This window comes from Diabrotica virgifera, chromosome 3 (assembly GCF_917563875.1).
Source record: "Diabrotica virgifera virgifera chromosome 3, PGI_DIABVI_V3a".
Lineage (NCBI taxonomy): Eukaryota > Metazoa > Arthropoda > Insecta > Coleoptera > Chrysomelidae > Diabrotica > Diabrotica virgifera.
The window spans coordinates 17,825,863-18,372,650 of NC_065445.1; the positions used below are offsets into that span (position 1 = coordinate 17,825,863).

General features: G+C 33.0%; 11 protein-coding genes, 1 long non-coding RNA gene and 1 other non-coding gene across 29 annotated transcripts in view; 8 read left to right on the forward strand and 5 right to left on the reverse strand.

Moving 5' to 3' along the window:
• The window catches only part of LOC114328765 (interference hedgehog-like), a 306,483-nt gene extending 210,091 nt beyond the window's left edge, over positions 1–96,392 (reverse strand). For all 4 annotated transcript variants that reach the window (XM_050646347.1, XM_050646349.1, XM_050646350.1 and 1 more), the window contains exon 1: positions 96,170–96,392. The gene's annotated coding sequence lies outside the window, so the exon portion shown is untranslated. The remainder of the gene's footprint in view (positions 1–96,169) is intronic.
• Positions 96,393–114,346: 17,954 nt separating this feature from the next.
• Positions 114,347–161,384, forward strand: LOC114328757 (histone-lysine N-methyltransferase Suv4-20). The gene is made up of 7 exons (XM_050646352.1): positions 114,347–115,043; positions 122,606–122,993; positions 130,046–130,301; positions 130,563–131,345; positions 137,197–137,763; positions 146,452–146,716; positions 148,104–161,384. The coding sequence occupies exons 2-7, from the start codon at positions 122,694–122,696 to the stop codon at positions 148,213–148,215; spliced, it is 2,283 nt and encodes a 760-aa protein (XP_050502309.1). The 5' UTR covers positions 114,347–115,043; positions 122,606–122,693; the 3' UTR covers positions 148,216–161,384.
• Positions 157,336–157,407, forward strand: Trnas-gga (transfer RNA serine (anticodon GGA)). The gene has a single exon. It is a non-coding gene; the product is annotated as a tRNA-Ser (tRNA).
• Positions 161,385–171,201: 9,817 nt separating the features above from the next.
• LOC114328743 (speckle targeted PIP5K1A-regulated poly(A) polymerase) lies at positions 171,202–250,332 on the reverse strand. Of its 2 annotated transcripts, none has more exons than XM_028277698.2 (10): positions 249,592–250,332; positions 229,659–229,974; positions 221,915–222,203; positions 219,949–220,264; positions 213,768–213,907; positions 187,701–187,909; positions 185,068–185,321; positions 181,097–181,296; positions 178,309–178,439; positions 171,202–176,931 (listed from the first exon to the last, which is right to left on the reverse strand). In XM_028277698.2, exons 1-10 carry the CDS (start codon positions 250,170–250,172, stop codon positions 176,674–176,676), a joined length of 2,694 nt encoding a protein of 897 aa, XP_028133499.2. In that variant the 5' UTR covers positions 250,173–250,332; the 3' UTR covers positions 171,202–176,673. The 2 variants fall into 2 exon arrangements, with proteins under 2 accessions (XP_028133499.2, XP_028133507.1); XM_028277706.2 differs by lacking the exon at positions 249,592–250,332 and adding an exon at positions 238,564–238,762.
• Positions 250,333–250,811: 479 nt separating this feature from the next.
• LOC114328729 (uncharacterized) lies at positions 250,812–253,715 on the forward strand. The gene is made up of 2 exons (XM_028277674.2): positions 250,812–251,730; positions 252,709–253,715. Exons 1-2 carry the CDS (start codon positions 251,383–251,385, stop codon positions 253,510–253,512), a joined length of 1,152 nt encoding a protein of 383 aa, XP_028133475.2. The 5' UTR covers positions 250,812–251,382; the 3' UTR covers positions 253,513–253,715.
• On the reverse strand, positions 251,727–254,373 carry LOC114328736 (uncharacterized). Its single transcript, XM_028277685.2, has 2 exons — positions 253,722–254,373; positions 251,727–252,596 (listed from the first exon to the last, which is right to left on the reverse strand). The coding sequence occupies exons 1-2, from the start codon at positions 254,172–254,174 to the stop codon at positions 251,772–251,774; spliced, it is 1,278 nt and encodes a 425-aa protein (XP_028133486.2). The 5' UTR covers positions 254,175–254,373; the 3' UTR covers positions 251,727–251,771.
• A 9,890-nt stretch (positions 254,374–264,263) lies between these two features.
• On the reverse strand, positions 264,264–421,558 carry LOC114328660 (spectrin beta chain). 12 transcript variants are annotated; one of them, XM_028277580.2, is made up of 14 exons: positions 421,391–421,558; positions 351,670–351,829; positions 310,645–314,780; positions 309,376–309,775; positions 301,227–302,035; positions 298,784–299,334; positions 297,272–297,488; positions 293,426–294,088; positions 289,652–289,829; positions 280,190–280,282; positions 275,428–275,568; positions 271,035–271,305; positions 265,742–265,924; positions 264,264–264,845 (listed from the first exon to the last, which is right to left on the reverse strand). In XM_028277580.2, the coding sequence occupies exons 2-14, from the start codon at positions 351,797–351,799 to the stop codon at positions 264,842–264,844; spliced, it is 7,776 nt and encodes a 2,591-aa protein (XP_028133381.2). In that variant the 5' UTR covers positions 351,800–351,829; positions 421,391–421,558; the 3' UTR covers positions 264,264–264,841. The 12 variants fall into 12 exon arrangements, with proteins under 12 accessions (XP_028133381.2, XP_028133389.2, XP_028133434.2 ...); XM_028277588.2 differs by lacking the exon at positions 421,391–421,558 and adding an exon at positions 373,833–374,098; XM_028277633.2 differs by lacking the exon at positions 293,426–294,088.
• On the forward strand, positions 322,519–325,101 carry LOC126881794 (uncharacterized). The gene is made up of 3 exons (XR_007696997.1): positions 322,519–322,919; positions 323,366–323,627; positions 323,937–325,101. It is a non-coding gene; the product is annotated as an uncharacterized LOC126881794 (long non-coding RNA).
• LOC126881790 (uncharacterized) lies at positions 399,349–400,935 on the forward strand. Its single transcript, XM_050646358.1, has 2 exons — positions 399,349–399,887; positions 399,941–400,935. The coding sequence occupies exons 1-2, from the start codon at positions 399,571–399,573 to the stop codon at positions 400,257–400,259; spliced, it is 636 nt and encodes a 211-aa protein (XP_050502315.1). The 5' UTR covers positions 399,349–399,570; the 3' UTR covers positions 400,260–400,935.
• A 6,785-nt stretch (positions 421,559–428,343) lies between the features above and the next one.
• On the forward strand, positions 428,344–446,720 carry LOC114328650 (hornerin). Its single transcript, XM_028277572.2, has 3 exons — positions 428,344–428,766; positions 428,823–428,903; positions 437,904–446,720. The coding sequence occupies exons 1-3, from the start codon at positions 428,566–428,568 to the stop codon at positions 439,194–439,196; spliced, it is 1,575 nt and encodes a 524-aa protein (XP_028133373.2). The 5' UTR covers positions 428,344–428,565; the 3' UTR covers positions 439,197–446,720.
• A 3,147-nt stretch (positions 446,721–449,867) lies between these two features.
• On the reverse strand, positions 449,868–477,667 carry LOC114328634 (transmembrane protein 184C). Its single transcript, XM_028277547.2, has 7 exons — positions 477,301–477,667; positions 464,140–464,176; positions 463,880–464,082; positions 463,399–463,473; positions 459,421–459,627; positions 456,751–457,028; positions 449,868–455,956 (listed from the first exon to the last, which is right to left on the reverse strand). Exons 1-7 carry the CDS (start codon positions 477,561–477,563, stop codon positions 455,745–455,747), a joined length of 1,275 nt encoding a protein of 424 aa, XP_028133348.1. The 5' UTR covers positions 477,564–477,667; the 3' UTR covers positions 449,868–455,744.
• Positions 477,668–477,816: 149 nt separating this feature from the next.
• Positions 477,817–491,706, forward strand: LOC114328642 (protein cornichon homolog 4). Its single transcript, XM_028277559.2, has 3 exons — positions 477,817–478,173; positions 487,843–488,165; positions 491,453–491,706. The coding sequence occupies exons 1-3, from the start codon at positions 478,096–478,098 to the stop codon at positions 491,523–491,525; spliced, it is 474 nt and encodes a 157-aa protein (XP_028133360.2). The 5' UTR covers positions 477,817–478,095; the 3' UTR covers positions 491,526–491,706.
• Positions 491,707–494,209: 2,503 nt separating this feature from the next.
• On the forward strand, positions 494,210–529,718 carry LOC114328627 (palmitoyltransferase ZDHHC3). Of its 2 annotated transcripts, XM_050646355.1 has the most exons (6): positions 494,210–494,322; positions 494,381–494,481; positions 503,580–503,725; positions 507,015–507,194; positions 512,947–513,043; positions 516,608–529,718. In XM_050646355.1, exons 1-6 carry the CDS (start codon positions 494,290–494,292, stop codon positions 516,867–516,869), a joined length of 819 nt encoding a protein of 272 aa, XP_050502312.1. In that variant the 5' UTR covers positions 494,210–494,289; the 3' UTR covers positions 516,870–529,718. The 2 variants fall into 2 exon arrangements, with proteins under 2 accessions (XP_050502312.1, XP_050502313.1); XM_050646356.1 differs by having other exon boundaries at positions 494,216–494,481.
• The last annotated feature ends 17,070 nt before the right edge of the window (positions 529,719–546,788 follow it).

Sequence of the window (546,788 nt, forward strand, 5' to 3'; positions counted from 1 at the left end):
TCTATTCGTATAAATTTTATTGAATTTGAGTGACATTATATTTTCTATAAGATGTGTGCGATGCTCTTTGACAACAACGAAATTCAAATACTTAAGCCCGCACTTCACTCTCGCCGATGTCGATCGAGGTTCAACAAGTACGAGAGTGTAGACGGCCACTTTGTTTAACTTCGTTCTACTTCCGAAATCTGTCGGTCTGGTCAAAGGGATCTTTATGGGTATCGCACTTCGAACGAGTGTGTAGAGAGGGTACTTCGGACTTCGGTCAACTTTGGCGAAGTAACTTCCTTCTATATAGCAGCCTTTTATATAGGAGCCTTTTATATAGCAGCGCAGCTGGTGCTGTTACACCGCGTCATGTGTTTTAAGTCGACGCGACATCGACTCGACGCATGCCTGGTGTGTCTTTGCTTAGGCTACGGCTCCACGGGCTGGAAATTGACGCTATCAGTAGCCGCAAAACGAACTTAAGGTTCCGCAGAACGGAATAGGAATAGCCGAACTGTACCGACTACAGGACTTGTGCGTAGTCGGTTCAGTTCGGCTATTCCTATTCCGTTCCGTGGAACCTTAAGTTCGTTTTGCGGCTACTGCTAGCGTCAATTTCCAGCCCGTGGAGCCGTAGCCTTAACCTTTAACTACACGCGCTGGCGTACTTTGTACGCCAGATATAAGAATTCTACTGCCAATATATTTAAAAATTTAATTTTTGACCTTGTTTACCTCTCTAACCTATCACTGGAATGTGTTTTACAATTTGGTTTTAGTTTCGTTATAATCGGCGTTCTGGGAAAATCGTAATTTACAGTTTAATATTTGTTGTTTCCGGTGGTGGATAATATACGCCACGATTATATTAATATAAGTAGTAATATAAGTACGTATTTCAATTGTTTTTTAGTAATTATGGCACAAAATATATTTTTCCGCAAATCGCCAGGAAATTTTGACATTCCTGTCAAAATTTCTTGAAGAAAAAGTCAGGACTTCGTTACTGTAAGGAAATGTCATTTCCTTACTGTAAGGAAATGATATTTCCGTACAGTTGTTAGTGTTCTACATACATAATTAAAATTCAACCTCAATACGTTTCCATAGTAACCCAAGTAATTTTATTAGGAATTTCAAAGCACCATTTATTTGGAATAAAATTATCGCGTTTTTTTTTAAATCAATCAATATCTGTCGAATTTTAAACGATTTGCGGAAAAATAGTATGTTTACCTCGTAGGAAAAGCCACATTCCTGGACTCTGTGTTGCTAAGTCTCGGCTTGCGCCTCGACTTAGCAATCTTCACAGTCGTCCAGGAATGTTAAGCTTTTCCTACCCGGTAAACAATGTACTATTTCTTTATACACAATACTTTTTCTCCTGTAAAAAATCACATTGCAAAAAATTTTTTATTAGTAATTTTATTTATCATGGAATCCAGTTATTCCAGGATTCCAGTTATAAATCCCAATTGGCTTACTGAGAAGGAACTCCAAGTATTCACTGATGCCGAAAAAGGTTTACAACAAACAACTAAGTGTATTTTGTCAAAATAAAATAAACAAATCCGCTGTTATTAAGTGTATTTTCTTGTGGCGTATAAAGTACGCCACGCGTGTAGTTATGTTATAACTTGATGCGCGGGTAGTTAAAGGTTAATAATGGTGCTTTGCTCTAATACGCTGCGCAGGATAGACTGGATGGGGAAGTTCTGATTCTCGACATGGCTCATTCTCTGTATATAAAATGAATACATATTTATTTATTCCTTCTTTATATACAGTGCGTTTATTTCATCTTCTTCTTTAGGTGCCATGTCAGTATTCAGATGTTGGCCGCCATCATGTTTACCAGTTCCTGAAACCCATTCTCTATCGGCTGCTGCGCGAAATAATTCTTCTACCGTGGAACCACACCCTTGTCTAATATTTTGCAACCATGAAAGCTTCTTTCGATCAATCCATCTCTTTCCCTCCACCTTTCCTTGTATTAAATATCAGGTGAAGTAGATGGTATTTCGGTCCTCTAATTATATGGACGAAGTATTCTGTTTTTGTCCTCTTTTAATGATGTTTATGAGCAGACGTTCAGAATTCATCATATGGACAACATCTTCATTGGAAGTGTGCAAAACCCACGATATCTTTAGGATTCGTCAATAGCACCACAATTTGAAGGCTTCTAATTTGTTTAGCATTGTGGTTTTTAAAGTACATGTTTCACAACCATAAGACAATAAGATAGACTACACATAACATCTCAGGAACTTCTTGCAAATATTCATCGACAGGTTTCTGCTACATTTTTTTTGTTTAATGTTTATTTTGCAATCTGTTACATCATATAATAACAATAAGCCTACATGTTGATCGGTACAATGTCGTGAGAGAGAGTTTGTCCAATGATCCACTCTCTGTATGCACTTTTACATTCTTACATTTATGTTAAAAACAATAAAAATTTGTAACTTTACATTATTACATCGATATTAAATAATAAAATAAAACTATCACAATTTAAAATTAATTTCATATGTACAATTATTGCTGTTAGAATGGTAGATCCAAGGGTGTTCTTATTTTCAGCCTTCGGGTTTCTTCACTGTTGTCAAGTAGATTAATTGCCAGTGTGTTTGGATGTTGCTCTAAGCATCTTAGGTAGTTTGTGCTAAGCTGTTTAGTCACTGCAGTAACCGTTGGCATCTATAGATCATTATAAATGTCTCGGTTTGTTACGAACCAAGGAGCATCTACTATACTGCGCAGGGCTTCTGACTGGAATCTCTCGATGATAGCAATGTTCGATTTAGATGCTGTTCCCCATAACTGGATTCCATAGGTCCATACTGGTTTGAGAACGGTATTGTAAGCTAGTAATTTGTTCCGCAATGATAATTGTGATTTTTCTGCCAAGGAGCCAGTACAGCTTTTTCCATTTAGTATCTAGCTGCTTTCTTTTTTTTCCATATGTGGGTACGCCAGGTTAGATGTTTGTCCAGGTGTATCCCCAAGTATTTTACGCTGTCTGTTTTAGGTATTCGTTCATTGCTGAATGTGATGCTTGGAGTTTCACCATGGCATTTTGTAAATGTTATGTGCGCAGATTTACTTTCATTTATTGTAATTCGCCATTTCCTTGCCCACGTTGCTATATTGTTGAGACTGGTTTGTAGTGTTGTCGATGCTACTTCAGGATTTCTGTTTACTGCTAATATAGCTGTGTCATCAGCAAACGTAGAGGTGACTGTGTCATCAGTACATGGCAGATCAGCCGTGAAGAGTAGGTATAAGACTGGGTCTAAGACACTTCCTTGTGGGACTCCTGATTTGATGATGCGTAGTTTAGTTACTTCATTTTCATATCTGACTCTGAAGTATCGTTCTTCTAAGTAGGATTTTAGAATCAAATATATTGTTGTTGGTAGCTGCGTTTTTAATTTGTACAGGAGTCCCTCATGCCACAACTTGTCAAAGGCTTTGCTGACATCCAAAAATGCTGATTCACGGTAACTTTTATCTTCGAATGCTTTGATGATTGTGTTATACCGGATTTATACTCAGCCCTGTTCGACAGGGAATTGGACAGGGAAGTGGGCAGCGTGAATGTGTAAATAGCTCACTCGCGCTGCTCCTCGTCATGCTACTGCCAATGCACCTACATACCCAAAAAGTCGGTTCTAGTGACGGAAGTCAAAGGAGAGAAGTCAAAGGCGGGTTTGCCGCCGGCAAAGCGGCAAGTGAGTAAGGGAGCAAGACGATGTTGTTGTCACATTCCTTTCTTGTGAGTCGTTCGGTAATGAGTTGTGGGGACATTGACGAGGAACTGATGTAAACACCTCAATCGCGTTGATATCGTATTTCGGGCAATATTTCCGTCAACGGCAGCGGCAGTAGCAATAGCTGAGTATAAATGCGGCATTAACAACACGATGCACTTGTTCTACTGTCAAGTGTTTCTGACGAAACCTAAATTGATAGTCTGGGATTAGGCTACGGCTCCACGGGCGGGAAATTGACGCTAGCAGTAGCAGTAAAATGAACTTAAGGTTCCGCGGAACGGAATAGGGATAGCCGAACTGTACCGACTACAGGACTTGTGCGTAGTCGGTTCAGTTCGGCTATTCCCATTCCGTTCCGCGGAACCTTAAGTTCATTTTACTGCTACTGCTAGCGTCAATTTCCCGCCCGTGGAGCCGTAGCCTTAAGCTTTTTGCTGCGACACTTTCCATCAGTCTCTTCATCAGTAACTTTTCCATTATTTTTGACAAGACTGGTAGTAAACTGATTGGTCGATAGGAGCTAGGTTCATTTGGCTGTTTTCCCTGTTTATGAATTAATATGATTTCTGCTACCTTCCATTGTGCAGGGAAGTACTTCAGTCTTAGAACTGCGTTGAAGAGTTGCGTCAACATAACGACCGTTTTTCTAGGAAGTTCTTTTAATATTTGTCCGGTAACCAGGTCATAGCCAGGTGCCTTCTTGGGGTCTATTATAAGTGATTTTTTATAACGTCGTAATTTTCTTGTATTGTGAAGTTTTTAATAGGCTCCATTTGTTGCTCGTTTTCCTCTGCTACATAAAACTGGATTCCATGTCATAAAAGCCTTACGTGATATTTCGATCCTGATAGGCTGAATGATGATGATGATGATATTTCTTCAATATCGGACCAATAATTTAAGACGCGTACCTTGTACATATTACGTAATAAAAGAACAATACGTTATTCGACCGAGAATGCAGATCTTACAATACCTTGGCAATCAAATTCTTAGTCGAAACAATATACAGCCTGATATAACATTCTAACAACCTACATACAAAGCACCTAATTACACAACTTCTCAAATACGTATAATGTATTATTAGAGATAATTGATGTTCTCACAATATGTACATTCAAAACACTCCTTATGGCCAAATTACGTTGCGGCAAAGCGCAGCTATTGACAAAAATTACAGTGATTTTCTCTGCTTCGGCTTATTGACAGTACGTTTAGATAAACGATAGAAGAAACAAGAAACTATCTAACTAACTACTAGCCTACTGACAAATATGTAGATTGGTAATTTACTACTTGTTTACGATTACGGCTCTCTCACTATTAAAATAGGCGTAACCACAATCATCGGAAAATAAAATAACAGCTTTGGGAACTTGATGAAATAGATTGTAGATAGAACACTTATAGACCAGGGCTCATCTGTAAAAATATTAGCACATTTGGACGTTGAGAGGTGACTCAAATTTTCTTGCAGAAATTGCTTGAAAATAAATCAAATAATATTATTTGAGTTATCCTCCCTCTCAAAAAGGTCCGGAACATTGTTTAAATAATCAAAATGTCAAAAAATTAAGGAAAAATTCGATTTTTTTCTTCGTTTATTGATATAACTTGTAAAGTATTCATTTCCGAGAAAAGTTGTACCGACATAAAAGTTGTGTTATTAAATTTCCTACAATATAGAATTGGTTAAGAATTTAAAAAATAGTCACCCTTATTTCAAAATAGCAATAATTGCGAAAAGAAAAACATTCAAAAACAAGTATTCGCATTTTACGTTTTTCAACCATTTATGCTACACTTAGGACCTTCATGTTTCACCCAGAAAAACTTTATGATACAGTAAAATAATACTGTAAATTTTATTAAGATCGGTATAACAGATTTTGCAAAATAAATTTTGCAATCCAGCTTTCGCAAAAAATTCATTTTTTCAAAATGTTACAGGACTGAAAATAAAGCAGATAGCAAGTTGAATTTTTTTTTGCTTATAGAAGTGTACTGTGCCTTTCATTTGCAATTTTGCAAAATTAAAATCGATTAACTACCACGGCGTCAGGAATTTTTAAAAATAAACATTCATTATTGGTGCTACGCGCAGGACAGCGGATAGTTTGCTCTTATTGGGCATTCCAATGACCTTTGATAATGATTGATACATTTTAATTTTTATTACATTTCGGTATAAATAAATAAATTTGTTTATTGCAAAATAAAAACACATACTCTATACTTTGAAATAACACTTTTATTAGCAAAAACTTTATTGTTTATATATTTTAACTTAGAGAATAAAAGTTTATTATTTTTAAACATATGCAATTGTTTAAATAATATTTCACAAACAATAATAAAATTAGTTTGATTTTTGTGGAATTAAAATATTAAAATACAACAAAATATAGAGTAAGAAAATAATATATTAGATAAAGATTAGAAGAAATTTTGGTGGAAATCAACTTGTGTGAATCGAACACCGCTGTCCTGCGCGTAGTACCAAAAATTAATGTTTATTTAAAAAATTTCCTGACGCCGTGGTAATTAATCGATTTTAATTTTGCAAATTGCAAATGAAAGGTACAGTAAACTTCTATAAGCAAAAAAACTTTCAACTTGCTATCTTCTTTATTTTCAGTCCTGTAACATTTTGAAAAAATGAATTTTTTTTGCGAAAGCGGGATTGCAAAATTTATTTTGCAAAATCTATTGAATCGATCTTAATAAAATTTACAGTATTGTTTTACTGTATCACAAAGTTTTTCTGGGTGAAATATGAAGGTCCTAAGTATAGCATAAATGGTTGAAAAACGGAAAATGCGAATACTTGTTTTTGTATTGTTTTTTCGCAATTATTGCTATTTTGCAACAAGGGTGACTATTTTTAAAATTTTTTACCAATTCTATATTGTAGGAAATTTAATTACGCAACTTTTATGGTCAGTAAAACTTTTCTCGGAAATGAATACTTTATAAATTATAATCAAAAAACGAAGAAAAAAATCGAATTTTTCCTTCATTTTTTGACATTTTGATTATTTAAACAATGTTCCGGACCTTTTTGAGAGAGAGGATAACTCAAATATTATTATTTGACTTATTTTAAAGCAATTTCTGCAAAAAAATTTGAGTCACCTCTCAACGTCCATCTCAAAACAGATGCGCCCTGGACTATTAAATCAAGCACGTTTGACCTGTTCTACAGTAGCTTTTTCTAACTGAATTTAAAGAGAGGATTTTTCTAACAAATTTGCTAGTGTTCTAAAAAGTCTCTTTACTAATTTCTTTTATTGTTTCCTATTTTAAGTGGAGGCCGGTAAGGGCTACGAGCGCCACCCTCCCTATAAAAATGATGTACAAACACTATAACTACTAATCTATAACAACTATAATAGTAGTGTTCGTGCTGTACAACATGAACGTATTCAGAGTAAACTTCTGTAATCTATTAAAAATACATAAATAAAAAATATGGAATAAGGTCGATGACAACTTTAATTAGGGTGGTAATTAGGGTTGTTTCCGATAACTTTATGACTGACAAAATAGGGACTGACATTCTTTTCATTATAAGTCACTTAATTTTTAAGCTACAGACTTTATTTTTTATTTTTGAAGATAGATCTTTTTAAACATTTAAAATTAGTTTCTATAAGTTATCCTCGAAAAATGAATAGTTTTTCCGTCTTTTGACTTTGAAACTATAATATTTAGTATTTGACGAAGAAACACTAACATATAATAAAGTACAGCTCGATTACTATTGGTCTGAAAGAAAATTAAAAAAAAAACACTTTGTTTCTTTTTTTTTAAAGGTATATATTCGTTAAGTAGAAAGTTGTTTTGATAAAACAAAAACTTTTTTCTACGAGCGTGCAAAAATGTCTACTTTCGCGCACGCATTTTAGTTTAGAAAGTTTCACTTTTCCGCACGCGGTTTTTACTTTTCCGCACGCGTGTTAATTTAGATATGTTAATATGGCATTAAAGTAATTATAATACATGCAATAAACTAATATTTAGATATTATTTACTAATTTATTTCAAATATATCTTATTGTGTTCCTGTTTTAATGAAATTAACGCGACAATTCGATGAAATAAAATTATTTTGACATAACATTCGAAAGTCAAATCGGTAGACAATAACAGTCGTTTTGAATCATCATCATGGAAACCAAGATCGTCGTCATGCTAACTAATTATATTGAAAGTTTGGTTTTGACAACCTTGTCAAAGAATTAATTTGTGTATGTATTTTCATTAAATTAATTGATTAAGATTTGGTAATTTTTTAAAGACTCTTAGAAAAAATATTGTTCCTAACTCTTGCAGAAAGTCTCTTTTCCGCACTCGACTGCTTGCCGAACTCCCGCTTCGCGTCGTTCGGCAAACTGCAGTCGCGTGCGGAAAAGAATGACTTTCTGCACTTGTTAGGAAAATAACTATTTGAGTTATTAGCAGAAAACTGATTAATAACATTGATTTTTTCGATATAAAACTAACACTTTCGATAACCAATAAATCGAAAACAAAACATTTTTTGCTTACAATTAATGTTTTTACCAACATTTGGGGTCAAAATATAATAAAAAATTTTCACCCCCGAGATGGGGTGGTAACCACCCCATGGTCAAAGCGTCTTTCGGCATCATATAGATTTTGATCCTTGGACTATCCACTACTTATTGTCAAATTTTCAAGCAAATCGATCCATTCTGTAAAAATTGCGAAGTGAAAAGTTTCAGTTCCAGGACTAATTATACTTTTGGAGATTTATAACTTCTGAACGGCTTAACTGATTTTGATCAATAAACATGAGTTTGAAACGTATTGACAAGTAGTATCTGATGAATCCAAGATCAAGTATGATAACTGAACGTATTACAGGAATTATTGAGCTTGAAAAACCGTTTTTCCCATAAGAAATAGATTTGATCATACTTATGAAGCCTATGACTTAAAAATTCGAATTTTCCCAGATACGAGGTATACACCGTTAGACGCGACTAGAAACCTCCTACAAACGCTTAGTTATTGGTGCAATTCGTAGGTTGAAATTTTGAGTAATTGTGGAAAAACCAAAATTTTCAAAGTTTAATTTTTCAGTTTTTCGGCTATAGTGAGCAGTGTATATGTCTCAGCTTGATAACTTAGGCACCATTTGAAAGTTTAACTCAACCCTATTGATTTGGTGTATTTGCGGTTTTCCTGTCTCTCCTTGAACCTAAGATATATACGCCCAAAAAATATGCTATTTTGTATCTCCCTAGCCCTCTAGCTGGCTTACGGGTAGTCAGAAGTAAAAAACTACACCGGTTCTGAATCGGCCCTCACACCGTCTTGAAACACAGAAAAAAATTCAGATCGGTGTAACTTTTCCACACATATACATACATACATACATACAAACATATCCACAAACATTTTCCCCTTTTTAAATAAAAATTGAGTCATACTTCTGAGCTCGGTAACTTTTGAATGGTATAACTGATTTTCAAAATTAGACATGCGTTGGAAAGGTAATGATCACTTCTATTAGATGCCGCAAAGGTCGGAGTTAAATTTTCGAAGTTTTTACGAGTTTTGGGGGCGAGAACGAAAAACAGGCCCTAAATAGGAAGGGCCGTAAAATCCACACCCTTGGACCAAAATGGAGAGTTGACATATGGATGGGTGAGTCTTTACCTAAACTTTAAGATGGGATTTGGTCCAATTTTAAATTCAGTCAGATTTAGAAAATCGAAAATTTCGTGTCTATATAGTGTCGCTTGTAGGGGTATTGTTGTTGGGGTTGTGCGCCTCTGACGAGAACTGCTGTTCTCTGGTAATGACAATTGAGCTTGCAGCATACTCTACCTAACGTCTACAGTGTGCATAAAGGTATCAAACGAAAAAATTCACTAATAATTGTATCTAGAACGGGCATACATTGTACCGCGGTACTAAGGTAATTGATTTATTGCACTGTTTACACGAACAATTCAACATTATACGTTTCGAACGAGACGAGCTACATAGGTGACCCGCATCAGCTCTTAGTCTTAAATTTCATAAAAACTCCTTCTACGTTTTTCATTCTTCCTCCTGCAATAAAAATAAATAACGTCCGACTTGTCTTCTGCAGTTTTTGTAGCGATCGTGGTTGATTGGTTTAAGGTTTTCAATAATTCATAAGTGCGATTGTTTCAATCAAAAGCTATTCAGCGGCTTCTCCGAACCCACTTGAACTCGACAAAGAACAGTACTAGAAATCAATTTTATCAACCGAAAGTTGATTTTTGAGTTCTTGCACCTGATTCATCCATCCGGTTTTCCAAAAACTATTATGATATTCTATGTGGCGCTCAGCCAACACGGCTTTTTGTCAGTGAAGCTCCTGCTGGGTCAGTACGATCGAAAGCAGTCTAAAATTATGCCGGCTTTTTATACAACTATGTACATACTATATAAAAACAGGACAAAATTACGCAACAGAAAAAATTAATATTTTATAAATGTACATACATATTGTCAAATGCACTTCTCCAAGAAATTAACGCACCATCTTATAGTCTAAGAGCTAGAGCCTAAAAATCATCTTCATAAGTAATATGGAGTTTGGCATATGAAATGTGTCTATTGTATATTGATAATTATGACCCCTTTCAGGCTGACACCTCAGTGGATACAGAAAGTAGCAATAAGGGATGAAAGGGGGGAAAGTTAGTGTAGTCTTTAAAGGTTTTCACCTCCTATTTTGTTAAAGCTCCATCGATTTGCATGAAAATTGGTGACTAGTTAGAGCATACCCCAAGAAATAAAAATGATTTGGTGCCAACTTGCACTTTTACCGTAGGGGTGGATACCACTCCTCGGGGATGAAAACTATTTTAATAAAAATAACCCCACAAATCGATAGAGGGACAAATTATAAGTAAAGTTTGTTATATCATGTTATTAAAATAAATCAATACTTTTTGAGTTATTAAAGATCAAAGATTTGTCTGTTTAAGAGCACATGCGTGAAGTTACGGATGATAAAAAGAACATATTAATTAATTGTATGTTACTAAAATGTTATTTTTATATTATTTCGATATTATAAATTTAGCAAAAGTGTATTCGAATATGTCAAATGTACCCATTATTGGACACCCCCAGGTTCTGGACATATTCAGTTTATATTGACAGAAAAAATTCAATTAAATATCGAAATAATATAACAATAATATTTTATTAACATACAATTAATTAATATGTTATTTTTATCATCCGTAACTTCACGCATATGCTCTTAAATAGACAAATCTTTGATCTTTAATAACTCAAAAAGTATTGATCTATTTTAATAACATGATATAACTTTTACTTAAAATTTGTCCCTCTATCAATTTGCAGGGTTATTTTTAATAAAATTGTTTTCACCCGCAGGAAGGGGTGGTTTTCACCACCAGGGTAAAAGTGCAAGTTGGCACCAAATCAGTTTTATTTCTTGAGGTATGCTCTAACTTGTCACCAATTTTCATGCAAATCGATGGAGGTTTAACAAAATAGGAGGTGAAAATCTTTAACGACTGCACTAACTTTCCCCTTTCATCCCTTATTGCTACTTCCTGTATCTATTGAGGTGTCAGCCTGAAAGGGGTCATAATTGTCAATATACAATGGACACATTTCACATGAAAAACTCCATATTACTTATGACGATGATTTTTCGGCTCTAGCTCTCCGTCTATTACACACCATTTTCTTGTGTAGTCACAAGAAAAATCCAGGTCCGAACTAACAATAAAATAAAAAGTAATTGATACCTTGAAACAACACCCCTATATTGACATTAGCAAAATCCGTTTGAACATTTGAAAAGAGAACAAAAACAGAAATTGGATTTTTCAATGTGCCTCTAGTAAGTTGTTGACGTTGTTGTTCCATCGTTTTCGTGGTCTTTCCACTGATCGTCTTCCTATTGGGGAACCGTCACTCGCTGTCCTGACTACCCTATTTGTTGTCATTCGGCTTATGTGGTCATTCCATTCTATTCTTCTGTTTCTTACCCAGTTATTAATGTTATCCATCTTGCATCTCCGTCGTATATCTGTACTTCTAGCTCTGTCCCATATAGTCTTACCATCGATATTTCGAAGGGTTTTCATCTCCGCTGTTTCGAGCAATCTTTTTGTCCTTTCTGTGCCGGGTCGTGTTTCTGCCGCGTATGTCATTATTGGTCTGATGACTGTTTTGTAAATTCTGCCTTTCATTTCTTTTCCGATATTTTTATTTCTCCATATATGTCATTCAGGCAACCTGCGGCTCTGTTTGCTGTATTCACTTAATCTTCCACTTCGGTTTCGAGCCTTCCGTAGCTAGATAGTGTGATGCCTAGGTATTTAAACTCCATCACTTGTTCTATCTAGTATCTGACCTTCCAGTTCCAATTTACATCTTATTGGATCTGCTGTTATAACCATGCATTTTGTCTTTTTTGAGGAAACTAACAGGTTAAATTTTCTGGCGATTATGTTGAATTGGTGCAGCATAGGTTGTAAATCATCTTCACTTTGAGAGATTAGTATTGCATCGTCCGCATAGCAGATTATTTTAAGTTGTTTTTCTCCCATTTGGTATCCTTTTTTAGTTCTTACTTTTTTTATTATTTCGTCCATTATCAGGTTGAACAATAAAGGACTCAATGAATCCCCCTGTCTTATCCCATTGCCGGCTTCAATTGGGTCAGTTAGTCTTCTACTTTTACTTCCACTTTTACTTTTATTGTGTTGTTCTGGAAGATGTTTTCGATCGTTTTAATTATTCCTAGAGGTACCTCTCTCGAGTATAACAAATGGATAACGTTCTTTAATGTGACCCTGTCAAATGCTTTCTTAAGGTCCACGAAACATAAATATGCCTGTTTGTTGTATTCCAACGATTTCTCTTGAACTTGCCTGGGGCAAGTTCATTACGAAATTGCGGACTAGAATTAAAGATTTTTGTGCCAGAGGGCATCTTTAACATCTGTTTTATCGGGAACGTCGTCGTCAATAATTTTTGCAAGGCTATATTATCATTTATACTAAATATAGAAATAATCATAAACATTTCAATATCCATTTCAATACTTTGTTTTGCCGCATACTGTTTTAAGATTTTTTAACAGAAAAAATTTTCTCGTTAGTATAATTTTTGTGACTAGCTGTATCCAAAGTACCGCTTATGTGTTGTATACAAAAAATATGCTTGTGGTACAATTGTGTACAATCGTGTCGATCCCCGTTCTTTAACCATAATCTTCATTAATCCAACGACGAAACTGTCGAGAAGAGACCACTAAGTACCCTTAAGTAGTTATCTATAAATCGATTTTCCTGATCGATGCTGACACACCTTCGTACGTGTGTAATTTAACGTTTGGTCCCGTGAAAATAACCACTTTGATATAATTACGTCCGACGGTTCAAAATGAGATGCGGCGCCAATATAAGACATCTTTAGACACACTGTATAGGCATATAACCTATGGGTACCTATTCACCGACTTGGACTTACCTTGCCTTTGCCTTGCCCGTCGTCGCTTGGTTGCTTCTATAGTGTAGTTTATGGTTCCCATAATGCGATATTTCAGCCTGTCACAGGGAATGCACTGCATTCCACGCAGGACCGAATTAAGCATTTTTCAGGTAGTTTTTTTTTTCATTTTGTACTGTCTAGCTTTGTAATTTATTGCCCCAAAAAATATGTTTGTGATATAAGTAATGTTCTGATATAAGTAATTGTAACACCCTTAGTCAGGCGCAGATACAGGGGGGTCAACGGGTCCATGGACCCCCTATAAACTGTAGACCAGGCGCATTTGTTTGGGTACCGGTGGAACCATAAACAACGAAAATATTTTTCTCAATTCAAAGAATAACAAAAATGATATTTTAAAATGCAAATACATTACACTGGGTATAAACCTTATCTCATGAAAAGTCACGTTTCAAATTTGCGATACAATAAAGATATAAAAATTTGTATTTTACTAGATAATCCATGCGTACCTACCCATTGATGGCAGAAAGGTTAATCTTTATGGTAAAGAACGACCAGTGAGATTAACAGTCGTGAATTGTCTATCAATCCTTTTGATACCCTAGGTATCTGGGATTATACAGGGTGTAACAAAAATACAGGTCATAAATTAAACCACATATTCTGGGACCACAAATAGTTCGAATGAACCTAACTTACCTTAGTACAAATATGCACATAAAAGAAGTTACAGCCCTTTGAAGTTACAAATTGAAAATCGATTTTTTTTGAATATATCGAAAACCATTAGAGATTTTTTGTTGAAAATGGACATGTGGCATTCTTATGGAAAGAACATGTTAAAGAAAAATTATAGTGAAATTTGTGCACCCCATAAAAATTTTATGGAGGTTTTGTTCCCTTAAACCTCCCCAAACTTTTGTGTCCGTTCCAAATAAATTATTATTGTGGTGCCATTAGTTAAAGTCAATATTTTTAAAACTTTTTTGCCTCTTAGTATTTTTTCGATAAGGCAGTTTTTATCGAGTTGCGGCTTCTTTTTTAATATGTTTACATAACAATTTTATGAGGGTTTTGTTCCTTTAAACCCCCCAAATGTTTGTGTACGTTCCAATTAAACTATTACTGCGGAACCATTAGTTAAACACAGTGTTTTTAAAACTTTTTTGCCTCTTTGTATTTTTTTGATAAAGCATCTTTTATCGAGATGTGGCTTCTTTTTTAATATGGTTCAAAATATACTTAAAAATGTAAATCATAAATAAATTTTCATATATTACCAAGTCTCCATAATCGTACTTTACCATATACAAATATGTGGTGGATTTGACAAATATTCAAATATCTCGATAAAAACTGACTTTTGGAAAAAGTACTAAGAGACAAAAAAGTTTTTAAAAAATTGTGTTTAACTAATGGCGCTACAATAATAATTAAATTGGAACGTACACAAAAGTTTGGGGGGGGGGTTTAAAGGAACCAAACCCCCATTAAATTTTTATGGGGTGTCCAAATTTCATTATCATTTTTTCTTAAAATACTACTACCATAAGAATACCACATGTCCATTTTCAATAAAAAATCTCTAATAGTTTTCGATATATTGGAAAAAATCAATTTTCATTTTGTAACTTCAAAGGGCTGTAACTTTTTTTTCGTGCACATTTGTACTAAGGTAAGTTAGGTTCAATCGAACTATTTTTGGTCCCAGAATATGCGATTAAATTTATGACCTGTATTTTTGTTACACCCTGTATAGTGTATTTTATCCTTAGAGTAAGTGTGAGTCGTATGGCTAAATCTGGGAAATATAATATTTTGAGGTAAGTCTGCCCCCCCCCTATTATGAATTTCTAGATCCGCGCCTGCCCTTAGTCCTAATAACTAATAATTCTCATATAATACGTATTCATTTAAAAAACAGACATGCGGTATGCCATGCCTCACCGAAGATGAGATGATGATGAGATGATTTGTTGTAAAACTTGTTTTATACAAGATTCCTTCGAACACCCTCTGTGTACCTCCTCTCAACTGCTGCAGTTTTAGTATGGTCTTTCAGCTATATTGACGTTATGTTTTCTGGCGGTATTACGTACCGCATGTCAGTATTTACGTGTCAATAGTTAAAAGCAGTTCATTCAGTATTCGTTCAATATTAGAATGGCAGCAAGCTCATCCAGTTTTTCTACTTTTAAGTACTTTCAACATTGTTTTACTATTTTTTAGTTAACAATACTCGTTTTTTTGTAATTCAGTTTAAAAAGATTTTTTCAGAACCTCCACCATTTTTTTAATATTATGCATGCGTTCATAATTTTATTGAAAAATAAAGTTTATTTTATTTGGAGCAGTATTTTATTTTACAGCAGTGTGAAGAATCATTCCGTAATTGATGTAATAAAAAACAACTACAGTGATATAAGACAAACTCATAGTAAAAACAAAAGAGAATAGGCCACGGTATGACATACCGCATGTCAGAGTCTACGTCCTGAAACATCCACGTCAGTAGTTAAGGGTTAAAACAAAATAATAACTACCATGAGCAACAGCCTATAACAGAGGTCGGCAACCAGCGGCCCATGATCCGCTGGTTTCATTTCAAGGTAACACTTCAAGTTTCATCCGACCAAAAAATGTCCAGGATAAAAGAAGTCCAAGAAGGGGTGCTCAGGTCGGTACTTTATCGCTTATTTTGTAGAATTTTGTTTCAGTTTTACCAACAGATGCTAGAACAAATACAGCCCTATATACAGATGATACGGCCATCTAGACATCAGGAAAAGAAGACAGAAGAATTATCGAGAGACTGGAAAACCAGAAAACCATGATAGGCTATTGATTATGTACTATAGAAAGGAACTACAACGTTAACGGGGTTTTATTATTTCATATGGTCAATGAATCCCTATATATGAAAAAACCGTGGAGTGCTACCATTTAAAGGAGTGCGTTTTTGAGAAATGGGTGAATTAGTCCCTGGGCACAGGTTACATTAGGTTGAGTTCTATGTACTTTTGGTACAAACATATCTACATAAAAATTGTTCTTGGTTAAATTTCCTATCTAAATATAACTTTGTAAAGTCAAAGATACTTTTTTTACAAAAATATATTCAAAAGAAAAAGCACAAAGAAACCCAAAAGAAAGAAATTTTGTTTTTTGTCCCATAACTTTTGTCCACGGGGATATAGGTATAGACATTGCTTCACAGAAAAAAAACTTACATATTTTCTCTTTAAAATGATGTTTGGTAGAGGTCATTAGGATTTACAGTTTTCGAAATATGATTTTTCAAAGTTTGCCACTCACAGCAATTTTGGGCAATTTTCCTTGATATTTCGCAAATATTGTTCTGTAGCTTTTTTCTACGTAACTTTAGGCATATGCAATGGTACATGTAAGAGGAATAGAAATCAATTACTTTTAAAATGCTCTACTGTATAATGTTGTACGACTTCTTTTAAAAAGGTTATCTTTTTTAAGATTGTATACTTTTAACGAGTTTTTATATTTTTTACGATTATTTTTTAAATTTCCCATGATAACTTTTTTTTTCTAGATTTAGGTATATATTATATAATAAAAAAGAAAGCTTATTCTGTTTACTTTAAAATGGTGTATTATAAAAAATTCTAGGATTATTTTTTAAATTTTTCATTATAACTTTTTTATGTGATTGTGTGTTACGATTGAATCTTATTTTTTATAGGTAATACTTTGGATCCACTTGACTCGGCCGGGCAAACTTCAAAATATGGATTAATTCCAATATTTACTGTCAAAGCTCCTGCACCACAAGCTTTGCTTGAAAAAATAACATGTAAATGTACCAAAGGATGTACAAAAAACTGCGGTTGTAGGAAAATATGAATTAGTTGTTCAATATTCTGCAAAGGGTGCATGTGCTGTGCATGGGTACTAATTGTGGGAACTCTAAGATAACTGAGGTGTCAGAGGAAGATATTGAATCTAATGCTAACGAAGAGATGGACTTTAATTTTGAAAATTTTTTAAATGTCAGCGTTTAAATAATTTTAACTAAAGTGATGTTTTCTAAGACTAATGTTTATGTAATTTTTGTAAAAAAAATAATTTTAAATAATACAGGTAAATAAATATCAAAGAATCACTCGGTTTCTATTATTTAAATATAGATGATACACCATTTTAAAGAACAGAAAGTAAGCCCTCTTTATTGAGCAATATATAGTATATTCATATACAAAAAAAAAGTTATAATGAGAAATTTCAAAAATAATCGTAAAAAATTTAAAAAATAATTTTTTTTTATATTAGGTATTATATAATATATGTATAATATATAATATAATATTATATTATATACAGGGTGTCCCAGACTAATTTACCCACGCTATATCTCTTAAACGAATAGAGATTTTCGAATGCGACAAAAAGTGGTATATTCTACTTGTAATACACTTTAATATGGCGTAGAAAAATATCATCCCCTAAATATTCATCCCTTAGTTACAACCCCTAACTTTAATTTTTTTAATAGCACCCTGTATATTTTTTTATAGTTTTGGATGTGGTCTTCTATCGTCTATTCAACACATTTTTTGAAAATAAAATCGGTTCGTAAATAACCAAGAAAATATCAGTTTAGTTTTCTTAATTATGTGTCCCAGACTAATTTATCCAGGCTATATTTCTTAAAAGAATAGAGATTTTCGAATGGGACAAAAACTGATCTATTACATTTGTAATACACTTTCATATGGTGTAGAAAAAATCCATCCTCTAAATATTCATCCCTAACTTACAGGGTGCTATTAAAAAAAATAAAGTTAGGGTTTTAACTAAGGGATGAATATTTAGCTGATAATTTTTTTTCTACGCCATATGAAAGTGTATTACAATGTAATAGATCAGTTTTTGTCCCATTCGAAAATCTCTATTCGTTTAAGAAATATAGCCTGGATAAATTAGTCTGGGGCACATAATTAACAAAACTAAACTGATATTTTCTTGGTTATTTACGAACCGATTTTATTTTCAAAAAATGTGTTGAATAGACGATAGAAGACCAAAACTATAAAAAAATATACAGGGTGCTATTAAAAATATTAAAATTAGGGGTTGTAACTAAGGGATGAATATTTAGGGGATGATTTTTTTCAACGCCATATTAAAGTGTATTACAAGTAGAATATACCACTTTTTGTCCCATTCGAAAATCTCTATTCGTTTAAGAGATATAGCGTGGGTAAATTAGTCTGGGACACCCTGTATACTATATATAATATACTTAATATTATATAATATATAATATATTATATTATAATAATATTATTTTATTTTTATATTATATTATAAAAAATTGTTAAAAGTATAAAACATTGAAAAACCATAATCTCTTTAAAAAAAAGTCGTACAACGTTATACAGTAGACCATTTTAAAGGTAATTGATTTCTATGCCTATTACGTGTACCATTGCATATACCTAAAGTAACGTAGAAAAAAGTTACAGAACAATATTTGCGAAATAACAAGGAAAATTGCCCAAAATTGCTGTGAGTGGCGAACTTTGAAAAATGATATTTCGAAAACTATAAATCCTAATTACCTCTACTAAACAACATTTTAAAGAAGGAATATGTAGATTTTTTTTCTATAAAGCAATGTCTATACCTATATCCTCGTGGACAAAAGTTATGGGACAAAAAACAAAATCTCTTTCTTTTTGGTTTCTTTGTGCTTTTTCTTTTGAATATATTTTTGTAAAAAAAAGTATAATTGACTTTAAAAAGTGATATTTAGATAGGAAATTTAACCAGGAACAATTTTTATGTAGATATGTTTGTACCAAAAGTTCATAGAACTCACCCTAATGTAGCCTGTGCCCAGGGACTAATTCACCCATTTCTCAAAAACGCACCCCTTTAAATGGTAACACTCCGCGGTTTTTTCATATATAGATGTCCATTGACGATATGAAATAATAAAACCCCGTTAACGTTGTAGTTCCTTTTAGCTATCTTATTTTGAATATAATCAATAGCCTATGACGTCCATGAAGTCCATGACGGTAAAAATCAGGTAGGATCCTATTCGCAGACATAAAACAAATAAAGGTAGTACTGGATATGACGGAGCGAAAAGCCAAAGCAAAATTTGCTGAGCTAGAAGAAGATCAGCGATGATGGTTGCCAACATTTTTAGGGAGATGACACATGAAGAAGAAGAACACCATCCAAACGGGATCCTGCTAGAGATCTTAAAGTATGATGTGTACCGTAGATGGAAGTACAGATGAGCCAAACAGCACATATTAGCAAACATACACTCCGCCAAAAAAGTATCGCATCACCTTAAAAATGGCACATTTTTAATGTCTCATATTTCCTAAACCTGTTGTTCAATTTTAGTGTTTTTTTAATATGTTATGGCTTTATTCTTCAAGAATATCGATGTAATAATATTGTTGCTAAACAGATAAGTGTCATTGTATACCGGGTGTAACAATGATAGTGTGTTTTTTCCTCAAAGTTTGGAACACCCTGTGGGATATTCTAGCGTATAAAAAATATTGAAATTAAAACTCAACTGTAACCTTAGGCCATCTAAACATTTTCCTTTTTGATTCATTCGCTTATGTGGGATAATAAAAAAGTTAGGTACTTTAACAACTAGCAACGTTCTTCATCAATACAGGGTGTTTCTAAATAAGTGCGACAAACTTTAAGGGGTAATTCTGCATGGAAAAATAATGACAGTTTGCTTTATACACATATGTCCGCAAATGCTTCGTTTCCGAGATACGGGATGTTGAATTTTTTCTTACAAACTGACGATTTATTTATTGCTCTAAAACCGGTTGAGGTATGCAAATGGTAGGTTTTAAGAGGTAGTTATTGCGCATTTTTTGGCATACAATTAAGAATTTTATATTCACCATTGGCGTGCAAACGGGTAATATGACCCGTATGCACGCCAATGGTGAATATAAAATTCTTAATTGTACGTCAAAAAATGCGCAATAACTACCTCTTAAAACCTACCAAATTTCATTTGCATATCTCAACCGGTTTTAGAGTAATAAATAAATCGTCAGTTTTTAAGAAAAAAGAATGTGTGTGTACTTTGTACGCACGTAAGAAGTTATACTTCTATTATATAATTTTAACGAAGTAATTGTATTCTATTTAAATATTAAAATAACTTTCTTATCTACTACTTTCAAAAAAAATTTTATTAAAACAACTAAAAAAAAAATGAATCGTAGAGGATTGGAACCCGGGACGTTTCGAACTCTGACCGAACGCTCAACAACTAGACCACCGAGGTCATGTGATTGACATGTACGTTTCGGATATAATTATGAGTGCAGCTGATCTCACTACTACCAACTTTGTTAAATTTCGAAACAGTAATTTCACTTTTATTTAATAATGGTACGGTAAACAATCCTCATTTTTTAATATGTTATTCCTTACAAAAATACCTTTAATTTAAGCACAAATAATTAAAAATCGTAAATTTGGGTCAAAAGTTATTAACTTTTTAAGAATTCCCATAAGAGCCCATGTTAAAACTTAACTTTGACCCTTAATAGTAATTAAACGGCACGGTAAAACATTTTTTAAAAAATCAAGTCTTAGTTTTTTGAAGTAAACTATAACATACTAAAATTTCATGCAAATCCTTAATTCTTTGCCGAAGGTGTAGAACGTCATTAAACTTGTGATATTTTGAAAATTGATCAAATTATTTTAATTTTGAATTGAAATGATTTAAGTGCACTTTACATCAACAATAAATTGAACAAGAAACTGACAAAGTTATTCAAGGCCAAATTTGACGAGTACAAAATGTATGGTTTGTAAAAGAAAATGAAGGAATTTGATGAAATAGAACAATTGGATATGTTTTATTTTGTCAAATTTCTTTATTTTCTTTTTATTCACGGCAAAATTGGATGTAGAATTGTGTTTTGTATAAGCCAAATTTGACCTTGAATAACTTGTTGTCAATTTCTTATTCAATTATTGTTGATGTAAAGTGGACTTTATTAGAATTGAAAAAAAATACAACAAAACATATAGTAAGAAAACAATATATTAGGTGAATATTGATGGTAATCAAATTATATAAATAAAAGTATTACATTATTACATACTATGTATTTTGGCAGATCAAACAGGGAGGTTTATACCCATGATACATTAACAATTATTACGTACCTGTTGCTTTTAAAAACTATTTAAAAGTCACTACAATATTATAAACTGTTTTGTTTCTGTCCTCACAACAATAAAACTAATATATTATACATTTGTTTACCTTTACCTTTTCCTCCAAACCACAGCTGTCCTACAGCTGCCATATTGGATAATTTTTGACATGTCATTTGAACATCCAATCAGAACAAAGTTATAATGCGCGTATGCGCCTGGGTGATGCGTATGCGCCTGGTTTTAACATATAAAAATTCACCTTCATCGCGCGTAAAGAAGTATAACTTCAAAAAATTCAATATCCCGTATCTCGGAAACGAAGCATTTGCGGACATATGTTTTTAAAGTAAACGGTCATTATTTTTTCATGCAGAATTACAACTTAAAGTTTGTCGCACTTATTTAGAAACACCCCGTATTGGTGAAGAACGTTGCTAGTTGTTAAAGTACTTAACTTTTTTAATATCCAATATAAGCGAATGAATCAAAAAGCAAAATGGTTAGATGGCCTAAGGTTACAGTTGAGTTTTAATTTCAATATTTTGTATACACTAGAATATTCCACAGGGTGTTCCAAACTTTGAGGAAAAAACACACTATCATTGTTACACCCGGTATACAATGACACTTATCTGTTTAGCAACAATATTATTACATCGATATTCTTGAAGAATAAAGCTGTAACATATTAAAAAAATCACTAAAATCGAACAACAGGTTTAGGAGATATGAGACATTAAAAATGTCCCATTTTTAAGGTGATGCGATAGTTTTTTGACGGAGTGTATAATAAAGTCTAGATAATCGTAGCTCTATAAATTTTATGTTTCCTACAGCCTTAAAAAAATCGTGCAAAAAACACAAAAAGGGCTTCGGCCACAAAAAAAAATTAATAAAACACTAACAATAGGCGCATGTCACAAAAAAATAGTAACGAAACCCAAAAAACGGGAAAGAAGGGCCCACATCCTCGATCCGCGTCACCGAACTGGACGTACTAGCCAGAGCGGGGACTCAAAACCCTAGCATTCAATACAGATCGATGATAAGTCACAAGAGATAGCGGGAATAGAGCGCCTTACGCTGGCCTGCATTGTTCGGGGTAGGATTTCGTGTGGGAGTAGTACTTGTACCCAGGGCTCCCACATGATCAGCACTTATAGAGAGCCTATATAGCGCATTAGAGTGCTATCGGGGGAAAATGGATAGTGTGGAGCATTGGGACAGGATGGAGTGATTCCTGTTTAGATGAGTGTAATTCTCAGATGATGTGGTGCTGGAGAAGAATGCTGCGCATACCTTGGACAGCTCATAGGACAAACGTTTCCAAAAAAAGGCTGTCCACAATATGTCTGCAACGAATTCTGCAATTATTTGGTCACGTGGTTCGCAGAGGTGACGACAGTTTGGAGAGATGTATTGTTTCTGGAAACGTTCCGGGGGAAAATCAAGAGGACGATCACCAACTAGATGGTCTGACCAAATAAAGCATTCAGCTGGAAACTCATTCTGCGAAGCTCTTAGAGCAGCTGAAGATAGAGACCAATGGAGAAACATTAGTAGGAATATTGGAAGAAATCACGATCCTCAGTAATGGGGAAACGACAGGAGAGAGAGATTCTCAAAGGGTGTACAAGTCTCTCAGGCTGAGTTAAGCGCTGTTGCTTTCAGGAGACGCTGAATGAAAGAAGATGTGACGTAGATTCAGTTATCTCTAAATCCGTTACTGCATGGGATTTCTGCTTTTATTAATCTATTTAACTAATTTAATTAGAGACATAAAATTTTATATTCATTAATACGTCACGTGGCACTTACAGTCCAAACAACAGTTGTTAAAGATGCTAACTACGATTTTAGATTAAGTGTTATCTGCTATTTTATGTGACATTATCACATTTTGTTGTGTAATTATGGTTTTGCAATTACGTGCATATAATTAAAATTGAATTTCAATCTATTTTATAGATCATAAAGTTTTCATGGCTGTGTACAGTAAAGGCAACGGGAATTGATAAGTTAAAAAGTATTTAAGAGCGTTACTAACATGGGTTTACTAAAACTCTACGTCTACAGTCTAAGGTAGTAAACAATTTTCAAGAGTATTAGACAAAAACATTTTAAAAAGCTGCAATTAGACAAGGCGAAAACGGCGGGTTCGTTAGGAAAAATATTCCCATGAGATTTTTTTGCATAATCACATTCGTAAGACACCCCAGAATTAGGTTCAAGAAGTCGCCCACGCGAAAAGTGGTCCAAATTTTTTTTAACAATTTCTTTTAATCAAATTGCAAAAATGAATATTTTTGGCCCGGACAAATTTTTTTAGGTTTTTTGGACCATTCTGGACAAAAAAGGTCTGTTATATTTTTTCTCTAAAGTTGATCGATTTCGAGTTATATAATTTAAAATTTTAAAAACGCGAAAATGGCCATTTTCAAGGCTTAATAACTCGGTTAAAAGTTATTATTATGAAAGTCAGAAAGTGACTAAATCAAAGTTTAAAGCCCCCCCCCCTACAAGATCGTGAAGAAATTTTTGTCATTATTTTATTACTAAGCTGTTATTTTTAAGTAATAATAATGAGCGCCATGCACGTGTTAGACGGCCGTAAATGCTGAGTGCGAGAGAGATGCCATTCCGGCAGTCCACTCGCACTCACATTTACAGCCGCGTCAATAGGATCTAACCGTTCATTGTTATTTATTAAAAATAACAGCTAAGTAATAAATTAATGACACAGATTTCTTCAGGATCACTTTCTGACTTCCATAATAATAATTTTTAACCGAGTTATATTAAGCCTTGAAAATGGCCATTTTCGCCTTTTTCAAATTTTAAATTGCTTATAACTCGAAAACGATCAACTTTAGCAGTAGCGGCTCGTGATTTTTACAATAGGGGAGGCTATACCTAACTCTAAAATATCTAGACAAATTTGCACTAGCAAAAAAATGCGCCAAAAAATGTAATGTAAGGCCCCATTTTTTGACCATTTTTTATTTACATTTCATAATATCATCATAATTCATAATTTCATAATATGATATCATTTTAAAAATAATTAGTCTAATTGTAAAAGTTTAATACCAAAGTGTGTGTCGTTTATTTGTTATCAATTCCATCTTTGTAAGTAGATATGCATATCAAAATAAATACAGATTTGAAGTTTTGCAGTCCATACAGGTTGAAGGTTCACATTTTTTAAGATACTCAACTGATTTTTTTTTTATTCTAAACGCGGCCTACTGCGAATCCAAAAACATGATAAATTACCGATATTTTGCTTTGAGTTACAAATATCGGAAAAAGTTATTTGAACAAGTTGTTCCAAATATTATTCTAACGCCACATACCAAATTTCATCACAAAATTCGCACTTTTAGTTTTTTCATTATTTTTAGTCAGGACCCTAAAATTCGTTGTCCCGAGATGCACGCAAAGGCAACGGAGCCGAGAAGCTAGTTAGCCTCCGTTGATAAATCTCCGGGCAGCGTGTGATGGCACCGTAGGTAGATGCCACTGTTAGGAGACCGGGTCTCCTTAAACGCCTACTGCGCTGCGCGGAGCATTAGCAACGGAGGCTGGCCGGAGTGGCCGGCTTCTCGATTCCGTTCATGCATCTCGGGATAACCCAGGGTCCTGCCTACAATAATAATAAAAAAACTGAGACGCAATCATGCGTTCTAATGCTAATTCAAGATAAACAAAACAGTGTAGCGTGTGTAAAAAATTTATGGGGAGGCTAAGCCTCAATTGCCTCCTCTGACGAGCCGCCACTGAACTTTAGAGAAAATATATAACAGACCTTTTTTGCCCAGAATGGTCCAAAAAACCTAAAAATAAATTGTCAGGGCCAAAAATATTGATTTTTGCAATTTGATTAAAAAAAATTGTTAAAAAAAATTTGTACCACTTTTCGCGTGGGCGACTTCTTGAACCCTATTCGGGGTATCTCACGAATGTGATTATGCAAAAAAATCTCATGGGAATATTTTTCCCACCGAACCCGCCGTTTTCGCCTTGTCTAATTGAATCTATCGTTCGCAATTGTTTTCCCTTCTCTTTTACCCAATAAAGAGTTAGATTTTTTGTTATATCGTGTCTGTCTATTCTCTTTTTCTTTTCCTTCTTCTTCACTGTGTCCCTACCTGTTTATTCTTGTTATGGGTGTACACGAGGTGACAGAGAATGAAAGAGAGGGGAAGTGGCAGAAAGAAAAGGAGAATGTTGGAGGAAAAGGGCTATTGAACAGGGCGGACTTAAGGTTAGCAGTTACTTCAGAGGATTTAAGAAAGACAGGTTTAGTTGAAAAAGACACGATTTACAAAAATGAGTGGCGAGGAAGAGTAAGAAACAGCAACCTCTGAAAATGGAAAAGCCAAAGAAGAAGAAATTATATCGTTTCTTTATTTATGTGTGTTAAATCATCATTAGCCGCATTAGCATTATCTTTAAAGTAAACACTATTTTGTTCGTAATGTATATTTAGGAATTAAATCATTGCCTCCAATGATTTGTAAATATTACCAACTTAAAACGTTTTTACTACCCATCAAGCTTAAAAAGTAAGTGATTACAAAAATGTAGCAAACAAATATTTAAAGTGATCTCTCCTAATAGTCCAGCAAATGACGCATTTTGACTCGCAATTTTTTCGTCCAGCATTGATTTACATACAGTAGACTCGCGATTATCCGAGGTAACTGGGACCGTGACTACCTCGGATCAGTGGCGTGCTGGTCATATAAATGAATCGGTGCAATCACCTAGAGGCCGCGGCCTCTTGAGGCCGGTCAAATAGTTTTTTTTTCACAAAAAATTTTAGATGTACCAAAAATAATTTTTTTTTAATTTCTAATCGAATGTTAATTTTGCTAGTAAATTTGCTAATAAAACATTTCAAAAAAATTAAATTTTTTTAAAATAATTGTAAATTACAGTTTAAGTAAATGAATAAGACTCCATATACATAAATATATTGCTACAGATAATATATCTTTATTTTCATACATACAAGTACAGGGTGCGGCAAAAGTCAGTTCCCCGATTTGCACAATCGAAAAATATCGGAAAATGAAAATGCAAAACGTTTAATTAAGTCGCAAATTAAACGAAAAAAAAAATAATAAAAATATCGGAAAATGAAAATGCAAAACGTTTAATTAAGTAGCAAATTAAATGGAAAAAAATAATAAAAATATCGGAAAATAAAAATGCAAAACGTTTGATTAAGTCGCAAATTTGGGTTACAAAGGTGCATATAAAAATCTAAGCTTTATGTTCGAACTGGTGTCCATCTTCCTCGCTACAACGTTCACAACGGCTCGCACCGCTACGGCATGTTCGGTTGAGGATTGCCTTGTTCTGACGGAGGTGTTCAAATTCTTCCTCAATAATTTTGTCTTCAACTGTGGGAGAGTTTGCGGTCGCCTAGCCTAGCCTAGCATACACACTATTCTTCAGCAGACCCCACAACGAACAGCAACACGCGACAGGCAGATGAACGAAACTCAAGGGGAACACTACAAACAGTAGGGAACACCTGTTATGCGAGGCCGATTGTTAGCATGTACTTATCGCGCTTATGCACGAAACTACATAGCGGGAACTGACTTTTGCCGCACCCTGTATATTTATGGTTTTCCAATTTCCTTCAAATATGTATGTACTCTGCAGAATAAAAAATGGAAAAACGTCTTGCACATTTTTGACCGAATTATTGGAAGTATCGAAAAACGATTTGATCAAGACTAATCGTTTTATGATTATATCTAAGCACCTTACATCCTAGAAATTTTGATACAATAAAAAATGGTATACCTTTAACAGCATTTAAATCATTTAGTGAAAAATTAAGAAATTTTTAGCCTACCATATCTGCGACTGCAATTAGAGAACTCGTGGATTTTGCTGATAAATGGATTGTATTAAAATATAGGATTTTGCAAAATACTGAAATTATAGAAGATCGAGTTAATGATGAATATGTTCAGTCTACAGAAAATATGAAGGATGATATGTGATAATGAACGTGAAGTAACAAATGACAATATTGTTGATATCGTGAAAACTTCACCTCCGTGTGGTACTAAAAAGTGTACCTAAATATTGTATAGCTTGCTGTTACATAAGTACAACTTGTATCAGTGTGCTTATCCAAATTTAAACATTTTATAAGCATTTATTAACTTTTTCAGAGACACAAGTATCTTGCGAAAGAAGCTTTTCAACGTTGAAATACAAAAAAATCGCTTAAGAAGTAGGTAGGTACTTTAAAACAAGATCACTTGGAAACATTTATGCTAATGGCTATAAAAAAGAAGCTTTGTATGAGCTTAAAAATGATGAAATAATCGATGAATTTGCTCAAAAATCTACTTTAATGCGGAATTTATTGATCGAGAGTTAGTAATTATTTTATAAAATAATTTCAAAATAATGTTTAGTTAAATTATTGCGTTGTATTAACGTTTTAAATATTATTAAATTAAAGTACTTGCACTGTACTTGTATTTGTACTCTCTTGTATAAATGATTTAAATTTACTAAAATTTAGCTTAACACATAATTGAAAAATTCTCAAAATTTTATTTTACCTTTATCTTAATTACATCAAATTCATATTATATTTATTCAGGAAATTATGGTTTCTGACTTACCGAATACTATATTGTCATACATGTTATTTATTATTTGTAGGATTGCTTATTCTTAAATAAAAAAATATATCGAATTAAAAAAATCATTGAATTCAAAGTTTTATGTTTGATTTAAAAATAATTTATATTTTTGTTTTTTTGATTTTATAAATAACGAATAAACCATCCTGATAATAGAAGGTAAAATGAGCATGGGAGGCTGCTTTTCTATAAAATCACCGGGCCGCTTGAAAAGTTCCAGCACGCCTCTGCCTCGGATACGGAAAAACTCGGTTAACACTGAGATTGATTTTATTGATAGAAAAACACGTAAATAATGATAACTGTGGATATTTTAATGACAAAACTAATACAGTACTGTCTATAAAAGATAAAGAATTTACCTTATCAATATTACTGTTTAAAAAAGTCTTTTATTGATTATTGCGTAAGTTTCATTCCTCTTTTTGAGGCGTCGATGTTGCGCCAAGGTTGAAAGTTGTAACTGACCAGTTATTACTTTTGCCTCGGTTAACCGAGGGACTCGGATAACCGAGACTCGGATAATCGCGAGTCTACTGTATTTGAAATTTTCACAGAAGGTAGGGAATAGTCCAAGGATCATTTTCTATATCATGCCGCTGTACGCTAAAACCTTCGGGGGTGGGAATTTTTTATTACATTTTAACCACGTAAATCGATGTAAAAAGTAATTCTAAGAAAAAAATGTTTTTTACATTTTCTTCGTAAAACTAATATTTTTCGAGTTATTCGCGCTTGAAAGTAACAGTTTTTCGACGAAAAAATCGACTTTTTTAGAGGGTTTTTTGAGAATACCGCGAAAAATATGCATTTAATAAAAAAAACTGTAGATATCAAAATTGTCTCTTTTAGTAACACAGACTAAATTCTCTGTCTATACTATCTTTAAGACCAACACAAACCGAGATGCGGCATGTGAAAGGTTAGCTTTTTTCGTCAAATGCATAATTTAAAATATTCAAAAGCAAATAACGGGAAAACTTTGCACTTTTCGAGGAAAACTTGAATAATCTTTTTTCAAGTATGCAATTAGACCTTTAAAAAAAATAATAAAACGTTTCTAGCGTGAATATTGAGCGACTTGACATGATCAAAAAAAGGTGGGTACCTGCTTTTCTCTACGAAAAAATCAGTGAAAACAACCCCCTAACTACCGTCCTAATTAAACATTGGTCTTCACCTTTCTGTAATTCCTTTTATATTTGTATTATCAATACACCCAAGAAGTTTGACCTATTTAAAAGGCCTAATTTTAGAAAAATTGAAGTTTAAAGAAAAATTGATTTTTTGCAATTTCGTATTTTTCACCTTTTACTTCAAAATATCTCCGAAAATACTGGAGATACGAAAAAAATGAGAGATTACTAAATTGTAGATTTTTTAATGACTAAAATTTCCTTGTGCATAGATTTTCATAACAGTGAACAGTTATCGAGATATAGCTGTTTAAAACCTCTATTTACGAGCAAACACCCCCATATTCGAGCCCTTTAAACCCACCTCAATTAAAAATCTTAAGGGATCTTACGGAATTTAATTTACACAGTCTTAAAGCTCTTCAAAAATCCTACAAAATCATTTTTGAAAAAACTTTTTGTCGCCAAAAATAAAGGAGCTATGTTTATAAAAGACATTTTTTTTCTCGAAAAATTCGAATAGTCCGCTTATGGAGCATTTTAAATGTATGTATAATACCGCAGAACCGGTTCGTATACTGGAAGATGACTAAAAAACTATTTGTAGGTATTTGTATTTGTACGTATTTGTAAATTCGTATATTTGTGTAAATAAATGTTTCTGTAATTCTTTAATTCTACTTTCTTTTCTGTATAGATCTATTAAACTAACTGCTTATAAAAATTGTAATGTTATTAAGGGTGGTTTTGAAGGGTTGAAATATTATGATATTATATCCTAAAGCATAAAACAATCAATATTTTACCAATAAAAACCAAATTTTACCCATATTAAAGTTTACAATGTTTTTATATAATTTTCGACAATAAGGGGTAGTTTACACCCCTAAAAATAATCAACGCCCTTGATCATGATATAGAATATGAAATGAGCCTAATCCCAAATTTTTATGTAAATCGATGCAAGCCGAAATTATTCTTTTAGGATAAGTAATTTTTTATATATAGCTCCAACCAGTGCGGTTTTAAGGGTTGAAATATTATGATAGTATATCTTAAAGCATAAAACAATCATTATGTAACTAATAAGAACTAAATGTTGACAATATTAAAGTTTAAAATGTTATTTTAAAATTTTCTACAATTAGGGGTAGTTTTCACCTTTAAAAAAGCAAAAGCGTACAATGGCTCAATATAGAAAATGAACTAGAGGGTGAAATGAGCCTAATCCCAAATTTTTGTACAAATCGATGCTGGACAAAAAAATTGCCAGGTTTTGCCATTTGTTCAGTTTCATTTCCTCGACTATAAAACACGCATATCCACTTCTATGCTGGCGTAGAATACCACGGATCTTTAAAGAAAGTGAACTATAAAATAATAAATGTATTTTTATACATCATACATCATATTTTGGTATTTCACCTCGTGGATGTCTTGTCTCGTGACAAATATATTCACGTGTTTTGTTTTGTCAATCTTTTTAGTTATCCATCCCCAGTTTTCTGAATGATCGACAGAAGAGGTTGTTACCATTATTATTTTTAGTAGGACGACATTGATCAGCCGTTGTTTTTCACAGGTGTGGCTCTACAATCGTCTGTACAGACCAAAGTTACAACAGAGTTTATAAGAAATCTGCATTAATTCAATCTCATTCATAGGTGATAATCCTGAATGTAATGTCATAAATCAGTGACGAATAATTTCAATATTATTGAGTACAGAAGGTTCACAAATATAGTAAAATATCTAATGATAGTAAAGTATCATAAAACTAATCCCCCCTTATAAATTCTATTGTTGAAAATTTGTAAGTTATCAGGACCGACTTAAATCCTAATTAAATAATTTTGGTTTTGAAGGTTTTAAAATCTAAGACTTTGAACTTTTAAACTATTTAAAATTCATATTCTTCACTATCCTATTAAATACTAGTAGCCTAATAAAATAAAAAAAAGTCAAAATGTAAATTCGTACAGGTTAAAACAAATTTTATACCAAAGTTTAGGTGGGTACAAAAGATATTTTCAAGAAAGTATCCAAATCATACAAGGGGATCATTGTTTAAATAATTAAAAAGGGGTCATTTTTGCAAAATAATACTTTTTTAACTGCTGAGGTAAGTCACTTATTAGTGAAGGTCTATGGGATTTTTTCTGCAAAGTTGAAGAGTAAATCTTTCACATAAGACTTACTAAATTAAATTTGACCCCCTATTTATTTAAATAATTTTATATAAAACTTTAAAAACAAATTTTCAAAAAAATATTTTTAGAGTTTTATATAAGCACTATAAAATATCTTATTTTACAGTCTAAGTTGCGCTATGTTACCAGTATTAAGCAAAAAAATTTGTCTAAAAATATTTAATATTTTTTGAGATATTGAATTTGTTTATTAAATGTTACTATATTTTTAATTGCAAAAACGCGGTTGTTGCCAAAGAAATATTCGCCTGCTTAAGATCTCATTATTTTTATTTTTATGTATTTTTTCGATAAATGTATTGATAAAATCAAATTTAAGTAAACTCTCCCCTAAAATGGCATTTGAAAATTATTCAAATTTGTTTATAATTTGTTTTTTTAATAACGTCGCGGGGATTAAGTATTTTGAAATGCCGTTTCGATAATTGGATTCCTGGGAATTTTTTACTAATTAAAAAAATTTTTTTGTCGTTTTTTCTTCTTCTTTTTTTCTTGGAGTTATATTACTACGGGCCATTTTAGGGCTAAATTTTATTAAGAATGTCGAGTCTCTGAGTTTTAGATTCAAGACCTAAAAATATTAAGATTTAACTAAAATCTCTTAAATAAAATGTGGCTACTTACTGAGTTACAGGATGTTTTATTTAAAAATTTAAAAATTATTTTTACCAAGTACAGTGGAACCCCGATAAGTCGGCCCCCGATAACCCGGAAGTCCAGCTAACCCGGACCGATTTTTACCAGACAAACATTTCATCAATAAAAATGTATGTAATATAATATTTGAGAGATAATGGGTATTTGTGTAATTTAAACTACATATACGATAGTAAAAATGACTCATGGCACACGACGTTCATTGTCGTGTTATCGGAAAAAACCAGCACCTCTAGTATCCTTTATTTATTTCAAACTGTCTTAGCATTGTTTAAAAAAGACTAAAAGACTATTAAAAAATTCTTTTTTAAATAATGGTCTTAGTCTTCACTGTTATTAAATAACATAACATCGTTGCGATTGAGACCGTATTGTGTGTAGTACAGTCGTATTGATCGCTTCCGTACTGTAATCGTTCGTAAATCTATTCAGATTTTGTGTTTGCGTGTTTTTTTGTCTACGTAATGGCAACAAAACGTAAAAATGTCGTAGTGACAATGGAAAAGAAACTAGAAGCATTAGGTAGAATTGATAAAGGCGAATCTTTAAAAACAATTGCAGCATCATATGGTGTCGGTACATCTACAGTATCGGATTGGAAGAAAAATAGAACTAAAATCGAAGAATTTTTTTTCAAAATGATAACAAAAGACAGTTTGAATAATCGGTGCAAAGCTAATAAAGCTAAAAATGAGACTCTCGACGACGCTTTGTATTTGTGGTTCTGTGCGGAACGCGAACGTGGTTTACCAGTGTCTGGACCAATTATTCAAGAATCAGCACTCAAGACTCAAGAAAATGAACAATACTCTATACCAGCGGTTCTCAATCTTTTTGAGTCATGTACCATCTAAAGTTCCTTTTATTATATTTCTATATTTTTAGATTGCATAATTAAGACTTACTATGTACTACTATTTTAAGTTTTTGTGTGTTTTGTGTACCACCGCAAATAATGATATGTACCACCAGTGGTACATGTACCACAGATTGAGAACCGCTGCTCTATACAACTATACGTAATTTAGATGTGTACTGTACATATAATTTCATGTTATTTCAATTATAACGGAGTTTATCTGTAAGTATACCGTATTTTATTAATTTTTACCATTTTCTCCGGCTAACCCGGATTTTCGATAACCCGGATCAGCCGCGGTCCCGATTAATCCGAGTTAACGAGGTTCCACTGTACTTTAAAACTATTTGACGTATCCTTATCATACTTGGCAGAAAGTGTGGCTATTATACCCCCTACTAAATTGTGATTAATAAACGTTTCTAGCTAGTGCCAGAGGCGTACGACAGGGGATAGTGAATGATTGACCCTTCCCAAATTCTACGCCACTAAGTGAATTACTATTTTAGCGAAATTTTTCGATTCTCCAATACTTTGTATGTAAATTACCTTATTGCTATCGATAAAGTCATCAGTTTGAGAGATATTAGAAGTTTAAAATGAATGAATCAAAATAACTATGCCGTTTCATTTTTAACGTCCAATATCTCGAAAAATAATGACTTAATCGTTACCAGTAAAGAGTATATTATTTACATAGAAAGTATTGGAGAATCGAAAAATTTTGCTAAAATAGTAATTCCCTCAGTGGCGTAGAGTTTGGGAAGGGTCAACCATTAACTATCGCCTGTCGTACGCCTCTGGTAGTAGCTAGAAACTTTTATTTATCACAATTTAGTAGACTGTATAGTACCCACACTTTCTGCCAAGTATGATAAGGATGCGTCAAATAATTCGAAAGTACTTGGTAAAAATCATTTTTAAATTTTTAAATAAAACACCCTGTAACTCAGTAAGTAGCCACATTTTATTTAAGTGATTTTAGACCAATCTTAATATTTTTAGATCTAGAATCTACAACTTAGAGATTCGACATTCTTAATGAAACTTAACCCTAAAAGGGCCCGTAGTAATATACCTCCAAGAAAAAAAAGAAGAGGAAAAAAAGACAAAAAAATTTGTTAATTAGTTAAAAATTCCCAAGAATCCAATTATCGAAACGGCATTTCAAAATATTTAATCCCCGCGACGTTATTAAAAAAAAAACAAATTATGTATAAACAAATTTGAATAATTTTCAAATAGCATTTTAGGGGGAAGTTTAATTGAAATTTGAATTTATCAATACATTTATCGAAAATATACATAAAAATAAAAATAATAAGATTTAATACAGGTGAATATTTCTTTAGGAACAACCGCATTTTTGCAATTGAAAATAGAGTAACATTTAATAAACAAATTGAATATCTCAAAAAAAAATAAATATTTTTGGACCAATTTTTTTTTTGGTTAATACTGATAAGAGCGCAACTTCTCCTGCAAAATAAGATATTTTATAGTGCTTATTTAAAACGATAAAAATAATTTTTTGCAAATTTGTTTTTAAAGTTTTATGTACAATTATTTAAATAAATAGGGGGTCAAATTTAATTTTGTAAGTCTTATGTGAAAGATTTACTCTTCAACTTTGCAGAAAACAATCCTATACACCTTTATTAGAAATTGAATGACCTCAGCAGTTAAAAAAGTTATTTTTTTGCAAAAATTACCCCTTTTTAATTATTTAAACAATGATCCCCTTGTATGATTTGGATACTTTCTTGAAAATATCTTTTGTACCCATCCAAACTTTGATATAAAATTTGTTTCAACCTGTACGAATTTACGTTTTTATTTACATGTAGTGTAATTTTATTTTACTAGACTATAGGGAAAATTTTGGGGTTTTCAGGGAATTAGTGTGAATTTTTAAAATGAATAATTCTAAGCAACTTTTGTTCTATAGAGGTTTTTCATTAAATCAATAATTTTCGAGTTATTTGCGAGTGAATATGTTCATTTTTAACAAAGAAAAACATGTTTTTGGACGGTTTTTCGCAAATAACTCAAAAAGTAAGTATTTTATCAAAAAATGTTCTTAGCAAAAATATAGCTTAAAAAAAAGGGAAAAAATGGTGTATGCATGAAGTGTGTAGACCCAGTAGAAGCAGAGTTGTAGCTAACCAAAAGTAGGTTTTTTTTGTCAAATCCCAAATCGACTATTTCAACGTGAAAAAGCCAAAAAAACGGAGCCCTATTCGGGGAAAACTCATTACAACTTTTTTAAAGTAGATACATATTTTAAAAAAGGTTTATTTTTGGTTTTTAAAAAAACAAATTTTTAACAATAAAAGTGAGTTACGCTTTAAATATTGTTGGTCCTGTTTATTTTTTGGTAAAAGAATCGCGAAAATCATCCCCTAATTAGCATTGCAAATAAAATTAATCGTTACGGCTTCACAAGTTACTTTGCTTATGTATTCTTTATATTTTATATGATCTGTAAGTTTGATCGGTTTAAAGTACTTATTTTTGAAAATATTGTAGTTGAAATGGCTTGAACGAGTAACTAATCACGAGTTTACGCAAATTTTGAACAGCCATAGCATAACCAATTTTTGCCTAACAGGAAAACAAGAAATCCAAAATATTCAGAAAAGCAAAACAATAATTTTATTAGTCTTTGAGATTTTTGGTATTACTAATAATTTTTAAGTTATTTTGAAGAACAATTGGAATTTTTTTCAAAACGGAAAAAATGTTTTATTTTAAAAGCAATTTTTTTTTTCAAAAAGAAGCACTTTGAACCAATGAAACTTATAGATCATATTAAACAATACTTAAATAAAGTAACCTGTGAAGCCCAACGATTAATTTTATTTGGATGCTAATTAGGGGGTGATTTTAGCGATTCTTTTTACCAAAAAATAAAACGGACCAACAATATTTTGAGCGTAACTCACTTACTTTTAATGTTCGAAGTTTTTTTTAAACAAAAATAAACCTTTTTTAAATACTTTTAAAAAGTTGTAATGAGTTTTCCTCGAAAAGTGCTCCGTTTTTTGGTTATTTCACGTTGAGATATTCGATTTGAAATTTGACGAAGAAAAACTTACTTTTCATTAATTAGCTACAACTCTGCTTTTACTGGATTTACGGACTTCGTGTATACACCGTTTGTTTCATCTTTTTATAAACTATATTTTTGTTATGAATATTTTTTCGTTAAAATACTTATTTTTTGAGTTATTTGCGAAAAACCGTCCAAAAACATGTTTTCTTTGTTAAAAATGAACATATTCACTCGCAAATAACTCGAAAAGTATTAACTTAGTGAAAAAACTCTATGGAACAAAAGTTGCTTAGAATTAGTCATTTTATTCAATTCCGGACTTATTTTGACTGTATATTTTTCACCCCCCGAGAAGGGGGTATACCCCTCCATTTCTGTAAAATGGAGGGGATGTATAATTGTAAACTCTTTCTTATATAATAATAGACACTTTCAACTACCTATTCCCAAATTTTCATCCTTCCTTTATTTCTTTTGGGTCAATTTGTTCCTTGATCGGGCTATTACCTGAAGAAGAATTTAATCTAGTTTTATATACAGAACGTAACAGAAAAAAAAACACATCAGATTAAAATGCGCAAAACACCTACAAGATTTATACACCCTGTATACGTTTCAGCAGCTTAGTATCATTCAATTAGCCAAATTACTGGAAATACTCACCATAGAAAATTCAACAATAGCCATTCGCTTGTCTTTTTTGTGCAAAACATTCTTTACGATCTGAGGAATTTGTCGACGACAAAGAAAACTCTGCCGAAAATAAAAGAATATCGCCTGTTGTGCCAACTTCGATTTCAACGGTCAAGCCTACTAGATTTAGGAAGCGTTAATAACTTTACCTGACGCGCTGACATATTGTACCTTTGTCGAGGCAATTCCACCACAATTATGTCTGATTTGAGCGGCTGTGAAGACAGACATTAGTTATAAAATTTAAAGATACAAAAAAACGAGATAGGAAAGTTGCTATGACCATGTATAGGTAAAACTCGAAAAATAATTCGAAATAATTCTTCTTCTTCCTTCTTGTATGTAGGCTTTAAAGCCTGTTTCTTCTTCAATATTAGCCTCCTAAATTATTTAAGTTATCGCACCATCTTTTTCTTGGTCTGCCAATACTTCTTCGTCCATTTGGTGACTTATCTCGTGCTATTCGTACTGTCCTATCCTCTGCTATTCTACTGTTCGTTCCACTCCTGTTTCCGTTTTGTCACCCATCCATTTATGTCTTCTACATTGCATGATCTTCTTATGTTTTCGCTTCTCTCCCTATCCAACAGACTTTTCCCTGATATTCGTCGGAGTATTTTCATCTCTGTTGTTTCTAGTAGTCATCTCGTTTTAGATGTGGCAGGTCTTGTCTCCGCCGTGTATGTCAATATAGGTCTAATTGCTGCTTTATAGATTCTTGCTTTTGTGTCTTGTCTTAGGTGTTTGTTCTTCCAGATTGTGTCATTAAGGGATCCCGCCGCTTTACTTGCTTTTAAGCTTTGTTGTCGTACTTCCTCTTCAACATCTCCGTAACTGGTTATATCTATTCCCAGATATCTAAACCTTGCTTCCTCCTTTATTATTTTCCCATCAATTTCGATTTTACATCGTAGTGGGTATTTAGATGTTGTCATACATTTTGACATACAAAGCCTTTGTCAGCTCTATAACATAGATATGCTGGTTTATTGTACTCAATGGCCTTTTCTGTGATTTTTCTCAGTACAAATACGGCGTCTACGCAGGATCTTCCAGATCTGAATCCTTGTTGTTCATCTGATAAAGTTGTTAGTTTATTGATTTTGTTGGTTAGGACTTTTGTGGTTAGCTTAAGTGCGGTGTTCAGTAGATTTATACCTCTATAATTGTCGGGGTCTTCTTTGTCTCCTTTCTTGAACATTGGTATCATTATACTGTTTCTCCATGTGTCTGGTATCTGGTATCTTTCGAAATAATTCGAAATTAAAAAAAATAAAAGCAACCGATTATGTTGTTGCAGAAGCACAACACAAAGTGGATTTAGAAGTGGTAGAAGTATACAGGATCATATACAGGATGTTTCATTCAGAATGTCCAATCTCTGAGTTGTAGATTCTAAACCTCAAAATATTAAGATTTAACCCAAATCTTATAGACTAAGAGCCGCTATAGGTGAAATTTCTTAATCATTTTAGGCGCGATGGGACCCTATAACTTAAATAGTAGAACCTAAAAAAAAATGTTTGAACACTGTGCCGTCACTTTTCAGTGGCACATGCGTCGACAGTGGCGCATCAAACTTTCCACTTATGGACTGGATAAATAAATTCAAAGTTAACAGAACTTACCAACAGAATTAAATTTTTTTTATTTTTTTTAAGTTCTATGTGATTAACACATAGGATTCATCGTGATTTTAACCCACCACCCCCTTCCCCCTGCCCCCACCATCAAAAACTTCATTTTTCGTTTTTATTTTTTTTTGTGGGATGCAATCAATTTTAAAATTTCAAAAAATTCAAACGCATAGTTAAGGCTTTTACAAAACATGCCTATTTTTTATAGACCCATAGGTAGAGTGTACATAACCTCAAAAAATTAAAAGAATTTTTTTTTTTCAAAAAAGCGTATAACTTTTTTTGAGGAATAGCTGCAGGTCTAATTTTTTCTTAATCTTGTGTGTTTTATCAAACACTATATCTTTAATTTTTTTCAGATTTTTCCGTAAGTCTCCCCACCTTCAAAAATCCGAAAAACTGTTTTTTGGGGGGTTTTGGGGGATTTTCCCTATTTTATAGACTTCATAATACATCAAATCAATTTTGTTTTTATAGGTTATATGTAACTTGAAGTAACTGAGTTCTTTAGAATATTTAAAAATCAGAAAAACACGTTCAAACCCCCCAAAACCCCTTAAAAACCAGTTTTTTGGATTTTTGAAGGTGACCAACGTTACAGAAAAATCTGAAAAAAATTATAAATATAGCGTTTGATAAAATACACAAGACTAAGACTAAAAATTACATCTGCAGCTATCCCCAAAAAAAAGTTATATACTTTTTTCAAAAAAAAAATGTTTAAAATTTTTTTGAGGTTATGTACACTCAACCTACAGGTCTATAAAAAATAGACGTGTTTTATAAAAGCCTTAACTATGCGTGTAAATTTTTTGAAATTTTAAAATTGATTGCATCCCACCAAAAAAAAAATAAAATCGAAAAATAAAGTTTTTGATGGTGGGGGCAGGGAGAAGGGGGTGGTGGGTTAAAATTATGATGAATCTTATGTCTTAATCACATAAAACTTAAAAAAATGAAAAAAAATTAAATTCTGGTAATTAGGGAGGGTATTTTTTAATTTATGTATCCCGTCCATAAGTGGAAAGTTTGATGCGCCACTGTAGACGCATGTGCCACTGAAAAGTGACGGCACAGTGTTCAAACGTTTTCTTTTAGGTTCTATAGGGTCCCGTCGTGCCTAAAATGATTAAGAATTTTCACCTATAGCGGCTCTTAGTCTATTAAATGAAATGTGGCTCCTTATTGAGTTACAGGGTGTTTTATTTAAAAATTTAAAAACTATTTTTGCTCAATATTTTAAAACTATTCGACGTATCCTTTTCATACTTGGCTGAAAGTGTAGGTATCATACTATATATACACCCTATAAAATTATGTTAAATAAACGATTCTGGCTATTACTAGACGTGTGCGACAGGGAACAGGGAATGGTTGACCCTTCCCAAATTCTACGCCACTGGCGGAATTGTCATTTTAGCGCAACTTTTCGATTGTCCAATATTCTTTATGTAAATAACATACTCTTCACTCGTAAAGTTAACATTAGTTTTCAAGATATTAGTTTTTCGAATTAAACATGTAACTGCACAGATATTTTGATTAATGCATTGTGTCGCTTAATTTTAAACTTTAAATATCTCGAGATGTAATGATTGTATCGTTAAAACTGAAGAGTGTATTATTCATTAAAAATAAAATAAAAATTCCAGTTTTATTCAGTTGCAATGCGAAGGTAAAACAATCTTATTTTTCACTTAGAATATGGAGCGCAGTGCCAGCACTCTGAATCGACGATTTTCGACTCTTGTCGGAGTCTCATCGGAGAGAACGTAGGCCTGCTGCTCCGTACTCTAATTCAGGGGTCACCAATACCAATTAGCGGACCGCGGTAAGCATCCGGACCGTAGGCCAGTTTTGTGCGGACCCACATTAAATTCAGAATATAGTGTTTGGCAATTTTGAAAATCTTTAACAGTAAAATTGTGCTATGTTTGGCTCAACCTATGTGTTGAACATTATAGTTGGAGAAAAAAAGACAACCAGAATCAGGAAGCATCACATCCGGACCCCGGAAGCGTCCTAGGGTCCTGAAACGGACCCTCGGGGAATATAATTGGTGACCCCTGCTCTAATTGACCAACACCGAGAGTTTATCCCCCACACCGCAACTGACGTGAATGGACTAGGTGACTAGCGTCATCTGGCAATTGAAAGATGAAGTAGTTTTCAATCCTAATAGCAATATTAATAATATTTAAAAATATTAAATATCTAAAAATGTATAAACATTCTCAATTTCTTTGCAAAACGAAAATGCAGCAGCTGCATAATACTCTGGTTAAAGCGGAGAGTGCAGGAAGAGTCTATACCGGTTTCGGAGATCGTTTTCCCCTCATCAGTAAACCCATATCCTCTTCTCTCCGCTTTAACCACCTACCACAGCTTAGGGCCTTCCCGAATTACAAAGAAAGAAATGTCACGGATGAACTAGGGCCATCTACCGGAAAACAAACTAAGTTATCAATCGAAGCAGCGCAGAAAACGACAATAAATATCGCCTCTGTACCACCAGATTGACAACAGGTGGAATACTTTCTTTGGTTACACCTCCTGAGACTTTTACAATTTATAAGTCATACAGGTGCCGAGAAAATTAAGATGAGAGAATTTTAAATAATTCACAACTCATCTACCCAGCATGGTAAAGCTCCAACAAGAAAGATTCCTTAATACTCAAAAGAGTAAATGAATTAAAAATGTATAAACATTCTCAATTTCTTTGCAAAACGAAAATGCAGCAGCTGCATAATACTCTGGTTAAAGCGGAGAGTGCAGGAAGAGTCTATACCGGTTTCGGAGATCTTTTTCCCCTCATCAGTAAACCCATATCCTCTTCTCTCCGCTTTAACCACCTACCACAGCTTAGGGCACATATCTTCTTTAACCAGAGTATTATGCAGCTGCTGCATTTTCGTTTTGCAAAGAAATTGAGAATGTTTATACATTTTTAATTCATTTACTCTTTTGAGTATTAAGGAATCTTTCTTGTTGGAGCTTTACCATGCTGAGTAGATGAGTTGTGAATTATTTAAAATTCTCTCATCTTAATTTTCTCGGCACCTGTATGACTTATAAATTGTAAAAGTCTCAGGAGGTGTAACCAAAGAAAGTATTCCACCTGTTGTCAATCTGGTGGTACGGAGGCGATATTTATTGTCGTTTTCTGCGCTGCTTCGATTGATAACTTAGTTTGTTTTCCGGTAGATGGTCCTAGTTCATCCGTGACATTTCTTTCTTTGCAATTCGGGAAGGCCCTAAGCTGTGGTAGGTGGTTAAAGCGGAGAGAAGAGGATATGGGTTTACTGATGAGGGGAAAAAGATCTCCGAAACCGGTATAGACTCTTCCTGCACTCTCCGCTTTAACCAGAGTATTATGCAGCTGCTGCATTTTCGTTTTGCAAAGAAATTGAGAATGTTTATACATTTTTAATTCATTTACTCTTTTGAGTATTAAGGAATCTTTCTTGTTGGAGCTTTACCATGCTGAGTAGATGAGTTACGAATGATTTAAAATTCTCTCATCTTAATTTTCTCGGCACCTGTATGACTTATAAATTGTAAAAGTCTCAGGAGGTGTAACCAAAGAAAGTATTCCACCTGTTGTCAATCTGGTGGTACAGAGGCGATATTTATTGTCGTTTTCTGCGCTGCTTCGATTGATAACTTAGTTTGTTTTCCGGTAGATGGCCCTAGTTCATCCGTGACATTTCTTTCTTTGTAATTCGGGAAGGCCCTAAGCTGTGGTAGGTGGTTAAAGCGGAGAGAAGAGGATATGGGTTTACTGATGAGGGGAAAACGATCTCCGAAACCGGTATAGACTCTTCCTGCACTCTCCGCTTTAACCAGAGTATTATGCAGCTGCTGCATTTTCGTTTTGCAAAGAAATTGAGAATGTTTATACATTTTTAATTCATTTACTCTTTTGAGTATTAAGGAATCTTTCTTGTTGGAGCTTTACCATGCTGAGTAGATGAGTTACGAATGATTTAAAATTCTCTCATCTTAATTTTCTCGGCACCTGTATGACTTATAAATTGTAAAAGTCTCAGGAGGTGTAACCAAAGAAAGTATTCCACCTGTTGTCAATCTGGTGGTACGGAGGCGATATTTATTGTCGTTTTCTGCGCTGCTTCGATTGATAACTTAGTTTGTTTTCCATTAAATATCTATTTATAGTATATTAAGTATGGAAAACGGTAAGGGTTTTATACCGATCGAAGACAATTGTTTGAAGGAGGAGCGGACGACGACTCCAATTATTGTCGGAGATCGGTTACCCTTAACGTTCGACATGCTTATAGCGTTTTTTGCACGATTGATACCATTATAAATTATAAAATTAAACATTTTCGTCATATTGACTAGTTTCATTCATTTTATCAAGATAGATACTTTGGTTGTTAGGTAGTAACTAGGGTGCATAACAACAATGGAGAATTGAGTTTTTATTTAGTTGTCAATAATTTTAAGTACAATTTTGATTATTATAAATTAAAATATGAGCGAAAGTGAATTTGAAGAAATTGAACGGGCTTGGGAAGAAGGGTGTTCTGCAATTATTCTAATACTAGTAATACTACTAATGTATGCGATTCTGCAGGAGTTTCTGTTAAAAGTGAAACCACAGCCCAAACAAGTGGGATTTCATTAAATAATTTAACAAATTGTACCATAAGTTTCAATATTAATAAATAATTCGTTAGTTTTCTTTATTCTTTCAAAAAATAAATTAAAATTAAGAGATTTTTTAACTCGACGGTAAGTGAATTACTTACCGTCGAGTTGGAGTACTTACCGTCGAGTTGGATTACTTACCGTCGAGTTGCTAGTAAATGTCACCTACTGACGTAAAATCTGTCATGGTAAACAGTCAAAAATGATCAGTCGTGCAAAAAATACTATTAAATATGTATCTAACTAATGACTATCGTTACGAGTAAATTTACATAGAGAGTATTGGAGAATCGAAAAATTGCGCTAAAATGGCAATTCAGCCAGCGGCATATAAATTGGGAAGGGTCAACCATTTACTGTCCTCTTTCGTACGCCTCTGGTAATCACCAGAAACATTAATTTAATATAATTTCATAGGGTGTATAGTATCATACTTACACTTTCTGCTTGCGCTAAAATGGCAATTCAGCCAACGGCATATAAATTGGGAAGGGTCAACCATTTACTGTCCTCTTTCGTACGCCTCTGGTAATCACCAGAAACATTCTTCTTCTTCTTCTTCAGGTGCCATCTCCGCTACGGAGGTTGGCAATCATCATAGCTATTTTAATTTTTGAGGCAGTAGCTCTAAATAGTTGTTTTGAGCTGCATCCAAACCATTCTCTCAGGTTCTTCAGCCATGAAATTCGTCTTCTGCCGATGCTTCTTCTGCCATCTATCTTTCCCTGCATTATGAGTCGCAGGATGCCATACTTCTCGCCCCGCATCACATGTCCGAGGTACTGTAGTTTTCTTTCTTTAATTGTCAGTTCAACTTCCTTCTCTTTACCTATTCTTCTCAGTACTTCATTGTTCGTAACTCTATCTACCCAGGAAACCCTCATAATTCTTCTATACGTCCACATTTCAAAGGCGTTAAGTCGTCTCATCGTCCAGAAACATTAATTTAATATAATTTTATAGGGTGTATAGTATCATACCTACACTTTCTGCCAAGTATGAAAATGATACGTCGAATAGTTTTAAAATACTGAGCAAAAATAGTTTTTAAAGTTTTAAATAAATAATAATGTAATGATACCCTGTAACTCAGTAATGAGATGAACCACATTTTATTAAGGTGATTTGGGTTAAATCTTAATATTTTGAGGTCTAGAATCTACAACTCAGAGATTGGACATTCTTAATGAAACACCCTGTATATTTACTTTAAAACAGATAACACAAAAAGGAAGAAACGTGGAAGAGTAGTAACATGGACAGAAGCAAGGACGTTGACACTAAACCGCAAAGAATGGAAGAAAATTGTTAAGAAATAAATTAAACCTTACACCTGCCCCATTATGGTAGAAAAGTTTATTTTATGTATTAGTGGAGTCAATGAAGGTGGATATGAGTTATTACCTCAGATTTCGTTGAACCTCCATCGATTTTCATAAAAATTGGTGAGTGGTTAAAGGATACCTCAAGGAACAAAGGTGACATAGTGCCAACTTGCGCTTTTTGCATTTTAGGGGTGAAATACACCCCTTTTTTAAAAATTATTTTTTAGATTTCTGAAAGTGCAGTCACTGTAAGTTTTCACTTTCTATTTTGTTGAACCTTCATCGATTTTCATGAAAATCGGTAAGTAGTTAGAGGATACCTCAAGCAATAAAAGATATATAGCATCAACTTGCGCTTTTGCATTTTAGGGGTGTAATACACCCCTACTTTTTAAATTGTAAAAAATGCAGATTTCCGCATTATGGCGCAAGTAATCTCGTTTAATTAAGAAAAATAAATATTTTTTTTATATTTATGTGCATGAATTACATTTTTTTTTAATTTTTCAAACCTTATAGCAACCAAAAATTCAAAAATTAACAAGTCGAAAATCACGAAAACCTTATTCTTCTATATTTCTGAAAGTGTACTCACTGAATGTTTTCACCCACGATTTCTTTGAACCTTCATCGATTGTCATGAAAATTGTTGATTAGTTAGAGGATACTTCAAAAAACAAAAGTGATATGGCACCAAGTTGCGCTTTCTGCATTTTAGGGGTGAAATCCACCTTTTTTTTTAATGATAAAAATGTAGATTTCAGCATTCTGGCTCAAGCAATCTCGTTTAATTAAGTAAAATAAATATTTTTTTACATTTATGTGCATGATTTATAATTTTTATTAATTTTTTAAACCTTATAACAACCAAAAATCAGAAAATTAGCAAATCGACAATCACGAAAAAAATTAATCTTTTATATTTCCAAAAAGGCAGTCACTGAAGGTTTTCACCCCTGATTTCGTTGAACCTCCATCAATTTTCATGAAAATTGGTAAGTAGTTAGAGGATACCTCAAGAAACAAAAATGATGTGGTACCAACTTGCGCTTTTATCCTGGGGGTGGATGTTACCCCTTGTCATGGGTGAACACTATTTTATTAAAATAACCCCATAATTAGATAGAGGAGAAAATTCTAAGCAAACTTTCTTTTATCAAGTTTATAAATTTTTTATTTAAATAATATTTCATAATTTAATAAAATATTATTGGTACAGTAAAACCTGACAATAATAACATAGCTGCCGCTAATGCTAGGTTTCCTTTTCCACAAATACATAAAATATAATTGAAAATTTATTTATTTTAGTAATTAAAGCAAATCTAATTAAATATAATTCTACAAACAAACGGAACATACTAAAACTAAATTCAATTTACTACAATATAAAACAATATCTATACGAAAAAACAACTACAAGAAAAACAGAATTTTTGTTTGTTTTACATTTTTTTAGATAAACGAAACATACTAAAACTAATTTAATATAGGTAATACATAATATAAAACAACATACTATAGCTACTACGAAAAATACGCTTATCACTAAAGTATCGTCGTGCTTCCATGCTATATTCAACAAAACCAACTTGGTAGGGCCTTTAAGTAGATATCGCAAATCACTTTGGCTGATTTTGTCTGCATATATATTATGTTTGAGGAATCCCTTTTTTTTGTGAGACTGGATATAGGACATTTCTCAAGTATGAATTCACATTCATGGTATATCGTTGCTATACAGGGATAATAATCTGTGCAATGTTATGGTACAGGCTACGTTAAATATGAAGTAAATGTGGAAGATATACACTGGTTATTCATTTCAATTTAATTTGATTGTTTTTTAATCGTTTACAATATTTAAAATAATTAAAGACATAAAGTTAGGGATTTCAAAAATAAATTCAGTTCTCACTGGCAGGGTGGGAAATAATAAAGTGCCATACAATAGCATTTCATTACAATGCTCATTACAGACATTACAGGCTGCTCCGTTTGAGAAAACTCATTCTCTCAAACTTTGAGAAAACACTCATTCAGTTTCGACCAACCCTGTATTAGCTAAAATTAAACGTTTTGCTAGATTAATAATTTTTAACAATAATAGATTACATTAAAAATCACTTGAACATAAATTGATTTTCTGATGTCAAATCACTACAATTATACAGGGGGTGAATATTGCTATGAAATTTGAAAATAAAAACGTAATTATCTTTTAAACTACTTCGTATAACATCACAAAACCTGATATTTTAAGAAATAAAACATAGAGGAGAATCCAAAAATGTAAAAATATACAGGGTGTTCCATTAAACAAAAGATAATTTTGTTTCACCCTGTCAATATGGGTGGCCCTGTATATTTGGAAATGTATTTAAATTCGGATATTATCTATGCCCCAATCTCACCTAAATAAACTTTTTTCGTATCTCCTACAACAAACGACTAATTGGACTTCCCACAACCTGTATACATACAAAATCTCCGCTATAAAATTTTTTCAAAGAAAATGTTATTGGTTTTTTTAAAATAACTCCGTTAAATTTTGAAATATGAGATTTATCCAAAAACCATTACAAAGCTAAGTAAAAGTTCTATAACACTGTATTAAACATAATTTTCTAAATCCTTTATTTTTTTTTAAATACAAGGTGAAAGGGCCCCGGTTACATGGTTCTCGCAGTAAAATTTAGGTTTTAAATGTTTCTATCTCGGTTATTTTTTGTCGTAAAAAAATATTAAAAAAAGAAAAAGCTTAAATAAAGTTAAAACTAAAATTTTGTCCTCTACCATTTTTTAAGTATATCGAGTATTTTTGGAGTTATTATCAAAAGAAAATTAAATTCACGAAAATTTGAAAAGTTCTAATTTTTTTTAATCGTATTTTTTTTCAAAAATATGCATTCTAAACCGGTCAAAATTGTTGAAGTTATTACTCATGTTAAAATAAATAAAGTTTTAAATGGGTTACTATAAATTTTAATTTTTGTGGAAATGACGTATGTTTCATTTTTCATTCTTCCCTAAAAAATCTGAAAGGGTCCTCTTATTTCCATCATAACTTGCTTAATTTTGATGCTATCGACTTCTTATATAGCTTTTTGATAGTTACCTTTAAGTACTTTATTAAAATGTTTAATATCTATATTTAACAAAGTGCATCGTTTTCCTGTTATTTAAGCTTGAATACTAAGATTTGAGTACTCGCGGAAAAAAATATACATTCAATTGAACTCACTTTGTATATGTAATAAAGGATTTTTCGAATAAGGAGCTTATTTATTTTTATATTATCTTCGATTTTGGTAATAACAACTTTTTTGAAGAAACTTATGGTTTTTGAGTTATTTATGAAAAACTGCTTTAAAACATGGATTTTTTTCAGGAAAAATCAAAACTTTTGATCTTTAATAACTCAAAAACTATTGATTTATTGAAATAACTCTATATAACAAATTTTACTTATAATTTGTCCCTCTACCGATTAGTGGTATTATTTTAAAAAAATAATTTCCACCCCCGAGAAGGGGTAGCATCCCCCCAGGGTAAAAGCGCAAGTTGGCACCATGTCACCTTTGTTTCTTGAGGTATCCTCTACATACTTACCAATTTTCATGAAAATCGATGGAGGTTCAACGAAATCGGAGGTGAAAACCTTCATTGACTCCACTATATGATTGTTTAAAAAAACAAAGCAAAATCCCTTACATATTTTGTTACCTGAAGACGATGATTTTTTCAGATAGGCTGGAGTATTAACGAAAAAACAATTTTTAGAAATTTAGAACAGGAGCTTTACTGTTATGTTGTCTTAATTTTAGTAGAATAAATCTCGGTGTTATCTTTGAATGTACACTCAACAAGTAATAGACCAGGGCATTTAGGAAAAATTAAATTGACTGTTAAATAATACAACCCCTATCGACTTACAACTTTTTGCATTGTGTTCGGATCTATGCACTGCTATGCATATCTCGAGAACCAGCTGCTCCGGGTGTGAGTTCTGACAGTGTATTCGCCTTCAGTGACCCCAAAAATCCCCGAGTACATAATCTGTTTGCATTAATTTAGTGCCAAAACCCCCGAAACTCCCGAAGAAGACGTACCTTAGCAGTGACCATGGGTACCAGATGCTCCGGGGGTCCGTTCTGACAGCATATTCGTGTTTAGCAACACCAAAAACCTCCGAGTTATCTGTTTGCATCAAATGAGGTGCCTTAGTAGTAACCCTGGGCACCAGGTGCTCCAGGAGTCGGTAATGATGGCATATTCATGTTCATCAGCAACCCCAAAAACCACCGAGTAACAAAATCTGGCCTGTTTATGCACTTTTGGACGCATTTTAGACACTGTAATGCCATTATGCATTTCCACCCATTTTTCTATTGTAGCCTTTTTCTGACGTCATCCCGAACACAATGCAAAAAGTTGAAAGTCGATAGATGCTGCATTTAAAAATCTATTATTCCGATGTTTCTAAATTACCTGGTCTATAACAAAATGTGTATTTTTTGGCGCAGTTCCTTAAATATGTTTTATAAATACTTTTTGTCACTGTTAGATAATAAGAAATATATGTATGATATTTATTACAAGGTAAATAAAACAAGAGAATCTCTTTTATCATATAAGTAAATATCGCCCCCAAAACTCGTAAAAACTTCGAAAATTTAACTCCGACCTTTGCGGCATCTAATAGAAGTGATCATTACCTTTCCAACGCATGTCTAATTTTGAAAATCAGTTATACTGTTCAAAAGTTACCGAGCTCAAAAATATGAGTCAATTTTTATTTAAAAAAGGGAAAATGTTTGTGGATATGTATGTATGTATGTGTGTGGAAAAGTTAAACCGATCTAAATTTTTTTTCTGTGTTTGAAGAGGGGGTGAGGGCCGATTCAGAACCGGTGTAGTTTGTGAGTTTTGACTACAAATAAGCCAGCTATAGGACTTGGTAGGTACAAAACGGCAGATTTTTTGGCGGTATATATCTTCGGTTTAAGAAGAGACAGGAGAACAGTAAATACATCAAATCAATAGCGTTGAGTTAAGCTTTCAAATGGTGTCTAAGCTGTCAAGATCAGACATACACACGGCTCAGTATAGCCGAAAAACTGAAAAACTAAACTTTGAAAATTTTGGTTTTTCGACAATTACTCAAAATTTCAAACTACCAATAACTGAGCGTTTGTAGAAGAACTCTAGACGAATCTAACGGTGTATACCTTATATCCGGGAAAATTCGAATTTTTAAGTTATAGGCTTCATAAGTATGATCAAATCTATTTCTTATGGGAAAAACGGTTTTTCAAGCTCAATAATTCCTGTAATAGATTTAGTTATCATACTTGACCTTAGATGCATAAGATACTATTTGTCAATACGTTTCAAACTGATGTTTAGTGAACAAAATCGGTTAAGCCGTTTAGAAGTTATTAAGCTACAAAAGTATAATCCAATTAACGATTATTCCCTAAATGGTTTATGTAGTTGTAATGGTTAGGACGCTAATTTGATCTGGCAACGGGCAATCCGCTAATTTGATCTGGCAACGGGCAATCCGAGTTCATTTACCGGCCATTCCAATATCTTTTTCAATCTATTTCGAATAGAAAAAAAATCTAGTGTACATTCGATGTACACTAGATCATTTGGGAGATAATGCGACAAAGGCGACCATTTATAAAGCTTAACGTGTAATCGAGAAACACTGCATTCAACTTTATACATTTAATTTATAAATAACTTTGAAAAACTCCTGATACAAGAATAAAAAACCGCTAAACGCCGTAAAAATGAGTGGCGCATAAAATATTCCAGCTACAAAAGATCTGATATGAATATTACGTGGCGCGAAAATGTATCTTCATTTTGATGCAAAACAAAATTCTAGTTTTATTTTAAAAGATTTTTTCATAATATTTGCTAATTTTGAAGTAAACGCGCCACAAAAGAGTTTCAAAATTCAAACTGTATCAAAGTTACTCTTTTGTGGCGCGTTTTACTTTAAATTGGCAAATATTATTAAAAAAATCTTTTAAAATAAAACTAGAATTTTGTTTTGCATCAAAATGAAGATACATTTTCGCGCCACGTAATATTCATATCAGATCTTTTGTAGCTGGAATATTGTATGCGCCACTCATTTTTACGGCGTTTAGCGGTTTTTTATTCTTGTTTGTTAAGATAATCAACAAGATTAACCACAACATCAATTATTACAAAACATTTTATACATAATAATATGTACCCACATCCTTTTTTTTAAGAAAGCTAACAGACTTTTTATTGACCACAAAATGTTTCATTCTGCATTATACGAAATTGTGGTTTTTTCGACATTATGCACACCATAAGGGTCTGCTGGAAAAACTGATTTCGATACACCAAAAAATTTATTTTTCTTTATTTTGATTATTATTATCGATATCTAGATATATTATCTATATTATACGATATAGTAGTGGTAAGTTGTTAGTTTTTCTGGTATTATTAGATATGCTAGATAGTTATGTATATTATGTCTAACTTGCTTTTGTGATATAAAGAAAATTCATGCTTAGTGTTTGTTATTGCCAAATTAGGAAAATTAATCGAATTATTATGTTAAATTTCTATTATAAATTCTCTACAGTTATGTAGGAAGTGTATATATTATGATATAAATTAATTTGTTTAGTTGTTCTAGTACACCCGTAGATATATTTTCACCTTGATCTAATCGAGTTATATAATACAGTAAGGGGCAAAATTGTGGAATAAGCTTAATTTTTCGAGAATTGGTGATTTTGACGACAAATCCCGAAACAGGTCGAATTTTATTTTTAAATTATGATTTTTTGGCACATACATCATATGAGGTAAGTTATCCATTTGGGCATGATGATGTAATCGATGATTTTTTTTAACTGAGAAAATATGCCCTTCCAAAACTTTACATTGATAACTTTAAACCATAATTTTATCACGTCAATTCACAATGGTGAAGATGACATGGTAAAAATTGTGTTTTTTTAATTATATGTGTTTATATAAAATATTTTATCAAACATTGTTTTCGAATTTGTTAAATTCTCTTTATCAACACTAGTTTAATAAGCTATGAAAAGATATTATTTTACGTCATAGACTAAAAAAAATTAAAATAAAAAGTTTTCCCTACTAATTAGATAAACTTTTGAAAAATTTTTATTTTTATTTAGCTAATGCCTCGACAACTAATGGCCATTGGCATGGTAGGTACGGTAATTTTGAACAGTTAGGTACCTAGTGTCATGTGTAGTGTGTGTGTTGAGTAAGTGTCTTGTTACTTTGCAAAGTCGACATCATTGTCTTTGCAAAGAGACGCTAATTGTATCCGAACGTCTGCGGTCCCTCCGGTGAGTACCGATCCCACAAGGACAGAAACTATATTCATTTATTAACTTATAATAAATGAAAAATTTCTGACCCTGGTGAGATTCGAACCCACAACCCTTTTGAAAAATTATTTGTTATTAGTCCCGTGAATTGTAAAAAGAATTTTTTATTCAAACTATAACATACACCTACATAATTTTATAGAATTTCTGTTCCTTCTTAAAGTTTACCTGTTACATTTTTGGCCTATTTGGAGCTTTATTATTGTATATTCTAATCTTAGTACACTCATATTTTTCAAATAAAGGGTAGGTAGTAGGATTAAAGTTTTGTGGAAGAAATAACAATGAAAATGTATATCCTTGTCGTCTGAAAACTTGTCAACCGGAAAATAGTTGTTGTTGGATATGTTTTGTTCAAAAATAATCCCACACTACTGTAATGGACATTTAGGTTACCGAGAGTAGGTACTGATGAGTGCATTTGCTGATACTATCATTGTGAGCTATTTTCGGCTCTTGGGTCACGATTATTGTATGTAGGTTTTTGCTTTTTACAAAGTGTATTTTAAAATAGTTAAATCTCTAATACAATTTACACCAGATAATGCCATTTCGTTGATACTTGTTTGAATTATTTTTGTACATAAGTAGTTATATTTTTCTTTTTCTAATCAGTTATCTTTATACCAAAAATTAGTCGTTCGTTTTTGGTAATATACACAAGATCGATCTTTCACCACTAAGAAACAGGAAAACAAAATTTAACGTTGAAAAAGGATCAATCAAGAACTACTGCCACCTACAACTGATAACAGAAAAGATTAGATGCAAAAATCCAATGCAAGAACTTAAAAGACACAATCTTACAAATAAACTAAAGATGAACAATAAAAAGTGCCAGAAAATTTAAAAAGACTGGATGACCGATGAAATACTTAAGTTTATGAGAACAGAAGGATCATTAAAATTATAGAATAGACAAAACAAGATATGTCAAGAGATAGATAAATGCAAAAGAAAATAAGGGAAACAAAGTGAAATTTGTTGAATGACAAATGTTGTGAAATAGAAAACCTACAAGAATTATACGACTCGTTTAACAAACACAAGGAAATCACCGGAAACCTACAGATGCTTACTGTAGAGGCATGTAGCGAAGCATGGCATACCGCTTGTCAGTGGTAGTACATTCTTTCACGGTTTTTGCTGCAAACTTTAAAGAACCGCTTGGATTGACATGAAATTTGGCATACGCATAGCTAACATGTCAAAGAAAAAAACTGATATGGTGCCGAAGTGTGCTTTTGCCCTGGGGGTGAGTTTCACCCCATCTCGGGGGTGAAAAAATATATGTCCAAGATAAGTCCCGAAATGGATAAACTGACTAATTTTAAGCAACTTTTGTTCTATAGAGTTTTTTCACCAAATCAATACTTTTTGAGTTATTTGTACGTGAATATATTCATTTTTCAACAAAATATGTAAACTCAAAACGTAAGCATTTTGTCGAAAAAATATTCTTAGCAAAACTATAACCTATAAAAAAGTGAAAAAAACGGTGTATATATTAGGTCTCTATACCTAGCAACAGCAGATATAGCTAATGAAAAATAGGTTCATATTCGAAAAATTCCAAATAGAATAATTCAATGTGAAATATCCAAATAATGAAGCATTCTTAGGGAAAAAGACATTACAACTTTTTTAAAGTGTTTAGAAAAAGCTTTATTTCTGTTTTTATAAAAAAAATTCTAGTATCAAATGTAAGCAAGTTACGCTCAAAATAAAGTTGGTCCTTAATGTTGTTCTGAAGCTATTTTCTTGTGGCATTTTTACAATTTTAACTATTTAGAATGGGAAATAAGCCACAATATTATTAAAAAATGATTTTTATTAACGTTTCGACGCCCAAATCGGGTGCCGTTGTCAAAATACAAAATACTATTAATATAATATTGTCAAAATACAAAATAGTATTTTGTATTTTGACAACGGCACCCGATTTGGGCGTCGAAACGTTAATAAAAATCATTTTTTAATAATATTGTGGCTTATTTCCCATTCTAAATAGTTAAAGTTGGTCCCTTTTGTTTTGGCAAAAAAAAAATCAGGAAGATCACGCCCCAATTAGCAACTTAAATGAAATTAATCGTTACCGCTTCACAAGTTACTTTACTTATGTTGTGTTTATATGATCTGTAAGTTTCATCGAGTCAAAGTGATTATTTTTGAAAAAATTTGGATTTAAAGTAAAATTTTCAAAAATTTTAATTTTGAAAAAAATGCTTTTTTTCAAAATAACTTAAAAATTGTTAGAATTACCAAAAATCTTATACAATAAAAAAAGTCGGCTTTACTCTTCTGAATATTTTGTATTTTTTTGTTTTTCTGTAAGACAAAAATTGGTTAAGATTCGGTGTTTCAAAATTTGCATACACTCGTGATAAGTAAATCGTTCAAGCCCTTTTAACTACAGCTTTTTCAAAAATAAGGACTTAGAACCGATGAAACTTACAGATCACATGCTCAATACATACGCGAGTAAAAAACTTGTGAAGTGGTAACAATTAAGTTCATTTGAAATGCTAATTAGGGGGTGATTTTCCCGATTTCTTACCAAAAAAAAGGGACCAACTTTATTTTCAGCGTAACTTGTTTACTTTTGATGCTAAAAATTTTTTTAAAAAAACAAAAATAAGCATTTTTTAAACACTTTAAAAAAGTTAAAATGATTTTTCCCCAAAAAAGTGCTTTGTTTTTTGGTTATGGCACGTTAAAATATTCGATCTGGAATTTGACGAATATGAACCTATTTTTCATTAGCTATAACTCTGTTTCTAATAGTGACCTAAAATATACACCACGTTTTTCACTTTTTTACGTGCTATATTTTTGATAAGATTTTTGAAGTTATACTTCTTTATGACCGAGAAGTATGTAGTATGTAGGTCGTTGCTAATCTTTCAAGATATGTATGTATCAGCGCTGTCAGCGCAAATAAGCCATTAAAAGGATATATTAGTGTTTTTAGTAAATGTATTATTTATTATAATTTTTGTGACTTTGGATTTGTCTTCCTCGGGAATAAGATATTTTATAATAATATCTTTTAAAGTATATTTAAAGTATTTTTGTACACTTAACTTGGTCTATTAAATTTGTCAGTATGTATGAGAAATCTTGTAACCTGTCAAAGCAAAGGGAAATAGCTCAATGGTAGAGCGTGTGAACCGGAGATCGAGAGGTCCCGGGTTCAAATCCCGGACGATTCATATTCTTTTTTTTTTCTTTTCTTTTTGTATCGTTTTAATAAAAAAATTTTAAAAGTGGTAAGTAAGAAAGTTAGTTTAATATTTAAATAAAATACAAATAACCTGTTAAGTATATTTATTTCTTTGAAATTATATAATAGAAGTATAACTTCTTACGTGCGTACAAAATACACACACACTCTTTTTTTTGACCAAATACTTACTTTTTGAGTTATTTGCGAAAAACCGTCCGAAAACGTGGTAATTTTGTAGAAAAATTAACATATTCACTCGCAAATAACTCGAAAAGTATTAACTTAATGAAAAAACTTTATAGAACAAAAGTTGCTTAGAATTAGTCATTTTATCCATTTCCGGACTTATTTCGAACATATATTTTTCACCCCCAAAAGGGGGTGAAATTCACCTCTAGAGCAAAAGCACACATCGGCACAATATCACTTTTTTCTTTGACTTGTTAGCTATGTGTATGCCAAATTTCATGTCAATCCAAGCGGTTCTTTAAAAGTTAGAGGTTTTGCAATATTTTACCTTTAAAGAAAGTACTATGGTTAAGGGTTAAACGAAGACAATATAAATATACTTGCTGAACCTTTATAATACGGTCTACGAAACAGGAGAAATACTGCCGGATGATTGGCTGACTTCTACTTTCATTGCAATCTCTAAGAAAAATACCGCTAAAGAAGGTAAAGATCAAGGAACAAGAAAAATTGCAAAAAAATTAAAATTTTGTCTTTAAATATGATAAAATATATCTACCACAACGCAACGGCTAGCGTAAGACTATCTGATCAACAAACAAATAAATTCCGTATACAGCGAGGAGTACGGCAAGGAGACACCATCTCACCAAAGCTGTTCACAACCCTTTTAGAACACAGTTTTAAGAAGGCAGATCTGAACGAATATGGTATCAACATAAATGGAGAGAAGCTCAGTCATTTGAGATTCGCAGATGACATCGTCCTTATAGCCGATCGTATGGATGATGCAATAATAATGTTGAACAAGTTATATCACGCTTCCTTACAGGTCGGACTAAAGATTAACATCAACAAGACGCAAATAATGACTAATCTGGTGCTAAATCGTAATATTGTTCTTGATGGAATGAATATTGAGCAGACTGCATCTTATAAGTACTTGGGACATGAAATTCGATTGGGAAGAGATAACCAGACGTGCGAGCTCCCACGTCGCATAGGATTAGCCTGGGCAGCGTTTGGTAAACTGAGCTATGTATTTAAATCGGACTTACCCATATGCCTGAAAAGGAAAATCTTTGACCAGTGTGTATTGCCCGTACTCACTTATGGAGCGGAAACATTAACACTCACAAAAAAGGTAGTGAACAAGATTCGCATAACTCAAAGGGCTATGGAGCGCCAGATGTTGGGTGTCTCCCTGAGGGACCGAATCCCAAACGAAGAAATACGTCGTAGAACGAAAACAGCGGACGCCGTCGAAAGAATCGCGTCGCTCAAGTGGAATTGGGCAGGACACGTCGCCAGATTGTCAGACAACCGATGGACAAAACGTATTGTCGAGTGGAGGCCACGAGAAGAAGCACTACGGAGCAGAGGACGACCACCAACCAGATGGGCTGACGATCTGAAACGTATTGTCGGCAACTGGATGCAAGCCGCACAAAACAGAGAAAGATGGAAAGAGCTGAGGGAGACATATGTCCAGCAGTGGACGCGTACGGGTTGATGATGATGATGATGATACTAAACAGAAATCTTGGTGAATTTTGTGTTCCCGATAATTCCTTACCTTAGTACAAAATCATGGTCGCCGTCAATTTTGGGACAGTCACAGGAAATCCGTCATTTTAAATTTATAAGATTTTTTTTTGATTTTTATTTTATTTAGCTAATACCTCGACAACTAATGGCCATTGGCATGGTAGGTACGGTGAATTTTTGCAGTTACCTAGTGTCATGTGTAGTGTGTGTGTTGAGTAAGTGTCTTGTTACTTTGCAAAATCGACGTCATTGTCTTTGCAAAGAGACGCTAATTGTATCCGAACGTCTGCGGTCCCTCCGGTGAGTACCGATCCCACAAGAATAGAAGTTATTTTCATTTATTAATTTATAATAAACGAAAAATTCCTGACCCTGGTGAGATTCGAACTCACGACCATTCGGACCTTTCGATCCAAAGATAGGCGCTCTTATCACTGAGCCACAGAGGGGGTATGTTGAAAATTAATAATAGTTATTTATGAAACAGTTCGTGAATTGTAATTTATTGCTCATTATGTCATCACCATGACAACGCGAAAGTTAAGGGTATTTGATTATATGAAAGTGTGTCAAAAACAGTGCGAAAAAGTAAATCCCATTTAAAATACACTGATACAATGAGTAACAATGTATTTTAAACGGGATTTACTTTTTTGCACTGTTTTTGACACACTTTCATATAATCAAATATCCTTAACTTTCGCGTTGTCATTTTGATGACATAATGAGCAATAAATTACAACAAAAATTTTGACAGTTTTGTGGTTTGAAAGAAATTAGAATTTTTAAATGTCAAAGTTCTAAAAATTGTAGAATAGAAATGAATTCCAGTGACGAAGAGTTACAGTTTTTTTATTTGTTTATCGTAGATAAAATATTGTATGAAACTGTGCGTGAAGTACTTTTTGCGAACTTACGCGATTTATAGCAATCGCTCCGTTGTCGCTGGTGCTCTAAACATCGCGTACGTTCGCAAAAAGCATACTTCACGAACTGTTTCATAAATAAATATTTTGCATATTTTAAGCGTGCATTTATTAACACAAAAAATGTAGAACCTCATATACCATATTATTATACCATAAAAGTCACACAATAAATTCCAAAATAAATAGTTTTTTTTCGAAATTGACACTTGAAGGGTGAAGGAAAAAACAGGGAATGTCACACTTTATAAGAAATTGAGATAGTGACACTATCTAACAGATATTTTATGTATTTACTATTTACAGTAGACTGGTAGATAATACCTTGGACCGTCCGATAAATATGCCTATTTAAAATAGTACTGCGAAGGATAAAAACTGGAAATGTCCACGCGTGAAAGGTAAAAACAAGGGAAGTCCACTTGAACAAAAACAAAAATTAACTATGTACGTTTTTATTTCCAGTTTAATCGTTTAGTTTCCTTTGTTTATGTTTGTAAGAAACTTCTTCTTCTTAGGGGTGCCTGTCTGTTCCGAACGTTGACGATCATTCTGGCGATGATGACTTTGTTGGTTGCTATACGAAATAGTTGTGTTAAGATCTTTATATACTCTCAGGTTAGCAAGGCAGGATATTCTTCTTCGTCCTGGGGCCCTTTTTCCTTCAATTTTAGCTTGTAAACTGCATTGGAGTAGCTCGTATCTGCCTTGATTTCGCAAGTCCCAAGTACGGCCTTTCACGATGTTGACTAAATCTGCGGTTGTGTTCATCCTCCGAAGCCGTAGTACTTCTTCATTGGTGATTTTGTCTGTGCATGGTATCTTCAGAATCCTTCTGTATGATACAACCTTCTGAGTTGGTGTATTAAATACAATGTACTTTAAGTTTACTAAATAAAAATAAATACTATTTCTTCAGGGCAATGGTTTAAAGATATGTAGTCACAAACATTAAATTTCCTATTTTCTCAAAACAAAGATAACGTGACATTCTTTGTTTTTTCCCTTAACCCTTCACTTGATAAAGGATATCCGTTAAAAACATACGGACATCCTGTATGTAGTATTAGGAAGTTTTCAAATTTAAATAAAATGTGAATATATTCCGTAAGCTGTAAAGAAGAAGCATCTAGTAGGCGAGGACGACTATGGTCGGCAAAACGGATACAAAAAGGCTTCTCTCTTTTACTCTTTTACGCGGTATCGTACATCGAGATCTTACTATCTTTCGCTAGTGACAGCTGTCACAGTTTATATCTCTTCGGGTATACCTGGCTCGCTCTGACTTGATAACGAATACCTATATGAACGGTAGACAGGATACGGTTTTAACATACAGAGGGAAACTGGTTTTGAATGAAAATTTATACACTAAAAAAAAGTGCTCTAACGTGTCCAACAAAACACAATAAAAACTAGATTTTGCGAAAAATGGCCATTGCTAAAAATAATTGTAACAAGCTGAAAATGCGAGCATTATCATAACGAAAACTTTGTTTATTTACGTATTTTAATTCATAATATGGAAAATTGCTATTATGAAAAGTTGTTTAGAATTAAAAATTATGTTTTAATGTGCAATTATATCATTCTAATTTAAATGTTGTGAACTATAAAGGTACTTTACTCTTGATCGAAATTCATATTTTTTATATACCTCGTATAAAATTAATAAAATTTGATATAAATATGATGGTTGAATCATAAATCTTAGACCATGAAGAGCTTTTTAAGAAGAATAAATTTTCTTCGTCAAATTAAAACTAAAAGATTTATAAATGAAAATGTTGTTGGTATCCATAATTTGAGAAAAATCTTCAAATATTTTTATCCGTTAGAAGGATGTAATTCACATATCAGACCATAATTTCTTATTTCAAACAGCATTTCATATAGTCGGTTCACTAAACTCAGATACAACAGGCTAGTGATTTTAGTCAGTAATTTTACCAATTTGGCAAAAAAAAATTACTAAATAGTTAATAATTACTAAATAATTCCAAACAACATTTCATATGGTCGGTTCGCTAAACTCAGACACAACTGGCTAGTGATTTTAGTCAGTAATTTTGCCAATTCGGCAAAAAAAATAATTACTAAATAGATAATAAACTAAATAATTAGTAATTTTGCCAATTTTGGCAAAATTGGCAAAAAACTAAAAAATTACCTACTAAAATCACTAGCCAGTTGTGTCTGAGTTTAGCAAACCGACTATAATAACAATTTTCATTTCATAACAAATGGAACAGTCCATTTATCATTAAAGGGGAGGCCGTATACTCGTATAAACCTTTTTAAAGTTTTTAATAAATTATTGCTTTCAAAATATACTCAAATTGTATTTTTGAACATCTTATTTATTTTATATTATAATAATTAAATTCACTATCAAATGTCATTGATATTTTATTAATACTTAATTTAAAATTAACTATTTTCTATGGGAAATAAACCACAATTTTACTAAAAAAATGAATTTATTAACGTTTCGAAGCCCAAATCGGGTTTCGTTGTCAAAATACAAAATACTTCATTTTTTTAGTAAAATTGTGGCTTATTTCCCATAGAAAATAGTTAATTATAAAAATGCCACAAAGAAATAGCTTCAGAACAACACTTAATTTAAAATTTAGTTTGACATTCACGAAGTGTCAAACTCAAATGTAAATAACCTATGCGTTGCTTGACAAATTCAGATTAAAAAACTAGACTACTTACTAGCAACGATTTCAGCTGACGGTTAGTGTATCGGCAGAAAATAAAATGATTGTGACGTCACATTTTAGACTTTGAGGTCGATTATCTCGAAGACGGTTAGAGATATCGAAATGCCGTTTTCAGATTTGGATTCAGAAGACAAAACTACATAAGAAACCATCGATAAATCTGCTCTAAGTATTGCAGGAGCGGCAACGCAATAACACACAGACTTTGCGAATTTATAAACGAAAAGTTTTCTTTGAAAATCAATGTATTGCTTCGAAAACTGCAAAATTTGTCACAGTCAATTTGTCAATTTGGATTTGTCCCAAAACAAATCTTATTTCTCCGAACTACACGTTCTTAGGTTCTTTAAACAGAACGTTCTTCTTCTTCCTAGATCTCGCTTTCTGGATATCTGGATTTCTTTTCGCAAAGTGTGTCCGAAGTATTGTAGCTTTTGAGATTTGATGGTTGCCAGTACCTTTCAGTTCTCCTTCATTCTTCCGAGAAGAAGAAGATTCCTATTACAAAAAAAAAGTCCTTATTTATTAGTCTAGTTTTCTTCACTTTTTAATGTCCGTTTCTTCATATTTTATACATTATTTTAGTAGATTGGATGCCTCAGAAGTCAAACGGTGTAAGTCACATTCTCCCTAAAATGACTTATTATTATATGACACTTATTATTATATAATATATAATATTATTATTTCCTTGTTTGTATTTATGAATGCATTACCCTTCTTTCTTCTTTCTTTTAGCCCATTTCTATCCAACTTTGGACATAGGCCTTCTCCAAATCTTTCCATTTCCGTCTGTCTTTGCGTACGTTCAGAGTGGACGAGCAAAGAGCAAAGAGCAAAGAGCAAAGAGCAAAGCGGAGAAATCAAACTCATACTGGCAAACGGAGGTGCACAGAGTGCTAGCAAAGAGCAAAGCGGCGAAACCAAACAAGTTTGATTTCTTTGGTCCATGTAGTGAGACCGCTCCCGTCTGAAAAATTTTTTGATTCGGTTTCTTTGTCAATTCCTATTCAAAAATGTCCCCTTTAAACAAATCTGAAGAGCACCGGGCGGAATTTTTGGGCAGAAATTGTTTAAACAATTTTATCTACTCTATGTTATGTTACGTGTAAGTTTTTAGTTTGTGAAAACTGTCATTATAGATAGCAGTGCGTGAAGTGTTTAAAGTGAGCGTGAAGTAACAATGTATTTTAAATGGGACTTACTTTTTCGCACTGTTTTTAACACACTTTCATATAATCAAATATCCTTAACTTTGGCGTTGTCATGGTGATGACATAATGAGCAATAAATTACGACAAAAGTTTTTACAGTTTTGTGGTTTGAAAGAAGTTAGAATTTTTAAATGTCAAAGTTCTAAAAATTGTAGAATAGAAATGAATTCCAGTGACGAAGAGTTACAGTTTTTTTATTTGTTTATGGTAGAGTAGATAAAATATTGTATGAAACTGTGCATGAAGTACTTCTTGAGAACTTACGCGATGTATAGCACTCGCTCCGCTGTCGCTCGTGCTCTAAATATCGCGTGCGTTCGCAAAAAGCATACTTCACGAACTGTTTCATAAATACCTATTTTTAAACAAATACAAAAGATCACGTTTTTTGCTCCGGAACATATATTTTTAGACGAAGTAGTTTTCAATCCTAATAGTAAATTATTAATATTGAAAATATTAAAAATATTACTAAAAGATTTTTAAATTGAAAACTTATTGGTACACTTTCCTGGTGACACCTCCAAGACCAATTTGCAAGTCAAATGGATGCTGCAGTGAAGACGAGAGGGAAGGAATTCTACACTATGCAATTCACATCCCCCGTCTGCAGCTGGTAAAGTTCCAACGGAAAAATGCACCTAGTTAGGCCGCACCTACATTTGATCCGATTTTCTCCGATCAGATCAGATCCGACGTCGGCCGACGTCGGAATAGAAAATAAACCCATAGTATTAAATGGGGGTGCCTACATTGGATCCGTTTTCTCCGATCCGATCAGATCAGATCAGATCCGACGTCGGCCGACGTCGAAATAAAAAATAAACCCATAGTATTAAATGGGAGTGCCTACATTGGATCCGTTTTTCTCCGATCCGATCAGATCAGATCAGATCAGATCCGATATCGGCCGACGTCGGGAGTAGCTTCTCCTATTCTCATCGAGAAGTGTTTGGTTTCATTCCGATTGGTTGCAAGTTGAGTTGCAATTTTAGTTGCAAGTTGGTTGCAAGTTGGTTGCAAGTTGGTTGCAAGTTGGTTGCAAGTTGGTTGCAAGATGGTTGCAAATTGGTTGCAAGTTGGTTGCAAACCGGTTGCAAACTGGTTGCAAACTGGTTGCAAACTGGTTGCAAACTGGTTGCAAACTGGTTGCAAGTTGGTTGCAAACTGGTTGCAAGTTTGTTGCAAGTTGGGGGTTGCAAGCTAACATGTTTAAATATATTCAATGTCATCATCTCAACATATCTTCATCGGAACTTATTGTCGGTGGTCGGAAGATTACTGAACCAATGTAGGCACCCTCGCCGGAAAACCGGTCTGATCGGATCTGATCTGATCGGAGAAAGACGGATCCAATAGGGCTTTTCATTCACAGTCATTTGTTTCGAGCTCCTGTCAAAGGTCGTATAATCCGTGTATATTAATATTATACACAGATTATACAACATATGACAGAAGCTCGAAACAAATGACAATCGATGAAAAGCCCTATAGGGCTTTTCATCGACTGTCATTTGTTTCGAGCTTCTGTCATGTGTCACATAATATTGATATATCTACGCCATACGTCTTTGGTTTGTATTGTTTATATACCAATAACGTATGACGTAGATAAATTAATATTATGTGACACATGACAGAAGCTCGAAACAAATGACTGTGAATGAAAAGGCCTATGTAGGCACCGCCTGTCGAATCGGATCGGATCTGATCTGATCTGATCGGAGAAAATCGGATCCAATGTAGGCAATGTAGGTGTGCACTTACTCTACGGAGTAATACGACTATAAAATAAAAATGTATACCATTTTTATTATTATATATTTTTAGGTTTTTTGGGTTATTCGAAACAAAAAAGGTATCTTGTAATTTTTCCCAAAAATTAATAGTGTTATAGGCGATTTAAAATCTGAAAAATGCGAAAATACGCATTTTCGAGACTTAAAAATTCATATTTCAATTAGTATTTTTGAGGTTACCAGATACTTAAATTGATGATTAAACATTCAGCTTCGATTCTGAAGAGTGATCGCGTCTAACCTTAATTTATACCGTTGTTTTTTAATTGTTAAATATGCGTGTTTATCAGATTTTTTGCCGGTGCGGCGTGCTCTATTTCAAAAATCTCCTATTTCCTCCGAAAATTATTTTTTTCTAGATTTTTTGGGATATTCTAAATAGAATAAGTTTCTTGACATTTTTCTCAAAAGTTAATAGTTTTAAAGTTATAAGCGATTTAAAATCCAAAAAATGACAAAAAAACTCATTTTTGGATTTTAAATCGCTTATAACTTTAAAACTGTTAACTTTTGAGAAAAATGTCAAGAAACTTATTTTATTTAGAAAATCCCAAAAAATCTAGAAAAAATAATTTTCGGAGGAAAATAGGAGATTTTTGAAATAGAGCGCGCCACACCGGCAAAAAATCGAATAAACACGCATATTTAACAATTAAAAAACAACGGTATAAATTAAGGTTAGACGCGATCACTCTTCAGAGTCTTGAGGCTCAATGTTTAAACTTCAATTTAAGTATCTGGCAACCTCAAAAATACTAATTTAAATATGAGTATTTAGGCCTCGAAAATGGGTATTTTCGCATTTTTCAGATTTTAAATTGCCTATAACTCGAAAACTATCAATTTTTGAGAACATTTACAAGATACCTTTATTGTTTAGATGACCCACAAAACTTAAAAATATATGTTCCAGAGCAAAAAAGTTGATCTTTTGTATTTGTTTAAAAAAATTGTTTAAACAATTTCTGCCCAAAAATTCCGCCCGGCACCCTTCAGATTTGTTTAAAGGAAATTTTAAAATATTTTTAAATAGGAATCCACAAAGAGACCGAATCGGAAATTTTTTCAGACGGGAGCGGTCTCACTACATGGACTACTGTGAGGGTAAAGAGCAAATATCCTACCGCTCCTATCCACACTGCCGAGTGGAAAAGAACTAAACTCTCGTCTAGCGTAACTACCCGCTATTAGCACTTCTTTGCTCTTTGCTCTTTGCTCGTCCACTCTGAACGTGCACTTTTTGCTCTTTGCTCTTTGCTCGTTGCTCTTTGCTCTTTGCTCTTTGCTCGTCCACTCTGAACGCGGCCTTTTTTGGCTGCGCATTTAAAGTTAGTTCCTGCAGCTTTTACAATATCGTCCTTCCATCGCATCTGAGGTCTTCCTCTTCTTCCTGTCCACGGTCTCCAGTTTTGTATTTCAGCATTCCATCTTTATCTTCCTGTCTCGCATGGTGGCTCGCAAATCTCCATTTCAATCCTGTTATATGTTCAGTTACATTTTTTACTTTTGTTTTCTCTCTTATCCATTTGTTTGATTTTCTGTCTTGTAGTTTTATTCCCAACATGGATCTTTCCATTTTTCTCTGAGTTATTTCAATTTTGTTTATGTTGGCCTTTGTTAATGTCCATGTTTCTGAGCCATACGTCAGAACAGGAAGGATGCACTGGTCAAATACATGGGTTTTTAGGTACTGTTGTATCTTTGTGCTTTTTAGTATCCATCTTAACTCTCCAAATGCTGCCCACGCCAATCGGATTTTTCTCTGTACTTCAATTGTTTGGTTCTCTTTATTAGCTTTGATTATTTGATCCAGGTACAAATATATATTCGTCAACAACCTCAATATTGGCATTATTTATATTTACATTTATTCTGTCGTTTGTATTTGTCATGATTTTGGTTTTACTCATGTTCATTTTTAATCCTATCTTCTCCGATGCGTGTGCTAGTTGAGTCAGCATTGTGGCTAGTTCAATGCGTTACACATATTATGATAAATAAAGACAGTTTATTTGTTTTTAATAACTACTTATATTTCTGCAACTATTGTCAGAAACATCTTAGTATCTCATTTTAAGCCCTTATTGACTTACACCGATTGGCTTTTATTGGATAACGGGTTTTCAGCTTGTAATACAATTAGTGGAGCAAATATTATTTTACTCTTAATATTGGTTTGATCGTCTAGTTTACTCTACGAATATTGCGTTTTTATTAAAGAATCTCCTAAAGTCAATGCTAATATTGACTTTTTAAAAAGATATTAATCCAGATAAGGTAAAGTTAATAGTAGGGATCGATACAAATATTTATCTCTTTAACACGTGTTGTTGTTCAAGCACAAAAAATTGGTTCTGAAGCATACAGTATGAGCGGAATAAAAGAAAAATTCTCGATGATTTTTAATGGCGACACGGTATTTACATGTCGATTACTACACGAATAGATTAACATTCTCAAAACCAGAGGACACAAGAAGAGGACGGCCACGAAGAAGATGAATTGATGATGTGGAAGAAGACCTAAATATTCTAAGGGTCAGAAGATGGAGCAGTCGAACCCGCTTATTTGAATTGCCGTCGTGCCAAGCAAAAGTATTCCTATAACCGGGATATTCTAATAACCGACCATTAATGGCTAGTAGAAACGTTTCGGGAGCTCAAATTTATATTCCTTAAACCGGGTTATTCTTATAACAATTATTCTAATAAGCGGGTTCGACTGTATTACAAAAACAGAGTATCTATATCTAAGGATTTCCACAGCTTTGACTGTATTCATTCACTCAACCACTGAAGGCGCAGCATAGGTAGAAGAAAAATGTAGTGGCTGAGAAATCTCAGAGAATGGTTTGGATGCAGCTCGACTGAACTCTTTCGGGCTGTAGTGTCAAGAGTTAGAATAGCAATGATGATTGCCAACCTTCGTCGCGGAGATGGTACGTAAAGAAGAAGAATTCACTCAACCGTTCTCTTTAGTTCTTTCTGTTTGCCAGTCCCCTTCCTGCAGTTTTCTTCTTTCCATTGCTTCGTCCACTTCATCTCTGAAAGATCTTCGGGGTCTGCCTCTCTTCCTTCTTCTTATCGGGCTCCACTCTATTATTCTGTTTATTTAACGTTGTTTGTCTGCTCTTCTGACATTTCCGTATCAGGTTAATCTCTTCTGTTCTACGTAGTCTATTATATCCTGAGTTCATTCCCATTCTTTTCTTAATCTCTAAGTTATTTATTCTATCTCATCTTGTTACTCTGCAGCTTCTTAAGAATTCGATCTCTTTGCTCTTATTTAGTTTTTGGTTTTTTTATTTATTATCCAATTTTCACACCCATAAGTGAGGATACTTCTTGTCATGGTGTTATATATTGTGACATAATTATGTCACAGACTGTTTTCAGCTCCCAGCCTAACAGACCCGAGTTGTTTACCAAGTCCTTTTTTATGATTTACGATGTTCTATTCCTTCTCAACCTTTGGAGTAAATTCTTTCTTGTTTCGTGTAAATACTATTCGAGATGTTATTTATTTCTAGAACATTGAATGTTGTATAAATAGTAGGTTTTTGTAATTAGCAGGGCAGTTGTGAATTTGAAAACGTCGGTGTACTTTGATATGTAACGGGCACGGTATATTTTTGAATTTGTAATTAGATAAATTATTAGATTTAGTGTAATAAATAAATTAAATATCGTAATTTGTAAAATAAAGGATATTCTTTATTCAGTGTTTTTCATTTGTTTAGATGTAAGTTATTAAAAATAAATAAAGTCAACTAACACAATATGTGCCTAAAAGATCGTAGGAAAGTCAATTTTGTAACAATATTCTTCTTTTTGTTTTTATACTGATGTTTTATCCACCAGTACCTGGTTCAATTTTTGTATGCAGTCTTTTGTTTGCCCTATACTATTTTTTATATCTTCTTCAGTTGTTCCTTGCTTTGATATTATTAAACCTAAATACTTGTACAGTAAAACCTCGATATAACGGACTAATTGGGGGGACGGGGTGTCCGTTAAAGCCGAAAGTCCGTTATATAAAAATAGGTTTAAAATAAATAAAAAAACTTCTTTTTGAAAATATGCACACTGTATTTAAATATAAATAAAAGACACAAACAAAATTCTATTTAATTATCTTAAGAAATTCGTCGTGAAGTGACGTTGTTTGATATCGACACGCTTGCTTTCGGTAATCCTGTTTTGAAAAAGGAATCAAGTTTTGTTTGCACTTTTGAAGTTTGCTGTTTTTTACAATCAACTCTCTAAAATTACGAAATTGCGTATAATACAGTTTAACTTCGTTGTCTGAATAATCAATAAATGTTATTAGATCGTTAAGATACGATCTTACCTCTGAAAACTTCATTTTTGCACGATTGATCATTTTTGACTGTTTACCGTGACAGATTTTACGTCAGTAGGTGACATTTACTAGCAACTCGACGGTAAGTAATTCACTTACCGTCGAGTTAAAAAATCTCTTAATTTTAATTTATTTTTTGAAAGAATAAAGAAAACTAACGAATTATTTATTAATATTGAAACTTATGGTACAATTTGTTAAATTATTGAATGAAATCCCACTTGTTTGGGCCTCTTCAAATACGCGATCAAAGTTGAAAACTGGGAAATATCAATGCCATCATAAAGAAAAACGGTGGATTTAATCATTGAATATTCTGCCCAGAGGCTTCCAGGAGCTTTCAACTGCATATGTCTTTGAACGAAATATGCCAATAGAGTCTTTTCTTCGATTCTTAAATTCTTGCCTTCGCACCATTTTTTAAAACTTTGGTAGGTATTTTGATAACGGATTTTGGATTTTTCGGGAATAATTGCGGAACACCCTTCTTTCCAAGCCCGTTCAATTTCTTCAAATTCACTTTCGCTCATATTTTAATTTATAATAATCAAAATTGTACTTAAAATTATTGACAACTAAATAAAAACTCAATTCTCCATTGTTGTTATGCACCCTAGTTACTACCTAACAACCAAAGTATCTATCTTGATAAAATGAATGAAACTAGTCAATATGACGAAAATGTTTAATTTTATAATTTATAATGGTATCAATCGTGCAAAAAACGTTATAAGCATGTCGAACGTTAAGGGTAACCGATCTCAGACAATAATTGGAGTCGTCGCTCCGCTCCACCTCCAAACAATTGTCTTCGATCGGTATAAAACCCTTAACGTTCTCCATACTTAATATACTATTTTTGCAGTGTTGTTTTGCCTTCTTTGCTATCTTCACTTCCATCCTCATGTTTAAGGTTCATAACTTCATCTGCTATTTCACTTTCAGTCGTGATATTATACCCAGAGACACCTTCATCTACTTCTAGCCATTGTAAAATAAAACATCTCAGCTACCTACTTCTTCTCCGGCATTATTAGATATGTGTTGTCTTACAGAAATCAGGAATTTCCAACCCATCTAATCTTATGTCTGCATCTTGGCCAACACACAATTTTTTTTTTACTAGATATTCGTTTGGTTTCCAAAATTATTCCCTGATCCATGGGTTGAATATGCGATGTTGTATTTTTGGCAAAAACATACAACTAAAGTTTCTAGGTAGGTGTAGCATTTGGGGTCCACGGGGACCCCGTTGGTATTCAATGTATCTTGGTATGTGACAGGTTAAGCATGTATCACAGGACATTTTTAATTTTTTTACATTTGACCGGATTTTTCGTCCGTTATATCCTAAGTCCGTTATATCGAGGTTTTACTATACTAAGTTCCTTTGATTTGTTTATCTTCGTCTATATCCAGCTGTTTTATTTCTGGATTCTCCGTTGTTAGGTATTCCGTTTCCTTTAGGTTTATTTCCATTTCATTCTTTGTATATTCCTGTTCCAGTTTTCCCATCATAAAACTGAGGTCACCTTTGTCTTGTGTGATCACTATTTGGTCATCAACAAAACTCGTATACAGGTATTCGTTTCTTACTAGAATACCCATTCCTTGGCACTTTCTTTTTCATGGTTTCAGGGTTTTTTCCAGGAATATTTTGAACAGGGTAGGGGATATGGAGCAGCCCTGTAGCAGTCCCTTTGTCGTCTTAAATCGACTGCATTTTCTATTGCTCGTTTTGATAGCTACTTTGTTATCATTGTAGAGTGCTTTTACTGTTTTCATTAATAATCGTGGAATTTCGATGTCTTCCATTGCTTCCCATAGCTTGGTTCTATGGTTTGTTTTTAAACCAGGAGCAGTAAACTAAAAAGGCAGATTCACACCAAAGGAAATCACTAGAAAAATCACCAAATACATCTTCTTTTTTGGTTGATCATATCGGCCGTTACTATAATCCATACATATTATCTTATACTAATACGTCGCTAAAGTGTTCTAGAAGCAACTGTTCTTTATATAAAAGTAGACTGAAAATCTAAAAATTAAAGGAATAACGCAGAAAACACAAAAAATCGCCGATATATCTTAATTAACCTATAAACTGGCAGAAGTGTCAAAATTTCATAAATGTTGTTAGTGTCAAAATTTAATAACAGTGGAGTAAGCTTGTCTGAGGTTGGACCAATTACAAACAAGCATTATGGCGCGGTAAATTTGAATTACTCCTCTTCTTGGTTTAAAAACAAACCATAGGTATCGAGTCATAGGACTTCTTAAGACCTACAGATTCTTGGTAAATTGATGTTCTCCGTCCAATACCCCTACGAGGGGAATTTTAGGGAGAAGGCCGGGGCTAGGAGAGACAAACTTTTTTACATCTTCTTTGGAATCCCAAGATGAACAGCTTCTTCGTCTTGTGTTTAGAGATCAGAATTCTGACGACTGAACTAATCAGATTATTGTTATTTGATGTTTACTACCACATAATTTTAATTTATAACATTTTATGGGTACTTCACCTTGTACACTAAACTAAAAACGAAAGTCCTTCAAATCCACACAAGATTTCTCCCACGTAAAACAGAGACTGAGCTTAATATTGATATAAGGAAAGTTGTCCTATTATCGATCTAATAAAAACAGAAGCAACGTACAGATTCAAATGTCGAGTAACACAAATGGCCTTATAAGGATTTATTGTTATTATCAACGTAATTATCGCTGAATTAGTCCGTAAATTAATATAAAGAGCAATAACGGCCAATTTGAGGTTGTTTACCGTTTTCTAATTAAGGCAATTTGTTCCAATAAGATGAAGTATTGCACTACGGAATACGTTTAGATGACTGTAGAGTGATTGGGATACATGTAAATAGATAAAAAGAGAAACTTGTAGAAATACACATTGTGTGCCATACTTGTTAGAAAACGTAAAAAAATTAACATTATAAAAATATTCCTATATACTCTCAGGTGCAAAAAATTCGACCCACGCCTATTTTATAGAGAAGGAGACATATTTTTAGAGATATCACTTATAACAAAATTATAACAAAATAATGTTTATGTTACGCTATCTACACTATGGGAATCATCCCTAGAGAAATGTTGACATCAGCAGTTGTGTGTTTGCCAAAGAAAGTGAATGCCAAAGAGTGCAGTGACTATCGTGTCACATACCTTGAAAATTCTGTTGAAAATTATTTACGCCAGAATACACTCTAAACTGGAGCTGGATATTAGTGACACTCAATATGGGTTCCGCAATGGTATGGGTACCAGAGAGGCATTATTCTCCTTCAACGTGCGGATACAGAGATGTTTGGATGTTAGCCGTTCTCTTTACGTCTGTTTTATAGACTACAATAAAGCGTTTGATAAAGTAAAACATGATCGACTCATGGAAATTCTAAAAAATAAAAACCTAGATGAAAGAGATTTAAGGCTAATAAGACACCTCTATTACAATGAGCGAGCAATAGTAAGAATTGAAAAAGAAACATCTGAAGAAATGGAAATAATAAATAATAACATACTCTCACCTCTATTATTTAACGCTTTTTCTGAAGAGGTAATTCGAGAAACTCTGGAAGATGAAACAGCCTGCATAAGAGTAAATGGAGTCTTAGTTAACAACATCAGATATGCAGACGATACAGTAATAATAGCCGATAGTTTACAAGACGTGGAAAGACTCATGAGTAAAATATTAAGGTGTAGGGAGTACGGACCCGCTCCCAATATCAAAAAGACGAAGTTTATGAAAATTAGTAAAAACAACCATAATATTAATGAAATCTTGATAGTAGTAGCCAGCAGATCGAAAGAGTAAAAAAGTACACTTACCTAGGAACACTTATAACAGAAAATAATGACTACACTGCAGAAATCAAAGTCAGAATCGAAAAAGCACGTTCTAATTTTATGAAAATGAAAAAGGTCCTATGTAGCAATGATTAAACAGTAGCTCTTAAAATACGCCTAACAAAACGTTATGTATATAGTGTACTATACTATGGAGTGGAATCATGGACGTTAAATGTATTAAATGTAGAGACAATGAGACGACTTAACGCCTTTGGAATGTGGACCTATAGAAGAATTAAGAGGGTTTCCTGCAGGGCCCCCGTAAGGGTAACTGGCGCCTGTGTGCAAAAAAGGATTTTGGCACCCCTTAAGCGCAAACTAGAATATCTTGGCTATGTTATGAGGAATGAACAGAGATATGGCTTGTTGCAACTCATTCTTCAAGGCAAGGTATTTGGAAAGAGAGGACCAGGGAGAAGAAGAATATCTTGGCTTCAAAACCTGAGAAAGTGGTTTAATACATCGACAACCGGACTATTCAGAATAGCAGCAAGCAAAGTTAGGATAGCCATGCTGATCGCCAACATCCGGAACGGATAGGCACCTTAAGAAGAAGAAGAAGGCATTTTGGATCATGTTTTTCTATTTATTTTTTGAAGGTAGGTAGGTTCTTGAAATAAAGCAAAAAACTGAACTTTAGAAGTCATACTTATAGTCCAGTCACTCACGGTAAAACATTGCAAAACTTCCGAATTTTAAAGAATTGCTTTCACTGACATGGAATTTGGCATACACATACCTAACATGTCAAATAAAAAAAGTGATATTATGCGGATGTGTGCTTTTGCCCTGGATGTGATTTTCACCCCTTCTCGGTGGTAAAAAAACATAGAAACGTTAAAAAAAGGAATTGGATAAAATGACTAATTTAAAGCAACTTTTATTCTATAGAGTTTTTTCCAGTAAGTTCAGTAAGTATTTTATCGAACAAAATGTTCTTACCAAAAATAAAGCTTATAAGAAAGTGAAAGTGTAACATTATTTTTTTTTAAGTTTTTAACTTCAAAATTAAGTAAGTTACGCTAAAAATAATGATGGTCCCTTTTTTGATAAAAAAAAAATCGTGAAAATCACCCCCTAATTAGCGTCTCGAATGAAATTAATCGTTACCACTTCACTACAAGTTATGTACTTATGTAATGTTTATATTGATCTTAAGTTTCATCGGTTCAAAATGCTTTTTTTAAAAAGGCTGTTCTAGTTAAAAGGGCTTGAACGAGTCGTTAATCACGGGTGTATGCAAATTTTGAACAGCCATATCTTAACAAATTTTTGTTTTACAGGAAAACAAAAAATCCAAAATATTCAGAATAGAAAAACCTACATTTTTTACTGCTTGAGATTTTTGGTATCACCAATAATTTTTAAGCTATTTAAAAAAAAAGCAATTTTTTTCAAGATAAAAAAAATTTTGCCCAAAAGATTTCTTTTACCAAAAAAAAGGAACCAACTTTATTTTGAGCATAACTTACTTACTTTTGATGGTAGAAACTTTTTTAAAGAACAAAATATAAAGCTTGTTTTAATGAGCTTTTCCCGAAATTCATTTTTTGGTTATTTCACGTTGAAATATTCGATTTGGAATTTGAAGAATAAGAACCTACTTTTCATTAAGTAGCTACAACTGTGCTTCTACTGGGTTTACAGACTTCATATGCCAGCCATTTTTTAAAAATTTTGTAAGCTATTTTTTTTATAAGAGCATTTTTTTCGATAAAATAGTTACTTTTTTACGATAAAAAGAGGGTTTTTGTTAAAAAATTAACATATTCACTCGCAAATAACTCGAAAAGTATTAACTTAGTGAAAAAATTCTATAGAATCAAAGTTCCTTAGAATTACTCAGTTTATCCAATTCCAGGCTTATTTTGAACGTATGTTTTTCACCCCCGAGAAGGGGTGGAAGCCACCCCCAGTGCAAAAGCACACATCATCACGATATCACTTTTTTTCTTTGACTTGTTAGTTATGTGTATGCCAATGTGTATTTCATGTCAATGCAAGCGGTTCTTTAAAATTCACAGCAAAAACCGTGAGTAAATGGACTATTATTTGTAGACTAAAATATCATGAAACAAATGAAACAAACATAATAAAATCATAACAAAATACAGTTGAGTCCGCGAGTCTTTACCCGTGCGTCATTAATACCTGGCGAGATAAAACACATACTTTTTATCTAGCATCATTCTCTTCCACGCATGAAACTCATGACAAACCAGCTGCCGTTTGTTATTAATTAAAAACACATGTTATTTTTATGAACCATATAGACTCAGTGCATTGAAAAGAGATAGGTACAAAAAAAGACGATTCGGTATGTTTTCATATTTTAAGCACAATTTGTTTGACGTTTCTGCTTTATTTACTTTTGTGGCTGTCAGTCAGTTGAATTTTTTGAGGTTTTTGTCGAATTTTTGCGTTTTGAAGTTTCTTTATATTACACAAACAGTTGTTTTCACAACTAATTTTATATTGGGCTTTGAAATTTTAAGGTAAATAATTATATGTTGGCAATTAATATTTAAAACATACAAAGCTAACGTCATTTACACAGTAAAGAAATGATTGTGTTTAGATCTCCGTCAAAGTGAATAAAATAACAAAAATAAAATATGTTATTGAATTTTTTTATAAATTGTTTATTTATTTATTAATCAATAATAATAAAAGAATTTATTAAGCTACTTCAAATGTAACTGTAAGTCTGCACAAAAATTTTGAAGCAAAACTTACATTTGACATTCTATATATTTGATAACGTCAAATTTTATAATAAAACCCGTAATCGGAACAGTAGCCACTTTCTGTCAGTTGTTGTTGCGTGAAATAGATTTCCGACTTATTTCGTATGCTTTAAATTAAATGATGACGCACGGGTAAAGACTCGCGGACTCAACTGTAAATTAAAATGCCTGACTTCCGACATGGTCTTGAATATAGGAATCGGTAGTAACTGGATTATTTACCTACTAATAAAATTTTGTGTGTATTTATTATACATTCGTCTTCTTTATCTAATATTTCACAACCATAAAAGTTAATTTCGACCAATCCATCTCTTTCCCTCCACTTTTTCTTGTATTATAAGGCGAAGTAGATGGAATATAGGTCCTCTAATTATTATATGGCCGAAGTATTCTGTTTTTCTCATGTTTTTCTTCTATTTATACGTAATCCTATTTACTTTCTCAACTTTTGTTTTAAAATTAATTTTTGTTTTTTTTGTTTGTTTTTTTTTCAAATATTTTACAATTTTTTACCCTGGGTTTTGGCGCCCCTAAAGGATGGCGACCGTGTGCATTGCACACTTTGCACATATGGTAGCGGGGGCCCTGAGTTTCCTGGATAGATAGAGTTACGAACAATGAAGTACTGAGAAGAATAGGTAAAGAGAAGGAAGTTGAACTTACAATTAAAGAAAGAAAGCTACAATATCTCGGACATGTGATGCGGGGCGAGAAGTATGTCATCCTGCGACTCATAATGCAAGGAAAGATATATAGCAGAAGAAGCATCGGAAGAAGACGAATTTCATGGCTGAAGAACCTGCGAGATTGGTTTGGATGCAGCTCAAAACAACTATATAGAGCTACTGCCTCAAAAATTAGAATAGCTATGATGATTGTCAACCTCCGTAGCGGAGATGGCACCTGAAGAAGAATGTTTATGTCATTTTTTATTAATATCTAATATTTCCCCCTCGGCCTCTTATAGTAGCCTGGATAGGTTTTGAAATTGTGATAATTAAATTTTAAACATGAAGTAATTGGTCCAATTCGTCCCGTATGAAGAGTCGTCTTAGTGAAGAGCCGCACTTAACTAGTGTTCCCAGTGTGTCCCGTAGATGTTCGAATGGATTGAGGTCGGGGCTGGAACCTGGCCAATTCATACGGACAATCCCGACGTCTTGTAAGTATTCATTGACCTCCATAGAACCTCCATCCGTAAGAACTAAGTCAGTAGAAAAATCATCGGAACTTATACCAGCTGGTATAAGTTTGGACTAGCGCAAACCATAACTGAGTCTCCTAGATAGGTTATTCTGTCGGCAATATCCCTCTCTTGTCGTTTCCCCATTACTGAGGATCGTGATTTCTTCCAATATTCCTAACAATGTTTCTCCATTAGTCTCTATCTTCAGCTGCTCTAAGAGCTTCACAGAATGAGTTTCCAGCTGAATTCTTTATTTGGTCGGACAATCTAGTTGGTGATCGCCCTATTGATCTTCTCCCCGGAACGTTTCCAGAAACAATTAATCTCTCCAAACTGTCGTCAACTCTACGAACCACGTGACCAAAAAATTGCAGTATTTGTTGCACACATATTGTGGACAGCCTTTTTTTAATCTTGAGTTGGTTTAGAATGGAAACGTTTCTCCTATGAGCTGCCCAAGGTATGCGCAGCATTCTTCTCCAGCACCACATCTCAAAGGCATCAATTTTTTGGCGCTCGCATGCGCGAAGAATCCAAATCTCTGCTCCGTATAGAAATATTGAGAATACAAGGGCATTCACCAGTCTCATCTTGATATTTTGAGAGATAGATCTGTCTTTCCAAATTTTAGTTACGCGACTCATCGCATTTTTGCCATACCAATATGTCGTCAATTTAACAGCGTGCAAATCGTTCCCCTTGTCATCTCCAGATTCTTTCGCGACCATCTAGTTACCTCAAGCAAAACCTGGACTCATCCAAGGACAAAACATTACTCTAATCTGCGTAATTCCAATTTTCGTGTTCCCTGCAAAAGCAAATGGAGCTCTGCGGTGTTCGACGGATAACTGTCGACATAACTGTGGTCTTCTGGCTAATAAATTCGCTTCATGAAGTCGTCGACGAACTATCCACCTGCTTACATGTACATCACGGACTTCGTTCAGGCGATTTGCCAGCACAATTGAAGTCTATTTGTTACTCTCTTATGTTGTATTATGTATTTTTCCCAAGGAGATGGCATCACTTCAGTATAATTTTTGTTATACTGAAGGTCTTGCAATAGAAATGGCAATATTCGATACACGACTGTCAGATAGAATGAGCGACGATTGGGTAAGATCGAAGATAAAAGTAGAGGATATAACAAAAAAAATTGCCAAATTTAAATGGAGCTTCGCAGGCACCACTACTATACAAAAAGACCAACTTTGGAATGCCTCAATCTAACGTTGGAAACCTTACAAAGGTAGATGTCCGAGAAGACAAGACAACAAATTGGAAGAAGAGAATTGAATGGAAGAAGTTGAAAGAGAGGCCTATGTCCAAAACGATAGACGTCCAAGAAGAAGAAGAAGATCCGCAAGTCAAGAAGAAGAAGAAGTTATGCTTATTGAATTCATCGTGTTTTGTTAGCGGGTCTAGGACGTTTCATCGCCGCCGTTTCGATGCCGCCAGTTCATCGCCGGCCGCTTCATCGCCAGTCAGTTAATCGTTAACTGATATATTTCCGAATTTTCGACAATTACATTTATTATTTATTTTTAGTTTTAATTAGGAATTCTAGGAAATGCGAGATATGACCGTTGCCATACTTAATCTTCTAATAGACTTTTAAACTTTTATAATATAAAATTTAATTTAACACTACAAATTTAATACTATTTAGTATCAAATTTAGGGGAAGTAGAAATAGAACAGTAAATTAATATAATAATATTTTTTATCTTTTTATTTGTCATAAGTTTTGAACTGAATTTAACGTCGTGTCGTGTCATCTCCCATAATACAAAATCAACTGACTAACTGGCGATGAAACGGCCGGCGATGAAACGGACGGCGATGAAATGGACTGGCGATGAACCGGCGGCATCGAAACGGCGGCGATGAAGTGTCCCATTCCGTTTGTTAGCGATATTATTTTAATCCCAAAAAATCTTAAAAAAATGATCAAGTGTCCATAGAAAGATGTCATTAAATTATTAACCAGCTAATAAATTGTTAAAAATAACCATTGTAAATTGTAAGTATTTTAGTATTTATTATATCCATATTTACTGAATTGCATCAATATATATATATTGACATTTTGAAATAAGGTTTACAATGCTACATTTGTGGCAATATAGTAACCCCTGAATGAAATCACTGATAAAACATGAAGGTCTTCAATAGATAGATCCGATTTTTTAGCAATAGCAGATGCGAGATCCCCCCATATTTCAAATAAGTAAACAAATTATCAATAACAGTATTATAATAAATATATAATAATTTCCGATTAAATTACATTTGTGTAGAATGATAGTACCTACAAGTACAAAACTGTAACAGATAGTAGCTAGAATTTAAAAACCAAATTAAAAATAGATAGGTAGATCCTCAAAAATAATACTTTTTCTGCAAGTATATCGTTCGCAATTTGAGCAATAAACTTTTTCCTTAATTCCCGATGTGTTTTTCTTTAAAGTCCTATTTGTTTCATTCCCAGTTCCAGTGTATATTTTTGTTTACAAGAATAAAAAACCGCTAAACGCCGTAAAAATGAGTGGCGCATACAATATTCCAGCTACAAAAAAGCTGATATGATATTTACGTGGCGCAAAAATGTATTTTCATTTTGATGCAAAATAAAATTCTAGTTTTATTTTAAAAGATTTTTCCATAATATTTGCTAAATTTGAAGTAAAACGCGCCACAAAAGAGTGACTTTGATACAGTTTGAATTTTGAAGCTCTTTTGTGGCGCGTTTACTTCAAATTTAGCAAATATTATGAAAAAATCTTTTAAAATAAAACTAGAATTTTATTTTACATCAAAATGAAAATACATTTTTGCGCCACGTATTATTCATATCAGATCTTTTGTATGGGCCATTCCCATTCCACAAACATACTCCTGTTTTGGATTATTTCGACAACGAATATTTGACTGTGCAAAATAAGAAGAACGAAAGTAAATTGCAAATTACATTGTTGTTTATTGGAATAATTATTAGCGCCATTTACTTTCGTACTTCTTATGTTGCACAGTAAAATATTCGTTATCGAAGTAATCCAAAACAGGCATATGTTCGTGGAATGGCCCATAGCTGGAATATTGTATGCGCCACTCATTTTTACGGCGTTTAGCGGTTTTTTTCTTGTATCAAAAGTTTTCCAAAGTTATTTATAAATTAAATGTATTGTATAATGTATAATAATAATATGTATAATTGAATGTAATGTTTCTCGATTACAGGAAAAGCTTTATAAATGATCGCCTTCGTCGCATTAGCTCCCAAAAATGATCTGTTAGTGTACATCAAATGTACACTAGATTTTTTTCTATTCGAAATAGATTGAAAAAAAAATATTGGGATGTCCGGTAAATAAACTCGGATTGCCCCTCTCCCGATCAAATTTAGCGTCGTAACCACTACAAATACATAAACGGCTTATGGATAATAAACGGATAATGGTTAACTGGATTATACTTTTGTAGCTTAATAAATTTTAAACAGCTTAACCGATTTTGATCACTAAACATGAGTTTAAAACGTATTGACAAGTAGTATCTGATGCATCTAAGGTCAAGTATGATAACTGAAGGTATTACAGGAATTATTGAGTTTGAAAAAGTGTTTTTCCCCATAGGAAATAGATTTGATCATACTTATGAAGCCTATAACTTAAAAATTCGAATTTTCCCGGACAGACTCGTCTAGAGTCCTTCTACAAACGCTCAGTTATTTTGAGTAAATGCGACTTATTTCTAATTCCGACTAATGCAATAAAAGTACAGTTGAAAAATCGAATTCTTATACTGCATGCATTCATTTAAATTATGCAGATGTACCAATATGATTATATAATTGAATGCCAATAAATATTGCTAATAATATTAGCATTCACGGTACCGCGCTTCTGCCTTCATCCGCATATGCATATGGTACTCGTACTTTATGGGTATGAATGATCATAAATGATTCAAAGTCATAGTGTCACGCTATTTTGTTGCTTGTCGCAGATATTAATTAATTTGCCATTGTAATGGCACCTTTCGGTCTGGTGTATACAGTGATGAGTAAAATTAGCGAAACAAGTACAATTTAATGAGTAGATATATGAATTTTTTGTTTGAATGTAGATTCTTAATAACTTTGTTTTTTTTTGCACAATGACAATAGGTCTGGATCCCGCGTATGAAAAAAAAGTTGTCGGATAAACTTTCGATATATGGGAACACTGTAACAGGGGCAGTTTTAATTGTGGAACAGGTTAAAAATTTGGAACGGTCAGACCACGAAAACGGCACATTTATTTTGTCCGACAGAACAGACTTAAACTCTCCGAAAAGAGATTAAATTCTCATGCAAAAATCAGACTGCTATTTATCACCTGTCATAATTCCTGTCATTTGACATATTCTACATGTTCCACTCATTAAAACGCCCATTTGGTGATAAATAGCAGTCTGATTTCTGCATGAGAGTTTAATCTCTGTTCGGAGAGTTTAAGTCTGTTCTGTCGGACAAAATACATGTGCCGTTTTCGTGGGCTGACCGTTCCAAATTTTTAACCTGTTCCACAATTAAAACTTCCCCTGTTCCAGTGTTCCCATATATCAAAGTTTGTGCGACTAGACACCCTTAAGCTATTAAAAAATTTTCAGCTTGCTATTAATCAACTTTTTTTTTCATACGCGGGATCCAGACCTACATGTCATATAAGTACCTATTGAAAATATGGCAATTAATGAGTTTTATCAAGTGTGCTAAATCTCAGTTTGTAAGTTATTCAATTTGTTTATAAAGGAGCTCTTCCTGTTAGACCACTTAACACAACAAAGTATATGAATACTGACTTGACGAAGATGATAAAAAAGAGAAAACTTGAATATCTGGGGCATATAATGAGAGGTAGCGGATACTGGATACTGCAGTTAATACTCAACGGAAAGATAGAGGAAAAAAGAGATTTGGTAGGAAGAAATATTTATGACTCCGAAACTATCGTCATTGGACTGGCTTATCAGGAGATGAATTGTTGCATGCCGCGCAAGATCAAGAACAATATCAGCAAATTGTCATGGAAGTTGCCCACGGCTAAAATTTGGGCCAGGTAGTCAAAAAAGAAGAAGATCCCTTATATAGAACCTTCAAAAATTTGCAGATTTGATCAGTTGATTTTTTTCTTTACTGGCCTAATTGTCATGTTGATATCAATTGACAATTGTTACTACTTCGAGCAGTAAATGACATTTTTTTCGGGTTCAATATTTTATTATATTTTTTGACGCTGCTGCAAAGGCATGTGTCAAGATTTCCGGATCTGAAATAAAATTAGAACAGAGAGAAGCCGCAGGCAAATAAATTTTCGGGCGCATATTTTGTCACCAATGCAGAGGTGAGTCTAAAACTCGCTGTTATTTTGGAACGGACAGCTTTTATTATCCCATTAATGTATCAAAAGATGCTGTAAGCATGCGAAAGATGCTGTAAGCATGCGAAAGATGCTGTAATAAATTAAATACATACGTAGCGGCAAAAAATTCATAAAACAAATGAAACAATTTTTCCTACAGATCAAAATACTGTAATAGGGAAGTGCAATTAGAACGAAAACATTCATTGTTTCGGAAAAATTCAAACAAGCTTATATTTTTCTAAAACTGTTTTTGTTGGTTTATATACATGTTAAAGTAAAAAGTTCTACTCGCAGATTTGGCCGCTAATTGTTTATTAATTGTTTAAACAATAACGATTGTTTTGTATAAATAATTTTAAAAATATCGTTGAATTCATCATTTTACTTTGATCAAATAGGTTTCTATTTTGTTTTTGATTATGCTGAATCCTAATATGGCATTACAATTTAAAAATTCTTATAAAGAAGCTCTTATACAGTATGTCTGAGTAGCTAGGAACCACATGCAAAACTTTTTTATTATCAATTTTACGAAAAAAAGTTATTCTTCATAAAATGCTCTGGATAGTCGAAAATTTAAAACTCAACCGTCATATATCAAATTTTATCAATTTTATACTCAATTATTGTTAATATAATTGAGGGCTCTTTGGTGCTTACGCGATAAAAATTTCAAAGCGATTCAATCAATTGTTTAAATTTTATTCAAATTGTTTATCCCAGCATTGATTAATAACTACATGATCCCAGAGAGCTTTTTTGCAATAAAATAAGTCAGAAAAAAATGACTTAAGAACCATTCTACAGGTGTCAGATGAAAGAGCATGAGTTAAACTTTCAAATTGGTTTAAAAAAGTAAATAAAAATGCATTTATTAGTAATAAATAATTATGCAAAAGTATCGTCAATTCTTCCTTATAAACTTTTTGAATAACTTTTTTCAAAAAAATCTATTTTTTTACCGTGTTTTAGGTGCACAACTAGCAAGTAATGTAATTGATGAAAAATTGTAATAAATATATATAATTTGTGAAATAAAAAAGTAAAAAGTTTATAAGGAAAAATTTACCATACTTTTGCATAATTATTTATTACTAATAAATGCATTTTTTATTGACTTTTTTTAAACCAATTTGAAAATTTGGCTCATGCTCTTTCATTTGATACCTGTAGAATGTTCTAACTATTTTTTTCTGACTTATGTTATTGCAAAAAAAGCTCTCTGGGATAAACAATTTGAATAAAACTTAAACAATTGAATGAATCGCTTTGAAATTTTTATCATTTAATCGCTTTTAAACAATTGAATGAATCGCTTTGAAATTTTTGTCACATATTAACCCTGGAAGATCACACCAATTTTTTTTACATAAACCGCACACATGGGTGTCAGATACCCAATGATTTTTTGTGAAGAAATAAAAAAAAGTAAATATTTTATGATTTCCAGAGACTCTCTAATCACTAATGAATACATACGAATAATTAAATCAATAATTTTATTTTCTCTCTCTTAATTGTAGTAACACAAAAGAACAAAATATTAAAAATACCTAAAAATAATTAAAAAACATTTTCTAAAAAACCGGAAACATAATTCAAAATATTTTAATTTAATTTAACAACAAAATGGTCTTTCTAACTAAAATATAACACCTTTTGATTATAGAACTCATATTCATTGTTAGCCAGGTATTTCAGTTTCACTCATTTTAGTAACTACATTCATAAGACAGTGTGGCTCTATGATCCATGCATTATGCTTTATAGCAAGCCGATCATGCACGCTTTGCTTTTCCATCTTTGCCTTTGCAGAAATAACACCTAGTTTTCTTTACTAAATTTGTGGGATGTTGTGTTGTTAGGCCATTAACTTGAACGCACACTTGATCGCAAACCTCACACATGGGTGCTACATACCCTAGCCTGTATTCAATAAATTCTCGTGATTGGAAATATTGCCCAAATGAGACCGCAACTACACACCCGTCCTTGGCAGACTAGAGACTGAATTTACATAAAGCAGCATTACCATTGAAATGCAGCTGCGCAAGCTACATGCAGATAAGTGTCGCGATGGGTATCTCACACCCAAGTGTGAGCTTCCAGGGTTAAGCACCAAAGAACCCTCATTTGACAAAAATTTCAAAGCTGTACCATTGTTTATATAGGAAGCTATATAAACAATGGCTGTACACTTATTGAAGTGAAAACTTCTTTAGGGACGTTGTGCGATTTTTGGATAGGGAAAAAGCAGTGAATTCGCGACCGTCATTGCGACCGTCATCGCTTATGCTATACATATATTATTTGTATGTATAGGGTGTTTTTTTTTAGAGGTATAGAAATAGAAGTTGGCAACACATTTTTAACTGGCGGCCATTTTGACAGCTGTCAAGTGATTATTATTTAGTTTGGTTTGACATTTCAATATGAATAAACTGACGCCTGAGCAACGCTTTCAAATTGTGCTAATTTATTTTGAAAATCATGGTTATCTGTTCGAAATACGTATCGCGCACTACGTCTATTTTATGGTATACATAATCGCCCATCAGAGCAATTAATTCGATCAACTGTGGAACGTTTTCGCACCACGTTCACTCTAAAGGATAATACGCATTCACAGAGACGTCGTACAGTGCGTACAGAAGATGTTGTTGCTGCTGTTGAGCGTAGTATAGAGGAAGACCCGAATCAGTCTATACGCCATCGTGCACAGCAGTTGGATATGTGTCCATCCACTTTATGGAAGATTTTGCGAAAAGATCTTGGTTTGCGTGCTTACAAAATTCAACTCGTGCAGGAATTGAAGCCACACGATCACCTAGCAAGGCGTACATTCGGTGAATGGGCCCAAAACGAAATTGCCGTTGATCCCGACTTTCATAAGCGAATTTTGTTTAGCGACGAAGCTCACTTTTGGTTAAATGGCTACGTCAACAAACAAAACTGCCGTATTTGGAGTGAAGATAATCCTCAAGTGTATGTTGAGAAACCACTACATCCAGAAAAATTGACTGTTTGGTGTGCTTTATGGGCTGGTGGAATCATTGGTCCGTACTTCTTCAAAAACAATGCTGGCCAGAACGTTACAGTCAATGGTGACCGCTATAGAGCCATGATTACTGACTTTTTTATTCCTGAATTGAACAACCATAATGTGCAGGAGCTGTGGTTTCAGCAAGATGGCGCAACATGTCACACAGCTCGTGCCACAATGGATTTATTGAGGGAAACGTTTGGTGACCGCATAATTTCGCGTTTAGGACCCGTGAATTGGCCTCCAAGGTCGTGCGATTTAACACCGTTAGACTATTTTCTGTGGGGTGATGTGAAGTCGCTAGTCTATGCCAATAAGCCTGAAACGATTGACGAATTGGAGGACAACATTCGCCGCGTTATTGCCGATATACGGCCACAAATGTTGGAAAAAGTCGTCGAAAATTGGACCTCCAGATTAGACTACGTCAGAGCCAGCCGTGGTGGTCATATGCCAGAAGTCATATTTAAAATATAATGTCAAAAAATTATCTTTCAAATAAAGTCAATTTCATGTTAATATAAAAAATAATCTTTGTTTTATTCTACTTTAAAGTTCTATACCTCTAAAAAAAACACCCTTTATATAAATTGTATAGAAGTATTTAAATTTAAAATAAATGTAAAACCTCTTTTAGGATGGGGAAAAAGGATTTATTTCGCGACCGTCATCTCTTCGGCGAAATAAATTTTGTACGTGTCTATATTATGTGTATCTATACATAAATTGTATAGAAGTATTTAAATTTAAAATAAATGTAAAACCTATTTTTGAATAAGGAAAAAGGATTTATTTCGCGACCGTCATTGCGACCGTCATCTCTTCGGCGAAATAAATTTTGTACGTATATGTATTGAAGTGACAACTTCTTTAGGGACTTTGTGCACTTTTTGGATGGGGAAAAAGTATTAAATTAGCGACTGTCATAGCGACCGTCATCGTTTCGACGAAATAAATTTTTGAAGTGAAAATTTCTTTAGGGACGTTGTGCACTTTTTAGATGGGGAAAAGTATTGAATTAGCGACCGTCATCGCTTCGGCGAAATAAATTTTTAAAGTGAAAACGTTTTTTGGGGACGTTGTGTACTTTTTAGCTAGGGAAAAAGTATTGAATTAGCGACCGTCATCACTTCGACGAAATAAATTTTTTAAGTGAAAACTTCTTTAGGGACGTTGTGCTCTTTTTGGATGGAAAAAAGTATTAAATTAGCGACCGTCATCGCTTCGATGAAATACATTTTTGAAGTGAAAACTTCTTGAGGGACGTTGTGCACTTTTTGGATAGGGAAAAATTATTAAATTAGCGACCGTCATCGCTTCGACGAATTAAATTTTTGAAGTGGAAACTTCTTTAGGGACGTTGTGCACTTTTTGGCTGTGAAAAAATAATAAATTAGCGACCGTCATCGCTTCGACGAAATAAATATTTGAAGTGAAACTTCTTTAGAGACGTTGTGCACTTTGTCGATGGAAAAAGTATTAAATTAGCAACCGTCATCGCTTCGATGAAATAAATTTTTGAAGTGAAAGCTTCTTGGGGGACGTTGTGCACTTTTTGAATGGGGAAAAATTATTAAATTAGCGACCGTCATCGCTTCGACGAAATAAATATTTGAAGTGAAACTTCTTTAGAGACGTTGTGCACTTTGTCGATGGAAAAAGTATTAAATTAGCGACCGTCATCGCTTCGACGAAATAAATTTTTTAAGTCAAAATTTTTTAGGGATGTTGTGCACTTTTGGGATGGGGGAAAAGTATTGAATAGGGACCGTCATCGCGACCCTCATCGCTTCGACGAAATAAATATTTGAAGTGAAACTTCTTTAGGGACGTTGTGCACTTTTTCGATGGAAAAAAGTATTAAATTAGCGACCGTCATCGCTTCAATGAAATAAATTTTTGAAGTGACGACTTCTTGGGGGACGTTGTGCACTTTTTGGACGGGAAAAAGTATTAAATTAGCGACCGTCATCGCGACCATCATCGCTTCGATAAAATAAATATTTGAAGTGAAAACTTCTTGAGAGAGGTTGTGCACTTTTTGATGTGGAAAAAGTATTAAATTAGCGACCGTCATCGCTTCTACGAAATACATTTTTGAATTGAAAATTTCTTTAGGGACGTTGTGCACTTCTTGGATGGGGAAAAAGTATTGAATTTGCGACCGTCATCACTTCGCTGAAATAAATTTTGTACGTATATAAATTATGTGTATGTATACATAAATAGCATAGGGCATAAGCATCGCGTATATGATATAGGTATATCACTTCTTTTTGGATGGGGAAAAATATTGAGCTCGTAATTTATATACTATAAGAAGTTTTCACTTCTCTCGGCACTCCCACGAGTGCCTTCAACTTTTTTTTTAAATAGTTATTGCGAAATTATTTTTTTTGAAATTTCGACCCTTTTTCGCAATTATATTAATAATAAATTAGTTTTAACTATTTAGAATGGGAAATAAGCCACAATATTATTAAAAAATGATTTTTATTAACGTTTCGACGCCCAAATCGGGTGCCGTTGTCAAAATACAAAATACTATTAATATAAACAAAAATGTTGTTGCTTAGTAAAAAAATTCTTCTAATAATTTATTTAATTTGACTCATTTATATCGGCAATTCAGATACATATGATACATTTTAAAGTAGAAGACTTTAAAATGATATTGCCAATATTTATGAGTTGCGTTCCTGGGACGACTTTACTGAAAGATAGTTCATTCGATTACATGAAATCAACCCCAACTCAAGAATATCCGTCACAAAAAATCATAGCATGTGATCTGTCTTTAAAAAGACAACCACATGCAACGGTGACATTAAAATTCTCGCGTTAGAGATCTCATAGTAAATCACGAGGGAAAACCAGGAAAAACCTCGTGATACTATCCCGACATCGTAAGTATTTGGTCTTACATTTAATTTACTCTCAAAATTAATACCAAATTCTGACTTTACTATAATTTTGTTTAAATTATAAATAATATCAATAATACATGGGTATATAAGTAATACTAAAATATAAAATATGTACTAACTCGACTATTGACTTACTAATTGTGGTATTTTCTTTCTATTGACTTCCTCTTTCAGTATGGGTATCCACATCCTACTGCATTCCACCGAGGAATTTGCGACACAATTGGTTTCGTTTAGCATAATTAGAGCCGCTTCTTTGATTTTTCTCTTTTTACTGTCTGTTTCTTTCAGGACTATACTTGAATCTCTCCACTGAACTCTATGTTCATTATCCCATGCGTGTTGACATATTTGAGATCTATCAAATTCTCTATTTTTAATATAAGATTGATGTTCACTTATTCTAACGTTTAATGGTCTTGATGTTTCACCTATATAAAACGGCACCCGATTTGGGCGTCGAAACGTTAATAAAAATCATTTTTTAATAATATTGTGGCTTATTTCCCATTCTAAATAGTTAAAATTGTAAAAATGCCACAAGAAAATAGCTTCAGAACAACATTAATAAATTAGTATATTAAACTTTATAATACGCCATTTTAAAGCTTTTTGCATTCTCTCGAAGATGTTTGTACTAAGAAAACAATAAGTCTTACTGTTTTCCATTAATTTGAAAAAAAAAAAAAGGAAAAAAGGCCGTTTTTTGACACTAAATTGTTTATAAATAAAAATGGCCGCCAAATCCTACGCAGGAAATAGTTACAATTTGTTCTTACAGGTATTACTTGTGGAAAAAACGCTTCAGTACCGTGGCTGTTGAAGTGTCATGAAAAAAACCTTATTACCCTGGACTAAGATACAATAGAATCCAAACAACTTTAATGGTATAAGCATGAGCAAATGAGCATGTAATGCGAATGAAATACGAACAATAGCCAGAAGATAAGTAAATGGTAAACGATAGTAAACGGAATCATTATGAATTACCTAGTACTATGAATTATGGCGATATTTCAACGGATGATCCTCAACAAATTTGTAACTATTTTGGAAGTTTTTTGCCTCTGCATATACAATTTCGAAGTTTAGATACAGCAAAATCGTTTCTATATAATAATTATGTCGATATTAATAGTTGTGATATTAGTGAAGTAGATGTATATAACAGCATAGAAAAAATAAACCTTAATCTAAAATGCGGCCCTGATAATATTTCACCCATTTTTGTTTATAATTGTAGATTCATCCTTTCTCAGGTTTTATGTAAAGTTTTTAATTTGTCGTTGTCTCAAGGTGTTTTTCCTGATAAATGGAAAGATAGTTATGTTACCCCGATACACAAAAATAACGATAAGAAATCTATTGAGAACTACAGAGCAGTTTCAAAAATCTCTATTTTTGCTAAAATCTTTGAAATGTTAATAACTGAAAAATTATATCCAAAAATAAAATCCATACTAATAAATGAACAACATGGTTTTATGTCAGGCAGATCTACATCTACAAACCTACTTGTATTGGAGGAATTCATTTTAGAGGCCTTGGAGAGCCGGTGGCAGGTTGATGTGATCTACACCGATTTCTCCAAGGCATTTGACAGAGTGAATAAGGATATTGTTGGAGAACTGTATTCTCCACCCAAAATAAATTCTATTTCACCAACAACAAATTTCCGCACCGCCTCTGTAACAACCATAAATAATTTCATTACGCAGTGCCTGAAGAAAACTTCCAAGAATGTTAATCTCCGCCCTCTCTTTTACCCAAAGCACCCAACGGAAATATTTGTTAACGGGATGAAAGAACGGGGTGCAACAGTCAGTCAACTATCAACACTCATTAAGAACGTACGCAAAAACCTCTTTTCATTTACGCTTTTTCGAAGAGAATTCTTCACGCCGCAATTAGCAAAAAGCCGGTACAAAGTGTAAATATATGTGTAGTGGCGTCTTTCACGGATAAGTTGTTAACTCAATTGTTCACATGTAAAATTCTATTTCTTGCCCTTTTCAACTTCATTACAGTCATAGCAAAATAGAAAGTGTTTTATTTACATTAACAATTCAACAGGCCAGAATTACAGCATCTTACGGTTCATTAAAAGTTCTCCTCTTAGCTATCGAAGGCTTGGCGACACATTGAACTTACTGCAAGTGCAAAACGCTGGAAAGAGACATTGGAACTACTCCAAACTCTCCATGGAGGAATGTTGAACACCGGCGTCCCTCCAGATATATTAGTTAAAAAATTATCTGCATTAGGAATTCATGGATCATTATTATCATGGCTTGAAAGTTACTTAACAAATAGAAGACAATTTGTCAAAATTCATGATTGCTTATCATCAGAAATTAAAGTCTTATCAGGAGTTCCTCAAGGAAGTCATCTCTCTCCAATGCTTTTTAATTGTTTTGTCAACGATGTTTTAAACTGTTTTTCCGATTGTAAAATATTACTGTATGCTGATGATTTAAAGATATTTAGAGTAGTTAAAGATGTAAATGACTGTCTTCTAATACAAGAGAATCTTGATAATTTTTTCAGGTGGTGTTGTGACAATAAACTGAATTTAAATATTGATAAATGTAAAATAATGAGATATCACAGAATTTTACAACCTACACTCTTTAACTATTCTATTGACAACAAAAACTTAGAAATTTTAACATCCATTAAAGATTTAGGCATTATTTTTGACTCATCTTTGAGTTTTACTAAGCACTTTGAGTTTGTTGTTAATAGAGCTTTGAAGATGCTTGGTTTTGTAAAACGTAGTCTTTCTGATTTTAATAATATAAATTGTCTTAAATCTGTCTATTGTGCATTAGTTAGATCAATATTAGAATATTCAAGCTGCATATGGACACCCTACTACAGATGCCACATCGATAATATAGAGAAAGTCCAAAAAAAATTTCTAAGATTCATTGCATATAAACTAAATATACCATCTGAAAACATCAATTATAGTGAAATTCTCAGCTTATTAGATTTATCATCACTGGAAAATAGAAGATCATTTTTTGATTTAGTTTTCTTATATAAGATTGCTAATGGATTGGTTGATTGCTCAACACTTCTTGAGAAGATAAAATATAGAGTTCCTCAATGTAATACTCGTAGTAAAGAACTATTTTTTGTAGACTTTCGATATTGACTTTTTTGACTGTTCATTGCCTAGTTTTAAGAAAAAATTGAAAAAAAAATGCTAAATTGTATTTAATATATATATATGTTTTTGATTTTTCAGTCTTTATATAGTGATATTGTTCTATATTTTAATATGTATTTATGATTGTGATACTACCTATACCTATTGTGATATGTGGTATTTTTGTAAATGGTATTTTTGGCCGTAAATAAACTATTTATTTATTTATTTATTTAAGATGCCTTAAACTATGTTCCAAGGAATAGAAGAAGGAGAGGAAGACCAGCATTAAAATGGAGAGAAAGAATCAGAGTAATAACGAGAGATACAACCATAAATGAGATGGAATGAACCGATCGAAAAAAGTGGTGATCGAAATGCGGGATGAGGCAGTTCCCATGTTGCGTCATGGAAATCGTAGACTCAGATTAAAATGAACACAACACATGTGCATTGTGGCTTACAAGAATGGAGTTCTATGTTATTCGCAGATGAAGCTAGATTCTGTCTCTACCCTGATTCAAGAAGAATGAGATTTTGAGAGGACCTGTTCGAAGAGGTAGACTCAGGCATGTACAGGGTGTTCGGTAGTTCAGTCATATAGTGGTCTACAAGCTATGATGTGGGTCTTCCATTTGCCACTGCTGCAGGTCCTGTTTTGCATTACATGCAGGATAATGCAAAACCAAATACTGCTGAAATAGTAAGAAATTGGTTTCGTAATGAAGAAATTTTTTTAAACCATTTTTACCGTCGTCAGCACAATCGCCAGATCTTAATCCCATCGAGCCAATGTAACAAAATAGAAAACTTCTGATGGAGTGAAAATAAAGAGAATGATAAACTCCAACAGAAGTAGAAAAAGAAAAAATAACTGATGTAAGAAACAGTAACAAAAATGTGTCAAAAATATAGGTGGCTTCTACGTTGAGAAGCACAAGTAACAAAATACTATGAGCTGATAATAGATATATGAATAGACAGAGGCAAACTGAAAGGAGTTAGGCTACCGATATATGCAAGAGAACGACAACTTGACACTCAAGGATGGATACAGCCAATTTGCATACCTGTCAAAGAACAGTAGATCAAAGTAGATAGTGATGATGACAAGAAATGGAAATAATAGATAAGAATAGATGCTCAGGAAGGGGGATGGGTACGTAGTTTCTGCTCCAATGTTATTCAAATGGGCTTCATTTTTTTCGAATCTTGAGAAAACTAATAAGTATTTTTGAAAAATTTAAACGCAGAATGAAAGATTACGTTATCAGCGAGGGCCGAAAGTCCCTGGGAACTTCCATAATGTTTATTTTAATAAGTTACAGGGGTGAAAAACTAAGAAAAAATTTAGTGTGATTTTTAATTTCAAATATCTCATTCAAAATAAACTTTTTATTTATTCTAAGGGACTTTCGGCCCTCGGTAATAATTTAGTCTTTCATTCTGCGTTTAACTTTTTCAAAAATATTTATTGGTTTTTTTCAGGATTCGAAAAAAATTAACACAATGTCGGTGGTAATATTTTCCAAATCTATCTTTGTTATACAACGCACTCAGTCAAATAGAATATTGTCAGCATATTGTCAGTCAGACAGTGATAATTTTAAATATTTGACATGGCATCTGGAATATTTTGAGTTGTTGATTAAATAATATTGATAGTGTATTTGATAAATAATTATTGATTTAAGACGTGAACTTAATAAAAAGTTATTTATTGTTTATTATTTATGGAAGATTCAAGCAGGGAATACACCAGGATATATTCAGTGATTCAAGTATTTTGTTGTTAAAGATGTTCAAAATTGTAAGCATTTCATAGTAACAATATAATATTAAAAAATCACTTTATCACTTTTCCTCTTTTCTCGATTGATTATTAGTTTTTGTTGTACAGTAGATAAATTATTACAATCACTGGCAATATAGTTAGTGAAAAAAATATCATATTAATTAACTGAATTCAAAATTAAGGCAATTAATTATACAAGTAACAGTTATCCAAGAACATTCAAAAGCCATCTTTAAAGTTAATGATGACATTGTCAAGTAAAGTTTACATATCCATACCAGTGAGAAGTAGGGATAGCCAGCCGTAAAATATTTGCGAATTATGTACCGATGGCCTTAAGGTCAAACTGCTCCTCATGTGCGCAATGTTCATACTAGACAAGGTGTTTTGAGTGTCAAGGCGGTGTCAAGCTGTAATTAATGCTGCTGAAGGAAACACAGCTTATTAAACACATTTGTTGTTAGATTTGTATGTTTTACATTGACTTTGATGTTAAAAATGTCAAATTAGTGCACTTTAGTTAAAAAAACTTGCTGTTCCTTACATATCTTTGATATGCATAATAAATAATACAAATCGGTAACTTCGAAATCCCCGCTTTGCCCAACTCTATGTAGATAGTTGGAAAGCGTCGCATATTTGGACGCCAACCAAAATATCTATTTAATAGGCCGAATTTAGTGGCACTAAACTAAGTCTTATTGCTCGCAATGGTCGCTTGCATGTGAAAATGTTCCGTGGTTTTAGTTTGCTTTAGTTTTATTAAGAGACCAACCACAACGCAAAATAGAAGACTAGCTCGTTGAGCACAAACGACAAAAATAGTTCAAAATTAAATTCAAGAGGCTAGACATGCAAAAGTCATTTAAATAAATGACATATGAATTACTCCCGCATGTCATAGGCTACTATGGATATATAGTCCAGAAAGCCACTGCGTATCCGCTAGGAAAAATATTCCGATTCGGATTTTTTGCACAACCTTACTCAAAAAAGACCCCTTTAAACAAATTTGCATGTTGCCAGGACCAAAAGTGGGTCAAAAATTTTTTAAACGTTTTTTTTTTGTTTTTTCCTAAAAGTATTTTTTTTCATGGAACAAAGTTTTTTTAGGTTTTTTGGATCATTCCAAACAGAAAAGGTCTTTAGTGACTTTTCTCAAAGTTGATAGTTTTTGACATATAAGCGATTAAAAATTGAAAAACTGCGAAATCGGCCATTTTTAACCTTCAAAAACTATGTGAAAAACAAAATTTGAATGTTGCCAAGGTAGGCAGATATTCTTTAAACATCGATTGATGAAATCCCGAAGAGTTTTTTGCAATACAGTATTCAAAACTCCTTTGTTTTTTAATTGCTAATCAAGCGTGCGCGACACTATTTTAGACCGACATGCCAGTATGGTGCAAATGAAAGGAATAAATTCGTTATATCGTAAACCGGCGACTTCAAGGAAAAATCCCGAAACAGATTGATTTTTATTTTTAAGTTATGATATTGTGGCATATATGGTATACAAGTGACGTCATCCGTCTGGGCGTGATGACGTAATCGATGATTTTTTTAAATGAGAATAGGAGTCGTGTGGTAGCTCATTTGAAAGGTTCTTCAATTCTCTATTCAGTAGGTAATGTAAACATTTACATAATTATTTATACACGGTGTCCTTCTACTTTTTTTGTCAAATAATTTAATTTAATAAAAATTTTTTGGACACCCTGTATAAATAATAAAATAATTATGTAAATGTTTATATTACTGAATAGAGAATTGAAGAATCTTTCAAATGAGCTAGCACACGACCCCTATTCTCATTTAAAAAGATCATCGATTACGTCATCATCACGTCCAGATGGATGACGTCACTTGTATACCATATATGCCACAATATCATAACTTAAAAATAAAAGTCGACCTGTTTCGGTATTTTTCCTTAAAGTCGCCGGTTTACGAAATAACGAATTTATTCCTTTCATTTGCACCATACTGTCGGTGGAAAATAGTGTAGCGCACGCTTGATTAGCAATTAAAAAACAAAGGAGTTTTGAATATTGTATTGCAAAAAACTCTTCGGGATTTCATCAATCGATTATTAAAGAATATCTACCTACCTTGGCAACATTCAAATTTTCAGTTTTTCACATAGTTTTTGAGAGTTAAAAATGGCAGATTTCGCAATTTTTCAATGTTTAATCGCTTATATAGGGTGTCCCAAAAGTAGTGGAACGGTCGAATATTTCGCGAACTAACCATCGGATCGAAAAACTGAAAAATACGTGTTCAATCATTTTCAAAAATCTATCCAATGACACCAAACACCAACCCCCACTACACCCCCTGGAAGTGGGGTGGGAGGTAACTTTAAAATCTCAAATGGAAACCCCTAGTTTTTCTTGCAGATTTGGATTCGTTACGTAAAAGTAAGCAACTTTTATTCAAGACATTTTTTCGAACTGTGGATAGATGGAGCCATAATTAGGAAAAACGATTTATCGTGATACCAGGTAAATTATAGAAACGGTCTAATATCTCGAGAAACACACTTCCAAATGAGAAACCAAAAAATAGGTTTTTAATATTTTTCGAAAACCTATCGACAAACACCAAAAATGACCCTCCAACCCACCCCCTGGAGACGGGGTGGGGGGGTAAATTTAAAATCTTAAATAGCAACCCCCACTTTTTATTGCAGATTCGAATGCGTCATGAAAAATTAAGCAACATTTATTCGAAACATTTTTTAAAATTGCTGATAGATGGCGCTAATAAATCGTATTTTTCCAATTAAAGCGCCATCTATCAACAATTCTAAAAAATGTTTCGAATAAATGTTGCTTAATTTTTCATGACGAATCCGAACCTGTAATAAAAAATGGGGGTTGCTATTTAAGATTTTAAAGTTACCCCCCACCCCACCTCCAGGGGGTGGGTTGGAGGGTCATGTTTAGTGTTATTCGATAGGTTTTCGAAAAGTATTAAAAACCTTTTTTTTGGTTTCTCATTTGGAAGTGTATTTTTTGAGATATTAGACCGTTTCTATAATTTACCTATGGTATCAGGATAAATCGTTTTTCTCAATTATAGCGCCATCTATCCACAGTTCGAAAAAATGTCTTGAATAAAAGTTGCTTACTTTTACGTAACGAATCCAAATCTGCAAGAAGAACTAGGGGTTTCCATTTGAGATTTTAAAGTTACCCTCCACCCCACTTCCAGGGGTTGTAGTGGGGGTTGGTGTTTGGTGTCATTGGATAGATTTTTGAAAATGATTGAACACTTATTTTTCAGTTTTTCGATCCGATGTTTAGTTTGCGAAATATTTGACCGTTCCACTACTTTTGGGACACCCATGTCAAAAACTATCATTTTTAGAGAAAAGTCACTAAAGACCTTTTCTGTTTGGAATGATCCAAAAAACCTAAAAAAACCTTTTTCCATGCAAAAATAATTATAGGAAAAAAACAAAAAAAAAACGTTTAAAAAATTTTTGACTACCTTTTGGTCCTGGCAACATGCTGTTAAAAGGAGTCCTTTTTGAGTAAGATTGAGCAAAAAATCCGAATCAGAATATTTTTCCTAGCGGATGCGCAGTGGCTTTCTGGACTAAAACACATAAAGTATAAATGAAAATATTACGGATATTTCCACAGAAAAAAATCCAACATTTTACACATATAAAATAAGACATATGATCCTAGACAAAATAGGTATCATAAACCAAGAGATGATTTATTTTACTCATTCCCATGCATACGACATCCGGTAGATTTATTGCTCTACCCCTACATCCATAAAATCGTCAAATACCAGCCGAGTCGTATTTAATCTTTACACACCGAGGTATTTACAACTTAATTTTACAATTGTTACAGCCCAGAAGGTGATGTCTAGTAATAAAACCAATAAAAACTTGAAACTTGTCATACTACATACTACTTAGTTTTTAATGTATCTACATCCCGCAAGAATGTTATCTTTGCTTGATTATTCAACCATCTTTATGTAAACACAAACAAAAACATTAAAATTCAATAGTGGAGATAATAATTGTGTTTAAAAATGTAGCCTTTATCCAATCCATCGTACAACACGTGAAGAAATGATGGAAAAAGGAAAAAGTGCGTAGATCCGCAATTATATAAGTAAATAAAAACAAAAACAAACTTAACCTCACAAAGTAACAACTCTTGACTTACCTGTTGTGATGATCCTATTCTTCTAAACAAATAAAAAACAAACGAAAACCGGATTAAATACGCAAGCACAGGTCACAAAGTACGATGAGTACAATTGTTTTGATAAAATACTTTAAAAGTTTGTAAGCTGTTCGCGGTGAATATTTGAAATTCTATTGTTAATCGTGTTCTAGTTTCCGAGAAAACTGGTCACTTCGTCACTTGTTTCCTGCTCACAAGACAGCTACTGGCAGCCGATTCATTCGGGTTTGAAAAGTTTCATTCGTAGATCTCGGCTGCCGCGAAATAAGACGAAGACGGGAGCAAAGATCTTTTTGGTGAAGGCGCCGACAATCAACAACGAAGAAAGAAAATTGTAATAAGTATTGTATAATAGTAAATAAATAGTATTGGCGTATTATATTGATATCGCCTATTTTTAATTATCTTTCTAGAAAAATATTAGATAAAATTATGCATATTATAAAATATCAGATGTCCCGTTAAGAATAGGATATAGGGGAGACCGGGGCACAGTGCCGGATTTAGTTCATAGACCGCCGGGGGCTAGGTCATATTATACCGCCACTCTCCAGTAGGTATAGATGCGTCTTAGGTTAACAATTCATTAAAACATATTTTAATATTACTAGATAATTTATTACAAATATACAAAAAAGCCACAAAGACACAAACTCACAACTTGTAAAGTAAATTAACATACCTAATTATTTACAAACAAATTTTCCTGGACTTCCTACTTGCAAACAGGTCCATGATTTTATTAAAATCTAATTTTGTAAGCAGATGATTATGATGAATATTTAAGAGGATCGGTACGTATTTTAGGCTGCAATGCTGCTATATTCAAATGGGGATTCATTTTTTTCGAATCCTGAGAAAACTAATAAGTATTTTTGAAAAATTTAAACGCAGAATGAAAGATTACGTTATTAGCGAGGGCCGAAAGTCCCTGAGCACTTCTATAATGTTTATTTTAATAAGTTACAGGGGTGAAAAACTAAGAGAAAATTTAGTGTGATTTTTAATTTCAAATATCTCATTCAAAATAAACTTTTTATTTATTCTAAGGGACTTTCGGCCCTCGGTAATAATTTAGTCTTTCATTCTGCGTTTAAATTTTTCCAAAATATTTATTGGTTTTTTCAGGATTCGAAAAAAATGAACACAATGCCGTGGTAATATTTTCCAAATCTATCTTTGTCTTACAACGCACTCAGCCGAATATAATATTGTCAGCATATATTGTCAGTCAGACACTGACAATCAGTGACAATTTTAATTATTTGACATTGCATCGGGAATATTTTGAGTTTTGATTAAATATTATTGATATATAATGTATTTTTGATAAATAATTGATTTAAGACGTGAACTTAATAAAAAGTTATTTATTGTGTATTATTTGTGGAAGATCCAAGCAAAGAATACATCAGGATAATATATTCTGTGATCCAAGTATTTTGTTGTTAAAGATGTTCAAAATTGTAAGCGTTCCATAACAATATATTATTAAAAAGTCACTTTAACACTTTTCCTCTTTTCTCGATTGAGTATTAGTTTTTGTTGTACAAATAAATTATTACAATCACTGAATACATAGTTAGTGAAAAAATGATCACATTTATTAACTGAATTAATAATTTGCAATTATAAAAATAACAGTTATCCAAGAACATTTAAAACCCATCTTTTTAAATTAATGATGACATTTTCAAGTAGAATGACATTTTAGTAATGTTTACATATCCATACCAGTGTGAATTTTACTACACGTAATTTGCTGTGTAAAGACAGAAAAAGTAGGGATACACGTAAAATATTTGCGAATTATGTACCCATAGCCTTAAAGCAGCGAACGAATTTAATGTTTCTTCCGTCATCGTATTTCTCAAATAATTTTTGACCCGTTTTAAAGTGGAAAATGATCTTTCACCAGTTGCGTTAGTAACCATCAACGATATGACGATTCTTAGTGCTATTTATACGTTTGGGAAGGTTGCAATTATATTATTTTTATGTAAAAGCTCCATCACAAAAGCAGCACTGTGAGTTGTTGGATTCTTATACTCAACTTGGCCTAATAGTGACATTATAAAATGTTTTAATTGAATACACTCACTTGCTAGAGATGTATCCTAGTCATTCGAAGAAATATTCACTAATACCGACGCTTTGTCTGAAATCACGTTATCCTCTGAAAGAAGAAAATCCTCACGTTATCCTCTGAAAGAGGTAGAGAAAATAAAAATGAGAAAGTGATGGCAAGCGCAAGATCTTCATAAGCTTTTCCTCTAGATTTCAGATTATTTGCCAAATAGTCAATTGTTTTGTACAGCATTTGGGTTCTAATCTTACTTTGCGGTGTAAGGATCTCTTCTGTATCTGCTTCGTCAAACTGTAATTTTCTTTTGCAACTTCTAATTTCTTTGTTGTATGGCTGTATTCCGTTTATTGTGATAAGAGCTGCCCCTTTTGTTCAAATAAATTACATTCATCACTCGGAAGAGACTCGTAAAAATGTTGTAATGAGCTATACAAAGACGAACTTAATGTAAGTCCATATTTGCGCTTTGTAAAGATTTACTCGCTAGGGGACCGTTCAAGTATTACGTAACGCAGGTTGGGGAGGGGGTCAAAAATCTTCAAAAATTGCGTTACGTAATAGTTAAACGCCCATTACAGTGCGTTACGTAGGGGGGTCAAAAATCTTCAAACATCGCGTTACGTAATACTTGAACGCTCCCTAGGTCAGTTCTTTCCAGTACATACTTCGAACAAAAAATTGTAAATTGTTTGCTTGACAGCGAACTGGCATCTTCTCGTCGTCGTTAAAGGATAACTCGAAAAGTGCTTACTTTATATCTTAAGGGCATTAAAACAAATGAACAGAACGAACTCCAAATATTCAGCAAGAATACTTATTTCTGAAATCACACATGCGCTGAAAGAAATGAAATCAGGTAAAGCACCTGGCTTTGATGGTATCCATCCAGAGTTCTTGATACACAGTGGTGCATACACGAAACAGTGGCTTGCAATGTTCTTTAATGATATACTTCAGTCAGGTAACATTCCTTTCTCACTTAAGCGAACAAAGATAATTGCAATTCCGAAACCGGGCAAATCAAACGATAAGCCAGAAAACTACCGCCCCATAGCTCTACTCAGCATGGTATATAAACTATTAGAAAAGCTTCTCCTCAACAGAATTAGTCACAGAATACTAGAAAATGTCCCCATTGAACAAGCTGGCTTCCGCCCTCATCGAAGCTGTACGGACCAAGTGCTGTCATTAACAACTTTTATAGAAGCTAGTTTTCAAAAGAAACAAAAGACAGCAACAGTATTTATAGATCTAACAGCAGCATATGATACTGTTTGGAGACAGGGATTAATATATAAACTGGCCCGCATTATCCCCTGCAGAAAGATAATTAACCTCATTGACAACATGCTGACCAACAGAGCCTTCCAGGTTATAATGGGAAAGGAGACGAGTAGACAGATGAAACTTAACAATGGTCTTCCACAGGGTTCTGTCCTTGCCCCTTTACTTTTCAGCCTCTATATTGCTGACATGCCTGAAACCGAATCTCAGAAGTTTGGATATGCTGACGACTGGACCCTTGCAACAAGCCACCAATCTTTAGAAACTACAGAAATCACTCTCACGAATGACTTATCCATCCTCAGCGAATACCTTAAGAAATGGAGACTACAGCCAAGTACTACAAAAACTGAAGTATCAGCTTTTCATCTAAACAACAAGTTGGCAAACAGAGAATTGCGAGTGTATTTTAATAACAAGCTGTTAAAACACAATAAATACCCGAAATACCTTGGGGTTACTCTAGACAGAACGCTCAAATTCAGAGAACACCTGACGAAAACAGCAGCAAAATTGAAAACACGCAACAATATAATACAGAAACTCTGCGGCACTACATGGGGGTCCACAGCATCAACATTAAGATCCTCTGCTCTTGGCCTGATATATTCGGTGGCAGAATACTGTGCTCCAGTGTGGCTAAATAGCAGGCATACCCACCTGGTCGACACCCAACTAAACCGTACTATGCGTATGATAACAGGCACAATTAAGCCCACCCCTACAATGTGGCTACCTACCCTTAGTAATATAGCACCACCCAACCTACGCCGCGAACATGCATTGGTTAAAGAATATAACAAAATAATGGACAGTCGCCAGCTTCTAGTCCACAACGACATCCCCGATATTCTTGGAAACCGTCTCCGATCCAGGTTACCCCCTCTACAATCTGCTCAAGCGCTGCAGCAATCCAACTTTGACTTAAATACCCTATGGAGAGAAGATTGGGAAAGTAGGACAGATCCGCATTACCATAGTCTACCGGACATCATAGGGAAACCTGGCGAATTTGAACGTCCCCGTAAGATTTGGGCAGCCCTTAATCGAATTCGAACAAACTGTGGAAGATGCGCCTACTCCCTCCACAGATGGGGTAAACTCTCCTCGCCTTCTTGTGACTGCGGCGCTGCAAGACAGACGATCAGTCACATTGTTCAGGACTGCCCACGCAGAGCATACACAGGCGACCCTATAGACTTTGTAATGGCAACCGAAGGGTCAATCGAATATATAAAAAAATTGGACATCTGTTTGTGATGCATTGTATAATGCATAAATCTAAATATATTCTGTGATATACTTAAGCCATACGCTAAATAAATAAATAAATATATCTTAATAGCATAAATTAAGAGCTTTTAATGCACTAAATCGTCCTGACCATCGAATCACATTAACTTTTTTTGGAACAAACGTTGTATGGCCACAATTTTTCAATAGATCAGTGAGACGTTTCCATCTGTAAGTTGAAGCTGAGAAAAAAACATAAATTTCTTCAGAAACTAAAAAAATGAAGTACTTTCCAAGGTGCATTCTGCTGCAACCCCATAAATTTGAAATATCCACATATAGAATTAAAACGTGATGGGAGCGACGCGACGTACCGCCTCTCAAAATTTACCGCCGGGGGCTAATAGTCCCATAGCCCCCCTTAATCCGGCACTGCCGGGGCAAAACGAGGCTCGGGGCAGAACGGGAAATGCATAACTTATAGTCGTCATAATATCGGCAATAGCACCATTCGAACGAACGTGGGTTGACCCTATTGACTCACTTCAGTCATTATAAAGAAACTTCTAGTCACGTAGTGTGCTTCTTTACAGACATAAAATCCGTTTTCTTATGATTAGTTAAAGAGTTTGGTGATATTTATAGAAGTGCTATAAGGCGACCCAGCTAACGTGTTAAGGTGTTCGTATATATAACGTTAAACAAACGTCAACATTTTGGGAGAAGTTACGACAAAAGTTACATCAAATTTTACCTAAAATATACGTATAAAAGTCACAGCGATGTTACGTAACAATTTTACGTTATTTCTACGTAACCTTTTTAACGTCACAAAAACGTCACTTTTTAGGAGAATTTTCGGTATAAATGATATTTATAAATAGGACTTAAAATTATTGTGTAAATAAAACCACATACATGATGCTGACACATTTATTAAATATTTGAAATAAACATTTATTACATATATATTTGACATTTATGTCAGAAAAAGAGAGAAAGTTATTAATAGCTACTTTATATTACAATACATAAACATACCCTTGAAGTAATCTTCATTCGTAAACTGCACACTTTCATATAAGGACTAGGCTGCTTCCCCATTTTTAGAAGATATTTCCATACATTTCGTTTTTCAACTAAACTGTCATTGAATAGAATTCTATTTTGTTTATCTTATTTAGGGAAGGAATGAAACGATAAATTACTATTAGGTACACTTTATCCAAGAATCACATTAAGGCACACAACAATAATAATTCGATTTTTTTGACATAACTCCATACTCCATAAAAACAAAAACGATTTTAATCTGTTTTAATCACGGAAATGTAAAGGCTGTATGACATTGGAGGTGTGCAAGTACTTGGAAGGGGAAACGAGAAACGACCCTGCGCGAGTCGCGGAGAAATATTGCAACTATCTTAAATAATTCATATTGTCAATTGAAATTGTCAAATTGACGTATATTTCATACCTTCTGTCAATGAAGCAGAACAATTATATATTGCTCCACAATATTGATATGATATGCAATATTATATAAAGGTAAATTTAATTAATTTTATTTTGCTTGCAGTACTGCATTTTAATAACTAATTTTATTTACTACATACAATTGTTGACGTTTTCATAACATAACCTGAATCTTATTTTTTCTTCTTATTATTTTTTTGGACTATGGCCTTGACAATTATCCAGTAACCAGGACTAATATAATTGGCCAATATAATTAAAAGTGCGAATTTTAGTATAGAGCGTAGAAATAGAGGTCGCTTTGACGAACTTGCACGGTCCCAATACATTTTCTTGTATCATTTCTAATATCGTTTCTGATATGTCAAAAAAATGCATAGTGTCATACACAGATACAAGAAACGATATCAGAAACGATACAAGAATTTGTGTCAGGCACAGATTATTGTACAAGAACTGCGCCAATTTCTGCGCAAAGAGCAAAAACGTAAAACCTGCTGGTAAAACATCTAAAATGTCATAATGTGTCATAATTACTTACTCATAATGGCGGCTGAAATGAAAATGGGATAATGTATTGATGAATTTATTTGTGTTTTTGTAGGTATTTATTTATAAATCTTTTATTGATACTTAATATACCGTTTGGTATGGACTACTGTTCTACTAATAACCATATATTTAGCTCCTAGTAAAGTTCAAACTATAAATTTAGGTTTCATGGTGCATAATTTTTTAATAGACGAAAATACAATAGTTCCTAATTTGGATCAAACTGAAGATAATTCTAATGCAAATATTTTAGCACAAATATCAAAACAGAATAAAAACACAAATAATCAACCTCAGTCAACGTAAAATTCTGGTTAACATTAAAATGTTAATTATATAAAAGTTTATAAATTTTATAAAATATTTAAAATCAGCTGTGTCTGTAGATGCAGTACTACCATAACGTGACACAGGGTGACAAACAAAATTTCGACCAATCACGTGCCGAATTTCATACAATTTTCGATACAAGAACTTGCATAGTGTCATACAGGGCACAAATGTACGTACAAGAAATGATACAAGAAAATGTATACAAGAAACGATATCAGAAACGATATTAGAAATGATACAAGAAAATGCATAGTGTCATACAGCCTTAAGGTTAGGTATTAATGGAAGGTTCGAAATAAATACGCGATGGCGCTGTAATCTCAAACGAGATCTTATACGTGTCTATACCTACCAAAAAGCCACGTGTTAGAGACGAATAAGAGCCACGTTTCAGAAACGAATAAATTCATACGTATAATATACGTATTAAAATTTCGTATCCGTAACGTCATTTTTTGATAGATGTTACGTAACAATACAAAAAAACCTAAATTTAACGTTAATGTTACGTTATCTTGCTAGCTGGGGAGTAAGCAGGTTTTATCACGTTTTTCATTCAAATATGATAGATATGTTACTGATTTTTAATATTGCGTGCTCTGAATCATTTTGTACCTTTTACGTTAGAAATGACTAATTTTATTTGAAATGATGTCTGTTGGGGCAAAGCAGTCGGGGCAAGACGGGATATTATCCCATCTTGTCCCGCTCTCCTATATTGCCACTACTTTACAGCATTTAAACTTTGTAAGAAGAATCTGACTAAAGCTGAAACTAATAAAAAAATCAAAGAAAACTAAAGAAGAAAACGAGATGGACTCTGATTCATCAGAAGATGATGAAGATTGTGGATGCATCTACTGTGGATATTGCAGATGAACTGAAGGATAGGTAGTGTGTGGTACAGTGTATCCACGGTTGGGGTTCCCAAGAAGAAAAACTTTTTTATTTTCAATTTTAGCAAAAAATGTCATTCTTGATAAAAAGTTTTGCTGGTTCTAAAACCCCATAAAACGAAATAAAATTTAAGTTTTTCAAATCCTGCTTAATTTTGTAGCCAATTTTATGTAAATCCCTATAAATTTTTGCACTAAGTACGAAATCGTAACAATAATCTAGTGTTGCCAAGCTACAATGTAGCTTAGTAACTGTCAACTCCGATAAATAATTTGCGAATTGTCATTTTTTTCGACATTGTTAAGCGTTCAATAAAGAATTTATCTTTTGTTAAATTTCATTATTAAAATTATTGGATTAATAATTATTTAATTAATAAATAATTTGATGATTCAAGGAGAACGACACAGTCTGGCTTCATAATCCAGAGAAGCGAAAGGGTTGTTCTCCCAAGTTATTATTGTTACAATTTCGAACTTAGTTCAAAAATTTATAGGGATTTACATAAAGTTGGCTATAAAATTAAGCAGGATTTGAAAAACTTGAATTTTATTTCATTTTATGGGGTTTTAGAACTAGCAAAACTTTTTATCAAGAATGACATTTTTCGCTAAAATTGAAAATAAAAATGTTTTTCCTCTTGGGCACCCCATCCGTGGACACACTGTATCTGCTATGTATGGGCTCATAATTCCTACGCAGGTGTTGAGGATGAAGGCGAAGGTGCTCATTTTTGCGAACTCTGTCAGCCTGACTAAAATATATTCCCATTTTGCCCCGTGGTATTTACTGATAAGTTAAGTTCTTTATAACCAAATAACTAAGCAATTTTAATTAAAAATAAAGTCAGTTATAAAAAGTGATGTGTTTCTTTCTCAAGTGTCCCGTTTTGCCCCGGTCTCCCCTAAGTAGGTAGATTAAAGATTATGTGCGTCAAAATAGGAGTTTCCGCAAAAAATGCTTAAATAATGTAAATATAGTGTGGTTAGTAAGATCAAATTAATTAAACCTTTTACGGTCGTTACATTCCTCGTTATTTATGGCTCTTTCTCTCATTATTCATCTTATCCCTTCTCTCATCTCCATTCTAATGCTGGTCTTCCCCTCGTTCTTTTATTCCATGGAACATAGTTTAAGGCCTGTTTTGGTCATCGTTCGTCTTTCATTGGCATTACATACCCGTACATAGGTACCAAAAGTTGTTTGGTTCAGTTTTTATATTATATCTCTGGTATTGAAGAGATTGTAGATTCTTCCTATTCGTCTTCTTATTTCTTCATTTGGGAGGTGATCAAGTCTGGGTATCCGACACGATCTTCTGGACCAAGAGCTAGCAACGTCGGAAAAGAAATCATTTTAAGACGGCTGATTCTTTCATATATTGTTCCCTTGTTCCCAATGCTTCCTCGAACACCGTACCGGCCATCTGGCTACTGATACGGGTTGCGTTCATTACTGCGCAGCACACTTGTACAGGTAAACATATCGAATTTAAAATTATTGTAAGACGAAACATTTTTTTGTCATTACTTTTTAAACATTATTAGAAATATGAACTGTAATTGCCAGACATTTCTGTGGTTTAAAAAGTAATGACAAAACATTTTTCTTCCTAAAATAATTTAAATTTAATATACAGGGTGATTGATGCGTGTGATAAAGCTCAGTAGATCCGCTATAATAATAGATAGCAATAAAAGTTAATAATAAAAATGGTGGCCAACTTTCAGCTTCACATTACGAAATTAATTAGATTGTTACAGGGTGTTCGAAGATACCCAACCATTTCTCACCTGCAGCTCCAAAGGCAGCTTTTGAAAGCTACAGGTGTAACTGTTTCAGTTGAAACGATAAGAAGAAGAGTTCGTGCCAAGAAGTATACAGCAGGAGACAGTTATGGGTTCCCGAGTCCCGAGTCCCGAGTCTAAATTATTGTCTTCATCACCAAAACTGGAACATTGGGAATTGACAAAATGTGCTATTTTCAAAAAAAGTCAGGATTTGTGTAAAATCAGATGACCCATGAAATCGTGTACTTAGAGGCCGAGGAAGACAAGCAAGAACGAAGACTGTCAGATCTATTCACAAATATACAAAGGGAAGTATAATGTTCTGGAGAGGAATTGTGATCCGTAAAAAAACTCCTTTAATTTTCATCCAATCAACTTTAACTGCTCACAGGTATGTTGATAACCTGTAGTCAGGCTCTGGAGAGGTGTAACAGGAGAAAATTTTATTTTATTGCATGATAATGGACCTCTACATACCATTAGAGTGACTACAGACATCATTGAAGCAGAAAGTATCCCTTGTTTGGAGTGGCCTGCTTGCTCACCCGAACTTAATCCTATAGAGTATTTGTGGGATATCCTTAAAAGAAAAATTAGAGCTCGCCGAGATAATCCACAAAACACCGCAAGGCTAGTACAAGCTGTTCTTAAAGGATGGAGCAACCTACCACAACAAAATGTTGATAATTTGATTAGGAGCGTGCCCACGCAAACTGAAGCTTGCATAAGGACTAGAGGTTATAACACTGACTACCACAAAATACAAAAAAAAATAAATAAAAACAATTTAAACATTATTCGTTTTACATTGAAATTTTGTATGCTATTCACTTTAAAACAATTACTTTCAATTTGTTTGTTAAATACTTTTTTGCACGATTGATCATTTTTGACTGTTTACCGTGACAGATTTTACGTCAGTAGGTGACATTTACTAGCAACTCGACGGTAAGTAATCCAACTCGACGGTAAGTACTCCAACTCGACGGTAAGTAATTCACTTACCGTCGAGTTAAAAAATCTCTTAATTTTAATTTATTTTTTGAAAGAATAAAGAAAACTAACGAATTATTTATTAATAGTGAAGTTTCTTCGATTCTTAAATTCTTGCCTTCGCACCATTTTTAAAAACTTTGGTAGGTATTTTGATAACGGATTTTGGATTTTTCGGGAATAATTGCGGAACACCCTTCTTCCCAAGCCCGTTCAATTTCTTCAAATTCACTTTCGCTCATATTTTAATTTATAATAATCAAAATTGTACTTAAAATTATTGACAACTAAATAAAAACTCAATTCTCCATTGTTGTTATGCACCCTAGTTACTACCTAACAACCAAAGTATCTATATTGATAAAATGAATGAAACTAGTCAATAGGACGAAAATTTATGTAATATAAAAAATAATTTGTCTAAAGTGGAAGTAGTATTTATATGGGCAAAAGGGCATGCCGGTATACTGGGTAATGAGAAAGTGGATGAGTTGGCCAAAGATGCAATAAAAAAAGGTGAGATACTAACTCACATCTTATCGACAGATGCAATAAATGACGTCAAAGTTAGAATAAATAAAATATGGAAAAAATAATGGAAAAATATTACAAGCATGTCAAAAAATTTATATTTTTCTTTACATCAAGAACTTCCTCCGCCACCTGAATACATATTTAAATATAACCTGCCAAAGCAAGATATTTCTACTATCGTCAGATTAAAAACTCGACACGGGAAATATGAGGCACATCTGCACAAATTAGGAATAATTAATTCATCAGTCTGTTTTTGTGATACTGTTTCGATTAGAGATTTAAACCATATTTATTTGGAATGCAAAATTAACGAGAGATATATAAATCAATTATATTACAATTTACGACAAACACAAGTTCATTTTCCAATTAGTATAGAATATCTACTAAGTTGTCATAAAATGGATATATTTAAATTATTCATAAACTACTTGAAAGAAACAAATATAATCATTTAAGTGAAATACGTATAAATATAACAAAACTAATAAATTGAGGTAAAAATAAAATAAAAATATGTGGCTAACGGACTCACATCCAAGCCATTTTTTCACACACACACACAATATGACGAAAATGTTTAATTTTATAATTTATAATGGTATCAATTGTGCAAAAAACGTTATAAGCATGTCGAACGTTAAGGGTAACCGATCTCAGACAATAATTGGAGTCGTCGCTCCGCTCCTCCTCCAAACAATTGTCTTCGATCGGTATAAAACCCTTACCGTTCTCCATACTTAATATACTATGTTATGTATTTGCTATTAAATTGCTTTAAAATAAATATTGTTTGACTTCGTGTGTTTTTTTTTTAATTCGCACGAAATAGTAAGAAATAAACTGCTCGTCAAAAGTTAGGGATATAGAAAATTCTGCTGAATTTTTATAGTAGATTTTTTCGTGAACAGATGATCGGATTCCGCTATTTTTTTTTATTATTTTAGACTTTTCTTTAGTATTTACACAGGCATGCAAGGGTTTACTCAAACTTTTTTTTGTACTTATACCGGTTGGAAGAAAAGAAATGTTTTTCTTATGTTAAGTTTGAGCCCTGTAGGGAGGACGAGGTACAAATGGGAGTATATATCGAGATCGTATTGTAGTCTTATGTTTTGTGAACATTTTGTTTTTTGAATGTCCCTGATATCTTTAGAAATAAAAAAAATAGACGGTTTTGTAATTTAATATGTATTTTAACCGAAACAAAAGTTTGAGACACCTTATATGGAGAAAAAGGCACAAAGGTGAGTATACCTCGATATTTTGTTGTAGCCTCATATTTTGTGAATATTTTATTTTTTTAATTTTTCTGATATCTTTAATAACAAAGAAACCAGACGATATTACTCTTTAATATGTGTTTTAACTGACGACATGCGTCACATCACACATGTGAAACATAGAAAAACATATTAAAGAGTTATACCATACCGTCTAGTTTCTTTGTTATTAAAGATATCAGAGAATAAAATATTCAAAAAATATAAGACTACAACATATCGGGGTATACTCACCTTTGTGCCTTTTTCTCCCTACAAGGTGTCTCAAACTTTTGTTTCGGTTAAAACACATGTTAAATTACAAAACCGTCTATTTTTTTGTTTCTAAAGATATCAGGGACATTCAAACAACAGCATGTCCACAAAACATAAGACTACAATATTATTTTGATGTATACTCACATTTGTACCTCGTTCTCCCTACAGCGTGTCTCAAACTTAACACAAGAAAAACATATGAAGACCACACGGAAGAAAGGCGAAATGTCACAAAAAGGTTAATTCGAGAAAATTGAGTTTGAAATTGAAACCGCTCGCCTTTCTTCCCTGTACGGAGAATTTTATAACGTGTTTTAAGCTATGAGGATTCGTCTTTTTCCCATGTTTGAATGACTCACATAAAACTACTACTAAAAACCTACATATTGCTGCTCTTAACCAAAGATAATAAAAAATTGACATTTCGCCTTTCTTCCGTGTTGTCTTCATATTTTTTTCTTCCACCCGGTATAAGTACAAAAAATAAGTTTGAGTAAACCTTTGCACAATTGTGTAAATACTAAAGAAAAGGCTAAAATAAAAAAAAATAGCGGAATCCGTCTGTTCGCGAAAAAATCAACTATGAAATATAATTTTATATATCCCTAACTTTTGACGAGCAGTTTATCAGATGATTCCATATAAGTTTGGGTGTGTGTATTTCGAATACTTTGTAAGCGTTAAGATATTATTTTATTTTTTGCATGAAAACGAAGCGTCGCGCGTCGTATGAACAAACCGCAAGATAGATTTGTCAGAAATTGAACAGGGAATTCAAAAATAATTTTTAATTTGAAATATTTCAGTGGCGTACTATTTTTTTTTCTTTAAAAAATTTCAGACAATTACCCGTACGCGCGCCAATGGTGACTATAAAATTCTTAATTGTATGTAAAAAAATGCGCAATAGCTATCTCTTAAAACCCACCAAATTTCATTTGCACACCTCAACCGGTTTAAGAGCAATAAATAAATCGTCAGTTTGTAAGAGAAATTTGAACACACCGTATCTCCGAAACAAATGAAAATCGAATATAAACAAATGAGTTGTTTTTAATTATTATTACGTATATTATACAGTCTTAAAGTTTGGCGCATTCCTTCCCACTCACCCTGAATATGTATATGTAATTTGGTTAGAGAGGAGAGGGGGGGGCGATCGCCCCCATCTCCCTCCCCTGGATCCGCCACTGGTAGGTGTTCATGCCAATTATTTGTTTTGGAGATTTATTGTTTTTCATTCGCTGAACATGCCCGTACCATATATGAGCTGTTTTTGTTGTATGCCATCCATTATTGTTCATACCTGACCTATTAGCTAATATATATTACCATGAGTTCCTGATTTCTTAATTTCCTATCCTCTCCCTTCTCGAGATCCTTAGCATTAGCCATTAGCCTTATTACTTCCATTTCCGTGGCATCTACCTTTCTTTGGTTTCCCAAGAACAATAAATGTCGCGACAGATTTCCAATACGGAAATCGTTTTAAAGTATGTAATTTTGAAATAAAAAATTGAAGGCACTCGTGGGAGTGCCGACAGAAGTGAAAACTTCTTATAGTATATACATTACGAGCTCAATGCTTTTACCCCATCCTAAAAGAAGTGCTGTACCTATATCATATACGATATGCGCGATGCGTATGCCCTATGCTATTTATGTATACATACACATAATTTATATATGTACAAAATTGATTTCAGCGAAGTGATGACCATAAAGAAATTTTCAATTCAAAAATTTATTTCGTCGAAGCGATAACGGTCGCTAATTTAATAATTTTCCCCATCCAAAAAGTGCACAACGTCCCTCAAGAAGTTTTCACTTCAAATATTTATTTCGTCGAAGCGATGATAGTTGCTAATTTATTACTTTTTTACATCGAAATAGTGCACAACGTCCCTAAAAAAGTTTTTACTTAAAAATGTATTTCGTCGAAGCGATGACGGTCGCTAATTTAATAATTTTTCCTTATCAAAAAAGTGCACAACGTCCCTCAAGAAGTTCCCATTTCAAAAATTTATTTCGTCGAAGCGATGAATGTTCGCTAATATAATATTTTCCCCATCCAAAAAGTGCACAACGTCCCTCAAGAACTTTCCACTTCTAAAATTGATTTCATCGAAGCGATGACGGTCGCTAATTTAATACTTTTTTCCATCGAAAAAGTGCACAACGTCCCTAAAAAAGTTTCACTTCAAATATTTATTTCGTCGAAGCGGTGGATGACAGTCCCTAATTCAATACTTTTCGCCCATCCAAAATGTGCACAACGTCCCTAAAGAAGTTTCACTTCAAATATTTATTTCGTCGAAACGATGACGGTCCCTAATTTAGTAATTTATCCTCATCCAAAAACAGGAGCGTCATTTGAAATTTTGCTAGGGGGGGGCAAACATTATATATACAATACATTATATATGCAAACATAAAACAAAATTGATCTATTTTTTGTAAATTTCAGTCATTTTCAGGGTCAGGGGGGGCGTATGCCCCCCCTGACCCTATCAAATGACGCCCCTGTCCAAAAAGTGCACAACGTCCCTAAAGAAATTTTTGACTTCAAACATTTATTTTGTCGAAGCGATAAAGGTCGCTAATTTAATATTTTTCCCCATCCAAAAAGTGCACAACGTCCCTCAAGAAGTTTCCACTTCAAAAATTGATTTCATCGAAACGACGACGATCGCTAATTTAATACTTTTTTCCATCGAAAAAGTGCACAACGTCCCTAAAGAAGTTTCACTTCAAATATTTATTTCGTCGAAGCGATGACGGTCTCTAATTCAATACTTTTCCCCCATCCAAAAAGTGCACAACGTCCCTCAAGAAGTTTTCACTTTACAAATTTATTTCATCGAAGCGATGACGGTCGTGATGACGGTCGATAATTTAATACTTTTTTCCATCCAAAAAGAGCACAACGTCTCTAAAGAAGTTTTCACTTCAAATGTTTATTTCGTCGAAGCGATGACGGTCGCTTATTTATTACTTTCTCCCCATTCAAATTTAATAATATTTCCCCATCCAAAAAGTGCACAACGTCCCTAAAGAAGTTTTCACTTCAAAAATTTATTTCGCCGAAGCGATGACGGTCGCTAATTCAATACTTCTTCCCCATCTAAAAAGTGCACAACGTCCCCAAAAGAAGTTTTTACTTTAAAAATTTATTTTGCCGAAGCGATGACGGTCGCGATGAGGTTCGCTAATTCAATACTTTTTCCCTATCTAAAAAGTGCACAACGTCCCTAAAGAAATTTTCACTAAAAAATTATTTCGTCGAAACGATGACGGTCGCTAATTTAATACTTTTTCCCCATCCAAAAAGTGCACAACGACCCTTAAGAAGTTTTCACTTCAAAAATTTATTTCTTCGAGGCGATGACGGTCGCAACGGCGGTCCCCAATTTAATACTTTTTCCCATCCAAAAAGTGCACAACGTCCCTAAAGAAGTTTTAACTTCAATACATATACGTACAAAATATTTATTTCGCCGAAGAGATGACGGTCGCGATGACGGTCGCGAAATAAATCCTTTTTTTCTATCGAAAAATAGGTTTTACATTTATTTTAAATTTAAATATTTCTATACAATTTATGTATAGATACACATAATATAGAAAAGTACAAAATTTATTTCGTCGAAGAGATGACGGTCGCTATGACGGTCGCGAAATAAATCCTTTTTCACAATCCAAAAATAGGTTTCACATTTATTTTAAATTTTAATACTTCTACACAATTTATATATACATACACATAAAATTTATATATGTACCTACAAAATTTATTTCGCCGGAGAGATGACGGTCGCTATGATGGTCGCGAAATTAATCTGTTTTCCCCATCGTAAAATAGGTTTTATATTTATTTTAAATTTAATACTTCTATACAATTTATATATACATACACATAATAAATTAATATATATACAAAATTTATTTCGCCGAAGAGATGACGGTCGCTATGATGGTCGCGAAATTAATCTTTTTTCCCCATCGTAAAATAGGTTTTACATTTATTATAAATTTAAATACGTCTACACAATGTATATAAACATACACATAATATATAGCATGAGCGATGACGGTCGCAATGACGGTCGCGATGAGGGTCGCGATGACGGTTGCGAATTCAATGCTTTTTCCCCTATCCAAAGAAAGTGCACAACGTGCCTAAAGAAGTTTTCACTTCAAAAATTGTGAAAAACAGATTTATGAGAGATCTATTATATCCATATATAAATTTATTTTACACCATCAGAATTTTTTGGAAACGATTTCTTAAAATAAATGAAATGAAGTTCCTTCGTTTGTTCTATTACTAAATTAATAAATCAATAAATCGTCTTATATGGTAGGGGAGCAAAGTATACTAAATTTGCAGTCACTCGAGCGTTATGGGGACCCATTGGGTTGTGATTATTAGGTACTAAAACCAAAAAAAATTAAGTAAAATTTTTCATTTTAGTGGGGACTTTCCATTTTTGAATTTAATTTTCCATTTCCAACAATCGTTTTTTCCGATTATAGCGCCATCTATCCAGAATTCGAAAAAATGTCTCGAATAAAAGTTGCTTATTTTTACGTAAAGAATCCAAATATACAATAAAAATTTGGGGGTCCATTTAAAATTTTAAAGTAACCCCCCACCCCACCTCCGTGTGGGGTCGTGTTTGGTACCATTCGATAGATTTTTAAAAAAACATTTTGAAAGCGTATTTTGCAGTTTTTCGATCTGATGTTCATTTTGGGAAATATCGCGGGGTTTGTATTTAGAATTTTAAATTTACCCCCCACCCCTTTCCGTGGGGGTCATGTTTAGTACCATTCGATAGATTTTTGAAAAATATTGACGACGTATTTTTTAGTTTTTCGATCTGAGGTTCATTTCGCGAAATATTCGTTTTTTTTTTAACTTTTAGCCTTTTAGACTCACCCATTTCCTTACGCCCCGCTCAAATCGTCAGATGTTTTAAATATACACTCTTTTGCATGTACTTAACTTATATTATCTTAATCTGACAATTTCGAGTATTTTTAAGGATATATTTTGGGGCCCCCCTTAACGAACTTCCCTGTGTTAAGAGCCAATATATTATGGATTATGGTAGAAGTACATCAGCAGGGTACCAGGTTTCTCCCCATATGATAACCTGACGCGCTCGAGTAACTGCAAAAATCCGCGCTTGGGCTCCTCTACCATTGTTATTCGTAATTATTATTATTAATTAATTGATTATTTAAATAATATTTATTTTTGTATCATGCCATTAGCGCCATCTTTACATACAAACCAAAAGTAAAACGAGCAGTTAAAAATGGTTATAAATATTTGACAACAGATGGCAGAAGACAGCGGTACAGAATTACAGATCCCTTTAATATATTTTGAGGTTTTTGACATTGGTTCAAAACCCAGCTAATTTGAATTCTTGGTAAAATTATCTAAAAATAAGAGTTTTACAAAATAGAGATTGCGAAAACCGATAGGATTTTACTAAATGATAACCAATATCCCCTTAAATTACCCCGCAATCGTCAGCAAACAACTAATGTAAAAATTTATTTCGTATAATTAATAGTTTCATGCCATGAGGACCCGACTGCCATGATTGATTCAAGCGTCGTTTCGGGTTTGTTGAACTAAAATAGTTTTCAAAAATGTGGAAAGTTTGGGCGAAAAGATACAAGCAGCTTCTAGTAATAAGGATTAGTGATCCACGGCTTCCCAAAATTTGTGTGAAAACCTAAACATAATTCAGTTTATCGGTGAAATTTCGGTTTGACAAGCAACTAGATTGCAGCATTCGCCATAGTTGTATTCTACCAATTGTTTTCGAACATTTGCTTTCTTTTCGAGTGTGAAACGGTTTTGAAAATGGTTATTGTGGAATGACGAGACTTAAAACCATGTGTTGTGTGCTGAGCTTGTTAATTTATTAATTTGAAAAATTAAAAAGGGTTCTTTGTTGTCAGCTATAGCCAGATGACCTTGAAAAATATTAACCTTTTAAAAATGTCTGGTCCATTCTAACCTTATAAGTTTGTTTACATTTTTAAGTAAATTATAGGATAGGATTATTTGGACTGTAGGCTAGACAATCATCCTTAAAATGTAAAATAAGGTAAGCATTTGGACATCATCAATTTGGACTACTACAATATTTATTTATTAGATGTCTTTTAGCTGCAGTTAGGTCAAGCATAGATTAGAAATAATTGTTTTTATGATTATTTTGAATGGGCAGCTTGATAACAGATTAAAATGTTTATACAAAATTATTTTTTATTACTGTTTACATCCAGTCTGCTTAGTACCAATCAAAAATAAAAATCAAAAACAAAACAATTTTATGGCAAACAAAATTCAGGCAACTTGATGTATGAATAAATTACTCAAGTTAATGCCTGAATTTAACCATTGGTATTTACAAATAGACTTAAGTCGCCATGAAGTGTTTGGTATTCAATATGCTGGTATTGTGGCACACACTCAGAATTTCTTATCCGTCATTATAATGTGTTTCTACTCTTTCCCATACTTTTTTTATTGTACCAGGCTTGTTCAATTGAAACCCATCCAGAAAAAAATTATTGGTAAATATATCTACAAATAATTACCACTACAATGAAGGCACATATCCCAGTGTTTCATCAACTGATGTATACCCTGCTTAAATAATTCTTGTGACTGTGGCTTCTTTTACAGCATTTTGTACTTCTTCAACTACTACTACTTCTTCACAGCCAAATTCAACACCGCATATTTTTTTAACAGGTTGACTGCCTATAAATAAAAAAAATTGGCCTATATGCCAAGCACATATTAGTCAAGGGCATAGCGGGCGTATATGCCCGCCGGGGCATATTGGGAGAATTAGGTAGCGAGCATATACGCCCGCTGTGGCAGTCAACCTGTTAATAATAATAAAGACAAAAAAAATTGAAATAGTACTTTATGTTACAAGTTCAGTAGGTGACAATAAAACTAAAATACAGGAGCATTGTCGAAATGCCGTTTTATTTTATCCATTCCTTAGAATTCCAGCATATAAATTATAGTTAATTAGATAACAGTAGAATGTCAATAATCCGGATTAGTTGGGACCGGACCCCATCCGGATTATCAAATTATCCGGAATATCGAAATTACCTAAAAAAAAGCCAGTATGGGCCATTCCACGAACATACGCCTGTTTTGGATTACTTCGACAACGAATATTTTAGTGTGCAACATAAGAAGTACGAAAGTAAATGGCGCTAATAATTATTCCAATAAACAACAATGTAATTTGCAATTTACTTTCGTTCTTCTTATTTTGCTCAGTAAAATATTCGTTGTCGAAGTAATCCAAAACAGGCGTATGTTCGTGGAATAGGGTATATACACATTAGTGATGTAACGAATGTCATTTTTTGAACATTCGCGGATACGAATGCGAATGCGAATATCTGCTACCGACATTCGCGAATGCGGATGCGAATGCGAATATTCAGTTTTTTTTTAATTTGTTTCTATTTTTGTAATGTTTCCTAAATTTTTAATGAAAAGGTAATTGATATTTAGTGTAAATCAATCTGAATCTTAAGCTTTATTACATAATACCAAATAATAAAAAAAAGTGAAGGCTGATAATGTGATTACGATACAAGGTTAAGTTCTATCTATCTATTGCCCTTCATTTGTCCAAAGTTGAACGTAGGCCTCCCCCTTATTTTTTCCACTCTTCTTGGTTCAGTGTTAATGCTATCGATCTGGTCCCTGCGTATCTTTTTAGGTCATTCGACCATCTCGTCAGTGGTCTGCCCCTTCCTCTTTTGTAGTCCCAAGGTCTCCAGTGAGTTATCGCTTCATTCCACCTTCCGTCTCTTTGTCTGCTGTTGTGTCCTGCATATTTCCATTTGAGAGTAGCTGCATGTTTGAGGTTAAATTACCTTTTCTTAATAAAAAAAGATGAGAAGTGAATAGATTTTGATTTTATTAACCTAATATTATCTTAAAATTATTTTTTTTCTGGTTTTCATATTCGCAAAACATTCGCACAAATTTCGCGAATGCGGATGCGAATGCGAATATGCAAAAACATGCGAATATTCGCGAATGCGAATGCGAATACGAATATTCGTTACATCACTAATACACATTAAAGTACAACAAACGTTTTAAAATTGTATGTTTTCTCTTGTACAGTAAAGTGTCTAAAAATAGAGGTGAAATTAATCAAAACACTTTTTTTATGTTTAAACACTGTATTGTAATTAATTTATAATAGCAGCATGTGTACAGTAAAAAACATCAGACATTATTTGGGCTTTTAAAAAATGTGTAAAATATTTTTGAACTGCGGTAGAGGTTCGTTTTTCGCACCTAAGTTCTTAATTTATTTTAAAGGAATCAGATATTTTTGCTAGATACAAATCCGGATTATTGACGGTCCGGATTTTTGACGTCCGGATTATCGACGTTCTACTGTACTTAGCTTGATAGGTCCTCTGTCCTCGTTATAGTCTGCTGTGTTTGATTATAAAGGGCAAAATAAAAGCTAAAAGAGATGTAGGAAGAAGACGAACCTCCTGGCTACGAAATCTAAGGGAATGGTTTAGTCTGATCTCTAACCAACTACAGTGGTACCTCGACACACGAGGGTAATTCGTTCCTTAACCTTGCTCGTATGTCAATGTGCTCGTATGTCAAAACAATTTTCCCCATTGAAATTAACTGAAATGTCATTAATCTGTTTCAGTCCCAAAAAAATTACTTTAGTTGTTTTTGTTAAGTGTTTTTAAATAAGAAAAATGTTTTTACAAGAAGAAACATTTATTTAGAAATAGCAAAAAATGCATACACATATTCTGTAAAAACATAAGAAAAAGTAAGGTTAATACAGAAACGCTTAATTTTCGTCAGTGGTCTTCACTTTTTTCGTCACACTTTGCTCATTTTCATCTGCAGCTCGTTTAAAAAACTGTCCAAAGAGGTTTGTTTCCTCCTCCCTTTCATAAATCGCTCGTGCCTTCTCACATATGATGCTTTGTGTTGAGGTTCCTCCTTGAAGCTGCTTCTCTGTCACTCACACCATCATTATTTTCTCCATCTTTTCATTGAGATAGAGGTCCGGAGCTTGGAAATAATTGTAACGCCCTTAGCTGGCATTATACCCTTTATCACCTCCTTCAAGTTAGAAGTAGGTAGTTAAAAAGAGGTATGAATTATAATAAGAAGCGGTTGCTCGTATCTCAAATTTTGCTCTCATCTCAAAGCAAAACATCGCTCGCTTGGCGGCTCGTACCTCAGAATACTCGTATATTAGGGCGCTCGTATATCGAGGTACCACTGTATTTATATTGCTGTAAGTAAAATAAGAAATGCCATGTTGATATCCAACCTTCTATAAAAAATGGAGCCTTAAGAAAAAAAAGAAGCTTGATAAGTATTTAAGTCAAGTGGTACTTACCATAAATAATAAAAAGAATTTTATGGTACATGACTCAAATAGGTTGAGAACCACTGATCTAAGACATAAGTAAAAATGTCTTTAACACGTTTGGTGTCCATGACACATGAGTGTCGTCATGACAGTTTTATTGAGGGTAAAAAGTTCTGCTTCAAAAATGTGTTCAAAATAAATCGAAATGAAACCCACAATTGTTTATCTCCTTCAGATCAACTTCAAAAAACTAGAATTCTTAATTGATGTCAAAAGAAAAGTAAATAATTTACAGTGTGTCTCAGGGCTCAGCTATCTTTAATCTATCTAGGATTCCTGTAGAACAATCATTTTCACTCTCACTTTTTTTTGTAATCAATTAAACTTTGTCAGGGTTTGGTGATACTCTAAATATTGTCTGCTTGCTGTCTCAATTCGCTGCGATAATGTGCCAGATTGACAGGCTCATGTACGAATTTTCCCCCCATGTAGGAAGCCTCCTCTTGATCTTCAGCTTTCTACTTTACTGCTACTACCAATAGTTCCTAGTTCTCATTCTGGCTATGTGGCTATCTGGCTATGTTCCTAGTTCTCATTCTGGCTATGTGGTTGAAGGAATTTAGATGTTTGGTTAACTTTTTTTAATAGCCTCTCTTGATGCTCTTCTAGAATTGACAGGTTGCTCTGTCCAGGACATGCATAGAATTCTTCTGTAGACATTTCGAAGGCTTAGTTAGATCATACTTTTGTCTATTTTTGGGAGAGTCCATGTTTCAGCTGCCTATGTAGCAATGCGAAAAATAAGGGCATTGACCAACCTGAGCTTAGTATTTCTTGTTAACCCATTTGCTGCCGATCACTCACCAGCACATGATATGGTTACTTCAGTCAGGTGCCTTACAACAAAATGGCTCCTAGCCGAGTTCCATCATTTTCAATATGCATATATCAGCTAAAGGTGCATATAGATATGCGCACTGCGCACTTCACACCGTGTGTGCTGTGTGTTCATGATGTGCTCGTTAGATTAGTATGTGTTTTTAAGTTTCGCACTAATGGTGCACACATGATGCACCACGATCCAACTTCTGTCAGCGCCACGAATGCACAGTACACACACGGTGCCCATATCTATACATACCTTAATGTGTTAATGTTTGGTCTTTTCCTTTTTAATTAACCCATTAACGCCCAAGTTTTTTTTATTTAAAAATCTTTACTTTTAGGGTTAATTCAATGAAAATGTTAATAATTTAATCCAAAAAAACAAGTTTTTCGGTTTCCTGTCTTTTTTTTTTAAATTATATGGTGTTACCATATGGTAACGCTGGGCGCTTAAGGAATTTTTAGGATCGTTGAAACAAAATTTTTAATTTTTTTTAAATATTTATTTGAGAATATTTTCATCGTCTGGTGTGGTATCCTATAAAACAATTATTTATTTATTTATTTATTTATTTATTTATTTACGGCATCCATTTACAAGTTTTACACACAACAAGACTTTTACAAGTTACACCTCAACAATAATAAATTATTAAAATAATAAACACATCAGAATAATACAAACAAACATATTGTAAGAACAATACAGAACTACAACAAACTTATTGTAAGATACCCCTTAGATGTTTTTTGAACAAACCAATTTTGGAGTCAAAAATATCCATTTGTCTTGGCAGGCTATTAGCACTCCGAACCAATCGTGTAGTCGGTTCATTTATACCAAAATTAGTGTGGTGAAATGGCACTGAAAAGATTTCTGATTGTCTGTTGCTTCTACTAGGAACTTTAAGACTAAAAAGTGATATCAATTGAGGACAATCTATGAAAGCATTAATAACTTTGTGTAGGAAGCATAAGTCTAACAATGTCCTCCTTGACTCAAGTGTTGGTAAATTTAGACTATCTCTTACCCACTGATAGTCATATTCCTCTCTCCTGTATCCACTCTTATAAGCTGCTACCCTCAAAAATTTATTTTGGACTCTTTCAATATGTTCAATGTAACAGTTGTATGATGGGGACCATACAACTGATCCAAACTCTAGAATGGGCCTAACGAGACCGCAATAAAGTTTTCTAAATGTGAACAAAGACAGGTCTACAGATGTGCGTTGGATAAATCCCAGTACTTTCATCGCCCTGTTTGTTACTTGATTGATGTGGCATGAGAATGACAGTTTGGTGTCTAACCAGATTCCCAAATCCGACACTTCATTTTTAGAGGCTAATGGCAAGTTATTAATATAATAAACGAATGTAATTGGATTTCTTTTCCTCGAGAACATCATTTTATGACATTTGTTTATATTAAGTGACATTCTGTTTAAATTGCACCAATCATAAAAAGATTTAAGATCTTCCTGTAGTAAAACAGCATCATCCCAGGATTGAATTTTTCTAAACAGTTTTACATCGTCAGCAAACATAAGAACACTACAATTTTTAATTTTTTCTACTAAATCAACCAGAAACAAGCAAAACAAAACAGGGCCACAATGAGAGCCTTGCGGCACGCCCGATGGAACTGTTATTTCAATCGAAGTAACACCTCCTAAGTTAACTGCCTGCGTACGGCCGCTAATAAATTCTGAAATCCACTGAAGAAGGGGATCCACAATACCCAAAGCTCTTAGTTTTTGTAATAGGACCCCATGGTTAACCCGATCAAATGCCTTAGAAAAGTCAGTATAGATCGAGTCAACCTGGAATCCCTCTTCAAAGCTGTTATATATATGATTGACATACAAAACTAGGCTGGCATCTGCTGACCTCCCTTTCATAAAGCCAAATTGTTCAGGATTAAAAATGCCTCTAAAACACCATGTCAGTTTCTTACTAACCAAACAATCAAGCAACTTTGGCAGCTCTGACTGATTACAGACAGCTCGATAGTTTAATATGTCGTTCCTTGCACCTGATTTAAAAATCGGCTTTAAAAAGCTCTTCTTCCAGAGACTGGGAAAGCTACCAGTACCAAGTGATCTGTTAAAAATAAACAAAATTGGTTTTGTAATTACACATATACATTTTTTCAGAAAATAGGCTGGGATTCCATCCGGCCCTGCACATAATCGGTTTTTACAACTTGCAATAGTATCATAGACCTCAGTTGCTGTAAGTATTATGGAACTCAAACAAATCGAACTTTCAAAACTAAAAAAAGGTTAACATTAACATTAAAAGATTAACACACAAACATACGTTGCATTTTTTACACATTGTTCGTCCAGATGTTGTACATCTGTCTCCAGCACATTGCCTTCTACTGCTTGATGTAACAAATGGTCTAAGCAATCAAAACGAAGATCTGGCAAGTTCTTCCTTCTTAGGTCTTCCTGTATATAAGGGACGACTTCCATATCTTGCGAGAATTGTGCCAATTCTTTCCTAAACGATAGCAAGGATATATTTTTTTTATTTTTTTTTATATAAATGCCATGAATTTTATGGACTGCAACATCCAACAACCATGTTACAATTTGCCAGTACCATTTTTGACTGAAAATTGGTACTAGGTAGGTTGAAACACCTTGACCCATCCAGACGGTACCCACCATATTCTGTTGTATTCAGCAATATAGTGAGGCCGACTTACTTGAATGTGGCCTTTTTCTTCATGAGAAAATCTTTTTACCGTGCCCAATGCTGAACCATCACAACTCGTAGATGCTATTGTAACAACAGAGTTATCTTTCTATCGCACCAGTAACACTATCGCTTCTGCTAACAAAAATCCACGACTGAAAAAAAATAAGATTATGACTCCGTAAGTGCCCACCGCAACCATATGGTAACGGCGTACTTTGACTATTCCTACTGAATTCGCTACATTTAATTGTTGATAAAATACAACAATTTATAATAAGTTGGGGTATAATAAACTTAATTTTTTTAAATATGCAAATATAGTTACTAGAAGACTATCAAAAATTGCTTACGCAAAACGGACGTCCATCTTTTTCTATAAATTTAAACCACACTGTCATATGATTATCTCTCGACGGTTGAGAAAAGGCTAAAATACGAATCCGTTACGTTTTATAGGTGGCTGAAGTATTCCTAGAAACGATAGTTCTCAAAATATGTGGCTGACTAATTCCATGGGCATACGGCAGAATTTTTAAAAACCATGTGTTTTACGTTACCATATGGTAACGCTGGGCGCTAATGGGTTAATGTAGTTATGTAATCTTGTAATAATTTTTTTTTATTATTATTCAGTATACATGTATTTCACACAATTTCAATTTTAGGATAAAACAGAAATCTTTTCAATTGTCAGATCATGTTGACTGATAGGTCCAACCATCTTAAACCAACTCTAAATTGGCATTGATCATAATGGTTGTGGATGTATCCGTTAGACCTTTAAAAATGCAACCCACTGGTATGAACCCCAAAGAATTGTCAGACAATGATGATACTGCTACTTCACTTGTCTTGGACCCCCATTTGGGATTCACTACCCATAAAATGAACGTAAGGTTCCGAGCACCTAGGGCCAATAATACAGAGTTGAAAAATATAGTTGAAGAGTTTATAAAAAACCAAAATTATGAAAAGGCCTTCGCTAAGATATCCAGGGGTGATTGGTGGCCCAGGATTAAATCAAAAATGCAACAAAAAAAGCTTGAGGATCATGTAAGTATTTCACTTTGTATACAGCATTAGTTATTGTGGTATTGTCCTTTTCATGAGCATTTTTCAGTGCGTAACAAATGATAGGAAAAAGGGTAAGTCCGTGATAATACACATTTATGACATTTATTCTAACATTACATTTTAGTTAAATCTGACAGGTGTCACATTTTATTTTCAATTTGGAATAAAAACAAATCAAATGTGTTTCTTGCATTTATAAAATGGTATTTTCTTTGATTTGTATAGTCTTATAAATTATACAGATTATATTTATAATATTATTATCTAATTAAAAAAAAATTATTTTTTTATTATGGCGCCATCTATCGACAACTAGAATAAATGTTGTAAATGTCTGTAATCACGGATGTGCCTTTTTTTCTGTCACATACAATTTAATGCGTTAGAAAGAAATCGAAAAACTGTGACGCACTAAAAGATGATCATGAGAAAAAGAATACATATCTATTTCTAATTTTATAATTTAACTTTTATAACCACATATTTTGTCATCAGTTTTTTTATAAAATCCACAAGGAAAAGAAAATGTTTTTCCTGTAGCTGGCTGTATACCATCAATCACAAAAATTGGAAAAAATCATTTTGTAAAAGGTATAAAATTTTATTAAAATCCCTCTAAAGGGCTACATCACAACAAAACATTTTCGATTTTATAAAAAAATCATCAGTGTTCATCATCAACTGAGCAACCAGTTGTCATTAAGTCATTGGAATGTAAACAACTCAATTTGGATCCAACGTGTTGGGAAATTCAATACATTACCTTAGGTTATTATCCTAGTTGCCATGTGACCATCATATATATATATATATATATATATATAGTTTAGCTCTCCAGGCCTAGAAGGCCCATGGCTTGGTTTACTATTCCTTTCCAATCTCTCCTATTTGCTGCTTTATTTTTCCAATTTGTGATTTTCAGTTCTTCTATGTCTTTTTCAACATCTTTCTTCCATCTGGTTTTCGGTCTACCTTTCTTCTTCTTTCCTCCTATTCCTCCCGTTAGTATTTTTTTGGGAAGTCTCGTGTTTGGCATCCTTTGGATATGTCCCAACCATCTCAGTCTTTGTGATTTTACGATCCCTACTATGTTTGGTTCACCATACATCCTCTCCAATTCCACATTTGGTCTTCTTATCCACATTCCATTCCATATCTTTCCGCCAAATATTTTTCTTAGGACTTTTCTTTCCCATACTTTAAGCATGACTTGCTCGGATTTGTTCATCGTCCATGTTTCACTGGCATACAAGACTATAGGTCTTATCACTGTCTTGTATATTCTTATCTTAGCCCCTCTAGATATGTTCTTATTTCTCAATAAGTTGTTTAGAGCAAAGATACAACGATTGCCAGCCATAATTCTCGCTTGGATTTCTTCTTTTATATTTGGTCTCCTAGTGAATGTCGCTCCTAGATATTGGAATCTCTCTACTTCCTCGAATTTATATATTTTTGCCTCTGTGTTTATTGTCAGGTATTGTCCTTGTGTGTATTCTCGTTCTGTCCATTCCATATATTTAGTCTTTTCTTCGTTTATGTATATCCCTTTCTTTCTTCCTATCGCCTCTAGTCTTTTTAGTATTTCTTTTAATTCTTGTTTGCTTCTGGCTATCATTACTATGTCATCAGCGAATGCCAAGCATTGGTGTTTTCGTTGGTATACAAGTCCTGTCCTGTTAATTTCGGCTTCTCTGATGACTATTTCAAGAAGGATACTAAACAACAGTGATGACAGTGGGTCTCCTTGTCGTACCCCTTCACCGACCCTAAACTTATCTGTTTCCTTTCCATTTATTTTAACCCTGTTCTCTGTTTCTCTGAGTGTAACTTTTACCATCTTTATTAATTTTTTACTAATTCCAATTTCACATAGTGCTTTGTATATTTCTTTTCGTTTAACTCTGTCAAAAGCTTGTTTAAAGTCAATGAATAGGGCCATTGTAGATTTTCCGTATTCGTAGCTTTCCGCTTGTATCTCACGCAGCAGGAAAATTTGATCCACCGTGCTGCGTCCTCTTCTGAATCCACATTGATATTCTCCTATGTCATTATCTATCTTTTGTGTTATCTTGTCTTTTATATGTACTGCAAGTATTTTATATGCAACGTTTAGTAGGGCTACTCCCCTGTAATTATGGCATAAACTTTTGTCGCCTTTTTTGTGAATTGGACACAGTGTGGCTTCAGTCCATTCTTTTGGTATGTGTTCTTGTTCCCAAATTTCTTTTATCAGCTTTTCCAAATGCTTAATTAGTACTGGTCCTCCATATTTAAACATTTCAGCTGTTATTTCATCCTTACCTGGGCTCTTGTTTTTCTTTAGTTTTTCTATTATTTCTTTTATTTCTTTTTCATTAGGCGGTCTTTCCTGTATTTCTTCTTGATCAATATTTTCATTCGGTCCTTCTTCTTCTTCTTCTGCATATTCTGTTGTGGGAATTTCATTTAGAGGCTCTTCGAAGTATTCTCTCCATCTGCTCAGTATTTCTTCGTCGCTTACTAAATTCCTTCCATTTTTGCTTTTGTAGTGTACAGGTTTTCTTTGGAACCCCTTTTTCTCATTTTTTACTCCTTGATATAAGTTCCTGACTTCTCCATTTTTATAGTTTTCTTCTATGCATTTCAATTTATCTTCGTTGTACTTTCTTTTCTTTGCTCTTATGATTCTTTTAGTTCGTTTTCTTTGTTCGTTGTATTGTATCTCCATCTCTGGTGTTTTCACTTGCATCATTTTGAGTCTTAACTTATTTCTTTCATCCAGTTCTATTTTACATTCTTCATCAAACCATTCTTTGAATCCATCTTTTATATTTCTATTACTGACTTGCGCTGCTTTGGTCATACATACTTTTATTTGCGTCCATTTTTGTTCGATGTTTTCATTTTTTGCAATATTTTCCAGTTCTCTAGTGACTAGTCTTTCATATTTACTTTGTTCTTCTTCTGACAGTAGTCTAATAGGTTTAGTTACTTTGTACCTTTTTTTCTGTTGATTTCTAAGAACTGGTATAACCTGTTTAAGTTGTATTCCGACTATAAAGTGATCTGTGTCTGCATCCGGTCCTCTATATGTTCTTATGTTCTTTATACATTTTTCCATGTCTTTTTCGATGAGCACATGATCTATTTGATTTATGGTTTTTCCATCTGGTGATCTCCATGTTCCTTGATATATTCTTTTGTGTTGAAAGTACGTGCTCATAACGATCATGTTTTTTTCTTTTGCAAAATCTATTAAGAGGTGACCATTTTCATTCGTTGTTTCATGCAGACTATATTTTCCTATGGTGGGTGTGTATATTTCTTCTTTTCCTATTTTGGCATTAGCATCACCTAGTACTATTTTTATATCGTATTTGGGAATATTTTCGAATACTGTATCTATTTGACTGTAGAAGTCTTCCTTTATCTCTATGTTTTTCTCTTCAGTCGGTGCATGTATGTTTATAAATGTTATTTTTTGGTATTTTCCTCTTATTCTTAGTATGCATATTCTCTCTGAAATTGGTTTAAAGTCAACGATTATATCTTTCAGCTTTTTGTTTACTACAAATCCTGTGCCTAACATTCTATTTTCGCCTCCGCTATTGAAAAATAAATAGTCATTTATTTCCATTGAGTTTTGGCCTAGTTGTTTCGTTTCTTGTAGTGCTACTATTTCGAATTTATATTTTTTACATTCATCTACTAGGTGTTTCAGTTTTCCTTCTTCGTATGTTCCTCTTACATTCCATGTTCCTACTAATATATGTTCTTTTATGGGCTGCTTTTCATTAATAATCTGTACATTTTGTCTATTTCGTGTACCTGTACTTTGCCATGTAGTCTCCGTTATTTCAGTCTGCTTTCGTTGTATTGCTAGTTTTTTGGTTGTATATTTTTCTCTTTTATGAGTTGTTGTTGGCTGTTATTCCATGTCCATATTTCACCATTAATGATTAGCTTCTGGTATCCTATTTTTACATTTTTTCCATTATGCCTCTCTACCATAGCCTTGCTTCTAATTTCTTTCTGAATAATTCTTTCTTCTTTTGACATATCATCATTAATATAGATTCTTTCGTCCTTTTTGGTTTTTAATTTACTTTTATTTTTCATTACTTCTATTTTGTTTTTCACGCTGTTGAGTTCCACTATGACAGTATTTTCTCCTATTTTCCTTGCTCCATTTACATCTACTGAAACTTGTAGCTCTTTTTCCATAAAATTCTCCATAGCCCCTCGTAAAACTTTCTGATCATTTGTATCAATTTTTATTCCTTGTATTATTACATTTTTTCTCTTTCTTTCTCTTTCCAATTTCTCTATTTTTTCATTTGCTATACTAATTTCTTTTTCTAATTGACCTATTTGATTTATAGCTTTTTCGTTTGTTTCTCGCAGCTTTTTTATTTCATCTTTGTAGCCGCTTTGTTGATCTTTCAGTTCTTTAATTTCATTCTTTAGTTGTGTGATTTCGTCTCCAGATCTATATTGTTCTTTTTTTATGTCTTTTATATCCATTGCTAATTCCCTCATCATTTTCATCATTTGTTCCATTCCACTTATGTTATCTTCATCTGTTTTTTGTGATGTTCTAGCTGTTATTTTTGATTTTTTGCTGGGATGTTCCTCCTCTTCCCTTCTCCTTTTCATTTCATCATCTAATTCGCTATCTGAACTCATTGTTCTTAATTCCTAGTTATTTTTCGTGCTAGAGTTATTAGTCAATGCGTCACGGGTGAAGTTTCGTGGAGAACTCTACTCACAGTTCAAATTCCCACCCGCACCCGCGCTAGCCGTTACTAATTTTCCAGCACTTTTATTCCTAGGTAAAATCAAAATCAAAATCCGGCCCTGGTTATCTGTTTATAATAAAATTAATTATATTATAATAAAGTTTTCTACTTACAGCTGATTCTGTTTATTAATATGCTTTATTTTCCTGTAGAAATACACCATTCACAATATTGTTTTGTTTCCACCTACTGCAAAACCTGCTTTGTTTATATTCGATATCACACAAGTTTTTATCACTTTACACAAGAATTTAATTCCTTATCGTTGGAATTACTTTTTTCCGATTTTTTCACTGTATAATTAGTTAACTAATTAGGTTGTTTATTTATGTACCTACATATATTGGTTTATAGTTACACTGCACTTTTGTATAACACAATTGTTTTATTGCTATATCTGCCCGAGAATCGAGTTAAGATACGAGCTAAACACGTGTGTTCTATTCGCTGGTCAGCGACCGAATCCGTGACCATCATAAGGCATTTTATTAATGTATGCACTTTTAACAGATCCATGTTATATTTAAAGGGTTTTACCCGAATATTTTTCTTTGGTGGCTCAGCTAGCATCCAGTTTATTTAACACTGATGATGATTTTTTTGTAAAATCGAAAACGTTTTGTTGTGATGTAGCCCTTTAAAGGGATTTTAATAAAATTTTATACCTTTTACAAAAGGATTTTTTCCAATTTTTAGTTTTTTTATGTTATTATGTTAGCTATAAAATGTAAAATAAAATTTGTTCAGCTATGTAAAATTCAATGTAAGCAATGTATGCAATGGAAACCACTACTCTACGCTGACAAAAAAAGATGAAGAACTAAGAATAGTAGAAAGAAAAATAATGAGATCAATATTGGAACCAAAAGAACAAGCGGTGGAGAAACAATAATGAAGACCAATAGAGAAATTCAACAAGAAATGGGAGGTGAGAACATAGTAAGATACATAAAAGCAAGACGACTAGAATGTGCAGGCCACATAATGAGCACCCACAGAAATGATAAAAAGAATTACGAACTGGACATCCCTGGGACTAAGAAAAAGAGGAAGGTCCAGGATAAGATGGTGGAACCAGATAGAAGAAGACATAAAAATAATGAAAATAAAAGACTGGAAGATGAGATGCAGAAACAGAAAAGATTGGAAATACATACAGTTGAGTCCGCCAGTCTTTACCTGTGCGTCATTAATACCTGGCAAGATAAAACACATACTTTTTATCTAGCATCATTCTCTTCCATGCATGAAACTCATGACAAACCAGCTGCCATTTGTTATTAAGTAAAAACACATGTTATTTTTATGAACCATCTAGACTCAGTGCATTGAAAAGAGATAGGTACAAAAAAAGATGATTCGGTATGTTTTCATATTTTAAGCACAATTTGTTTGACGTTTCTGCTTTGGTTCTTTTGTGGCTGTCAGTCAGTTGAATTTTTTGCGGTTTTTGTTGAATTTTTGCGTTTTGAAGTTTCTTTATATTACACAAACAGTTGTTTTCACAACTAATTTTATATTGGGCTTTGAACTTTTAAGGTAAATAATTATATTTTGGCAATTAATATTTAAAACATATAAAGCTAACGTCATTCACACAGTAAAGAAATGATTGTGTTTAGGTTTCTGTCAAAGTGAATAAAATAACAAAAATAAAATATGTTATTGAATTTCTTTATAAATTGTTTATTTATTTATTACTCAATAATAATAAAAAAATTTAATAAGCTACTTCAAATGTAGCTGTAATTCTGCACAAAAATTTTGAAGCAAAACTTAACATTATTGACATTCTATATATTTGATAACGTCAAATTTTATAATAAAACCCGTAATCGGAACAGCAGCCGCTTTCTGTCACTTGTTTTTGCGTGAAATAGATTTCCGACTTATTTCGTATGCTTTAAATGATGAGGCACGGGTAAAGACTTGCGGACTCAACTGTAACCAATGCTACAAAGATCTAATGCTACATATAGATCTAGCAGAAATTAAATCAAACAGGAATAATCCACCTGGAAAAAAGGATTACTGAATACTTCGGCATTGCCATAATCCACTAGGATTGAACAGCTGTGATGATGTAAAATTCAATAATATTTGAGACTATGATGGTAACCCCCTGCCTGAATAAAATGAATTACATCAACCTTATGAATTCATTTTAATAGTTTTATAATATTATTTTCTAAAATAGAATATTTTGTATAAGAAATAGATATTTTTTATATTATGATATTTCTCTTCCAGATATATCGTTATCTAAGGGTGTTTGATAAAGATTCTGGATTTGTGATAGAACCTTGTTATAGATATTCCTTGGAGGGACAGAAAGGGGCAAAGATATCAGCTACACGAAAGTGGTACAAAAACGAAAAAATAGAACGTTTAGTTGGTTGTATAGCTGAATTAACTGAAGAAGAGGAGAAACAGTTACTTCATCCTGGAAAGAATGATTTTTCTGTTATGTACAGTTGTCGAAAGAATTGTGCACAGTTATGGTTAGGTAAATATCAAATATTATTAATTTTTCTTTAGTTTAAAACATATCTTAGCGATAAATATTAGACTTTTGAGTTTCCCTTATTGGACTCATTTTCTGTTTCTAATAATAATAGTTACTGGAATATGAATCATTAAATATCGGAACGTGTGGAATTATTTTTGCACACCGGTTGTTGATTAGAATTTTTAATGGTTCATATGTCGAAATGTTCATAAATATTATTTTTAATGTGCGTCTTTCCTAACATGTTTTATTTCGCAGGTCCAGCAGCATACATTAATCACGACTGCCGCGCCAACTGTAAGTTCGTAGCTACAGGCCGTGACACAGCATGCGTCAAAGTACTGCGTGACATTGAAGCGGGCGAAGAGATCACTTGCTTCTACGGCGAAGATTTCTTCGGCGACAAAAACTGTTACTGTGAATGCGAAACCTGTGAGCGGCGCAATACGGGCGCGTTCGCCAAAGAAACAGACCAGCAAGAGGAAAACGGTTACAAACTCCGCGAAACGGACAATCGCATCAATCGAACTAAAGTAAAAGTACAGGGTAGTAAAATAGTTAATTGCCACGAACAGTTTTCCCCCGACAACGGTAAAATAATCAGTCCGTTGAGCATGAAGGAGCTGCGTCAAAAAGGCCTGACCAAATATGACGCTGAGCTCCTCATCGCTCAAGGATGTAAATTTTCTGACATAGCGGAATTTAATCGTAAGCGTGATGTACATACTAATACAAATAAACAAATAAAAAAGTGTAGTACTAATAGTAGTAAAAATAAAAAGTCTGTGATACAAGATACCATAAATGCAACCAATACTAGAGAGTCGCGTATGCAACGGAGACAAGCTAGACAAGCGAATTTAGAGCTGATGCAGAGTGCTCCTAGAACTATTTCAAGATCGAATCTCCTAGATGATTTGCAGAGTAACGCTAGTAGCTGCCCTAGTACTTTCAGTGATACTGAACCTGCGTGTGATGCTGGTTCTCAACAGGATAAGTTCAATGATAGTCATGAAAGTGGGAATGGAATCAATCCTATAGGTAGGTCAACTTTTAATATATTATTAAATGTAAGGGAACTTTTACTTTCTAAATTTGAAAAAAGACTTATATTTATGGTTTTAATATCTTTTCTGTCCTCAATCATCCCTGCCTTATCCCTCATTGTATTTCTATTTCTTCTGATAATTCGTTGCCAACCTTTACAGATGCAACTTGATTAAAGTAAAGGTTGGATATTTTTCTAATGTCTTTCATATCCAGATTTTTATCTTGAAATATCTGTAGGACACGATTATGCAGGATTTTGTCAAATGCTTTGTTGTAATCAAGGAAACAACGTCGACGTGGCTCTAAATGAAACTGTTCGTATAATATCGGGTTGCCTGAAACCGCCACCTATCGAAGAGGTATACGCCATAGCTGGGATTGCTCCACCACCTATTAGGAGGAAGGTCACGTCAGAGGTAGAACGAAAAAAGCAGGAGACGGACCGAAGCTGAAGACTGTTATGACTGTTATATGACCACCAAACTCAGCCAAGCAGACTAAGATCTCGGAAAAGCTTCCTGAAAACATCAAGAAATCCCAAAAACATCACCATCCCCGAAGCGTCAGAGACGCGCCGAATACACCTATGGCAAGCGTCAGCTACCGCGACACATTTTCCTCCCTCAGAGGAAATGACTGCTGGACACAATTTACCGTATCCGACTTGGAAAGCGCTAAATAGACTAAGAACCGGCGTTTCACGTTGTAATCCGGTCAATTTAGACATCAAAATAGTTGGCAAATAACAAAAATTGCCGGAGAGCCAAATTTTGGTGGAGAACTCTAGAGTTTACCATAACAAATAAAGTTTTAAAAGTCCCCATCGATCCCATGTGTGCAACAAAAGTTATTCGGGGTCAAAGGTCAAAATTTGAGATTTTTTGGATTTTTCTCGAAAACGGTAAGTTCTATCAAAAAAGAACCTTAAACCAAAGTTGTAGATCTTAAAATTCTCTACAAAAATAGTCCTTACTATTTTTTTCCTAAGAGTTGCCATTCCTGAGATATCGCGATTTTAAAAGTTACTTTATACATTATATGCACATTATTAAGCCACGTATATGCATAATGTGGCACTAAAGACAAGTATAAATGCCTATTTGTGTCTCTTTTATATAATATATTATACTATTCTGAAAATATTTCTTCAAAAGATAATCAATCCCAAACTTAATTTCCTCTATCCACGTGGACTTGAAAAACATTTGGCTATGCCATTGTTTAAAAAAGAACAGATTGTCTATTGTAAACAATGGCTACAGTATTGTCCGTAGGTGTTGTTCATAATATTATCTGTTTCTTTTAGTGCTAAAGGTTCAGTTCAAGCTTACAATAATATTAATTTAGGCGAGATGGTTGCGGCAGTGTTCTGTGATTTAACGAAGGCTTTTGACTGTGTCAATCATGGTTTGCTGCTGCAGAAGCTTAAACACTACGGAATTAAAGATAAGTCACTGAGTTGGATGGAGTCATATTTGTCGGGTAGGAGTCAGTTTGTTAGAACAGACTATGACTCTGACTTGATGAATGTAACTTGGGGAGTGCCCCAAGGCTCGGTATTGGGACCAGTTCTGTTTTTGGTATATATAAACGATTTAGCCTACCTTGATGTATCTGCTCATTTCACCCTTTATGCAGATGATACCACTCTTATATGGCATGCTAAAGATTTGAATGTCTTACGCCAATCTGTAGGTAGGGAACTCTTAATGATTGAAAATTGGTGCACGGCGAACTTTTTGACATTAAACACTTCTAAAACCAAGCTTCTGTGTTTTAAACATGTTATGCCTGAATTACATCTGGAACTTGAACCTCAGCTGTCCGTCAGGTTTCTTGGCCTGAATATTGATCCTGACCTTAAATTTAAATCGCATATTGAAGCCTTGAATTCAAAACTTGCATCTGGATGCTATGCAATACGGTCGACTAGAAGGGAGCTTGGTTTTGCCCAAGCAAGAACTGTGTACTTTGCACTGGTAGAGTCACATCTTAGATTCGCAATTCAGTTTTGGGGAGCGTGTAGTCAGGAGCTTTTCAGTAGTGTGTTTTTGCTTCAAAAAAGGCAGTGCGCCTGTTGTGCCAGGTAAATTCTAGAGAAACGTGTAAACCTTTATTTATTAAACACAGTATCCTTACACTTGTATCTCTTTTCATTTTGGAAACAGCAAGCATTATTTTTAAGAATAAACATCTATATGAAAATAATAATCGATCTGGACGATTTGCTAGCAATTTAGCTTTGATTACACCTAGAAGCACACTAGTCAAAGACTCATTTATTTTTAACGGCATCAAAATTTTTAATAAACTACCTAGTGAAATAAAAAATTTGGAAACTATTAGAAAGTTTAGAAATTCATTAGATAGACTGCTCGCTAAGAGGGCCTATTATGATCTGACAGAATTTTTTGAGGACCATTGGAGCTGATGTATTTGTGATCTTGTGTATCTTTTTTTTTTTTGTCAATTTGTTTGTCATTATTGTTTGTGATTTAGTTTTACAGCTTGTAGTTTGTTTGTTTTTTATTTTTGACAATACTACATATTTTGTAGTTGTTATATAATGTAAATGTGTTATGTGTTATATTTTATATTTAGTCATATTTTAATTTAATTTATTTATTTAAAACTCTTAAACAGTGTTTGTCAACAAGATTTTTTCTTAGACAATAAACATATATTCTCTCTCTCTCTCTAAGTGAATATAAGTGCTTATTACAAGCGTCTACCATTTAGCAGACATTAAGGGCTTACAGTGACAGTTGTATTTGACGGCTACAGTGACTCAACAAAGAATATTAAAGCTGCAGAACAACGTCGTCAAACTACAAAAACATCATCGGGTTCCGAGATTATCTTTAATGAAAATATAACAGTTCCAGCTAATCAACAACAATTTTTCGCTAACATTAATAATAAATCTTGTTTCATTTTCATGTTAACTGACAAATTAACAGCTGCGAATATTGAAGTGAAACAAGCTAAAAATGATGCATATGTCCTTATAATTGAGACAGCAATTGAAAAATTTAAGGCAACAAACACAACACAATTTGTAGTTGGTGAAGATGTTGATTTGTTAGTACTGCTTACTGCAAGGACTGCGGTAGATAAAGTTATTTATTTTCTGAAACCTGGAAGGACTCAACAGCGAACAGAGATATATTCTTCGAAAAGAAGAATCATCTTATCCCAAACGCCAAAAGTACATTTTATTTTTACATGCGATAACCGGCTGCGACACTACGTCAGCAATGTACAGAAGGGGTAAAATGTCAGTACTTAAATTATTGGAAAAAAAAAAAGATTTGACTGACTGCTGTAAAGTTTTTACAGAACTTATTCCACACCGCAAACAATAATTACGGAAAGAATTCGCTTTCTTCTTGCGGTTTATGGAGCTCAAAAAAAATTAGTTGTCTTGATAAATACCGATACTTAACTTTTGTAAAAAATACGCGAAACAAGAAACAAGTACAACTATCATGTCTTCCTCCAACATCAGCATCTGCTTTTCAACATTTGTATCGAATATATTATCAAGTTCAAACATGGCTAGGCAATGAACTGAATCCAGAAGACTGGGGTTGGAAATTAATAGATAATACTCTGGAACCGATTAAAACCTTACTCCCACCTGCTCCAGAAAAACTCCTATTTTTTGCAATTGCAAAAAAGGTTGTAGTGCCAAATGTGGATGTAAAAAAGTCGGGTTGCTGTGTTCTCTAGCGTGTACCAACTGCCAAGGTCAGTCTTGCTCAAATGTCCAGTTTAGTACAACAGAGGAAGACTCCTATGATTTTAATGAAGAGACCAATGACTCAGTCACATTTGAACAATTTTTGAACATCCAGCAAGAGGAAGAGGAAGAAGATGAAATCGAAGAAGACTTGACTGTTGAAGTAGACTTTCAAGAATATGAATCTGATTAAAATATCTAAAGAAGTCAAAGCAATAGTTAACCTAATAATCAATAGCAATATCAATAATCAATATCAATAATCAATATCAATAATCAATATCAATAATCAATAGCAATATCAATAATCAATATCAATAATCAATATCAATAATCAATATCAATAGTCAATATCAATAATCAATATCAATAATCAATATCAATAATCAATATCAATAATCAATATCAATAATCAATATCAATAATCAATAATCAATATCAATAATAAGGTAATATCTAGAACTTGACCGGTATTGTTTCCTTAAATTATCTTAAAATTGTCAAAACAGTTAGTGGAGTAGGCCTACAGGGGAAACCAAGGTAAAAAAACGCGCCGAGTACACTACCTCACAGGTGGTAACATCTGTTAATGGTAACTCTTAGGAAAAATAGTAAGGACTATTTTTGTAGAGAATTTTAAGATCTACAACTTTGGTTTAAGGTTCTTTTTTGATAAAACTTACCGTTTTCGAAAAAAATCCAAAAAATCTCAAATTTTGACCTTTGACCCCGAATAACTTTTGTTGCACACATGGGATCGATGGGGACTTTAATACTTTATTTGTTATGGTATACCCTAGCTCTCCACCAAAATTTGGCTCTCCGGCAATTTTTGTTATTTCAAATGTCTATATAGACCGGGTTATTGTGATAGTAACCTGAAAAGATGGGGATACCAGGTGGATGATATTATACTTGCGACTGTGGCGCGGTTCAGACCAGCCGGCATCTACTATCATGCACAGAAATGAGAGAGACCTGCACAGAAGACTTAATTATAGCAAATGACAGGGCCATCTACGTAGCCAACCATTGGAAATACAGAATTTAAAGTTGTTGGTGCATAGATAAATAATATAGTACATATTACCGGATTGTAATTATAGTGCATAGATAAATATAGTATTTTTACTACAAAAGCGATATTACGTAGGTCAAAATTTTTGACGTAAGAGAACTGTCAAAACATTAGAATGTGACTTTTTATTATTGCCATGTTTATTATTAACATGTTAATGATGTTTATTATTAATGAAAAGTCACATTCTAATGTTTTGACAGTTCTCTTACGTCAAAAATTTTGACCTACGTAATATCGCTTTTGTAGTAAAAATACTATAATATAGTATTGTTGGTGTTCCGGACACGGAAAGTAAGTAAGTATCAAGGAAACGGATATAAAGAGGTTGGTTATAACATCCATACATTTCTGCGCCAATACATTAAGGGCAAACAAGGCCTCTGCATTTCTGAAGCCAAACTGAGTGTTGCTAATATCTTGCTCCAGTTTTCTGAAAATCCTTTGATGTATAGTACCTATAATTTTCAAGAATATCTAGAGTGCGGCTCATTAAGCTTATGGTTCGGTGGTAACAGCACTCTCTAGCATTAGCTTTTTTCGTCAAAGTTACGAACGTCATCTTACACCACTCTATTGGAATTTGCCTGTATCGTATATGGTGTTGTACAATCTTTTAGTATATATATTTGATCTTATACGATTAATTTAATAATTTTTGCTGGTATCTCGTCACGACCTGTAGCTTTATTATCTTTTTTGCCATTTTTACTGCCTTCATGACTTCTTCTTTTGTTATACTGGGCCCAGTTTCTGTTCTGTTGCATAGTTTTATGTTTCTTGTTTGCCTCTCATCTTTAAATAATTCCTGTAAGGGAATTCCTATATTATTTTTCATCTAATAAGACTATTGGTGTTTGTCTTTCGGATACCGGCCAGTTCTTGTTCAATCTACCTATGTAGATTGAAGTCATCATGGTATTACTGATATTATAGTATAAGCCGACAATTATCCATTTGCAATTGTTAGCTACAGTAATAAAAATGTATAAACATTGTTTAACTGTATTTTCTATGACTAGATATGGACGAAAAAGGGGCAGTGATGGAAGGCATCACGTTACGCAATCACAAACGACTCAGCGACCCAGTTCCAGACATAATTCCTTGTACACCTTCCGAAGATCTACATCCGATTATACATCCTCAAACGCAAGTAGACTGCAACCAAAATGGCATGCCAAATGTCAACCACATCACACATGACACCAAACTTTTGACAGACGTCGAACTAGAGACAAATGTCGAATTAGAGACAGAAATCAAAGTGATGTCTGAAATTAAAGATGATAAAGTGATATCAAAGGACACATCGGAGTACCAAGAATCGTCTAGTGATAATTTTAACATTACGATAAAAAGGAGGAACTCGAATCGACCAAGTACTCCCATTGAAGAAGCTAAATGTGATGAAAAAAGCGATATTTACGAATTTAACGATGATGAAGATATTACGGATGAAGCTGTGTTATTGCGTAAAAGTAAAATTGTACAAGATAGTAGTGAAAATCATACACATATGAGAGAAAAGTCTGAACAAATGCATACTGCCGTTGAGACCAGCAATTGGATTAATAGAGAAATAAGAGGTAAGCCAATCTTATTTAATCAGGTTTAATGTACTTAATACAAGCCCCTTCCCATGTCAGTTGGCCCACTCTTAAAAAAATCCCTCCTTCGTTTATTCAGTTAGTCACGTTGAGGCGGACAAAATTTCTATTTCGGAAAATTTTCGGGAGGGAGGCGTTTCTTAAATATAGGGGTTACTAAACTTTGGTGAGTCCGACAACTGGAGTACCCTTAAAATTTTTTTTCTTTTTATTTGTGTCTTTAGCACTTAGCTATTTAGCCAGATACAATCATTTTGATAATAATAATTAATACTAATACAAAAAATAAACTATTAGAGCTAATACAAATTATTAAAATACATATTATTCTAATTTACTTAATACTAAATAAAAAAGTGTCTATCTATACCTACTATTAATTGCTATTGCAAACAGGTCATTAGAGTCAAAGAAAAGAAAAAAAACCTCTTAAGAACTCATAAAACGATATTGATCAGAGACCTATCAAGGTTGTGTTTAAGAAATTACTATAAATAGGGAAAACGAGGGTAAATAAAACAATTGGGTTAAAACAAAGGTTAATGAGATTAGCTAATTTGTACTATGTATAAATTATACATAGATTTTAAGATCTCCTTGTTCTTGACATGTTTCACATAAGTCCGAATTTTAGAATTGTAAATTTTGATTTTAGCAAGATGAGCAGGATAACAAGCGTGACCAAATCTCAATATTATTAAGGTTGTTATATATTTACGGGTGTTATTAAATTTCTTAAACCATCTCGAATTTGGGATGTGTGGTTGTATATAAACATAATGTGTTGTTGAGTGGTCGTAAAAAGTTTGCCAAGAAGTTTTCGAACGATCTATTTGATTTCTTTTAGAGATACAAAAAGTGTCAGGAATACAAATTCTCTCATCTGGTACAATTTCAGCTGAAGAGGTTATTGCAGCTTTAGCAATAGAATCAACATGCTCGTTATATTTTATACCAACATGGGCTTTTACCCAAATAAAATTAGTAGTTTTATTTTTAAGAGGAAACAGTAGCGATCAACAGGTAGCAAAAACGCGTTCCAAGATTGCGGCTGTAATTTTGAATATTTTTTCGAGATATTTGGCACACGTATTCGTAATATACCTAATAAAGAATGGCGGTGCAGAGCCCAATTTGAAAAATATATTAATATGTGGAAATTACTCTGTAATTAAATACAATATTAAAAAACGAGCCTGTACCGCCATTAAAAAGAACAAAAAAATACACTTTCTTCAAATAAACTTTTTTATCCGATGCCTAGATTTTGTGTCATTTTGGAACTACTAAAATTTTTTATTTCATTAGTAGTTCCAAAATGACATAAAATCTAGGCATCGGATAAAAAAGTTTATTTGAAGAAAGTGTATTTTTTGTTCTTCTTAATGGCGATACAGGCTCGTTTTTTTAATATTGTATTTAATTACAGAGTAATTTCCACATATTAATATATTTTTCAAATTGGGCTCTGTACCGCCATTCTTTATTATATTACGAATACGTGTGCCAAATATCTCGAAAAAATATTCAAAATTACAGCCGCAATCTTGGAACGCGTTTTCGCTACCTGTTGATCGCTACTGTTTCCTCTTAAGGTTGACAAGCATGTTCTTAAAAATTTGTCGGGCAATATTACCGGGTAATTATCAATTGCAAATATTTTTATTAAACAATTCTGCAAAAATTAGCTGTGAGGGTATAAGTTTTATGACTTTATGATGCGTGCGCCCGCGCTCTCTCCCCCCAATTCAGCAAAGTTATCAGGTCATCAAAATAGGCACTTGTTTGTGAGATTATTTTGTCGTTGGAGTCGAACCCCTTTCCACCGAGCCATTTGTTCAAGGTTGGGAACAACAAATAGTCACTCGGGGCTAAATCTGAAGAATGGGGCGGATGAGGGAGCAATTCCTAGCCTATTTCATAGATTTTGATATGGAAACTGCACATGTCCTGGTTGAAAAGAACTTCTTTCTTGGCCAAATGCGGCCATTTTTTTCAATTCCTTATTGACTCGACCCAATAAGTTGGTATAATATTCGTCATTGATCGTTTTCCCCTTTTGAAGGTAGTCAATGTGGATTATACCGTGTGCCTCCCAAAAACGGTCGCCATGACTTTATTTGCTGACAAAACCACCTTTGTCTTCTTTGGCGCGGATTCACCTCGAGACTGCTGTTTGGTCTCCGGTGTGTCGTAATGGATCAGGGTTGTTTTGTTTTAAACAACTGTTTTAAACATGTTTAAAACACGTAAATTAAACAAGCGTTTTTTTTATTTTTTTTTTGTGAATAATACATAAATATGAAAAAAAATCTTATACATATTATTATACAGATTTTGTAACAAATATATTTTTATTTATTAATAATGGGAACACAACAAAAATTGGAAAACTCAAAACATTTTGCATACAAGAGTTAATAATTTTCTCAAATTGTTTTAGTCTCATAGTAATCTTGTAATCTAAGTCATCAATTTTATCAGCCACGTGATCACTTATAGAATCTTTAAAAATTGAAACCAACTTAGCAGCTTTGACATTGCCTAGCTGGTTACATAGTTTGGAATTGACTAAAGCGTATGATAAGAAGAGTTTTTTTATGTTGTATGACCATAGAACGCCACCATGCCAATGGTTGTACATTAGATGTTTAGAAAATATATATGGATTAAAGGGTACACACTTTGCCTGGTAATTAATAATAATTGGCAATGCTTCTGGATGTGAAGTGTAGTTTCTACATATTCCGTACCAGTTTTTATTTGCTCTTGACTAAATTTATTTCCACTAAAGTGATGAGCAACCAAACTTGTCAAGAAATGAGCGAGGATCAAAGCCATTTTCATAAGCTCCTTTACTTTAGTCATATCATTTACCAAAAATTCGCCATTTGCATGTTCAGTCTCGAATGCTTCCAGAAGTTCTAGCCATATCTCTGTAGCCTCTCCTTTAGTGCAAGTATTTGTTTGGACTTTGTCCCTGCACTGCAATTTACTTTAATTTTTATAAATACCTAGTATTTGCCTTTAACTTTGTATCATTTACAAGCTTTGTTACATCTTTATCAATACTTATTCTAAAAAATCCACAAGGAAAAGAAAATGTTTTTCCTGTAGTTGGCTGTATACAATCAATCACAAAATTGGAAAAAAATCCTTTGTAAAAAGTATAAATTTTTTTTTTATTAAAATCCCTTAAAAGGGCTACATCACAACAAAACGTTTTCGATTTTTATAAAAAATCATCATCAGTGTTAGATAAACTGGATGCTAGCTGAGCCACAAAAGAAAAATATCCGGGTAAAAACCCTTTACATATAATGTAGATGCCTTAAAAGTGCATACTTCAATAAAAAGCCCTGTGATGGTCACATGGCAACCAGGATAATGCCCTGAGGTAATGTATTGAAATTTCCCAACACGTGGGATCCAAATTGAGTTGTTTACATTTCAATGACTTAATGGCAACTGAATGCGAAATGAGTGATGTTTCTGAAAAAAGGGGTTTTTTCCGAAACATCACTCATTTCGCATTCAGTTGCCATTAAGTCATTGAAATGTAAACAACTCAATTTGGATCCCACGTGTTGGGAAATTTCAATACATTACCTCAGGGCATTATCCTGGTTGCCATGTGATGTAGCACTTTTAAGAGATTTTAATAAAAAAAAATGTCGGTCTTGACGGTCCAGTTAGCTGGGGCTCAGTCTATCGACAAGTTTAGTGGATTTGCGATTTGCGGTCGCTGGTTCGAGCCTCAGCTAGGTCATGAAATTTATAAAAGGCCAACGCCGTAGTATAAAACTCAATAGAGTCTACGGCTTGGTCTGGATAAACTGGCGTCGGATCGGCCTATGGAGGAGCGGTACGGCAAGGGATGAGGGCTTGCGGCTTGGTGATACTCCTCCATAGATCCCTACCGAAAGGCGTTGACGCCTAAGAACGGTGTATACATACATAATAAAAAAAAATTATACCTTTTACAAAGTATTTTTTTCCAATTTTTTTAATACTTATTCTATTGTTTAGAGCAAATGTGAAATAATATTGGCCAGTTTTTCAACTAACTTTCTAAGCATTCCGATAAAGTATTCCAACGAACATCCTAATGCAATACAAGAGCAGAATCACCAGCTTCTCGGAATTTTGCTCTAGCAAAATGTACATTTCTGAAATATTTGCAATTTTTTGACAGTGTTCTTTATTCCTGGCACTTCTATATCGTGGGCAAGTAAGTTCATAATATGGGCTGAACAGCTATAAGTTATTATATATGTATCTGTGCTGCCTAATTCCTCAAACAGATCCTTCTCATTTTAAGAAATATGATTTAAACAATGTTTTTTTCTACGTTTTATTTGTTTAAAACACGTAAATAAAAACGAAAAATAAAACATGTTTAAAACAAAAAAAACCGTTTAAAACAAAAAAAAAACGTTTGTTTTGTATAAAATAAAAAAAAACATGTTTTTTTTCAACCCTGTAATAGATCCACGTGTCGTCCACTGTTGCAAAACTGCGCAAAAACTGAACAACGCCAAAAATTCCTCCGAAATTGTAACATGGTTGCATTTGTGGTCGATTGTGAGCAAACGCGGCAACCATCGTGCAGAAAGCTTTCTCATATAGTCATACCCAAGTGATCATTTAAAATTGAAATCTCTTTCTCTTTCAATCTCCGATCGGTTAAAACTAGATCGTGAATTTTTTCAAATAGTTAGGATGTAGAGATCTCAATTGAGCGTCCAAAACGTTCGGCATTTTCCGTGCTTCATCATCACGTAGCGCTACAACCCATGTGTGGGTCTTGGCTGACTGTACCGGGTGTCCCAATAAGAATGGCTCTCGGCCATATCTCAGGAACCGTTTATAGTAGAGCTTTGAAATAAAAATTTTATAACAAAAGTTGCCTCAAGAAAAGCCTGGAAATTATTTTCATAATTGTGGGACCACCGCTAGAGGGCGTAATTGAATATCAAAAATTAAAAAATCTAAATTTTACAAAATTTTCCTAATGAAGGGGCACTGGAAATCCGATCGTCGTATTCTTCATAAAATTCTACGCATATTTGATTTGACAAGTTTAGGTCTACCTTTGGAAATAAGAGGTGGGGGTGAGTGGGAAACTTGTTATGAAAAACTGGCTGTGAGTCCGGTTCTGCTTAATCAAATTTTGCAAACTCGATCTTGTTGAAGACAGATCTTTTTCGTCAATGTAAAAGTTTTGATTTCGAACCAACTTACTGAGTAATATGCCAGCTAGAAGGCGTTATTTAATTTTTTTCAGAAAACTAGTGTTCCTGGGAAAATATTAAATACAAATATGCATTTTTAATACCATGTTACAAAATTAGACAAAATTAGCAACAGAATAGCGAAAACCGCATGTTAATACCTTTTTTCTATCTCGAGATATCTTACAAAACGTGTAAATTTAAAAACATAACTGTTACTGTCACCGGTAAACGAAATTCATTAAAAGTAGTGTGCTATAGAAACAACAAAGAAACATTTTCCAGCTGTTAACGTATATTAGGTCTTTTCAACGCTTCTCATTTGTTTCGAGCCTCGTTCATATCTCGTATATTAATATTATACACGGATTATACGGCATATGACAGAGGCTCGAAACAAATGAGAAGCGTTGAAAAGCCCTATTACAAAGAAATAAAAACAACTATTTAGTGATGACATAAACTTTCAAATTTTTGCCCATCATTTTCGTTGCAAACATTTACTCTTGCAAGAGTAGATTGAACAGCAGTCTCAATTTCTGCTCTCGATATGCTTTGAATGGCGTTTAGTATTATCTGGATAATGTATTCTAGAGTAGTGTATGATGGGCAACAATTTGAATATTTAGGTCGTCACTAAGTAGTTCTTTTTGTTCTGTGTTATATTTAATTTTAATAGTATTGTTTCTCTTTATATTGTTGTTTTAATTAATTATTTTTTATACGTTGACATCTGGAAAATGTTATTTTGTTTTTTTCCACAGCACACTACTTTTCATTAACTTAGTTTACCGGTGATAGTAACAGTTATGTATAAAATTTACACGTTTCTCGAGATATCTTGAGATAGAAAAAAGGTATCGACATGCGGTTTTCGCTATTCTATTGCTAATTTAATCTAATTTTATAAAGTATGATTAAAAATGCATACTTGTATTTAATATTTTCCAAAAAAAACTAGATTTCTGAAAAAAATTAAATAACACCTCCCACCTGGCTTATTACTTATTAGGATGGTTAAAAATTATCACGCTTACATTGAAGAAAAAGATCTGTCTTCAACAAGACCCAGTTTTCAAAATTTTATTTAGCAGAACCGGACTTACAGCCATTTTTTCATAACAAGGTTCCCACTCACCCCCACCTCTTATTTGCAAAGGTAGAGTTAAACTTGTTAAATCAAATATGCGCAGAACTTGATGAAGAATACAATAATCGGATTTCCAGTGCCCCTTCATTAGGAGAATTTTGTAAAATTTAGATTTTTTTATTTTTGATATTCAATTACGCCCTCTAGCGGTGGACCCACAATTATGAAAATAATTTCCAGGCTTTTCCTGAGGCATTATAAAAAATTTTATTTCAAAGCTCTACTATAAACGGTTCCTGAGATATGGCCGAGAACCATTCTTATTGGGACACCCGGTACAACTTTTTTCCAATTTGATCGGTCTTCCATCAACCTAGGATCAAATGGAATGTTGATTTTCCGGAGATCTGCTTGGATGTTATCTCTCCATCGCATTCTGGGACGTCCGAGTGGTCTTTTGCCTGTAGGAATCTCCTCCCATACCAGACTTAGGGTAAGAACAGAACAAGTGGGTCGAGGTGGAGGTGGAGGTCGCGGTGGATGCTTTTAGTTAAGTCGCGGTCGATATCGACAGCACATAGCAAGGAGGTCACCTGCGCTGTCAGTCGAGCTAGAACCACTATCAAGTGAAGTAGTTTAATAAAATTTTAATGACAAAAAGACTGTGCTTTTGCTATGTTGTGTCAGTCAAGTGATGATAGTGATGAAATGTCAGCTGTAAATAATCAGATCCTCCTTCATATTTCAAAAATTTACTGAATTTAATTACTTTAGAAATTCAAAAATAAACTGAATACAAAAAAGGGATTATATAAAAAGTATCAACTCAGATAGCGCAGGTAATGACAACTTGGTTTCGAACGGACCAATCATAGGGAAGCATCCTTGTAGGCCGCGCAGTAGACATACATGTAAAACAAACTCATTTTATTTTCAAAAGCATCGATGTAAACCTCCTGGATGGCATCGCGCTAAACCTCCACCGCGACTTACCTGCTCTGTTCTCTTCCATTCACTACAATGTGTTTGTTTTACATGGATATCGACCGCGACCTCCACCTCCACCGCCACCCACTTGTTCTGTTCTTACCCTTACATGTCTCTCGTTATGAAGTCTGTGCGCGTGGCATCTTAGTCGCTGTGATTTAATTTCTGGGACAATATCGGCTACAATTCACTTTTTTCCATTTTCTTCTCAAAACGCGCGGTAGTCTGCCTGATATAAACGGCTGCCAAACACAAACTAAATGACGCAGCTTGTTCAAATTAAGACCGGAGTCAAAGAATACACCAACGTCGTTGTTGTATTCTTTGCCGGAGTCATGTGAGTGTTGCCGGTTGACAAGAGCAGTGTTGCCATTTAGATGCGGAAAATTCTAAAAGTCAGGGACTTATTGACCCGCCCGTGTATTTACAAGGTTTTACCGTACATTTTTGATATATTAGAGAGTTATCAAGTAACTCTAGGAGAATACGGTAACGTTATTTTAGCAATGGAGCATGCGCAGTATGAATATTGAATAACGGAAATAATTTTAACGTTAACGGGCTCCGTTACGGTAGGTCGGATAGCGGGATTGAAATACGGTAACGTTATCAGCGAATCGCACCAATTCGGCAAGACTCGGACATGTAAGTTCTGTTATGTAATATGTTCTGTGTTATGAAATTTTATTTCTGTATGTTAACAGGCGTTTTGTCTTTGTTTTCTTGGCTTGGTTTTGGTTTGGTTGAGTTTAAAGTTTTAGTTCCTCTCAGTATTACTTACCAGTACAGGTATGGCCAGTTTCTGTTACAATTATATCTGGTATCCCTAACAACTGTACAAGCCTTGGAATATCCTGTTTTTCAAACCGAAAATACTGTTTGGCTTGTTCAGGTTCTAAGGTATCGAAATTAAAGACAGGATGTACATTTTGATTTTGAACGTTATCATCATTTAAAATGTGATTTAGTATTAAGTACTCTATATCATCGTCATTGGCTTCAAGTAATATTGCCTGTTCTAAGATCTCTTCCATATTTTTTTAGAAAAATTTGAAATCCAAATTGTACAAAACAAGGCAAAATTACAAAATATGTATCTTGGGTGAAAGAAAACAAAAACAGAAAAAAAAATTAAACAAATTTAATTATTTTGCTCTCAAATACGACATTTGACTGACAGCTGCCAACTATTAACGTGAAGCAGGAATTCGACCACTTGATAACTCTAAAATTGCATATATGTACGTTAAAACTTATACCGAAAAAAATAGTGTTTACGTGTCAAAATAACGGATGGATAGAATTTTACTTGATAACTCTCTATTTTGGTTGTAATCTTTACGTTACTTCTTACAGAAAGCCCACCAAAGTGTGTTCAAGTACCAGTAGAACAGAAAACCCCAGAGAAGTGTGGCGGCCGATTAAAGTTGACTCTCCGCATGAAGCGCAGTCCAGTGTTGGACGAGGTTATAGAATCCGGAAATAGCTTAAGCGAGGATTACTTCGAGCCCGAATATGAAGTACTTCGAGTGGAAGGAGTAGATAATATTGCATGTACACCGTTTTCGCACAGGAAAAAGAGGCACAAAGCGAAGGAGAGGAGACGTGAGAAAAGACATAGGTATTGTAATTTTTTTCTCTTTTAACCCAAATATTTAAAATATAATATAATGTATGAATCACACCAAACGGTTTTTGAGTTTAAACTGCTTGAAATTAAAAAAAATACTGAAATTTTAGTAGTGCAGTTAGTGAGAGTATTTGGCTCCGAATTTCATCCTACTGCATCAATTTACTTGATATTTTCACATATTTCATATTCGTGGTTGAAAATTTGCCATTTTCATTGAATAGTGACACCTTTTCGGATGGTTTTTAGCTAATACCTTAAAAATTATGCATCTAACGAAAAAAACTATATAAAACGTTTTTGTAGCTTATGAAAAATCAAGGAGATTCATTTCTTTATAAATCTTCTAGTTATATTACAAAAAAGGATATGGTAGGTGAAAAAATATGTTTTTTTTTGGTGCATGCTCAAATCGGTGTATTCAAAATAAAGAAATGGTCAATTTTACGGGTATAATGCTACAAATACCTTTTGTAGTGATTGAAAAGACTTTTAAAACGAGCACTGTTAAATGTCGATTACATTCAAACTAAGTAAGATACGGTGCAATTATTGTTTTCAAAAACCATCCATTTTAAACCCGTCAAAAATTTTGAACATAAAAATAACACTATAGTAAAAGGTATTGTAGAAGTAAAACGATGCATTTAAATCCTGTGGATGAGGGGTAAATATACTTCGCATTTTATCTTAAAATAAATTAGTCATCAATTTTTTTGCACCATATCTCGCTTAGTTTGAATGTAATCGACATTTAGCAGTGCTCATTTTAAAGATCTTTTCAAGCACTATAAAAGGTATTCGTAGCATTGTACCCCTAAAAGTGACCATTTCTCTGTTATTTTAAGTTGAATACACCGATTTGAGCATGTACCAAAAAAATATTTTTTCACCTAGAAGATTTATAAAGAAATGAATCTCTTTGATTTTTCATAAGCTACAAAAATGTTTTATATAGGTTTTTCCGTTAGATGCATAATTTTTAAGGTATTCGCAAAAAAATTTTCAACCACGACAATAATTTAAAAAGTATTGAGCTTTCAAAAAAAATTATAGAACAGTTTTTGCTTAGAATTAGGTTCTCTAGCCACTTCCGTGGTTATTTTAACCAACAAATTTTCCACACCCTCGGAGGGGTGGAAACCATCCCCAAGATAAAAGCTCACATCGGCATAGGGTAGACTTTGAATTAGCGGATAAATAGAGGCTAGTCCCAAAATTTCATTAAAATTCATGTAGTAGGATAGAATTCGAGGTAATATTCGAGGTTTTTACTCTCATCGACTGGTGTATAGAGCGAGTCTAATAATTTGAGCATTGACTGTAAACAACTATGTTCTAAAAGAATTGTGTAATAAATTGTATTTTTCCATTTCAGGTTAGCTGAAGCAGCCCTGCCACAGCTCCCCATGAAACGCTTAAAGCTTAAATTCGGCAATGAGAGCCACACTATTGACATCCCGTCCACTAGCACTAATTGTCATACATGATAAGAACCTGACGAATCTTGTGGTTGAGACTTTTTCGAAAAGTGATTGTATTGAGATGACCGCGCCATCGCGTAGGTTGAGATAGGCAAAGAACAAATTAGATAATCTCGAGAATGAGAGGTTGTTTAATTATTGCTGTTTCGTTCAACCTTACCGATGTAGGAATGTTTAGTGTATGGCTATACTATCATATAGGTACACTTACAGACAAAAATATTGCTTATTTTATTTTCAGTCTGTTTGTGAATAATATTTTCTTCTTTTTGAAAAGTTTTGTACTTTTTATTGCTAAATAAGTTATGCTGGACGATTTTACGTATATTCATTGTTGACATGTAGTGGTAATCAATTGTAGATGTACATGTGCATTATACAAAATTCCAAAAAACATGACATGACAGCTGGCAACTGAAAATATGACTTATACCAAATTCTTCTTTCTTAAACATGGAACGTTATATTAATATTATTACAATTATTGTGAAGTACTGAAGAGCTACAACAAATATGTACTATGTGTAGAGAAATTAATGAAACAGTCTGATTTTGCTTATAACAGAAAGATAAACAATAACGACAGTAACACTTTTTTACGGTAACATTTTAACAATTTAGTATTTAGTATTTCTTCCTCTAGCTCTAGTAATAGCTTGCACCCTTTTAGGCATGTTTCGCAGGTCTTGGATGGTGTCTTGCGGAAGTCGATTCCATCCCTCTTGGGCAGTGGTCCCTAATTCTGAAATTGAGTTTGGAGCTGGATTTCTGGCTCGTATCCATCGTTTCAAGATGTCCCTTACATGTTCTATTGAAGTTGTATCAGGACTCATTGGTGGTAAATCTAGAGACTCAATCCCAACATCCTCAAGATATTATATGACTGTTCCTGCGGCATGCGCAGGTAGTATGATACAGTTGCTCCAAATAATGGCATAACCCAGACATCCAAAGTGAAAGTTATCCTCCAACACCAAATTGTTCTATATTCTATATGGTCCACGTAATGTTCAGCAAAAAGTCACACCATTTTGAGCGTCGGGTTTGGGGAGGAGAGAGGGTAGAAATCGGTAAATTCGTAGTTTTTTACGTTTTTACGTGAAAAATAATTTCAAAACACTTTTCGTTCGATAATTTAATTTGTTTGGTCTGGGATGACATTTTGACCTTTTTATTTTTATCAAAGAGCGAATACATGTGTTAAGTGTTTATATAGTCAAAATATGTGGCAAATTTGTCATTAAGATTCAATTTAATAGTACTTTAACGACTTAATAATCACCTCATAATTTTCTCGGATTATGGGAAATCCCTTCAATCAGATTATTTTAATCTTTTCTGTAGAATTTTGAGCTAGTAATTAAAAAACATTAGTAAGTATACCGCTAATTACAAGCACAAACTTAAAATGAATTAGCGAAAATATACAAAAAACTTGTGTTAAACCTCAAACTATAAGGCGCTTAGGTGATGCAGGACTTTTTAACACCACTGTACATTAACTTGTTATGTGATCAGTAATTCATTTTTGAGATTGGGAGCTGTAAGTGTACGATTTCGCAAAGATTGAAGTCTCAAATATTGTTCATCTCTTGGCGTTGTATTTCTTTTTTGTCCTTAACCGGGTCGCCGATTATATTTTTCTGTCTCATTGTATCACTTTATTATACGAGAAACAGTAGATTGATGAGTACGCAGTCTCTGCGCAATATCGTCTGGTCTATAACCCTCATTGACTACAGTAAAAATTTGAATACACACTAACTCGCTTGAATGTGGCATATCAGCAAGAAAATTACAGAATCAAAAAATAAAACTCTCCAACTGACATTTCAATACCAAGAAACAAAACAAGAATCGGTGTAAGTTGCCAAGGCACACTTGTTAGTTTGTGGCATTATTGCTTGTTGGACTATAAAAACTATAACAAAACAAGAATCAGTGTAAGTCGCCAAGGCACACTTGTTAGTTTGTGGCATTATTGCTTCTTGGACTATAAAAACTATGTCGTAAGTATTCTTGTGTCTCTAAAAAATGGTAATACAGTGGAACCCCTTCGTGCCAATCAAAAGTATTCCTATAACTGGGATATTCTAATAACCGATCATTAGTGGCTAGTAGAAACGTTTTGGGACCTCAAATTTATATTCCTTAAAGCGGAATATTCCTGTAACCGGTATTCTAAATAAGCTGGTTCGACTGTATACGTAAAACATTCCAGCATAACACATTTCAGGAATAAAAAAAACTTGTAACATTTCAAAACTAAAAAATAAAATAATGATTGAAGATTTTTTTTATTTAATTGAAGATAAAACGTGCAATATTTTTGTCTCTGAGTATATTTTTTTAAGTAAACTGGAAACAAGAAAATCATTAAAACACAAATTTTATGGACGTACTAAGAATGTTACTAATTTAAAGGTGTGATATTCGGTGTTCTGCTTTCTGTGATTGTACAATTGTACTATATCTACATTTTTTTAATTTTCCGCTGCATATTTTAAAAAAAATTTCTTTTTTTTACCATTAAACCCCCTTTAAATGGTACGTAATATTTTACATTCGGCAATACATACTGCTATAGTCCTTTTCATGACCATTTTTCAGTGCGTAACAGTTTTTCGATTTCTCTCTAACGCATTAAATTGTATGTGACAGAAAAAAGGCACGTCGGTGATTACAGACATTTATAACATTTCTTCTAGTTATTCTAGTTGTCGATAGATGGCGCCATAATCAAAAAAGAATTATTTATTAAAGAAAATAATAATATTATCAATATAATCTGTACAATTTATAAGACTATACAAATCAAAGAAAATACCATTTTATAAATGCAATAGACACAATTGATTTGTTTTTATTCCAAATTGAAAAAACAATGTGACAACTGTCAGATTTAACTAAAATGTCATGTTAGAATAAATGTCATAAATGTGTATTATCACGGACTTACCTTTTTTTCTATAATTTGTGACGCACTGAAAAATGGCCATGAAAAGGAGAATACTTGTCTCGAACCATAAATTTTAGCTAGCCCTAAATCAAGGTTTCATTTATTTATATATTTCTTTTCTTTCATTATATAAATGGCATTTCTTTTATATATACAGCTTTTAAATATATTAAAAAAAGCTTACAACCTTGGTCAATACAATTTTTAGAAAGAAAAAAGTATATTGCAAGTTGATGCCATACATTAAACAGTTCTAAAACACAAAACAGTATTTAAATTCAACAAAGAGATGTCTTTTATTTAGAATTTACTTTTAATATAAATTTTATTTTGTATTTTAACATATTTCGAGGATTCACAGTAGAGTATACGCCAGTGGCATTTAATTTTCATACTCTTCTCAATTTTATTTCACTGAAACGCAAAGTGAATGTCACAACCGATTTGAAACAGTCTTATATGGTGAAGATAACAATGAAGTTCTTTCTTCGTCCTGGACTGCGTTTGCCTGCTATCTTCCTTTGCATATTTTGTAGCAACCTATATTTGGGACCTCCCATTACATCTTTCTCTTCTTATAGACCAGAGCATCTGTAAAAATATTAGTACATTTGGACGTTGAGAGGTGACTCATATTTTTTTGCAGAAATTGCTTGCAAATAACTCATGTAATAATAATTGAGTTATCCTCCCAGTCTAAAAGGTCCGGAACATTGTTTAAATAATCAAAATGTCAAAAAATGAATGAAAAATTAGATTTTTTTCTTCGTTTTTTGATTATAACTTTAAAAGTATTCATTTCCGAGAAAAGTTGCACTGACATAAAAGTTGAGTAATTAAATTTCCTACAATATAGCATTGGTTAAAATTTTTTAAAATGGTCACCCTTGTTGCAAAATAGAAATAATTGCGAAAAAATTACAAAAAAACAAGTATTTGCATTTTACGTTTTTCAACCATTTGTGCTACAATTAGGACCTTCATATTTCACCCAGAAAAACTGTATGATACAATAAAACAATACTGTACATTTCATTAAGATTGGCTAAACAGATTTTGCAAAATAAATTTTGCAATCCAGCTTTCCCAAAAAAATGCATTTTTTCAAAATGTTGCAGGACTGAAAATAAAGCAGACAACAAATTAATTTTTTTTACATATAGAAGAATACTTTGCCTTTCATTTACAATTTGCAAAATTAAAATCGGGTAACTACCACGGCGTCAGGAATTTTTTTAAAAAACAATAATTTTTGGTGCTACGCGCATGACAGCGGATACATTTGCTCTGATTGGGCATTCCAATGACCTTTGATAATGATTGATAAATTTTAATTTTTAGTACAGTTCGATATAAATAAATAAATTTATTTATTGCAAAATAAAAACACATACTCTGTCCTTTGAAACAATACTTTTTTTAGCAAAAACTTTCTTTGTTCATATATTTTAATTTGGAGAATAAAAGTTTATTATTTTTAAACATATGCAATTGTTTAAACAATATTTTACAAACAATAATCAAATTAGTTTGATGTTTGTGGAATTAAAATATTAAAATACAACAAAATATAGGGTAAGAAAATAATATATTAGATAAACATTGGTAGCCACAATATTCGATCATTTTTGACAGGTCATTGGAATGCCATATCGGAGCAAACGTATCCGCTGTCCTGTGTGTAGCACCCAATATTAGTGTTTATTTAAAAAAATCCCTGACGCCGTGGTAGTTAACCGATTTTAATTTTGCAAATTGCCAATGAAAGGTACGGTACTCTTCTATATGCAAAAAAATCAACTTGCTACATGCTTTATTTTCAGTCCTGCAACATTTTGAAAAAATGCATTTTTTTACGAAAGCTGGATTGCAAAATCTATCAAACCGATCTTAACGAAATTTACAGTATTGTTTTAATATATCATAAAGTTTTTCTGGGTGAAATATGAGGGTCCCAAGGGTAGCAGAAATGTTTGAAAAACGTAAAATGCGAATACTTATTTTTTTATGGTTTTTTCGCAATTATTGCTATTTTGCAACAAGGGTGACAATTTCTAAAATTTTTAACCAATCCTATACTGTAGGAAATTTTTATGTCAGTGCAACTTTTCTCGGAAATGAATACTTTTAAAGTTATAATCAAATAACGAAGAAAAAAATCGAATTTCTCCTTCATTTTTTGACATTTTGATTATTTAAACAATGTTCCGGACCTTTTTGAGCGGGAGGATAACTCAATTACTATTATATGAGTTAATTCCAAGCAATTTCTGCAAAAAATATGAGTCACCTCTCAAAGTTCATCTTAAACCAGATGCGCCCTGGACCGTTAGTGCTTTTTATAATCTCAGTAGTCTTTATAAGACAGTCTAGTATTGTGGAGTTTCGAATCTTCTTCACCCAAGAAACTTTTAAAATTCTTCTTTAGCACCACGTTTCGTAGATCTCATTGGGATTTAGATCACTTTTATTCACAGTTCAATACTCTACACTCTACACCATAAAGTATGACCAACAACACGTAGCAGCAAAGTAAGAGGATCCGCAATGCCAATTTTACATCTCTGTTTCATAATAGCTTGGACATCCTTCTAAAAGCGGATCTGGCCTGCTAAATTCTGGATCTAATTTCACCGTTACAATTTAATTGTTCTCTTCTTCTTGTTAAGGTGCTGTGCATTTCTGCATAGGCGTCCACTTTACATTGGCTTGTCAGATGAGATGTTAGATAGTCAGGATTAAATAATTCTGCTTTTAGCAGCATTGCGAAGCATTTCATAGCTGTGTCACAGCATAATAAACGAAACCAGCAAGGACACACTACGATGCCGCCTTTGAAGTTAAAACGTACGGAACCGACATTGATCGAGTAGTACATCTCAGTGGTGATGTGGTGCATTCGTACATCAGTGTTGCCGATGTCACTATATGAAATTATATTAAGCCACTGCTAAAATGATCAGATTTTGCCAAAAATTATGTTAAAATTTTTGATCTTGGTAGTTTCTAAGGGTAATAAAAATACATTAAGAAAAAAGTTAGTTTATTCAACTTAACTTATTAATTCAAAAATACTTGTAACAAAATTATATGTAATATCATATATTATACTATAATAAAACTACATCTGGAACGCTTTCAAATAAAATTTCCTCATCCTCATCTTGTGAAAATGAAGACTTTATGCGATTAAAATAATTTAACATTTTTTTTTCTATTTGAAAGGAGTAACATTCTTTTACTCCTTCACTTTCGCCAACACTAATTTAATATTTGCTCACAGATCGCATTTAACCCTCGTAAGGCGGTGCTTAGATTCTTACGTAAACAACGGTGCGGGGTGCATTTGCACCCCATCTGTATATCCATTTTTTTATATGTGGACGTCGGGAAAATTAATTTTAAAGATAATTAGGACTTGTTTATTATACTACAAAACAAAATTTTAAAAAGAAAGTACTAATTTCTTTTAAAAAAAAAATTGTTATCGTTGCAAGACAAACACATGAAAGAGTGAGCAACACAAAGTGTTTACACACAATACAGTTATGCCGGGACTTTCGGTCTATTTTCTCTTACATAAGTAACAGCGAACTTGTCCCGTAGCTCTGTTAGTTCCAGGTGGAACATCAGAAACGTCTAATTCAGGATATGAAATTTTCATCATTTGCACCCTACCGTCATTTTTCCAAAAAAGCACGTAAACGCAAAGAGTTTTAAATGCTGTAATGGGTGTAATGCGTTTAGAATTGAATATATCGCGAATAAAAAAATGGACCAAAATCAAAAAATTATTAAAAAAGATAGGTAAGAAAAACGAGGTCTGGGGTGCAGCTGCACCCCGCACCGCCTTACGAGGGTTAAACGTCGAGAGACAACGATATCTAAGAAAACGTGATTTTTTTATTTCTGCATTGCTGCAGTATCAGTTATTGCACTAACCTTATTACCCGTAAGAGATTATTTTTGAATATTTTCTGGAATTTCTGCAAAAAATTAACAATACAATCGCCATTCATCGTCAATATTTTGTGTTATGTCCCAATTATTGACATAATTCCCACAGGCATATGTATAAAATTATGTTAAATAATATTTATTATCAGAATGTCATAAAAGTTAAGTAAATCTGATAATTATGTACAAATCGGCAACACTGTCGATTTTATACACTGTCTGGTACTACGCGAAAAATGGCAGACGATCTGCGCGGTAATAGTGCGCGAACTTTTCCCGCCTTCTAGTGTGTCACTGCTGTTGCGTTTTCTATGCTGTGGCTGTGTATTCCTGTCCATTGGCGAATATTAAGCAGCCATGACATATTTTTTACATCCCAGACCCCTCTTACCCCTCTTAGCTGTTCTCTAAGTTAAATAATTTGATCAACTTGCTCAAATTTGATACTGATGGATAAGTACTGGATGTGTAACTGGATTTCCTGAACTAACTACACAATTTTTCTATAAACTTTTATTTATACACAATTTTACAAATACTGTGAATCACTGAATAAATAAATGTTGCAAAAAAATGAAATGAATGTTGCTGAAACATTTTCCGTGGTATACATCAAGTGTAGTGGGGAGAAAAGAACGTGTTTTCAGTGTTTTCTCTTTTATATGCTGATTCGCATCGGAGAAAAATACATGTTGAAATGATAGATGTTCATTGGTGTAATTAATGTACCTATAATGGATGTTGTTAACACTGTAAGATCTTCATACTATACTTGTAAAACTGTTTTCATTTTAAAAAATAATCAAAATTATAATATTTGCATGTGGATTTTACAAAAACTTGCGTTTATTTTTAATATGTATCCATTATTAGATATCCATAAATATCATCAATTTTTATTTATACGCACAACAGGCCGTTAAGACCAAGGGTATTTTTATAATACAAAATCGTAAGATTAACTAATTATAATTATTTTAAACAAAACTCGCACTTAAAACTTAAGTACATATACAGGGTAGCGAGAATGTATGGAAACACGGTGATTTCTTGGAAACCGCTCGAACGATTTTTATAAATTTTGGTGGGTAATGGTCTTTTAATGCGGCCGATATTATAGTGGTAATTACATTGTTGTTAAATCTTCCGTTTCTTTGGAAATCTAATGAACTTTCTTATTTTAAATAGAACACACTGTATATTTTTTACGTTTTGAAGTCCTTAAGAAATACTGATTATTTTCCATGTTATGTTCACTATACCTAAATGCCATAATTTCGGAGTTCTTCGGAGCCTCATCGGAAAGAACGTAGACTTGTTCTCCATACCCCAATTGATCCGCACTGAGAGGTTTTCCCACCCATTGCAACTGAAGTGAAAATATTAGGTGACTAGCGTCATCTGGCAATTAAAAGATGAAGTTTTCGATCCTAATAGCATTATTAATAATATTTAGAAAATATTAAAATATTACTAAAAGATTTTTAAATCGAAAACTTATTGGTCCATTTCCTTGGTAACACCTCCAAGGCTTCTAAAATTTGCAAGCCAAATGGATGCTAAAGCGAAGAAGACAAGAGGGAATTCAAAAAACTTACAATTCACGACCCCGTCTGTTCAGCTGGTAAATTCCAACAGAAAATGGACCTAGTTACTCGAAGGAGTAAAGACCAATATAAAAATAAAATAAAAAATTTATTTTTAATTCAGTTGCAATGCGAAGGCAAAACAATCTTACTTTTCAATTAAAATACGGAGCGCAGTCCAGTCCCTTGAATCGCGATTTTCGGCTCTTATTGGAGCCTCATCGGAAAGAACGTAGGCTTGTTCTCCATACCCCAATTGATCCGCACTGAGAGGTTTTCCCACCCATTGCAACTGAAGTGAAAAGTGCGGATTAATTGGGGTATGGAGAACAAGCCTACGTTCTTTCCGATGAGGCTCCAATAAGAGCCGAAAATCGCGATTCAAGTGACTGGACTGCGCTCCGTATTCTAATTGAAAAGTAAGATTGTTTTGCCTTCGCATTGCAACTGAATTAAAAATAAAATTTTTATTTTATTTTTAATTTATTATAATTTTTGTACCTTTGGATTTGTCTACCTCGGGAATAAGATAATAAAAGTAATATTTACAGTATTTTTATACTTCACTTGGTCTATTTGACACATTGTCCGAGAAATCTTGTAGTCCGCACCCGCACAAACAAAAGGAGTATAGCTCAGTGGTAGAGCGTTTGACTGGAGATCAAGACGTCCCCGGTTCGAATCCGGGTGTTTTCTATTTTTTTTTTAATTTTTGGTATTGTTTTAATAAAATTGATTGGAAAGTAGTAGGTAAAAATTAGTTTAATCTTTAAATAAAATATAAATAAACTGTTCGAAAGTATATTTATTTCGTTGAAATCATATAATAGAAGTATAACTTCTTGCGTGCGTACAAAGTACACGCACACATTCTTTTTTTTTCAAGATTTCTGGCTTGTTTTTCAATTCACGGAACAGTTCTTCAGATGCACGTAAGCAATTTTTAACATACTAACTTGGAATTTTCTCGGCGCTGCTAGAACCTGCACGACCAGGGGTGTAGCAAGGCTGGCATAACAATATCTGCAAAAGGAACTAAAGAGTCGCATTTGGCTCGCGAGCCGCTGGTTGCTGACTCCTGGTATAGTATATTCGGTGCTTTAGCCTTCCAACACAATTTAAAGAAATTTTAGAATTTACAATCCTGTTGCGGGTTGTTCGGTATAATAGCTTTTAGACGCATGTATGATATTCTAAAATGGATACATTTTGTTAAGAAATGCAAATAATTTTAACAAGGCGGACATTTTTGGAAACGATAAATTTTAGTGTTTTGTTTATTTTAGAGAATTGCTTTTTTGTTCTATGCCTACGATCTTAAATGTATTGCTTAAAACATTATACTAGGGGTTTACTAAAAAACAGTTTATCCCTCTTTGAATATTAATAGTACTTTTATTTTTTAAATGTATAATGGTGTTGATGATTTGTTAGTACAGGAATTTATTGTTTTTATAGTAAACATCCTAACTCCGACAGAAAATTTGTAACCCGATCACATTCCAATTATAAAAATATCTTTGGGTATTATCGGAAAGATTGTTAAGTTATAAGAACGTATTATTATTTGTTTTAACTCTTACGATATAGTTTTTTATGATAATTGAGGATCCAAGGTATATTGGGCAGATTCCTTATAAATCCCTATGATTTCACTGTTCCTGCAGTAACCTAGCGATACTCTTATTAGAACCTTTTTACCGTGTCATCGTATAATATACGTTTTGGGTTTCTCTTCCGCCATCTTCTTGGTAATTGCCTATAGTACTCTAATGTAATTGGTTCTTTTGAATTATATGTAGTGACAGTTTAGAGCATAATATGCACCTTATTGCGGTGTCATATTTTTGAGGACTATCTTTAAACAGAAGAATAGAATAAAGAAAAAAGTACGACTTTGTAGCCCTTTTAAAAAAGTCTCGTGACTTTTAGGACTTTAATAAAGCAAAACATAAAAAACGACAATCACGTTTTAGTCATTTTTCTAATGATACCTCTAAAGGTAAAGGCTCTTGCCAGATCAATACTGTGGATCGAAATCAGTTCTCTATCAGTTTTTACGGCATTTTATACTTTTGACTGTAATCCACCTCCAGCGCGTATCGACGGTAGTGGTAGCTTGTTGGTGGGAGTGCAGGCACACAAAAATAGAGAGGAGGGCTAGGTGTCGGCAAGCGTTGACTGCGATATCGTTACAAAGTGGAAGCCTCCCTTGTATGCTAACAGGCTATGTCCACTTGATTGTCCTATTGATTGGCTGCTTTTGTTTCATTCAAGTAATACATATAAAAAATGGTTCATTCTTCATCTTTTATTTTTTAAAGAGGAAACTGGACGTGTATTTAGCCACTACTTCATGGCAGATATCCAGTTTGCAGATATAAAAGATAGAACGCAGAAAAATCAAAATTCAATAGATTTAAAAGTTATAAACTAGTGACTTTGATTTTTGTCGACATTTTCATAATATAATGAAACTGAGATTGCTCTGGTCAGATATAAAGGGTATCCTCTTTTTTTTCGAATAATTTCTGTCTCAAAGAGTGGACCAAATGGGTGAAATGAAAAGTAAGCTTTGCTTCTCTTCACTATTCTTCTTTGAATTTCGGATTCTTCTGTTCCATCCGTGTTTAATGCAACTCCCAAATATGTGAAACTTTCTACAGTTTCAATATCATCCTCTAATTCAACTGTGGATCTGTTTCTTCTAACTCTTGCCTTTGCCAGCGTGCAAAGTACATATTGCCATGATGGTCTGCAACATCCGAAACGGATAGGTACTACAAGATTGAACCAGGTTCTGAGGATCTTTAACCATGATGTTCTTCTTCCTCGCTTTCCAAATATTTTTCTCTGCAGGATGGCTTGTAGGAGGTCATATCTAGATTAATTTCGCATAATGCGTCGAAGTGTTGTAACTTTCGAGATTTGATGGTGGTCAGTATCTCTGGGTTTTCTGATAATCTCCTCGTTTGTGACTCAATTGTTCCACGGCATTTTAACTATTTTCCTATGTAGCCACATCTCTAATGCTTCAAATTTTCTGCACATATCTTCGTTCAAGGTCCACCATTCACCACTATAAAAAAGGGCAGAGAAGACGTAGCATCACAATATTCTTAAACCGGGTCCATACTATGTAACAAAACATGTTAAATAACAAAGTTTCATAACTTGTTACAGAATTTTAAATAAATTTTTTTTAAAACGCCGTGTTGTATAACATTTTTCTGGTTATATAGCATGTTTTATGTTATCCAACAGTTGTTGGTAAACATCAAAGAAAGTTATAAAACATTGTTGTAAAACCGCATCGCCACTGATCTACATTTAATATTGAAACATTTCGTTTTTCTCTGGCTGGCATAGTTCACGAGCAGCAACCATTGGAGTCATATCGCCTTGTTCGTTCTTGAGTGATTATGCGCATTTTGTTGTTTTGTTTTTTGTTAGTTAAAGCTAAGTTACATAACAAAATTGTACAACAAATTTGTTGTATAACTTTGTTATTAACATGTTTTGTTATGTAATCTGGACCCGGCTTTACTTTTATGCCAAGCGAGAGGTTGTGGTTCTTGAATAAGGCCCCCATCCGGTTGAAGATAGATAGGTAGCTTTTTAGATGCGCGCCTCTTATCTGTTGGTTGTTGGTCCATTCTTCATTTATTATAGCGCCGAGGTGGTTGTAGTGCCTGATTGTGTAGTGGTTGTAATACCTGATTTTGTTCACAAGGACTTGTAGATGTTCTAAGTCCTTATGGTGTCATCTGCATACCTGATTCAGCCTGTACCCGTTTAGTAGAATGCCTTTTTCAGTTTCATACAAAGTTTCGATAAATTATCTTTCAGATCAGAGATTGAAAATTAGAGGAGACAAAATACACCCATGATTTTTCACATACTCGTATTCTGTGTGTTCACCTTCAACTCTGAAAGTCTAATGCGAGGAAAGGTTTCAAATTATTTTCAGATCTTGGTTGTTAATTCCTGCTTCTCTTAGTATTTGCATCATCATGACGTGCTGTACTTGATCAAACGCTTTCTCGTAATCAATATAACATTATAAGTAAATTATAATTTTTAAGCCTAATAGATTCACTTCATGTATTTATAAATCAATTTCAATAACTCACCATAACTACATTTCTGAACTTTTTTCGAATCTTCAGTAGGTTTTGCTTCATATAATTTTCTATTGTTCAAATTGATTTTATGAAATAAAGGAGATATGAGGGATATTTAAAGAGATATACATACTTTTACTACAAAAATTTCGGCTTTCCAAATTATCAAACGTTTTAACCTTGCTATTGACTTAAGAATCTTTCTAGGCATACCACATCCGATTAGAAAAGTGGCGCAAGGTCTGTGGGCCGAAGACTGTATTTATTTATTTTTAGTGTAATTAGAATGTATATGTACAGTGATAAAAATCTACGGTTTTAGTTCAATTGTAGGATAGTTTGAGAAAAATGCGATTATTGTAAATAGCTGATTTTATTTATTTTTACAAGCATTTATCGTAAACATTGTATTATTTTTATATATATTTTGGTTCTTAGTATGGTTTTCATACGCAATGACATACTGGAAGATGTACAGATTTTTTAATTGTTATTGTCAAAATGTTCAACCTAATGTATTGAATAAAAAGTCTCCAATTATACAATTGATATGAAGCGAATTAATCAGTGACACTTTTCTAATAAAAATCAGGGTACTCGACTTTAGTCAAGCATTCGATTAGGCTAACCTAAATTGCTAAGGTAAATTTTGAGGCCCCAAAAAAATATGCAAAAAGTTTGCCACTTCTTCCTCACCCCCGAAGGGGCAGGCGGAAAACATCGATTTACCAAGAATCTGTGGGCCTTAGAAAAAATTTTTCAAACATAAAATCTAGTTGATTTTGAACAAAAAATTATGGCCTACAATAAATGCTTTATCTAAAAACACAGAAGAGTGAGATGCAGCAGATTGGCGATTAGTTGCAAACTTTTTTAGGGATAGAGAAGCAGATTTAAATTCTTGGTTTGAAGAGACCGAAGAAAGAAACCAACGATGACAGATAAAGCAGAATGTGAAGAAGTAAAAAAGGAAAAAAACCTTTCAGAAATACCGGAGTCATCAACTATGTATTATTGATGAAGTAAAACATGATACCTTATTCATTGTTTAATACCTCTATAATATAAACTGGACAAACGGTGTATCTGTCAAGAATTCTTCCAAAGCCCCGAAAAAATGTTTCAAACAAGAACTTTTACTTGGAAAAAGCAGATCCAAATTGAGGATTATTTCAAAATAAATTAGGTAAGTTGCATATTATGTGATTTTGATAAATAACTGTTTATTAAATATTGCCTTATTAAATTAATATATTATGAAATGTTTTATTTTATTATCTTGAATTTTGGCTATACAATCCTTCTTTAAGTGCCGTTTCCCAATCGAAGGTTGGCTATCATCATCACTATCTTTACTCTATCTACCACTGCTCTTGTTCTATGGAACTGCATTTAAACCATGCAGTCCCTTAAATTTTCCAACAATTTCACTCTCCTTCTGCCTATACTCCCTCCTCTTATTTATTCCATTCTTATTTTCTCTATTTAGTGTTCATTCATTTATACACTGCACGTTACATTGTCTTCAAATATCTTCACTACTCTTTCGATCTCTCAACGGATTTCCTGTAATTCTTCTCAGTACTCTCTTCTCTGCTGTTTCCAGTAGTCTTTGTGTTGTTGCTGTGTAGGTTCTTGTTTCTAATCCATATGTCATTATTGGTCTTACACTGATTTCTTGACTTCATCTCAGTGTTAGTATGTCGGTTTCAACATAATGTAGTGTTATTAAGGCATCCTGCCAGTATATTTGCTTTTTGTACTTGATTGATTCTCTCTATAAACTCAATCTAATAAATTATGTTCTAAAGTTCATTTTTATTAAAGTATAAAAAAAATATTAAAAAATTGTTTCAAAGAAAGATTGTTTAAAAAATTATACAGCTTTAAAATGAGAATATTTGTATTTAGAGTGTTAAAAGTTTGGTAAGCTTTTCTAAAATAGAGTCTACATCATGGAAAAAATATGTAATTTTGTAAGTTAAAAAAAATTAAACTAGTAGCGAGTATTATACCCTATTCCACGAACATACGCCTGTTTTGGATTACTTCGACAACGAATATTTTACTGTTCAAAATAAGAAGAACGAAAGTAAATTGAAAATTATATTGTTGTTTATTGGAATAATTATTAGCGCCATTTACTTTCGTACTTCTTATGTTGCACAGTAAAATATTCGTTGTCGAAGTATTCCAAAACAGGCGTATGTTCGTGGAATGGCCCATACCTCCTCTCTTATTTATTACTGCTGGACAACAATCTCTAATACTGAAAATTACCGTTCTTATTTCATCTTGATCAATTTGATCCCAAATTTCAACTAATCGCAAAAACAGTTGATCTAATGTGTTTGGTGAATTAGGTAGTTGTGGTCGTCTCTCTACGATGTCACAAACATTTTCTATTGGGTTGAGATCGGGACTTCTCGCAAGCCAAACCATGGTATGAATCCCAACCTTCTGGCGATATTGTTGCACAATTATTGCAATGTGTGCCCCGGCATTGTCTTGAATAAACATGAAATTATCCTCAATAAATGGTGCAAATGGCAGGACATGCTATTCTAATGTCTGTAATGTACATGTGTGATACCACCCTTGATATATTCTAACTAACTCCGTACGAGCTTCCAAACCTATCTCACCCCACACCGTTACCTAGCCGCCTCTATAATACTGTATAGTCCCTACCTACCTACAGGGATACACTGTGCATAACGTTCCCCAGGACTTCTGTGTACTTAGATTCATCGGTGAACAATATTCTTCCTCAATCGTCATTATTCCAAAAAATATGTTCACCAGCAAAATGCAATCTTTGTCTTCTATTATATCTGGTCAATAATGGGCCAGCGGGTACCTTTCCAGGGCGCAGGTCGTTTGCGGCAAGTCTTGTTATCGTATTTTAGCTGATTCTAAAGTTATAACGATCCAAAACTTAATTTTGTAGAGAACTATCTACTGGTAACAAACCTTTGTCTCAGTGTTTGAAGTGTCAAAAAACGGTCTTGATTAGGAGTTCTAACCCTTCTACGGCCTTGACCGGGTCTTCTCGAGTTACTTGAAGTAATAGTAAAACTTGTTAAGACTGAGTGACATTAAAACGTTCAGCGAGTTCAACTTGACGGTCTCCTTCGCAAAGAGTAACGATTCTAATACAGTCGGACACTCTCTGACATTCACACAGTCTGACGATTCTAACACTCTCTGACAAATTTCGATTTTCTTGCTGCTTGTGGTTCCTTGCAAAGGAAAAAAACATTTAATAAACTTGAAAAACGCCTTTGAATGTTCAGCACAACGTATTCCAACTCAACTAAATTTGGATTTGAATGAAGCACGACTAGCATGCTTTTAATTTGTTTGCAAAAAAATTATAAAAACAGCGTTTTTTACCGTTCTTTAGATACATTTTAAAAAATACCGGAGGTAACAACAATATATTTTCACAAAAATCGAAGCATTAAAATTATTTGATTTACCAGGATTTTTAAAATCATGCGTTAATTTTGGCGCGCAGTATATACTATAAAAAAATTTAAACAAATTATTTCCAGTATGTCATTCTGTTATTATTAAATAAGACACATACCTCATTGCATTATAGTTGGACGATGTTTTGTATTTAGATAAATTCTTGTTGAAATTTACTGTTAAAAATTTATCTGGATTATTGCAGTGTTTTGTGTACAAATTACGCTAATAGCGTAAACCTAATGTAAATAATATGAAGTTGTAGTCAGTGTAAGAAATCGATAATAACATCAACCAATCCCCAGAGATCCATTTTAAAATTATTTAGAATATTTTACACAGTTTAAAATGAGTTTGTGTTTTAATATATTTCTTCTTCTTCTTCATGTGCCTTGTCCGTTTCGAACGTTAGCAATTAATATGACTATTCTGACTTTTACGGCATATCTGAATAGTTCGGCAGATAACAATCCGAACCATTGCCGCAAGTTTTGAAGTCACGAGTGTCTCCTCCTACCTGGACCCCTTCTGCTGTCTATTTTACCTTGGATAATTAGCTGAAGTACTCTTTACTTACTGTGCCTCATAACGTAACCCAAGTATTCCAACTTTCTTTTCTTCATAGGCATTCCTACTTCTCTCTCCTTACCTATTCGGCGTAGTACCTCCTTGTTGGTCACGTGCTCGATCCAGGATATAAGTCGGAAGGTCTACATTTCGAAGGCCTCTACTTTCTTCATTAATGTTGCGGTCATTGTCCCCTACTCCATTCCATATAACAAAACTGGAAACATAACATTTGAGAAGTCGGATTTTGAGAGGTAGGGTGAGGCTGGTAGAGGTAAAAATTTGCTTCATGCTAGTGAACGACGCTCTTGCTTTTTCTATTATTATACGTATCTCCTTCGCTTGATCCCAACTACCAATTAACTGTTGTTCCTAAGTAAGTGAGCGAATCCACGTGTTCATTTCTTTGATCGTATAATATCAATGTCTTCTCCTTCTTGGAGATCTTTCGATCTGTTTAATTCTGAAGCTGTCTCTGGTTAATTTCCTGGGAGGTAGATTGCCAACTATCCCTCCATCTTTTAGGTTGTCTCCGGCGGGAGTCTTGAACCGGGCGGGTTGTTTTCTAGGGCAATTTTTGGGAGTATATTCTCATCCATTCGTCTTACATGGTTGTACCACATCCTCTTGCGCTGCCTTCCCCATCTTACAATGTCTTGAATTTTGCATTGTTCTCTAATGTTTGTATTTCTTTCTCACCCTGTCTCTTCTTGTTTCCCCACTATTGTTCTTAGGGTTTTCATTTCGGCAACTCTTAGCATCTGTTTCGTTTTGTTGGTGTCTTCGTGCACTTTTATGCCATATGTCATGATCGGTCTATGCAAGTCTTGTAGATTCTAATTTTACTACCTGTGCGCATATACGGATTTGACCAGACTATCTCCCGCAGAAATCCTGAGAATTCAGATGCTTTTTTGATCTGACTCCTCAGGTTCTTTACTGTGTCGTGGGTGCTTGATATATCTATGCCCAGATATCTGAATTGCATCACCTGTGCTATAAGGTTGTTCTCAACAACTAACTCTGAGCGAATATTTTGTTATTGTCATTCATTTAGTTTTGTTGGTAGAAATATTCATATTTAGTTGGCGGCTTATTTGAAAGAACTGAAAGAGTGCTTGTATTAAACGTAACTGAATATCATCTTCTGATTCAACAATAATTGCTGCATGATCTGCGTAACACACCATACCAATTCTTTTGTTTCCAATTCTATATCCGAAATTAAGAGATGTTACTTTGTTTATTATTTTGTCCATGAGTAGGTTAAATAAGAAGGGTCTTAAACTGTCGCCTTGACTAATTCCTCCCAGTGTTGGAATATTTTCAGTGAATTGGTCTTCTGCTCTAACTTTGGTTACGTTGTTGTTATTTAGTTTATGAACTATCTTTGTTATGCTGGTCGGTGATTTATTTTCTATTAATATATTTAGAATGTCTCCCAGGCGAACCCTGTCAAACGCCTTCGTCATATCAACGAAGCAAATATACGCCGGCATGTCGAACTTTTTGTTCTTCAGAATTAGTGACTTTGCGTTTCCAATTTGTCCATAAGAATACCCGTGAAAAGTTTCATCGTTGTATTTAAGAGGGTCATTCCTCTGTTTTGTGGGCAAGGTTTTTGTCCTTTTTTAAATATGGGGAGTGTGATGCTCTTATGCCATTCCTTTGGTGTTTCTGTTTCGTTTAAGATTTTGTTAAATAGTTGTGACAGTTTACATGCAAGATCATGGCCTCCATATTTTAAAAGTTCATTGGGATACCATCCGTTCCAGGTGATTTTCTGTTTTTAACTTCTTGATCTTTGCTTCTACCTCTTTGTCATTGATTGTAGCACTTTTATCTGTTTCGTATTCGTTTATATTCAGCGTTTCTTCAGCATCATATAGCTCTTTAAAATGCTGTTGCCATGTCTGTAGGTCCTCCCTTGGTCTGCACGAACTCGTTAACTGGCTTTTTCCTGTTCCGAAGCATTTTCCACTTTCTTTTGGGCACCATATAGCTCGTAGTCTATATCGCTGATTTTGATTTATTTTATTTTTGCGTTTACTTATAATATGTATGTAAGGAAATACTTTTATCTCTGGGGAATGGTTAAAATGTAATCATTAGTTAATTTACCTCACCCTTAAATGTATTGTAAATTATTGTTTCAGATGGTTTTTGAAATATATTTCATCGGATCATTTAATTTGTTAACAGATATGTTCCTACTACCTATTCTTGTATTAAACGTAACTGTATGTCTTACATCAACTGTAATAAACTTTTTTATTTGATCATAACGACTGTGTTAATACTTTTATTAGCTTAACAGAAAGAAGAGAAGACAAGTTTGTCTCCTTGAATCTTCAGTCTCTACTCTGAAAGAATATTTATCGAAGCTTTGCACCAAACTGAAAAAGGTATTCTTCTATATGGGTACCGGCTAAACAATATTAGATATGCAGATGACGCGATAGTATTTACGTATTACAGTCAACAATATGAACTCAATATAAACGTAAAGAAGATAAAGCTTATGATCTTTAGCAAGAAAAAGACAGAAGGTCCTCGAAAAAGACAGTAGACCTCTACTTCAACCAATCCCTTGTAGAAAGAGTGAAGCACTACAACTACCTCGGCACCACAATAAATGAGAAATGAAGCAATAACCAAGAGATAAAAGCGTGGATTGGAAAAGCTAGATCCACCTTCAACCGGATGGCTTAAAGAGCCACGACCTCTCTCTTAATATAAAAGTAAGAATGCTGCGATGCTACGTCTTATCTGTTCTTTTTTATTGTGTTAAATCGTAGACCTTGAAGGAAGATATGTGCAGAAAATTAGAAGCATTTGAGATGTGGCTATATCGAAAAATACTTAAAATCCCGTAGGCCGTAGACTGACCGAGTCACAAATGAGGAAGTCGTCAGAAAAATGAAGAAGAGGTACTGATCACCCAGTGGCGTAGCTGAAGATTGGGGGGCTCTCCCGCAGCAATTTTTGTGGGGCCCGTATTATAAACATAACGACAACTAATAACAGTATAATTACTAAAATATATGTAAATGGCACTATTTGGCCTTTATTTTTAATGAGTCTACATCAGTTAGTGTTAATAGATTTTTTGGGAATATACATGAAAACCTATTATACATGTCTCTTAATCCGACAAACCTATTAGTAAGTTGTTGCAACATTTTATCTAAATTTACATTGAAAACATTAGATAACTTCATAACTTTTTTTTCTATAAGTTATTTTTTTGTCGCAACGTTTTATTCGTTTATTTTTAAATTTCGATATAATACCTCACTATTCTGCTATTCCTGCTGCTTCTGCTAAAGTTTCGGAAAACGAATTTTTTATTTCTCAAAAAGTAGAAGGGTGGCCGTTAACTTTGCCGTTTCAGATTGCAAAAGTGTTGATGTTAGATTAATGAAGTTAAGTATTTTAGATTGAATAGTAATGTTAACGGCAAATTCAAAATTATTCATATGCTCTAATAATGCATTAACTTCTAATTTTTTATCGTTTTTTTAGATAGCAATGAAAAGCTCCGCGCAAAGTCATAACAGCATCATGTCTGGATGTTGGTTTCACATAACCTTCAAAGTGTTGGCAAACACGATGAATACAAAGTTATAATAGTGCATAGTACATCTCATCTTCTAATACTGGTACTATAAAACATATTTTATAATCTCTTAATTATATCGTAAAAAAACCAACTCCTACTCCTGTACACCAGTAACGGCATCATTCAACACTAGGCTGAGATTATGGGATGTAATGAAATAAACATAGGAAGCTGTTTTTTCAATGTCAGTTATGCGCCTTTGTATGCCTGAACTCATGAGTCATAACGCTTGCCCCATCATACCCCTTTCCTCTGCAGTTGTGTATGGAAAGGTGCTTTGAGTGTATAAATTTTAAAAGTTCATTTACAAGCCCTTCTGCACTTTGGTCTAATATGCGAATAAATCCCAAAAAAACTTTTAACAACTTGCTTTGGAATGTGAATTATTTTTAATCGCAAGTTATTTTTACATACCGCAAAATAAAACTAAAATGGATCGTGTTTTGAAACATTCTTGAGTGGTATTAATAATTATTGAATAAAAACTTTCTTTAACTAAATTAATCAATTGGTTTTGTTTCTTGAGACAGCAAATTTATAAATTCGTTTTGAATGTAATTTGAACTACTGTTTTTATCGATTAATTTAACTAAAACAGGATCATATTTAGCTAGTAAATGAACCACCTACAAAAAATGACCTTTTTGGGATTCACTTTCATCTAAACTACCAACATGTCCACGAAACGCTAAATTGCAACCGGAAAGAGTAAGAGTTACAGGCCATTCACACTTGTCGTATGTCGGATCCGTATTTTAATCGGAGGTTTCAGTAGATATGGTCTGAAGTACCATATCTGAGAACCATAAAAAATGATATGTAAACACCGGCACTTTTAAAAATGCTGATTTTCTTATACATTTTATTTTATCACAGTTCACTCGCGTAGAGTGTTGCATTAGCTTCGACCTTGGCGACAAGCGACAACCGATTATTCGAAGTGTGAATAGGGTGGCCGATATCCGATTTAATATACGAATCCGACACACAAGTGGGAACGGCCTGTTAGGTCTATTATTACCCGCTTCATTACTTTCTTCCAAATTGTAGATAAGATAAAGATTGCCATGATGATCGCCAACATTCGCCACGGATAGGCACATCAAGAAGAACAAAAAGAAGTAACGAAATAATTGAGGAAGAAACATACGTAAATGTAATAGCACGAAAGATTCTTAGGTAACTTAGTATACCGCAATAAAAAGTACACCCTCTAACGAAAGAAGACTTCTTCTTGACGTTAGACTTCTTCTTGAAGTGCCGTCTCCCAATCGGAGGTTCGATATCATCATCACTGTCTTACTCTATATCTATACGCTCTGAGCTTCGCTGGTGTCGCTCCTAGCGGTTACTAATTCAACTTTTACCGGTAATTTTTAAATTTATTATTTAATTGTTATCGCTTAATATTTACAACGCAAAAAAATAATTAAATTGTAATCGATTTTTCTAATCATTTTGACGTTCTATTGATAAAATATCAATTTCTTACTTCGGATACTTTGACAATAATCGTGTAGATGGCGCTAAGATTATAATAGATTATTTATAATTAGATATTACGGAACATTAAAAAAACTTAAATTCAGTATTTAAAACGTAAGTATATTTAAGGTAAAAATATATACCACAGCTTTGACCAACTAATATTGTTTATAATTAATGTTTTTAATTTTAAATTAATCACTTTGACATTTATGTCAAATTTCCGGTAAACGTTTACAAACTTTTCACTACTGGCGTTCGCGAATTTGTAAATATCCCCTCTACGTACGAGCTCACAGCGTATAGTAGTTTTTTTATCCGGTTTAATTTTAGGCGATACAAGAATTAATAAAATAATCTCGGATAATTATTAAACCGAGATTTACAAATCCCGACTAAATATAGTTTCTAACCTTCAATAAACACATTCTACAAATCTACCTACTACAAAACAATAGTGGGGGCAAAGTGAACCTAGGATCATTTTGCCCCTTGTGAAAACTTCACTTTACCCCACACTGGTACTTTTTTGACATTTGATGTTAATGTGAAACTGTTATTACATATCATCTTCGTTTTCTTGCAAAACTATCTCTAATTAGATGCCTAACATAATAGATTAACAACGTTTGAATGAAATAATAACTAGTTGAGTTATACATTAGATTACACACTTACCAAATTAGAATTTTACCACGATAAAATAAAAATTTCATCCACAACTTAGCAGCTTTCGTCAAACGTGTTCTCATCGTAAGCACACTGTTACCAACTTAAATATATTAAATTTACGTTTGAATTTGTATTACTGGCGCGAATAATTTAAAATTAAAAAAAATAGTTCACTTTGCCCCAAATTTCCCTACTCTATTTTTAACCTGCTAACCTTAAGCCTTTTTCCAACATTTCTTTGGTCTCCTATACTAACACGATATCATCAGCAAAGAGCATTGACCAAGGAGCCTCCTCTTTTACATTCTTTGTCAGCAACTTGATATGCAGGTCGATATATAGGTCGCTACAAAATATTATGCAAGGGAAAATAGCAGGCAAACGTAGTCCAGGACGAAGAAGAACTTCATGGTTGAAGAACTTGCGAGATTGGTATGTTGTTGACACAAGCCTGTTATTTATGGTGGCAGTAAATAAAATTAAGATAGCTATAATGGTAACCAACGTTTTAAAAGGACATGGTACATGAAGAAGAAAAATTAAATATTCTTGTTTTATCTACCGAAGTTTTATTAATAGAGATATTAATACAAAAACAATTGATATAAACACAATATTTTTAATTATACCTAAAGATTAGATTAAAAAAGTCTTGTAAGCTTAAAATGTAACATTAATCCTAGATAAAAAAACCCACTGTTATTTTTCGTAGATTCTCTTTTGACACTTAAAAACAATTTACTTAACACTAATTTTATTAAGACCAAAACATAAAAATATTATTAAGTCGACATCAAAAATCATTGTCGAAATAATTGTAAAGGTTTAAGGTTTAAAAAAATATAAAGAAGCCATAACTTTATAAAATAATTTGAAACCACATTTTAGTCTCCATTTTCCCTAAATGTTCATTTTTTGACGTTTTAGTGAAGTTATCATTGAAAATGGTAGACAGGCGCCATTTTGTATCATATGAAAAGCAATACATTAGTATGTTTAGGGATTTAGTGAGTTCCTCGATATTCCCCAGGATTGGTTGCTGTCCACGTTTGTAACACCAGCAAAGTCAGTATATGCAACAGAATGCTCCCAGTACAGAACAATTTATACAAAATTGACTAGACAAAAAAATAGAACAACATATAGATGACACTATAGATCTAGAAGCACTGCAACTAGTAAATATATTATATCAAGTCAGTATAAAGTAAGGACTACAAATAATGAACGTTAAAAAACCAAGTTCATGATTATTTCTAAGCAACTTATGGTAGGAAGGTTAGATATCGAGCAACAAGTAGAAATAGTGAATAACTACAAATATCTGGGAACCTGGGAAAATGAAAACAATGACCAAGGTATAGAAATCAAGATACGCATTGAAGTTGCAAAACAAGCATTTATAAAAATGAAAAACGTTCGTTAATCGAAACCTTCCTCTGGAGATGAGGATAAGATCCGTAAGATGCTACGGCTTCTCGACTTTGTTGTATGTAAAGGATCGTGAGGTCATAACGAACATCAAAACAAGAAAGCTGGAATATTTAGGCCACATTATCAGATAAGAAATATGAGATATTTCGCACCTCTGATAATGTGGCCACATATGGCTCTGATGTATAAGGGTAAACGATCCATTAGTCTAGTCGCAACATAGGGGTCCCGTGGACACTTTTAGTTCGCCGCGATTTGATGGTGGTATTATAAGTTTTTGGGTCGCTGAATCCAATAGAAGTGGTCTGGAAGCCCAAATGTGGTGCGTTTAATTGTTAATAATAAATTATGGTAAAATTGGGTGTTTTTCGGGAATTATTAGAAGCTCTGTAAATAAATTGATAGTGTTAAGGTCTTCTCTAGTGTATTTTTGGTCGCTGAATCGAATGCGACTAGTCGCGATTACTCAAAATGTGTTCTTATTTTGTTAATAACAAAATAATAGTTTATTCAGTGGCGGCTCGTATAACTTTAGGAAGGTAGTGCCAGAATCCGGGCAGCTGCCTAAATTTTTTGTGGCGGTTTTACGATATGGTCAAAAAGGATATTAAATATAAATAGAGTATCACGATAAGCTGAATTTAATTGGGTTTTTATATTTAACTTACCAAGCGTTGAAAAGCTAAAAACGTTATTCATGTGCACTTTAGATTTTTCATGGGATTTCAATTTCTCCCATATATGTACAAGATCATCGGTGCCTTTGTTTGACCAAGTCTCGTCACCTCCAAACAAAACGCATACAAAACAGAAGAGTTTATTAGTTTGTTCGCAACCACACAACCAGCTATTTTTATCATAAATAATTTTATTAAACTTACGACAGCGAAGTTTTGTCCATTTCCACTTTGTTTTTCAATTTTTAAATCGGGTAAAGGCCGACCGAGTTCTTTAATTTGTAGTTTTTTTTCTAACGAAAAACCACCAAAAGAGTTTTTTAATATACTAATTTGATTCATTGTCAATAAATAAATTAAACGTAGAAAATAATCAAAATATTATTTTTATACCTACGACACCCACGATCACAACGCACTAACTAATAATTACAAATTAAAAAATATAGTAGAGTATAAACACAAATATACAATACAGTAGTAGACAATAAACACAATAGCGTCAAGCGAACGCGTAAAGAAACTAGAAATATGTAGATCTAAAACATTGTATCTTAAGATCCACTAACTTCCTTTTCGAGATTTCGAGCCTGGCACAGAGACTCCAATTTAAACGTATGTTAAAAGTGCAATACCGCTCTCTCTCTGTCACTTACACAGGATGCTCATACAATCTTTCTCTTTTCTCACGAGCCACTATGCCGTTCGGCACTGGGATTTTTATGATTTTCATCCTTTATCCGGTCAGCTGTGGGTGGCCAGAGTCGGTAGATTTGCATTGCGCTACACAGTTGCCAGATTTGATATAATTTATAAAAATAAAGAGAAATATTCACAAAAAAAATAAACAGGCATTAAAATGTTTTTAAGATAAAAAAATATGTTTCTGCATAGTTAGCAAGGTAGTGCCATGGCTCTATGGCACTACCTCACGGGCCGCCACTGAGTTTATTCGCCGAAAAGCTCGAAATGCGTTATCTACAGCAAGTTTGTAGTCTTTTTCATAGTATTTTTATACGCTAAGTCTATTGCCGCTAGTCGTGATAGCTTAAACCGCGTTCCAACTTTGTTATTAATAAATTATTGCAAAAATAACGGTTTATAGTACGTTCACTCACGGTTTTTGCTCTAAATTTTAAAAAACCACGGATTGACATGAAATTTGACATACATGTAGTAAACATGTCAAACAAAACAAGTGGTATTGTGCGGATGTCTGCTTTTGCCCTGGGGGTGGAAAAAGAAACCTTTAAAGTAAGTCCGGAAGTGGATAAACTGATTAATTCTAAGCAACTTTTGTTCTATACGCTGTGAGCTCGTACGTAGAGGGGATATTTACAAATTCGCGAACGCCAGTAGTGACAAGTTTGTAAAAGTTTACCGGAAATTTGATATAAATGTCAAAGTGATTAATTTAAAATTAAAATTAAAAACATTAATTATAAACAATATTAGTTGGTCAAAGCTGTGGTATATATTTTTACCTTGAATATACTTACGTTTTAAATACTGAATTTAAGTTTTTTTAATGTTCCGTAATATGTAATTATAAATAATCTATTATAATCTTAGCGCCATCTACACGATTATTGTCAAAGTATTCGAAGTAAGAAATTGATATTTTATCAATACAACGTCAAAATGATTAGAAAAATCTTAAAAAAATCGATTACAATTTAATTACTTTTTTGCGTTGCAAATATTAAGCGATAACAATTAAATAATAAATTTAAAAATTACCGGTAAAAGTTGAATTAGTAACCGCTAGGAGCGACACCAGCGAAGCTCAGAGTGTATACAGTTTTTTCGCTAAGTCAATACTTTTCGAGTTATTTGTTTTTTTTTTTGTTGAAAAATGAACATATTCACTCGCAAATAACTCGAAAAGTATTGACAGTGAAAAAACTGTATAGAACAAACGTTGCTTAGAATTAATTAGTTTATCCAATTCCGGACTTATTTTAAAGGTTTCTTCTTTCACCCCCGAAACGGGGTGAAACTCACCCCCCAGGGTAAAAGCAGACATCGGCACAATATCACTTGTTTTGTTTGACATGTTAGCTACGTGTATGCCAAATTTCATGTCAAAAGTGGTTTTTTAAAATTTAGAGCAAAAACCGTGAGTAAACGTACTATAAACCGTTATTTTTGCAATAATTTATTAATAACAAAGTCGGAACGTGGTTTAAGCTATCACGACTAGTGACAATCGATTTAGCGTATAAAAATACTATGAAAAAGACTACAAACTTGCTGTAGATAACGCATTTCGAGCTTTTCGGCGAATAAACAATTATTTTGTTATTAACAAAATAAGAACACATTTTGAGTAATCGCGACTAGTCGCATTCGATTCAGAGACCAAAAATACACCAGAGAACACTATCAACTTATTTACAGGGCTTCTAATAATTCCTGAAAAATACCTAATTTTACCATAATTTGTTAATAACAATTAGACGCACCACATTTGGGCTTCCAGACCACTTCCATTGGATTCAGCGACCCAAAAAACCTATAATACCACCATAAAATCGCAGCGAACTAAAAGTGTCCACGGGACCCCCTATGTTGCGACTAGACTACATAGGAAGACGAATAATTTTCTGGCTGAGAAACTTAAGAGAGTAGTATAGTTGCAGCTCAGTAGATATTTTCAGAGCAGCCGCCAATAAGGTACGGATAGCTGTGATGATAGCCAACCTCCGATAGGAGAATGAACTACAAGAGAAGATATTCTTCCTCCTCAAGAGAAGATATTACTTAAAAAAAAACAAATATTCTGTGTGGAATCGACGTATTTTTCAGATGGGTAGTTTCAAGAGTGAAATTTGTAATTTCCGCGCAATAAGATCTATAAAGAAAAAACTAACATAAGGCTTTTTACAAATAAATGACATAAACTCAACACATGATACTTAATATTTTTGATTTTTTTTTCTATAAAAAATATAAATTCTTTTGGTTAAAATACATAAATCTTGTATAAAGGATATACGTGTCAATAAGTACATCATTCGATTCATACAATATAAATAAAACCAAATACTATAGACTATAATACATCCAACTCCCACAGAAAACTGGCAGCACGTTGCCACTAGCGCATCTGCCGGCTCGAGTTGATAACTACTTGTTCTCAATATAAACATACAAATTTAATTTTGTTAATTTTTGGATAACTAGCTAATTTTGGTAACTTGTGTTTGTATTTCTACACAAACCGTCTTATAAAATAGGTTCGGTAAAATAGATTCTCAACAAATGCCTAGGATGGCAACAAAATTAACTAAAAAGTGTGTTACTTTGCCCCCTTATTCACCTCGATGCGAGGGTGTTTAGCTGCAATTTCTTTTTACAAGAAGGCTAACCCAAGACTGTATAGAAAAGCTATTTTCTATTATTAGGACTGAAGATTTTAATAATAATACACCTGATAGTGTGAAATTTAGGTGTAACTTCAGATAAAATTAATGGTATATTTAAAAGGCACATATTTTCAAAATTATATACAAGAGAGTGTTGAAAATGTTAAATATAAATTAAAATTAAAATTAAAATGTTACAAGAAACTCTCTAAAATGTATGTACAAATTGTCACAAAACTGTTATAGATAAATATTTTAATCTTTTAATAAAAGCGTATGTAAATAAAATCAACGATAGTAAAAAGGAAAAATTATGTAAATTAAAAAGTAACAATATAAAATTAAAGAAAACAGCTCACAACTAAACTTGTATTTTGATTTAATAGTATAAAAATACCTTTCTTTTTAAATGCATAGTTTGTGGTTATCAACTCATACCGCTAGATGGCGCCATTTTGTTTGCTGCCACAAAATTAATGGGAAATGGAAATGTCAAGAGTTGTATGTATTATAGTCTATCTATAGTATTTGATAAAACCTTATTCTAATTTGCTCAAATATTCATGAGTCAAGGTACAATACTTTTTAAACACAGTAAGACTGACTCCTTGACAAGCTTTGGTAAGGTTATGACTTAGATCGAACGGATCCTGAATACAAAATGGAGACAGGTATCTAAATTGTTCGGGCTCCTTTTCTCGCAGTTGCTTTACATAAGATTTCATTTCTGGCGGTAGCCTTCTGGGATCCTGGAACAATTTTCTTTGGATGGTATGTCCCAACAACGGACAAACTGCCTACAAAAGAGAAAAATCGGATCATATTTTATTTTAAAATAAACTATATGATAGAATATGAAACATTTTCTTATTGCTTTTTTCAGTGATCTATTTTTTTATACACTTCTACAAGAATTGAATCTACGCACCGCCTTAAAAATTGGTCATTTTTAATGTCTCGAATTTCCTAAATCTGTTGTCCGATTTAAGTGATTGTTTTAACATGTTATAGTCTTATTCTTTAACAATATCGCGGTGATAATATTGCTGCTTGACAGGTATCAATCAAACTGTGATTTTTTTTTCAAAGTTTACGTCACCCTGTGGAATATTCTAGTATTTATAAAATAATAATATTAAAACTTAACTATAGCCTCATGTTTTCCTAACATTTTGTTTTTTGATTCATTCGCTTATGTTGGATAACAAAAAAGTTAGGTACTTAACTAGCCTTGTTTTTCATCAATGCAGGGTGTTTTTAAATAAGTAGGTATGACAAACTTTAAGGGGCAATTCTGCACATGAAAAAATCATGACAGTTTGCTACGATCATGACAGTTTGCTTTATAAACGTATTCCGGGATAAGGGGTGCTAAATTTTCTCTTACAAACTAACAATTTATTTATTACTCTAAAACCGGTTGAGATATGCAAATGAAATTTGATGGGTTTTAAAAGGTAGTTATTGTGCATTTTTGACATACAATTAAAAATTGTATGTTCACCATTGGCGCATATAAGGGTTATATTACCCGTATGCCCCAATTGAATGGTGAATATTAAATTCCTAATTATATATCAAAAAAGGCGCAATAACTACCTCTTAAAATCCAGCAAACATTTGCATATCTTAACCGGTTTTAAAGGATCGTTTCCTATCTCGGAAACGAAACATATGCGGACATACGTTTATAAACCAAACTGTCATTATTTTTTCATGCAGAATTACCCCTTAAAGTTTGCCATACTTATTTAAAAACACCCTGTATAGATGAAAAACAAGACTACTTGTTAAAGTACCTAACTTTTTTATTATCCAACATAAGCGAATGAATAAAAAAACAGAATGTTAAGAAAACATGAGGCTTTAGTTAAGTTTTAATTGCAGTATTTTATAAATGCTAGAATATTCCACATGGTGTTGCGAACTTTGAGAAAAAATCACAGTGTGATTGGTACACTCGATATACAATGACAATTTACCTGTCTAGCAACAATATTATTACAGCGATATTGTTAAAGAATAAGGCTATAACATATTAAAAAAATCATTTAAATCGGTTTAACAACAGGTTTAGGAAATTCGAGACATTATTTCTCAGAAAAAACTTAAAAAAATTAGTTTAAGTAAAGAGGTAAAAAGGGGAAGCAAATTGTAACCTTAACCATACTTACATCATCAAAATAGTTAAATGAAGCATAATACTTGAAGAACCCTTTTAAAAGAGGTACAACTGAACCACTATACTGAGTAACTTTACTCTTCAAAAGCTCTAGAGACGCTGTATATTTGATAGTTTTCCATCCTAAAATGAAATAACACGTTTAACAAATTTAAACGCATTTTTAAAGGCATTTAAAAGCCAAATATATGGCGCAAGAGCATAATTTATCAAACCTTCTGTGTATGAATCAGTATCAATAGTCTTACAACGTTGTTTCAGCAAATCCCTGCATCATCAGAGACTCGGGCTGATACAAAGTCACATACAAATGGCCGAAGAATGTCTTGCGATTTCCCACTTCAACTGGATAGCCACAAAAGCGCCATCTATTCTAGCATGGTCCATAACTATTATTTTGATTAAAACACCCTGTATATTTTTATGTTTTTAAAAACTTAACAAACCGATTTAAAAAAACTATATCATGTAGGCTCTATTATGAATGAGACAAGGTGAAATTTTTAAGATATTTAAAATTTTCTTCAAGGCATTAAACTAAATATTCAAAGTGTTCGCCACCCTGTTGTTGGTAATATCACAGTCTCTTATAAAACCACAAACCATACATACTTATAGACGTTTCACGACCATGTTAATCTTTCGGATCGAATTAACGCCATCTCTTGATTGGAATGGAAACTAAATTGACAAATTTTAGTTACGTGGGAATTTCAAATTATAAATTTTGCGGGATATTTTATGAAATTTCGCAGGAAATTAAAACAACAGAAAGACAATTAAATGTTTTACTGAAAACTTCAAATATTCCAATTTGTTTTCAAAATGCTAAACACTACTGCCATGTGTCACGTGAAAGCACCTATGTGTAGTATTGAGTTGAATGAAATCTTTTGAAAGAATCTTGTAGGATGATTGTTTAGATAAATACCTTATAATCTTTTACAAACTTCCAAAAATATATAGGCCCGAAATGTTGATGACACACTTGTCTATTGGAATAAACTGTTTCAGGGTATATTACATTGTTTTTTTTTTGTGGAGAAACACTTGATGATCAATGTAAACTAAAAATTCTACTCATAAAAACGGAGAAAAGGTTATTACAATTGATTAAAATTGTGATTAAATCTAATTAAAAACGTAACACCACTATAATAAAATAATTAAGCCACAAACTGTAAAATAAAAAGTAAATAACAAATTACAAATTAGTTTAATTGTCAACTGTCAGTTGTTAAATATGACAAGAGAATTGACTGACAGCGACATCTCTGGATTGGAATGGTAACTAATTTGCTGTCTTGACCTTGACAATTTACGTGAAACGTCTATGAGTATGTATGGTTTGTGTATAAAACTCTTTTAGAACTCTAGATCTTTTTGTAAAGTTTTAGGTGAAATATTTCGTATTTCTGTAGTTATTCTTTCTTTGAGGTTTGCAATGCTGGTTGGTTGAGTTGCATATACTTAGTTCTTGAGATATCCCTGCAGAAAAAAAATCAAAAGTGTAAGATCTGGCGATCTAGATGGCCACACATTAGTACCTCTTCATCCAATTCAGTTATTGGGGAAGATTTCGTTTAAATAAGTTTGTCTACTCAGGAAGAACATTGGTCTCTAATAATGTTTAAATATGTTACGGCTATCAAGTTTCCATCTACAAATATAGGGTCCATAATATCGTCCCTGCCATTTCCAACTATCGAATGTGAAAAGTGGTACTTTTCAGGAGAGTAAATTAACCATTTTTTAGAAACTCCTAAATCATCGCATTGACAAATGGGAAAATTTTTATATTTTTTGTATGTACCTAATGTTTAATCCTTGTTAGATTGATAACAAATTTGAACTGCTAATTATTTTTTTCTTTCCAAAAAATCACATTCGTTATTTTGCTTTTTGTATTAATCAAAGATTTATTTCGGTCCGATGATTCAAAATAGCGAATGTATAATAGCGAATAACTGTATAATCAAATAATGAAAATCCGTTAAAATGAAATCATGAACTGCCTCACAAGAATTTCTTGGAAGCGATACTGAAACAAAATTCGCACAAATTGTAAACACGTGCATTTTATTCTTCTCAGAAGTTTAGCATTTTCGACAGTTTACAGATTATAATTGAATAACTGTTGAATAAATTACAACACAAACTAACGAATGTGACACATTCGGCATTAAGCGTTGTACAAATATACCTTTAGTTATATTTATACAAAACAAAAGTATCGAATATAAAAATTTTCGTCAGTTTGCAGTCAACCAAATGAAAAAATGTTCATATTCGATGGTTTAAAGCATATTTCCCCTGCTCCTAATCAAGCTACAATAACGAGAATTTGCCACAAGATGTATCACGTACAGTTCACCAAATATAGCTGAAAGTGTGAAATTCCCATTGCCTGCGCTAACAATGAAGTGAGAACGCACATACAAACGGTCTGGACCGTCAGTGAGAGTGTGAGGTCCGTCGTTTGACGAATGCGCATCATGATCGTCACGCGTTTTCAGACTTTCAGCTATATTTGGTGAACTGTATGCCAGGGCAAGGTATCGAATATAAAAAATCCGATTTTTCACATTCGATAGTTGGAAATGGTAGGGACGATATGATACCTATGATAATAATATGATACCTGCCCAAAACGTTTTGAAGATAAAAATATACGAGGTGCTCCATTAAAAGTAAAGATTTTAGACTATACTAGTTTTGCAAAATTTGACGGATTTCATCATAAAAAAAATCCATAATAGATACTACTTAATCTAACTTACCACTAATAACTGGAGCCGGTAGTGGATTTAATGCATTGAGTTTTTCAACGGATAACAAGTATCCATTTACTTGCAAATAAAATATCACCAACATTGCCAATGCATAAGTCGTTACATGCTCTGACATTTGGGTAAACTGTAACCATTTCTTCAAGATCAAGATGAACGGTTGGGTAATCGGTTGAATTTCCAAACATTTCCTAAAAATAATTTAATTATACTAACAATAAAACACTGAAAACTTTTGTTTTCAATATTTCCACAAAATTTATTAAAAATTAATGTCACTACAGCTGTTTCAGCAGAGTGCCTTTCTCAAGTGATATGTTTTTACAATGCGTCTACACTTTACGTCTCTAACTGAATAGGTTGAGAGCTGTTTGTTTTAAGACGGCCATCCAAAATTATTTTTGTATTTTTTAATTTATTATTTTCCATATATTGTAATAAAAATTCATTATAAGGCAGTTGATGGAAAAATACAGGAGTAAAGAAACAAACGCTCATATCGAGGAGTTCGAGCGAAAACCCGATAACTTAGAAAACCATTGTTTAGAGATAATCGCGATTAACGATTTTAGGAAGTTTGAAGAAGATTTAAAATCGTCATAGGAAGTTTTATCAAATATTTGTTACAGCCAAATGGCAGAGAATTTCATATTTAGTTAGAATAATTTATTTTAAGTTTAATTTATAAAAACGTATTTACAAAAAAAATAAAACGTGATATTTATCGGGTTTTACCTCGTTGAATGAGTATATCATTTGACTTTATTGGTTTTTATTTTGAATTTTTTTAATTATAAAATAAAAGTTAATTGTATATTATTCCAACAAAAATAAATTAATCTGCATTCTTTTTAGAAAATTAAAAGGTAAAATGTGTCTTCTTCCGATTCTTCTCACATCATTACATCTGGAATTCGATCTACCATATAATTACCGGTTTTTAAATTTGTTATTCAAGCATGCACCTCTTCTGGAAAATATTTTCTTGGCACATCTTTATCAAATCCGTTTTCTTTGCTTCACTTATTGGAAGGATACTTTTATATAACTTTGTTAAACTGCCCATAGTTGGTAAGTCTATGGTTGTTTTTTGTGATGAAATTTGTTTTAGCCTTTTAGGGCGTAGAGTAGGAGTTTTTTTTTAATTCAAACCAATATCTTCTGATATTTTTATTAACTGATTACCGTTTTCAGCTATTGTCTTCTTTAGAATATCATCCAATAGAATCACTGTTAGCTACAGCATTTATTATATCATCTGAGAATATACACAGGGTTTTTTAAAAAACTTTTGACACACTGGAATTCATTCATGGTAAGCTAGTGGAAAGAAACATTTCTTACTAAATGTTCGTTCCTTTCTTTGGGAAGTTTTAGGGACAAGTCTAGTCCTAATTAGTTTGACAGTTATGTTATACAAAATAACATTTTTTTTAGACTAGACTACTACTACTAGACTCCAGTAATTTCTACAGAGTTTCAATAGTCTTCAGACAACTTTTCAGTACACTGAAATTTAAATTTACTACAATTGATTTGCTGTGATACCTTGGAAGCTCCGAGTTTTCATTATAAATATGGGCCCCATTCTAACCGTTTTTTTTTTGTTTTCGTAATATTCAATTGTCAATTTACGCCATCTTTTACTGAGGTTTCGCAGGAAAAAAGTGTGCTGAAAGTTAATAAACTATCATAGTCTAAAATTCTTTATCGGATTTTCGCATGAATATATTTTGTCAAAATGAACAATTTTGTAATCTTCATCTCCGATAAAATTAAGTATCAGTTTTTAACTTAGAAATATTTCTAATAAAATTAGTAACTTTACACAGGAAAAAGAAGATAAATGATTCTACCGGATTCTCATATTATAAATATGTTTACAACAAAGTATTTTTATCAGTAAAGTTATATATTGGGTTGGTGTTATTTTAAAATATGAGTTACCGGTTTTTACCATGTTTGGTTTTTATTAGTTATTGTGCTTAAAAATGTTAGTATCAAATAATAACATTTACCAGTGGCAAGAGACGTGTTTTTACTACAGCAGAAATAAAAATACCGGATTTCATAATTTTGGTATTTATTGGGTTTTCGCTCGAACCCCTCGATATGGTATTCATTGATCTTGAGAAAGCATATGATAGAGTTTCTCGAGAGATTCTGTGGTGGGCACTCAATAAGAACGGAGTCCCTGGTGAATATGGAAAGATTGTGAGGGATATGTATGAGGGAGTAACGAGGACAGGTGTGGGAGAGACTGATACATTTCATGTGAAAGTAGGATTGCACCAAGGCTCGGTGTTTAGTGCGTATTTATTCTCATTAGTTTTGGACCAGATAACAGCGAAATTACAGGGTAACATTCCATGGTACCTAATGGATGCTGATGATGTAGTGTTAATAGGAAATAGTGAAAGAGACTTAGAACAAAAACTGGAACAGTGGAGACAAGCTCTGGAGGAAAAAGGGTTTAAACTTAGTAGGACAAAAACAGAACAAAAAAAAAATAGAGTATTTGGAATGTTCATTTAAAGATGGAGTTACTACAAATAAAATAGTATCTTTGGATGGTGAACTGATTGTAAAAAGCAATAGTTTTAAGTACCTGGGATCGGTATTACACAGTAATGGAGAAATAGATGGAGATGAATGCAGTAGAATTAGGGCTGGATGGATGAAGTGGAAGGAAGCGAGTGGTGTGTTGTGTGACAGAAAAATTCCAATGAAGCTGAAGGGAAAATTCTATAAAACAGCCACAAGACCGGCTATGATGTACGGAACTGAATGTTGGGTAGTGAAGAAGAAAGAGGAACAATGAATGCATGTGCCGAAAATGAGAATGCTTATGTAGATGGATGAGTGGAGTGACAAAGAAGGATAAAATTAGAAATGAGTATATTAGGGGAAGTCTAGGTGTGGCACCAATTGATGCCAAAATGAGAGAGCATAGGTTAAGATGGTTTGGTCATGTTCAACGTCGAGACGTTGATCACCCAATACGAAGAATAGCTGAAGTGCAGATTCCTGGAAGGAATAGGAGAGGAAGACCAAAGAAGACCTGGGGTGAGACGATAAGGCAGGCCATGTTGGTAAAGGGGATTAACATTGATATGACCCAAGATAGAATTGTGTGGAGAAATGCAATTAGGGAAGCCGACCACGCATAGGTATAAGGCAAAGAGAATGATGATGATATTGTAATAAAAATAACTTAAGGCCTTTATTTTGAATATCGTCGGTCTATTTTTCAAAGTCGTAACTCCAAAAATGCTAATTTTGCAGAAGAAAAAAAACTGAAAAATTGTATTGTATTAATTTTTGTGGATGGTTTTATTTATTTTGTAAATAGAAAAGCATATTTGTATAGTTTCCAATAAAAAATAATATATTTTCAAATTTTAATATTTAATTGCAAGAGTTATGACTTTTTCTGTTTAGAATCTTAATTTTACTGAGGAGATACGACATTTTCAACATCGACTATAGAGAAAGACTTTCACGCATTGGAGTTAGGGCATATGAAAATTTAGACCAGATGGTGATTTTAGGTCTTTTGATAATTGCGATTTTAAAGGTTTTATATTTTTTCGGAGATACGGTTTCTTCTGGACGTGTAGAGATCAGCTGAAAGTAGCTATTAACACTAAAATGTAAAAATATGATTTTTGAGGAGTTACGACATTTTAAAAATAGATCGACGATATGAAGAATTTGAAACTGTTCTTAAAAGAGTGATTATGATCTAGAATCTAGAAGGTGAAGTGCGTACAAAGAATCTGTTTTTCCATTATTGAAACCCCTTTTGTGTTATGCTATATGTTTGTCAAAGGTTCTGGAAGTTTGACCAATGTAAGCTTTCGGAATTGTAAAAAATAGAACAGAGAGTTAGTTTAATTCTTATTACAATAAAATTACAATACTTCAACAATATATCAATAAATAACATGTAGCTAACTTACTTTAAAAATTTAGTATTTTCAACGCTCAATCCATGCCTGAAAGATAGATCGCAGTCGATCCCCGTGGAAATATGATGGACTTTAACAATGGGGGTTCTAGCTCCAGGTACCGTAACGATTCTTGAAAATTCAGTTCTATGTTTGCTTAGAATACTCTCAACTTGTTTTACAATGTGCGCTTGAAATAAAGCATCTTGATTCTTGGCTCCATAATACATACCTCCTACATCAATATATAAATCCAAGTCACTTTTCTGGAAAATTCAATATCAGTTTATTAGAGTGCCATATTAAGAGAACGAAGAAGAAAATATTTATTATGTAACGTGCAGTTGTTCCAGTGGATCTTTACACAAACGTAATTATTGATTTGCAAACAAGTTAAATAGGGCAGTCAATGAGGATATTTGGCTCTGAATTCCATCCTACTACATCGATTTACTTGATATTTTCAGAGTAAGTAGGAAATAGATCGGGAAACAAAGTCTACCCCATGCCGATGTGCGCTTTTATCTTGTCGGTGGTTCCCACCCCTTCTTGGGGGTGGAACATTTTTTTCCACCCTTTAATTCTAAGCAAAAATTGTCCTATATTTTTTTTTGAAAACCTAACACTTTTTGAGTTATTCGTGGTTGAAAATTGTCCATTTTCATTGAAAAGTGACACCTTTCGGACGGTTTTTTGCGAATACCTTAAAAACTACGCATTCAACGAAAAAAACTATATAAAATATTTTTGTAGCTTATAAAAAACAAAGAGACTCGTTCCTTCATAAATCTTCTAGTTATCATACAAAAAGAGATATGGTAAGTGAGAAGAGTTTGTTTTTTGGTGCATGCTCCAATCGGTGTATTCATCTTGAAATAACAGAAAAACGGTCGATTTTAGGTGTATATACCAATACCTTTTAGAGTGCTTGAAAAGACCTTTAAAATGAACAATATTAAATGTCGATTAAATTCAACATAAGCGAGATATGCTGCAAAATATTGATGGCTAATGTATTTTAAGAAAAATTGGGAAGTATATTTTTAACCCCTCATGCATCAGAATTTAAATACATCGTTTTCCTTCTACAATACTTTTTATTATAGTGTTATTTCTATGATCAAAACGTTGGACGGGTTTAAAATGAATGGTTTTTGAAAAAAATAAGATCAAATTATAGAGCGCATTTTTAAATTTTCTTAAAAATCTTCATTTTTCTCCATGTAACTCGAAAATGATAATGAGATACGAAAAAAAGATACCGAACAAAAATGTATGGTTTTTTTAGATAAAAATTTTGTTTTTGTTTTTCATTACTGTATCTCTTATTGTTTTCAAGTTACAGGGAGAAAAAGATTTTTAAGAAAATTTAAAAATGCGCTCTATAATTTGATATTAATTTTTTCAAAAACCATTCATTATAAACCCGTTCAACTTTTTGAACATAGAAATAGCACTATAGTAAAAGGTATAGTAGAAGGAAAACGATGCATTTAAATTCTGGTGGATGAGGGGTTAAATATACTTCTCATTTTTTCTTAAAATACATTAGTCATAAATTTTTTGCAGCATATCTCACTTAGTTTGAATGTAATCGACATTTTAAGGGTATTTTCAAGTACTACAAAAGTTATTCGTAGCATTATACACAAAGATCAAAATTTAAAAATCCATCGTCAGACCTGTACTAACATATGGATGCGAAACGTGGACCATAACCAAAGCAAACGAAGAAAAGCTCAGACGTTTTGAACGAAAAATACTTAGAAACATTTTCGGACCTCACCACGACATCACGACAAACCAGTATAAATAAGTATTGATTCATTAATATTAAATTATTAAAAGTTAATAATACCTGGTTTTTAATCTCAGAGGTCTTTAAAATTTTCTTAAAAAAAAAGGTTTAAAATGCACCTTTCAACGCAGTTTTTAAGCTCTTTTAAAATACGCAAACAGATTTTCAAAATTTCAATATACAGGGTGTTGGTTCAAGGTCACAATTACTTTATATTTTTTTGTTAATCCGGTCCTGGATTTTTCTTGTCATTATTAATTGGGTCGTTCCAATGTGATAAATAGGTATTGATTATTTTTAAAATTAAAATGAGTATTTATTCATTAACTTTAATAATTTATAATTAAAAGTTAATAATACCTGCTTTTTAATGGCAGAGTTCTTAAAAAATTCAATATAATTTCAAAATTAAAGTCAAAAAATTGTCTGGCCGAAAAATTGAAGCAAACCAATAAATTTAGTTTTTTGTGCTCTTTTCAAATATGCAAACAGATTTTCAAAATTTGAATATACAGGGTGTTCTTTTAAGGTCACAATTACTTTATAATTTTTTGTTAATCCGGACCTGGATTTTTCTTGTGGTTAGTATGTCGGTCGTTTGGGTTTTGAATGAGACATATGTGTACCAAATATCAAAAAAGTCTACAGGGTGGTTCTAAAGTTATGGCTTAGGAAAGGAATAGGCAAAATCGATAAAACACCCTGTAACTCAGTTATAAAAGTCGGTAGGACAAAAAATGTAGTATATCTAGAACCGCCTCGGTGACCTCTATTCACCATTAAAGTATTTCCGTTTCCAAATGAAACACCCTGTATAATAATATATATGTATATCTAATACACTTACATCATTTCCAAGTCCAGATTCTCTTGAACCAAAAGGATAAGCTTTGCACTCAGCTAGAACGGTTAATAGCACTTCTTCTATCCGTTTGGTACAATCCTTAGTTTTCTGTAAAGACATTAAGGCATTGTTAGCCATCAACCGCTCACATTCCTCTTCAATATCTTCCGTACTTTTGAACAAGTTTTTAATTTCGTCAGTGAGTTTGGGTTCTACAAAATAAAATATCAGAAGAGTGAAAATCTCAAAGTGAGAACAAAAATATTTGATAATATATAGTTACCAATAAATATAGTAAAAGTGTTGGAGAAATAAATTCCCAACATTAATATTTAGTAAAACTATATTTTGTTTCAATATTTTATTTAGTGGTTTGCGCCTTGTGTACACTTCACAAAGATGTTTCTATGTTTTTATGTTCTATAATTCAAAGTGTACACAAAGGCGCAATATTCAAAAAAAAAGTTCGTTGCCAAGGTGTTGTTATATAGAATAATAAGATAATAAAAAACGGGAAAGTAGGGCGTGTGTCCGATCCCACACAAAAATTACTTTAATACCAAAAGTTTGTGTTATTGTAATAAAATATTAGTTGTGAAAAGTGTCTTTAGTTATTCCTAGCTTCAGAAGTGTAAAACCAGTGTAAAATTATTTCCTTGGTGTTGCAAAAATCCAACAAAAAGGGTGTCCCTCCCGTAACACCAAAAACGTAATTTTTTCGTTTTTATTTATTTATTTATTTTTCGGAGGATTGTAATAAAATAAATTTCAAAAAATTCACATGCAAAGTTGAGGCTTTTACAAAACGTTTCTATTTTTGTAGACCCATAGGTTGAATGTAAATAATCTAAAAATATTTTTTATTTTCGAAAAAAGCGTATAACTTTTTTTAGGAGATGTCTGCAGGTCTGTTTTTTTTGTATTCTATTAAAATTCAGAGTGGGCCAGAGAAAAGAGTCCACCTCGATATTTGGCAGTATTTATCAGATTTTAAGGAAATAAAAAAACAGGTCAATTTTTGATCTAAGGAGGACACATTTTTATAGTACTTATATCTGTCATTTGTCAACCCCCTCCCTTCCACTTCCCCCTCCCCTTATTTTTAAATAGGGAATAGGAAAGGTTATTCAATTCTCTATTCAGTAATATTAACATTGACATAATCATTTACACAGGGTGTCCAAGAAAAATTATTTTGAATTAAATTAATTGTCAAAAAAGAAGAATGTATGTAATTTATTTAAGGCTATGGGTACATAATTCGCAAATATTTTACGTGTATCCCTACTTTTTCTGTCTTTACACGGCAAATTACGTGTAGTAAAATTCACACTGGTATGGATATGTGAACATTACTAGAATGTCATTCTACTTGAAAATGTCATCATTAATTTAAAGAGATGGGTTTTGAATGTTCTTGGATAACTGTTATTTTTATAATTGGAAATTATGAATTCAGTTCTTGGATAACTGTTATTTTTATAATTGGAAATTATTAATTCAGTTAATAAATGTGATAATTTTTTCACTAACTATGTATTAAGTGATTGTAATAATTTATTTGTACAACAAAGACTAATACTCAATCGAGAAAAGAGGAAAAGTGTTAAAGTGATTTTTTAATAATATATTGTTTTGGAATGCTTACAATTTTGAACATCTTTAACAACAAAATACTTGGATCACAGAATATATTATCCTGATGTATTCTCTGCTTGGATCTTCCACAAATAATACACAATAAATAACTTTTTATTAAGTTCACGTCTTAAATCAATTATTTATCAAATACACTATATTTCAATAATATTTAATCAATAACTCAACATATTCCCGATGCAATGTCAAATATTTAAAATTGTCACTGATTGTCAGTGTTTGACTGACAATATATGCTGACAATATTATATTCGGCTGAGAGCGTTGTAAGACAAAGATAGATTTGGAAAATATTACCACGGCATTGTGTTTATTTTTTTCGAATCCTGAAAAAACCAATAAATATTTTTGAAAAATTTAAAAGCAGAATGAAAGACTAAGTTATTACCGAGGGCCGAAAGTCCCTTAGAATAAATAAAAAGTTTATTTTGAATGATATATTTGAAATTAAAAATCACACTAAATTTTCTCTTAGTTTTTCACCCCTGTAACTTATTAAAATAAACATTATAGAAGTTCTCAGGGACTTTCGGCCCTCGCTATTAACGTGATCTTTCATTCTGCGTTTAAATTTTTCAAAAATACTTATTAGTTTTCTCAGGATTCGAAAAAAATGAATCCCGATTTGAATAGCATTGCAGCTGAAAATACGTACCGATCCTCTTAACTCAGAATACATTCTACTGCTGACAGAAAACAGAAAAAAATGTTTATTTGATAAATAAACATTGTTTGTTGCTTAAATTCAATATTCAACCTACCAAGAGGCAGATGGGTGGCAGCTTGAACATTGAAATTAAGCGAAAAGCAATGTCTATTTATCAAAAAACATTTTTTTCTGTTTTGTGACATCAGTAGAATGTATTTTAAATTAAACAAATTACATAAATTCTTCTCTTTGTGTCAATTAATTTAATTAAAATATTTTTTTTGGACACCCTATATAAATAATTATGTTAATGTTGATATTAATGAATAGAGAATTGAATAACCTTTCAAATAAGCTAGCACACGACACCTATTCCCTATTAAAAAATAAGGGGTGGGGGAAGTGGAACGGAAGGGGTTGACAAATGACAGATGTATGTATCGTAAAAATTTGTCCCCCTTAGATCAAAAATTGACCTCTTTTTTTATTTCCTTAAAATCTAATAAATACTGCCAAATATCGAGGTGGACCCTTTTGTTTGGCCCACTCTGTATATATTTCTGATATTTTACACATGTTTGGTAAGGTGCGCCACCTTCAACAACCTGAAGCACTGATTTTTTATGGGTTTTGGGGATTTCTCCCAGTCAGTTTATAGACTTCAAGACAGATCTAAGATAGGTTTGGTAGTTTGGTTAGATGTTAAGTTTGGTTACGTTAGATTGTTAGATTATATTAAATTTTTCAAATTTTTAGATATTTTCAAAGTGGCAACAGTGTCGAATGTACTAATGTAACTACTGTACATAAAATTTTACTTTGTGTCCATATCCGCCATATTGTTTTGAATGATTAAAAATCTTGATTAAATAGTTATTTATGATACAAGTGTTAAAAGTACACGTTTAAGGCACGCATGTGAAAGTTTGCAGAATGAGCGATAGCGAGTTCTGCAATTCACATAAGTGCCTTAAAAATATGTACTTTTTAACACGCATAATATCATACAATATTTTTTCTACAAACGTAATTACAGGACAATATATACAAAAACGTTTACTTGAACTTGACTGTACAATAAATATATTATACACGGCTCACTAAAATAATTAGTTACGCCCCTGTACTACTGATTACTTAAAATTCAAGTAGTATTTATGTAACCTTTCTGGAAACTCCAGGTTATTGTTGAGACTCGCATTTGAACCCCTCGCCGGGGCAGATCGTCAAAAGCTTCCTAACGAGAATCATCTCTAATCTATCGACGCTCCCGCTATTCGTAAAAAGGCCGCATTTTACCGGCTTTTTTTTGCTATCGTTTTATACCGCTCAGATAATTCAATCTGCTCAGTATTATCGACGATGATTTATTTAGCGTATTAGTGAGTGCCTTACAAATGAACCAAATGGATTATGGAATTCAATCAGAGCTCTGATGTGACACGTCATCAAGGAATAAAACTGTAAGTACTCTACATGTATGTGAACATAACTTATTAGTCGTGATACTGTATGCATTTTGAACCATATACCTCTCGTAGCAAATATTCTTTGTGCCATTTATGCAGATAATACTTTAAATTACATATGAAAAATCGTTATCTACTCTTAACCAGCTTACCTATGGGAATATACTCTATAACCGTACAATAAGTATAGGTTACTATTGTTAAGGATACTTTACGTATTGCCTAAACATTTCTGTTCCATCGAGCCGTATCATATTAATTATTTATTAATTAAATCCTCAAGGTCCTTCGTATTTGCATATTTTGATAATCTCTATTCTGAGAATAACGGTTTTTCATTTATAGTGTCTTTCTGTTGCATTTGGAAATTTCCAAGCCACGCCGCCCCGGCACAAAAATAAAATATTCCTCTCTTTCTGCACTCAAATTCTCAGTATTTAACCCAGCACGTCTCTACAATAGCTGGTAGGTTGTTAAGCCCGGTCTACACGTGCAATTTCAGAAACTACTTGCTTTGTTCAAATAAAGGAGTCGTTTTGTTTGTATGAAAAAATATTTGCATATATTACATTATTTTATTTTCGTAAATATATTTTTCTGTTTATAGTATACAAAAAGTGTACTCATTTCTTGGCTGATAGTACGGGTGTTATAATTTTAACATTGTTTGTTCAACCTTTTGATTTAAATTAAATTTATAATTTTGAATCCGATTAAGCCTGGTTCACAGGTTACAAAAATTATTAAAAATAATTTTGTTTTCTTGCATAAATTGTAAGTTTTTGCTACATTTAGCTTCGCTTAAGCTCATTTTACACTTCTAGAAAACTATAGAAAATAAATAATTGTTTTTTCCTTCAATTTAATTAATTTAAATACTTGTTAAGGGTGTCTCACACTTGCTGAAAAATACCCATTTTGGAAAATTGCATATATTTTGAAATTTTATAGTTTTGCATTTCATATACTAATCTGCGCTCATACAGGGTGATACTATTAAGCCAATCTCACACTATTAAACGTGTAATATATAATATATTGTACATATTCTCTCATTTTCGCATCGATTTATAGGTTTAGACATTTGCAAATAATCTATCTAATCTCACATTCTCGCAACATGGCTGACCGATCAAAATATAACCGACAGAGGCTCACCGCAAAACTTGATATAACCAAGTTGGCTGATTCGGTTCCCACAACTCTTAATTCTCTAAACAAATATAAAATTCGTGAAATAATTTCACAACTCAAACATTCTTACGGACTTTTCCGCGATGCTCAAAATGTGCTGGAGACGATCCCCGAGGAACCTACCCCCTCTACTGATTCCTCTGTGGTTTTTGATAAATATTTGGATACAATTTCTCTATTGGAGGAAAGGTTAGAGGTCATTGAAAGTTCTAATGTGACTGCTACCCCCTCCCTCCAATTTGACCCTAATTCTTCTCTAACCTCACAGTCTATGGCTAGGCAACGAACAGTAAACCTCCCTCGTATTCAGTTAAAACCATTTAGTGGCTTAGTTACTGAATACAATTCATTCATTGAGACCTTTGATACAATAATAGGATCTGATACTACATTAAGTGATCTGGAAAAACTCATTTACCTCAAAAGTTTTCTAACTTCCGAGCCTTTGACGCTTCTCGAGCATATCCCACTCACAGGTGACAATTACAAAATAGCCCGGGATAACCTGACACAAAGGTACGCCAACTCTAAATCGCTTATCAAAACTCTCATCTCTCAAATTCTTGATGCGCCTCCTATTTCTGGAAACGCAAATCACTCACAATTAAGAAATTTTCATACGGTCATGTCAAATAATTTCAAGGCCCTATTGAACTTGAATAGGCCCCCTTCAGATCTCTTGCATTTACTTCTCATACATATCGCTACTCAGAAACTCGACGCACCTACCATTAGGGCTCTTGAGTTCCAATCCGGTGGTAGCCAAGCTACCCCTGATTTTGTCCATTTTCTAGGGGAAATCGAGACACGCGTTGTTCATCTTGAGAATATTCAATCTCAATCAAAACCAAAATCGACTACTACTTCCAGACACTCTTTACACCTAGCCTCAGACACTTCTACCAGTAACCTTTCGCCTCGCTTAGGTCCTAAGAAATGTTCCTATTGCAACGACTCTCACTCGATCTACTCTTGTCCTCAGTTCAAGCAGTTGAATTCTAAAGAACGTTTTAGTTTTGTCAAACAAAATAAATTTTGTATTAATTGTCTTGGGTCTCACATGCTCGATCAGTGTAAATCCAAATTCTCTTGCATAGTTTGTAAATCTCGTCATCACACGTTGCTCCATTTCGACAAAACGGGTCATAGTAACCCTTCCGCGGCTGTTGGCCAACACAACTCAAATAATCATAATAAAACCGCTATCTCAAATAACTCCCATACACAGGGTAATTCACAACAGGGGCCCTCACATGTTAGAGCTCCTGAAACGGAAGTTAATCTTCAAAATTCGACTCCACATTCAATGGCTCTATCTGCAGCCTCGCTTGATAATCATTTGGTGTTATTAAGCACACTCCAGGTCTATCTTGTCGCTCCTAGCGGCAAGAGGGTCTTCGCAAAGGCACTTTTAGACTCGGCCTCACAGGTTTCATTTATTAGTGCTGACCTCGTAAAGGAACTGTCACTCACCACTAGAGATGGAAAATTACGGATCAATGGAATTAACTCCACCTCATCCTCGTCTCAATCTATTGTAGATACAACAATTTTCGCTGTCGCTAACGACGTTCCTTTTGACATCTCGTGCTCTGTACTCCCAAAGATAACAAATCCGCTTCCTCAAATTTCTATTTCGGCGAGCAAACTAAACATACCCTCAGAGATACCATTAGGTGATCCGATGTTCCATGTAACATCCCCAATTGGTATCCTGCTCGGTGCAGACCTGTATAACGATATCATTCAACCTGAAATAATTCGTTTGGGAAAAGGTCTTCCCGTTCTTCAACGCACTCTACTCGGGTACACGATATCAGGGTCAGTTCCAGACTTTGCTCTTAAGTCGAAAAATACTAAAAAGGCTTTGGAATTTTATTCAAACTCTCTCGTTACTTGTTGTTCTCATAACACTCCTTCCGCCGTAAATGAGCCGGTAGTGTCCAACGAGGAACTATCCGATCATTTACAAAAATTCTGGGAGCTGGAAGAAGCCGCTCCTCAGAACACCGATCTCATTAATGATCACCCCGCTGAAATTAATTTTGTAAAACATGTTAATGTTCTCCCCAATGGACGATATGAGTCCACACTCAATCTCAAACTCCCTATCGAAGATATAGACATGGGAAATTCGTTTCTCTCGGCAAAAAGACGTTTTCTCAGTCTCGAGAAACGTTTTCAACTCAACCCTGATTTATTGGAAAAATATCAGGACATTATATCGGAATATCTCAATAACGGACAAATAATTCAAGTGCCGTTAAAAATGCTAAATAACTCTCCACGAGATACGGATATATTGACGCCACCCGAAATGGAGATCGCTGATCACGCGATCATCAGGTATATCCAAAGTATCTACTTTAAAAAAGAGATTCTTGAATTGAAAAATGCTAAACTCGTGACCAATAAAGCCATTCGTAAACTCAACCCCTTCCTACAACATAATGATGGGCTGATTCGTGTGGGAGGACGTCTCCGACACGCCCCCATATCGTATAATCAAAAACACCCCATTCTACTTCCTTCTAAATGTCGAGTTGTAGAACTAATCTTGACTCAAGCTCATCATAAGTTATTACATTCAGGCGCGCAAACAGTACTTTCGTATGTCAAAATGAAGTACTGGCCAATTGACGGATTAAGACAGATTAAACGCTTAATTCGTAAGTGTGTAAACTGTTTCCGATTCATGACACCCAATTCTGTTCAACAGATGGCAGATATGCATCCCGATCGTGTACTCCCCACTAGACCCTTCCAAGTCGTCTCAGTGGACTATGGGGGGTTCTTCTTAATTAAGTCCTCACATTTGAGGAAGGCACCGCTTTACAAAGCATACGTAGCCTATTTCATTTGCATGAGCACTAAATGTGTTCATATCGAACTCGTCACAGGATTAAGCGCAGAAGCCTATATTCTTACTCTGAAAAGGTTTATTGCCAGAAGATCCACGCCCAGTATTATTTGGAGCGACAATGCCACAAATTTCCATGGGGCAAAAAATGAAATGCGCGAATTCTATGATTTTTTCTTAAATCAAAATAATTCGGAACAGATTAAGGAATTCTGTACTCAAAACTCCATAACTTTCAAGATGGGTGTTCCCCGCAACCCCCATCAATTCGGCCTCCATGAGGTAGGAATAAAGAGTGTGAAGTATCACCTCTATCGAATTATAGGAAATTCCCACTTCACCTTTGAAGTGTTTAACACAGTATTATGCCAAATCGAGGCTATTCTAAATTCGAGACCCATCACTAGGATGTCGTCTGACGCCAATGACTTCGCTTTCCTATCTCCAGCTCACTTCTTAGTTCAAAGAAGTTTAACCGCGCCCCCTGAACCAAGTGTTTCAGAGATACCTGAAAATAGGTTGAATCTTTTTCAGCGTATTAGTAAAATTCAACAGCAATTTTGGAAATTGTGGAAAAAAGACTATCTTTGCCTCCTGCAGCAAAGAAATAAATGGACCGACCCTACTGACCCTGTCAAGATCGGGGATTTGGTTCTGTTGAAGGAGGATGGTACTCCTCCACTCTTATGGCCAACTGCCAGGGTAATAGATGTATTGCCTGGTAAGGATGGTCTAGTTCGTACTGTCAAGATTCACACTACTCACGGTGATTTTCTTCGTGGTATTACGAAAATCGCTGTGATTCCCCTGGAAGATTAAAATCTATCCCTAGGGGGAAAACTTATCGTTTTCCTCCATTTTATCGTTGTTACCCCTTGTGTATATAAACTCTAATTTCTTCAAACATTTCTTATCGTTGTGCACATCTTTGCCAATCCCCTCTCTTCGAGGTGATATAGGCCATCTCTCTCGCCTGTCGCCCCCGGCAATATGTACAATAAATATATTATACACGGCTCACTAAAATAATTAGTTACGCCCCTGTACTACTGATTACTTAAAATTCAAGTAGTATTTATGTAACCTTTCTGGAAACTCCAGGTTATTGTTGAGACTCGCATTTGAACCCCTCGCCGGGGCAGATCGTCAAAAGCTTCCTAACGAGAATCATCTCTAATCTATCGACGCTCCCGCTATTCGTAAAAAGGCCGCATTTTACCGGCTTTTTTTTGCTATCGTTTTATACCGCTCAGATAATTCAATCTGCTCAGTATTATCGACGATGATTTATTTAGCGTATTAGTGAGTGCCTTACAAATGAACCAAATGGATTATGGAATTCAATCAGAGCTCTGATGTGACACGTCATCAAGGAATAAAACTGTAAGTACTCTACATGTATGTGAACATAACTTATTAGTCGTGATACTGTATGCATTTTGAACCATATACCTCTCGTAGCAAATATTCTTTGTGCCATTTATGCAGATAATACTTTAAATTACATATGAAAAATCGTTATCTACTCTTAACCAGCTTACCTATGGGAATATACTCTATAACCGTACAATAAGTATAGGTTACTATTGTTAAGGATACTTTACGTATTGCCTAAACATTGACTGACATTCCATTTTTATATTTTTTTGACATTACATCACAATTGACTATACGGTCAATACAAACTGCAGTGACTTAAAAATTTTAAAGCACGGTTGTAGAAAAACAATATTATGTATTTTTACCTAAGTTAATAATCACAATCACTGATCTTATTTATTATTTTTTAATTACGTTTGTTATTATTAGAATAATTACATATTTTTGTAGGCTTTTATCGCAATTTTTTTTATTATTCTAGCTTTTACTAGTTTCTTTTCTAGTAAAGAAAACATTAAAATTTTTTAAGCATCTCTTTACTTTTTCGGTACAGTTCACAAAAAATAGACATTTTTAAGGAGTACCCTCTTAATAAGCAAAAGAAAAATCGAGTTGAGGTATCACTAACCGTGTAGACGTGGAGGTGACGTGCGTGGCCAGGCGTGCCTGGGCCAGTACTTTATGCTCACAAATTCCAAGCCGTCTAAAATACTGGGATCATACTCCATTGCTAAAGCACTAAAACTACACTATTTTACAAATATTGACACTCTCAAAATGTAACAAACACTATAGTTTTAAATTTTCACCGAACCTGTTTGTTGCTAACAAATATAAAAAATATAACTAGACTAACTGATTTCGCTTAGTACACAAGATAACAGATCTGATAGCATAGCCAATAGCCAAACCCTCGCTAAAACAAAGGAATCAGGGTCAGGGTTGATGAAGTGAAGCAAAAATCGTGAAACTCGACTAGTGAAAATCGTGTAAAGTCGGCAAATGCTTAATAAACCGTCCTTGAATGGTTACGAGTCTGCGCAGTAACGAAAACTGTGTTACTGCGCATAATTATTCGCTATCGCGCATGCGCGTAACCATTCAAGAACGGTTGGTGACTGGCTAATATTTATACCTTACTAATATTTTCAGGGGATTCCCCTATATTTTACTTTAGTGTAAATGAGTACTTAACTTGAGACTCTTCCAATGATGTTTATGTTATCATTATGGTATGTTATGATTAGGAATGTAAGTATAGAGGTATAGATTACAAATATCCGAGGATTTCTCTTTCTTTGCAAAGTAATTTTTAAACAATACAGGGAAGTATTAAGTAAATTTTAATAAAAATGTATTAAAAATAATACTGAAAATTTTTAATGGTAAAACTCGTAAGATTTCGTACTTGATTCGTGTAATCGTGTAAAATAGGAAAAAATCGTGTAATTACACGATAATTCGTGAAATATGGCAACCTTGATCAGGGTTGCCCTTGCCAGATGAAGTGAAAGTGACGCAAAAAATCGTGAACGTGAAACTCGACTACTGAAAATCGTGTAAGGTCGGAAAATGCTTAATAAACCGTCCTTGAATGGTTACGAGTATGCGCAGTAACAAAAAATGTGTTACTGCGCATAAATTATTCGTTATTGTGCATGCGCATAACCATTCAAGAACGGTTATGTGACTGGTTGCGGTTAGAAAAAACCTTTTAAAAACCATAAAAATGTAATAAAGACCAAATCCAAGAAAGAAACTTTATTCTTATTTTGAAAAGACAGATACAATTTTGTATTACAAAAATAGTCGTACATCCATAACGCTTGTCACATCATCCATATCAATCAACAAATTTACATACCATGCAAAATTTGGACCTTTTTTACTTGGCTGGAGCCACTTCCACTCTTTTTCCCAGTATTTTTGATATATCTGTTTATAATTAACACCTTTTAGTTTCTTTTCATTTTCATGGGTACTCACACTGCCTACGTCATCTAAATCTTGCATTTGCACATCACTATCAATTCCACTATTATCATGCAGATATTTTAGAAACAATGAGAACAAAAAGTGAACCATGAATCGAAAATGGTGACTGGCTAATATTTATACCCTCCTAATATTTTCATTGGATTTCCCTATATATTTGACTTTTCCATGTTCAAAAGTTAAGTACTTATGCCGACTTAATATAAAATAATTATGCCGAAGTAATATAATTATTCCAAACAATTCAAATTTTATTTAATAAATATAGAGCCAGCCAAATGATCAGGAACAAAGTGCCACCTCAACCATTAAGAAACAATTAAGTGTTATTATATTTCGGGGAATAGGTACATACCTATCTAGGTCATATTAAAAAAGTTTAAGTCATCTGCTGTTTGAAATATTTAGATAAGACAACTTTGAGACCCTGATCTTTTTATTTAGTTCCCTGAGTGGCTAAATGGATTAAGTTCCCAGCCAAAGAAAACCCATCACACAACAATAAATTATCTTTTATTATGTTATTTTAAACTTTTACAGCACTTAACTTCCAAGACTCTTCCAATAATGTTTATGTTATCATTATGGTATGTTATGATTAGGTATGAAAGTATAGATTACAAATTTTAGCCGATTTCTCTTTCTTTGCTAAGTAATTTTTAAGGAATACAGGGAAGTATTAAGTGAATTTTAATACAAAAGTATTAAAAATACTACTGAAAATGTTTAATGGTAAAAATCGTAAGATTTCGTACTTGATTCGTGTAATCGTGTAAATAAGAACAAATCGTGTAATTACACGATAATTCGTGTAATATGGCAACCCAGGGAGCAATAATTGCTCCGGAATAAAAGTATTAATTTTACCGCCAAAGTAATAATGACACCACCGCTATCTTTCGAAGTTGGAAGTAAGCATCTATGTGACATTTTTCATGGTAAAAGTATAGGGTATTTGGAGTTAATTTAACAAGATAACTGTATATATAGTTTAGCTCTCCAGGCCTAGAAGGCCCATGGCTTGGTTTACTATTCCTTTCCAATCTCTCCTATTTGCTGCTTTATTTTTCCAATTTGTGATTTTCAGTTCTTCTATGTCTTTTTCAACATCTTTCTTCCATCTGGTTTTCGGTCTACCTTTCTTCTTCTTTCCTCCTATTCCTCCCGTTAGTATTTTTTTTGGGAAGTCTCGTGTTTGGCATCCTTTGGATATGTCCCAACCATCTCAGTCTTTGTGATTTTACGATCCCTACTATGTTTGGTTCACCATACATCCTCTCCAATTCCACATTTGGTCTTCTTATCCACATTCCATTCCATATCTTTCCGCCAAATATTTTTCTTAGGACTTTTCTTTCCCATACTTTAAGCATGACTTGCTCGGATTTGTTCATCGTCCATGTTTCACTGGCATACAAGACTATAGGTCTTATCACTGTCTTGTATATTCTTATCTTAGCCCCTCTAGATATGTTCTTATTTCTCAATAAGTTGTTTAGAGCAAAGATACAACGATTACCAGCCATAATTCTCGCTTGGATTTCTTCTTTTATATTTGGTCTCCTAGTGAATTTCGCTCCTAGATATTGGAATCTCTCTACTTCCTCGAATTTATATATTTTTGCCTCTGTGTTTATTGTCAGGTATTGTCCTTGTGTGTATTCTCGTTTTGTCCATTCCATATATTTAGTCTTTTCTTCGTTTATGTATATCCCTTTCTTTCTTCCTATCGCCTCTAGTCTTTTTAGTATTTCTTGTAATTCTTGTTTGCTTCTGGCTATCATTACTATGTCATCAGCGAATGCCAAGCATTGGTGTTTTCGTTGGTATACAAGTCCTGTCCTGTTAATTTCGGCTTCTCTGATGACTATTTCAAGAAGGATACTAAACAACAGTGATGACAGTGGGTCTCCTTGCCGTACCCCTTCACCGACCCTAAACTTATCTGTTTCCTTTCCATTTATTTTAACCCTGTTCTCTGTTTCTCTGAGTGTAACTTTTACCATCTTTATTAATTTTTTACTAATTCCAATTTCACATAGTGCTTTGTATATTTCTTTTCGCTTAACTCTGTCAAAAGCTTGTTTAAAGTCAATGAATAGGGCCATTGTAGATTTTCCGTATTCGTAGCTTTCCGCTTGTATCTCACGCAGCAGGAAAATTTGATCCACCGTGCTGCGTCCTCTTCTGAATCCACATTGATATTCTCCTATGTCATTATCTATCTTTTGTGTTATCTTGTCTTTTATATGTACTGCAAGTATTTTATATGCAACGTTTAGTAGGGCTACTCCCCTGTAATTATGGCATAAACTTTTGTCGCCTTTTTTGTGAATTGGACACAGTGTGGCTTCAGTCCATTCTTTTGGTATGTGTTCTTGTTCCCAAATTTCTTTTATCAGCTTTTCCAAATGCTTAATTAGTACTGGTCCTCCATATTTAAACATTTCAGCTGTTATTTCATCCTTACCTGGGCTCTTGTTTTTCTTTAGTTTTTCTATTATTTCTTTTATTTCTTTTTCATTAGGCGGTCTTTCCTGCATTTCTTCTTGATCAATATTTTCATTCGGTCCTTCTTCTTCTTCTTCTGCATATTCTGTTGTGGGAATTTCATTTAGAAGCTCTTCGAAGTATTCTCTCCATCTGCTCAGTATTTCTTCGTCGCTTACTAAATTCCTTCCATTTTTGCTTTTGTAGTGTACAGGTTTTCTTTGGAACCCCTTTTTCTCATTTTTTACTCCTTGATATAAGTTCCTGACTTCTCCATTTTTATAGTTTTCTTCTATGCATTTCAATTTATCTTCGTTGTACTTTCTTTTCTTTACTCTTATGATTCTTTTAGTTCGTTTTCTTTGTTCGTTGTATTGTATCTCCATCTCTGGTGTTTTCACTTGCATCATTTTGAGTCTTAACTTATTTCTTTCATCCAGTTCTATTTTACATTCTTCATCAAACCATTCTTTGAATCCATCTTTTATATTTCTATTACTGACTTGCGCTGCTTTGGTCATACATACTTTTATTTGCGTCCATTTTTGTTCGATGTTTTCATTTTCTGCAATATTTTCCAGTTCTCTAGTGACTAGTCTTTCATATTTACTTTGTTCTTCTTCTGACAGTAGTCTAATAGGTTTAGTTACTTTGTACCTTTTTTTCTGTTGATTTCTAAGAACTGGTATAACCTGTTTAAGTTGTATTCCGACTATAAAGTGATCTGTGTCTGCATCCGGTCCTCTATATGTTCTTATGTTCTTTATACATTTTTCCATGTCTTTTTCGATGAGCACATGATCTATTTGATTTATGGTTTTTCCATCTGGTGATCTCCATGTTCCTTGATATATTCTTTTGTGTTGAAAGTACGTGCTCATAACGATCATGTTTTTTTCTTTTGCAAAATCTATTAAGAGGTGACCATTTTCATTCGTTGTTTCATGCAGACTATATTTTCCTATGGTGGGTGTGTATATTTCTTCTTTTCCTATTTTGGCATTAGCATCACCTAGTACTATTTTTATATCGTATTTGGGAATATTTTCGAATACTGTATCTATTTGACTGTAGAAGTCTTCCTTTATCTCTATGTTTTTCTCTTCAGTCGGTGCATGTATGTTTATAAATGTTATTTTTTGGTATTTTCCTCTTATTCTTAGTATGCATATTCTCTCTGAAATTGGTTTAAAGTCAACGATTAGATCTTTCAGCTTTTTGTTTACTACAAATCCTGTGCCTAACATTCTATTTTCGCCTCCGCTATTGAAAAATAAATAGTCATTTATTTCCATTGAGTTTTGGCCTAGTTGTTTCGTTTCTTGTAGTGCTACTATTTCGAATTTATATTTTTTACATTCATCTACTAGGTGTTTCAGTTTTCCTTCTTCGTATGTTCCTCTTACATTCCATGTTCCTACTAATATATGTTCTTTTATGGGCTGCTTTTCATTAATAATCTGTACATTTTGTCTATTTCGTGTACCTGTACTTTGCCATGTCATCTCCGTTATTTCAGTCTGCTTTCGTTGTATTGCTAGTTTTTTGGTTGTATATTTTTCTCTTTTATGAGTTGTTGTTGGTTGTTATTCCATGTCCATATTTCACCATTAATGATTAGCTTCTGGTATCCTATTTTTACATTTTTTCCATTATGCCTCTCTACCATAGCCTTGCTTCTAATTTCTTTCTGAATAATTCTTTCTTCTTTTGACATATCATCATTAATATAGATTCTTTCGTCCTTTTTGGTTTTTAATTTACTTTTATTTTTCATTACTTCTATTTTGTTTTTCACGCTGTTGAGTTCCACTATGACAGTATTTTCTCCTATTTTCCTTGCTCCATTTACATCTACTGAAACTTGTAGCTCTTTTTCCATAAAATTCTCCATAGCCCCTCGTAAAACTTTCTGATCATTTGTATCAATTTTTATTCCTTGTATTATTACATTTCTTCTCTTTCTTTCTCTTTCCAATTTCTCTATTTTTTCATTTGCTATACTAATTTCTTTTTCTAATTGACCTATTTGTTTTATAGCTTTTTCGTTTGTTTCTCGCAGCTTTTTTATTTCATCTTTGTAGCCGCTTTGTTGATCTTTCAGTTCTTTAATTTCATTCTTTAGTTGTGTGATTTCGTCTCCAGATCTATATTGTTCTTTTTTTATGTCTTTTATATCCATTGCTAATTCCCTCATCATTTTCATCATTTGTTCCATTCCACTTATGTTATCTTCATCTGTTTTTTGTGATGTTCTAGCTGTTATTTTTGATTTTTTGCTGGGATGTTCCTCCTCTTCCCTTCTCCTTTTCATTTCATCATCTAATTCGCTATCTGAACTCATTGTTCTTAATTCCTAGTTATTTTTCGTGCTAGAGTTATTAGTCAATGCGTCACGGGTGAAGTTTCGTGGAGAACTCTACTCACAGTTCAAATTCCCACCCGCACCCGCGCTAGCCGTTACTAATTTTCCAGCACTTTTATTCCTAGGTAAAAATCAAAATCAAAATCCGGCCCTGGTTATCTGTTTATAATAAAATTAATTATATTATAATAAAGTTTTCTACTTACAGCTGATTCTGTTTATTAATATGCTTTATTTTCCTGTAGAAATACACCATTCACAATATTGTTTTGTTTCCACCTACTGCAAAAACCTGCTTTGTTTATATTCGATATCACACAAGTTTTTATCACTTTACACAAGAATTTAATTCCTTATCGTTGGAATTACTTTTTTCCGATTTTTTCACTGTATAATTAGTTAACTAATTAGGTTGTTTATTTATGTACCTACATATATTGGTTTATAGTTACACTGCACTTTTGTATAACACAATTGTTTTATTGCTATATCTGCCCGAGAATCGAGTTAAGATACGAGCTAAACACGTGTGTTCTATTCGCTGGTCAGCGACCGAATCCCTAGAGATAACTGTAATTATGCATTTTGTGAGTTGTGTCACTTTTTTTCCGGATGAGCGACATGAGCCTAGAATTGCAAAAGCATGTGCCAACTTCGTGAAAATGAAAAAGATTTTATGCAGCAAAGATTTGACATTGGCCCTCAGAATAAGACTAATTAAATGTTATGTACACAGTGTGGTTTACTATGGAGCGGAATCATGGACATTAAATCGAAATGCAATAAATCGACTTAATGCGTTTGAAATGTGGACATTTAGAATAGTGTTAAGGATTTCATAGATAGATAGTCACGAATATAGAAGTGTTAAGGAGAATAGGTAGAGAGGGAAATTGAAAACACAATAAAAGAAGGGAAATTGCAATATCTCGGACATGTGATGAGAGGCGAAAGATATTAGTCTGGGCTGATTATCGGAGAATAGGCCATTTTTGGGAAAAGTTATTTACCAGCAATTTTATTGCTGGAATCGAATTGTAAGATCCTATTTATTAATAATATAGGTATGCAAAGTCCTCAGATAGTGTGCTACTTTTTTTATAAACAAAATGGCGCCCGAAAATCGTGTTTTTTTCAATTATTGCTCTATAACTCCGAAGATTTTAACTTTACAACAAAAACACCCAAATAAAAATTCACCGTGATTAAATTCTGCATAGAGATGTGTTTTTCCCGATCTGCTCCGACGAAAATTTTCCTCGGAAAATGCGGGTTTTCCCAATAAAATCTTTAACTTTCAAATAAAGTTTTAGATAAGTAATTATTTACCAATAATTAAATAATTTGGTGACTTAAAAGCCTTCTTGGTTTAGATTATAGTTCCAGAAGCTGATAAAAATTAAACGAATATTTTAGCAACAATTCAATTGTTAATTAATAATTTACAGTCGCAATAATAACTAAAATAATTATGATACACTGATTAAACTTTGAAATCTTATAAAGATGAGATGCCTATTTAACATTTTGTCGACAAAATATAAATATTTTATTTTTTTGCATAATCTTTAAATGTTAAAAAAAATAGTTATAAACAAATTAACGTTTCTCAGAAAGTTTTTATTATATTATAATTTTAAGAAATAGCTAAAATGCGCATTTCAAATATCTTGAAAATGAATGCCTTAAAACTTTTTTGCAGCCATTTGCAAAAAAGTTATGAAACAGCGAAGTAAACATACGATTACTACGGTATTTATAATTTTTTTTAATTCTTTCAAAGCGTAGAAGTGAGTTTAAAGTACAAGCTAATTATTTATAAAAAAATATCGATTATCAGTTTAATGGTTATATTTTAATTAAAGATTATAAATATATTTTTTTGTAATTTACACGCGCGAAAGTAGAATAATACAGTACCGTAGCTACCCGCCCACATACACAACTCGCGCGAGTTTAAGCGTGTCAGTCGCTTCGAGTGAACATTTTATCTCCGGCTTTGTATCAAGCCTACTTTCGTGCTAAAAATTACAAAAAAAGTATTTTTAATCTTTGATTAAAATATAACCATTGCACTAATTTTTGACATTCTTTGTGAGTAATTAGATTGTACCATAGACTCACTTTTAAGCTTTAAAACAATTAAAACAAATTATAAACAACGGAGAATTCGTATATTTACTTTGCTGTTTCATAACTTTTTTGCAAATGGTTGGAAATTTTTTTTAAAACATTCATTTTCAAGACCTATGAAATGCGCATTTTAAGTATTTTTTAAAATTAGAATATAATAAACAATTTCTGAGAAATGTTAATTTGTTTATAACAATTTTTTTTGAAACATTTAAAGATTATGCAAAAAAAATGAAAAATTTATATTTTGTCGACAAAATATTAAATAGGCATCACACCTTTATATTCTTTCTAAGCTTGATCAATGTCTCATGATTATTTTGGTTGTTATTGCGACTATAAATTGTTAATTTACAATTGAATTGTTGCTAAAATATTCGTTTCATTTTCACCGGCTTCTGAATTTATAATCTATAACAAGAAAGCTTTTATTTCACCAAGCTATATAATTATTGGTAAATTACTGGCCCAAAAAATTTATTTGAAAATTCGATATTTTGTTGGGAAAACCCACATTTTCCGAGGAAAATTTTCGTCGGAGCAAATCGGGAAAAATATGTCTCTATGCAGAATTAAATTGGGGTGAATTTTTATTTGAGTGTCTTTTGTGTAAAGTTAAAATCTTCGGAGTTATAGAGCAATAATTGAAAAAAATACGATTTGTCGGCGCCATTTTGTTTATAAAAAAAGTAGCACACTATATACGGACTTTGCATACCTATATTAATAATATATAGGATCTTATAATTCGATTCCAGCAATAAAATTGCTGGTAAATAACCTTTCTTTGTACTTTACTAATTAGACCAGCGTATTATACCTATTTTTTTTTCAAAATTTAAAGATTATGCAAAAAAAAGAAAAATTTATATTTTGTCGATAAAATATTAAATAAACATCTCATCTTTATAATCTTTATAAGTTTGATCAATGTATCATGATTATTTTGGTTATTATTGCGATCGTAATTTGTTAATTAACAATTGAATTGTTGCTAAAATATTCGTTTAATTTTCACCGGCTTCTGGAATTACAATCTATACCAAGAAAGCTTTGATGTCACTAAGTTATTTAATTATTGATTAATAATTACTTACCTAAAACTTTATTTGAAAATTAGAGTTTTTGTTAGGAAAACCCGCATTTTCCGAGGAAAATTTTCGTCGGAGCAAATCGTGAAAAACATATCTCTATGCAGAATTTAATTGCGGTGAATTTTTATTAAGGTGTTTTTGTTGTAAAGTTAAAATCTTCGGAGTTATAGAGCAATAATTGAAAAAAATACGATTTGTCGGCGCCATTTTGTTTATAAAAAAAGTAGCACACTATCTGCGGACTTTGCATACCTATATTATTAATATATAGGATCTTATAATTCGATTCCAGCAATAAAATTGCTGGTAAATAACTTTTCCATGAATTTTGCTAATTAGCCCAGAGTATATATCATCTTCGTCCTCTTTATAAGCAATTCTGCTTGTTCATTGGCGGATTGATACCTCTATGGAAGGTTGTCACTCCATCTTTTGCGCGGTCGGCCGATACTTCTTCTGCCGATTGGTGATTTATCTCTTGCTATTTGGACCACACGCGTCTCCCCTAGTCTGGTTATGTGGTTACTCCATTCTTTTTTTCTATTTAGTGTCCATTCGTTTATACACTGTACATTACATTGTCTTCTAATGTGTTCACTCCTCTTTCGATCTCTCAGCGTATTTATTGTAGCCTGTAATTCTTCTCAGTACTCTCATCTCTGTCGTTTCCAGCAGTCTTTGTGTTGTGGCTGTCTCGGGCCTTGTTTTTGATACATATCGAGGGTTTAGTGTCAAACAACGTTATCTACATTTTTTGTGAAATTGAGATATATCTATAATCGAGTTCACCGTTTTCGACTTCATTTAGTAACAAAAACCTGTATCTCTATCTGCAGCAGATTACAAAATACATTAAACGTTAACTACCAATTGTGAAAAAATTGTTCATGTCAAAAACATCTAAGAGGTGATAACGTTATTGCACAGTGAATTTCGTGATACATCAAAAACAGTTATCGACTGTTAACGTTTATTGACACTAATATTTTAAGTTGTAATTGTAGACAGCGTTATTATTATAAATCGTATGTGTTTGAAAAACGTCATTTTGATACGGGATAGCTAAATACATTAATTTGTTTATTTTCGATATTGTTCGATTCTACCATCTGATTACTCATTACATGATAAAAATAATCTGATTACTCATTACATTTTTTATTTTTGTCGAAGTTAAAAGAAAACATATATGTTATTTTCTTATTGCCGGTTACGTATATATTTGTCGTAATTATTTAATATTTTGATTTTGTCAGTGTTTAACAGAAAAATGTCCAGTCGTAGCACAAAACTTTGTATGACACGAAGCACTAGCGGGTCGTGGATCTTCTGAGGTAGCCTCTTGCCTTACAAATACAATGAAAAGTGAAGTTACTGGGAAAGACTTCGCTCTTATGTCTGAAAGTTGTTCGGGCCAAAATGTTTCTGTTTGCTGTTGAAACACTAAATATTTCAAAAATCGACCAGTTATTTTTTGAGCCCGGATATTCCCAAATGGAACGTGATATTATGGTCCATGCCCATATCGAAAACGCTAGTAAGGGCTTGGAAATTTATGATCCATCGGGATGGTATATGTACAGTGATTAAAATGGCTTTAAAGAAATCAAAATACGAAGTAGTTGAAATAGATCAGGAAGACATTTTGAATTTTAAAGAACTTCAAATTCAAATGCTTAAAAACAAAAAAACTGACATTGAAGGAAATGTTGTCAAATGGTTGAACATAGTTTGGCTACAATATACATATTATAAAAGAAGACACTGCACACAGTTATTTCAAATATAATTTTAAATCAGACAACTTTACCAAATTAAAAATACAGAGAAGGCAACTTCGAACATTTTCAATTAACACACTTGTGCCAAGAAGAAAATATGACAAACCGTTAACGATTAATAATAAAAAGTTAAAAGGTTTAGTAGAACTCTGTGAGCAAAAATTAAACACCAATAGCAATATCACTTCTTTTACTAGAATCTTCAAGGAAGGGGTGATGATCATAATGAAAATGTTTCAGAAGATGAAGACGTTTAAAGATGGTACCTATAAGTATTTAGACATTTCATAAGTTTAATATTTGTATGTTATTAGAAAAATAAAGTTTTTTATTTAAATACACTTATAACATTTTTTATAATACAGGGTTAGTGCTGCATTGGATATCCTGAAAATTTTGAAAATATCAGCGAATTTAAGTTAAAGGATATCCTGAAAAAAGGGGGAAATATCAATGAAATTTTCTCGACATTTTAGGGAAATTACATTTTTAGATTTTCACCCAGCAGTGCTAACCCTGTAGTAAAACTATTATTATCAAGTGCGACGTTAACGGTTACAAAAAATATATATCGGTAATATCAAAAAGCATTATCAGGTCATTATTACGAAAAAAATTCTATTTTCTTCTCTGTAGAATAACAATAACCTGTAATAATTTTTACCATATGTCAAAGAAACCATAATAATACTATATAAATTTACAGATTTCTATTGTAATGTATTTTGCCTCCGTAATCACAAATTTGTTGGCCGATATTACGTTTCAAAACAGTTTTTCGCATTTTCTGCCACTTTATGTTTTTGTAGTTAACGTTGTTTGATACTAAACCCTCGATATGTCATTATTGGTCTTACACTGGCTTTTGTAAATTATTGACTTCATATGTGTTAATATGTCGGTTTCGCCATATAGTGTTATTAAGGCATCCTGCCAGTCTATTTGCTTTTTGTACTCATAGGCGTAACCAGGGGGGGGTTTTGGGGGTTGTAACCCCCCCATTGGGATGTACTTTGAGCTCTATACGCTTAACACCATAGCCCTCAGAGACCGTCCAGTAGTTGTAACCCCCCCCTTTCAGGTAGTTGTAACCCCCCCCCCCCTTAGGATCATCCTGGTTACGCCTATGTTTGTACTTGATTTCTCACTTCTTTGACCCGGTGTCTGTAACTAGACAATGTAATAATTCCAAGGTATTTTATTTTCATTACTTGTTCAATACTGATGCCACCTTGAGAATCCTAATTCCAGGAACAATAGAAGGTAGGAGAAGCGCAGGAAGAAGACGCGTTTCCTGGTTGAAGAACCTGAGAGAATGGTTTGGTTGCAGCTCAACCTCAAGGCAACTGTTCGGAGCAGATGCCTCGAAGGTCAAAATAGCCATGATGATTGCCAACCTTCGTCGCGGAGATGACACTTAAAGAAGAAGAAGCAAGTTTTGTTTTATCGTGTTTTTTAACTAACTTAATACGTTTCGAGGTAAAATGTTTATTTTTCAACATAAAAAACACATTTTCAGGCGGTTTCTCTAATTACAACTCATGTACTGCTGAACCGCCAGCAATTGCACGCAGCTTGCTCGCAGCGTGCACGCGACTTAAGACTCAAATGTACAGCTGGTTCCTAAAAAAACTGATACGACTCTTAAAGCGTATTTTGTAGAAAATTGAGCAGTGTATTTTGAAGGACAAAATTTGTTATTTACATACTGTCACTGTCACTGCCAAATCTTAAAATTTGTCAGATAACTTATTCTATTCAACCTCAAAAAATGGCTCCACATGCTAGCAAAAGAACTAAAAGCAAGAATTGTAACGAAATTAGAAGATGTTTGGTCACTATCTGCCATAGCGAACCATTTTAACGTAAGCAGAACAACAGTTTTAAAACAATTCTTACTTTAATATATTGTTCAGTTAAGTCGTTTGTTTTATTTCTTAATGATATTAAAAATAATAACAACAACCCTATTTTATGTAAAAACTATCATTTATATACTCTTTATAAAATGCAGGAATTCAAAATAATGTCAAAATTTAGACCTTAATAATTATTACAATTTATGAATTAAGGTGATACAGTAGCGATCAACAGGTAGCCAAAACGCGTTCCAAGATTGCGGCTGTAATTTTGAATATTTTTTCGAGATATTTGGCACACGTATTCGTAATATAATAAAGAATGACGATACACAGCCCAATTTGAAAAATATATTAATATGTGGAAATTACTCTGTAATTAAATACAATATTAAAAAAACGAGCCTGTACCGCCATTAAGAAGAACAAAAAAATACACTTTCTTCAAATAAACTTTTTTATCCGATGCCTAGATTTTGTGTCATTTTGGAACTACTAATGAAATAAAAAATTTTAGTAGTTCCAAAATGACACAAAATCTAGGCATCGGATAAAAAAGTTTACTTGAAGAAAGTGTATTTTTTTGTTCTTCTTGATGGCGGTACAGGCTCGTTTTTTTAATATTGTATTTAATTACAGAGTAATTTCCACATATTAATATATTTTTCAAATTGGGCTCTGTACCGCCATTCTTTATTATATTACGAATACGTGTGCCAAATAACTCGAAAAAATATTCAAAATTACAGCCGCAATCTTGGAACGCGTTTTCGCTACCTGTTGATCGCTACTGTTTCCTCTTAACATGTAATCAGCTGTTTGTTGTTTGTTTGTTTATTTTATTATTTGTCTGTCATTAAATATAATATACTGTCAGACCAGTCACAATTTGATTGGCCGGTATTTAATACACTGCTCAAATTGATCAAATCTTACTAAGAGTCGTATCAGTTTTTTTAGGTACCAGCTGTACATCGAGCCTAACATATCAAAAACATAAAAAATATTTTTACGCTTTTCTTTAGTTACGAGTGACTAAAATTAAAAATATAAAAAAAATCAACCAAAAAGCAAACAATAAAAAAAATTCAAACTCGAAGGATTATTCGAAAAAAACTGTTAGACGGATTAAATACAAAAATCTCACACATTCGTTACAAAATTGAAAAAAATCTAATACATTCGTTAAAGTTTATTCTATGAAGACGCGCCCCCCCCCCACGCTTTTCTTTAACGAATGTGTTAAATTTTTTCAATTTTGTAACGAATGTGTGAGAGTTTTGTATTTAATCCGTCTTAACAGTCTTTTTCGAATAATCCTTCGAGTTTGAATTTTATTTTTATTCTTTGCTTTTTAGTTGATTTTTTATATTTTTAATTTTAGTCACTCGTCACTAAAGAATGGCGTTTCTTAAAAAAATATATATTTTTTTATTTTTTACCTTTTAGTCTTACACTTTTCAAACATTAAAATATATCGTCATGTTTATTAAAATATATCTATGTATAAAACATATGATGTACAAACATGAAAAGTAGTCGGAATCAGCAAAAAATTGAAATTTTATTATTTATTTATGAAGCATAACGTACACAATTAACGTAAAAAGTGAAATTATGTATATTTCATATAATTAGCTACAATCTGTAAAAGCTTCAAGTTTCTTCATTGTAAAAAAAGAATGTGTGTGTACTTTGTACGCACGTAAGAAGTTATACTTCTATTATATGATTTCAACGAAATAAATATAAGTTTATTTGTATTTTATTAAATTAATAAACTACTTTTGACATTACCACTTTCAAAATTTTTTTATTAAAATAACAGCAAAAATAAAAAAAAAAGGATAACAATCGTCCGTGTCAGGATTTGAACCCGGGACCTTCGCGTTATGTAGTCGAATGCTCTACCAATTACCCATCAGGGTTTTGTTTTTACGGCTTCTGGGACGTAATTACAAACGACGTTGACAAATAGATCAAGTGAAGTATTAAATATAAAAATGTTTAAAATACTTATTATCTTACTCCCAAGGAAGACAAATCCAAAGACACAAAAATTATAATAAATATATTTACTAAAAACACTAATATATTATTTTCAAACCTTAGTTGCCCTGATACATACATAACTTGGATGATTTAGAAACTAACAACATACTGTCGGTGTGCGCATGCGCCAGGGAATGTAAAAATTCACCCTCGTGTCTAAAGAAGTATTACTTCAAAAACAAGAGAATTTAAGCATTTTCCATTAAAATCGTGTTTTTTTATTTAAACAATACATAAAATTTTTTTTATTGACTATTCGTGTATTGTTCCCGCTATTGCATAGCGCACCCTCAGTAATATAAGGGCTCAACTCAAAATTTGTGGTAACTGTGATTTTAAGTGATAACGGCATAAAATTAAATTCTCTACCGGTTGGCCCTGAAAGAGAGAGAAAAGAACATAAATGGCTGGGCTGGGTAGCTATATTTGTGCCTCTCTCTCACTCTCCCCGCCCGCCTCTCGTTTTTACTGCTACAAGGTAGCAACCAGTAACATGTCTTTCTATGACGAAAATCCCGGCGAGTTTGTGTTTTAACATTTTGTATTATATAGAACAGTTTTTAGTTGAGCCGTTATATTATGCAAAATATAATAAATATATGGGTCTAATTCATAATAGATCGTTATTTTGTATAAATAGTGACATGGTATTAATAATATAAGGGATCAAACTTAAACAATTCCTTATTTCTGTTATGTTTTTTGTACTATATGGGCATTTGAAAGTATTTTTTTTTTCATTACATTATTTATATTATTATTTTTTTTCATTGCTATTTATAGTGTAATTATCAAATAACAACAAATTTCACATTTGTAACTTAAATAATAAGCATGTTATTTGAAAAAATAGCTGTAATGTTGGAAACCAAAATCTTTAAACGCGATTGCCCAACAATCTACTTTTTTGGATTGTGCCTCTTTATTACTAAGGGTGCGATATGTCTGCAAATTTTAATTCATTTGCATTGAAGAAAAGGCAGTCAAATTAACGTCTAAAGATTTGACACAAACGATTGAACTAAAGAAAAGCGTTTAATAAAAATAACAGAATATTTTGTTGGATTTGTTGTTAACTACAAGAACTTACCGGAGGGCTTTTCTCTTTTTCCTCCTGCTTTAACTTTATGCCTCGTTGTGGATATCTCATCGCCAAATATTACGTACTTACAAGTAGTGCACTCGTACTCAGCAAACTTATCCAGTCGACTTTGTGGTTGTTTGGAATGTCTAAAAATTAAAAACTGACAATGAAAAACTATAAAAAAATATGCTCGATTTTGAAAATGAAAGAAAGTAATAATTGTTCGAACCATTTAAATATTGCATTAATTTTAGTTGTCTGTTTGATGCACACCCTGTATTCAAAAAACTGTTGGATTAAGAGGTTCAAAGTATTGAGTAATGGATATTTTTTGGTTGATCATAATATAAACACCCACACATTCTTCCACTTACAGAGGACTACACGTACGATTTATTTTGTTTTGATAATACATAATTATTCAGAGAAATCATGTCATGTTGTTATCCAGCCGAGGTGATTTAATGAATAAACAAAACTTTGCCATAGAAATTAATCAGTGGTGATAATGTGGGGATGAGTCAATGGTCAATGATTAATGAGTTTGAATTAAGAAGTGGAAGATGATTTGTCCCTGACTGGTCATGTTCCGTACAGCTTAATAAAAACACTTTTTTAATTATTTTCGTTGTTAGATTCATTAGAAATATTATGTTGTTTTCGTTATTCATTTTTGTGCGACATTTTTTATACTTTAATTTAGAAGCTGATTTAGATAAATAGCCAATTGGGTGGATAGAAAACGATGGCGAGCGAAATGTGGGATGCGTAGGATACCGTAGGAACTAGGAACCCCACTGCTTATACAGGGTGTCCAGAAACTCTACCAACAAACGAAGACAGGAGAATCCTCAGATAATTTTAAGACAATTTAACCAAATTCACCTAGTCCGAAAATGCTTCCTAAGGGAGCTAGAGCTCTTTTAAGATGGAGTCTTGTAATTAGTTTTTCTTAAATGCCTCTAGAACCATTTTAGCTAGAAAAACTAAAATTGGTGCGCATATTTATCTTCCAGAGATACATCGATTCCATATATTGCGAATTTCTAGTACCGGACATACGCGCCCGTTTTGGGTAGAGCTATGGTTATTTTATCGCATAACTTTTTTGTCTTTAACTTTTAAGCATTTTTAACTCTGGATTATTAAATTGCGAGGTATTCTAGTACTAAAAGGTACTCTTGCTTTAAGTCGGTAGGACAAACAGTTTTCTATAAAAATCAATTTGAAAATTTTTCGTTTTTTGAATTTGAAAAAAAATTAAATTTTTTTTCAAAAATAAACGGTGTATTTTGCCAACTTAAAGCAAGATAAGTAACTTTTAGTACTAAAATACCTCATAATTTAATAATCTAGTGTCAAAAATGCTTAAACATTAAAGACAAAAAAGTTATGCGATAAAATAACCGTTGACCTATCCAAAACGGACCCCTATGATCGGTACTAGAAATTCGCAATTAATGAAATCGATTGATCTCTGGAATATAACTAAACGTACCAGTTTTCGTTTCTCTAAATCGTTTTTTTTTGACATTGTTTTTTTCAAATTCACAAAACGAAAAATTTTCAAATCGATTTTTCTAGAAAATGGTATATGATATCGACTTAAAGCAATAATACCTTTTAGTACTACAATAGTGTACAATTTAATAATATAGAGTCAAAAATGCTTAAACATTATATACAAAAAAGTTATGCGATAAAATAACCGTTGCCCCACCCAAAACGGACGCCTTTGACAGGTACTAAAAATTGGCAATAGATGTAATCGATTTACCTCTGGAAGATAAATTTGCGTACCAATTTTCGTTTTTCTAAATAGAAGCGTTCTGGAGGTATTGAAGAAAAACTAATTATAAGACGCCATCTTCAAATAGCTCTAGCTCCCTTAGGAAGCATTTTCGGACTAAGTGAATTGGGTTAAATTGTCTTAAAATTATTTGAGAAGTCTCCTGTCTTCGTTTGTCGGTAGAGTTTCTGGACACCCTGTATATTTAAATAAATAGAAGTTTTTTGATAAAGAGACTTATCTTGTTTATTTTCGAACCTGGGGTAGTTGTTGTAACGGGTAGTTTTCAAGCAGTGCCCCACAGTAATCGATTTCATCTATGTTGTTTGTAGGGATTTTTGCGACTTTCATGCATTTCGTTTTCTTTCAATTCATCTTTATTCCATAGATGTTACATTTGTCATTTAGATCTTCATTTAGATACTACATATTTACGCTACAGTACTACCATATTTCTAAGACACTTAGCTAAAATATTCAGCTCAGTGGAATGCTACAGCGGGAAACCAACTTCCTAACACCCAGTTCTTCATGTAGGATCTTTTGGATCGAGGTCTTTGAAATGCCCAAAGATGCCTCTATCTCCCGGTATGTTACACGACGGTCAACCTTAATTAGCTGACAAACCGCATCAATATTTTGCTGTGTGACTGCTGTTTTGGGTGAACCTGGTCTGGATTCGTCAGACTGGAGTGACCACGTTGAAATTCTCAATACCAGTGGGAAATAGTTGACTGATGTGATGATTCATTCCCAAACACAGAAACCATTCCAGCAAGACATTTCTGTTGGGATAATCCTCTCCGAAAATTGTAAAAATTATTATTCGAAAATGTTTTAGGCTAAGATCCATTTTTCGACGGACTTGCTAATTTCAAAAATTCACTGTATCTACACGACTTATTGTATCGCAATGAAACTCTGGATTTATGTCAACAGAATATTGAACCATTGAGAAACTTGGAAATGGACGATAATGGGGAAATTAACGGCACTGAAAAATTCAAATAGTACTTAGGATTCATACTCTCAACGAATGGGACCACCGAGCAAGAGATAACCAACAGATTAGCACAGACAAGAAGATGTATTAAACAAATGAACGGGGTATTGTAACAAGTTATTAAAAATACAAAGAAGAGAATATGTAACACCTTGGTACGTAGTATAATGACCTATGGAGCAGAGAATTGGGTAATAAACAAATGAAACAGATCCAAAATTACAGCCACTGAAATGGAGTTCATGAGAAGAAGCTGCAGAGTAACACGAACATGGACGTATAAACACATGTATTTATACGTCCATGAACACGAATATATCGCATTAGAAATGAGGAGACAAAACGAAGAATGTCGCTAGAACAAGACATCCTCAGCTACATCGAAGAAAAACGTTTAATTTGGTATGGACATGTGAGAAGAGCAGATCGTACAAGATGGATATCCAAGATTTCGGATTGGAGCCCAATAGGAAAGAGAAGAAGAGGTAGACCCCGAAGATCATGGAGGAATGAAGTGGACGTGGCTATGGAAAGAAGAGGCCTTAGAGACGGATAATGGCAGAACAGAAACGACTGGATACGTTGGTTGAAATAAAGAAGGCTGCGACAGCTGTAAAAATCCTTACATAGATAGATAGAATATTGAGGTTACATTTGTGTCGGAAAATTTTAGTGATGGCGCCCTCTAAGCGGCTATATGCAAAACTAAAAAGAAAAACCTCGTAATACATAAAATAAAACTAAGTGCGGCTTCATTAGAGCTATTACAGGTCTCCTTCCGCTGGAATTATATATTTCGGCGGTAGCCTTTATGACCATCCTGAGACTCAAAGCAAACAATACTTGGACGCCGAATTATGTATTGAATAGCCACACAAACACTACTGGGACTATACTTGAGGAATCCATTTTTATGATGAACTCAGATATGACACCAGAACTAATCTTCACTGAGAAGATTAACACAATTATACCATCGAGAGAACAAAAAGTCCCAAATATTAATGGTGACTTAATATGGTTCACTGATGAATCTAAAACTGCCCATGCATTGTACTGGATCAGGAGTCTTTGGACAAACATGCAACTATGCTTCTTTTCATGAGCATTTTTCATGAGCAAAAAAGGTAAGTCCGTGATAATACACATTTATAACATTTATTCTAACATGACATTTTAGTTAAATCTGACAGTTGTCAAATTTTATTTGCAATTTGGCATAAAAACAAATCAATTGTGTTTATTGCATTTATTAAATGGTATTTTCTTTAATTTGTATAGTCTTATAAATTGTACAGATTATATTCGTAGATATATTATATAATTCGTAAATATTTTTTTTTCGATTATAGCGCCATCTATTGACAACTGGAATAAATGTTATAAATGTCACCGACTTAATGTAATCACCGACGTGCGTTTTTTTCTGTCACATACAATTTAATGCGTTAAAAAGAAATCGAAAAACTGTGACGCACTGAAAGATGCTCATGAGAAAAAAAATATAATAAATCTTACAGCCTAGGTCAATATACAACGGTGTTCCAAGTTGAAGTTTTTGCTTTGATGGACTGCATTAATGAAATCATTGATGAAGACCATAAAGCTAAGAGAATCAACATTTACACAGATAGCCAATAAGCTATTCTGGCTGTAAATAACCCTCTCACCAAATCAAAACTGGTGAAAAACTGCACAGATCTCCTCAACAACCTGGCAAAAGACAATAAAGTGTCCATAATATGGGTGCCGGGTCATTAGTCCTGTCGCCAGGGGGGGTACAACGGCCTCGTTAATTCAGATGGACTTACCCAAGTTTTTTTTATGTATTTTGACCCGTAGAACACGAATTTTTTGGGTAACAGTTGATCCGGATGTCGATAAGATTGTTATAGACCAAGAACTTGAGGAATCAAATAACAGCGATTTTTGGCAAAACAAAACAATATTTTGTATTTTTTGGGTCATTTTAAGCAAAAAATATTTCTACAAGTTTTTTAGTAGGATGCACAGTTTTCGAGATAAACGCGGTTGAACTTTCAAAAAATCGAAAAACTGCAATTTTTAAACCCGAATAACTTTTGATTAAAAAATAAAATAGCAATTCTGCTTAGCGCCTTTGAAAGTTCAAGTCAAATTATGTCGGTTTTGATTATTTGCATTGCTAAAAATTTATTGTGTTATTGTTAAACAAAGCTACAAACAACTAGTGCGTGAGTGATGTTTCTATGATTTCTCATTTAAAATCGAACGAGTAGGTAGAATAGGTACTAGTGCAATCAAGACTATTTCTACGTTACATGCGGTAAAACGCATGTAAAAGCACGGGAAACCCTACGTGTTTATAGCTTTGTTAAACAATAAAAAAATAAATTTTTACCAATGCAAATAATCAAAACCGATATAATTTGACTTAAACTTTCAAATGCGGTAAGCAGACTTGCTATTTTATTTTTTAATCAAAAGTTATTCGGGTTCAGAAATTGCAATTTTTCGATTTTTTTAAAGTTCAACCGCGTTTATCTCGAAAACTGTGCATCCTACGAAAAAACTTGTAGAAATATTTTTTACTTAAAATGGCCCAAAAAATACAAAATATTGTTTTGTTTTGCCAAAAATCGCTGTTATTTGATTCCTCAAGTTCTTGGTCTATAACAATCTTATCGACATCCGGATCAACTGTTACCCAAAAAATTCGTGTTCTACGGGTCAAAATACATAAAAAAAACTTGAGTAAGTCCATCTGAATTAACGAGGCCGTTGTACCCCCCCTGGCGACAGGACTACATGAAGGGGTGCATGGGAACAAAAAAGCAGATATGTATGTGAAACAAGGCCCGAGAGAAACTTTGAAGGCCCAGGACCTTTCTGTGGCATCACTAAAGATGCTACTAAAAACGAGGTTCAGAAATGGCTGATAAGGAATCATCAAAAGAAATAGAGAACCACTGAAGACTAAAAAATTAATCCAGAATATTGATAAAAAAAACTCTCGAACAGTTTGATGAACCTCAATAAACGAGAGATCAAAACGGTCACTGAAATGGTGACTGGACATTGCCGTTTAAGAAATCACCTATACAAACTAGGTAAGGTGAATGAACCATGGTGCAGAAAGTGCGAAATGGAGGAAGATACTGTCATACACATATTATGCCATTGCAGTGTGCTAGGTGATGTAAGGCAGAAATTCACTGGTCAAATGAGGTTTGAACCAGAAGAGATCCTAAAACTACCAATAAGAAAACTGTTGGCCTTCGTTGAGGCCACAGAACTTATTAGAGTTTAAGGAGAAGAACAGGGTGTGGTTGTGTGGTACAAAGGTCTTATGACCAAGTGCCAGAGACTAATGAGTCTCGCCTTAGTTAAGAAGAAGAAGAAAACTAAGTACTTACCGTTGTTCAGGTTTTTTGAAATGTTTGTCCCAATCATTTTCGTCTCTCAGGTGTACACTGCAAGGTTCGCATAAATATTTATACTTTGGCGTCTTAATTTGAGAAGATTTCTGATGGCGTTCTGACAAAATGTGGTTCTTCACATCGGCTCTGTCCATTTTAATGTAAACATTACATGCCTCACAACCAAAATGTGTGTCCTTATCCTTAAAGTATTTAATATGTTCGGCGTATCTGTTTGGAATAAAATCTGCTGGGGTGCCCGTTGGAGGAAAGGGAAAAGTCCGTACAAACATATGCTCAACTTCGGCCGCGGCTAAAAACAAAAAAAAAATAAATCATCATCATTCTCTTTGCCTTATCCCTATGCGAAGTCGGCTTCCCTAATTGCATTTCTCCACACAATTCTATCTTGGGTCATATAAATGTTAATCCCCTTTACCAACATGTCCTGCCTTATCGTCTCCCCCCAGGTCTTCTTTGGTCTTCTTCTCCTACTGCACTTCAGCTATTCCTTCGTATTGGGTGATTAACGTCTCGACGTTGAACATGACCAAACCATCTTAACCTATGCTCTCTCATTTTGGCATCAATTGGTGCCACACCTAGACTTCCCCTAATAGACTCATTCTATCCTTTTTTGTAACTCCACTCATCCATCTAAGCATTCTCATTTCCGCCACATGTATTCGTTGTTCCTCTTTCTTTTTCACTGCCCAACATTCAGTTCCGTACATGATAGCCGGTCTTATGGCTGTTTTATAGAATTTTCCCTTCAGCTTCATTGGAATTTTTCTGTCACAACACACCACTCGCTTCCTTCCACTTCATCCATCCAGCCCTAATTCTACTGCATGCATCTCCATCTATTTCTCCATTACTCTGTAATACTGATCCTAGATAGGTACTTAAAACTATTGCTTTTCACAATCATTTCACCATCCAAAGTTACCATTTTGTTTGTTGTAATTTCATATTTAAATGAACATTCCAAATACTCTGTTTTTGTCCTGCTAAGTTTTAAGGGGCTATCCTAGTGTAAAAGTACGAAATTAATATACTCTTTTGAGAATTTCTAAAATAAAAAGTACTGTACCAATTGTTTTGAAAAGCGTGAGCATTTATTATAAAAAGAAATTCTTACATGAAAAACAATTTTCATAAAAAAAAGTATTGAAAATTAAACGATTTATGCGCCATCTACTGGCACCGTGAACATAAAAACAGCTCCACTGCTGCAGTGAATGGGACTAATAGAGATCCTGAAACATAAAATTTCAAAGTTATTATTGAAACATAAGTTATTTTCTATAATACCATCAACTAAGGGGTTTTTTGATCGGATAAAAAAGTCAATTTGGCAGTTTTTGAAATTGAAAATGTTTTAGCTAATTTAAAAAAAAATTTCGACTCTTCGTCATTTTTCCAAATTTTAATATTTTTCAAAAATTCTATTTGATGGTATACGAAAAAACTTATATTTCAATAATCACTTTGAAATTTTATGTTTCAGGATCTCTCTTAGTCCCAATCACTGCAGCAGTGAGGCAATGTTTTTATTTTCACGGTGCCAGTAGATGGCGCATAAATCGTTTAATTTTCAATATTTTTTTATGAAAACTGTTTTACTTCTTTTTATAATAAATGCTCATGCAAATTTTCAAAACAATTGGTACAGTACTTTTTATTTTAGAAATTCCCAAAAATAGTATATGAATATCGTACTTTTACACTAGCCCCTAAGGGGATAGCCCCTAAGTCTATATATTTTTTGTCTTTATGGCTATATGCAAAACTGAAAAGACCCGTAATACAAGTTCTTTACGCGCTGAGCTGGCCACCAGCCGTCTTACACTATCGACCAAGAAACGCAGATGCGCCCAATACTCCACTAGGAGTGATGGTCCAAGAGAGAGAGAGGGAGAATACAAGTTCTAGGAAAATTCTTAACACTATTATACTTTACCTTCATTTCCTGAAGTCGATTTGCTTTTCTCCCTTCGTTCCCTAGGTTTTTTCTCAGGATTATCTTTTGCTGGAGAATCTTTCGGTTTTAATTTATCAGTATTTATTCCGTACATACTTAAATGGTGTTCCATCAAATAATATTCAGATAACTTTTGACTCTTAAATAAATCCAATATGATATTCTTATGCATTCTCCCCTGTACGTGCTCAATTAAATTTTTGTGTTGTACGGTTGTACAGCATAGTCGACACTCGAGAGAGCCAAGTGTTTTTGGTGTGAAGTATACCTACAAACAATAAGACTGATTAAAAAATCTCTTGTACCTGACTGATTCACTTGGTGAAACCAAACTAGGAACGAAAACGAAAATATCAGACATTGTTAAAATCATTTATTTCTGCTGAATGAGTTCTCATAGCAAGACAGAGTCAAACTAGTTTTTGCATTAGTAAAATACTAGAGTTATTGTTTTTCTGTTAACAGTTGTTTTTAATATATTATATTCAGATACTAAAAAATATTAAATTATGTATGTTTATTTTAATATGTTTAGAATTTTTTTTTAAACTTTCTTTAAAAAAAAGAATGTGTGTGTACTTTGTACGCACGTAAGAAGTTATACTTCTATTATATGCTTTCAACGAAATAAATATATTTTCAACAGGTTATTTGTATTTAAAGATTAAACTAATTTTTACTTACTACTTTCCAAAAATTTTTGTTTAAACAATACTAAAATAAAAAAAAGTTAGATAACACACGGAATCGAACCGGCGACCTCTCGATCTCCGGTCGAACGCGCTACCACCGAGCTAAACTACCTTTGCTTTGACAGCTTACAAGATTTTTCATACATACTGACAAATAATTTAATAGACCAAGAAGTGAGGTACAGTTGAGTCCGCGAGTCTTTACCCGTGCGTCATTAATACCTGGTGAGATAAAACACATACTTTTTATTTAGCATCATTCTCTTCCACGCATGAAATTAATGACAAACCAGCTGCCGCCTGTTATTAAGTAGAAACACATGTTATTTTTATGAACGATTTAGACTCAGTGTATTGAAAAGAGATAGGTACAAAGAAAGACGATTGGGGATGTCTTCACATATTTTAAGTACAATTTATGACGTTTTGGTTTGTTTACTTTTGTGGCTGTCAGTTTGTTGAATTTTTTGCTGTTATTTTGTCGAATTTTTGTATTTTGAAGTTTTTTATAGTATACAAACAGTTGTTTTCACAACTAATTTTATATTGTAGTTAAAAATTTTGTGATAAGTTTATGTTATTTTAAGATAAATTTTGACGACGTACAAAGCTAACCTCATTGTTGACACAGTTGAATGCTTGTGTTTAAGGTTCCGCCAAAGTGAATAAAATAACAAAAAGAAAATATGTTATTGTATTTTTTTATAAATTGTTTATTTATTTATTAATCAATGATAATAAAATAATTTATTAAGCTACTTCAAATGTAGCTGTAATTATGCACCAAAATTTTAAAGCAAAACTTAAATTTGACATTCTATTTATTTGATAACGTCAAATTTTATAATAAGCCGTGATCGGAATAATATCCATTTGCCGTTGCGTTTAGTAAATTTCCGACTTATTTCGTATGCTTTAAATCAGGGGTCACCAATTGGCGGACCGCATCCGGACCGTGGGCTAGTTTTATGCGGATCGCCATTACATTCAGAATATAGTGTTTGGTAATTTTGAAAATATTTGGCCATGAAATTGTGTACTATGTTTGGCTCAACTTAAATGTGCGAGCCGCTTTTTCAAGAATGATCTTGCCAAAAATGCTAAAAACATATTTTAAAGGGCAAAAAGGTGATGTTTTGAATTAATAAAACAATTTCTGTCCAAAAATTTCACCCTGCACACTTCTGATTTGTTTATAGAGGATATTTTTTAACAAGAATCCGTAAAGAAACCGAATCAGAACAACCAAACACGGGTAGCGTTAAATCCGGACCCCGGAAGTGTCATAGTTTCGAAACGGACCCTCAGGGAAACTAAATGGTGACCCCTGCTTTAAATGATGACGCACGGGTAAAGACTCGCGGACTCAACTGTATAAAAATACTTTAAAATTGAAAGTAAATATACTTACTATTATCATAAAATATTTTATTTCCGAGAAAGACAAATCCAAAGACACAAAAATTAAAAATTATAATAAATAATATGTACATTTACTAAAAACACTAATATATTCTTTTAATGACTTATTTGCGCTGAGACATACGTAATTTGAAAGATTAGCAACGAACTACATACTGTCTGTCTGCGCATGCGCCAGGCAAGTATAAAATTTCACCCTCGATCGTAAAGAAGTATAACTTCAAAAATTTAAAACGAGTGGTTTTACAGGAAAAAGTAACAATAAAGGAGTGGTATATAGAGAAGGGATGCAAATTATCTTTAAAGTTTATTTATTTAAGATGCGGAGAAAAAGATTTGGGATATTGCACAACTCTTTTATAAATCGGTTCACTAATCTCAGACACAACTGTCTAGTAATTTTAGCAATTATTTTTTTGCGAAGTTAGTTTGTTAGTTACACTTTGACACGTGGTTGGAAATTACTATAAAACTGGTCACAACTGGTGGACACGTGCTCATAGCCAATATTAAGAGTAAACAAACATAAATAAGATCAATCTTACACCAATCAATAATTATTTATTTACACCAAATATGGCTTTTCATCGACTGTCATTTGTTTCGAGCTTCTGTCATATGTTGTATATTCTGTGTATAATATTAATAGACACGGATTATACGATATATGACAGAAGCTCGAAACAAATGACTGTGAATGAAAAGCCCTATATAGTGTATTTGGTGAGAAAGCATATGAGAGTTCCTCGAGAGATTCTGTGGTGGGCACTCAATAAGAAAGGAGTCCCTGGTAAATATGTAAAGATTGTGAGGGATATGTATGAGGGAGTAACGACTAGTGTTAGGACAGGTGTGGGAGAGACTGATAAATTTCAGGTGAAAGTAGGATTGCACCAAGGCTCGGTGCTTAGTCCTTATTTATTCTCATTAGTTTTGGACCAGATAACATCGAAACTACAGGGTAACATTCCATGGTGCTTAATGTATGCTGATGATGTCGTGTTAGTAGGAAATATTGAAAGAGACTTAGAACAAAAACTGGAACAGTGGAGACAAGCTCTGGCGGAAAAAGGTTTAAAAGTTAGTAGAACAAAGACAGAGTATTTGCAATGTTCATTTAAAGATGGAATTACTACAAATAAAATGGTATCTTTGGATAGTGAACTGATTGTAAAAAGCAATAGTTTTAAGTACCTGGGATCGGTATTACAGAGTAATGGAGAAATAGATGGAGATGCATGCAATAAAATTAGGGCTGGGTGGATGAAGTGGAAGGAAGCGAGTGGTGTGCTGTGTGACAGGAAAATTCCAATGAAGTTGAAGGGAAAATTCTATAAAACAGCCATAAGACCGTCAGATGTACAACTGAATGTTGGGTAGTGAAAAAGAAAGAGGAACAACGAATGCATGTGGCGGAAATGAGAATGCTTAGATGGATGAGTGGAGTGACAAAAGAGGATAAAATTAAAAATGAGTATATTAGGGGAAGTCTAGGTGTGGCACCAATTGATGCCAAAATGAGAGAGCATAGGTTTAGATGGTTTGGTCATTTTCAACGTCGAGACGCTAATCACCCAATACGAAGAATTGCTGAAGTACAATTTTTGCATTTTGAAGTTTTTTATAGTATACAAACAGTTTTTTTCACAACTAACTTTATATTGTAGTTAGAAATTTTGTAAAAAGTTTATGTTATTTTAAGATAAATTTTGACAACGTACAAAGCTAACCTCATTGTTGACACAGTTGAATTCTTGTGTTTAAGGTACCGCCAAAGTGAATAAAATAACAAAAAGAAAATATGTTATTGAATTCTTTTATAAATTGTTTATTTATTTATTAATCAATGATAATAAAATAATTTATTAAGCTACTTCAAATGTAGCTGTAATTATGCACCAAAATTTTACAGCAAAACTTAAATTTGACATTCTATTTATTTATCTATGCAACGGAATTGAAAATTGGTTATTCATTTTTTATTTATGTTTACTCCCATTGGAGGACGAAGGGAACCATTCTCGTTGGAACTTTACCGCGCTGAGCAGATGGGACGTGAATTATAAATTGTAAGATTCCCTCATCTTCCTTAGTCTCAGCATCCGTTATGGCTTGCAAATTGTAGAAGCCTCGGAGGTGTTACCAGAGAAGGTTCCCATTGTTTTCAGTTTGGTAGGACGTAGAATGACATTTTTGGATGTCGCTTTATGTACTATTAGATTGAAAACTTAGTTTTTTGATAGCAGTTGCCGCCTAGGGCATCCCTGCCATTTCGTTCGTTGCAATCCGTGACTGTACGCCGGGGTTTGTCCTAGTTGGGTCAGACAGAGCAGCATATGTGCCTCCTGATGAGAGACTAATAAGTTTCGAAACCGGTAGAGGTGCTTGCTGCACTCTCTGATTGAACTGGAATAATGATGCGGCTGTAGTTTCGTGTTGCAACGGAATTGAAAATGGTTATTCATTTTTTATTTATGTTTACTCCCATTGGAGGACGAAGGGAACCATTCTCGTTGGAACTTTACCGCGCTGAGCAGATGGGACGTGAATTATAAATTGTAAGATTCCCTCATCTTCCTTAGTCTCAGCATCCGTTATGGCTTGCAAATTGTAGAAGCCTCGGACGTTTTACCAGAGAAGGTTCCCATTGTTTTCAGTTTGGTAGGATGTAGAATGACATTTTTGGATGTTGTTTTATGTACTATTAGATTGAAAACTTAGTTTTTTGATAGCAGTTGTCGCTAGGGCATCACTGCCATTTCGTTCGTTGCAATCCGTGACTGTACGCCGGGGTTTGTCCTAGTTGGGTCAGACAGAGCAGCATATGTGCCTCCTGATGAGAGACTAATAAGTTTCGAAACCGGTAGAGGTGCTTGCTGCCCTCTCTGATTGAACTGGAATAATGATGCGGCTGTTGTTTCGTGTTGCAACGGAATTGAAAATGGTTATTCATTTTTGATTTATGTTTACTCCCATTGGAGTACGAAGGGAACCATTCTCGTTGGAACTTTACCGCGCTGAGCAGATGGGACGTGAATTATTAATTGTAAAATTCCCTCATCTTCCTTAGTCTCAGCATCCGTTATGGCTTGCAAATTGTAGAAGCCTCGGAGGTGTTACCAGAAAAGGTTCCCATTGTTTTCAGTTTGGTAGGATGTAGTATGACATTTTTGGATGTTGTTTTATGTACTATTAGATTGAAATCTTAGTTTTTTTTTATTTTTAAATAATAATTATTTTGCCGTGTTTAAAAAATATAGGATGTGTAACAACAATATGTGGAACAAATAATAATTATTTTGTCGTTTTTAAAACTGTGTTTTATCTGGTCAGGGATTTATTGCAATTTATAGAATATCTCTCTAATAACAATTGGTGCACTGTAAATATTAAATGAATTAAATATATAAACAAGCTGAAAATGCGAGCATTATCATAACGAAAACTTTGTCTATATACCTATTTAAATTCATAATATAGAAAATTGCTATTACGAAAAACTGTTTAGAATTAAAAATTATGTTTTAATGTGCAAGTACATCATTCTAATTTAAATGTTGTGAACTATAAAGATACTTTACTCGAAATTCATATTTTTTTACATACCTCGTATAAAATTAATAAAATTTGATTCATGATGGTTGCATCATAACTCTTAGACCAAGAAGAGATTTTTATGAAGAATAACTTTTCTTCGTCAAATTAAAAATACAAGAGTTATAAATGAAAATGATGTTGGTATCCATAATTTGAGAAAATTCGTCAATATTTTTTTCCATTAGAAGGATGTAATTTCATATATCAGAACATACTTTTTTATTCCAAACCACATTTTAAATAACAATTTTCCAATATTGTAAAATAAATAATACATACATGATAAAGATACTTTTACTGATGAACTTTACTTGGATCTACAGACCTAGCGAGTCTCCTAAATTCCACGGCTTTGCGCCACGCTTCACGCAACCGTATTTGCGTACTTGTGTTTTGAGTTGTGTGCGCTGGTCACTGATCGAGTGGAGTTATAGATAATTTACCAAATTTAAATATAATCGTTTCTACTGATTCATTATTAATATAGTATAATATGTATTATTGCTTTCAAAATATACTTAAATTGTATTTTTATACATTTATTACACATATTATTTTATATAATAATTAAATTCACTATAAAATGTCATTTATATTTTAGTCCTGTCGCCAGGGGGGGTACAACGGCCTCGTTAATTCAGATGGACTTACTCAAGTTTTTTTTATGTATTTTGACCCGTAGAACACGAATTTTTTGGGTAACAGTTGATCCGGATGTCGATAAGATTGTTATAGACCAAGAACTTGAGGAATCAAATAACAGCGATTTTTGGCAAAACAAAACAATATTTTGTATTTTGTGGGCCATTTTAAGTAAAAAATATTTCTACAAGTTTTTTCGTAGGATGCACAGTTTTCGAGATAAACGCGGTTGAACTTTAAAAAAATCGAAAAATTGCAATTTTTGAACCCGAATAACTTTTGATTAAAAAATAAAATAGCAAGTCTGCTTACCGCATTTGAAAGTTTAAGTCAAATTATATCGGTTTTGATTATTTGCATTGGTAAAAATTTATTTTTTTATTGTTTAACAAAGCTATAAACACGTAGGGTTTCCCGTGCTTTTACATGCGTTTTAACGCATGTAACGTAGAAATAGTCTTGATTGCACTAGTACCTATTCTACCTACTCGTTCGATTTTAAATGAGAAATCATAGAAACATCACTCACGCACTAGTTGTTTGTAGCTTTGTTTAACAATAACACAATAAATTTTTAGCAATGCAAATAATCAAAACCGACATAATTTGACTTGAACTTTCAAAGGCGCTAAGCAGAATTGCTATTTTATTTTTTAATCAAAAGTTATTCGGGTTTAAAAATTGCAGTTTTTCGATTTTTTGAAAGTTCAACCGCGTTTATCTCGAAAACTGTGCATCCTACTAAAAAACTTGTAGAAATATTTTTTGCTTAAAATGACCCAAAAAATACAAAATATTGTTTTGTTTTGCCAAAAATCGCTGTTATTTGATTCCTCAAGTTCTTGGTCTATAACAATCTTATCGACATCCGGATCAACTGTTACCCAAAAAATTCGTGTTCTACGGGTCAAAATACATAAAAAAAACTTGGGTAAGTCCATCTGAATTAACGAGGCCGTTGTACCCCCTCTGGCGACAGGACTATTTTATTAATAGCTAAATAATTTAAAATTTAGTTTGACATTCACGAAGTGTCAAACTCAAATGTAAATAATAACATTAATTTGCTTTGCTTAACAAATTCAGGTTAAAAAAGTAGCCTACTTCCTAATCAAAGATTTCAGCTGACGTTTAGTGCCTGGTAGGAAATAACCGGATTGTGACGTCACATTTTCGATTTTGAGGTCGATTATCTCGAAGACGGTTAGAGATATCAAAATGCCGTTTTCAGATTTGGATTCAGAAGACAAAACTACATAAGAATCCATCGATACGTCTGCTCTAAGTATTGCAGGAGCGGCGACGCAATAACACACAGACTTTTGCAAATTTATAAACGAAAAGTTTTCGTTGAAAATTTAATAAATTACCTGGTGAGCTTGATAAGGGAGTTCCAAATTATAAAACAACTGATGATACTTTTCCAATGATCCCGCACAAAGTTCATCGCTGCACGCCTTGGTATGACGTTGGCCCAAGACATGATTAATACAATGTTTTACTGAAATTCTCTTTGCAGCATTTTTCGTAACCAAATCACAGCAACATAGAAGACAGAAGGCTCTGTATGAATTAACTTTTTGTATGCACAGATATTGGCAACTGTCGAATTTTTTTAACGATTTGAACGAATCCGGATACAGCGTTGATTCGACGACAGGATCATATTGGGGTTTAAAGTTAAACCTAAAATGATAAAAGTTTTGTAAAAATGGATAAGTAGATCAACATATCAAAAATGTCTAACGAACATAAAGTTTTTCCTTGTAAATAACTTTGGTCCAGACCCAATTCATAAAAAAAACCCATCTTTGGTCCAAAAAAGTTATTGGCAAATCTATCTAAAAATACACTCTTAACCAAAATTAACCGGCCACGTTAAAAATGGGTTATTTTTGATGTCTTATATCTCCTAAACCTGTTGTCCGATTTAAGTTATTTTTTTCAATATGTTATAGCCTTATTCCTTGACAATATCGTTATAATAATATTGTTGCTAAACACGTAAATTTTCATTCTATACCGGGTGTACGAATCAAACTGTGTTTTTTTCATAAAGTTTGCATCACCCTGTGGAATATTCTAGCATTTGTAGAATACTGAAATTAAAACCTAACTATAGTCTCATGCTTTCTCAACATTTTGTTGTTTGATTGATTCGCTTATGTTGGATAATAAAAAATTTAGGTGCTTTAACAATTAGACATGTTGTTTATCAATACAGGGTGTTTTTAAAAAATTTTGGCAAAGTTTAAGGGGTAATTCTACATGAAAAAAAGAATGTGTGTGTACTTTGTACGCACGTAAGAAGTTATACTTCTAAATATGATTTCAATGAAATAAATATAATTTCGGACATTTTATTTGTATTTTATTTAAAGATTAAATTAATTTTTACTTACTACTTTCCAAAAATTTTTATTAAAACAATACCAAAAGTTAAAAAAAGATTAGAAAACACCAGGATTTGAACCGGGGACCTCTTGATCTCCAGCCCAACGCTCTACCACTGAGCTATACCCTTTTGTTTATACGGGCTACAAGATTTCTCAGACATAGTGACAAACATACGAAGTGAATAATTCACTTCGTATGTTTCTTCGTATGTCACTATGTCTGAGAAATCTAATTATAAAATACTTTAAATATTACTTATTATCTTATTCCCGAGGTAGACAAGTCCAAATACACAAAAATTATAATAATAGTTACTTATGATATAAATGTTAAAAGCACAATTTTAAGGCACGTATGTGAAAGTTTCGTGTGAAATATTCGCTTCGCTCATTCTGCAATTCACAAGAGTGCCTTAAAAATGTACTTTTTAACACCTATATCATACAATATTTTTTTTACAAACGTCTTATATATCAACAATTATAATTTATTCATTCTCAATTACAGGACAATACCTACAAAAACTTTTACTTGAACTTGACTGACATTCCATTTTTATATTTTTCTTGATATTACATCAAAACTGCCTATACTGTCAATACGTAAATCATAACAACTATAGAATAACATCTACTTTTATTTTTGTATATTCTAACAAATTTTAATAGTTTTTTCTACAAACGTGTTAAAAATACAATAATACAGTTTAAATTAAATTTAAAAAAACCTTTTTCAAATTGCGCAAGTTGTATTATTAATATTAATGTTAATAAATGAAATATAAATATTTTGACGTTTCACAATTTGACAATCCACTTTTAACTGCAGTGCCTTAAAATTTTTAAAGCACTGGTGCTTTAAAGTAGCATTTTTAACGCTCTTATGGAGTGCTATAAATTGCATTTTTAACACGTTTATAGAAAAATATATTTTTTCTACAACCACTATTCAAAGTGCACTTTTCTGCACGGTTTTATGTTAGCAAACTTGATATTTTCTCACAGTATAAGATATTTGACATTAGTGTGCAGAAAAGTGACGTTTCTGTGCCGCAAAGTTCTTTTCTGCACAGTTGACTACCTCATTCTGAGTAACGTTATATTCTGTTTACATCCGTGGACTACCGCATTCTGAGTAACGTTATATTCTGTTTACATCCGTGGTTAAACTTTAGACAAATATATAACCTATAAGACAATTATTATATTTAACTATAGCATAGAAACTAAATTATGGATGTTACAACTGTTTTATTTTACAATTTTATTCTTATTAAACATTTTATAATTATCAAATAACTTATCAATAAGGATTTAGCAACCTGTGCAAGAGACGTCGAATGAAGTAGGTTTTGTGTAAATCCGTGACTGCATAAATATAATGTCAATAATGTGTAATAATTGTTTAAATTTAAACAAATTAAGGCAGTGCATTAATTTTTTAACTGATTTCTGTGCAATTAATTTAGGTATAAGGAATTTAAATTGATTAGTAGGTATTAATTAAATACAGTTTAAAATTTATCACATAGGTACCTATTATAATTAATCGTCGTTTGGAAATTGTGATTTTTATTTTTAGGAAAAACTGTGCTTGTAGAAAAAGTATAGTGTGAAACACGTGCAGAAAGGTAATTTTTCACTCGTTTGAATTGCGGCACTCGCTTGCGCTCGTACCGCAACTTTTCAAACTCGTGAGAAATTAGTACCTTTCTGCACTTGTTGCACAATATACTATAAAAACACTAATATATCCTTTCCACACCTTTTCTGGACTGATACATACATAAATTAAAACATTTAGTAACGAACTCCATACTGTCTGTGTGCGCATGCGCGCAGATTAATAAAATTTCACCCTCAATCGCGCCTAAAGAAGTATAACTTCAAAAATAATGACAGTTTGCTCTATAAACCTATGTCCGCAAATGCTTCGTTTCCAAAATAGGGGGTGTTTAAATTTTTCTGACAAACTGACGATTTATTTATTGCTTTAAAACCGGTTGAGATATGCAAATGCAATTTGGTGGGTTTTATGACGTAGTTATTGCATATTTTTTGACATACAATTAAGAATTTAATATTCACCATTGGTGCGCATACGGGTAATATGAGCCATTAAAGTGGCCGGTTAATTTTGGTCCAGAGTGTAGTTACCACTACAATTAAGACATACATCCCTTTGTTTCAAGAACCGATGTAACTCTGCTCAAAGAATTCGTGTGGCTGTTGCTTGAAAAATTCTTTTTTTTTGGCATTTTGTACTTCTTCATTCGACTGAAAACGCTTTATTTTAACGCCTTTTTTCAGTGGCTCAGATTTGTTGGTCTTCTTTCACTACTTTGAAGAATACTATGTTAAGAGTTTCCCTTGATGTTTTCGTCCAATTGCTTGATAGAGCTTGTTCAAAGTTCCATTATAAAGGTTTGCGTTGATATACACTCTTGTTCTTCTTCTTTCAGTACACTGTCCCATTATCGAACGTTGGCGATCGTATTGGCAATAATAACTTTGTTTGCGGCAGCTAGAAACAGATTAGCGGATGTCTTTTGATGCCATTCTTAGAGATTGCGGAGTCTGGAGTTCTTCTTCTGCCTGGGCCACTTCTTTCGGCAATCGTACCTTGTATTATGAGGTCTAGAAGGTTATACCTCTCTGGATGTCCCAAATGTCTCAAATATTATAATTTTCGAATTTTTATTTATACTCGAGTGTTGTTCAGTACTTTTAACCTACTTAAAAAATATTTAAATATATTTATCCGTTTTCTTTAAAACCTCATTGTTACGTTACTACAAAAAGGTATTCTAAATATAGGCGACGTCATCCATCAGGGCGTAATGACGTAATCGATGATTTTTTTAAATGAGAATATATGTCGTGTGATAGCTCATTTGAAAGGATATTCAATTATCTGTAATATAAACATTAACGTAATTATTTATACAAGGTGCTCTAAAAAATTTTTTTAATTAAATTAATTGAGACAAAAAGAAGAATGTATGTAATTTATTTAATACGAAATACATTTTACTGTTGTCAGAAAATAGGAAAAATATTTATTTGACAAATAAATATTGTTCCTAAGCTTAAATTCAATATTAAAGCTGCCACCCGCCTGCCTCTTGGCAGTTTAAACACTCAATATAAGCGAAAAGCAATATTTATTTTTAAAATAAACATTTTTTTCTGTTGTAATGTATTTTTAGTTAAATAAATTACATACATTCTTCTTTTTGTGTCAATTAATTAAATTCAAAAAAGTGTTTTTTGACACGCTGTATAAATAATTATGTTAATGTGTATATTACTTCATAGAGAATTGAATAGCCTTCCAAATGAGCTATCACACGACCCGTATTCTCATTTAAAAAATCATCGATTGCGTCATCACGCCTAGATGGATGACGTCACTGGTATGATATATATGCCAAAACATCATCAAAAATGTCAAAAATGATTTATTACAAATGTCACTTACAAATGTTTAAATTGTGAAAATTATGGTAAAAATGGATAAAACACCTTCAAAAATAATTATAATTCTCATAGAAAACGAAGTTCGTCAGAAGAATCCCATCGGAAATTGTTTGCAATACTTTCTTGAACATTATGAGAGATTTTCGGAGGTCCCATAAACAAAATTTTACAGTAACTGAATTAGGTGAGATGAGGAGCCCAAAATTGAAGTCAGATGATCAAAAAAGACTATATTTGATTCCTTTTTGTTAACCTATAAGATAAATTAATGTTATTTAATATGCTTAATCAAAATTTAACCCTCACGCACAAGTTGTAGTCTATTTGACTAACAACTTCAGTGAGAAATTGGGATCAACTTGTTTCGGGATTTATTTCCAAAATCGCCCATTTATGAAAAAAATAATTTATTCCAACTTTTACGTGCTCACTGTATATTTAAGTGAATATTTCAATATTACCTGAATTAAAAAATAATAAAAATAAACACGTCATTGAAAATTACACTATTAAATTATAATTGATTGCATAAACTGCATAAAGTATGAATCAACATTAAAAGGAGAATGTGTACCTCTTACGCAACGGTTTTTTACATTTTATGCCGACAGTGCTGATTTCCGATTTAAACTTAATTTATTTCTAAAAAAAACTGTAAAAATACAGTACATGTATTTTACACAGAGATACTTATGAGAGTCTAATATTGATAGAATTCATCTCTCAAATTTCTTTAAACATTTTTTTTTTCGGAATATATTATGCTTTCTAAAATATTCAAACTTCTGAATCATAGATATTGCGGCATAAATAAAGTGATTTATTCAAGAGTTGCAATAAGTTTTAGTTTTACTGGCAATAAAGTCACTTTTGTTGCTAATTTTTTCTTCCAAAAATTGTGAGGTCTATCTTATTGGCACTATATAAACTTTTGTTATTTGAGTTATTTTACCCATAGACATAATAAGAATAGACATAATAAGAAGGACGTCATTTGGCCAATATTCACTTTAAGTCAGTCATGTCAAAGATACGGCCCGCGGGCCGCATCCGGCCCCCGGGCCATACCAATACGGCCCGCGATCGCAATGTGTCACAGAAAGAAGAATCATGTTTTTTAGAGCTTTTAGACTTCACTCGATTGCTCTACGGAAGTTTTAAAATGCGTACACTACACTACATTTATAAGTCATTTCAAAGGCAGCGCGTGCCTAGACAAGCGAGAGAGATAGACAGTAACACCATCTCTTAGCGGAAACACCCTATTATTTTTGTTGAGAACAATAGAATCTTCCATGCGCTTCGAGTCTAGACTAGAACCTTCCTTATCGATATAAAAGAAGTGCGTCGACGTGTCACGTGAATCCGAACAGGGAGAAGTTGGTTTTTTGCGGTTTCCCAACTTCATTGCACAATTATACCTGTTCGTCCCAAGAAAATAGCCGCAACTATTTTCTCCACTCGAACGCTCACTGTCCACGCTGCGCTCAAAGCCACCTCCTGACCGCCGACGAGGGACGCAGGTTCGCCTGTCGTTGTACAATGGTTTCTAGGGAGACTGGTCGAGAGCAAAGCACGGACAGTACACGTAAATGTCTATGGAACCAACAACAATCCATCAAACTTTCTTCTCTGTTGACTTCTTAGCCTTCTGGACACCACCGTCCGGCATAACCAAGGATCCAAGAACACCAGGACACGGCGCCTGCCCCAGTGTGTTTTTCGGACTGTTTGCTTTTGCTGCCAACTCTAAACATTCACCACAAACCCTGAAGAGGACAAAATCCTAAACGGGGAAGCACATTGTACGCATTTCTTCTTAACATTATCAAGACAAGCAAATCAAACAATGTAGTAGTAGTGTCACGTGAGTCAGTTGCGAAGTAGTGGTTGAGAAGGTATTGTACATTTGTTTGTGTCGTGCGTGTGCGATATCCATAATTGTGTCGAGTTCCATATTTGTTACGATTTCGGCATAATGTCACAAAAACGTAAAGTTGATAGTGAACGTAGAGTTTTTCAGTCTAAATGGGAAAATGCATATTTTTTCATAGAATGGAAAGGTAAACCACTAATCAAACAGTTGCTGTTTGTAAGGAGTTTAACTTGAAGAGACACTATGATACGAATCATAAATCAAAATTCGATTGTTACACTGAAAAAATAAGAATGGACAGATTGTCATCTTTAAAATCTAAACTTCAAGGTCAACAATCGATGTTTACTAAAGCTAATACTGAGAGCGAAGATGCCCTGAAATCAAGTTTTATTATTGCATTAGAAATCGCGAAGAGATCAAAACCTTTCACTGATGGTGATTTTATTAAAGACTGTATGTTGAAAGTTGCCGATGTTTCATTTCCATTTCAAAAGTCAATAATTCAAAATATTTCGCTGTCAAGAAACACTGTTGCTTCAAGAATAAATGATTTATCTCAAAATTTGGTTCTTCAACTGAAGGAGAAAATTAAGGAATTTACAAACTTTTCACTGGCTGTTGATGAGAGCACTGATACTGTTGATACAGCTCAACTTGCTGTTTTTATACGAGGTATTAACAGTAACTTTGAAATAACTGAAGAACTATTAAAGTGCGTTCCATTGACAGGTACTAGAACAGCAAATGATATTTATTCTGCATTGGAGCATTGATGGCAGAATATGGACTCGATTGGAATATACTTAGCAGCACAACTACGGATGGCGCTCCTGCCATGGTTGGCCAACATTCGGGCGTTGTAACTAAATTAAAACAGAAAACATCAGGAAATTTTGTGGGATTTCACTGTATAATTCACCAGGAATCATTGGCATCCAAACATTTAAAAATGGACCATGTCATGCAACCTATAATTAAAATAGTAAATTTTATAAGGAGCAGAGGACTAAATCACCGACAGTTCAGGCAGTTTTTACAAGATTTGGACGAAAAGTTTTCTGATGTCCCTTATTTCACCGAAGTTCGTTGGCTCAGTCGAGGAGTAGTTTTAGAAAGATTTTTTGCATTACGTGACCCTATTCAAGCTTTCATGTTAGAAAAAGGCAACCCAATTGATTATGACAATGACTGGTGGGTTGATTGTGCCTTTTTGGTAGATATGAATAAACACTTGACTGATCTGAATGTAAAGTTACAGGGTAAAAATCTGATTGTCACTCAAATGTACTCATGTATTCAAGCCTTTGAAACAAAGTTGAGGCTGTGGGAAAATCAGGTAAAAAATCAAACTTTGGATCATTTCCCTCATTTAAAATCATTTGGCACAGTGGATCAAAAAAAATTGGATCAATATTCTCAACTTCTGCAAAATCTTATCACGGAATTCAACAATCGTTTTGAAGACTTCCACAAAATGAATGAAATGGAATTCCCAATTTTCAACAATCCATTCAATTTTGAAGCTTCACAGGCACCAGTTCATTTGCAAATGGAGTTGATAGATCTTCAATCGGACAGTATTTTGAAAGAAAAATTTAAAGAGGTTAACGCACTTACATTTTATACACAATATTTCAAGAGTTTGGATAACTACCCGGAATTAAAAAAGCATGCAGCACGCATTCTGTGCATGTTTGGTAGCACCTATTTATGTGAGCAGATGCTTTCCGTCATGAAAATAAATAAGAACAAACATCGCACAAGACTTACAAATGAACATCTCCAATCAATTCTTAAAATAAATACAACGAATATGATACCTGACATCAATGAGCTTGTCAAAAACAAGAGAAGTTAGGTATCTGGATCCTCGAGCTCAAAATAATTACCCTCTTTTATAACTTTGATATGATTTTTAACAACCGTATATTATAAGTATACTATTAAATAAAATGTTATAATAATTCAGTACATTTTTTTTTATTTGAATCTGGCCCGCTGACACATTCTGAATTTAATATATGGCCCTCTGCAAAATTGAGTTTGACACCCCTGCTTTAAGTGGTCTAGCCATCTTTGTCTGTCACATGTAGTATGCCTTGTTTATTCTTATTATGTCTGTGATTTTACCACCCCTGTCAAAATTTCAAGTAAATCGATGCAATTTTAAAGAATATGTAGCAAATAGGGCTTTTTATTCACAGTCATTTGTTTCAAGCTTCTGTCATGTGTCGCATAATATTAAGATATCTACGTCATACGTCTTTGGTTTGTATCATGGTATATACCCATAACGTATGACGTAGATATATTAATATTAGACGACACATGACAGAAGCTCGAAACAAATGACAATCGATGAAAAGCCCTATTGTTCAGTCATTTAACTAGAAAACCATGATATCAAAACATAAGAACTCACACAAACAATATTTAAAAAATATTATATAGTGAGTGTTACACAACTAGAATACAGTATACAAAACAAAACAAAAAATTGTTATTAGTAACCTTACTTACTTTTTAAGATCTTCCATAAGGACAAACCAAATATAAGCAAATTCTTTCAATGATTTATTGATTTATTGCAATATAAACATAATATATCATCTCACAACTAATATTATACTGAAACTGATTGTGTTTTCATCAAATATATTATGGTGATTTAATCAATATTCCGGGATGCACATTATTCAAAAATGTATCAGTGAACCCCACAACATACTTAATCATAATCACAATTAAATGTTTTTTATCTACATGAACTGCATTGTATAATTATTATTGTTATAGTCCAGTCATCAGAGACCAATGCTATAACATAAAATTTCGATTTTGTGTTTTGGAAACAAAATAAATATGAGGCATTTGAAATATGCCTAAAACGCTGAATTTCACATTACAAACGATCTAAAACATTTAACACTGCATATTTTTGATTGTACAAATAGGTTTTTCAAAACTACACAACTTCAGCTACAAATTCCACCCAATGCTACCTTCGTTCAAGCATTTCCCGAGACATGAATTTCAAATGGCTCATCTTTTGTTGCCGAAACTTAAAATTGAAATTTCATGTTATATTTTTAACCCTGGAACTCCACACTGGGGTCTGAAAAACCCAGGCGCATGAATCGTTCAATGTAACTTGCATATGTCTGCGTCATTTGGCGATCCCTTGCACGTAAATTCAGTTAAAAGAGTTATAGTTTGCTGTGACGCTTTTAGTGGAGCTGTGGGTATTTCGGACCCCAGTGTGTAGTTAAAGGGTGTTAAAATTTTGTTAAAAGACGATCATTATGTTCCTGAACATCAGTCTGACACTGATAACGAACAAAGTGACGACGATAATGAAGAAGAACAAACAGAACCCAATACCTCGCAAAGAAATATCGCCAGTATACTGGGAAAAATTGTTTAGAACATCGTGCTCAATTATGATATGTTTGTCAGAACCAAAGTTGAAGTGCCTGGCTAAGATTAAGAAATAGTTATCTCGTAACAACATTTATAAATAAACAATAAACCTTTATATTTGAAACATACTTTTAAATGAAATAATTAGGTGAATGTATAATGTTAAAATTGGTATTCGTTTGATACTACATTCTACATTTTTTTTTAATTTTAAAGCAAAAAATATAGTTTCATTCTTCACATCTTTATTTATTTCAATGTACATTTTATTAGAAATTGTTTGGGTTCAAATTATTACTACCAAAAAAACAAGACCAGCAAGACTCTTGCAGAAATACCAAGACCAAGAACAAGACCGGCTAGTGCAAGACCAAGACTGCCTTTTAGCTGCAAGACCAAGACCAAGCTTGCAAGAACAAGACCAAGACCAAGACCAAGACCAAGACTAGCCTGGTCTTGTTCTTGTTTTGCTCATCACTATTCAGTTTGTTTGTCTCGTTTTAGATGAACCTTCTAGCTCAGGTCTTGGGCAGTATCTAAAGTTTATTACCCTATTGTATTATGAGTTCAAACAAGATAGTATGTGTGTCAGAATATACAGTCATATGTTTGCTTTGGCATTAGTGTTTTAGTGATCACTTGTAAAATTATGAAAATCGCTCTGTAAGAGAGGTTTGATAGAGAAAAAATAAGAGTACTGCTCTGTTCATTACCAGAGAACGGTAGTTCTCGCCAGTGGCGCACACCAACACCCTCCTACACGCGACACTATATATACACGAAATTTTCGATTTTCTAAATCTGACTGAATTGAAAATTGGGCCAACTCCCATCTTAAACTTCAGGAAAAGACTCACCCATTCATATGTCAACCATCCATTTTGGTCCAAGGGTATGGATTTTACGGCCCTTCTTATTTAGGGTCTGTTTTTCGTTCTCGTCCCCAAAACTCCCAAAAACTTCGAAAATTTCAGTCCAACCTTGGCGGCATCTAATAGTACTGATCATTACCTTTCCAACGCATGCCTAATTTTGAAAATCGGTTATACCATTCAAAAGTTACCGAGCTCAGAAATATGACTCAATTTCTACTATTTAAAAAAGGGAAAATATTTGTGGATATGTGTGTATGTATGTATTATGTATGTATGTATGTGTGTGGAAAAGTTAAACCGATCTGAATTTTTTTTCTGTGCTTGAAAAGGGGGTCAGGGCCGATTCAGAACCGGTGTAGTTTGTGACTTTTGACCACCCATAAGCCAGCTATAGTACTTGGTAGGTACAAAACGGCATATTTTTTGGGGGTATATATCTTCGGTTCATGAAGAGACAGGAGAACCGCAAATACACCAAATCAATAGTGTTGAGTTAAGCTTTCAAAGGGTGTCTAAACCGTCAGGATCAGACATACACACGACTCAGTATAGCAAAAAAACTGAAAAACTAAACTTTCAAAATTTTGGTTTTTCGACAATTACTCAAAATTTCAACCTACGAATTGCGCCAATAACTGAGCGTTTGTAGAAAGACTCTAGACGAATGTAACGGCGTATACCCCATATCCGGGAAAATTCGAATTTTTAAGTTATAGGCCTCATAAGTATGATCAAAAATATATTTCCTACGGGAAAAACGGTTTTTCAAGCTCAATAATTCCTGTAATAGCTTCAGTCATCATACCAGACCTTAGATGCATCGGATATTACTTGTCAATACGTTTCAAACACATGTTTAGTGATCAAAATCGGTTAAGCCGTTTAGAAATTAAGCTGCAAAAGTATAATCCAATTAAAGATTATTCCCGAAATGGTTTATGTAGTTGTAGTAGTTACGACGCTAAATTCGATCTGGCAACGGGCAATCCGAGTTCATTTACGGGCCATCCCAATATTTTTTTTCAATCTATTTCGAATAGAAAAAAATCTAGTGAACATTCAATGGACAGTAGATCATTTGGGAGATAATGCGACAAAGGCGACCGTTTATAAAGCTTAACGTGTAATCGAGAAACATTGCATTCAACTTCATACATTTAATTTATAAATAACTTTAAAAAACTCCTTTTTGATGTAAAACAAAATTCTAGTTTTATTTTAAAAGATTTTTCCATAATATTTGCTAAATTTGAAGTAAACGCGCCACAAAAGAGTTTCAAAATTCAAACTGTATCAAAAGTTACTCTTTTGTGTGGCGCGTTTTACATACTTCAAATTGAGCAAATATTATGAAAAAATCTTTTAAAATAAAACTAGAATTTTGTTTTGCATCAAAATGAAAATACTGGAATATTGTATGCGCCACTCATTTTTACGGCGTTTAGCGGTTTTTTATTCTTGTATGCAGTATACACAAACTATCTTTCATCAAAACGAGTTTCAATCAAAACAAATAGAAACATATTATGTTGAGCAAATTCAAAAACCTGGAATATGATGGATGGATTTAATGGATGGGTGCCTTTTCAACTTAAATATTAATTTTTGTAAATGTCTGATACGATGTACATAGGTAATGGAAAACACTTCAAGAACAATAGAACAAGATAAAGAAATGATATTTTTCTAATTATAAGATATAATAACAATGTTTTTAATAGAAATAAACAATAAATTTGTCATATTAGATAAGATTAAACTGACTAGACATTCAGACACAGTGTTGCCAGAGAAATTTTTGTAAATGTACTGGAATGGTGACACAAAATGTATTAAGTCAACACATTTTGTACAAAACTTAAAAAACTTTGTTTAATGTTATTTGAAGCAAATTTCTTATATCACAAAAGTTTAGGTTTTTATAGGAGTAAATAAAATAATAAATAAAACATATCTAAATGAATATTTTTTAATGGTAAAACAAAAAAGTGCATTGATTGGAAAACATACTTTCCACATAATTTTGAGTTGCATAGGTACAGTTATTATAGTCAGGTAGTTTAGGTGGCAATATTTTGAAAATGTACCAGAAATAGTTTAATTGCATATATGTGCAAATATTGGTTAATTGTATCTCAAATTGGTACAATTGTACCAACTCTGGCAATGCTGGTCAGACAGATAAATATAAAAACAAATGATTATTTCATGGAAATTTACAAATATTGTTTTTTGTCAATTATACATTATATTATATTAAAATGAAAATGAGAGACATCTTATATTTCAATTCGTTCAGAGAAGACCATCAACCCCTTACGTTTGTTTCACCCTCAATAGAGATCATCGGAGAGGTATATAATATAATATGTTGTATATGGTCTGCTCTGAAAGAAAACAGAAATAATTTGTCTCCCTCTGCCAAATTAACACAAATAATTCGATACAGACACTGTAGTAGCGACATCTAATTAACAAAGTTCGAAGTTTTATTTCTAGAGAAATAAACTCTTCTATTGAGACCATATTCTGGTAACTCCTGTATATAACCCTTATGTAACCTGTATGTAACTCAGGTAATATGACCAGTATGTGCCCCAATGGTGACTCTAAAATTCTTAATTGTATGTCAAAAAATGCGCAGTACTACGCTTAAAACTACCTCTTAAAACCCATCAAACTTCATTTGCATATCTGAAACTGTCTTAGAGCAATAAAAAAATCGTCAGTTTGTAAGAAAAACAACACCCCATATCTCGGAAAAGAAGCATTTGTGGCCATAAGTTTATAAAGCAAACTTTATTTTTTCATTATTTTATCATGCAGAATTACCCCTTAAAGTTTATCATACTTATTTAAAAACACCCTGTAACCTGTATTGATGAAAAACATGGCTAGTTGTTAAAGTACATATTTTTTTATATCTAACTTTTTTATTATCCCACATAAGGGATGAATCAAAAAACAGAATGTTAAGAAAACCTGAGGCTATACAGGGTGATTGATTAGTAGGGTAAAGCTCAATAGCTCCGCTATAGTAATAGATAGCAATAAAAGTTAATAACAAAAATTTTAGCCACCTTTGAGCTTCACATTACAAAATTAGTTAGAATATTACAGGGTGTTCCATAACACAGTGGCAGACCTAACTTATGTTTTTTTAAATGGAACACCCTATATTTTATATTATATTCGAAATCCTGTTAACTTCTCCATCACAAAAATATAAAGGTTTGTAATGTTATACAGGGTATTTACAAAGTTATAACCAATTTTGTATGAAAATCGTAACAAGTTCAACTCCCTGTATAAATAAAAATAAGCAAAACAGTTTAGCAAAAATAAGCACAACGGTTTATTAATGCCATATTATTTTATTTATTGTCAAAATTTTTAAGAATTATTGATATTGCTAATTTTCTTTATATCAAATACAGGGTGAGTCAAAACGCAAGTACATTATTTTCTAAGTAATGTTAAATGGAACACCCTGTATTCTATATCATTATTGAAAAGTAACATTAACATACTTTAATTTTTATATAACATTCCCTATGTCCAAATTTATTAGTTTTCGAGATATTTTCATTTTTCAGAGCAAATTATATTAGGTGTTTAAATTTATCTAAATTTTAAGTAAGCCATGACTGAATTGACAATTGAAGGTTACCGATTATCAATCCGGTAATCAATGTAACACTGTAGCAAATAAACAAATAAAAATAATTTATTAGTAATACATTTTACAAACAAAAACACAACCACTCCATGCAACATTTTTGAAACAATTAAAAACTATCTTTTTATGTAAATGCAACAAATAAACAAAGAAAATTAGTAATAAATTTTACAAAAAAACACACAAACACAAAATACAATATTTTGTGAAGACAATTAAACACTACTTTTGTATGTAAATGTAACAATGTAACAAATAAAGAATGAAACATAATTTATCAGTAATACATTTTGCAAAAAAACATGTTTGAAAAAATTAGAAGCTACTTTTAATAAAATATTTTTAATATTTAATTACATAAGGTGTTCAAAATTATCTCCTAACACATTTATGTACGCCTAAAAAGATCGTTGAATGAGCTACTTACTCTACGGAGCATTTGTAAATTAACACATCGAAATACACTTTGTATTCTATTTTTCATCTCACCCCTTGTTGTTGGAGGTATTTTATAAACTTCATTATTAACGTAACCCCAAAAAAATCAGTCCAGTTTATTAAATTCTGGTGATTTGGGTGGCCACGCTACTGGTCCATTGAAAAATAAAAATATCTCGAAAACTAATAAATTTAGACATAGGGAATGTTACCTAAAAATTAAAGTACGGTAATGGTACTTTTCAATAGTGATATAAAATACAGGGTGTTCCATTTAAAATTACTGAGAAAATAATGTACTTGCGTTTTGACTCACCCTGTATTTGATATAAAGAAAATTAGCAATATCGACCATTCTTGAAAATTTTGACAATATTAAAAAATATGGCATTAATAAACCATTGTTGTTTTGCTTATTTTTATTTATACGGGGAGTTGAACTTGTTACGATTTTCATATAAAATTGGTTATAACTTTGTAAATACCCTGTATAACATAACAAACCTTTATTTTTGTGATGGAGAAGTTAACAGGATTTCGAATTTAAAATAAAATATAGGGTGTTCCATTTAAAAAAACATAAGTTTGGTCTGCCACTGTGTTATCGAACACCCTGTAACATTCTAACTAATTTTGTAATGTGAAGCTCAAAAGTGGCTAAAATTTTTGTTATTAACTTTTATTGCTATCTATTACTATAGCGGAGCTATTGAGCTTTACCCTACTAATCAATCACCCTGTAGTTCGAGTTTTGATTTCAGTATTTTATAAATTCTAGAATATTCCACAGGGTGTTGCGAACTTTGAGAAAAAACACAGTTTGATTGGTACACCTAGTATACAATGACAATTTACCTGCCTAGCAACAATATTATTACACCGATATTGTCAACACTCTCGCCGCCAAGTGTAACATTAATGTACACTCTATATTGACTGCAGAGTTTCATTAATTTAGAAAGCTGGTATGGTTTTGTCACACGACAAAATAATTTAAAATATTATTGGCCGCAAGAGTGTTAAAGACTAAGGCTATAATTAATTAAAAAATTACTTAAATGGGACAATAGGTTTAGGATATTCGATACATCAATACTGATCCATTTTTAAGATGGTGAGTTAATTTCTTGGAGAAATGTTGATTATGCTTACTTTGTGTAACATTATATCAATAGACAGTAACAATAGACATATATACCCTATTCCACGAACATACGCCTGTTTTGGATTACTTCGACAATGAATATTTTACTGTGCAAAATAAGAAGAACGAAAGTAAATTGCAAATTTCATTGTTGTTTATTGGAATACTTATTAGCGCCATTTACTTTAATACTTCTTATGTTGCACAGTAAAATATTGGTTGTCGAAGTAATCCAAAACAGGCGTATGTTCATGGAATGGCCTATAACAATGAAGACAGTAATAAATGAAATGATAAATGTGTAGCAGTTTAAACAGGTAAAAAAATTAAATAATAAATACATCCAAACCAAAATACAGTGAAACCTGCCATATTTGGATCAATGTGGCGACAGACCGATCCGGATATGAAAAAATCTGGATATCAAGACCACTTCTTTTATAGTCTCTGAAACGTTTTCTCCGTCATACATTCCAGTAATCAACGCTGTCAATAACTTCCATCGATACACGTTTTATAGATTCTATAATACCTACAGTAGAAGCTCTTTATTCGCGGGGTATACGTTCTGTAAATATGCCGCAAATACGGAAACCGTGAATATCGAATGGTAATTTATATGGGATTATAGGGGATACGTTCCTAGGTGATAAAATGAAATAGTAAATACCTAAAAAAATCAGTTTAATTAAAGTTTTGACCATACAGATCGATTAATTATTATCTTCAGCTTTAGGCAATCGTTTAAAGAATTTAGTAAACTCTGGCTTAGCAGTTTTTAAAAATTGCTTCAATTCAGACTGATATTCAGCAGTGGCATTAGCATTTTGGCTCTTAAAAAAAGGCTTCGTTCCATAACTGGATCAATTTTCATAAAGAAATCACAAAGGTCATTTGCCATTCATAAACCTTCACTAAGATTTTTTAAATTAAACTCATGGACGTCACTTGATTGTAACTGTTCAAACTTATCTCGTTCTATCCCACCTGCAATTTTGGCAATGTTTGCAGTTAAAGTTTGAACACAGATTCTTCCTCATTTCCTGCACTCTGAACAGGCCACAGTTTTTTCCAGCATGATTAGTGTGACCAACTCCAATTCAGTCGAATTCGGGACAAGGCTGAAAAAAATACTTGAAATCCGGGACTTTTCAGTGAAAAACGGGCCATTTTCCAAAAACAGAAAAAAAAACATTTATATAAAATACAGAAACGAAAAAGTCCACAGTTTGAGTTTTTGTAGAACTATAATACCACGATATAAAATGGATGCGTTTTAAATGTGGTATTAGTATGACACTCTAGAAATTGTCAACTTTTTTCGTCCCACCAATTTCTCAGAAAAATAACGTATTCAAAATTTCAATATAGAATTTTACTAAAACGTCGAAAATTCGGATGGCCCGGACGCCTTGTCCGGGACGCCGGGACACGATTTCGTAATTCGGGCCACGTCCCGGATTTTTCGGGCTAGTTGGTCACACTAAGCATGATTTCAAAGTGTATGGTTTCAGTTCTTGTAATGATTATTTTATGTTTACGATCCAGCATTTCTATTTTCACTTTAAGTGATAAAACTGATTTTTTTCGGATCAAAACCGTTTTTTATTTTTTTTAGTCAATTATAAATTAGGAAGATAGTGGAAGAGACGTGTTACTTAATTACAATTTTTGTAACGAATGGAAAAGTATAACAATAAACACACAATTCAGCTCTTGCCAGAGCATGGAACCTGCGATTGCGGCAGAACTTAATGCTCTATGTTTTGAGTAATAGTTTATTTTACTTAAACATTCTCATTGTTACCAATCTCAAAAACACCAACGATGGCGACAGGGGGTTACCTCAAAGGATCTGCTGATGCCGATAGCTTTTGGAGATTTAATTTAGGTGTAGTTGTAATTGTAATAAGGTTAATTTTATTTTTTTATTAGTCGATTTGCTAACTCATTGAAAGGTGCTACTTCGGTATGCGGTCTACGGCAGAGTTACTAGTTTGGTATGCGGTCTACCGTCTGATATGCGATCTACGGCAGTTTAGCTGATTCGGCATGCGGTCTACGTACAAAAACAAATTAGAGAAACTATTACAAACTTTTTATTTATTATTTATATATTATTTTATTTATTACAAACTATTACAAACAAATTTATTATATTACTTAAAAGTTAAATAATCTTTGAAAAACTTATTTGTAGGGTCAACTGACAATACATAAACATTTTAAATGGTTTATACATATACATCTCTAACATCGTGCAGAAAAGCGATAAACTTATCTTCTACATTCCTTCGTAGAAACTTCCACGCAACATAATCCAAATGGGACTGCAAAGTACTGACAGGAACACCTCTCATTTTTTTCAAAATCGTAATTTTACCCTCCAACCAGGATCTTTCTATCCCTTGCATATGTGCTCCTGTTTGTGGGTCGACATAATTTTCCTGGTGGTTAACGGTTGAGTGCACGTAGCCTAATTGGCGCAAATTGCCGTATGCTGGCCATTCGTCCGAGTGAATTACTGACCCAGCTTCAACTTCCCTTTGTATGATGGGAACTAGGGTCGCTCTGTCTCTTCGCTCAACATAAAAATATCGGACCTCCTCTTTACTCTTTAATCCGAAGACCCACGGACCGTCAATTCGGCGTCCATGATTCCGATTATTTTCCGCTTCAGCATCGCTGTCTTCTGATTCTGCTGGATGGTCTCCATTTAATATTCGTCCTCTGTTGTATTTCCTTCTGCCCGCAAATCTGGCTTCGTCAATTTGGATTGGGTCTTCTTCCGTACCTCGAAGCTGTCCACGGCGATTCACTGACATCACAGAGGAACAGACTTCTCGACACATGCTGTACCAGTCCCCTATAGCTTCACTTCCTCTCCCCGTTACTTTCATTACTGTGTCAAAATCGAGTTCCAAAATGAACATGAACATCAATTCCAAAATTTGACATAAAGTTAACTTGCAGTTAATTTTTCCATTTAAGTCGGTGAAATGGAAAAAACGGTTGCCATGCCTAACTGATCTTGTGGTCTGGCATCCTCTCCTTGGACAGCGAAGAACTGGTCTATATTCACCACCCCAATCTCGTTTCCGCTTTTCTTCCATTTCTGCCCCACATCGGTGGCACGGCTCAGCGTCTTCAACATTTTGTAATAAACCGTTCGCTCGTAGAAATGCTACTGCCTCTGCTTCGCTCGAAATGACAGTTTGATAAAACTCTTTTAGCAACATTTTGTTTGCAACTAAATCAATCTTCATTTTGGGGCTCATTTTATACCAAAATAGGTCATTAAAGGTTTTAGTATAAGCACTACGTAATTGACCAATAATGAGTTCGTCATAATTTCCCTAATTTGTTTTTGCATTCCTAATTGAGCAGTAATGAGTTTATTTCAAAGATTATTTACTTTTTAAGTAATATAATGAAATAGTAATGAGTTTGTCATAATTTCCCTAATTTGTTTTTGCATTCCTAATTAAGTAGTAATGACTTTATTTCAAAGATTATTTAACTTTTAAGTAATATAATAAAATAGTAATGTTTGTAATAGTTTCTCTAATTTGTTTTTGTACGTAGACCGCATGCCGAATCAGCTAAATTGCCGTAGACCACATATTAGACGGTAGACCTCATACCGAAGTGGCACCCATTGACAGATGGTAATAAATGCTTTTTATTTAGATATATTATAAAATTTGATCCGCGAATAAAGAAATCTTGGGCCGCGAATATAGGAATTGGGTGGCATTTGTTTAATCCGCGAATAGTGAAAAGGCAAATAAAGGAAGCGCGAATAAGGAGCTTTTACTGTACATTATTTTGCCACCTTTTAGTTCTTTTGGGTTGGGGTGAGAAGGTGTGTTGTCCAACAGCAGGACTGCCTTTCTCAGTAGATCCTGAAGGCAGAACCGTCTGGATATGACAGGTCTGTATGTGGCAGGTTGTACTGTAATTGAAAATATTCTTCAATAACAAAAACTTACCTGAATGTATTGCTTCCAAGAGGTTCTTCCTCATCTTCCGATAAAGTTTCACGTATGCCTTCTTCATAATCAATACCGCTATCTGTGTGTTCATTATCCAACAAATCGCTTTCCTCCAAATATTCTCCACTGGTACTAGCTCTTGGTTCAATCTCCATAGCTGTCGAAATAGTCAATGATCCTTCCAAAAAGCTTACATATAACTCTTCAAAATGTTCATGATCTTGAAAGTATGTCCAGTTATCGACGTAGGGAGGAACTTTAATTGTTTCGTCGCATTTTGGACAAACGTAACTGCGGATTTTTTTTATTTGTGATTGACCGATTTCTGATAATGCACTTTTGATATTCTTTTTTACTGACAACATTAAAGGCACCAATTCTTGGGATTCCGCTGGGTTTGCATGAAGTAAAGACAATCTTCCTTTGCTGTTGAGAAAATTGGAAAACTCTGAAACCTTCTCGACTACTTCACTTACGGGGATGTTATTTGAAGAAAGATAAGCTCCATTTTCTAAGTGATTTAGTACATGAGTATCTTCCGATATATTTTCACTATTCAGCAAATCCTTATCATCCATGATGATCAATTTCTTAATGACTGCTGAAAAGATATTCTTGTGTGATAAGATAGTATAAATAAAAATAAAATAAAAACGAAATCACATTGTTAAAATTATTGATAATGATCACTATTTTATTTACAATAAAATTTTGTAAAAAAATATGTCAGCGGTTTATTTTTTATTTCATACAATTTTTTAACCCAAAAAAATATCATTACCACATCTTCTTTTTTTTCATTAAATTGGCCTACATTGTTGCGGAAATTCAGCTAGGTTTCATATTTAGCAACTGAATTTTTTGATTTTCTGTTGACTTTCTAATATGTTATATCATAATAACATCTATGGCCTATCATCCTGATAGAAGCCAGACCTAAATACTTCAGGGATTTATCGTCCCTGCCTAGGCGAGCTCCTGATTTTTTTCTTCATTCCGTACTTCGACAAAACGGACAAAACCAGGCCCAAACCCCAGTAGGATACTACCCAAATCTCTTCCTTTAAACTTAAACCAAATACTATTGACTTAAACCAAATACTATAAATACTAAAAACTTAAACCAAATACTATAACAGTCAATAGTATTTTAACTATTTATAATGGGAAAAAAAAATAGCTTCAAGTCAATAGTATTTGCTTAAACCTACCGGCAAAAAAAATTAAATCAGGATCACAGTATTAAAATATAATGGCCGGGATTCCTCTGGTCCAGAATGTTGCTCAGGAGTCTGTGAGAATACCTCTGCCTAGGTTACAGGTCAATCTGTTGCTGTCTTTTGTCTATCGATGTTGAGTCATCAAAGGTTCTGAGAAAAGAAATCTTAATAGCATAAATTACATATCCCTCCAAGTTGGGAGTTGAAGCAATACTGGTCCTCCATCAATTGAAAAAATCTTAAGTATAGTTTCCACCAGAGGAACATGAAGGAACTTTTGTGTTTCTGTTGCTTGTTGCTTAAAAATGTTTCGCAAAGTTCCTCAAAGTTCCTAAGTGTTTCTTCTTGTTTCGACAACAAATGTTGCATGTTTGCGATTGTTGGTGGTTTCCAGTTTTAGCGGTAAACTTCAAAAGAAATACGGCAACAACAGGCAACATAAACATATTGTTGTCTGAGTGGAAACAGATACAGCAACTTGTATATAGTGACTTGTTTTTGTCTAGTGCAGCTCGACGGCGAACGTGGAATAATTTATAGTCGGTCGGACGTGTGAAAAAATAGAAAAATGTCGTTCATGTGGACAAATGAGTTAGTACTCGAATTAATCGAAAACTATAAGCTTTGTGAGTGTTTATGGAATACAAAGCACGCCCAGTATAAATGTAGAAATGCGAAACACGATGCTTGGACAACATTGGCAGAAAAAACAGGCTCAAATATAGAAGAAGTGAAAAGAAAAATGAAAAATGTTATTGCACAATTCTATAGAGAAAGAAAAAAATATCGTACGTTAAAAAAGTCGGGAGCCGGCGCCGTATTTATTTCAAAGTGGTTTGCTTATGAAGTCTTGTTGTTTCTTGCGGGCAGGAACAAAGTTAGAAAATGTACTGAAAAAGGAATAACTACAAGTGAGGTACGTATTTTTTTTGTTTTATTTGTAATTTTTATACAAAGTTAAAAATTATTTTGCCATGGAACCATTCCTTCGGGTGACATAAAATATTGAGCAAATTCATCTCGAACTTGTTTAGCTTCCAACGTTGAATTACGTGCTTGTTTTTGCAGTGATGCAAACATATTGTTGTTTATTTCGTTTCTCCAAGAACCTGGGATCCTTTCGCCCGTATCTTTGTCTTCTGAATCAAAGGTGCCAGGAAGTGAGTATGACTTTCGGGAATGTAAACTGCTTCTCAGAAAATTATGGAGATATACACATGCAGCAACAACTAATTCCACTCTGTCGGGTTCAAGTAGCATGGGTTTTCTTAATACCCTGAACCTAGCAGACATGATTCCAAAAACGTTCTCAGAAATACGCCTAGCGCGTGACAAGCGGTAATTAAAAATTCGTTTTGAGGAACCTTTCTCTTGAGTGCCAGGGTAAGGTTTCAATAAGTTTGGTGATAGGGGAAAAGCGTCATCTCCTAGAAAAACAAACGGAACAGCTTTTGTTCTTCCTGGCAATGGTTCTAATTCAGGCAAATTGAGCGTGTTTTGATATAACATTTTTTTTGAAATGAGTACTGTCAAACACTCCACCGTCGGATATATACGACCTTGGCTGCCCACATTAAGATACATCACCTCATAATTTGCGTTGGCCACAATAAATAACACCACACTGAAGAAGGACTTATAATTATAAAATTCACTGCCACTATGTTTTGGTGCTTGTATCATAATGTGTTTGCCATCCATAACCCCGGCACATTTAGGAAAATTCCAAAGATTAGCGAATTGATGTCCCGTAATAAGCCACTCCTCTCTACTCTGAGGCATCTGAAAAATAAAAAACCGGTAAATTTGTTTAATCAAAACTTCTCTCGCTTTAAATATAATTTGTATTTCATATTAAAAGAGTAAGAAGTAAAAATATATTTTTAATTTTCAGGGTGAAGATGATGGGTCAGACAGCAGTGCAACGGACAGCGGGGAAGTTGAATCGCAAGATTCCAATATAGCAGACGAGGCAGATGCAGTAACTGATTCTTCTTTTATTGTTGGAGAGGCGAACAATGACGTCGACACTCTGAACAAAACTGTTACTGCTATTACTGAAACACCTACAAAGCCTAATGAAAACAGAACCAGATCTCCAACGCCTTCCACAAGCAGCACTACAAAAAGTAAACAGGGACCTAGGCTCTTTAAAAGTCCAAAAACAATGAAGAAAAGACAAGCTGATGTGAAAACTGACGAACGACAGGAAGAGGCATATGTATTGCTGAAGCAGCTACAAAATAAAAAGCCACGTAATCGGTTCCAAATTTTCGGCGAACTAGTTGCCTGTAAAATCGAAAATCTTCAAAATGAAAACGCTAAAAACACGGTAGAGCATTTGATCTCTAATATTTTGTATGACGCATCTATGGGTAAATACGATCGGCCATTTCCATGTTATCAAAGTTGGCATACACCTTCGGCCAATAACAACACAGCAAGATATTATTCAGATAACCAGAACTATTACTCATCCAGTACCAATGATTCTGTAACATCACCAGCCTCAACAACACACACACCTATGCCATCCCCAAATAGCTCTTGTTATGAAACTAACTATCTTCCCCAAACAGAGACAAACAATTCGACACTCTCAAAAGAAAAGCAGCCTTGTAGAAATCTTCAAGAATCATCTATATCTGATGCGATACGTCTGGCCATGTCAGATGCAGGACTTGATGTAAATTACTGATAAAATATTATTTGTTAAAAAGAATATCTCTTTAATTTTTTAATTAGATTTTTAAAATTTTTTATTTAGAATTTAAATAGAATATCTTGTTAATTTTTTTCTCACACTTCAAAAAATTGGTTTTTATTAAAATTTAATAAAATGTCTACTACTAATTACATTATGTCATTTGATTGAAAAGCTGTATATCTACCGAGGTATCTACTTACCTTAAGTTTATCCTTCAGAACTTCAGCGATTACTTTACATACTTCTGGTATAATTCTACTAATTGATGATACCGAAATTTTGAACAAGTACATCAAGGAATGGTAAGAATCGCCTGTTGCAAGGAATCGCAGTGTGAGTAGTAGTCGTTCCATTGGTGAAATGGCTTGTCTATAATTTGTATCTTCTTTCTGTATTTTGGGGGCAATTTGACATAATAACCATTCAAAATCGGTGCTGGACATTCGTAAAAAATTTTTGACACTACCATTATTTTTATTATTTCCTATGTATACATCGTCTTTTTTTAATACATTGAGTAGATGCATGCCACCATATTCACTTCTATCACAGAGACTTGGTTTCACCCAACATTTGTGCTTTCTTTTTTTCTTTTTTGCCGACAACACTATATAGGCCGCCGCTGCTGCAGCTATTTCATCATCTTGATCCATGTTTACCAACCGCGGTGGAAACACTAAGTTGCTCTCTCTCAGTTATCAGAAACGACCGGAAACAAAAAGTTCTGTCAGTGGAAATAAAAAGTTTACATTTGTTGCTAATAAGTTCCTAAATTTACAAACAAGAAGAAACACAGGCAACAAAAATGTTGCTACATGTTGCTATTTGTTCCTCCGGTGGAAACAATGCTTTAGATTAACAAAAAATCTAGACAATGTCTCAGAAATTTGGAGATTTAACGGAAAAATGCTAGGAAAAGCAATGGATCGTGTGTACATGGTGGAACGATCGGGAAATAGTGGCTTACTGACATGCTAATGAAGAAGTGAAAATTTTAGATACATAATTTTATTACTATTTTTTTTTTAAGATTTCGGTGTTCAGGTAGCAGGCATACCTTCATAGCGCTACCTATGTCATCCGCACATTCAGGGACGTAGCAGTGTGAAGCTTGCGGGGGGTCCCAATCGATCAAGGGCCCCATCTTGTCGTCTGATATTATGTAAAAATCTGTTATAGGTATATGATTTTACTTTGTGTGTTTAAATTTAAAAACGTAAATTTCTGAATAGGTGTCTTCGGCAAGTACATCATCTCATATCTAGAAACTTAATCCTTTCCGATCTCACGAACTTTTATGGTGACGACAATAAACTATAATGCTTTGTACGTGACTATTGAAAGATTTGAGAATTGTAATTTGCCGAATTTTAGAACAATATTTCTAAATCTAGAAATGGGTTTTCTCTTTAATCTTTACCTACGTTTATTATTTCGATACAATTATCCAGAGGCGTAACAGAGGCCCCCACAGCATGAAGCTTACGGGAGGCCCCAATATGTCAAGGGCCCCATCTTGTCGTCTACTATATGTAAAAATGTGTTGTTATATTATTTGCATACATACGTTTTTTAAGCACTGCTGTATTTAAAATGAAGTTGTCTATCCGAATTAATAAAATTGTAGATATATTCGATGATAGTGCACGAAGAAAATTGTTCATCTCATAGAATAATATACTATGTACCTACTAATGTAATCATTTAGTAATTTTTGTTCTATTTTATTCTATACCAATGAAGATGAAAAATGTAAGTCGTCATAAATCAATACATAAATACAACAATAGCTCAGTAAATGACAGTTTCGGAGAGAAATTATCAGCGTCACGACGGACGTAGTATATGTGCTTGACAATTTGGATTTAGGTTCTAGTTACACCCCACTTCAATGTTGGACTTATGCCGTTAGTTGCTTTTACTTCGGGGGGTGACACCACTCCTTGGAGTGAAAACATACGTTTAAAATAAGTCCGGAAACGCATAAATTGACTAATTATAAGCAACTTTTTCTATGTTAATACTTTTCAACTCATTTGCGAATGAAATTGTTTATTTTAAAACAAAAAAAAACAACGTTATCAGAAGGGTTTTTAGCAAATAACTCAAAAATAAGTATTTATCGAATTAAATATTAGATATCGAAAAAATATTTGTAGCAAAAATGTAGCTTATACTTATAAGATACAAAAAAATGGTGTACTTATTGATGAAGTCTATCGACACAGCAAAAGCACAGTTGAAGCTCATGAAAAATTATTCTTATTCGTCCAATTCCAAATCGAATATTTTCACCTGCTGGAATAACCAAAAAATGAAGCAATTTTCGGGAAAAAGTCATTAAAACTTTTTTTTAAATGTTTCAAAAAAAGCTTTAGTTTTATTTTTTATAAAAGTTTCTAGCACCAAAACTATACGAGTTACGCTCAAATAAAGTTGGCCCCTTTTTTTGGTAAAAAAAATCGTGAAAATCTCCCCCTATTTCGCACCCCAAAATAAAATGTATATAGCGCTTTACCATTTGCTTTAAATATTTATTGTTTATATGATCTGTAAGTTTGACCGGTTCAAAAGTTTTTATTTTTGAAAAAATTTGGTTTCATAGCAAAAAAAGTTTTTTTATTTTGGAAAAATGCCTTTTTTTTTCAAAATAACTTAAAAATTAAGTATTAGTGATACGAGGAATCTCAAAGAGCAAAGAAATGTAGGTCTTACTTTTATGAATATTTTGGCTTTATTTTTTTTGTAAGACAAAAATTGGTTAAGATATGGCTCTTTAAAATTTGCATATACTCGTGATTAGTGACTCGTTCAAGCCCTTTTAACTAGAACCCTTTTAAAAATAAGCACTTTGAACCGGTGAAACTTACAAAGTTAAGTATGTAATTTGTAAGGCGATAATGATTAGTTTCATTTGGGTGCTAAATAGCGGGAGATTTTCACAATTTTTTTTTACCAAAAAATGGGATTAACTGTATTTTGAGCGTAACTGGCTTAGTTTTGATGCTAGAAACTTTTGTAAAAAATAAAGTTTCTTTTAAACACTTTAAAGTTCTAATGAGTTTCCCCGATAAGTATTTCATTTTTTGGTTATTTCACGTAGAAATATTCGATTTGGAATTTGACGAATAAGAAAAACTTTTTATGAGCTATAACTTTTCTTTTACTGGGTCGATAGAATTCATTTTTGCTTCATTTTTTTAAAGCAAGATACACATTTTTGCTAACAATATTCTATTCGATCAAATACTTACTCTTTGAACTATTTGCGAAAAATTGCCTAAAAACGTGTTTTTTTTTTGTTGAACAATAAACATTTTTACTCATAAATAACTCGAAAAGTCTTAAGTTGACCACTTGGGTGGTCAACTGAAAATTACACGGTACCGCCTTATTTTACGTTCATTTACTGGGCTGTGACACATATAGGTATTGGTTACACATGACGCATTTAGTAATTTTTTAAAGGAGGCCTATTTCCAATTCTGCGGGGGGGGGGCGACGGAGTTTGTTACGCCACTGCGCACAGTCAAGATCTTCTAACTGCCTGAATAGGTTCTATATGATGGGCTGTTCGAACGTCAGCCACCTTTAATTTTTATCCAGTCTATCATAATGATAATAAGAAATAGAGTAGGTAATTAATAGTACATAACCCGCCTGTTTAACTCCACTTTATATGGCTATTTCTTGTTACTTCACCAAAGTTTAGCTTTGTATTCAGGGATGAATTTAGGTCAATTGACGCCCTAGGCAATTCTCCAGTAGCCGCCTTTTAAACATGTACAATTTTTGCGAAAAAAAAAATTGCAAGCAGAATTTGCTTATGGCAAATAATTGGATTTAAACTGCGACGTTTATATACATATAACAGAAAAAATTGTCATTCCAGTTCGACCACATCAGAGATTTCTTTCTTGATTCTTCTTTGGCAAAATTATCTAAAATGTCGTCATAATTGATCGCTTCTGTTACGTCACTTTCTACGGACAAAATCGACAAATTGTTAACACGTTCTTGCGTCATTCTTGATCGGAAATTATTTTTAATTCTTGATATTTTCGTAAATGACCATTGAGCGGACACGTTGGCAACTGGGAAGCACAAATAAATGTGCAAAGCAATGTCGAAATTAGGGAAAATATCTTTCAATCCACTCTTCTTAAATATTTAGTTATTTAGATATGTCACTTGGTGATTTTATTCATCATCATTCTCTTTGCCTTATCCCTATGCGGGGTCGGCTTCCCTAATTGCATTTCTCCACACAATTCTATCTTTGGGTCATAGCAATGTTAATCCCCTTTACCAACATGTCATGCCTTATCGTCTCCCCCCCAAGTCTTCTTTGGTCTTCCTCTCCTACTCCTTCCAGGAATCTGCACTTCAGCTATATTCTTCGTATTGGGTGATTAACGTCTCGACGTTGAACATGACCAAACCATCTTAACCTATGCTCTCTCATTTTGGCATCAATTGACTTCATAGACTTCCCCTAATATACTCATTTCTAATTTTATCATTCTTTGTCACTCCACTCATCCATATAAGCATTCTCATTTCCGCCACATGCATTCGTTGTTCCTCTTTCTTCTTCACTGCCCAACATTCAATTCCGTGCATCATAGTCGGTCTTATGGATGTTTTTTAGAATTTTCCCTTCAGCTTCATTGGAATTTTTCTGTCACACAACACACCACTCGCTTCTTTCCACTTCATCCATCCAGCCCTAATTCTACTGCATGCATCTCCATATATTTCTCCATTACTCTGTAATACGGATCCTAGGTACTTAAAACTATTGCTTTTCACAATCATTTCACCATCCAAAGATACCATTTTATTTGTAGTAACTCCATCTTTAAATATACATTCCAAATACTCTGTTTTTGTCCTACTAAGTTTTAAACCTTTTTCCTCCAGAGCTTGTCTCCACTGTTCCAGTTTTTGTTCTGTCTCTTTCACTATTTCCTATTAACACTACATCATCAGCATACATTAGGCACCATGGAATACTACCCTGTAGTTTCGCTGTTATCTGGTCAAAAACTAATGAGAATATATAAGGACTAAGCACCGAGCCTTGGTGCAATCCTACTTTCACCTGAAATTTATCAGTCTCTCCCACAACCTGTCCTAACACTAGTCGTTACTCCCTCATACATATCTCTCACAATCTTTACATATTCGCCAGGGACTTTTTCTTATTGAGTGCCCACCACAGAATCTCTCGAGGAACTCTATCATATGCTTTCTCAAGATCAATGAATACCATATGAGCGTTGGTCTCTTTATTCCTGTATTTTTCCATTAGTTGCCTTACAATGAAAATTGCATCTGTTAGTTGTTGATCTGCCCTGCATAAAGCCAAATTGATTATTGGATATTTCGGTTTCTTCACGTATCCGTCTATCAATTACTCTCTCCCATATTTTCAGGGTGTGGCTAAGTAGTTTTATAGCCCTGTAGTTTGTGCATTGTTGTATGTCTCCCTTGTTTTTGTAGACAGGTACTAATATACTGCTTCTCCATTCGTCTGGCATTTGTCCAACTTCCATAATTCTATTAAATAGATCTGCTAGCCAACTTATTCCTGTCTCTCCCAATGCTCTCCATACTTCCCCACGAATATCATCTGGTCCGACTGCTTTTCCTTTCTTTATTTTTTGAAGTGCTTGAGCCACTTCCTCGTTTGTTATTCTGGTAACCATTGCTGTTACTGTCTCCGTTAACTCCACAGGCTGTCTGTCAAATTCTTCATTTAATAAACTGTCAAAATACTTTCTCCATCTCTTTTTGACATCCTTTTCGTGAATTAGTATTTTATTATTTTCATCTCAGATACATCTAATCTGATTAACTTGGTGATTTTATTGTGGTATCTAAATGACCCTTTAAAAGTGAATGCATTTATGTATGAATGATGTATCTAGGTCGTCTTTATAAATTTGTATCAGATTTTTAGCTTCTTTAATAATTTTTTCATTGTTTTTGGCAAATCTGTTATAACACGAAAACGTTGATAAATAAGTCGATAAGATTCCAGACGTCTAGCAGGTCTATATCAGAGTGTCGATTATAATATGGAATGTGTGGATTTTCGATTTTCATCTCATCACTAGCTGAAAAGTTTAGTTCATCACCGGCCTCCTCGTCAAATTGAATTTTTCTTTGTCTCTTTCTTATTTCTTTATATGTTTTATTTGGGCACAATTTTTTGGCTTCCTTTTCATAAATGGCAAAATTATTTCTAATTGAGTTAAGGTAATTTGAAATAGTTCCATACTTTTTAACGACAGAACCCAGATCCATTGTAGGACACTGGACAAACTTATTGGATAGGTTCACTCTTTCTAAAATATGTTGCCAAATGACAGCTAATAAAGCCATTTCAAAAGTGCTTGATGTTTCACAGCTTCTATTCCATTGATGGATATACTTAAATGATATTCGATTTTAATTTTTATATACAAATATTTTTTGTATAGTATTTTTGCTGCCCTCTCATAATTTGCCGCCCTAGGCAACTGCCTATATTGCCTAATGGATAAAGCGGCCCTGCTTTTATCATTCATAGGAAACTTTAATAAACTTTTTGATTTTTAGTGGTTTCCCATATAATCTCAGAATTTTTCACATTTTTACCTTATTTACTCAGTCGATAAAACTCACATCTTCATCTTTATTCCATTCATTGGTTTATTCCCACATAATTCTAAGGTGCAAATTTGGTCAATGGTGGAGCATTTGGCACGGAAGCTCTTGGATGTGGCGCTTAGTAGTGTTATTGCACACCAATTATTGTATCTACAAAGGTCGTCTTTTTTGGATATTTTTATTATCAATCCCTCCTTCCACTCCTTTGGTAATTCTTCATTCTCTTCTTTTTCTTCATGTGCCTCATCCTTTAAGGACATTGGTAATCATAATGTCCCATTTTACTCTGTCTGCTGCGGTTCTGAAAAGTTCTGTTGTTTTTTTCACTCCACTGTTTTAAATTATTCAACCAGGACGTGCGTCGTCTCCCGATCCTCTCTTTCCTTCCATTTTCCCTTGTCTTCTTCTTTGAGTGCCTCTCCTATCGGAGATTGGATATCATTAGGGCGATTCTAATTTTATTTACTGCTGTTTTGAACAATTCGTTAGTGGTACAGCCAAACCACTCTCTCAAATTTCTCATCCAGGACATTCTTCTACGGCCTGGATTTCTTCGTCCTTGGATTTTTCCTTGCATTATATTTTGTAGGAATGTGTACTTTTGTCCTCTCATCAGGTGGCCTAAGTATTCAAGTTTTCTCTTTTTTATACTCCGTAGAACTTCTGGCTCGTTATTTAATCTGCGTATTACTTCTTCATTTGTAATTTTATCCACCCAACTTATTCGTAGTATACGGCGGTAGCACCACATCTCAAAGCTTTCAAGATTTTTAATATTCCTCTGTTTAAGAGTCCATGACTCCACACCGTAGAGCAAAGTACTGAATACATAGCATTTTAACATTCTAGTTCGTAGATGAATACTAATATCACGATTACAAAATAATTTTTTCATTTTTATAAAAGTAGACCTGGCAATTTCAATACGTCTTTTTATCTCGTGATTTTGGTCACCTGTTTCATTGATAAGGGTTCCCAAGTATTTGTATTCGTTTACTTTTTCAAGTTGGGTACCGTTTATTGTGATACTAGTGTCATTTATTGGATTCTTACTGAAGGTCATATATTTGGTTTTCTATTTCGTCCGATGTTTGTTCTTCTATTTTGTCCGATGTTTGTTCTTCTATTTTTATATTAGCTCGCTGATTCCAGTACAGATTTAATATTATTTGTATGTCTCTGGTGTCAATGTTCTTACTCTCCAGGATTTCTTTGAGTTTACTGTGGCGTACTTTGTCAAAGGCCTTTTCAAAGTCTACAAAGCAGGCGTGTACCTCTTGGTTAACATCTAGGCATCTCTGTGTTAGAACGTTCAAGGCAAAGAGAGCATCCCTTGTACCTAATCCTTTTCTGAATCCCATCTGTGTATCGTTAATATCGATGTTTAGTTTTTGATAGATTCGGTTGTGAATGACTCTAAGAAATATTTTAAGCAGGTGACTCATCAAGGAGATTGTTCGATGATCTGAACATTGCACTGCCTTAGTTTTCTTCGGTATGGTGACAAACGTAGACAGCAACCATTCTTGCGGTATTATACCAGTACTGTATATTGTATTGAATATATGCAATATTATGGTTACGGATTTATCATTCAAAAGCTTCAGCAGTTCTGTAGGGATTTCATCAGGTCCGTTTGCTTTTCCATTTTTAGCGTTTCTTATTGCGTATTCTACTTCTTCTTTCAATATGTCTGGCCCAGTTGCATTGATTATCTGAGTTAAGTTGTTTCTATCGTCTTCAAATAATTCATTCAGGTATTCTGTCCATCTTTTTATTTTATTCTCTAGATCTACAATAAGATTTCCATCTTTGTCTTTCAGTTTACCTATTTCGCATTTCTTTATGCTTCCTGTTATCTCTTTTACTTTTTTGTGCATATTGAACGAATCGTACTTTTTCTCATAGGTTTCCATTTCTTCACACTGTTCTTTAATCCACGCCTCTTTGGCTTCTTTTATTCTCTTTTTTATGTGTTTGTTTATTTCTTTGTATTTGTCTAGGTAATTCTTCATCTTTCTTCTTTGGTCCATCAAGTCTAGTATGTCCTGTGTCATCCACCCCTTGTTCTTTGTTGTTGTTTTTGTCAGATGTTTCTTTCCTGCTGTTTGTATAGCTGCATTTATGTACTTTAATTTTTGGTTAACGTTATCCGTATCATTAATTTGTTGTTGCACTGAACTGATTTTCCCTTGTATAACTAACTAATCGTATCAACTCATATTTTTCATTTCCTAGTATGTGACCAAAGTAGTGTGAAGTTGAGGGTTGTTAGACGAAGACACTACCCCGAAAAAACAAACTTAAACTGTTTACAGAAACTTTATTCTTATATAATTAAATGTACAATTACATTACGTTGACCTTGAGATAGGTCGGGGATAACCCATTTCTCGGTTACTATATCCCCTGACTACGCGCTAGAGAGTGCAACGACAACAACGATGTCTCAGGTACTCGACCTTCCTATTTATACCTGTTATAGCATTGTTTGTTATAGTTAAAAACAGTGCCAATATGTATGACCATATATGGTGAGGTACTATACGTACATTAAGAATGACGTGTGCTTTCTTTGCAGTCTTTCAAATGAGTTCAATACTTTGAACTTTGGTACTATCGTAATAAATTATACAAATTGCAAATTATAATATGACCTTATTTTTATAACAAATAAATTAGGAAAATTCCGTGAGGGTTGTCGTGTACCATCACAGCTCATTTTTCTTTCCTTATACTGTTGAGTATTTCTTTCTAATAAATACTTCGTTAGTCCATATTTTTTTCAAAAGTTTATAAAACATTTATTTGATCCCTCAGTATCTGCTTTTATTAGGCCATTGGGTATATTAAGAGTAGCGATCAACAGGTAGCAACAAACGCGTTCCAAGATTGCGGCTCTAATTTTAAATATTTTTTCGGGATATTTGGCACACATATTCGTAATATAATAAAGAATGGCGGTACAGAGAATGGCCCAATTTCAGATATATGTTAATATGTGGAAATTACTCTATGACTAAATAAAATATTGAAAAAAGGAGCCTGTACCGCCATTAAGAAAGACAAAAAAATACACTTTCTTCAAATAAACTTTTTTATTCCGTGCCTAGATTTTGTGTCACATTGGAACTACTAAAAATCGATTTTTTTACAACAAGAAGTCGAACGTCACTGACTTTACAACATTTCGCGCCTAAGTGTATAAAAATTATTGTTTTTGATAGTATAAACGTCACTGTCAGTGTCGAATTACCGATGCACTGTTGCCTCACTTTTGAAAGTTCGCAATCTTGGACCGCGTTTATTGCTACCTGTTGATCGCTACTGCGTGCTCTTAATAATTCCTGCTGCTTTCTCCAATATTCACTTCTAGCTCTGGTGATTCTATAACTTGTTCTATTTCATGTTTATATTTCTTAGAAGTATTCCTTCCATCTTTGTATTATTTCTTTCTCATGTTGATTTTGTTTCCTTGTTTAACCTTTACTTCTTTGTACTTTTACTGTTACGTTTCGTATTATTTTATACTGTGTTCGTATGTCGTTTTCTTGGGTTGCTTTTTAGCATTTTATTTATATAGTTTTTTTTATATTTTCCGGCTTGTTTTTTACTTCTGGGTTTTTACCTTGTATTTCCTTTTTAAATGCCCCCTCTCTTAATCTTTTATTTCTATTTTTTATTTTTCTGCTTAAGTTCTTTATTTATTTCATTTTTAAAACTATTTTGCGTTTAAGCAGCTCCACAGATCTTTATACATCATAATCCAAGAAAAAATAAAACAACTATATACTAAAAACAATATTTATTATAACTCCTTCTGTTTCAATAGTTAAGGACATCTGTAAGTATCCTCATATTTCTTTGGTGATCGTAGTTAGCTACCCCCATTCCATCCCCTAAAACGATCCACGACCTTACACTCTCCGACCAAAACAGAGTAGCCGTCTCGCATAAGTACGATTGAGTGCTTGCTCTATTTTCCATTACGCTCCATATCGACCCTCGACCCCTTCTTCTGTGTAAGCATTTCAATTGATACAATCTTTGTACATAACAATCCAACAATAAATAAAACAACTAGATACTAAAAACAATATTTATTATAACTCCATTTTTAAAAGCACACAGTTCATTTATGTAAAATAGAAATAACTCTACAAATAATATTGAAATATAATAAATGACTTGTCACCGACCGTCGACCTTTGCTAAGCAAAGCTTAAAATATATTGCAACTTAAAAATAACGGGTTTAGATTTAGTTACATCAAACGTAAAAATGAAAAAGGGAACAGGGCAGACGAAAAACTGCCGAACAGTTAACTGTAATACGGTTATGCTGGGACTTTACATCGTACATTTTATTATTTTCTTCTTATTCTTCAACTATGTATATATCCAAATAGTTTTTTAATAAATAATACAACACTGGCTCTCGCTGAGGTTGGTAGTTTTGTGCCCCAGTCAAGTAAATTTTTAATCACATAGTATAATATATTACTATACATTTAAAATTACTATTTAATAATATAATGTGCAAACTACAAGAAAAATATATTAAATATTTATGCTAATATAAAAAAAGAAGGGCGAAGTCTGGACAGGAGTCCTCTCAGGTAAAGCGTAAAGATACAGGTATGATCAAGAGTAGAAGTAGAAATTTATCTGAAAACAAAAGAAAATCAATTAGAACATGAATATTTCAATAATTGATTTTTTTTTAATATGTAATTACTAATTTATGTAAATTAATGTAAAACCATGTGAAACCAACACTGTCACGGCAAACAATTGTACTTTTTCTTTTTTTTTCTGTTTATATTTTTAGTGTGTCCTCACTTCTCTAGAAGAGTACTCTAGACGATCCCGCCTATCATCTACAACGACTGAGCAACAATACCTTCGAGGTACAAAGTGTATCAATGTCCTGGGCCTACTTCCTAGTAGTTGAGTTCACAGGGAATGTTAACACTTTCACCACCTTGGGGAACTCTAGTTATGACTTTTCCAGCAGACAGCGTTTTTTACACTTCTTTGGATTCGGCGATGTTGAGTGACGCCATTCACGTGATAGCTGCTTGTGTTAGTTGCTAGTTGCTGTTTGTGATATTTTGTAAGCAGTTGCGGCACCCACCGCACATACTTTGTGATAGCCTAATTTTTTTGGTCGTTAGTAGTGAACCTCCGATCCTCAAGTAATATTTTAAAATTTTTTCAATTTCGTCTGAAACTAAAGGCCTTCCGGTCCGAACTTCATCGTAAAGTTCCGTTAGGCCTTCACTGTGTTCTTTACACCATTTGCGAACATTTTGAATCCGTTTTTCATGTAAAAAACGTATCACAATATCAGGCGGTAACAGAGATAAGGAACTCCATCTTAGAAGGCTGCTAGGTCAACACTGAGCAATGCAGCTAGGCGAGAGTGGTGGGGGGAGAGTTGATGCGTAAGACAGTGTTGGCAGATTTCTTCCAGCACGTTGCAATTGATCTCGGCGGCATAGTATTAATTATAATCTTTTTTGAAGAATAACCCTCGTATATTTATCTAAATAGATACTTACGTTTTCTTTAAAGTAAAGAAGCTGCGACGTTTGGAATCCTCCTTCTGCCCAGATGCGGGTAATGTATGTGAGCGAGAAGGACCGGCAGATTCGGTGTCTGCGTGAGAATTTATTTTTGAAATCCACGTGTTCATCTCTGTGTCGTTCTGTGATTGGAAGAGGAATTCGCCACCGCTTTCCAATCTGCAAAAAAAGTATTTCAATAATTTATTATGTTTATTTAAATAATTTATATTTTATTAAAAAATAAAAACTACAAAAGAAAAATGGGTAACAGAACAATGTGAAGAGATCTAACACTTAAATAAAAAACATGATGACTTCCATCTCCATCTCAAGGAATTCACAGACACGGCATAATCACAAAAACAAAATAATCTAACCAACGCAGAAGGCAAGCTATTTCAAGATAGGAAGAACAAATATATAAACATGTGGGACATGGTATAGGGACACGAGAAACAATATTCTGTCTTCAAACTTTAACACAAAGGTGCAAAGATAAACAATCGGGCCTTTTGTCTGTTCTATAGATTTTGAAAAGGCGTTTGATCGTGTGCAACGCAGGACCTTGATAGAGACATTGAACGACATTAGAATCGACAAAAGAGATTCTCAAATTATAGAAGCTAATTATTGGAATCAGAGAGCAATCATAAAGACAAATGGTAACATGTCAAGGCCAGTTGAAATACGAGGTGTCAGAAAGGGTTGTATGCTATCACCGATACTGTTTAACGTTTACTTGGGGGTAATATTTATGAACGCTTTATAGCACTCTTCAGAAGGTATCAGGATAAACAGACAAAGAGTAAATAACATCCGCTATGCAGATGACACTGTTTTAATGACTGATTCGGACCATAGTCTCCAGATACTGTTAAATAGGGTCACTGAGAGTTGTGAAAAAATGGGGATAACAATCAATATTGCTAAAACCAAAGTTATGAAAATATCAAAGAACAAAAATTATTTACCTCTTCCAATATATTATGTGAATCATCAACAGTTTGAATACATAGATCAATACAAATATCTTGGCTGCTGGCTCAACAATTAACTTAATTATAAATAAGAAATAGGAGCGAGAATAGAGGTAGCCTGAAAAGGCTTTATCAAAATGAAAAGCTTATTTTGGAGCAGTATCGTTAAATCAGTCTTAGATGTCGTTTTCTGCATTGCTATGTATGATCAATACTATTGTATGGAACGGAGTCCTGGACGCTTAACATAACGTTGATGAACAAGTTAGAAGCCTTTGAACTCTGGCTTTATAGAAGGATCTTGAAAATACCTTGGAGAACTCACACCACCAACGAAAATGTCCTGAGGAGAATAGGTACAGACAGGGAGCTGCTAAAGATTTATCAAAGTATGCTATCGAAGGAAAACGGGGTCCCGGTAGCATCTAAACATTCCGTATATGTATTTGGCACCTAGGAGTTTTCTATTGGTTCTTTGCAGCACGCGGTCATATTTCAACCAATACGCGGCGAGGTGCCAAACGCATATACGGAATGTTATTCGGTGCGAAATTCATATACGGAATGTTAAATACTCGTAGACCGAAAAAGACACGAGTCAGTTAAAAGGAGATTGATTAAAATACTTATTAATATATTATTAAATAAAAATAAAACAATAATTATAGTATTTGGAATGTTATTTGGTGAGAAATTCATATGCGGAATGTTAAATATTCGTAGACTAAAAAAGACTTTTTATTAAGTCAGTTTGATTTTAAAATATGTTGTTAATGTATATTAAAGAAAATAAAACAAATATTACCTATACGGAATGTTATTTGATGCGAAATTTATAAATGGAATGGTATGGTATAGATTTGAGAGACTTTATTATTTCTTTATTTGACTATTTCGCTTTCGCAGAATGTTTAATGACTTGCACGTGTTGTATAGTATGTTTAGATTTCTGTTTGTATTCAATTCTGTTATTTCTGTTGAAGTTTAGGGCTGTGTGCTACCAGACGAAAATAGTTGTCTTTTTTTATCTACGAACATTTAACATTCCTTATATGAATTTCGCACCAAATTACATTCCATATGCTATACCTGTTTTATTTTTATTTAATAATACATTAACAAAATATTTTAAAATCAGACTTTTTTAACTGACTTAATAAAAAGTCGTCTTTTTAGTCTGCGAATATTTAACATTCCGCATATGAATTTCGCACCAAATAACATTCCAAATACTATAATTATTGGTTTATTTTTATTTAATAAGACATTAACAAGTATTTTAAAAAACCAATACAGAAGTAAAAACTTCGAGATGTATTCTGGTATAAAATCGTTTATTTAAAAACTATAAAATGTCATCGATTGCAGAACGTTTTCGTTCTAAACAGAACATCTTCAGTGCATCCTGTCGAGTATTTTGAAACTAGCACACCGTAAATAGTGTTAACATCATCATATATGGTTTACATAATGTAATATGTTAAAATGTTATGACTACAAGTCGATGTTAATGGATAAAGTGGAACACATGCTAAAAGGGTGCCATGGTTCCCTGCTCGAAGATACTAGGTACTTGCCAATTCAATGGGCACAGACCAACTGAGTTGGACCAAATCTTTACCTCTTCCAATATATTATGTGAATCATCAACAGTTTGAATACATAGATCAATACAAATATCTTGGCTGCTGGCTCAACAATTAACTTAATTATAAATAAGAAATAGGAGCGAGAATAGAGGTAGCCTGAAAAGGCTTTATCAAAATGAAAAGCTTATTTTGGAGCAGTATCGTTAAATCAGTCTTAGATGTCGTTTTCTGCATTGCTATGTATGATCAATACTATTGTATGGAACGGAGTCCTGGACGCTTAACATAACGTTGATGAACAAGTTAGAAGCCTTTGAACTCTGGCTTTATAGAAGGATCTTGAAAATACCTTGGAGAACTCACACCACCAACGAAAATGTCCTGAGGAGAATAGGTACAGACAGGGAGCTGCTAAAGATTTATCAAAGTATGCTATCGAAGGAAAACGGGGTCCCGGTAGCATCTAAACATTCCGTATATGTATTTGGCACCTAGGAGTTTTCTATTGGTTCTTTGCAGCACGCGGTCATATTTCAACCAATACGCGGCGAGGTGCCAAACGCATATACGGAATGTTATTCGGTGCGAAATTCATATACGGAATGTTAAATACTCGTAGACCGAAAAAGACACGAGTCAGTTAAAAGGAGATTGATTAAAATACTTATTAATATATTATTAAATAAAAATAAAACAATAATTATAGTATTTGGAATGTTATTTGGTGAGAAATTCATATGCGGAATGTTAAATATTCGTAGACTAAAAAAGACTTTTTATTAAGTCAGTTTGATTTTAAAATATGTTGTTAATGTATATTAAAGAAAATAAAACAAATATTACCTATACGGAATGTTATTTGATGCGAAATTTATAAATGGAATGGTATGGTATAGATTTGAGAGACTTTATTATTTCTTTATTTGACTATTTCGCTTTCGCAGAATGTTTAATGACTTGCACGTGTTGTATAGTATGTTTAGATTTCTGTTTGTATTCAATTCTGTTATTTCTGTTGAAGTTTAGGGCTGTGTGCTACCAGACGAAAATAGTTGTCTTTTTTTATCTACGAACATTTAACATTCCTTATATGAATTTCGCACCAAATTACATTCCATATGCTATACCTGTTTTATTTTTATTTAATAATACATTAACAAAATATTTTAAAATCAGACTTTTTTAACTGACTTAATAAAAAGTCGTCTTTTTAGTCTGCGAATATTTAACATTCCGCATATGAATTTCGCACCAAATAACATTCCAAATACTATAATTATTGGTTTATTTTTATTTAATAAGACATTAACAAGTATTTTAAAAAACCAATACAGAAGTAAAAACTTCGAGATGTATTCTGGTATAAAATCGTTTATTTAAAAACTATAAAATGTCATCGATTGCAGAACGTTTTCGTTCTAAACAGAACATCTTCAGTGCATCCTGTCGAGTATTTTGAAACTAGCACACCGTAAATAGTGTTAACATCATCATATATGGTTTACATAATGTAATATGTTAAAATGTTATGACTACAAGTCGATGTTAATGGATAAAGTGGAACACATGCTAAAAGGGTGCCATGGTTCCCTGCTCGAAGATACTAGGTACTTGCCAATTCAATGGGCACAGACCAACTGAGTTGGACCAACTGAGTTGGTCTGTGCCCATTGAATTGGCAAGTACCTAGTATCTTCGAGCAGGGAACCATGGCACCCTTTTAGCATGTGTTCCACTTTATCCATTAACATCGACTTGTAGTCATAACATTTTAACATATTACATTATGTAAACCATATATGATGATGTTAACACTATTTACGGTGTGCTAGTTTCAAAATACTCGACAGGATGCACTGAAGATGTTCTGTTTAGAACGAAAACGTTCTGCAATCGATGACATTTTATAGTTTTTAAATAAACGATTTTATACCAGAATACATCTCGAAGTTTTTACTTCTGTATTGGTTTTTTAAACTATGGTATACAGCCAACTATTGGGATTTTCCCAGTGATTTTTTAAGTATTTTAAAATCAATCTCCTTTTAACTGACTAATAAAAAGTTATCTTTTTCCGTCTACGAATATTTAACATTTCGTATATGAATTTCGCACCGAATAACATTCCGTATATGCGTTTGGCACCTCGCGGCGTATTGGTTGAAATATGACCGCGTGCTGCAAAGAACCAATAGAAAACTCCTAGGTGCCAAATACATATACGGAATGTTTAGATGCATCATGGTAGGCGCCAGATTTTATGGCTTAAAAATATCAGAGACTGGACCGGCCTTGATTCAATATCTTTATTTACAGTCACATTGGACAGAGACAGATTTGCCAGTGTAGTCGTTAACCTTTATTAAAAGAGACAGCACCACAAAAAGAAGAATTATGTTTTCAGCCCATCCAAGCCGCTGTGTTTTTAATGAACGTTACGACCGACGCGACGTCTAGATTCATTAAAGAGTTGCATAGCCCTCCCACTTGGAAAATGAAAAAAAAATCATTTGAACTTGGGAAAATATATAGACTCGAGTAATGGTGCATTAGAAATGAAAAAAAAAACTTTATTCGGTATATGTATTCCGTTTCTAATGGTCTTGAATAAACCGATCACATAAAAGTCATTATTTAAAATGCTTGCTTGCCAAAGGATTTATTTTCGACAACTTGAAAAAATTCTCTAAAATTATTCAAAAATAGTACAAAAATACTTACTTCAGCCTAAACACGAATTTCTTTTTCTTATAATCTTGCGCAACATTAGCGACGGCTTTTCTCAGTGACAATGGTGGTTCACCCTTAAACCTCTGGTCCGGTGTTGATTTTGCCGTCTTCGCGTCCTTGTAGAACGCCAATTGGGTTCCTTTCACGACGCAGTATACCTTGTCCCAGGAACGGTTGCTGGCTTTCGTTGTGGTGTTCTCCCATTCGTGCTTGCGCACCAAAGTTCCTTCGACTAGTTCGTCATCTCCTACGCTGCTTGGGTCTAGTGAAAGAAGAATGTTAGTACATATGTATATAAACTTGCAGTGGAAAAAAAAACGAGTGCAATATGATATATAATTAGTAATTATTATTTTGGCTCTGTTTAAAAATTGTAATATTAACACGTTGACGGACACTAGCGTCTATTCGCGGTGTGCAAGTACTTGGAAAGGGAAACGAGAAACGACCGTGCGCGAGTCGCGGAGAAATATTGCAACTATCTCAAATAATTCATATTGTCAATTGAAATTGTCAAATTGACGTATATTTCATACCTTCTGTCATTGACGCAAAAAAATTATATATTACTCCACAATATTGATATGATATGCAATTATTATATAAAGGTAAATTTAATTAATTGTATTTTGCTTGCAGTACTGCATTTTAATAACTGATTTTATTTACTACATACAATTGTTTACGTTTGCTAAACATAACCTGCATCTTATTTTTTCTTCTTATTATTTTTTTGGACTATGGTCTTGACAATTATCCAGCAACCAGGACTAATATAATTGGCCAATATAATTAAAAGTGCGAATAAAAGTACAGAGCGTAGAAATAGAGGTCGCTTTGCCGAACTTGCACGGTCCCAATAGCAGTCTGTATGTGGCAAGACGGCAATAGCCGTCCAAAACGAAACGGTCGTTTTTAGACACTACGGATATAGCGGCAGATATGTGCATTTACAGGCGTACAAGTAGAAGTGTCATGTTTACGGAAACAGAAAATAAAATGTTTTATGACTTACAGAAAATGGCCAGTTTTGAAAAAGATCAGGCTAGGCTGCTGAAGCTTTTTGAGAAAATGAGTTCAAGCAACAGTTAATCTGAAATGTTTCTCCAATTCAGGTTTTTGAAAAGATATGGAATCACCAAGTAATGGAAATGTTTATAAAATCTATGGATGATTACGTTTCAATCAAACACGTCCATATATTATTATTACATAGCAGGAAGGCAAATTTCAAAACTACTGTACTACGATAATAAGATAATAACCAAGTTAAACAGTGTAACCTTGTCAAGTTAACGATTAACAAGATGTTAGAAAACACATGAAGGTTTTTTTTCTCGATGCAAGAAGCCTGAAGATGACCATGTATACGGCTACTTTTATTTGAACTTGAAAAGTCTTACATAGAATTTGTCATATTTTTCTTTAAACTTTTATTTATACAGAGCCAAAATAGATAATAACTGTGCTAAAAATTACATTTAATATTATGTCAATTATGTCAAATTTCTATTGCTTTATCACAGTGCTACTAAACATGTATATTTAACAACACAAACTTATACATTTAACAAATGTAGACATGAAAAACGATCTAAACATAGAACTACTAATACTACATACCAACAATATTTGTAAATTATAGCATTTGATTAAATGATATGTAGTTCTGAAAAGTAATGAACCAAGATAAAGTCTCACTCTCTAATATTTAATATTTACTGAATAATAACATTTAACATGGTTAAATTGGCACTTAAAAAACTTTTTTTTATTAATTATATTAAAACATTTTTTCGTAAATATGAACATACTCAAATTCTAGTTATAAATAACCTTACCGGAGATACAAAAATTTTACAAAAATCTAAGGTTCTCAATCTACAATCAACTCAATCAATCAACAGATTGAGACTGGGCTAATATAGTCCAGTAGTCAGATATTTGATCTCTAAAAATCATAAGAATAAGCTGAATTTTGCTCAGAAAGTTTGCTACTCCTACAGCAGGGCTTCCCCGTAAAATGCCCAACCCTTAATGGGGGAGGGGGGGAAGACATCGATTTGCTTTCACGAAGATACCATTGGAATTTGTATCTGAAGTTGTTTCAAGTCGAAGTAGAAATCGCCTGTCGCTTCAAGCATTATTTATGAGAGAACTGTTCATTCTACCCAAAAAGTGCCAATTTTGACATTTTTGTTCAAAATTATCTCAGCTGCACTTCTTGTTTGAAACCAAACATTTTATCTTATAGAAGGGTTCCCCCTACGAGGAAAGTTTTAGGGGGAAGCCCGGGGGTAGCAGCGGCAAACTTTTTTGGAATCTCAAAATTGACATTCTCAGCAAAATTCATCTTGTTCGTCGCGTTTATAGAGATCAAAAGTATGTTGACTGGACTATGTCCAACTAATACGCAAAAACAACTACATTTTAACTACATTTTCTCAAGACTACAGTTAAAATATTCTCTAAACTTACTTGAGTGTCTAAAAAATAATCAAACCGTGTTAATAAAATATTGACATTATTTTTAATGACTTAATTTGAAATAGTGTATATAGAAAAAGAAACAATAACTTGGGAAATTACAAATAATCTGTAATATTATAACCGTATTTGAATTTCAGGTCCTTAAAAATAGAACACGAAAATGTTACAATAGTATTGTACAAATATTTCTACAAACTCTACGTGAATATCTTTTGTTGTTTGCCTAGCTATAGAATGAAGTCAACAAAAACTACAAACTCATAGAGTAATATTAGGAGTAATAGTGGTTCGGACATACACACTTGAAAAGAATACTACGATGCCTTGAGATCAGTCGTAGTGTAGTACAACCAAAGAAATCACTGCAGTATCTGATGCCGATGATTTGGAAATTTATTTGTATCACATTTAAATAAACTAATTTACATTTAAGGCAGTTAATAGAAAGAAAAAAGGAATTTATTATCATGGTACCGTAGTCTCAGTTTAAAAAAAGCAACACATCGCAAAACTTGGAACATCAAACGAGAAGCGCCCCACAGCAGGAATACGAATAGTCTACAATGTCGGTGTATGATCGGAGACGATAATTCCCCAGTCTTCCTGCTGTATAATCGCCAACCGTGCTCTTTTCTTTTCACTATTATCTATTTCTTTTTGCCGAAGTGAACTGGGGAAGAGTGCCGCGCCACGTTGCATGGGATCCCTTTTTAAGCTGGTTAAAGCCTCATAAAATTAAGTGACTCATAAAAGCGACCCAAGGAGCTAATTTATGCGTAGCCAATATAATTGGATTTCTATTTATGGTCATTCGAACCGTATCTCTACATTTTTTGTTTTTATAATTCTACTAAAATTCATATTTGAGTACAAAACATACTCTATTTGCTTCAAGTTTTCAAAAATTGATTAGGAGTTTGGTTACAACTACGTTTAACGGATGCTTTCGTTCTATTTGTAAGATTCCTATAAAAATGCTGTTTTCTTTCCAAGCACAACGTAAAAGTGACCGTGCTTCAAAATAAAATAAAATAATTTTATCTCTACTACTACTTATTTCAACAACGAATTGCACCTTGCTACGACAAAGATTTATTAATCAGAGTCTTCATAATCAACCAGTTAGAAGCTGATTCTCGTCCAGGGGCGTCATTTGATCCTGAAAATGACTGAAATTTACAAAAAATAGATCAATTTTGTATTATGTTTGCATATATAATGTATTGTATATATAATGTTTGCCCCCCCCCCTAGCAAAATTTCAAATGACGCTCCTGTTCTCGTCTTGTGTGGAGAACAAGAAACATCCACAGTAGCAACCTGGTGGAGCGTTCTACATACATACGTTACAAACAACAAAAGATATTAAGATATTGTTGACATTTTATAATATTTAAATGAAAATATAATAATAATAGTAATATTTAGATGAAATATATTTTTTTTTCTTGGGCCCTACAAAACTTGGGATATGCTTTTTATACGACTAAATATATGGTTGAATTTTTGTAGCATGATCCAACACGGAACACCTACTTTTTACAAAAGTGTAACTATTCAGATCCTATTGGATCGCAATTAAATTTCAAAAACTAGTAAGTAAGATCTTTGAGAAAAACTGAATACATCGAGAATTTGATCCATCAACGACCAACATGATTGTCTGAGTTTCACTTCCGCAACAAGTAGATTGTACTACATTAAAAACCAAGGTAAGCCCGAGGTCACACCCATCGGTGGGTGTGTCATGATTGGTTAGAAATTAATTTCCAACCAATGACAAGCTGCGAAGTCAAGACACACCCACTGATGGGTGTGACCTGAAGATTATCGTGGTTTTGAAAGTAGTATAGTATACTGTGAACTTATAAATTATATACTATTAAATGAATACCTTGCGATGGCGATGACAGAACACCTTCATCGTCGCTGTGAGTTCCAGAGGCTTTAGAGCTCTTTTTCCAACGGAAACTCCTGAATGGAGATTTGCTGCGAGAGCGATCTTTGCGTCGGGCTTTTTCTTCCGCTCTCGATACTTGCAAAATAAACAAATAAAGCAACAAACACGACACACATACAGTCAAAAGCTAAAGCGCTAGGCAATATTGAAGCTTTTCGAAAATGGATGAAAACGGAAAAATATTTGTGTAATATTGTACATATGCATTATTTTAAATAAAATCGGTGTTTGGCGTAGTTTTTAATGCACTTCCGTATAAGATAAACGTGGGAGATATGACGCGTTTTCAAAATCTCGAAATATTTGCCTCCTAGCGCGGGAAAGGTCTTGGGGAGCGATAGTATCCGCCATTGCCACCAGGTGAAGCATGTTCAAGTTAGTGTATGTCGATCCGTCGTTTAGGGAGCTTTGGTGTTGTGAACATTTTTGCAGAATATAATTACTTCACGGCCGATCGTTTTTTAAACCATTGAATGCCTATTACCGAAGGGCAGCTGTTAAATGGGGAAATGCAAATCTCGGAAAGAAGGTAGAACGCAGGCATTTTGGCCAACTTCTACGGAGAGCCTGTTCTCAAACTGCAACAATGCCTACGGGTTCAGCAGGCTTCCGGGCGCCTGCGGGGTGTTCTCATTTGAACCCTCCTCTATTCCTGATTACGCCTACCTAAGGAGCCCCGGAGTCTAACTCCATGGTCAAGGACGACGCAAGTGATACCTCAGCTTTGGATTCTCAATCCAGCACATCTAGTTCACTCTCACTTCATACACCAAAGGAGAGGTCTACTGAACGCCATTCTCATAAAACCACAGGAGCGACTCTTACGAAGCTCCTACAAATTTGGTCACCATTGCCAAAATGTGATGCTCATCTGTAGCGAAAAACAAACAACATGCTCAACGTTTGACAACGCCTGAAAATATAGAAGCTAAGAAGGCCAAATGGCAATCAAAATTGAAAAGACAGAAGACATTCAAACTTTGAAAGCCAACGAAAAGTAAGATGTTACTAGAAGAAGAATTCCATCACCATCTGGGGACAAGTGGAACGAAAAATCTTCCGATGATGAAATCGTAGGAAGATTTCCTCGAATGCGCAGAAAGTGAAAGAAACTACGACGACTACGTATTGGTTGAGTTTCCAGTAAAGAACAAACCATTATATTATGTGGACGTAGTCATTAGCATCAATAATGATGACGAGGAGTTAATTTCATGAAGAAAGGAAAGGTTCAGTTCGTTTCTCCATTAGCTGAAGACATCGGCATTGTCAAAATGGAACAAATTAAGAAAATCATGCCAAAATTTACTGTTCGTTGTGGACACTTCACTTTTGATGTTAAATTCTCTAACACCATGTCAATTGTATAGGCAGAAGTTTTATTTCACCCAATTTCATCCGTGTGTCATATCCCCTATGTTTACCGTAAGTATTTGGCTACTAAAAAATATCAGAAGATTCTAATGAATCCAATACTAAAAATTGTATATTGTATTCAGAAATGTTGTTCTGAAGCTATTTCCTTGTGGCATTTTTATAATTAAGTATTTTCTATGGGAAACAAGCCACAATTTTACTAAAAAATGAATGTATTAACGTTTCGAAGCCCAAATCGGGTTTCGTTGTCAAAATACAAAATACTATTAAAATAAACAAAAATGTTGTTGCTAAGTAAAAAAAAATCTTCTAATAATTTATTTAATCTGACTCATTTATATTGGCAATTCAGACGTATATTATACATTTTAAAGTAGAAGACTTTAAAATGATATCGCCAATATTTACGAGTTGCGTTCCTGGGACGACTTTACTAAAAGATAGTTCATTCGATTACATGAAATCAATCCCAACTCAAGAATATCCGTCGCAAAAAAATCATAGCATGTGATAGAAATCCTGAAATAGAGATCCTGATAGAAACAGATAGTAAAAAGAGAAAAATCAAAGAAGCGGCTCTAATTATGCTAAACGAAACCAATTGTGTCGCAAATTCCTCGGTGGAATGCAGTAGGATGTGGATACCCATACTGAAAGAGGAAGTCAATAGAAAGAAAATACCACAATTAAAGTCAATAGTCGAGTTAGTACAAATTTTATATTTTAGTATTACTTATTGTATATCTATGTATTATTAATATTATTTATAGTTTAAACATATTAAAGTCAGAATTTGGTATTAGTTTTTTGAAAGTAAATTAAATGTAAGACCAAATACTTACGATGTCGGGATAGTATCACGAGGTTTTTTCCTGGTTTTCCCTCGTGATTTACTATGGAATCTCTAACGCGAGAATTTTACTGTCATCGTTGCATTTGGTTGTCTTTTTAAAATCACATGCTATGATTTTTTTGCGACGGATATTCTTGAGTTGGGATTGATTTCATGTAATCGAATGAACTATCTTTTAGTAAAGTCGTCCCAGGAACGCAACTCATAAATATTGGCGATATCATTTTAAAGTCTTCTACTTTAAAATGTATAATATACGTCGGAATTGCCAATATAAATGAGTCAGATTAAATAAATTATTAGAAGAATTTTTTTTTACTTAGCAACAACATTTTTGTTTATTTTAATAGTATTTTGTATTTTGACAACGAAACCCGATTTGGGCTTCGAAACGTTCATATATTCATTTTTTAGTAAAATTGTGGCTTATTTCCCATAGAAAATACTTAATTGTATTCAGTAAATTCACAATTTATTTGGAAACTGCTGCATGAAAGATTTCTGCGGATGAACGGTCAAACAATCTCCTTAAGTCTTTCAGCCACGAGTTTTGGCGTTTTCCTACTGATCTTTTGTCCTGTACCTTATCTTCCAATGTAATTCAGACTAATTCATATTTCTGAATATCTCGTTAAAGAGTGATGTTATCAGTAGAGGCTTTTACTTTCATTGTCTGCAATTAATTTAAGTACTTCGACATTAATATTGTCTGGACCGGTGAAATTTCCATTTTTCAGACGTTTTACTGCATGAATAACTTCTTTGGCTATTTTTGGACCTTTTGCATTTATTCGATCACCTGTGGATGGTGAGCACAAGGTCTATAGTTGTCAAAAAGTGGCTGCTTGTATCATTTCCATCTCTCCAGTTTGTCTTCTGTATCTATAATTATTTCGTTATTATTGCTTAATATTGCTTCTTGTCTCTTTCTGTGTGAAAATGCTACTGTCATCTTCTATTTACGGGTATCTCATCATATAATAGTAGGCTATAGATATGGTCGAAGACAGAGAGGGGTATTACTAAAATGTTTCCCACTACGAAGTAGGCTCCATCTACTTTGGATACCAGTGACTCTCCGAACTACGTAGTCATGACTTGAATAGTGATGGTGAATGTGGTGATTTTTAAATAACGCCGTGATCAGTGACCGTGGATTTTGAATAAGGTGATTTTAAACAGTGAGCGTGATCACCCTTCTTTTATGTATAGTAATAGGAGGTCACAATAACTGTAAACTAAACAACACGATCGCAATTACTCTTTGTTAGATAGTATTATATTATGTATTACTATGAAAACATAGTATATATTACTATGAAAATATATTGCTGCTATTGAATATGTTTAACTAACTAGATGTTTAACTTATAGCATAAATTTACAATACTAATAACAATAAAGTAATCCATTTAAAAAGCACTAGAAAACTTTCTTGACAAAGCTTCCTCTTTAAATAAACTACAAATGACTCTAGAATTTCAAGTAAATTTTTTTATTAATTTTTAAGACTGTTTTCTAGAATGAAAAAAATATTAAATACGCTAAAAATATTTCCCACTAAATAGTTAATCATTAAATACGCATTACATAATAACATAAAATACCTCGTATACATAATAACATAAAATACCTGGTATACATAATGTTGCATTGTTGGGCATTGAAAAAGAAAGAGGAACAACGAATGCATGTGGTGGAAATGAGAATGCTTAGATGGATGAGTGGAGTGACAAAGAAGGATAAAATTAGAAATGAGTATATTAGAGGAAGTCTAGGTGTGGCACCAATTGATGCCAAAATGAGAGAGCATAGGTTAAGATGGTTTGGTCATGTTCAACGTCGAGACATTAATCACCCAATACGAAGAATAGCTGAAGTGCAGATTCCTGGAAGGAGTAGGAGAGGAAGACCACAGAAGACCTGGGGGGAGACGATAAGGCAGGACGTGTTGGTAAAGGGGATTAACATTGATATGACCCAAGATAGAATTGTGTGGAGAAATGCAATTAGGGAAGCCGACCCCGCATAGGGATAAGGCAAAGAGAATGATGATGACCTGGTACACATAATAACATAAAATACCTCGTATTTTACAATTCCTAAAATTCACGTCTGGTAAATTTCCCGATGTTAATCGCCGTTCCCCAATCACGTTCACCGAGAATATCGTAATATATAATATAAAGACGTTTTGTGAGACGGTGACCGTGAAATTTATATCTGATATATCTGGTCACTGATCACGGTTATCGAAGTTAGCCAGGAACGGTAGTTATCGGTGATTTATAAATCACCGTGACTGAATCATTGGTAGTGAAATCACGTCCCATTAGTAACTTGAAGATTTGGCATATTAATATTTTATATTTCACATACTACACAAATATTTTTACGTCAAAATTCAATATAAAAGAATAACCAGTAAAAAAATGATAAATTCGTGTCAGCATTATCAATACTTACGTGTTTGTGAACGAGGAGTGGTACCTGACTTCGGTGTCGTTTGCACAGGCGTAGAGGGCAAAGTCTGAGGTCTTGTATGCCGTTCTTCATGCACTACAGAACATGCTCATGCGTTAAAAATCATGCAGAAAAATGTGTAAATATTAATAACAAATAAAACTATATTTATATTGTAGACACTTTCAAATAAAATATTTATGGTTTAATTCGATTTAAAAAAGAAAAAAGTATTTTATAAAAATCTGACGTGATATAAATGAATTTTGTTTATAACAAAAATTAATAGCTATAGGATAGCTAAATGCAAGCAATCACAGCTTATTAATCAAATAATTAATTGGGCATATCTAACCCTCCCCCATCCTATCTAATCCCATCTAATTTTCTCACAAACGAGTGATTGGAATTTCCAAAGAATCACCCTGTATAAATATTTTGTTGGGATTTAGGTATTCTGTATCTCAGGAATACAGGAAGGAAAATAATTTTTACCAGAAGCAAGCCCACCTTTAATAAGCAATTCAAAAATAATTTTAACGATAATCTTTACAAGCAAAATATACAGTAAGTCAATAGACGAAGGTTTTTCTGTCAATAGAAGTAATACACCAATAGTTAGAAAGCAAATATGATACAGCAAAGACTTTTTATATCAATGAAGTAATTATTAAAACATATTCTAGAGATATAGCTCATAGAGAAGAAAAAAATGATGAATGAGGAAAAAAAGTATTTTACAAAAATTTCAGTACAAGCTTGATATGTCCAAATTTTATATAAGGATGTTATACGCAAGCAGTCTGATAACTAATCGGCCTACAAAAGAAAAATAAATTTTTTGGAAAAGTGACGAAAAAACACTTTGCACGGGAAAAAGTCACACGGGAACAAATCTGGAGAATATTGTGGATGGGGCAGCAGTTCGTAGCACAATACGACAAATTTGGCCACGGAAACTGCGGAGGTGTGAGCCGGTGTGTTGTCATTGTGTAAGTCACAAAAGTACGAGTTCGATTCGGCTGAAATAAGTATGATAGTGGAGTCATCGAGCGGTGAGGTTACGTACTTATCGGACCGTAGTCATAAGCTCATGAACTGATACAAAACTTACTGCCAGTACACAGATATATAGACCAGTAAGGATCTGTTTTTAGGTGGATGTGAGAGCTGGCATTCAGATTTTTGCTGATAAAGTTAGGTGATAACTTCGTTAATAATAATTGAATTATGCTCCTTCTCAAATATGCCCGGAACATTAATAAAAAAAAAATAAAATATTTAAAAATTTCAAAAAATTTCGTTTTTTTTCTAATTTTTTTGCTTATAACTTAAAAACTATTCATTTTAGAACAAAGTCCTATAGGAATAAAACAAAGATAATTAAATTTTCTCTCAGATGCGATTGGGTAAAAATGTCTTAATTTATCACCCTTGCTTCAAAATAGCAATAAATATAAAATAAGGGGGCAAAACAAGCCTGTCCTTATTCAATGATTTTCCATCACTTAGGTTACACTTGGAACCTTCCTAATTAACTTAGAAAATTTTTGTAATGTGCTAAAACCGTACACCAAATTTAATTAAAATTGACTTACTAGATTTTGCATAATAATTTTGCAATCTAAACTTTTTTTAAAAAATTAAAATTTTTTAAAATCTTGCACAACAAAAACTAGAACATTCAAAGATTTGTCAATTTTTTTGCATATAAAGAAGTACTTCACCTATCTAATGCACTTTACAGAATTGAAATCTGATTATTTAAGCAGCTTCAGCAATGTTTTAAAGTTATAAACAATTTTTTGGCTTATAAACAAATTAGTGCTGTGGCCAGGAGGGGGTGCTACTTATTTAGATGGACTTACCCAAGTTTTTTTTTATGTATTTTGACCCGTAGAAAACGAATTTTTTGGGTAACAGATGATCCGGATGTCGATAAGATTGTTATAAACAAAGAACTTGAGGAATTACATAAAATCGATTTTTCGCAAAATAAAACATTTTTTCTGTATTTCTTGGGTAATTCTAAGCAAAAAATGTTCTTACAAGTTTTTTTGTAGGATGCATAGTTTTCGAGATAAACGCGGTGGAACTTTCAAAAAGTCGAGAAATTGCAATTTTTGAACGCGAATAACGTTTGATTAAAAAATAAAATAGCAATTCTGCTGACATCATTTGAAAGTTTAAGTCAAATTATACCGGGTTTAATTATTTGCATTGCTAAAAATTAATTTTTTTATTATTAAACAAAGCTATTTGTTTATAAGCCAAAAAATTGTTTATAAATTTAAAACATTGCTTGGGCCCCTTAAATAATCCGATTTTAATTTTGTAAAGTGTATTAGATAGGTAGAGCACCTCTTTATATGCAAAAAAAAATTAGCCAACTTCTAAATGGTCTACTTTTTGTTCAGAAAGATTTTTAAAAATTTGAACTATTTTAAAAACATTTAGATTGCAAATTTATTATGCAAAATTTATTAGGTCGATTTTAATGAAATTTGGTACACGATTTAAGTATGTTACAAAAAATTTCCTAAGCGAATTACTAAGGTTCTAAGTGCCACCAAAGTGGTTAAAAAATATTGAATAACAACAGACTTATTTTGCCCCCTTATTTAGTATTTATTGCTATATTGCAGAAAAGGTAATACCTTAAGACATTTTTTACCAGTCGTATATCATACAAAATTCAATTATCTTTATTTTATTTCTCTACGACTTTGTTCCAAAACGAATCGTTTTAAAGTTATAAGCAAAGAAAGCAGAAAAAAATCGATGTTTTTCGAAATTTTTAAATATTTGCATTTTTTTATTAATGTTCCGGGCATATTTGAGAAGGAGCATAAGTCAATTATTATTACGGAAGGTGTCACCTAACTTTATTTGCAAAAATCCGAATGCCACCTCTCACATCCAAAAATAGACGTTTTTTCGCAGATCCTTACTGGTCTAATAAAAGAATCTATAAATATAGGCCAACAACTCATTACACAAGGAAAAAGACACTCGAATACACGTGACATTTTTTAATGAGATACGTATATACATGTTTCGAAAGAATAAACTATCTTGTATTTTCAGAAAAAAATGAGATAGATTTGATGGATGAATGAAAGTAATGATATGATTAAGCATTCACCCAAACATTGGCATAAAGCGTTGAAGAATATCTAGTTGTAGGTATTTCATCTACAACATTATGAATTAATATTGTAATAGCTGAGTTAATAGACAAAGCTTGTATTAAAAATAGCATGCCCATGCAGTTTTAAATCAATTTCTTTACTTACCAGCGATAGATATTAACAAAACACCAAGAATATATCAAGCAAGTATGCGTAGTATCAAAATGCAGATATAGTACCATCAACTTATTATTTTTGATTAATAAAAGAGGAAATTGATGCCTCTTGCATCACGTGTTAACATCTTATAAATTCTAAAGAATATCTCTTGCTCAATTTTTGGTAACAGCGAAACAGTAAATTGCTCGTTATTTACGTTATGTATTAAATTAATCATGACATTGAGTTTGGGACATTCTTTGTATATAAGCATTGGACTAGTAAGCACCACGTTTTCTGAACAATTTGCTGTTGTAACAGTGGAAAAAATCACGGTTTCTGTAATTTTCCGAATATATCTTCTTAAATAGAATTTAACCAAAAAACACAAATCCACAGTATTAAATATTTTATGAATTAGGGGAATCACTAACACAGCCCAATCGATCGGCATCTATTTTGAGTTGATTGTAGTCAGTCGGGCGTTAATTTTTTGTATCATAATCTTGATTTTCAAATAAAAACAGTTAAGTGACTTGAAGAGATGGAAACTAGTACAATAACGGCAGCCATCATCTTTTAGTCATAATTTTTGTTTACTTAAGAAACGGAAATGGCGGAAAATAGTTCTTGTTTCAGAAAATAAAATTACTTTTTCTTTTTCAATACATTGTATTCGTTAAATCCTATCATGTGACACCTCGCATGCCCTTGTACGTTAAGCCGTTTGAGCTCTACATACCTAATGCCCCTTTTGGAATCCTTCTTCTAACCTCCAACCTTTAATTTTTTATACTTTTTGAGCTAGATTCTTTTCAAAGACCTCTCATACGACATGATCCGACATTTGCTTTTACCCCCACGACAAAACGATCCAAAAATGAGCAGATTGGACCTTAGCGTTTTTAATGCTTTTATTATAAGAAATAACATGAGACGCCTCCACCAAAAACGCCGTAACGGCATACCCTTTACTATTGTCTTTCCTTCAACTATAAAGGATCTCATCATCATCATCCAGCCTCAAGTCCACTTGTCCATCCAGTCTTTTTTAGCCTTGTTAAATTGCCAGTCCATCGTGTAGGTGGTCGACCGACGCCTTTCTTGTCTTCCCTTGGTCTCCATTTCAATAACCTCTATGTTCATCGCCCATCTGTCATTATAGCTATGTGTCCTACCCATCTCCAGTTTAGTCTGGGTATCCTTGGTCACCTTGGTTCTACTTCAGGATCTAGTTTTGAAAGAAAACCGCAATTCTTTCCAATTATTGAAATTTATTAAATTGAGTAGTGATTATTAGTCCAAACGCAATATATTTAATATATAAGTATTTGATTATTGTGTAAAAATAGTATTCACCATTAGTTTGTGCAGTTCTGTACAAAAGTGCGGTCTGTTTTAAATATTTTTAATAAATCGACTAAAGCAATAGAAACCATCACCTGTTATATATTAAACTATTAAAGAATTATAGGGGGTGTGTGATATTCATAGTGTCTATCAATTTGTTACCCAACACTAATTTCAAAATCTATGAAAAACGTTTTTGATCTACTTTTTTTTATTTATTTATTTTTTGTCACGCTTGGTAATATTGTAGGATTTTTTTGTCCCTCCGCATATTATACGAATTTCATAAGGATTTATCTGCTACTTTGAAAATTGCGTTTTAAAATCCCAGTCCAGAAGAGAACAAGTATAACCTAAATGTTTATTTGTACTGCCAGGTTCCTCTAGCGAGATAGGCACTGTCCTTTTATTTAGTGATTCTCTCTTAATCCCTTGTTTTTTTTATTCCTTCTTTATCTCTCGTTTTCAAGATGATCAAAAATAGCGAGTTGACACAGTGTCAAATAATGGTTCCACACGACAACCTTAGGTGGAACCTCTGGAAAGCAGTTTCATCCATTTATTCGTCATCAAATGGCAAATATATGGTGAAAACAACCACCATTTGCTGTGTCATCTTTAGTATTTTTGTGCTCTACTGCAAAAGATTAACATAAGCTGAAATTTTTTTGATATACCCTTCAAAGTATCCAGTGACCAGTGAAGTGTTAAAAGATCTATCAGTGTATCAGAGGTATATTTTGTATTTTTTTGTATGTCTAGTATAACTATTTCGTTTTTCCGCGTTTCATAGACAAAAATTAGCATTGTAGAAAACATTGACACACACTTGAATAATTGGGTGACATTCTATATACATATGTGACAAGAATACAGCATTACCTTCACCCGGCGAAGCAGCTTTGACAGAAGAACGTTTTCTTTCTCCGGCTGCGTTAATTTTTATCACAAAATGTTTATATTTAACGCATAAATTTTGTTTTTATTTAAATAATGTAAAAAATTTATTTCAAAATTATTTGAAATAGAACTTTAATATTATTGGATGAAAACGTATGATTCTTATGCTTATGAGATCATTCAAAAAATTGAAAGGAAAGTAATTATCGAGCTGTCACTTCGTGAGATTTTTTAATAATGTTATAGCGAACAAATTTTTTTATGGTTAGAAAATCTGAAATTGGTTGTGTCTTCACCAAGAAGTTGTAAAAAGTGTTAACTATTCTGAATGGAAATCGTCTCAATGGAAAAGTGGAAAGCATAAAAAAACGTTGACGGACAAAAATTTTTTGTGGATAATAATTAATACAAGGCTGTTCAATAAGTTTTGCGGTTCGATACGAGAGGGCGTTGCTACTAGCTTAATTTTTGTTGTTACATCGGTACACTTTTTATATGAAAGTATGTGAAGTTTCATTTCAATCTGTGAATTCATTATTTGTTTAAAAGCCATTAAGTATCGTATCACAATATTTTTTTACAATGGAGGGAATCAAGTATCGTATTGAATTTTATAAATTTGGAAAGTTTAAAAGCAAAAGAAATTTATGAACGAATGTTGAAACTTTATAAGGACTCTTGGCCTTCAAGTCTACTTCAAACAGTAGAAAGATAGGTTGCTGAATTTAAACGTGGTCGTACAAGCTTTGAAGACGATCCACGTCAGGGACGTTCAAGAACAGCAGCAACACCAGAAATCGTAGAAAAAATACAGGACATCGTATTGGAAAATCGTCGAGTGACTGAAAGAGACTGAAAAAGAATCAATGGGCAGTGTAAGTAATATAAGTAAAGCTGTGTTTACAATGGGTGCCGCATTCGCTAACAATGGAACGAAAACGCATTTGAATGCAACTTTCTCAGCAACATTTAGAGCATTTTCGAAAGGATAAAGTAAATTTTGTGCGTCGATTCATCACTATGGATGAGACTTGAATCTGTCACCATGATCCTGAATTAAAAACAGGAGGCTGATGAGAGTAGTATGAACCTGGTTCTTTGACTCCGAAACGAGTTCGTGTCCAGAAATCGGCTAAGAAGGTATTAGTAACAGTTTTTTGGGATGCGAAAGGAACTTTGTTTGTGGAATGCTTACAAACTGCTAAAACGGTAAATTCTAAATATTATTGTATTCTTTTAGACCAGCTGAAGAAAAAAAACGTGAAAAAAAATTCGGTTTGATGAATTAAAGGCCGAATTATTGGAGCATCCACCGTGTTCACCAGATTTGGCCCCAAGTGACATTCATCTGATTCAATACGTAAAAAAATTCATGGGTGGAAAGCGTTTTTCATCAAATGATGAAGTCATAATGGTACGAATATATGAATTATCACAATTTTCATCCAACAACATCTAATCAATATGTAAATTTTCATATTTTAACATACATTGTTCACATACAAATGAAAAGTACAGACATTTATAAGTAACTTTTTTAAAATCTTTTAGTAAAAAACTCAATGAAAACTAAAGCGCATATCTTTCTTTAGAAGTATCTTTAAAAAAAAATCATATATTATAACGCTAAAGGAGGCCTTTTAGACCCACAGCTTGACAATTGCTCTCCATTCTTCACGATCCTTGCTCTATAATTTTGAACTTCTTTATATTTAAGATCCTTTTCAGCTTGGTATAGAGTTAACAGAAATTCTAGAAGTAAAAGAGATACAGTAGGAAAAATGAAAGATTATCCATGAACGAACATACAGTGCGTCCATAAAGTAACGCATAAATTCATTATTTCGTAAACTGGCGATTTCAAGGAAAAATTCCGAAACAGGTCGATTTTAATTTTTAAATTACAATTTTTTGGCATATATATCATACTAGTGATGTCATCCATCTGGGCTTGATAACGTAATCGATGATTTTTTTAAATGAGAGTAGGGGTCATGTGATAGCTCATTTGAAAGGGTATTTAATTCTCTATTTATAATACAAACAGTAACATAATTATTTATACAGGGTGTCCAAAAAGAATTTTTTAATTAAATTAATTGAGACAAAAAGAAGAATGTATGTAACTTATTTAATTCAAAATTCGTTTTACTTTTGTCAGAAAACAGGAATACATGCTTATTTAACAAATCATAAATATTGCTTTTCGCTTAAATTCAATGTTAGAGCTGCCAACCACCTGCCTCTTGGAAGTTTAACATTACGCTTAAGCGAAAATCAATGTTTGTTTTTTAAATAAAACATTTTTATGTTTTCTGGCACCAATAAAATATATTTAGAATTAAACAAATTACATACATTCATCTTTTTGTAGCAATTAATTTAATTTAAAAAAAACATTTTTTAGACACACTGTATAAATAATTATATTAATGTTTATATTATTGAATAGAGAATTACATACCCTTTCAAATGAGCTATTACATGACCCTTATTCTCATTTTAAAAAATCATCGATTACGTCATCACGCCCAGATGGATGACGTCACTAGTATGATATGTATACCAAAAAATCGTAATTTAAAAATAAAAATCGACCTGTTTCGGGATTTTTTCCTTAAAGTCTCCGGTTTACGAAATAATGAATTTATGTGTTACTTTATGGACGCACTGTATAAAACACGTTGTATTTTTCTGTCGCCGTGTCACAAAAAAATTGGCCAACGCAAGTACATGTAACACTTATATAAGCTGTTATTATAGTACTGGCACAGTATAGGAGGAATCAGTAAGCTCACTCCCCGAAAAATACGTTGTTTTCGATGTTCCAATTTGGGAATGTGCGCGAAGTCGACCAAAATTCAGTTTCCCGTGCGCATCCGATGACAGTGAATACGTTTGCTATGATTGGTCGTGAATTTTGTGAGGTTGTGTTTGGGAATTGTTGTTTTGGTTAATTTACTAATTTATTTTCATATTAATAATAGGTAGTTATGTATATTAATTATATTATTATGTGCTGTGAACGTGATATTATTTTCTTAAATCAGTAAAATGGAAATAAAGCAAGCAGAAAACTATTTTTACAAAGAAGAATGTAAAATTAAAATCGAAAATACTAACAACCCCTGTGATGCTGTAATTATGTTCCTATTCTGTTAAAACCGAGATAAAGAGAGTCTTTAAAACTGATAAAAATATTTATTTCTATGATGGAAATTCTTTGGACCAAATAAATAGAGAAGTTATTATTGAAGACATCAAATAAAAGGAGTAATGGTAAGTTATTCTGATTATGGTTTCCATAGGTATCTGTAGTAAAATTAAATTAATTAAACATTAACACATTAATTAACTCATGCAAAGGCCAATTGTAGTGTTTGTGGAGTTTATACATATAATATATGTACTTCACTCCTTGTATGTACAACAATTGCAAACTTTTTTCTGTCTTCAGCTGTTCTTATTAGTTGTTCAAAATTTAGCCCTGTCCATTGTCGGATGTTTCTTAGCCACGATAGTCTTGTCCTTCCTAGTCCTCTGTTTTCAACGATCTTTCCTTTTACTAATAATTTTTTACCCCTTTAAAGGTTTTCGTTATTCTCTCTAACACCTTCAGCTCCGTGCAAATATCAGATATTTGTCCCATATGCCCATTTATACAGTCATTGGAAAAATGTAGAAATGTAAACACGGTAGGCGTGTCGGTGGCACCTGATTGATAACAGTGTCAACACGGGAGCCGTGTCGGTGGACTTGAAAGTGTTAATTTTTGTTAAAGATATTTTTTAGCAATCACAATTCTATTTTCAAATAACTTTACTATAATGATTTGTTAAACATAGTTCTGTACTTTTCATCGAAATATAAAACAAATGCTTTACTCTCAGATTTAGATATAAATTTTAAAAAAAATTCATCTTACCTGGTCTCTCTTCAGCAGCAGGGGATCCAGCATCTGGTCTGTCAGTTACCATTGTTTCGATTTCTTTAGGTTGCGAGGCAGCGATTGCTGCCAACCGTTCAGCTTCTTCCTTTTCTTGTCTAGCGCGTTCTTCGGCCTGGGCAGCTTCTTGTTTCCTCTTTATTTCTCTCAATTCGAACTGTAAAATAGACATGAGTTAAATATATTATTACACACCACAAAGAAATGGTTATCGCTATATAAATAAGCATTTGGACCTCGAAAGTCCTTGGTTTTTACATAACGTGACCGGAAGTAGATATTTGAACTCTTCTTGCGTCGATTGATATACCATTTTATTAATTTTGAGTCATTTTCGCCAAACTTCTGATCATAACAACTTTTTAACCGGAAATGAGGTCAAAACCCAACAAAACACGCTTGAAAATTAAGAAATATTGGCAACCAAAGTTTGCCACAATCTGCTCCACAAGTTTCGAGTCTGAATCCGACTCCAGTTTTTCTGCCCAATATCGGACTACCTTTACACCCTTTGTATTTGCGAGCCATAAATCATCGAGGGTACACTGTAATGGACAAAGTCTGCTTACACTCAGGTGCTCCACATTCTGTATTTCCCTACATTCACAAAGTGCGTCGTTATCTGACTTTATACCTCATTTAATGAGATTCTGGTTTACAGGGGCAACGCCGGCGCCGGTACGTATGCGGTTGAGTGTTCGCCAGTGGCGGCTCGTGGCTTTAGGGACAGGGTCGGCAAGGTTTTGTCTTCTCAGATAGATATGCCATCTAATTAAAAGGCTTCAATTCCATAGGAGATTTTAGGTTTTTGTTTTTTTTATTTTTTTGATCTTTTTTTTTGTTTTTTCCTATAAATTTAGAACCTTAACCTGTTTATAAATTAACTCTAGTCTATTTTGTTTCGAAGTAGCAAAATGGGTTATAACGTCATTGTAAAAGTTATTATTGCTCTTTGGAAAGATTTTAAAAGTTTTTTTCTATTGACATGTAAGACAAGCTTGACATTCTCTCTGTTTCATGGTGTTTCGACAATACGTTTTGATTCTTTTGAGACAAGAGAAATCCCGTTTATTTGAGGCAGAATTTGCCCACATTTGAGAACAAGAATTTATTAATTTCGGGAACAGTTTGTTGTACCTAATGAATTGCAGTATATAAAATTATACATATTTTGTAACTTATCCCACCTTCCGAAAATATTTGAATCAACATATAAAATTTCATTTCCTTATTTTATTTTATTAAAGAATGATGGATAATTTTTAATGAACTTGTCTAATAGATATTTTGAAAATTTTTCGACAGTGAGTAAATAAAGCTGGGGCGTAATAATAAAAGTTTTCCCTTGAGACCATACAATTCACCGGACATCAAGGCAGCGCCGTCATAAGTTTGCCCTTACCAATTTATTTTTGATATCAAAAAATTCTAATCTGTCCTTTAAAACACCAAAAATATATTCTGTCTTATAGTTTCTACTCACGTCTGAAAACCTAAAAACCTCTCATAAATATTAGACGTAACGCGTATCGAAGAACAATTGATAATTGTGAATGACATGTTACCTCTATCAGTAGTTTCATCTACTTCTACCGAAAAGGATCAAAATGTAACTACTAATTGATTCTTTCGTATTTGTTAAACAATTTTATTTGTTCTCTATAATTAACTTGATTTAACGAATGCTCCGATTCATCCTGTCCCCTAAATGGTAATTCCTGGCAACTTAAAAAAACTAGAATATAAATAATTAAAAGACGTAAAACTACTTATTTCATAGTTTTATCCCGGGCGCACTAGCAAGGTACGTGCTTTGCTGCCGTTTTAAGATCACCGATCGGCAGATTGGTATCTGCCTGACTTGCCATTCAAATGAATACGGGGAATGTATAATTGGTTGCCTATCGGCTAATATTCCATAGCTTCTTATTACAAGCAAATCGTCAATCTGGGGACGGCTTGCCGAAGCGGGCCTATCGCAATAGGGTGCATGGCTATAGGATCATTAATTTGAAAAGTCTCTTACGAACAGCGCACAGGGATCACTTAGCATATCAGATCGATCGAATTCTTTTAAAAACAATGAATAAAATTTAGTCTCTATTATCTCGTAGATATTTTTTTATTTCACAGAAACGAATATCATCAACTCTGATTAAATTAAATATTTAAAAAATCTATAATGTGTCCATAAATGTGTGGGTCGACACTGCCGACCCTGACCAGCCGCCACTGCTTCTCCATATGTTGCAAGTAGCATATACAGTCTTCTGGTAATACCAATCCTGCTGCCTGGTACAGAAGGGTATAGGAGTAGATTTCATACGGCCGGTAGTTATTCTACATGTTTCATTTAATGCAGTGGTGACTTGCTGCTTGTGTCTAGATCTACCCCAAAGGGACAAGCATATCCCCTGCTGAGAAACATAAGGCCTCAGCTGTAAGTTTCCTGATAAGGATTTAGTACATTCTGCTGAAAGGTTTGCTACACATTTTTCTTCTTTAAATAGGGCGAAAGCTGCTTCAACGACTTTTCTCTTTTTCACGTACCTATGTTTCTTTCATGATTATTGATGCATCTTTCCATCGTACCTTGTGCTCGTTGTCCTAGGCATGTTTGCATATCTGGGATTTGTTCAAGTCTCTGTTCTTGATGTATGTTTTATGCTCGTTTATCCTGACATTTAGTGGCCTTGCGGTTTCTCCCACGTAGAAATTGTTGCATTAGGATATTTTATAGATGCAGTTTTTCTATCTTTCTTGTGTGTTGTTGGATTTCGATTTAGACAGAATAAACAAAATATTATAATCCCAACATAACATAATTATGATGTTGATGGCGTTTCAAATGAGTGCATGCTATACTCAAATTAGTTTTAGTAACTGAAGATTAATATTCCAAATCTGGTACCTTATTTTGGTAATATGCGCAAAAAATAAGATCATTATTAAGTAAAAATACAGAGATTCATACATTCAGGTCAACAGAAAACAATATAAACTAAAAGGGGTAGTTCCCTGGGTTGGCTGTATACCATATAGTTAAAAAACTCTAACATGAAGTAAAACCACTTCTATGTAATAGGTATATTTAATAAAATGTTAAAAAATCCAATGGATTGAATAAAATACGTTCATTCAGAACGTTTTCGGACCTATCATTCCATTATCAGTGAATTCATATATTCTAACTAGCCCCAGAACCCAACAATGGTTGTACTTATAATTCAATCTACATTATAGTATTGTAAAATTGGAAAGGCTAAACGCCGATGTTAAAAGAATACCTCCGGGAACATGGTGAAACTCTAAACGAGAACCTTAGGAGAAACTCTTTTAACATCGACGTTTAGCCTTTCCAATTTTACAATACTATAATGTAGATTGAATTATAAGTCCAACCATTGTTTGGTTCTGGGGCTAGTTAGCAAGTATATATGAATTCACTGATGATGGACTGATAGGTCCGAAAACGTTCTGAATGAACGTATTTTATTCAATCCATTGGGTTTTTTAACATTTTATTAAATATTACATAGAAGTGGTTTTACTTCATGGTAGAGTTTTTAAAACAATATAAATGACATAATTACACAAAAACTCGTAAAAATGATTCAGGAATATAGATTTTTGGCATGAAATATTCACAAATATTTCCATATTACCACAATAAGGACCAAAAAACACAGTGTTAATTACCAATACATGCAAATATATCTGTTAGTCACTGTCCTCGAATAGCATGCAACTTACCGTATCACCTTTGGCTGCCATCAACGGAAAAGATTTTCTATAAGACTTATCTCTACCCATTCCTATTTTCTCCGCTCTTCTTTTTACTTTACTCGATAAATTCATCGCATATATGTCCATATTTACGCTATCTCTATTACTTTTGTTCAAAGGAATGTTATTTTGAACATAGTAAGCGTATCTTTCTGCCATTATCAAGTCGTGGCAGATATACTTCATGCTCTTGTAATCGGCTGTATTGTACGGAGTGTAGTTGTATGTATTATAGTCACTTTCGTACATAGATATACTTTTCATAAATACTGGTTTAATAGCTACACTTGATTCTAAACTACTTTCCGTCCTAACTGGACGTTTTTCCACAACCGAACGATTAGCCTTATGCAAGAAACTGTGTTGTTTCGATTTCTTCTGACATTCCGGATAATACTTATTAACTCCATGGAACGTGAAGTTTCTTCTGCACGGCATAAAAGGTTTATAAAACCTATCCACATCTCTAACGATGCTATTGACGGTTTCGCGGGTGTAGGCAACGCTCATGTTGCGTACAGGAATGGGCGAGGGATTAGTACATTGAGGAGGAACATAACAAAAATTGCAAACTAAATCTACATGCAACGGTGCTGTATTATGTTTTAACGAACCTCCACCAGTTTCTAACTACAAAAGAAAGCAAGACATTGAGTGCATAAAGAAGTGGAAAATGAAAAACGGTGTTTAGCCATGAAGATGTTCAACTGTAAATATATTAGATATGACCAATCAGTCTCACTATATTTAACTGTATATTACTATTTATTACTATACATTATAAATTTTGTATACATTTTCTGTTGACAATAAAATATAGTAATAGAAAATATAAAAATAAACAAAAACAGCAATAAAGCAAATCAGTAATGTTTATTCACATTAATGGGAAAGATACTTTGTTTCTTTCTTAATCTTCTTTCTCCATTCAAGTCTTCTTCAGCTCTTCTTTTTGTTCATTACTTATTGTTTCCATCGCGTATGTGATAATCGGCTGTAACAGTATTTTGCATATCTTTATTTTGTGTTTATGCTTAGTTTTCTGTTTTTAAATGTCTTTCTTTTTCTTCCGAAGGCTTGGTTTCCCTTTATAATACTTTATTTTCCAGTTGTTTCCATCGTAACTACTAGTTTACTACTACTTCCAGGTAGTCGAATGTAGTCATTTTTCCAAATTTGAAGTTGTCTGTCTTCAAGTATATTTTTGTGTTCTTGTTTTTTGCTTACTTTCATATCTTATCTTATTTTTGATTATTTCTAATCCATGTTTCTTGGCTTCAGCCTCCAGTTCAATTAATTGCCTCGGTATTGTACCCTCGGAAATAGCTGGGAAAATTTACACTCAAAATAACAAAATTCAGTTTGGCAACACTGTGTGAATGTTGATAGTAACATATCCCTTTTAAAATAAACAGAACTGTAATTTAGTCCAGACAAATTAACATATTTTTTTGCCAACAAAGATGAGATTTTTCAACCAAATAATGTTTCAAATATGAATGGCAAAATAATTTTTAATTGGGTTCTGTTAATGAGCTTGCTTTTTTTGTCATTAAAGTAGAAAAAACTTTAAATTTCACTCATTAAATCATTATCCTCTTAATTATTTTAACTGTACTAATATCCGTCGACTAATTCTGAATGATTAATGGGTTGTTAACACATTTTATCTGTAGTGGCTTCTGGAATGTTTTAAAAATATCGAATTTCATTGATAAAATGCTCATATCCCACCGATCTTCGCTTCGATCATACCACTTTCATATGCAGGTATATGTATGCTATTCTTGTTCATATTTGCCTCCCTTGGTATTAACTCAAGTACGAGGTTAAACAGTGCTGTCCTGCTTCACTCCTTGGTTTGTATTAAACGTATTTGTTATTTCTCCTTAAAAATTTATCCTTGCATTTATTTCTTCTAGTGTCATTTCTTTCAGTTTACTTAGTTTCTTTGGTATCAGCATTCCTTTAATGCTATCATCATTTTGTCTCTCGTTTTCTAATGTCCTCTATTTATCGTGTCGAAGGCCATCGTAGTCTTAACCCCTTGGAGGGAGTCTTCTTCTTCTTTCTTTTCAACAACAATAACAGTTACACTCTATTTTGGCGTTTCGACTTCCACTTCGCCCATCTTTCTCATAATACCAAATATCAAAAGTATTGTGAAAACGATATTCGAAGTGGAAGTCTAAACGTCACAATAAACGTATTTGAACTGAAATTGTGGTTAAAATATGGCTAAATAATGATATATTGCTTTAATAAAAAATAGTCTACATATTATACCAAATATTTATGTTGTGTAAAGTTCTCATATATTATCAGTTGAACTATTAAGAACATTCCACAACCAACACAAAATTAAACACAAACATTGGAACATTGTGAGGAATACATTTCTTCTGCTCATAAGTTATTTTTATATAGAATCTAGTTTAGAATTTATTCGTTTTAAAAAACTTAACATCGAAGTAAAAAAACTTTTGTTGTAATTGGTGTAAGTGTTAAATTAATAAATAAAATTAAAAATCTAAATGGATTTGTTCCGTTGGTGGATAACGGAATCAATTAACTTAAATTAAAATAAGTGTAAAAACAACGAACAGTAATATTTATTTATTTTTGGTTAAAAAGGTGTGCTTATATCTCGTAAGAGGGTTGTTATTATTTTTATTTGGCCCAGAGAGGGTTGTGTATCGACTCGTTGTTGTGGACCGACTGACTGAAAACACATGTCTGTGGTTTTTAAAGACTAATTTATTGGCATAAAGAGGCTGGCCCAGCGTCTTCGAATGCATTTCAAAAGTGATTTATTAAGGTCTGATAAGGTAACTATTTAATGGGTAATTTGTTTCCCAGAAAAAAACATTAATTTTATACAATCTGGTTTTGTATTTTAGGAGCGAAACACATGTGAATTTTAAATGACCCATATTATTTTCGTTTAGAAAAGAAAGTGAATATTTAAAATTAGCAAATAAAAAAATAATAAATGAAGCGTGTCGCCATATATTGATTACAATAGCTGTTCATAATGGACGTTTTCGGACTTACCAGTCCATCTTCAGTGAACTTTGGAGTACCTGCGCTAATTACCGCAAAACCAAACAGTGGTTGAGTTTAAATTGTTGTTTACATGCTTAAAATTATTATATTAGAAGACTATACGTCGATGAAAATAAATAACTATCCGGGAACTGCATTCGTCCCTACTCAAAATAGCAATAGGCCATGATCAATAACTTTTGTTCCTGAATTCAATCAGCTTTATGTGGGGGAACTGTGGCTTCAATAAGATGGAGCAACATGTCCTGCAACACATGTTGCAATCGATTTATTAAAGAAAACGTTTGTTGAGCACATAGCGTTTTGGATTTGTGAATTGGCTACCAAGGTGGTGCGATTTAACACCACTTGACAATTTTTTGTAGGGCTACGTGAAATCGCTAGTCTGCGCTGATAGGCCAAATGCGATTAATGACTTTAAATGCTGCAAAAAGTGATCCAACACCTCCATATTGTGACTATATCTGAGCCACTCGCGGCAGCCAAATACAAGAAATCTACTAAGAGGATTTTAGTAGATATCTAATAATTCAGAGAAAAAATGTTATAAAGAAAACCAGGAGACAAAACATCAGCTTACAAAACAGTAGAACACGGTAATGAAAGGAGTAACATAAAATATAACGTAAGGATTGATGAAAATAGAAGTGTATTGAAATATACTATAAATAATGTTAAATTTAGATAAACTAGCTGAGCAAAAGAAATATAGCCCCATCCATTCCACCAAAACACATAATAACTTACCGTCGTCAGTCTCTCCAAAGCACTGAATCTCTCTTCTTGCGCCGCTGCCGATTTTTCGAACGCTTCGTGTTTCTTTATCAAGTTTTCAACGTCGTCAATGGTGTGTCCTAGTTCTTGGCTCATCAAGTAAGGTTCTTGTGCGATCAACCATGCTTCGGCGACGGCCGCATCTCTGGCGAATTGGTATACCTCGAGGATGAGTTGCAAGTTCTCCCATCTAGAAAAAGTATAGAATAAATAAATAAGAAATTCTGTACAGATTAGTTTTTAACAAATGTAAATATATTCTCGATATTCCCTATAAGTTTGGTCTTTTAGTTTCAGAATACTGAAAACGCTTTCAAAACAATTCATAGTGTTACGATAGCTGCCTGTCTATGACCTACTAGAGAATTCGATGGGACCACAAGTAAACAACGCTAGTTTTTCACGTAAAATGCTGACCAAAACAAAAATTTCAAAAACCTACCATTTAGGACCGAATCTTGTCCCTAAAGCAGATAGTGATATGTGAAGTCATCTGGCACTAGCCCCTCCCCAAATAAATTTGACAGCTGGCATTTCGTAACACGTTTTGACAGCGTTTAGTTGTGATATTTTACTGCTACACTTTTTTGTACGATTTGGGATTTCTTTATTTTTATAATTGAATTGATTTTTTGTGAAATTGGTAGTTATGACCATGCCAGGAAAGGTAGATACTCAATATTGAATAATTTTTTTAAAGCTTACCCTTCTATTAGACCTTCAATCAAAATTAATCAAATTTTTTGTACACATCAATACTGAATAAGGGTTTTTTCATTATCAAGATTAGACTATCTATTTTGATAAAGTTTCAAAGTTTGCAGAAAATTAAATAAAAACGAAAATACTGTGAGTAGTACAAGCTTACTTATGAATTTGTTATTAGACACCACGCATCCAAATACAGAAATATTTGAAAAAAATGGCACTTAATGTTTTTTGACCTACACTTGGAATCTAAAATACCTTGACCTTCTATTAGCAGTTTCATTTATACCGGAAGTGACCAATATCTTGATTAATTTTAACTTACAGAAGTTCCAGCCGTACACTTACCTCAGATGTCTCCATCACTCTAATACCAAGATCACAATATAAGAAAAGATAGAGATCTTGATTGGACTAAAGCGCTGGTTTCCTCGAAAGCGGTGTCGACAAACTGCGACCATAACACTGCGATGAATGACGTCATAAAAAACTGTACCATGCAAAATAATAGCGGTGGTTTCCAAGGATGCGTTGGAAGCCACCGCTTGCTGAGTTTGCACATTCCATTGCCGCAGTGAAGAACCTTGAATTTTTCACCGCAATCTGACGTAATTCATCGGAGTGCTACGGACGCAGTTTGTCGGTGCCGCTTTCGAGGAAATCAGCGCTTAAGAGCTAGGGTAGAAAAATCTATGTTGGAGTGAATAGACAATGTTCTTGCTATACTAAACAAACTCTATACTTTAAATTTGAAAATATAATAAAAACAAATCCTACCTTTCTTCCCACCTCTGTAGTACAGCATTCCTTTGATTCGTCAACGCGACCAATTTATCCTTAATATCAGCACTAGCATAGTGATTACGGCTCAACAATTCCTTTCCTAAAGAAATACAAGCCGTAAAGTTGTCTTCTCTGGCTTCGATCTCAGCCTTGAGTGTCTGATGGTTGTTCATCAACAATTCAACACCACTAACATCTCTTGGTTTCTCGCTGGTGTTCATCTGCCGCGTCCATTCGTCCATCCACTGCATCAACGTTCGTACCAAGTTAAAGAATTTGAATAGATCACCAGTATCGCTCAATTTTCCGTGTCTCTGATCGCAAGCGATCTGCAAGGCTGCCCAGGCTGCTACCACTTCCTGCTCCCTGTTGGTGATTTCTTTAGCTCTATCACCGGCATAGCTAGCTTGAAGTTTAGCTGATTCTTCTTGGATTTGTTGGACGTTCGATTGGAGTGTTTGTAGGTCTTGGAGGAAGTTCTGGTGTTTGCGTTGAAGGGCATTGACAGCTCCTGCGTCCCTTCCCAATTCATCAGACATGGATACCTACAAATACAAGCAAGTGAGTGGAAAAGAACATAATGTTTTAATACACGAAAGAAAGAAAATTTTCAATATAGTCAAGTCAATATTTTCCTTATAGACCAGGACTAATCTGTAAAAAAAAACGTGTATTTTTGGATGTGAGAGGTGGCGTTCGGATTTTTGCAGATAAAGTTAGGTGACATATTCAGTAATAATAATTGACTTATGCTCCTTCTCAAATATGCCCGGAACATTAATAAAAAAATTAAAATATTTAAAAATTTCGAAAAACATCGATTTTTTTCTGCTTTCTTTGCTTATAACTTTAAAACAATTCGTTTTGGAACAAAGTCTTAGAGAAATAAAATAAAGATAATTGAATTTTGTATGATATACGACTGGTCAAAAATGTCTTAAGGTATTACCTTTTGTGCAATATAGCAATAAATACAAAATAAGGGGGCAAAATAAGCCCGTTGTTATTCAATGTTTCTTAACCGCTTTGGTGGCACTTAGAACCTTAGTAATTCGCTTAGAAAATTCTTATAACTTACTTAAACGGTCTAACAAATTTCATTAAAATCGACCTAATAGATTTTGCATAATAAATTTGCAATGTAAATTTTTTTAAAAAAGTTAAAATTTTTTAAAATCTTTCTGAACAAAAAGTAGACCATTTAGAAGTTGGCTAATTTTTTTACATATAAAGAGGTGCTCTACCTATCTAATACACTTTACAGAATTAAAATCGGATTATTTAAGGGGCCTCAGCAATGTTTTAAAATTATAAACAATTTTTTGGCTTATAAACAAATAGCTTTGTTTAATAATAAAAAAATTAATTTTTAGCAATGCAAATAATTAAAACCGGTATAATTTGACTTAAACTTTCAAATGCTGTCAGCAGAATTGCTATTTTATTTTTTAATCAAAAGTTATTCGCGTTCAAAAATTGCAATTTTTCGAATTTTTGAAAGTTCCACTGCGTTTATCTCAAAAACTATGCATCCTACGAAAAAACTTGTAAGAACATTTTTTGCTTAAAATTACCCAAGAAATACAAAAAAAATGTTTTATTTTGCGAAAAATCGATGTTATGTAATTCCTCAAGTTCTTTGTTTATAACAATCTTATCGACATCCGGATCAACTTGGGTAAGTCCATCTAAATAAAGGAGCACCCCCTCCTGGACACAGCACTAATTTGTTTATAAGCCAAAAAACTGTTTATAACTTTAAAACATTGCTGAGGCTGCTTAAATAATCCGATTTCAATTCTGTAAAGTGCATTAGATAGGTGGAGTGCTTCTTTATATGTGAAAAAATTGACAAATCTTTGTATGTTCTAGTTTTTGTTGTGCAAGATTTTAAAAAATTTTAATTAAAAAAAAAAGTTTAGATTGCGAAAATATTATGCAAAATCTAGTAAGTCAATTTTAATGAAATTTGGTGGACGGTTTTAGCACATTACAAAAATTTTCTAAGCGAATTAGGAAGATTCCAAGTGTAACCTAAGTGATGGAAAAACATTGAATAAGGACAAACTTGTTTTGCCCCCTTATTTTATAATTATTGCTATTTTGCAGCAAGGGTGTTGAATTAAGACATTTTTAACCAATCGTATCTGATAGAAAATTTAATTATCTTTGTTTTATTCCTATACGACTTTGTTCCAAAATGAATCGTTTTAAAGTTATAAGCAAAGAAAGTAGAAAAAAAACGAATTTTTTTGAAATTTTTAAATATTTTATTTTTTTTATTAATGTTCCATGCATATTTAAGAAGGAGCTAAGTCAATTATTATTAACGAAGTTATCACCTAACTTTATCCGCAAAAATCCACCTCTCACATCCACCTAAAAACAGATCCTTCCTGGTCTATTAAAGATTTATTAATAAACAATAAAAACATACCTGTTTTTCCACTATTCTGCTCAGTACATCCTTGCAATCATGGAAGAACTTGTGTAATTCTCTAGATGCAGCCAACATCTGTGTCCTAGTTTCGATCAACTCGAGTAGATCTTGCCAAGCTTCGTTCAAACCATCCTTCCATTCTGCTATCAATGCAGAATCCGAATGACCTGCAGCTATTAACTGATCGGCGACATCATTAACTGCAGCGACTCTCTCGCTTCCTATTGCTTCAGTGTCATGTGCGAACTCCTTAAAGCGTTCCCAAAGTAAAGTTACGTGATCGTAGTCTTGGCCTAATTCGTGGGAAGACGCTACTACCTCTCTATCTGCTATCCATTGCTCTAAATCTCCTACATCTCTGTTGAGTAAGAACAATTGTAATGCTTCGTCTAGTTTGGCTCTCCTTTCTCCCGCCAAATCCTTGAGGCCGGCGTACAACTTGTCTAACTGTGACTGTTTGACAGCTACTTGCTCAGCCAGCGGGTGACCTTCGGCAGCTAAAGCTCGTACAGTTTCTCCAAGAGATCTGATCGTATCCGCGTAAGCTTCGACTGCAGCTTCGAGGCTTTCGTGTTTCTTCATGCAGTTGCGCGCCGACGTTTCGTCTTTGCCTCGGTCTTCCACCATCATGTAAAGTTCTTGTTCGCTCATCCAGCTCTCGGCCTCATTGGCGTCGAACAGGTATTGTTGGGCTCTTTCGTTTCTAAGTAGGTTTTCTCTGCGTTTCTCGATGGCATCTTTGAGTTCTTGCCACGCTTTGTGAAGTTCATTTATTAGTCTGCTAAATTCGCCTGAGTCTTCATGGCCTAAAAATAAAATATATTAGTAGTGTTGAAACAATAAGTCCATCTGTAAAATGACAAAATTAACACCTAAATATCTGGCACGTTTGGTACATTCAGAGTCTTTTACGGTAGGTAAGGAATTAAGAAAATGGGACCTACTGTCCACAACTACATACATATTATATTTAACCTTATCGTAGAAGCCATCTTACGACAAAGTGGTGTAGAGACAGATGGTATAATATACTACAAGAGACAACAAGTTATCGCTTTTGCAGACGATATAGCATTGTTTGAAATTATTTAAACAATACTGAAAAAGTTTGGACTGTGCATAAACGAAAATAAAACAAAATATTTTGAGAAATGAGAGCAAGATTATATTATAGCATATAGTTTATAGAGAGCAAATACTTTAAGACACTGGAGCCCGAACATAACCTAAGAATAAGTAGTGGAAGTAAAGAATGTTGTTTTGAAAAAGTGGATCAAATTGATTACCTCGGTGTGACGATTACAAATAGAGCTGAAGAAGACGCTGAAATAGAAAATAGAATTACTAAAGGAAGTAAAGGAGTTTAGTAGTGTAGGAAACAGAGGTTGAACCTTGCAAAATGGACACAAGTCCGGTTTTATTTTTTTCTGATATATTAAGGGGTGCTTGTTATGAGACTAACTTTTTTTTTTTAATTTCGCCCCGGAACCCTCCTTTTCACCCCTTTAAAGGGGGTAATTTGTGGTTTTTGCGAAACGTAGCCCTTCCTGTACGTTTTGCAAAAAATTTACTTAATAGTAAAATGAAGAAGACTATATTTCCCGACAGCATATGTCTATCACCCACCGTTTAGCGGGGGAGGCGCCCCAAAGTTGACAAATTTTAAAAAAAGATGTTTAAAAAAAATATTTTTTTCTAACTGTAATGAAAATTAAGAAGAAACCCTGCGGCAATTAATCACAAATAAGTGCTGATTTTTTGGTATAGGTTTCACTTAAGGGCAATTGCAAATTTTTTAATTACAGGGTGTTACATTTTAAAAACCCCTTTTTTATACCACCTGTAGGCGAATTCTATAATTTTCGTTATTATCGCGAAAGCTAAGCTAAACGATAGCGAAGTTGATTTATGTTCATATTCTATAAGGTTAGTTTTCGCTTTCGCTTCGTTATCATAGCGGCATACGATAATATACGAGTTTAAACGACGTATGAATAAATAATTACGGCAACATTGCAAATATACGTGCAGGGAGTAAAAAAAAGAAGAAGTAAAGAAAGAAGAAGAGTAACTAGCAGTTACATGACGTATTTATATAACCTTATTAGCTTATAATCACAAGTTTGATTGCATTATTTCCTTGAATAACTATATTTTTATTATATTTTAATAAAAATGTTGCCGGTGCAATTTGTTCTATATTATGGAAAACTCGCGAAGAAACCATCTACGGTTAACGCGAGAGGAAAGCGGGCTCCTTCGAGATAGAAGTGACCCATTTGGTTTAACAGATATAAGGTTTATTGATATTTTTCCTTAAGCAAAGAACTAGTTCGATTCCTTTTTGATGAGCTACAGGAACTTACGGAAGATATGGTGTAAGAGCATCACGAATTCATTATCAACAAAAAACACAGAATTCTTGGGGAATCATCAACAACGAACAACCCGCTTAGCGCTTGCGCTTGTGTACCACGTGAAAATGATCGACCAATCACTATCGAAAGCGAAACGAAACGCAAGCCAAAAGTTATCGCTTTCGCTTTGTAATCGGCTTCGTGATCTGCTTCTCCGGTTCTTCCCGAATGAGCTTACAGAATAGCAAACCGTCGGATAACGAACGTAATTGTTTCGCGTTGATCTAACGAACGTAATTGAATCGGTCCCCTGAACCGCTTATGCTAGAGTAAAAAAACTTTCAGCGATTATCCATGTAGAGTTGGTGCAAAACCTCGTGAACCTTGAAAATGCGTATGTATAACCGAAATAAAATGAAGCCTAAAAACATACGACTATTTTATTTGCTGCGAATTGCGCGACAGGGTCCCATCTGCACCCTGATATTTTCAGTAATGTCGGATTCAATCGTTTCGTTCGTATATTGACGTCACCAAATGAATTAATTAGGTTCACGAGATTTTGTAACAGCAATACTGGTGTTATTTACAAACTTCTATAATGCACCCCATTTTTTTTTCCGAACCACCCCAAAAAAGGAGAATTAATAAAGAAAGTAATTTTCTTGGAATCTTTCACACACCATGCCCTTTATTAAAATGCTTCATATATCATTTTGTGCACGTTCTTATTACCCATGCATGGATACCAAAAGCGATTTCTTGATGCAACCCCTGTAGCAAAAAAAATAAAGGGAAGGTTTATGGACATATGCTCCATAAATAGGGTTTTTCATAAATATATATGATTATTGCAACATCCCTGCGGAAACTACCCCTATCCTTGAAAATAAACTGCAGAAACTACCCCTATCCCTTGGAGAGCATGTTTTTACGATTTTCTCATTACCTAGGCATTTTTTTAAAACAAAACTTATACAGAATTAAAGACCATTATTTTCTCTACAAATAAAGTCATGCATTTTTTTCGTATAAGCAGCCGTTGCGGCACAGTGGCGCCGTAAACCTCAGAAATGTTTTGGCGGGCTCCAGTTTTTGTTTTTTTTTTCGTCATCTATTCATTTTATTGATAACGTACTTACGGAAAATAAAAGAACACACTGTCTGATACACATTATTACCTATGCTTATTTTATTTTCTTTGCACCCTAAAGCCACAGTGGTGGCCCAAAATCAATTTTTGATTATTTTCTTTATTAATTCTCCTTTTTTGGGGTGATTCCGGGGAAAATATGGGGGTGCATTATACAAATTTGTAAATAACAACAGTACATGGATAATCGCTGAAAGTTTTTTTTACTCTAGAATAGGCGGTTCAGATGGTATAAAAAGGGGTTTTATAAAATGTAACACTCTGTAATTAAATAATTTGCAATTGCCCTTAAATGAAACCTATATCAAAAAATCAGCTACTTATTTGTGATTAATTGCAGCAGGGTTTCTTCTTAATTTTCATTACAGTTAGGGAAAAATATTTTTTTTAAAACATCTTTTTTAAAAATTTGTCAACTTCGGTGCCACCCCCGCTAAACGGTGGGTGATAGGCATATGCTGTCGGGAAATAAATAGTAGGAAATATCTTCATTTTACTATTAAGTAAATTTTTTGCAAAACGTACAAGAAGGGCTACGTTCCGCAAAAACCACAAATTTCTCTCTTTAAACGGGTGAAAAGGGGGGTTCCGGGGCGAATTTTTTTAAGAAAAAGTTAGTCTCATAATAAGCACCCCTTGATATACCAAAAAAAATAAAACACTTGCGTCCATTTTGCGAGGTTCAACCGCTGTTTCCTACACTATAGGAACACTAAACAAAATGATCAAAACTAAGTTAATATCCAGGAATAAAAAAAACAGGATTTGCAAAACGATTGTGCAACCTTCGGTTATGTATGGCAGCGAAATTTGAGTGATGTCAGAAAAATACACAGAAATTGGAAAAAAACGGCATTACGTAAACATGGAGAAGCAAATGACAATAAGGGCGGATGGAACAGAAGAACAAATATGATCGGGACACTCAAAGATTCAGGTAGACTACTTTTTTAGTTATTGTAGACCTATAAGAACAAAAATTACCTATTTCCTGCCTAGAGTTCGCGTCCGTTTTTTAATTATTATTAATTTAGTGCAAAAATCGCGATTTTTTCGATTTTTTGCACTCCATTGAAAACCTAAATAGTTGACATAAAATTACAAAATTTAATTTTTTAGAACATTAAAAAACCTTAAATGCCGATTTTTGAAAGTTAAAAAGTTAATTTGTTGCTACGCAAACTGCAAAATAAGTGAAAATCGTTATTTGTTAATAACTTTTACTAAAACTACCTTAGAACTTTAGTGTTTCACCGAAAGTTGGGTATTGGGGTACTTAACAAACAATTAAAATTTGAGACCGATCCATTAATTAGTTTAAGAGTTATTCTAATTGTTTATCCCAGAGGCCTTTATTTTGCAATAAGATAAGACAGAAAGTAACGAATTTTGTAGTTTATAAACATTTAGAATAACTTTAAAAAATTTTGGCCGTAGAAACAATCTTTTTATGTATTCGAAAAGATAGTATTTTAACACGAATTTTCAAATAAAAAAATTAACCTGGGTTCATTTGGGACAAAGTTAGCCATATGTTTTTTTAATTCACAGCTAATTTGTTTATAATAATTAAGGAATCTCATTACTGCCATTTTAAACAATAGGATTTGTATTTTTTCTTAAAAAATGTACACAAACATTGTACCTTCACAGCCCCCTCTACGATTTTTTAAAAATGTAGTTCAAACGATTACTAGGGGGAACCAACAAATCCACCGAGTTAAAATACCGAAAAAGCAATTTCAAACGAATATAATTTTCTGTATCTCCGGATCAGCTCAATGGATTTTGATCTTTCTTTTTTAATTTGTATGTAATTTCTACGTACATTACAAATATGCAATTTGTTTAAACAATTCTTGAAAAAATATTTTTTTAATCATAGTATCATTAATGATCATAGAAAAGGTAAAAGTACACTTTAATAAATAAACGATTTTTTTAGATAATTATTTATTGAAGATAATTTATTTATTAAAGTAACTTTTTCTATGATTAATAACGATAGTATGATTAAAATCATGGATTTTTGGGAAAAATTATTTTTTCAAAAAATGTTTAAACAAATTAGACTGTTTATTAATTAATAAATGTCTAGACAAATTGCATATTTATAATGTAAAGAAAAATTACATACAAATTAAAAAAGAACGATCAAAATATATTCAGTAGATCCCGAAATATAGAAAATGATAGTAGTTTTAAGTTGCCTTTTTTAGTTTTGGAACTCGTGCGTTTGTCGGCTCCCAGCTCCCCCTTCACTTACCACGACTAGTCACCAATTGAACTACATTTTTAATAATTCGTGTAAAATGCCAGCTGTTCTAATCTGTAAAATGATTTTTTCTACGGACAATATTTTTAAAGTTATTCTAAATGTTTATAAACCACAAAATTTCACAAATTTGGCATTAGGATTTTTGACTATATTAGATAATTTTTTTATCTTTTATTAGTACATTTTGATAACATCAGTTTTCTACTTTCATTTGGCCTACTCAGAATTGCCCTATCTTCATTATTTTCTGTCTTGTGTTATTGCAAAATAAAGGTCTCTGGGATAAACAATTAGAATAACTCTAAAACTAATTAATGGATCGGTCTCAAATTTTGAGGGTTTGTTAAGTACCCCAATACCCAACTTTGGGTGAAACACTAAAGTTTTAAGGTAGTTTTAGTAAAAGTTATTAACAAATAACTATTTTAACTTATTTTGCAGTTTGCGTAGCAACAAATTAACTTTTTAACTTTCAAAAATCGGCACTTTGAAGGTTTTTTAATGTTCTACTAAATAATTAAATTTTGTAATTTTATAATCAAGTATATTCAAATGGGAAATAAGCCACAATTTTACCTAAAAATGATTTTATTAACGTTTCGACGCCCAAGTCGGGTGTCGTTGTCAAAATACAAAATAATATTAAATAAACAAAAATGTTGTTGCTTAGTAAAAAATTCTTCTAATAATTTATTTAATCTGACTCATTTATATCGGCAATTCAGACACGTATTATACATTTTAAAGTAGACGACTTTAAAAATGATATTGCCAATATTGATGAGTTGCGTTCCTGGGACGACTTTACTAAAAGATAGTTAATTCGATTACATGAAATCAATCCCAACTCAAGAATAGCCGCCACAAAAAATCATAGCATGTGATCTGTCTTTAAAAAGACAACCAAATGCAACGGTGGTACTGAAATTCTCGCGTTAGAGATTCCATAGTAAATCACGAGGGAAAACCAGGAAAAACCTCGTGATACTATCCCGACATCGCAAGTATTTGGGTTTACATTTAGTTTACTCTCAAAACTAATACCAAATTCTGACTTGATATTTTAAATTTTAAATAATACTAAAATACTAAATATGTACTAACTCGATATGTTACTGATTTACTAATTGTGGTATTTTCTTTCTATTGACTTCCTCCTTTAGTATGGGTAACCACATCCTACTGCATTCTACCGAGGAATTTGTGACACAATTGGTTTCATTTAGCATAATTAGAGCCGCTTCTTTGATTTTTCTCTTTTTACTATCTGTATCGCAAATTGCTCGGTAGAATGCAGTAGGATGTGGTTACCCATACTAAAGCAGGAAGTCAATAGAAAGAAAATACCACAATTAGTAAATCAGTAACATATCGAGTTAGTACATATTTAGTATTTTAGTATTATTTAAAATTTAAAATATCAAGTCAGAATTTGGTATTAGTTTTGAGAGTAAACTAAATGTAAACCCAAATACTTGCGATGTCGGGATAGTATCACGAGGTTTTTCCTGGTTTTCCCTCGTGATTTACTATGGAATCTCTAACGCGAGAATTTCAGTACCACCGTTGCATTTGGTTGTCTTTTTAAAGACAGATCACATGCTATGATTTTTTGTGGCGGCTATTCTTGAGTTGGGATTGATTTCATGTAATCGAATGAACTATCTTTTACTAAAGTCGTCCCAGGAACGCATCAATATTGGCAATATCATTTTTAAAGTCGTCTACTTTAAAATGTATAATACGTGTCTGAATTGCCGATATAAATGAGTCAGATTAAATAAATTATTAGAAGAATTTTTTACTAAGCAACAACATTTTTGTTTATTTAGTATTATTTTGTATTTTGACAACGACACCCGACTTGGGCGTCGAAACGTTAATAAAATCATTTTTAGGTAAAATTGTGGCTTATTTCCCATTTGAATATACTTGATTATAAAAATGCCACAAGAAAATAGCTTCAGAACAACATTGTAATTTTATGTCAACTATTTAGTTTTTGAAAGAGGTGCAAAAAATCGAAAAAATCGCGATTTTTGCACTAAATTGTTAATAATTAAAAACGGACGCAAACTCTAGGCAGGAAACAGGTAGGTTTTTTCCCTATAGGTCTACAATAACTAAAAAAGTAGTCAGCTATCGAGTGTCCCGAACATGGTCTATTTCTAGCTTATTACCCTGGAGTATGAAACTAATGGAACTCTACAATGAATCAAGCATAATTACGTTTGGTATATAGTTTGACAGATAACAGATAGATGAGTTATGTTGTTGAATCTGTTATGTTGAGGGAAGTATTTTTTGTGGAAACGAACCAGTATTTTTTAAATAATATAATATTATGTTCAAACTAACCTTCATCTATTAGTTTCTGTCCATTATTACAAACTGTGTTGATCCTAGGTTCGTGATTATCTACTTCTGTCTGTAACGATTGATTCTTCTTCTCTAACATATGCACCTGGAAAAGACTGTTTCCGTATTCTGTAGACAAAGCCTGAGGCATCTTTTCGGCTATCCACAAAAGTTCGTCCTCGACGTCTCGCCTGAACTGTAAGGCTTCCTTCTTCTTTTCCAACACCCTCTGTCTTTCGATGAGCGGTTCTTTGAGTTGCGCGAAACGTTGTTCCACCTTCTTCTTCTTGACTTTGATTTCTTCCATGTCTTTTTCGGGAGCAGCGGTCTCCAGATGCTTGGTTTGTTTCTCGAGTTCTCCAACTTGGCGGGCTTTGACGGCCATTTGGGTCTCGATCATCTAAAAAATATTAGGTATTAGAGTTTAAGTAATAGGCTATTGATTATGTATTTTAGAAAGGAACTACAACGTTAACGGTGTTTTATTGTTTCATATAGTCAATGGACCTCTAAATATAAATAAATCGCGGAGTGCTACCATTTAAATGGGTGCGTTTTTGAGAAAGGGATGAATTAGTCCCTAGGCACAGGGCGAATTAGGGTGAGCTATATGCGCTTTTGGTACAAACACGTCTAAAGGAAAACTGTTCCAGGTTAAATTTACTATCAAAAATCACGTTTTAACCCTCGTAAAGCGGTGCTTAGATTCTTACGCAAACGACGGTGCGGGGTGCATTTGCACCCCATCCGTATATCCATTGTTTTTCATATGTGAACGTCGGGGAAATTGATTTGAAAGATAAATAGGAGTTGCTTATTAAACTATGATACATAATTTTACAAAGTACTCATTTCTTTTTTCTGTGACATAAGTAACACCGACCTTGTCCCGTAGCTCTGTTAGCTCCAGGTGGAACATCCGAAACGTCCAATTCGGGATATGAAATTTTCATCATATTATGCACCCTACCGTCATTTTTCCAAAAAAACACTTAAATGCAAAGAGTTTTAAATGCTGTAATGGGCGGAGTGCGTTTAGAATTGAATTTAATGCGAATAAAAAAATGGACAAAAATAATAAAAAAATTATTAAAAAAGATAGGTGAGAAAAACGAGGTCTGGGGTGCACCCGCACCCCGCACCGCCTTACGAAGGTTAAAGTCAAAAATATTTTCTTTTACAAAAATATATTCAAAAGAAAAGCAAGAAAAAAAAACACGAAAACACGTCTATATATTTTAAGAAAATAATAGTAAAACAATTACGTACCTGTTGTTTTTGCATGAGAATGTTGACGGAGGCCAGATCGGCACCAGTGTCGTCACTTTCGATTTGTTTTTCGAGATCGTTCATCCAGGAGTCGATATCGTCGCAAGTTTGGTGGATAAGTACTTCGCGGTTAGCGTCAAACAGGCGTTCGCCCTTCTCTTTCGTCGTTTGCTCCAAAACATCGAACTGATCTACCATATCTTCGATCTTTGGTTGAATGTGACTAGCATATTCTGGTTTCTCTTTAGCCAATTCTTCGGCGGCCTTCTGGAGGTTGTGAAGGCGTTCTTTGTTAGCACCAATCTCGGCTTCGAAAGCTTGATGCCTTGTCCATTTAGAGTGAACAGTCTTGGCTGATCTGTAGGTTTCGTCTTGAGCTGTGATGTGTTTTTCTTGAATCCATTCGCCCAATTCATCGCAATCTCGTAAGAACTGCTGTAGCTCCAATTGATCTCTAAGTCTTTCCAGGAGTGCCTGAGCTTTCTCTCTGTTGGCCATTCTACGTTCATCGATATTGTCAGCTCTTTTAGTGATTTTATCTCCAGCGAAGTGCCCTTCATCGCCCAATCTTCTTGAGAATTCTACAACGCCATTGATTTTGTCATCATTAGCTTCCATGGTAGCGAGGAATGCTTCATGGCGTTTAAGTGAGTTCTCAGCTTGTTCAAGAGTTGTTGGACTCTCATCTTTCGCCAAAGTGTGTTCTTGTTGGTTGAGGATAACTTCTGCTTGTCTGGCATCTCTGTCGAGTAATTGCAAACTGAGTGATTGAGAAAGGAGCTGCTGTCTGTTCTCCCACATTTGATGAATTTCGTCCCATCCATCTTTCAGCGCCTTTAGACGTTCCCTCAAGAACATATACTGTGGATCGTCTTGAGTACTTGGCTCTGCCGTAATTCTCTCTCCATACTCCATCATCTTTGTGTAATCAGGTGTGTAGTTGTCAATCTCTTCTCTAATAGCTTGGTGTTGAGAGAGTAGTTTCTCGGCATCGGAAAGAGAGCTTGGAGTATCTTCAGAGGCGATATCTGTTTGAGTTTTGCTAAGCCAGGCTTGGAAGTGATCCAAATCACGAAGGAATCTGTGGAGATCACCAGCTTCTTCGAGTTTAGAGTCTCTTTCTTTCAACATTTGAGTCAACGTCTCCCAAATGACCTGAATTTGTGTAATACGTTCTCTAATAACAGCTGCTTCTTCGGGATGTTCATCAGCGATACTATCAGCTTCTTTTTGAAGAGCAGTGAGTTTAGCTTGAATAGCTGCCAAATCTCGTTCCATTCCTGAGAGACGACGTTGAAGAGTCATAATACCTGTAAGATCCATCTCCAAACTGTCTGTTGTTTGTAATATTCTAACTTTGTCTTCAATCCAAGTAGTAGTTTCGCGGCATTCGATGTGGAAGGTTTGAACGCCATGAGCAGAGTTAAGTTCTTCTTTTTTAGCTTCAGCTTTTTCTCGTAATTCAGCCCATTTCTGGTTAAGGTGATTTTGCCTGGCAGTGATTTCTTCTGAATTAGGATGCTCAACGTGCAATAATTGACGTGCTAATTGGTTGACTACAGCTACGCGGGAAGCATTACTGTTCATTTCTTTCTCGAAGCCGTCATAACGATGTTTCATAATTTCAACATCTTCAATATCTCTAGCAGGAATCATCGTTTGTAACATACGATCCTTTTCGTTGATCCATTGCTCAACTCCATCACTTTCTGAAAGAAGTTTGTATAGCGAAAGAGCATCAAGCAAGCGTTGCTTTCTAAGTTTGGCCAATTCCAATAATTCTTTGTATCGGTTATCGATGGAAGCAAGTCTTTTATTGACTTCTGGTGAATTAGCTACTTCTGGTCCCAAAGCTTCTGCTTGTTGGTGAAGGGCGTCAATGACACTAACATAGTTCTTAAGTTCTTCGGTAACATCCTTGTGTTTCTTGAGCAGAGATTGTGCGTTACCCTCATTTTGTCCAACGTCTTCACTAGATACCAGTCTTAAGGTATCTAACATCCAAATATCAATATCATCAGCATCAGCGAACAGTTGGTGGTAGTCTACAGCTTCTTCTAATCGCTTTCTACGGTAGGCTGCTAAATCTAGAAGGTGCTTCCATGCGTCACGGATTTCATTTAGCCTTTCTTGGATCTTTTCCGCACCAAAGTGGCCTCCGTTGATGAGTTCTTCACCAACCCCGAGGGCCGCCTCTAACTGCGACTCATGAGAAGATAGTTCGTTTTCAAGGATCTTATGTTTGCTAAGCAGTAGGTTGACTGTGGTAAGGTCGTGACCAATATCTGATGTAGAAACAATTTGTTCTTTTTCTTTAATCCAGTTATCTTCATCAGCCATATCCCAATAGAACTGCCACAATTTCTTGCTTTCTTCAAGGCGGGTTCTTCTTTCAACGGCAAGTCTTACTAACTGAGCGTAAGCTTCTTCTAATTGTTGGACACGTTCTAATACTAAGGCAGGATCGCATGGTCTATATCCTTCTTCGTTTTCAATATCGACGAATCTCTGTGACTGACTAGCGACTGCTTTTACTCTGTCGCCGAGAATGTTAATGTCAGCTTCAAGTAGATTGTGCTTTTGAAGTAAGTCTTCCACGCCCATCAGATGTTTGCCGTAATCGTCAGTAAGGAGACGTTGTTTCAATTCCTCCATGGCATCTAGAATATGTAGCATTTCTTGGAAGTTCTGTTGTAGTTGAAGTGATATATCTAGACGAATTCTACGTGCTTTAAGCAATTCCAATAAGTAATTCCATAGTCTAAGAACGTTTTCTTTTCTGGCATTGATTCTTTCCATATCGTGGTAATTTTCAGCTTCCAATTCTCCAGCCACTGATACAACAGCTTGTACTCTTTCTTCGTATGCAAATATGTCGGTTTCAATAGCTTCGTGTTTCTTGGCTGCAGCTTCGACGGCTGCCAATTCTTGGCCGAAGTTATCTTGAGACACCAACCTTTGGTTTTCGCTTAACCAAGTTTCTCTCATGCTTGCCTTTCGGTTAAATCTGGCAGCTAGTTGTTCAAGTTTTTCTTGGCGGATAAGTTCTTCTCTCAACGCCAGCTCTCTTTCGTGTTCGGATTTTTCTAGTCTTTCCCAAGCTCTGTTGATATCTGATATCATCTTACCTTCCTTAGGAGTGTAAGGTCGTTGATTGTTAGCTCTCATTTTTGATTGGAGTGTGAAGAGCAGAATTTCTAAGTTACCTTTCTCGACGAACTTTGGTGGTTTCTCTACAATACGGTAGTTATTGAATTGGCCTAGTTGAGCTTGAACGCCAGCTAAACTATTAGCGAAATTTCTATCACCTAGAGCTACTATTGTTGCTTCGATCCATGCAAGCAGATCGCTGGTTAAGGATTCGTATTCTTTGATCATTCGTTCGTTCTCCATAGCTATACCTACTACTTTACCGATACGTTTTCCTTGAACGGTTTCTTGCTTCATCTTGCTGAAGTAGTGATAGTAAGTAACTACATAAGTGATGATGGATTTTTCGTCTGGTTGTTCTACAAAAACGTCTTCAGCGTCTAATAATTTGGTGAGGCCTAGTTTGTCTTCGGCTACGTTAAAAGCATTATTGAGATTGTGGATGGGGTTAGATTTGGACAACTTTTCGAATTGAATAAGATCTGGACGATGCTTGTGAATAAGAGCGTTGAAAGCAAGACCGTCACGCCAAGATGTTGTGAAGTTTCTAACGTTAACATTATTATAACCTGCAGTCTTCATTTGACACCACAACAGAAGTGCGTCCTTAGCAGACTTAGTTTCTTGATTATCAGTTTCTTCTATTGTGATGTCTTGAATTTGGAAGCGAAGGATGATGGTCCATATCAGACCCAAGGAGAGGCGGGGATTCCCGTCTACTATGTCGTGGGATCCCATATTTTCTAAATGAACGCGCTGTTCTCTTAGGAATTGTAACGCTTTGTCTACGTTCTCTAGGCAGTGGATACGCATTTTTCCTTTCGTAGGGCGAGGCAGTCGTTCTCCTGACAGTACTTCTAGGAGTTTTATTAAGTTCTTGCCGTCTCTCATGTCGATGTAAAGGTCGGAGATACGGGCGTTCACTCGGACCAAGTGTGAGTTCACCCATTTTTGGAACGTTTTCTTTTGGACGCTTTCTCTTTCGTCTGAAAACAAAAAAATGTATGAAAACCATGAAACCTAAAAATTGTAATGGAAAACAAAAACAACAGTTTGATAGCCGCATGAACATTAACACACTTCATATACACGCACTCCCACTACCTACCACTTCCATTCGATGTGCGATGGAAATGAATCACCGGCAATAATATAAAACGACTTTCGCCACGATAGAGAGGAGAGTTCTACCGGAGAATTGATCTGGTAATAACTCCATTGCCCAAAGAGTGTTGACTGGAGGCCAATTGCCTCTGCTGAAGGATTTATTTAGTAGCGGTTTAAGAGCTCAAACCGGGCTGATTTAAGGCCAAACCGTCCACCGCGGCGACCAAGTATTGATTAATCGCTTTTCCGTTTCTTACCGGATCGAGTATTGATTGATCCGTTCCACCTCTAATCCTGTACCAGCACCGAATCATTCTATCTCCTTGATGTGGATGGGTATACGGTATACTAAATACACATCGTATTGTCGCGGTTTTTTGTTTTCGACGGGGGATCGTTGCGTCGTCAGGACTGAATATTGCTTTTTATTATTTGGAGATAATTTTATTTCTGATATTTATTTATTAAGAATACATTTTTATTTAAATTAAACTTGTGTATTACCGAGTCTGGTGTCTAACACAGCTACTCATTACAAACACTAGGTTTAAATCAGTAGGAAACTTTATTATGAATTATTTTAGGACAAAATGGAGTGGATTAATGATCACCTCGCAAAACTATAATTATGAGCAACACTCCTTTGTGTCTCTGCGGCATAATTTTACATATTTAACATATATGTTTTGCTGTATATTTATTTTTGGATATATAGGTATGTACAATAATATATTTCTTTATTAATAATACAAAGTAGTCATCTGTACCATAGTTTTTTGCAATATATATTTTTTTAAATGTATCTTTACCACAAAAAAGGTTCGAGCGTTCGTTATATGTTTTATAAATCTTTCAAAATGTTTTCAATGTATACCTGCAGACCAGCTTCTCTATTTACCCAATATTCGACGTGGTAACATGATCTGACACCTGCATAATATATTCGCGTTAAGGTTTTAATAGCCAGTCGTCAAATATCTTCATTTCTTTTGAATATGTAACTGTAAGCCATATATCACACACCTGCACTTTTTCATCATTCTATTTTTAGTAAACGGTAGATTATATTGGTACCTACTTTGAAGAAGATTTATTAATCAGAGTCTATATAATCAATCACTTAAAAGTTTGGCTCTCGTCTTGTGTTGAGCACAATACAATTAAAAACATTTTTAAGTAGTCACGAAATCTTGGCAGTTGGAAAAAAACTCAAGGTGGACACACTTAACGAAAAAATTAAAATATAAAAAAATACTTCAAAGAAAAATTGTTTCACAGTGGAAAATAGGGCACGAAACTTTTTTAATAAATCTGTTTTTAAAGGTTACGGTAATAGTGAAGTATTTTATAATTATATGAGCATGTTAATCGACGTTTATGGCCTTATCGCGTGTTAGCATTCGTATTTGATGTATTGACACAGATTTATCATATATGATTGAAAATTCAATATCGCTATATAAATTTCACAGAAAATAATATGAAGTTGTCAGTACCTACTAACAGAGATTGTCCACAGAAAATACATCCATACATGAACGTGGAAAATACCAGGAACCAACGAAACCCATCAAATTGACCATTATTCTCATCTCAAAAACATACATAACTAATGTCAGAACATAATATACAGGGTGTCCAGAAACTCTACCGACAAACGAAGACAGGAGATTCCTCAGATAATTTTAAGACAATTTAACCCAATTCATCTAGTCCGAAAATGCTTTCTAAAGGAGCTAGAGCTATTTAAAGATGGCGTCTGGTAGTTAGTTTTTCTTAAATATCTCCAGAACGCTTCTATTTAGAAAGACGAAAATTGGTACACATATTTATCTTCCAGAGATAAATCGATTTCATCTATTGCAAATTTCTAGCACCGACCATAGGCGTCCGTTTTGGGTAGGGCAACAGTTATATTATCGCATAACTTTTTTGTTTTTAATTTTTAAGTATGGATTATTAAAATGTAAGGTATTATAGTACTAAAAGGTACTCTTACTTTAAGTCGATAGGATACACCGTTTTCTAGAAAAATCGATTTGAAAATTTCTCGTTTTTTGAATATAAAAAAAAATCAAAAAAACTATTTAGATAAACGAAAACTAGTATGTACGTTTATTTATATTCCAGAGGTGAATGGATTTCATTAATTTCGAATTTCTAGTACCGGTCATATGCGTCCGTTTTGGGTAGGTCAACGGCTATTGTATCGCATAACTTTTTTGTCTTTAATTTTTAAGAATTTTTGACAATAAATTATTAAATTATGAGGTATTCTAGTACTAAAAGTTACTCTTGCTTTAAGTTGGTAAAACACACCTTTTTTTTGAAATTTTTTTTCAAATTCAGGAAACGAAAAATTATCAAATCGATTTTTCTAGAAATCGGTGTGTCCTACCGACTTAAAGCAAGAGTACCTTTTAGTACTAGAATAGCTCACAATTTAATAATCCAGTATCAAAAATGCTTAAAAGTTAAAGACAAAAAAGTTATGCGATAAAATAACTGTTGCCGCACCCAAAACGGACGCCTAAGACAAGACTGGTACTAGAAATTCACAATGGATGGAATCGATTTACCTGTGGAAGATAAATAAGTGTACCAATTTTCGTTTTTCTAACTAGAAGCGTTCTGGAGGTATTTAAGAAAAACTAATTACAAGACGCCATCTTCAAAGAGCTCTAGTCTAGCTCTCTTAGGAAGCATTTTCGGACTGGGTGAATTTGGCTAAATTGTCTTAAAATTATCTGAGGAATCTCCTGTCTTCGTTTGTCGATCACTATCTTGTGGGGGCACAATTGCGGCAAAAAAGCGACAATGGCAAAAGAGACAAATAGCCGAATTCAAAAATAAAATGTTGAACGATTCAAAAACCCAACAAAGAAACAAGAATACCAAAATGCTTATAAATGCAAATAAAACTTAGCGAAACTAGAGAGGAAGATACTGCAGAGTCAGAGGAGGAATGGTGACAATTAAAAACAATAGAAACGGAAACTGCAGAGGAGACTTTCGGAAAAGCCAAGAGACAAAGAAATGCGGAATGGTATGATGATGAATGCAGAACTGCAGTAGATAAAAAAATGCAAGCTTTACTTAATTTGAAACTGGAAAATATCCCAAATATTTAATCCAGTACTGTTAAACAAAAATTTTGTCTACAAATTTTGATTTGGAAAAGCTGATTTTTATATATTTTGCTTTGATGAAAAACTTTTTTTGTGTTTGTCAAGATCCATCACATTTATCAATCAAGAACTTGTTAGCAAACTTGAAGCGGATAAAGTATGTCTTTCCGATATTAGCGGCTTTTCGATTTTCCGCCCTATTGGTGCGAATGTAGGTCAAGTTTTTTTCGATGTTCTTTGAAGTAATCCATAAAAAAGAATATTTAACGAACTTTTTTTAGACTTTTCCTATCTATTTCCTTAGGCTGTATATTTTTAATATTAATTGCATTATTTACGTAAGAATAATGTCCTTTTTAAGAAGGGATAGTCTCGAGTTATCGAATATATAAAAATACCCTAAAATTTCTAGTCAGTTAATTACCTTTGTCGTTCATAAATATGTTTAGTTTATATAGCTATTTGTATAACAAGGGAGGAAAGTGCTACTTTTCCTCCTGAGAATGAAGTATAATCATTCAAGGGAGGAAAAGGCACTTTACTCCCATGTTATACATATTATGATTTTTCCACCTTCCTCAAATATCAAGTAATTTTTTCATTTTTAAATAATTTATTTATGTAATCATTGTATGATTATTAATTGTAAACATTATTAATGTAAATTAATCATTAATGTAAACATTGTTAAATCAAAATAACAATTTACTGTTTTTTATCATTCTACAAAATACAAGGTGTTCTATAAATAAACGTTAAAGTGTATTGGGACCGTGCAAGTTCGGAAAAGCGACACCTGGTTTCATAGCTCGGCAACATTTTTCGCACTTTTAATTATATTAGCCAACATATGGGTCTTGGTTACTGGACAATTGTCAAGCCCAAGCCCAAAAAAATTATAAGAAGAAAAAGTAATATTAAGGTTATGTTATTAAAAGATAAACAATTGTATGTAGTAAATAAAATTAATTATTATTAAAATGCACTACAACAAGCAAAATACAATTAATTAAATTTACTTTTATATAATAATATCATATCAATATTGTGCAGCAACATATAATTTTTCTTCTTCATTGACACTAGATATGAAATATACGTCAATTTGACAATTTCAATTGACAATGAATGATTTAAGAAAGTTGCAAGATTTCTCTGCTATTCGCGCACGATCGTTTCTCGTATGCACAATAGATACTTACGTAATAGATAATAGAATATTGTACAGTGCGTCAATAAGTTATTTCATCAATGACATTCCATGACGTCACTTTTACTTTTCCTCCCTAGGGAGGAAAAGTGCTTTTACTCCCTAGGGAGGAAAAGTACGAGTTTGCTCCCTACAATTAGGCCAGGAAAAGTATACTTTCGGTAGAGGTAGGTGGAAAAATATGTTTTATTTGAAATACTGGTAAGTCCTCTAATTGGATCGAAATAATAATACGAAAATAAAATTTCAAATCTACAGATTATTTTTGTCTGTTCGTGTTTGTCCAGTCTTAGAATGAAAAAAGCTACTATAGAAACGAACCCGAGCTCTTCGCCTTGTCTAATAATTGTCTTATCACATATTATATTATTCGAGATCTTTCTTGTCTAAAACCGATTTGATATTCTCGCTATTATTTAATCCAGTTAATTATTCAGTTCAAGAGAAAAAATATGGGTATTATAAGGTTTCCCAGGTAAAGTTCTGCAAGCAAACTAAGAGAGTCATTAATACTCAGCTCAACGGGTGCTATTCTTCAAGGTGTGAGATTCTATCAACAAGGGATCTACCTGCTTTATGGAATGATCCCTTGTTTATTTAAGTACACATTTCTATCAATAGTACCCCGAGGAGCTGAATATTAATGACTCTATTAGTTTGCTTGCAGAACTATATTTCAGTTTCATTTCGTAGGAAAGCAATAGTTCTTTTGTATCGTTCGTACCTTTTTATCATTACAGGTAATTCATAGGTGTATTTTTAGATGACAAACACGATTAATATGCCCACCGCTTAAAAAGAAAAATTTAAATTGCAAATATTTATTTCGCGTTACATGAAACCTAAAAATAACTTCCATTTTAAAACCTAATTCTAAGGTACAATTTTTCACGGTTATAATCCAATGTAATTTATGTCTAAACAACAACTAGTTTATGTTTCACCAGACACAGCATTTGCAATTAATCATCCAGTTATATTAGACTCTATTTTTGATAATCCGCTCATGGTTATTTCTGTACCCAATTAAAAATTAGCAGATAAACCAAATAAAAATTAACACCTTAATTAGCACCATAAAACGAAACATAATGCCGCCAAATAGCAATGATTGAAAGTAACACGTTCGTAACACATCGTCTAAATTTGAAAAAAAATGTTACGATAAAATGAACATTATAGGAATATGGGGAAACATTTTCTGACCTATTAACGAAAACGGAGCATGAAGATCCATGTATAGCCATTAGCTAATGAGCTCTACCAAGTGTTCATTCAAAGAGGCACCGATCTCAGAATTCGTTAAACTTCAGAGACCTCGATGGGCTGGTCATGTAGTGTGAATAGAGACCAAAAGATTGCCGAAAAGAACCCTAAACGGTAAAATAAAGCGCAAAATCAAAAAGAAAGCCACATAAAGGCAGGAAGCGCGTTCGTGCCACCTCTCGCCGCAAAATGCAGCAAGCGTGACCCTGGTCCACCTGACCTTTTTGCCTATGACCATTAGTGAAACCTAGTGATGTTGATTATAGTTACTTTCGAGTAATCGTTACAAATCGTTACTTTTGCATTTGAGTACCGGTAATCATATCGAGAACCGTATTTCTCAGTAGGTAGGTATTTTGTATAGTTATTCCGATATAACAACGACCTTCACCGATCTGTTTAAGGGATAAATCGTTACTTTTGTATAAAGTAATCATTTACAGTATTCGTTACTTTAATTACTATGATCACTTTTGTATTTGAGTACCGATAATCATATCGAGAATCGTATTTCTCAGTAGGTAGGTATTTTGTATAGGTATTCCGATATAACAACGACCTTCACCGATCTGTTCAAGAGATAAATCGTTACTTTTGTATAAAATAATCATTTACAGTATTCGTTACTTTGATTACTATGATTACTTTTGTATTTGAGTACCGGTAATCATATCGAGAATCGTATTTCTCAGTAGGTGGGTATTTTGTATAGGTATTCCGATATAACAACGACCTTCACCGATCTGTTTAAGGGATAAAGCCAAATTTTATGTTTTATTTCGATTCAGACTGAAGAGACTTCTGTATCTTCTGTATCTGAGACCTTCCTACTTTTTATTTTCTTTAATAGATGTCGCTGTTTGCGTCCTCAAAGGGGATTTCAATTTATCTTTGAAATTTCCCTTAAATATGCAATTTGGTTTTGTGTTGATTCAGAGGCGGGCGAGCATCTGTACTGATGAAGGTTATACCAGAAACAGCCAGCGGCTCACTGCAGATTATGCCTTGCTTCTGAATCTAAATAAAACATAAATTTCCTTTAATTCACAATATAAAGAGTTTAATAGAGAGATAAACCGAGAAGTAATCACCTAAAAAAAGACCTTACCATCTAGAAGGCACAAAAAAATAAAAACTAACAAAAACTTGGATAAAGCACTTCGAGGACCTGCTGATGAAAAAAGTTCCTGCTAACAAATGAACAAATAAAAGCTGAAGGAAGTATAGAGCTAAAAATAGAACAGGTGAGAGATGCAGTTAAAGGGATGAAGTTAAAAAATTCCCAGGTCCAGGTGGGATACACCCAGAGCTAATAAAATCTGGTTCACAGAAACTGGTTGAAATACTTCGCAGATTATTTGAAAGATGTTTAAACGGCAAAAAAGTTTCAGAAGAATGGAACCAGTGCTACAACTCTCCAATCCGTAAGAAAAGCAGAAAAAATTATCCAGTAAGTTATAAGAGGATTGCAGTAATATTAACAATATCCTGATTATACTCCAAAACATAAAGAAACCTAGTAGAAGTAGTCATTAAAGATAAACAACCTAAAGAACCAGTAGGGTTATGATCTGGACGATCCGCCATAGATTATATCGAAAATCGCAGTAAAACCAAAGTACCATAGAGAAATAGAGAAAATCATATATAGGTCTGGATCCCGCATATGAAAAAAAAGTTGATTAATAGCAAGCTGAAAATTTGTTAATAGCTTAAGGGTGTCTAGTCCGACAAACTTTGATATATGGGAACACTGAAACAGGGGAAGTTTTAACTGTGGAACAGGTTAAAAATTTGTAACGGTCAGACCATGAAAACGTCACATGTATTTTGTCCGACAGAACTTCCAATTGATTTGTTACCTTTTCATTATGCAAAAATCAGACTGCTATTTATCAACTGTCATAATTCCTGTCATTTGACATATTCTACGTGTTCCACTCATTATAATTCTCATTCGGTGATAAATAATAACAGCCTGATTTTTGCATGAGAGTTTAATGAAAGGATACCAAATCAATTGGAAGTTCTGTCGGACAAAATACATGTGACGTTGTCGGGGTCTGACCGTTCCAAATTTTTAACCTGTTTCAGAATTAAAACTTCCTCTGTTCCAGTGTTCCTATATCGCTCATTAAATGCAACAACGTCATATCTCAAAAAATCGAATTTTTGAGTTATGTGGTTTAACAGAAAGTAAATTGTATAAAGTTTACTTTGTTAGATCGATATATCTGTAACTTAACAATTAACTGAGAGATGGCGCCAAACGATCGTAGTATTTCTGCGACGAGGTCTAAATTTTTACCGCAAGAGTGTTTTATTTCAGTTGTGGTTTGTCAGTTGAAGTGGCACGTGCTTACGCTTTTGTTTAAAAACGTGTTATTGTGTTTTATGAGGATATTTCACTAAAGGTAAGATCTTTTATTTGATAATATATTATTTCAATAACGCATTATTTAGAATTAGTACTTTTTTCGCCAAAAAATGATAAACGTTTAGGTTTTAATAATTAAAAATATGACGCTATTGTTCTGAAAAAAATATTTGTTTGGTGTATTATTTTTTCTTAAGACTTTATTACAAAGAATTTAATATTTTTTTTGCTGGAGGTGTCTGAGTTTTTGTAAACAATATGACTTTATTGTTACAAAATATTATTTAAAAATTTAAAAGGAATAATATTTATTTAAGGTTAGGTCAATCTTTAAACACAACTTTTTTCTCCATTTGGGATTGCAACCAATTGATTACATTAAATTTTACTAATTTTTAAATTTAAAACCAAAAATAATTGCATATTATGTTTATTTGTCTAATACTTTTTATTTGATCTAATTTAAAAAATATACTATTTTAGGCTTTCAACGTAATAATGTCCTAAATTTCGCTTAAAAAAGATTCAGCAGCTTTTAAAGCAGCAGCAATCTACCAATGAGGATGCATCGACCGAACAGTATATGTCTGACTACACAGTTTCTGTTTTTGAATGTGAAAATGGTACCCCAAAGAATATGCTCGACAATGATGAACAACAAAACAAACAAGAATATGAAACAAACGTTTCAGAGATGGACAATGAGTTTTTTTTGTAAAAAATCAAGAATCTTCAAGTACACTAGGTAAGTATTTTTTCAGTGGCTGTTCCAGCTTTTGGAAAAATGTGAGGGGGCGCGGCGTTGCGGTTTAGAAATATTGGTGCTACAAGGAAAAATATTTTTATAAAAAAATTAGTTCTGAAACATTAAAATAAAAAAAAAATAGTTTGCCTACGTATTTTATGTTATAATATGGAAAAAACAGTATAAGATTTAATGGTGTATTTTATTTGACACCTAGTCACTCCCATATAAAATTAAAAAATGCAAAAAAATTCAAAAATGGTATGATTTTGGAAGTTAATAGTGTTTGAAGATAATTATTTTTTACAGGTGATAAGAATATAGCTGTTCCTGGAGTTTCTAAGTCAACAAGTTCTTCATCATCTTCAAGCAGCTGTTGTAGTAGGTGTTCTAGTAGGTCTTCCAGTAGTAGTAGCTCTTCTTCGTCCTCTGAAGATTGTGAAGACATAATTAACGATCATAACTATGTACCAAAGAGTGATGAAGAATCAGAAGAGTGTGATAAAGAAAACCACGACGACGGTAATAATGAGCCTAATCAAACCTTATCAGCAAACCAAGACATTCCTATTCTTGTTACACCCCCAAAGAAAGGCAAGAAACGTCAACGGAATACTAAAAACTGGAAGAGAAATCTTACAAAAAAAAATGAGAAGTTGTGGTGAAGCCTACCAAACTCATTCAAAAAACAAAAAGATGAGACAAAAAAGACAAGTAAGGTATCCGTGCAAAGATTGTAAACTCAAGTGCCCATCTAAATTTACCGAAGAGGAGGGAATACAGATTTTTTTAAGCTATTGGTCACTCGGTGAATTTCAAAAACAGAGAGAGTATATTAACAAACTGTTGGTACCAGTTGTACCCCAATATCGGTATATTCGTGTCGGAGGTACAAGAAAACCCAGAGACAAAAACAACGCATACTATTTTGTAAAAGAAGGTAAGTAGATTCGAGTTTGCAAAGTATTTTTTGCAAATACTTTGGACATACCTGATCGCATAATAAGAACTGTGCAAGAAAAACGGAATAAAGTTTTTGAGGTCCTCCTTGATTCGGACAAATGTGGAAGACACGGAAACCAGAAATCGCTAAATCCAGAAATTCGGGAAGATATTAGACAGCACATAACATCAATCCCAAGAATTGAAAGTTATTAGTCGCGCCAATACATCCCGAATATTTATTGATGGTAGCCGCTCATTGGCAGATATTCATAGAGTATATTGAAATCTGTAAACAAAGAAATAGACCTTTTGCAAGTTACGCAATTTTCCATGAAGTTTTTGTCAAAGAATTTAATATTTCTTTCTTTACACCCAAGAAAGACCTTTGCGAAACATGCGTATTTTCATTAAAATATCTAAGCCAAAATATTTTATTAATGTTTCTTGAACTGTATTTTTATTTGTAGTTTTCTTATTTTGTAACTTCTTGTTTTTAACAAGTTGACATATTAAAATTATTTGCCAAAAACTGTGTTTAAATAATGACAAGATCATCATATTTCAATTTGTACCTCTTTTACAAATGCATTTAAGTGACAATAACGTCACAAAATGGAACATTTTTTAATAATTTGATCTTATTAACCCTTAAAATTAAAAAACTCTTTTTTTTTTTCAATTGATTCTTAGACAAAACAATCACATTGTCTAATGGTTTTAAGCATTTTTTTTTTCAATAAATAAAAAATTTTTTTAGCAGCATCCAAAACTTAAAATTGAATTTTCTCGAAAGTAAGTTTTTTGAGATATGACATTGTTGCATTTAATGAGCGATATGTCAAAGTTTGTCCGACTAGACACTCTTAAGCTATTAACGAATTTTCAGCTTGCTATTAATCAACTTTTTTTTCATACGCGGGATCCAGACCTAATAGCCTTAAGTGATAGCATGCTGATTTCACAGTTGTGGAAGGAAATAACGAATTTCAGTTGCTTACAGAGGGACTACAAAAAGACTTACCCAGAATAGCGATACGTATTTCAATAACTAATACTAGAACGAAAAATATGAGGGAAAATCTAGTAATCTAGTTCATTAGCCGCATTCAGCTGACCAACCGCATAAAACGAATTAAAATAAGGATATTAAACATTTGGAACCAGTTTTTCAACATTTGGAACCAAAAGATGGATTTAATGGCAAATAGAAGGCACGGTGGATGGTGGGTAAGACTAGCAAGAGACAGAAGCAGGAACGCCTTGATTAGGAAAAGAGCCGAAGTGACTACAGTATCAAAAAAGATTCAAGAACAATGCAAGACTGCAATGGTTTGGTAATGTCAGACGTAGAAATGCAAACAAGGCGGGATGAAGTATAGAGCTGTTGATAGAGAGAGAGAGGTAGAGAAAACCCGAGGAGAAGATGGAAGGACTGTATGGCACAGACGACTTTAGAGAGAAAGGTTTAGGTGAAGAAGACGACAAGATGGACATAAATGAGTGGCGAAGAAGAGTAAGGAACAGCCACCTCTGAAAAGAGCAAGACCGAGGAAGAAGAATAAGAAGAGTAAGAAGTAGACGAATACAAATGCCCTCATCTCTACCTATATACGGTCACGATTTTGTCGAGCAGAAATTTTCTCCTAAAGGAAACTCCTAAGAAACGCCTAACGAAACTAATGCCACACCCTAGAAACCGTTACATTTGAAATAGTTATCGGTGGTATAGTATAAAACCTGTAAAACAAAGCAAAGCAACTTTTAGGTCAAAGTATTAATTTTTCTTATCTGTGTCATTTCATTCCACTTTCACTATAATTAAACTTATCAAACTTATCAAAAAAAATCACTTTCATTTTTCGGAAGACAAACAACTGCATTCTAAACACAGATAACTTCACAACTTAACAAAACAACAATATTATGTTATGTACCTCTTAACTCCCTCACAAATTGATCAAAATAAAGGATATGATGATCACTAACTTTTTCTTCGTACACTCCTAGCAACGTCATTTTTTAAGCATCGCTATCACCTCTGGATCATGTCAGAAACTAGGTTATTAAATTAACTAGAAGAATATAGTCTATGGTATTCGACAGGAAGTATGGTTTTGATAAAGGGTATCGTGATAAGTCCAATAATATCGTAAGCGCGGTTTATCAAGAACGCTATTGGAGCGTGCAATAAAACTAAAGGCTTATGCTGGTCAGTTTCGAGATAAATTTTTGCCGTAAATAATGAATGTACGTATACAGGGGAGGTCAAAAACTGAACCTGATTTAATATTTTTATTTAAATAGGATGACGACATTTTTATTTAACAGAAGATTAAATCATCATCAATATCTCATTCATCTTCAACCTGAGTTCGTCCACTGTTAGACATAGGCCTTTTCCATTTGCTTGCGTCGATTTCTACTCTTGACAATTATTCTCATCCACTGCTTGCCCCCGACTTGTTTGACATCACCTGCCCACCTCTTCTGCGGTCTGCCTACTCCTCGCCTGTTCTCTTTTGGTCTCCAGTTTGTTAATTTCTGTGTCCATTTTTCGGGCTTATCTCGGGCAACATGTCCGACCCATTGCCACTTGAGCCTTGCTATACGTTCTGCGACATCAATAATCTTTGTTCTTTCACGAATGTCGATAGTTCGAATCCTGTCTCTCAAACTAATTCCTAGCTTGGCCCTCTCAATCGCTCTTTGGGTTGTACTGAGCTGCTCTAAGGGTTTCTTTGTAAAGGCCATGGTCTCCAATCCATATGTAGTTATAGGCAAGATTCATTCATGAGAAAGTCATTATTCATCATCAAGGCTTTTCAATCAGGATGGAATGTTTGCCACTCTTACTTAGAGCTCTCTGATTCGCTTATTGCGGTGAATCATTCCGCATTCTTGTTGTCGCTGATTTGCAAAAAGGTGCCAAGTAACATTTTTATATTTTTACTAAGTGGATCTACTAACCTCCTTTTTACACAACCAGTTCAAAAAAAATGTTACTTGGCACCAAAAAATTATGAGACTATCTCAACACCAATAAGTAATACACTTGACCCCGTTTTACAGAATAGGTAGAACCTTCGTACCTATCACTTTGCACATAACCCCTATTTTGAATAAAATGTCACTTGGCACCTTTTTGCAAATCAGCGACGTTGTGTATTCTTAAAAGCTGACGGACTAGCTGACTCTAGTCTGAAACGGTACTTAAGCAGGCCGCGCACTGAATCGGCATAGAGCGATCGGCTCGCATAAGAGCAATCGGCAGATTTTGCTATATGTACATGGAAATAAATGAGCCACCGCGCACCGCCTAAAGCAGGCCGCGCACTGAATCGGCATAGAGCGATCGGCTCGGCTAAGAGCAATCGGCAGACTTTGCTATACATGGAAATAAATGAGCCACCGCGCACCGCCTAAGAACGTTCGAATAGTGCGTGGCCTTCTTAAGAACGTCCGACTGTCGAACGTTCTTAGGCGGTGCGCGGTGGCTTATTTATTTCCATGTATAGCAAAATCTGCCGATTGCTCTTAGCCGAGCCGATCGCTCTATGCCGATTCAGTGCGCGGCCTGCTTAAGTACCGTTTCAGACTAGACACCACCGGTGTCCGTCAGCTTTTGAGAATACACAACGTCGCTGATTTGCAAAAAGGTGCCAAGGGACATTTTATTCAAAATAGGGGTTATGTGCAAAGTGATAGGTACGAAGGTTCTACCTATTCTGTAAAACGGGGTCAAGTGTATTACTTATTGGTGTTGAGATAGTCTCATAATTTTTTGGTGCCAAGTAACATTTTTTTTTAAACTGGTTGTGTAAAAAGGAGGTTAGTAGATCCACTTAGTAAAAATATAAAAATGTTACTTGGCACCTTTTTGCAAATATAAAAATGTTACTCTGACGCTCTATGCCGATTCAGTGCGTGGCCTGCTTTAGTCTGAAAGGGTACTTTATGGTGTATTCCACGAATATACGACTGTTTTGGATTATCGCGACAACGAATATTTTAGTGTACAACATAAGAAGTACGATAGTATTTTGCTATAATTACTCCAATAAACAACAATATAATTTGCAATTTACTTTCGTTCTTCATATTTTGCACAATAAAATATTCGTTGTCGCCATAATCCAAGTGGGTCGTATATTCGTGGAATGGGGTATATCAACACAAAAAAACTATTTAAAAGTCACTACAATTATAAACTTTTTTGTTTCTGTCCTAACAACAATAAAACTAATATATTATACATTTGTTTACCTTCATATTGAACAATTGTTTATTATTGACAGATCATTTCAACACCCAATCAGAGCCCGTATAACGACTAATACCATACTGTCGGTGTGCGCATGCGCGCAGATCAATATAAATTCACCCTCAATCTCAATCGCGCCTAAAGAAGTATAACTTCAAAAATCTATAAATATTTAAAATAAATAAGCGAGATGTAGTTTTTAACGATAGTTTTTTTAACACCTGATGGTGTATTTCTTTCTGATACATTTTGTAGGCAACATTTAGATGTGCGGAAATGCTTCTCTAAAGAAGAATCCGTTAGGTAGTTACTAAAATGCCCATAAAAGTCCAATTTTCTGTCTAAATAGTAAAATATCCGACATAAACACGTTAATAGGCGGTAAAATAGAATAAGGTATTTATTTAGAAATTTAATTACTTAAACATATACACTCTGGACTAGTCGTAAAAGTAAGTCTAAATATTTGTTTATCATTGACATAACTTTAAATTGCCATTTGTACATTCTTGGGACGTTAAGATAACCGTGGCGCGTTGTTAACGATGGAAACAAACAACAAGGAAATGAATCATAATAAATTTGAAAACATTGAAGATAAATGGTCTTTATTAACCTAGAATTGATAAGGATTATCTGCAGTGGTGGTTCTCAAAATTTCTAGGAATGCAACAAAAATTTAAGTTTAAAATTACTACTGGTTCCAAGGGATTTAATATTTTCCAGTTCCCTTATTTTCCATTTCCTTCTTTATTTCTGATTTACTGACTTCAGTTTGGAGTTTCAGTGTAAGTTCTTATCTTTCCTTTTAAGTTTTTTTGCATTTTCTTTTGGGAGTACAGTAAAACCTCCGTTAACCGAAACAATTGGGGGTGAAGCCGTTTCGGATAACAAGAATTTCGGTTAAAAATAACATTGTATTTTGTATTCTTCTTGTATTAAATAACATAGTATTGGCGAGATATAGCTGCAAAACATTGTTGTCAAAGTAAAACACAAAAGAAAATAGAAGATTTCTTAAAAAAACCACTGTTAAACATGTTCATTTTCCTTAATTTTATTGCTTTTTTGAAATTTATTTTTTATTGATGAAATTATTGAAAATGTCAGCCATTTCGGATAAACGATGTTTCGGTTAACGGAGGTTTTACTGTATTATTGTTTTGTCCTGTATAACTTGTTGTAGTAGACTTGAAGTTTTCACATCTTCGTCTTTGTGTTTTTCTACTATTTTTTCCATAAGTTTCAAGATTTCGTATGAATAACAAATTTGCCGACAAAAAAGTTTAGAACCACTGAACTACAGTTGTATTTGGTATCTATTCCTCTAGTATACCTTCGAAATTACATATTTTTAGATTTTATAACTCATTAGAGTAAAGTTTAAAAGTTAAATGTTATTTGAAATGTATGTACATTAAAAGTTGGCTATTATAAAGTCAGCAAAATCATTAGAACTAATTGAGAAATAATTCGTGTACTTGGAACCTGTTAAATGCTTCAAAAATATTATAAATGACTGATTCTAATGACTGGTATTTTGAGCGAAACATTAATATCAAATATGTATAACACAAGGATGATCATTTATGAAATTTAATATTTAATTTTTATGCAGAGTTTTTTTTAAATTATCATTGTCACACGGAATCTGCGTGTATAGTTGAAGTAAAAAATGTAGTAGACTGATCAGATTTGTAGGTTTGGATAGTTACAGGGACCTTCCTATTTTTATAACATCATGTCGAACAAAATGTTCTAATCTGAATGCAAAATAACAAGTCTACACTCTACTAAAGACCTGCTTCCCAACTAAAACGTTTCTCTTACTAAAATGCCATCAGGTCGATTGTAAACAAGAAGGTATCAAATGTTGCCGTCTTTAAAGCAGTCTACAATATATGTTACCGCGATTATACCTACATCTAGTCGATCGGAAAGACTGTAGATGCCAATATACAAATAAGTAGCCCCATGGATTAGCAGAAAGTAACTTTAGTGGGTAACTTTTCTGGAAATTCTAATATAGAAGAATAGATCAAACAGTTGCTCTATTTATATTCAATCTGAAACCGCCAATGTCAGGCTCTTCCATCTTATCCTGATATTTATTATATAACTATAATAAGACGTTTATCGAAAGCAGACTATAATAAGACGATTTGGCCAAACAAAGCCTATATTCGAATTTTTTTTCAGTTAAGGAAGAAGAAAGAGGAAATTGCATATAAATACATACCTACTGAACAATACCGAAATTGTTAAAATGAAACAGTTAAATGCAGCGTCAATTAGAAACAAACTTGAAAGGTTGGAAAGAAAATCCTATTGTCGTCAACATTGCGGAATACTAGTGTAAGCAGGATGTAACTCCGGGTTACGATCTGGTAGCTAATTATTGTCGACCTATCCATGAGCATGGCAGATCGGATCTGTATGTGGAATGCATGAAGGGTATGATACATACATACCTAAATACATACATACATAGGTGGAAGCCAAAGTTCAGAAAGTTGGAAACAATTAAAAAATTTAAGAAACGACAGAAAGAAAGACATTATTCAGTCCATATCACCACAAACTTGGGAAGGATACTTTGAAGATTTACTAACAGAGACAAGAGAGCCCTTCAAACAGATACAATCCAACGGTATACAAGGCGTCAGGTTGATAGGATCACCAATCAGAGTAAATGAGAGAGAAGTCGAAACCATAATATGCAAACAGTTGAAGAATGGCAAATCACCTGGCCCAGGAAATATAGCTCAGGAACTCATCAAATATGGACTTAAGGTTCTAATTAAGCGGCTTAGACAACTTTTCCAGCAATGCTTGAATAACTATGAAATACCTGAAGAATGGAAAGAGTCACATCTGAGCACTATCCACAAAAAGGGAGATAAATCAAAACCTGAAAACTATAGAGGAATTGCAGTCACTAGTAGTATCAGCAGAATATATGGAAAACTTAATAAAAATCGAATAGAAGAAGAATACCAAAATATGGAAGCCGAAGAACAGGCTGGTTTTCGCGCAGGTCGATCTACAATAGATCATGTTTTCTCCATTACTCAGATAATTGAAAAGAAAGTTGCTCGTGGCCAAGAAGTCCATCTGATGTTTGTAGACCTTAGAAAAGCGTATGATAGTGTCCCACTTGTTAAATTATGGGAGGCACTGGAGAAAACAAATGTAAATGAAGCCGTAAAAACGTTGTACTACCAACAAACAACAAGAATTAAAACGGGAAATCTCATAACACCTGGATTCACAGTAACTAAAGGACTAAGGCAAGGATGCTGTATCTCACCAACACTATTCAAAATATACCTCGAAGCAGCACTCAACAAATGGAAGAAAAAATGTACGAATATGGGCATACCACTAACGGACTCAACTTTGTACACGCTGTGCTTTGCGGATGACCAGGTGATCATCGCACGGCACTCTAAGATCTTAGTTACATGATGCGAAAACTATTAGAAGAGTTTACAGAGTGGGGTCTAGAAGTGAATATGGAAAAAACTGAATACATGAGTATCGGAGGAGACCAACGTAGCCTCCGAGTAGAGGAAAATTAAGAAATAAAATTATGTGTGAAGACTACAAATACCTGGGAGTAAAGATCACTCAAGACGGAAAATTAGATGCAGCTATTAAGGAACGAAATATACAGGGAAGGAACGGCATATCCTTACTGAACAGCGTACTGTGGGATAAAAATATTTCTAAGGAAAATAAAAAAATAATATATAACACTACAATAAAAAGCATCACAACATATGGATGCGAAGTTTGGCCCCTAAAAGACAGAACAGAGAAAATGCTTAGAGCAACAGAAATGGACTTCTGGCGCCGTTCGTCGGGAATATCTAGACGCGACAGAATAACAAACGAGAGAGTCCGAGAAATCATGGGGGTTACACATACTATTGTTGACGACATCAGGACGAAACAACTCAGCTGGTACGGACACGTAAGGAGAATGTCGGAGTATAGAATACCAAGACAAATCCTCGAATGGCAACCAAGAGGAAGGCGCAGACCATGAAGGCCTAGAAGAAGTTGGAGAGAAGGAGTTGATAGAGAAATCAGGGACAGAGAACTCGAGGACGATCTATGGAATGAAAGAACGACATGGAGATTGGAAATCGGAAGACGTCGAAGAACGTTGTAAACCGATGTTATATATATGAAGGGTATGAACCTCAGATAATCAATGCGTGTCAGTTCAGATAAATTATGAGTGCAGTCCGATGAAAATAACATTTTGTGAAAAAAATTCCAGTCAGTAATCATTATCTTCAGGTCTCCAAATTGCAGTGGAGGCTTTTATTTGTTTTTTAAGCAATTTTCCTTTACGATTGGACTCTGTCATAGGTATGTTGACGATATTCTTATTTGTGGCGAATAAAACATTGATTATATGGAAAATAGTTTCTTTAAAATTCTTTCTGGCGATGTTCTAGTGAGCTACAGTCTTAGTATAACCTAAATTGGGTACATATTATGGTTCCCACAACGTTAATAACAAATTGTTTAAACCAAACTTTTATCAGTAAATTGATTATATTATTATCAATCACATTTTCCATGCACTGACCTCGAAAAGTTTTGGTATTTGTAACATTCAACAATGGCATAGGTTGAAGGTGAAGGATTTGTTCAAAAAACTCTCGTAAAGAAAGTTTTTCGTCCTCCATGTGTGATTGATTAACGTTTGAGTCATATTCACTTGGAGCCAGTAAAAAATTGGGGAACACTGCATTTTTATATTGTATTGTTAATACATAATATTGTAGCAGGTTGAGATATTCACTTAAAATTTATCACGAGGAAAAATTTCCTGTAGTTGGCTGTATACCATTACAAAAACATAAAATCCTTTATATTTAAAAGGTATATTTGTTAAAATCCCTATTGGGACCGTGCAAGTTCGGCAAAGCGACCCCTATTTCTACGCTCTGTACTATTATTCGCACTTTTAATTATATTGGCCAATTATATTAGTCCTGGTTACTGGATAATTGTCAAGGCCATAGTCCAAAAAAATAATAAGAAGAAAAAATAAGATTCAGGTTATGTTATGAAAACGTGAACAATTGTATGTAGTAAATAAAATTAGTTATTAAAATGCAGTACTGCAAGCAAAATACAATTAATTAAATTTACCTTTATATATTATTGCATATACCTCTGTGGAGCAATATATAATTTTTCTGCTTCATTGACAGAAGGTATGAAATATACGTCAATTTGACAATTTCAATTGACAATATGTTCTCCGCGACTCGCGCAGGGTCGTTTCTCGTTTCCCTTTCCAAGTACTTGCACATCGCGGATACAGGGCTACATCAAAGACAGAACTAGTTTTCAATCGGTTGACCGATCATCATCAGTGCAATCCTAAAATGTGTACAACCAGATAAAATGATGCAAAGTATTTGAAATGTTGACTAAGGTTAAAAAAATTTTTATAGGTTATACTCACTTAGAATCTACATGCAAGCCACCAAAGTAAAAATAACAGGGTAAAAACCCTTTACAATTGATCCGTCATCGGAACATATGACTAAGATGTGAATTATAACATGGATGATTAAGATATCCAATGTTTTTCGCCCGAGGTACCAATGAGCTCTATCTGACAAGTTCACATCATGACTGTATGGAAGCAAGTGATTTTGATAACGGAAATTCTGAATGGTGACATGACAAGAATGACAGTTCCACACCCTGTTGTTTTGTGGTATTTATTGTAAAATTTGTTAAATTAATAACAATAAAAACAGTCGTTCCCACTGTGGTAGATAGTCTGTAAAAATGGAAATAGACTTGATGTGAATGTTAAAATATTGTAATGGAGGAAGTAGGCAAACCACATTACACATAATACAGACAACTTAATAAACGGTATCAAACCCTTTATATGTGATATCTAGGGCTTAGAAAAGCAGTTGTGTGTTTATTTAAAAGTTATCAATTATATTAGAATAATTGGACGTTGTTATAGTATGTGGAAATACCATAAAAATCACTGTGTGGGTGACAAAGGTGTAGAACTGTTTTCTGATCTGGGAGGGATATATAATACAAGCTAAGGTACATGCCACCATTTCTCAAGATCCCTGCATATCGCCTGGAACTCTAAGGGTTCGACAAAACAGACCAATATATGAGATAGCTAACATAGGGGAGAGGAGTGGTGTTATAAATTTATGAGAATATAATTAAAATGTAACATGAACGGGACCCAGAAAGAGTAGTGAGACTATTAAATTTAATTGCAATATGATTATATGGGGTGGATATAATTAAATTATTGATGAAAATTTAGTGATGAAAAGGTATGTATGTGGGTGATGATAGCAGCTATTGGTTTGTGTGTATATAATTGGATAGTGATAGTGGTTTATGGATAGAGGTGAATAAGGACAGAAAATCATTATGAATTGTGTCAAATCAACTGTAAATGTGGCTATGTGAAAGCGATAGAGTAATAAACAGGTGAAAAGTACTATTGTGATTAAAAAGAAGTTAAGAAAAAAGTTGTCGATGAAGTGGATGGAAGTCCCGGTTAAACGAAACATGGCGGTTGACACAATTTGGGCTTTTTTGTTTTTCTCTGACTATTTCCAGGTCCTCGTACAAGTCCAACTTCAGAAAGTCTCTTTGGGGGATATTGTGTAGAAGAGAAACATCATCTGGTATGTTCAGAGTATGATTTTTCTCTTTGAGATGTTGTGAGAATGTAGAGGTATTCTCTCTTCTGATGTGTTCAAGAGAGCGAGAAGCAAGTGATCTACAAGTTCTTCCTATGTAGGTGGCATCCATTTGTGAATTTGTAAATTGACGGTATGGTCAACTTGGCTAATCAATACATGCGTCTAGCCACCAAAAGATGCACTATCAAGCTGGATATATGGTTCATCTCCCAGTGTATTAACAACAATGTATTTCCTAAATTTTGCATTGTCAAAACTCCGAAAAATGTTCCAGTCAACTTAAAGAACACCTTCCAACGCAAAATATTAAAAAAGGAGATTTGTAACCATTATAGCAAGCTCAACTTTATCAATTGTAAGCTCAAGGTAACATATGACTCTTTACTTTTATCTTTAGGCTTTGATAGTTTATGTAACTTTCTGAATGATGTGCAGGACAGGTTAGACAGAGTATCCTTTATTAAATTCAATACAGTAAAATCCAAACTAGACAATTTAATTCAAAAAAATTTACTTTTATCCAATCAAAACAGTAATAACACTAAATTTTCAAACTTCAATTTTCACCCCAGACTTAAAAATCTTTCTTCAGTTATCTTTGACAAAAATGAATTAGATTTATTACATCTAGGTCTAAAATACTCCATTCCGAGAAAGGTATCCGAAAAGGACCTTCAGAGTCTTTCAATCGAGCTAGATATTATTATCCAAAATCTTTCTGTCCCTTTAAATCAAAAAACTTCTATTAGAAACTCTTGTTTTAATACTATAAATAAATTCAAACATAAACACATATCTTCTACACTTTCTAATAATTCCATCACTGCTTTATCTTCAAATACTTCCAACAATGCCTCTTCCATCAATGTACCTGCCTTTTCTCAGAACACACTTCTGAATTCCAGTTTTCCTCAATTTTCTGACAATAGACGTCAAAACCATCTTAAAACCCTTAAATCTACTAAAAATAAAGTCAAATCTAATAATCTAATAATTAGCAAGGCAGACAAAGGCAATTATCTGGTAATTCTAGACCAAACTATTTATAATGATAAAGTCACTACCTTTCTTTCTAATAATAATTTCTTGTCACTTCCAGAAGATCCTTCCAAAAAATTCATTAACAAACTCAAAGATAACCTTAAACCTTTTACAGAATTTTTTTCTGAACAATTTGCACCTTACTACAAAATTCCCAGTAATCCTTTAACTCCCAGACTGTACGGTTTACCTAAGATACATAAAGAGGGAATTCCCATTCGTCCAGTTGTTAGCTTCATAAACACTCCTGTTTCCATTCTTTCAAAATTTATTCTTAATCTCATTAACAACATGACGAACTTCACCCCTCGATTCTCAGTCAAAAACACAAGTCACCTTGTCAACAATCTCCAACAAATTCAGCTTCGTCCAAACATTACCATGCTATCTTTTGATGTTAGCAATCTTTTTACTTCAGTCCCAAAACAAGAAACTATTAATCTGGTACATTCTCTTCTAAGAGCAAATTCCATTACCATGTCTACCACCAATTCAATTATTCAATTACTACAATTTTGTCTAGCTCAAGACTTCTTTGTATTCAACAATAAATATTACAGACAACCTGACGGCTTAGCCATGGGTAGTTGCCTATCTCCTCTCCTAGCTGACATTTTTATGGATCATTTAGAATCCGTACATATCATGAAAAAATCCTGAAATTCTCCATTGGTTTCGCTATGTCGATGATTGTTTTCTGATCATCTCAGGTAACTCAAATACAGCAGACTCATTGCTTTCTAGAATCAACCAAATCCACCCCAATATTAAATTTACCATGGAATTAGAGTCTTCTCAATCAATCAATTTTCTCGACCTTACTATCACCAGATTAAATGACCACTTCGAATTCAGTATCTACAGGAAACCAACACAGACCGACCATGTTATCCCAGCATCTTCCAACCACCCAATGTCACACAAACTTGCTGCTTTTCATAGTTACATACACCGTCTTGAAACCATTCCCTTATCACAATCCGACTACAGTAAAGAATTAAATATAATACGTCAAATTGCTTTCAACAACGGATACGATCCACACATCATAAGCAAGCTCATGCATAAAAGACAGCTCAGGGTCTTACGACATGCCGCGTTCCCTATGGGTTTGACAACCAAACCTACTTATGCTTCCATACCTTTTCACGAAGATCGACTATCTGGGGATATTTCAAATATTATAAAAAGATCAGTAGATAACGTCCAAATTTCTTTTAAGGTATCCAACAACATAGGACAGTCTCTATCTAACACCAAAGATATTATCAACTATATGAATCGTAGTGGTGTTTACAAACTACAATGTTCTGACTGTGATGCCACCTACATAGGAAGAACTTGTAGATCACTTGCTTCTCGCTCTCTTGAACACATCAGAAGAGAGAATACCTCTACATTCTCACAACATCTCAAAGAGAAAAATCATACTCTGAACATACCAGATGATGTTTCTCTTCTACACAATATCCCCCAAAGAGACTTTCTGAAGTTGGACTTGTACGAGGACCTGGAAATAGTCAGAGAAAAACAAAAAAGCCCAAATTGTGTCAACCGCCATGTTTCGTTTAACCGGGACTTCCATCCACTTCATCGACAACTTTTTTCTTAACTTCTTTTTAATCACAATAGTACTTTTCACCTGTTTATTACTCTATCGCTTTCACATAGCCACATTTACAGTTGATTTGACACAATTCATAATGATTTTCTGTCCTTATTCACCTCTATCCATAAACCACTATCACTATCCAATTATATACACACAAACCAATAGCTGCTATCATCACCCACATACATACCTTTTCATCACTAAATTTTCATCAATAATTTAATTATATCCACCCCATATAATCATATTGCAATTAAATTTAATAGTCTCACTACTCTTTCTGGGTCCCGTTCATGTTACATTTTAATTATATTCTCATAAATTTATAACACCACTCCTCTCCCCTATGTTAGCTATCTCATATATTGGTCTGTTTTGTCGAACCCTTAGAGTTCCAGGCGATATGCAGGGATCTTGAGAAATGGTGGCATGTACCTTAGCTTGTATTATATATCCCTCCCAGATCAGAAAACAGTTCTACACCTTTGTCACCCACACAGTGATTTTTATGGTATTTCCACATACTATAACAACGTCCAATTATTCTAATATAATTGATAACTTTTAAATAAACACACAACTGCTTTTCTAAGCCCTAGATATCACATATAAAGGGTTTGATAACGTTTATTAAGTTGTCTGTATTATGTGTAATGTGGTTTGCCTACTTCCTCCATTACAATATTTTAACATTCACATCAAGTCTATTTCCATTTTTACAGACTATCTACCACAGTGGGAACGACTGTTTTTATTGTTATTAATTTAACAAATTTTACAATAAATACCACAAAACAACAGGGAAATTATAACTTCCTGTGGAACTGTCATTCTTGTCATGTCACCATTCAGAATTTCCGTTATCAAAATCACTTGCTTCCATACAGTCATGATGTGAACTTGTCAGATAGAGCTCATTGGTACCTCGGGCGAAAAACATTGGATATCTTAATCATCCATGTTATAATTCACATCTTAGTCATATGTTCCGATGACGGATCAATTGTAAAGGGTTTTTACCCTGTTATTTTTACTTTGGTGGCTTGCATGTAGATTCTAAGTGAGTATAACCTATAAAATTTTTTTAACCTTAGTCAACATTTCAAATACTTTGCATCATTTTATCTGGTTGTACACATTTTAGGATTGCACTGATGATGATCGGTCAATCGATTGAAAACTAGTTCTGTCTTTGATGTAGCCCTGTATAGGGATTTTAACAAATATACCTTTTATAAAGGATTTTATGTTTATGTTAAAATTTTTAGTAAGCCGCATATAATAGAACTCCTTATTTTAGAGTGATTAAATAAGATATTGCGTAAGTCATATTTCTTGACGCATACACTAATCGCATAATGATAGTCGCAGGAAGTAAGTTATTTTTGTACAATTTTATTTTTATAATTTGTACATGTATTATAAATACAAGTGTTTCAAGTATTTTGAAGCATAATAAAAACCACGTATATAATATCATATGAGCCTATCAGAATCAAAACCTGCGAAATCCTAAATTTTTCGTTCTGATAAATCCAAACTAAAAGTACAAATTTCTGAAGATATAAGGGGCATGCAGAAAAATGACAAATTAGTGTACAATTTGATGATATTTATTGAGGCCCCCTTGATTGAGAAATTTGGATACTTTTTGGAAAATTACATTTTTAATGTTTTTTTAGCCTCCTGACAAAATTTCAAAACATGGATCTATCTAGCAGGTTTTGATTCTATAGGCCTCATATATATTAGAATTATCTAATTAAGAGAAAACATGATATTAGATGCTATTAGAACATGTGCAATAGCATTATAGATGTGCAATCCATGAATTCATTAAAAGGATCTGTGTCTGTTGACAAAAACCGATGTTTAAGTGCGCTTATGTTTAGCGGTGATGAAGTGTTCTAAGGGTTTAGGTTTAGAGTTTAGAGAAGAAGCAGTACTTGCACCAATGCTATTAAGAACTATACATGCAGTTCACGTACTTTAAGTACTGAACCAGAGATGTAAAATCAAGTAGGTATATATATAGTGATGTAAGAAGAGAATATTCTCGAGAACGAGAATACTCTCGGCCAGAATATTTTCGTTCGCGAGAATATTCTCTTGAGAGTCGCTTTGTCCTTAATCGTGCTAAGACGATACATAAAAAAGAAAAATGAAAAACGGAAAATGTGGATACGTCTTTTCTAAGTAAACGCGAAACAATCAGTAATTTAACTATGGAATTAATGCTAGACAATTATTTGTTTAACAATTTTACAAGAATGTCAAAAAGTGATTTCGAACTATTAATAAAAAATATGATAGGACCAAGAATATAGAAGAAAGATCAAACATGAGAAACGCAATAACAATCTCAACAAGATTAGCAATAATTGTTATCTATATATACTAACAGTTTTTGTTTAATGTATTTATTCAGGGTGCACTACTCTTCCATTTGTCTCATAGTTCCAGAAGTATGCCAAGTTCCACAACTTTGGACGTAAATGTGCTGTATTAATAAACCTTATTGTTATTTCATTTGACCACATATTCATCTTTTCTTTGTACAGAGTACAGGAAATAAAGAGGAAATACAGAGTAACATGCAAAATTTTCCACAGCAGCACTTTATAGGCAACGCATCAGAAACATACCAAATAACATATATTTTCAGCAACATATTGCTTCAAAACTAGCCCTTTTAAATGCCCCTTTAGACGTAGACCAATCTATGACTGAGCTGACGACTCGTGAAAAATAAAATCCCCCAACTTCTCATCAGTACATTGAAATGCAAAATGTAGATGACCAGGATGAGCTAATGATAGAAATAGATTCTGAACCTGAGGCCTCATGTTTTTCTGATTAAATCACCACATCCATTACTTGCATTATTTGTTGTTAAGAAGAAACTTTCATTTTTTTATCAAATAAATTTTGTGTTCTCTGTTGTTTTTGTATTTTGTTTATATATAAAGAACTAGTTGTTTCGTCTCACAATTTTGTATATAATTTCATGATTTTTAATCTATTTCATCATCAACAATATCCCTAAGTGCGTCATAGGGTTCATTCTAAGAAAATTCTCCATATCGAGAATATTCTCTGATTTTTCATTCTCTAGAATTTTCCAACACTAAGTATATACTAATAAGGGGTCTGATACGTTGTCTCCTTTGAAATGGAAAACAGGTTTTTCCAGGAAATTCTTGTACTTTAAGCAATACAGTTTCGTTTTAGCTCAATACAAGAATTCCAGCGATTTTATCATTTCCTTATGCCGTCCACCTACTTAAAACGATTCTGGAAAATGTTTCAGATTTAGGACCACATAATAATCGGAGGGAGCCAAATCAGGATAATAAGCTGGTAGAAAAAATTTAGCCGATGCATCTTGGAACACAACACCTTTTTATTCTGCAAATGAGACCTTTTTTATTAAGTTCCTGCTCCAATTTGTCCAACAATGCACAATATATTGCCCATGACAGGATTACGATAATGGAAGCAAATGAGAAAAATCCAGTTGTCATAATCACAAGTAGGTAAATATTTGCAAACTAAGACACGAGAGAAAAAAAAAGAAATATACAATGAGCTAGAACTAAGTAAAAAAGGAAACATCTAATTTTGATCCCAGTGAGAAACATGTCACAAAAAAAATATTTTCACAACCACAGGAAGGAATGATAAGTAGTATTGGGCACCGATAAAAAAATTGCAAGAATCTTGTTTATGAAAAAGGGATATTCGAAATGCACGATCGCATTTATTCGAACTCCAATAAAAATCCATATCTGACATAAAATAAGGTAAAAACAAGTTAGTATCGGCTTCGCAGATCTACGTCTCAATTTGGCATACGATCAAGAAGGCCATGAAACACATACGAGACGAGACCATTGCTACGGAGAAAAGGTGACGATATTCTTAATAAAATCGATGTGCGCTTGGCGACGATTCGTGTTTTTATGACTTCAATAAAGTTCTTTACTTGCCGCGAGATTTAAATCGTAAAAGGGATTGAGCAAAAATGCAGCGCTAAGAATCGTTAACAGTTTTTAATGATTCACATTAGTAGTTTTCAGGCGGACACGACAGTCAGAAAACATTTAATAAAACTAACGGTAACTAAAAATACTATACGGTGAAGTGAACTAATTATAGCCTAATAAAATAAAAAAAAGTCAAAATGTAAATTCGTACAGGTTAAAACAAATTTTATATCAAAGTTTAGGTGGGTACAAAAGATATTTTCAAGAAAGTATCCAAATCATACAAGGGGATCATTGTTTAAATAATTAAAAAGGGGTCATTTTTGAAAAAAAATACTTTTTTAACTGCTGAGGTAATTCACTTATCAACGAAGGTCTATGGGATTTTTGTCTACAAAGCTGAAGGGTAAATCTTTCACATAAGACTTACTAAATTAAATCTAACCCCCTATTTATTTAAATAATTGTATATAAAACTTAAAAAACAAATTCGAAAATAATTATTTTTAGCGTTTTAAATAAGCACTATAAAATATTTAACAGACTAAGTTGCGCTATGTTACCAGTATTAAGCAAAAAAAAATTGGTCAAAAAATATTTAATATTTTTTGAGATATTGAATTTATTTTTTAAATGTTACTATATTTTCAATTGCAAAAACGCGGTTGTTGCCAAAGAAATATTCACCTGCTTAAGATCTCATTATTTTTATTTTTATGTATATTGTCGATAATTGTATGGATACATTCAAATTTCAATTAAACTCCCCCCTAAAATGGCATTTGAAAATCATACAAATTTGTTTATAATTTGTTTTTTTAATAACGTCGCGGGGATTAAGTATTTTAAAATGCCGTTTCGATAATTGGGTTCCTGGGAATTTTTTACTAATTAACATAATTTTTTTGTCGTTTTTTCTTCTTCTTTTTTTCCTTGGAGTTATATTACTACGGGCCCTTTTAGGGTTAAATTTTATTAAGAATGTCGAGTCTATGAGATCTAGATTGTAGACCTAAAAATATTAAGATTTAACTAAAATCTCTTAAATAAAATGTGGCTACTTACTGAGTTACGGGGTGTTTTATTTAAAAATTTAAAAATTATTGTTACCAAGTACTTTAAAACTATTTAACGTATCCTTATCATACTTGGCAGAAAGTGTGGCTATTATACACCCTACTAAATTGTGATTAATAAACGTTTCTAGCTAGTGCCAGAGGCGTACGACAGGGGATAGTGAATGATTGACCCTTCCCAAATTCTACGCCACTGAGTGGATTACTATTTTAACGAAATTTTTCGATTCTCCAATACTTTGTATGTAAATAACTTTATTGGTATCGATAAAGTCATCAGTTTGAGAGATATTGGAAGTTTAAAATGAATGAATGAATGAATCAAAATAACTATGCCGTTTCATTTTTATCGTCCAATATCTCGAAAACTAATGACTTAATCGTTACCAGTAAAGAGTATATTATTTACATATAAAGTATTGGAGAATCGAAAAATTTCGCTAAAATAGTAATTTCCTCAGTGGCGTAGAATTTGAAAAGGGTCAACTATTAACTATCCCCTGTCGTACGCCTCTGGTAGTAGCTAGAAACTTTTATTTGTCACAATTTAGTAGACTGTATAGTACTCATACTTTCTGACAAGTATGATAAGGATGCGTCAAATAGTTTGAAAGTACTTGGTAAAAATAATTTTTAATTTTTAAATTAAACACCCTGTAACTCAGTAACCAGCAACATTTTATTTAAGTGATTTTAGACCAATCTTAATATTTTTAGGTCTAGAATCTATAACTTAGAGATTCGACATTCTTAATGAAACTTAACCCTAAAAGGGCCCGTAGTAATATAACTCCAAGAAAAAAAAGAAGAGGAAAAAAAGACAAAAAAATTTGTTAATTAGTGAAAAATTCCCAGAAACCCAATTATCGAAACGGCATTTCAAAATATTTAATCCCCGCGACGTTATTAAAAAAACAAATTATAAACAAATTTGAATAATTTTCAAATGTCATTTTAGGGGGAAGTTTAATTGAAATTTGAATTTATCAATACATTTATCGAACATTTACATAAAAATAAAACTAATAAGATTTAATAGAGGTGAATATTTCTTTGGCAACAACCGCGTTTTTGCAATTGAAAATAGAGTAACATTTAATAATCAAATTCAATATCTCAAAAAATATTAAATATTTTTGGACTAATTTTTTTTGATTAATACTGATAACATAGTGCAACTTCTCTTGTAAAATAAGATATTTTATAGTGCTTATTTAAAACGCTAAAAATAATTTTTTGCAAATTTGTTTTTAAAGTTTCATGTATAATTATTTAAATAAATAGGGGGTCAAATTTAATTTACTAAGTTAAATGTGAAAGACTAACCCTTCAACTTTGCAGAAAATAATCCTATAGACCTTCATTAGTAATTGAATGACCTCGGCAGTTAAAAAAGTAATTTTTTTTGCAAAAATGACCACTCTTTAATTATTTAAAGAATGATCCCCTTGTGTGATTTGGATACTTTCTTGAAAATATCTTTTGTACCCACCTAAACTTTGATATAAAATTTGTTTCAACCTGTACGAATTTACATTTTGTTTTACATGTAGTGAAATTTTATTTTACTAGACTATTAGTATAGTTATTCCAGGGAAACCGTTTCCAAATCTACAGTTTATTCGCATGGCTTATGCACTAGATGTAAATAGTAGTTGACAGAGATGTCGTCACCACGAACGAGATGGCTATTTGGTTAGTGCTTGAATATTTTTGGATAACAGTTATACATACTTGTATATGTATAATGGCGTATATTATTCATTAATTTAATTAATATAATTATTTTTTCACTATCTATGTATTCGGTGATTACAATAATTTATATACTATATAATAAGAACTAGTAATCGAGAAAAGAGAAAAAGTGATCAGGCGATTTTAATAATATACTGTTATTATGGAACGAGTAGTTAGATTTTGAACAGCTTTAACAAGTAAAATCGTTGTTTACATGTAGTAAATGTCTTATTGGAATTTAGTGTAAACCCCTATCAACTACAATAATTTTCCACCACATTCTATGTAACTGACCAATACTTACTACTAGCAAAGTGCTTTTTTTGGCTCTTTTTTAACGGATTATCCTCTACATTTGAAAGCAAAAGCCACCAACAACTTTAGTCAAAACAACTAGGTGGTAGTTTTAACGTGGAATTATGTTATGACAGGTCAGCGGGAACTTTTAAAAAGGTTTATTACAGTTGAACCTAACGGTTGTTTTATTAGAAAGGTGCTACAGGCAAAACAATTTCTGGGGAACTCTAACTTCTACCCTCTTGCTTCTAAGTGTTCGAAGTGGTGGACAAATTCAAATACTTATTAGATTAGGCTCCCTGATCACCAAGGAGAACTTCATGAAGGAAGAAATCAATCGAAGGATAATCCTAGCAAACAAATGCTTGGATGTCTACTAAGTAGACATATGAGAAGCAGAAACTTAAGCCAAAAAACAAAAATAATTTTATATAAAACCCTTATACAACCGGTGTTGATATATGGATCGGAGACATGGACCATCTCCAAGGCAGATGAAAACCTTCTGTTTATATTTGAACGAAGGATCCTGTGAGGAATATTTGGTGGCATCTGTGAAAATGATGTTTGGAGGAGGAGGTACAACTACGATATATACCACAGATATAAACATATATTTGATGGTAAAGACATATTATCTCGTATAAAAATAGGAAGACTAAGCAGACTATTCTATAGAAGAATCCTTATGTCACAACCTGTGGGAAGTAGAAATAGGGGTAGGCCAAAACTCAGATGGAAGGATGGTGTAGATGGGGATGGTAGAAAATAGGCGCAGCAAACTGGCAACAGTTGGCAATGTATAGAACTGACTGGCGTAATAGACTTGGGAAGGTCGAGGCTCTTTTATAGGGTTGTAGCACCATTGATAATAATGACTCTTAAAGAAATTAAAATCATACACTGAGCATTTTTTTTAAGTTTAATAAAAATAACGAAAATTTTACGATTTTTTTCAATGCTTTTTATCAACGAATAATTAATTTGTAAACAAACAAATTTGTGAAGTCCAAAATAACCCAAACAGATGCAACAACTATGACAATAGGAATATGTCAGTATATATCTGTGGTGTCCTTGCCCAGAACAAGGTGATATTGGAGAGAGGATATTGGTATCCCATATAATATATTAATCAATGCAATATCAATTAACAAATCTGAGAGACTGAAGTACAATTTTCCTCTTGCTCGTACTCAATGTTTACATCTAGAAAACCATTCGCAAGACTTAGGACCACGGTCCGAACAGGAAGGAGAAGCAGCATATCAGGAACCCTTCAATTATTCTTCTTCAGGAAAGTAAAATATTGGATTAAAGTTAGAATAATGGACGCCTACAATTGCGGGGAACATTATATCACAATAATAGTACATTGTTTACCGGGTAGGAAAAGCTTAACATTCCTGGACGACTGTGAAGATTGCTAAGTCGAGGCGCAAGCCGAGACTTAGCAACACAGAGTCCAGGAATGTGGCTTTTCCTACGAGGTAAACATACTATTTTTCCGCAAATCGTTTAAAATTCGACAGATATTGATTGATTTAAAAAAAAACGCGATAATTTTATTCCCAAATAAATGGTGCTTTGAAATTCCTAATAAAATTACTTGGGTTACTATGGAAACGTATTGAGGTTGAATTGTCAAACGCTTATAAATTTAATTGCTGGTGTTCTCGAAAGTAAAATGATAAGTGATGATGAAATTTCCATTCCTGGGACTCCTCCAGAGCTGGTTGAGGCAGTGAATACTGCTTCATTAGAATTATTGCCAAAGAAATCAAGAGAAAAGTACGAAAATGCATACAGACGTTTTATGGATTATTAATAATTTTCTATTATTTATTTTCAGGAATGTCAAAATTTCCTGGCGATTTGCGGAAAAACAAAATATTATAGCTCCTTATGTTTATTGAAAAAAAAAAAAAGAAAACACAAATGGCGATTCGCTAAAACTGATATAGAAATCTCGAAAATTTCCCGTACATTTGTATTTCTGAAAGGAGTTCGATTAAATGGGGTGAACGTACCTTTCGATACGTTTACATTTATAAGTAAACAATTGATATTTTTAGTTACATACAAGCACAGGTCATATGGATGATCTCCTTCGACTTGATACATCGCCAACATCAGTGAAAGTAAGTGTTTGGGGATTTGTATTGTTAAAAATTATTTTAATATTTTTTTTACAGTTGTTCTAATATTCACTCGATTTTCTTCATTTCATAAACTATATATCTGCAAGAAAACAGATAAAATTGGCATAATATATTAGAACCAGTGAAAACCATACAATACAGGATGTGTGGAAATCATTGGGGTTAGTACCTTCATTGGTACTTATTGGTATGTTGGTACCAAACAAATAAGAGAAATTAGACGAAAATCTGAAGAAGTGTGCGACATCGTAGATTACGTAGATCAGGGGTTCCCAACCTTGTAGCAACTGCGTACCACCTGAAATATTTTAATATTTTGACGTACCACCAAACATTGGGCGGGGGATCATGAAATGAAGAGAACCAGGCTTACACAAGTAACTAGTAACAAATGGCATAAAAATATCATAGCTTGCCGAAAGAGCATTGGATACTCCGGATTTACACCGGATCTAGAAGTCAATTAATAATTTCTCTTTAAAACTTTCTTTCATAGAACTGTCTTCTGTTAGGTAGATGAATGATCTCTGTAATTCCAATACATTTGGTGAGATTCCTGCAAAAGGATTTCTGATCCAGTCAAGTGTGGAATAATCTTCAGATACATATTTATTAAAACTTTCTTAAAGAGATTTCCTGTGAAGAATTATATCAGCAATCACATCTGGTATTGGAGATATTTCGTTTTCTTCAAAAAATGATGACAGCGTAGGAAATGCCGACATTTTTCTCCTGTATTTGAGAACATAAAGAACAAAATTTATTTTCAAGGAGTTTATTCTCTCAGTGACTGTAAAGGGTATTTGTGTTTAATCCCTGACGATCCATGTTCAGCGTGTTGTGTCTGTCAAAAATGTCAGCTAGATATGCCAACCGTGACAAACATTCTTCATAATAGGACAATTTGTTCACGTCATTATTTTTTTTCAGTTAAAAGCATTAAAACTTCTGACCTCAGTTCAAAGAGGCGGGTGAACATTTTCCCTCGAGATAATCAATCATCTCACTTCTATTTGCAACAGAAGAGTTTTGAACTTACCACCCATATCTTCACACATCAAGGAGAACAATCTTGAATTAAGAGCTTCAATTTACGAGTATAAAGTATGTGATAAATCAGATATCATATTTTCTGGCACAGTTTTAGCAGCTTATTCTTCTTGATATAGACCCAATGTGTACTTATGCATTCAGAAGCAACTTTTTTTATTTTTGCTGCTAGCCCTCTCAATTTTCCTGACATAGCTTTTGCTCCATTTGTACATAAACCAATACACTTTGACCAAGGAACGCCTAATTTGAGCACATACTCATTTCTTGTATTAAAAACGAGTTCCGCTGTAGTGTTTGATTACTATGTAGTGTAAGTGGTTTGCCGAACAAAAACTCTTCTATAACTTCTTCATAAAAATCAAATCGTACAAATACGAGTATCGCTTTGGTACTTCTGCAGATAGAGGCCCAGCGTAATCGCTTATTTCGCTCACGCAACGCGTACCACCTGAAATCTTTCCACGTACCACCGGTTGGGAACCCCTGACGTAGATTATGAAAGGGGACACGAGAGCACATTTTTAATACACAGGGTGTCCAGAAACTCTACCGACAAACGAAGACAGGAGATTCCTCAGATAATTTTATGACAATTTAACCCAATTCACCTAGTCCGAAAATGCTTCCTAAGGAAGCTAGAGCTCTTTGAAGATGGCGCCATGTAATTAGTTTTTCTTAAATACCTCCAGAACGCTTCTATTTAGAAAAACGAAAATTGGTATACATATTTACTTTCCTGAAATGAATCGATTCCATCCATTGCGAATTTCTAGTACCGGTCATAGGCGTACGTTTTGGGTAGGGCAACGGTTATTTTATCGCATAACTTTTTTATCTTCAACTTTTAAGCATTTTTGATACTGGATTATTAAATTGTGAGGTATTCTAATACTAAAAGGTACTCTTACTTTAAGTCGATAGGATACACCGTTTTCTAGAAAAATCGATTTGAAAGTTTTTAGTTTTGGGAATTTGAAAAAAAAAGTTAAAAAAAATTAAAAAAAAAACCGATGTATTTTACCAACTTAAAGCAAGAGTAACTTTTAGTACTCGAATATCTCATAATTGAATAATCTAGTGTCAAAAATACTTAAAAATTAAAAACAATAAAGGTATGCTATAAAATAACTGTTGACCTACCCAAAACGGACGCCTATGACCGGTACTAGAAATTCGCCATTAAGGTGAAACAGTAGCGATCAACAGGTAGCGAAAACACGTTCCAAGATTGCGGCTGTAATTTTGAACATTTTTTCGAGATATTTGGCACACGTATTCGTAATATAATAAAGAATGGCGGTACAGAGCCCAATTTGAAAAATATATTAATATGTGGAAATTACTCTGTAATTAAATACAATATTAAAAAAACGAGCCTGTACCGCCATTAAGAAGAACAAAAAAATACACTTTCTTCAAATAAACTTTTTTATCCGATGCCTAGATTTTGTGTCATTTTGGAACTACTAATGAAATAAAAAATTTTATAAGTTCCCAAATGACACAAAATCTAGGCATCGGATAAAAAAGTTTATTTGAAGAAAGTGTATTTTTTTGTTCTTCTTAATAGCGGTACAGGCTAGTTTTTTTAATATTGTATTAAATTACAGAGTACTTTACTTTCCACATATTAATATATTTTTAAATTGGGCTCTGTACCACCATTCTTTATTATATTACGAATACGTGTGCCAAATATCTCGAAAAAATATTCAAAATTACAGCCGCAATCTTGGAACGCGTTTTTGCTACCTGTTGATCGCTACTGTTTCCTCTTAATGAAATCGACTAATCTCTGGAATATAAATAAATGTACCAGTTTTCATCTTTCTTAATAGTTTTTTTTTGTATCTTTTTTTTTAATTCAAGGAACGAAAAATTTTCAAATCGATTTTTCTAGCAAACGGTGTATCCTATCGACTTAAACTAAGAGTACCTTTTAGTACTAGAATAACTCACAATTAAATAATTCAGAGTCAAAAATGCTTAAAAATTAAAGACAAAAAAGTTAGGCGATAAAATAACCGTTGCCCCGGAATGGGACGTTTCGATGCCGCCGGTTCATCGCCGGCCGTTTCGATGCCGCCGGTTCATCGCCAGTCCATTTCATCGCCGTCATATCTCGCATTTCCTAGAATTCCTAATTAATACTAAAAATAACTAATAATTGTAACTGTCGAAAATTCGGAAATATATCAGATAGCGATTAATTGACTGGCGATGAATCGGCCGGCATCGGCATCGAACTGGCGGCATCGAAACGGCGGCGATGAAACGTCCTAGACCCCGTTGCCCTACCCAAAACGGACGCCTATGAGTTGTACTAGAAATTCGCAATGGATGGAATCGATTCATTTCTGCAAAGTAAATATGTATACCAATTTTCGTTTTTCTAAATAGAAGCGTTCTGGGGGTATTTAAGAAAAACTAATTACATGACGCCATCTTCAAAGAGCTCTAGCTCCCTTAGGAATTATTTTCGGACTAGGTGAATTGGGTTAAATTATCTTAAAATTATCTGAGGAATCTCCTGTCTTCGTTTGTCGGTAGAGTTTCTGGACACCCTGTATAACTTATCGAAAAATCAAGAGAATATGACGTCCCCATATATCTCTGTTTCATGGACTACGAGAAAATCTGATGACTGATAGGACTAAGAACAATAGGACAGATTCAAAACATTGCTGGATATGAAGTATGTAGTTGAAAGTTAGATAGCGCTGTCAACAACAACACTTCGGTCACATTATAAGACAACTTGGAAAATAGGATCTTTTACATCTGATCACTCAGGGAAAGATCCAAGGTAAACGTGGTCCTGGTAAAAAAAAACATCATGGATGAAAAATATAAGGCAATGGTACGGAAAATCGACTACATTATTATTCAGAGCTGCTGACAATAAAGTCACTATAACGAATAGCTAACTGGTAGCCAACTTAATATCTAACGATCGAAAACGGTCATGGAAATAGAAGACGAAGAAAAAAACACATATTTTGTACAAAGTGATACCTACTTTGTGATGTGGAACATTCAAATATTAATTTAAAAAAACTTTTTATGAAAGACATTATACGGCTATCGAACAGTTATCTTTTAATTTAGTACAAATTCACTATCTTTGATAATTTTAATGCTTACCTGCTAAAGCCTTGATTCGAGACCGTTCGAAAAGCCTAGACGATGAGTTACCCCCGTCGTATTCGTAATCTTCGACAATTTCTTGTTGCAAGGTGGGGTCCCACCTCACTATACTGATGTCCGTTGTCATTGTTTAAAATTTACCAGCAAAGCTGGCTATCTGTAACAAAAAGAAACGTTTTTTAAAACACAAAAAAAACAAATGTTTAGGAGGATTCACTTAAAATTATTGTTACGCCACTCTCCCTCACCTTAGCGGTAAAAATACCTGTCAGTGACCCACTATAAAATTCTAGTACCAATGGGTCTCAAACAAATAGCATTTATTTACCTGCGAAAAGTTTAACAGTCGTCCCGCAACCAGACAATTCCCTATTTTACATTTCCCTTGTCGAGTATTTCGCCACTCTGTTATGCTTTATTTTTTCCAACTTAAAAAGCTCAGAGGATAAATAATTTCGAATTTTATTTCCTGACTTATTAGACTTTTGATTCATAGATGGTGCTAGTAGCATCCTTGGTAATTATTTTGATAATTACCCGGAAAGGATGAATGGTTTTGATTTCGAATCAGTGCCTCTACCCAGGTGCTCCGATGAGGAAACGATTATTCCGAAATACGTATAAGCACATAGTAATAATAATAATATCGTATGGCATTTTTGCCGGGGAGATCCTTTCGGACAGTTCCGGCGCCATTTACATCTTTAACCCTGTTTTAAGTAACTAGTGCCGATGTACACTAGCCCACGGGGACCGACGGCTTTACGTGACTCCGACGCACTGTGAGACGGCTCGTGTCATTATTGGAAATGAAAATGGTTTGTCTTTGGCAGGGCTCGAACCCACGTGCACTGGCGTATGAGGCCAGCGATTATGCCGTTACTCCACGGCCGCTCACGAAGGGCCGCACATAGTAGAGGCTCTGTACTGTAATCAAATCTGAACCATCTTGTTTTCTTTTAACAAAGATTTTGTTCATTTTCGATATAACCGGAAGAGGCATCTCTGTCAAAATATTTTCTTTAAGCTTGTCAGGTACACTGGCATCTAAAAAATATCCCTATACAATTATGCGAAAGTCCACACGGGCGATAATTTACTACGCCGTTAGAGCAGTAAACCCATTGGTTGACTAACTCCTCCACCAATTGTAGATGAAATAGGAGTTAGTCAACCAATGCCTCGTCAGGTTTACTGCTCTTACGGCGCCGTAAATTATCGCCCATATGGCCTTAGCCTATAACCTATAAAGTTCCTGTCATCCAAAAAATCCATTCGAAAGATTCTGATACAGTACGTAAATCGTTCAGCTGGACATAGGGAACATACATTGTATATATTTAGATACATAAATACATATATTGTATTATATTGAGATCATTGTGGCAACTGAGCTCTCTCGATGACAATAATTTGGTTGTTAGCATTAAGGGGCATTAACCTCAAAATTTCGGCTGACATAAATAAACATCAAAATATGACAATGTAGTAGCTAAATACTTTTGGCCAAAGGAATGGGAAATATGTTTAGTATCGAAATTGGTTTTGTATTTTAAAAAGTAAAGTTAAATTATTAACTCATTAATCATAAACTTTGTTTTTGGTCTATTTATGGACAGCCTTGCTTTAACACTCACTCATTCTATTTATTCTAACAGCTCTATTGCACCAAAAACTCGTACTTAAACAGAAGCTTCAACTAACACAGGTTAGCGCAGTTGCCACAATTCTCTCAATGTATATTCCCCATGTCCAGCTGTACGATTTACGTACTGTATATATCAAACTCCGAGTACATTACTATTATCAGCAAATGTTATGTTATATAACTTAATTAACATATGCTGCAATTTTTTCTAATTTTTAGTGAATTAGGTGTTGTAATATTTATTTACAAACTTCCTGACCATTACTCATTGACCATGAACTACATTTTTTAAAGTTCAACAAAAATTGACGATATCAACAAGTGGCTGAAATGACAGAATCAATAAAATACAGTGAATAGCGTTATTTTAATTTTGTACGATAATTATTTTTCTCACAAAAATCTAATATAACTTCTTCTTTTGGTGCCTATTCGTTTCGAATATTGGCGATCATTCTGGCTATAACTATTTTATTAACTGATGCTTTAAAGAGATTAGTTGTTGTTGTGGAGAACCATTTCCTCAGGTTCTTTAACCATGATATTCTTGGTGTTGAAAAGTTCTCTTTTCTTGCCTATTCTATGGAGCACTTCTACGTTTGAGGTATGCGAAGGCCTCCAATATATTTATAGTTGATGTTTTAAGGGTCCATGTATCAACTGCACAGAGAGTCGACCAGACGTAGCATTTTGATAAACGTAGTCGAATTTCGAGTTTTATTTGGGAATCACAAAGCAGTTTTTTATTTTTTCGAAAGATTTTCTGGCCTGTTATATATTCTCGATCTTATTTCTAGATCAGGATTAAGGCTGCTATCGATCCAACATCCCAGGTACTTAAATCTATTGACCTGTTCTAAGATGTGTCCGTTTATTGTGCAAGGTTGAGGTACGTTTTGTTTTTTTCGGATTGACATCACTTTGGCTTTTTTAATGTTTATTTTTATACCAAACTGCTCACAAGTCGAGTTGGTCTTGTCGATGAGTCATTGTAGACCCAAGTCGGAATCTACAACCAACACCGTTTTAGAGGCTGTTGATATTTACGCCATTCACCTTGACTCCATCGTTGAAATCCTCCAGTGCCTCTTTAAATAGAAATTCGGAGTAAAGATTAAACAGCAGGGATGACAGAACACATCCTTGTCTAATCCTTCTAATTTCTACTTCTGCGGATGTGAACCTTCGATCCTAACTCTGGCGTTTTGGTTCCAGTACAAGTTTTTTAGTAATTTGATGTCTTTTCTATCTAAACCGACTTCTTGCAAACGTTCTAATGTAAGTGTGTTCGTGTCTTACTCTATCAAATGCTTTTTAAAGTCTATAAAACATAAATATAATATCTTTCTGTTGGTCGTAGCATTTTTGGGCGAGAACTAATAAACTGAAGAGGGCTTATCTCGTTCCCATGCAGGCTCTGAATCTAAACTGATCGTCTCCGATGATTGTTTCGCATTTTCTAAGGCCACCTGAGTGATCACAATACAAAATTTCAGACAAAAATAAGAAAGCATTTGTAAATGTATTTCACGGCTTTTTCTCTCCATATTATTATGTATACAGAGAGAGTCTGTAATTTGGAATAAATTCAATATCTCAAATACTAATTGTTCTTTTAAAAAATGCTCAGACCCGTCGATTAGTATTTTAAATTGTCCTTTTTGGCATAAAATAATAATGCATACAAGGTGTCCCAATTTAGAGATATGACGTCATCGTTGATTTTCCTAAATGGCAACACTGTCATTTTGATAACTATTTTGATAGGGTATGTGAAGTTATACATAACTGCAAAATATCAAATTTTTAATCTTTACCATTTACAAGATAATATAAAAAAACAAAGTTATGTCTGTAATTTGGAATAAATTCAATAATTAAAATACTAATTGTTTTTTTGAAAAATGCTCAGACCCGTCGATTAGTATTTTAAATTGTCATTTTTGACATACAATAATAATGTATACAGTGTGTCCAAATTTAGACACATGACGTCATCTTTGATTTTCTTAAATGGCAACACTGTCATTTTGATAGCTATTTTGATAGGGTGTGTAAAGTTATACATAACTGCAAAATTTCCAATTTTTATTTCCTACCATTTAAAAGATAATAAAAAATAACAAAGTTATGAAAAACAAGTAATCAAATAATAATTGAATTTAATTATTTCAATTAAGCAAATGCTCATAATGTTGCCCATTGACAATTTGACAATAATTGAGAGCAACATTAAGTTTTTTGAGTTTTTTAAGGCTCACAAAATGGCCGCCTGGGCTTAGAAAAATCTGAAAAAATTCAGAATGTCTTTTTGTTTGTAGTACAATAACATACTAAAATTTGGGGAAAATCGGTAGACCAGCCCCCAAAATTTTAGAAAAAGTAAAAATATTGCTCATATTATATACAGAGAGAGTCTGTAATTTGGAATAAATTCAATATCTCAACTAGTAATTGTTTTTTTGAAAAACGCTCAGACCCGTCGATTAGTATTTCAAATTGTCATTTTTGACATACAATAATAATGTATACAGGGTGTCCCAGTTTAGAGATATGACGTCATCGTTGATTTTCTTAAATGGCAACACTGTCATTTTGATAGCTATTTTGATAGGGTGTGTAAAGTTATACACAACTGCAAAATTTCAAATGTTTATTCCCTACCATTTACAAGATAATAAAAAATAACAAAGTAACGAAAAACAAGTAATCAAATAATAATTGAAATTAATTATTTCATTTAAGCAAATGCTCATAACGCTGCCCGTTGCCAATTGACAATTTGACAATAATTGATGGCAACATTATGAGTATTTGCTTAATTGAAATAATTAAATTCAATTATTATTTGATTACTTGTTTTTCATTACTTTGTTATTTTTTATTATCTTGTAAATGGTAGAGCATAAAAAATTGAAATTTTGCAGTTGTGTATAACTTTACACACCCTATCAAAATAGCTATCAAAATGATAGTGTTACCATTTAAGAAAATCAACGATTACGTCATATCTCTAAATTGGGACACCCTGTATACATTAATATTGCATATCAAAAATGACAATTTGAAATACTAATCGACTGGTCACAGCATTTTTCAAAAAAAAAACAATTAGTATTTATATATTGAATTTATTCCAAATTACAGACATAACTTTGTTATTTTCTATTATCTTGTAAACGGTAGAGAATAAAAATTTGATATTTTGCAGTTGTGTATAACTTTACACACGCTATGAAAATAGTTGTCAAAATGACAGTGTTGCCATTTAAGAAAATCAACGATGACGTCATATCTCGAAATTGGTACACCTTGTATACATTATTATTGTATGTCAAAAAGGACAATTTGAAATACTAATCGACGTGTCTGAGCATTTTCCAATAAAACAATGAATATTTGAGATATTGAATTTATTCCAAATTACAGACTCTCTCTGTATATGATCTTTTGGAAATTCTCTACTATAAAGTTAAGAGGATCGGAACGTATTTTCGGCTGCAATGCTATTCAAATGGGGATTCATTTTTTTCGAATCCTGGGAAAACTAATAAGTATTTTTGAAAAATTTAAACGCAGAATGTAAGATTACGTTATTAGCGAGGGCCGAAAGTCCCTGAGAACTTCTATAATGTTTATTTTAATAAGTTACAGGGGTGAAAAACTAAGAGAAAATTTAGTGTGATTTTTAATTTCAAATATATCATTCAAAATAAACTTTTTATTTATTTTAAGGGACTTTCGGCCCTCGGTAATAATTTAGTCTTTCATTCTGCGTTTCAATTTTTCAAAAATATTTATTGGTTTTTTCAGGATTCGAAAAAAATGAACACAATGCCGTGGTAATATTTTCCAAATCTATCTTTGTCTTACAACGCACTCAGCCGAATATAATATTGTCAGCATATATTGTCAGTCAGACACTGACAATCAGTGACAATTTTAAATATTTGACATTGCATCGGGAATATGTTGAGTTATTAATTAAATATTATTGATATATAGTGTATTATTTGTGGAAGATCCAAGCAGAGAATACACAGGATAATATATTCTGTGATCCAAGTATTTTGTTGTTAAAGATGTTCAAAATTGTAAGCGTTCCATAACAATATATTATTAAAAAATCACTTTAACACTTTTCCTCTTTTCTCAATTGAGTATTTGTCTTTGTTGTACAAATAAATTATTACAATCACTAAATACATAGTTAGTGAAAAAATTATCACATTTATTAACTGAATTAATAATTTGCAATTATAAAAATAACAGTTATCCAAGAACATTCAAAACCCATCTCTTTAAATTAATGATGACATTTTCAAGTAGAATGACATTCTAGTAATATTTTCATATTCATACCAGTGTGAATTTTACTACACGTAATTTGCCGTGTAAAGACAGAAAAAGTAGGGATACACGTAAAATATTTGCGAATTATGTACCCATAGCCTTAATGTGTTTATTTTTTAACATGAAACTTTTATTTTACCATTTTAACCTGAAAACAGAAAACATACCACTCTCCCGTATCGAGTAAATAAAGTTCTTCCTACTAAAATATATATACCTAACACGCCCTTTGCGTCAGCCCAGTCACCCTTTTAATGAACAGATGCCAGCTAAAATAATTATATAAAAGCATCAGCTGTCTATTTTCAGACTTTACCTTGATAAAATATCTAATGGAATTGAAGAGAAGAAGGCCAGGTTTAATTTACTCTCTACTCGTATACCTATATTGTCAACTTTCAGTCGGAACAAAAAAGTTTTCAAATTGGAATGTCAATTTTTCGTGAAATAAGGACTAAAATAATCAGTAATGTAAAAGGAATTATCAATTTTTAAAAGATCGATCGACAGCTGTTCGGTAGGGATGTTCACAAAAAATTTAATAGTAATTTTAAACATGTAAAACGATTAAGAAACACCCTAGGAATAACCTCCTCAGTCCATAGGTCCAGCCGGCTGGACAATGTTTATTAATTTATTACACGGTGACTATTCGGGTTGGGCATCGCTGCGTCCTATATTGCAGCATATTGGACTTGCCATTTATCAGTCAAATTTACTCATTTGAAAAATTCGACAACAGCGCCAGATACAAGTGGTGAAATTTTTTAAATTATGATGGTGGCTCCCCAAAAATACAAAAGTTGTAGTGTTTTTCTGTACTTTAAAGTATTGATTGTTTTTAATGTATGTTACTTGATGACTGCACGTATTGGTGGTAAATATATATTTGAAAATAATTACAACTGGACACGTCAGCGGTCCTCTAAACTTTTTGTCCAGCATTTTGGACATTGGGAGTTAGTTAGCCAAATATGTTACCATACTAACATTTTTTAAGTTTAGTTACAGATAGTAAAAGAATATTGATGGAAAGTGCGTTGGATACTATTTTGACAGATAACCTTTTTCGTCAGTGAAGATAGCGATAATGATCAAAAGAAATGGATTTACAGGAATTTAAGTTGTATGTTGGAAGGTCACTAGCTCTAGGTGGTAAGCCTGCAACTGGGAGACAAGCTAGTGCGTCTATTTCAAGAAAACCGGTGACATCTGAAGATGAAGTGCCATAATTCCTGTAAAAAGATCTACAGTTTTCCAGTTACCGCCTGTAGATGTAAGAAAAACCAGTAATGACCATTTGCCAATATGCTCTGTCAGCAATAGAAATTCTTATCGCGTTGTCTAAACCTCTTGAATGCACTAAGAAGACGAGATTCTTTTGTACAAAATGCAAAATATATATGTTTATTTCTAATGAACCAGAATGTTTTTTCAGTTTAATACTTAAATTATATGAAAGCTAAGTCCTGATGTCCATTATGCTGGACCTGTCATATTATGTCTGTCAAATAATTTTTTTATAGTTTTTATAGATTTTCGTTTACTGTTTTCACAAATGCGGAGAGAAAATAGAAAATATTGTTAAAATAATAAAAACTTTTTTCTTGGGGCTGAAAGGATAATTGTCTAAAATATTAAGAAAATTAAAAAAGTCTGTCTATGAAAAAACTTGATTAGAAATCTAGAATTATTTTAAATTTCAAGAAAACGCTTCTGACGTCACTAGTCGTATACCCCAGCGTGCGCCATGTCCACAGTGTTATAATACTTTAGGTACCTGTTTGACGTTAGTTCAGGTCATTTTATTTTGTATTTTGTTCCATAGATAAGAGGGTGGTGTGTTTTGTTCTCTTATTGTTTTATCATGGCTAACGTGGAGTTTTATGGTGAATTTGTTATAGTTTAAAGTGGATAGATTGTTTCTAAGGACATATTTTGGGTACTACAAATAAATAAATAAAATGAAAGGTTTTAAAATAGCTGATTCGCTTAACCTACCTACTATACATGTAACAATTTGAATGGTGTCTGATTTTTTGTCATCTTGTAAAGAAATAAATCAACCACAGGCACAGAGTAGTGGAATGTTTATTTTAATAAGGTACTTACAGGAGTGAAAAAAAAAGAGAAAATTTAGTCTGATTTTTAATGTCATATTTCATTCAAAGAAAACTTTTTGTTTATTCTAACGGACTTACGCCCTCAGTAATAATGTAATCTTTAATGCTGCGTTCAAATTGTTTAAAAATATTTATTAGTGTTCTCAGGATTCGAAAAAGTTTTTTGCCTCAGATTTTGCCCTACTAATTTAAATGATGTCTAGTTTATAGGGGCTGTCGGTAATAAATATGTACTTTATTACTACGTTATGGACACCAAGTCTTTTAAACCTCCAGACAAATTGAAAGATCATAAACTAGGTACTTTTTATTTTTATAAAAATCTTTCTTGCTAACCCATTTCGTTGCCTGGATATTTAGAAACAGATATTTAGAAGTCCAAAATACGAAGTTTTCGGATGTAGGTATTGTCCTTTTCATGATCATTTTTCAGTGCGTAACAAATGATAGGAAAAAGGGCAAGTCCGTGATAATACACATTTATGACATTTATTCTAACATGACATTTTAGTTAAATCTGACAGTTGTCACATTTTCTTTTCAATTTGGAATAAAAACAAATCAAATGTGTTTCTTGCATTTATAAAATGGTATTTTCTTTGATTTGTATAGTCTTATAAATTATACAGATTATATTTGTAATATTATTATCTAATTAAAAAAAAATTATTTTTTTATTATGGCGCCATTTATCGACAACTAGAATAACTAGAAGAAATGTTATAAAAATGTCACCGACGAAATGTAATCACCGACGTGCCTTTTTTTCTGTCACATACAATTTAATGCGTTAGAAAGAAATCGAAAAACTCTGACGCACTGAAAGATGATCATGAGAAATACTGTATTAAGAATTTTTATAATTTATTTTTTTTTATAACCAAGCTAACTTAAATCTAAAACATATCATACAATAGGGTAAAAATGAGTAAGTATGTAATTATTTAAAAATTCATTTATTTGAGAAAAGATCCATAACTTACAATAAAGAAGTGATCTTCGCAAAGAAAAGCTTGGTTTTTATTGATAGGTACATACTTTTTTTATACGATTTAAATTAGCTGGAACTGTAATAAAAATCTTGTCAGAATTGTTTTTAGAGGTATTTAACACACCAAGAAATAAAACACCACTTACATATTTGGTTTCATTTTTACTAATTAAATACGTAAAGAACTGCACACATTCAAATACACTTCGTAAATAAGTATACAAAACTAGTCGTCGATCAAAGACGATACGACTGCTGACGTCACAGACCGTAGCCTCGCTGCAGGGTACCGTTTTTCTAGCCTCCAAGAAAATCAACATTATGAACTCATTTATCTTAAAAAATATACATTTTTAAACAGTTTTATGATTGCTACGTTTTTATATACCTTATAATCTATTGAATTTAATAACTGAATCCGCGCATTCTTAGAAGACAACGAGAACATTTGAAGATTTGAAAAATCATGTTTTTGCAAAATTTGTAAATGTTGATTGTGAATGAAGCAAATTTTAACATTTGAAAGCGAATATAACAAGACAAGAAAATAAATTTATCATTTTTAATGGGAATTAACCACAATTTCAGCCGAAAATACGTTTATTTTGATGTTTCTATTTCCACTTTGGAAGAGTTCTTAAAATACGAATCGGAAAGCGAAACGTCAAAAAACGTATTTTTAACTGAAACTTTGAATTATCGAAGACTCTGAAAAGAAGAAACTTAAGTCAGCCGATGATGATGGCTCCCGAATCGGATTAAATCTAAAGTTACCTTTCCTCATTTTATTTTACTCATATTTGAGTACTAAGGATGCAGAATCCTGTTGGAATTTTATCCAGATAGGCGGGCAAGTGATGAATGTTTATTGTAGATTATCCCATTGTCTGCCATTTATCGGCCTGTATGCTTTATAAATTTGTAAAAAGCCCAGGCAATAATAGTCACTAAAGATTCTGCATTCCAACCTATCCAGAATTTTCTCTTTCTCAATTTGAATAATATATTTTTTCCTCTTGTCATCATCTTATATGTTTTCCCTCCAATTTTGCGAATATAAATGAATTTATTAAAATATTCAATCCAATTTTGTTTTTCAGGTATATTAGCACCTTAGTAACGATTTTGCTATTACATACTCCTCTATACAGAGCGAGTTTTATACAGGGTGTCCCAAAAGTAGTGGAACGGTCGAATATTTCGCGAACTAAACATCGGATAGAAAAACTGAAAAATACGTGTTCAATCATTTTCAAAAATCTATCCAATGACACCAAACACCAACCCCCACTACACCCCCTGGAGGTGGGGTGGAGGGTAACTTTAAAATCTCAAATGGAAACCTCTAGTTTTTCTTGCAGATTTGAATTTGTTACGTAAAAGTAAGCAACTTTTATTCAAGACATTTTTTCGAACTGTGGATAGATGGCGCTATAATTGAGAAAAACGATTTATCCTGATACCATAGGTAAATTATAGAAACGGTCTAATATCTCGAGAAATACATTTCCAAATGAGAAACAAAAAAAAAGTTTATAATACTTTTCGAAAAACTATCGAATAACACTAAACATGACCCTCCAACCCACCCCCTGGAGGTGGGGTGAAGGGTAACTTTAAAATCTTAAATAGTAACCCCCACTTTTTATTACAGATTCGGATTCGTCATGAAAAATTAAGCAAGATTTATTCAAAACATTTTTTAGAATTATGGATAGATGGCGCTTTAATTGGCGCCATCTATCAGCAATTTTAAAAAATGTTTCGTATAAATGTTGCTTAATTTTTCATGACGAATTCGAATCTGCAATAAAAAATGGGTGTTGCTATTTAATATTTTAAATTTACCCCCCACTCCGTCTCCAGGGGGTGGGTTGGAGGGTCATTTTTGGTGTTTATCCATAGGTTTTCGAAAAATATTAAAAATCTGTTTTTTGGTTTCTCATTTGGAAGTGTATTTCTCGAGATATTAGACCGTTTCTATAATTTACCTATGGTATCAGGATAAATCGTTTTTCCCAATTATAGCGCCATCCATCCACAATTCGAAAAAATGTCTTGAATAAAAGTTGCTTACTTTTACGTAACGAATCCAAACCTGCAAGAAAAACTAGGGGTTTCCATTTGAGATTTTAAAGTTACCCCCCACCCCAACTCCAGGGGTGTAGTGGGGGTTGGTGTTTGGTGTCATTGGATAGATTTTTGAAAATAATTGAACACGTATTTTTCAGTTTTTCGATCTGATGTTTAGTTCGCGAAATATTCGACCGTTCCACTACTTTTGGGACACCCTATATATGGAAAGCCTCAATTATCTCGGAAAGGGCTTGCACGATTTTTATAGATTTTCGTGGGTAAGGGTTTTCTAATGCGGTCGATATTATAGTAGTAATTACATTGTTGCCAGATCTTCAGTTTTTCTGTAAATCTAATGAACTTTCTTATTTCAAATGGAACACGCTATATATTTTTTGCGTTTTAAAGTCCTTAAGAAATACTGAATATTTTTCATCTTATATTCCATGTACCTAAATGCCATAATTTCGGAGTTATTGCTACATTTATTTAAAAAAAAATTTCGACCCGGTTAGACATTATTTTAGGTTCTTTGGATCATTGGGAACAAAAAAGGTCTTTCGTAATTTTTCTCTAAAATTAATCGTTTCCGAGTTATAAACAATTTAAAACTAAAAAAATCGAATAATGACCATTTGCAAGGTTCAAAAACACAAATAAAAAATATTTTTGAAACTGCGAAGTACCAAAATTCAGGTTCAAGCCTTATTTTATCAGTTACCGATAAGTAATTTGAGCTTGTTTCATTTTAAGACATTGTTTTTTAGTTGTTAATGCAGCCCGATCGCCCGTCCTCTCATCTGCGCTTCATTAACAATTAAAAAGAAATGTTATAGAATAAAACGTTCCAAAAATTCTTATGGCGAGTTAATAGAAGGTTTGAGCTTGAATTCAGGTACTTTGTAATTTCAAAAATTATATTTTTTATATGTGTTTTTGACCCTTGAAAATCGTCATTATTCGATTTTTTTCAGTTTTAAATTGTTTACAACCCGAAAGCGATTAACTTTAGAGAAAAATTACAAAAGACCTTTTTTGTTCCCAATGATCCAAAAAACGTAAAATAATGTCTACCCGGGCCAAAAAAAATTGATTTTTATAATTTGTTTAAATTTTTATTTTAAAGAAATGTAGTAATAACTCCGAAATTATGGCGTTAATGTATAGGGAATATACCATGAAAAATAACCAGTATTTATTAAGGATTTAAAAACGCAAAAAATATACAGGGTGTTCATTTGAAATAAGAAAGTTCAATAGATTTTCGGAAAAACGAAAGATTTGACAACAAAATAATTACCACTATAATATCTGCCGCATTAGAAAGCCCTTATTCACCAAAATCCATAAAAATCGTGCAAGCCGTTTTCGAGATCATTGACGGTTTCCATACATAAAACTCTCTGTATATTTGTTTATAATATCGCTATTGTAGTATAATTCCGGTGATTTTTAGTTGGCGAAGAATTTTCCGGTCTCTTCAGATTTTCAAGCAATACTTGGCCGTGTTCCAAGTGGTTCACGTTCCTCTAGTTTTATTAATACTTCCGCAGTGTCTAGCTGTGTTGGCACGTATTGATATTTTCCCAAAATTGAGCTTATTATCCGTAATATAAACTTTTGCTCTATATTGTCAAAAGCAAAAACTACAATACAAAGCTTATAACAAAGATACAAAGTCCGCAATATCAAGCATAATCTAAAGTCTGAAAAAATTACTCAAATCAACGACAAAGTGTCTAAAACATTTTTGGGAATAAATCATAACTAGAAAAATTACGTTACAATTTCTAGTCCCAAATCGGTAGGCCGTTCATCTTCTAGTGTCAGTGGGGATTGTTTTATTAAGCCTCAACGGATTGGCTAAATATATAAAAAGGTATATGATACGTCATTCACACCTACCCAAATTTTCCAGGGCAACCCACATCCATCATTTGGATATTATTAATTCACACATTTTTTTGCGGAATAAATATTTGATCTTCCCTTTCACGCTGTCTCTCTGCGGAGTTTTCAGGTTAAGTCCTGAACTCCCCCGTGCTGTAACTTCGGGATTCCGAGGAGAGCGGTTCGATAGCCTCTCCCTTAACATACATTTATTTATAACACGGTTCAAGTTTATTTCCTACTGCATGACACGTGATACGTGTTTTCTAGGGCATTTGTTTATGTTCTAAGTTAATTGCTCTAAAATTTAACTTTAGGAAAGAACTAGAAACATATAAAAAAAGATTTTGTATGTGAATTGAAAAGAAAGAAAAGATTACATAAAGAGTAATTATGAAATGTAAGTTTTCATGTAAAAAAAAACAAGATATTTAACCCTCCGTTAGTACGGCGGGGTCCATTAGACTCTGGCTCACAACAAAATTAAATTTAAATATTTACGCACATTCCAGATATCCGGTGTTCCTAATAGCAAGAAGAGAAAATACCCGAAGACTGGAAGAAAAGTATAGCATGCCCGATCTATAAAAAAGGAGACAAACTCCAGTGCAAAAACTACCGTGGAATTTCTCTACTATGTACAGCACATTAAGTCCTCACCTATACTATAAACCAGCGGCTCCAACCACTAGCAGAAAATATTATTGGAGAGTATCGGACGGGCTTTCGACGGGGAAGATCGACACTGGATCAAATATTTACAGCCAAACAGATCTTGAGCAAATCATGGGAACACAACATTAATGTTCAAACGTGTTTGTAGACTTCAAACAAGCATACGACTCAGTCAAAAGGAACAGACTATACTATAATATATTGAGGCATGTGTACGAATACAAAACCACCGGATAGATTTTTTCAAAATAACGCAGGGACTGAAGCAGGGAGATGGACTGGACCCAACATTGGCACCGGAGTATGCGGTTAAGCAAATGCAAAATGGACGAGGAAACCTACTGACCAACAGAACGGTTCAACTGGCCGCTTATGACGATGATATTAATATTATGAGTAGAACATCAACAGGAGCACAAGAAACATACGCAGAGTTAAAAACATAAACGAAAAGGCTAGGTCTGGAAATTAACAGAGAAAAAACAAAAATAATGATACAGACGAGAAGAAATACAGTTCTACAAAACATTATACATGAAGATGACATTGAAACGGTTAAGTTTACATACCTGGGAGTAGAAATATATGCTGACGGATCAGAAGATGGAGAAATACGGAAGAGAATAATGCAAGCAAACCATCTCCCATACATTTCGGTCTAAAAGTGTCCACCGAAATGCAAAGATGAGAATCTATAAAACCTTAATTCGACAAATATCATGCTATGGCAGAGAAGCATAGGCCCTGAAAGAAACATTCAAAAACAAACTTGACACATTCGAAAGTACTGAGGAGAATACTACAATACTAGGACCTGTGAGGGAAAACGGAATCTTCAGAAGTCGATACAACAACGAACTTTACCAACTTTATAAGGAAACACCCCTGTCAGACTTCATTAGAATACAAAGATTGCAATGGGCCGGACATGTGATAAGAATGGGAGAGGATAGGCTAGCAAAAAGAGCACTGAACGCTAGAATGCAGGGAAAGAGACCGGTTGGAAAGCCAAGAAAGCGCTGGGAAGACACAGTAAACAGCGACGCACAAGCCCTTTTAGGAGTCCGTGTATGGAGAAGAGCAGCCACAGACAAACAAGGGTGGAAGCAAAAAATAAAGGAGGACAAGGCTTAATTTGGGCTGTAGTGTCGTAGAAGAAGAAAAACATGAAATCGAGCAGGAGCTTTCTGAAAGCAGTGATTATGGTGGAGGAAAACAATAAAATTCTAGGTGAAGAATTTGTAGCTTTATAGGTAACAAGAAACCTACATGTTAACACCTTGAATAAATTAAATAACTTAATTTTTCTATTGAGTTAATATTACATTCGATATTTTTTCCCATCAATCAACATTCCTATGTGATTGATGCTTTGAATAATGAATGACTAAGACCAGAAACACTTGACTTACTTAATTCAATAAAGGATTGTGCGCTAAGTAGCCAGACATGCTCGATTGCACGTCTTAATAAATAAACTTTAAGGCTCACTGTGTATTGTCAATTATTGATTTTTAAAAATAAAACAAATTTTTATTCTACTCTCAAATTAAGCTACGTTGCTATCAACAAAAATGTGGCCCAATAGGACTGCTGAATTTTTTTTAAATTAGTAGATTCTCGCATTAGTGTTTTCTATTTTTGTCCCTCTGATCATAAAATAAAGAAACAATTTATCTTTCTAGACTTTCTTGACCTACTGTCACTTGCTGTTGCGTTTAGTAAATTTCAATTTCCGACTTATCATCCACTTATTTCGTATGCTTTAAATTGTTTAAATGATGTATTTTTCGATGCGATTTATACACTTTAAAATGTAATAATGCATTTCCACCCATTTTTCTATTGTAGACTTTTTCCAGACGTCATCCTAATCCTAAATACAATGCAAAAAGTTGCAAGTCTCTAGGTACCTACTATATTGAAAAATAGATTTATTCCTGTGTTTTTAGTGTTAAATGCCCTGATCTAATAAAAACAATGCCATACCTACATGTAAAATTAAAGTTGATGATCACAGTCTAGAAATATTATCATTTCTAGTTCTACATTTTTTCCGGTCAATCTAAGCTAGGTATTTTTTTTCTAGGCCTGATAAGAATAGTGTGTATTTATTATTAAAATGTGTTGCATTTTTATTTTCAAAGGAACAAACATCTGTGAATTATCTACCTCGTCAAATCGTATTTTATCGTATAGACATCTGTTTCCGGGTGCATGCTTTGTTAAATGATTTACCTCCCTCTGTTTCAGCTACTTTTCAGCGCCCTGGAATCATGTAAAACTTTCCATAGCCTTCGCCCTTCATAGATAAAATTTTAGTTAACTGTACTGATACCGAACACTCGTGGAATACCGGTCAGATTCCGACATCAACCGATTGATACAATACTCAAATAGGTACTCGCTCTGATACGATTGGTACGAAGTAATCAAAGTAACCAAAGTAACGATTTGCCTCTCTGTATAGTAATCATTACTTTCCGTATTTGTAAGTAACGAATACATAGTTACTTTTTCAACATCACTACTGAGCGGGGTGCTATTGTTGAAGATGCGAAATTCCATAAACAAGGGATCTACTATCCGTTGCAAGATAATTGGATGGAATTCACCAGAAGAGACTGGGCCGATATCAATTGTACTATTAATCTGGGGAATTCCATCCGAATTATCTTGCAACGGATAGTACCTGTTTTATGAAATGATCCCTTGTTTACGTAATTTCACACCTGAACAATAGCACCTCACCCAGCTGAATATTAATGAATCTAAGATACTTTATTAGACTTTACTTGTTTTATATTTCAAATTCTGGTGAAGGAACTGTTACCAGCTAACCTTAATTTTAAATTGTCCATTAACTAATGCAAAATGAAGACACCTTTGTCTTATAGAAGTTATGAATGTACGACGCTCTTATTAAGGTGTAGGAAATACGTACACACCCAAGTATAGCCTAATCACGTCGATGATTAAGTAAATTCAGTGTTTGTTAGCTTTATTTAATTAAGAGAGAAATAGAACGGTCGATATACACGCACACAAGCAAGAGTTATCTTTTTAAAGGTTTCTCTTATCACATTAAAAATAAAATATCTTTATTATTAATATCAAATTTTTCTAAATTTTGTATTGTAGTCAAGATAGTCTGGATTATAGATGCACACACATTCTTTTCTTTAAAAATATATTTGGTATTCTTGACAATAAAGTGGAACAGATATCCAAAAGAAATAAAAATAACGCTAAGAAAAATAGGGCCTACAAGATAAAACCAGCATAAATACCGCTACTCATTTTCGGTCGCATTCAGGAACTCATCAAAAATTCCAGGGAACCGCCTTCGGGGGAAATCTTCAATCTTCAACAATGTGACGGACGGTCTGTCGTTGCGCACCACAGTCACAGTATAAAGAGGGACAGTAGAACTACTCTCAGAAAAGTTGGAAGTAAAATCTTTCAACGCGCATGGCGACCGCGCAAGGTTCCCAGACGCTAGACCACCTCTCTTGCATTGCTAGTCGCGTAGAAACGTACGGGTTTTAACAGGGAAAACTCGCATCCACCACTGGTGAATTACCAATTGCGTACCGCCGGTATTACTTCTTGAGATCAAAGTGCCGACATATAAGAGGTTTTACTGTCCTTCTCTATACCGTGCCACAGTCACACTTAGGACTGTGTACTGTGTATTTTCCCCGTCTATGTAAGCTGTCAGCACATCTGCCGCTGCTTGTTCTTAATATGTTTAGCGTTGTCCATGTATTGCGAGGCAGTTCAAAGCCTGACGCTTTCTGATCGATACAGACTATTTGGTGTGCTTTCTGTGGTGATTCGCTCTCCCATTGTCTTCTCCAAGCGTTGGTGAGGTCGAAATGTTCCCTGATCATTTAGATATCAATCTTATCATGATGATGGTGGATGGGTAGTTGATGGTGAACTTGGATTTTTCGATATTCTTTGAGAACTTCTTCGTAGTTTCGGCGGAGGAATGTGACTCAGAATGGGAAGACAATAGTTCGGTGTTGGTCTAATTGTACCTGAGATTATTCGCATTGTCTGGTTTAATTGGGTGTCAATAATCTTCTTGTGTTTGCTATTGAGCCACACCGGGGAAACATATGCAGCTGTCGAGTATAGAAGTCCGAGAGAGAATGATTTGAGTACGGAGGCTGAGGACCCCCATTTGCCACATAGCTTTTGGATTATATTATTTCGCGTTTTCAGTTTTGCTGCCGTTATTTGTAGGTGTTCCTTAAAACTAAAAGTTCTGTCAAGAGTCACTCAAAGATATTTTGGTGTTGAGTTATGCGTCAGTATTCTGTTTTCAAAGTGAAAGGTAAGTTTTTTGTTGGCTTGGGCATTATTTAGATGGAAACAGCACACTTCGGTTTTCGTTACATTGGGCCGTAGCCTCGATTTGCAGAAGTATTCTCCACTAACGAAAAGGTTATCCTTGGAGTGCCATAAGACAGGGTATTAATTCCAGTTCTCTATACACGATTCCCAGCTCTATGACACTAATAGGGTCAGCAAAGTTCTTTGAACTCGTTGGACAACCCGGGAACATATTGTTGTCTACATCCTCTATCTTGAACCAAACCCAGAAAATTACGAAAAATTTGTAGAATTAAAAATTAATAAAAAATGTGTCTCAGAAGATATCTCCAGGCTATGTAGACCACAAAATATATAATGTTTTCAGTATTATTGTTAGTTTCATTTTTTTGTTGTCTTTAAACTAAACTTTTATACGAAATTATAGTGATCACTGTTTGTAAAATATTGTAATCTAATAATTAAATCCTTGTAAAAAAGGTAGAAACAAAGTTAAAACATTAAAATGATTTATGTTATATCGTAAAACTAAATTACCCACAGGTAATAATTCCCGTAAGTCCACTCGACACGCATAGTATTATAGTGCAGTCACTGAAGGTTTTCACCTCCGATTTCGTTGAACCTCCATCGATTTTCATGAAAATTGGTGAGTAATTAGAGGATACCTCAAGGAACAAAGGTGACATGATGCCAACTTGCGCTTTTACCTTGGGGGTGGATGCCACCCCTTCTAGGGGGTGAAAATTATTTTATTAAAAATAATACCATAAGTTGATAGAGGGACAAATTATAAGCAAAATTTGTTATATAATGTTATTAAAATAAATCAACACTTTTTGAGTTATTAAAGACCAAAAATTTTATTTTTTCGTAAAAAAATGCATGTTTTAAATCGGATTTTCACGTATAAATCAAAAACTATAAGCTTTTACAAAAAAGTTGTTATTACTGAAATTGAAAACAAAAAAAATTCAATACATTCCTCACATAAAGAACTGAACTAATGTTAGATAAAAGTGAATTATTGGCAATTGAATGTGTATTTTTTTCGACGAGAACTCAAATCTAAGTATTCAAGCTTAAATAATGGGAAAACGATGCAATGTATAAAATATTCCTGCTAAACATTTGTCAGAGTACTTCAGAATACCTATCAAATGAGCTTCAGAACAAGGTAATAGCGTCAAAATTAAGTAAGTTATAATGAAAATAAAAGAACCGTTTCGAATTTTTTAGGAGAAAGTGAAAAATAAAACATACGCCATTTCCACAAAAATTAAAATTTATAGTAATCCTTACAAGAACTTCTTTATATTAGCATAAGTAATGTTTTCGATAATTTTGACCGGTTTAGAATGCATATTTTTGAAAAAAGATATAATTTTAAAAAATCATAATTTTTAAAATTATTGTAATTCTCATATTCTTTTGATAATACTCCAAAAATACTCAACATACGTAAAAAATTATATAAGATCAAATTTTAGTTTTTTCTGTGCCAAATGTTTTACCTGTTTTACTATTTCTATAGGGTAAAAAATAACCGAGATAGAAACGTTTAAATCTTAAATTTTGCTGTGGGAACCATGCAACCGGGGCCATTTAACCTTTTATTTCTAAAAAAGTAAGGGGTTTAAAAGATTAGGTTCAACGTGCTTAAATAGCACTTGGAATTAACTTTTAAACAGTTTTCAGATGAACCTGATATCGTAAACACGAACGGAGTTATTAAAAAAACAATAACATTTTTTGGAAACATTTTTAAAAGATAAATTTTGAAAAAATTTTGGAGCATAAATTTTAACGCTATCAACATGTTCGGGTGCTCATTTGATAGATTTTTTTAAGTACTTTGACAAATGTTTAATAAGTTTATGTTATAAAATGCATCAATGTCCCGTTATTTCAGCTTGAATACTTAGAGTTTTTTACTCGTCGAAAAAAATATACATTCAATTACCTATAACTCACTTTTAGTTAGCATTAAAAGATTTTTCTAGTAACAGGTTTATTTCATTTTTTATTAGCTTCAATTTTAATAATTATAACTTTTTTGTAAAAACTTACACTTTTTGAGTTATTGATGAAAAATTGGTTAAAAACATGCATTTTTCTCAAGAAAAATTAAAATATTTGATCTTTAATAACTTAAAGTTTTGATTTATTTTAAAAACTTTATATAACAAATGTTGCTTAAAATTTGTCCCCCCATCGAATTATGGGGTTATTTTTAATAAAATAATTTTCACCCCTGAGAAAGGGTGGCATCCACCCCCAGGGTAAAAGCGCAAGTTGGCATCATGTCACCTTTGTTCCTTGAGATATCCTCTAACCACTTACCAATTTTCATGCAAATCGATGGAGGTTCAACGAAATCGGAGGTAATAGCTCATATCCACCTTCAGTGACTCCACTATTATGTATGTAGGTAAATTCCTTTAGAGTATAGGCTCTACTAGAGAATGTCCGGATCGATGTTATAGTTAAGCAATAAGTGCAGATCGTATTAAAATATTTTCCTCAAACAAATTTTATTACCGGTTAACATAAACTACAAAAGGAGTAGGCATTTTTTGTTGGCCAGATCATCGACGCGGAATAAAGGAGAAATCCACAATCCCAAATGTTGCCTCGGATAGGTATAGTGAAGAACCCAGGTGATTACAGATTGTTCAAATTATTTAATCCATTCATTTCCAATATTTTCCTTTTCTCATAACTAAAGTCCGGAATATAAACATTTTCCTTTTTTGCTTATAATTGTGATTTTTAGTAAAAATACTTATTTTAAAGATATGCTGCTTATCTCTGTTTATTTTACTTCTTATGATAAACTATAGTGAAATTTCATGTTACTTCTTGTCTTAAGCAAAATTATATGAAGTATACAGATCTATAAAACTCTACTAATTCACTAAACCATAAGAATTTTAATCCCTTAGGTTAGGAGATAAACGGCAAAACCCATCGTTATACCTGTCCATGTAATAAACTAATATTTGTCTGCAGACAGCTCAAATTTATTATATTGTTGTAAAATAGTATCGGTACATTTGTTTAAATTTAAATACGCACCAATCACATCTGCAGATGTTGAAAGAACTTTTTCTACGTATAAATATATGTATGCAGATAGAAGACACAAGAAAATTTGGAAAAACATTGTTAATTGTTTTTATGCTAATGGCAATGAATAAAAAAATATATTAATTAGTTAATTATTTTTCGATTTTTTTTTATTATATTATAGCTTAACACTTTCGTAATTTTTTATTAATTTATTATTAATAATAGGATAATTAAAAATAAATGTAATTTGATGTTAATGTCCTTTATTCATATTTATATCATTATATTATATCCATGTTTACTTACGCGTTTTTTTCTTGAACCTTGCTTATTTCATAAAAACTTTGCTTATTTTTGCGACATTTTTTGCTTATATAAGTGCTTATTTTGACCTTTCTGTTATGCTTATAATCCGGACTTGCATAACTGTATTAATATTCAAAAAATGTATTAAGAGTTTAATATCAACCAACTGCGGCTTATAAAAAGGGTTGTAAGTCTGTTGATAGGTGAATAGGTTATTTGCAACTAAACAGTGACCTGTACACATTCTAATAATAGGTTATTGTATGTCTTCTATCTATGTAAGGGACATTGAGGTAGCAAGGACTATTTGAAAGATTCCTTCCACTCTTTTTTAAATTTATCCTAGTACATTTTTTTAAAAGGGAAATATTCATCTTTTTCCACCTTTATGTTTACTAGATAATTGAGACAACGACCTACATTGCTACATTGGCAAGTGAATCAGCTTTAATATTCCCTAATACCCCAGAATGTCCTGGGATCCATGCAATAATATCTATAACAATAGATTAATACTTTTTGCCTCAAATATGAGTCTTTTGTGATTCCTGAATAACCACTTACTACCTTTAAAGTTATTATTAATATTTTGGAAGCGCTTTGAATCGTTCGAAACCATGATAAATAAGTATGTGACATTTGTTCCGAAAACTTGAAAGGTCATAGGACTACTTAACCAACTTACCGAAAAATGTTCACATGAGTTATGTTAAAAAATTTCGGCGTCCTACACCCACCTCCTACAAGGACCACTCAAAACCTAAAAATAATCATCGAATGCGTAAAAAATGAGTGTTCGCGAAAAACGAGCCGGGAAATCCGATTTGAAGCAGGAAAAGTAGCGACGCGGCGCTCGCGGAACCGTTTTGTGTGTGTACCCCGGAGGATCGATAAGCCGCCGGCACCGGGGCCCAGCCGTCTCGACGCCTGACCTACCTCGTGCCAAAGAGACTGCGGCAACGCAACGCTTTCATGTGATGATAGGGATGAGGCTTATAAAGTTAAAAAAATAGCAGTTACGGGTTTTGTCTATTCGTTGGAATGTGTGATCTGTATTACAGTAGGGCGCAGAATAGCGGTAGGTATAGTGCACAATTTCGTAAATGGAAAATGCGCAGGCGTAAACAAATTATTAGACGAATGATGTATATGTTACGGACAATGATGTAAATTGGCCAATGACGTTAAAGACCAGGCATTGTCGTGAATGTCCCTGGTTATTAGCGACAATGCCCGGCCATTAACGACAATAACATTAGCTATTGGCCAATGATGTAAAAAAATAACCTAAAATTAGAGTTTTCATCAATAACCGGTCAATAACGACAGTGGCCAAAAGCAAATGGCCAATGTTGATAAATAAATAAAATTAGAGACTAAGTTTTTCAACCTAATAAAAATATTTATATTTGTAAAATAAAATATTTTTAAAAGATTTTTAATTGAAAAACTTATTAGTCCATTTCCCTGGTGACACCTCCAAGGCTTCTACAATATGCAAGTCAAATGGATGCTCCAGTGAAGACAAAAGGGAAGGAATTCTACACTATGCAATTCACAACCCCCGTCTGCAGCTTGGTAAAGTTCCAACGGAAAATGGACCTAATTACTCTATAGGAGTAATACTAATATAAAAATAAAAATGTATACCATTTTTATTCAGTTGCAATGCGAAGCCAAAACCGTCTTAATTTTTACTTACATAGATTAGAGAGTGCAGCCAGCACTCTTATCGACGATTTCACCTCTTGTTAGAGGCTCTTCAGAGAATGCATAGGCTGCTTTCTCTAATCCTTGTAAAAATTTTTCGACATATTAGTCTCCCATTGCAACTGACGTGAAGGTAGTAGGTGCGTAGCGGCATCTGCTAAATGAAAGACTAAGTTTTTCAACTTAATAAAAATATTTTGTTGAAAGGTTGAAAAACTTAGTCTTTCATTTAGCAGATGCCGCTACGCACCTACTACCTTCACGTCAGTTGCAATGGGAGACTAATATGTCGAAAAATGTTTACAAGGATTAGAGAAAGCAGCCTATGCATTCTCTGAAGAACCTCTAACAAGAGGTGAAATCGTCGATAAGAGTGCTGGCTGCACGCTCTAATCTAAGTAAAAATTAAGACGGTTTTGGCTTCGCATTGCAACTGAATAAAAATGGTATACATTTTTATTTTTAAATAAAATTAGGTATGATATCTACATTATTTTTTTTTATATAAGATAGCTTTTGAAAGCTAATCATTTTTATTTTGACAAGATAGTGAACCATGGCATTTTGTACGTACATTTACTACGAGTAATTTCAGCACGAGCACAGAAATGAAGCAAATAATAAACATAACCTATCTTTTAGTCTAAATTTCAACATTGACCGATTAACAATGGGCATTGTTGACATTGACCGGACAATGATGGATCATTATCAAGAATTTAAAATTATCATCAATGTCCAGTTTCTATGGACAATAACGTTAATATCCGGCCATTGTCGACAATGACTAATTCAACCGGCCATTGTCGATAGTGACCGGTTATTAACGTTATTGGCCGGATTTACGTTGTTGCCCGTAACATATATGCATAATAGTAAAAACTACGTTGTAGAACGGCAGGAAGTTAGATTTATGACAGCCCCGAGGCTCACCAGGAAGATCCTTTTGGATTATTCCGGCGCCAATTGCATCTTTAACCAGTGGCGGCTGGTCCTAAGGGGCCACCGAGCCATGGCACTGGCTCTGAAAAATATACTTACAGGAAAACAGATTAAACAATAAAAATAATATTATTTTTACTATGCTTTTTTTAATATCAATGCATTATCTACATACATTATTTATCATTATGTAATTTAATATCAACGAAAAAACAAATAATTCCTGTGAGTTACTCTGCCCGAGCACCATTCCGTATGGCTCGAGATTTGACTTCAAAAGCATAGGAAAAGGTAAATAGACGCGGTCAGCTTACAACGGACGCCGGGGCTTATGAGATTCCGAGCCAGACAAACTTTGGCTCGAGTGTGTTTTAGAATGTGACTTTTCTAGTGTTAGAATGTGTGTTAGAATGGTTTTTGCTTATCTATAACTTTTTAGCGTTGATTTGAAATTTCATCTAGCTCTTCAAATTTTGAAGGCTGTGCAAAGATTATAAATAAATATATATTCAAAAAATTGCCGGATTTGTGGATGTGATAAAAAAAATGCATTTTTCTGTTTCGTGTGTGTTTTGTTTGGGAGCGATTCTACATGGGCAAGACATGGTATCATTGATTTAGTGCATATTTACGATAAAATAAATATTACGCCTTGCCTTATTTTCATAATTCTTTATCCATGCGATCATCTAATTATACATAAATATCAATTTTCAAGATACTGTGTCAAAAAACGAAAAAAAAAATCCTTTTTCATCCAGTACCCGGTAAATTTACGTATTAAGTTGTGTTAAGGGTAAATTTACCTATGGTAAATTTATCTATTTGTGCACCGCCTCTTTTAGTAATCACGAGCCGCCACTGTCTTTAACCCTGTTTGAAGTAGGTAGTGTCGATGCGTATTAGCCAGTGATGTGGGAGGGAGACATCTCCCACATCACTGGTATTAGCCTAAGTGGACCGACAGCTCCACGTTCCCTCCGAAGAAAGGTGAACGGCTCCTATCATTTTTAGAAATAAAAATAGATCATAGTCGTTGATGCAGAGATTCGAACTCGTGCGTTCTGGCTTACTGGACCAGTTATCTTGCCGCTAAGCAACGGCAGTCCACAACTTTATAGAATTAACGATAAACGAAAAACGGAAAATAAAGAACAACAATCGTAAAAAATACGAATCAAGAAAAAGAAAAACGAAAACTAAACTAGGTGGATATAAAACAAGCAATTGGACTTCGTAAGTCCACTCAAAAAAATTTAGTTCGTAATATTGATTAACATTGATTATTGAATACTATTTCGTTGTAACAACAATTTAATTTTTTGTTTCAACGAACTTTTAGACATTGACGAATGTATTTAGTTATCGTCACAATGATTGAATAATAATTGCGAAAATAACTAGAGTACATTAATCAATAACACTCAATTTATTCAGCCAATAACTTATCGTATATTTAATAAATGATGTTAATTCTGGCAGCAACTCACTTTCTTGATTTCGTAGATGGCAAGCAATTATCTTGGTTTATCGTGACAACGTACATATTTCATTAAAACAATGTACAAATGTTGTTAATATAGAGTAATATATGATTATTATAAGATGTAAACTGATTGTTGTGACAACGAATGCATTAACCAATCTACTACTGCGTTTAATAACCACAATCAATGCGTTCATGGTGACAATAAACGTAGTTGTTGAGACAATTAATGTTTTGCTTGACCATTTGAAATGTAACGGCTTTTCCTTATCGTGATACCCCTAGCTTCTCTGTGTTACCATTGTTTAAAAAAGAATTCTTTGTTAAACAATGCTGTTACCTCTGCCGAAGTGCCGAATAATAATTTCATTTCGTTTCCAAGTGTAGTCCGTAGTAGAAGGAAGTTTTCGTGTGTCTATTATCGTGAAATTTCGGTCGAATTCTGAGAAAGCTAATTAGTATTTTTGAAAATTTAAACACAGAATAAAATATTACAGTATTATCGACTTATATTAACTTTATAAATTATATGTTAAAAAAAGCCTCTCACTGGAGAGAATTCCTACATGTCATTTTTTCTTCTAATTGTGATAAAATTTACTTATTGTTATATTATTAAGAAAGATAACAGATTGTAAATTAAATGGAGCTTTAAAAAAATATTCTTTTTTGTGATTGTCCATGTTTGTGCCCCATATGTTAATATCGGAATAATGCATGCATCAAAAACTTTAGATCTAAGATGTAGTTGAATTTCCTGATTTCTGAGTATATAGTTCAGTTTGCCAAATGCTGCCCATGCTAACTTTCTTCTTCTTTTTATTTCTTCCATTTGAATTTCCCTATTTAGTATTATTTTGGTACCACGTGGTAAATCGTCACTTCTGAGACTTGATGGTTATTAACGTTGATCTTGCTTTTCCTATGAGTTGTTTTATTTCAGTAGGGTGGTCTCATTGGCTGTTTATGTTGGTACCAAGGTATGTGTAGTTGTCCACCCTGTCGATTGTTGACATCAATACAGTTTTCTATCTATTTTGCCAATTGTTTTTATAATAAGCAGAACAACATATTCACACATCCACCCAGTATAATATAACTAACACCCACTTCATAAAATACCGTTCCGGCAATACCGTTACTTTCCTACTTTATACGGTGACGATTCGGGTGGTGCGGATACTGACTCGTTATAGGTTTATGGAATTATATAAGGACTGTCGACTGTCGATGATTGTAGACGACTGGCGATAGGCTCCGTCGCGTAATAAAAATGGCAAGGTTACTTCATTGTTTTTGTTGTTCCCCAAACAATTTATTGTGTAACATTTATAGGTCTGGATCCCGCGTACCAAAAAAAGTTTATTAATAGCAAGCTGAAAATTTGTTAGTAGCTTAACGGTGTCCAGTCGGACAAACTTTGATGCATGGGAACACTGGAACAGGGGAAGTTTTAATTGTGGAACGTGTCATCCTGACAAGCTTATGATTGTGAAAACTAGCAGGTTGTTTTTAAACTTATTCAATAGCACACTTTATATATATGAAAAAATGTTTGTCCCACAAATATGTTGGGTATTTTAATAAGTCCGACACGTAAAACATGTCAAAGGACAGGAATTATGTTGGTGGTAAATGGCAATTTGATTATTGCATGACAGTTTAATGAAAGGGTAACAAATCAATTGGAAGTTCTGTCCAACAAAATAAATGGAACGTTTTCGTAGTCTGACGTTCCAAATTTTTAACCTGTTCCAGTGTTCCCGTACATCAAAGTTTGTCCGGCCAGACATCGTTAAGGTATTAACAAATTTTCAGCTTGCTATTAAAAACTTTTTATTGGTAGACGGGATCCATGCCTATTACCCATTCTTCACTCGACAAAGTTTCTTTGTCCTGAGCTGTGTTATATAAATCCCTATTTGTGTTTCAAATTTAGGTTACAGGACTAATTTGAGAAAGTAAAACCTCGATATAACGGATTAGTTGGGGGACGGGATGTCCGTTAAAGCCGAAAGTCCGTTATATAAAAATAGGTTTACAATCAATCAAAAATTTATTTTTGAAAATATGTACTGTATTTAGACACAGTGTATACATCTGTAAGTTAAAAAAGGAATCAAGTTTTATTTAATATTTTTTACTTTTTTATTTCATCTAAGAACTTTCTGCAATATACTCGTTTAGTTGCCAAAATTATTCACTGACCCATGGGTTGAAAAAGCGATGTATTTTTTGTCAAAAACATACTACAGTTATTAAAGTTGCCGTCTGCTGGATGTCCAAAAGTTTCAGGGGGATTAGCAGGAGCGTTGTCTAAATTCAATAAACATTTCACCACCTTTATTCGGCTGTATTTCCAGTTTCTTCTCTTTAAATTTTCTAACAGCAGCTTCAAATTCTTTAAAAAAGCCAATTTCTGAAAATATCTATGGTGCACCATGCCTTATTAGAGCTATAATATGAAACGGGCAGATGATGCATTATATCTTTGACAACTCTAGGTTTACGAAATTTGCGAATGCTCCTCTAATTGTTGGCAAAGATATGCGATCCATCGGCATTAGTAATCGTACAAAGCAGTGCTGAGATCCTGTCCTTGCTGATTTTTCTTCCAGAATTCGATTTTTCATATTTTTTACATTCAACATTTTTTTACGTTTGATCAGATTTTTTGTCCGTTATATCCAAAGTCCGTTAAATAGAGGTCCATTCTATCGAGGTTTTACTATAAGTACATATAAATTTTTCACAATTTTTTATATTCAGCTAAATATTGTGTTTACATGGGATGAAAATTAAATCTCGAATTAAAGAATTCACGTTTCACCATATACAACTTGGTAATGAAGTTTGGCAAATAAAAAACTAGATCAGCGCAAATGTTACAAGCCTCAGTAATGTCCGAGAACGAATAACAAATGATCGCATCAGAGAAATAATGAAAATAATTCATACAATAATAATCATTGTAGACGAAATTAGGATAAAACAACTTATATTGTGCGGACATGTACAAAGAATGTCAGAAGATCGACTACCAAAGCAACTGTTAAATCAGGTACAGGACCGCAGAAAATGTGGAAGACGAAAAAGAAGCTGGAGAGAATACCTAGACAGGAAAATTATTAGAGGCGGCAACTTAGATGAAGACGCATGGAAGCCCGAAATGACGTCATAACGCATCATGTTGATTATCAATTCAAACACGAGAGATTGACAAATTGTGTTCTATATACTGGCTTTAATACATCAAACCGATAGTACGCTTTTGCTAAAAGATGTAAACTTTTACACATTTCGTATTGGCTGTGAGTTTCGACGGTAGCGCTATCTCGCGGTTTGAAACTTATACTTTTCTGATAAAATTTATGTATGTGAAATATACAAAACGAGAAAAATAGATACTTATCTAGAAAGACACAAATTATGAACTGAAATATTATTGTAACCTGATTACTAAATGAATACACATAATTAATAGTAAAATTAATTATGTTTTTTTATTTTATTCATTATAATTTTAATATTTAATATATAAGTTCGTGCGACTGGATGACTGCTTACGCAAGAGACCATTGAGGAAAAGAATAAGTTTAAATGAATTATTTGTTACCTCTGTTTATTTTTGTGTGCTTACTGATTTGCTTATTAAAATTTGTAATTTGTATGAATTGTAATTTGTTTGAATTCTATCAAAATGGATATTAAACATTATACTGGATTCAAGTCTTATTTCCCATGATATCCAATTTCAATCAGCAACACCAAAAAAAGGAAAGGATTTAGTTGATGCAGGACATGTACGCAATGTTTCCGAATATAATAAATGCATCCAGTACTGTTATATTCAGTATTTTTACATGAATCAATACAACAGCTGCAATATCTTGTTTTCTTTTTTGAAAAATCCATATTATCCACCATTTCAGTTTATGAAGTTTATCAAATGCACAAAACAAAACTGCCAACTGCCACTAACACAGCGTTGCCACATTTTATTTAGAAAATCTACTGTTAAGTTTAGCTTACTATCTACTTATCAAAAACTAAAATATACTATAAAACTTTATTAATATATTTGTATATAATTTAGGACTTTTTATAATAAAAATAACAGCTGACTAACTAGAAATTTTTTTTATTTAGCTAATGCCTCGACAACTAATGGGCATTGGCATGGTGATGGTACAGTGGATTTTACCAATTAGGTAGCTATTTAGTGTTATGTGTAGTGTGTGTTGAGTAAGTGTCTTGTTACTTTGCAAAGTCGATGTCATTGTCTTTGCAGAGACGCTAATTGTATCCGAACGTCTGCGGTCCCTCCGGTGGGTACCGATCCCACAAGGATAGAAACTATTTTCATTTATTAATTTATAATAAACGAAAAATTCTCTACCCTGGTGAGATTCGAACTCACGACCATTCGGTCCTTTCGATCCAAAGGTAGGCGCTCTTACCACTGAGCCACAGAGGGAGTTTAACTAGAAATTAATATGACTGTAAACAAAAACCAAACTTTTTTATATTTTAACTGGGGAACAAAAATGACCAACTATTTTTAATTTTTATCAGTTTTATATTTAATATTTGTATATAATATTTTGTCATCCACTGATTTTAACATCTGCATGTCTGGATCATATTCTTCAAACAATTATTTCGCATTTTACATTAGAAACACGCAAACACAACATTTGTTGTTTTGCAAAGTTACATATAGGTCTGGATCCCGCGTATGAAAAAAAAGTTGATTAATAGCAAGCTGAAAATTTGTTAATAGCTTAAGGGTGTCTAGTCGGATAAACATTGATATATGGGAACACTGGAACAGGGGCAGTTTTAATTATGGAACAGGTTAAAAATTTGGAACGGTCACACTACGAAAACGTCACATTTATTTTGTCCGACAGAACAGACTTAAACTCTCCGAACAGAGATTTAACTCTCATGCAAAAATCAGAATGCTATTTATCACCTGTCATAATTCCTGTCATTTGACATATTCTAGATGTTCCACTCATTAAAACGCCCATTTAATGATAAATAGGAGTCTGATTTTTGCATAAAAGTTTAATCTCTGTTCGAAGAGTTTAAGTCTGTTCTGTCGGACAAAATAAATGTGTCGTTTTCGTGGTGTGACCGTTCCAAATTTTTAACCTGTTCCACAATTAAAACTGCCCCTGTTCCAGTGTTCCCATATATCAAAGTTTATCCGACTAGACACCCTTAAGCTATTAACAAATTTTCAGCTTGCTATCAATCAACTTTTTTTTCATACGCGGGATCCAGACCTAATATATGTATTATAATTATTTTAGTTTTCCATCGTTAGCTTCTAAAAGGGCTCACCGAATGCCAGAACTCTTCAATAACACCTGAAATAGGTACTGATTGCACTGCTACTTGAAATCTGCAAGTTTGTTACACCAGAATCCAGTTTCATTTCTGTTTAATATTCATCATCTACGTCCTGGGGCTAGATTCCGTGCACTGTAGATATCTACACTTCGCTTTCTATCGATGTCAATTGTCGTGAAAATATTTGAATTTTTAGCTTTAATTGAATTATTTTCTAGTTTTGCTAGTTGATGCTGAAGTGACACTTAGTAAAACAAGAAAATATTTGAATTAAAACTAAAAACATTGATAGAAAGCGGTCGGCGGTGTTAGCGATTGTACACAGAATCCCACCCCTGAATCTTATTTTCGGTAATGACATTGGGAAATTGTAACAAAATGTCTAAAAATTAATTTAGAAATGGGGTAAATACTATTAAAAAGCAAATTTTATTTTTGTCATAAGAAAATGTTGAAATATACCAAAAATCTACTAAAAAATATTGCCTACTAGAATTTTTTAAAAAATATCAAAAATCTACCAAAAAAGTAGAAATCTACTAAATGTGGCAACACTGCACTAACAGCGCTGGCGAAAACCGTCAAATTTTCTCTGCTCTACCCATGGCGCGTCATTTAAATTTATCAGATAAATGCACAAAACTGCCACTAACAGCGCTGGCGAAAGCTGTCAAATCCCCTCTACCCATCGGCTCATGGCCAATAGCGCAGCGCAATAAATATCCTGTCGCCAGGGGGTACAACGGGTGTCGCCTTTATTCAGATGGACTTACCCAAGTTGATCCGGATGTCGATAAGATTGTTATAAACAAAGAACTTGAGGAATTAGATAACAGCGATTTTTCGCAAAACGAAACCTTTTTTGTATATGTTACGGTCAATGATGTAAATTGGACATTGACGTTAATGGCCGGGCATTGTCGTGAATGTTCATTTTCCTTGGTTATTAACGACAATGCCCGGTCATTAACGATAATAACCTTAAATATTGGCCAATGTAAAAACTTAACGTAAAATTAGATTTTTCATCAATAACCGGTCAATAACGACAGTGGCCAGAAGCAAATGGCCAATGTTGATAAATCGATGCCTCAGAATAAGCCAATCGATGTAAGTCAATAAGTGTTTAAAATGAGATACTAAGATGTTTCTGAAAGTAGTTGCAGAAATATAAGAAGTAGTTATTAAAAACAAATAAAACATCTTTATCAAAAAATACACAATATACACACATGAAGTAAACAATAGTAAACCTACACATAACATATCTTTTAGTCAAAATTTCAACACTGACCGATTAACAACGGGTCGACATTGGCCGGGCAATGATAGAAATGTTTTCAAGAATTTAAAATTATCATCAATGTCCAGTTTCTATGGACAATAACGTTAATATCCGGCCATTGTCGACAATGACCAATTCAACCGGCCATTGTCAATATTGGTCGGCCAATAACGTTATTGGCCGGATTTACGTCATTGTCCGTAACAAGCAAAAAAAGTTCTTGGGTACAAGTTTTTTCGTAGGAAGTACAGTTTTCGAGATAAACGCGGTTAAACTTTGAAAAAATCGAAAAATTGCAATTTTTGAACCCGAATAAATTTTGATTAAAAAATAAAATAGCAATTCTGCTTACCGCATTTGAAAGTTTAAGTCAAATTATACTGGTTTTGATTATTTTCATTGCTAAAAATTAATTTTTTTATTGTTAAACAAAGCTATAAACACATAGTGCTTGAGTGATGTTTTCAATGCATTTCTCATTTAAAATCGAACGAGTAGGGGCGCCTACAAACGGGCAATTTCTACGTAGCATGGCATTAAAAAACATGCATTGGGCAGGGGAACACTATTTGTTTATAGCTTTGTTTGGCAATAAACAAATTAATTTTTAGCAATGCAAATAATCAAAACCGGTATAATTTGACTTGAACTTTCAAATGCGGTAAGCAGAATTGCTATTTTATTTTTTAATTAAAAGTTATGCGGGTTCAAAAATTGCAATTTTTCGACTTTTTTTAAATTGAACCGCATTTATATCGAAAACTGTGCATCCTACTAAAAAACTTGTAAGAACATTTTTTGCTTAGAATGACCCAATAAATACAAAAAAAAGGTTTTGTTTTGCGAAAAATCGCTGTTATGTAATTCCTCAAGTTCTTTGTTTATAACAATCTTATCGACAACCGGCTCAACTGTTACCCAAAAAATTCGTGTTCTACGGGTCAAAATAATTAAAAAATATTGGGTAAGTCCATCTGAATAAAGGAGGCCGTTGTACTCCCCTGGCGACAGGACTAAAAGGACAGAAAACAATATTATTAAATTGTTTTCGTTCACGGCCATCAAAGTAGATGGCGTATTTGTGCGCTAACCACTTGAGTGGGAAAAAGGAGACCTGCGTTGTCCTCTCGTGTTTTGATTATATGGAAAGATAGAATTCGGAGATATTGTCATAATTTCATGTTAGTATTCATCACATGTGTACAATATTTGTATATTTCTCCCTCATAATGATGTTTTGTAGGCTGTGGCTTTAGTAGACATATTTTGTATTCAAGTAATAAAAAATGTGTTACTTTGTTTTTTATTAGCTGTACCTCATATAACGCTTACCTACGTGTTAAAAATTTAAATCACGTTTAAATGTTTGTAGTAACTCATCGTGTATGTAGTACATCAACGAATTCTTAATCGCATGCATTTGTGGTCCCACTAAAAACCGTTATAACCGCTTCAGCGCCTTTTGTTTTGTTGTTTTCACGTAACACTAACTCTCATGAGTGTTTCAATTTACCGTAGGAAAATTAAATCCAAAGTTAGTTGTGTCTTTTGTGAGAACATGTGAACAGTGCTGGTGATTGCGTTTTAGGCCCCTAATTAGTTCACATTGGCAATATCCTTCTGTTCTCCGGCGGAGCTCTGCCCACCGCGTGACCCAATTTCCCTTTAAACGAACGCTCGGGCCCGTGCGGGACATTACGAGGGCGCTACTAAAAGTTTATATTACCGAAAGCACAATCGAAAGAAGTATCTATAAAAAAAAATCTTCCTTCAACTTAGTTTTAGAGTTCTTTATTCTTCTATCTCATTCGATCGAGTGGATACTTCTAGTCTTTAACACTATTCTGGAAGATCCCATTTCTCTAGTTTCGAGTTATCTGTTTGAGTACTGTTGACTATGAATGCTTCTGTTCGCTATGACTATGAATACACATCCACAGACACGTCGTAGAGTTCGTACAGAATAAGTTGTCGCTGCTGTATTTTTTCTTCTTCTTTCAAACAAACAAACTGACATTAAACAAACTGAATGAAATTATAACAGTAGGAGAAGAAAAACAAGGTTTTAGGTCGGGAAAATAATGCACCAACCGACGCTATATTTTTAACGACAAATCATTAGAATACAACAAACCGACATATTTATGTTTCGTGAACCTTAAGAAGGCATTCGGCAGGGTCAAATGAAAGGAGGTTTTACAATTATTGTACGCAATAGAGATACCTCTAGGAATTAAAACGAACGAAAATATCTACCCGAACAACACAATGGAATAAGACAGGGGGTTTTTCTGAGCCCTCTATTGTTCAACCTGATCAGGGATGAAAAAAAAATAAAAACCAAAAAAGATACCAAATGGGAGAAAAACAATAGAAAATAATCTGCTATGCAGACTATGCAATACTACACTCAAAAAAATTTAGTTCGTGATATTGATTAACAGTGATTATTGAATAGTATTTCGTTGTAACAACAATTTAATTTTTTGTTTTGACCAACTTTTAGACATTGATGAATGTATTTGGTTATTGTCACAATGATTGAATAATAATTGTGAAAATAACTAGAGTACATTAATCAATAACATTCAATTTATTCAGCCAATAAGTTAGTTTCGTATATTTAATAAATAATGTTAATTCAGGCAGCAACTCACTTTCTTGATTTCGTAGATGATAAGCAATTACCTTGGTTTATCGTGACAATGTACAGATTTCATTAAAACAATGTACAAATGTTGTTAATATAGAGTAATATTTGATTATTCCATAGATGTAAACTGATTGTTGTGACAACGAATGCTATGATAACAATCTACTACTTATGACAGCAATCTACTACTACGTTTAATAACCACAATCAATGAGTTCATGGTAACAATAAACGCAGTTGTTGAAACAATAAATGTTTTGCTTGGCCAACTGAAATGTAACGGCTTTTCCTTATCGTGATACCTCGAGCTTCTCTGTGTTGCCATTGTTTAAAAAAGAATTCTTTGTTAAACAATGGTGTTAACTCTGCCGGAGTGCCGAATAATTTTATTTCGTTTTTAAGTGTAGTCCGTACTGGAACGAAGTTTTCGTGTGTCTATTATCGTATTCATTTTTTTCGAATCCAGAGAAAACTAATTAGTATTTTTGAAAAATTTAAACACAGAATAAAATATTACAGTATTATCGAGGGTCTGAAGTCCCTGAGAACTTCTATAATGATTATTTTAATAAGTCACAGGGGTGAAAAAGAGAAAATTTAGTATGATTTTTAATTTCAAATACATATACCATTCAAAAGAAACTTTTTGTTTATTCTAAGGGACTTTCAGCCCTCGGTAATAATGTAATCTTTTATTCTGCGTCTAAATTTTTCAAAAATACTTATTAGTTTTCTCAGGATTCCAAAAAAATTAATGGGTTTAACAAGAATTCCATCTAAATTTTTCACCTGCGCTCTCAAAATGGATTAAAGTGTTAAACATTTTTGAAATCACTATTTCAAACGCTTTTAAATGAGCTGCCACATGATGTACTTTCCCATTAAAAAAAAATTAAAGTTGCGTCTGTCACCTGAAGAGGGATCGCGTAAAGTTCGAAACATTGATGTTATAATATACTTTGATTATTTTAAAAATCGACCTGTCCAAGAGTTTTGCTTATGTGCTAAAAATAAATAAGTTAATAAGGGGGGGGGGGTGTAACACTTATTCCAGCGCGCTGTAATCATAGTGTAAGTGAAATCATATGAGAAATCACACAGTGTAAAGTCCATTGGGTTTAGGACAAAAAAGGAGGATTTGCAAAATTATTATTAATCAATTAATAACAGAAACAATGAACAGTTTCAAATTCTGCATATTCAAAATAAAGGCCTCAAGCTATCTTTATTAGAATCTATGGAAATTAATAAATTGAAAAATACAGATATAATTAGATAAAAAGGCAAACCCAAAGTAAACTAAATCACTTGAGAAAGGCACTCTGCCGAAACAGCTGTAGTCGCATAGTTATAATAAATGTTGTGGAAGATAGAAAACAAACGTTTTCAGTGTTTTATTGTTAGATAAAATGAACTTCCATCAAGATATTATGGTCGAATCCATCAAGTTTTTGATATATTTACTTGAAGTCCAAATCTTTCACTTACTTCATTTACTTTGTTTATTAGTTTCTGTAATAGCTGCTTGGATTATAAGAGCCAAATATTTTGTTGTTTTCTCGTTAATTACAACTTTACGTTTATCGACAGTCGTTAGAAAGCTGATTCCTACACAAAAAGAAAGAAAACTTCGATGACCTCTTGGTAATAAATTTGCATACAAAGATGCATAATGTGTATAAAACACAAATAATTGGCACTTCCTCGTTACAAACGCTTCATAAACACAACCTAATACTAAAATACAACCTCTCTCTATGCGCCTTGTTATTAGTGTGGGACGTTTCGTAAATTACGTTCATTCATCCTAGAAAATAGAAGTGACATTACCATCTGATCTATTATCGAGTAAAACATTTGAACCGTATCCAAATCATTGTTTGTATGTTTTATTAGTTTAATTGACCGGCCAAACGCCTGCATAGTTTCAAGGCTATAACAACGCCGACTGGTATTGAACTAAAAATATAACTCTGGAAATGTTTCTTTGGCGAAGTTTCATTTCAAAGTCTAAGAATCCAGACTGAGAAATGACTGTACCTACTATTATTGAAAAACAAGTAAAGTAACATAAATCATAATCTTTTTTATAGGCGTTACTGAAAACAAAACAGGAAATGTAGATACATATATATGATTTGACACTTTTTCTCCGAATAGGGCTTTTCATCGATTGTCATTTGTTTCGAGCTTCTGTCATGTGTCGTCTAATATTAATATATCTACGTCATACGTCATTTGCATAAACTAATGATACAATCCAAAGACGTATGACGTAGATATCTTAATATTATACGACACTTCACTTGACAGAAGCTCGAAACAAATGATTGTGAATGAAAAGCCCTAATATTCTTTATTTGAACTATCTGACAGCAAAACTGAATGATTCTATACATATAGACCAGGGTGTTTAGGAAAAGATAAATCGATTTTTAAATTAGGGCAGTCAATAAGGATGTTTGGCTCCGAATTCCATCCTACTACATCGATTTACTTGATATTTTCAGAGTAAGTAGGGAATATATCAGGAAAAAAGTTTACCCCATGCCGATGTGCACTTTTATCTTGGGGGTGGTTCCCACCCCTTCTCGGGGGTGGAAAATTTTTTGGTTAAAATAACCACGGATGTGGCTAGAGAACTTAATTCTAAGCAAAAACTGTTCTATAATTTTTTTTTGAAAACTCAATACTTTTTGAGTTATTCGTGGTTGAATATTGGTCATTTTCATTGAAAAATGACACCTTTTCGGACGGTTTTTTGCGAATACCTTAAAAACTACGTATCTAACGAAAATACTACATAAAATATTTTTGTAGCTTATAAAAGAAAACAAAGAGACTCGTTCTTTCACAAATCTTCAAGTTATAATACAAAAAGAGATATGGTATGTGAGAATAGTTTGTTTTTTTGGTGCATGCCCAAATCGGTGTATTCAACTTGAAATAACAGAGAAACGGTCTATTTTAGGTATATAATGCTACCAATACCTTTTGGAGTGCTTGAAAAGGCCTTTAAAATGAGAAATATTAAATGTCGACTACATTCAACCTAAGCGAGATATGCTGCAAAATATTGATGAAAAAAAATATGCTGCAAAATATTGATGCAAAATATTGATTTAAGAAAAAATGGGAAGTAAATTTTAATTCCCTCATTAGTCAGAATTTAATTACATCCTTTTTCCCTCTACAATACATTTTATTATCGTGTTATTTCTATATTCAAAAAGTTGGATGGGTTTAAAATGAATGGTTTTTGAAAAAAATAAGATCAAAATATAGAGCGCATTTTTAAATTTTCTTAAAAATCTCCCTTTTTCTCCATGTAACTAGAAAATGATAAGAGATAGGTTTCTTTAGATAAAAATTTTGTTTTTATTTTTCATTACTGTATCCCTTATCACTTTCAAGTTACATGGAGAAGAAGGAAGATTTTTAAGAAAATTTAAAAATGCGCTCTATAATTTTATCTTATTTTTTTTTTCTAAAACCATTCATTTTAAATCCGTCCAACTTTTTGAACATAGAAATAACACTATAATAAAAGGTATAGTAGAAGGAAAGCAATGCATTTAAATTCTGGTGGATGAGGGCTTAAATAAACTTCTCATTTTTTCTTAAAATACATTAGTCATCAATTTTTTTGCTGCATATCTCGCTTATTTTGAATGTAATCGACATTTAATATTGCTCATTTTAAAGGCCTTTTCAAGCACTCCAAAAGGTATTGGTAGCATTATACATAGTGTGACCAACTTTGAATTCGGGAGAAGGCAGAAAAAAATACATGAATTCCGGGACTTTTCAATGAATATCGGGCTATTTTTTGTAATATAAAACTTAATATCAGGATTTAGCCACAACTGGTTGTAATGATAATTACATTTTTGTTAGTTTTTGATGTTTCGACATGCAATCCGGAAATAGTTCTCAAAAAAGGAAAAATTAGAAAATCAACTGATGTTGGATTTCAATTATGGCTTAATCCCAACAAAGATATAATTGTCTAACATGCCACAAGGAAACAGCTTCAGAACATTTTTATGTTGATAACTTCTTACTATCATATTTGTCGAACGATTGAATTTGCTTAAAAATGAGAAGAAAACCTTTTAAAAGCAATCCATTCATACTTTAAGTTGACCTTAACGAACAAAATATATTCATTGTTATTGTTTTTGAATCGTCTTTTCAGAAGACGATAATTTATTAAAATACAGAAACGAAAAAAAGTCCACAGTTTGAGTTTTCGTAGAACTTATAATATCACGATCTAAAATGGCATTTTGGATGTGGTAGAATTACACTCTAGAAATTGTCGACTTCTTTTAATCTCACCAATAATTCAATTTGATGTGAAATCTTAGAAGAATAAATAATTCAAAATTTCAAAATAGAATTTTGCCAAAAACTTGAAAATTCGGATGGCCCGGAAGCCTTGTCCGGGACGCTGGGACACGACTTCGTAATTCGGGACATGTCCCGGATTTTTCGGGCTAGTTGGTCACACTAATTATACACCTAAAATAGACCGTTTCTCTGTTATTTCAAGTTGAATACACCGATTTGAGCATGCACCAAAAAAACAAACTCTTCTCACCTACCATATCTCTGTTTGAATTATAACTAGAAGATTTATGAAGAAAAGAATCTCTTTGTTTTCTTATAAGCTATAAAAATGTTAATCTAATCTTTTAAATATAATCTTTTTAGTGAGATGCATAGTTTTTAAGATTTTCGTAAAAAACCGTCCGAAAATGTGTCATTTTTAATGAAAATGGCCAATTTTCAACCACGAATAACTGAAAAAGTATTGAGTTTTCAAAAAAAATATAGAACAGTTTTTGCTTAGAACTAGGTTCTATAGCTACTTCCGTGGTTAGTTTAACCGAAAAAATTTTCACAAAATAAAAGCGCACATCGGCATAGGGTAGAGTTTGAATTAGGAGATAAGTAGAGGCCATTCCCAAAATTTCATTAAAATCCATGCAGTAGGATAGAATTCGGAGGTAATAATATCCTATTCTTGCTTCCATTGACTGGCGTAAATACAGCACCTATCGATTTTTGGCTGGTTTTGCTAAATAAAGAGCTGGTTTCTGGTGCGCCCTGGACACCAGATACTCCAGAGGCCTTCAACTACGTTATAATCGTACGCAGCAACCCCAAAGAACCCCGAGTACTCTTTTTCGATCAATTTAGTGTCGCAAGGCCTCAAAATTCCAGAAGATGACGTGCATAGCAGTCACCCTGGGCACGAGGAGCTCCGAGAGTCGGTTCTAATATCATATTCGTGTTCAGCAACCCCAAAAACCCCTGAGTAATCTATTTGTATCAATTTAGTGCCGAAAAACCTCAAAAAAATCTTCTCTTCGCCCACTGTGGAAAAATCAATCATGTCATAATATCATTTAAGAGAACACATCCTATCCAGAAATGTTCTAGTCCAACATGTTTATTATTCGGGGGTAAAATATCCACAGGAATAAGTCAATCCTTGCCTCCAATCTATAATCCAATATATTTCTTCCTCTAGAACTACCTTTCTGGCTAAGCCATAGAAACCTACAATTGGAGGGGTCATAGCAACAAAAGACCAAATTCATAGCTGTGAGTTTAAAGAAAAAAAAAACGAATGGTCCAATAAGTTTTCAATTAAATATCTTTTAGGAATATTTTTAATCTTTTTCAATATTTTTAATATTTCTATTAAGTTGAAAACTTTGACTTTCAGTTGCCAGATGTCGCTAGACACCTGCTCCATAAACATCAGTTGCAATGCGGGGATAAGCTCTCGGAGTTTCGCCACTTGGGGCAGAGAGCAGCAAACCTACGCCTCTCTGATGATGACTCCAACTAGAGTCGAAAATCGTCGATTTAGAGTGCTGGTTTGCGCTCTCTGTTTTAAGTGAAAACTAAGACAGTTTTGTCTTCGCATTGCAACTGAATAAAAATGGTATACATTTTTATTTCATTTTATATCGGTTTTACTCCTTTGAGTAACTAGGTCAATTTTCCGTTAGAATTTACCAGCTGAACAGACGGGGTCGTGAATTGTAAGTTTTTGAATTCCCTCTTGTCTTCTTCGCTTCAGCATCCATCTGGCTTGCAGTTTTTAGCAGCCATGGATGTGTCACTAGGGAAATGGACCAATAAGTTTTCAATTAAATATGTTTTAGGAATATTTTTAATATTTCTATTAGGTTGAAAACTTTGACTTAAAAAAAAAACGGTTTATTATTTCCAGTTTGTTCCGTTCAATTCCGAATCAATTCGTCAAGATTCTTTTTAAGTTATCTGACCAGCCCGTGGGAGGTCTGATTTCGCTACTCACTCCTTGGCTTCCATTCCAGAATCTTCCTTGTCTATCTCCTATCCCGCAATCATGACACATGTCCCGCTCATCTCTATTTAAGCCTTGTAATGCGGTCAGTAAGACGACCAAACGGGACAGGCGACCTACTCGCATTCTCTTCGCTGTCGAATGGTTTAGTGGACGATGGTTCAGGCCCTGATTTTGGCCAGACTAACGTAGTAGTCTCAAATGCTAAATGCATCTGTTACTTATACTAGAATACCCTGGTGTTTGATCGACTTATGGAGGAGCAGTAAGGCAAGATAAATATGATGGCTTGCGGCTCGGTGGTACTGCTCCATAGATCCCTATTGGATGGGCATATTATACCTAACCTAACCAAATAAACTTAATAATGCGTTAGAGAACATCATCTTGTCTTTCTACGTATATCGTCGTTTCTTAGTCGGTCTCTCAATGTTAGGACGAGCATTGAACGTTCCATTTTTCTCTGGATCATTTCGATCTGGCGGTTTTTTGGGTAAGCTTTTCGGCTTTGTATATAAGAAGAGGCAAGACACACTGCTGATCTCCGTTCTTTTGATGCTGATGGACAGTTTGGATTTAAAGTAAACCTCAATTTTATGTAAGCAGCCCAACTCAGAATATGACAAAAATAATCTGAACTGTATGAGAATGGAGAAAAAAAAACAAAAAAACAAACAAGAAGGAATTCTTAATCACAAAATATATACTGAAAGGAAAGGTCTATCTGACAGTTTGCATTCAAAGAAGTTGGAAAGTTGTAGCATCTTTAAACTGCACTTTTACTCTAGGACCTATAATACATACTAGGATAAGTATGGATATATTTTATTCCTTGGATTACTAAATTTGTCTTGTCATTCTGATAACAATCTAAATCTAGCAATTTTGCCAGATACGGACGGTGAGAATTCGATAAAATCTTTACATTGGCAACTTTCCAATACTCTTTGAACCCAAAATCTAGTTTTGTCGTATTTTCCGATAAATATTGAACTGTCGTCCGTAATTGATAGCAGATATTGTCAATAAAGCAGTTTTTTTAAGTTATTTCTGTAACTGGGGCAGAAACATCTATCCCGACAGGAGAATTAAAGAAAACAGTTATTGAAGTGTCTTAAGAGACGTATTGTATAAAATAGTTTGCGAAGATTAATTGTACGAGTACGAAGTAAATCAATTAAGTTTCAGTCAACATGAATTTAGAAAAGTAAACATTTGGCTGTAGGAAAATGTCAACTTTAATTTAAAGATAAAGGCCCTGATCGACAGGCGAGTACATAGTACGAGATCCGAATAGGAGGTCAAAATGTACCCATCTGCTTGACGGATGAAACATTTTTTTATTAAATTTCATACATAGACAAATATTTCTAGCATGGGTTGCCTATCAAAATCGTGTCATAGCTATCCTTAACGACGTTCTACACCTTCGGCAAAGAATTAAAGATTTGCATGAAATTTTAGTATGTTATAGTTTACTTCAAAAAACTAAGACTTGATTTTTTAAAAATTGTTTTACCGTGCCGTTTAATTATTATTAAGGGTCAAAGTTAAGTTTTAACATGGGCTCTTATGGGAATTCTTAAAAAGTTAATAACTTTTGACCCAAATTTACGATTTTTAATTATTTGTGCTTAAATTAAAGGTTTTTTTGTAAGAAATAACATATTAAAAAATGAGGATTGTTTACCGTACCATTTATTTTTAATTTATTTATTATAATTATTTCCGTAATTTATTCCGTAATTTCCGTAATTTATTATAATTTATTTTTATAAAGTATTCAATACTGAAACATATGATTTTAGTATTCTGCTATAAATGCATTATTACCAACTTTCGCTTGCATATAAGTTTCCCCCCTTTCCTCTGAGAGGCATACCCCGCAACGAAAGTGTAGAACGTCGTTAAGGGGGGGGCGAAGGGGTTGAAATCAATATTCCAAACACATTTTTTTTAAAGTATGGTAGAATTATTTTATCTTTATATTAAATAGGCATATTTAGTACAATTCATACATTAATCAAGAAAAAGAATGTGTGTGTACTTTGTACGCACGTAAGAAGTTATACTTCTATTATCTATTATTTGTATTTTATTTAAATATTAAACTAACTTTCTTACTTACCACTTTTAAAAATTTTTTATTAAAACGTCCGGGATTAACGGGAAAACGTCCGTTAAAAAATATGAAACGTCCGGGATTTGAACCCGGGACCTCTTGATCTCCGGTCACACGCTCTACCACTGAGCTATATCCCTTTTGCTTTAACAGGTTACAAGATTTCTCATACATACTGACCAAGTGAAGTATACAAAAATACTTAAATATACTTACTATTACAGTACAACCTGCCATATCCGGACCTCCCCATATCCGGACGGTTCTGCCGTCCACATCTACCGAAATCTACCGAGAAAGGCAGTCCTGCAGTTGGACAACGCACCCTCTCATCCCGACCCAAAAGAACTAAAATATGGCGAAAATAAAGTGTCTTTTTTGCCCCCAAATGTGACATCCCTGTCAGCCTATGGATCAAGGTATTATATTCTTTTTCTCATGATCATCTTTCAGTGCGTCACAGTTTTTCGATTTCTTTCTAACGCATTAAATTGTATGTGACAGAAAAAAGGCACGTCCGTGATTACAGACATTTACAACATTTATTCTAGTTATTCTAGTTGTCGATAGATGGCGCCATAATAAAAAAAAAATTTTAAATAATTTTTTTTAATTGGATAATAATATTACAAATATAATCTGTATAATTTATAAGACTATACAAATCAAAGAAAATACCATTTTATAAATGCAAGAAACACATTTGATTTGTTTTATTCCAAATTGAAAATAAAATGTGACAACTGTCAGATTTAACTAAAATGTCATGTTAGAATAAATGTCATAAATGTGTATTATCACGGACTTACACTTTTTCCTATCATTTGTTACGCACTGAAAAATGCTCATGAAAAGGACAATAGAATCTATAAAACGTGTCTATCGACGAAAGTTATTGACGGCGTTGATTACTCTAATGTATGAAGGAGAAAACGTTTCAGAGACTATAAAAGAAGTGGTCTTGATATCCGGATTTTTTCATATCCGGATCGGTCTGTCGCCACATTGATCCGGATATGGCAGGTTTTACTGTATTATAAAATATCTTATTCCCGGGGAAGACAAATCCAAAGACATAAAAATTATAATAAATAATACATTTACTCAGAACACTAATATATCCTTTTATATGATATAATATGACTTATTTGCGCTGATACATACATATCTTAAAAGATTAGCAACGAAATACATACTTTCTGTGTGCGCATGCGCCCGACATGTGATAAAATTTCACTCTCGATTGTAAAGAAGTATAACTTTAAAAATTCAAAGAAAAATTTTGAAAAATAAGCCAACAGTGGCAAATTTTTAAAAGACACCTCAAAATATAATGAATTTTGCGGTGGACATCAGAACTCATCATTGAATCATGGTAAACAAAAAATTTAAAAAGATTTTATTAGCTTATAAGTTTCTCGAGGTAACGCTCTCAAGTTTTTTTAGTTCTATCTAATTTTGACTTTTTGATATCACTCAGAAATCTAAACAAAGAATGTTTTTGCAAAAATGGGTGAAAATCAACATATTTATTATTATTGTTAAACAAAAAATAAGCATAAAACAAAAATATCTTGTCAGTGTTACCTCAAGGAATGTTTAAAGAAAATATATACAAAATTCCAGGTGAGTTGGTCAAGTAGCTTTTGAGTTACAATGTCGACAGCCTAAAAAAGGCAGTTTTGAGAAAAACGCGTTTAAAGTATTGTCAACTTTTATTTTCAATTTCTTTTTTGTCTGTCAAATGGCAAAGTGATGCACACCGAAATATGTTTTTAAATCGAGGAGTAATTTACAAAAGAAAGTAAGAACAGCTGTTGATCGTTTCTCACTACGCTCAAGCGCGTTGGCAGGAACTTGCTATAAAACGAGTCGAAGGGTAGGGAGGTAGGGAGATAGTGTTAAATAGCCCTAGCTTCGATTCGATTTGCAGCAGGTTCGCGCCAGCAGGCTTGAACGTAGTGAACAACGGTCAACAGCTGTTTTTATTTTCTTTTGTAAATTACTCCTCGATTCAAAAAGATATTCCGGTGTGCATCATTTTACGATTTGAAAGACAAAAAAGAAATTGAAAATAAAAGTTGACAATACTTTAAACTCGTTTTCCTCAAAACTCCTTTATTCAAAGGCTGTTGACATTGTAGCTCAAAAACTACTTGACCGACCCACCTGGAATTTTGTATATATTTTCATTAGACATTCCTTGAGGTAAAGCTGTCGAGATATTTTTTGTTGTATGCTTATTTTTTGTTTAACAATAATAAATATGTTCATTTTCATCCATTTTTACAAACAAAAAAATTCGTTTTTTTGACTTCTGAGTGGTATCAAAAAGTCAAAATTAGATAAAACTAGAAAAACTTAACAGCGTTACTTCGAAAAACTCGTAAGCTAATAAAATCTTTTTGAATTTTTTGTTTACCATGATTCAATGATGAGTTCTGATGTCCACCGCAAAATTCATTATATTTTGAGGTTTCTTTTAAAAATTTGCCACCGTTGGCTTATTTTTCAGTATTTTTCCTTGAGTAATCTGTGAATTGTACTGAATATGCCTATTTAATTTAAAAATACAATAATTCTACCATAATTTAAAAAAAATGTGTTTGGAATATTGATTTCAACCCCTTCGGCCCCATCTTAAGGATAGCTATGACACGATATTGATAGGCAACCCATGCTAGAAATATTTGTCTATGTATGAAGTTTAATAAAAAAAAATATTTCATCCGGCAAGCAGATGGGTACATTTCTACCTTCTATTCGGATCTTAGACTAAAACCTCTTTATATAACGACGAGCAACTTATATGATTTTTACATATTTTTTGCTTGGCTCGTCATATAAAACCACGTGTCGATCACGGCAGGGGGCCGAGTTCATTTCTATGAGCACCAGGTGCCTCGGAAACCATCGCCGACATGATATTCGAGTTCAGCGACCCTAAAAACATCCCCCAGTAACGAGTTTGCGCTGATTTCATATCGAATTTCCCCAAAAGTCTAGAAGACGAATCTTTCCTGGGCATAAGGTGCCTCGGAGACCATCGCCGTTATGATATTCGTGTACAGCAATCCCAAAAACACCCCAAGGAGTATTATTGAACTAATTTCCGTGAATTATTTCAAAATTACAAATTTATCATTTTTCATCACTTCGCAAAATGCATTTTCCTTGCTCAATAATGATATCCTCCTCCTTCATCTTTTCTCCTTCGTAAGGATGTAGTGGTGTCATGTAATTTGTTTGACTATTTCTGTCTAATTATCTCTCCCCTGTGCGTGTTGTTTTGCTTCAGAGAATGAGTAACCACTAATGTTCTTTATTTGGTCTGACTATCGTCGTATGGAGATCTTCCTCTAGATCTTTTGCCCTCTATGTTGCCTTCAACTATCATTCGTTCCAAGCCTTCTTTTCTTCTAGTCATATGTCCAAAATATCTCAGTACGTATATTTTGGTTGATAGTTGTAGGCGAGCGGCAGCAACGCGGCAACGTCTAAAATTACGTTATACCGACCACGAAAATCGACTTTAAGTTGAATGACCAATTTTGGTGATTCTTTATGATTTCGAGGTCGTTGAATCTGAATATGAAGTTTATTTTTAACTAGAATTGGTGGAACATGTTCAAAAATCAAATTTTATGCAAAATGCGAAAAATCAATTTTGATGTTGGACTTCATTAAATTGGATGGTCCGAGAAGTTAGCCACATTAGATTTTCATAGAACGTTGATTTGAAGTTTGGCAGTGTTGCCATGTGATTATAATGTATAATATGTTGCACGCTTCAAATATACAGAGAAAGCTTTGAAAACTATCTTTTTTACATTATTTTGTGGATTTTGCTATTTTTTAATGTATGTAAAATACGAAAGAATAAATATTTGTTGTTTGTTTTGATATTAATTGCAGTTATTATTAGAAATTGTTTTGTGGCAATTATCCTGATAGGTTACTGAGTAGATTTGGCAATAGAGTGAGAACGTTTAAATTTGCGTTTGCCAGATTGCACAGATGTTCCGCAGATATACATTTTATGACTTTCTTTCTATTATATTATATTTCTTTTTATTATTTTATTATTTGGAATGAATGTACCTGACCTGAAATGCTTTTAGTTACTGAAAAGTGTTTACTTCGTCAGTACGTTATTTTTGTGTTCATTTTGTATTTTTTGAAATATTAAAATGCCTACAACTATTGTAGCACGTGAAAGACTTTTGAACATAGCGCAAATGCGGGAAGAGCGATTCACTTTAGGGGAAATATGTACAAATTTTGCGAATAATTTTAACGCATTAGTGTGGTGCGCGATGCGGTTACTAATTAAAAATAGCATTCTGTGCAATCTATGCAATATTAGTAAGAACTTAATTAAGCGAAATTCCTTGTCGGACGGATACATCTGGAAATGTAATGGATGTGGTCAGCGTACTTCGGTAAGAGATGGTTCGTTCTTCTCCAAAAGCCTGCTACCGTTGAAGAAAATGATAGTCATCATTTACGGCTTTGCAAATGACTTCCCACAAACCCAGATCAAGATTGAATCTGGGGTTGGAAGTCCCACTATTGTCGACTGGTGCAATTTCTGTCGAGAAGTGTGCACGCAGATATTTGCAAGAGCACCCTGTGGAAATTGGAGGATTCGATGAAAATGGTCAACCCATTACGGTAGAAATTGATGAATCCTACTTCTTCCCCAGGAAGTACAATAGAGGTGCTTACAGGCCCGGACGCTGGATTTTTGGTGCTGTGGAGAGGAATAGTGGCAAATTATTCGTGATACCGGTGGCAGCAAAAAGCGAGGAAATACTATTGCCCATCATATCCAGGTATGTTATTGTTACAAATATATATCCAGGGAATAAAGTAATATTCTTTTTAGAATGATTTTACCGGGGTCAATAATTGTCTCTGATGGATGGAGAGCGTATACCAATATCGGTCGCTTAGAAGGAGGGGTGTATGAACACAGGGTTGTGATTCATCAGCAAAATTTTGTAGACCCTGATGATGATAGTGTTCATACACAGACCATTGAAAGTGTGTGGATGCGAGCAAAAAAGAAGCTCCGCAGGCAATGCGGAACTTCTAGAGATTTGTTCGAATCATATCTGGACGAATTTCAATGGAGAGAGCGGATAAAAAACAGGGACAGATTCGTAGAGTTTTTAATTTGTCTACAAGAACAGTTCGTAGTTTAGTTAAATTTAAGATTAGTTTAGTTAGTCGGTAGTAGAATTTTTAGTTTAGTTTAATTTGCTTTTTAGCAGAACAATTCATAGTTTAATTAAATTTAAAATCAGTTGATATAGTTTAGTTTACACTTTTTAATTAAGTTGTGTGTATGTATGTTTGTGTGTGTGTATGTGTGTGTGTGTGTGTGTGTGTGTGTGTGTGTGTGTGTGTGTGTGTGTGTGTGTGTGTGTGTGTGTGTGTGTGTGTGTGTGTGTGTGTGTGTGTGTGTGTGTGTGTGTGTGTGTGTGTGTGTGTGTGTGTGAGTGTGTGTGTGAGAGAGAGAGAGAGAGAGAGAGAGAGAGAGAGAGAGAGAGAGAGAAAGAGAGAGAGAGTGAGAGAATATTAAGAAGCAGGTCATTTAGCCATAGTTTTTAAAATTTTATTTATTAAAAGTAAGTGCTTACTATAGTATTTTTACTACAAAAGCGATATTACGTAGGTCAAAATTTTTGACGTAAGAGAACTGTCAAAACATTAGAATGTGACTTTTCATTATAATAACTTTTCAAGTGACTTTTCGTTTATAATAAACATGGCAATTCACATTTTAATGTTTTGACAGTTCTCTTACGTCAAAAATTTTGACCTACGTAATATCGTGTTTGTAGTAAAAATACTATATTAGGTATCTTTGAATGTGCTTAAATTTATTATACATTATCAAATTTCACATTCTTTGTGATTTATTATTAATGTAATTACTTATATCCAATTACATAATGTATAGGTTGAACGTTTAAAGAAACAGAACTTATTTTTTCCAACTTTTTTATAACGGTTTTGTAATGTAATATTACATGTGGTTCTAAATATTTTGACCAGTAAATTGATGTGTCTCCATTTCTTTTTTATATACAAATCATAATAAAATGCTTTTATACAAAGCAAAATACAATTCTTCAATTTTTAATATAACACTTTAAATATAGTCTTCATTTGGAAAAACAGTAGGTACAACTAAGATTACCAATTAACGTTGACGAATAATCAAATAAATCACTATTCTACTAATTCACATATTTGCACTTGGCACTGTGTATAATATATTATGTGACTTTTTTTAGCTAAGTTTATTACATATCTATAATTTGTAGATCTGTATATTTCTTTTAATTAATTATTAATGTTCTGACAGTTTTATGTAAATTATTTATACTTATTACAAATAGCAATTTTTTTTAATTTCTGCGTTTGTCGGTTTGATAAATAAAACACATTATTATCGCGATATTTGTCATTTCAAATAAGTACTTTAATTAATAATAATAAACATTACATTATAATACACAACACTAATTTACATTTGTTACCAGGTTGACGTTTTGTTATGGAATTATAATACATATTATATATTTATACAAAAAAATATATACCTACCCTTTACCCATATAAATAGTTACCACTTCCATTTTAGACAAATTATATATTTTTCCTATAATAGTACTGTGGACTAGTATGTTGTATATCTGTATTTTCAGTTGCATATAGTCTGGAGCCTGTATCACAGCTTCATTATTTCTGTGGACTTGTATATCTGTATTTTCAGTTGCATATATTCTGGAGTCTCTTATTATCACAGCTTTTTAATATTTTTGTCTTTAATCAATTGAGATTAGAGTTTTTTCGATTGCTATAAGTTCAACTGAAAAGATGCTATGTAATAATATTACTAGATAATCTGTAATTATTGTATTGGCGACTTTATTATTTACACAAATCTTATTTTTATATAGATAATAAATAAAGTATATAGTAAAATCTTAAAACAGCAGAATTTTACTTACTTTGCACTTTATTTTACAAATTTCATTTTCATATAGATTATAATAAACAAAAAATATATAGTAAAATCTTAAAGCAGCAGAATTTTACACTTTTTAACTTTATTATTGATACTAAAATCTTGGTATTTCGAGATAATTAGAGAACATTAAAAATTTAAAAATTTTTGTCGTTATTTTATCTACATAGTTAATGTTTTACATTTATTGTCAATAAATAAATTAATAAAAACATATCACATGCTCTTTCCCGATTTATTCTAAGAACACATGGCAACACTGTTAGGCCTTCATTTCCTTGTATCTGTAGCTAACTTCTCGGACCCCGCAATTTAATGAAGTCCTTGATGTTTTTTCAACTTTACCTCGCTGTTTGGTCGCTGTAAATATTTCCTTTTGAAGATTTTACTGTGTCATCTCTAAAGTATTTAGATTTTAGATAACAAAGAGCTTTGTCCAAAATGTTTAAACAAATCAAAAAAGGAGTTGTTAATTTTTAAACATTTTGTCGTCAGATTTCGTTAGTTTCATGTTTAATTAAAAAAGATGAGTGATAAACTGTTTAGTTTATCATTTTAACCAACACAGCAATAAAACATAATTCATTAAGAAGATTTCTGGAAAATTTTAAGTCAAAATATGCAATACAAAAAAAGTTATGTGACTTTATAGACAATATTTATTATAATAAAAGTATTCCGATAGGTGAGTTGCCGGAATTTAATTGAAATGAATAATAAAAAGAACGATAAATATTTTATTTATTGTAACGAAAATATGTTTCGCTTTGGTCTCGGAAGAAAAAGTGGATGTTAGCGACGACCAGACCCGATGCGTTTGCCTGAAGAAAAAAACCACAAACCATAAATATGTTTGTGTTTCTTTTACTTTGACCAGCTGTCAATAAATCACTAGGTCTGGCGTACACTTTCGCAGTTTTAAGAAAACAATTTCGATGCATTCTTTGTTGACATAATGGTCTGATATGATAACTAATTTATGTGGGTGAGGAAACAGATGTTGACAGAGTAAAGCCATGTCACTCTTACATTTTTGTGTTTAATTTAATGTGAATTTCGAATGACTAAGTTGTTTCGCTTTTGAGAAAAAATATTAAAATTAAAATTAGCGAAAATAGTAATTAAAGCGTATCGCTATAAAAGTTATGAATTGCTGAAAGTAAAAGGTGAAGATTCCTGAATTGCAAAGTTTAATCGCAAAAGTTGAGTGACAAAATTTGAAATTTAGCTTTTTAATAAAGTTTATGTCAAAATATAGGGTACAAAGAAAAAAATGTTTTATACAAAAAAAATGGCGCAACTTTTAATTTTAAGAAAAACGTGATTTCATTTTTTTTTATTTTTAGGGTAAAATTGCGATTTTGATAATGTTGCCCTATCTAAAATTCAAAATAAACCTCATTTTCATTTTCAGCACCATCAAAAACATTAAGTAAGACCAAAATTAGCCATTCACTACACCGTGGTTAGTATATCTCAAAAGCCTCAATTTTCTTGCAGGTGGCGTCTATGAGAGTCCACGACTCAACTCCGTACAACAGTATAGGAAAGATATAACATGGTAGTAATCTGACTTTTGTGGGTATCGACAAATCATGACATTTGAACAACTTTGACATTTTTTGAAATGCAGATCTTGCTTTCTCTATCCTACATTTGATTTCTATAGAATGGTCCCAATTTTCATTGACGTTCGTACACTCGTCTATAAAGTCACATAACTTTTTTCCTGTTGTATATTTTGACTTGAAATTTTCCACGAAACTTCTTCATGAATTGTATTTTATTTATGCGTTGGTTAAAATTATAAAATAAAAATTTGGTCACTCAACTTTTTTAAGTAAACATGAAACAAACGAAATCTGACGACAAACTGTTTAAAAATTAACAACTCCTCTTTTAATTTGTTTAAACTTTTTTGACAAAGCTCGTTGTTATCTAAATACATACAGTGAGGTAAATATGAAAAATCATCAAAATTGATTTTTCGCATTTTTGTATAAAATTTTATTTTTTAACATGTTTCACCAATTCTAGATAAAAATAAAAGTCATATTCGGATTCAACGACCTCGAAAATATTATAAAGAATGACCAAAATTTGCCATTCACCTATCATGGTCGCTTTTTCGCTTTCTAAGCCTCAAATTAGGTGTGTGCCGCTCGCCTATTGTGGTGAGACTGATTAGACTGGTGACTGGTGAGGCTAATTTTGTTATTTTAAGTTCAGCTAGTATTGAATTATTTGTAAGTTGTGCAGTCCATAGTATACGCATATGCTTCGAAACAGCTTTTTGTTGTTTCTGAAGCGTAGGTGGGAATAGGAAATATTAATGCTCAAACAAGGCGTAATTTTGTGTTTTTTGTAATGTCAGAGATCCATCCAACTGCAAAAAATTAATAAGTTTTGGGCTTTTTACTGCTTAATTGCCTGGCCTATATGTAAACATCAAGGGATCTGTGGTTTTTTCCTATCATCTAAATTTGAGAGTCCAATCCCTGTTATATGTACATACTCTGTTCTTGTTAATTAACTTTTTGTATGAGACGGTTTAAAAAAATCAACAGACAAACTTTCAACTCTGATTAAAGGATTACAAAAACAGTGAGAGCATTTACCATTGATAGTCACACAATGATGTAATGGGTATTATGATGTCTGATGTAAACATGCCACAGTAGCAGTGGCAGTGACGTTAATTATGTAGATAAATTGGAATTAATTAAACTTGTTCTGTATAGAAGATTAAAACCACTCAATGAGGGTAATCAATTATGATGGCCAGAAAGGTCAGAAAATGTCTTTTGCTAAATATAAATTTTGGATTTCGTGTAAAACACAAAATTACTTAAGGCCATCCGGTACATAATTCGGAAATATTTTACGGCTATCCCTACTTTTTCTGTCTTTACACGGCAAGTTATGTGTAGTAAAATTCTCACTGGTATGGATATGTAAACATTACTACTTGACAATGTCATCATTAACTTAAAAGAGATGGCTTTTGAATGTTCTTGGATAACTGTTATACCTATATAATTGCATCATTAATTCAGTTAATTAATATATTAATTTTTCACTAACTATGTATTCAGTGGTTGTAATAATTTCTGTACTGTACAACAAAAACTAATACTCAATCGAGAAAAGAGGAAAAGTGATTTTTTAATAATATATTGTTACTATGGAACGCTTACAATTTTGAACATTTTTAACAACAAAATACTTCCATAAATAATATAACAATAAATACCTTTTTATTAAGTTCACGCCTTAAATCAATTATTTATCAAATACACTATCAATATTATTTTATCAACAACTCAAAATATTCCCGATGCCATGTCAAATATTTAAAATTGTCACTGTCTTGTCACCATATTCTATTCAACTCAGTGCGTTCTATGACAAAGATAGAGAATGTTCGATTTGGAAAATATCACCACTTACATGGTGTCCATTTTTTTCGAATCCTGAAAAAACTAATAAATATTTTTAAAAAATTTAAACACTGAATGAAAGACTAAATTATTATCGAGGGCCGAAAGTCCCTTAGAATAAATAAAAAGTTTCTTTTGAATGGGATATTTGAAATTAAATTTGAAGATTTGAGATATTTGAGATTAAATCACACTACATTTTCTCTTAGTTTTTCACCCCTGTAACTTATTAAAATAAACATTACAGAAGTTTTCAGGGACTTTCGGCCCTCGGTAAGAAGGTAATCTTTCATTCTACGTCTAAATTTTTCAAAAATACTTATTAGTTTTCTCAGGATTCGAAAAAAATGAATCCCATTTAAACAGCATTGGAGCCGAAACTACGTACCCATCCCCTTAATAAACCAGTATAAGAAAACACATTTTTATAATTTTTTTATATGAATTATTTTATTTTCTGTAATTATAAGTAAAATATCTTCTGTTCCAGTATTTTCTGTATCTAGTTTATTTTCTGCAATAATTATTATAAGTAAAATATCTGTATCAAATATCTGATGTACAGGGTGTAACGAAAATACAGGTCATAAATTTAATCGCATATTCTGAGACCAAAAATAGTTCGAATGAACCTAATTTACCTTAGTACAAATATGCACATAAAGAAAGTTACAGCCCTTTGAAGTTACAAAATGAAAATCGATTTTTTCGAATATATCGAAAACTATTAGAGATTTTTTATTGAAAATGGACACGTATAATTCTTATGCCAGGAACATCTTAAAACAGAATTATAGTGAAATTTGTGCACCCCATAAAAATTTATGGGGGTTTTGTTCTCTTAACCCCCCCCCCCCCAAACTTTTGTGTACGTTCCAATTAAATTATTATTGTGGTACCATTAGTTAAATTCAATATTTCTAAAACTTTTTTGCCTCTTAGTATTTTTTCGATAAGGCAGTTTTTATCGAGTTGCGGCTTCTTTTTTAATATGTTTACATACAAATTTTATGGGGGTTTTGTTCCTTTAAACCCCCCAAATGTTTGTGTATTTTCCAATTAAACTTTTACTGTTGTACCATTAGTTAAATACAGTGTTTTTAAAACTTTTTTGCCTCTTTGTATTTTTTCGAGAAGGCACTTTTTATCGAGATATTACTTCTTTTTTAATATGGTTCAAAATATACCTAAAAATGTAAATCATAAATAAATTTTCATATTATAGTCCGTTCTTTAAGAGGAAACAGTAGCGATCAACAGGCAGCAAAAACGCGTTCCAAGATTGCGGCTGTAATTTTGAATATTTTTTCGAGATATTTGGCACACGTATTCGTAATATAATAAAGAATGGCGGTACAGAGCCCAATTTGAAAAATATATTAATATGTGGAAATTACTCTGTAATTAAATACATTATTAAAAAAATGAGCCTGTACCGCCATTAAGAAGAACAAAAAAATACACTTTCTTCAAATAAACTTTTTTATCCGATGCCTAGATTTTGTGTCATTTTGGAACTACTAAATTTTTTTATTTCATTAGTAGTTCCAAAATGACACAAAATCTAGGCATCGGATAAAAAAGTTTATTTGAAGAAAGTGTATTTTTTTGTTCTTCTTAATGGCGGTACAGGCTCGTTTTTTTAATATTGTATTTAATTACAGAGTAATTTCCACATATTAATATATTTTTCAAATTGGGCTCTGTACCGCCATTCTTTATTATATTACGAATACGTGTGCCAAATATCTCGAAAAAATATTTAAAATTACAGCCGCAATCTTGGAACGCGTTTTCGCTACCTATTAATCGCTACTGTTTCACCTTAACGGTAAAATATTGCAAAACTTCTAAATTTTAAAGAACCGTTTGGATTGACATGAAATTTGGCATACACATAGCTAACAAGTCAAAGAAAAAAAGTGATATTGTGCCGATATGTGCTTTTGCCCTGGGGGTGGTTTTCACCCCCTTTTGCGGGTGGGAAAATATTCGTCCAAAACAAGTCAGGAAATGGATAAACTGGCTAATTTTAAGTAACTTTTGTTCTATAGAGTTTTTTCACTAAGTCAATACTTTTCGAGTTATTTGGCAGTGAATATGTTCATTTTTTTAACAAAATAACCACGCTTTTAGACGGTTTTTCGCAAATAACTCAAATAGTAAGAATTTTTCCAAAAAAACATTCTTAGTAAAAATATAGCCTTAAAAAATTTTAAAAAATGGTGTATATATGTCTCTAGACCTAGTAGAAGCAGAGTTATAGCTAATGAAAAATAGGTTCATATTCGTCAAATTCCAAATGGAATACTTTAACGTGAAATAACCAAAAATGAAGCACATTTCGGGGAAAACTCATTACAACTTATTTAAAGTGTTTAAAAAAAGCTTCATTTTTGTTTTATAAAAAAAATTTCTAGGATCAAAATTAAACAAGTTACGCTCAAAATAATGTTAGTCCGTTTTGGTTTTGGTAAAAAAATCGAGAAAATCACCCCCTAATTAGTATCTTAAATGAACTTAATCGTTACGACTTCACAAGTTTCTTGACTCGTGTATATATTGTTTATATGATCTGTAAGTTTCATTGGTTGAAAGTCCTTATTTTTGAAAGGGCTGTAGTTAAAAGGGGTTGAACGAGTCACTGATCACGAATGTACGCAAATTTAAAAACACCAAATCTTAATCAATTTTTGTCTAACAGAAAAACAAAAAAAATACATGATATTCAGAAAAGCAAATCTGACTTTATTTATTTTTTGAGATTTTTGTTATTTTTAACAATTTTTAAGTTATTTTGAAAAAAAAAGCATATTTTTCAAAATTTAAATTTTGAAAAATTTATTTTGAAACCAAATTTTTTCAAAAATATGCACTTTGAATCGATGAAACTTACAGATCATATAAACACAACATAAGTAAAATAATTTGTGGAGCGGCAACGATTAATTTCATTTAAGTTACTAATTAGGGGGTGGTCTTCCCGATTTTTTTTTGCAAAAACAAAAGGGGCCAACTTTATTTTGAGCGTAACTTGCCTAAATTTAATGCTAGAAACTTTTTGTAAAAACAGGAATAAAGCTTTTTTTAAACAATTTACGAAAGTTATAATGGGTTTCCCCCAAAAAGTGCTTAATTTTTTGGATATTTCACGTCGAAATATTCTATTTGAAATTTGGTGAATATGAATCTATTTTTCATTGGCTATAACTCTGGTTCTACGAGATCCAGAGACCTAACGCGTACACCATTTTTTAAAAATTTTTATAGGCTATATTTTTGCTAAGAAAGTTTTTTGCGACAAAATGCTTAATTTTGAGGTATTTGCAAAAAACCGTCTAAAAATGTGGTTATTTTGTTGAAAAATTAACATATTCACTCGCAAATAACTCGAAAAGTGTTGACTTGGCGAAAAAGCTCTATAGAACAAAAGTTACTTAAAATTAGTCAGTTTACCCATTTCCGGACTTATTTTGGACATATATTTTTTAACCCCCAAGAGGGGGTGAAAGTCACCCCCAGGGCAAAAGCACACATCGGCACAATATAACTTTTTTTCTTTGACATGTAAGCTATACGTATGCCAAATTTCATTATCAATGGTCAATCCAAGCAGTTCTTTAAAATTTAGAGCAAAAACCGTGAAAGAATGGACTATTATTACCAAGTCTCCATAATCGTACTTTGCCATATACAAATATGTGGTGGATTTGAAAAATATTCAAAATATCTCGATAAATACTGACTTTTCGATAAAGTACTAAGAGGCAAAAAAGTTTTTAAAATATTGTGTTTAACTAATGGTACTACAATAATAATTAAATTGGAACGTACACAAAAGTTTGGGGGGGTTAAAGGAACAAAACCCCCATAAAATTTTTATGAGGTGTCCAAATTTCACTATAATTTTTTCTTAAGATACTACTACCATAAGAATGCCACATGTCTATTTTCAATAAAAGATCTCGAATAGTTTTCGATATATTGGAAAAAATCGATTTTCATTTTGTAACTGCAAAGGGCTGTAACTTTTTTTATGTGCACATTTGTACTAAGGTAAGTTAGGTTCAATCGAACTATTTTTGGTCCCAGAATAGGTGACTAAATTTATGACCTGTATTTTTGTTACACCCTGTATATACCCCCGTCTATCTGTGAAAGAATCATCTACATATTTCAACTTCTTTATAGAAAAATTGTATTGAAAAAACTAGTTGATTTTTCCGTGATTTTCCGGGAGGTGAAAATAGCACAATTCTTATTATTTCGAGCTACCGCAATTTAATAAAAATCTAGCTTCTGCGTGGCTTAAAAACCGTGATATTGCAATTTTTTCTGCGCGCTGCAATGTTGAAATTCTAAAAAACGGAACTCAGACAGGCAGTATTTTAAGAGTAGGTACCATCACTTTAACGGGTTATACCACACATATTTACTGCTTCTCGGAATATGCCATTTATAAAATTGATCATAAAATTTAGATCTTCATTTATAATCTTTTCAATTTTAAGCTCTTAATGTTAATAAACAATGCAAAATTGCCTTCTTGGTTCTTATTAGTTATATGTTTTTTTTTCATAGATATATATTACCTAAACTGGGCGCTGCAATCTAAAAATGTGTGACCAAAGTGACAGAGAAAAATGTCCACCTGTTGTCAATTTGGTGGTATGGAAACGATATTTATTCTGGTTTTATGTGCTACTTCGATTGATAACTTACTTTGTTTTTCGGTAGATGGCTCTAGTTCATCCGTGACATTTCTTTGTTTGAAATTCGGAAAGGCCCAAAGTATGATACGTGGAGAAATCGGAGAGAAGAGTACATGGGACTACTGATGAGGGAGAAAAGACCTCCGAAACCGGTATAGACTCTTCCTGCACTCTCCGATTTAACCAGAGTATTATGCAACTGCTGCATTTTCGTGTTGCAAAGAAATTGAAAATGTTTATACATTTTTTATTCATTTACTCTTTTGTAGGAGTATTAAGCAATCTTTCTTGATGGAACGTTTACCACGCTGAGCAGATAAGTTGTGATTTATTTAAAATTCTCTCATCTTAATTTCCTCGGCATCCTGTTTGATTTATAGATTTTGAAAATCTCAAGTGTAACCAAAGAAAGTATTCCACCTGTTGTCAATGTGGTGGTATGGAAACGATATTTATTGTCGTTTTTTGTGCTACTTCGATTGATAACTTATTTTGTTTAAAAATGTTTGTATTTGGGGTATGTATATCTTTCTAATCGGGGGTTTTATCAAATCGGAGGCAGTTGGAAAGTTACATGGTTGATAACCCAACATCATTGGAAAAACAACCCCGTCGATTAGAGAGAGATGCCTACTATAAATACATTTATCTCTGTCACACTGGTAACACATTTTTAGATTGCGTTGCGCATTCTAGGTATTATATGTCTATGTTTATTTTTATGTTTGTTGTTGATTGTGCTTTTTCACCATGTTTTCAGTGAGGATGGATACAAAAAAGAAAAACAAGGTCTGGAGACAACCCGCCAATAGGACGAAGAAGCATTGGGAAATTTTAAAAAACACTGCAGTTTCAGGAATGTAATTCTTTGAAATATAATGTTTTACATAGCAAACTCTAATGCAACAAATAGTTCATCATGACAAATAGTCACGATAAACAAATATGACGTTTTTACTGAGGAAGTGTACTAAGGAATACATCTCTCTGTTGAACTTCCTACAGTTATATGAGCAGGTTTTTTCAAAATAAATAAATTAAAATCGACAAAGCAACATCAACCTGTGCATAAAAACTGCAATACACATAAAAAACAGCTAAAATGATAAATTCTAAAATCTTTATTGACTGATAAGGATAAGATAATATTGTGATCTAAAAGCTATTATATTAGCAAATAGTACGTACTTCAAATATGTATTTAGACATTGTGTGATAACTAATAATTGATAAAGATGTATGCAAATCATGGAAAATAGTGGAAGTGGTAGAATTGAAACATCATGAAAATGTAGTTATATAATGTCTTTATAGTATAAAGAAAAAATTTATTTATTTACTTATTTAAAAGGTTTTAAAGGAGGTATTGGGGATGAAGAAGAAAAAGAAATAAACAATTCTTAAGTTTCTGAATGTGGTAATAGATAAATGAATATTGCATATAAAGCAAAATATATTATGTAAAAACAAAATATGTGATAATCTATGGGCTAATAAATTTGAGTCATATACTCTTCAAAATTATCCATAAAAATCTGAAAATTCTGAACATTTCTACTTAATTATTACATCAAGACTGACCCTTTTACATATTCTTTTCACCGAACCTAGTCCTGATTATCTAGTAAATTTAGTAAATATTTTTGACAACAAATGGTAGTAGCTAGAAATTCTAGAACCAATCTCAACAGATTATTATAATTATACAAACACATGCTCATAGCTACATCTTATCTGTTCTTTTTTATGGTGTTTAATTGTGTACTTTGAATGAAGATATGTTCAGTTCTGTCTTCTGGCATCAGTATTCAATTTTCTAAGATTGAATACTTAAGATCCCTTGGACTGACCTACTCACAAATAAAGAGAGCCTCCAAAGAAGAAGCAAAAGGTACTGGAAACCATGAAAGCTCGAAAGTTACAATACTTTGGAAACATTATGCGATATGAATCCAGATATGTCCTCCTACAAGGAAAAAATATTTGTAAAGCAAATCCAGGAAGAAGAACATCTGGTTAAAGAACCTCTGAACCTAGTTCAAAACAACATGTATGTAGCTTTTCCATGCTGTTGCAGATAAGAGAAATATTGCCACAATGATCGCCAACATTCGTCACTGATAGACAAATCAAGAAGAAGAATGCTCATAGCAAATATTAATTGTAACTTAGAAGTAAAAATCAATCACATGTAGTTTATTGAAAAATAAACCTTTATCAATTGAAAAGAAAAAGGTTTAAATGGTTATTTTATAAATTTTATAGTCATTTAAGTACAGGTTAGTATTCAGAATCACAATGCTTAAGTGGAACTTAGCAGGGCATTTAGCTATAACTCAGGATAGACGGTGGACAAGACAAATGCCCAGAAACTATAAAAGATATCAAGGATGACCACCAACTAGATGGACAGACAATATAAAAAGTATAGAGGGAAACTGCTTACAAGTGGCCCAGTGTAGAGAACACTGGAAAGAACTGAGGGAGGCCTATGTACAGCAGTGGATGCGATTGGCTGATTGATGATGATTCAGAAATGGAAAGTTTCTAATGAAAATTAATGAATATACACTTCCTTTGTTCATGATTATTCTTCTTTTTTTCAATGAAAAAGTTCCCTGTTAATAGTGACGGAGAGTTAAAATATCCCAAAGATGGGTAAATCGACTATAACTTAACTTTAATAGAACTGAATTCTATTATGAAAGACAAAAAAAAACATAAGAATGAAGAAATATTCCCTATAGCAGTTAGTGGTGTATGGTGTATAGGTAAAGAAAGTCAAATATACAGTCTCTGCTCAATTTATTAGACTCACCCCAGAAATATCAGTTTTTTTAATTTGAAACACCTTAAAATTATGTTCAAAGTCATACAGAACTGGTGAATGGGTTAAATAACAATTACTTAATAATCGTGCTACATAATTAAGTTAAAATAGTGAAACTTTTGATTGAATTATGAAAAATTGACAGATGGCATTAGAATGGGGTAAAAGTGTGCAATTACTCGACTTTTTTCAACTTTGGTTTTTTAGCTAAATTAGTGATTGGTGATCAATTTTCGTAACATTTGCAGTGGTGAGTGTTAATATTGCTCTATTTTAATGTTAGTTTTTAATTTGTTTGATTTATTTTAAGATATTAATAGAAATATGTTAATTTCTAAAAGATCAATATCTTGGATTCGAATTTTTTCATATGGGTGATTGTAAAGATCTTTCTGTTGAGCAAATCTCTTCTGTAACTGCTCTATTAGACAATATCACATGTTGTTAAAGAGAAATAGCAAATAATGTGGTGTATCTTAATCATTAGTTAGAAGGTCGAGTCAAAAACCTAAAGAGAAACATCCTGTTACATCGATTTGGAGGGGTTGGTATGGAAGAAAGATTTCAGTCACCTCCAGAGGGCAACGAATTTTAAAGAATTCAGTTGTAAAATACAGAAGAGTCCCCATAGCGATATAAAGAATAAATTGGAAGAAGCTAAGTGTTCAGTATCGGAGTCCACTGTACGCCAAAATATGTACAGTATGGGATTCAAACATCAGAGGGCAGTTAAGGAACCAACTAAACAGTCGACTATCACCATAAATGCTCAAAAAACACTTAGTTTTGCCAATTTGCTTAAAAACTCTCTAGTCATATAATATTTACGCAAACTGGCCGAAACTAAGCGTTTCTTGAACATCTGTGGTGATGGTTTTGGTTCCTTAACTAGCCTATGCCATTTTAATCCGATACTGTACCACTTTCGATGTATAGTGGACTCCGATACTGAACACTCAGCTTCTTCCAATTTATTCCTTATATCGCTATGGATGACTCTTCTGCATCTTACAACTGAATTCTTTAAAATTCGTTGCCCTCTGGAGGTGACTGAAATCTTTCTGGTACATCGACCATTTCAAATTGATGTAACAGGTTGTTTTTCTTTAGGTTTTTGACCCAACCTTTGAACTGACGAGTAAGATCCATCACATTTTTTGCTATTTCTCTTGGACAACATGGGATATTTTCTAATAGAACAGTAACAGAAGAGATTTGCTCAAAAGAAAAATCTTTACAATCACCCACATGAAAAAATTTTAATCGAAAATATTCATCTTTTAGAAATTAACATATTTCTATTAAATTAAACAAATTAAAAACTAACATTAAAATAGAGCAATATTAACACTCACCACTGTAAATTTTACAAAAAATTGATCACCAATCACTAATTTAACTAAAAAACTAAAGTTGAAAAAAGTTGAGTCACTGCACAGTTTTACCCCATTCCGTTGCCATCTGTCAATTTTTCACAATTCAATCAAAAGTTTCATAATTTTTAACTTAATTATGTAGCACGATTATTAAGTAATTTTTATTTAACATTCAGCAGTTCTGTATGACTTTGAACATACTTTTAAGGGGCTTCAAATTAAAAAAATGATATTTCTAGGGTGAGTCTAATAAATTGAGCAGGGACTGTATGCTGAGAAGCCTAAACTAAATTCACAATCAAGATCCAGTAGAAATAAACAAACCAGGACATGTTCAATGTTACAAGGAGCACTCCTGAATCATAATTTACAATGTATAAACTTTGTAAATCATAATTTGGGATTAACAATGCACATACATTGTAAATTATGATTTGGGAGTGCTCCTAGTAACATTTAACATGTCTTGGTTTGTTTATTTCTACTGCATCTTGATTGTGAATTTAGAGGAGAACATCTTGATCGGAGAGCTTACTAATATGGTAACCTGACATTGTATATGTACTCTTTCTAAGCATAGAAAAGTGAAACTTCTGTTGGTTACCATATCAGCATTCTTTTACAGAATAGACAGTATAAAAATACCTTTGAAAGTACTTGGTAATTTTTTATTGATAAAACAGAAACCCTATATACCTTTTCTACCATTAAAAATTGAATTCCTTTAAAAATTTTGAAAAAAAAAGATATATAGAACATAGAACTACTTAAAAGAACCGCTAATGGTCCTCACAGGCCTCACCTGACCAAACATGTATTTTTTTAATAACTTTATGCTCATCTATATTGGCTTGATATAAAGTTACCTCTGTAATTCCCCTAAATTTAATACAGTGTGTTTACATCATACATTTAGCATTTAGTTTCACACACAGACTCATATGCAACAAAGTAAATCACATGAGATTCCTGGAGTGAGTTTGGTTACGAGCACATGAACAGCTACTAAATGAACTAGAATTCTTTTAGAAGATGACCTGCTCCGAACACCTGCTCAGAACAAAAGAGATTATTGCAAATATTACAGAAAAACCGATTCTGAATTCCTGGCTCTATGGTACATAAAATTAACAGCATGCAGCATGCTGCAAGGAATGTCCTGACCGAATTTGATTACTAATATTTTCTGTATGGAGTTTTTTTTAAACATTGTTGTTTGTTAATTAATTATTACAATGTTATCTTTCCTTTAAAATGGAATATTTACTTTTGGGAATTTTGGGTTAGGTACCTTTTCTTATTTCGTTGTAAACTAATAATAAAAGCAAAATGCCAAAAATATTGAGAATTGTTAAATGCTTTTTTATTTCTAACAAATCTTGAATATTACAATTATACTGAATCAGCAAACACTACTACATTAAAACCTCTGTTAACCGAAATAATTGGGGGGCAGGCCGTTTTGGATAACAAGAATTTCAGTAGTTAAAAATAACATTGTTTTTTTGTATTCTTCTTGTAAAATTACATAGTATTCTTGATCAAAGTTGGAATGTGTATTTAATTGAGTTCTTTAGTTGTATGAGAAAAATGTTGATGATGTTGAGAAATTAACATGGAATTGTTTCCGTTTTGCGATAAAAATCTACTTTTTATTGAAACCGTCAGCTATTTCAGTTAATTGAGGTTTTACTGTATTTTACAAAAATACACAATGGGTACCTATAAAGTTTAAAAAAAATTTATTTCGTTTGTTATTTTTTCCTCTCGCCCATGTGTTCATATAATTGTATTTCAGTTGTCCACTGGATGGTTAACAAACCTTTAACATTTTAACATGTTCAGCTCCATGGCGGTCCCTAGGGACCGATATAGTAAGTTCCCCATATGCCATGAAGGTCCCTAGGGACTGATAAGTATTGACGAAACTGCTACTCTGGCATGGGAGGCATTTTTTCAATACTTTGTCTAGAGTGTCTTAACGTGTTAAAAATGAGTATCAAAAGTGAAGTAATACACAAAATCCACATAATTATCTCTTATGTCACTCCAATATATAAATCAGGTCGAAAATCAGATATAGGTAACTATCGTCCCATTTCTATTCTTAGTGCTATTCCTAAAGTTTTTGAGAGCATTATTTCCGATTATTTAACTTAAGACTGCTCGCCAATTATAGGGGCCCAACAATTTGGATTTACATCCAAAAAATCAGCAGAATTAGGTCTCATAACATATGTTGATTTTTTGACAGATGCTCTTGAGAGGGGTTTACAAGTTGACTCTTTGTCCACTGACTTATCCAAAGCTTTCGACAAAGTTAATCATGAGCTCTTGATTCATAAACTTTATTTATACGGAGTTGATGGCCTTATATTGAAGTGGCTCAAGAGCTATCTTATGCAAAGATCGCAAATTGTCAGGGTTAATCATTACTATTCTCATACAATCTCTGTTACCTCAGGTGTACCACAAGGATCACACTTGGGACCTCTGTTGTTTAATATATTTATCAATGATCTAATACCCTGTTTCCAAGTAAGTGAAACTTTGTTATTCGCTGATGATTTAAAATGTTTTAAAATAATCACATGTGAGGCTGATTCACTAAGGGCCGGTTGTTCGAACGCTAATCAAAAATGATTATTATCAAATATTTAATTACTGTCACCAACTGTCAATGTTAACTTTGTTTGGGTTGCTGAAAACATAATTATGGATTACAATTATGAAATTAGTTAATCAATTATGTTAATAATTGTTATGTTAATTGATTAGCTAATCTCATAATTATAATCAATTATGTTTTCAGCAACATATCAAAGTTGACATTGACAGTTGGTGACAGTAATTAAATATTTGATAGTGGTCATTGTTTATAAGCGTTTGAACAACCGGCCCTTAGTCTACAAGGTGATATTGATCACCTATCTAACTGGTGTATGCAAAATGGTATGTGTTTGAATGCATCCAAATGCCATATTCTTCGTTTTCATCAAACTCATCGTCAAATCATTTTCGAATATAATATAAATAATCTGACCTTACATTCTGCCTCTGAAACTAAGGATCTAGGTGTGATCCTTGACTCTGCCCTTAGCTATAAATCACACATTTCCAGTACAATACAGAAGTCTATGAAGATGATTGGCTTTATAAAGAGAACCACCAGAGACTTTACTAACATTTCAGCTATTAAATCCCTTTATTTCTCCCTGGTAAGATCTCATTTTGATTAATGTTCCACAATTTGGTCCCCCTATTACTTTACTCATAAATTGAAACTTAAGGCTGTCCAACACAATTTTCTGAGATATACTGCCACTTCTTCTTCTTCTACGGCACTACAGCCCAAATTGAGCCTTGGCCTCCTTTATTTTTTGCCTCCACCCTTGCCTGTCTGTGGCTGCTCTTCTCCATACACGGACTCCTAAAAGGGCTTGTGCGTCGCTGTTTACTGTGTCTTCCCAGCGCTTTCGTGGCTTCCCAACCGGTCTCTTTCCTTGCATTCTAGCATTCAGTGCTCGTTTTGGTAGCCTATCCTCTCCCATTCTTATCACATGTCCGGCCCATTGCAATCTTTGTAATCTAATGAAGTCTGACAGGGGCGTTTCCTTATAAAGTTGATAAAGCTCGTTGTTGTATCGACTTCTGAAGATTCCGTTTTCCCTCACAGGTCCTAGTATTCTCCTAAGTACTTTCCTTTCGAATGTGTCGAGTTTGTTTTTGGATGTTTCTTTCAGCACCCAGACTTCACTGCCATAGCATGTTATTGGTCGAATTAAGGTTTTATAGATTCTCATCTTTGTATTTCGGTGGACACTTTTTGACCGAAATATATGGGAGAGGGCAAAATAAGCTCTTTTTGCCTGCGTTATTCTCTTCCTTATTTCTCCATCTTCTGATCCGTCGGCATATATTTCTACTCCCAGGTATGTAAACTTTTCAACCGTTTCAATGTCATCTTCATGTATAATGTTTTCTGGGACTATATTTCTTCTCGTCTGAGTCATTATTTTTGTTTTTTCTGTGTTAATTTCCAGACCTAGCATTTTTGTTTGTGTTTTTAACTCTGCATATGTTTCCTGTGCTCCTGTTGATGTTCTACTCATAATATTAATATCATCAGCATAAGCGGCCAGTTGAACCGTTCGGTTGGTCAGTAGATTTCCTCGTCCAGTTTGCATTTGCCTAACCGCATACTCCAGTGCCAGGTTAAACAATGTTGGGGCCAGCCCATCTCCCTGTTTTAGTCCCTTGCGAAATGTTAAAAAAGTCTGTCCGGTGGTTTTGTATTCCTACACATGCCTGAGTTTCATCCATTGTGGCTTTAATGAGTCTTATTAACTTGTGTGGTATTGCCAATTCAGCCAATATATAGTATAGTTTGTTCCTTTTGACTGAGTCGTATGCCTGTTTGAAGTCTACAAACACGTTGTGAACATCAATATCGTGTTCCCATGCTTTGCTCAAGATCTGTTTTACTGTGAATATTTGATCCAGGGTCGATCTTCCCCGTCGGAAGCCCGTCTGATACTCTCCAATAATATTTTCTGCTAGTGGTTGGAGCCGCTGGTTTATAATATACGTGAGGACTTTATATGCTGTATATAGTAGAGAGATTCCACGGTAGTTTTTGCACTGGAGTTTGTCTCGTTTTTTATAGATCGGGCATACTATACTTTTCTTCCAGTCGTCGGGTATTTTCTCTTCTTGCCATACGTCTCTGATGAGCGCGTGGATGTGACTTGCTAGGTGGTCGCCACCTACCTTATATAGTTCTGCTGGTATTTCATCAACTCCCGGAGCTTTATTGTTTTTCTGGGCCTTAATGGCTTCGAAAACTTCCTCTATGGTTGGAGCTTCTACTCCATTCTCTTCTACGTAGATCATATCCATTTCATCTTCCATGTCTACTTGAGTTCCAAGTAGTGTCTGAAAATAATGCTTCCAGGTTTCTGTGACTTTCTGTTGGTCACTGATTATTTGCCCACTTTCATCTTTACATAGACTTGTTTGAGGTTTATACCCACTTTTTATCTTTTTTAGGTATTCGTAAGCCCCTCTAATTTCGTTGTTTTTGAAATGTTCTTCCATTTTTTCTATTTGTCCATTTTCATAGGCTCTCTTTTTATTCCTACATGTCTTGTCTGCTTTCCGTCTTGCGACTTCAAATAATGTTCGTCTTTCCTGTGTTCTTCTTGTTATGTACATACTGCCACTAAGATGCATGTATACTACGACTATTCTGCATTAGAGCGCATACTGAACTTACCTCCTCTTGAGGTACACAGAAAACAAAGAGACTTAATAATTTTATTTAAAAATATCAACGGGCTGTGTAACTGCCCCGAGCTTCTCTCCAAAATATTTTGTCCCCAGTCGTTCAACTAGGCAGGTCCAAACCTTTTATGTTTCTTTTCATTGATTCAATTATTCTTACAACACATTTATTCTTAGAACTCTTCGATTAGCTAACTCATTAAATAACCTCGAAATTGTTAATATATCAGTTTCCCGCTTTAAAAAGCATATTTCTTCCCTAACTTTTTAACTTTTTAATACTTTCGGCCAGAGCTTTTGTATTGTGATTAGTGTTACATGACCTGTATGTATTAGATAACTCAAAACCATTATACCTTGGAACATTTCTGAATTGATTTATATGTGTTATCTTTTGTTTGTAATTGTACTGACCTATAATATGTTATCTTATTCTTTTTTCTTTTTTGTAACTGTACTACTCATAGAATTATTTTTTCTCAAACCACTTTGTTATATTATGATAATTTAGAACACTGTAACATTTATATCTGAATAGGGCTTGCCCGTGAATAAATAAATAAATAAATAAATAATTTGGACCTTTTAACTTTTTCTAAAATCATACACTATCTTGTACCGTAATTCTGTAACAAATGTATGTAAATCCACAGCAGGTTAATGACAATCATTACAGATATAATTATCATTTAATGACTTGTGGAAGTGAACAAACATTTAATTATTGTTATTATTTACATGCTAACTCTCACATATCCTTTGGTCAGTTTACTATAAAGATATTAATAAATATACAATTTCATAACTCATAACAGCAGATTTATTTATAACTTTCAGTTTCAACTACAAAAAGGTCTGAATTAACATAATTGCATAATACCTACTCTTCTATAAGTATAATTTGTTGAAAATTAAGAATTCAAGGTCATCAACAATAAAATGATGAGTCACATAGACATCATGGTTATTAATAAATAAACCTGGACAACATTAAATTATTGTTAAACAATTACATGCCTATTATCTCACACTTTTTGACCTCTCTTCAGTATTATACAATAAATTTATATTGATAACCTCTTTTATCTTGAATATTACATGTGGAATATACTATGTTAAATAATTATGAAGTTGATACAGGAACTTTTAATTAAATTGAAGTTAATATCGTTTAAAAATCAAAGTTTATCGCAAAATCTATTTTTGTTCCTGTGACAACTAATCAATAATGGAATTCAGGCATTTAAAAATGGGCAAATTTTGAAAACAAGTGTAAAACATCAAGTCGGCTTTTCTGAAAAAACAATAGATTATGACAGATACTAATAGCACCTCATAATATTGTTTTAACTAAAAATAATGCCCTATATTAGAGTTCACTGACACTGGGCATCAAAAACTGTCATTTGTTGCACCTGATGACCCTCTGAACCTGTTTATTTATATTAAATTCCCTTACTGACCCTTCTTTTTCAAATATACTTATAACTGAATACCCCTTATTAATAAAATAGATCTATTACAATCCGTGAGATAACAGAAGAGGAACAATTACCCAAATTTGTAGTGGTTACACCTAGAGTCGGCCATATTCAGGTCACAAGTGGACTTTATCGGTGAAATAAGCACGGATTAAAAATGTTTGGAAGACTTACCTATTCGGTGAAGCAATAATATTTGAACACAACCACTCTTTTATTAATAAAACCGATATTTACCGTAAATACTTTAAATCACTTGTCCATTAATTCACAAACGCAAACGCCCTTCATGACAGCTAACATCTAGTACTCAGTACGCGTGCGCATAAACAATTGAAAATGTAGAGTGTCTTCGTTTAGAAAAGGATGCGGGAACCGTCTAAGTTTTGACAGTAGCGGTGCTAATTTTAAATTTCAATAGGGGGTATCGTAATTTATACCAGTAGATCAAAGAGACTACGTATGTACATGCCCACTGCATGCAAAGATAATAGGGCTTTTCATCGATTGTCATTTGTTTCGAGCTTCTGTCATATCTTTTATAATCTTTGTAATATAATAAATATACACGGATTATACGACATATGACAGAAGCTCGAAACAACTGACTGTGAATGAAAAGCCCTATACGCTGTGAGCTCGTACGTAGAGGGGATATTTACAAATTCGCGAACGCCAGTAGTGACAAGTTTGTAAACGTTTACCGGAAATTTGACATAAATGTCAAAGTGATTAATTTAAAATTAAAATTAAAAACATTAATTATAAACAATATTAGTTGGTCAAAGCTGTGGTATATATTTTTACCTTAAATATACTTACGTTTTAAATACTGAATTTAAGTTTTTTTAATGTTCCGTAATATCTAATTATAAATAATCTATTATAATCTTAGCGCCATCTACACGATTATTGTCAAAGTATCCGAAGTAAGAAATTGATATTTTATCAATAGAACGTCAAAATGATTGGAAAAATCTTAAAAAAATCGATTACAATTTAATTACTTTTTTGCGTTGTAAATTTTAAGCGATAACAATTAAATAATAAATTTAAAAATTACCAGTAAAAGTTGAATTAGTAACCGCTAGGAGCGACACCAGCGAAGCTCATAGCGTATAGACCGAATCTACTAACTACTATTTGCATCATCATCATTGACTCTACAAACCATAGTGAGCTTATTTGTTCTAGGATCAGTTTCCATTCCTTCCTATCATTCTTCGTCTTGGATTTCCATTTTTGTATTCTTAACACTTGTAAGTCGTCTTCCACTTGGTCCTTAAATCGTGCTCTGGACCAGCCTTTTCTCCTCATTCCATCAAATCTTTGATTATAAGTGTGTCTCGACAGCTCTATCTCGTTCATTCTTTCTAAGTGGTCTAGCCACCGCAGCCTGTTTATTTTGATGTGATGGTTCACATCAAAGATGGTAAACCTCAAAATTATAGCGTTTACGTCATAATCCGTTTTCCTTCTGTCATGTGTCACATAATATTAATATATCTACGTCATACATCTTTGGTTTGTATCATTAGTATTATGCCAATAACATTATGTGACACATGACAGAAGCTCGAAACAAATGACTGTGAATGAAAAGCCCTATTGGGACCGTGCAAGTTCGGCAAAGCGACACCTGGCTTCTACGCTCAGCAACATTTTTCGCACTTTTAATTATATTGGCCAATTATATTAGTCCTGGTTACTGGATAATTGTTAAGGCAATAGTCCAAAAAAATAATATGAAGAAAAAGTCAGATTCAGGTTATGTTATTAAAACGTAAACAATTGTATGTAGTAAATAAAATTAGTTATTAAAATGCAGTACTGCAAGCAAAATACATTTAATTAAATTTACCTTTATATATAATAATTGCATATCATCTCAATATTGTGGAGCAATATATAATTTTTCTTCTTCAATGACAGTAAGTATGAAATATACCTCAATTTGACAATTTCAATTGACAATATGATTTATTTAGGAAAGTTGCAAGATTTCTCCGCTATTCGCGCACGATCGTTTCTCGTATCCCCTCCAAGTACTTGCACACCTCGAATAAACACAGTTGAGTCCCCGAGTCTTTACCCGTGCGTCATCATTTACAGCATACGAAATAAGCATAGACTTATATATTATCATAGACAGAGTGTCATTTAGAGCGAAGTGACGACACCATCTTTTTTATTTGGATTAGTGCTGTTTCACTCTTACGCGTAGTGAAGCTGCTACAGTTGTCCTCCCCTTCCGTGCCTACACTCACACTTAATGTCATTTTAGTTTCTCGATACAATGTGCTAGAAAGAGATACCGCAAACGCAAACCAGTCGAAGAAATCTTGTCGTCAGGAAGCGCGGAGTGTAGGCTCACTCTATGTTAATATATACCTCTATGAAAATAACATAAACTTATCATAAAATTTCAAACTCCAATACAAAATTAGTTGTGAAAACGACTATTTGTATACTATAAAAAACTTCAAGATGCAAAAATTCGACAAAATATATAACAGCAAAAAATTCAACAAACTGACAGCCACAAAAGTAAACAAACCTAAACGTCAGAAATTGTACTTAAATTATGTGAAAACATCCCTAAACATCTTTCTTTGTACCTATCTCTTTTCAATGCACTGAGTCTAGATCGTTCATAAAAATAACATGTGTTTTTACTTAATAACAGGCGGCAGCTGGTTTGTCATTAGTTTCATGCGTGGAAGAGAATGATGTTAGATAAAAAGTATGTGTTTTATATCGCCAAGTATTAATGCCGCACGGGTAAAGACTCGTGGACTTAACAGTATGTCTGATGAATTTACGTCCAATAGTTATTTTCCTAAGTAGTGCGGAAAATGATAATTTCCAGCACGAGACTGCTGTTGACCAGAACGACGCGATAGCGGAGTTAATAGTTAATAATAATTAACGGAATACTTCTCTAATTCTTTCAGTTGGTTTTTTATAAGCTCCTTCTTCTTACTTTTCAGTATTCGTTTTTCGTCTCTTCTCATATGCCTATACTCTTCCTCTACTTGTCACGTTCTTTGTCCTTGGAGCGTTGTATATGCTTGATTTTTTATTTGCGTTGCTTGTGCTCATTCCTCATCATACCTGGCCGACCTTTGTTTCACGACTTTGTCTTCCAATCACTTCAGTTGCTCCCTCCTCCAATAGGGTTCTACACTGGCTCCAATAGTTGTTAATATCTTAAAATATATCATGTATACACTCCTTTATCTTAAATTTCAGGCTTTCTTCAAATTTCTTAGCTATCATAGGGTTTTTTAACGTCTCTACGTTAAATATTTCCTCTTTAACTCCTCTTATTTTCTTTGCAGTGGAGATTCTAGTTCTTATTTTCGTTTGGAATAGGTACAATGCTATATAAAACACCGGCCATATTCCAATGGATTGCCTTTATTCATGATTCTTAAGTCACAAACAGCGGCAAAATGCAAACACTCAGCACTCAAACAATCAGCTTAATGAGCCATATGCTGAAAATATTCCTTCTCATCCTCAACATCGAAATGTACACGTGAAACTGCATGGATTAATTAAAGGATATAATAGGTTTCTTCCAACACGACGAAGAACCGTCATGTAACGATCACGTTACTATAAAATTAACGGACGGTTTCTTGTTGTGTTGGAACAAACCTATATTGATTACATTCCTCGATTATGAAAGATCGTTTGACACCGTAAAACACGACGCAATGAAAAAAAAAAGGTTACCTACAAAACACTAACGTTGAAGAAAAAATAAATAATATAAGAGTTATCCAAAATCTCTATTGGAACCAAAAAGCACTGACAACGCTCTGATACTAAAAGGACCAAGAGACAGAGATCACATCTCCTTCATCCTAAAGGGAGAAAGAATAATGCCGACCGAAAAGGTTAAATATTTAGAAGTGATGGTGGACACTAAGCAGATATTTGGCTATCACGTCAAATATGCTACAAACAAGGCCGAACAGCATTGGCAATAATTATGCTAAATAGACGCTTCAGAAGTCAAACGGTGTAAGTCAAAAGTCAGTCAAAAGTGTCAAATTCTCCCTAAAAATGACTTACGAGATGTAACATGGATGTTAACACATTAGAATACAACAAAAATTAAAAAGCCACCTCAATTGGATTTCTTTCAGGCTTTAGAAACATCAATAATTGTAATTCCCTCATATTCTGAACTTCACATACTTAGAAAAACTACCCTTAATGATTATACTGCAAAATACCCTAATCACCTACAAATATATACCGATGCTTCAAAACAAAGTGATGGTGTGGGCTGTGCCTAGATGTCAAAGAAAAATTTAAACTGAATTCCAATACATCAATATTTTCAGCAGTAACCATAGCTATCATAAAAGCATGCCAATACGCCGAAAATAAAAATCTAAAACAAATAAAATATTATCCGACTCATTATCAGTTTTAAAAAGTTTCTCTGGTCAACTAGACGAAAATTCTGTTAACGTAAATCCCTACATCAAAGAATAAAGATACTATTATCTAATCTAACAACTATGCAGTGTTATATAGTATTCACGTGGATTAAAGCTCATATTGGACTCGAAAATAATGAAAAAGTAGATCAGTTGGCAAAAGACAGCATTTTCAGTGGCGAGGAAACATTGAATGATATTGGACTTCAAGAATGTATAACCATAAGTAAAACCAGATTACATGATAACTGGAAACTTCAATGGAATCAATACTGTGTAAATAATTGTCCGACAAGGTATACTCTTTTACATCCGAAAATTCCGACAGATTATTGGCATAAAAATTTAAATTTTTCAAGACACGATATTGTTACTATCTCTCGACTAAAATTTGGCCATGCCTGTTATCCCGCACATCTATATAAAATCAATATGATACAGTCGGATTTGTGCGAAAATTGCAATACAATAAGTGACTTGGATCATATATTTTTTGCATGTGACAAATATGTGACAAAAAGAAATTTGTTGAATACATGTTGAATATCTATTGTAAGAAAACGTTTATCCCCCATATAATCTGATGAACTTACTAGCTTTGAACAAACCGTCAATCTTTAGGATTCTTCTAAATTATGTTAAGTCGTGTAAATTGAAACTTTAGATTATAAAATTATTAGTCGTGTAAATTAATAATACCCAGTATCCCTACTTAGTATGTGGTTATGGTTAGTCACCCTGAACGATTTGGGTGCGAAAAGTTTTTTTCCATTACCTACCCTTAATTGTTTTTGTAATGGATTCGGAGATGGATTCGTAATGGTGTTTGTGTATGGTGAGGCGTCGATTTCAAGAAGTGTTGCTGGCTAAATGGGCGCAGTTCCCAAAGACCATAAAAGAAAAAGAAAAAAGAATAGAACAACAACAAATATCTAGTCCTTGTTTTTATTTATAAATAGAATACTTATATTATAATCAATAAAGACGTTTTATTTATTTTTAATGGCTCCTCATTTTTCTGAAACTATTTTCACAAACATATAATTATTATACAGGGTGTAACGAAAATACAGGTCATAAATTTAATCACATATTCTGGGTCCAAAAATAGTTTTATTGAACCTAACTTACCTCAGTACAAATGTGCATATAAAAAAAATTACAACCCTTTGAAGTTACAAAATGAAAATCGATTTTTTCCAATATATCGAAAACTATTAAAGATTTTTTATTAAAAATGGACATATGGCATTCTTATGACAGTAGCATCTTAAGAAAAAATTATAGTGAAATTTGGACATCCTATAAAAATTTTATGGGGGTTTAGTTCCTTTAAACCCCCCCAAACTTTTGTGTACGTTCCAATTAAATTATTATTGTAGTACCATTACTTAAACACATTGTTTTTAAAACTTTTTTGGCTGTTAGTACTTTTTCGAAAAGTCAGTTTTTATCGAGATATTTTGAATATTTGTCAAATCCACCAAATATTTGTTATGGTTAAGTACGATTATGGAGACTTGGTAATAATATAAAAATTTATGTATGATTTACATTTTTAGGTATATTTTGAACCGTATTAAAAAAGAAGCCATATCTCGATAAAAGGTGCCTTCTCGAAAAAATACAAAGAGGCAAAAAACTTTTAAAAACATTGTGTTTAACTAATGGTATCGTAGTAATAGTTTAATTGGAGCGTACACAAACATTTGGAGGGTTTAAAGGAATACAACCCCTATAAAATTTTTATGTAAACATATTAAAAAAGAAGCCGCAACTCGATAAAAACTGCCTTATCAAAAAAATACTAGGAGCCAAAAAAGTTTTAAAAATGTTGAATTTAACTAATGGTACCACAATAATAATTTAATTGGAACGTACAGAAAAGTTTGGGGGGTTTAAGGGACAAAACCCCCATAAAATTTTTATGGGGAGCACAAATTTCACTATAATTTTTCTTTAAGATGCTCCTGCTATAAGAATGCCACATATCCATTTTCAATAAAAAATCTTTAATAGTTTTCGATATATTCGAAAAAATCGATTTTCATTTTGTAACTTCAAAGGTCTATAACTTTTTTTATGTGCATATTTGTACTAAGGTAAGTTAGGTTCATTCGAACTATTTTTGGTCCCAGAATATTTGATTTAATTTATGACCTGTATTTTTGTTACACCCTGTATATTATCTCATTATTATTATCAAACATTTATTGACTTACACCGTTTGGCTTCTGAGGCATCAAAATATTGGAGACCCAGATACGGAAAAAGAAAGATTCCGATGAAAGTGGTACACTCCACAATTCTAGAAATTAATAGAAATAATTTTTAAACACTATAAAAACCCAATCAAATAATTTCCAGCTACAGCACTGATGTTACTGCTTAATGTATTAAAAGGGGATAGCGATATTTGGTGTATACAATTTAGAGAAAGAGAAATACATAAACTTGAAATGGTGTTTATGGAGGATGATGTCATCCTTAAGTATCTTTGCAATGGTGCCGTCTGTTCAGCCTAAAAAAATATTTATTTAATCGCACTGAGAACTTATAAATAGATTAGGAACTTTCATTAAAAGTAATAAAACAAAATAAATCTTGTGTCGTAAATGATATTGTGTTTTTGTAATAATTGTAACATGTTGAGTGGAAGAATGAAGAATATCATGAATGTGGATAAGAAGTTGTATCTAACTTTAAATTAACTTTTATTTGGCAACACGGTTTAATTGTCTAGTGTCACTGTCTGTCACTCAAAATACGTGTCACGATAACTTGATAACTGAAGAGGTTATGCCTATGGGTTTTACCTGCAAGAAATTATTTGAACCTGCTCTTGCATAGATAAAATATAATAATTGCTGACATTGTAAAAAAACCTTCAAAATGGGGGACCCGCCTCAATATTACGAAAAATCAGACAATTATTACAGAGGTAGATCGTTTCACCGGCCGCCCCATCGCGGGAGAGGCAGAGGTCGAGGAGACAGCAGGGCTTCAGCTCCTTCAACTTATCAGGTACAAAGAACTCTTGATGAATTAAATGTGACCGATCTAAGACAACACATTGACAGGATACATGAACAGGTAAATTATTTTCGAATTTTTATCTCAGTTTAAATACATTTATTTATAATTTTTAGTCAAGAAGTGGTCCTCCACCAGACCCCACCTATAATTATTCAAAAAATTCGCCAAGGGATAATGAGGGCTATAATCCTAAGGTATGTTGTACAGTATTTTGGTAAGAGCTGAGTGTTTAAAGTAGAAAAATCATTATAATTCTTTTACAATGTATGGAACAATTTCTCAGACCCTTTTAAAAAAACTTAGATAAGCAAACAGTGGTACTGGTGTAGTATAGGGGCGCTTGTACTATTAACCTGAAATGTATCTCAATAGATTCTATGTATCTCAAAGCAGCTAAGTGAGAATAACTGCATATCTTTACTTAACACATTCTTGGACCAGTCTTCATATCCAGACAGTAATTTCCCTTTTGTAAGTGTCTGCATATGCAGTCGTGTCGTGAATGGGTTAAGGTGTCTGAATTTATTCTACTTTATAAAACAATCTAAAGTAGATTACTCAAATCATCTTATACTAACTCAACAGAATGTGATTGTGAGGCGAAGTGAAAACTTCACATTGTACACAGCTCTCCTCTCTTCCTTCAATCCACCACTTTTCTGCTCCAAAAGTGAAATCACTTGTTCATACAGTCGGAAAAATGAAAGAATACCCATGAACGAACATATAAAACACGCGGTATTTTCCTGTCACCATGTCACAAAGAAAATTACCCAGCGCAAGTACATGTAATAATAATTATTACATGTACATGTAGTAATAATTATTACATGTACTTGCGCTGGCCAATTTTTTGTATGACACAGTGACAGGAAAATACAGCGTGTTTTATATGTTCGTTCATGGGTGTTCTTTCATTTTTCCTACTGTAGCAATGTTCGGAGCTGTATTTTACATTTTTCGCTACACAAAAATATAAGAGTTTAACCCTTAAACGCCCAACCCTTTTTAGGTTGCATGTATGCCCAATGGTGGGTAAAAAATGTCCACCTAGAAAATAGCTAATATATTTATTGAGAGTTGTTGGAAATGGATTAAACTTAAGAATCTTATGCTTAATACACACAGCATCTTCTAAAATATTAATATAAACAATTTACAAACCTTACAACAAAATTACAATGTACATCAAAATTAATATACCAGTAAAAGCCAGTAATTCATATTTGTCGATTTTCTCCACATTCTTCCTTTCAGCCTCCTCATTGGCAGATAATTATGTCGATTATATGTTTATACATCGATAATTATATGGAGTATCTTCATACCAACGAGAAATAATATAGAATATAGAAACCTTTAGTAACAAGTTTTACCAAGGTGTACTTTTTATGCCCTCCCATATTTAACTCAAGATATTACTTTTATTTTCAAAAATATCGGTAGAACCAAATTAACATTCGATAAAGGGCTGTCTTTGTCTTTTTAACAATAAATAATTTTTGAAAAATTTTTAAACACGTAATAAATATGTTACAAGGGAATACGCATTAGGTGGACATTTTTTGCCCACCCTTGGGCGTTTAAGGGTTAATAAAGAGAATTATTTTATAATTTTAATATGTTTTCTAAAGAAATAAAAAAAATAACTTTCCAATTTTAATAGGACCTACCTAAGTTATGAATTTTTCAGAAAAGAATAGCCAATTTTAGCAGTTTTTTTACTTATGTCTGTGAAAAATGCACCAATAAGGTTTTATGCAGGGTGTTTCATTAATAATTGTCCATATAGTAACTGTAGAAACCTTAGCACAAAATACGAAGATTTAACCTAAAACCCTTAAATAAAATGTGGTTCTTTACTGAGTTACAGGGTGTTTTATCTAAAAATTTAAAAACTATTTTTGTTCAGCATTTTAAAACTGTTGGACGTATCCTTTTCATACTTGACAGAAAGTGCCACTACTATACACCCCACTAAATTATGATAAACAAACGTTTCTAGCTACTATCAGAGGCGTACGACAGGGGATAGTGAATGGTTGGCCCTTCTCAAATTCTACGCCACTGGACAAATTACTATTTTAGTGCCATTTTTAGATTCTCCAATACCTTATACGTAAATAATATACTCTTCATTGGTAAATTATGTTTAAAATTATTATTTTTTAAAGCATAAAAAAGTATGTTTTAATGATCTTTATAGACGTGTCTGGGGCTTTTGACAATCTTTGGTGGCCGTCATTCTTTGAAAGACTTCGAAGAATGAGATGTCCAAAGAATCTGTACGGAAGTCTCAGAAACTACTGTCAAGACCGATATGCAAGCCTAAGCTGTCCAACAGGAAAAAAGACAAAACATATCACAAAAGGATGTCCACAAGGATCAGTTTGTGGACCTATGTTCTGGGATGTAATGCTAGAGGAACTGTTGGAACAATTGACTATAGATCCTGAAGTGCTTGGAAGCATAGCATATGCAGATGATTTGTTGTTGATCATAGATGCAAACTCAAGAAGAGAATTAGAAAATAAATCAAATGAAGTATTAATAAGAGTAAATGATTGGATGAATAAAGTAAAATTAACAATATCAGATTCAAAAACAACATATAGTTTAATAAAAGGAAATTTAGAAAGAGATCCAATTATAAAAATTAGAGGGAAAACAATAAAAAGAAAAATGGAAACAAGATATTTAGGTATTATAATAGACGAACAAAAATTATTTACAAAACACATGAATTGTGTCTGTGAAAAGGCAACAAAGATCATGCATAGCATTGCTAGTCTAGCACAGAAGGAATATAGAATTTCGTTCCGACAGATGAGAATATACCTAAGTACAATACTTGCATCAATTGTAGGGTACGGTTCAAGTGTATGGGCACATAGATTAATAAATAAAAAAAACGCAGAAAAATTAAATAGAGCTCAGAGAGGATTTCTTGTAAGAATGACGGGAGCATTTGGAACAACTGCAACACAGGCACTCACAGTTTTAACTGGAGTAATGCCAATGCATTTAGAAACACAAAAAAGAGCATGTAATTATTGGCTAAAAAAAGAAAAACATGAAAAAATAATACAAATAATAGGATTAGATATAAGAAATAAAAGAGAATTAAAAGAAATAATAAATAGAAAAAGACAAAATGAATGGGAAAATTCAACAAAATCTAGACGTTTATACAATTTTATACCAATATTAGAAAACATTCCAAATTATTTTAATCCAAAACAAGGTTTAATACACTTTTTAACAGGACATGGACCGTACCCAACATATTTGGAAAGATTTAACTTAAAAGATGATGCATATTGTGAATGTGGAGAACTAGGTACACCAGAACATATAGTGTTACATTGTGAAAATACTATAGAAAATGAAGAACACAGAGAAATGAGAAGAAGATTAGAAAGAATTGAAATAAGAGATATATTACAAAATGAAGAATATTTTGAAATATTAAACAATCTCGCACAAATAATATCTAAAAAACAACAAGAAATCTATAATAATAGAAGAAGACAACCAATAATCCAACCCTGATGAAGTTGAGTAAGATAAAGTTAAAATAAATAAAATAAAATATAAATTCAAAAATAGATATTTACAATTATAATAATAATAATTCAATATAAAATAAATAAATAAAAATAATAATTCAATACATAATTCATAAAAATAAAAAAAAAATAAAAAAAAAAAAAAAACTACCAACTCTCTTCTGAAAATAGAGGGACTGTCTTTATAACTTAGAAGGGAGTTGATAGTACCAAAAATATTTTAAATTGTTTATTTAAATTTGTTTGTTATACGTAATTAAGAGATTATGGCAAATTGTTATTGTAAAAATAGATTTAATAGTTGAGTAAAAAATGTAAAAATATAAAAAAAATATCTGTAATCCCATCAGGAAAAAACGACCTGGATTAGTCACTAGAGGCCAGGTCATATGTATAAATAATAAATAAATAATAAATAAATAAATAATAAAAAATAATCTTCATTGGTAACGATTAGTCATTAGGTTTCGAGATATTTGAAGTTAAATATTAAATGGCACAGTTATTTTGATTAATTTATGATATGATTCATATGATTAAAATTTAAAAATTATTTTGTACCCAGTACTTTAAAACTATTTAGCGTATCCTTATTATACTTGGCAGAAAGTTTAGGTACTGTATACCCTACTAAGTTAAAATAAATAAACGTTTCTAGCTACTACCAGAGGCGTACGACGGGGGATAGTGGCTGGTTGACCCTTCCCAAATTCTACGCCACTGACGAAATTACTACTTTAGTGTAATTTTTTGATTTTCCAATACTTTTTATGTAAATAATATACTCTTCATTCTTAACGAAAAAATGATTAGTTTTCGAGATATTTGAAATTAAAAATGAAGCGAGACAATACATTAATCAAAATAACTGTGTCGTTTTATTTTTAACTTCAAAGATCTCGAAAACTAATGACTTTATCGTTACGAATGAAGAGTATATTATTTTTATAGAAAGTATTGGATAATCCAAAATTTGAAATAAAAGGGAAATTCCGCCAGTGGCGTAGAATTTAGAAAGGGTCAACCATTCACTTTCCCCCGTCGTGCGCCTCTGGTAATCGCCAGAAACGTTTGTTTAACATAATTTAGTAGTTTGTGTAGTACCTATACTTCTTGCCAAGTATGAAAAGGATACGTCGAATAGTTTTAAAATGCTGAGCAAAAATATTTTTTTAATTTTTAGTTAAAACACCCTGTAACTCAGTAAGGAACCACATTTTATTTAAGTGTTTCAGGTTAAATCTTCGTATTTTGTGCTAAGATTTCTCCAGTTACTATATGGACAATTATTAATGAAACACCCTGTATATAGAAATTGTTTGTTTTTTGATTCTCAACAAAAGTGTCTTTGATTCTCGTTTTGACAATATTGCAATTAAATTACTATTGCATTAAGATTTTTCACAAAATCTAATTTTTCAGAAAATGAAAAATTTTGATTTTTGTTAAATTCTCTCATAGAATTCAGGGAAAAGCTAATTTGGATACACATTGAAAATCTATCATCACTTGGTTTAACAAAAAATTTGGAAATTTCAAAACAATTTCCTGAAAAATGGAAATCTCATGCAAAGTTTCTTGTTGTGTAGACATAACTGTCTTTATTTGGGTACCGACTATCGCCGTCTTTACTACGATATTTGTTGTCATTCGGCTTATAATATGCTCATTCAATTCTACTCTTTTCCTTACCCAGACCTGGACGTTCTCTAACTTTGCATCTCATTCATATCTCTGTACTTCTAACTTTGTCCCATCGTATCTTTTCTAAGGGCTTTCATCTCTGCTGTTTCTACCATTCTTTTTTTTCTGTATCAGGTCATGTTTCTGCGGTTTATTATTAGTTCAAAAAAATAAGAGAAAAAAATATCCTGTTGGTGACACAACCCCCTCCAGGCTGAAACCAAATTTTTTGAATAGTGTGGACATCTATATTAATAATAACCTATATGTTTCCTGCAGCCGATTTTGATGATATATACATAGTTATAAACAAATGAAGATCAAAAACGGTAAATTTTCGCTTTTTTCGTCTATAACCAAAAAGTTAAGTATTTTAAACAAATTTGAGAGTGAGAAACTCATAAATTGTATAAAAAACTTCAATATGGCGTTCGCTTAATATGTCTATCCTTATTGGTTGCTTAGAAAATTGCAAAATAAATAATAAATTTTGAGTTTTTATAAATATTCATAACTTATGTAAAAATTAACTTGGAACGTTCTTATTACACGGAATACTGAGACTTCTGGTGCTTAAATCATACCCTAAATTTCAAAGCAATTGGTTAAAGAGTTTAAAAGGTATTTAATTTGTTTATCCCAAATTAATTTTTTTTGCAACGCTATGTTTTTCTTTCTAAATGTGTATAAAAATTCAGTCTTTCCAAATATGAAAAAATAATTTTTCTACGGGTAACGGTTAAAAAGTTATTCTAATTGTTTATAAGTAAGCAAACAATCAACTTGTTTTTGCAAAATAATTTTACACTGTTTAAAATTACTTTTTGTCATTTTTTTATAATTAAGTCAATAGTATAAATGTTCTTCTTCCATAAACTGTCAGAAGTGTTACTGTAACCTCATAATTTTCTGACTTATAGTGTTGCAAAAAAAAATGAATTTGGGATAAACAAATTAAATAACTTTTAAACTATTTGACCAATTGCTTTGAAATTTAAAATATAATTTAAACACCAGAAGTCTCAACAATTCGTGTAATAAGGTTCTAAGTTAATTTTTACATAAGTTATGAATATTTATAAAAACTCAAAATTTATGATTTATTTTGCAATTTTCTAAGCAACCAATAAGGATAGACATATTCAGCGAACGTCATATTGAAATTTTTTAGACGATTTATGAGTTTCTTACTCTCAAATTTGTTTTTTACGAAAAAAGCGAAAATTTACGGTTTTTTGATGTTAATTTGTTTATAACTATGTATATCATCAAAATCGGCGGCAGGAAACGTAAAGATTATTAATATAGATGTCCATACTATTCAAACAATTTGGTTTCGGCCTGGAGGGGGATGTGTCACGAGAAAAATCTTATTTCTCTGGACTATATCATTACCTTTAGAAAATAGTATGCTCATGTTTCCTACTGAATGTGACTCGTTTTTATTAGTTCATTCACCTCTTTTCTTTTTTCTTTGATCAGCATTCTCCATGTTTTTCTTTGTGTTCCTTTTTTATTTGTTTGACTAAACTATATAGTTTCATTTCATGTGGGATATTCCGCTGTAGGCATTTTTTTCAGATTATGTAATAAATTATGTTGAAAATACAAAATGCTGAATGCTGATAGAATTTATCTAATGAGGGAAAGACTTTAGTGCACTAATGAAATACATTTTATAATTTTATTATAATTCAACATTTTATAATTTTTTTATAGCTTTAAAATTTTTAAGAATTCTTGATAGCATTTATTTATTATAACAATTTAGGCTATTGATTATGTACTATAGAAAGGAACTACAACGTTAACGGGGTTTTATTATTTCATATGGTCAATGAATCTGTATATATGAAAAAACCGCGGAGTGCTACCATTTAAAGGGGTGCGTTTTTGAGAAATGGGTGAATTAGTCCCTGGGCACAGGTTACATTAGGGTGAGTTCTATGCACTTTTGGTACAAACATATCTACATAAAAATTGTTCCTGGTTAAATTTCCTATCTAAATATAACCTTTTAAAGTAAAAGATACTGTTTTTTACAAAAATATATTCAAAAGAAAAAGCACAAAGAAACCCAAAAGAAAGAAATTTTGTTTTTTGTCCCATAACTTTTGTCCACGGGGATATAGGTATAGACATTGCTTTACAGAAAAAAAACTTACATATTTTCTCTTTAAAATGATGTTTGGTAGAGGTCATTAGGATTTACAGTTTTCGAAATATGATTTTTTAAAGTTCGCCACTCACAGCAATTTTGGTCAATTTTCCTTGTTATTTCGCAAATATTGTTCTGTAACTTTTTTCTACGCAACTTTAGGCATATATGCAATGGTACATGTAAGAGGAATATAAATCAATTACCTTTAAAATGTTCTACTGTATAATGTTGTACGACTTCTTTTAAAGAGGTTATCTTTTTCAAGATTTTATATTTTTAATAAGTTTTTATATTTTTTACGATTATTTTTTAAATTTCTCATTATAACTTTTTTTTATACATTTAGGTATATATATTATATAATAAAAAAGGAAGCTTATTCTGTTTACTTTAAAATGGTGTATTATAAAAAATTCTAGGATTATTTTTGAATAAGATATGCTTTTTCAAAATGTAATAAGTATGTACTTGCAACGATTTTTGATTTTAAGATTATTTTTTAAATTTCTTATTATAACTTTTTTATGTAATTGTGTGTTATGATTGAATCTTATTTTTTATAGGTATTAATACTTTGGATCCACTTAACTCGGCCGGACAAACTTCAAAATATGAATTAATTCCAATATTTACTGTCAAAGCTCCTTCACCACAAGCTTTGCTTGAAAAAACTAGCATGTAAATGTACCAAAGGATGTACAAAAAACTGCGGTTGTAGGAAGATAGGAATTAGTTGTTCAATATTCTGCAAAGGGTGCATGTGCATGGGTACTAATTGTGGAAACTCTAAGATAACTGAGGTGTCAGAGGAAGAAATTGAAGCTAATGCTAACTTTGATTTTGAAATTTTTTTAAATGTCAACGTTTAAATAATTTTAACTAAAGTGATGTTTTTAAGACTAATGTTTATGTAATTTTTGTAAAAGAAATAATTTTAAACAATACAGGTAAAAAAATATCAAAGAATCAGTCGGTTTCCATTATTTAAATATAGATGATCCACAATTTTAAAGTAAACAAAATAAGCTGTTTTATTATATAATATTATATAACATATGATATAATAATATTGTTTTATTTTTATATTATATTATAAAAAATCGTTAAAAGTATAAAACCTTGAAAAACCATAATCTCTTTAAAAAAAAAAAAAGTCGTACAACGTTATACAGTAGACCATTTTAAAGGTAATTGATTTCTCTTCCTATTACGTGTACCATTGCATATACCTAAAGTTAAAATTGCCCAAAATTGCTGTGAGTGGCAAACTTTGAAAAATCATTTTTCGAAAACTATAAATCCAAATTACCTCTACTAAACAACATTTTAAAGAAGAAATATGTAGGTTTTTTTTCTGTAAAGCAATGTCTATCGTGGACAAAAGTTATGGGACAAAAAACAAAATTTCTTTCTTTTGGGTTTCTTTCTGCTTTTTCTTTTGAATATATTTTTGTAAAAAAAGTATCATTGACTTTAAAAAGTGATATTTAGATAGGAAATTTAACCAGGAACAATTTTTATGTAGATATGTTTGTACCAAAAGTGCACAGAACTCACCTTAATGTAAACTGTGCCCAAGGACTAATTCACCCATTTCTCAAAAACGCACCCCTTTAAATGATAGCACTCCGCGGTTTTTTCATATATAGATGTCCATTGACCATATGAAATAATAAAACCCCGTTAACGTTGTAGTTCCTTTTAGCTATCTTATTTTGAATATAATCAATAGCCTAATTATTTCAGATAAAAATAGTAATAGCATATATTTTTTTTATTAGGCCAGTACCAGTCTACAACGTTCGAATAGTGGTAGAGGTAGAGGAAGACAAAAAAACCCAGACTTGTTCATTCAAAATCCCATGAATATTCAAGTTCGTGTTAGTACCTCCACTGGAGAAAGAAATTATTCTGCACTTGAAGATTCTAAATTGGCGGACATCAGACATGTACCAGACTATCAACTGCCACGTGGCAGAGGCAGTTTTACAAGAGGAAGGACCATAAGATCAAGGGGAAGGGGAAGGAATATAGGGGAGCCAGCTGACGAAGAGCAAAGGATTAGGGCTAAAAGTGTGGAACGGAGAAGACATGACCAAAGAGGTAGTCAAGTTAGGAGTAGAAGTGTTGAATATAGGCATCATGATGGCGATGGTGAGAGATCCGAAGGACACTTTAGAGGTAGAGGCAGGGGTTCTACCTCCAATTATTCTGAATATAACAGAAGTAGATATCCATCTGGTGAAGGACAAGGTTCTGCCTCCAATTATTCTGAATATAACAGAAGTAGATATCCATCTGGTGAAGGACAAGGTTCTGCCTCCAATTATTCTGAATATAACAGAAGTAGATATCCATCTGGTGAAGGACAAGGTTCTGTCTCCAATTATTCTGAATATAACAGAAGTAGATATCCATCTGATGGCCAGAGAGGGAGAGGAAGATTTTCAGATGGAGAATATAGAAGCAGGGGTAGAGGTAGAGGAAGAGGAGGTGGTCCTAGGAGAGGAAGAGGTACGAGAGGAGATCAACAAAAATGTGAGAATAATACGGAGTTTCAATCAACAAATTGCGAGCAAACTGCTGATGAAAATTGGGAAGATGCGGAAACACCTTCGAATAAAATTGATGTTCCAGATTGTACAAGCAGCCAAAACCCCGAACTTAACTTTACAGAGGGAGATGAGGAAGTACCTTCGGATAAAACTGATATAGCAGATTGTACCAGTAGCCAAAACCCTGAAACTAACTATACAGAGGAAGATGCTAGCTTTGATGAGCAGGATGGTCAATATGATCAACCTAATGGATCATATGATGATCCTGATATATTGGACTTGAAAGCTTCTCTCCCTGGAGGACTTAAATTAGAAGAAAGCGCAGATACAACAGAAGCAACTGAAGTAAATGAGCAAACAAAGAAGCATTTGGATGAAATCGTTAAGGAAAATATAGTGGTTGAATCGGGAGAAAATAAGAAACGAACCGTCAGATTCAATTTAGAAGAAAACGAAAGTGAATTGAAAGAAAACACAGGCGAAAGCAATCATGATTTTGATGATAAGAAATCCTGATGGAAGCGGAAAAAACCTAGATAGGCATACTCAAATTATTTTGTGAGTAAAGTATATTATTCTTCTGCTAAAGGCAGAGACAATAAAACTTAAAGGTTAGTATAGAATCATTCAGAAAATTGCATAACTTAGATCAAAGGTAATACTAATGCCCGATCAAAGAACAATCTGACCCAAAAAAAAATAAAGGAAGGATGAAAATTTGGGAATAGGTAGGTAGTTGAAATAGTCTATTATTATATAAGAAAAAGTTTACAATTCTACATCCCCTCCATTTTACAAAAATGGAGGGAAATACCCCCCTCTCGAAGATGAAAAAAATACATTCAGAGTAAGACCGGAATTGGATAAAATGACTAAATCTAAACAACTTTTCTTCTATAGAGTTTTTTCACTAAGTCAATACTTTATTTGCGAGTGAATATGTTCGTGTTTAACAAAATAAAACATGTTTTTGGACGGTTTTTCGGAGATAACTCAAAAAGTAAGTATTTCAGCGAAAAAAATATTCTTAGCAAAAATATAGCCCATCAAAAATTGAAAAAAATGGTGTATACAGACATGAGGTCTGTAGACCCAGTAGAAGCAGAGTTGCAGCTAATGAAAAGTAGGTTTTTCTTCGTAAAATTCCAAATCGAATATTTCAATTTGAAATAACCCAAAAACGGATCACTTTTAGGGGAAAATTCATTTTAACTTTTTTAAAGCGTTTAAAAAAAGGTTTATTTTTGTTAAAAAAACAAACTTGTAATATTAAAAGTAAGTGAATTACGCTCCAAATATTGTTGGTCCCTTTTATTATTTGGTAAAAAAATCGCGAAAATCACCCCCTAATTAGCATCACATATACGTTTTAACATTACCACTTCACAAGTTACTTTGTCTATTTATTATTTATATGATCTGTAAGTTTCATCGGTTCAAAGTGCTTCGTTTTGAAAAAGCTGTAGTTAAAATGGCTTGAACGAGTAACTAATCACGAGTTTAGGCAAATTTTGAACAGCCATAGCATAACCAATTTTTGTCGAAGAAGAAAACAAAAAATCAAAAATATTCAGAAAAGCAAAACGTACATTTTATTACTCTTTGAGATTTTTGGTATTTAAACAATTACGATTTTTTTCAAAATTAAAAAAAATGTCATATTTTAAACCCAATTTTTTTTTAAACTGAGCACTTTGAACCAATGAAACTTATAGATAATATATAAACAATACATAAGAAAGGTAACTTGTAAAGCGGTAACGATTAATTTTATTTGAGAAGCTAATTAAGAGGTGATTTTCGCCATTTTTTTATCAAAAAATAAAAGGGACCAACAATATTTTGAGCGTAACTCACTTACTTTTAATGTTAAAAGTTAAAAAAACTAAACCTTTTTTTAAACACTTTAAAAAAGTTGTAATGAATTTTCCCCAAAAAGTGCTCCTTTTTTTGGTTATTTCACATTGAAATATTAGATTTACAATTTGACGAAGAAGAACCTACATTTCATTAGCTGCAACTCTGCTTCTACTGGGTTTGCAGACCTCACGCATACACCATTTTTTTCAATTTTTTATAAGCTATATTTTTAGTAAGAATATTTTTTTCGCTAAAATAATTACTTTTTGAGTATCTCCGAAAAACCGTCCAAAAACATTTTTTTGGTTAAAAATAAACACATTCACCCGCAAATAACTCAAAAAGTATTGACTTAGTAAAAAACTCTATAGAACAAAAGTTACTTAGAATTAGTCATTTTATCCAATTCCGGACTTATTTTGAACGTATATTTTTTCACCCCCGAGAAAAAAAAATTTCACACCGTATTTTCCAATTTTTGTAAAATGGAGGGAATGTAGAATTGTAAACTTTTTCTTATATAATAATAGACAATTTCAACTACCTATTGCCAAATTTTCATCTTTCCTTTATTTTTTTGGATGTTTTTGTAAAATTTTGTGTTCCCTGATCGGGCTATAATATTTGTCAATCATTGTAAATCATATCATAGCATACTTCAAAGACCAATGCAATAATAGAAAATAATTATATGTAAACAGTAGATCCCTTTTGAATAACATATTGTTTTTACTACAGTTCAGATAAAATATGCTTCATTGTAGATCAAGACTGTTCATTCAGATTCGACACCATTTACTGAATCAATATTAGATACAGATTCTTCAGTATAAATTTTCCTTTCTAACGTTTCTAACAGCAATTTGTCTTTCGGCTTCATCTTTGGCTTTTACAACTCTTCGTGAGTCTTTGCCGCGTTTATTATTGTCTTCTATTGGTTCGGTTCCGATCCTGTGCTACTATTTCCCATGATGGTCTCACTTCCATCTTCTCCAGGTCTTCTCTGACTGCATCAGGCTGAACACAACGAAGGGACGTCGAGGAAACGTCAGCTTTGGTTGAATATATACACTTGTTTGAACATTACGTCATATAGACGTCTTTTGTAGGTGATTTTAAATACGTAAGATTAATGACGTTAAAATACGTTTAAAAACACGATTTCATTTCAGACAGCCAGGTCTGACGTCACAAAATTGGGAGGAGCTTAAAAAACTTGTTTGTATTGACTCCAAACAATTTCGTTTATATAACGTTGTTCATAAGAAATTTTTCATTTATTCGAGAGTTATCAAGTAACTCTATGAGAATACGGTAACGTTATAAATAACATGTAAAGTATACAGTAAAATAGCGTTACCGTATTCTCCTAGGGTTACTTGATAACTCTCTATTGTTTACGTGGTTTGTGTCTTGTGTGATAAAATAAGACTTTTCATTTAGATATTTAGTTGAAGAAACGTGTTAATTAAGAGATTTTTATTCGTTTTTGCTCAGTGAGTTAGTTTAATGCAGTAATTCTTCTTGTCAACTATTTGAGGTTATGTTTATTTGTTTTTGATGTTTATTTTCTGTTAGTGAACTAATTATGTGTTATCGACTTTAATTAAATTAATTTTTAGCCTACATTTTCACGTTACCTATTTTTTATACTATTTTGAAACATCTGAAAGAGGTCACTTTTTGAAAGTAATAAAGACTTGATTTTACCGACGGCGACGTGTAAAAGTCGTCATCATTTTGACGTTTGAAAATCGTCACAATCTCGACGTGAAAAAAACGTAAGTACAATGACGTTTTAAAATCGTCACAATTAGGACGTCAAATCGATGAGACAAATACACGTGATTTTCAACGTCATAGAAACACGTCAATTGGTCATTTTTATGACGTGTTATCTACGTTATAAAAACGTCGTTTGGTTGCTTGATATTTCCACCTTTTTCTAGGCCGTCCTAACGGTCTTCTACCATCTGGTCTTTTGCAAAACACATTGCTAATCAGTCTGTCATCATCACTCCGCACCACGTGGCCTGCCTATCTTAGTCTATTGGCTTTTATGTATCTCACGATGTTTCCCTGCCCGAAAAGAGTATCTAATTCATTGTTTTGTTGTTCCATTTTATTTTTTATATCGTTCTGTTGTTCTTCTAATTTGTCTATTCTACTAGTTATATGACCTACCTCTATTTAACTTAAAATTTTCATTCATTTGATAAACTATTTCTGATTTCTACCTCTATTTTTCAACGCCTCTTCTCTTTCTCTTACTGTCGACGCTTCTCCTTCATATCTTTCTCTCTTCTTGCTATTATCTTTTGATCGCATATATTTTGTGATAGATACACTCAAACCAAAAACAGTATGTTATTTTTTACGATTTGTGACTGTTTAGAATAAACTTAGAAAACGGTAAAGACTATTAATTTATTATATTTTTATTATTTATACGACCTATTTTGAGACAGCTTGACTGAAGTTTTAGTACTACTCAAAGATATTAGTAAAATTTTAGATATACATTTTATATATTATTTATGTGGAATATTATATGCGTTTATTAATTTTTTATTTCGAAAGTACACAGGTATTGTACTTATATTCATATTATGCATTTTTATTTTTATGATTTAAGTGTCTCAAATAGTTAGCTCAACGGGTAGTTCTGTCTTAATTTTGAAAAGAAAATGACAACCACTACATGTTTTTGAATAACTCAACATTTCTTTCTATAAATTTTATTTTATAAGGAATAAAATAAACATTTTGGGACGTAGGTAAAAATGACTAAAATAATTGTGATATTTTCATGAAAGATTTAATTTCGAAAAATGTTTGTAGGCTTTGTTCTGAAACATAAACTTTGAATATACCATTCTGCTATAAATATTGATACAAGGCATTTAACTAAAAAAATTTAAACTATTGGTTTGATTTGAAAAAGTTTTACACACTTTATTACTGAGTTTGAGTTAACTACAATCTACAAAAAAATTATTCAAAATGACCACCATTTGTTAGAATACAGCACCGAAGTCTCCTATCGGCCATTCATTGATCGATGTATGGATGACATCCTTAGGAAAATTGTCCACAGCTTCTACCAGCGCCTGCTTCACTCCACATTATACGTGACGTATTGTACCGGGTGTCCCAATAAGAATGACTCTCGGCCATATCTCAGGAACCGTTTATAGTACAGCTTTGGGAAAAAAATTTTATAACAAAAGTTGCCTCGAGAAAAGCCTGGAAATTATTTTCATATTTGTAAGTCCACCGCTAGGGGGCGTAATTGAATATCAAAAATTTAAAAATCAAAATTTTACAAAATTTACATAATGAAAGGGCACTGAAAATCCGATCATCGTATTCTTCGCAAAATTCTGCGAATATTTGATTTCACAAGTGTAACTCTACCTTTGCAAATAAGAGGTGGGGGTGAGTGGGAACCTTGTTATGAAAAATGGCTGTAAGTCCGGTTCTGCTTATTCGATTTTTGCAAACTTGGTCTCGTTGAAAACAGATCTTTTTCGTTAATGTAAGAGTTATAATTACGAAACAGCCTAGTAAGTAATATGCCAGCTAGGGGGCGCTATTTTTATGTTTTTCAGAAATCTAGTTTTCTTTGGAAAATATTAAATACAAGTATGCACTTTTAACCCTGTATTACAAAATTAGACCAAATTATCAACAGAATATCGAAAACAGCAAGTCGATACCTTTTTTTATATCTCGAGATATCTTAAGAAACGTATAAATTGTAAACAAACTGATAATGTCACCGGTAAACGAAGTTAAGGAAATCAAAGTGAAAATAGGTAGTGTGCTATGGAAACAAATTAGAGCGGGATACTTGCGGAGTGCCGACAGAAGTGAATATTTTTCATAGATTCAGTTATATTCGGTTCGATTCAATTCGATTCCATTTAATTGGATTTAATTTCATTTATTATAATTATGCTTATAATTTAATATATTTAAAATATACCCAATTTAATACATAATATATATGGTTTGTCAAACGTAGGAAAGAGTTTGAAAATCTTACAATCGCCGACATTTTTAAACTTTTTGCTACGTTTGACAAACTGTACTAGTGATTTTACCCATTAATTTTAGAATTAAAAAACTTTCAAAAGAAGTTTTACTTCAAATTTGATAGTGAATTTAATTATTAATATATAAAATGAATAGGATGTTTAAAAATACAATTTGAGGATAAGTAGGTTGAAAGGAATAATGTAATCAACAAATTTAAAAAAGTCACTTTTGTATAACGGCCTCCACTTTAATGAGAGTATCTAAAAATAAATGAACTCTTCCATGCATTATTTACGATTAAAATTTACACGAAGTATTTACTATACTTCATCAGTAATTAAATTTTTAAATTAAAAAATATCGGTTACATTATTAAGAAAAATAATAATTTAAAGCTTTATGTATCTTTATATCTTATTAATCCTAACTTTAACGGGTAAAATCACTAGTATATAATATTATGTATTAAACTAGGTATATATCATATATTTATATTAAATTATAGATATAATATATATTAAATAAAATTAAATCTAATCGAATGGAATCTAATTGAATCAAACGAATATAATCGAATCTATAATAAGTATTAACTTTTGTCGGCATTTCGCAAGTGTCACGCTTTAATTTTTTTCCACAGCACACTACTTGTTTCCACTTTGATTTCCGTAACTTCGTTTACAGGAGACATCATCAGTTATGTTTAAAAATTAACACGTTTCTTAAGTTATCTCGAGATAGAAAAAAGGTATCGACATGCGGTTTTCGATATTCTGTTGATAATTTGGTCTAATTTTGTAATACAGGGCTAAAAGTGCATACTTGTATTTAATATTTTCCAAAGAAAACTAGATTTCTGAAAAACATAAAATAGCGCCCCCTAGCTGGCATATTACTTATTAGGCTGTTTCGTAATTATAACTCTTACAATAACGAAAAAGATCTGTTTTGAACGAGACCAAGTTTTCAAAAATCGATTAAGCAGAACCGGACTCACAGCCATTTTTCATAACAAGGTTCCCACTCACCCCCCACCTCTTATTTGCAAAGGTAGAGTTACACTTGTGAAATCAAATATTCGCAGAATTTTGCGAAGAATACGATGATTGGATTTTCAGTGCCCTTTCATTATGTAAATTTTGTAAAATTTTGATTTTTAAATTTTTGACATTCAATTACGCCCTCTAGCGGTGGACTTACAAATATGAAAATAATTTCCAGGCTTTTCTCGAGGTAACTTTTGTTATAAAATTTTTTTTCCCAAAGCTGTACTATAAACGGTTCCTGAGATATGGCCGAGAGCCATTCTTATTGGGATACCCGGTACATACTATGCGCTCTAAAATTGACTACAATTATTTGTAGTCGAGTGGATTAAGGTCTGGGCTAGCTGACGGCCAATGGTTACTATAATAAATAATTCAGGTCTATGATTTTAGTACTAGTGTACTAGTCTTTTACCTATAGATTCTTGGAAATATTTGAACTAAGCATTAAATCTGTTCCCTCATTTTACCACGAAGTTGTCTGGTCAAAAAATTAAGGTGGAATTACCCATATACAAATAATGCATTGTATAACGGCTTTAAATGCATAGCTGTGAGAATGGAATTGTTTTTTTTTTTGTAATTTTTCATTCAACCAACAGCAAAGGCCAACTATGGTAAAGGTTCACGGCATAGGTTTTAACGAAAAGTATGTCTGAAAAGCAAATAAATCTAATATCTCGCAGATACGCCACTGCGTGAATGCTGAGTGTTCTATCTTTTCGCTGTTTGAAAGAGTCCGACAACTCGAAAATACTGTAGTTGGCATTTGCTGTAAGGTTTAGTGCCTTTTTGTTAAATTTTTACTTGTTACATTTCTGAACTTTTTGAATTTTTTTGTTGCATTTAATTTTATAAAATATTTGTTTAAATGTAAGAACAAAAAATGTAATTTTTATCACAATTTGTTGTGGTTTTTATTAACCAATTTGATGTGCGTATATGGCCTAAAGTATTTTGTTAACCAATGTTTATGTATGTTGTTATTGAAATGTTTATATTTTGTATGTTTTTCGGCTTGATAATTTATTTTATTTTAATGATTTATATATCCAGTGTCAACCTATTACATAATAAAGATGATTTAAATGTTTTCCATTTTTTCATTTCCTTTCAAATTTAAGATAGTTTTAAAATCAGTTACATTAGGACTAAATGGTTGAAGAACTGGTTTTCTTCTCATCCAAGACACCATATAACATGAAACGGAGTAAAGCGACAGTTTATTCCACGAATCAATTTTAGAATCAACTAAGACAAAAATTGAAAATCAGCTTGAAGAAAATAATGAACACTAAACACTGATTAAAGGTTTTCCTTTTAAGACATATTGGTATGTCGGACGATTTGAAAATGTGGTTAAACTTGCCGAAGGCTGCCCAAGTCAATCTTATACGATGGATAGGATAAGCTCAACGGTCTGGTTATCTTTTCCTATGCGAATCTCGTGACCTAGGTATTTGTAGACAATTTCCTGGTTTATTAATCATGAATACGATTAAGATAAGAAGGTTACAACATCTCGGCCACGTTATGAGAGGGGATAAATATGTGGCGACACGCTTTAATTACTATTTTTTTTTAATTGCTAATTTTAAATATTAACTTTCCTTTCTAAACGAAATAATATGGGTCATTTAAAATTCACATGTGTTTCGCTCCTAATATATAAAACCAGAATGTATAAAATTAATGGATTTTTCATGAGAAACACAAATTCCATAATAGATTATGGTACCAGATTAGCCACCCTCTTTATGTCAACTCTTAAAAACCACAGAAATGTTTTCAGTTTTTAAAACGCCAGATTTAATAAATTGTCGCCTGTTTGGCCATATGGTAGAACCACATAATGACAGATTAGTGTTTGTGGTCTAGTTTATTTTATTTTATTTATTTCAACGGTAGAACCGTTTGCAAAAGAATACAAAAAAAATAGTAAAAGTAAAGATCATGTACAAAAAACATCACAAAATCAACGAATAAAAGACAATTAAACAATAAAATTTGTAAAATAACAGTATATCAAATCACAGAAGATGAAAAATATGACATATTTAAATCATTAAACTCCCAAGCTGCCTTTTGAAGATATTAATGCCTGGACAGAATGGATCAAGTAGCATGTCATTGCAAAAGCTGAGCATTCTCGACAAGGAAAAATGACGAGCATACTCAGTCCTATGAAAAGGAATATAAAAGCGTGCAGTGTGTCGAGTTGTATGTATTGTGTTTAAGTACACATTATCCAATAACGAGGGACAATTAATAGCATTGTTTAGAATTTTAAATAGAAACAACATATCCGCTCTCAACCTGCGGTTCTTCAGTGTAGCAATGTTAAATTGAGACATTCCAGAATAATCTATGAAGAAATTTTCAGTATTTCTTATATTAGTATGTGCTTTATAAGCTAAAGATCTTAGAAACTTCCGCTGAACGCTCTCCAATCCATCAATGTAGACTTGATGAAATGGAGACCAAACAACAGAGCAGTATTCAAGTCCTGAGCGCACTAGAGAGCAGTACAGTAATTTGAATACAGTAGGTGAGAGATCATGACTGGCGATAAATAAAACCAAAATTGCGAAATCCTGTTCCCTTAATTTTAAGATAATGGCTTCTAAATGTCAATGCACAATCCAATAATACACCCAAATCTTTAATCTCAGTAACTGAATCCAAGAGTACATCATTAAGAACATATCTATTAGCTGTTAGATTATTTATACGACCAAATGAAATACAAGAACATTTAGTCGGATTTAGGCTTAAACCATTTTGTTTCGACCATAAACATATACCTATTATTAACATCATCTTGCAGGAGATCTCTATCTGATGTATCATGTATGTAACGAAATAACTTAAGATCATCAGCAAATAGTAGAAAGTGTGAGTTTTGATAGCCTTACCAATATCGTTAATGAACAAGTTAAAGAGCAAGGGACCACAATGAGACCCTTGTGGGACACCAGAACAACAATGTAATTATTTAGAAACATAATTGTTGATGCGACCTTGTTGTGTACGTCCCATCAAAAAGCTTTTAATCCAATTAACAATGGGTTCACCAAAGCCAGATACATGAAGTTTATGAACCAACAGGTTATGATTAACCCTGTCAAATGCCTTTGAGAAATCAGTATAAATGTTGTCGACCTGAATCTTATTCTCAAATGCACCCAACAAGTATTGTTGGTAGTTGACAAGGTTTGTTACAGTTGACTTTCCGTTAGAAAAACCATGTTGCTCATCAATAATATTATGTTTCGGCAAGCCCAGGTAAGATTTATCGATACCAATTTATCTAGAAGTTTTGGGATTGCTGATTGAATAGTTATACCTCTATAATTATTTACACACTCACGATTGCCAGATTTATAGATAGGTGTAAGAAAACTATTTTTCCAATAATGTGGAAATATAAGGTTTGTTCGTAGTACGATCCAAACGATCAGCAACCGTTGCCAACCGTCAGACGCATGCGCAGTTAACAGTTGGCGCTGCGCAGTTAGCAGTTAACAGTTAGAGTTCGTAGACTACGAACGCGCATGCGTCTGATTGTTGGCAACGGTTGCTGATCGTTCTACGAACAAACCTATAGATGATGACAATGATAAATTGAAAATTTGTTGTAAAGGTTTACAAAGGGAAACATACAGTTCTTAATAAGTGCTGCAGGTATACCATCAGGCCCTGAAGTCGATACACAGCCTCCAGCCGGTTCACACAACCCAGCAGGCGTCGCGTCGGTCGGTCATAAACCCTCGCTGCTGGGCAAAAGAATAACAAACCCTTACGAGATATAAACAAAGAACGCCTTATTTTTTACCAAAAATAAATAAATATATTATTGACAGTTGTTTGCGTTTTATTAATATTATTTTATTTATGTGTTTTCGTGAACACCACGGAACAAATGTGTTGCTACAAACCATAATGCGGGGAAAACGAAGTATTGGAAGAAGACGCATCTCCTGGCTCAACAATTTGAGAAAGTGGTATAATAATTTCAGTTCCATTGACTTGTTCAGAGCTGCAATCCTAAAGGTGAAAATAGCTATGATGATTACCAACCTCCTTAGAGGAGACGGTACCTAAAGAAGAAGAAGACCTGGTCTATGGACAAGATTTGTCATCAGCTGAGTTTTAGATTTTATTTTTCAATGGAGAATAAGCATGGGATGTTAAATGTTGACCATCCTAATCCATAAAGAGTGAAATAAAACAAAAATACGACATAATAATGAAAATTCCATATATTTTTTGAAAAATAATTTTTAATATAAAGTTATATAATTTTAAATAATCATTTCTTATAATCTTAATCATAAATGGTATATAATTTCAACACTTAAAGCTTTGAAATCGATGAAATGGCGATATGTGCTTAACTATAAATACAATTTAAATAATATAACACAATTTGACACATTTGGGTGTACATTTTTGTCACTTCTAGTTAATTTATTCAATTTGAATATGTAAAGCCCGTTCATAGCCACATACTAATCATGGTTTGTACGGTATGCGGCAAAATAAACAGTACTGAAATGAGTATGGCTCAAATTTGTATGTGTCATGCGCCGAAACGTACCGAGTCGTTTCCGAACGTCGTTATAACGTATGTGAAAATCGGGTTAATGTTAGTGATGTTGAAAAAGTAACTATTCGTTAGAAAGTACTCGTTACTTACGAATACCGAAAGTAACGATTACTATACAGAGAGGGAAATCGTTACTTTGATTACTCGACTATTGTATCTACTTTGATTACTTCGTTACTTCATACCAATCGTAATAAGCGAATAACGACTCATGTATCTACTTTGATTACTCTGATTACTTCGTACCGATCGTATCAGAGCGAGTAACGACTATTGTATCCACTTTGATAACTTTGATTACTCTGATTACTTCGTAATTCGTGAAGGTCGTTATTATATCGAATACCTATACAAAATACCCACCTACTGAGAAATACGATTCTCGATATGATTACCGGTACTCAAATACAAAAGTAATCATAGTAATCAAAGTAACGAATACTGTAAATGATTATGTACTTTATACAAAAGTAACGATTTGTAACGAATACTCGAAAGTATCTATAATCAACATCACTAGTTAATGTTAGATACTTTAGGATGGTTTTCAGTATTGCAGAAAAATTTTTTATCGCGGGGTACTATTTTCGGCCATACGGAAAAGGTCGCGAAAACGATCCAAGCTTAAAATCAACAATGATTTCAACAGGACGGGGCAACCTGTCACACGGCCAGGGAGTCTCTTCGAATACTGGGCGATGATTTTGGGAGATCGCCACTCACCAAACCTAACACCATCTGATGCGTACACATGGGGAATGCTGAAGGGAGCAGACTAATCCACCATCTGACATTCTGGAATTGTGGACTAGAAAAAGATTTTTTTCGTGCTAGAGACCATATTTAACATCTGGTTTATCGGAAACGTAGTCGTAAATAATGATTGCAAGGGTTTATGGTATATGATGTATACCATGATACTATAAATAACAAGATAATATATTGCGCATCTCGAAGAGAAGGGAGTCGTGACGTAACTGGAGACCCAAGTTCGTAATGACCGAATGATTTCCGATTAGTTTGAATTGCTCGCGGTTGTATAGTCCAGGCTGTATGGTCGCCCCCGTTAGGTAAATTATTCCGATTCGATTTTTTTGCACAAACTTACTAAAAAAGGGTTCCTTATAACAAATCCGCAGGGTGCCGGGAGGTGCCGCGGTCAGAAAATTGTTTAAACATTTTTTTTTAAACAAATTCAAAACATTAACTTTTTCGATTTGTTAAATTTTATTAGATTTTTTGGATCATTATAAGCAAAAAAGGTCTCTTGTGATTTTTCTCTAAAATTTATTTTTGTCGAGTTATACGCAATTTAATATTTGAAAAACGCGAAAATCGCCATTTTCAAGGCTTAATAACTCAGTTAAAAATTATTACTATGAAAGTTAGAAAGTGACCAAATCAAAGTTTAAAGTCCACCCTACAAGATCCTGAAAAAATTTTTGTCATTATTTTATTAGTAAGCTGTTATTTTTAATTATTAACAAAGAGCGCTAACTGTGTATAGGCGGCCGTCAATGGTGAGTGCGAAAGAGATGCACCATTCCGGCCGTCTAATGGTGCATCTCACTTGCACTCACATTGACGGCCGCCTTACTTAGCGCTCATGGTTAACAATTAAAAATAATAGCTCAGTAATAAAATCATGACAAAATTTCTTCAGAATCCTCTAGGGGGGCTTTTAACTTTGATTCAGTCACTTTTTGACTTTCATAATAATAATAATTTTTAACCGAGTTATTAAGCCTAGAAAATGGCCATTTTCGCGTTTTTCAAATTTTAAATCGAGTTTAACTCAACAACAGTCAATTTTAGAGAAAAATTACAAGAGACCTTTTTGGCTCATAATGACCCAAAGAATCAAAAAAAATATACGAAGTGAAAAAAATGATTTTTTTGAAGTGAAAAAATTGATTTTTTGAAATTGTTTAAATAATTTTCCGACCGCGGCACCTCCCGGCACTCTGTGTATTTGTTATAAGGAACTCTTTTTAAGTGAGTTTGTGCAACAAAATCGAATCGGAATATGTTACCTAACGGGGGCGACGATACAGCCTGGACTATAAGCTAACAACAAGAATTCAAATTCCGGTCTGCAGTTACGTCATGCGATGCGCGAACTCGGACGTATTTGCGCTACGGGAAGATACTATCTTGTTATTTATAGTATCATGATGTATACTAAATATAGCAATAATAATAATATTAAACATTTTAATATTCATTTCAGTACTGTTTATTTTGCCGCATACTGTATTACAATTCTATATTGAATCTTTTAGTGTTAAAGGTTGGCACTAAAGACGACTAATAAACACTATATAGTCAGAACCGTGATATAGTCACTTAAATATTCACCAAATGTGTCAAATTTAAAAATGCGCGCGAAATGATGTATATGGTTTATACTTAAAAAGGTTATATCAGATCGATTAATCTTAAAAACGATGCTTCATCGTCTTTTTGGAAAATAAAATACACACTGACCGTGTTATTTTAAATAATTATATTTTTGGACAAATTTAGTCAGGTTAGGCTATAGTTCAGAGAAATAAGGAAAAAAAATATCGTGTTGGTGACACATCCCCCTCCAGGCTGAAACCAAATTTTTCGAGTAATATGGTCATCTATAATAATAACCTATATGTTTCCTGCAGCCGATTTTGATGATATACATAGTTATAAACAAATGAAGATCAAAAAACGGTAAATTTTCGCTTTTTTCGTCTCTTACTAAAAAATTGGGCATTTTAAACAAATTTGAGAGTAATAAACTCATAAACCGTATAAAAACTTCAATATGGCGTTCACTGAATATGTCTATCCTTATTGGTTACTTAGAAAATTGCCAAATAAATCATAAATTTTGAGTTTTTATAAATATTCATAACTTATGTAAAAATTAACTTAGAACCTTCTTATTACATGGAATGCTGAGACTTATGGTGCTGAAATTACACCCTAAATTCCAAAGCAATTGGTCAAATAGTTTAAAAGTTATTTAATTTGTTTATCCAAAATTTATTTTTTTTGCAACACTGTAAGTCAGAAAATGATGAAGTTACAGTAATATTTTGGATAGTTTATGAAAGAAGAAAATTTACAGTATTAATTTAATTTAAAAAAAATGACAAAAAATAATTATAGATATTGCAAATACATGTGTATTAAAAAAATGGGGGGGGGGGGGGCTAACTTTGTCCCTAAATGTCCTAGAACAGTTGTTTTTCTTTTTAAATGTGTATAAAAATTCAGTCTTTCTAAATATGAAAAAGTAATTTTTCTACGGGTAACGGTTAAAAAGTTATTCTAATTGTTTATAAGTAAGCAAAAAATGGACATGTTTTTGCAAAATAATTTTACACTGTTTAAAATTATTTTTTGTCATTTATTTTGAATTAAGGTAATAGTATAAATGTTCTTCTTTCATAAACTGTCCGAAGTATTATTGTAACCTCATAATTTTCTGACTTATAGTGTTGCAAAAAAAAACGAATTTGGGAAAAATAAATTAAATAACTTTTAAACTATTTGACCAATTGCTTTGAAATTTAAAATATAATTTAAGTACAAGAAGTCTCGGCATTCCGCGTAATAAGAAGATTCTAAGTTAATTTTTACCTAAGTTACGAATATTTATAAAAACTCAATATTTATGATTTATTTTGCAATTTTCTAAGCAACCAATAAGGTTGGACATATTCAACGAATGCCATATTGAAGTTTTTTATACCATTTATGAGTTTCTTACTCTCAAATTTGTTTAAAGTGCTTAACTTTTTGGTAATAGACGAAAAAAGCGATAATTTACCGTTTTTCGATCTTCATTTGTTTATAACTATGTATATCATCAAAATCGGCTGCAGGAAACATATAGGTTAATAATATAGATATCCATACTACTAAACAAATTTGGTTTCGGCCTGGAGGGGGATGTGTCACGAGAAAAACCTTATTTCTCTGGACTACTATAAAATCACAGACTTTGAACTAAAGATTTCTGTAAAGCATTATTACATTATTTAAAGGGGTAAATTTGTAATAAAAGATAATTATTTGGAGATAAGTCTATACGGTTCAAGTTTTCGATAAATTTTTCACTTACACAAAATGGTAATCGTTTCTAATATCACATATTATTTGGTATTTTAAAGCAGGATTAAATATAATAAAAATAATAGATTAACTCTGCAAGCCCAGCTTGATTCACTATTTTTGTTATTCTTTTAATAATCTTTTCTATTTGTCTCATTTATTATTAAACTTTTTCGTCCAAGAATTTCAAGGATGCAACTTAAGAGATGCAATTTAAGAGTTCAGCAAAAACGGGACAATAACTTCTGATTTATCAGGTGCTACAGTAAACCAATTATTCCAGAATAAATGAGACACCATTAACTGGCCTTCTAGGAATCCTGATTTCAATCCTCTTAACAATTTTCTGTGGCAATACATGAAAAGTAAAGTTTGTTTAGCAGTAAATGGTTGACTTCAAATAGTACCGACTATAAACATCCTGGGTTAACCGATAATAGTATAAAAGGCCCGGCTTCAGGTAAAATTTAAAATTATGTTTGAATGTTTGTTTTTCTATAATCTTAGCAAATAAAATAGATTTAATTTATTTTAAAACTTATTTGAAAACATTAATTTCGGGTACATAAGGCAAAGCAATATATTTTACATCCGTTTTTTGTTTTTGTCGTCGTAATTTTTGTAAATTTTGTGAATCCTTTGCTTTATTATAGGAGTACCGTCTAGTCAGTGATAATTGTCAAAAGACCAACTCTGTCTACCTCGTTTGCTTATCGCTCCGGACCGGTCTTAACAATGGGCCAAGTCAGATAAATTTAATAATATTTACGACCGCACTAATTGAAGTCAACCACTTACTGCTAAACAAACTTTCACGTATATGAGAACAAACCGACAAATTTGACGTCATTAAATCACAATATCATATCAAAAATGCTGAAAATCTCGAGAGAAATATGTCAACACGTTTTGCCAGCATTGGAATGAGATTAAAGCAGTGTGATGAATGGTCTTCATCTAGACTCTAGACAAAAACTACATTTTCAGTAATTTTGCAGTCCAGTATCTATCATCTATATTCTAAGATCAGAATAGCCATGATGATGTCTCGGAGATGGCACGTGAAGAAGAAGATCTGTCAATAAAACATAAACAACCTACTTGATTATTTGTCTTTCATTTTATTAAACTATAAAACCCCCGATACCGTTTATGTTTTATCCTTAGTTCAGGAGAAGGGTTTCAATTGTTCAGGATGAAATGCACGATACAGTACTATCTTTTGAAATAATATTAGCAAGCTTAAAGTTCAGCAAATTCCTAACCTCACTAACTTGCTTTGCTTGTTTGAAATCATAAGAAATCCTGTGTTATTCGAGAGATCTGTCAAAACTAACCCTAAAATCAATCTAACTTGCGGCAGTTAAGTACCTTTAACATTACTTGTAAAACGATATCTTATCTTTTCGCGGGTTACGTACTGTATTTATTATTATGCACTTTGGCCGTTTGACTAGAACTTACAGTACCATAATTAACAATTATATCCTCACTATCGTTCTGGTAATACCCAGGATTCGGCACGCTGTGTGCTCCCCTGGGCGACACTAAATTCGCATATTCATCTTCGCCTCTCGGAATGCTGTACATGCTTCTACCTCTGATTCTTCTACTTATTGAACTACCTGAAAAGACGAGAATTTTGTGAGAAATAATAATTTAAACTACACACCTGTATTTTTTATCGTTCTATTTTTACTAAAAGGTTTATTAATAGTCGATTATAAAAATGTTTTATTGCATTTGAATTTACAAGCTAGAAGGCCACAAAAAGACCGATAATTTCTTCTCTTGGGTAAAGTTTCTACAAATAGCCGGTTCTTTGCAGTAACTTCATTCTCAAGTCCGAAGTCGGACGATTTTGTTGACGCTTTATTATACACATTTCTCTATCTGCTCCTCAGTCTCACAATAGTCCACAAGTTCTACGTAAAATTACATATCTAGCCTTAGTGCTCGCTTTCACTATGTATTAAACGTACATACTCGACATAGCAAAGTGGTTCGATCGTCCGGAAAGGTGATGGCCACCGTTTTCTAGGATTCGCAAGGTGTGATCTACATCGACAACCTGGAAAAGGGCAAAACGATCAGTTTGCTCTACTATGTCGAATTATTGGGCCGATTCGACGCTGACTTGTAGAAAAACGGTCTCATTTGGTAATGAAAAAAGTGCTCTTCAAAAGTATCAGTTCACACTACTTCCGTCGTCACGGCCAAACTGGTCTACCGAATTGTTGCCCCATCCACCCTATTCTCCAGATTTGGCTTCATGAGACTTTTTTGTTTCCAAACTTGAAAAAGTCACTTGCTGGGCAGAAACGTATCTATATTGATACAAGGTAACCAGCATGTTAATAAAATTGTAACAATATTAAAAACCTCCTGGTTTTTACTGTAAAAAAGAAAATGTACTTACTAACTATTCCTATATGTTCCCTAATATCCGTATGCACGTCAGAAATATCCCACATGGCCAGGAATGATGAACAACAGGATTGGTTTCTGCTAGGCGATCCGGGCATTAGGTACTGTTCATAAGAGAAACTGTAGTGATGGGCAATGGCAGCCAAACACATCTCGATGCAAATCAGGAAATTTTGGAGTCTCGTAGAAAGACTTAGACCTTGATCAGGGGAATCTGCACCGGGTTTGATGAATTCAAAGTAGACGGCTAGTTGTATGAGTACTCCTTGGCTAAAATATTACCAATAAAGTTAAAACAAAAAAAATTGTGATATTTGAAAGGAAATGATAATAGTGTTAGATGTTAGATCGTGTGTGAATGCTATACATTGATGGCCATTTTTAAAGATTGATTCCTGCAAATTTATTTAATTTTTTCTGATTATTCCTTCCAGTATCAGATTAAAAAGAGTCATTGCTAGTGGATCTCCTTGTCGTAATCCTTCCTTTATTTCAAAATTATTTGATTTATGACCTTTCCATCTGTAGTACATCTGTTGTTTCTTTACCCTATTGCAGGCCTACTTAAAGTCGACAAACAGGACATATTATTGCTGTTTTAAGTTCGTAACACGTAGTCTGGATTTTTTTGCAAATATTTTTTCTGTCGTCGACCTATTGTTTCTAAATTTTGCCTGATATTCGTCCAATATCTGTTCCGTGTATTGATTTAGCTTTTTCCTTATGATTTGTGTCAAGATTTTGTAAGCCATTTCTAGTAACGTGATGCCTTTATAATTTTCACATCTCATTTTGCCACCTTTTTTGTGTATTGGGCATATCTTTGCTATTGCTCCTGGCATTTTTTCTGTTTCCCATATGCTTTTTATCAGATTATGTATCTCAATATGTAGCTTTTTCCCTCCTGCTTTTATTTTTCCGCCGATATTTCTGTTATTCCTGGGTTTTTATTGTTTTTAGTCCCTTTTCTTCATTTTCTATTTCTTCCTTTACAGGTATTTCTGCTACTATGTAATCATCTTCAATTTCGTGGATTGTTTCCATTTCTTCATCATTTTTGTTTAACAGTTGCATAAAGTAAGTTTGCCAATTTCTCATTATTTTCCTGGTTCATTTATCAATAATTCTTCATCATTTTTCATGTAAGGGTTATTTTTATGATATCCTCTATCCATTTTTCTTCTTTCCTGGTTCTTATCCTGGATCTTATTTCCTTTTTTGGAATTTTTTTTCCATCTCTTTCGAGTTTGTTTTCTTTTCTTGTTTTTACATGTTCTCTTCATAGTTTTCCTCTTTAGAAAAATATTACATTGATCAAAATTGCTCCAGGTCATCATCATCACAGTGTTACAGCCCTTAAAGGCCTTGGATTTTCTCAAACTTTCTACGCCATTCCGTTTTGGCCCTTGATTGAGTTGTCCAATTGGCAGCACCAATTTTGCTCAGCATCCTGTGTTACGTCGTCACTGGTTGTGCTGTTAAAATCCTTTTTATCATGTTCGATTCAATATAGATGAATTCAATATAATTTCTTGGTAGAATAATTATTATTGAAGAAAGTATTATATAACAAAACATTAAAACAATGTGCCACCTCGCAACGATAGTAACCTTGTACATTCAGCAAATTATCCAAAGTGTCACGACCTGACATTGAATTTAAAATATTTAAACAGGCCCGGAGAAAAAATATTTATTCAAAGAAAAAGATGACATATGCCCATTTGGGTTATCCCAAGTGATGTAGTGATTAATAAATGACGTTGTACGATGAGGTTGACGTTGGGATTTAATCTGTTGGACTACGTCGCTAGCCCTATACATCTGTTTGACCCAACGAACTGTCAATACTGATGGAATGGCCCCATCCCATTCAAACAGTGATGCGAGATTGCGGCCAACATACAAGAGAGGGGTCCTAGAGAGAGAGACAGAGAATGTCAGGGAACTTGCTACAACTACCACCAGAGTTGCCAGATTTGATTTTATAAATCCCCCACTTAGAAACTGAAATTCCCTCAAATTGAAGCTCAAATCCCCCAAAGTTAAATTTTTGCCGCATTTTAATAAATTAGTAGTCAAATGTAGAGAACAGTAAACCAAATGTTGTTCTGAAGCTATTTCCTTGTGGCATTTTTATAATCAACTATTTTCAATGGTAAATAAACCAAAATTATACTACTTATCAACAGGGGGCCCTGGAAATAATTCATAGGTCCTATCGTCTTCGATTATATGAGAGTATAATATACAGTTCTATGTATATTCGCAAATTTAATTTACCATGACCCCTTAAAATCGTCCATAATTCCCCCCACCCCTCCAAAAAAATCATCCAACCATTTTTGCTTAGAAAAATTCCCCTAGACGCTTTCAAATTACTCCAAAATTGTGGGAAAATACCCCTCTGGCAACCCTGACTACCACTATAAATTATTTTGTTTACGAAAGGTAGCGATTATCTTCTATCCTTCCCTGACTATGCTCTCTCATCCTGGCCGCATTAAATTCGCTTCATGCCCATTCCATCAGTATTGGAAGTTCGTTGGTTTGACCTCGGTATTTGTTCTCAGACTTTCCACTGCAGACGGTTTCTTTCAGTCCTTTTTTTTCATTTTCATATAATACTTGTATTAGTATAACACTTTGAATGAATACTTACAAAAAAGAAAAGAACACAACTGCTTTGATGCACAGAAATTTAGGCAGTGGCTTCATAGGTCTTAATTCTGCGACGCTAGCTTTGTAAAACATCACCAAACAGTACATGGCGATAAACTGAGAAACATTATTGACTGCTGTCAAATACGGGAACGCCACGTTTGCCTTAAATTGACCATCTCCATATACATCGAAATTTTTACAGACACTAAAAAAATATGTTGATTAGTATTCATCTATTTAATATTATGGTATTACTTATGATAGCAATGTTTTCTACACATATGTCCAAAAGTTTGGAATATTGGAATATTTCGCATTTTTATTGATTTTTGTACATAAACTTTTGTGAATAATTAAACATCATTTTGTTTCAATTCTTAACAATACTAAATAAATCTCAAAACCAGATAAACGATATGCAAAAAAAAATATTTATTCTCTTGGAGTGAAAAACTTAGAAAGTACAACTTATATTTAAAAATAAATTAGTAAAGAAAAAAATAATTTTCAATAAAACTGATAATTAGTATTTCCTCCACTGCTCTGTATGCATGCCTGTAGGCGATTTGGCATGCTTCCGATTAACTGGTCGAGCTGGGCTTGCGCAATTCTCTCCCATTCATCACGAGTAGCATCTTTTAGTTCGCGAAGTGTAATATGCGGATTGTTTCGCTTTTTGATGCGTGTTTTGAGAATGTCCCAAGCATGTTCAATAACGTTCATATCGGGGGAATTCGAGGGCCACTGTAATGTAGATATTCCTTCTTCTTCCAGAAAATTTTGTACTGCTGCTGTTCGATGAGGAGGTGCGTTGTCATGCATAAACACAAATTCATCACCTACTGCCCCTCGGAATAGACGTACGACAGGATTTAAAACTTCCTCGATGTACACAGCACCAGTGACACTTCTCTCCAGAACCAGCAGTGGCGTCCGTGTACCACTCATAATACCACCCCAAACCATAATACTGCCACCTTCAAACGGAACACGCGGTTGGGCTGTTTCTAGTCGGACTTATCCTGCGGTCCTCCAAACCAGTGGTTCTTCTAGAATCAGATACCAATTCAATTTTTGACTCCTCAGAAAACATCACGTTATTCCAGTTAGGACCATGTTGCACCATTTCTCTAGCCCATTGCTACCTTACTATTTTGTGTTGGTAGGTTAGTTTAGGAACATGTAAGGGCCTTCTACGATAGAAATTTACCGCATTTAATCGGCGTGTTATTGTTTGCTGAGAAATATTCAGTCCTTGTAGTCTAGAAATTTCTCCGGATATACCACTTGTGGATTTCAGACGATTTCTTTGAGCTATCAATGTTACTTGCCGATCTTGTGCTGCTGTTGTACATCGACTTCTACCACTTCTGGGACGATCCTTGACGTCATTTGTCTCTTGGATTTTTTTTTAAATTTTAGATACAGCACTCTGAGTAACATCAACAATATTCGCGATATCACTTTGACTAAAGCCCTGTTGTAACAAAGCAATTACTCTAGATCTGTCAAAGTGAGATATCACGTTTCTAGGCATTTTTAAATAACTCAATTCAAATTTAAACACAGACTGAAATAATGTGTAAATACGCTAATCAGTTGAAAGTGACCAAAATGGGCAAAATGATACAAAAACGATTCAAAGTTTTTATTATTTTCATGTAAAACGCTCTAAAATGAATATCAACAACAGTTTTGAAACCACCATAGGCGTAGATATATTATTTGTACGTATTCCAAACTTTTGGACATGTGTGTAGTTTAGAGGCTATACCTTCGTTTTTCAATACCATTTATACAAGCGGCCTCCTACCTAATGGTTGGTACAATTCATTGTTCATAGTTTTACCTAAGAAGACTACGGCAAAAACCTGTGCTGATTATAGAACCATCAGTTTGTTAAGCCATTTATTGAAAAAATTTTTAAGGGTAATACATGGCCGTATCTATAATAAATGCAAGGAATACCTATAGTGTAGGAAACAGAGGTTGAACCTCGCAAAATGAACACAAGTTCGGTTTTATTTTTTTCCCCTAGTATATCAAGGGGTGCTTATTATGAGACTAACTTTTTCTTAAAAAATTTCGCCCCGGAACGCCCCTTTTCGTCCCTTTAAATGGGGTAATTTGTAGTTTTTGCGATACGTTTTGCAAAAAATTTACGTAATAGTAAAATGAAGAGGACTATATTTCCTACTATTTATTTCCCGACAGCATATGTCTATCACCCACCGTTTAGCGGGGGTAGCGCCCCAAAGTTGACAACAAGTTTAAAAAAAAGTTTTTAAAAAAATATATTTTTCCCTAAGAGTTTTTGGTATAGGTTTCATTTAAGGGCAATTGCAAATTTTTTAATTACAGGGTGTTACATTTAAAAAAAACCCCTTTTATACCATCTGAGCCGCTTATGCTAGAGTAAAAAAACATTCAGCGATTACCCATGTACAAGTATTATTTACAAATTTGTATAATGCGCCGGTATATTTTCCCCGGAACCACCCCAAAAAAAGGAGAATTAATAAAAAAAATAATCAAAAATTGATTTTGGGCCACCACTGTGGCTTTAGGGTGCAAAGAAAATAAAATATGCATAGGTCATAATGTGTTGCAGACAGTGTGTTCTTTTATTTTCCATAAGTACGTTATCAATAAAATGAATAGGCGACGAAAAAAAAAACAAAAACTGGAGCCCGCCAAAGCATTTCTGAGGTTTACAACGCCACGGTGCCGTAACGGTTGCTTATACGAAAAAAAATGCATAGCACCTTATTTGTAGAGAAAATAGTGATCTTTAATTCTGTATAAGTTTTGTTTTAAATAATGCATAGGTAATGCGAAAATCGTAAAAACATGCTCGCCAAGGGATAGGGGTAGTTTCTGCAGTTTATTTTGAAGGATAGGGGTAGTTTCCGCAGGGATGTTACAATAACCATATATATTTATGAAAAACCCTATTGATGGAGCATATGCCCATACGGGTCAAAAAGCAAAAAAAAAATTTTTTTTCAACCCCCCATTTTATTTTTTTGGGATATAGGGGTTGCATCAAGAAATCGCTTTTGGTGTCCATGCATGGGTAATAAGAACGTGCACAAAATGATATATGAAGCATTTTAATAAAGGGCATGGTGTGTGCAGGATTCCACAAAAATCACTTTCTTTATTAATTCTCCTTTTTTTGGGGTGGTTCCGGGGAAAAAATGGGGGTGCATTATACAAATTTGTAAACATCACCAGTACATGGATAATCGCTGAAAAATATTTTACACTAGCATAAGCATTTCAGATGGTATAAAAAGAGGTTTTTTAAAATGTAACACCCCGTAATTAAAAAATGGGCAATTCCCCTTAAATGAAACCTATACCAAAAAATCAACCACTTTTGTATGATGTGGCGACATGAACTCTTAATAAACAATGTCTCAATAGATTGGAAGCATTTGAAATGTGGACATCTCGAAGAATGCTGAGAATCTCCTGGACAGACAGAATAACCAATGAGGATGTACTAACAAGAATACAGGACAGCAGGGAGATACTGGATTCCATCAAAATAAGAAAACTTCAATACTTGACTTATATAACACGTGGTGACAGATATGAACTCCTAAAATTAATTATGAAGGGAAAGATTCAAGGAAGGCGCAGCATAGGTAGGAGAAAAAATGTCCTGGCTGAGAAATCTCAGAGAATGGTTTGGATGCAGCTCAACTGAACTCTTTTGGGCTGTAGTGTCAAAAGTTAGAATAGCAATGATGATTGCCAACATTCGTCGCGGAGATAACACGTAAAGAAGAAGGCGACAGTGAATTAAATTAAGATAGCTATGATGGTAACCAACGTTCTGAAAGAAAATGGTACATGAAGAAGAATTAAAAATTAAATAAAAGAAAATAAACACGACTTTCTGGAAGTCCAACAAAGATTATTATTATTAATAGAGAAAAAATTATTATTAATTAATTCAATTACTTACAAAGAAATAGCCGTAGTTAAAGGCCTCACCACAGTATACTGCAATATTCCATGCTTACAAATATGAACAAACTCCCTAAAAAATAAAAATTATCAACACGTCACAGATATTAATGAAACGCATTCCAGAAACTTTGTAAAGCAGTACCAACTATCTAAGACACTCATTAATATTCAACTAGCGGAATGCTATTGTTCGATCTAGAGATCTACCTGTTTTATAAAATGATCCCTTGTTTATGTAATTTAACACCTCTAACAATAGCACCCCGCTTAGCTGAATATTAACACGTTGACGGACAGAACGTCTAGAGACGTCTAATTTCCATTGATGTAATGTGACACAACGTCTATAGACGTTGCATTTTTCCCTATTCTACTTTGCAAAATACATATAGTATCACAACACTTGCTTATACATTTGACGCACTGTCCGTCAACGTGTTAATCAGTTTCTATGATAGCTGGTATGGGTATATTACCTGCCCATTTCCCAATCCGGCAAACAACACAGCGGGAATATATGCTTCACTTGTGGCTTTAGCTCCAAATTTGCTTCTAAATCCATTTCCATGTTTAAATAATTCAACAGAAATTTCATAAAATTATAGATTACAAAGGCCTCATAGCATTCTCTTATACTATCTACATATACTGATTGATCTGGATAAATGAGTCCCAACCACTTAAAAACAAAGATGTATTAGTTTGTTAAAATATTGGAAAAAATTGTTTTACTTACTGCGTTAATGGCATAGATTGGGACCATCCATAATATTCTGCAATAAAAAATAATTGTATAGCAAGATTTGACAACCCATGAGGATCTAGGGTAGGTAATAACAATTTATGGAAAACAGGAACGGAAAATCAACAAATGAGACAAAATAATTCATATGTTTCAAAATTATGGAACCTTGTAAAGGTCTAGTAGATAGGTATTATTTTTCTCATGAGTATCTTTCAGTGCGTCACAGTTTTTCGATATCTTTCTAACGCATTAAATTGTATGTGACAGAAAAAAGGCACGTCTGTGATTAGAGACATTTATAACATTTAATCTAGTTGTCGATAGATGGCGCTATAATCGAAAAAAAATATTTACGAATTATATAATATATCTACGAATATAATCTGTACAATTTATAAGACTATACAAATCAAAGAAAATACCATTTTATAAATGCAATAAACACAATTGATTTGTTTTTACGCCAAATTGCAAATAAAATGTGACAACTGTCAGATTTAACTAAAATGTCATGTTAGAATAAATGTTATAAATGTGTATTATCATGGACTTACCTTTTTTTTATCATTTGTGACGCACTGAAAAATGCTCATGAAAAGAACTTTACTAGATGTTTTTGGATACTGTCATCTACGATCTAGCACAGAGGTCCCCAAACTATTTTTTCTCGTAGACCACTTTACAAAATTTACTGGTTTCGGTGGAGTCCTGGTAACCCCCCCCCCCCGGAGGGGTAAAAATAAGACATTGAAGGTCTTATTCTTCTTCTTTTTTGTTTTCAAAATATATATTTTAAGCGATTTTACAGTGATTTGGAATTAATTTAAACAAATTTGCATTTTTATCAATGTACAGCCGGTTCCTAAAAAAACTGATACGACTCTTAGTAAGATTTGATCATGTTGAGCAGTGTATTTGATTGATCTGACATTATATTTATTATGACATACAAATAATAAAATAAACAAACAACAAACAACTGATTACATATTATGTTAATTCATAAATTGTACTAATTATTAAGGTCTAAATGTTTATATTATTTTAAATATATCTAAACTTTTATATTAACTATCTAAATGATAGTTTTTACATCAAATAGATCACATAATTATTGTAAACGTGGATTATACAACAAAACAAATTAATATTCAATTCAGCCCTGTAACTTATTAAAATAAATATTATAGAAGTTTTCAGGGACTTTCAGCCCTCGGTAATAATGTAGTCTTTCATTCTGAGTTTAAATTTTTCAAAAATATTTATTAGTTTTCTCAGGATTCGAAGAAAATGAATACAATTAAAATACATTGAGAATTTTGACATGCGTCACAATTTTGCATTAACTCAATGTAAAATTCTAAACTGTTAAATTCCAGCTCCCCTAATTATTTGACATCAAAAGACATTAGAAACTATTTGTAGAGGATTGAAATCTGTATTGAAAACAACTGTTAAAATTGGTCTACGTAATTAAACATATTCCAAAATTTTGTAAAAATGTAATACATTTCAGTTTTCAGCCCAAACTTAGGCCACACACAATGCAATAATGTTCACATTTTTGAACTATCAATATTTTTATTGTATCATCTATTGTAACAATACAGTTAATAAGATACCCTCAGTTGCGGAGAAAGTATTAATAATAAAGATTAATAATAAAGTCTAATAACCGTGGAACAGAATAAGTTATCTGACAAATTTTAAGATTTGGCAGTGACATTGACAGTATGTAAATATTAAGTATTTATCCTTCAAAATACACTGCTCAATTTTCTACAAAATACGCTTCAAGAGTCGTATCAGTTTTTTATGGAACCAGGTGTACATATCAATGGAAAAATAATGTTTTAATAGAAGGGGCTCAAAATGCGACTATTAGGCACTATAACAAGTTTTTTAATTTAAAACAAGTTTTTGATCAAATTTTAGTGTAAAAAACGTTAAAATACTGTTTTTAATTCCGCCGTTGCGTTAGCCGCCATCTTGATTTTAAAGGAGAACCGTTTTTGCTATATTTTCCGAGTTAATTGTACTTACAGTAGACGCCTATATTTTTGACTTTGATTATTCCACGTATTTTTTTGTACTGTAAAACTATACAAATTCTTTTAACAACTTAAAAGTCCTGTGTTTTGGCTATCTGTGGGCAAATTTTCAGTCAAATCGAAGGACACGTATTTTGGGAATGGAGGAAAATGTTTTAACGTTTTCTACACTAAAATTTTATCAAAAACTTGTTTTTAATCAAAATAAGTAACTTGTTATAATACGTTATACCTAATGACATTTTTGAGTCCTTACTATTAAAACACTATTTTTTTCATTGATATTTGACGATAAAAAAAGAATGTGTGTGTACTTTGTACGCACGTAAGAAGTTATACTTCTATTATATAATTTCAACGAAATAAATATACTTAACAGTTACAATACAAAAAATTAACAATAATTACCAAAAATTAAACAAAACTTAACAATGCCAAAAAAAGAATATGAATCGTCCGGGATTTGAACCCGCGATCTCTCGATCTCTGGTCCAATGCTCTACCAACCAGGCTATCAAGGCGTCTGTTATTGACGTTTCGGATATACATAATTACACATCACGGTGACAAGTGAAATATAAAAATAGATATTTTATTATTGTACGCCCAAGGAAGACAAATCCAAAGACACAAAAATTATAATAAATAATACATTTACTAAAAAACACTAATATATTATTTTAATGACTTGCTGTGTGCGCATGCTCGCAGTATTATGAAATTTTACTCTCAATCGCGCCTAAAGAAGTATAACTTCAAAAAAATGCAAATTTGTTTAAATAAATACCAAATCACTATAACATTTTCGTGGACCCCCACTTAAAACTTGTGAACCCGCATTTTTATTTCACGCCAACGTAGACCCCCGTTGAGTCCCTCGTGGACACCTGGGGGTCCACCTGGACCACTTAGGGAATCACTGAATCTAGCCTCTCGCAGTCTAAACTAGCCTAGAGACTACTTTAGGACTCCTTAGAGCCTTCATGTTAAAACCTATTTATGCTTCGTCGATTATTACATTAAAATGTTCAATAGGGATGTTCACAAAAAATTAAAAAGTCATTTCAAACATGTAAAACGATTAAGAAACACCCTAGGAATAATTGTCCAAAATTTCAACAAAATTGAAAAAGTCTTTCTATAAAAAATCTTTATTAGAAATCTAGCATTATTTTAAATTTCAAGAACGCTTCTCTATTGGCCTGACGTCACTAGTTGCATACCCCAAGCGCGCGCCATTCTCATAGTGTTATTGTTTACCTGTTTGACGTTTCAGGTCATTTTATTTTGTTCTCTTCTTGTTTTATCAGGGTTAAAGTGGAGTTTTATAGTGAATTTGTTTAGTTTAAAGTGGATAGACTGTTTGTAAGAACATATTTTGGGTGGTACAAAAATAAACAAATAAAATGGAAGAAGGTTTTCAGAAAGCCGATTCGTATAAACTACTGACTGTAGTGTAGATGTAACAATGGTGTATGATTTATTGGCATCTTGTAAAAAAAGAAATCTACCACAGCTTTACTGAGTATATATTCCATATAATTTTCCATGTCTTCTTTAAGCTAAAAAAATAAATGCTTAATGCTCCACAAAAAAATAGAGAAAGTTGTATATTGTATACATACATTGGCTGGTTATTACCTTACCTTGGTTAGGTGTATTAAAACTATTTTTGAAGTTATACTTCTTTACCGGCGATAGAGGGTAAATTTTTATATGGGAAAACCTAGCGACCGGGCGCATGCGCATTATAACTTTGTTCTGATTGGATGTTCAAATGACATGTCAAAAATTATTCAATATGGCGGCTGTGGCACAGTTGTAGTTAGATTATTTATGGTTGTTGCGTTTTAAAATTTGTGTGAAAAGAAACAACAAACAATAGTTAGTTAATAGTTATACTGCCTTTTTAAATAGTTTTCATATACCTATATTTTTGGACTTTTGGACTATTTCGGACAAGGAAAACTCATTCTAATTTGGTAAGTACCTAGTTTTTATTATAATCATATTGTAATTATACATTTGGATTAGGTTGAAATACATACATTTATTTTCTCAAGAATGCGGATTTTAGAGAGAAATCCCAAATTAGGTTCGATTTTTATTTTTAAATTATGATTTTTTGGCGTAGATTTATTTATCTAGTAGGTATGTAATGCTTTGATTTACATACTTAATTTGATTACCAACAAAAGTTCTACCAATCTTCATCTAATATATTGTTTTCTTACTGTTTTGTTATATTTTTATATTTTCTTCCACAAAATTTAAACTACATAATTTTCAAAACAATTGTCAAACAGTAAAACGTTCAGTTACCGTATTTTTCCACATGATAAATAATGTGCGATTGGACGAGTGAGTCTACGCTTCGATTACGAGTCAAAGCGGCACGAAATTCAAGGGTTCAATTCCCGATGCAAGTTTTATTTTTTTATTTTTTTATGCATATTATGATTGTAAGTATATTTGTTATATAATTTTTTTTTTCAGCAAATGCGTATTTAAAATTTTTGCCAACAATTATTATCGTCCAGAAATCATTTTTTCTTTGTGGCATTTTTCAATGTGTTTGTGTGCGTTTTATTCTTTTATTTTTTTAAATTTTTGGTATAGTCTTAAAAATCACATAATATGTAGTAGAAGTATAACTTCTTACGTGCGTACAAAGTACACACACATTCTTTTTTATTCTTCTTCATGTGCCTTGTCCTTTGTGGACGTCATGGCAATCATGGCAATTTTAATTTCATTTGCGGCGTTTCTGAATAACTCGATCGATTTTTGTCCAAATCATTGCCGTAAGTTTTTAAGTCATGAGTGTCTTTTCTTCCGGGTCCGCGTTTGCTCTCTATTTTACCTTGCGTTATCAGTTGGAGTATACGATATTTATCATGCCTCATGAGATGACCGAAATATTTAAGATTTCGTTTCTTAATTATAAAAGAGATTTCTTTTTGTTTTTCCATTCGACGCAATACCTGTACGTTGGTGTGGGTCGCCAGGATATTTTGAGGATACGTGGGTACACAAACATCTCGAATGCCTCTAGCTTTTTCATTAATGTTTCCATTATTGTCCAGGCCTCTGCGCCATATAGCAAGACCGGAAATAATAACATTTTAGCAGCCGCATTTTTAGTGAAAGAGATATTATGTCGCAATGGGTGAAAATATTTCTCATGCATGTTGTTAAATGTTGCTCTGTCCTTTTCAACTCTAGATCTTATTTCGGTTGTTTCGTATTTCGAGTTGACAACTGTTCCAAGGTAAAAAATATTTTTGAACTTGGGTATTATACATTTTCATTTCAACCAATATTTTCACTAAATTATTAATGATTTTAATATAATATAAAGTCATACCTACATCCACCCACATGTAGTTATTTCAAGGTTTTTTTTACTGTATGTATTATTAGAATCCCGTTTTTAGGAATATCCCAGTTTAAGGAATACAAATTTGAGGTCCCGAAACTTTTTCATTTACTCCTTAAGGGGGTAGGTGCAAAATCTTGGTCTAATGCTATTTAAATTCATTAATTTTTTTCGAATTCTGGGAAAACTAATAAGTATTTTGGAAAAATGTAAATGCAGAAAGAACAATTACATTATTACCAAGGGCCGAAAGTCTCTGGAAAACTTCTATAGTGTTTATTTTATTAAGTTAGTTCTTTAAGTTAGTTATTTTAAGTTATAGCTGCAACAAACCATTTCTTTTTCTGTTTTAAATTGGCTGGAACGGTCATAAAAATCTTGTCAGAACTGTTTTTTGATGTATTTACACACCCAGGAACAAAACACCACTTATTTGGCTTTATTTTTAATAATCAAGTACGTAAAAAACTGCGCACATTAAAATACACTGAGTAAATAAGTATACAAAACTAGTCGTCGATCAAAGACGTTACGACTGCTGACGTCACAGACCGTAGCCTCGCTGCAGGGTACCGTTTTTCTAGCCTCCAAGAAAATCAACATTATGAACTCATTTATCTTAAAAAATATACATTTTTAAACAGTTTTATGATTGTTACGTTTTTATATACCTTGTAATCTATTGAATTTAACTATATTTAAAAATTAGTGAACATCCCTATTTATGAAGTGGGGAAGGCTATGGTTGGATTTGAAAATCTTCAATGTTCTTTCCAAACCTCTCTTTCTTTCTTTTTATCTCCTGCACCCTACATTTTACTATCTAGGGCAATTTTTGGGCAATATTTTGTCTCTATTCTCACTACATGACCAGACCATCGAAGTCTCTGAAGTTTCCAAACCATTCAGACCAAACTATGGTGTCTGACAAGGCTGTATTATATTACCCATACTATTTAATAATATATAGTGTGGAAACCAGTTGTGGAATAAAATTATTTTTGTCCTTGTTTTAAAAAATCATAAAAAACATTGAGACCCGTCAATTATTTGCGCTTTTTAAACAAAAATTTAAATATATGGGGTGATTCACGCAAGCATAGTCCATAAGCTTTATTTTTAATGGAACACCCAGTATTTTTTTATATGTTTAAAATCTGCTCAACAAATTTTTCTTAACGAACTATATCATGTAGATTGTAGAGTCTATTATGAATAATACAGGATGAAATTTTTGTTTTCACCTGATGAAATTACGGGTTGTTAAGGTGACACAGTAGCGATCAACAGGTAGTCAAAACGCGTTCCAAGATTGCGGCTATAATTTTGAATATTTTTTCGAGATATTTGGCACACGTATTTGTAATATAATAAAGAATGGCGGTACAGAGCCAAATTTGAAAAATATAGTAATATGTAGAAATTACTCTGTAATTAAATACAATATTAAAAAAACGAGCCTGTACCGCCATTAAGAAGAACAAAAAAATACACTTTCTTCAAATAAACTTTTTTATCCGATGCCTAGATTTTGTGTCATTTTGGAACTACTAATGAAATAAAAAAATTTAGTAGTTCCAAAATGACACAAAATCTAGGCATCGGATAAAAAAGTTTATTTGAAGAAAGGGTATTTTTTGTTCTTCTTAATGGCGGTACACGCTCGTTTTTTTAATATTGTATTTAATTACAGAGTAATCCAACACACAGTAAGGATCCAACATTTGCAGGCGAAACTGTAGCGAACAAGGCTTTCCCACATTGGCGCGGAACCTGACGCGACTGTTCGCCATACAAATATGAACAAATTATAATTTTAGGGCGGTCTTTTCATCTCCGGATAACTAATTAACGAGAAGTTTATCTGACAGATATTTAATAAAACTGTCAGATAAACTTCCCGATAACTACATAGTTACCCGGAGCACAATGAAAATAACGGCAACCGCATTGCTGACCAGCTATCTAGGAAGGCAGTAGGCGTAAGAGTTTTAGGCCTGCTGATCTTTTTGGCTGGTCAATTACAACAATCCAGGAAATTGCCAAAATGTCACTCCCGCACGCAAACCGTGAAAAGATGGGAACAAGGGCCTGAATGTAGACTTGTAAGGGAACACTAAAGAACCTTGAGAGGTCAGCATCAGAAAACTACTTGAGAATGACCAGGAAAAACCTACCCTTGACAGTTAGTTTTTTAACTGATGTTATTATCTTTATTTCATAATCATTAATCAACTTTTATTTCTGATAATGGATGACTAGTTCATGAAAATTCATGCATTTTTACTAATTTAAAATATTCATTTTAATTCAATCATTTTCTCCTAATTCTAACCCTATACTATCCTAGATTTTATCCTTTTTTCTTATATTTCATATATTATAGGATATTGTTTCACAATTTCAATGAGTTTTTCTGTAAGAGACATTTTAATTCACGCAAAACTACAACGGCAGCGGAAAAAATCGTGCATGCAGCGTTTCATGAAAACAACGCTGATCTACCGCGACCGTTGCGGATACCGCCCCAACTAGTGTGAACACACTCATAAGTCGCCGTGCATATCGATTCGCCGCGATTCCGCGTAGGTTGCGGCTGCGAAAGTTTCGCGTTGGTTTGGGGGATCCTTAATTTCCACATATTAATATATTTTTCAAATTGGGCTCTGTACCGCCATTCTTTATTATATTGCGAATAAGTGTGCCAAATATCTCGAAAATATATTCAAAAATTACAGCCGCAATCTTGGAACGCGTTTTCGCTACCTGTTGATCGCTACTGTTTCCTCTTAAGGAGCTTTTAAAAACATAAAAATATATAAGGTGTTCCATTCAAAATTTAGATGATTTACTATGTTAGACTTGCGTGAATCACCCTATACATCTAAATATATGTTTAAAAAATGCACATTTAAATTTATCAGTTGACATGTACCATCGTTTTTTATAATTTTCTAAAATATGGACACAAACAATTATTTTATTCACAAGTGGTTTTCACACTGTATAATTTCAAAAATTCACCCTGTAATATTCATAATAGATCCTAAATGATATGGTTCGTTGAGGTCAGGTTGTTAAGGAGCTTTTAAAAGTATAAGAATATACGGGGTGTTCCATTAAAAATAAAGCATATTATGGGCTCTGCTAGACTTGCAAGGATCACCCTGTACAAATTTATGTTTAATAAGTGCGCATTTATATATTAAAATCAACGGGTCTCAGCGTTTGTTATAATTTTTTAAGACAAGGTCAGAAATAAGTTTACTCCATAAGTGGTTTCACCCTGTATATTATGCTCATAAGGTGTTAGTGGCCATTATTATTGTAAACAGTATGTGTGTGTCTCATAAAATATATAAATGACCAATCAAGTCTCATTCATTAATATTTAGCATGTTTACTTTATTTAATTTGATTTGATAAGCCTAGTTATTGAAAACACAAATAATCATAGTATCCAAATGATTAATTAAGTGTTTTACTACAAAGATCCTTGTAATAACTTTATAAATTGTCTTCCTATTTTTAGATATACATTCTTGACAAAAATTCTTATTAATTTGTTTACGCCTAATATATTTTGTAAATTGAACTTGTGATAATGTGTCTCATAAATATTTATTCACTTACAGATAAATATGTACAATAAAATAATAAAATTTGATTCAAGAGGTCGTTTTAGATTTCTAGAATGAGTAGGTATAAGATAATTATTTCACAATTAACTAATATATGATAAAATAAATTGAAATAGAGAAAGCGAGAAGGCTGACAATAATTTATACCAAGAAACTATTATAATAATTAAAATATTTGAACAGAAATCATTGTAAATATACAACTTTTATGATCCATAAACATGGTAAACCACCTCACGAACATACCTCTTATCGTCCTATTAGTGTCTTACCGGTACTAGCTAAACTATTTGAGAAGCTATTAGCGACCAGGCTAATGAAGATAATAACTGATAATAATCTTTTTCCGGATCACCAGTTTGGTTTCAGAGAGAAGCATTCAACAATAGAACAAGTACATAGAGTCGTTGATATAGTAAATAAAACTTTTGAAGAAAAAAAGTACTGTTCTGCACTTTTTCTTGACGTCAGTCAGGCTTTTGATAAAGTCTGGCATGAAGGGTTGCTCTTCAAAATAAAAATAAACGTTCCTGATTCAATGTTTACTATACTAAAATCATATTTAGAAGAAAGGTACTACCGTGTCAAGCATGAAGCAGATACATCAAAAATCTACCCTATACGATCTGGAGTCCCTCAAGGTAGTGTTCTGGGTCCTATATTATATCTAATATTTACACACGACATACTAACAAACGAAAATGTAATGACTACAACAGTCGCAGATGCCACAGCTATGTTAGTCACAGATGAAAATCCCGCAACAGCTACCGAATCTCTTCAAAGGCATATTAGGAACATTGAAAAGTGGACAAAGAAATGGCGAATAAAGATCAATGAATCAAAATCACAACATATCATATTTACAAAATGTCGTAAAATATCGCCTAATATAGAAATAAGCCGAAAGCATTAAATACCTTGGTATGCACCTGGACAAAACTTTGACATGGAGAACACATATATGGAAAAAGCGCCAACAGTTAAATTTAAAATTTCGTAAAGATTATTGGATACTGGGCAGAACATCGAAGTTGTCTATACGTAACAAACTGTTGGTATACAATACAATACTCAAACCGGTATGGACCTATGGGATCCAGCTATGGGGTACAGCAGCAAAATCCAACATATCCATAATGGAAAGATTACAATCCAAAGTGTTACGCTCTATAACAGACGCCCCATGGTTCGTGTCAAACAAAGGCATTTATTGTTATCTAGAAGTACCTACGATCAGTGAAGTGATAGTTCAGTGCAGTGTTCGGTACATAAAACGCCTAGAAAGCCATCCAAATGCCCTGGCAATAAACTTGCTTGATAATAGTCAACAAACTCACACACTAAAACGTAAAAATCCACTGGACCTTATTTATAAATAATTTTTTTACCTCACCGTAATTGTGTTTATATTTTAGATAAATGTATTGTTTGTAAGTGTAAAATGTATGTTTGTATGTAGCATATTATCGGAATGTCATGTTTGTTACATACTAGAGGTCCAGTCATTAGACTGACCTCTCTAACGTAAATTTTTTTTTACTTCAAACCCCAGAGATGCTTATTGTTAGAATTTTTATAACTAACAGATTGCTGAATAAACATTTCAAAAAAAATAAATATATATATACAACTTCTAGGATCTGAAATTGACCACTATTTTCCTCCTTTAACACAATTTGCATCTACATAATTATTTTGTCAAATTAAATAGGTAGCGCATGTGCGAAAAGAACCAAGACTGTCAAATATTTTATGGAATGAACATTGGATCGAAAAACTGAAAAACATGTATTCAATATTTTTCAAAAATCTACTGAATGACACCAAACACGACTCTCCATTCCACCCTCTGCAGGCGGGGTGGGGGTTGGGTGAGGGATAACTTTAAGATCTTAAAAAAAAGGAACCTCCTTTTTTATTGCAGATTTGGATTCCTTATGCAAAAATAAGTAAATTTTATTAGAGAATTTTTTTTCAAATTTTTGATAGATGCGCTATAATCAGAAAAAAATTTTTATCCTTATACCATAGGACAAATATAGAAACAGTCTAATATCTCGACAAATACACTTTTAAATGAAAAACTGAAAAACATGTTTTCAATATTTTTCAAAAATCTATCGAATGACATCAAAAATGACCACCTACCCTACAACCTGGAGGTGGGGTGGGGGATAACTTTAAAATAGCTTGCTGGAAGTCTATAAATAGTAGGTGTAAATTTATGTCATATCCGTAGTACTATTCAATTGATTGTGTTAGTAAGTGAATGTAGTCTATGGTTGATTTTCCTTTTCTGAAGCCATGTTGATTATTGCCGTAGTGTATTTTCGGTGTATTTATGTTTTGTTTTTCAATATGCTTGTCAATATTTTGTATGTGATGTTCAGTATGATTCATGCACCATGATAATACATGATTTCTCTGCTACTGGTATCCCTTGGATCTTTTTTTTATATACCGGGTGTCCACTTATATTTTCCCCCATTTTAACTGCCTATAAATTCTAAACAACTCAAGATAGACATATGCGGTTTTTGTTGAAATGTTTTATTTTAGTAAAATTTTTGTTTGAATGGATTGAATTTTTTATATCGTATTTAAATAAAAATTAGCGGTTTTTTGATAAAAAACGTTGTTGACTTTTTTTATTGAAACACCCAGTATATTTTTTTGTAAATTGAAAGAACGGTTATTTACCTCCAGTCATATAAAGTTTTCTAAAATCGGTTGTCAAATGACTGAGCAATTATAATTTTTAAAATGAGAGATGTAATGTGGAAATCACTTAACATAATATTAATTTGCTTAGTTATGTGATATCCACGTTGCACCTCTCATTTTAAAAATTAATTACTCAGTCATTTGACAACTGATATCAAAAAACCTTGTATCGCTGGGTAGGTGAATGGCCGTTCTTTCAATTTATAAAAAAAATATACTGGGTGTTTCATTAAAAAAAAGTCAACAAAAGTTTTTTCAAAAATCCGCCATTTTTTTCGTAATTGAAAGCGATATAAAAAACTCAATCCATTCAGACAAAACTTTTACTAAAATAAAACATTTCAGTGAAAACCGCATATTTCTATCTTGAGCCGTTTAGAAGTTATTGGCAGTTAAAATGGGGGAAAATATAAGTGGACACCCGTATTATATTATATTGTTATTATGTGACACTTTCTCCATTACATAGACATATTTTACTAGTTCTATATATCTTTTATTATTTTATGAATCCTATACATCAGTTCCTATCCCTCATTTTTTACTAATTCATTGTTGATTTCAACTAGTCCTACTGTTTTTCCTGATTTCAATCTTTTCACTGTCTCAATAAGTTCCTTATAAGAGGGAGCGTTTGCTTCATCTCATTCCTATGATATCTCTATTTCTCTGATACTTCGGCTTTGTTTGATTTTGTACAAGTTAGAGACATGCTTTCCTCAGTTTTCTTTACTGATTTTAGGTCTTACTATTGTTTAATTGTTGTTACCATCATTTTTAACACATTCATATATTTTTTGTTGTCTTTGTTGCTTCTATTGCTTCCATTTGCTCTTAATCTATTCAGAGTTTTTCTTTTTTATTATAGGAATTCAAAAAAAGAAGCATTTGTAAAGCATATGTTGTAGCGTAGCAAAGTTACACCCTAAATAAATCAATCAACAGAAAAAACAGCTTTTTATTTATTCATGCCATATGCCATAGTAAAAGAACAGCAAAATAATGTCCGAATTAAAAAAAAGATGCAAATAACATTATACACATTATGTGCATATGTGAGGTGTTATTAAAAATCCAAATACTGCTTTCATTGTAATTTTAATATTTAAGAGCCTAAACATACTTTACAGGGCAAAATATTTCTGGTCTAAATTGAATGAAGAAAAATCGTATCTCGATCCAATACAAAACTATGTACACATAGTGATCAAATTAAACTACTTATTCAAAAAGTACAATTTGTTTCAAAACATACTAAACACATATGAGTAATCTATGATGAAATTCTAATTAAATGAAATTATGTTCATTGCGAAATTTTGCTAAAAACTTATAACATTAAATTTTGACTTACCTAATAACATGTTTCTGTAGTTTAGGTTGAACATAATGTATGACATGCTGTATAATTTCCCAAAAAGATAAAGGAATGGCCACCCATACAAAAATACCACCTATAAGAATCTCCTGATCATGTTTATTAAAACCATCTTCTAAGGATTTAACTAAAAATAATGGTACAAAGACTAAAGCAGCTAAGGCATATAAAAGAATAAAAAGAGGCCTTATCCATAATCTCCACCTAGAAAAACATTCTATACACGCTTCACTACACATGATGGTATATCACATTATTTATTTTGAATGCTAAATCTAAAAACACAGTAGAAATATAAATATTGATAAATCTGTTTTTACTTGTCAAAAATTTGATTATTAAACAGGATGACAGCTCGACAGCTGTTATATTTTTCATTCTGACAACCATTCGAACGTTTTTTCGCGAACAATGTAGATTGTTTCAAAAAACGTAATAAGCTATAAAATTTTAAAATATTAAAATATTAATGGCATAATTTGTTTCAAACTAATTTAATACAACAAATCGATAAAGTTATTCATAATTCATACATTCAAAATATTTGACTGGGGGAATATCAATAATTTGCCATTTGATCATGTCCATGTTGCAATGTTGCAAATGAAGAATGAAAAATGAAAGTTGGTGAAGTCGTGAAGTAAACAGAGCACGGAGGACGGCATCTGTGGCATAACCTTAATTGGATAATTTTGTTTACTGTCTTCAAAATATTTCAGAACAGTGTTTAGTAGTGAAAAAGACAATTTTTCAGTCTCATGTGAATCGAAAATGATTTTACCTGATTCATTGCTATTCTGCGTATCACTTTTAGATACTGGAGCACTTCTGTTTTTATTGATATATTTTGTATCCTTTTTTTTTAAATCTAGTGCAATTTTATATAATTAAGTGCCAAATTATTAAAAGGTAATTAATATAATCATATAATATTACTAGGTATATCTAATTGCAGTTTTAATTTAATCGATTTTTATTTGACGTTGTAAATTAGCGTACAATTTGAGACAAGAAATAGTGCCCTTATTTATTTTTATTAGTATATTTTCATGCAAATTTTGAATTTAAACTATATTATAAAGAAATGTATTTACTTCTCTGTTTTATCTCTTTTTATTACATACTTTACCTATCTAAATCTAGTAGTTATATTTAGACATTTCTTGTTTTTATTATGGCTACTTCAAACAAATGAAACTTTTGTTACTTGTAGCATATTATAGTCGGTTCGCTAAACTCGAGACACAACTGGCTAATGATTTTACCAGGTATTTTTTTTTTGTTTTTTGCCAATTTTGCCAAAATTGGCAAAATTACTAACTATTTAGGAATTATTAACTATTTAGTAATTATCTTTTGCCAATTATAGCAAATTGGTAAAATTACTTGCTAAAATCACTAGCCAGTTGTGTCTGAGTTTAGCGAACAGACTATATCTACACTTGAGTGTAGGGTTCTTTACCCGTGCGTCATTAATAGGGCTTTTCATCAATTGTCATTTGTTTCGAGCATCTGTCATGTGTCACATAATATTAATATATCTACGTTATACATCTTTGGTTTGTATCATTGGTATAATATACGGTTCTTAGACATTACTACGGTTGCCTAGATCAACTAATCAATGAACATTAAGGGTGCGATTACGTCACGAGAGTGTACTGTCATTTGAATCGTAATATGATTTTTTTCGAATCCTGAGAAAACTAAGTATTTTAGAAAAATTTAAACGCAGGAGGAAAGATTACATTATTACCGAGGGCGGAAAGCCCCTTGAAATGAAATATTTGAAATTAATTATCACACTTCTCTTTTATTTTCAGCCCTGTAACTTATTAAAATAAACATTATAGAAGTTTTCAGGGACTTTCGGCCCTCGGTAATAATGTAGTCTTTCATTCTGAGTTTAAATTTTTCAAAAATATTTATTAGTTTTCTCAGGATTCGAAAAAAATGAATACAATTAAAACACATTAAGAATTTTGACATGTGTCAAAATTTTGCATTAACTCAATGTAAAATTCTAAACTGTCGAATTCCAGCTTCCCTAATTATTTTACATCAAAAGACATTAGAAACTATTTGTAGAGGATTGAAATCTGTATTGAAAACAACTGTTAAAGTTGGTCTACAAATTAAACATACCTATTCCAAAATTTTGTAAAAATGTAATACATTTCAGTTTTTCAGCCCAAAATTAGGCCGCACACAATGCAAGAATGTTCACAATTTTTGAACTGTCAATATTTTTATTTTATCATTTATTGTTTAAAAACAATACAGATGATAAGATACCCTCAGTTGCGGAGAAAGTATTAATAATAAAGATTTTTTATTCAGTCAATGGTGTGAGTACTGTCAGTTAAATAGTAACGTGTGGCCTAACTTTTACACGCATACCTATTGTGGCAAATGTATCATATTTTTCAAAATTTTGGAATGCATTTAAATCGTAGAACAATTTTAACTTTTGATTATAATACAGATTTTAATTCTCTACAAGTATTCTCTCATGACTTTTGATGTAAAATAATTAGGGAATTCAACAATTTAGAATTTTACATTGAGTTTCCTATGGCCAGTTTTATGATTCACCACCCGGTATAAGATAAAATGTGTATTATTTGTCTTATTATTTAATAATAACACAAGTAATACACATATATACACAATAACACACATTCAATTATCGAAAATCATTTAAAAATATGGGATTGTGTACTCTTGTGACGTAAAGTCAAAAATATAAGTCTCCCCACCACCGTTGGTCAAGGCAACCGTAATAAAGTCTAATAACCGTGGGTCTAATATGCCAATAACATATGACGTAGATATATTAATATTATGTGACACATGACAGAAGCTCGAAACAAATGGCTGGAATGAAAAGCCCTATATAGGGCTTTTCATTCACAGTCATTTGTTTCGAACTTCTGTGATATGTTGTATAATCCATGTATATTAATATTATACACAGATTATACAACATAATATGATAGAGGCTCGAAACAAATGACAATCGATGAAAAGCCCTATACCTGGCGAGATAAAACACATTCTTTTTATCTAGCATCATTCTCTTCCACGCATGAAACTAAAGACTAAAGACAAACCAGCTACCGCCTGTTATTAAGTAAAAACACATGTTATTTTTATGAACGATCTAGTCTCAGTATAATGAAAAGAGATAGATACAAAAAAACACTCTTAGGAATGTTTTCAGATTTTATGTACATTGTGACGTTTCTGGTTTGTTTACTTTTGTGGCTGTCAGTCAGTTGAATTTTTTGCTGTTTTTTTTTGTCGAATTTTTGCATTTTGAAGTTTTTATATTACACAAATAGTTTTTCATAACTAATTTTATATTGGAGTTTGAAATTTTATGGTATTAAGTGTATTTTATTTTGTTAAGGAAGTTTTGTTAAGTGACAATTAAGAAATAAGTATATAAGGTTGTGTTAAGTTTCTGCCAATGTGAATGAAATGACAAAAAGAAAATATGTTACTGAATTTTTTTATTGTTTATTTATTTATTAATCACTAATGATATTTAAAAGAATTTATTAAGCTACTTCAAATGTAGCTGTAATTGTGCATCAAAATTTTAAAGCAAAACTTTTGATATTCTATTTATTTGATAACATCAAATTTTATATTACAAGCCGTGATCGGAGCTGTAGCCACTTCCTGTCACTTGCCTAGATATAAGGTTTAAAATACCTAAAACTGTATTTTTATTCTTGCGAAAACCAAATTGACATTTAGAAAACATACCATTGTCCTCAAAAAAATGTACTATTTGTAGTGCCATGCACTTTTCCACAATTTTCCAAATAATTGGCAGCAGTGAGACTGGTCTATAATCTTGTGGCATTCCCTTTTTTTGAAGATTGGGCAAATTATTGCTTTTTTAATGACAGATGGATAAACACTTTTCTTAACACCACGATGTTCATTTATGATTGTCCACATCAACTATATTGGATTACTAGAATTCCTGATGTTATTTGCCCTGATTTTTGTATCCTGTATTGCAATTTTGTATTGCATTTTAAAGTCTTTATATGTCATCTCAACGACTGGTGACTGGTACTGTTTTTCAAGCTGTTTTATTTATATTCTCAATGTCTAGTAACTGGTACTGTTTTTCAAGCTGTTTTAAAAAGTGCAGTTGATCAGGCATAGCTGATTGTTAAACCAATTAATTTTAATAGTTTGATTGTCCCTTACCTTATACCTTTTCTATGGGAGAAATTCTAAATAAGCTTCTTAATTAAACTTCTCATTCACATCCATTTCAGATATTTATTATTTATTATTATGACTTATGTCATATATTCTATTATGAAACAGGAAGAGACCTCTCTGTGTAATTGGCCTGGAAGTAATTTTCAACGAAAACTTTTCGTTTATAAATTTGCAAAAGTCTGTGTGTTATTGCGTTGCCGCTCCTGCAATACTTAGAGCAGATGTATCGATGGATTCTTATGTAGTTTTGTCTTCTGAATCTAAATCTGAAAACGGCATTTCGATATATCTAACCGTCTTCGAGATAATCGACCACAAAATCTAAAATGTGACATCAAAATCCGGTTATTTCTTTACCACGCACTAAACGTCAGCTGAAATCTTCGATTAGGAAGTAGGCTACTTTTTTAATCTGAATTTGTTAAGCAAAGTAAATGTTATTATTTATATTTGAGTTTGACACTTCGTGAATGTCAAACTAAATTTTAAATTATTTAGCTATTAATAAAATATAAATGACATTTTATAGTGAATTTAATTATTATATAAAATAATATGTGTAATAAATGTATAAAAATACAATTTGAGTATATTTTGAAAGCAATAATGTATTAATAACTTTCAAAAGGTTTGTACGAGTAAGTATACGGCCTCCCCTTTAATGATAAATAGACTGTTCCATAAGTACTACTACAGTTCATCAGTAAAAAGTATCTTCATGTATTATGTATTTCACAATATTTGAAAATTGTTCTTAAAATGTTGTTTGGAATAAAAAATTATAATATTTGACGAATTTTCTCAAATTATGGATACAACATCATTTTAATTTATAAATCTTGTATTTTTAATTTGACGAAGAAAAGTTATTCTTCATAAAGATCTTTTCTTTGTCTAAGATTTATGATGCAACTATCACGAATCAAATTTTATTAATTTTATACGAGGTATATAAAAAATATGAATTTCGAGTAAAGTATCTTTATACACTGCGCCAGTGGCGGCTCGTGATTTTTACAATAGGGGAGGCTATACCTAACTGTAAAATATCTAGACAAATTTGCACTAGCAAAAAAATGCGCCAAAAAATGTAATTTAAGGCTCCATTTTTTGACCATTTTTATTTACATTTCATAATATCATCTTAATTCATAATTTCATATCATATCATTTTAAAAATAGTTAGTCTAATTGTAAAATTTAATACCAAATTTGTGTCGTTTATTTGTTAACAATTCAATCTACAGAAGACTCGCGATTATCCGAGGTAATTGGGACCGTGACTACCTCGGATACGGAAAAACTCGGTTAACACTGAGCTTGGTTATATTGATAGAAAAACACGTAAATGACCATAACTGTGGACATTTTAATGACAAAACTGATACAGTACTGTCTATAAAAGATAAAAACATTTGCCTTATCAATATTACTGTTTAAAAAAGTCTGATTGATTTTTGCGTAAGCTTCATTCATCTTTTTAAGGCGACGATGTTGCTCCAAGGTTGAAAGTTGTAACTCACCAGTTATGACTTTTGCCTCGGTTTACCGAGGGGCTCGGATAACCTAGACTCGGATAATCGCGAGTCTACTGTATTTGTAAATAGATACCTATGCATATCAAAATAAATACAGATTTGAAGTTTTGCAGTCCATACATAATGAAGCTTCAAATTTTTTAAGATACTCAACTGAATTTTTTTAATTCTAAACTCGGCCTACTGCGAATTCAAAAACACGATAAATTACCGATATTTTGCTTTGAGTTAGAGATATCGGAAAAAGTTATTTGAGCAAGTTGTTGTAAATATTATTATAACCTCACATACCAAATTTCATAACAAAATTCGCATTTTTAGATTTTTCATTATTTTTAGTCAGGACCCTAAAATTCGTTGTCCCGAGACGCACGCAACCACGCAACGGAGCCGAGAAGCTACTCTGCCTCCCTTCAGTGGCGTGCTGGAACTTTTCGTGCGGCCCGGTGATTTTATAGAAAAGCGGCCTCCCATCCTCATCTTACCTTCTATTATCAGGATTTTTTATTCGTTATTTATAAAACAAAAATACAAAAATATAAATTATTTTTAAATCAAACATAAGACTTTGAATTCAATGAATTTTTTTTAAATTTGCTATATTTTTTATTTAGGAATAAGCAATCTTACAAATAATAAATATTATCACCTATCATCACATATCACATAATAAAATATACATAGTTTCAAAAGTTATGCATTACTTAAAATTATGCTCATTTTCATAGTTGATTTTTTCGTGAACAGATTAGCGGATTCCGCTATGTTTTTTTACTATTTTAGATTTTTCTTTGGTATTTACCCAGTTGGACAAAGGTTTACTCAAACTTCTTTTTTGTACCTATACCGGGTGGAAGAAAAGAAATGTTTTTCTTATGTTAAGTTTGAGACACCCTGTAGGGAGGACAAGGTATAAATGTTGATATACATCGAAATCGTATTGTAGTCTTATGTTTTGTGAACATTTTGTTTTTTGAATGTCCCTGATATCTTTAGAAACATAGAAAATGGACGGTTTATTTCTTTAGCATGACATGTTTTAGCTGAAACAAAACTAAATTAACAATAAAAAATAAGAGCTAACAAACCTTTAAAAACAGAGAGGCATATAACGTTAACAATTCTGGTCGAAACCTTAAGATATATTTCTCGACCAAGTAAGCGGTATTCACAGCGCAACATAAGAGAGACGAGATTGTTTAATAGAGGCTCTGTGATGTTTTGGGGTGGACTTTCCTTGAGAGTGAGTACGGATTTGGTGTCTACGTGGAGGCTCTTTAAATAGCGAGAGGTACATTGCACAGATTTTCTTTATTTGAACACTTTGTTCCTTTCGCACTATATATAGAAAATAATTTCATCTTAGTGTATGATAAGACATAACCTCCTCACGTATCGCATGTCATCAGTTAAAACACATATTAAAGAGTAAAACCGTCTAGTTTCTTTGTTATTAAAGATATCAGAGAAACTAAAAAAAAAATGTTCACAAAATATGGGAGTACAACATAACTTCGATGTATCCACCTTTGTACGTTTTCCTTCCTACAGGGTGTCTCAAACTTTTGTTTCAGTTAAAACACATGTTAAAGAATAATACCGTCTATGTTCCTTGTTGCTAAAGATATCAGTGATATTCAAAAAACAAAATGTTTTTGAAATATTTTCTTAATATCATTCGATTAGAAATTAAAAAAAATGTTTGTTATATCTATGTTTTTGGGAAATTCTTATTTGACCGGCCTCAAGAGGCCGCAGCCTCTCGGTGATTGCCCCGATTCATTTATATGGCCAGCACGCCACTGCCTCCCTTGGTATATCTCCGGGCAGCGTGTGATGGCGCCGTAGACGCCACTGTTAGGAGACCGGGTCTCCTTAAACGCCTGCTGCGCTGCATGGAGCATTAGCAACGGAGACTGCTGGGCTTCTCGGCTCCGTCCATGCATCTCGGGATAACCCAGGGTCCTGCCTACAATAATATTTAATAAAACTGAGACGCAATCATGCGTTCTTATGCTAATGCTCCGTGTACGTATGGATAATTAGTGATAATATGGAATTTACACGTTGTATAATAGTGAGAGTGCTTATTGTTTCCGCGATTCATGATAAACAAAACAGTGTAGAGTGTGTAAAAAATTTATGGGGAGGCTGAGCCTCCCTTGCCTCCTCTGACGAGCCGCCACTGCACTGCGCGTCATAGAAAACGGCACCCCAAAAAATGGGTCATGTTTGATGTCAAGTGTCTCCTAAACCTGTTGTCAGATTTAAGTAATTTTTTCAATATCTTATAGCTTTATTCTTTAACAATATCGCTGTAATAATATTGTTGCTAAACACGTAAATTTTGATTGTATACCGGGTGTACGAATCAAACTGTGTTTTTTCCTCAAAGTTTGCAACACACTGTGGCATATTCTAGCATTTATAAAACACTGAAATTAAAATACAACTATAGCCTCAGGTTCTCTTAACATTCTGTTTATTGATACATTCGCTTATATTGGGTAATACAAAAGTTAGGTACTTTAACAACAAGCCATGTTCTTCATCAGTACAGGGTGTTTCTAAATAAGTACGACAAACTTTAAGGGGTAATTCTGCATGAAAAAATAATGACCATTTGCTTTATAAACATATGTCCGCAAGTGCTTCGTCTCTGAGATACAGGATGTTGAATTTTTTCTTACAAACCGACTATTTATTTATTGCATTAAAACCGGTTGAGATATGCAAATGAAATTTGCTGGATTTCAAGAAATAGTTATTGCGCATTTTTTGACATGCAATTAAGAATTTTATATTCACGTATCCAGTAGGAGATTCTTATTTGTATACGTTGCTATTTGCTGACGACCAAGTTGTGATTGCTGCTGATAAAGATGACGCCAGTTACATGATTAGAAAATTGAAAGAGGAGTACCAAAAATGGGGTTTGGAAATGAGCATGGAGAAAACTGAATACCTTGTAGTCGGAGGTGATACTGAAGACTTAGAATTAGAAGGGGAATACATAAAAGGATGTGATGAATTTAAATATCTAGGTTCAATTTTTGACAAAAACTCCACATGCGATCAAGATATAGAATATCGAATAAGCCAAGGAAGAAAAGCTATAAAACAGCTAAATGGCATTTGGTGGAGTACAGGACTGCAAAATCAGACAAAGAAAAAAATCTACCAAACTATCGTGGAAGGAATTGTCCTGTACAACTCGGAAGTGTGGGAAGTAAAAGACCGACAAAATAAAAGACTTCAAGCTTTAGAAATGGACGCGCTTAGAAGAAGCTGCAGAATATCTAAACTGCAGCATATCCCAAACGAAGAAATAAAAGAAAGAATGGAAGTAGAAAAGGATATTATAGACAGAATAGAACAAAAAAGATTAATATGGTACGGGCATGTCCAGAGAATGGGACCAACAAGATGGCCCAAGAAAATGATCCAGTATGTACCACCCGAGAGAAGAAAAAGAGGCAGACCGAAGAGAACATGGATACAAGATGTAGAGAAAGCAATGAACAGTAGACAACTCAACGAGGAAGATATTCGTGACCGAAAAGCATGGCGAATAGGATGCGGGAAACGGCGAATGCTGTAGAACACCCGATATATATATTCACGTATGCACGCCAATGGTGAATATAAAATTTTTAATTGTACCTATGTCAAAAAATGTGCAATAACTACGTCATGAAACCCACCAAAATTCATTTGCATATCTCAACCAATTTTTAAGCAATAAATAAATCGTCAGTTTGTAAGAAAAAATTCAACATCCCGTATCTCGGCAACGAAGCATTTGCGGGCATACGATTGTAGAGCAAACTCATTATTTTTTAATGCAGAATTACCCCTTAAAGTTTGTCGCACTGGTTCTCGCATTTAGAAAGACCCTGTACTGATAAAGACCATGTCTAATTATTAAAGTACCTAATAACTTTTGTACTATCCAACATAAGCGAATGGCGAATGAAACATGAAACAGAATGTTAAGAAAACCTGAGGCTATTGTAGGGCTTTAATTTCAGTGTTTTATAAATACTAGAATATTTCACAGGGTGTTGCAAACTTTAAGGAAAAAACACAGTTTGATTGGTACACCCGGTAGGTATACAATGAAAATTTACCTGTTTAGCAACAACATTATTACTAAATACAGCGATATTGTTAAAGAATAAAGCTATAAGATATTGAAAAAATTACTTAAAGCGGACCACAGGTTTACGAGATACGAGACATGAAAAATGACCCATTTTTTGGGGTGCCCGTTTTCTATGACGCGCAGTGTAGTTCACAACATTTAAATTAGAATGATATATTTGCACATTAAAACATGATTTTTAATTCTAAACAACTTTTCGTAATAGCAATTTTCCATATTATGAATTTAAATACGTATATAAACAAAGTTTTCGTTATGATAATGCTCGCATTTTCAGCTTGTTTCTTCTGATTCTTATCTTTTATGCAATGAAAAACCAACCTGTTGTTGTTTGTGATCAGAGAAACCAAGTTTATCCAGTACCCAGGCCATCTAGCACTGTAGCTCAGAATCCAGGAAAATGTTATCAAAACAGTTTTCTCCATGAGTCGGCTCAAAAATTGCTTGATTTAAATGACTTAGGTTAGGTTTTTTAAAATAATATATTTTCAAAGATATTTGCCATTAACTTTTACCATTACTGTATCTGAATTTAAACATGGATTTTTCCTTAACATTTTAAACTAGGTAATAACATTATCGGACCTCGAATGTGATTATTTGAATGCTCAAGAATGTTGTTCAAGACTGAATCAATGGGTAATGCCGAAATTTATAGCTCACACATTTTTAAGTGTCCTTCTTTTGATACATGGACACTGGATATTGATGTCCCTAAACTTGCCAATGACTTTCTGGCTTATATATGAAATATATACTGTGCCCAGAGGAAATTTAGGGGTATATGACGCTATTGAGATACATAATCGAGGACAAATTAAAAAGCATATGAGAGATTGTATGATTTATTTAGGATACTATTTACTATTCTTCTTTTTGTATTTGTATTGGTAAGTATTCTTTCTTTCCTGAATATATAACTGTGTGGGAAATAATAAGCATAAAGGCACTAAATCCTATATACAGGGTGGGCCAAAGAAAACAGTTCACCTCGATATTTGGCAGTATTTATTAGATTTTAAGGAAATGACGAAACAGGTCGATTTTTGATCTAAGGGGGACACATTTTTACGGTACATACATCTGTCATTTGTCAACCCCCACCCTTCCACTCCCCCACCCCTTATTTTTAAATAGGGAATAGGGGTCGTGTGCTAGCTCATTTGAAAGATTATTCAATTCTCTATCCAGTAATATTAACATTGACAATTATTTATACAGGGTGTCCAGGAAAAATTATTTTGAATTAAATTAATTGACACAAAAGAAGAATGTATGTAATTTATTTAACTCAAAATACATTCTACTGCTGACAGAAAACAGAAAAAATGTTTATTTGATAAATAAACATTGTTTGTTGCTTAAATTCAATATTCAACCTACCAATAGGCAGATGGGTGGCAGCTTGAACATTGAAATTAAGCGAAAAGCAATGTTTATTTATCAAAAAACATTTTTTTTCTGTTTTGAGATAGCAGTAGAATATATAGTATTCGCGGTGTGCAAGTACTTGGAAGGGAAACGAGAAACGACCGTGCGTGAGTCGCGGAGAAATATTGCAACTATCTTAAATAATTCATATTGTCAATTAGGCATTCCAAATCACGTGATATAATATGGCTGCTGGATGGCGAAACTGTCATCCATAGGCGTATCCAATGTTTAAACCACTTCATATTTAATTTGCTATCACGATTTCACAAATTTCGCTAAACAATTAACAAAAAAACAAAACCAAACAGGATATTCTTTACAAATGTGTCAATATTCAATGTAAACATTAGATACGCCATGACCACCCCCCTTAACGATGTCTATGGCCATGTGAGTTTAGCCATCCACAGGCCACCACTGACAGTTCATTGGAATCCCTAATTGAAATTGTCAAATTGACGTATATTTCATACCTTCTGTCATTGAAGCAGAAAAATTATATATTGCTCCACAATATTGATATGATATTCAAATATTATATAAAGGTAAATTTAATTAATTGTATTTTGAGTGCAGTACTGCATTTTAATAACTAATTTTATTTACTACATACAATTGTTCACGTTTTCATAACATAACCTGAATCTTATTTTTTCTTCTTACTATTTTTTTGGACTATGGCCTTGACAATTATCCAGTAACCAGGACTAATATAATTGGCCAATATAATTAAAAGTGCGAATAAAAGTACAGAGCGTAGAAATAGGGGTCGCTTTGCCGAACTTGCACGGTCCCAATACTACATTCGCTCTCGCGAGATTTTTTTTTGACACTGACGTTAGTAATTTCTTTTTTGAAAAATTCAGTTGTCAGAAGTGACTGGAAATTACTACAAAACCAACGCACCTGCTTATATCCAATATTATTAATAGTAAACAGACATAAAAATAACATAAACCTTACGCCAATCAATATTTATTTATTTAAACCATTATAATGTATTGATAGCAAATGAGAAAATTATTTATTGTACAAAATAAAAATAATTTGTAGAAATAAACTTCACAAAATTTTATGAGATTAGTAGACACTCCCACTATTTCTAATAATTCTTCTTTTTTTAATGAAAGATTAAGTTGATTTGAGTTGATTTTAGCAGTTAATAGTGTGAGGTAGGAATTTTTGTGTTGTACGTTTCCTATTCCGAATGTCTCAAAAAAAATCTCGCGAGAGCGAATGTAGTATAGTAGAAAATTATGGTGCAACTGACGCTCGCTCTTTCTTTCCTACCAGCAGAATAATTTGGCTGGGTGTAGGGCAGGTTCTTCTGCATACTCGAAAATGCGTTGGGTCTGTAATCTGGTTTTGTGTAGACGCAGGGTGTGTGGTTCTTTCCCGCCCGTTTTTGGCCAGCATTCGTGTGCCGAGACTCGAACAGTCAACATGCATCGATTCAGTGTAAAAATTAGATCGCTAAATGCGAAATTCTCTTTGTAAAATCTATGTAAAGTTTTAGTAAGTAGTGATGTTTAGTTTGTTTGTGAAATGATCGCCAGAATAAAGGTAAATTCTTTTGTTTTACTTATACCCTGCACGAGTTTTAATTATTTACCCGAACCAGTCGAAGGTAGCCGCCCCAAACCGGTGGCTTGCACGAAGTAGAGTGGATAAATCAACCCCCCACTCCGTTCACATTCTTCTTTTTGTGTCAATTAATTTGATTAAATTTTTTTTTCTTGGACACCCTGTATAAAAAATTATGTTAATTTTTATATTACTGAATAGAGAATTGAATAACCTTTCAAATGAGCTATCACATGACCCCTATTCTCTATTTAAAAATAAGGGGTGGTTTAAAAATAATGGTGTCCCCCTTAGATCAAAAATCGACCTGTTTTGTCATTTCCTTAAAATCTAATAAATACTGCCAAATATCGAGGTGGACTGTTTTTTTTTTGGCGCACTGTGTATATTTATTAAACCAGTTTTATAGCATTATACACCTTTCTGTTCCTAATCGCCACCCTTTCTATTGTCACAGTCTTCATCTGTTAAATTCTTTCTGACATCGCACTTGAGATGCCCTTCATCCATGTGGTAGCTGGTCTTCCTCGATTTTGTTTTTCAGTGGGAGCCCATTCTAACACTTTTTTGGAGATTTTTCTTTCCTCCATCCACCTTATGTTCACGTACCATACAAGCTGTTGTCTTTTGATGTCATCTATGATTGTTCTTTTCTATTACCATTTGTTTTCTAATGTCATTGTTTCTTATGTTTTCTAGTCTATATCTTCTTGCTGAACTCATCCAAAAATGCATCTCAGTGGCTAGTAATTTAGCATTGTACTTCTTGGTCAATTGCCAGGCTTCCACAGGTCCATAGGTTAATACTGGTTTTAATATTGTGTAGTAAATTCGTTTTTTATTTTTTGGTTTTATATGTTTTTGCCACAGTACCGACTTTAGGGTTCCTATCACCTGTCTTCCCTTTACTATCCTTTTCTTAATATTCTCTTCGTTTCCTCCTGTACTTCTTAGTGTTATTCAAAGATATACATATTCGTTGCAGCTTGTAATTGTCTCCTGTTCCAGGTTCAGATTCTCTGTTCCTTCCCTTCCTACGCATAGATATAGTGTTCCCCAATTTCTGTGTTCCTCTATTAGTTACCTTGCCATATATTCAAGATCTTCCTTTTCCTCTGCAATTACAATATAGTAATAATAAGCAATCATCTTCTTTTAGTTTGATTACTTCTCTTCTGCAAGGAGATCCGATCAACAGGAAAGACGAAGGTGAAATTATGAATGACTTCTAATCAGTATTGGACAAACTGTGGTATTAGAAATACCTTAAGAAAATGAACAATTAAAATTGTTTACAATACAGGCTGAACCTTTTGATATTATCTATATTTGTGTGTAGAATTTTAGTCGACTGTGTTTTTATTTATATATGTAATTTATGTAATTTTGTTTAATAAAATAGTGACGATAAAATCATATAAGCTGTTTTGCTTTTATACACCAAGCAGTTAATAGAAGCTAACTTTCAAATGCATGCAATTTGTACAAATTATTATTTGATATTTTGATTTTCCTACCATCACTTAACCCAAGGTAGTATAGATGAAAAGTGGAAACAGAAAATATTATTGAAATGGTGACAAAAATGTAATTCCAAGAAAAACAAAAAGATATAAAACCGAGTGGGCTAATACCAAATGCAAGGAAGCTATCGAAAATAGAAGGAATGCAAAAGAAATAATGCTACCGACAGGAAAAGAAGAGGATAATCCGAAATATGTAACGGAAAAGAAGAATGGCAAAAATCATCTGTAGATAAAACGCGATTTTATAGAAACGCCAAAAAGTAAGAATTTTTTTTTCAAGAATTTCGAAATAACAGCAATACCTACAATGGAAAAAGAACCATTTTTTATAAATAGCAAAAACGGAGAATTAATAGTAGATGAAAAAAGAATTGTAAATATAGGGACGGATTAGCTTGAAGAAGTACTAAATGTAGACAATACATCTACCTACATGTAAATATCATACTGAAGAAAATATAAACGACAAAATAATCGTCCATTCACCTTTTCTGGAGGATTGGAGGAAGTATAAAATATTGAAAAAAAAAAAACAAGAGACCGGGAAAAAATGAAATAAATCTAGAACTTATTTAATATGGAGGAGAAAAATTAGCAGAAGAACTATAAGAGTTCCTGAAAGTTATATGGGGAAAGGATCGTAAGAAATTATATAAGCTTAATAATATTATATTCGAATATTGCGGTACACTTCAATTCAAACAAACTTTGGACTATCGCGCTTTCTATTTCCAGCAGATTGTGCAATTATTATATAATTGGTGACAATATCATCTTCTGCCTGAATAGATTGGCTAAAACATACGTATTTTTAAATAATGTAAAGATATTAACCCAGATACCGTGGTATTGACATTATTAAAATTTAAGTAACTGAAAAATTTTGAAGAACATTACACCTATCCAAATAAAACTATTTTTATTATTTTTAATATTATTTCATTTATTTTCCTACGAAGCTAATGATCTACCTGCCCATTTTTCAATAATCTAAATTGAAAATGAAATTATTTATTTATTTATACGGGCAAGCCCAATTCGGTAATACATTAATAAGATATTGATAATTACAGTGTTGAATATATAAGAATAAAATGAGAGAGTACAAAACATTTAAAAAGACATGACAAAGTAAAATAATTACAAAACATTAATTACTAACAAATAACAAGGTTATGACATTGCTAAATATTTAATTTGGTTAAAGGGTTCTTAAAAACATTATCCAAAAGATAGCTTTTACATTCAAATACCTATAAAAGAACAACATTGTTATCATATCCATGAAAATATTGTTTTATTTTTTTCATGATTCATAGAATATTGTAGATATTTTCTGAATAAACAATTAATTACAAAGTTTGTATTGTCGAATTGCTAGGATAATAATATAAAGGTCATTGATTGGATCATAAATATTGCTGGTATTTATTGTCGCAAATCCCGTTAGGTAAACAAGATAAGACATATACTTTAATACCATGACAAGAGACGATCAGTATCACAATTTAAAACAATGATATTTATTATAACGGTTTATTGAACCATTTTTGCCTGTTCTGCGGGGATTTTGCGCTTCTATTTCATTTTTATTTGATAACGTTTTTTGAAATCACTTAAGTACTCTTGAAATAACTTGCGAAAATGTGCCTAGCTGTCACTGTCAACCACAAAACACATGTAAAAAGCGTCAACAAAACACTTAATTCTAAATCCTGACCCACTACTTTGTGCCGTGTAATTTGGGTTGCCTATATGAACTTGAATCGGCGAAATGGGCATATAAATAATAAAGTCTTGCTGTTTTTACTTTTTAAAAAACCACATGAATCAAATATGTAGTACCTTTTTTGTAGATATATTTAAAAATGAAATTTCTAATCATTCACCTTTTTTGTACATTTCAATGGGCCGTATTTCAAAATTTAAATACTTATTTCTAGGTATTTAAATACTTTGGACTTTAGAGCATTTAAATAGCAAGTACTTATTTATAACAGTATTTAAATACTTGGCAGTTAAATATTTACTCTAAAGTCCAAAGTTTTAAATACTTATAACAAATTATTGAAATTTTGAAATATTGCCTATTAGCTCTGATACCAAGTTAAAAATATGAAATGTGCAAAAAGGGTGGATTATTAAGAAAAAAATTACCCAACAACTTTCCCAAATTTAATAAAATTTGTGTGTTTTTTTTGGTACATATCACTCTTTATAGTATGTAATAACTTTTTAGTTTCATTTTTAAATACATCTGCCGATTCAAGTTCATATAGGCAACCCAAATTACACGGCACAAAGTAGTGGGTCAGGATTTAGACAGAATTCAACAAAACCTTCAAACGTCAAACAAATTCAATTTCATTTCAATTTTCAATCCATTCAATATTCAATCTCGTCAGGTGTTGTCATGTCAGTGTTGTCAATAAAGTGGATAACATAAAATGTAATTTTTATTTTAACTAGAATGAACAAATATTTACCTCCTATTTTATCTTCTGTAAGTTTCAATAAGACGCATTTTAAATTATAACTTATTTATTACAATGTTTATTAAGGATCCCTGTGGAATAGTGTGTATTTTGATAACATACATAGCTGTCTTTTATGCAGATTATGTGATTATTAAATGGGTTGTTCTTCAAACAATGCTCGACAGGTAAGTTTATCTATTATTTAGCTAATATATAAATACTTAGTAAAGTTCAATGTATTATAATGATATATTTACATTTGAAATTTACAAAATTTAGTCAATTTATGTTACCTTAAAATGACAAATACATTACAGAAATAAAGTAGTCTTTGAACTACAGTTTTTTAATTAATATCCTAAATTTAATATAAATCTTTGCTCACAGAACGTTCCTATATTGTTAAATGTTTTGTTGTTTTTCTGTAATTACTTGATTTTTGTTTTTTTTTTGTATGTCATCAGATATTTATTTTGTATGTAACACTTGTATGTCATCTTACACCTTCCTTAAATTGTGCTCTGGGCCTTCCTCTTTTCCTTACTTCATCCAGTGTTTGGTTATAAATGTGTTTTGACGGTTTCATCTTGTTCATTATCTCTTAAGTGACCTAGCCACCACAGCCTGTTTTTATGGTCCCACCCATACTAGGTTCACTATAAAGGCAGTAAAGATAAAAATTATAGTACCTACACCATAATCCATTTTTCTGCACGTCTTTATAAATATGTCTGAGGATTCTATGTTCAAAACAGCCTAAACATTCTTCATCGCTTTTTGTCGTCATCCCTGTTTCTGACACATAAGTGAGAACAGGCTTGATAAGAGTTCTGTATATCAATATTTTCGTTCTTTTTGTGACTATGTTTGATGTTAAAAGTTTCTTTAATCCATAGTATGCTCTATTTGCTAAATATATGTCAGTTAATTTCTGTAGGTATATCAACTACAAATAGTCGCCTTAGTATTATAACTTGATAACTCCAAAATTGACGTTTTTGAGATAACTAGTTCATAAGATGTATTTTATTTGCCTCCATATTGTGTAAAAACTTGATAACTCGCTCCAAACGGGTTAAGTATTTATTTATGATTAACGAAAGTTGATAAAACTCAAATGCCCCTAATATTCAGTGCTAAAACTTGACAAGATAAGTTATCAAGTTATTGTATATTCGAAATAATTGTGAATACAACATACACTGAATACTATAACTAGCTAACTCTAGTTGTAGCACGTGTTTTTTGAAACCATTGATTGAGCTTACCACGTAATTGCTACCTGGTTATTCTGTTCATGTTAATGCAAAAATTCAAGAATTGTTAGCAGATCTGGCAACCCCCATGGCGGAGGGCTAATTTTCACAAAAAATAATGCTTAAAATATTAGTTTTGTTAAAAAGTTTACTTAGATGCAACTTGGCACGACATGCGACATTACCAAATGTTAACATTATGGTAGTGATAAAAGTTGATAACTTTAATTTTTCATGTTATTTTCCATATTCGAAAACAAATTTGCACCGTATTCCTAAATAGATCAGTAGCCAAAAGAATTAAGGAACAGCATTTTAGAGCTGCAGAGGGAATTCCGTATTTACCAACATCATGGTAGCAGCACAAATATCTTTAAAATCTTTAAACCCATTTATCTCAGAACTACTAATTTCGAGTTATCAAGTAATAGTATTAAGGCGACGAAATGATATTAACACGTTGACGGACAGAACATCTATAGACATCTAATTTCCATTATTGTAATGTGACACAACGTCTAGACAACATTTTTAAAATACCGAGTTGTGACAAAAAAATCAGTGTCAAAATATGCCGCATTACATCTACAGATGCATATTAAATCTGACACGATGTCCATGGTCGTCATCCACATGTTTACAAAAAATGTTAAGAAACAAATTGTTCCCATAAACTAAAAGCGCTTAAAGAAATTCAGCAATTTCCCTATTCTATTTGGCAAGATATAATGTGTTAAGCTATATCCAGATGTGAAATCTGAATAATGAAAGCTAATATGATGAACAAGTTAGCAGCCTTTGACATCATTTCAAACATAAGAGCATTAAACAGAATAGGTCAAGGCAAACTTGCAAAAATTACAAAAAATAGAAAACTTAAATACTTGGGACATGTAATGAAAAGTAGCAGATACTGGATATTGCAGTTGATACTTGAAAGAGAGGAATTGACAGGAAGAAATATTTTTTGCTCCAAAGCCTTCGTAATTATATTGGCTTCTTCTTCTTCTTAGTTTAGGCCAGATATGTTAATCTCTGGAACTTGGTTGTAAGACCTTTGTAACATACCTTGTTGTTTCATTAAAGTCCTGTGGCCTTACAAAATTTTCTTATTGGTAGTTTTAGGATCTTTTCTGGTTCAAGAGATTCCAAGGAGACTGGCTTATAAACAGATCAATTATATGGCACATAAGATCCAGAAAAATATCTGCAAATTGTCTTTGAGACCACCATTTCATAAATGTGGCCATGGTACTCAAAGAAGGAAAAAATGACATCTGTCATTTATTCTTTGCACTGCTTTTGTTTCTTCTTGTAATATTCCAAATATTTTTTAATGCCACTTTAATGTCAGTGTATTTTTAGAATACAGTGGAACCTCGATTATCCGTCTCTCTATTAACCGTCACCTCTGTTAACCGTCAGGGTCCATACAGGACCAGGTATACCATACAGGACAGGGTCCAGGGTCACCATACATAAGTTATATTGACTACATAAGTAAAAATTTAGTCATCAATTCATTTTGTTTGGGCATTGCGATAAACCAAACGAAATTCGTTGAAATGTACACGTGCGGTTATGCCACCACCGCATTTTTTATTTTAAATAATTTTTGTTCTTATTCAGGGCTCTGGATTAGATTTCAATTTAAATAGGTAATGATTAAAATGATAAATGAAATAAATGATACCGTTTACAGTCAATATCTGTGTGTCACCATAATTCAGTTTGATTTAAATTCGAATATTGATTGTGTCACTTAGTCGTTTGATCAATTAAGTTTTTTTTAATGTTCTGTTAACCGTCTTTTCGATTATACGTCATACCCTTGGTCCGGTGCCCTGACGGATAATCGAGGTTCCACTGTATTTGTGTTTTAGACCAGGACTAATCTGTAAAAAAACGTGTATTTTTGGATGTGAGAGGTGGAATTCGGATTTTTGCAGATAAAGTTAGGTGACACCTTCAGTAATAATAATTGACTTATGCTCCTTCTCAAATATGCCCCTAACATTAATAAAAAAATTAAAATATTTAAAAATTTCGAAAAATATCGATTTTTTTCTGCTTTCTGTGCTTATAACTTTAAAACGGTTCGTTTTGGAACAAAGTCGTAGAGAAATAAAATAAAGATAATTGAATTTTGTATGATATACGACTGGTCAAAAATGTCTTAAGGTATTACCTTTTCTGCAATATAGCAATAAATACAAAATAAGGGGGCAAAATACGCCTGTTGTTATTCAATGTTTCTTAACCACTTTGGTGGCAGTTAGAACCTTAGTAATTCGCTTAGAAAATTCTTATAACTTACTTAAATGGTCTACCAAATTTCATTAAAATCGACCTAATAGATTTTGCATAATAAATTTGCAATGTAAATGTTTTTAAAAAAGTTCATATTTTTTAAAATCTTTCTGAACAAAAGTAGACCATTTAGAAGTTGGCTAATTTTTTTACATATAAAGAGGTGCCCTACCTATCTAATACATTTTACAGAATTAAAATCGGATTATTTAAGGGGCCTCAGCAATGTTTTAAAATTATAAACAATTTTTTGGCTTATAAACAAACAGCTTTGTTTAATAATAAAAAATTTAATTTTTATCAATGCAAATAATTAAAACCGGTATAATTTGAATTAAACTTTCAAATGCTGTCAGCAGAATTGCTATTTTATTTTTTAATCAAAAGTTATTCTCGTTCAAAAATTGCAATTTTTCGATTTTTTTAATGTTCCAACTTGTAAGAACATTTTTTGCTTAGAATTACCATTGATTATAGACACGGAATTACCTAAGAAATACAAAAAAAAAAAAATGTTTTATTTTGCGAAAAATCGATGTTATGTAATTCCTCAAGTTCTTTGTTTATAACAATCTTATCGACATCCGGATCAACTGTTACCCAAAAAATTCGTGTTCTACGGGTCAAAGTACATAAAAAAACTTGGGTAAGTCCATCTAAATAAAGGAGCTCGTAGCACCCCCTCCTGGACACAGCACTAATTTGTTTATAAGCCAAAAAATTGTTTATAACTTCAAGACATTGCTGAGGCTGCTTAAATAATCCGATTTCAATTCTATAAAGTGCATTAGATAGGTGGAGTGCTTCTTTATATTGTAAAAAAATTGACAAATCTTTGTATGTTCTAGTTTTTGTTGTGCAAGATTTTAAAAAATTTTAATTTTTTAAAAAAAGTTTAGATTGCAAAATTATTATGCAAAATCTAGTAAGTCAATTTTAATGAAATTTGGTGGACGGTATTAGCACATTACAAAAATTTTCTAAGCGAATTAGGAAGGTTCCAAGTGTAACCTAAGTGATGGAAAAACATTGAATAAGGACAGGCTTGTTTTGCTCCCTCATTTTATATTTATTGCTATTTTGCAGCAAGGGTGTTAAATTAAGACATTTTTAACCAATCGTATCTGATAGAAAATTTAATTATCTTTGTTTTATTCCTATACGACTTTGCTCCAAAATGAATCGTTTTAAAGTTATAAGCAAAGAAAGTAGAAAAAAACGAAATTTTTTGAAATTTTTAAATATTTTATTTTTTTTTATTAATGTTCCGGGCATATTTGAGAAGGAGCATAAGTCAATTATTATTAACGAAGTTATCACCTAACTTTATCCGCAAAAATCCGAATGCCACCTTTCACATCCACCTAAAAACAGATCCTTCCTGGTCTATTTATAATTTAATAGTAAATTTCTTCATATATTTTTGTACTTTTAAACCTTAAGTAAATAATCAAAACCAGATTACTGTTATTGATGTTAAAAATATGTTATTATTTTGATAAATGACTGGTCATTTTGATTCATACACTCAAATAAAATGTCGTGAACCACAAATAATTATTAGTGACACAAAAATTTAATTCTTATCTTGAAATATTTGATGTGTCAGATTTGGACAAAAAGTATAGTGTCTTTCTGATACTATACAAATATACTGATAAATGTTGGATAACAGTCTTTATCATAATAGAGTTTCTACAATTAGGCCTCCTCATTATGTGGTTCCTTAAATAAAATACCTTAAAAAAACATACAATGTAACTATTTCTAACTTTTTCTTAAATCTCCAACATTTTAACAACAGAAATAAAATACCTTGGTTTTACACTGTCCAGCTATGAAGATACAGTCCACAGGATTAACAGGATACAGATACAAAGTAAAGGATCAAGTACAACAGAAGTTCACATGATTTAACAGGATACAGATACAAAGTAAAGGATCAAGTACAAAAAGCAAATAGACTGGTAGAATACCAATAACATTATATGACCAAACTTACATATTTAATTTCTAAGAAAAAATCAAGATATAAGACCAATGATGACATCAGAAATAAGGCCCGAAACAGCCACAACACAAAGACTATTGGAAATGGTAGATATTATAATGGAAGCCAATTCGCGGTGTGCAAGTACTTGGAAAGGGAAACGAGAAACGACCGTGCGCGAGTCGCGGAGAAATATTGCAACTATCTTAAATAATTGATATTGTCAATTGAAATTGTCAAATTGACGTATATTTCATACCTTCTGTCATTGACGCAGAAAAATTATATATTTCTCCACAATATTGATATGATATGCAATTATTATATAAAGGTAAATTTAATTAATTGTATTTTGCTTGCAGTATTGCATTTTAATAACTGATTTTATTTACTACATACAATTGTTTACGTTTGCTAAACATAACCTGCATCTTATTTTTTCTTCTTATTATTTTTTTGGACTATGGTCTTGACAATTATCCAGCAACCAGGACTAATATAATTGGCCAATATAATTAAAAGTGCGAATAAAAGTACAGAGCGTAGAAATAGAGGTCGCTTTGCCGAACTTGCACGGTCCCAATAGGAAGAGACCATGAATACATAAGAGACATAAAACCATGAATATGAGACATGGAGAAGGGCACAAGAGAGATTTAAATGGAAGGAAATAGCCAGACACGCATAGACCCATCTAGGGTTATGATGCCAAAGAAGGAGATATGCAGTGAAAACATATCATAAAAGAAGTATCAGTCCACCACATATAAGATGGAGACAGCATTGATGGAGAGGGATCCTAATTTCAAATTACAGCTTGAAACAGAAGTGGTGACCAAGTGTATTCCAACATATTGTAATTTACTGTTTCTTTTGGATAGTTGTTTCTTAATATTTACTTTATCGTCACTAAATGTTATCTAATGACCTTGGATATGATTAGATTTAATGGCAACTACTTTACAATTTCAATAGCTACGTCATGACTTCCAAATATTTATTCTAAATTTAAATTAATGAGTCAACAAAAATTAAAATGTATATTAGTTCTTACATATAAATGGGATACACTAACTGCTTTTAACAACTGTATGAGCTTTCTCATACGGCAGAAAAATTTGGTAATACAGTAAAACCTCGATATAACGGACTATGGGGATGGGATGTCCTTTAAAGTCGAAAGTCCGTTGTATAAAAATAGAATTAAAGTCAATAATTTTTTTTTAAATTATGTAGGTACTGTATTTAGATACAGTGTACAAATCTGTAAGTTAAAAAAGGAATAAAGTTTTGTTCGCTACTTTTTTACTTCATCTAAAAACTTTCTGCAATATACTCATTTGGTTGACAAAATTATTCACTGATTCATGAGTTGAATAAGCGATGTATTTTGTGGCAAAACATACAATTAAGTTGCCATCTTCTGAATTTAGAATACTTTCAGATGGATTAGCAGGAGCTTTATCTAAAATCAATAAATATTTCACCTCTTTAGGCGGTATTACCAGTTTCTTCTCTTGAAATTTTCTCACTGCAGGTACAAATCCTTTAAAAACTAATTTTTGAAAATGTCTCTGGTGAACCATGCCCTATTAGAACTATAATATTAAACGAGGAGATGATGCCTTTTGATGATTATAATATCTTTGACAACACTAGGTTTACGAGATTTACCAACAATTATAGTAGTCAATCCATGTTATCCATCGGTGTTAGCACAAAGCAGTGCCGAGATCCTGTCCTTATTGTTTTTCCTTCTAGAATTCGATTTTTCATATTTGATCTGATTTTTTGTCCGTTATATCCGAAGTCCGTTAAATAGAGGTCCATTCCATCGAGGTTTTACTGTATAGGCATTTTTCTAATATGAAAATAGACAAAAATAAATAAATAGGTCTGGATCCCGCGTATGAAAAAAAAGTTGATTAATAGCAAGCTGAAAATTTGTTAATAGCTTAAGGGTGTCTAGTCGGATAAACTTTGATATGTGGGAACACTGTAACAGGGGCAGTTTTATTTGTGAAACAGGTTAAAGATTTGGAACGGTCAGACCACGAAAATGGCAACTCTCATGCAAAAATCAGATTGCTATTTATCACCTGTCATAATTCCTGTCACTTGACATATTCTACATGTTCCACTCATTAAAACGCCCATTTGGTGATAAATAGCAGTCTGATTTTTGCATGAGAGTTTAATCTCTGTTCGGAGAGTTTAAGTCTGTTCTGTCGGACAAAATAAATGTGCCGTTTTCGTGCTCTGGCCCTTCCAAATTTTTAACCTGTTCCACAATTAAAATTGCCCCTGTTCCAGTGTTCCCATATATCAAAGTTTATCTGACTAGACACCCTTAAGCTGTTAACAAATTTTCAGCTTGCTATTAATCAACTTTTTTTTCATACGCGGGATCCAGACCTAAAAGAGACAAGAATTTGAAAAATATGTTTCAAAAATCTAAATCTTCTCATAACCTTGTTAATTAACATGAAACTGTCTTTAATGTTGAGTAAAAAGGGAAAACTGCTAGGCAAACAAACATTTCTTTATAAAATGTGCAGTGCACATGAATTATATAAAAAATATTTATGTAAATATGATAAAAGTTTTTTTTAAATTCAATTTATAGTCCTGTCGCCAGGGGGGGTACAACGGCCTCCTTAATTCAGATGGACTTACCCAAGTTTTTTTATGTATTTTGACCCGTAGAATACGAATTTTTTGGGTAAAAGTCGACCCGGATGTCGATAAGATTGTTATAAACAAATAACTTGAGGAATTACATAACAGCGAGTTTTCGCAAAACAGAACATTGTTTTGTATTTTTTGGGTGATTATCAGCAAAAAATGGTCTTACAAGTTTTTTCGTAGGATGCATAGTTTAAGAGATAAACGCGGTTAAACTTTCAAAAAATCGAAAAAGTTCAATTTTTGAACCCGAATAACTTTTGATTAAAAAATAAAATAGCAATTCTGCTTACTGCATTTGAAAGTTCAAGTCAAATTCTATCGGTTTTGATTATTTGCATTGCTAAAAATTAAGTTTTTATTTGTTAAACAAAGCCATAAACACATAGTGTTTCCCGTGCCCAATGCATGCGTTTTAATGTACGTAATCTACGTAGAAATTGTCTGTATGGCGCCCACTCGTTCGATTTCAAATGGGAAATGCATTGAAAACATCATTCAATCACTATGTGTTTATGGCTTTGTTTAACAAATAAAAACTTAACTTTTAGCAATGCAAATAATCAAAACCGATAGAATTTGACTTGAACTTTCAAATGCAGTAAGCAGAATTGCTATTTTATTTTTTAATCAAAAGTTATTCGGGTTCAAAAATTGAACTTTTTCGATTTTTTGAAAGTTTAACCGCGTTTATCTCTTAAACTATGCATCCTACGAAAAAACTTGTAAGACCATTTTTTGCTGATAATCACCCAAAAAATACAAAACAATGTTCTGTTTTGCGAAAACTCGCTGTTATGTAATTCCTCAAGTTCTTTGTTTATAACAATCTATCGACATCCGGGTCGACTGTTAATTTACTTTCAGTAAATTTTTTTTTCAGTTTTTAGAGTAATTTACTTTCGTACTTCCTATGATGTACAGTAGAGTGGTCCATCAGCTGTGAAGTGTCATAGGGATACTCCAAAACATTCACAAAATCGTGAAATATACTTTACTTAGATACCTACCATAAATGCTTAGTGATGTTTTTCTTTTGTAGCTTATGGGGCACTTTTAATGTGGTTATGTTCAACACCATAATATTCTTCTTAATAATATCACATATCAAAGCTGTAGTGACAGATCCTGGAACTGTTCCTCTTCCACAGGGTAGGATAGACTTCTCAGATATGCATTCTGATTCTGGTAGGTTAATATTTTGCATTCATAATTTTTTATATTAACTTTGAGTTTTGATTTTGAAATTTGATCAAAAATGCTTGAAGTACACTTCTCCAAGAAATTAACGCACCACAAATGGTTCACTTTTTGATATTTATCAAATTGTTAATTTCTCATAGTATACTTTAGGCTTGTTTATTAGACTAAGCACAAAATTAGGATATACATATTGATGAAAAACATGGCTAGTTGTTAAAGTACCTAACTTTTTTATTATCCAACATAAGCGATTGAATAAAAAAACAAGATGTTAAGAAAACCTGAGGCTATAGTTGGGTTATAATTTCAGTATTTCATAAATGCTTCAATATTCCAAAGGTGTTGCGAACTTTGAGAAAAAAAACACAGTTTGATTGGTACACACGGTATACAATGACAATTTACCTGTCTAGCAACAATATTATTAGAGCGATATTGTTAAAGAATAAGGCTATAACATATTAAAAAAATCACTTAAATTGGACAATAGGTTTAAGAAATTCGAAACATCAAAAATGACCCAATTTTAAGATGGTGTGTTAATTTCTTGGAGAATTGTATATTTCGGATACCTACAACTACATATTATACAGGGTGTCCCGGAAAATAATGCGTTCCTTCAAGGTACGGGCTAAGAGCACCATTTAGAGCAAAAAAGTCTGATAAAATTTTTTTGTAAAGTCAACCGTTTTCAAAAAAATAATTTATTAATTTTAATGCATTTGATTAATGTCCACAGAAATGCAAATACAGCCGGCAACGCTGCGTTCCTTCTTCTGTGTAAAAATAATTTTACTGTAACTCGACTATCATGAATCATCGACCATTAGGCATAATAATATTATGTATTGATAAAATACTGATAACAGTGATAGAAAACAGCATATTTGTGTTTATTAAGCCCCGGCGCAAATTGAACCTAAGCCAGACACAACCTGCGTCGGCGGACTGCGTAGAGCGTTCTGCGCATCCTACTATCAGTTCATGCGTTCGCAGGTCGAGCTTGGGAAGGTTTCTCATCGACGTACAGTTTTCTTGGGCCTGGGACGGGTGACTCAGCGCCAGATGTTAATTTTTACGTGTTTTTGTTTGCGATATGGAAGTAACTGAAATGAATACGGATGGTAATTACAAGTAGGTATTTTCTCCAGCTAAGAGACCGCTTTGCAATTTTAAATGCTGATAACTAATACAAGCGGACCAGATAAGCGGCGATATATTTTACGCTATCTTTATGAATAACATTTTATTGCTTTGTTGTAGCACTACTCAACAAGTTTTCGTTTATTCGTTTTAATATTTTATTGCAATAGTAGGGAATATAATATATCTGATTAAAACAGTGAATTTATTACATGTTAATTATTTTTAATTTCTTGTGACGTATCTAATGTAGGTTTAGCCAGTAAATCAAAGTTATGCGTTTACAAGAGCATATTATTTGAAAAATAAGGAGTACTATAATGTGTCATAATTATAATCTCCTTTATACAGGTAAAAACATTGTTTAGTATGTATTTCTTAAATCCACACAATCATTGGAAAATGATTTATGGTATTCAAAATATCTGTTAATGACACTGTTATCGACAAAGTCGATCAATTTCAAACTTATCATCATATTAGACTTATCATCATATTAGACTTTTGTTTATCGTTAAAAATTAAATGATGGTTGTGAATTGTATTTTTTGTGTTATTTAATATTTTAGCAAAATACATAATCAGCAAAAATCCTATTTAAAACATGCGAACCGTTTTTGCAATCACAATCAATGCAGTCTTTAACTTATGCGATTATAAAGGTATGTAGAAATAAAATACTCTGCTTATGCACCTGCTTATGATCAAATTTGACATTTTCGAAAGTCATACCGCTACGACTACTAGGGACGTGTAAGATATTTTTAAAACGTTACTAGTTACAAGTACGGAACTACCGATTTTAAGTTGCCTACTCAATTCAGTAAATACAAGGATCAGATACATCAGTATTTTGTAATCAGTACCACTTAGAACCAGTATCAAAAGTAACCGTTACATGTCCGCACTGATTTTGCGAACATGCGAACCGTTTTTGCAATCACAATCAATGCAGTGTTTAACTTATGCTTGTTATTATAAAGGTATGTAGAAATAAAATACTCAGTGTAAGATATCTTTTTATGCACCCGCTTATGATCAAATTCGATGTTTTCGAAAGTCATACCGCTACGACTACTAGAGACGTGTAAGATATTTTTAAAACGTTACTATTTACAAGTACGGAACTACCGTTTTTTAGTTGCCTACTCAATTCAGTACAAGGATCAGATACATCAGTATTTTGTAATCAGTATTTGTACTCAGTACCACCGGTATCAATAGTAACCGTTACACGTCCGCACTTATTTTGCCCGTCTCTATTCGTTACGGCCACAGCCGACGGTCGGGTTGGCTTGTGTTCAATATGCGGCACGCTAGAAAAATAACTGCACAGGTCACCCGTCCGGTGACTCGCTTAGGTTCAATTTGCGCCGGGGCTAAATATCTAATAAATAAGGTTTGTATAGTATTTTAACTTACATGAAACATTTTTATTACAATCAAAATCAAGCTACGTCTTCAAGAAGTATCTACCTATCGGTAGAACATGTTACAAAAATTTGAGTATTACATTTCTCTATTCAATCTTCTGGGAAGTTCGAGTGGTTCAATCAGATGATTACTAATAATCCCAGCCCATACATTAATACTTTTGGCATTATAAAAGTAAAATACACACACACACACACACACACACACACCATTTCTCGGAAACAAGCTTTATCTGCACACAACTCTTTTCACATTTTGTTTTGAAACCATCTACAAATCCTTAAACTTCGAGGTAAATCGCCTTGGTGTACCTAAATCTTGCACTAATTATACACTATAGGTACGTAATTAACAAGATACTTGCGATCGAAATCATGACAATACCACAACAATACGATGTATTTTCGGGTTACAGGTAATTATGATATGACTTGTTTGTGTTTACAATTTTAAATATCTTCGCTATGTCAAAATAAATAAAACTGCCGGGTTGCCAAATGTAAATTTTAGTAAAAGACATTATTTTATTTTTTTGAGGCAACAGATGACTGTAGAAAACAAATGTATAAGAAAGTTTTCTTTTAAATGGTGCATTCTACTCACACCTTTAAGGAACCCACTATTTTCCGAGACACCCTGTATACTGTATAGAAAATTATCTTAACTTACCATTTCTTCTTTCAATCGTTTGTTTTAGGCTGTGAATTTGTAAATTGGACAGTGTGTGCTCGGTGCGAAACATACAGACCTCCAAGAGCACACCATTGTAGAATTTGCCAAAGGTGTATCAGGAAAATGGATCACCATTGTCCTTGGATAAACAATTGCGTGGGAGAGAGAAATCAAAAGTTTTTTATTCAGTTTTTAATATATGTAGGTAGGTTACCTTATGCATACTTGTATAAAAAATAGCTGTTTGCGGCTATTGGAAGACCAATTAATTTTTTTGTCAGTTACAACTATTCATTGCTGTCTTACAGAACGTCTTCGAAAAATTTTCATTTCGTTCCCATTAGTAGCTAGGAAATCTTCTTTATTGGCTTTACAACTTCATTATCCTTCCGTCTTTTTCTGGGACGGCCTATTGATCTTCTACCGTCTGATCTCTAAAAAAATATTGTCTTAACACTCTGTCTTAAGACTTGTTTACACGGGTAGAGTTTTGAGGAGAGTAGAGTAGCGCGGAGAGTAGACTCTACTCGCTACTCTACCAAAAATGGCTTGATACCGTTCACACGAGGAGAGTACAAGTATAGTACCGATGCTAGTATAGTGAACCCGATTTTTTTTATTTTTGTATTTTTAAACACTCTTGATTATAAGTGCACCTTAAATTCTTAATTTTTTGCTTAAGCGCGTTAACTCCAAAGCCCCCCTTTACCATTCTTTCGACGATTTCATCCTCCGCAGCTTGCCTCATACTTTTATTTCTGTAGTGTACAGTACCTAAATTCCATAAACACTGGTATTCTCCATACAGATTTAAAAGTTTTAAAGTTTCATCTTCGGTGAACTTCATTTTCACTATTTACACAAAACACACTTCCAGCCGGAATGACAGCGTCCCTATGTACTCTCCTACCTACTCTACTCTACCACTTCTACCAGAATTGAGCGCGTTCCATGGGTAGAGTGCGCAGGCGAGTGGACATTTTGGCGGTGGTGGTGGTGGTAGTAGAGTAGAGTTACTTTGCCACATGTTGCTAGTCACTCTACTTTACCACCTACTATACACTCTACTTGCTACTCTACTGTGCTGAGCGTTTTTACGGGTAGAGTTACTCTACTCTATCAAGTACTTGCATCATTACTCTACCCGTGTAAACAAGTCTTTAGATTTTATATGTCTGACAATGTTTTCAGTACCATACAGAGTCATCAATTCAACATTGTGGCACCTTTTCCACTCTCCTGTTAATTCATCTCTTCTTTGCGGGACAAATATCATTCTGAGAACCTTCCTTTCAAATACCAGCAGCTTATTTATTTCCCGCTAATGTAGAGTCCACGTTTTACTTCCATATTTAACATATTTAACTACAGTCTTAATTTAGATCTCCAGCTAGGAAATGAGTGGTTCTTCTTCTTCACGTGCCATCTCCGCGACGGAGGTTGGCAATCATCATGGCTATTCTGAACTTAGATGCTACTGCTCTGAATAGTTCGGTTGATGTGCATCCGTACCATTACCTCAAGTTACGCAACCACGAGATTCGTATCCTTTCTACACTTCTCTTGCCCTGGATTTTCCCCTGTATAATCAACTGAAGTATGTTGTATCTCTCAGTACGCATAACATGCTCCAGGTACTGCAAATGAGAGGTTACAATCCTTTAACTTAGATTTTTTATCTCCTATCAACACAATGTTCAACTCTTGCGGAAACAGATCTATGTCAGTTTCTATTTCATTATCTTCAAAGAATACTCTTTTCCTTCTTAATCCTCTAGCTTGTTAAGCAAGTAATATAGTGAGCCAGTGACAGGATGCCATTTCAATTCATAATATTGAAGATGGTAGGCAGAGTTAACATTAATAGGCTTTGATCATCAAAATAACATGGAACTTCTTGTAGTACAACCCAATGCGCTGCATGATCGAACCATTTTTATTGGAACCATAATTATTCTAAACCACAAACCCAAAGATGAACCAATATACATACATACATAATCGATGTTCCTCTTATACCGGAAGGTGCCGAGGTGTCTTCTTTAAACGTTATTCTCTGCGAACTTACGCCACTTTTTTCGGTCCCTAGCTAATTCTTTGGCTTCCTGCGGTTGGCAAAACCAAGGTTTTTTCCAAAAAACCAGGGTTTTTGGTTAAACCAAGTTTATTTGATACACAGTATAAAAAGTCTAAATACTTTAAAATTTAATAAATTATTTTATAACATAATAGGAATAAACAATGAAAAAAATGATTAAGGCTATGGGTATATAATTCGCAAATATTTTACGTGTATCCCTACTTTTTCTGTCTTTACACGGCAAATTACGTGTAGTAAAATTCACACTGGTATGGATATGTAAACATTACTAAAATGTCATTCTACTTGAAAATGTCATCATTAATTTAAAGAGATGGGTTTTGAATGTTCTTGGATAACTGTTATTTTTATAATTGGAAATTATTAATTCAGTTAATAAATGTGATAATTTTTTCACTAACTATGTGTTCAGTGATTGTAATAATTTATTTGTACAACAAAGACTAATACTCAATCGAGAAAAGAGGAAAAGTGTTAAATTGATTTTTTAATAATATATTGTTATGGAACGCTTACAATTTTGAACATCTTTAACAACAAAATACTTGGATCACAGAATATATTATCCTGATGTATTCTCTGCTTGGATCTTCCACAAATAATACACAATAAATAACTTTTTATTAAATTCACGTCTTAAATCAATTATTTATCAAATACACTATATTTCAATAATATTTAATCAATAACTCAACATATTCCCGATGCAATGTCAAATATTTAAAATTGTCACTGATTGTCAGTGTCTGACTGACAATATATGCTGACAATATTATATTCGACTGAGTGCGTTGTAAGACAAAGATAGATTTGGAAAATATTACCACGGCATTGTGTTTATTTTTTTCGAATCCTGAAAAAACCAATAAATATTTTTGAAAAATTTAAACGCAGAATGAAAGACTAAATTACAGTGGAACCTCGATAACTCGGATTAATCGGGACCACGGCCGATCCGGGTTATCGAAAATCCGGGTTAGCCGGAGAATATGGTAAAAATTAATAAAATACGGTATACTTACAGATAAACTCCGTTATAATTGAAATACGCCTATACTATACTTAATTTACAATCAAGATGCAGTAGAAATAAACAAAACCAAGACACGTTAAATGCTACTAGGAGCAGTCCCGAATCATAATTTACAATATATATGCATTGAAAATCCCAAATCACGATTTCCAAAGTTTATACATTTTAAATTAAGATTCGGGAATGCTTCTAGTAGCATGTAACGTGTCTTGGTTTGTTTATTTCTACTGCATCTTGATTGTAAATGTATTGATACACATCTACTGCATCTTGATCTACTGCATCTTGATTGATACACACAATACGGTCACAATCGGAACGATGTTATTTTATTTAAGAACAGTGGAGACTAAGACCATTGTTTAAAAAAGAATTTTTTAAATAGTCTTTTAGTCTTTTTTAAACAATGCTAAGACAGTTTGAAATAAATAAAGGAATAACAGGTGCCTGTTGTTTCCGATAATCCGAGACAATGAACGTCGCTCTGCCGCCCTGTTCCATGAGTCATTTTTACTATCGTGTAGTTCAAATTACACAAATACCCATTATCTCTCAAATATATTACATACATTTTTGTTGTTAAAATGTTTGTCTGATGAAAATCGGTCCGGGTTATCGGGGGCCGACTTATCGGGGTTCCACTGTATTACCGAGGGCCGAAAGTCCCTTAGAATAAATAAAAAGTTCATTTTGAATGATATATTTGAAATTAAAAATCACACTAAATTTTCTCTTAGTTTTTCACCCCTGTAACTTATTAAAATAAACATTATAGAAGTTCTCAGGGACTTTCGGCCCTCGCTAATAACGTGATCTTTCATTCTGCGTTTAAATTTTTCAAAAATACTTATTAGTTTTCTCAGGATTCGAAAAAAATGAATCCCCATTTGAATACCATTGCAGCCGAAAATATGTACCGATCCTCTTAAGACATCTTTTATTTTTATTTACACACATAAAAAATTAATGTAACAAAAAACATCTTCAAACGCCATAATATTCAAAATAACTAACTTCGAAAGTAAAAAAATAGAATTTGTTTATCTTAATTTTCTTCATTTGCGGCAGCTGTATTAAAAACTTTAAATAAAAACACCAGTTTGGAGGCTCAATAATAAACCAGGTTTTTTCTTAAAAAAACCAGTTGGTTTAAAAAAACGTTGTTTTAAACCAAGGTTTTAAGCATGTTGACTTAAACCTGCCAACCCTGCTTTTTGCCACGATTTCCTCTATTCTTCAATATTTCCATCACACTTGTATTCCACGTTTTCCTTGGTCGGCCTCTCCTGTTTTTTCTTATCGGCCTCGCTTCCCATGTCATTTTAACTTGCCTGTTGTCATTCATTCTAAATAAGTGACAGTCCACTTTAATTTCTTTTCATGAATTTTTTCCTTTAATGTTTTTACATACTTTTAATTCTCTTCTAATATCTTCGCTACGTCTTTTATCAGTTCTCCTAGCTCCCACGACTTTTCTTAAATACCTCATTTCCGCAGCTTGCAATCTTTTCTTGTTTGTCGTTCAATACCCAATTTTCTGCTCCACATGTAGTGATAGTTACGTAAATTGTTTTAAATATTACCATTTTGGTTTTCCTTGTTATTTCCTTTTTATTTAAGAAGTTTTTATACAGAGAATGATATGTTCTTGTGGCTGCTTTTATTCTATTGCCAATTTCATCTTGCTGTGTCCCCTTCTTATTTAAAATTATTTCAAGGTATTTAAATGTCTCTACCTGTTCTATTTTGTTGCCTCGGATTTCAATATTTAGGTTAACTTCTTTGTTGGATATTGCCATCACTTTTGTTTTTTCCATATTTATTATTAGATTGTAATTTTTTAGTTCTGCCTCCCAGATGTTTATATTTTCTTCCAGAGCTTTTTCAGTCCTTGTCACAATAACAATATCATCTGCAAATACACGGGCTTCGATTTTTATTTGATATAGGGTTCTGTATCCTATGGTATATTTTTTGTTTTTCGCCAGCACTTTTTAGTTACTTTGTCTATTACACAGCTAAACAGTAGTGGGCTCAATACCCCTCCTTGTCTGACTCAGTCGTTATTCGTAAATTTGCTGGAAATAAGATTGCCTGTTCTTACCTGATTTATGGTATTGCAATACAAACTCTGAATTGTGGTTATCAGTTCCATATCCACTTCCGTATTTGTCATCTTCCCTCTCTGCTCACCATGTCAAAAGCTTTTTTCATATCTAGGAATCCCAAATATACCGTTTCACCTTTCAGTATTGCTTTTTCGATGATCTGCTGTAGAGTGAAAATATGGTCCTGGACGCTATGTGCTGGCCTAAACCCATATTGAACATCTGATAATCTAGGCTCGACTAAATTCCGGAGCTTCCGTTCTAGCATAATTTCGTAGACTTTTAATGTCTATTATTAATAATTATTCTAAACCACAAACTCAAAGGTTAACCAATATATTATTACAAAAACTATTTCTTATCTAATTATGATTTAAAAATACTCTTTATTATTTTAATTTTTTTATTTCCTGCCTTAACTAAACATTCTATATACAATGGTCCTGATAGTATATGTATCTTTTAATGAGTGAATATTATAAGATACAGAATTCTTCATATTAAATATGCTTTTAAATATATGAATACATTTGGATGATACAAAATGTTGATTTTTTTGTTTTACATACTATAAATATGCCTATTACGTGATTTTGACTTCAATTTAAATTTTTAGTCTAGACATTTTCGTGAATCTTTTTATTTACTATAAAACCTTAGTTACAAATAAAATATTCTATTTTATTTTTAACGATTTTTTTTTTTGTTTTTTTAGGAACATTGTCTGTTTATGCTATAGCTTTAGTAGCCATATCTTGGATGAAAGAATGTAAAGACTGTAGTGAAGATATTCCATTAAAAGAAACTAGAATGTAAGTATGGACATAATATTTGTGATTGATGATTATAAATTATTAGTAATTTGTCATTATACAGCGTGTCTGCGTAGCTTGGAACCATATGGGAAACTTTTTTATTATCAATTTTACGAAAAAAGTTATTTTTCATAAAGTGCTCTACATGGTCTAAAACCTAAGATTCAATCATCAGATATAAAATTTTATCAACAGTATACGAGGTATGTCAACAAATATGAATTTTACTCAAAAGAAAAGTAGCTTTATATTTCACAATATCGAAAATTGTTATAAAGAAAAGTGGTTTGGAATTAAAAATTATGTTCTAATATGCAATTACATTCTTCTAATTGAAAAAAAAAATTGATTTTTTTTTTCAAATTACGGATACCCAACATCATTTTTATTACGATAACTCCGTTATTATTAATTTTACGAAAAAAGTTATTCTTTATAAAAAGCTCAGCATAGTCTAGTATCTAAGATGCGATTATAAGATATCAAATTTTATCAATTTTATACGAGGTTTATCAAAAAATATGAATTTCGCTCAAGAGTAAATAACCTTTATTGTTCAATTAGAAGGATTTAATTGCATACTGAAACGCAGTTTTAAATTCTGAACAACTTTTTATAATAACATTTTTCCATATTGTGAAAAATAAAGGTAATTTACTCTTGAGCGAAATTCATATATTTTTTGACATACCTCGTATAAAATTGATAAAATTTTATATCTTATAATTGCATCTTAGTTGCTAGACTATGTAGATCTTTTTATAAAGAATAACTTTTTTTCGTAATATTAATAAGAACTGAGTTATCGTAATAAAAATGTTAAATATCCGTAATTTGAAAAAAAATCTTTTTTTTTTCAATTAGAAGAATGTAATTGCATATTATAACATAATTTTTAATTTCAAATAACTTTTCTTAATAACAATTTTCGATATTGTGAAAAATAAAGGTACTTTCCTCTTGAGCGAAATTCATTTCTTTTGACATACCTCGTATAATGTTGATAAAATTTGATATCTGATAATTGAATCTTAGGTTTTAGAACATGCAGAGCACTTTATGAAGAATAACTTTTTTTCGTAAAATTGATAATAAAAAAGTTTCCCATATGGGTCCAAGTTACGCAGACGCACTGTATATAATTATTCTGCTCCTGCTTACGTTTGTAATTATACATTGACCATTTATTTCGAAAGATTTGCGAAACTTATAAACAGCTGTGCTAAAAAACACATTCCACGCGGTCTAACCAAATCCTACATTCCATGCTAGACTGAAGAGTGTAAACATCTCTATAATCAATACGGCAAACCAGGGGCCTGATTCTAATTCATTTAGATGTCGCAATTTAATTTCGACTCCGCCATGACAGTCGCAATTTATAGCGATTCTTATTTATTTCGATATTAGTTCCAACTGGGGATATTAACGTTATCATTTTGACACTGCTCAGAATTTGGGTTGGTCCTCCTGTTTATTGGATTTATTGGCTACGCAACCACCGCAACATTTGTTGATAGTCTGGGAAAATTGCCATTTTTGGGAAAAGTTATTTACCAGCTATTTTATTGCTAAAATCGAATCTTAAGATTGCATATATTAGTAATATGGGGTATGACAAGTCCGCAGAAAGTGTGTTAATTTATTTATAAACAAATTAACACTCCTAAATCTTCTCTTTTTTTCAATTAGTGCTCTGTAACTTCTAAGATTTTTCCTTTAAACCAAAAACACTCAAATAAAAATTCACCGCAATTTAGTTCTGCACAGTTATTTTTTTTCCGATTTCCTTCAACAAAGATTTTACTCGAAAAATCCGAGTTTTCCCAAAAAAATCTGCAATTTTTATTTAAAATTTTAGGAAATTAGAAAGTAGTACAGACGTAGGTGAACAACTTCTAGAGTTTCTGAATTTTGCAAGAACTACCAGATAGAAAGAAACGCTCGAAAACCTTCTCTTCATGCATAGCAGTCACACTGCCTGGAACCTACTCAGAAAACTGGAAACAAGCCCAAACGTTCTGACAACTAACTCTTTATCATCAAATCTAGAAGTCACAGGAAAACGCATTACCCGACTCTCCAAACCAGTTATAGAAAAAGTTCATAAAAGAGAAGTACGATATCAGCTCAAAAAGATGAAGATGCATCAGCAAAGCCTGCCAATCATGAGGCATATAGAGACCGAGGACCTTTTCAATGCACTAGTTGACAGGTGCAGGAGTTGACAAAATAGTTCCCGAGTTAATAAAACACACTGGTTTAAAACTCGGAAGTGGCTCCTAGATTTTCCTAGGAAAGAAGGCACCTAGTGGCTCCCAGGAAAGAACTGCCGTCATTAAGTTGTTTCTCTAACAACTTTGATTGAAAATGGTTTGGAAAAATCAAAACGGCAGTAGCTTTTATTGATCTGACTTCCGCTTACGACACGGTATGGAGTAATCAGATTTGCAGTCAGTGTTCTTAATATTTTAGACAAATTACAAACATATCTATGGATTTCAATCTATTTTTAAATTCTCCTTAAAAAGACAATCTCGTTTCGTTTTGATTTAGAGGCGGGCAAGCATCTACACTGATGAAGTTCATAACAGAAACAGCTGTTGGTAGATTATGCCTTGCCTCTGAATCGAAATGAAACATAAATTGTCTTTTAATTCACTTCTATCTTTACTCAGATTGTGAATACTAAGAACCTTTTCTCGTACGTTTCCTAGACTAATGAAAACGGAATGTGATTGCATATTGTAGAATCCTTTGGGTTTTCTATATTCGTCGTCTCTATGCCTTGTAAATTGTGGAAGGCAGAGGAATGGGATTAGGATGTTAACAGAGAAATGTTCTAACAAGGAAAGTTTCAGATTTAAATTAGTGTCTATTATTAAATTTAATAATGGATTCTGTATCTGGGACTTTCCTCTTTTCTTTTCTACAAACATATCTGCTTTGATTAACCTTTAACTACACGCGCTGGCGTATTTTGTACGCCAGATATAGGAATTCTACTGCAAATATATTTAAAAATTTAATTTTTGACCTTGTTTATCTCTCTAACCTATCAGTGGAATGTGCTTTACAATTTGGTTTTAGCTTCGTTATAATCGGCGTTCTGGGAAGATCGCAATTTACAGTTTATTATTTGTTGTTTCGGGTGGTGGACAATATACGCCACGAGTATATTAATATAATTTGTAATATAAGTGCATATTTCAATTGTTTTTTAGTCATTATGGCACAAAATATATTTTTCTTTATAAACAATACTTTTTCTCCTGTAAAAAATCACATTTCAAAAAATTTTTTATTAGTAATTTTATTTATCATGGAATCCAGTTATTCCATGATTCCAGTTATAAATCCCAATTGGCTTACTGAGGAGGAACTTAAGGTATTCACTGATGCAGAATAAGGCTTATAACAAACAACTAAGTGTACTTTTTCAAAAAAAAAAAACCAATCCGCTGTTTTTAAGGGTATTTTCTTCACGCGTGTAGTTATGTTCTAACTTGATGCGCGAGTAGTTAAAAGTTAAAAATAATACATTAATGTCTGTAATTTCAGATTACACAGCATAATACTCCTGTTAGAGAGCGCCTTGTTCGGTCTTTTTGTCGCAGCCATCCTGATCGACCAGTTGCAGGCCATACTTTCCGACGAAACGGCTGTCGAGCAAATCCAAAAACAGGGCCCGTACAGGCCTTACAAACCGAAGATGGCGCTGCTGGGTGAAGTTTGCGGGAAGGAACACCCGCTCATGTGGTTGCTTCCATGCAGTTCGGTGCCAAAGAAAGTTGACGTACCTCTCATCGATCATCAGGTGTAAGAGTTTGCCTTTAAAAGGTGGTATAGCCGAAGGTTTCGTTTGATAGATGATTTTATTTAAGTAGGAAAAGTTTAAATGAATTTTAAAAAGTGTTATATGCAATTATTGTGATAAAATCAGTAAAGAGTATCTTTGCAAAGCAAAAAAGCAGTCTTGTTTGTAAGGAAGTTAGAAAAGTATGTATGTTTTTCATAGGAGTTCTACACTGTTATGAGTTTTATAAGTAATGAAAGCTCTACTCTGAAAGAACATTTCTTTCTTAGATTAATCGAAAAAGGCATTCTACTAAACGGGTACCGGCTAAACAACATCAGATATGCAGATGACACCATAGTATTTGCAGACAACCTAGAAGACCGATAGGTCTTGATTAACAAAATTACGTATTACAGTTTATACCAGTACAAAGCGGAGTCAGACAAGGTGACTCATTAAGCCCACTGCTCTTTAATATAATAATGGACGAAATAATAGAAGCAGTACGTAAAGGTCATGGTTACAGAATGAGGAACAAAGAAATCCAAATATTATGTTATGCAGACGACGCCGCAATAATCGCCGAGACAGAAGACGATCTCCAAAGATTAACACACATCTTCAATACAACAGCCAAGAAATCATCATCATCACGTAGCGCTACAACCCTGGGTGGGTCCTGGCTGACTGTACAACTTTCTTCCAATTTGTTCGGTTTTCCATCAACCTAGGGTCAAATGGGATGTTCATTTTTCGGAGATCTGCTTGGATGTTATCTCTCCATCGCATTCTGGGACGTCCGAGTGGTCTTTAGCCTGTAGGAATCTCCTCCCATACCAGTCTTACAAGTCTCTCGTTATGAAGTATGTGCACGTGGCCTGCCCATCTTAGTCGCTGTGATTTAATTTCTTGGAGAAAATCGGTGTCATTGTAGAGTTCTTTTAATTCGAAGTTGGTTCTGATCCTATACTGGTTTGTGTTAATGTCGTGGTGAGATCCGAAAATTTTTCTAAGTATTTTTCGTTCAAAACGTCTGAGCTTTTCTTCGTTTGATTTGGTCATGGTCCACGTTTCGCAACCATATGTTAGTACAGGTCTGACGATTTATCATCCCCACGTTGGGCGCCAATGTAACAAAAGACTCCTTTGGTAGTAGTATTTGTATGGGGAAAATGATAAGATGAAAGGAGTGAAGAAAGTGGGATGAACTGATAATAAAACTATGAATAGAAAAATGTAAACTGAATGGAGTTAGACTAACTAGATATGCAAGTGAACAACAACTTGACACTCAAGGATGGATACGGCCAATTTTCATGCCTGTCGAAGACAGTAGATCAAAATAAATAGGGATGATGACTAAGAAAGGCAATATGAAGATAGGAATAGATGCTCAGAAAATAGATAGATTTCAGCGAATATCAGCAGAAAAAACCAAATGTATGACGATATCTAAATACCCACTACGATGTAAAATCGAAATTGATGGGAAAATAATAAAGCAGGAAGCAAGGTTTGGATATCTGGGAATAGATATGACCAGTTACGGAGATTTTGAAGAGGAAGTACGACAACAAAGCTTAAAAGCAAGTAAAGCGGCGGGATCTCTTAATGACACAATCTGGAAGAACAAACACCTAAGATAAACACAAAAGCAAGAATCTATAAAGCAGCAATTAGACCTATATTGACATACACGGCGGAGAGACCACCTGACACATCTAAAACGAGACGACTACTAGAAACAACAGAGATGGAAATACTCCGACGAATATCAGGGAAAAGTCTGTTGGATAGGGAGAGAAGCGAAATCATAAGATCATGCAATGTAGAAGACATAAATGGATGGGTGACAAAATGGAAACAGGAGTGCGAACACATTAGTAGAATGGCAGAGGATAGGATAGTACGAATAGCACGAGATAAATCACCAAATGGACGTAGAAGTATTGGCAGACCAAGAAAAAGATGGTGCGATAACTTAAACAATTTAGGAGGCTAATATTGAAGAAGAAACAGGCTTTAAAGTCTACATACAAGAAGGAAGAAGAACGTATTACAGTCAACAATATGGATATTGTTGAATATTATTGACTGTAAACAATCAAAATAAACAATAGATGCAATCCTGAGACCAACGTTAATCACTGAAAGTGGAAAGAAACGTCTACATCTGCTTTGTTGATTACAATGAAGCCTTTGATCGAATCAAACATCAAAAACTAATAAAAATTCTCCAACAGGTGGGGTTGAACGAATGTGATAAACTGAATTCGCTCTATCGAGATTCACTTTGACACTGGCGTTAGTAATTTCTTTTTTGGGAAGTTCAGTTGTCAGAAGTGACTGGAAATTACTACACAACCAACGCACCTGCTCATAGCCAATATTATTAATAGTAAACAGACATAAAAATAACATAAACCTTACGCCAATCAATAATTATTTATTTACACCATTATAATGCATTGATAACAAATAAGAAAATTATTTATTGTACAAAATAAAAATATTTTGTAGAAATAAACTCCACAAAATTTTATGAGATTAGTAGACACTCCCATTATTTCTAATAATTCTTCTTTTTTTGATGAAAGATTAAGTTGATTTAAGCAGTTAATAGTGTGAGGTAGGAATTTTTGTGTTGTATGTTTCCTATTCCGAATGTGCCAAAGTGAATTTCGGTAGAGCGAATTCAGTTTAACACTATCATTTTGCATCATCAGAATCTTATCTTTTGTTCCTGTAACCGTCCTGAAACCATATTGTGAGTGGCATATTCATTGCATTTGTTGTAAATACAGGATGTCCAGAAACTCTACCGACAAACGAAGACAGGAGATTCCTCAGAAAATTTTCAGACAATTTAACCCAATTCATCTAGTCCGAAAATGCTTCCTAAAGGAGCTAGAGCTCTTTGAAGATGGCGTCTTGTAATTAGTTTTTCTTAAATACCTCCAGAACGCTTCTATTTAGAAAAAAGAAAATTGGTACGTTTATTTATTTTCCAGAGATAAATCGATTTCATTCATTGCGAATATCTAGTACCGGTCATAGGCGACCGTTTTGGGTAGGGCAAGGGTTATTTTATCGCATAACTTTTTTGTCTTTACCTTTTGAGCATTTTTGATACTGGTTTATTAAATTGTGAGGTATTCTAGTACTAAAAGGTTCTCTTGCTTTAAGTCGGTAGGACACACCGTTTTCTAGAAAAATCAATTTGAAAATTTTTCGTTTTTTGAATTTGAAAAAAAATTTAAAAAAAATCAGCGTATTTTACCAACTTAAAGCAAGAGTAACTTTTAATACTAGAATACCTCATAATTTAATAATCTAGAGTCAAAAATTCTTAAAAATTAAAGACAAAAAAGTTATGCGACAAAATAACTGTTGACCTACCCAAAAGGGACGCATATGACCGGTACTAGAAATTCGCAATTAATGAAATCGATTCATCTCTGGAATATAAATAAACGTACCAGTTTTCATTTTTCTAAGTAGTTTTTTTTTTAATTTTTTTTTTATATTCAAAAAACGAAAAATTTTCAAACCGATTTTTCTAGAAAACGGTGTGTTCTACCGACTTAAAGCAAGAGAACCTTTTAGTACTAGAATACCTCACAATTTAATAATCCAGTATCAAAAATGCTTAAAACGTAAAGACAAAAAAGTTGTGCGATAAAATAACCCTTGCCCTACCCAAAACGGACTCCTATGACCGGCACTAGATATTCGCTATGAATGAAATCGATTTATCTCTGGAAGATAAATAAACGTACCAATTTTCGTTTTTCTAAATAGAAGCGTTCTGGAGGTATTTAAGAAAAACTAATTACAAGACGCCATCTTCAAAGAGCTCTAGCTCCCTTATGAAGCATTTTGGGCCTAGATGAATTGGGTTAAAATGTCTTAAAATTATCTGAGGAATCTCCTGTCTTTTTGGGTGCCTTTTGTGCTTTTGTTTCAGGATTGTGATTTTGTGAGGTCCTAGTTTATATCAATATCAACTTGAAGAATTTGTTCTAGGATTCTTTCGATTCTTGTAAGTTTTATTAAAATCGGCTTATTAACGTACTTAGTACATGAGAATCTTTAAATGACCGAAATATTTAAAAACGGGTAAATAAAAGTTGTAATTTTAAATAGAGATCATACTTTTTTGCTTCCCTACACAACGAGCAAAGATGCTATCGATATTTTTATCACCCTTTATTGGATACGTTTCAAAGTTTTAATAATATCATTGAGTAAAATCACCTTGTTAGACATAATTTTCATTTTTGTACATTACATTTATTTTTTTATGTGTTTTTATGTTATTTACTATTTTTATTTACGAAGTGGAAATCGAAACGTCAAAATAAACGCATTTAAAACTAAAATCGTGTGGTAGTTCCCAATTAAAATAGTAAATAATATTAAAATGTCACCAGAAAATAGCTTCAGAACAATATTTTTATCGTATTTTCATACATTCTTGAAAGAGACAATCTAAAAGACACATATTAATTCTCAGGTATACCAAAAATCAAAACATATTCAGGAATATACAGTGGTGAGTCAAATAATGCCCTAACAACCGGCAAAATAACGCAAAAGTTGGAAAGCATATTAAGTTGTGAGATACAGTGGAATCCCGATAAGTCAGCCTCCGATAACCCGGAAGTCCGGCTAACCCGGACCGATTTTCATCAGACAAAACAAACATTTTTTCACTTTGACCGAGTTTTTTACCAAGAGATAAACAATACTGTATATAACTGTACGTAATTTAGATTTACTGTGTATATGTATTTCATGTTTTTGCAATTATAATGTGTATTTGTTTATTATTTATATGTATTTTATTAAGTTTTACCATATTCTCTAGCTAACCCGGATTTTCGATAACCCGGATCGGCCGCGGTCCCGATTAATATGACTTATCGAGGTTCCACTTATAGTACGAGATAAAGCTAGTTCTACACGTGGCTAGGTGGCTTCAGATTTAGTCAGACGTATGACGTCGAAAAAAATGTTATTTTAATGTCCCATGCCGACAGTGGTAAGTACAGCTGGTTCCTAAAAAAACTGATACGACTCTTAGTAAGATTTGAGCAGTGTATGATTGGTCTGATATTATATTATATTTATTATGACAGACAAATAATAAAATAAACAAAGAAACAGCCAGTTTCTGGCAAATGCACTAGTATGCACGCCAAAAGTGAAGAAAGATGAAGAAAGAAACAGCCATTTTTTGAGGTTGAAGTTATCTGACAAATTTTAAGATTTGGCAGTGACAGTATGTAAATAATAAGTATTTATCCTTCAAAATATAATAAATTAAATATAATTAAACTCGTATTCATTATATCACACCTCATCAAAACCTTTTTACAAGAACATAGTCAGCAATTTTGACATGGCTTAGAGCCAGACTACATCAAGATCCCCTATAAATCGTGCTGGTAATTGCCTTGCAGCGAGACCAAAAACAAAAAGAAGAAGAAAGTACACTGCTCAATTTTCTACAAAATACGCTTTAAGAGTCGTATCAGTTTTTTTTGAACCAGCTGTAATTTAAATTAAATTTGGGTTTCTACCGATATTTTCACACTTCTATTAGTTTCATCTCATTTTATTCCACAACGTATTATGTTTTCCATCTTTTGCGTTATTTTTCCGGTTATTCAGCGCTCATCACTATAATTAATTTGTCGCAAATATGTTAATCTCGTTTGAAACGTATTCAATAAAATTACAAATGAGTGATTATTAAATTTAAAAATTGATTAAATGTTATACATTTTAGAGAGAAGTTATATTTTGTTCTTATGGCTATACCGCTGCCTTTTCGACTTAAAAAATTTATATCTTTCATACTCTTTGATACATTTTGTACTTCTGGCTCTTTTGATACTGCACTAGGTCTACACACATTTCATAACGAAATTTTACAAGACTTTTATGAATTTTCTAAATCAGACCAACTTGGAAGCCTTTGTTTTGGTTCATCTATTACTGCGGTTCTCAACCTTTTTGAATCATGTACCACCTACAGTTACTTTTATTATTTTTGGTACCACCTATATTTTTAGATTTACGATTTGACAACGCTGCTGACGATAAAATAGAGGAGCCGCGGGCTTGCTATGTAAACGTTGTGAATCTAGATAGTAGGAAGTTTAGTTATCATGGAGGCGTGGTCTTGTGAACAACGCGCATTTACTGTGAAAGCTTATTACAAAAATGGTGAAAGTGTTGTGCGTGTACAACAAGCATTTCGTTTACACTACCATTTGCCACCTCACGTTGAAGTTCCGTCTAACATGGCTATTAAGACTTGGTTTAGGAACTTTGAAAGTAGTGAATATTGAAGCGGTGCCAAATTCATTACATGCGAGTCGTAGCAGGGATCTTCGAGCACTAGCGTGTAATGAATTTGGCACCGCTTGAATATTCTGTGGTGTGCGGGCAGTTCTGACACTGCCAGTTTTTTTCTGTGATATTGAACCACTACTTTCAAAGTTTCTAACCCAAGTCTTGTGAACGGGACGGCAAATGGTAGTGTAAACGAAATGCTCGTCACACGCACAAAACTTTCACCATTTTTGTAATAAGCTTTCACAGCAAATGCGCGTTGTTCACGAGAACACGTCTCCATGATAACTAAACTTCCCACTCTCTAGATTCACAACGTTTACGCGCAAGCCCCCGGCTCCTCTATTTTATCGTCAGCAGCGTTGTCAAATCGTACCGTTTCACTGAATCACCCTTTATTATCAAGACTTACTAAGTACTACTATTTTATTTTTTTTTTAAGTAACACTAGCATTCATAAGTTACACACTCGTCGGATTTCGCGATGGAGTGGGAACTAGGGATAGTCCAGGGCGGGTCTGTTTTGAGATGGACGGTGAGAGGTGACTCTAATTTTTGCAGAAATTGCCTGGAATTTACTCCTATAATAATAATTGAGTTATCCTCCCACTCAAAAAGGTCCAGAACTTTGTTTAAATAATCAAAATGTCAAAAAATTAAGGAACAATTCGATTTTTTTTTCTTCGTTTTTTGATTATAACTTTAAAAATATTCACTTCCGAGAAAAGTTACACTAAAATAAAAGTTGCGTAATTAAATTTCGTACAATATAAGATTTGTTAAAATTTTTTAAAATTGTTACCCTTGTTTGCAAAATAGCAATAATTGCGAAAAAAAAAAACAAAAAACAAGTACATATTCGCATTTTACGTTTTTCAACCATTTCTGCTACACTTACGACCTTCATATTTCACCCCGAAAAACGTTATGATATGATAAAACAATACTGTAAATTTTATTAAGATCGGTTTAATAGATCTTGCAAAATAAATTTTGCCATCCAGCTTTCGCAAAAAAAAATCATTTTTTCAAAATGTTGCAGCATTGAAAATAAAGCAGGCAGTAAGTTGAATTTTTTTACATATAAAAGAATACTGTACCTTTTGTTTGCAATTTACAAAATTAAAATCGGTTAACTATCACGGTGTCAGGAATTTTTTTAAATAAACATTAATTTTTAGTGCTACGCGCAGGATAGCAGTGTTCTATTCAAACAAGTTGATTTCCACCAAAATTTCTTCCAATCTTTATCTAATATATTATTTTCTTACTCTATATTTTGTTGTATGTTCATATTTTAATTCCAGAAAAATCAAACTAATTTGATTATTGTTTGTGAAAAATTGTTTAAACAATTGCATATGTTTAAAAATAATACACTTTTATTTTCTAAGTTAAAATATATGAAAAAATAAAGTTTTTGCTAAAAAAAAGGGTTATTTCAAAGGACAGAGTATGTGTTTTTATTTTGCAATAAACAAATTTATTTATTTCGAAATGCACTAAAAATTAAAATTTATCAATCATTATCAAAGGTCATTGGAATGCCCAATCAGAGCGAACGTATCAATCAGCTGTCCTGCGCGAAGCACCAAAAATTAATGTTTATTTAACAAAATTCCTAACGCCGTGGTAGTTAACCGATTTTAATTTTACAAATTGCAAATGAAAGGTACAGTATTATTTTATATGTAAAAAAATAAACTTGCTGTCTGCTTTATTTTCAATGCTACATTTTGAAAAAATGAATTTTTTTTGCGAAAGCTGGATTGCAAAATCATTAAACCGATTCTTAATAAAATTTACAGTATTGTTTTATTATATTATAAAGTTTTTCGGGGTGAAATATGAAGGTCCTAAGTGTAGCAGAAATGGTTGAAAAACGTAAAATGCCAATACTTGTTTTTTATGGTTTTTTCGAAATTATTGCTATTTTGCAACAAGGGTGACAATTTTTAAAATTTTCAGTTAATCCTATATTGTAGGAAATTTAATTACGCAACTTTTAAGTCGGGCTACTTTTCTCGAAAATGAATACTTTTAAAGCTGTAATCAAAAAACCAAGAAAAAAATCGAATTTTTCCTTCTTTTTTTGACATTTTGATTATTTAAACAATGTTCCGGACCTTTTTGAGTGGAAGGATAACTCAAATATTATTATATGAGTTATTTTCAAGTAATTTCTGCAAAAAAATATGAGTCACCTCTCAACATCCAAATGTACTAATATTTTTACAGATGCTCCCTGGTCTAGGAGGCTTTATTCTATTTGAACGTATTAACGCAACGCTGTTTGGACATTCTTAAAGATGTGTGTGCCTGATTTATATATTGCCAGTGTCTTCAAAAATCCATATCTTCCAGTTCAAGTTTTCGCAGTTTTCCAACCTATGGCCTATCTTTGACTAAGCAATTTTTTATGTTCTAATTCCACAGTTTACACAGTACAAAATGAAGTCCATTGGATGAAGCTGTGTCTTGAGGTGAGACATAGAGGTGATGAAATTATACATCGGGGGCCGGAGCTCTGTTGTCCTATTCTTGCTCTCTATTCTAGCTACCAATTTCACCTACACACCTAACTGTGGTAGTGTTAATCCAGCTAAATTTAAATCAGTCAGTAACAATTCTAATAAGTGTGAGACAGGGCGACACTCTCTCACCTAAATTATTTATAGCAGTCCTCGAATACGCCTTTAAAATGCTAAAGTGGAAAAATAGAGGAATAAAAATAGATGGAGAAATGCTCAATCATCTGCGTTTTGACGACGATATAGTACTTATTACCGAAGATCTGGGTGAAGCACAGCAAATGCTACTAGAATTAGAAAACGTATCTTCAACAATAGGTCTAAAAATGAACATCAGTAAGACATGACAAATTTAGTTCCCAGCGAACACCTAACCATCCAAAATCAAGTGGTAGAATTGACAGAACAGTACATACATCTCGGTCATGAAATCAGAATAGGCAAGGACAATCAGACTTGCGAATTTCAACGACGAATAACATTTGCTTGGGCGGCGTATGGTTCACTAAGAGACATCTTTAAGAGCAACATCCCGACAGCTATGAAACGGAAGACATTTGACCAATGCGTTCTTCCTATTATGACATACGGAGCAGAAACTCTCACGCGCACAAAAGCAACAGCACTAAAAATGCGAGTGGCACAAAGGCGCATGGAAAAAAAAAGACAAAAATAACAAGTATCACTGATGTCGTTGAACGTATAGCCAAGCTGAAATGGAATTGGGCAGGTCACATAGCGCGACTGAAAGACTCAAGATGGACCAGAAAACTAATCGACTGGCGCCCAAGAGAAGACAAACCAGAAATGGCAACAAGAAGCACAGAACCGTGAAGAGTGGCGAAGAATGGGAGAGACCTATGTCCAGCAGTGGACAGAAGAGGTTGCATGATGATGATGAAGTAACAATTCTTATGGTCGCATTGAGAGCGGCGTCAACATGCTGGCGTAGGAGCTTTATTTTCTTTCATTTTTGTAATGTTTTGATGACTTTGTCCTCTTTTGGGATGTTATCTTTCTCTCTTTCGTCTTCCATGCCTTCGAGCTGGATTTCAGCTTCTTGCAACCTCATCTCACTTCTTATATTTAGACTCTCCTCAAAATCTTCTGCCCATCTTTATAGTATCTGGTACTGATCACCAAGAAACACTTACAAGTACAAAGCAAAATTCGAATTCAAAACGCACCAACAGATACAAGAGAAATGATAGAAGCATTTAATGCGATAGAAAGAGCGGCACAAAACAGTAGCCTAAATATTAATGAAATAAAAACCAAATACATGAATGCCAGCAAATCGACAGGCCAAAGAAACCTACAGAATTTGACAATAAGAGACTATAACACCGAAAGCGTAAACTTTTTTACATATCTAGGTTCACTAGTTACCCCAGATAACAATGTCAGCGAAGTTAAGAGAATATTATCTATATATTGCTAATAAAACATAATGGACTAATTAAACATCTAAGATCTAACAACATCACGAGAAAAACCAAATGCAAAATATACAAAACCCTGATAAAACCGGTCCTTATATATGGATCAGAGACATGGACACTGTAGAAAAGCGATGATAACTTATTAGGTACGTTTGAACGAAAAATCCTTAGATACATATATAAGAGGGTGAACGAAAATGACGTATGGCGCAGAAGATATAATTTTGAACTATATGCAGCATACAACGAACCCGACGTCATAACATCCATAAAGATCGGACGTCTGCGCTGGATGGGCCATGTTGAATGGATGTTGGAGACCGAAACACCAAAACATATAATGAGGCAAACACCAGTAGGGAGAAGGTCAAAGGGAAGACCCAAAGTTAGACACATGGAACAAGTGGAATAAGATCTGAAAACACCCACCAAAGATTACCCACTGGAAGAACAAAGCAAGGAACAGAACAGAATGTCGGAAAATCCTACAACAAACCAGGACCCAAAAAGGGTTGTCGAGCTACTGATGATGATGATGACTGATCACCAATTAACGCCCCTATTCTGTTTCTAACTATTGATGATATAGGTTTGAATTTCTTTCTATTCTAGTCAACCTTCTCGTTTCCATTTGTGTGTAATACTTCTCTAGTTCTTTCAGTTGGTTTTCTATATGCTACTTCTTTCATTTCAGTACTCGTTTTTCGTCTCGTCTCAGCTACCTATACTCTTCATCTACTTGTCCCATCCTTCGTCCTTGGAGGCTTGTATATGTTTAATTTTTTCTTTACGTTGCTTGTGCACATTCCTCATCGTACCAATCCGATCTTATTGTCTTCCAATCACTTGAGTTGTTTCTTCTTCCAATATGGTTCTACACTACCTCCAATAGTTGTTAACATCTTCAACTGTACCACCTGTATAGCTCTCTAGCTTCTCTTCCAGACTCTCCTCAAATTTCTTAGCTATCGCAAGGTTTTTTAAAGCTTCTACGTTAAACCTTTCCTCTTAAACTCCTCTGACTTTCGTGCATTGGCGATTTTAGCTCTTATTTTCATTTGGACTAGGTAGTGGTCAGAGTCTATGTCTTGCACATACGTTTATACAGGGTGTCCCCGAAAATAGTGCGTTCCTTTAAGGTATGGATATAATACACAATTTAGAACAAAAAAGTCCTATAACATTTTTTTTCTAAAGTTAACCGTTTCCAAGGAAGAAATTACATTGTTCTCCATAAAAGTGCATTTTTATTTTCATAAATTTGAATGACATGGCAACGTAGCCTAGAAGAACTTGCTGTGACTGTGGAAATTTAACCTAATAACAACTTGTTTATTTACCTTGAGGTGTGATTTTTGGGGTTGTTGACATCGTAGCTACCTGCAAAATAATGGATATGGGTTTGGTTGATATTTACATTATTTTACCTACTAGATGCAACTGACCTACAAACCTAGACCTTTTAGATTTTTGAGTTGCGCGTTGTTGCCAGACTTCAATTTGCATATCAAAATGTATTTTCGTTTTTTGGTCAAACGGATCAATTTAGAAAAAAATGTTATAAGACTTTTTTGCTCTACATTGTGCCTTCTACGTATACCTTTAAGTAACGCACTATTTTCGGGGACACCTTATACAGGGTGTCCCGGAAAATGGTGCGTTCCTTTAAGGTATGGAGAGAATACACAATTTGGAACAAAAAAGTCCTATACCATTTTTTTCACCGTTTCCAAAAAAAAGTTAACATTGTTTTCCATATTCCTGTATTTTAATGTTTGGAAATTTTAATAAACTGGCAACATCGTACGCACTACGGAATAATAACAGATAATAAGAACTCGTTTGTGATTGTGATTTACAGTATTTATAATAATCCAATCTAATAGTAGGTAATACTTATGGATTTACTATTTGTTTACTAAAATTATTTTCTTTTGAAACGTATTGAAATACCTATTGCATAATTTTAAACGAATTACACATCTTTTAACATAAAAACACATCTTCTAACTGAACTAGTATTATGTGGTTCGTCCACATAAGTAGGAATAACAATTTTTAATTTTCTTGTTTTTGTAAAGAATATTTTAATTCATTTTCTTTTCAATATTATGGGACACCCCGTATATACGAGTAGGCCAATACCTAATTCAGTGAGTATGTATTAATTTTTATCATTATTTTCAAGTAAAAACCTTAAAGTTTTTTGTATGTAATTACCTGCCTACTCGCCTCATTTTAAAAAGACAATTCGCCAACCAACTCTCTTGGTTAACAGTCACTTACAATCATTCCGAAAAGTGTATAGAAACTCAATATAGTCCTCGCGAGTGATTTATACTTTATACTACTCAGCAATAGCAGTACGAAAAATAGCAGGCCTGCTCCAGCTTGTGCAACGAGAAATGACAAGGTAGGAAATATTTTTATTACAATTTACTTTAAGGTCTGGTTTTTTTACTGTTATTTTTTTTTATTCTATTTTAAATTCACCCTATGCTAAACAGTCCACTAATAAAGCTCACTGAGTTAGTAATCTCCTCCAAGATGATTTATTGATCCGTTACGAGCCTGATAGATCCATTTTCTATATTTTTTTCTTGCATTTTTCATTTTTCTAAGAGGGTAATATAGTCGGGGAAAGTTTCTTTTAAACCTGAATTGTTTGATTTTATTGTCATACTTTGCTAATTTACAAAGATCAGAATCAAATTCAGGTTATTTAACCGCATTTCCTTTGACTTTATTTTTTTGTTATTCTTTAACATAAGGCGATAAAATATTCTTTACAAAATTAAAATCACGTATCAATTAGTAAATTGGTTTTTTGTTTGTGCCGATCGTTAGTGGTACCTATACCTCAGTTAATGTTGTTTTTTAAGTAAAAAAGGAACACATTAATGTAAAAGTAATTATTATTAAATTGTCAACGTCGGCCAATAGACAAATTTTGTTATAATAATTATTATACAGGTTGACTCTATTATAGATGAAACCGTGTGTTTATTTTACACAGTAATTTTTATTTAAAGGGTTTATGTTTTATAATTATTTTTTGTCTATAAATATTCAAATAGCAGAGGACATAGTTTTCTATTTTATTAGCACAAAGTTCGGTTGTATTTTATTAATTTTCGTGTGGTGAACCTATTTTATTTCCTAACGCTAATTTCATATTTTTCTAAATTTATTAATTCTACATTTAAATTTACAAAATGGCAGATAAAATTAAAAAATATCAATCTTTAAGACAAGTTGAAGTGCAACAAATGACTGAAATTCATGCTGTTGCTTTAAAGGTAGCTGCTGACGATAAGAATTTTTACCCGGTTTTGGAAGTTATGTATGAAGGATTGGAAAAAATTCGTGACAATTTTTATGATCTTCATAATAAAATAATTATGTTAGTTTCTGAGCAAGATAATGAGGACGCGCTATTTAAAGTCGAAGATGATTGCCGTAGTAATTTTGACAAATTATATTATAAAATTAAATTAACATACGTGCAAGCCTTTAGAAAATCTTCAACATCAAGTCAGCAAACTACATCAACTTCACAGTCTCAAAATCCTTTACCTATAAATTATTTTAATTTACCGAAACCGGAATTGCCATCTTTCAGTGGAAAAATAACTGAATTTAGAAGTTTTATAGATCAGTTTGATGCTCGCGTTCATACTCTTACTTACTTACAACCAATTGACAAATTTAATTTGTTACTATCGTGTTTAAAGGGTGCAGCGCGCGATGCTGTGGATCATATTGACATCACAGCAAACAATTATCCAATTGCCTATGATCTGCTTTGTGAAAGGTTTAATAATGTTAGGGTAATCGCTGCCAATTTATGGAATAACCTTGAAAGTTCACCACAACTGACTTCAGAAGATCCAAAAGAACTACGCAAGTTGTTAGATACATTTTCGAAAAATGTGGCATCTCTAAATAAGCTAGGACTACCCACAGTACATTGGGATTTTATACTTGTTCAAATGATTTTAAAACGATTAACTGTTTCTTTAGTAACACGTTTTGAGCTTTTTCATAATAATTCAACCATCCCAAGCTATAAAAAACTGATTGATTTTTTAAATCAAAGTTGTCTCGCTTTAGATAATATTGATTTTCACACTAAACCAAAATCTAACTTTTCTAAAAAACCTAATTCTTCCAAATCTACATCATTGCTTGCTCAAACAGAACCTGAACCAAAATGTTCTATCTGTAAAACTAATGATACCCATGCCATTTATAAATGCTCCGTTTTTTTGGCAAAATCTCCTGTAGATCGATTTCAATTAATAAAAAAGAACAAGATGTGTATTAACTGTCTTGGATCACATCGTTCTAGCCTATGCAAATCTACATGGACTTGTCACTCGTGCCATAAAAAACATCATACACTCCTTTGCTTCTCCTCTTCTAAGAAAGAAGAGAATGTTCAAGATTCGGCGGCATCCACTTTAAATTCAACGACTGGATCATCCGTTTCTGTGTGTTTTTCTTCCGCTGATAAAAGTACTTTGCTTTCCACTGCATGTATTGAGGTGCTTGATTGTCACGGTAACTACCAACCTGTTAGGTGTCTGTTAGATTCGGGAAGCATGACGTCCTTCATCTGTCAAAAGACCCTTAGGCGTTTAGGTTTACGTCCCATGAAAACTTCAGCTAACATCCAAGGATTAGGTTCTATGCAGTCGAACACTAATTTAGGTGGGGTTACCATTTCTTTTAAACCAGTACGTAAATCTTCTCCTATTTTGACAACCGATGCGTTAGTCTTGACAAAAATATGTGAGGATCAGCCTTTATGTAATTTAGAAGTTAATACTTGGCCCCATATTGCTAATTTAAAGTTAGCAGATGATAACTTCTTTCGTAGAGGATCCATAGACATTCTTTTAGGAGCTGATGTATTCTCTACAATTCTTTTGGATGGACGTATTTACGGCAATCAAGATGAACCTGATGCCATTAATACTATATTTGGCTATGTGCTTATGGGAAAAGTAAATATTTCAAAGGCACCTACTCTTACGTCTTTATTTTGCCAAGTTGAAGATACGGTTTCTTTGGATCAGCAAATAAAGAAATTCTGGGAATTAGAAGCAGTCCCTGAAGTTTTTTGCTTAGCTCCTGATGACGCTAAAGTGGAAAATATGTTTATGAATACTTATAAGCGTGAACAATCAGGACGCTTTGTAGTAGAGCTACCTTTTAAGGAAGAAAATCCTGTCTTTCCTAATATTAGATCACTTGCTCTTAGTAGGTTTTATTCATTAGAAAGAAGGCTTCAAAAATCTCCTGAACTTTATGACCAATACCGCACCTTTATGAAGGAATTTGTTGAGCTCGGTCACATGGAACCTGTCCCATTGAATAACTTCGATTCACCTTATGTTTACTATTTATCGCATCATTGTGTTTTAAGACCTGAAAGTCTAACAAGTAAATTAAGGGTCGTTTTTAATGGTTCCGGGCATCTTCCAAATCAACCCTCACTCAATGACAAATTATTCACTGGTCCTAAGCTTCAGACTGACATCTGTACAATTTTGATTAATTTTCGATTGCATGGTTATGTAATTACGGCCGATATTTCTAAAATGTATAGGCAAATTTTAATTAATCCTACTCAAACAGATTATCAAAGAGTACTTTGGCGTTCTAATAATTCTGAACCTGTTCGAGATCTTCGTATCAACAGAGTTGTTTATGGTCTCTCTTGTTCTCCTTATCTTGCTATTAGATGTCTACATCAGTTGGCTAATGATGACGGGGATTCGTTTCCTCTAGCAGCCGAGGCACTTAAAACTGGAACCTACGTTGATGATATCATTTCTTCCTGTCCTAGTTTCGAAAATGCCTTAGCACTAAGAGACGAACTTATTGCCTTACTTGCCAAAGGAGGTTTTGAGTTGAAAAAATGGTCCAGTAATGTACCCGATTTATTGAAAGGATTAGCTGTATCAGATTTAGCAATAAAACCTCTTACATTTAATGATGATATTTCGTCCAAAACACTTAAAGTATTAGGGTTGGAATGGGACGCTTCTTCGGATACATTTGCTTTTAAAGTTCAAGTTTTAGACTCTTCTTGTACAAAACGTCATCTTTTGTCCAATTTAGCAAAAATATTTGATCCTCTTGGATTTTTATCTCCAATAACATTTCTAATTAAACACCTTATTCAAAGAATATGGACTCAAAAGATTGGTTGGGATGATGCTCCATCAAAAGAAATTATCCGTTTGTGGAAAAAATACATTGATGATGTAGCATATTTGAGTAAATTAAATTTACCTCGTCGTTTATTAATTGACGATATTTTACGCTTAGAAGTTCACTGTTTTGGTGACGCTAGCGAGAAAGGTTACTGCGCTGTCTTGTACTTTCGATGCTTATCACCTTCAGGCCAACCTTTTGTTTCTTTTGTTATAGCTAAATCTAAGGTCGCACCCATTAATAAGGGACTTACTATTCCCAGATTAGAATTGTCTGCTGCGGTTTTAGTGGCTCGACTAGTCTCCTTTGTTTCTTCTGTTATTAAAGATAAAGTAGAAATCAAGGAAATATACTGTTATTCTGATTCTGCTGTTACATTACGTTGGTTACAATCTTCCCCTCATCAATGGAAAACTTTTGTGAGCAATAGAGTAGCTTATGTGCAGGAACGAGTAACTTCTTCATGTTGGCACTATGTTCCTTCTGAAGAAAATCCTGCTGACATTGGTTCAAGGGGTTGCTTACCCTCTGAGTTAATTAACTATTCCAAATGGTGGGCGGGGCCAACCTTCTTACAATCTGATCCGCTAACGTTCTTTGAACTTAATTCAAAGGAGTCTACTAATGTAAATTTGGAAGTGCGGACTGTCGCATTGATTGCTGAAATTCCCAATAATTTTTTAGATATTTTATTGGATCGTCATTCGTCTTTAAATAGGTGTGTTCGATGTTTGTGTTACATTATTCGTTTTTTCCATTATGTAACCAAAAACCGATATGGTAATCTGGAAATAGGTTGTTTAAGTTTATTAGAGCAACATAACTCCTTACTGGTTTTTGTTAAACGAACACAGCAGATCTTTTTTAATACTTTAATAAATTTTATCCAAGATAAACAGCTGCTTCCAAAAAATTTAAGAAAGCTTTCACCTTTTATCGATGCAAAGGGAATTCTCCGTGTAGGTAGTCGCCTAGCTAATGCGCCCATTTCGTATGATCGCAAATTTCCGGCATTACTTCCTAACAGTTGTAAATTAACTGATATGATTATTGAATCTACTCATCTGCAATATCTACACGCCGGGCTTCAAACTGTTCAATACCTAATTTCTCAGCGTTTTTGGATTATATCTTCCAAACGAGCCGTTCGTAGAGTACTGTCTAAATGTATTAAATGTTTTAAGGTGAATCCTTTGTCCCCAGTTCCGTTAATGGGAAATCTACCGCTAGCTCGAATATCTCAACTAAAACCTTTCAGTAATGTTGGAGTTGATTTTGCGGGCCCTTTTCCTATAAGAGCTTCCAAACTTCGAAAGTCTCAAACTCTTAAAGCGTATTTGTCGCTTTTTATTTGTTTCTCAACAAAAGCTCTTCATTTAGAGCTCGTATCTGATTTATCCACTGACGCGTTTTTAGCTGCGTTTAAGCGATTTGTCAGTCGTAGAGGCCGATGTCAACATGTTTATAGTGACAATGGCACTAACTTTGTTGGAGCCAGAGCAGAACTTAACAGATTGGCATCACAAGCTGCTTCTCATGAATCTATTCAATGGCATCTCATTCCCCCTTCTTCTCCACACTTTGGAGGTTTATGGGAATCTAATATTAAGACGGTAAAGGGTCATTTAATTCGCACAATTGGAGAACAAGTACTAACTTTTGAAGAGTTATATACTATTTTTTCTCAAATTGAGGCCATCATGAATTCGAGGCCAATATGCCCGTTAAGTTCAGACCCAAACGATCTTAGTGCGTTAACTCCAGGACATTTTTTGACCATGGAGCCTTTGAGTGCTCCGCCCGAAGAAACGTTGCTCGCTGTTCCGCACAATCGGTTGAATCGTTGGCAATTATTAAATAAGTTGCACCAACAGATTTGGGAACGGTGGTCTAAGGAGTACCTCCAAACTCTTCATCAAAGGGCTAAATGGAATTCTCCGTCTCCAAACGTCCAACTAGGTACCTTAGTGGTAATCCGCCAAAATAATATTCCCCCGCTACAATGGCCTTTGGGCCGTATAATTGAGGTTCATCCTGGATCTGATGGTATAGTTAGAGTGGCCACAGTGAAAACTAATAGTGGTATATATAAACGCTCTATAGTAAAATTATGTCTTTTGCCTTTTGAGCCGTAACAATACTGCGTATTGTGGTGGGCGGTTGTGGTTCGTCCACATAAGTAGGAATAACAATTTTTAATTTTCTTGTTTTTGTAAAGAATATTTTAATTCATTTTCTTTTCAATATTATGGGACACCCCGTATATACGAGTAGGCCAATACCTAATTCAGTGAGTATGTATTAATTTTTATCATTATTTTCAAGTAAAAACCTTAAAGTTTTTTGTATGTAATTACCTGCCTACTCGCCTCATTTTAAAAAGACAATTCGCCAACCAACTCTCTTGGTTAACAGTCACTTACAATCATTCCGAAAAGTGTATAGAAACTCAATATAGTCCTCGCGAGTGATTTATACTTTATACTACTCAGCAATAGCAGTACGAAAAATAGCAGGCCTGCTCCAGCTTGTGCAACGAGAAATGACAAGGTAGGAAATATTTTTATTACAATTTACTTTAAGGTCTGGTTTTTTTACTGTTATTTTTTTTTTATTCTATTTTAAATTCACCCTATGCTAAACAGTCCACTAATAAAGCTCACTGAGTTAGTAATCTCCTCCAAGATGATTTATTATGTATTTAGTAAGGTTTAAATGGGTTAAATGCTGAGCATTGCTGAGGGCTTTAACTGAATTACATAGTTTTAATAGTTTACAGTGGAACTTAAATACACCAGATAATGTCTCAGTAATTTGTTTACTTGTGAACTGAAATAACTAAGTTGTACTTACTTGAAAATAATTATTATACCGAATAGATGTTTCAAGTAACCTTTTACAAACACCATTTCACAAAAACCAAAACATTTTGAAAGAAATTAATTATAGTATGCCTCTCCATTTAGTGATCTGCCATAAATAATCAACGTAATAACATAATAGGTAATACACTCACGATTCGAAAACATTTTCGGCATTGACACTAAACAGGATTATTTAAAACTATCTGTTTACTATCTATCTTCTATCTATTTACATGGGACTGTATATGCTTAAATTTGCGTACCGCGCATAGTTGTCAGATTTAAATTTGGATACCAAAATGTATTTTAATTTTTTGGTCAAACGGTTGCATTTAGAAAAAAATGTTATAAGAGTTTTTTGTTCTACACGGTGCCTTCTACCTATACCTTTAAGGAACGCACTATTTTCCGGGACACCCTGTATACGTCGGTACATACAGGCGTATATAAAAATCATAAACCATGTTTAAACTAGTACTTACCAAAACAAAGCTTTTATCTCTTATTTTTCTTTCTGGTTTCAAACGAAAACGACTTAACTTCCATTTTAAACATTTTACAAAATGAATCAACGCACCTAGTGATTTGATGTCTTATTCAAAGCACAAAGTATTTATCTAGTAGATAATATGTACAATATAATCAACAAGCTGTGAATAAGAGCCTACGAAGTGAAATATATTTCTTATAATTTTGTATTTTTTGAGTAAAGATGCTAAAAGAAAACGTTCAACGAATGCCAAAAGTATTATAAGTACATTCCATATATACGGAACGAATTCCATATGTACAACGAATTTTTTACAAGAATCTTTTAAAAATAAGTTTTATTTTTGATTTTAATTTTTTTAAAGCATCACTTTTTTGTGTTATATTTTTAAAATCTTACGTAGAATCTAAATGAAGGATCAGGGGAAAGAACGATGAATGTCTATCTGGAAGCATTTTCGGTAAAATGAGAAACAAAGTTACATATTTGTTGTGAAAACAACATTTAAATTAGTTTGATTTTAAGATTTGGGCGTCGAAACGTTAATAAAATTATTTTTTTCAATTTAATTGTGGCTTATTTCCCATCTAAATAGTTAATTAGTTTGCTTTTATGTAAATAGTTTGCCGATGTCCAATTAGGCAAAAGGAAATAATTAATCCCTTTTCGCCACGGTGGTCGGGTGAAATTTAAAATAAAAAACCTCCCAATATTCATTGTTTTCCCCCCTTGCGTCCAATCTTGTGACGTGTTTTTAAGACAATTCTCATCGTTATTTCCCCTTGGCCATTCACAGGTTGATAGTACTCTTCCTAAGCTAACAGATTGCACAAAAATCGCAATCTAATTTTTCTTCTTCTCTTATTTTTCACGTCGGGTTTTTTGCTAGTCGGTGGCGGATCTACGAGGATTGGAAGGAATAGAGGATCAATAAACTCGATAGTTGGAAAAATTAAGGTAACTTTTTGGCTTTATCTTTTGGTTGGTGTTTCATTGGAAGTTCCTCCCAAGACAGATGTCCAGATCCGCCACTGTGTCAGCTGAATAGTCAAACAATGTTGGCGAATTTATTTGTTGCATTTTAAAAAGCCGTGCTTCTTTTGGCGTCTTTACAACTGAAAATTGTAATTATTTTAAGGATATAACGGATAAAGTTGTAAAATAAAAAAGAAAAATATTATTAAATCAAAAAGCGTTTGTTGTGATACTGTGGATATTTTTATTTTAGGGATCGCCGCAGAAATATTGTTTAGAAAATCATTTATTATTTCGTTTTTTGTCTAGTTTTATAAGCGGTAGATAATTATAAGCCAATTTTAATCTGTATTATACTCCGTCTACCGAACAGATGGAATAATCACAATGTTTCTTCAAAATACCTTAAGGGCACCCGAAGTCCCATTTAACAACAATGTTAACATTATGTCACACTTAGAGACCTAATTTTTTTGTTATTTTGAAACTAGATGCATTGTTTAGTCCCGTGTAGATTTCTGTAAAGTTAGAGTGAAAGAAACATTTATTTTAAATTTTTTTAAAATACTCTTACAAAAAAACCCAAAAAAGTTTAGATTTTTTTTATTTTACTTGTTTTCGTACATTTTCAATAAAAATTTACGCGGCACTTGATATTATCTATCTACAACTGTAAAAATTTGGACATTCTATCATCTGAGGATCCAGAGATATTTGACATCAAAAGTTAAAAACCTAGTATTCGGGAAATCGCAAAAACATAAAACACTCTAATAGGCTATAAAGCTACCGGTACACGGTAAATTGAGTGCAGACGTTAAAAAAACAGATAAAAGAAATGAATGTCGACTCGATTCAAGTTCTCTGTTTAACCCAGATATGACAATATCAAAAGGCACCGCTAGGAAAATATTCCAATATGCGGTTCAGAGAACCTGTATGAAACGAGTCTTTGTACTCGAATACAGAGTATGGCATTAGTAAAATTAGAAAATCTACGGCTTCGTTTTGATTTAAATCTGTCTCCTGCCATCTCCCGATAGTACTATTTCTAGGTCTACCTGTTGTCAAGGAGGCTCAACAGAAGACAAATTTACACCAAAACGTCCCACAGTGTGTCGCTTATAACAAGCTAGGTGGACAAAATTATCGACCAGTTAAGTAATTTGATAATAAAATAAATCATTTTTATTAGTCATAGACTAAATCAGAGGCGTTCGTCAGGGGAATAAATAAAAAAATTAAAAGATTTTCTATATTTAATGCATATTTTATGGTAGACACTTCCTAGTCTGCTTGTATGAATGCGTTGTAGATTTGGAGTCTATGTAATAGGCTAATGCTTCATCTCCACTTAATTGCCTACCATCCTGCAAGCTATTCGATTTTTTATAATTATAAGATGTAACACCTACTGAGCATTCACTTACGCTCCTAATTGAATTAACAACGTTTCTTTTCACTACTGCACGAGCTGCTACTTCTGAAGCAGTTACCAACTCCCCCACACTGCGTGATTCAACGAGGTCCTCAACTATACGTTTTTTTGTTTTAAACGATGCCTCGTCAAAATTTTTCCGTGGTCTTCCTATATTACCGAAACCTTGAAATAATATGGACGATCGCGGCACAGTACATTGAGCTTCCAAATTTGATGTGCTCATTCAACCAACTTTCATTAGTTGCCAAAAAACGCTGTTTTGATCTTCCCGCAGCAACCCACTTATCAGAAATTTTGGAGGCATAATTTGCTATCCTCATTCTGATTTTCCTGTCAGAGTCCTCTGTTAGGTCTCTAAAATTAAATTTTGTAGAAAGGAACTCAAATAGAAAACAATTTTTTTCTCCTTTTGTTGAGCATTTTACCCATTCTTCAAAAAATTTCCTCCTCGGAAGACAGTGCTCTAAAAAAAATGATGTGCTCGAGTATGCAGGTTATAATAAGTCTTATTATTAATGGGAAAGGTGCAGCTATGACAAATTGCAAATTTAACCCGGATACAAAAGGTACAAGTCATTACCACCCTTCCACACTTTGAAAACGAAGAAAATTTCCTTCGTTCGTCATACAAACTTTCTTTAATATTCTTTGATTATCAGATAGATTTGTTAAATTAGAAAAAAATATCAGTTACTAGCATAAATATTATCCACCTTCAACAATTAATATTTATAAATTAAGGAAAACTTAAATTTCATGTGATTTATATGATCTACGGAATTCAACTGATTTATTCTATTACAATAAAAATACGTACATTTGGACGCCATTACTCAAAAAACAAAATGATGTGCAAGCGTGTGCAGTTTATAATAGGCCTTATTATCAATGGGATAGGTGTAGCTATGACATATAAAAAATTTAGCCCGGGCACAAAAGGGTACAAGTATTTCCCACCCTTCCAAAGTTTCAAAACGAAGAAAATTTCCTTCATTCATCAAAAAACTTTTTTTAATAGTGTTTGGTTATCAGATAGTTTTGTCAAATTAATAAAAATTAGCACTTACCAATATAAGTATTATCCATATTCAACAATTAATCTTTATAAATTAGGGGAAACGTTAATTTCGTGCGATTTAAATGATGTCCTGAATTCAACTGATTTATTCTGTTACAATCAAAATACTTACTTTTGGACGTTATTACTCACACGGTGGATGTGTTAGACACAAATAAATATTAGAATAGGATGTTTTGATGTATTCTTTACAATATTCAAATAATAATTCTTGGGACTTTTGTCCAGCTAGCTAGGCTCAACGACACACTGTGCGTCGTAGTTCTCGGTACAAAAATAAAACTATATACCGTAGTATGGTTAGAACGCCCTCTAACGGGGAATAACTGAAATGAATGTCGACTCGATTCAAGTTCTCTGTTTAACCCAAATGTGACAATATCAAAAGGCACCGCTAGGAAAATATTCCAATATGCAGTTCAGAGAACCCCAGATATTAATATTTTCCTAGCGGTGCCTTTTGATATTATCATATCTGGGTTAAACAGAGAACTTGAATCGAGTCGACATTCATTTCACTTATTCCCCGTTAGAGGGCGTTCTAACCATACTACGGTATAAATAGTTTTATTTTTGTACCGAGAACTAAGGACGTTTTGGTGTAAATTTGTCTTCTGCAGAGCTTCCTTAACGACAGGTAGACCTAGAAATAGTACTATCGGGGGATGGCAGGAGACAGATTTAAATCAAAATGAAACCGTAGATTTTCTAATTTTACTAAGAAACAAATAATTTTGTAACCATGGATATTTTGTACTATAATGTATATATCGTTGGAAAGAAGATTTCAGAGAATAATTTTCAATCATAACCCAAAAAAAACTTAAAAAATTCAATTTTCGGACTTTGGCTGCTCTTAACTCACGCCCTTGTACACAATACCGATAACACCAATACCGAATAATTTGTTATTGGTATTGTGTACAAGGGTGTGAGTTAAGGTATTTTGAAGAAATATTGTGATTTATTCACGTGATTACTTCGTCTGTTCGGTAGACGGAGTTTAGTTTTTTGTGACCAAGATTTGACCCTATTGGTTATTCATATATTATTTCACTTGTTAATACATTGTTTCTCAGGTTTATAGGATGTGGTCTGCAATTACTTCTTGCTTTGATTTGTTACGAATGGTCACTGATATATCTAAAAATGTATTTTTTTGTCTGTAATTAAAATTGTAATTATCTACTGCATTGCAACCTCAAATAACACTCCTCCGATACGTCTAAAGGTGGGAAATTGTCAACAGTGGTAATGTAATGTAAATTTATACGTTTATATCGATAATTTCCCACCTCCAGTAGTTTCATCTCTTTTTATTTCACAACGTATTGTTTTCCATCTTTTGCGTTATTTTGCCGGTTCTTAGCGCACTCATCACTGTATTCATTGATTTATACATAGAATTTACTATTAGGTAAACAGTGAATAAGTAGGTATTTATTGAACAGTTATTTGGGGTTGCAAAAATGTATTCCTTTAGCTAGTCCAAATATTGTTATGACTATTTTAATTTTCGTTGTCCTATTTATATATTTTTTATTTAATATTTTTAAATATAATTTTTATTATCTGTGGCGTTTCATTTTATAAACATAAAAATGTGGCTACTTGTTAAAATAAGTTGGTAGACAAGGCGAAAACGGCGGGTTCGTTGGAAAAAATATTCTAATGAGATCTTTTTGCATAATCATATTCGTGAGACATCCCAGAATAAGGTCCAAGAAGTCGCCCACGTAAAAAGTGGTCCAAATTTTTTTTTCAATTTTTTTTAATCAAATTGCAAAAATCAATATTTTCGGCCCTGACACATTTTTTTTTTAGGTTTTTTGGACCATTCTGGGCAAAAAAGGTCTTATAATTTTTCTCTATTGCTCGTTTTCCAGATATAAGCAATTTAAAATTGAAAAAAACGAAAAATGGCGATTTTTAAGGCTTAATAACTCGGTTAAAAATTATTATTATGAAATTCAGAAAGTGACCAAATCAAAGATTAAAGCCTCCACTACATGATCCTGAAGAAATTTGTGTCATTAATTTATTACTAAGCTGTTATTTTTAATTATTAATAATGAGCCGTAAGATCGTATTGACGCGGCTGTAAATGTGAGTGCGAGTAAGATGCACCATTGAGTGCCGGAATGGCATCTCTCTCGCACTAATGTTTGCCGGCCGCCTAATATGTGCATGACGCTTATTATCTTTACTTAAAAATAACAGCTTAGTGATAAAATAATGACAAAAATTTCTTCAGGATCTTGTAGGGCGGGCTTTAAACTTTTATTTTATATTAAGTTTTATAAAAACTAAAATCTTCCCAGCCCGAAGTAGTGGATGTGTGAATTGTTCGTAAGGGGATTTTTCCGCATTCTCTATGTCATTTGTTTATTTGATCGCTTTCTGACTTTAATAATAATAACTTTTAACCGAGTTATTAAGTCTTAAAAATCGCCATTTTTCGTTTTTTTCAATTTTAAATTGCTTATAACTGGAAAACGAGCAACTTTAGAGAAAAATTATAAGAGACCTTTTTTGCCCAGAATGGTCCAAAAAAACCTAAAAAAATGTGTCCGGACCAAAAATTCTGATTTTTTGCAATTTGATTAAAAAAAAATTGGACCACTTTTCACGTGGGCGACTTCTTGAACCTTATTCTGGGATGTCTCACGAATATGATTACGCAAAAAAATCTCATGGAAATATTTTCTCCAACGAACCCGCCGGTTTCGCCTTCTATGGACAAATTCCTAAACAATATAAAAGATAAAAAAGGGGTTGTAAAATTTACCATGGAAAAGGAATATAATAACACACTACCTTTTCCCAATGTTTTAATCTCAAATAAGAATACTGAACATGAGACTCAGGTGTATAGAAAACCAACACACATCAATAGATATTATCTAAACTACAAATCAAATAACATCAATATTAAAAAGGGTATCATTAAAACCTTATCCAATAGAGCCAAAATTACTAATGAAATTTCGTGGAAATTCATGGAAAAAACAACTAGGAACGGGATCCTATAACAGTCACAAGAAATAATTCGAGGAAAATAACAATACCTTGCATAAAGGATTATCGGAAATGATAAACGATAGTAAAATAAATTTAACATTTCAACAACACAAAACACATTGAGATCAATTTATCTAAAACTAAACCTAACAATTCAGAATTCAAGAAACAACGTATACCCTATATACAGGGTGTCCAGAAACTCTACCGACAAATGAAGACAGGAGATTCTTCAGATAATTTTAAGACAATTTAGCTCAATTCGCCTAGTCCGAAGATGCTTCCTAAAGGAGCTAGAGCTCTTTGAAGATGGCTTCCTGTAATTAGTTTTTCTTAAATACCTACAGAACGCTTCAATTTAGAAAAACGAAAATCGGTACTTATATTTATCTTCCAGAGATAAATCGATTCCATCCATTGCCAATTTCTAGTACCGATCATAGGCGTCCGTTTTGGGTAGGGCAACGGTTATTTTATCACATAACTTTTTTGTCTTTAACTTTGAAGCATTTTTGACACTGGATTATTAAATTGTGAGGTATTCTAGTACTAAAAGGTACTCTTGGTTTAAGTCCGTAGGACACACGATTTTCTAGAAAAATCGAATTGAAAATTTTTCGTTGTTTGAATGTGAATAAAAATTGAAAAATTTTTTCAAAAAGAACGGTGTATTTTATCAACTTAAAGCAAGAGTAACGTTTAGTACTAGAATACCTCATCACTTAATAATCGAAGAGTCAAAAATGCTTAAAAATGAAAGACAAAAATGTTATGCGATAAAATAACCGTTGACCTACCCAAAACGGACGCATATGACCCGTACCAGAAATTCGCAGTTAATGAAATCGATTCATCTCTGAAATATAAATAAACGTGCCAGTTTTCAGATTTCTAAATAGATTTTTTTTTGAAATTTTTTTTTGCAAATTCAAAAAAAGAAAAAATTTCAAATCGATTTTTCTAGAAAACGGTGTATCCTATCGACCTAAAACAAGAGTACCTTTTAGTTGTAGAATATATCACAATTTAATAATCTAGAGTCAAAAATGCTTAAAAGTTATAGATAAAAAAGTTATGCGATAAAATAATTGTTGCCCTACCCAAAACGGACGCCTATGACCCAGTGCCGGTTTAACCTAACTTCGGGCCCTGGGCGCTGGAGGTTTAGAGGCCCCCTTCATTGCTATTCGTTGTCAGTTTTTTAACAAGAAAACACATGCATTAACTATAAAAGTTTATTATAAAATCCATAAAATATTTTTTTAAACAAGCAAGAAGAATAGCAAACGTAAAAAATAATCCAAAAAATACATTTGTGTGCGTTTTGTGTTTTATTGGCACTGGTTTTCACAACCAACTGGCCAGTCAATTTCATAATTGTTTTTTAGATTATAACTTATCACTAACTCAGGAGAGTAATGTGTTGTGTGTGTTGAGTAAGTGTCTTGTTACTTTGCAAAGTCGACGTCATTGTCTTTGCAAAGAAACAAAAAATACATTTAAAAACATAAATAAAAAACAGAAAGTTCCACAAAACAACACATGAGAAGCAAATAAACATATTCTAAAAAATACATAAAGACAAAAATTAGATCACTTTTTTTCTTGGCTTGGTATTCGCAAACTGCCATATAATATCTATTATCACAATTCAGTTTCTCCAGTTCTTCATTATCTATATACAATAGTGATAATGCGACTAGGTTTTCTTGACCCAAATTTGACCTTAAATAGGTTTTTATTCTTTTTAAAGCCGAAAAATACCGCTCGTCTGACGCATTAGAAATTGGTATCGTCAAATAAATGTGCAGTAAAGTTAAAATATAGGGAAAAGTTGCTTTTACATCCTGGAAGAATCAAATTTTTCATAAATTGTATGATGTTTATTCAAATGTTGGCATAACGTTACAAAATGGGTAATATATTTCATTAGGCAAATTCTCTTTGGTTTCATCAACATCGTTTTTATGTTTCTCGCATAAAGTATTAATTGACGTCTTGACTTCTTCTTTATCTCTAGATTAAAAAAAAACATCTAAAAGCTGATGTTACATCCTTGTAGCATTCAATTCGCGATTCTGAAAACAGCGACTAATTTTCTAGACTAGATTTTCTGCGACAGCGATTTTTTTGTCGCTGCGATTACAAATCGCGAGTGGAGTGCTAGCCTTAGAGGCCATTGTATAATGCTAAATTGCAATTTTTGTAATCGCTGTACTTTTGAACTGTTGAATGTTTGAAAGAGTGTGTACCTATTGTTTGGGTATTGGCATTTTCGAGAATAATCTATTCTTTATCTATAAATTAGATTTGTGTATATCTATTTTTGTCTTTCGTTTAACTATTTTAAAAGGACTTATTTTGTTTCTATTTTAAAAGAACTTATTTTATAGCCAAAAAGTGAGATAAATTAATATTTAAGCCCCACAATTCAAAATGAAATTAGAAACTAAAAAAACTCCGTTTGTGCGATTATTTTGGATACAATTCGAGACATGGCCATTGATTCATAATCTACTCAGTTTTTACCCACTACCTGGGTAGTTTGTAATCAATGACATGACGAAATCTGACAACTTTCTGTAGCTTTTGGAAAAGGGACCCGCCACAAACACTGACTAGGCTACGGCACTGTGTATAGGCGTGAAGAGATTTAACAATAGAACAAAGGATTTTGCAGTGTTTTGGCGTATCTCCGTATGAGATTTTTTTTGGAGAATATGTAAATTATTTAGCGACTTTATTTTTTATAATTAAAAGGAACGGGCCCTTCCGCCCGCCCCAAGCGCCCAGTGGATAAACCGGCACTGCTATGACCGGTACTAGAAATTCGCAATGCATGGAGTCGATTTATCTCTGGAAGATAAAAATGTGTACCAATTTTCGTTTTTCTCAATAGAAGCGTTCTGGAGTTATTTAAGAAAAACTACTTACAAGACGCCATCTTCAAAGAGCTCTAGCTCCTTTAGGAAGCATTTTCGGACTAGGTGAATTGGGTTAAAATATCTTAAAATTATTTGAGGAATCTCCTGTCTTCGTTTGTCGGTAGAGTTTCTGGACACCCTGTATACTATGGCGCTTTTATCTTAGGGGCGGTTCCCACTCCTTCAAGGGGTGGAAAATTTTTCGGTCAAAATAACCATGGAATTGGCTAGAAAACCTAATTCTAAGCAAAAACTGTTCTATATATTTTTTTTGAAAACTCAATACTCCATGAGTTATTCGTGGTTGAAAATCGGCCATTTTCATTGAAAAATGACACCTTTTCGGACAGTTTTTTTTTGCGAATAAAAACTATGCATCTAACAAAAAGAACTATGCAAAACATTTTTGTAGCTTGTAAAAAAAAATTTGTTCCTTTCTTAATCTTCTAGTTATAATACAAAACGATATATGGTAAGTGAAAAGAGTTTGTTTTTTTGGTGCATGCTCAAATCGGTGTATTCAACTTGAAATAACAGAGAAACGGTCGATATTAGGTGTATAATGCTACCAATACCTTTTGTAGTGCTT

Bases quoted from the DNA above. Each gene is read 5' to 3' on its own strand.
- LOC114328650 (XM_028277572.2), top strand. From the start codon at position 428,566: ATGGGGGACCCGCCTCAATATTACGAAAAATCAGACAATTATTACAGA. The intron at 428,767-428,822 runs GTAAATTATTTT...TATAATTTTTAG, and splicing joins TTGACAGGATACATGAACAG to TCAAGAAGTGGTCCTCCACC. The intron at 428,904-437,903 runs GTATGTTGTACA...TTTTTTTATTAG, and splicing joins ATGAGGGCTATAATCCTAAG to GCCAGTACCAGTCTACAACG.
- LOC114328642 (XM_028277559.2), top strand. From the start codon at position 478,096: ATGATTTTACCTGATTCATTGCTATTCTGCGTATCACTTTTAGATACT. The intron at 478,174-487,842 runs GTATCCTTTTTT...ATTTTAAACTAG, and splicing joins TGTTTTTATTGATATATTTT to GTAATAACATTATCGGACCT. The intron at 488,166-491,452 runs GTAAGTATTCTT...ATCTTCTTTTAG, and splicing joins TTCTTTTTGTATTTGTATTG to TTTGATTACTTCTCTTCTGC.
- LOC114328736 (XM_028277685.2), bottom strand. From the start codon at position 254,174: ATGGATCAAGATGATGAAATAGCTGCAGCAGCGGCGGCCTATATAGTG. The intron at 252,597-253,721 runs GTAAGTAGATAC...TTTATTTTTCAG, and splicing joins TTCTGAAGGATAAACTTAAG to ATGCCTCAGAGTAGAGAGGA.
- LOC114328660 (XM_028277580.2), bottom strand. From the start codon at position 351,799: ATGACAACGGACATCAGTATAGTGAGGTGGGACCCCACCTTGCAACAA. The intron at 309,776-310,644 runs GTACGTAATTGT...AATATTTTTTAG, and splicing joins TTCTCATGCAAAAACAACAG to ATGATCGAGACCCAAATGGC. The intron at 289,830-293,425 runs GTAAGTTGCATG...TCTATTTTACAG, and splicing joins TGGCAGCCAAAGGTGATACG to TTCGAATTGAGAGAAATAAA.
- LOC126881790 (XM_050646358.1), top strand. From the start codon at position 399,571: ATGACTTCCCACAAACCCAGATCAAGATTGAATCTGGGGTTGGAAGTC. The intron at 399,888-399,940 runs GTATGTTATTGT...TATTCTTTTTAG, and splicing joins CTATTGCCCATCATATCCAG to AATGATTTTACCGGGGTCAA.
- LOC114328757 (XM_050646352.1), top strand. From the start codon at position 122,694: ATGGTTGTGGATGTATCCGTTAGACCTTTAAAAATGCAACCCACTGGT. The intron at 131,346-137,196 runs GTAGGTCAACTT...TTCTATGACTAG, and splicing joins GAATGGAATCAATCCTATAG to ATATGGACGAAAAAGGGGCA. The intron at 137,764-146,451 runs GTAAGCCAATCT...TACTTCTTACAG, and splicing joins GATTAATAGAGAAATAAGAG to AAAGCCCACCAAAGTGTGTT.
- LOC114328627 (XM_050646355.1), top strand. From the start codon at position 494,290: ATGAACAAATATTTACCTCCTATTTTATCTTCT. The intron at 494,323-494,380 runs GTAAGTTTCAAT...ATGTTTATTAAG, and splicing joins TACCTCCTATTTTATCTTCT to GATCCCTGTGGAATAGTGTG. The intron at 494,482-503,579 runs GTAAGTTTATCT...TTTCTTTTGTAG, and splicing joins CTTCAAACAATGCTCGACAG to CTTATGGGGCACTTTTAATG.
- LOC114328743 (XM_028277698.2), bottom strand. From the start codon at position 250,172: ATGGATGATAAGGATTTGCTGAATAGTGAAAATATATCGGAAGATACT. The intron at 229,975-249,591 runs GTAAGTTTTTGT...TTATCATTTTAG, and splicing joins CTTGGAAGCAATACATTCAG to GTTTAACTTTAAACCCCAAT. The intron at 213,908-219,948 runs GTAAGTACTTAG...TTTAATTTTTAG, and splicing joins TTCAAAAAACCTGAACAACG to ACATTCCAAACAACCACAAA.
- LOC114328634 (XM_028277547.2), bottom strand. From the start codon at position 477,563: ATGTGTAGTGAAGCGTGTATAGAATGTTTTTCTAGGTGGAGATTATGG. The intron at 464,083-464,139 runs GTAAGTAAAACA...TTTGTTTTTAAG, and splicing joins CAATCTATGCCATTAACGCA to TGGTTGGGACTCATTTATCC. The intron at 455,957-456,750 runs GTAAGTACATTT...TCGTCTTTTCAG, and splicing joins GGAACATATAGGAATAGTTA to GTAGTTCAATAAGTAGAAGA.
- LOC114328729 (XM_028277674.2), top strand. From the start codon at position 251,383: ATGTCGTTCATGTGGACAAATGAGTTAGTACTCGAATTAATCGAAAAC. The intron at 251,731-252,708 runs GTACGTATTTTT...TTTAATTTTCAG, and splicing joins AAGGAATAACTACAAGTGAG to GGTGAAGATGATGGGTCAGA.